Raw genomic sequence first — 549,233 nt, 5'->3', positions numbered from 1 at the left:
TGGGAGGGGAGTCCGAGCTGGAGCAGACACGAAGCTCTAAGTCTGATAAAGTCTTCACAGTCCTTTGACTCAATCATTTGTTTGGTTTGGTTTTGGTTTTGGTCATACCAAGTAATTCTCAGGGGTTATCGTACAGGCTGTGCACTCAGGAATCACTCCTGGAGGTGTTAGGGGGACCACAGGGGATGCTGGGGATGGAATCCTTGGTCAACCATGTGCAAGGCAAGTACCTTGCCTGCTGTACTATCTCTCAGACCCCTGACTCGATCATTTTTGTGTGATGGTCTTACCCAGACATGCTCAGCTCTGGAAGGACATACTTATGGTGATGTTCACCTCTTGGGTATTTGCGGTAGGGGTAGGTTAGAGAACGGACACCCATCTCCACCTTTGGGAGACTACACAGATGCTTCTCAAATTAAGGCTTCAAATGGGAGAGAGCTCAACAGGCTGAACTTTGCATGCAAGAGACCCAGGTTCAATCCCCTGTGCCCCATCCTCCAGCAACACTGGGAGTGACCTCCTGAGCACTGCTGGGGGTGGTTCCGAAACAAAAACAAACTCATGTTAAGGTCTTGATGTCTGAACTTCCAATTGCCCTACCTAATATTACCTAGACTCCACATCTATGTGAGTAAATCACTTCTCTGAGCCCATCTGCAAAATGGAAATAGTGAAAAATTTTATAGAGACTCTCTTGTGCTTAAGACATGCTAAGCATCTGGCACATGGATATAGCCAGTACGTGACAGCCAGCAGTGATGGCATTTTTCGTTTGCAAAGCACATGCAAAACCACTATTGTCTTAAATATTTTCCACCACAGTCTGCAACAAGAGGGTTAGCTTGATTGAATCCATAATATATGGCTTGAGATTCTTCACGGTTGTGTCCTTCATCCAGAATAACTGGACATTCCTGTGCAAATTTGCTGAACTCCTCAGAAATGTTTCTTTTCAGGAAATTAAAAAGAATAATTAGTGAGAAGTCAGTGAGCACTTTCTCAAATCTCCTGTACATCGTAGGAAGACGGTAAATGTTACATTTCTTTAGTTTCTCGAATTCCAAAGCTCCTTATTTGCTACACTACAATGGGGCCAAATATTATTCTTGTGATTGATCAAGAGATAAATTTGCAGCCCATTGGTTAATATTCCAATGGAGGCGGGTGAACAGAAACAGACATAGACTATTTGTTATGTATATTTAGAATAAAATGGGAGGCCGGAAAGAGCACAGAGGTTAAGGTGCTTGCCCTGCACACAGATGACTCTTGTTCAATTCCTGGCACTGCACTGTATGGTCCCCAGCATCACCAAGAATGACCCCCAAGCTCAGAGCCAGGAGTAGCTCCAAAGTACCACCGGATATGCCCCCAAACCCCAGAAGCAAATCCATAAAGGAGGTATAGAGAAAACTGGAGGCAAAGTGGAATGGGGTGGAGGATAGATGGAAATGAGGAAGCTTCTTTGTGGGGCTCTGAGAAAACAGTGCAGAGGAAGCAGGGCAGCAGGTACAAAGTCCTTGAAAGAGAAGCAGGCACAGAATATAGTGTCGAACTGGAGAAAAAAAGAGAAGGAGGAGTGAGTAAATGGCCCATTGGAATGTTCGGCAGAATCATAATAGTTCACAGGAGTACAAACTAAGAAGGCCACTGGGGCAGAGATATTGTACAAGGGTTAAGGTGTTTGCTTTGCATGCAAATTCCCAGACCACATATGGTTCAGCACAGAGTCAGTAATAATTGCCCCCAAGCATCACTGGGTGTGCCCTCAAAAAAAAAAAAAAACAAGAAAAAAAAATAGGAGGCCTTCAGTAACAGTGTCAAACATCCGGGTTGTCAGGATGCTGTCGTTTAGGGCGAGATGCTTGGCCAGACCAATAGGAATGCAAGGACTATGACATTCTCTTTTTCTTTTTTTTTTAGGGGGTGGGGAGCAGGGGGTGGAGGGAGGAAGAGGCCATACCTAGCAGTGCTGGGGCTCCATATCAGTGCCAGAGTCCATACCAGGATCACAGCTACATGCTAGGCAGCCACCTTAACCTTTTTATTATCTCTCTGGCCCCCACGTTGTTTCATCTTTGTACCAAGTTACAGGGGCACATAATTCAACCTTTCTGAACCTGTTCACTTGAGTGTAAAATAGAAACATGCCCTGCCTGCGAATTGAAACGGGCAGAGTGCTTAAAACACCAGGAAATGAGGGGGCCAGAGTGATGTACAGCAGATAGGGTGTTCGTTTTGAATTCAGCTGACCCAGGTTCAATCCTCTGGCATCCCATATGGACCCCCCTGAGCACCTCCAGGAGTGATTTCTGGGTGCAGAACCAGCAGTAAGCCCTGAGCATCACCAGGTGTGGTCCCAACCCTCACCCCTTCAAAAAAAAATTAGGGAATGAGGTATCTCATCTTACTGGGGTCATTTGTGGATGCTAGGTCAAGATGTTCCTTTAGGCCCCAGTGTAATCCCCTCTCCTAAATCCCCGGAATACAGCTTTTGTGTGCTCAGGTAACCTGTCAGCAGTCTGGCCATGAGAAGACGTCTAATGTCTTCTCATTTTTATTTATTTATTTTTTGCTTTTTGGGTCACACCCGGCAATGCACAGGGGCTACTCCTGGCTCTGCACTCAGGAATTAACACCTGGCGGTGCTCAGGGGAGACCATATGGATGCAAAGAATTGAACCTGGATCAGCTGCATATGGGATGCTGGGAATCGAACCCGGGTCGGCCGCGTGCAAGGCAAACGCCCTACCCACTGTGCTATCGCTCCAGCCCCTCTCATTTTTATTTGTAATGAGAATGGGGCTGAAGTTGGGAAAGTAGAAAACTGGTGTGCAGCAGCCTATAAAGAATGGATGGAATCCTTCAAGCTTCTTCTGTCCAAACACTAAGGACAACAGTTTAGAAGCTGTTCAGAAGCTCCATTTTAGAAGCTCCAGAGGGCTGGAGCAATAGTACATTAGGTAGGACACTTGCCTTGCACGCAGTCAACCTGGGTTCAATCTCCCTTGAACGCCACCAGGAATGAGCCCTGAGCTCAGAGCCAGAAGTAAGTCCTGACAAGCAGAGGGGTGGTATGACCCCAAAACCAAAAGAAGCAAACTAACAAAAGTATAGAAACTGTTAGTCCAGGGATTAGAGAGCTAATACAGGGGGTAAGTACTTGCCTTACACATGGCCAACCCAAGTTTGATCCCCAGCACCATATGTGATCCCGAACAAAGCTAGGAATATCTTGGAACAGTTGGGAAAGACCCAAACCCCCCTCCAACAAAAAATAATTTGTTGGTCCCAATGGTAAGAACCAGAACCCAAATGAACTCAAATCCATACAATATTTTGTGAGTCCTGTAGTTTAAACTCAAAGATTTTAGTTTAAACTTAAAGCTTCAGGATGTTTGGCCCAGAAGCTATCATCAGATTCAGAGTTATCATCAGTTACTGGTCTCATTTTCCTTTCTTTTGTCTTCCTTTTATGGCTGCCTCATCCTAAAGATAGAGCCCCCATGGCAACAGCTTCAGGATGACATCCTTCTCCCATCCATCCACATGTAGACTTTTTGGTGGCTTCTATTCAATGGTGTGGCAGCTGATTCCCTTGTGCATCATCTCTTTGTAACAGAGACACATGCCCATTCTACGATCTTATCACAACTCAGGGATAGGGAACATTGATTGGCCTAATTGAATGCCACTTAGTGTAATAGTATCTTTTCGGTAATGGGTAATGATATGATAAGGAACTGGAATGTATTTTGTCCAGCTTCAGGGATTATATGGCTCAAAGCGACTTGAATTTGCTCACACTTTTTGGGTAAATAACCAAGGAGAACAGATAAGAAAAAAATTACCAGCCAGGGAAACAATCTTAAGATTTTACATTTGACTTTTATTTATTATTTTGCTTTTTGGGGTCACACCCAGTGATGCTCATGGGTTACTCCTGGCTCTGCACTCAGGAATTACTCTTGGCAGTGCTTGGGGGATCATATGAAATACCAGGGATTGAACCCGGGTCAGTCATGTGCAAGGCAAAATGCCCTACCGACTGTACTGTTACTCTGGCTCCACATTTGACTTTTATATATACTTTTTAAATGCAGAACTAGGAACTGAGAGACAATTCAGAGCTGGAGCACATGCTTTGCAAGCAAGGAAGCTCAGGTTGGATCCCCAGAACCACAGGGTACTCCACCACCTCTGGGTGTGGTCCCAAAATAAAAAGGCTAGGGGCTGGAGAGATAGCACAGCGGGTAGGGCATTTGCCTTGCACGCGGCCGACCCAGGTTCGATTCCCAGCATCCCATATGGTCCCCTGAGCACTGCCAGGAGTAACTCCTGAGTGCAGAGCCAGGAGTAACCCCTGTGCATCGCCAGGTGTGACCCAAAAAGCAAAAAAAAAAAAAAGGCTAGAGATAGTACAGGAAATAAGGCACCTGCTTCATATGTGACAAACCCCTGGCACCACATATGGTTCCCTGAGCACTGCTAAGAGTGGGCCCTGAGCACACAGGGTGTGGTTCTTCAAAAACACAAAAATTGTAAACTAGTTTTTTTGAGTCACACCTGGCAGTGTTAGGGTGTCACTCTCAGTAGTGCTCAGTATACATATCATCATATACAAGTATATATTCCCTTGATAAGTGATCTTTTTGCTTTAGTGCAGAAATAAGTAAAAATTACCCAAGAATTGTTCTAATTACTATATAGATTTCCACTGAAGCTTATTTCCTAAAAGAACCGAACATAACCTTTACATAAATTCTCTAACACAATGTAATTTTAAGAAGTAAAAAGGGTCTGTTGCTTAGTAAGAGTGCCTGCCTTAAATGTGCGAGATGCTGAGTCTGATCCTCAGCACCACAGGAATCTAACAATAAAGGGGAAAAAAGGTCAAACGGTTTTAATACTTAGTGGCTTTCTCTGAGCTACAAGGCCAAGTGCTCATTTCAAGCCACTGGGGCAACTGAAACTAAAATTCCTTACTGTCTAGACTCCCAGAATCCTTTGTTCAGGTAATTTGCATCTAGCAACTCTGAGCATCCAGCCTAGAGTTTTCCCAACAATCCCACAACGGGATCATTTTGTCCTATTTGTTCTGGTGAAGTGGTGAGGACAGAGTGGTCGCCAGGCACGGAGGACGATGAGCTGCGTGGGCCTTCCAGAGTGCTGGCTGCCTGGGTCTTTCTTGTTTAAAGTAAGGGCCCTGTTAAACCCCAGAGGATCAAAGCGAGTCGGAAGAGCTGTGTCACTGGCAAGCTGCTGCCTACATGCTGCTGGCCCCAACAAGGAGGCCGAGCGCCGGGCTACAGGCTGGGTTTGTGACAACGAGTGGTCACAAGGTCGCCTGGTCAATGGGCCTTCTAGAGTGGTATGAGCCAACACAGATGTTCATTCAGGAGCTCCAGGAAACTGGGCTTGTGCCCTAGAGCATGGCTCAAAGGCCCCATTCACTCCCTTTCCGCCCAGCTGCATTCCTGGTGTCAGATCACTGGCTTCTTCAGGGAGAGCCTGAGAGAGAGTGACCTGACACCACGCCCTGGGTCCCATAGCCCCAAAGCTAATCCCAGTGGGGAAGGAGAACTTGCAGTGGGGGACTCCCTCATGCCTCCTCATTCTCATCCTCTCAGAGTGGGGGAAGTGGAGGGGGGGCAGTAGGCAGACTCTAGGCCCCCAGAACATGAAGCCCGCCCGTTTCCTAAAGCCCAGTTTCAGCTCCAGCAAGCTGTTAAGAAACAAACACCAAACTTGTATCAGGCAATTGTAAAACAAATATTAAACAGGGAGGAATAAAATCACGAATTCATAGTTTTGTGCTAGAGACATACAATTGTGTAAGAGCTTACTGGGCTTCCTAGGTCTGGAATTGGGGGGAAAAAATGTTTTTTGGTGCTCCCAATGGTGCTCAGGACTTACTCTTGGCTCTAAATCCAGGGATCATTCCTGGTGTGGCTCGGGGGACCATATGGGGTACCAGAGATTGAATCTGAGTTGACCTCATGCAAGGCAAACACCCTACCTGCTGTACTATTGGCTGCAGGGATTGAAAATTGAGTTTGGGGGCTGGAGCAATAGCACAGCGGGTAGGGTGTTTGCCTTGCACGCGGCTGACCCAGGTTCGATTCCCGGCATCCCATATGGTCCTCCAAGCACCGCCAGGAGTAATTCCTGAGTGCATGAGCCAGGAGTATAACCTCTGTGCAATGCTGGGTGTGACCCAAGAAGAAAAAAAAAGAAAAAAAGAAAATTGAGTTTGGCTGAGGACAGGAGATAGAAGGTAGTGTAGTGGCTAGAATAATGGTTTTGTGACTTTGGCAATGACCCTCTGAACCCTGCAGGTTCCCATGGGATAGTTTCAAAAATTAAATGGAAGAAACAGGAAACTCTCAGGAGCTAATTATAAGTGAGATATTGAGAATGTAACCAGCTTTAGATTTGAAACAGGAAAAGTTATCAACAGGCTCTCACATTCCCATTCCAAACACCAACAGTACATGTACTTCCCTGTGAAGGAACAAGGGGCTGGAGAGACAGAGCTCAAAGGACACACTTGGCATGATCTTGGGAACCACATGGTCCCTTGAGTACTGTTAGGAGCTGAGCATAGGGCCAGAAGTAGTCCCTGTGCATTGCTGGTAACAAAACAAGCCTGATTCTTTCTGTGAGGAGAGGGGCTTGGAACACCCCATTGATGCTCAAGAGACTATTCCTGGTCTTGAGCTCAGGGGTGATTCCCTGATGGTAGTTGATCTTTGGGTGGACAAGCAAGGCAAGCAAGAGCCTTACCTCCTGGACTGTCTTCTCAGAATCCAGAGCCTGGTTTTGCCCACCAGGATTGCTTTTGGCTTTTATTTTTAGCACAGCACTCAGAAGCTGGGGAGACCAAGTGATGCTAGGGGTTGAACCCAGGCCTCTCTGAGCCATCTCCCTAGCTCCACTCCAAGGTCAGCAATGACTCGGGGATGGATGATTCCAGACCTACAGGAAACTTCTAGCCGGAGTCTCACGTGTACATGTCTCTCAGCTGCCCAGTACTCCAGCAACCACTTCCCATCCTTCCTTGATCTTCTCTAGTTTAGGCCGTAAAGGTATCCTTTTAAAAGAGGTCATGTCTTTGAAGAATCTCAATGCTTTAAAAGATCAGCAAAAACACACATTTCACTGCATAATTTTATGACAAATGTTTCTGCAAAAGTGAGGTGTGAAGCTTTAAAAAATAAGTGCTGATATTACTTTAAAAGTCTAATGACTATGCAGTGATGAGATTACAAGGTAAAATACGGCAATCCTTTCAAGCCCAGCACTGCTCAGGGCTTTCTCCTTACCCCGGTACTGTCTCATCAGTCTTTCAACCTTTTTGTTTTGTTTTTGAGTTACACCTAGCAATCCTCAGGGGTTACTCCTGGCTCTGTGCTCAGAAACTACCCCTGGTGATCAGACGGAATGCCAGAGATCAAACCCAGGTTGGCCACATGCAAGTAAGCACCCTATCTGCTGTATCTCTGGTCTCTCTTTAAATTTATTATTTTGGTTTCAGGCTACACCCTGTGGTACTCAGGGCTTACTCCTGGACAGGCTATGTGATGCTGGGGATCAAATTCAAGTGGGCCATGTACAAGGCAAACACTCTACCCTCTCTACTATTACTCCAGCCCCTCACATTCTTTTAAAGAAAAAGAATTCTACAAAAAAATTCAGATTTGACAGCAAGAACTTCGCTAGAGTCGCAGTAGTCTTTGCAAGAGCCTGGGGCGGTGGGAGGGCGGTGGTCAAGTCTTAGCATATCAATGAATTTCACGAGAAGGGTCCAAGAAGTTTATTAGACAGCACAGGGTAAGATACAAAATGATTAATGACAAAGGTCTACGACATACTATCACTGAAGCACCACCTGGCACTATGGTGCTATCTATCCTGCGTCTCCTACCTTCTAAAAGGCTGCCTGAAGAAATGGCGCCCCTGCAGACCGAGGCTTACACAGCGAGATTGCAGAGCTCACGGGGCGGAGGCTCGGAAAGCTCCGCAGCTCATCACAGGAGGGAGGGTGGGCCCGGGCAAGGAATCACTGTAGGTCAGTGACAACTTCCAAACTTGGTAGGAGGGAGAAAAAATGTGCAAGCGGAGTTTCCAGGGTGTGGGACAGGAGATGGGAGGAGAGGAGGGACCCAGTGGCAACAGCTGGGACCTGACAGGTCTCGCTTCTATTTCTTCCTCCCGCCTCTCTCCTTGAGGGCCAGGTGGATGACAGCGCCATTAGCCATGTTGTAGTAGGCCAGCGAGTTGGAATCCTTGATGAAAATGCCCTGGAAAACAGAGTGCCCGGGTGAGGGGCAACCTGGTCCTGACCACTGGTCCCCAAGCCCCGAGGTTTAGCAAACAGAGGCGTTTATAGAGAAGTGAAGTGGGGCCTAGAGGATTAGACTAGAGGGCTCCAACTCCTCCCCAAATGCTTTACTTTACTCCAAGTTACGCTCGTCCCTAAAAGCTGGCCAGGCCCAATCCCAAGGAACTAAGATTTCCAAATCATAGGCCTGTAGCAGCCATCTCATATGACAGCAGGAACCCGCAGCCCGAGCGGAGACTTGTCAGTGCTCAGGAGAGGAAGCCACCGGGCTGAGCTGGATTAGCACCCATGTCCCTACTGGAGCCAGGCTCCCCAAGATCCCAGTGGGCTCCCCACCAGGCTAACAACTCTCCGAACATTCCCAACCCTTCTCCCCAGATCTCCATCCCTAATGCGGATGTGTGGCTGAACAGGGCCGGACCATCAGGGGCACCTGCCCCAGCACCTCCAGTCAGCTGCCTCACCTCTCAGATGGGCCACATCCCAGAGCCGCCCCATTTGTTCCCAGGGGGGAGTTGAGCTCCTGGGACGAGAGGGTTGGGGACTCCAAGTCCAGGACACAGCTGCCCCAACTTACCTCATACTGCAGCTTCTGTTTCCCGGCAGGCATGCCAGTGGCTTCGTGAATCTTGACCTTGATGACAGAGACCTGTGAAATCAGAGAGAAATCAATCACTCACCCCCCTCACTTGATTAACTGTCCCCTGGCCCCAAGGGCCCCCTGCACCTGAGACCCTCTGGCAAATGCCATGCATACCTGGTCTGTGAGAGGGAGCGTGAAGACCAGCACCTGCCCGTTCAGTTTCCATTCCGTCTTATCCTGCATGTTGGGCACCTGGACTTTGATGGACACTGGACCCTGAAAAACAGGTGGTGGCCAGTAGCCTAGGGAACTTTGGAGTCAAGCAAACACTGTTCTCCCCTATCTCTGGCTCAGTCTAGTCAAGGTCATGCTTCTGGCCTCTGGACCCCTGCCCACAATCTCTCTCTCCTTGAAAATGGTCACTTGCCTGGCAGTGGGGTACAGTAACTTTGCCTATCAAAGCTATGGACATAAACATTGTAACAGGGATTAAAAAGGCAGATAAAACAGAGAGAGCTCTTTCAAGTGGATGGGGGCTGAAGTAGAAGCCTGGAAATATTGGGCCAAATCCAAGACACATCACAGGGGGATGCACACGAGCTGGGAGGTTGGCCTCGGTGTCCACTTTGGCCTGAGGGATTAGCCTGACACCGTGCTGGTGTGAGCACTCTGGAGACACAACATAAAGTCATGTTTGGGCAGCTCTGCTTCAGCACCTGAACAACGGAAGCCACCATTCAAGAAGATGGAGATTCGATGGAATGCACCAGGGGCATGGACCAGAACTTAGTACCCCGCTTCCTGAGGTACTAGGCAGGACCAAAATTCCTGCCCCCCTTATTCCTACCACACTAAAAGGAACCTCACAATAGACAGGCCTCCTAACAATAGCAGGTGGAGGGGGGCAGAAAAATGAAGTCTAGGCATCCAGAACTTGGCCCGGGGGGGGACCTCAACCCCCCGCACCCTCCTCCCCCCAACGTCTGCAGCTGACAGGCCACAATGACAGCTCGCAGCTGTTTACCCGTTGGTTCACCCCTCCAACTGCTGACCCCACATCTAGTAGGTGCTTAGAACCGGTAACAGACTTCCCACTCCGACCTAGGCTCCATCAGTAAAAACCATGGGAAAAGAGCAGAGTGGGTCAGGGAGGCATGACATGGGCAAGAGAGGATCCCAACACCCCCATCTCCCTATCCAGATACCCCAGGCCCCACCTTATTTCTGCGCAGGAACTCCTCCTCGGGCATGAGGCTGTCCTCCGTCTTCAGCTTCTTGGAGGTCGGTTCATCTTCCATGGGAGGTGGCGGGTGGACAGGGGGCATCGGGGCTGGGGCAGGGACAGGGGCCACGGGTGGAGCAGGCACGAAGGCTGCAAGTATAGGAACAAGCAGAGGTTTGCAGGTTGGAGAAGGGACCGGTACCCAGGACTGGCGAGGAGTGTGGGGGAAGGTGCCAAGGTTTCCTGTTTCTCAGCCAGAGGCGTGAAGTGCCGCTCCGGGCTGAGCCTGGCAGCCACAGCAGGTTCCCTGGCAAGGGCACCTGGGAGGCTGCCCACACTGGAGACTGGAGGAGGACAGGGATGGACTAGAAGCATCTCTCAGGGTTTCAGCACTCTGGGTACAGACACTCTGGCTCTGACATAATGGCCTCCCATCTCACCTCAGAACTGTGCCCCCGCCCGACTCCCCGCACCCCCAATTCTCACATGGGGACGCTAAGGCCCTCCTCTGGGTTGACCCCTTCTCTGCAGGAAGAGGCAGCACTGCCATCATTCACTGTTCAGCCTGGATGCCCCCAAACCAAGCAGCACGGTGGACTGACCTGTTGGCACGATCATGGGAGGTGGGCGAGGTGCCATGATGGGAGGTGCCGAGGGCGGCATGGGTACCACATTGATCCTGGGTGCATGGATGATGGGCGGCATGGGGGCGATCACCGAGCCTGGGGGCAATCGGACCACAGAGGCCATCGGGGGCCGAGGCATGACAGGCACTGCAGACACGACTGTGGTACGAACAGGAGGCGGCATCTGCAGGGGAGAGACCTGGAGAGCAGAGAAAACCAAAGTCAGAGCTCAAAAGCACACGCCGCCGCCAGCGGCTTCCGGTGGACCCAAGTGGGGTGCCCCAACTCACGCCCTGGGGCGGCAAGTCTGTCCCACAGACAACTGCCCAAAGCAACGCTCCTAGGACTTGGCTGGTGGCTAGTGGCAGATGCTGAGAGCCACCGAGGAGTTGGGCCAGCAGACCTCACAAACTGAGTTCTATCCCCTTTCTGCCCCAAGCCTGCTTCTCACAGCTGTCAACTGCCCCCTGACCAGTTCCATTCCTTCCAGACAACCAGAGGTTGTGGCGAGAGGTCCCCACTTTCAGTGAGAGGGGTCTTTCTCACTCAACTTCTAGAGAATGGGCAAGAAGGGGGTCTGGCTTACTGCGGGCGGCCGGGGCACCGAGGTGATGGGTGGGGCCGAGCTGGGGATGTTGGTAGCGGAAGACGGCGGGGGAGGCTGCTGGGGGATTTCATTGGGCTTGCTGGGGCCGATCTTCTCTTTGGTGTCATCTTCTGGCACCAGGCCTTTGGCCTTGTGGATGGCCTCGATCTGCTCCTGGAGGGTGATATTGGCCTGGGCAGCCTGCTGGGTACGGGCCATGCTGCCGGAGTGGCCATCCCAGGTCACCTGCAAAATGGAAGCCAAGCTGACATTTGTCACAGGTCCTGGAACTCTGAGGCATCAGGATGGGGGGTACTAAGTTCTACCAGCACTTCACCTTTTCTTCGGGCTTCTGGATCTCCTCTTCGCCAATCTTCTTACCAATGGCAGTTTCTTCCACACCGAAGATGTCGGTACGACGCTCAGCCAACTGCTTCAAGCTACTCTCAATATCCAGACCTGGGGAGGATCAGAGGATAGAGGCACAGTGCAGATGGGGAAACTAAGAAAGTGCCAGAGTCTTTGCTGATTTGCAGGAGGCATGTCTGTGGCATCAGGCTGACCACGGGTTCCAGGAGGTCATCCAATCTGCACTGAGCCTGGGTATGGGAGCATGTCCCATCTCTCCGCTTAGGACAGTGAGTCAGAAACGCCAACAAGAGGCCAAGGCCACAAGACCCAAGTGCAGAGCTGGGACATCTCTTGTTCAGCATTCTCCTCTCCTGCTACTTCTCACCTGGTCAGCACAGGCACAGGTAGCCATGTCTGAAACAAGCACTCCTTGGGCCAGAACCAGATCTGTGAGAGGCCCTGGAGCCTGTGACCAGTCCACCAGACTATGCTCAGGGCTTATCTCGGCTCTATGCTCACAGGTGGTGTCACCGATGGGATTAAAACCAGGTCAGCCTCGTGTAAGACTCCTTACTATCTCTCTGCCTTAACTGTCTTTTTAGGGAGTCCTTGTGAGAAGTGGGGGGCGCTCTTGCTCCCTATCAAGAGGGATAGGTAGGATGGGCTCTACCTATCCTCAGCAGCGTCTGTGAAGCTCAACTGTTGCTTCCTACATTTGCGTCAAACATGGTGCCCGTCTCTAGGCAATTCCCAGTCAGGATGGGAGGGATGGGGATAGGGGGGAATATGGGGGGGGGGGGGGGCGCCTCACCTGGTGCATACACCTCATCGTCACTCTGCTTCTCGCGGATGGAGCGATCTCGCTGCTCTAGCCAGCGGGGGTCGAGAAGCCCAATGCGCATGTGTTCCTGCATTTTGCTGGCAGGGATCTTTTCCCCGGTGATGGGGGACACCAGATACTCATCTGGAGCTGGGGCTGGAGGCAGGGGCTTGGAGGCTAAAAGGAAACATGTTTGAGTGAGAATACCAGATGGCAGTCTGGTTAAAAGAAGGTGATTTCACACATCATTCGTCCATCACATCTTTTTTGGGGGACGGTGGTGTTGGTGAGGTGATATGCACACCCGGCAGTGCTCAGGACCTATTCCTGGCTCGGGTGTGACCCCTAGTGGTGCTTAGGGGACCATATGCAATGCTGGGAAATGGAATTGGGGCAGGCCACATGCAAGGCAAGCACCTTCTCCCCAGTATTATCCTTTGGCCCTCACCACACATCTGAAGGGTCTTGCAGTCCCTGACAAAATACAAGGCACCAAAACAACAGAGGAAGCGGAGTCCCATTCCTCACCGAGGCGTGACATAGGGGCACAGGTGCCTTCCTGGGCAACTGCTAGAAGCCACTGGAGAAGCAAATCAGAGGACAGGCAGGAAGGCATGCCTTACCTTTGGGGTCATAGTCCTTCCTGACAATGACCTGGTCTGGAGTTGGGGGCAGAGGCGGAGGCATGGGTGTGTCTGGCGGTGGGGGCACTTTCTGCCCTTCGTCTTCATCATCTGAACCCTGCAAAGCAACCGCAGTGGCAGGACTCAAAGAACTCCGAGAGGCAAGGAGCCCAGGTCCCTGCCAGCCAGAGTGCATGTGCTAAGCCTCCCAGGGCGGCTGAGGCCAGCCGGCAGCTGGCCAAGCCGTTTCCTCACAGCATGAATGGGAGCTCCGGGGGCTGTGGTGTGAACACTCCGCCCAGGCATTTCCAGCAGCTGGCACTGGGCAGTCCCAGGAGGCCAAGGGCGCTGACCACACTGGGGAGTGGGGTAGGGGGCAAGGCGGCACTCAATGGAAGCTGCTCACCAGTGCTGCTGGGAGGAAGAGAAAAAGTCAATTCCCACAGACACAGGGGCCCTTTCTTCTCGGGCGGTACACAAATTCTTTCCAAGGGGAGGAAAGCAACTTGGCTCTGGAGATGCCAGGCCGGCACGGAGGGCATGGAAAAAGGAGGTAAGAGGTGGCCTGAGGGAGGCACAGGCAGCCCTCAGGACAGCTCTGGGAAGTGCCGAAGGATCCTTCGGATGAAGATGAAATGCACCCAAGCCTGTCTGTGGTGCAGGGGATCCCTCACCGAGAGCTGGTGTGGAGGCAGTGGGGACAGGGCCTCTAGGCAGACGGGGAGTGCCCAGCCCTCAGAGCCTCATCTATGAATGCAGCTTTGTTGCCAGAGCTGGGCAGAGGCTCTGTGCTCCTGGGGCTCGGGCAGCGGCTCAGCCAGAATAGCCTCGTCTGGGGCCCACGTCCCCTCGCCAGGCTCCATCTCCGGAGGCCTGTTCCTGCGGAAACGGTCCTCCCAGCGAGCCTCGCGACAGCATACCTCGTCCATGTCTTGGACTTGGGTGTCCTGGTCCAGCTGAGAAGGCGGCTCCTCGGTCTTCTCCTGTTTCTCATCTTCCTCATCAGACTCAACCTCCATCTCAACCTCTTCACTCTCCCCAAACTTCTCGTAGCGCTCCTGAATGAGGATTCGTGCCCCGAGCTCCTCTGGGGTGGTGGGGGGCGGGAAGTTCCCTGGCAGAGGGGGAGCCAGAGTCAGAGGGATGCCCCAGACACCTGGACCTGGGCCACCTGTCCTCAGCGGTGGTGACTCTCCCCAGGGCCGAGGCTGGCCGACTGCACACCTGGGGTCTGCACAACACACACTGGTCAAATTGGGTTTAAGCGGAGCAGTACGGTAAGAGCTGGCAGCAGAGAGGGCCAAGGCCCCAACAGAGCCCTCTGGGGGGGTGCTGCTGGTCCCTCCAAACTCTCTGTATGAGGGCTCCCGAGATGGCCCCAAGCTCCTCTTCCCCATCCAGAGTCACTTCTCCTCACTGACCTACCTTGCTCATTGGGTTGGAAATCCACCGTTTCGACCACCACAAAATCGTGCCAGTCAATCTGTGCATAGGCCACCCGCTCCTTCTCCTTCTCCTCCTCTTCCTTCTTCCTCTCACGCTCCTGGAACTTGGCCCACTCCACTCGGTAGCACACCTGTGGGGATGGAGAGCAGCAAGGTGCCACACACACCCAGTTGGGCTCAGCTCCCAGGGAGGCGTGTCCCTCCGAGGCCAGCTCTTGACGCTAGTGCCGCTGGCAGACCAGAGACTACTCTGCACACACGAACTGTGGCGGGTGCATCCACTTCCAGGCAGGCCCAGAGTTTGGACAGTAAGAAAACTATACACACCAGACACCTCCATCTGGGCCCCAAGGGCAGTCATCTGTTCTAACCACAGCGCTCTCTGCTAGAGCTGGAAGGAGCCGTGTTCCCTCCAGAAGTCGGCTGAATAGCCAAATGCCGCAGACTGAGAGGGGCCTCACAGAGCCACCCCGGGAAACTGAGAACGTGGCGCTTCAAAGGGCAGCGCTCTGCAGGGACTGGCTTCCAGGGAGGGTGGGGAAGACGGAGAGCCCAGGAAGCCAGAAGTAAAATCGAAGGACAATGTGTTGGGGAGCAGAGGCAGCAGATCCTCTGGTCAAGCTACAAGGCTCTGTTCCCATTGTTTCTCCTCTGCCTGTGACCCAGCCAGGCCAGGCTATCTCCAAACTTGAAAGAAAACTCACGGAATGGAAGCTGGGGCGAAAGGACACTGGGTAGGGCATTTGCCGCACACACACTCTAGCCAGGTTCAATCCCCAGCATCCCATGGTCCCCTGAATTTACCAAAACTGATTCCTGAGTGCAGAGTCAGGAGTGCCCCAGAGCAACGCCGGGTGTGGTGCAAAAGCCAAACAGAACAAACAAAAAACCCACCAAAAACCAACTCACATAATTTGTACCAACAAGAACTGGTTGGAGAAATTGAGCTTACCTGATCGAGAACTTCTCGGGGGTTCTCCGCCTCTTTCTTGAGCTTTGTAAATAAACCTTTGGGTGGGATCAAGATCTGAAACACAGGTGAGTCAGAGATGTGGTCAGTGCAGTTCCAGAGCTATCAGGGACTGTGAGAAAGCACGAGATCTAGGTCCCAGCTCCAGTTGGCTTGAATCTGGGGGAGTTCCTTAAACCTCCCTAACCTGGTTTCCTTATACCAATGCTGACACCACTAAAGTTGGTATCACACAACCTTAAGGCTTCTGAGAGGATTAGGAGGAAAGTGCACAAAACCAAGCACAGAGAACGAAGACGAAAAGTGCTGGCCACACTCAGCAGTACACAGGGCTGATCCTGGCTCTGTGCTTCGGGATCACCTGGAGTTGCTCACAGGGATCATATGTGGTGCTGGGGAATCAAACTCAGGTTGGCCGTGTGCAAGGTAAGCGCCCTACCTGCTATCTCCTCGCTCCAGCCCTGATGGGTCTGTTCAGAGGGCACACCAGCCGTGCCTGTGTTTGGGAAGCATGTGGTTCTGGGGATCAAACTTGGGGCTTCCTCCACTGAGCTATCTCCCATGCCCTGTGCTGGTGTTCAACACTATCAGGGATCAAGGGTTCAATCCCTAGCATACCAAAATTTCAATCACCCGCTTATTAACAAGACCAGTGGTAGCCTGTCCAGCCCCTACATCACGCTGTTCTCTGGGGAGAAAGTGCTCCATCCTTTGGTATGCATTACTAGGCTTCCCCTGATCATCTATTTAAGGGCACAGCTTACCAATCCCACCTCCCTAGATCACTGTTCTCTGCTCTTAACCCAGTTTGTATTTTCTGCTATGCTGGAGATCAAATGCTGGGCCTTACGGCACAAGTCATGCAAGCAAATGTCACATCCGCTCTACTATCGCTCTGGCTCTGTCTCATACTCTTTGTACCCCTTCCCAGGAATCTACCCATTCTAAGAGTTTCTTCATGACCAGAGATAGTCACCAGCATCTTTAAGTTAAGAGTACTGCCTGTTACTCAAGGGGGAAAAAGGGAAAGTAACAAAAGAAAAAGATGTTGGGGTAGCTTTACCCTCAAAGCAGTTTCTTTAGGGACATGTACTCGAGTCCACATAAAATTGATACTGTGAGGGGCCAGAGCAATACTACAGCAGGTAGGGCGTTTGCCTTGCACGAGGCACATGCCCAACCTGGGCGTGATACCCAGCTCTCTATATGATCCCCCAAAGCCCTGCCTGGAGAGATCCCTGAGAGCAGAGCCAGAAGCAACCCCTAGGCCTAGCTCTGTGTGTGTGTGTGTGAGAGAGAGAAAGAGAGAGAGAGAGAGAGAGAAGGGAGGGGGGAGAGAGACAGAGAGAGAAAGAGAGAAAGAGGGAGGGAGGGAGGAAGGGAGGGAGGGAGAAGTGATAGAGAGGGAGAGGGGGAGAGAGAGAGAAAAGACTAAAATAATAGGAATCCTCACCTCTCTCAGCCCGTTTTTGCTCTTACAAATGAGGCAAAGTCACCTCTTTCCTGTGTTCTTGTGAGAATAAATTAAGTAACAAGAGGCAATAAATATTAAGGACTTGCTTATTCTCATATTCAACTGGACATTTTTTGGTGGTGTGTGTGGGAGTGGGGTGAGCAGGGGTTTGAGGCCACACCTAGTGGGACTCACTGTCACTGTCACTATCCTCCCGTGGTTCATCGATTTGCTCGAGCGGGCCCAGTAACATCTGCATTATGAGGCCTGTTGTTACTGTGTTTGGCATATCGAATACGTCACGGGGAGCTTGCCAGGCTCTGCCGTGCGGGCGAGATACTCTCGGTAGCCTGCCGGGCTCTCCGAGAGGGGCGGAGGAATCGAACTCAGGTCAGCCCAGTCGGCAAGGCAAACACGCTACCCGCTGTGCCATGTAAAGCATACATTCCAGTTCTCTGATCTATTCTCTAGCTCTGAACTGGAATATTTTTTTGTTTGGGGGGCCACACATGGGCGCTCTGTGCTTATCCGTCTCTGTGCTCAGGGATCACTCCTGAGAGGGCTCATAGGAACCATGTGTGGTGCTGGCATCAAATCCAGGTTGGCCAAATGCAAGGCAAGCGCCTTATGCCCTTTTTTGGTTTGTTTTTGAGCCACACTCAGCAGTGCTCAGGGGTTACTACTGGCTCTGCACTCAGGGATCATTCTTGGTATATTCGGAGAACCATATGGGGTTGCCAGGGATCGAACCTGAGTTGGATGCATACAAGGCAAGAGCCCTATCCACTGAACTATGGCTCCGGTCCCAGCACCTTAAGCCCTTTGGTATTTCTCTGGCCCAAAACTGAAATGTTTAACATCTGTGGTGTCCCTGTAAACGTGAGGTGGATGGAGTATACGGAGTAAGACGCCTCCCTTCCCGGGCCCGGCCCACAGGCCCAGGTACCTTGGTATACTGTTCTACCAGCTTGGTGAAGTAGTTGAAAAGGCTGTGCTGGGGGCGGAGGAAGTCGAACTGGTAGTTGCGCTGCTCTTTCTGCATCAGCTGGGTCAGGAACTGGCGCCCATTCCGGGCCACAAACTGAGCTGTGAGCTTGACCACATCCAAGTCGAAGGCAGAGATGGAGGGGGGGTCTGCGATGAACTCAAACTCTGGAGGGGGCTCTTTGGGCACGATGGTCTCTTGGATCACCTGGGCCTGGACCTAAGAAAACGCAGAGGAGTATGAAGAGAGCGGCCTAGGGCTAGGTGGGCTAAGAGGAGGGATGCATCCCGGGTGGGACGGTGCCTACTATTCTGCTCAGCATGTGAACCCCACGTGCATCTGGTGGGAGAGAATCCTAATACGCGGCAGTGCCAGTTTCCTGGCCAACAGAGGCCTCAGCAACATGAATGGCTCTGGACTCCTGCCCTTTGTGCTTGTTCTTATGCTGACACTGGGCCAGAAGTGGCTGGCAGAAGATCGAACAGGACCATGGCCATTTAAATCCTATCCAAAGGGAACGAAGGACACAGTAACTCCCACAAATACAGAAGGGTCCCACAGACAGGGCAGCTCCACAGTTATTTCCTCACGGGCCTCCCTGCAGACCACGCTGTGGCCAGAACAGATAATGTGAATCCTCTCCACGAGGCAAGGTCTATTCCAGCCTTGCCCTCCCATCTGACCTCCCAGCAAAGGTCCCATAAGGGGGAGTGGGGCAAAATAAAACATGACTGGTTCAGGTCTAGACAGAAGGCAACGTACGTGTGCTGGCCTTTCTGCTGTCAATAACAATCCTAGCCCTGAGTCACGAAGGTTCTGGCCCAGCCTAAAGGTGGGGAAGAGAAGGCCAGCAAGACAGAGGAGACCAGGGAGGGTAAAACCAAAGGAATAGGGGGAACACGGGCCCACAGCATATCTTGGAACTGCCCCCTTCCCATGCCACAGAGGTCAGGGCAAGTTACAGCTCCCTCCGCTGCAGGCTCAACCACTCATGCCAGACCCTCAGATTCCTCAACAGTGAACTGGTTACTCTGTGGGTCTGCTTGGGCAGCCCCCAGGGGGCTCACTGAAGCAAGGCACTAAAGCATCAAGCACAGGTCACTGGGGATGGTGCGGTCTGAGCTTCAGGTTCCACAGTGCTCCCGGAGAAGCGGTGCGATCTGCCCTGCGGCCCTGCACTTCCCTGACACAGCCGGGCGCTGGCGCTCACCTTCTGGGGGAGCTGCTGCTGCGCGGCCTGCTGCTGCTGCTGCATAACCTTCGGGATGGCGGCCGAGGGCTCCTGAGCCTTCCCCTCCTTGAACTCGCTGACCTTGTGGCGGTAGTAGGCATGGTAAGGATCATTGGGGTTCAGGAAGTTGAACTTGGGGTTGTTGATCTCATTCTGTCGGATCCGGGCTTCAAATTCAGGTCCGTTTCTGGAAAAAGGAAATGGGTGGCAGTGAACAGCTGCTAATTTAAATCCCCACCCAATACTGCCTGGAGGCACTACCCATCAAAACAGTCTGTCACCAGCACGGCAGGGCCTCCTGGAGTCCAGGAGCATCAGCAGCCAGGGTCACCTGCCTCACTCAAGCGGGCACAGACGTGCTCAATCCCTCCCGCTCCCAGACCTGTCTTTCTTTCTTCAGTCTGTTTTTTGGAGAACACCCAGCAGTGCTCGGATACCATGCAGTGAGTGCCAGAGATCAAACCTGGGACTCCCAAGAAGCAAACCATGTACCCCCACCCTTAGAGCATCTCCCCAACCTCAGGCCTGTCAATCAAGCAGCTGGGTATAAATTCTGCTGGGTTTACATTGCATTCTAGTTTGTTCTTTCCAAAACCATCTGCACTGGCTGGAAAGAGAGCGCAGCGGACAGGACACTTGGCTTGCAAGCAGCAGATCTGGTTTGATGCCCGGCACTCCATATGGTCCCCAAGCACTGCCAGGATTAATCTCTGCAGAGCCAGGAGTAAGACTTGAGCACTGGCAGGTACAGCCCCCAAACAAAACCAAAACCCCATCTGCACCAGTCATCGCCCCACGGTTCTTTCCTCCTCCCTCAGTTCAGGGCTTACTCCTTCCTGATTCTGTGCTCAGGGATCACTCTTGGCAGTGCAGGTGATAGACCCGAGGTTGACTGCATGTAAGGCAAGCTCCTTTAACCTTTGGACCACCTCTCCAGTCCAAGTTTTAAAGGAAAAATAGTGGCATAAGACAGCCATTAAAGTAATACTGTTAAAAGTTTAGTTCAAGGGGCCTGAGAGACAGTAGAGTGGGTAGGGCCCCTGTCTGGCATTGTTGCCCGCCTGGATTCAAATTTTGAGTGCAGAGCCAGGAACAACCCCTGAGCATCACTAGGTGTAAACCAACTCCAGCCTCCCACACCACCCCAAAAAGTATTTTGGCTCAAGATTGAGGCCAGCTCCCTTAGTCAAAAGTTGGGAAGACCAAATACTGGAGCAGTGGTAAAGGCATCCCCACGGTCTGTGAAGGCAAGAGGGGCCATCGAGGTGTGTGTGTGTGGGGGGGGCGGGGGGGCCTGCAGCGTTGTCTCTTCTTTAACCAGACCCCCGCCCTCAGAGCTGCCCCGACACCCCCAAGGAGCACCTCAGAGTTGACACCTGCCAGACTTCTGCGCTCTCCTTGGCTTTCACACTCTGGCATCATCAGCTTAATCATCACCAGATTAACACCACCAATATCTGGGCTTCTGACACCCAGGTGAGCTCCTCAGCAAGTTCTGGTCACACTCTGTCATGTGACTAACACCAGGAGGCCTCAGTCTGCCTGCCCCTGAAAGCTGCCTACTTCACCCCAGGCTCGGAATGGCAGCCCTCCTTCCCCCGCCTTCCAGAAGGCGAGGGAATGCACGCTTCCACACTGCTAAACTAGGCTGCCACACACGCCCAGAGCTGACACACAGTGCTGGGAAAGGGGACTCTGGTGGTCTCCTCTACTGCTGCCTCACATGCCACAATCTTGCCCCACATCTGGGAACAATCTGAAAGTTAAAATACAGCGAGAAGGCAGGCGGCTTCATTCCGAGTGACGTCACTGCACTAAATCAGCTTTGTGCTAACTTTAGAATTATATGCTTGAACACAAGGAGTCGATTTTCAGCAGGAAAAAGACATGACTCTGACTCAACCCAGCTGCTGGAACATTTCAACAGTAATTTCAACTTCAGTTCCCTGTCAGGAAAATAGAGAGAAGACAAGACCTAATCTAGCAAAAACAGTCTCCTTTAGGAAATCCACTTGGTTGCAGATTTTTACTACCTACTCTATCCAAGAGTGAACTGGACAGAAGTGAAGCAGAGGGTCCTTCCTCATCATTTGCTTCATCCTAGAGAGACGCTAGCCCAGGCCTTCACTGCAACACAAAGCTTGCAGGGTCAGAGAGATAGTATAGGAGGGAGGGTATATTCCTTGCACGTGGCCAACCTGCATCCAATTCCTGGAACCCCGTATGGCTCGGGGCCAGGAGTAAACCCTGAGCACCATCTAGCGTGGATTTTACATGTGTCCATAAGGGCGATCATCGTGGTCACAAATAGAGAGGCCCAAGCAAGAGTACAAAGTGCTTGCTCTGTATGCAGCCAACCCAGGTTTGCCATTTCATACGGTCCCCTGAGCCGTATCAGGAGTGATCCCTGAGCAGAGCCAGAAATAAGTCCCGAGCATCACTGGGTGTGACCCAAAATTAAAAAAAAAAAAAAGAAAAAAACAAAAACAAAACCTACAAACGTAGACATATAAGCCTCTCTTTTTTTCAGTCCCACTCACAGTGCTCAGGGAATTTTTCTGGCTCTATGCTCAAAAATGATGCCTGGCAGTGCTCAAGGGGGCCATATGCAGTGCCAGGGATCAAAGTGGATGAAGTCAGCAGATGGAAGTCAAGGACATTATCTCCTACCCCATCTCTCCAGCCCCTACACTAGGCCATACTCGGCAGTGCTCAGGGGACCGTATGTGGTGCCAGGGATTGCTAGAGTCAGCCATATGCAAGGCAAACACCCTACCCACTGTACTGTCACTCAAGCCCTATAATTTTTTTCTTTTTTTTCCCTCTCTTTTTCTGGGTCACACCCAACAAACAATGCTCAGGATGTACTACTGGCTCTGCACTCAGGAATTACTCCTGGTGGTGCCTGGGGGACCATATGGGATGCCGGGGATTGAACCTGAATTGGCTGAGTGCAAGGCAAATGCCCTACCTGCTGTACTATCGCTCCAGCCCCCAAATTTATTTTCAAGGGTTTGGATAAACTCTTATTTCAGTGGCAGCAGAAGCTGGCATAGAATCATTGGAAAAGTACTTGGCTCTTCAGCTAGTAAAATGCCACACAGAATTTCCTTCTGAGGCGATCATCTGAAATGCGAAGAACATACTCATACTCGCCCATGTCTTCATTTGCCAAACTGAAGTGGCGGGAACACCCTCAAAGGAAAGTCCAGCAGAGATATCTGGGGGAAGGAAGAAGGCCCTTCACCTCCTCCGGGCGCATCCTCTCGCTGGAGGAGCACTAAGCACTAGGGAACAGGGGAAAACGCTTACCACACGGCGTGAAAGAGAAAAGCAGGATGTGAAAGCATCCCTGCTAGTATCCCCTGGCTCTAAAATAGGATGCCAAGGCCCGAAGGAAACAGGAAAAAGTGAAAACAGCTGGTAGGATCTATTCTGGTCGGCAGCTTGTGACGCTACTTCCCCCCAACACCCTTTTCGTATTTTTTCTGAGGGTGGGGAGAGGGGAAGCAAGAACATTTCTATAAAACAAACATCTATGTGAAGCACAACCTGGGACCCTCAAACAGCACGGCCTGATAACCTTTGAACAGTCCAGAGCAGGGGTCACAGAGATAGTATAGTGGGCAGAGAGTTCATTTTACAGATAACTGGCTGGGGTTCAATACCTGGCACAGCATATGATCCTGAGCTAGGAGTGATCCCTGAACAGAGTCAGGAGCCTGAGCTTGCCAGGTATGATTCAAAAACTACAATCAAAAAGCCCAGAGGTGAAGAGAAGGGGACAGTGGTGATGGGATTGCTGTTGGAATACTGAATGCCTGTAACAAATTATCATGACAACTTTGTAAGCCATGGTGCCTAAATAAAATGTGTGTGTGTGGGGGGGCAGGTGAGGCCAGAAATGGGAGCGGAGAGGTAGTACAGCAGAGAGAGCACCTGACTTACACAGAGATGACCCGGCATCCCAATGGTCTCTCAAGTCTGCCAGGAGTAACCCTGAGCAATCCTGCGTGTCACCCCAAAATAATGAAATGACAAACAAAAGCCCAGAGGAGTAAAATCAATACCTAGGTGAGCTAGACTCTGAATGAGGAGGCGGAGGAGTCTCGAACCAACATAGTGAGACACCAACCAGAGTAACCACTTCCTAAGTTTTGTTTTATGAGACAAAAGGGAAGGAAGGAAACAACTGTTAAGTGGATTAGGAGAGAAAGTTGCCTCAAGGAGTCAGTATGGCCTGGAGGAAGCCTAGGGTAAGGGCAGCTCCTGCTTCACGGAGGGAATTGTTCAGTTGGTCAAGAGAAGTCAGAAACCCAGACTTATTGTGCAAGCTCACTTATATCTGGTAGCTACTAGTTCAACTTGTTAAACAAAAGTGTGGTGCCAGAGAGACAGTACAGGGCTTAAGGCACTTGCCTAGCACATGGCCAACCCTGGTTCAATTCCTTGCACTGTCCATGTTCCCCAGAGCATCACCAGAACAATCCAAGAATACAGAACTGGGAGAAGCCCCCGAGCACCACAGTATTCCCCAAACTCGCCACCACCCAAATAAAATTTACAAATATTGTGAGGAAAAAGGTCGGAACAATAGTACAGCAGAAAGGGTGTTTGACTTGCACACAGCCAACCCAGGTTCGTGGTGCTCTAAACCCACTAGGAGTGATCCCCGAGTAACCCCCAAGGACCACTTGGTATGTTCTCCCCACACCCCCCAAAAATTCTGAGGACATACAAAAGGTCTATAGGCCAGATAGGATTACTAGTTGCAAAAAGAACACTTTATGTATTTATATACCCTAACCTAGGGACTATGTTAGCCTTTTGTTTTGAGGCCACACCAGGTGATGCTCAGGGTTTCCTCCTGGCTCTGTGCTCAGGAATTACTCTGGTGGTGCTCGGAGGACCATATGGGATGCTGGAGATCAAACCCAGGTCGGCTGCGTGCAAAGCAAATGCCCTACCCCCTGTACTACCATTTTGGCCCTTAGTCTTTGGCTGAAATGTGGTCATGAAGACTATCCCATCTGCAGGGCCAAAGATGTAGCTCAGTGACAGAGGACAAGCCTTTAAGGAATGAGGTCCTAGTTATGATCCTGGCACCATCAAAACAAATGACAGACTATCTCATCCAAGGAAGTCAAGGTGCTAAGATTGATTTTCTAGTCAGCTGAGAAGCTGGTAAGCACCTGCATGGTGGCCCTGGCTGTGGTTGGGTCAGCTCCTGTCCCAGAGCTCCTACACTGGCACCTCACTCCTAGTGAAGATGGGGTATCCGAGGCTCTGAGGATCACAGTCCTTGCACAATAATATGACCAACTCCCTCTTCTGTCTTCCTCAGGCATGGGCTCAGACACAGACACACATATTACCTGTGACCAAACTGCTTTCCAAGACTTTTCCCAGCCCAATCTGGAAGCAGGTTCCTGGGAACTCTGGGGCCCAATGTAAGTCACCATCTGCGACTACCAGGCTATGCAGGAGAGGGTAGTACCCCTGCCCATTACCTACTTCACTGGCATGTTGCGATTCTAGATGAGCTTACAGGCCTAAGCCTACAACTTCCTCTAAAAACCCCAGTGCAGGCGAGAGAGGAGAGTGAGGAGAGGAGAGAGAGGGAGAGAGAGGGAAAGAGAGAGAGAGAGAGAGGAAGAGAGAAGGAGAGGGAGAAGAGGGGGGAAGGAGGGGGAAAGGGAGAGAAGAGGAAGGGAGAGGGGGGAGAGTGCACAGTGGAGAAGGCACTTGCCTCGCAGCCCCAGGTTCGATACCCTGAGCACAACCAGCTGTGGCCCAACACCCCTCATGCCCAAAAAATAAAATAAAACAAAAATGAAAACCCAGTTGCCACCCTTGTGCAGATTCAGATGTTTTTGAGAACTAAAACCCACCAGTTATCTATCCCATAACAAAAGTTGTGGTTACCTGGCCACAAAGCTGGCGGTCTTGTCCACAATATTCCTGACCTCCGGAGGAGGGTAAATAATCCCCACCACTGGCTTGGAAGGGGTAGAATCCTCCTTTGAAGAGGCATCTTCTTCGGCAGGCTGTGAAAACAGGAAAAGCAAAGGGTTTGAAGTTGCTAGTTTGAGCTGCAGGCCCACAACTAAAACTCCTCGAGAACTCTAGACATTCTTCCACAGACGCTCTTCAGGTTCAGACCCTTGCACCCGGAAGAGGGGTTCCCTTACCAGCACTAACCCTACACGAGACTCTCCTGAGAAGCCCATGAAAAGAGCAGCCCTGGGGCAAAAATGAAGTATATGCTCTGCATTTGAAAACCTGGGGTTCAATCCTGAGCACCACCCTGTTTGGGGGTCCCTGTCCCCCAAACGATAGTCTCCTTGGCTCTTCCCAGCTAGAAAAAAAGACCTGAATTTTTATCAAGTGCCCAGGTGCTTAAGATGGAGATGAGGTGCTGACAGAATCACATCCAGGAGCTAAAGAGATGGTACTGGAAGGATGGTGCAGGGCAAAGGAGCGTGTGTGCATGTGACTGTGAGTGGATCCACGACACTACATATGGTTCCCCAAGCCCCACCAGGGGGCAATCTGGACTGGTACAGAGTCAGGAACAGACTCCAAGTACCACTGGGTGTGGTTCTGCACCCCCGCCCTCCCCAAAACAAAAATACCTATGTGCTGGAATCCAGAAGGCCATGTCTGTATCCTACATCCCAACCAGGGACGTCCTGGCACAGGGCTTCTGAGAATTTACCCAAAAAAAAAAAAAAAAAACAGGCTCTCAATGCCCTTTCCCAGTAACCCCGGGAGAACGCTCAAAAGCTCTGTGAAACTCCAGGAGAAATACACAGCATCAACTGTTATGTAAGTATCACCTTCCGGGTTACCTGGCTGTGGGGATACTCTTCAAACAAACCTCTGCTCTGGCCGAACCAATGGTACACTACCTTGCACACAGCTGACTTTTTTTTTAAAGGGTCACACCCAGTGATGCTCAGGCTCAGGGGTTACTCCTGGCTCTACAGTCAGGAATTACCCCTGGTGGTGTTGAAGGGACCACATGGGATGCCAGGGATCAAACCTGAGTCCATCACGTACAAGTCAAACATCCTACCCACTGTACTAATGCTCTGGCCCAGCTGACCTGATTTTGATCCCCTGGCACCCTTGCACCCTTTGAGTGCATGAGCCAGAAATAACCCCTGTGCATCGCCAGGTGTGACCCAAAAGGGAATCACAATCACAAATCATCCTGTTAATCGTCGATTGCCTCGAGCAGGCCCCAGTAACGTCTCCTTCATCCTAGCCCTGAGATTATATTCAAGGCTCTTTAGGAGAATGAGACTCATCATTGTTACTGGTATTTGGCATATTGGGTACGCCACGGGGTGTTTGCCAGTAGGTATAGCGCTTGCTTTGCTCCAAGCCCTGCCAGTAATGATCCCTGAGCACAGAGCCCAGCTTACCCTCGAGCAGAGGCCACTGAATTCTCTCTCAGCTTCTTGGCATTTACCTCTGGTAGGACGTGACCTTCCCTGGTTAAAGATGCCAGGAGAACTGACAGCTACTTCATTATTTGTGGAGGGGGCTGGGACAACCAAGTGGCAAAAGCACCTGTTATGTAAGCATGAGCGAGAGCTCAGTCCCTAGGGCCACCCCACAGCACTGAGACTGAGAGGTGGTCCTGGGGCCTCACTCTGTGTGCCAGTACAACTAGAGTGTGCAAAGCCTGCGTGTGATCCCTGACCATCGCAGCAACAAAGAGGAAAAATAAATACATACTTATGCACACATTATGACATATTTGAGGAAAAGACAGGAACCTTATCTATCAGATTCCCTTCCCAAATCACCTTCCCAACATATTCTCATTCATCCTTCTAGAGTAGTGGGTGAGATGGCACTGGGGCAGTGCTAGAGGGGTCCAGGCAGCAGTAGGGGCCTTAGATACAACTGGGGGATGGGGTCGGAGGCCAGAGAGGTAGAACAGTAGGTATAGCGCTTGCTTTGCACACAGGCGACCTGGGTTTGAGTCACATGGTCTCTGGAGTACCACCTGGAGTGCAGAGCCAGGTGTAATCCCCCCACCCCCAGCCTCACTGGGTGAGGCCCCAAAACAAAAACAAACGAAACAACTGGAGGACACTTTTAGTTCCTTTAAAGAAGGTAGATTGTGGGGCTGGAGAGATAGCACAGCTGGCAGGGCTTTTGCCTTGCATGCGACTGACCCGGGTTCAATTCCTAGCATCCAAAATGGTTCCCCGAGCACCGCCGGGAGTAATTCCTGAGTGCATGAGCCAGAAATAACCCCTGTGCATCGCCAGGTGTGACCCAAAAGGGAATCACAATCACAAATCATCCTGTTAATCGTCGATTGCCTCGAGCAGGCCCCAGTAACGTCTCCTTCATCCTAGCCCTGAGATTATATTCAAGGCTCTTTAGGAGAATGAGACCCATCATTGTTACTGGTATTTGGCATATTGGGTACGCCACAGGGTGTTTGCCAGACTCTGCTGTGTAGGTGTGACCCAAAAAGGAAAAAAAAAAAAGAAAAAAGAAGGTAGGGGCTGGAGAGATAGCATAGCAGAGGTAGGGCGTTTGCCTTGCAGGTGGCCAACCCGAGTTCTATTCCCAGCATCCCATATAGTCCCTTGGGCGCAGAGCCAGGAGTAACCCCTGTGCATCGCCGGGTGTGACCCAAAAAGCAAAAAGAAAAAAAAGAAAAAGAAAAAGAAAAAGAAAACAAACAAAAAAAAAAGAAGGCAGATTGCTAAGGGGGTGATGGAGACATGGGACATGGGCATGAATGGACCGATGGACACAGCAGGGGAGAGACACACTGACACACACGCATGTGCGCGGGTACGCTTTTTAACCGAAAACAAAGCGCCAAAGAAGTTTGGGAATCTCTGTTCTAAGGCAAATTACTTCTCACTCCCGCGAATCTCACCGGCCTTAATCTCTCTCTACCCATTAGTCACTGCTTCTTTTGCATCTGACTTTTCTTTGTGTGTGTGTGTGGGGGGGGGCACAGCCGAAGGTGCCTGGGGAAATCACTCCAGGAGGAGCTTGGGGAGCCGATACGGGGTGCCAGGGATCGAACCCGGGTCGGCCGCGAGCAAGGCCTGCGCCTTCCCCCGCCGTTCTCTCCGGCCACCGGCCACGCGCACACTGGGCCTGTCACACCCGCGACGCCCGCGTACTGCCCGCTCGGCTGCCTGAGGCCCGTTGACAGGCCGCGTGGCCCGTGGCAATCGACTTCGCGGCGCAACTGGCAGGAGGCTGAACCTCGCGCACAAGGCGGTGTCCCCGCGGGGCGCCTTCCAAGGCGGGGCTGGCGGCCCATTCATTCCGTAACGGGCGACGGCTGGCTGGGGCCGAGCCCCGAGTCGAGGCCGAGAATTCACAAGCCGGCCCAGGGGCACGGGGGCCAGCGGGGGTCGCTGTGCACAGCGGGGCGCGGGGCGGGCCGGACCGACGGTCCTCAACCTCGACCGCGTCCCCCCGCGACCTCGCTCAAAATGCCGAGCCCCGACTGAGAAGCTCTGGGGGGCGGGGTTCGAGGGCCCACGTTTCGGACCCAGTCCCCGGTGCGGCGACCGGCCCTCTCCGGACGCGAGCCGGTCCCGCCCGCGCGCGGCCCCCTGGGACTTGCAGTCCCGCCCGAGCCGAGGCGAGAGGCCGGCCGCCGGGCGGGAGGCGCGCCGGGCCGCGAGGGGCAGGGGCGCAGTACCTGTTTGGGCTCGGCGGCCGCCGGCGGCGGCGGGGGCACCGCCTGCACGGGTCCGGCCGGCATGACCGCGACGCTCAGGGCTGCCAGTCCGCCTCCGGGTCGGGCAACGGTGCTGCGTCAAGGAAGCGTCCGGCACCGACCGGACGACAGGCTCGCAAGATGGCGGCAGCCGAGCACGTCGCCGCCGCGGCGGGGATGACGCACTTCCGGGGGCGGGCTCTGTCACGACGCATTTCCGGTCCTCCGCGGAGGGCGGGGCTGCGGGCGACGCCGTTGCCGTGGCAGCGGCCGGGCGCCAGCTAGGGTTTGCTGGGGATTCCAGCGGCGGCCAGCGAGCCGGCGTCAGTTCGATGAGCCGACCAGACCCAGGGGCTGAAGCTGCGACGCCGGAGCCTGGTGAGACGTTCTCCATCACCCGCCGAACGCCTCCCGCACCCTCCCTTCTGCTTTGCTCCCTTTACTCTACCGGCCACTTTCTCGCTCCCTCGGACCCCGCCTTTCAAGGTCCCCGCTTCCACCTAACTGGCCGCTCACTTTGGAGAGCGCACCTCCGTGTCCTGAAGCTTCGGGCTCAGCTTCTCCAGAGTCCCCTTCCAAGTGCCAGCCGTCATTCCCGTGAGCCTGCCTTAGTCGACCCTCCACCTCTCGGAAGCATCTCCAGCCAGCTGCTTCTGGTAGACCTCACCCCGATACTTCCCGGCACGTGTTTCACATCTCGGCTTCCTCTCCTGGATACTCTCCTCCCTGGCCCCTCTCCCCTCCTACCGAGCTCCAGAATATGGGAATTTTCTCATCTGTGAAATGAAAGAGTAATTGGAAGAGCCACTTTCCCAAGTTTTCCCCACGGCTCTCCCACGCAAATAGCATTTTATGGTACTATTATTTTTTTTCTAGTTCTTAACATTTATTTTTTTTATTAGTGAAACACCATGAGGTACAAACTTTCATGCTTGGGTTTCAGTTATACAGTGACCGAGTACCCACCCCTCCACCAGTGCCCATTCTCCACCACCAGTGATTCTAGTAGCCCTCCCACCCCCACCTCTGTGGCAGGGCATTCCCTTTTGCTCACTTTCCTTCAGGATCTAGTTTGCAATAGAGGTATTGAGTGGCCATCGTGTTCGACAGTCTATAGTCTACTTTCAGCACGCTTCTCGCATACGGAGTGAGTCCTCCAAACATCCTTTACTTGGTGTTCCCTTCTCTATCTGAGCTGCCTTTTCCCCCAGCATGTGTGTTTTATGGCACTATTACTAACGCAAAGTAATGATAGCTAAAATTTACTTGTTGAACAATCACCATTACCCAACGGTGTCAAACATTCACTGTTTTACACAATTTGTTTCTGGTAAGAAGTTATTTACAGGGGCTGATGCAGTAGTAGAGCAGGTGGGGCACGTGCCTTGCACACAACAGATTGGGTTCCATCCCTGGCACCCCTGGGTTCCATCCCCAGCACCGCACATGGTCTGCTGAACCTGCCAGGAGTGATCCTTGAACCTAGAGCCAGGAGTCAGTCCTGAGCATCGCTGTGTGTGGCTCAAAAACAAAAACAAAAAAAGAAAAAGAAAAAGAAGAAGTTACTTGCAAATGAGGAAATGAGGAAGGTGAGGTTCAGAGTTGGTGGGGTAAGAACCCACACCCAGAATCCCTGCATCTTCTCTACACTTATACCTTTGTCTTCCTCAGCCCCCTCAATAGCCCAGTGATCCAGACAGTGAGCTTAGAGACTGACAGCTGCCACTGCATGTAGTTTTAGTGTTTTAAAAATATTTTCACAGTAGTGATCTTGAGCTTTACAGCAAGCACACTGGCCCAAAGTTAGGCATCATCTTGGCCAGATCGGCAGGGTCCTGGGGCCAAGAGTGAGAAGTGACTTGTATGCTGAGCATGAAGCCCAGTCTCTTGCCCTCCTTGTGAGTCAGAGTCGACACTGAGCTCACTGGAGCCAAGGAGAGGCTGCGTTCTCTGCTTTGCCTTCTTTGGGACATGGCTCAGTGCTGTTACCTCAGTGATGTCAGGAAAGTGGCAGGAGGGACAGATGCAGGCTGAGGACTCCACTCATAGCCAGCACCTGCAGAGAAAGCCCTTGTCAGATTCTCCTTCTCCTGACACATACTTAGTGGTTCTCAGACCTTGACTGCTTTTGTGTTGTAGGTGGGAGGGTGTATCCTGGAGTACTCGGAGAGCACAGGACCGTGCTTGGTGGATCAGGCAGTGCTAGGACTGAACCTGGGGTTCCTGTATGCAAAATTTGCTCTCTTGCCCTGTGAACTGTCTCCCCTGCCCTTCACACCATGCTTCAGTGTGCTAGAACGCCCGTGTTAAGAAGAAATAACTTAGGATAACCTAAGTTTTGAGCCACAGCCAATGATGCTTAGGGCCGACTCCTGGCTCTATGCACAGGGATCACTCCTGGTAGTTTTTAGGGCACCATGTGGGATGCCGAGGATCAAACCCAAGTGTGCCGCATGTAAGACATGCAAGTTCCATACCCAATGTACTATTGCTTTGGTCCCTTAAGATGACTTTTGATTTTTAAAAAATTATTTAGTTTTGATTCACTGTTATTTACGAAGCTATTGGTAACAGTTTGAGGCTGTCAGTGAGCCAACTCCAGACATGCACCAGGGTCAGTGTCGTCCACCAGTGATTCAAATTTCCTCTCCTCTCCCCACCCTAAATGTGGTGCTTGGGGGCACCTTCTGGGTCATTGCTTGGGAATTGCTCCTGGAAGTGCTCAAGGAACTATGTAGTGTCAGGGTCAGAACCAGGGTCTCCCACATGCGTTCTTTTGAACTATCTCCCGTGCCCCCTCTTTCATATGTTTTAGGTCTCTTGTTTGTTTGTCTGTTTGTTTGTTTGGGGACCATACCTGGTAATGCTGAGGGCTTACTCCTAGCCCTGCATCCAGGGATCACACCTTGTGAGCCATATGGTGTCCTGGGGATTAAACCCACATTGGCCATGTGCAAGGCAAGCGCCATACCTGGTGTCATAACTGTTGCTCCTATTTTGAATTTTTTTTAAGGTTTTGTGGTCACACCTGGCTATGCTCAGGGATTACTCCTGGCTCTGTGCTCAGGAATTACTTCCGGCAAGCTTGGGGAACCATATGGGACGCTGGGGATTGGACTTGAGTTGGCTGAGTGCAAGGCAAATGCCCTTCCCTCTGTACTATCACTCCAGCTCCTATTTTGGATTTTGGGATGCCTCCTCAAAGTGGTGCTCTGGAAGCCCAGAAGCAAGGGCCACCACCTGATGGTTCTTAGCCAGTGGGGCTTGCAGTTCGCTGCAAAGGCCTAAGGATGCAGTGCTGCTCAGGTCCGTCAGTGCCAGGGATTACCTGGGCCACCCCGGCAGTATTTGGAGCCTCGAGGGCAGCAACGGGTGATGCTCAGGGGTCCAAATGGTATCAGGGATCAAACTGAGGTTGGCTGTGCAAGGCAAATGCCTTAAGCCCTATACTACATCTCTGGCTATATATAGTTTGTCATTATTGTGTTTTGGGTCACTCCTAGTGGTGCTCAAGGTTTACCCTTGGCTCTGCACTCAGAAACAGTTCCTGGTGGTGCTCCAGGGACCATATGTGGCACTGGGGATCAAACCCACTTGGACTGCATGCAAGGCAAGTGCCTTACCTGCTCTTCTGTCCCTCTGACCTCCATTTCTGTTTTCGATCCTTTGACACTTAACTTTGTTTATCAGAATCAGAAACTAACAGGAATTGGAATCTGTGGTGGCCTCTAGGGCAGCAGTATTCTTTGAAGTGGCCAAAAGCAAACTCCAGGTGCTTCACCCTTCACCGATGCCTCCGTCCAGGGTGGGCTTGATTTTCTTCCTCCCAATGCAGGAAGCAAACCCATGTTTGGTTCTTTTTTTCCCCCCTGTTTGTTTCTGCCTCGTGCCCCAGGAGACATGAAATCCCATGAGCCCTGTTATTTCTGAGAGGCAGTTGCCCAGACAACACAAGTGCAGGATATGGGTCTCTGTGTGTCAGGGGGCAAACCCCTCATGGGGAGGGCACTGAGAGCTGGCACAGCTAAGAATCCTGCTTGCAGAGAACCCCCAGGCACAGGTGATGGTTCCCAGAGGTCAGAGCCTTCTCTACCCTCTGGGTTCCTATGCTTTTTTGGGGGGTCGGGGTAAAGGCAGCTAGGCCACACCTGGCAGTGCATAGGGGTCACTCCTGGCTCTGTGCTTGAGGAATCAAGTGGTTCTGGGTATCAAACCCAGGCCTCTGACATGCAGAGCATACATTCAGCCCATAAAGCTCTCTCTCCAGCTCAGCGACTCTATTAATGACAGTGCTCATCACTCGGTAGATACTTAGTCATTTGCTGAGCGAATAACCCGCAGCAGCTTACCAGCTTACCCTCTGTGCCTGGACTGTCCACACAACTGCTGCCAGCCCATCCGGTGGTGCATTGCCAAGTGGTCACCAGTACAGATTGAGATGTGCTGTAAATATCAAATAGACACTGGAGGGCCAGAGGGATGGCTCAGTGGGCAGAGCACATGCTTTGCCTGCAGGAGCAATAGGCTCAGTCCTCAGCACCACACTCTGAGCACTGCCAGGGGATGCACTGAGCTGTAAGTAGCCCCTGAGCACTACTGGGGGCATCCCCCCCCCAAACCAAATCCAAACCCAGCTAGACACTGGATTCTGGGACTTACTGTTAAAAAGAAAGCCTCCTGGGACCAGAAGTTAGTACAGCAAGTAGAGTATTGGCCTTGCCTGTGGCTGACCTGGGTTTGATCCCTGGCACCACGTATGGTCCCCTGAGCACTGCCAGGAGTGAGTGACTCCTGTGTGCAAAGCCAGGAGTAAGTCATAAACAACTCCAGGTGTGGATTCCCTAAAAGATAATGATAATTTTATATTGACTTCAGGTGAAATTGATATTATTTGGGGTATATTAAACTTTTTTTTTCAGTTTTGGGGCCACCTGTGCAGTTTCACAGATTGAAACTAGGTCTCTCACATAGAATGCTTGTGTTCAACCACCAGCACTGAGCTGTCTTTCTGGCCCTAAAGCACTCTTTTTTTGTAAACTCAATCCCTGCCCCCCCACCCCCACATACACACATGCATGAGTTTGAGGGCCTGCACATGCAAGATGAGTGGTCTACTGCTGAGCTGTAGCCTCAGCTAAACAAAATGCTTCATTCATTTTAATTTAATTATTTCTTTGCTGGGGAGAGATGTGGAACCGCACCCAGAGATTGCAAGGCAAGCCTTCATCCCTGTGCATTCACCCCCCCTTTTCCCTCCCTCCCTCGCTCCTCTCTCTCTAGCCCCTACATGTTTCTTTTTTCATTTTAAAGTATGCCTAGCAGAAGATTTTAAATGCCTTATGTGGCTCACATGTGTGCTTTGGACAATCTCCTTGAGAGGCAACTTGGCATGAGGATAGAGCAGTGATGCTGGAATCAAGAATCGCAGCTCGGGGGAGAAGGCAACTAGGATAAAGAAGGGATAACTAAGTCAATGATGGTTGGAGGGATCGTTCGGGATGGGAGGTGTGTGCTGAAAGTAGATAGAGGACCAAACGGGATGGCCTCTCAGTGTCTGTATTGCAAACCATAATGCCCAAAAGTAGAGAAAGTAAGAGGGAAAGTGTCTGACCTAGAGGCAGGGGGAGGGGTGGGATAGTGTGGGAGGGAGGGATAGTGGGGGCATTGATGGTGGAAAATGTATACTGGTGGAGGGGTGGATGTTTGATCGTTATATGACTGAAACTCAAACATGAAAGCTGTGTAGCTGTAGCGCACAGTGATTCAATGAAAAGAATCGAAGCTCTCCGAGTGGCCTTGGGCTGCCTAACTTCCCAGGCTGGGGTTCCTTGTCTGTAAAGGGATGCAGCTCTGGGGTACCCAGGAGGTCCTGTAGTCAGAACTAGAATGTTAGGGGCTGAAGAAACAATGCAGGCTAGGTGCTTGCCTCTCAAGGAGCTAACCTTGGGTTTAATCCCCGGCGCTATATATGGTCCTCAGCACCTGAGCAGAGAGCCAGGAGTCTGAGCACCACAGTACATAGTCCAGCACAGAGAACTGGAATAGCGAAGCGGGGACAGCCATCCTGCCCTTCCCTTCCCTTCTCTTCCTGCCCTGTCCCCCAGGACATCCATCTGAGTGCCTCCCCACCTCCTCTCTCTCCTCTTCGCCCATCCCCAGGACTGAAGAGCTGCTGGGTGCCAGGCCTGCACAACAGACAAGAAGCCAGGCCCCTGGACAATGAGCCTCTGACCCTGAGACCTGGACACACTAGGATACGCAGCTCTGCCGGTCAACACCTGCACTGAGGTGAGGCCAGGGCTCACCTCAGCCCCAGGGCCTTGATGCTTCCCAGCACCTGCGGGCACAGCGCCATGTGCCACCCCCCACCGTCCCCACCGGCCAGGTCACAGCAGAATCAGCTCAGAAGATGGGGCATGCACTTGCCTCGGGTGGCCAAGCAATGTGTGTGTCAGAGCCAGGGGCCCGGGGCTGGGCGGGATGTGCCCCTGAGTCTTGGGGAGTAGATCCGGGCCCTTCCCTGGCCTGAGGGTTCTAGAGGGTATGTGGTGAGGTGAGATGCTGGGGTGGGGCAGACCACATGGGGTAGGAATAGGAGGGCGCTCTTTTATTTACTTATTATGTCTACATTTTTAGTTTGGGGTCCAATCCTGGTCCTGCTCAAGGGCCTCTCCTGGCTCCGGGGCCCTTCCCAGAAGGTGCCAGGAATCAAACCTGGGACTTCAGCCTGCAGCCAAACACTCAGCCCTTGGAGTTGCCTCCCCCGCCCTGAGCTGTTTTTTAAAATTTCTCTGGCTTCTGGGGCTGGAGCAATAGCACAGCGGGTAGGGCGTTTGCCTTGCACGCAGCCGACCCTGGTTCGATTCCCAGCATCCCATATGGTCTCCTGAGCACCGCCAGGAGTGATTCCTGAGTGCAAAGCCAGGAGTAACCCCTGAGTATCACCAGGTGTGACCCGAAAAGCAAAAAAAAAAAAAAAATTTCTCTGGCTACCAGGTACAGAGTAATGGGGTGGGGGTCAGGGGGTTGTGAGGCAGAAAGAGACGGATATCTCTGGCATCTGTGACGGTGGGGGAGAGAAAGTAGTGTGGAGCGGTGTGGGTGGGTGGATGGCAGGGGGCCATGCTCAGTGCAGCCTGGGTGTGGAATTGGCAGCACTCAGTGCTTGGATATGGGTGTGAGGCAGAAGGGATTGGAGGAAGTGGCAGGATTTGGCTTTTTGGTGATTTTTCCTTCCAGATGGGAGAAGTTAGAGGGCAGAAATGGGTTTAGAAAGGGCTGGAGCGATAGTACAGTGGTAAGGTGCTTGCCTTGCATGTGGCTCACCTGGGCTCAATCCCCGGCATCCCCTATGGGGGCCCAGTACAGCAGGTAACCCCTGAAAACTGCCAAATGTGGTCCCCAAATAAAACAAAAAAATGGGGGGAAAAAAAAGAAAAGAAATGGGTTTGGGAGAAACAAAGCTTCCCAGCCAGGCCTGGTTTTATGACCTGGCTATGCAGGGGGCTGGGGGTGGGGGGCTCCTTCCCCCCAGGGTAGCATTTCAGGGAGCAGCTAGAGGAAGCACTGCCTGCTCTCAAGACCCCCACAAAGGACAAGAGCCTCCTGCCTTAGGGCTCGGTTGCCCACCTCTGAGCAAAGCGGGCTCTGACTGCTGATTCCCCCCCCACACACCCCGTGGCACATGCCAAGATGTAATAGGGGCCAGGATTTGCTTCTCCACCTCTGCACCAGGGCTCAGGGCCCAGGTTGGGTTGGATACCCAACACCAACACACAAAAATATGAATAATAATAGCACTGTGGCACTGTCCTCCCGTTTATCGATTTGCTTGAGCGGGCCCAGTAACATCTCCATTGTGAGACTTGTTACTGTTTTTGGCATATCGTATATGTCATGGGTAGCTTGCCAGAGTCTGCCATGTGGGCAGGATACTCTCGGTAGCTTGCCAGGCTCTCTGAGAGGGGCGGAGGAATTGAACAGGCGTCAGCTGGGTTGGTCATGTGCAAGGCAGATGTCCTACCTGCTGTGCTATCACTCCAGCCCATGAATAATAATAATAATTAATAATAATAATTAATAATAATAGTGAAATAAATACTTTACAGCCACCAGGCCTACTTGGGGACTGTTTTATAGCTGGACCCAGAGAGATCTAGAGCTTTGCCCAAGGCCACACAGCTAGGAAGGCGTAGAGCTAGGATCCTCTGTATCAAGAGCAAGTAGGCCCCTGTCACCAGAATGCCAAGATTCGGTGTCGAAATAAATTTTCAACTTGTCCTCTCTTACACCTTAGGACCTGCTTCCCCCAAAAGGCAAAGCACCTCTTGTTTTCTTTGGGGGCTCTCTTTCTTTTTTTTTATTTTTTAAATTTTTTTTATTTTTATTTATTTATTTATTTTTTTAATTAATTTATTTATTTATTGAATCACCATGGGAAAGGTTACAAAGCTTTCAGGTTTAGGTCTCAGTCATGCAAATATCAAGCACATTTCCCTTTACCAAAACTTATTTTTTACCATGAAGAACCCCAATAAGACCCCACCCCCCACCCCTCCCAGTCCCTGTGGGGCAGATGAATTCTAGTTAACACTCTATCTGATTTGATTAGATTCATTGTTTAAATAAAAAATTCACCACTATTATTTAGAGTTTACCCCCCCCCCCATCAGACATGCTGACAAAGCATTGTGAAGTGATTTGCTTTCTACAGCTGGGTTCAAGAATTATATGTTGGTTTTGGATTTCTGCTATTTTACTTATTGACCCTGGAAGTATTTCTACTGAAAGTCGGATAGTTAAGAAATTGGTTTCTGTGCTCTGGAGTCGTGGCCGTGCTGGAGAGCCGCTAGTGGGGGGCAACTGGTGGCCTCGGTAGGGCGTGAAGGGCGGACCGAAACGCCCCCCTTCCCATGAGGTTTTAGTCGGGGGGCTCTCTTTCTTTTCTGCATTCAGCCACTAAGCATTCAAGGGCCATTGAGCCTGCCAAAGTGTCTGAGCAGGGCTGAGGACTTAGCCAGGAAAGGGAAGGCCACGTCAACCAAAACCAGCTGGGACGGAGGTGGAGGGCTGATGCCGGCCCAACCGGGAGGGGGCTCCAGGAAGGTTTCCTGAAGGAGGTGATACCTGGGAAGTCTGAGGATGAGAGGAGGTAACCAGGTGATGGGAGCCAGACAGAAGTTTGAGGGAGGGACAGGGGCGGGTGGGTTCAGATACAGACATGAGGCCTGGCCCACGAGCTGCTGCTTGTAGCTGATGGTGGTCGGAGGGCAGTGCGTGGGCCAGAGAGGGGAGCCCGGAGCTGGAGGGGTGAGGGGGTGTCGAGCCAGAGGCAGGCCGCAGGGAGCCCTGGTCAGATATGGTTTGACTCAGACCTCTGGAGCAGAGATAGATCCGATTGCAGCAGGCAGGCCCGTGGCCCAACTGGAGCTGCTGGAGTTTCCAGCTGGGAGCTGACAGTGGCCTGGCATGGCCCAGTGTCCCCTATCCTGCTGGAACAGCTGGTTTTTATTTTATCTACTTACAATTGTTTTTTGGGGTTTTTTTTGGTATTTTTTAGGGGGGGAGGGGGTGGAGGCAGTGCGAAGCCTAGCTGTCTTTAGCACTTACTCCTGGTTCTATACTCAGTGATCACTCCCGGCCGGACTGGGGGCCATACGCAGTTCTGGGGATCGAATCAGGGTTGATGACCACATGCAAGGCAAGCTCCCCAACTGCTGTGCTGTTTCTCTGACTCTAACCACCTTATTTGGGTGGTTGTTTTCCAGTGCAGAGGTTCATTTGGGAGGGAAAGACGGGAGGTGCCTCCTCATTCATTGCTATATCCGCCCTGTATTTAGCAGAGGCCTGGCACACACAGGCACACGCTGGCTTGGGGCCAGTGGGCTGTTGCGGGTGCCCACCGCCAAGTTTCAAAGGCCTGATGACCTGGGAGGCCGTGGAGTAGATCTGTAACGTGCACCTCAGGCAGGCATTGGGCCTAGGAGCCAGTGAACCAACTCACATGTTAGGCGCAATCCTCCACTGGAGGCCACTAGCCCACACAGCTGCTCTCTGCCTGCCCCAAGGGTCGGAGCATGGCACACCTGCTGGGCAGCCAGGCCTGCATGGACAGCCTTCGAAAGGACCTCACCGACCTGCAGGGCGCCATCGTGGACGTCTTCTCTCGGGCTGGACCCGTGCGCTTCCCCTCCTGGAAGTTCCCGGATCGGGTGTCCTGTGACCTGGACATGGTGGCCCTGCTAGAGCACTATGACCACGTGCCCGGGGACCCCGAGTTCACTCAGCTGTCCCACGCTGTGCTGCTGGAGCTGGTTATTGACAGGTAAGGGCCCGCCCCCAAACCCAGTCTCTTTGGTGGGGGTTTTCTCTCCAAAGGCTCCAGGGCTCCCGCAGGCTTTGCATGTGCTCCCTTGCTTTGCATAGTGTCGGCTTTGTCCCCCGCCCTGTCACCCTGGGCGGCTGGGTCCCACCTCTGAAACCAGCAGCAGCTGCAGAAGGCCCCTAAGTTGATGACTGTGGCTTTGTTTTCAGTTTTGAGTTTTTTGGTTTGTTTTTTGCCTCCCAAGAAGGGCTCAGAGACACACAGGCGGTTTTCAGCCAACAAGGTCCAAGTTCGGTAGAGGGGCCCAGGGATGCCGTGCTTCCCTGCCCTGCTGGGGAACCCTGGGAAGAATCTGGGCAGGGTTGGGGTCTCCAGGACTGCTCCCGGCTGTCACTGCAGTCACGGTGCCAGGAACCAGGTCGGTTGTATGGAGAGCATGCGCCCTAACCACTACTCTATCTCCCAGCCACTAAGAAGATGAACTTGATGGGCATGTGCACACTGGGCCAGAGACAGCATAAAGGTCACAGCACGTGCCTTGCACTAGTACAAAGGTTACAGCAGGGATCAGAGTGACAGTGCAGCAGGGAGGGTGTTTGCCCTGCACGCAGCCGACCCAGGTCTGATCCCTGACCTCGCATATGGTCCCCTGAGCACCCAAGGAGTAATTCCTGGCCCCAAAACCAACCCAAAATGAATAAGCAAGCAAACAAACAAAAGGTTACAGCACTTGTCTTGTACTTGGCAGATTCTGGTTCAAATCCCCAGCACCATATATGGTCCCATGAGCACTGCCAGGATGAGCACCAAGTAAGCCCTGAGCACCATCAGGAGCCAGGTGTGACCCAATCCCCTCCTCCACACCCCAAAGAGAAAACACCTGAACCGCCTGTGTTCCCAGGGGGTCCCAGGCAGCCTCCCGGTGACCTCCTGGTGACCTCCCTGTGTCCCGTGCTGGGCTCTGCTGTTCTAGCCTGGCCGCCCTCAGGGAGGCGCTGACTGCCCGGCTGCTCCCAGTCGCCCACAGCCCACAGTGCTGATTGCTTCCTCTCTGGCCTCCGCCAGCTGCATCCAGGGTTTCTGGGTGGTGGGAACCCACAGCTGCAGATCAGAGTTTCCATCCCAGGCTCTTTCCTGGCAGCCCAAGGGCTGCCGCGTCCCCGCGCCAGGCACAGGATGTTTTCTGAGCCTTGGCCCTGCCAGGAGGAGGCCACAGCCCCACCAAGGTCCCAAGCCTTCTGCTTCCGAGGGCCTGTGGCGCAGGCTCTCTGCGGGGAGACAGAGAAGGCAGGGTAACCCCATGGAGGTTCAGGAAGCCACAGGTGTGAAGAGTCCAGCTGTACCCTCTGTGGGGCTGGGTGTGGTGAACCCCAGAACACCCTGCCTTCCAGGCCGCGAGGAGTGCTCTGGCAAAGGAAGCCTGCTCCCTTCTCCCTTGCTGCCCCCTGCTCCCCTGCCTGCAAGGCCTTTTCCTCCCCATTTCCTTCACCCCAGCCCTTGAAACTTTCCTTTCTTAATTGGTTATTTTCTTTCTTTCTATCTTTCTTTCTTTCTTTTTTTCTTTTTGGGTACACCTGATGATGCACAGGGGTTACTCCTGGCTCTGCACTCAGGAATTACTCCTGGTGGTGCTTGGGGGACCATATGGGATGCTGGGAATTGAGCCTGGGTCAGCAAGGCAAATGCCCTACCCGCTGTGCTATCGCTCCAGCCCCCCTAGTTTTTCTTTTAAAAATTCTTTTTAAATTTTTGTTTGGGGGGAGGTTTGGGCCCAAAACCCTGGCTGTGTCCCAGGGTCCATGTATGGTGCTGGGGATTAGAAATGGGGATGGCAGGATCCTGGGGAAGAGACCCAATCCCTGTATCAGCGCCCTAGGCCTGGACTCATTTGGGGGGAGGGAAGGGTTTGCCCCCCCAACCATTGGTGCGCAAGGCTTACTTTTGACTCTGCCCAGCAATCACTCCTGGTGCTCAACAATCACTCCTCCTCGAGGGGCCGTATGAGGTGCCAAGGATTTGAACCGAGGTTGGCAGAAAGCTAGGCAAGGGCTTGAACTCCTGTACCATTTCTCTGGCCCCAGCCTATAAGTACATTAAATTCTCCTTTTTGGGGGAGGGGTTTTTATGCCACACCCTGCAGGGCACAGGGCTTTCTCTTGGCTCTGTGCTTAGGGATCACTCCTGGTGGGACTGAGGAGACCTTGTGTGGTGTCAAGGATCAAGCAGCAAGACAAGCACCTTAACCGCTGTACCATCTCTCCAGCCCCAATATTTCCTTTGTTACTCTTCCCCCACCTTCTCGGGAACCATTCCTTGTGATACTCGAGGGCTGCCTCCCTTGGAGGCAACCCCTCATTCCCTTCTCTTTCTGCTGTCATTGAGTTGCCCAGAGGTAGCACACCCCCGCCCTGGTTGGGATTCGCGTGTGTGTGTGTGTGTGTGTGTGTGTGTTGGGGGTCACCCTCTTTAGAGGTGTTCATGCACATTTTGGTTGTTGTGGCACTGGGGAGCCCAAAGATCCATGCTCCTGTGTGTGTGTGCGCGCTCATGTGTCAGGGATCAGATTTCAGGCCTCACACTTACAGAGGGAGGCACTTTGCCACTGAGCTATTCCTGAACCTCTATTAAATTTTTTTTTGTTTTTTTTTCCTTTCCTAAAATGTATTTAATTTCAGTAACTTTTGTTTACATGACTTGATTTATTTTATTTTTTGACTTTTTGGGTCATACCTGTGATGCTCAGGAGTTACTCCTGGCTCTGCACTGAGGAATTACTCCTGGCAGTGCCCAGGGAACATATGGGATGCTGGGGATTAAACCCAGGTCGGCCACATGCAAGGCAAGTGCCCTACTTGCTATATTATAGCATCAGCCAGACTCATTATATATATTATTTCTTTTTTTGGCCCATACCCGGCAATGCTCAGGGGTTACTCCTGGTGGTGCTCAGAGAACCATATGGGATGCTGGGGATTGAACCCAGGTTGGCCGCATGCAAGGCAGACACCCTATGCATTGTACTTTCACTCTGGCCCCTTGATATGTTTTAAGGGTACAATTCACACCTCTTTAAAGTCTCTCAGCACACTTCAACCACCACTAAAGTAAGAGTATCCCTCCACCAAGCCCACTGGCCCGTCACTTCCTCTTCCATCCCCTCCTCCCTTATACCTGGGAGACTAGGGGGGCACATCTGCCCACCGCACAGGAACCCAGGCTACAGCTGGTGGCTGATGTGGCAGTTGGAAGTTCTCAGCTTACGTCAGGTGGGATCAGCTCTGGGGATGAAGGTGGTGCAGGGTACAGGGCAATCTCCCCACCTGGCACTCTGTTTCCAGGCGAACGATGGCCCTGTGAAGGCCCGTGCTCTAGACCTCTGCCCTCTCTCTAGACTCTTTCCCTGTGTACTGCCTTTTCGTGTTGCTGCGGGCATGGCATGTGGTCCCCACACACAGCAGACACCTGCAGTCTCTGGTCCCAGAGATCGCAGATACATGCTCTCGTCAGCTCTCTCCACTCCCCATATCCCCCAACGAGGCCAGTGGTTTCGGGACACGCCTCCCGAAGGGTTAGGCTCCTTATCTGCCTGGCACTTTTTGTGCACATGGCACCTTTCCTTTCCCCGGACTAGGCTTGTGTACAGATCCATGCTTATCTTCGCCACAGCTCGAGATTAGCACCTGGCTCCAGGGTTGCGCTCCCAGGTTAGGCTGGGGCCCTAACTGGGTTTGCGCATAAGCAGCGTGGCCTGCTGGAGAAGCCCTTGGCTGGATTCGAGGGAGTAGAGGCTCCCCTTCCAGGAATGCTCACCCCGAGACACTGGGTGCTCCTCTCTGCCCACTGTGTGCAAGGGCACCCAGCCAGACTCTGGAAGGCGTTCACTGGCCCAGCATGTCCAGAGCACGTGGGAGCCAGTGGAGAAAAGGCCTGGGCCCTAGAGTGTCCAGGGCCAGTGGTGAACAGCAGGACAGAACTCACCAGAAGGCCCAGCAGATGCCCCCGAGTGGACCTCCTGGAGGAAGTGGCCTTGGGCTTGAAGCTGGGCAGGCAGCATGCATCCTGAGAGGCATCCAAGTCCCTGGTGCCTGGGCCAGTTTCCCAGAACCGGAAGCCACTGTTATGGGGCATGAGGGTGCCCCTGTGCCAGACTCGTCCTCAGGTGACCCTGGCCTCTCTGCCTGCAGGCTCCTGCTGCTGCTGCAGAGCTGTGCCAGCTACTTGGAGAACCTGGGCTCTGAGCAGGTGATGCCCCCTGCCCGAGCCGTGGGGCCTTGCATGTCCGTGGGGCTCACCGTGCGGCGCTTCTGGAACAGCCTGCTGAGACTGGGCATGCTCTACCAGCCCATGCCCCCCCAGGTGGGTCTGCTGCACCCCTCCCCCCACACTGGCCATCCCCCACCCCCACCGTTCTACCCAGGGCCAGATTCCTAGCACATCATGTGGGTCTTTCGCCTGCCATCCCAGGGAACAGAGTGGACTCTGGAACCTCTGATCAAGGCCCTCATGACCCCCCAGTTAGCATCATTGGCTGCAGGGGGCAAGGCTGGGCTCCCTGGTTCGGGCCCTTGGCATGGCCCTTGCCTTTCTGAGCTTCAGTCTGCTCGTCTCTCCCCTGGGAGTGGTCGCACTGCCCGTCTCGGTGCATGGCTGGGTGGTCACTCAGTGACAGTTTACCCCGTGACCTTCACAGCCACCCGGCGGGAAAGACCTCTCTCAACAGGATGGGAAGGAAAAGAACGAGAGCAGCTTTGGTGACATGAGAGTGAGTGCAGTAAACACGAGGCGACTTGGCTGGGGCTGTTCCTGTCACACACACACACACACACACACTCTGCGCATGTGACTGTGTCACATTGGGGTGGTGTGGGGGGAAGCAGAGGGGAGGCCTGACTTGGTAAATTGAGGCTGAGGCAGGAAGAAGGAGCGTCTCCCATTCCTGCTGGCGTCAGACATCCTGGGAGGCCACACGACAGTTCCTGGGGGAGCAGTCCCCTCCCGACCGGTCACCCTCACCTCTTTTCCCCTTCTTTCCTGACCACAGAAAAGGGCAAACCCAGGGGACACCCCCACCTCCAAGCCCACAGCCAAAGGGGAGCCAGCCAGGAGCCCCGAATTGGTGACTGCCAAGTTCCTCAAGGCCACCACCCCCAGGCCTGGCCTGTCCCCAGCCGGCCAGGAGCCCGAAAGCCTCCCCGGGCGAGTGTCCCCGTGCTCTGCGGCCAGGACCACCATGGAAGAGCCCCGGAGTGTCCACTGCCAGACCGTGGAGACGGCCCTGGTGCCCTGCGACGCGTGCGCCCGTGTGCAGGGCAGCCTGCAGGAGGTGGGCAAGGTCCTCATCAGCCTGTGCAAGAGCCAGAACCTGCCGTCGGCCCTCGGCCAGTTCCAGCCACTCGTGCAGGACAGCATGGGGCTCAGGCCCCTGCCCGCAGCCACCATGGCCCAGTGGGCCACGGAGCAGAGCAAAGACCTGACGCACCTCAGCAAGCACGTGGGGGCGCTCACACAGCTGGTGGGCCCCCTCCGGGCCCAGCTGGAGGAGGCCGAGGCCCAGAAGGAGGAACTGAGGGAGCGGGTGGGCCAGCTGGAGCAGGCGCTGCGGCAGGAGCAGGGCGAGCGGCAGCAGCAGGCGGACGAGGCTGAGCGGCGCCAGGCGGCCTGCAAGGCTGAGCAGCAGAGGCTGCTCACAGGTCAGTGTCCTGGTGCCACGCTGTGTGCGGCCTCGCCGGCGGGAGGGGGCTGAGCCGCAGGGAAGAGGCCGCGGAAAGGTGGGTGCTGCTCAGCTTGGTTCCGAGGCTGCCCATTGGCACTTGATCCCACAGGGGTCCCTGGAACCGAACCACTGCCCAGAATATACAAAAAAAAGAAATAAATAAAAAGCTTGGGGCTGGAGCAATAGCACAGCGGGGAGGGCGTTTGCCTTGCAGGCGGCCGACCCGGGTTCAATTCTCAGCATCCCATAGGGTCCCCCGAGCAGCACTAGGAGTAATTCCTGAGTGCAGAGCCAGGAGTAACCCCTGAGCATTGCTAAGTGTGACCCAATAGTACAGTGGGAGGGCATTTGCCTTGCAGTTGACCAAGGTTCGCTCCCCCAGCATCCCTTGTGGTCCCCTGAGCCCCTGCAGGAGTGATCCCAGCATGCTGAACCAGGAGTAAGCCCTGACCACTGTCAGGTGTCCCCCCCCCCCCAAAAAAAAAATAAAACCCAAATGCTCCAAGTTGACCCATTAGATCAGGGACTCTGTCGGGGTGACTCTCGGTGTCCATCCTGCACCCCTGGACTGAGTAGAGTGGCCTCCTTGGCTTTATGAAAACAGCTGTGTAGAGACTGCCTAGCACCCCTGAGCCTGGGATTCAGGCAAGTCACAGACTTCCAGGACTTCTGGAGGTCACTGAGGCCAGAGGTGCAGGGACACGCAGCTGGTCAGGGACAAGCTGGGCACATGGGGTTCCCCGGAGCTGCCCTGCCAAGCCCAGTGGCCTCTCCACGCAGAGCCCTGGACATGAGAATCACCACCAGGGCCCCAGGCACCCCTGAAGGGCCCCACTCCTGGCTCCCACAGAAACAAGTGACCTGAAGATGAAGGTGACCACGCTGGAGGGAGAGCTGAAGCAGCAGCGGGAGACCACGCAGGACGTGGGTGAGGACCCCCCTCGTGGCCCTGTGCCCAGCGGTCCTCCTGGATGGGCGCCTCCCAGCTGGGTTCCCTGAGTCAAGGGAACCACAGACGAGGGTCCAGCCTGGAGGCCACCGTCTGTGTGAAGTCACTGGGTGGCTGAGACCCTGAAGCCTAGAAGTGGGCTGTGGACACGCCTCCACCTCCTACCCCGGCTGCCCTCTCTGGTGCCAGGACTCCCCCCTCACCCCAGGGCTCCCCTGGCCTCCCTTCGCGAGGCTGCTTGACTCCTGCAGAGACGAAGGCCCAGCAGCTGCTGGAGGAGGAGGCGCGCAGGGCGGAGGCCGAGCGGCAGGTGCGGCAGCTCGAGGAGCAGGTGCAGCTGCTGTCGGGACGGCTGGACGGGGCCAGCCAGCAGATCCTTTGGGCCAGCACAGAGCTGGACAAGGAGAAGGCCCGTGTCGACAGCATGGTCCGCCACCAGGAGGTGAGGCCAGCACCGCGGGCACAGGCTGCAGGGAAGAGGGCTGCCCAGAGGGGTGGCAGGGGGCATGCACCTGGGGTAAGCACCTGGCCCCCTGCATGCCCAGGTGTCCGTTTGATGCCCCCTCTCTGGAGTCAGGCACTGGAGGCCAGTGACACAGGGACACCTGCAGCTAAGGGCTTTGCTCTGGAGTAGCCCCCCCCCACCTGGCAGGGGTGAGCAGATGAGCCACAAAGCTCCCACCAGGTGATGAAGAGCAAGCACCCTCCAGGGCCCCCCAGGGGACAGTCACCTCTGCTTTACGGGACTCCAGACAAGGCTTCAAGGAGGAGGTGGCTTTTGAAGTCGAGGTCTATGGCTGGCAGTGGTCCGTCTGCCCGAGGAGAGCAGAGGGCCAGCCCAGGACACAGCTGTGCCTCAGGCAGTGAGAGATGGTGGGAGGCCCTGGGGGCTGACGCATGGGCTGATGCCCTGTCCCGAGGTCAGGTTTCCCAAAGCAGGAATGATGGAACATCCTGGGGGCCAGCAGTGACCTAAAGTGCATTTTTGGGAGAAACTTCTCTCAGTTTGCTTTAAAAAGGTAGACTTCCAGATTTCCACTAAGAGAAAAATTTTTTTCTATAAAGGGGGTGATTTTGCTCGAGCGGGCCCAGTAACGTCTCCATTGGAGACTTTGTTGTTACTCTGTCTGGCATATCGAATACTCTCGGTAGCTTGCCGGGCTCTCCGAGAGGGGTGGAGGAATCGAACTCGGGTCGGCCATGTTGGCTGCTTGTAAGGCGAACGCCCTACCCGCTGTGCTATCGCTCCAGCCCCTCACATTTCTCCTGGCTTGCCCGTCCCGCTTAGTCCCTGCAGGCCAAACAGCGGGCTCTGCTGCAGCAGCTGGACAGCCTGGACCAGGAGCGGGAGGAGCTGCAGGGCAGCCTGGCCGAGGCCGAGGCCCAGCGGGCCCAGGTGGACGGGCAGCTGCAGACCCTGCAGAGCGAGAGGGAGCAGGGGCGCTGCCAGCTCCAGGCCCAGCAGGTGGGCGCCTTCAGCCAGCCCCTGGGGGCGCGGGCATCCTGCAGACTGGGAGGAGGGGCAGGGTGCGCCCCCCCCCCCCCAGGAAGCAGGGAGCTGTTCCCCAGGCCCGGCCCGAGCTGCCCTGTGCCGCAGGAGCTGCTGCAGAGCCTGCAGAGGGAGAAGCAGGACCTGGAGCGGACCACCACGGACCTGCGGCTGACCATCTCGGAGCTGGAGCGGGAGCTGGGGGAGCGGAGCGAGCGCGAGCGGCTGCTGGTGGCCTTCCCGGACCTGCACAGGCCCAGCGAGACCCAGATCCAAAGTAGGGGCGCAGGGCCGGAGGAGGGGGCAGCAAGGGGCCTGGTCAAGGTCAGGGCTCACCCTGGGGCCTGCAGCCAAAGTGGCAGAGTGGGAGCGGCTGGCGGGACCGACCCTCCAGAACCACATACAGACGTTTCCGGTGTTCCCCACCCCTCGGTGTAGATGGGGCTGTGGCCGTGCCAGAGGTGAGGACCCTTCACCACCCTCGGGTGCTTCTCACCCTGCCACACCCATCCTTGCTGGCTTCCCCATCACCCATCCTGGCGTCTCCCCAGATGGCACCACAGGGCCAACCACAGGGGCACCATGCCACCGCCTCTCGGATAACATGGCACAGCTGTGCCCAGCACCTGCCTCAGTGGAGGGTTGGGTGCCAGGTCGCCTGGTCTTTTCGGCTCTGGGGGAACCCATTGCTATGGGGGCATCCAGGCGGGGGACCTGGCATGATGTCACCCAACTGCCCTGCCAGGCAGGTAGCAGCTCCTTCTCACAGACCAGCGGGCGACCATGTGCCTGGTTCATAGAGCCATGGAGATGTCGCCCCGAAGTATGAGAAAGATTGTTCTGGGGGTTCCAAGGACCTCGGCGCCGGCAGGCTGTGACGGCTCTTGAGAGAGGCACTAGGAGGCCTCTTTGCTAAGTCTTTCTGTTTTGTTTCGGGGCCATACCTAGTGGTATGGGGGGGTGCTCCTACTTCTGCGTTTGGGGGTCACTGGTGCTTAAGGGATTGTGTGGTTTTGGGGATCCATCCTGAGTAGATGCGAAGCAGGCGCTCAGCCCTCTCTCCCCAGCCCTGCTCCTTATGTCCAAAGTGAGTGCTTGGTGCCGCCTCAAATCTACTGCATGGTCACCTCCCAGCAGGCGAGGCTTTGGCAGGGGTCACAAGGCCTCGGGGGGAAGGGATGGGAGGCCGCTGGGCCAGGGGCACTCAGCTGCCAGCCCAGCTGCCCCAAGTGCCTGACTCACTGACCCCGCAGTAGAAGTTTGGCAGGGCGAGATCCCAGATGTCGTATCCCCACAGGCTCCGGCGATGTCACCGACGACATGGAGAGGCAAGTACAGGCCAACGGCATCCGCATCCGGGTCCTCCAGGAGGAGAACTGGCGGCTTGAGTCCATGCTGTCCAAAATCCGGGAGGTGGCCCAGCAGGGGGCCCTCAAGGTGGGCAGCCTGGCCCCGACACCTGTGAGAGAGGGCGCTGGGGGCTTGGAAGAAGTCCCCTCATTCAGAGACTGTGTTTAGAAACCCCCATTGGGGACCTATGGCGAGCCTGCCACCTCACGTGTGTGTGTGTGTGTGTGTGTGTGTGTGTGTGTGTGTGTGTGTGTGTGTACGTGCAGGTATGTATGTGTGTAGGGGGTTCCTCAGCCCAAGGCTTTAGGTGTGAGGACAGGGACTAAAACTATAGTGCAGCGGTTAGGACACTCGCTTTGCACTTGGCCAACCTAAGTCCAATCCCAGCATCCCATATAGTCCCCTGGGCCCCACTAGGAGTGACTGATCCCTGAGCACAGAGCTAGGAGTAACTCCTGAGCACAGCTGGGTGTGACCCCAAAACAAGACAAAACAAAAAAAAAGGGTGTGAGGACAGTGTAGTTCCCTTCCCATGCTCCCTGCAGTGTGGTGGCCCTCAGAGGTGGCGTCCAGCCCCTCAGCACCCACCGTCCAGACAGGACACCCCACCTATGCGGGGGGCAGGGCTTCCCCTTTCTGAGCTGGCCTTTCTTTGCAGATGGTCTCGCAGGACCAGCTCTGGCCACCCCCCAGCAAGGGGATCCAGGGAGCGTCACCCCCCGCCCAGGCCACAAGGGTCTCCCCAGGGTGAGTGAGGCTTTCCCTGGGCCGGGCGGGTACCCCCGATTGGTGGCCTCACCTCCTCCTCCTCCCTCAGGCCCCTGAGCAGGAGGGTCTCCCCTGGGAGCCGGACGGGCAGCTCTTCGGGCCGCACCCTGCCAGGCCAGCCCCGCTTCGGGTCCCCGCCGCTGCCCCCGCGCAGCTACCAGCCCAGCAGGGCCTCCCTCGAAGACGTGGCCCCCTCAGCCACGCCCTCCACCACATGCACCCACAACCCCATCCGGGCCTTGGCCAGGCTGAGGAGGAGACTCTCGCCCAACAGGGGCCAGGTGGGCTCCACCCACCCGCCCTAGGAGCAGTGGAGCGAGGGGGCCTGGCAGGGCAGGAGGCTGGCGACTCACTCAGTGCAATAAAACCCAAGCTGTCAACGCCCCCTCGGCTTCGGTCTCAATGCTGGCTGCATGGGGTGGGGGGTTGTGGTGGGGGTAGGGTCTTTCCCGCCCTGACCTGGCAGGATCCACTGTGTCTCTAGCCCTGGGGGTTACTGGCCAGCGGAGGCTTCCTGTCTTCCTGCCGGCAGGGGCAGCAAGAGAAGAGGCAGAAAGAAATTTCTAGAACGTGGGTCCAGTGACGGGCAGTCTGTTCATCCCCGTAGCAATGGCCAAGGGCTGACATGGCCTCAGTGATGCTCAGACATAAAGCGGAGGTTCAGCAGCCGGCTTGGGGACCCCGCCAGGCCTGTCTGAGGCGACCAAGACTGGGCTCCTGGCTCTGGACTCGGGAGGAAGGCAGAGGCCAACTGGCCCGGCTCCCACCTGGGGCCTCCAACCGAGGCTCCAAACCGGGAAGGCTCTTGAGGACCCCCATGGTGGGCTCTCCCTGAGAAGCTCCTTCCCTCCAGGGAACCTGAGTCTCAGCGTTTGACAACATCCAGGTCACCCAATGGGGCCCACTAAGAGTGGGACACACACCCCGCCTGCCCCAGGGCTCTGAGGCCTGGCCCCGGGGGTGTCGCCCAGCTGCCTCCTCCTGTGAAGAACAGACTCGAAGGGCTTGCTGAGGCTTCTGGGCATCTCTACTGACCGAGAAGGGCCCAGGGGGGCCCCGTGGAGCTGAAGTGACGTGGTTCTGCGCATTGCGGCTTCCCGAGGGAGACTGAGGACAGCCGGGGGGACCTGGGGGGGGGGGGGCGCTCCCTGAAGCAGAGTCCGGCCCAGAGCAGCTAGTTGTCGCCTCCCAGGTCAGCTCCTTCAGGGCGGATGCAGTTTGGGGGGGTGATGGCCCCCCGGGGCTGGGGAGGCTGCCATCCCAGGCTCTGTCAGGTGGCCGGTCTTCCTGGCCACCCTGGGACACAGCTGCCTGCCAGCATGTTCTATGGTGGGCAGAGGCCCACCCCTCAGCTCAGGGGCCACCTCCAGCTTCCAGTTGGTGAGTGTCCCTCTCACCTGCACCCCCCATGCGCCCCATTCCCCCTTCCCAGGTGCATGGGGTTCACACTGGCCTGCTCACATGTGCTCTCCGGGGCAGCTGTGCTGTGGGACAGACCTCACTGAGGCCGTGAAGTCATTAGGGACCCCCCAGGACTGCAGGGGCAGGCTCCCCGGGATGTTGGGGGGACCCCAGCCATTTTAGAATTCACCTCCCACAGGCAGTAGGGCCCATGGGCACTTGTTTACCTTGAAACATTTCACGTTTTTCACATCTTCTGCTAAAATATATCCGTATTTATTTCATATTAAACCTCCCCATCTTACCCCAAGTCTTTAAAAACAAACAAACAAAAAAACCCAAAGCAAAGATGCCCCTGGAAGATGCACCACGTTTCCTGTGGCTTCAAGTATCCTGGTTAGCGGCCTGGGTACCGCGGAGCGGCAGGGGCCAGAGAGGGGTTCAGGCCTGTTGTCCCCAGATCCAACGCCTGCAGACAGGGCTACAGGCAGTGGAGGAGCCCTTAGGTTCAACGTCGCTGCCTTGACCCAGTGTGTCCTGAAAGACGGGTCCGGCCGGGGGGCCTCCGAGCCAGAGGGCTCCTCCCAACCCGACCTCCAATAAATAACGCACAAAACCTGGGCCCCCAGGGGCGCTGCCAGGCAGGCCACAGAGCTTGGGAAGGGGCAGCCCTGGCCACACTCACTCCCCACAGGGGGCAGAGACACACACCCCAGGGTCACAGAGGAGGTGCCCTCTCCCTTGACTGGAAGGTCTGGGCCCTGCATCTTAGGATGTGGCCCCCCTGTCTCTGAATGGATACAAGGGAACCCCTCGGTCCTCAGCAGGGGAGGGCTCGCTCCTCCCACCCATGCGCTTCCTCTTCTGGCCGCCCCACTGTCAGGGGCCCCCCTGACGCCTTGGCCAGGGGCGCTGGGGTGCCGTCGGGAGAGGTCCCCATGGGCAGAGATGTAGCCGGGGCTCCTAGTCGTCTGAGTAGCGGTTCCCTGCAGGGGTGGGGTAGAACGGGGGGGAAGGACACAGGGGACAGGTTGAGGCGGGGAGGCAGGGAGCAGGCGGAGCTGACCCAGGGCGCCCCTTCAGTGCTCACCCAGGACTCACCCAGGACGTTGAACTTGCACAGCGGGCAGGTCTGCTGCAGCATCAGCCAGGGGTCCACGCAGTCACGGTGGAACTCGTGTTTGCAGGGCAGCACCCGGAGCCACTGGGGAGAGGGGAGGGCTCAGGGGGGAGCCAGGAATCAACACCCCCCCACCACTGGGACCGAGCTGAGGGCTGTCGGGAGCAGAGGGAGGGCTTTGTGTGACCATGTGTCCCAGCTGTCCACTGCCCAGACACAAACCTGCTTGTTGCAGAAATAGTCCAGACACACCGCGCATGTCTCGGCGCCTGGCTCCAGGGGCCCAGGGGCGGCCCTGCCCAGGCGGCAGCGCCGGGTCTTCAGAGAGGCCAGTCTCTGCACCACGCGGCGCTTGAGCAGGTCCACCTGCCGGGGGGAGGCAGGTCTAGTTGGGAGGCTGGCGGGCAAGCAGGGGCGCGGGGGCTTCCCCAGGGCTGGCTCCCACCTGGCCGCCAGGCTCCCTCTGGCTGTGTCGTGACGCCTGGCGCTGGGCCTGGACCACGAGGCCGGTGCACAGGAGCATGGCCACCAGCAGGATGGCGTTCCACAGCTGCTGCAGGGGCTTCTGGGGAGAGGAGGTGGGTCAGCGGTGAGCCAGTCCCCTCCCCCACCAGCTCCAGGGAGAAGCTCCCAGCTCCAGCTGGAGTGCTCCCCAACCAACACAGAGGCGACCCACAGGGGTCCTCTGCGCCAACCTCGCTTGGGCCCCCACGTGGATGTACACACAGACAGACAGACACACAGACACACACACGCACACATACACACACTCGAAGTTTCTACTTGGTAGCCGCCAGGCTCCACAGCCCAGAGACCTCGCAAACAGACCGTCCTTTTGAAGCCTCTTGATTCCAGGGACCAGAGAGAGAGTGCAGTGAGTGGCGCGTGCCTGACACGCAGCAGACCTGGGTTCCATCTCCAGCACCCCATATGGTCTCCTGAGCCCCACCAGGAGTGATCCCTTAGCCGAGAGCCAGGAATAAGCCTGAGCACCACTGGATGTTCCCTCCCCCCTCCCCCCAAAAAAGAAATCTCTTGATTCTGGGATGGGAACTCTCATGACAAAGACACAGCCTGGGCCTAGAGGTGACAGTCCCTCTCCTCAACACTCATTCAGAAGGGGCTGTCCCAGGAGTTTGGGGAAGGCTAGCTGTCCCTGAGGACAGAGAGAGGGGCTGTGAGCAGAGGGTGTGAGGGAGGCCTTTCCAGAGCAAGCAGGCAGGAGGGGTTGGGAGGGCTCTGACTAGACAGACACACAGGAAAAGGCTGTCGACAACCACTGCCAAGCACGGACAGTCAGGGACAAGAGGGGGTGTGTGCCGAATCAGTGAAAGGCAGAGCGGCCAGTGTAGGAGGAGGCTTAAGAAAGGAAACGGGTTGGAGCAACAGTATAGCAGTAGGGTAACTGCCATGCAACAGGCTCTGGTTCAGCCCCGGCACCCCATATGGTCCCTTGAGCTAACCAAGGGTGACACCTGAGCACAAAGCCAGGAGTAAACCCTGAGCACCATTACTGTAGTCCAAAAACTACAGATTTTTTTTAAAAAAACAAAACAACCAGGGATGAGAGTGGAGAGATAATACAGTGGGTAAGGTACTTGCCTTGCATGCAGCTGACTGGGGTTCAACCCCTAGCACCCTATATGGTCCCCCAAAACCTGAGTATAGAGCCAGGGGTAGTCCTAAAACAACCACAAAAAAAGGGGGGATGGTGCCTCCAGCAGGTCAACCTGTACCTGCGGGACGAGTGCATCAGCAGCCTGATTTCAGACTTCCTGACACCCCAAAATTGCCACTGAGCCTCTGGCTGGATCCCACCAACTTGGGACCATGTTTCCCGAGAAACGGTCAAAAGTTAGGTATGTGGGAGCCATGCCCACAAACCACCTCTGGCAGCTGTACAAGCTCATTTATCAGCCTTGCTTCAGAGACCCATAGATAAATCTCAAAAGAGATCAAAAGCCACAGTTAATCTTCGACCCGTGCAAGGCTGAACAGACCAAGGTAAGTCAGAGGGGAGGTGGTTTAACGTGGAGCCTGTCCAAGCAGAGCTCCCGGCAGCCGCTTGCTCCCGCAATCCACAATTGCCACTGGGCCCCCCGTCAGACTCCACCATCACAGGACAGACCTTCACCAAGGTATTAAACCTATTGAAAATTCGGGTATGCGGTTTTTGTGACTGAAATCTCAAGACTTCCTCAGAGTTGGGATGGGCTGCCTCCCCCAACTTCCCTTATACACCTGGAAGGAAGCACTGGCAGTCACCCCCCGCATGAACCAACTCCAGCACCACCATGTAAGCTCCACTACCGGCCTTGCTTCAGAGACCCATAAATAAATCTCAAAAGAGATCAAAAGCCACAGTTAATCTCAGATCCGTGCAAGGCTGAACAGACCAGGGTAAACTGGAGGGGGGTGGGTCACCACCCAAGCAGAGCCCCCGGCAGCCGCTCGCTTCCACAATCCAAAAGCACTGCCACACCCCTGGCCTTACTCCACCATCTCAGGACGGACCTCACGGAGACATAATCTGCTGAAGATTCAGGCATGTGAGTTTTGTGACTGAAATCTCCAGGCTTTCTCGGGATCAGGACGGACTTCCTTCCCCCACCTCCCTGTACTTTTGGAAGTCTCAGCAGTCATACTCCAAGGCTGCCACCCAGTTAAAAAGCTACCCCAGCCTTCCCATACCAATAAAAATAATGAGTGCCCTGAACAAACACCTCTTAGTACCTGTATTGCAAACCATAATGCACAAAAGAAAAAGGAAAGAGGAGCTGGAGTGATAGCACAGCGGGTAGGGCCCTTGCCTTGCACAGGGCTCACCCAGGTTCGATTCCCAGCATCCCATGTGGTCCCCTGAGCACCTCCAGGAGTCATTCCTGAGTGCAGAGCCAGGAGTAACCCCTCTGCATCGCCGGGTGTGACCCAAAAAGTAAAAAAGAAAAAAGAGAAAGAAGAAAAGTCCTGTCATAGAGGGAGGCTGGGGATGGTGATAACTGAAACCCAATCATGAACAGCTTTGTAATGGTCTATCTCAGAGATATTCAATAAAACATTAAAAAAAAAAAGTAATGTGGAATTCATGCCTGCTTCAGTCAGCCTAATCAGTGGCTGAATAAATAGCAGTACTCCTACATTAAAAAAAAAAAAGGAAACATAGGGAACATAGGGAACAGATAGAATAACATAGGGCCAAAGTGATAGTACAGTGGGTGGGGCACTTGGACACAGCCAATCCAGGTTCGATCCCCAACATCCTATGGTCCCCCTGAGCACCTTCAAGAATGATCCCTGAGCTCAAAGACAGGAGTAAACCCTGAGCACTGCCAGGTGTGGCCCCAAAACCCAAAAACTCAGTACAGCTGGCAGGATGCTTGCCTTTCACACATTCAACCTGGGTTGGATTCCCAGGTAGTCCGCAGTGGTACACTGCCAGGAGCACCACTGGGTGTGCCCCCCACCAAAAAAAAAAAAAGTTAAACCAGGAGGACTGGGGAGAGAGGGAGAGAGCTCCAAGGGTTAAAGTGCATACTTTGCACACCAGAAGCCTGAGTTTGATCCCCAGCACTTCACAGTTTACCCTGAGCACAAAGTCAAAAGTAGAGGGGCTGGAGAGAGAGCACAGCGGGTAGGGCATTTGCCTTGCACGCGGCTGACCCAGGTTCAATTCCCAGCATCCCATATGGTCCCCTGAGCATCGCCAAGAGTAACTCCTGAATGCAGAGCCAGGAGGAACCCCTGTGCATCGCCAAGTGTGACCCAAAAAACAAAACAAGAGTTGAGGGGTCAGAGAGGTTAAACAGGAGGTAAAGATACTTGCTTTTGCATGCATTGTAGTGGCTACAACCCTGGCTCAAATCCCATGTGCCAGATATAGTCCCCAGAGCACTGACAGGGTCACTCCTGAGGTCAGAGCTGGGAACAGCCCCCGAGCACTGCCAGGCATGGCCCTCCCAAGGCCTCCCTAGCCTCCCTGCCTCAGAAAAAGCCGGAGTAGAGCCCTGAGTACTATTGGGTGTGGCCCCAAAACAAGAGAAAATAGACAGAGGATCCAGGAGTCAAGTTTCTACAGCCAAAGGAAGCTTCTAGACAGGACTGGGCAGTAGCAGCAATGCTGACTTCATGTGCTTCGGGGAGATGGATGAGGCTGTCCTTGGCATCAAGGCTCGGGTGCACCCCTGCCCAAGCTGCCTGGCCCTGGCACCCACCTGCTCCTGGGCACGGCTGCCTCCCAGGCACACCAGGTCCTGCCAGCCCCCGGAGCCATCCTTGGAGAGGCCACATGTGGTCCACAGCGTCAGCTTCCACTCGATGTTGGCGGACAGGGACTCTCCGCTGGTGATCTCAGCAGTGGCCTGTGTCCTCCTGCGTCAGAGGCACAGGGGAGCCGGTGGGCCCCCACCATCACCCCCCCAGCCCTCCCCCCGACCCCACCAGGTCTCCCCTAGCCGCTGTTCTGTTCCTCTTTCCTTCCTAGTTTCACACTTCTGAGCTGCACTGTGCAGGAAGGAGCCCATTACTCAGGCGGATGGCTTCCTTTGAACCAAAGCCATCCCCTGCTCTTCCGAGAGGTGAGCCAGTGACCCATCTTTCCAATCAGGGGCCCTCCCGGATCCCAAGACTCAACTCACTGCAGCAAGGCCTCCAAGAGCTTGGTGACATTGGAGGAATAGTGGAGGACGATTACGGGCCGGAGCAGCTGGGAGATGTCGAGCTGGAGGGGGACAGCGTGGTCAGCAGAGGTCCTGAGCATTCCGTCCTCCCAACCAGCCCGGCCCAGCTTACCTCTCGGACCACATTGTGGTTCAAGATGAGGAGAAGCAGGGCAGAGGCACCCAGGAAGAGCGCCCTCCGCATCTGCAAGACAGAAAAGGAAATGAGGGTACCCCTGCTCACACCCCGGTCTGCCCTGCTGTGTTCTGCTTAGAGGGGTATCGCCTCTGCACAAACTGGGATCCACTGCCGGGTCAAGGGCACAAACTGTTTTGACTAGCTTTGGTTTGGGGGACACACCCAGCAGCACTCAGGGACCACTCCTGGCTCTGTGCTCAGGCACCCATCCGCGGAGCTGGGGATCCAACCAGCGTAGGCGCACGCAAGGTAGCGGGCACCTGACTCCTCTACCATCTCAGTGACCCGAAAGCAGGAACCAAGTCCTCCTGCCTTCCCCCTGTCAACTCTGTGGGATCTCAACAACGCTGCATCTGCCTGGTTCCCAGCCCAAAGCCGGGGACACAGCTCAGCTTGGTCCACTTGCCCGACTCTTTGACCTCCTTTCTTCACTCTATACCACAACTGACTTATTCTCCAAGCCAGGGTCCCTTCCTGTTCCTGGCTTGGGGCATCTCTGGAAGGTGCAGGGGCCCACCCCAGGGTCTGGTCCTAAGGAAACTCCTTCTTCTGCCCTCCTCACGGATAGACATCGCCACAGCACCTGCTGGACCAGGGCCTTGGGATAGGCCTGAGGGCCGCCGCCCTGGCTCTCCTGGTGGAAGGGGGTCTCCTGCTCCTTGCCCACGTAGGCCACCGCAATCCAGTCGTCGGCGGGCACCTTCTCCTCGCCGTCCACTGCATTCACGACGTCCATCTGGGGACGAGAGAATGTGGGGCGGGCGGGTTCCGGCAAACAAACAGGAGATGCAAGACCCGGTCGGAGCGCCAGTCTGGAAGGGTGTCGGGCGTGGGGAGCCGGAGTGCTGGGGGCCCGGGCAGCCTGCGGGGGGCGGGGGGCGCTCGGCGACGGGCGCGGGGCCATACGGCGCTCACCAGCAGCAGGCGGCCGCCCAGCGGGGGCGCCGCGTCGGCCTCGGGGCCGATCCTCACGCCCTCCAGGACCAGCGCGTCCTGCCGCGGCAGCTTCACGTCCACTCGGACCGCGCGGGCCGCGCCCCGCCCCAGCCCGGTGGCCGGCTCGCTGCCGTCGGCCGCGGCCCCGGGCCCCGCCAGGCCCAGCCACAGCGGCATCAGGGGCAGCAGCAGCAGCAGCGGCGAGGGCGGCGGCGGCGGCGGCGGCGGCGCCGCGGGCGAGCTCAGCGCGGGGCGAGCGGCGGGGCCCATGGCGGGACCCGGCGAACAGACAGGACCGGGCGTCAGGGGTCTCGGGCACGCGGGGCGCAGCTGTGAAGTGCGGCGGCGGCGGCGGCGGCGGCGGCGGCGGCGGCGGTGGCCGGACGGGGCGGGGCCGGGGCCGGGCGGGGCGGGGCCGGGGCCGGACGGGGCGGGGCGGGGCCGGGCGGGGCGGGGCCGAGGCCGGACGGGGCGGGGCGCCGAGGGAAATGGGCGGGGCCTCGCGGCGGCGCGTTCGGCCTTTCGGCGGCGCGTTCGGGTCGGGCCGCGTGCGCCCCCTGGCGGCCGCAGAGAGCCCTGGGGGCCTCAGCCGGGGTTCAGGATGGGCCGGGTCAGGTGCTCGCAGCCCGTGGGATGTCAGAGGGGAGACCCAGAGAGATGGGTTTGGTTTTGTTCTTAGACCACTAGGTTTATGTTTTTGCTTTTTGGGCGGTGCTCAGGGCTGAGTCCTGGCTCTGCGTTCAAGGATCGCTCCTGGTGGGGCTTCGGGGGGCGATGTGGGGTGCTGGGGATCTCACCCCGGTCAGCTTCGTGGGAAGCAAGCGCTTTGCCCGCTGTATATTCTCCCCCACCCCGTTCTCTCCCTACCCCACCCCCCAGATCGTGGGAAATGGCGTCTTGAAGAGATGCAGACAAGATTAGAGCCCTAGAAGAACAGGAAGGTAACGTTGCGCGGGACAGGGTCCACTGGACCAGCCCTTGATTCGCAACTACCCAGTGTCCCCATAGAGAGGTCTAGGGGGTGCATTGCGTTGCACCTTCTTCCCTGGGCTCCCCCCTACCCCCACCCCAGGTAGTGCTCAGGGGTTATTCCTGGCTCTGTACTCAGGAATCACTTCTGGCAGGCTCAAGGGACCTACGGGGATCTAACCCGTTTGGAGTGCAAACACCCTATCTGTACTATCACTCTAGCCCTTATCCACCAAACCAAATTCAAAGCACTGTCATTCATCTGTCAAAGCACCCTTGTTCATCTATTTGTTCGAGCGGGCCCAGTAATGTCTACATTGTGAGACTTGTTGTTACTGTGTTTGGCACATTGAATGTGTCATGGGTAGCTTGCCAGGCTTTGCCGTGTGGGTGAGATACTCTCAGTAGCTGGCCGGGCTCTCTGAGAGGGGTGGAGGAATTGAACCCGGCTCAGTCGGGCTGGCCGGCCACACGCAAGGCAAACGCCCTACCACTGTGCTATCACTCTAGCCCAAATTCAAGGAGTTAGAAAACCAGAGAATAAGAAAAAAAAAAGGGGGGGGGGTGAAGGAAACCAGAGACTGGAATGGGAAGACAAACTGGGGAGGTGGAGGCAAGGTTTCCAAAAGAGCTGAGGGGACCGGGTTGTATCTGCTTGGTAAGACTGAGAATACAGGTACAGTTCCCCAATGGAACCACCGGCTGGGGCTTCAGCTAGTCTTTCCCGGGCTGTGTAATGGGTGTGATAGGATGGTACTATCTCACCATACCCCCATACACCATACTGTCTCACCATACTAGAGTAATTTCTGGTGTCATCCAGAAAGATGGTCTCACCCCTTGTCCTAATTTTTAAAATATTTTTTTCTTTTTGGGTCACACCCGGCGATGCTTAGGGGTTACTCCTGGCTATGCGCTCAGGAATTACTCCTGGCAGTGCTTAGGGGACCATATCGGATGCCGGGGATCGAACCCGGGTGGACCATGTGCAAGGCAAATGCCCTACCCTCACCCCTTGTCCTAAAACCCCTCCTCCTCTCCAAGGTGGAAGCTGCTAGGAACTGGCTCATCTGAAACTCGAGCCTTTGAAAAACCATCCCCTGCTTAAACAACCAAGGCCCTATGAGCCCTGGCACTCTTTGCCTTAATATTTTATTATGAGAAGTTAGAAAAGTATAGACAACAAAGGGTTGTACAGTGAACACTGCATAACCATCTCAATTGCATCCTGTGTGTTGGATATCAACCCTAAGTATTTTAGGCTTCACTGGTGAATTGCTCCTTTCCTCCTCCCAGAGAAGCTTACCATGCCCTTGCTAATATCCCTAATTTGGTTAAAGTCTATCTTCAACCTTTCCTTTAGGTTGGATATTAACCCTAAATGCTTTAGACTTCATCAGTGAATTGTCCCCTTTCTTCTTCCCAGAGAGGCTTAACATGTTCTTGCTAGCATCCCTAATTTGGTTAAAGTTTATCCTCAAGCTTTCCTTTGTATTCTACCTCTCATGTCACAGTTCCCCAAGTCAGTCTTGATTACTTATAAGCCAAAACTTTCTGGTAATTCTTTTTTTATTCTTTTTGGGTCACACCGGCCATGGGGTTCCTCCTGGCTCTGCACTCAGGAATTACTCCTGGCAGTGCTCAGGGGACCATATGGGATGCTGGGAATTGAACCCGGGTCGGCCACATGCAAGGCAAACACCCTACTCGCTGTTCTATCACTCTAGCCCATTCTGGTAATTCTGAACTTCGTATTTGTACCACTTTGAATTTGAAACAAACAAACACTGTCCTCCCCTTGTTCATTGATTTTGCTCAAGCGGGCCCAGTAACATCTCCATTGGAGATTTTGTTGTTACTGTGTTCGGCATATCAAATACGTCACGGGGAGCTTGCCAGGCTTTGCCGTGCGGGCGATAGTCGGTAGCTTGCTGGGCTCTCCGAGAGGGGTGGAGGAACCGAACCCGGCTCGGCCAGGCTGGCTACACGAAAGGCAACCACCCTACCTGTTGTGCTATCGGAAGTGCTGTATATTTATACCTGCTTTTCTATTTCCCCTATAGTATTTTATATTTTACTATAGAGCAATGTTCTTCTTTGGTTTAATACAGAAAGACTATTAATGTTATGCTCCTAATATTTGGGAGTTGATTAACTCTGAAATATATCTGCTCCTGGGCATAATTACTTGATCATAATTACCTGACTCAGGCTTTAGTTGCTGTAGTTCCTAACACCCGAAAAGGGAGGTCCTGCCATGAGACTGGGATGGACCTGGGGCGAGTGGCAAAGCTACCTGGCATTTTAATGAGACATTCTAGAAAGTATAAATGCGTGGTCTTGATGCAAGCTGTTACATTCTAAGAAGAGACAGGACCCCCATGGTAAAGGACAAGCTGAACTGGTCTGAGGACTTCGTCTGGGATTTACGGTAAAGCCTTGCTGCTCTCAGAGCCCAGAGAACTAAGTGTTAAGTGTTAAAAGCCTTGCTTGCTCTCAGCCCAGAGAACTAAGTGTTGGGATCTTTGTCTCTTACTGTGTTTATCCAAACAACTGCAAGTTTTGACAACTTATACAACTAGAGGGAAAGATAAAAACAATGTAGATGTCTTCTTAAGTTGACCTCCCCAAAAGAATTTCTGCTACATGTTTACCTATGTAGATGATCAATCACACCTATGTCCTTACCTCAACCCCCTTCAGATGTTCTATAAGTATGCTAGCAAATCAGACAAAGCAGAAACCAACCGCCACATATAAACATGGTGGCGAGGACTGGACTGAGGAAGGCGTTTGCCTTGTACACGACTGACTCAAGTACGATCCCCAGGACCCCATATGGTTCCTTGAGCCCAGCTAGGAGTAAGCACAGAGCATCACCAGGTGTGTCCCAAAACAACATAAAATAAAACATAGTGGAGAAAATATCTCTCTTGTGTTGTCAGTGGACCCCATGGGTGGCTCATGCGGAGTGGGGAGGAGTAAGATTTTCTCTCTCTCTCTCCGCCTCTGCCACCCGGGACCCAGGGTTACTGGGTTCTTGTCTCGTTCGCAGAAAGGAATTTCAGGAGTAGACAAACAGTGAAGTAAAACAGATTTTATTTGCAGGTTTTGAAAGTGTGGAGGGGAAGAGATGGAGGAAAGAGAAAGACAGAGAGAGAGTAACACACTCAAGAGAGAACACGGGCCTCTCCAAGGGCGGAGAGAGCCCCTACACACATCCCGGCATTAGACATAAAAGTATACATCTCAAGGTGCACATATCAAGAGGGGAGATGCGGACGGCACATGTGCTGGGACACCACATGTGCTCGGCCACGTGGGCACAAGGAGCACAGGGGCTGGGGCAGCATATGCACGCCCTTCCTTTGTTCAAAGTGGCCTTTATAGGCTTTCTCCAACCTGCCTACACAAGGGCTTCTACCTCTGTAAAAGTAAAAGTCTGTTGCTAAGGAGGTTACCAGGGGGGTTGGTAATGGTGATGGTCTTCTTTGACATTGCTTTCCTGGCTTTTTGTTCCTGCAGGAGCTTCTTTGGATCTGTTGCTGGTGCCAGGTGAGGGTCTTATCAGGCCTTAGTTCCTGTTTTTTTCTGTTTTCTGCAAGGTTGGCTTTTGCCATTGCCTTGGGAGGGGCCCTTCCCTGTCTACCTGCCTAAACCACTTGGAAGAGGGAAAGAGATGGTAAAATGGATGGTTTGATCAAAAAATGCTAAGAACATAGGTCAACCAGCAGAAAACGATGTAAAATTAACCCCCTCCTGCACATCATATACAAAAAAATCAAATCCAGGGGGCTGGAGCAATAGCACAGCGGGTAGGGCGTTTGCCTTGCACGCAGCCAACCTGGGTTCGATTCCCAGCATCCCATATGGTTCCCTGAGCACCGCCAGGAGTAATTCCTGAGTGCAGAGCCAGGAGTAACCCCTGTGCATCGCCAGGTGTAACCCAAAAAGCAAAAAATAAAATAAAATAAAATCCATGTGAATTAAAGATCTAAATATGATGGGGCTGGGGAGAAAGCTCAAAGAGGTGGAGGCGTGGTCTGCATGCAGGAATCCTGGGTTCAACCCTCAGCACCACATGGTTCCCCAATCTCCCCCCGGAGTGATCCCTGCCTGAGCAACCAGCTTACTGAAAAGTATTACAGAAGGTAAGAGCACCAGTATTACAGAAAGATAATACTTTAAATATGTTAGGAGACAGAATATTTTGATTACTTCAAAGTCTGGAGAGATTTCTTAACAAAACAGGCAGAATGAAAGCAGATTGTAAAGGAAAAGATTGAAAAAAATCACCCACAATAAAATGAAAAACATCTGTGAATCAAAACACTGGCATAGAGTGGCAGGAAAACCCACCAACTAGAAGGTATTTACAACTTAATGATGCATAATGCAGAGTATTCAGATATGGAGATCAGGATACAGAATACATGTGGGAATTTGACAAAGGAAGAAATAAGAATGGAGCTAGGGGCCAGAGAGATGACTAAAGAGCTCTGCATGCAGGAGAGATGACACAGGCTCTGCATGCAGGAGGCCTGGGCTCAATCTGTAGCACCACATGGTTCCCTGAACACTGCCAGGAGTTACCCCAGAGTCAAGGGTATCCCTAAGTGTTACCCCCAACAAACAAGAATAGTTAGTAAATATGAAGAGATAGCATAATCATTAGAGAGCTATCAATTTATATCATCTGATAAATTAGGGGCTGGAGCGACAGCACAGGGGGTAGGGCGTTTGCCCTGCATGCTGCTGACCCAGGTTCAATTCCCAGCATCCCATATGGTCACCTGAGCACCACCAGGAATGATTCCTGAATGCAGAGCCAGAAGTGATCCCTGAGCTATCGCCAGGTGTGACCCAAAAAGGAAAAAAAATCTGATAAATTAGCTGGCAAAAGTGGAAAAAGTCCAAGTGTTGGCAGGAATATGAAACAAGAGATATATTGTGATGGGTAACAGGCTTGGTTGTGCCATATAGTACAGCCGTGGTCAAATGACTTTTTTTTTCTTTTTGGGTCACACCCAGCCAATGCTCAGGGGTTACTCCTGGCTGTGCACTCAGGAATCACTCCTGGTGGTGCTTGGGGGACCATATGGGATACTGGGAATCGAACCCAGGTCGGCCGCATTCAAGGCAAACGCCCTACCCACTGTGCTATTGCTCCAGTTCCAAATGATTTTTTTAATCAAATTAAAGACCCATGTAAATTCTCAGGATATACTCCTGGGAATACACTCTAGGATAGACTGAATACTGTCAAAACAGATCAAACATTGGGCTCTTCCAAGGATCTTCAGGAAAATACTGTCACCCCATTGCTACATCCAATTCACTGACTGACATGTTATTTCTGGAAGTGGGACTTTGTTGCTGCTATTGGTGATGTTTTGAAGTCACTCTCTTAAAGTTGCAAAAATTGGGGCTGGAGAGGTAGTACAGGAAGTAAGATCCTTGCATGGACCCTGGTTTGATCCCCTGCATCACATGGTCTCCTGAGCATTGCTAGAGCTCACTCCTGCACAGAGCCAGGAATAACCATTGAACACCCTTGTGTGTGGCCCAAAAGCCAAAAAAAATTTTTTTTAAATAAACAATAGTTGATGAGGCTGGAGCGATAGTACAGTGGGTAGGGCGCTTGTCTTACACGGACAACCGAGATTCAATGCTTGGCATCCCAGAGATCCCGCTGGGGAGTTTGGTCCCCTGAGCACCACAAGGAGTCATTCCTGAGTGCAGAGTCAGGAGTATACCCCGAGCATGGCTGGGTATGACCCAAAAACCCAAATAAGTAAGTAAATAAATGATGAGAAGTGCACTCCAGAGGTAGGCCCCTTGGGAATGTGGATTCTTTTTCCCACTCGGTGACTGTGTCAGTGTCCCAGCCTATCTGCTGCCCCAGTGAACAGACCACAAGGACACACCCTTGCATCAGCCAGGGCATTGAGTTGAGCTTCCGTCTGTCTCTGTTCCCATAATCTCCCCTCTTCCCCCACCTCACTGACCTGGGCAGGGGGCCTCATTGAACCCCCAACACACACTCTCCAGCCCCAGATCCTTGCTCACACCCGTTACTGCATCTAGAATGAACTTGTGCTTCTTCCCACAAATGCCCATTCCCGTTCCCCCAGACACTGGGCGAGGAATCAGGATTCCGCTGGGGCTGTCCTCCCCTGCAATGATCGTTAGGGATCCTGGAATAGAGGAGCAAGCGCCAGGAGATGTTTCAGGGACAGAGAAAAGCTGGTGCTAGCCCAGCTGGGTGGGAGGGTTTGGCGGTGAGGATTCAGAGCTGCCGCTGGAGGGAGTGGCAGCCCAAGAACTGAGTGACTGAGGCCCAGAGGTGACACCAGGACGCCTGAAGAGATGCCACTGGGGAATTTGGGGGCCAAGATTCTGAAGAGGAGCCCAGTTAAAAGATTCCAAGGGGCCAGAGCCGTAGTACAGCAGGTAGGTTGTTTGCCTTGCACGCGGGCTGACCCAGGTTCAATCCCTGTAACCACATATGGTCCCCCGAGCCCACCAGGCGTGATCCCTGAGTGTAGAACCAAGAGTAAGCCCTGAGCACCATGGAACATGACACCCAAACAAACAAACAAAACCCAAAAACGAATTGGAGAATCCCCTGGGAAGGAAAGGGTCCCACTGGAGCCGGAAATAGTCTGTCTGGCCTGCTACTCCATCCCTTGTCCAAGGATGCACGGATAAGACACACAGTACCAAGGGTCAAGCCAGAAGAAAAAGTACCCCCCTCCCAGTACCCCAGTTGCCAGCTTGCTTGGGGAGTTGGCAGGAACAGGGTGTTCGTCACTTCATCGTGCACCTCGAAGCAAGACACTCCCTTTTCGTGGCCCCTGTCCCCCAGTGTCAGATGGGATTTGGATGAAACGATCTTGGAGAAGCGTCCTGAATTTCAAGTGACTCGTTTCTTAAAAGACAGGTTCTTGGGTCCAGGACTGGCCCAGGAAGTGTGCGGGGCTCTCCAATGCCCTCCCTGGCCCCACCGGCACCCCAGCACCATCTCTTCTTACCTCCCCAAAGCGCAGGGGAACCACACAACTTCTGTTTGTTGGACCAAGCAGAAATGGGGCAGGGGGTGGGGTGAGAGAGAAAGTGCTTCAGAATCTGGGAAAGGATGGGGGTGGGGGTGGGGTGGAGTGGCAAGATGGGTGAATGCCTCGGGGAACTCTTCCTTCACTCTGAAGTGAGTCTCTCAGATGGGGTGCCAGGCTGTGCTTAAAAATGGACAAGGCATTCCGCGAGCCCCCGGGGTGGCGGAACTGGCAGGAGGATGAAGGGCAGCAGCAAAGTAATCAGCATTCAGGAAAAGTCTCCGTTTAAAATCAAGCTGCCACTAGGCGGCAGATGAGGCCCTGGGGAATTGAGGCCACTTGGGGAGCTGGAGTTGGTCTCTGCTGTTTTTACTAAGGGACCTTGAGGCAATGCTCAGAGGTATGCACTACCCATGGGGTCCTGAGGCCAGTGGCAACACCTTGTTCTATGGAGCTCTGCTTTCCAAGTTCAGAGGCCCTGAGATCTTCTATTTTATAGGCATGAACAATTATCGTGCAAAAAAGGGGGGGCAGGGGCAGAGAGATAGTACTCTTGCCTTGCATCCCAAAGTTCAGGGTTTGAATCCCGGGCATCACATGTTATCCCCCTAACACCCCCACACCCAGATCTCCAAGAGTTACTTCTGTGCACAGAGCCAGGAATAGCCCCTGAGCACCCCTCCAGAAAGGTCAGAGAGTGGGGCCGGAGTGATAGCACAGCGGAGAGGGCGTTTGCCTTGCATGCAGCCAACCTGGGCTCAATCCCCTGCATCCCATATGGTCCCCTGAGCGCCGCCAGGAGTTATTTCTGAGTGCAGAGCCAGGAGTAACCCCTGAGCATCGCCAGGTGTGACCCCCCCAAAAAAACAGAAAAGTCAGCGAGAGATAGCCCACTTGTTCTGCATGCAGGATTTGGCCCCAAACACTGTGTGATGCCCTGAGGACTTTTCTCCCACCCCACTGTACAGACACACACAGACACACAGACACAGACACACACACACACACACACACACACACACACACACACACAGACCGGATGAGAGATGAGAGATAGGAAGTGCCAGTAAAAACAGCCAATCCAGAGGGCAACTGGGTTCATTGGTGGTGGAGAACGGGCACTGGAGGAGGGATGGGTACTTGATCATTATATAACTGAAACCCAAACACAAAAGTTTGTAAGTCTCCACTTGTACCTCATGGTGTCTCACTAATAAAAAAAATTTTTTTAAATAAAAAGAAATAAAAAAAAAAACCAAAAAACAGCCAATCCTTTCCCAGGCACTGTCCAAGGTCCTTTGCTGGGATTAGTGCCTTGGAGCTCGTGGACATAGTAAGATTAGTGTTGTCGTTGGTGTGCCCAGAAGGGAAATGAAGGCACAGAAGTCAACTCTGACTTGCGTCCGGGTGATCTGGTCACAGTCCTGGTGGGTTCAGACAAGGCCTTTCTGCTGCTCAGAGACACAGATCTCGTGCCAGCTATGACCAGAGTCACGGCAGGGGCTATAGCATTCACATCCACCCACTCTACATCCTGCTGCAGGTGGGGGTGTCGTGCAGGGTGCCTTGCTTTCTGTCCAACCCCCCCCCCCATTCCGCCCCCCTGGTTCACAGTTAACTGGGCCACCTTGTTCTAAAGGGATTTGACTCCTGGAGACAACAGGAGACGGGTGAGAAAGCGCTTAGGGATTAGACCGAGATTCCCAGCAAGGTAAGGGACTTAATTAGGGGGGCTCGGGTGTGGGAAGGGGGGCGGAGAGAGGATTTGCGTCTTCACAAAGCCCAGGTGGACTGTGGAAGTAAGGAGGAAGTGGGGCTGCTGGGAGGAGCCAGATGCGCTCAATTTCTCACGTTTTGTTGTGCCTGCAGAAACCGCACATAATAGTCTGCGTAATCCCCCGCATTTGCGGGCCCCTCGCTTTTTTGTGTTGCACTTGGAATTCTCCCAGCAGTCCGGGTGAGAGGTAAGGATTATTTCCGTCCCCAGGCTCTGGGCACCCCGAAGAGACAGGTGTCTGTCGGGGAGGGTGCAGGCACTTGGCTCTGAGCTCTCTGCCGCTTGCTGCAGCTTTAGTTTCTCCTGGCTGGAACTGAGACCAACAACTGAGCAAGGCCAGGACGCTATGGCAGCGGCCCCGGGAACAGGGCTGGACAGATAGCACAGTGGGGAGGGCGCTTGCCTTGCATGCCACTGACCCAAGTTTGATCCCCAACACCCCATATGGCCCCCCAAGCCTGCCGGGAGTGATCCCTGAGTACAGAGCCAGGAGTAAGCCCTGAGTACCACCAGGTGTGTTTCCCCAAACAAAAGCCAAACAAACAAGTTACTGGAATACCCCAAAGGGACAGGCTCTGGAGGGACTGCTGTCCTGGACAGCAGGGCAGGGAGGCCAAGGGGGTTCTCTGCCTGCCCTATAGGTCACCCTCTCAGGGAGGAGCCCTGAGTGGCCCTCAGCCTGCAGAGACACTCTCTGGGCCTGGAAGGTGACATGAGAAGCTGGAACACATGCTTTCAGATGGGTCCCTGGCACTGCCTGGTCTCCCGAGCACTGAGTCAGGAATAGCCCCTGAGCACTACAGGCTGGTCACACAAAACAAACCAATGAAAATAACCAGGAACTCTTGGCCCACGGGAGTTCAGTCTGGCTGTCGTTCCAGTTTGGTTCCACACGGAGGATGCAAAGGCTTCCGAAGGAGAAAGATGTCCCCCCCAATGGAGCACCCCAACTCATGGATCTCAGAACAGCTCCTCTGCCCGCCATTCAGAGGTCCTTCCTGATGCCCACCTCCTCTATTTCCTTGTACCCTTAAGTCTTCTCCTGTTCTGGTGGGGGGCATACCCAACCATGCTTGGGGGCTAATCCCAGCTATGGGCTCGAAGGGCTAGGGGGTGTAGAGTGTCCATACAAGCCCTCCCTCCAGTGCTTTGAGCCACCTCCAGAAATCTTTATTTTTTTCTTTTTTGGGTCACATCCGGCGATGCACAGGGGTTACTCCTGGCTCTGCACTCAGGAGTCACCCCTGGCGGTGCTCAGGAGACCATAGGGGATGCTGGGAATCGAACCCAGGTCGGCCGCGTGCAAGGCAAACACCCCAGCCACTGTGCTATCTCTCAGGCTCAACCTCCCTAAATCTTATAGGGCCTCCTCAGGAGGCCCGGGAAGCCCCTCCAGTGGTTTTCAGTTGGGCTATGGGTTAATGCAGGGGCCAGAAAAGTGTCTGCTCGGACCCTGCAGTGCCAGGAATCAGCCGGCTCCCCCACAGATGACCTGGAACACATTGAAGGCTTTTTGTTTATTTGCTTGCTTGGGGGCCATACCTGGTGATGCGCAGGGGTTACTCCGAACTCTGCACTCAGGAATTACTGCTGGCGGTGCTCAGGGGACCATATGGGATGTCAGGGCCTGAACCCAAGTAGGCTGAATGCAAGGCAAGTGCCTTAACAGCTGTACTATTGATCCATCCCCCGAAGCCATTAAATCTCACACCTGAAATGAGGTGTGGTGCTTGGCGGTTGCACCTGGTAATACTTGGGGGACGATATGGTGCCAGGGATCCAACAGGGCTTAGCGAGACATGTGCCTTAACTGCTGCAGGATCTCGCAAGCCCCCTAAATCCTATTTTTTATCTTCTCTGTACCCCCCCCCACACACACTTCTCTACAGCCCTTCCTTATTTCGGGCACCCCACTTCCTGCTCTGGCCAGGGAGTGAGGTGCTCAGGGCACTGGGCACACCCGGCTTTGCAGGGGTGCAGGGGGCGGGAATCAGGGCCTTTCTGTTGGGTCACCTGCAAACAAACACAAGAGCTTTTCAGAGAGTTCCTGCTGTCCTGGCTCCGTGGAAGTCGAGTGTTTTACAAATATTTGTTGAAGAGTTTAAAAGACTGCTCTTGGACTCTCAAATCACCATGCCAATCTCTGCACCACCCCCTTCCCGCTGGCACCGTGGCATTGGAGAGCAGGGTACCCGGAGACTCTGATCTTGGGGTCAGTGCCCTTATCAAACAAGAAGGGACATGCAAGGGGCAGAGGTCAAGGACGAGCCACCGAGAAGGCCTCCAGTGCTCATTAAGGCCCCTGTAGTACATTCGCTCAACACATGGTTGAGGACCCAGGGGAAGGACAACGGGAAGGGCACTGGCCTTGCACGAAGCCCACTCTAGTTCAGTTCCTGGCACCACATATGGTCCTCTGCACCCTGCCAGGAGTGATCCCTGAGCCCAGAACCAGGAGAAAACTGAGCACAGTCAGGTATGCCTCCACCTCCAACACCACACAAACGAGCATGGCTGAGGGCCAGGGAGATGGTGCAATGGGGTGAATGCAGACTTTGCTTACAGACTCTGAGTTCAATCTCTGGCACTCCACGGTCTCCCAACCATCACTGGGTGATTCCATGAGCAATGAGACAGGAGTAACTGCTGAGCACTGCTGGGTATGTCCCTCACCCGCCCCCAAAATTAACACGGTGGAAGTCTAGTCTTGGATTCCCAGTTCAGTTCCCGGTTCCAGAATAATCCAAACTCTAACCCAGAAGCTGACCCCTGGCATTGTATCATGTGCCCGTGGCTTCTCCTGGATCTCTGCTCTCTGATAACTTTCCCTCAGCTCTGCCTGCTTCCCATGGACCTGCCACTACAGTGCCAGGCAGGGGACACCTAGAACCAGCAAGCCTGGCATAGAATTGGCAGGAGAGGCGAGACCTCGGGGTCACCTTGCCCCTCCTGACCTGGAGAGCTAGTCCCTTCCTTTATTCTAATGTTTTTTTCCTGTTTGGGTCACACCTGGCGATGCACAGGGGTTACTCCTGGCTCTGCACTCAGGAGTTACTCCTGGCGGTGCTCATGTGGGTTGCTGGGAATCGAACTTGGGTTGGCCATGTGCAAGGCAAATGCCCCACCCGCTGTGCTATCTCTCAAGCCCCTCTGATTTTTTGTTTTGGTTTTTGGACTACACTCAGTGGTGCTCAGGGTTTACCCTGAACTCTGTGTTCAGGGATCACTCCTCACAGTGCTCTGGGGACCATTTGGGGGCATCTAAAGGGTCATTGAACTTGGGACCGTCATGTGCTAAGTAAGTGCCCTATCTGCTGTACTTACTATCTCTCTGGATCTGGACTCTTCCTCGGGGGCCTGGCTGTCTCCTGACACTCACAATGACAACTCTAAGGAGTCAGTGTCAAAGTTGAGATAAAGGGGCTGTGGGTGGGGTGGGTGGGGAGAGATTCCTGGTATCAGATCAGGACTTTGCATCTTGGGACAGATAAGGCTGCAGGTGAAAGGAGAGCCTCTCTGGGGAAGGCAGGAGGGCAGAGGCGCATCAGGGCCAGTTGGGGGCTTCTCTGATGGAAAGGAAGGTGTGTGGAGGGAAGAAGGGATGGGATAGGACACGGGTCACCCTATAGCCATAAGACTGTGCTATCTAGGGACCCATGGAGGAATCTTGGGGAGGGAAGCAACATCCCTAGACAGGGGCAGGTGGGAAGAGACTTTGGGATGAGGGGCTGTGATTGATGTAGGTTTTAGATTAACAGGCTGTTTTGTAGCGGCTTGAATTTGGCACCTTTTGGTAAGTTAGGTAAGTGGAGGAAGGAGAAATCGGCAGTTACTGGACCAGAAAAGGACAGACTGGAGGAAGTTTTCTCTTTTTCTGTGGGGAGGTATTTGGGCCACACCTAGTGGTTCTCAGAGATGACTCCTGGCTCTGTGCTCAGGGATCAATCTTGGCAGAGCCTGGAGGGTTGGTCATATGTCATACTGGGGATTCTAATCCTGATTGGCTGTGTGCAAGGCGGATGCTTTAACCCCTGTTCTCTCTCTCTGTCCCTGTTAGTTTGTTTCTGGCGGGAGAGGCGGGGAGGCGCATATTCACAATACTCAGTGTTACTCCTGACTCCTGCTCGGAGGTGGACCCATGAAGTGCTGGGGATCAAATCTGTGCCTCCTGCATGCAAAGCATATATGCAGCCCCTTTGGCTCTCTCTCTGGCCCAAGCCAATGAGTCTTCTTTAATTTAATTTTTAATTGTTTAAACATTTTAGTCTTTTATTTTTATAAAGTTGTTCACAATGATTTGTTACACTCAGTATTCCAACACCAATCCCACCACATTTACACCTTCCCACCACCTTTATTTCCAATTGTCCCAACTAGCACCCAAGCTTGCCCCAATTGCAGGCTCTAAATGATTTATTCTGTATTTCTTTTTTTTCTTTCTTTTTGGGTCACACCCGGCAATGCACAGGGGTTACTCCTGGCTCTGCACTCAGGAGTTACTCCTGGCGGTGCTCAGGGGACCATATGGGATGCTGGGAATCGGACCCGGGTCGGCTGCATGCAAGGCAAACGCCCTACCCACTGTGCTATTGCTCCAGCCCCTATTCTGTATTTCTTGTTATTACTAACTTACAAAAAATGACCAAAAAAGGTTTCCTTAGAAGAAAGTGTGCAAAGATTGTTGTACCAAGCCGATGAGTCTTTAATGAGGACAGAGCTCCTGGGAACTGCCAAAAATTGCTCCCGAGGAGGGGGAGTGGGGGCCACTCAGTCACAGGGCTGGGCAGAGACCCCTCACTCTGACCTAGTGGACCTCTACTCGGCGCACAACTAGTGGCAGAGCCGCATCGACCCCCTGAATAGGCCTTCTCTCCTGTCCCCAGAGGAGCCAGCGCCATCCTGTTTCCTTCTTCCCCAGAGCCGCGAGTGGTGAAGTGGCCTGGGCACGGCTCCAGGAGGTGGGTGCCCAGGGACTCCTGGGCAGTAAGGGTGGGGTGCCACAGAGCACCCCCGCAAGGCCCACACCGGGCTACGCTTTCATGCCACTAGCACTGTGGGGCAAGCCATGCCCTCTGTGGCCTGTTGCTCTGTTTCCTAAATGATCTTTTTGTTTCTCTCTCCTTCCCAGGGCTCCCCCAGCTCCTGGCTCTGTCCCTAGCCGAGCATTCCTTGCATTCATTCATTCATTCATTCATTCGCTTGCTGAGAATACATCTATTGAAGTCTCATGTAGGAGACTTCTGTTGTGGGTGAGGAGGGGTGCTGGGACCCAAAGGTGAGAAGAACAGGCTCCTGTGTCCAAGGGCCTCTAGCAGGGCAGGTGCTAATAAGCAGCGTGGCAACAGGCTCTGTAGTGCTCCCTGCTAACTCGTCTCCCTTCTACTCTGGTCGCAGCCATACTGTGCGTCCAGTGCTAGAACTGCTCATGCCATGGTGCCAGCTGGAATGATTCTCCTTTTCATTTCTCTCCCTCTCCCATTTTAAGACTGACCACGATGCTGCTGCTTTCAAGAAGCCTTCCAGGATTTTTCCCAGAAATAAAATTTCCTTCTTTCAGCTCCCCAGCTCTTGTTTCTCCCGGGGAACCTTTGTCTTGGGCTTGTGTTCTACTTGGTGGTAACACTTATCTCTCGGGGAGGGCAGTGCTGCTTGACTCGTTTCAGGAGCCCCCAGAATAGTGCTTTAAGGACCAACCACACAGTAGGAAGGCTGGCCTGAGATGCGGGGCCTGCCGGGAGAAGCCAGATCCAGGGGGCGCTGTGGAGCTCTGAGAGGGGAAGAGGATGGAACAGGGCTGAGAGTCCCTCACCAGCACCCCCCACCCCAACCCCTGTCCCCCAAGTCAGAGGGGCGGCAGGGCGGGCAGGGAGTGGAATCCCTCGCCCTGGGTCTTTAATGTGAGAGGCGGGAGGAGGGGGAGAACTTGCTGACTTGTTTTTCATGGTGTTTGCTCTTTCTCCACGCACCCCCAACCCAGATACTGAGGCTGACTCAGGTGGGCTGCAAAGGGGGCTGTGCGGGGCAGAGTGAGGTGTGGTCTCAAGAGGGAAGCCCACGTCAGGCCCTGCTCTGAGCATAATGTACACTTAACCGCTTTATTTTCTTTTTATTCAAAATTCATTTATTTGTTTGTTTGTTTTGTAGGGGCCACAACCATCAGTGTTCAGGGCTATGTGGTGCTAGGGTTCGAACCCTCAGCAGCTGTGTGTGATTTTTTTTTTTTTTTACTTTTTAGGTCACACCCAGTGATGCTCAGGGGTTACTCCTGGCTCAGCACTCAGGAATTACTCCTGGCGGTGCTTGGGGGATGATATGGGATGTCAGGATTGAACCCAGGTTGGCCGCTGGCAAGGCAAACGCTTTACCCGCTGCACTATTGTTCCTGTCCAAGGCGAGTGCTTTAACTCCTGTACGATGGCTCCCATCTGCACCTTTGCTCCTTTATCCTCCCCTGTTGTCTCCAGCATGTAGTGAAGGAGGAAGCGAAGCCTGCATGCAGAGAGGCAAAAGCACAGAGAAAGAAGTTGGGAATTTAGGGGGCCAGGGAGATACAGTGGGTAGGGGGCTGCCTTGCACATGGTTAAGCCAGGTTTGATCCCAGGCATCCCATACAGTCCCCCAAACCCCAAACACTGCCAGGAATAATTCCTGAGTGCAGAGCCAGGAGTAAGCCTAGACTATCGCTGGGTGTGTCCCCTGTCCCCACCCTTTGAAAGGAGTGGGGGATTTAGAATTCAAACCCCAATTTGGGGGTTGGGCATTTGGACCACATTCGGCAGTGCTCAGGGCTCACTCCTGGCAGTATTCAGGGGACCATATGGGGTACCGGAACCTAACCCGGAACTGCGAGTTGCTAGGCAAGTGCCTAGACCCCTGTATTATTGCCCTGCGAAAACCTGGATCTTCCGTCACTCAAACGGGAAGCATCCCTTTATGCCAAGGAGGAGTGATAGCACAGCAGCTTGGGCCCTCTTACACATACATGACCACGGTTCCATCCCTGGTACCCGGTGTAGTCCCTAGGTCCCTGGGTCCTCAGGAGTGATTCCTGATTGCAGAGCCAAGAGTAGCCCCCAGCATCAAACAAACAAACAAACAAACAAACCAAACAACCTCCTCCCCATTTTTTTTTTTTTAAGAATTAGAAATAGAAGGAACAGCGGAGGACTCGACTGGTGGGAGGCGGAGATCGGGGCTATCTTGCCTCTTCAGTCGGACTGGCCAGTTGCCTGGAAAGCCCCCCGCCCCCGCCCACCTCCGCTAGGACTGGGCGGCCCCAAACCCCTCTCTGGACAGGAGGGCGGGGACCCCGGGAGCGAAACGCCAGCTCGGACCCCCCAGCCGGGCGACGACTCCGCTTGAGGCACTCGGCGCTCCGCTCCCGGGCCCCCACCCCCAGCGGCACCCCTAGTCCCGCGCAGAGGAGCCGAGCTCTGAGGCTTTTAGAAGGACCCCGAGCTCCGAAGCACCAGATCCCCGGCACTAGCCGGGGAAACTGAGTCCCGGAGCGCCGAGGCGCGGGGCCCACGGGGGCGCCGCGAGCAACGGGTCCGTTCGGGACGAGGCGCCGCGCCGGCCCCGCGCTGGGCGGCCGGCGGCGGGGCGCAACCCGGGGGGCGCGGGCCGGGCCGGGAGCGCGCGCCGGGGGGTCCCCGCGTCGCCGCCGCGCGCCGCGTCCCGCCCGCCCCGCCCCGCCCCGCGCCGCCCCGCCCCGCCCCGCGGGATCCTTTAAAAGGCGGGGCTTGGCCGCCAGCCCCGCGGCCCGGCCAGACGCCGGTACTGGACTCCGGCGCCTGCCCGCCACTCGCAGCTCCATCAGTCGCCGCGCCCGAGCCCCGGCCAGGATGAGCGGCAGAGTCGGCGACCTGAGCCCCAAGCAGCAGGAGGCGCTGACCAAGGTGAGCCCCGGCCGCCGCGGGCCCCGCGCGCCGCCGGGCCGTGGCCCTCGGCCCCGGGCGGCCGCGGCGGGGGCGAGGGCCGCGCCGGAGGAAGGGGTCCGAGCGGCAGGGACAGCCCCCGCCGCACCTGGCGGCCGCGCCCCCCTCCCCGGGACCCGCCTCGCCCCCGCCGCCCCCGCCGCCGCCGGCCCGGGGACCCGGGGAAGTTGGGCCACCCCAACCCGGGTGGTGCCACCTGGGAAGAAGTGGTTGCTTGGAAGCCCTCGGAGGCGGCGAGGGCACAAAGGCGGCATTTATTCTCGGAACTGGCAGCCGGGCCCTGGGGGAGGTCGGGGGCAGGGCCCCAGGTTTCCTCCCATTTCCGGGAGGTTTTCCTCCTGGCCGGGGCTGGAGGGAGAAGTCCGGGACGGACCTCTGGGGTTCTCGGTCGCCCTGGCCTTCTTCTGCCCTTTGCCCCTGGAGGGGATGAGATGGAGTTTGGACCCGCCTGGGTGGAAGGGGGATGCCCGCAGCTGTGAGGTCTGGGAGTCCCCCGGGTCCCTGGGAGCTGACACCAGCCCCTTCGTGGCCGGCCTTGGCTCCGCGGAGCCCAGGACGTCGTCAGCCCGGCTTTGCCTACTGGCCCCTGGGCAGAGGACAGACCCGCTTGCTTCCCCGCTGTGGCTGCGGGCACCCGGGCAGGTGAGCGATTCTTGGAAGCGGAGCTGAAGGAAGGACCGTTTCGCCAGCCCAGAAGGAAGGCAGCAAGTGTCCGTGCCCGGGGCCGAGAAGGGGGACGGGGCAGTGTGGATGTCATCCCCATGGTGCTGTGAGATCCCTGCGGCAGGCCGGGCCTCCCCCACATCCCCGGAGAGCGGATGGGGAGGTTCCAGGTTTTATGAGGGATCTGCAAGTTAGGCAGACAAGGGATTAGGTGGTGATTAAAGTGGAACCTAGGGGCTGGGTAGGGTCCTTGGGAATCGGGGCCTTGCCCTGGAAGCGCAGTTAGGTAGGTAACCTCCAGGGCTCGGAAGGGTTGGGGAGAGGGGACAGTCTGAATCCTGGACTGACCTCAGCCAGGGGCAGAGGTGGCCAGTCCGTGTTGGTTTGTGCTGCCGATGTCCCCCAGGTCAGTGACAGGGCAAGGGGAGGTGACTGGGGCAGGAGGCATGGGCAGGACACATGGTCACAGAGTAAGTGCCTAGCAGGGGGAGTGGGTGTGGCCGTCACTTGGGGTCACTGTCCACCTCCCTTGTTTGGCACGCCCTGTGCTTCCCCATCCCCTCCTCCCCTCTCCCTGCACTGCTTTCCCCCAGCCCAGTTCCAATGTCCAGTTTCCCCTCGAAAGTCCCCTCTCTCATCTCTCCTCGCTCCTCCAGAATGTGACGCCCCTTTCTGTTACTAAGACCCCCATCCAGGGGCTGGAGCCATCTCACCGCGGGTTGGGCGTTTGCCTTGCACGCGGCCGACCTGGGTTCAATTCCCAGCGTCCCATATGGTTCCCTGAGCACTGCCAGGAATGATTGATTCCTGAGTGCAGAGGCAGGAGTGACCCCTGAGCATTGCCAGGTGTGACCCAAGAAGCAGAAAAAAAAAAAAGACCCCCCCATGTTGGGAGGATCCTCTCAGGATGGGAGAAGCATGCTGAAAGTAGACTACAGACCAAACATGATTGTCACCCATTGTCTCTTTTGAAAACCACACACCCAATAAGAGAGAGAGAACAAAAGGGAATGCCCTGCCACAGAGGAAGGGTGGGGTGGGGGGGACGGGGGGGGGTGGGAGGGATACTGGGATCCGTGGTGGTGGGAAATGGGCACTGGTGGAGGGATGGGTATTTGATCATTGTATAATTGAAACCGAAGCACAAAAATGTGTAAGTCTGCAACTGTACCTCATGGTGTCTCACTAATAAAAAAAAAAAAAGACCCCCATCCAGCGCGGGGGAGGCGGCCTCACAGACTCAGTTTGTATCCCAGCCCTGCCACTCAGAAGCTGTTTTTTTTTTTTCTTTTTGGGCCACACCTGGTGATGCACAGGGGTTATTCCTGACTCATGCACTCAGGAGTTACTCCTGGTGGTACTTGGGGGACCATATGGGATGCTGGGAATCGAATCGGGTCAGCCACGTGCAAGGCAAATGCCCTACCTGCTGTGCTATCCCTCCAGCCCCGCTGAGAAGCTGTTTGACCTTCGGCATGTGGCTTCTCTCTGAACTCCAATTCCTCCGTCTGTAAAATGGGATAAGGGGGACCGGAGGGCCTCCTCCCTGCTCCCCCACGCACCCACCGTGAGCTTCCTGGGCTCAGCCAGCACCATTGACAGTGTTGACTTGCCTAGAACAAGGTCCAGCCCAGCTCCGGGGAGCCCAGGTCAGAGGGCGGTCAGGGAGGGATTCAGCACTGATGTGGCTGCTTCTCCCCACAGTTTCGGGAGAACCTCCAGGATGTGCTGCCCTTATTGCCGAACCCCGATGACTACTATCTGCTGCGCTGGCTGCGAGGTGAGGGAAGGCCAGGGAGAAGGGGGCTGCACGGTGGGAAGCGGGGACCGAGGGCTAGTGGTGGGTCCCGCAGGGGCATCCTCTGGGAACCCTGCCCTGGCCGTGGCGGAGTCTGGAGTAATCACTTTCCAGCCAAGAGGCTCCTTGGCAGTTCTCAGCGCTCCTCGTGGAGTGGCGATGTCATCGAGGTGCAGAGTGGCCAGTCCCAGAGAATGCCCAGGGCCGTCAGCAATGTCCCTGCGCCTGCTGACAAAGCCGCGCTCCTGAGGGCCACGCGGGTCAGCAGAGGCACAGTCAGGTCCAGAGCCAGAATCCTCGGGGGAGGCCTGGCGGAGGGGCTGTCTGCAGCCTCACCTAGGCTGACAGGGCTCCCCTTAAGTCACCACCGGCTCTGGGTGGTCCTAGCTCTGCCCCCCTTGGCGGTGGCACTGGGGACAGGGGTCAGGGGTGAGCATGTGCCTTGTGGGGCTGCAGGCTGGGCGGGAGAGAACCTGGGAGCCGGGTCCATTGCTAGATCTGACAGGAACTGTGCCAGTGGTGAGAAGCCTGACAAGTCCCTACCCGTGTCCTGACTCCCGACAGCCCACCTTCGTGGCTCCTCCTACGATTCCAGTCTGGTGCCACCCTCTCCGGACACTTATTATTATTATTTTCTTTCTTTCTAGAAACACGTTTTCCCAGGCACAGAAATAAGAAAGTCCTTTGGGCTAGATGAGCGGAGGTGAAATTGTGATGTAGACTCAGAGCCTGAAAGATTCGAACCCGTCAGGCCCGGATGGGTGACCTGGGTGAGGTGACGGGAGGTATTTTCTCTTTCCTGTGCAGAAACGGAAGAGAGAGTGCTGGCCCACTGTCAGGGGGCTGTGTGCAGGCACCAGGACTCTGCCTCCAGGAGGCCCACATAAGTCCCTCTACACGCCTCTGGAAGTGCCCCAAAAGCTTCAGATGGCTACAGCTCCCTTCCCCTGTGACTGTCGCCCACCCAGAAATGGGAGGGGGGTCACTCTAAGACCAGGAGACTGTTTTTTCCACTTTATTTTAAATTGAATCACTGTGAGTGACAAAGATATTCACGATTGAGTTTCAATCATAAATTGAGTTGTTGATGTCAACACCATCCTTCCCGAGTGCCCGCTACCCTCCACCAGTGTCCTCAGTTTCCCTCCCAGCCCGAGCCCGCTTCTGTGACAGGCACTTTTCCCCTCCCTGAGGGGACATATATTTTTTGTTTCATTTTGGGTTTGGGTATTGGGATGATACTGGAGCTACTGAGGGCTACTCCCTGCTCAGTGCTTGGGGCTGGGTAGGGGCAGGGGGTCACTCCAGATGGTGCAGGGAAACCACTGTGCCCCCCACCCCTGTGCTGCTGCCTTAAAGGGCCAGCTACAAGGTGATCAAACAGACCCCAGAGCAGCCATGAGGTGAAGTGTGGTTGCGGAGAACTCTTCAGCAGAAAGCAGCTGTCTTTTGATCGAAGAGGCCATTAAGCCTGGACAGTTCACCAGGTCTAATGACTGTTGCCTGCTCACAGAAATCATCTGCCAGAGGGAAAGACAGGCCCAGAGAGGGAAGGACATTTACTTGCAGACACACAGCCGCTGCAAAGCAGAATCAGGGCAGGAAGTTGGGGTTCCCCATTTCCTGGCCAGCAGCCTTACCAGTAGCCCCTTTATGCCCTTTATTTGTGCCTCACATTTCCCAGGCAGGAGCTCAGCCCGCTCACATTCTACTCTGAATTTCAATGAGGGTTTTTGGTTCTTTTTCTTTTTTTTAAAGATGTCTTTCCTCTCTCTCCTGCTGAGTCTAAAGGAGACCTTCCCGCGTGCCAGCTGATTGGCAGACCCTGTTTCTGTCCTAGGTGTGAGTTAGGGCCGGGCTCTCTCCCGCCACCCCTGTGGGCTCACATCTCCTCCAGCACTCTGCAACAGCAGGTCCCCAAAGCCTCTCTGCTTCCCACTGCCTAGGGCTGAGCTCTGGGCACCCCAGCAAGGAGGGCCAGGTGAGGGCAAGGTGAAGCGAGGAGGTGGGGGGGAGCGAGGGAAGGTGGAGCGGACCTGAGTCTCCATTTTCCGGGGCTAGGAATTGGGGGGGTGGTAGGGGTGTTTGGACTATACCTGGTGGCTCTTGGGGGTTCCTCTCAATTCTGTGCTTAAGGATTGCCCCGGCGGTGCTCAGGAGCCCATATGTGGTGCCAAACCAGGGTCGCCCGCATGCAAGGCAAGTGCCTTCTGCGAGGTCCCGTCTCTCCAGCCCAGGACTGAGTCAGAGCAGCTGCCAGAACGGCTGCCCTGGAAGAAGCTCAAAGCTGTGCTTCGAGCCGCCCCTCGCTCAAGCAGCAGATGCCCTGATTCAGTGGACAGGGAGGCCTAGCATGGTGACTGGCCAGGGACAAGCGGCGACTGCGGACAGGCCCTTTCCAGAAGATTGGGGGGAGGGGTAAGGCTGACCAAGAGCATCCTGGAGATGCACTGTAGCACTGTCCTCCCATTGTTCATCGATTTGCTCCAGTGGGCATAAGTAGCGTCTCCATTGTGAGACTTCTTGTTACTGTTTTTGGCATGTCAAACACGCCACGGGGAGCTCGCCAGGCTTTGTCATTCGGGTGCGACACTCTTGGTAGCTTGCCAGGCTCTCCAAAAGGGATGGAGGAATCGAACCCTGGTTGGCCACATACAAGGCAAACACCCTACCCACTGTGCTGTTGCTCCAGCCCATCCTGGAGATGAGGAGTTTGGAACACTCCAGCATGCCTGGCTCCAAGGAAGATGGAGTGACCATCCATCTGGGAATGTTCTGGGCCTTCCCAGTCTTCCCCGTCACGAGAGGAGTTGGGTATCCATCGTCCAAGTGTCCCAGCTCCTTAGGGGGTGTCTGTCAGAGCTGTGCAGTCTCTTGCCAAGCAGGGAGAAGCGGGAGTCGGCCAGGAGGCACTTCCCAAGAGTGAGTGAGGGCTTCTCAGGTCTGTAGATATGTGATAAGGGCTGGAGCGGTAGTACAACAGGTTAAGGCACTTGCTGACCCCAGTGTGATTCCCGGAACCCCACAGGGTCCCCCAGCACCGCCAGGAGTGATCCTTGAGCACTGGGCACTGCCGGGTGTGGTGAAATCTCTTGATGCATCTCTGTGTACAGCCACTCTCGAGTGATAAAGGGACGGGAGAGAGAGAGAGGACAGAGCCTTGTCTGTCTGGCCCCAGTCCCGGGCTGTCATCAGGACATATGGCAGGTCTGTTCATAGGTCAGCGTCTGGATCTCAGAAGCTTTGGGGGACCGGGGAGATGGTTTAATGGCTCCACATGCTAGGCAGGTGGGAGGCACGGGTTCTAACCTTGGTACCGCATGGTCTGCCAGGAGAGAACCCTGAGCACGGAGCCTGGAGTAGTCCCCCCTGACCCCCGCCTCCACCTCCACCTACTATGACCTCCCTACCCCCCAAAAAAAAGTTGTGTGACGTATGAAATCAAGCTGAACTGTCAGGAGATGAAATGTAAGAGGGATGGATCCAGAAAGCCGCCTGTCCACATGCGGGGGGTGGGAGGGTGGGGGCGGGGAGGGGCTTAGCAGCAGTGCAGGTGAAAGGGATTTGGGGGTTTCAGTTGCCTGTAGCTCCACCCGAGTTGGTGGGGCGATGATTGCCAAGGAAGTTCTTAGGCTTTATGGGAGAAGTTCGGACACAGGTGCAGTGCCCCGGACAGCACACAGAGCTGGAAAGGGGCCAAAGGGAAGTTAGTCAGATGGGCTTGGACCCAGCCGGGAGGCCCGAGGTGGGGGTGGTGCGGAGAAGGACCAGGACACCTGCCTCGCTCTGGGTGCTGGTGTAGGTGGCATCTCGGACTACCTTGGAGCAGGAGGGTGTGTGTGGAGATGTGGGGGAGGCAGCGAAGTCTTTGTGGTTAAACCTAGACAGGACAGCTTGGGTGGGGCTTTGCAGGTTCGATCATGAACTTGGGCCATCGTGAACTCTGAAACTCTCCATCCGGGTACCCCGGGGCAGGGCGCTGTGTGGCCCCAATGGGGCTGCAGATGGACCAGAGCAGGCTGTTCATTCTTCCGGGGTGCTCTCTTGGCTCCAGCCTAGGTGTGGGGTGGCTCTGTTCATCTTTGAACCATGGCTCAGTGCTCCAGATGGGATGTCAGACTCTGATGCAGAGATTAACTCGGTGCCGAAGGGAAGGTTCCTTGGTGATAAGGGGGACCAGGGTTCGCTCTTTCGAAGAAGAGATTGAAAAAAATACTTCCTTCACCTGGTTTCACCTTCTCGGGTGAAACTCTTTCGCCCCTGAAGTTACAGCACTGTCCAGACTGGCCTGAACCTTGCCCCCTGCGGTCACCGATTCTGGCGCTGTGAGGTTGTACCCAGGCGCTCTCGATGACTAACTTCTGCCTGTGGGGTAGTCTGAGAGGCCGCTGGGGTATGGCTGCAAAGGAGCCCATCCCAGCGTGGATCTAGGGAGTTTTTCCCCTCCTCCGCCTGACCCTACCTCGGTTTCCCTGTTACAGCAAGAAGCTTTGACCTGCAGAAGTCCGAGGCCATGCTCCGGAAGGTGAGGTCTGCTCAGCACCGAAGCCCACCGACGCCTCTGTTTTTGCCCAGGAGACTTAAACTCTGCTTGGATTTTTGCCCAGCCCCTGCTACCCTTGGGCTTAGGCTTGTCACATATGTACCGACCACTGCTGCCTGATCCCTCGGGGACATAGTGCACACAATGTGTTTCCCTAAAAGCATGGATATTTCACAGTTCTGGGCCCCCGGGAATGATCCTCTGTTCTCTGAACACCTAACATGGGGCTGTCTCTTCCGGTGACCCACCTGGGATCTGTCCTTGTCACCTTTTGCTAGATGCCGATGACCAAGCACCCTCCCCCTCCCCTGCCACCCCTCCCAGCCTTGTGTTCTTCAAGCCCTAATTAATTATGTGTTTGCAGCATGTGGAATTTCGGAAACAAAAGGACATTGAAAACGTCATGAGCTGGCAGCCTCCAGAGGTGAGGAGAAATTACCCCCGCAGGAGGCTGTTCCACCCCATCTGTGCCCTGGGAGCCCCCCAAACACCCAGAGGGCCCCTACCGGTCCTCTGAATGGGTATTCATTGGCAACCAGGGGAAGGCGGTCGGTCAAGGAGAGTTGGACAAACCCAGAGCCGGGCCCCGGGCAGAACTCACCTGCACGCCCTTTCCCTGCCAGGTGCTCCAGCTGTACATGTCGGGGGGCATGTGTGGCTATGACCTGGAGGGCTGCCCCATCTGGTACGACGTCATTGGACCTCTGGACACCAAGGGGCTGCTCCTCTCAGCCACCAAACAGGACTTGCTCAAGGCCAAGATGCGGGACTGTGAAATGCTTCAGCGCGAGTGCGCCAGCCAGACTGAGAAGGTGAGGACCCGGCAGGTGGCCCGAGGGCAGGGGTGCGGGGCATCAGCTTCGGGGACCCAGGTCTACCCCCGCAACTCACAGACCAACCTGGCACACAGCAGGGAGGCACCGCAGGCAGTCGGCCTGGGCTGGCCCCTGAGCACCAAGGCAGGTGTGGCCCCAAACTAAACCAGATAACCACCACCCACCCAAAAAACCCCCCAAAACCAAAAAAATAAAACAAGTGAAGTGCACATGAGCGAAGCTGGGGGCAGAAATATGGCTTCAGAGCTGAGGCCCACACGTTTGGATTTCGGAGACCAGTAAAATCGACAGTTTGGGGAACGACATCCAATTCCAATTTTTCCAAGTAAGGACTGACAAAATATCTACTGGGCTCCTATTGTTATGATTGAGCTCATGTAGGCTGGAATCATCTCAGAATAAAAGGCAGGCCTTTCAATCAACTCACTTTAGCTTCATTTAAAAAAAAATGTGCCCAGGATCAGGGAGATTGCTCAGCCGATTGAGCACATGCTCTGCGTGCGGAAGGCCCACAGTCTAGCCCCAGTGAGAGAGTGAGCACAGGGCCAGGAGTAGCCTTTGAGCACCATCAAGCATGTCCACCAAATCCCTCCATTACTGGCACCAGAGAAACCTTTGTCACGGGCCACCCCACCCTTGGGGAGTGTTTGGGCACCTGTGGTGTGACACTGAGGTGCTTCTCTGAGGTGTAGGCGAAGAGAAGGACAGCCGAGTCCTTGCCTGAGAGTAGGCTGGCCCAGCCTCCGGGGTCTGCGGCCCTTCTGGCCTCCTCCTCAGCAGTTGTAAAGATGCAGCCTACCGGGGCCCAGAGATAGTGGGTTGGGCACTTGTCTTGCCTGCGGCTGACCCAGGTTCGATCCCCAGAACCCCATGTGGTCCCCTGGAACACCACCGGCAGTAATCCCTGAGTGCAGAGCCAGGAGTAACCCCTGAGCACTGCTGGGTGTGACCCTAAAACAAACAAAACAAAAAAGAAAAAGAAAGAGGCAGCCAAACAAGTGGAATGGGTTTGGAACATTCCACACCCACACTCACACACACACACACGGGAATACAGCGAAGAAGCACAAGATGAGGATGTGGTACTTAACCCTTGGGTTAAGTACCTGGGTCCGGGAGATGACAGGCAGTGAGTGAGCCCGACCCGGAGCAGAGCACGGGAAGCGGGAGGTTTTCAGGTCATACCACCAGAACAAAGAAGCGCAAACGTCAGCTCCATCCACCCAGTCCTTGACTGTGTGAGAACCCGGAGGCCTGGGCTGGAAAAGTGGCCTGCCTGGGCCCCAATTCTGGCTTGAGCTGGCGATCTCAATGTGGGAAGCCCTAGGTATGGCCCTGCCCCGGGTCATGTTGTCAGAAGCCCGGCACCGGGGTGTGTTTGCTGGGAACTGGGGTGGGCTTCTGCGGTGGAGAGCCTCGTGTGATTCTCTGATCCTCTGTTCCCTATGCAGCTGGGGAAGAAGGTGGAGACCATCACCTTGATCTATGACTGTGAGGGGCTCGGCCTGAAGCATCTCTGGAAGCCGGCTGTGGAGGCCTACGGAGAGGTCAGGGGCAGGCTGGGGAGCTGGGGGAGGTGGTAGGGAGTGGGCCCCCTGGGCTAGGATGCCCGTGGGATGGGAGAGGTGACAGGGGCAGCATCTAGCCTGGAGGAAGTAGGGTCTTGCCCCCTCCCCGACACAGAGGGCTGAGCCCACGGGACTCAGTGCTTTTGTTTCCACAGTTTCTCTGCATGTTTGAGGAAAATTATCCTGAAACACTGAAGCATCTTTTTGTTATTAAAGGTAAGATGGCAACTACCCGTGATGAAACCCAAGGGAACAGAGGGGCCACCACTGTCACGGGCAGATTGAGGAGAGTCAACAGAGGAAGCTGAAGGGGGCTCGAAGGACCTGGTCAGGAGACCGGTCCTTGGCACACACACAGACCCTGTGCAAGTCACAAAGCCGGGGGGTGTCCTGGCGTCCTGGCCACCCGGACTCCTGCCTGGGGTTGCCCTTCTGGGCTCCGTCCGGGGCACTTGGGCATGTGTGGCCTGACAGGGGGCTGCGGAGGACACTGTTAGGGACAGCGTGCCCCCTGGCCTCAGCCTCACATTGCCTACTCTCTGTTCCAGCCCCAAAACTGTTCCCGGTGGCCTACAACCTCGTCAAACCCTTCTTGAGCGAGGACACCCGTAAGAAGATCATGGTCCTGGGGGGTGAGTCGCCAACTCTCTTCTCCACTCCCCCACGGCTCTGTAGTCCCAATGGGTCAAGGGGTTTCATGGGTGTGGTCAGGCTCCCCCTGCTGGTGTGGTGGCAGCAGAACCCAGGAGCTGGGCCCTACTTGGGGGTCGGCCTGTTCTGGCTTCAGAACTCCTTCTGGAACATTCTAGAAGAAAGTGCTGGGCCCTGGGGCTGGAGAAACAGTGCAGGGGTTAAGCTGCTTGCCTTGCATGCCTGTCAACCCTGGTTTGATCCCAATGCTGCGTATGGTCCCCCAAATACCATCAGGAATGACCCCTGAACACAGAGCCAGGAGTAAGTCCTGAGGACCACTGGGTGTTTTGGTTCTAACCAAAAATGGGGGGAAAAACTCAAGAAAGTTCTGGGCTTAGTATTGTTTATAAGATGAATGAGATTCTCTAAAGGACCTAACTGATGGTGTCCTGATAGAGAAAAGCTGTCAAGAAGTGGGGCGGAGGGGCTGGAGTAATAGCATAGTGGGTAGGGTGATTGCCTTGCACTCATCCGACCCGGGTTTGATTCCCAGCATCCCGTATGGTCCCCTGAGCAACACCAGGAGTAACTCCTGAGTCCAGAGCCAGGAGTAGCCCCTGTGGATCGCAAGATGTGACCCAAAAAGCAAAAAAAAAAAAAAAAAAACCCAGAAAAAGAAGCTGGGTGGAGTACAGTAGGTAGGGTGCTTGCCTTGTGTGCTGTCAATCTGGGTTCACTCCCCAGGATACCATATGGTCCCCCTAGCACTGCCAGGAGTGATCCCTGAGCACAGCCAGGAGTGACCCCTGAGCATCATCAGGTGTGGCCCAAAAAACCCAAAACCAAAACCAAACAAAAAAGCTAAGATATAAACCAGAAAAGGCTCCGGAAGTAGTAGAGAGAGGCGCCTGGAGGTGGCTGGGGCAGAGGGTGCATTTGATGAGCACCTGTTCTAGGCCTCGGCGCCAGGGTTGAAGGTGAGAAGGACTGAATCCCCCGAGGAGCTCTGGTTGGGTGAGCACGTATGTCCTGGCTGTGGGCAATTCAGGGGCTGGCTCAGAAATGGGTGGGCTGCTGGCAGGGGGCACTCCCTGCCCGTGACCTAGGGAGGAGGTCCCGTGTACCTCGGTGGAGCACTCAGGCTTGATGAGGCGGCAGCCAGGTGTGGCAAGGCGGGGAGCAGATTGACCCCAAGCGGAATCTAACGTCACATGCCAGGGCACAGACACTGGGTCAGAGTGTGAGGTAGGGGCAGAGCCAGGTCCCACAGAATGGGGCGGGTGGGGGTGCGGCACCTGGCTGAGAAGCAGGGACAGGACTGTACAGGCCATGGCTGGTAAGACTGTGACGACCAGGTGCCCGCTGGACATCAGGAACATACTTCACGCAGGAGGCGCCTTAGGCAGCCTGAGCTGGCACAGACACAGTCGGGCTAGATAGGAGAGCAACTTCTTAGGAATAGCTCCAGCGATTAGATATTGGGAGTAAGGGAGAAAGGACAACCCGGAATGACTCCCAAGGTCTGGCCTGGAGGACTCCCAGTAGATGGGGGATGTTTTATTTTTTGTTATTATTTATTTATTTGCATTTTGGGTCACACCCGGCGATGCACAAGAGTTACTCCTGGTTCATGCACTCAGGAATTACTCCTGGCGGTGCTCGGGGGACCCTATGGGATGTTGGGAATCGAACCCGGGTCAGCCGCGTGCAAGGCAAACGCCCTACCCGCTGTGCTATTGCTCCAGCCCCAGATGGGGGATGTTTTAGGCCAACTGAGAATAAACTTGAAGAGGGCTTCAGGAATGATGGTTTTGTGTTTTGGGGGTTAGGCTACCTCGGGTGGGTGCTAGGGGCTACTCCAGGCTCTGTGTTTGGGGCGTGGGACAGTGTTGCTACCCGTGGTGCTCAGGAACCACGGAAGCTCCTTAACCCTTGTCCTCTCTCCGGCCCAAGCCTGTGGGACTCACTGTCGTTGGGGAAACTTGAGTCTGGTGCTTAGCAGAACACTCCAGTCTGGAGATTCGGGAATTACCGAACGATCAATGAGGCTGGCAGTGGCTGACAAGGGCCGGGTATGCTGGGAAGGAGGGGGCACACAAGGGCAAGAAGGTAAAGACAGGGAGGGCAAGTGGGAATCAAGTCAGCCCAGGACAGGCCTGAGTGGAGTTTGCTGGAACATTAAGTGGATTCATGGGAGGAAAACGGAACGGACTCCTGGAGGGCTTGTGGCTGAACTTGAGGAGAACTTGTGTTCTACATAAGGGCACTACCTGAAAGCGGAGGTTCTGAGAGAAAGGACAGGGGTTCAGGTGCTGCCAGCTTTGGTTTGATCCCCAGTACAGCATATGGTCCCCCAAACACTGCCAGGAGTGATCCCTGAACACAAAGCCAGGAGTAAGTCCTGAGCACCAAGCATTGCCACCACCAGGTGGGATGCCCCCCAAAACACCACCCCCCTAAAAAAACAAGTAGAAGTAGGGACAGTGTATTTGGGCAGGACCCTGAGGGTGAGGTGAAGCCCCGGGGTCTGTTGCTCGTTGCCTCAGTTTCTCTCTGTGCGTGATGGGGAAAAATGCTCCTGGCCTTATCCAGACTCTCCAGCTGAGCTGGGAAATGAAAACCAAAATCTGGGCGAGAGGCTGTGGGGAGTTTGGGCTCTTTGGTTGCCGCTTCCCACCCCCCCCACCCCCCCTGACAGCCGGTTTCCTGGCAGCGGCGTGGAGGAGGCGAAATCTGTTCTCCCACCCACACCTGAAACTCTTTCAAGCGGCCCTGCCTCGGGCTGAGAAGGTTACAGGCTCCTCACAAGAGGGAAGACATTCCTGCTGGTCTGGTCACAGCACAGATGAAATCGCCACGAAGACAGATTCGGAGTTCCAGAGTAGCATGGGCTCAGGATGGCCCCCAGCAAGGCCAGGCGCATGGGCGGCTCCCCACCCCCAGAGTCTAGAGTCAGCATGGAAAGGCTGCCAGGATCTCAATACTGTACTTGGCGGGTACCGGGGTTGGCATCTGCAATGAAGTGGTTCTCAGCAGGGGTCGTGCTGGATCCAGCCCACCTCTCCTGTTGTGCACGGGAAAAGGGCATCCTGACGGGAGACACTGGGCTGGATGTGGCCCTGAGTGCCAGGCCCAGGCTGGCTACCACCACTGGGCGTGGCCTTGTTCTCTTTTTTAAAAAAAAAAAAAACCCAAATCACTGGCAGTTAGAGAGCCTGAAACAGAAGTGAAACTGCCACTAGGGTCAACCCACTTGGGGGTCACTGAGTGGGGGGCATGATTGAGCAGTACTGTTGGGGGCCAAAGCGGGGTTCAGAAGCACACTCGTGCCTTGGTAGAATTCAGTCCAACTGGGACCATTTTATCTGGACTCAGGGCCTTTTACCGGCTGCCCGTGATGTCCTCTGGCCCAGTGTCCTCCCGCCCTTCCTTCCTAAGGTCGGCTTCTCCTCGCCTGTGTGACACTCATTCACGCAGGGCACTTTACACTTTGTTTGGTTTTGGTTTTGGGGCCACACCCGGCGGTATTCAGGGGTTACTCCTGGCTCTGTACTCAGGGATCACTGCTGGTAGAACTCAAGGGATCTTTTTTTTTTTGCTTTTGGGTCACACCCAGCAGTGCACAGGGGTCACTCCTGGGTCTGCACTCAGGAGTCACTTCCGTTGGTGCTCAGGGAACCATATGGGATGCTGGGAATTGAACCCGGGCCGGCCGCGTGCGAGGCAAACGCCCTACCCACTGTGCTATCGCTCCAGCCCCCATCAAGGGATCTTAAGGAATCTGGGAGATGGAACTTGGATTGGCCTTGTGCAAGAAACTCACCCTCCCCACTTGTACCATTGCCCCGGTCCTCACTGGACAGTTTAAAACACCCTCTCAAGCACTGAGCTCCCCTCCCCCTGCCTGGCCCCTCCAGGGCCGGAGAAGCACAGCAGAGGAGCAACGGGCTCAGCACCAGAGGCGGGGGGGGGGGGGGAGGACCCCAGGTCTTCTGATACCGGGCCCGGGGCCGGGCGATCTCTGGGGTGACAGCTCTTCTTCCAGAGGTGGGCACACCCCTGGTACATGCCTGCATGTGTGTTCAGCTGCTTTTGTGTCTACTGCTCGGGCCATAATCTTTCTTCCTCTTTCTTTCCCTCTTCCTGCCAGCAAACTGGAAGGAGGTTTTGTTGAAACACGTCAGTCCTGACCAGTTACCCGTGGAGTACGGGGGCACCATGACCGACCCTGATGGCAACCCCAAGTGCAAATCCAGGGTAAGGCTGCCAGGGGCTGGTGCAACCAGGGGAAGCCAGCTCAAAGGCACCCCGTGGCTCACCTCATGCTCTGCCTGGCTTCCAGATCAACTATGGCGGGGACATCCCCAAGAAGTATCATGTGCGCGACCAGGTGAAGCAGCAGTACGAGCACAGCGTGCAGATCTCCCGGGGCTCGTCCCACCAAGTGGAGTATGAGATCCTCTTCCCCGGGTGTGTGCTCAGGTAGGGGCCGGGCTCTGGGCCTTGCAGCAGGACCGACGGATGGGGGCTGAGCAGAGGTGTGAGATCCCTGCGGGCCGAGCTGCCTGGCAGGGCACAGGCACACAGAATCATGACCGAGTGGCGGGGGCGGGGGGCCTGTTCTCCATAGGTGGCAGTTTGCATCCGATGGGGCCGACATCGGCTTCGGGATTTTCCTAAAGACCAAGATGGGGGAGCGGCAGCGGGCCGGGGAGATGACGGAGGTGCTGGCCAACCAGAGGTACAACGCCCACCTGGTTCCCGAGGATGGCACCTTCACCTGCAATGATCCTGGCATCTGTGAGTATCCTGGCCGTGCCCCTGTGTCCCCGCCCCACTTCCTGCCCACGCCGCCCATCTTTCGCCATAGCGGAAGCTCCTGGCTATGGAGATGAAGAGGCCTTTCCTCGCTTGGAGGAGGAAACCGAGGCTAGGAGAGGTCAGGGCGAGTCAGTGCCAGGAGATCTCAGTTCAGCACATCTGCTACTTGCTCCAGCCCTGTTGGGTCTGGGTCTGACCGGAACCAGACACTGGTGGTGTTGCTTCTCCAGATAGAACAGAGGTGGGTGGGTGTTGGGATCTCTGAGTGTGCAGTGGGAGGTAGGGAAAAGCCCCACCTGGACTTCTGAGAGCCACTCAGCTCTAGGGCGACCCACCCTCAAAATGGGGCGATCTAGGGGCTGGAGCAATAGCACAGCGGGTAGGGCGCTTGCCTTGCACGCGGCCAACCTGGGTTCGATTCCCAGCATCGTATATGGTTCCCCGAGCACTGCCAGAAAGTAATTCCTGAGTTCATGAGCCAGGAGTAACCCCTGTGCAATGCCAGGTGTGACACAAAAAGAAAAAAAATGGGGCGATCTAAAAACATGTGAAGAGGAAGTTTACGCAGGAGGATTAAGAATGGTAAATAGGGGGCCAGAGAGATAGTACAGTGGGTAGGGCGCTTTCCTGGCACCCGTCAGACTTAGGTTCAATCCCCAGCATCCCATAGGGTGCCCTGTGCACCTTCAGGAGTATTTACTGAGTGTAGAGCCAGGAATAACCCCTGAGCATTTCCAGGTGTGGCCCAAAAAGGAAAAAAGAAAAAAAAAGGCAGATAGGCACCTAAAAAATAGTGGAGCCATGTTCTATTTCAAAAGAGCCAAATTCCCTTTGATGCAGCCACTCTCCTGGAAATTCATCCTACAGATATTTACCCTAATACTGGAAGATATAAAGCTCATCCTAAGCCTGGGAAATGCCCATAAACAAAACTGGCTCTCACCTTGTTAAATAAATTATGATCCATTTATGCAATGGAACAGAATGTGTTTATTACAGAGAGTAGCCTGACATGGAAAATATCTCATATACATCAACAAAAAATAAAGCCTGAAACAGCATCCACAGTGTTTGTTCACTGGTTAAGAGCAAAGTGTATACATAGTAAAGAATTCTGGAAAACCTACATTAGCTAATGGTGATATCTCTGGCGCAGCAGGAAACATGGAGCACTTTCAAATTTTATGCTAGTCCTGCAAATACAGTTTATTTTACAGTGACTGTGTAAAACAATATGTCAGCACACAAACAATGTCCCCATCAAACCTCCAGTTTCCTTTCAGCTGGCGACACATAAAAATCTGTGAGAGCCAGGGCTTGGCTACAGAGCCACATTGAACTTGCGGCTGACTACTCCCAAGGGAAGCCACAGCCTCCCTGAGTTTCAGTTTCCTGAGGGCTACACCAGGGATCCAATTTTCTACCTCCTGGGGCTCACGAGAGATGTGATGAGGCTGTACAACACTTAGTAGTGCATGTAGCGTACCGCCTGCATCCCCACTTTGCATCGTTCTTTTATTATTATTAGGGCATGGCTGGGAAAAGGACCTCTGGACATGGTGCCAGAGAGTGAAGGAGCTCCAGGTTCCATTTTTTTTTTAGGGCAACAACCACAGAAGATCTTAATTTAACCAGTTCAGCCTCTGCGGTCCTCCATGGTATCACCCCAACTTCAGAGAGTGCCGTCATTCTCCCCACCCTGTCCCAGGCAGCCTTGGCCTCTGCCACCCGCGTTTCAGACGCTTAGTGCAGTGTCTTCCCAGGGGAGAGGAATACACATGTGAGCAGCAGCAGGAGCAGCAGTTGAGAACAAGGCTGAGCACTAAACTCTGCACATATACAAGTGTGATTCGTTTTTCTGTAGCGGACAGGGAAACTGAGGGACAGAGAAGGGGATCTCCGACGAAGTAGCCTGCACAGCACCCCCAAAGACAGAAGACATGAGAGCGTCTGACAGTCTTGTTTGTTTTGGGGGGCCACATTCAGTGGTGCTCAGGCCTTAATCCTGGCTCTGTGCTCAAGGGTGATCCTGGCAGGGCTCCTGGTACCATATGTGGTGCCGGGGATCGAACTGGGATCAGCCGCGTGTAAATCAAGTACCTAAGCCCTGTCCTATCTCTTAAGACCAGGAACTTTGGGACCACCGTATCCTAGAGATGATCATGTCTGCCTATGATAATGCTGCAGTGATGGGGCAAAGGGGAGAGAGAAGGGAGAGAGAGAGGGGGGTGGGGTGTTCCAGACTCCAGACCAGGAAAGTAACTCACCTGCAATCATGGTGAGTAGCATGCCTATTCCCGCCCCCCACCCCCCAGAGTCGTATTCGAAGAACACAGCCTGAGAAAGGACCATAAAGTTCTGATATAATCAGGCTTAAGTCTTCAAATCCCATATTTATTTTAGATCCCCTTGAATAAAGTTCCGGATGGAGGGAGTGCTTATCTGGCCCCAGGGGAAGCCGCTTTTTGTCCATTGCTATGAATAGAGGCCAGTCTCGGCATCAGTAACCCCTCGCCAGGTGCAAGGACAATGAGGGGGGATCAGCTGGTGCCGAGGGCCAGGGCTCAGGTTAGATGGGAGCCCAGAGGGAACCTGGTCTTAGGTTACCAGCTTACCTGGGGGAAGGCCTCAAGGAACTAGGCGACCCCCCCCCACCCTGCACAGTGAAACATAATCAGCCCGTGGAGAGAGGAAAGCCGTGAGCCAAAGGCAGAAGAAGCACATTCATCCTCCCCAGGCTGCTGTGGTCCAAGCCCAAGTACTTAATTACCAGGAGAACCAAAGTCTGACTTGGTTTCTTTCTTCACACAACTGCTACTGCTTCAGGGCCACCAGAGTGTGGGAAAGAGAAAGGACGCAGAAAGAACCCTCTGGACTTTGCCAACCATGCAGAGTGATCTTAGTTTCTGCTTCTTAAACAGTGGGGTGTCACCCCATGGGGGGGGGGCATGTAACTGAAGCAGGGGGGCGGTTTGCTAAAAATATTGCAGCCCTAAATGGTTTCTGAAAGTGTCATGATAAAAAATTAATTTTTGGAGGGAAAGGGGAGATAATGTATTATTATAATGTGTTAATGCAGTAGGGTGCCTGCCTTGGGATTTGATACAGATGGCCCCCCGAGCCCTCCAGGAGTGATCCTGAGCACAGAGCCAGGAGTAAGCCCTGAGGACCACCTGGTGTTGTCTGCCCCCCAAGTAAAAAATGATGTGAGGGGCTGGAGCAATAGCACAGCGGGTAGGGCGTTTGCCTTGCACGCAGCCAACCCGGGTTCGATTCCTAGCATCCCATATGGTCCCCTGAGCACCGCCAGGGGTAATTCCTGAGCGCAGAGCCAGGAGGAACCCCTGTGCATTGCTGGGTGTGACCCAAAAAGCAAAAAAAAAAAGATGTGAGAGACGAGGGCTTGAGCAGATCTTATAAGAGGGATTTTTATTTTTGAAAGCTGTACTGGGGTTCAAACACAGGACCTCCCACATATAAAGCATGAGTTTTACCACAAGTTTTTTTTTTCCCCAAGTTTTACCACCTAGAGCAGGTGACTTTTTGCAGGAGGAGGGGAGGGGAGACCACAGCCAGTGGCGCTCAGGAGGTCCATATAATGGCAGAGTTGGAACCCTGGCATGCAGGGCAAGAGCCTTTACCCCTGGACTCAAGCTTCAGCCCAGAGCCAATTTTAACCAGGGGTTCTATTAATCCCCAGAGTTGTAGCTGACCAAGCACCTACTTTCTTTGTTATTCTGCTATGAAATGCAAAGATGAAATAATCCACCTACAGGGTCAGACAGATAGTACAGCAGGTTGAATGCTTGCTTTATTTATTTAAATTTTTTTTTTATTAGTGAAACACCATGAGGTACAGTTGTAGACTTACAAATTTTTGTGCTTGGGTTTCAATTATACAATGATCAAGTACCCATCCCTCCACAAGTGCCCATTTTCCACCACCACGGATCCCAGTATCCCTCCCACCCCCATCCCCCCCATTCCACCCTGCCTCTGTGGCAGGGCATTCCCTTTTGTTCTCTCTCTCCTTTTGAGTGCTGTGGTTTGCAAAAGAGACATTGAGTGGCAATCTTGTTTGGTCTATAGTCTACTCTCAGCATGCATCTCTCATCCTGGGAGGATCCTCCCAACACCTTTATTTGGTGCTCCCTTCTCTATCTGAGCTGCCTTTTCCCCTAGCATGTGTGGCTGGCCTCCAAGCCACGGAGTGAACCTCCTGGTGCTTATCTCAGCTATTCTTGGGTGTTAGTCTCCTATTTTGTTAGTTTATATTCCCCAGATGAATTGAATGCTTGCTTTAGGGTGACCTGGGTTTAATCCCTGGCACCCCACATGATCCTGGCCTGCCAGGAGTGATCTCTGAGTACAAAACCAGGAGTGAGCCCTGTGCATCATGAGGTGTGCCCCCTTCCCCCCCAAAAGAAATAACTCACCTACACACAGACTTTTGAAAAAAAAAATCAGTAAAATCTATCGGTAATAGGAAGCTAATTTCCCCCCCAATACATAAATGAGGGCAGGGGCTCTCAGACCCTTTCTCCCCCTTTGGAAAGGCTCCCTAAGAACTACTACCCAGGGTCCAGAATAGGCACCAGATCTGAGTGACAATACAGTGGGCAGGGGGTTTGTCTTGCCTGCAGGAGACCTGTATTCCATCCCTGGCACCCTGAGCAGTCTCCCCAGCCCCCCAGGAGTGATTTCTGAGTGCAGAGCCAGGATTCAGCATTGAGCACAGCTGGGTGTGGCCTAACCCAAACAAAAAGCCGAACTGAGATTGTGACCTTTCATCAGATTTCTAAGGGACAATCAGTTCTTCAGAATTGAAGGAGACCTAGCCTGGAGGCTCTCTGGGGACACTGTAAGCCAGAGCGTGGGGGAGTGGCAAAGCGAACCACGCCATCAAGCACTTCCCCGGCAGGCCTCGGAGGACCCCCTTTCCTGACTTTTAGGCTGGACTGTCTTGCAGAGCAGAACCATCTTCAGATGGTCCCAGGTGCTCAGTCTCCTTAGTAACTATCTGTTTTGTGGGTTGCCTGGCAATTTTTTTTAAAAGCTAACTATAATGATAAAAGGGAGGATTCATCTATTCTGAATCATATCTAGTTGCATGCATGTTTTAAAAACAAAGCTTGCTCAACCTACCTGCAGTGATGGATGCAAAACCATCATACCCAAATATCCAAAGAAAGGAAAAAGTATTTTGCAACTTGTATCACTAACGCACAGTTGTAATATATGTAATCTTTAAAAAAAAAAAAAGCTTGTCATCTTCCAGAGCAGAGGACGTCCTTTCCCAGGACGACAGGTCCTGGGGGACCTCTGCACAGAGGAAAGCAGTAACTAACTCCTTTCACACTGTGAAAGGTGGCTGGTCTGTCCCCCCCCCCCCCCAATCTAATCTATGCATTTTATCCAGGGCAAGAAAGGAGGGGGTGATTCATTCTTGGGATTAAATATTGCAGGGTTTTTTTTGTTGCTTTGTTGGCTGGGAAGTAGAGATGAAAGAAACAGTGCTAATGCCCTTATTTTTATATTCTCTTCTCTTTTTGTGTGTGGTTTGGTTTTTCATTCCTCCTTTGGTTTTGGGGCTAATAACTGGCATTGCTCAGAGGCTAATCTGGGCACAGTTGCTTAGGGAGTTGCTTCTGGCAGGACTGAGGGGGACAGCTGGTGCCAAGGATCAAACCCAGGGCTCCAGCATACAAAGCCTGCACTCAGCCTATTGGGCTATTCACCCACATCCTTCTCCTGTGAGGGTGTGTGATGGATACAGACCACTTATCTGTATCAATTCTCTGTTCCACATGTTAGTACAGAACAAATAAATACAGAGTTTGAAAGAGAAGGAAAGAAAATTGATTTTGCTTTCAATTATAAGCAGCCGGTTCCTAGTCCAAGGCTTGAAAGCTTTTGCGACCAAGTGCATATCCATTTCTCTCCCTAAAGGAAACCAATGCTATCAGATCTTATCTAGTAATTTATCAAATATTCTCCATCCCTTCACACTGTTTCCAAATATACTACACTGTCATACAGTGTAGTACATCTCACACACACACACACACACACACACACACAACACACACATACTCACAGGAATTCTATTTCTTCATTCAGTGTTGAAGGGAGTTTGAGAAAAGTGAAATTTTGAGAAAAACTTTAGGGTAAGCATCTGATTATTATCACCAGAGAATTTAGACATAGAGTCAAGCCAATCATTATTATTATTATCATTTTGCTTTTTGGGTCATATACCTGGCGATGCTCAGGGATTACTCCTGGCTCTGCAATGAGTACTCTTGGCAGAGCTCAGGGGACCATACGGGATGGGATGGCGGGGATTGAACCCAGGTCGGCTGTGTACAAGGCAAACCCCCTAGTCGCTGTACTATTGCTCCGGTCTCAGGCCAAAATTTTCTACAAATAAATATTTTTTAATGTTATGAACTTTGGGCTGGAGCAATAGCACAGCAGGTAGGGCATCTGCCTTGCACGCGGCCCACACAGCCGACCCAAGTTCGATTCCTCTGCCCCTCTCGGAGAGCCCAGCAAGCTACTGAGAGTATCTTGCCCTCACAGCAAAAGCCTGGCAAGCTATCCGTGACGTATTCAATATGCCAAACACAATAACAACAAGTCTCATGATGGAGACGTTACTGGGCCCGCTCGAGCAAATCGATGAAAAATGGGAGGACAGTGACAGTGACAGTTATGAACTTTATACAGATTACTCCAGAGCTGGCTTTTCTGGCATATGGATGTACTGTGGACAGCTTTCCCAGCCATGCAGTAATAAATCTCTTTCTTCTCACATCAGAATAGTATTTCATTACACGGATCCCAGGAGAAAGTCTTGAACAGTCTTCCTTTATTTAAAATTTTTAAAACTGGCTTCCTTTAAACATTTGAATTTTCCCCAGTTGTTTATTATTGCAAACAGGTATGCAATAAACATCTTTTCCGTTTATCTTTCTGCAGGGTAAGTTTTTGGCTTGAAAAATTTGACCATTTTGCATTTTGTCAGAAACTGACCAGGGCCAGGCTTCCCGGAGCCCATCAGGAGCAGTGGGAATCACTTCCTCACAGTGCCTTTCCTTACATCGAAGAGGCTGAATGGGCTCCAGCTCTCAATGGGAGAGACAGAACAGCAGGGAGGGCAACCCTGGAACCACACATGGTCCCCTGAACCACACTACGAGTGATCCCTGAGCACTGCCAGATGTGGCCCCCAAAATTAAAAAAAAAGAACAAGGCTGAATGCAGAACTCAGTTATTCTGAGAAACAGTGAAAGAACAGAAATAGATGAGTAATAGCCTGGAGGTACCTAAATCCATTGTTTCCATCATCATCGTCACTAATACTGCGGCTATAAATTCTACTCCCCCTAAAAGACTCATTCCAGTTTCTTCTTTTTTTTTTTAATCAGTTTATTTGGTTTTGGAGTCACACCTGCTAGTGCCCAGGGGCTACTCCTGGTTCCTGGGGTCATGCTTGGACATGCACTGGAGATCAAACCTGAGCTCTTGGCATGCAAACATGTACTTGCTCCCATTGAGCTATCTCTCCAACAGCCATCCCCCCCCCCCCCCCCCCGCGCGCGCACACACACACACACACACACACACACACACACACACACACACACTCCCTGCCTACTCTCCAGTCTCCAGTTCAGGTTTTGATTTCTCTAAAAAGTCCGGAGTGGGGCCAGAGTGATAGTACCATTGGGTAGGGCACTTACCTCGCATGCGGCCAACACAGGTTCAATCCCCAGCCTCTCATACGGTCCCTCAAGCACCACCAGGAATAATTCCTGAGTGCAGAGTAGGAGTAAGCCCTGAGCATCACCAGGTGTGTGTGGCCCCCCCAAAAAAACAAACAAAAGTTTTTCACACTATTTCAATCAAAGGGTTTTCCTTTTAAGCTGCTAGGGAGAGGGGGGATATTGAGGCCATAACCAGTGCTGTCTAGGGGCTACTCTTGGCAATGCTCCAGGGGCCATGCCGGGGATTTGAACCCAGCTGGCTGAATGTAAGGCGAGCACCTTAACCTTTGTACTGTCTCTCTGGATAGTTTCTTTCCTGTGAATGTCAATTGGTGGAACTGTTTCAAAGGCGAAGAAGCCACTGCTTATGCCACCTCACCCCCATTCATGACCAGCCAACAAACTTCAGATGGCTGTTCATAAGCTTCTGATCAGAAGCGCCTAACTGTCTGGTTTTCTGCCTCCTTTCAGATGTTCTGCGGTTTGACAACACCTATAGTTTCCTTCATGCCAAGAAGGTCAGTTTCACGGTGGAGGTCCTGCTTCCAGACAAAGCCTCAGAAGAGAGGTTGAACCAGCTGGGGGTGGTCACCCCCAAGTAATACCTCCTCCCACAGCAGGCCTGGCTCCCTCGGCGTCCCCCTGTCCATTTCTATTCCTTGTAGCAAGTCATTCTCCCAGCATCTTGAAAGCCCCCCCAAACCAGAAAGACCTCAGGCTGGATCTGGGGACAGTTCATTTCCAAAAGAGGAAGAGAGAAGGTAGCAGGGGGTGGGGCTTCTTGCCTACAATTACGAGGAGTGCCCGGGGACTGGGCATCACGATAGGACTGAGCTATTTTCCTGTGAGCTGTGCCAATGCCACCTGTCCAGTGACAACTGAGATGGGGAGGGGAGGGGGGGTGCCTTGGCAGGGTGGAGAAGGGGAGATTAGAAAATGGGGGAAGAGACTGAGCCCTGACACTTCAAAGGAGCCAGCTGCAGGGGAGGAACTTGCTCTCAACGGGCACTTTGCAAGTCTAGGTGGTAATGGGGAGTAGCAAGGTAGCCTTACGGTGGACCAGGTCAGCGGTGCTCCGAAACATTCTTCTAGTGGGGCTGGGATCATAGAGCTGGGGTCCCCCAGGTCTCAGGAGGTGGCCCAAGTCTGCACAAGTTCTTCCAGGCTTCTTGGGGACATAGCCTGGCCTTCACCTTGAGAACCTCAGTTAACTCTTCCTGGGTCAGTCCAGTGATTGTCAGTGGCTCGAGTTTCTGGGACAGTGACGGTGAGCTGGAGCTTTCTGTCCCAGTCTCCAAGCAAAGCCCAGGGAAATTACCTCTCCGGGCAGAACTCCATGATGGGTCTGGGAGGCTGAACTTGGTAGCGAGTCTTCCACCCTCCTTTTCAGGGCTGCCAACGTCTAAACCCCCAAAAAAAACGCACTCTAGGAGGGATCCAGGCAAAACGAATGCACTCAGCGGGGCATTTTTCTCTCCCAGGGGGCCCATCTCAGGGCTCTTCCGCCAACCCTCCCCGACCCGATCAAAATCTCCGAGAGGTGGGAGGCAGTAGCTTCCTCACGCCCAAGGACTGGCTGCACCGCCGGCGTGCAAAGCTCTGCCAACACCTGGCAGCCAGGAGCTAGGGGCAGCCCCAGAAACCCTCGCAGGCGCGGCCACTCTGCTCACGGGGACAGGCAGGGCTGACCCTGGGGGCAGCCGCTCTGCAGGCAAGCACAGCACACGGAAAGGCGGCCAGACCTGGGCCCTCGCAGAAACTCCTTTCCCGCAGATCCAGCCCGGGGGTGTGGGGGAGCTGGTCTCGTCAAACTGGGGGAGCAGAAGTAGGCACTGGGCCGCCGCCTACGCGACAGGGTCCGCAGCTGCAGGGGGCCCGAAGGTCGCACGGACCCCAGCAGGACCCCGCTGGAGGACTTCCCAACCTTGGTTTACAACGCTCTGTTAGGAAAATTAACCAACGAATAAAGCAACGTCCAGTGCGCAAGGTGCGGGAGTCAATGCATACCGCCTCGCTCCTCGCCGCCCCTCCTTCAGCGCCCCAACCAGACCCCAGGGCCGTCCAGCGGCGATAGGCTGGGCGCATGCGCGAAAGCCACCCCCCCCCCCTTCTCTTCTCGCGTGAGCTTTCCCGCGGGACGGTCAACTTGCCTCCTGATTGGCTCAGCTAGGGCCCTGCCTCCCGCCATCTTTGCTAAGGGCACTGAGGATGCTATTGGCCGCCCTCCACGTCAGGGCGGAGCTTCCGCCCCGCTCGCACTTCAAAGTGCGGACCGGTGAGGCCAAAGCGCACCGGCTCCCGCGGGTCCCGCGCCCTAGGTGGGCCAGGAGTTGGAGGGAGGCTCTCGAGTGACGATCACGCGGTGTTAGGGACCGTCCCCTAATTCCTCGCAGGCACCGCCGGCCTTTCAGGGTCTGGAGATCGATTTGCGCTGGCTCAGCCTCCTTCCTGGTCCTTGCTGACAGGTCTGCCCTATGTGACCCCACAATGACAGCGACGCCCAGAGCTGAGAAGGCTTTCAGAAAGGAAGTCAGGTGGCTCTTGATTCTCTCATCTTTTTTGGATCATAATGAAAACTAATTCCTTGATTAGTTATTAGGCACGAATAACAGTCCCGTGTTTTTCATGGGAACTGGGGACCAAGGGCTAACCCTGGCAGGCTCAATTGCACAGTTGAATTTTTTTGGTTTGATTTTTTTTTGGTTTTGGGCAACACCCTGCAATGCTCAGGGTTACTCCTGGTTCTGCACTAGGAATCTCTCCTGGCGGGGTTTGGGGGACCATTTGTGGTGCTGGGGATCAAACCCTGAGTGCAAGGTAAACGCCCTACCCTCTGTACTATCATCCCAGAACTCACAATTGGAATTTGAGTGCAAGACTGCAGCAGTCTCTAATGGTGATGTTTTTGCCTTGTTGATACCCACCTCCACCCTCCGGCATACCCCTCCTCACCCCCACACCCCTACAAGGGATTCACAGAGATTCAGTGAATTGCACATATAGGTAAACTGAAGTCCAGTATGTGGGTGGTTCTTTCCTTGATTGGAATCCCCAACTCCCAAATCCCCTGATTCTCTTCTGTTCATTTCTCTGAAATCTTGTATCCCAGTCCTGTTTTCCTTCGCCTCATTCATTCATTCATTCATTCAACGCCCTGCCCCCACAAGAATCTGGGTGAGACCCGAGGCAGGTAGATCAGTTAGACTCTAGTGCTTTCTGGATTACTACCTGCTGGGAATGGAATCCAAACACCCATCCACCAAGCACTGATTTGAGCATCAAGGGTCCTACCAATCATTCTCCCATACTCCTTTCCTGATATCGCCTTGGGGAGGGTGGGGTATGGGGCCCCACTGCCTTTATTCAAACCCTGTTTCACCACTTAGCAGCTGGTAAAGTGATTTCCCATTTCCTCATCTATAAAATGGGGGTCCCAGGCTGGTCGGGGAGCTTAAGGAAGCATTCTCTCTGGAGACTCAGGAACATTCCAGGGGACATTGAGCTCAGAGCATGCATGCTGGGCCAGGGTGCTGCTTGGCTGTCCAGCATGTGCACACAAAGGGAACATGTTTGGGCCTGAGAGTGCAGTGGGCTGGAGCGCGTGTTTTGCCCGTAGGAGGCTGGGGTTAAATTCCTGGCGCTCCTTGGTTCCCAAGCACTGCCAGGAGTGCAGGTACAATTCCTGAGCACTGACTTGGGAGCCCTCTGAGCACCTCTGTGCTAAAATTTTTATTTATTTTATTTGGAGGCCACACCTCGCCGTGCTTAGGGCTTACTCCTGGCTCTGCTCGGGGATTATTCCTGACAGGGCTCAGGGTGTGATCATATGTGATGCTGAAGATCAGATACCCTGGTCAGTTGTGTGCCAGGCAAGCACCCTACCTCCTGTACTATCTCTCCAACCCCTGTGGCCCCAAATTTTTAGACACCCCCTCACCCTCCAACCCCCGACCCCAAATGCCTGCTCTGTCTTTGTTTCTCTGTCACCCTCCAACCCCCGACCACAAATGCCTGCTCTGCCTTTGTTTCTCTGTCTCTGTCTCTGTCTCTCTCTGCTTTTCACGTTCTGGAGAAGTCCCCGGTCCCTCTTGAATACGTATTCCTGTCTTTATTCTCTCCCTTAACATCTTTTTTAAGTAAATTTCATTAAATAAAAACAATCTTGTGGGCTGGAGTGATAGCACAACGGGTAGGGCGTTTGCCTTGCACGTGGCTCACCCGGGTTCAATTCCCAGCATCCCATATGGTCCCCTGAGCACCGCTAGGCGTAATTCCTGAGTGCAGAGCCAGGAGTAACCCCTGCCTATCGCCGGGTGTGACCCGAAAAGCAAAAAAAACAAAAAAAACAAAACTTGTTTCACTTAAAAAAAAAAAACTTCCTTCCTACATGTACAAACAGGTCACACCGTGCTGACAGTCCTAACGGGTCCCCACACGGAGTGGATTGTCCCAGAGTGTTTCTGTTTTAACAAAATGAATGAATTAGATTAAAAAAAAGAAACACCGAGACCGGCTTAGAGGCTCCGACCCGCGGTCTCGCAGCTGGGCAGAGCCGCGCCCCGTTTGCACCCAGCCCCATTGGCTGCAAACTCGCGGCTCCGGGCGAGGATTGCGCCAATCGCGGCGCCCCGGGGAAACGTGGCGCCGGGCCCGCCCGCGGTCTCCGGGGCGGAGGGGCTTCGCGCGCCGGGGGAATTTGCAGACGCTCCCTGCTTGGTGGGGACGGAGCGACCGTTGTCCTTCAGTCGGGCCGCGGCGCTCGGGAGCTCGCGTGGACGCCGCGGGCTGCGGGGTCGGCGGGACGGCGGCCCAGCATGGCCGAGCCGGCCCCGCGCGCGGCCGAGCGCGACCTTTTCCGCGACACGTGGGTGCGATACCTGGGTGAGCGCGTGGCCAGTGGGCCCGGCGACCCCCCCTTTTCACGTGGCGGTCGCGCCCCGCTCGGGGGCCGGGAGGAGGAGGAGGAGCCGGGGCCGGAGCCTCGGCTCTTCCCGGCCGGCCTGGGGACTTGCCCAAGGTCGCACGGCTCGCCCGGGTCAGCGCGCCCTCCGGGGGACTCTGCAGCCTGCGCGGAGCGGGGGGGAGCCGGGCAGGGGGTGCTCCCCGCGTTGGCATTCCCGGGGCAGGGGCTGCGGACGGGGCGGGGGCACCTGCACCTGCTTCAGGGCTCCCCATTCCCTGCGTGGAGCTGAGCTCGGGGCACCCGAAGGTTTGGGGTGGTGGCTCAGCGGGCTGGTGCCATGCTTTGCTTGGGGGGTGGGGGTGGGGTCGCAGGTCCATGCTGGCACCACATACTGTGCCCCTAGCAGCACAGGATGTGGCCCCAAACCCGTGAGAAGGGAAGAAGGGGGTTGGGGTACAGCTGGAAGAAAATGAAGGGCAGATCAGCCTGGCACCTGCTGGGCTGCCCCTCGCTCAGTCGCCTTTTTTGTTGTTTGGCTGCTGCTTCCTCCCTCAGCATAGATGCGTCTAGAACCCTGGCTGAGAATGGTGCCCACTACTCTGCTGTCCCTCACTGTGGGGCTCAGAGAGGTCAAGTCACTTGGCTCAGGCTCTGGAGGCTGCGATTAACCCCAGGGGGACACACCCCACTGGGCTCTGCTGATGGGGTTCCTTCCCTCCAGGCTACGCCAATGAAGTGGGGGAGGCGTTCCGCTCCCTGGTGCCAGCAGCCGTGGTGTGGCTGAGTTACGGGGTGTCCAGCTCCTATGTGCTGGCTGACGCCATTGACAAGGGCAAGAAGGCAGGAGAGGTGAGTGGTAGCCTGCCCTTAGCCCCCCACTGGAGCCCCAGGCCTCTCCCTCAGTCTGGCCTGGGGTGCTATCGTGGAGATACCTGAAGCCCTGCCGCCTTTCCTGGACGCTTTGTGTCTCCGTGGGTTTGATTTTTGTTGTTGTTGGTTTTAGTTTTTGGCTTTTTTTTTTTTTTGGCTTTTTGGGTCATACCCGGCAATGCACAGGGGTTACTCCTGGCTCTGTGCTCAGGAATTACTCCTGGCAGTGCTCAGGGGGCCATATGGGATTCTGGGAATCAAACCTGGGTCGACTGCATGCAAGGCAAACGCCCTACCCACTGTGCTATTACTCCAGCCCCAGTTTTTGGCTTTTTGGGTAACACTCGGCAATGCACAGGGGTTACTCCTGGCTCATGCACTCAGGAATTACTCCTGGTGGTGGTCAGGTGGTCATATGGGATGCTGGGAATCGAACCCGGGTTGACCGCGTGCAAGGCAAACATCCTACCCGCTGTACTATCGCTCCAGTCCTCTCCTCGGGTTTGAGAATCGAGACCCCGCCCCCAGCCCGGCAGGTGACACTGGCCCAGTCTGAGTCCAGACCCTAACACTCGCCTGGTTGCGTGCCCCTCCCCCAACTGGCCAGCCTCCTGCCCCATCGGATCTCTTGTGCCTCACAGGTGCCAAGCCCTGAGGCAGGCCGGAGCACCCGGGTGACTGTGGCCGTGGTGGACACGCTCGTGTGGCAGGCTCTGGCCTCGGTGGCCCTCCCCGGCTTCACTATCAACCGTGTATGTGCTGCCTCTCTCTACCTCCTGGGCACTGCCACCCGCTGGCCCCTGGCGGTCCGTAAGTGGACCACAACCACGCTAGGGCTGTTAACCATCCCCATCATCATCCACCCCATCGACAGGTGAGTGCCCTTCCCTGGGACCAGGTACCCCGCAGGTGGGGGTTTCTTCTGGGCGGAGTTTTGCTTTGTACTGAACAGTGGTGGCTGAGGTCAGGCTGACTCAGGACCCCTGTAGACTGTAGGAGAGAGAGTCTGTGCCCCATCATAGAATCTGGCAGGCTGTGAAGGTAGGCGAGTGCCCGAGGGGTATGGGACACAGGACTGGTAAATTTCCCTAAAAGTTGTTTTTACGAAACACCAGAGACAGGTGGGAGCATGCGTACCAAGAAGAGATGGTTTGGGAGTTTTGGTGACAACTCCAGAAGAAACTGGGTTATGTAAAAGAGGCATGAGTTGCTCTGTGAATCTGAAAAAAGTCCGTGCTTTCAGGCATGGCTAGATCTGGGCACCTAAATGATATCATTAGAGAGAGGCTGCCCTTCTTCCCAACTGCCACCTCACGGGAACAGAGCTGACCTCAGGGGCTCCCATCGTCTCTCTGACCAATTTAGCCAACGACCCATAGGAACAGCAAAAATTCTGAGGGGGCCAGAGATATAGTCCAGCAGGTAAGGCTCTTACCTTGCACCCAGGTTCGATACCCCATATGGTCCCTGGAGCTTGCCAGGAGTGATCTCTGTATACAGAGCTAGGAGTAAGCTCTGAGCACTCTCAGGTGTGGCCCAAACCTCTCTGTGCCCCACTCCCCAAAAAATAATATCCCAAGGATAGCTGTCATTAGTCCATCTGGACAGAGCGTCAGCACACCCCTAAGTGTTTCCCTTTTCTGATAGGCCAGGCTTAGATTCTGCCCCTGCTCTTAGAACCAGAGATAGAGTCAACCAACCAGAGACAGAGAGTCAATCAGCCGGTCTCTTCAGAGAGTGGGAGGTAGCATCTTACCCCCAGGGAAAGTTACTGATCTGTGGGTCTTGAGCGAGGCTGGGTCTCAGTTTCCCAAATGAATAAGGCAGAGCTTGGTGGCCGCCCCAAAACTGAGGTCCGGACACCCTTCCCCTCACTTTCACTTTCTGCCTCCCGCCCTGGATTGCCCAATGGCCCCCTTTACTGCCTTCCAGGTCCGTGGACTTCCTCCTGGACTCCAGCCTGCGCAAGCTCTACCCCTCGGTGGAGAAGCCCAGCAGTTCCTGACCCCCTGGTGCCCGATCTGTCGGTCGGCTCCCCCCACCCCTGTGTCATCTTCCTCCTCCGGCCAGCGGATGCGGTCTGTGGCCCTGGCCCCTGAGTGAGTGTTTGCTGCTGGCACACGGAGAGGCTGTGGCCGCAGCGCCTCAGGAATGAGATGGGACCTTGAGCCCCGTCTGCTTCCGTGGACTCGAGATACTGAAGGGGGGTAGGGCCGGGGGGCCAGGCCTGTCTTTTGATCGGAGAGTAGCAGCCTCGTGGGAATGATAAGGAGGTGGAGAGAGGGCAAGGCCGCTTGGCACGGCTGGGAACTCAGGGCTCCCAGTGGCTGGCAGGGGGCGGGGGGGCGGCAGGCACTTGGAGACTGTGCAGTTGCTCAGGCATCCGGTCCTGGGGACTGATTCCCTGGCCTGACTGCAGGGAAGGGCCTCGAGGCTGGACAGCCTAGGGCAGCCTCTGGCCACTCCTTCTCCCCTGCCCAATAAATAAACCCTCAGGAGGTCGCCTCTGCTTTGCCTTTCTGCTGGGGAGGAGCTGGGGAATAAGGGGAGTGCAAAGTTGGTTCTCTCAGCTGGAGACGCCCACCCCTGCTCAGCCTCTCCGCCCTGGCAGGAGCCGCCCCCCCATGTCAGATCCTAGGGCAGGCGTTGCCCCCCCTTCTGCAAGCCTCAGCTCCCTCTGCAGATTCTCCTGAGGGTGCAGAGATAAAAGCAGCCCTGGGCACTCAGGTTTTTTCCAGATTCTGGTGGGATGGCTATTCGATCACTGTACAACTGAAACCCAAGCACAAAAATTTGTAAGTCTACAACTGTACCTCATGGTGTTTCACTAATAAAAATTAAAAAAAAAAAACAACAGCCCTGAGGAGGGTCGGTGGCAGGGCTCCTCTCCCTCCCTTTCTGCCCCGCCCTGCCCCACCCACCCTTGGCCCTAGGCTGGAGGTGGGGTTTTAGGGGATCTAGAAACAGGAGGGGACATTTGGGGTCCAGCTCCTCTGTAGCTGCCTTAGAGTCCGGTGTTCACTTCGGGGAGCACTGGTGGGGGTCCCTTTCCCAGCTCCCCCATGACCTCAGCCTCCAGCTCCCGACGACAGTGCTCTAAGCACCCCTCCTCCACCCTCCCCAGTTCTCTCCTGTCTCCTGTTCCAGGGTGCTGACCCTCCCACTGCCCCAGGTCCACTCCCACACCCCTCATCTGTGGCATCTGGGTCGTGCCACCATCTCCTGCCTCTCCGGCAGGCCAAGTGGAGTTCTCCCCCGGCAGGACTCTGTGCCTGCGCCCTCCCCCACCTTCTGACCTGCCCATCACCTGCCCCGAGCCTCCCCCGCACTTCTCTGGAGGCAGCTTTCCTCTGCCAACCCCAGCCGGCAACCCCAGAGCCCCTCCTGCGGTGGCCACTCAGCCCCCCGCCGCTGTGCTCCCTCTGAGCAAAGGGGGTCTGCCTTGGAAAAAACTAAGGGTGTTCGTTAGCAGGCGCACATACAGGACGCTCCGACAAGGGGCTTGCCACGGTGGCGTTGAGATCTGTGGAACCTGCCTTGAGGGGCGGGTGGGAGAGCCCCCGTCCATCCAGCACACACCTTCCCCTGCACCATCGGAGATGCAGCGGTTACCTCGGGGTGACGTCTGCTTGGTCACTGCCCCTGCTCTGTTCTGAGGCTGCTCTCGGCCACGCCAGCTGAGTCTGACCAGAGGAGGGAACGGCCTGCAGGACCATCACTGAACAAACATTCACATGATGGAGAGGAGGGTCCCCAGATTGACACCTGCCCCTGGGCCTGGCCAGCTGCACCCCCTTCTTAAGCCCTCCCCCACCCCTGCCCAACACCCCCCACCCCCAGTTATGGGACTGTCCGTGCTCCCCTGGGAAGACAGTACAGGACTTTTTTTTTCATTTTTGCGTCACACCCAGCAATGCACAGGCGTTACTCCTGGTTCATACATGCAGGAATCACTCCTGGCGGTGCTCGGGGGACCATATGGGATGCTGGGAATCGAACCTGGGTCGGCCGCGTGCAAGGCAAATGCCCTACCTGCTGTGCTATTGCTCCAGCCCTGACAGTACAGGATTTTTGTTGTTGTTGTTTTGGGGTCACACCTGGCAATGCACAGGTGTTACTCCTGGCTCTGCACTTAAGAGTTACTCCTGGCGGTGCTCAGGGGACCATATGGGATGCTGGGAATCGAACCCGGGTCGACCGCGTGCAAGGCACACGCCCTCCCCTCTGTGCTATCGCTCCAGCCCCAGTAGTACAGGGGTTAAGGCTTTACTTGCATGCAGACAACCCTGACTCCAATCCCCAGCAGCACAGCTGATGCCCCAAGCACCGCCAGGACTCATTCCTGAGCACTGAGCCAGGAGTAGCCCCTGAGTGTGTAGGGTGTGGCCCAACTGCACCTTTCTTCCCCCCACCCCCAATACAAAAATTTCATGTGAAAATAAAGTTTGTGCCTTCGTCTGTCTGGTGCGACTCAAGGGACAGGACTACTCTGCCAGGAGCTGCTGGGACCTCGGAGAGCAGGGGTGGAGGTGGGAGGTCTGGGCTGGGGAAAAGGATGAAACTGACGCAAGCTAGGTGTGGGCGTGGCCTCGTGGGTTGCAGCAGCATTGGTACACACACATGCAGGGTGCTCAGCATCCAGGTACTCATTCCCCCGCAGCCTCCATAGCCCCGGGAGGAGGCAGGACTATATCACCCCCGTTTCCCAGACAGGGAAACAGGTTCACGAAGCAAAGTCCCCATGGTCAAGTACCAGTTGGAATAAGACCCAGAGGGTGGGCCAAGCTGCATCAGTTTGAGCACGCTCTCTCTCTGTCTCTGTCTCTCTGTCTCTGTCTCTCTCTCGGTGTTTTTTTTTTTAATTTTTGCTTTCTGGGTCACAGCCAGCGATGCTCAGGGGTTGCTCCTGACTCTGTACTCAGGAATCACTCCTGGCGGTGCTTGGGGGACCTAATGGGATGCCGGGGATTGAACCCAGGTTGGCCGCGTGCAAGGCAAATCCCTACCCGCTGTGTTATCTATCGCTCCAGCCTCTCTCTCTTGGTTTTTGGCCCACAGTTAGGGATCACTCCTGGTGGGGCTCAGGAAAACCGTATGTGGTGCCGGGGATTGCACCTGGGTTAGCCAAGTGCAAGGCAATTAATTGCCTTACCCGCTGCACTATCGCTCCAGGCCAAGACATCTTTTTTTTTTTAATAAATGTATAAAATAAGTTTTTTTTAAATGTAGGCGTACTGCTATTTCTTCAGCCACTGATTAGCTGATCGAATTGGGCAAGACATTATCTTTTTTTGGTAAGCAGGAGGAGTTTGGGGGTCACACCTCTCTAGGCTCAGGGCTTATTTCAGGCTCTGGACTCAGGGATCTCGCAGACCCTGGAGGACCCTGTGGGGTGCTGGGAATTGAGCAGGGTTGGCTGCCTGAAGAGAAAATGCCTTACTCTCTTACCCTGTGGACTCTTTCTAGTCCTGTATCATCCCCCGTCTCCCCCACTAACTGTTTCGGGGGTACTCCTGGCAGTGCTGGGTTGGGAGAGGATGAGCAGCAGTGCTGGGCGTTGAACCAGGTGAGGCGGTGCCCTGTGCCAGGTGCTCAGACCTCCCAACAGATCCTGGGTGTGGCTCTGCCGAGCCAGTACTGGGATGGGCTTGGGGAGGTTTCCTGGCCCTACTGACCAGGCCTGGGACATTTAGGGGCAGCTGGTCTGGAGCCACTCACAGCCTTGGTGGAAGGGCCGGACTGTGCCCTGCAACCTTGGAGGCTGCCATGGGCTCCTGAGCTCCTGCCACCTGCTGTGACCCCTGGGTCAGCAGGCCCGAGGAGGGACCCAGCTTCCGATCCATCTCAGAATCCCTGCCTCGGGCAAGCCCTGACAAACCCCTTCTCTCTCTCTCTGGCCTCTCTTTGCCCAAGTGTGAAACAAAAGCTTCGTTGGTCTGTCAGGACTGGAGAGGGCGGTCCAGTGGGTTGAGCACAGGCTCCACACACAGGAGGCTCGAGTCTGATCCCCCGGGCAGATCCCGGCAACCCCCATAATTTGAGAATGACTCCTGAGCACAGAGCCAGGAGTAACTCCTGAGCACTGCTGGGTGTGGCCCTCACACAAAAACACAAGCAAAAGCGTGGTTTGCTGCTTTATTTATTATTTTCCTGTTGGGGTCAGAGAAGCCGGGGATTGGACCTAAGGCTCCCACACGCAAATCTGACACCCTTTGGGCCTTCTCCCTGGCTCTACTGACCAGTTATGATTCTGATGATTTTGGTTTGGGGTTACCTGTTGGTACTGAGGTGGGGAGGCTTCTTCCAGCTCAGTACTTGGGGTCACGCTCAGTGTTTGGGGGACCATGTGGTACTGAGATCGAACCCAGGGCTTCCATGTGCAAAGTGATGGCTTGTCACTTTTGAGATCCTTTATCTCTGCGGGGGAGGGGCTACATACACCCAGCGGTGCTCAGGGCTGACTCCTGGCTCTGTGTGTGGGGATCATTCTTGGGGGGCTCGGGGACCAAATGGGGGGCCAGGGATTGAACCCAGGGGAGTGCCCTCCCCGCTGTACTCTCTCTCTGCCCCTGAGGCCTTTCTGAAACAGATACTCAGAGACCGGTTCATCCCCTCCTCTGCAGTGTGCCTTTATCCAAGTTCCCAAGGAGAGAGGTGGCTGATCTCATCGTGCTGAAGGTCCCCTCTGCTCTCTAACTTGGCTTCAGGGTGCAGTTGCAGGAAGGCCAGAAGATCCGGTTCGAGGGTGGGGAGCAGAAAGCTTCCTGGAGGAGAGCTGTGTCTCCTCCACGCTGCATTGCTCAGAAGGGCTCCTTTGTCATTTGTACCCGCCGGGGGACAGGTCAAGACAATCCCATTCTCCGGATCTCCTCCCTGACGCCTCCCAGCAATCCCACGCCGTAGATGCAATCCGTCCTATTTCATAGATGAGGAAACCAGAGGTGACCTGCGCCCAAGTCCCCCTCCAGCTTCCGCCAGCCTCTGCCTCTCCCACCAGGAAGCCTCCCCAGATTGCAGCTGCTGCACGGTGGGGCCTTGGGTTTGATGCCCACCCCAGGCATGAACTTCCAGCATCTTCCCCTTCCACCACCCGCTCGGCACCTCGAGCCCGGCAGCACATCCAGCTGGAGGCCTGGGCAGAGGGATCTACCAGGCCTACTGGAATGTTCCAACAGACACATGTTCATGGAACGCTCACACATCTGCTGAGGGAGGAGGAGGAGAAACAACTCCCAGGACAGGGGCAAGGGTGCGTGTGTGGGGCTTCCTGGGAGGCGATGCCCAGTCACAGCCTTGTGTGGCGTGGGCACGAGGCTGGAGAGCAGGTGTCTGATTCCTCCAGGGCTGTGACCTGTCAGGGCACTGGGACTCGCTCAGGCACTGCCCCTCCCCCGCAAGTGCTCCTAGGCCAGAGGTCAGCCCGTCTGAGGTAACTCCACACCTCCTACTGCGTGGGCCGGTCAGGAGACTGAGCTCCTTGTTAACCTCACAGGGGTGCTGTGCGCTCCTTGTTAAAAGTCATTATTAGGGATTGTGAAGCCCCAGAGAAAATGATGTAGACCTGAACTTAAATGCATTCAAAACAAAGGGAGAGACTATTAGCAATCATTTATTTTATTAGGCTCCTGGGGTGTGTGTCTGTGCATGGGTGTATGTGTAGGTGTGACTGCATATGTGAGAGTGTGTGAGTGTGTGAGAGAGTATGCATGCATGAGTGTGTGCATGCATGCGAGTGTGCATGTGTGAGTGTGTGCATGAGTGACTGTGGTATGTATGAGTGTGTGTGCATGCATGGGTGCAAGAGAGTGCATTAATGTGTACATATGAGTGTATGTGTGTGAGAGAATGCATGTATGAGTGTGTGCATGTGTGTGTATGCATGTGAGTGGCATGCACGAGTGTGTGTGTATATGTGTGCATGAGAGTGTCATGCATAAATCTGTTTGTGCATGAGTGTATATATGTGTGAGACAGTGTGCTTGTGTGTACATGCGTGAGTGTGTGAGACAGTGTGCGTGCAAGTATGTGTGTCAGAGTATGTGCATCCGTGAGTGGGTGTATGTGAGTGCATGCCTGAGTGTGTGTGCATGTGTGAGTGTGTGCTTGCGTGAGTGTGTGAGTGCATGCCTGAGTATGTGTGCATGTGTGTGTATGTGTGTGTGAGTGCATGCCTACGTGTGTGTGTGTATGAAAGTATGCGTGTGTGAGTGTACTTGCGTGAGTGTGTGTGCATGCAGTGTAGGGATGGGGTCAGGGTCTCATACACACACATGCTCTCCCAGTGAGCTGCAGCCTGGGCTGTTTGATGGGAACGCTCCACAGGGCATGCTTCTGGGCACCACCTCTCAGAAGCCCAACTATGTCACGTGGTGCCTTGAACACAACTGTGAAGGGAATATTCACACCACGGAGAGCAACTGATCAAGATCCTGACCTGGGGAGCTGCCCACTGCTCTGGCTTTCCTGCTGACCCAGACTCACGTGCTCAGGGTCAGAGAGGACAATGAACCTGGCACCATTGAACCCAAAGCCCGGCCCCAACAGCTGCAACCTGGGGAGGCTTCCTGGTGGAAGAGGCAGAAGCTGGCAGAACCTGGAGAGGTCGTGAGTCCAAGTGACCTCTGATTTCCTCAACTATGAAATAGGGTGGACTGTTTCTACCGCGTGGAAAGATTGCTGGAAAGATTCAAGGAGGTTATCAGGGGGCAGGGAGAGGGGAAGGCAGGAAGGCGGCTCCCTGGGCCCCCAATTCTTTCTGGCTTGGGGACCACACCTGGAAGTGCTGAGGGACTTCTTCCATCTCTGTGTTCCATAATCTCTTCCTGCAGTGCTCAGGGTCGGGTGGGAGCATTAGATAGTACAGCGGGTACTCTGTTTGCCTTGCATGCAGCCGTAGCTGATGAGAATTCAATCCCCAGCATCCTATATGGCCACCTGAGCACCACCAGGAGTAACCCTTGAGCATCACTGGCTGTGGCCCGTGGCCCCAAAACAAAACAAACCAACCAGCCAGCACTGATGAGGGAACTATGCAGTGCTAGGGATCTAACCTGGGGCCTCCAGCAGGCAGGACATGAACTTAGTCTTTGAGCACCTCTCTGGGCCTGGCTTGCCAATTTTTTTGGAGGGGGTGGGAGGAGGGCAGCACCCAGAGATGATCAGGGGTTACTCCAATCTCTGCACTCAGAAATCACTCCTGGTGGTGTTTTGTGTGAGGTGGGGCCATGTGTGGAGTTTGAATACCTTCCCTGAACACCCAGCCTGCAGAGATGAGAACACTGGGTTGTTTTTTCCTGCCTACCTTTTAAATGTTAACTTTTCTTTCTTTCTTTTTTTTAAATGTAGGAGTATTGCCATTTATTCAGCCATTGATTAGACTGATTGATTTGGGCATGAACTCCACCTTACTTTTTCCCCCTTTTTTATAAATTTATTTATTGAATCACCGTGAGAGCAGTCAAAGTTTTCGGGTTTAGGTCTTCGTCATACAATGATGAAACACCTGTCCCTTCACCAGTACCCATTTTCCACCACCAAAAGCCCCAATAAACCCCATATTCCACACCCTCCCCCTACCTGTGGGGTAGATGATTTCCACATTACTCTCTCTCTACTTTGATTATATTCAATATTTCAACGCCAGATCCACCATTATTATTTGGGATTTTATCCGAACACCCAGATCTGCCAAGAAGGCAACCGTTGACAATTTGTTTTGTATTGCTGGTTATGAATAGCATATGATGTCGCGCGGCCGCAGTAGTGGCCACGTGACTTTGGAATTCTGAAATTTTAACTGGAGCGATAGCACAGCGGGTAAGGCATTTGCTTTGCACGCAGCCAACATGGCCGGCCTGGGTTCGATTCCTCCGCCCCTCTCGGAGAGCCTGGCAAGCTACCGAGAGTATCTCGCCCGCACGGCAGAGCCTGGCAAGCTTCCCGTGACGTATTCGATATGCCAGACACAGTAACAACAAAGTCTCCAATGGAGACGTTACTGAGCCCGCTCGAGCAAATCGATGATCAACAGGAGGGCCTTTACTTTTACTTTACTTAACAATTAAATCTGGAGGGATTTCTACCAAAACCTGCTGGGTTCTGAGAGTTGTTCCTGATTCTCTGGGATCATTGCCGTTAGGCAGGGAGGAAAGGGCCGGTTCCACCCCCACCCCAAGAGGCCCCACGTGTCTCGTTACTGCAGGCCCAAACCTGACTGTCAAATGACCTCTGGAGGATGGCGGCCACCAAACCTCCTGGAGGAACAGGCCAAGGCACAAAACCTATTCCCACCTGGGGTGGCCCGGCGCCGGTAACCTATTGTGGGGACCGGATACATTTCTGCCAAAAGCTGCTGGGTTCCAAGATTTGTTTCTGAGTCTCTGGGATCATGGCCATTAAAGCAGTTTGATCAGGAACCAGAGAGGTCTTGCCTCCAATTATATAGCTGAACCAGAGGTGGTTTGTGGGTATGTCTCCCACATACCTAACTTTTAGCCATTTACTTTCTTGGTAAACTTGGCCCCAAGTTGTTGGGGTCTGGCCAAAGGCGCAGCAGCAATTTTGGGATATCTAGAAGTATGAAGGCACTGGGAATGGGGAGCCCTGAAGCTGTACCCTGAAGGTACAGATTGACCTGCTGACGGCACTATACCCCAGAAATGTTAACTTTTACTTATTTATCCTGGTTTGGAGGGCCACACCTGGTGATACTCAGGGGTTACTCCTGGCTTTGTGTTCAGGGATCACTCCTGGCAGGGTTCAGGGAACCATATGGGATGCCAGGGATCGAACCCAGGTTGGTTGCTTACGAGGTAAGCACCTTACCTACTGTTCTATCTCTCCAGACCCTTTTTAAAATTTATTTATTTATTTATTTTGCCATACACTGTGGTGCATACCCAGGAATCATTCCTGGCAGGCTCAGGGGATCTCATGGGGTGTTGGGGATTGAACTTGGGTCAGTTGCGTGCAAAGTCAGCGCCAGCCCACGGTAGTATTGCTCTGGCTCCTCTACCCGCTGCTTTCCTGGGACAGGGACAGGGACCAGTTCCCAGTACTGCCTGTTGTGCGCTAACTTGGTTGACCAGTGGGGGAACAGTGCAGAGATTAATCAGACAAAAGGTGGCAGAGACTGGCTGGCATGGAGAGTCCATTTCTTAGACCCAGCACACCCCTGCTGGTACTGGTGTCCTTTTCCATTCCAGGGCCTGGTGGTGGTCTTTATTTTAAATCTTGAAAAGGGTCTTCCGCGGCCCCTGGATCCATGCAATACTCAGCATCATCACAAGGAGGCAGCACTTCCTAATGTGCCTACCTGGCTGGTAACAGGCCGCTGGGGTTATGGAGAACAGAACAACATTTTTTTTTTTTTTTTGCTTTTTGAGTCACACCCGGCGATGCTCAGGGGTTACTCCTGGCTCTGCACTCAGGAATCACTCCTGGCGGTGCTCGGAGGACCATGTGGGATGCTGGGAATCGAACCTGGGTCAGCCGCGTGCAAGGCAAACGCCCTACCTGCTGTGCTATTGCTCCAGCCCCGAGAACAGCATTTGTTGGTGAAACCCTTCGGCATTTACCAGATCCCAAACAAAACACTTCCCAGGATGTAGCTCATTGGCACTTTGCTCACTTATTTTGATTTTGTGCTCAGGGATCACTTCCGGCAAAGCTCAGGAGACCATATGGGATGCCGGTGACTCTACTTGGGTCAGCCACCTGCAAGACGAGTGTCCTACCCGCTGTACTGTCCTGCTGTACTGTCTCTCTGGTCCCTCATTTACACTATTTTTTCTTTTGGGGTCACACTCAGCGATGCTCAGGGGTTACTCCTGGCGGTGCTCGGCGAGGGGGGTGGGGGGGAGCCATATGGGATGCTGGGGATTGAACCTGGTTGGGCATATACAAGGCAAACACCCTCCCCGCTGGACTATCACCCGGCCCCCTCTTTTATGCTTTAAACCACACACTGTTACCTGGAGTCGGATTCAAGCTCACACAACCTCCAAGCTCCCCTCTTTTCTCCTCCCCACTCGTGATGTCTTTCTGGCCTGCAACTCTCTCACAGATCTTCACAGAGCTCACTTTCAGGCTGTGTGGCCTTGGGCAAATGAGCCGACCTCTCTGAGTCTCTCCCAGTTTCCTCCTGAGCTGCCATGGGGAGTCCACATCGAACGACTGGGTGAGGCTCACGGAGAGCAACGCAAATAACAGTTGCGTGGGATAGTGACATTCCATGGTCTGGCTGACCCAGAGAGGAAGCCCACCGAGTACATGGTCCAAGGTCTCCAGTTTGGGGATGATTTGGAGGAACTAATTGGTTGGTTGGCCAGAGACATGCCTCATGGTCTCATTTGTAGGAAAGCTTGAAATGCTTTAAATGCCCAGCAAGCAAAGGAGCTCGCTCTGTCCGTGGTTGGTGGCTGGATTCCTCTGTTCTGGAATCTTCCATGACCTCTGTTGCCCCCCCACTCTAGGATCCACTGTGAGCCCCAGTCTGGCATTCAGAGTCTCCAGGCTCTGGGGCTGGAGCAATGGCACAGAGGGTAGGGCATTTGCCTTGCATGTGGCCGACCCGGGTTTGATTCCCAGCATCCCATATGGTCCCCCGAGCACCGCCAGGAATAATTCCTGAGTGCACAAGCCAGGAGTAACCCCTGTGCATTGCCGGGTGTGACCCAAAAAGAAATAAGAAAAAAAAACCAGAGTCTCCAGGCTCTGCCTAAGAGTGCTCAAAGGCTACACTCTGCTCAGTGCTCAGGGTTTATTCCTAGGGTACTCAGGGGACCCTGTGATACCTGAGGTCAAACTTAGGCCTCTTGTGTGCAAAGTCCGCATGCTCAGCCTGTGGCTCTCTTTGCAGGCCCGCCCAGCAGCCTGGACTCTCCTCGATTCTCACCCAATACGTGCCCCCACTGTGTTGCACGAGTAACAGTTTGCTATAAAAAAGATACCGGGCTAGGAGGCCAGAGCGATAGTACAGCAGGTAGGGTACTTGCCTTGCAACCTGGCTGACCCAGGTTCAATCCCCAGCACCCCATGTGGTCCCTGAGCCCACCAGGAGTGATTCCTCAGCACAGAGCCAGGAATCAATTTGTGGTGCCAAATTAAAAACAAAAAATTTTTTAAGAAGTATACCTGGTTAGTCATCATTAGCAACTTGATCTACTTGGTGTTTAAAAGTCATGAGTGAGGGTCTGGAGCAATAATAGTACAGCGGGTAGGGTGTTCGCCTTGCATGCGACCGACCTAGGTTCGATTCCCAGCATCCCATATGGTCCCCTGAGTACTGCCAGGAGTAAGTCCTGAGTGCAGAGCCAGGAGTAACACCTGTGCATTGCCGGGTGTGACCCAAAAAAGCAAAAAAAAAAAAAAAAAGTCACAGGTGAGGGGCCGGAGCAATAGTACAGCCAGTAGGGCATTTGCCTTGCACGTGGCTGACCTGGGCTTGATCCCTGGCATCCCATATGGTCCCCCAGCACTGCCAGGAGTCACTCCTGAGTGCAAAGGCAGGAATAACCCCAAGCATCGCTGGATGTGACCCAGAAAGCAAAAAAATAAAAGTCATGGGTGAGCCGCAATGCTCAAAGCTGCTCCCTACACACTCGGGCCGAGCCTCAGACACAAGTGAACGTATTCCTGGACCGTCATAAGACACTCCCTACCCATTCTCCAAGAGTACCACACCGCATTTGATGGGGTTCAAATAGAAGGCAACCAATCATAGAGGGAAATATATATGCATATACACATATTTTCAGACATATATACGAAAACTCACATCACTCAACCTTTAACAACATGTTAGTGATAGCCTAAAGAATGTCTTAATGCCCCCTACCAAAATAGAACAATCTTCACTCTGTTTCCCTCATGGATACTTTTTTGTAGCATTTTCAGTGGTTTTTCATAACAGATAATACAAAATATATTATTTCAGTTGTGCTTTGGGACAGGGCTTGGGGCTTGGGATGGGAACATCCCAAATTTAGTGGTGAGAAGGTATAATGGTGGTGGGATTGGTGTTTGAATATTAAAAGGTAAAGGTAAAGGCCCTCCCGTTGATCGTCGATTTGCTCGAGCGGGCCCAGTAACGTCTCCATTGGAGACTTTGTTGTTACTGTGTCTGGCATATCGAATACTCTCGGTAGCTTGCCGGGCTCTCCGAGAGGGGCGGAGGAATCGAACTCGGGTCGGCCATGTTGGCCGCGTGTAAGGCGAACGCCCTACCCGCTGTGCTATCGCTCCAGCCAGTTTGAATATTAGATGTAATCAAATATTGTGAACTTCCTTATAAAAATTTTTTAAATAAAATAAAAAGAGTCTCAATTAAAAAACAAAGGTCATGGGTGATAAAGAGATAGTTCAGGGGCTGGAGCAATAGCACAGCGGGTAGGGCGTTTGCCTTGCACGTGGTTGACCCGGGTTCAATTCCCAGCATTCCATATGGTCCCCTGAGCATCGCCAGGAGGAATTCCTGAGTTACAAAGCCAGGAATAACCCCTGTGCATTGCCAGGTGTGCCCCAAAAAGAAAAAAAAAGAGTGCAGCAGGTTAAGGCACTTGCCTTGCTCGCAACTGACCCAGGTTTGATCTCCGGCATCCCACCTGAACACTCCTGGTGGGCTCAGGGCTCAGGGGACCATGTGGTGCCAGGCACTGAACTCAGGGCCTCTTGTGTGCAAAGTCTGTGCCCAGCCAGCTCAGCTCTCTCTGGCTCTGGATGGCTGGTCCAGGGCCGGGCCCCACCTCCACCATCCTTCAGCTGAGAAGATCACGCCCATTCGAACTTGGGCGGGCACAAGCTCTTACTGTCCTCTTTCAGGCCCAATCAGGGAGACATTGCTGGCAGGTGTGTGTGGGGGGTGGGCCCTGTCTGAGGCCCAGCCTCGAGCTCCACGTGGAGCTTGTTCCTTAGGCAGCCTCCCCTGCGTCCATTTAAGGGTAAGGGGTTGGCGGGTGGCTGGGTTGAGGTTCCTTTTCATGATGGCATCCTCCAGGGGGCTTCTGCTGCTTCTGCTGGTTGGTAAGGACTGAGCAAGGGGCTAGGGGGGTCCCATGGGAGAGGGTGGTGAGTGGGGGGGGGGCTCACTGTGCCCCTCCATACCAGTCATGCACCTGGGAAGCCCCCTGGAGCGTGATGCAGCCCACCCCACCCAACCCGGACAGCGGCAGGAGCTGGACCTACCATCCTGGGGACCCCTAGAGGAGGAACCTTCCTACCTGGTGGCCTGTGAGTCCCCCCAGGGTCCCTGCACCTCGATTTCTTTGCTTGTTTCCCCCCAACCCCGAAACATCTGGATACGGGGTCACCCTCTTTGTTCCTCTGCATCCAGGGAGTCTCATGCCAGGCTAAGGAGACCCTCCAGGGGTGAAGGGTGCTCCTGCCACTCAAGCCTGGAGCTCCCTAGCCCAGGCCTAGAGGTGTGCCCACCTTCCCCTGCACCTCTGCCCGCCTCTGTCTGCCCTCGGAGTGGAGATAAGCTCCACTTAAAGGCACCTGGTGAGGTGGTCAAGGGCCTTCAAGGTCAAAAGAAAGGCGAGGCTGTGGTTCAGGGCTAGAGCTGCCAGCCTTGTCTGGGTGAGGCCCTGGGTTCAATCCCCGGCACGTCAAGCACCAACAAATGCAATGAGAAGGGCTGGGGCAGCTCCGTGGGAAGTGCTCATGGTCTGCATGCTGGAAGCCTGGGCAGGATCCCTGGCGCTGCATGAGCCCCCGCAAGCCCTACCAGGAGTGAGCACTGAGCTGGGAGGAGCCCCCGAATCCCTCTGGATGAGGCACAAAAACGAAAAGGGGTAAAGTGCGGTGGGGAGGGGAGGACACACACAGGGGTGAGTCCTCCCGCACACAGGCCAGAAGGACTGACTGGGCCTGGGGAAACTCGGTGTTCTCTGAGCACTGTTGGCTTCACCTGCCTCTTGTGGAAGGCAGCGGCACGGAGCTCCCGCTTCCGGGCGCCCTTGCTTGGGAGTTTGAAGCCGGCTTTTGTGGCCGGAAGCAGGGGCGGATGCTACGACCTCCCGGCTGATCAGAGCCTCTGTCCTCCCACTCCCGCTGGGAGGGGGCCCTGCTGGACCCGCCTTGACTGCAGCCCCCCAGCCCCGGCAGCTCCTCGGGCAGGGGGCAAACAGCACTGCTTCCTCCGCGCCCACCTGGCTCCTGCTGGGCCCCCCAGACGACGTGTCCTGGGAGCCCAGGTCTCCCACCCAACTCCCTCTCCCAGTGACTCTTCAGGTACTGCCCGGTGAGTCTTGGCTGCTGCCCGGGACAGGGTGAGGAGGGGAGGGAGCACCGATTCCTAAGGGCTGCACCCCTAGGGATCATCCAGGCAGAATGGGGGTCCCAGGAGACTCCTCAGTCTCCCATCCCTGGAGCAGCCCTCAGGCAGCTGAGACCCGGATAAGAGAATCGCGCTTCTGCCAGGTCTCAGCCCCTCCATTAACCCCATCTGCAGAATGGGCACAACAGACTTCTTGGGCCACTGGGCCTGGAGGGTATTGCGGCTGGTCCTCACGCGGCTGATATTTGTCAGAGAGGGTGGTGTGGCTGCGTCCCAGAGCACCCCTCTCCCTGCTCCTCCCGCAGTTGGCTCTCAGCTGTCCTACGAAGAAGGGTCCCTGCTGACGCTGGAGGCGCGTGTCCTGCCGCCACTGCACACGACCATGAAGCTCTACGTGGACGCGTGCGTGGGCTCCCAGGGCCCGACCCTGAGCCACTCTCAGAGGGTGTTCAGCCTCGTCTTCAACCAGGGGTGGGTGGGGCCTTGGGAGGCGGAGGTGGGGGGCACAGGCCTCTCCTAGGGTCTTGCTTGGTCGGGTTATTGGCATGACTCGGGGGAGAGGCCTGTCTTGCTGTATTTGGCTGTTGGGGACTAAGCTGTGATTTTGGTGGGTTTGGGGGCCGTCTCCGAGAATGCGTGGGGGCTACTCCCTGTTCTGTGCTTGGAGGGAACTTCTGGCTGCATGGGGAAACATCACTGATGTTCCAAAAGATTGAATCGGGGGGCTGGAGCGATAGCACAGTGGGTAGGGCGTTCGCCTTGCACGGGGCCGACCTGGTTTCGATCTCTGGCATCCCATATGGTCCCCCGAGCACCGCCATGAATAACCCCTGCCCATTGCCGGGTGTGACCCAAAAACAACAAAAAAAAATTGAACCAGGATGAGCTGATGCCAGGCAAGTCCTTGACCCCTGCGCTAAGTCTCCAGCCTCGGACCACTCATGCACATGTCTGATCTGCACTGGGGTGTGGGGCCGCCCCGGGGCTGAGTGTTTTGCTGAGGACTGGCTGTCCTTCCCAGCCGGTGTGCAGGCTAGGGGGTGGACACAGTGGCTTTAGAATCTTGTCACTCAGGGCTGACTGTGTGACTTCCCTCCTCGGCTCAGGCTTAGCAATCTGTCCCCAAGTTTTCACAATGAGATGGGCACATGGCGCGTGGCTGTCAGGAGCAAGATCCCACAGTGCTGGTGTTTGTGACCTACCTGGAGAGACGTGCCCTGGCCAGGCTCGGAGCTGAGGGGTCCCTCTGTCCCAATGCTTGTCTCCCAGGTGTCTCTCCATAGGCCCCACGTCTGGTGGGTGGTCCCGGAAGGCCAGTGAGAGTCTGCAGTTCCGGGTGGTGGCTTTTATGCTCAGGGACAACGTGGACGAGGACGAGGTGAGCCCCGTGTTTTCCACCCCAGCTGGGGGGCCTGGGTGCTCTTCCTGTCACCCCCAATTCCCCTCCCAGGAGCATTTTGGACAGAGCTGGGAGTAGGCCCAGGAAAGGAATGCTGGTTCTCATGGGTCTTCTGGGGTTTGCAAATTAAAAATACTTGGGTTGGGCCGGAGAGATAGTAGAGGGGTTAAGGTGCTGGCCTTGCATGCAGTCCACCCCAGTTATATCCCCAACACCACATGGTTCCCTTGAGTACCACCAGGAGTGATCTCTGAGCACTGAGCCAGGAGTAAAGCATTGCCAGCTGTGGTCCACATTCTCTCCACTCCCTAAAATTTGCATGAGCGGGGGAGATGACTCAGAGGGCTGGATCTCATGCTTTGCATGTTGGAGCCCTGGGTTTGATTCCCGACATCTCGTGGTCCCCCAAGCACTGAGCCAGTGCTTCTTACCTGACTCACCCCAGTGAGGAGAAATGAGGCTAACTGTAAAGCCAGCTGGGTGGCTGTCGGGGGCCATGGGAGCGAGGGGAAACCCTCTCATCTCCAGCAGAGTCGGGGATGGGTCTCAGGTTCTTTAGTTCGTCCTTCCAGGTTTATATCACCTGCTGGGTAAAACTCTGGAGTTGGATGAGACCCTTCGAGCCTGGCCGGAAATCCTGTGTTTTCAACACCACCTCAAACAGGTAGGTAAGAGCAGCGAGAAGGTGTGCAAACTCCTTTCCTTTGAAGAAGGAAGCCCCATTCTGGAGATAATAATGGCTTAAAATCTGGGGTCTGGAAGATTCTGGAAGGTCACGGAAGGTGGGCAATGGGTAGAGGTGGAGGGTCTCAGCTGGCTCTGGAGGAGGTCGCTTTCTCCAACCCATGAGAACTCCTTAGCCTGGAAAGGCAGCCGCTCCCTCTTCAGCCCAACAGGGACAGGGAGGGCAGTGGGGAAGTGGCTATGAGGGTTGGAATTCAGGGCGTCGCCTGCCTTGGGTCATCTCCCTGTCCCCTGACTGGGCAGCTGGCAGCTTTCAGAGGATGCAGCAAAGAGCCAGGTGTGTGAGTGTTGTGACTTCGGCTGTTACTATCCAACGATTGAGCAGCATGGTAAGGTGGGGTGCGGTAGTTTGGGGCACGGCCAGGGACCGTGACTTGGGGGGCTTGTGGACATCCCTCGATCTGTCACGGGCACCAATTCCGGCTGGGGCTGAATAAGATGGTGAGTGGGGGGTGCTGGGGACAGTGCAGAGACCGTGGCTTGAGGAGGGTTAGCTGTGGCCTGGCCAGTGACCAGCAGCTCCTGCTTCTGTCCCGTGGGCACTTTGAGGAAGAGACTTGGGTGCTCTGTGGCAGGTCCAGTGAGGGGGGAACAGATATCTCCTCCCCCAGGCAAATAAAAGAAGCAAATTAGAGCCATTCTGGAAAAATCTAGATCCTTCAGAAAGCCTCCCACTGAGATCCTCGCTAAGAAACAATTCAGGGGGGCACCAGCCAGGCAATCTGCCTTATACACACTTAACTATAATGGCCATGGCCTTGTGATCTGAAACATGGTTCCAGAACATTCTATAGGCCCCAGATCTGCAGGCCTCTTCCACAGTTATGAGGTTGTCCTTGAACAGCAGATCTAGAATTTGAGCAGGACCACGTGAATAGAGATTGGTTTGTGGTAATTTTCTCTCAAGCCACATGAAGTGTGACACCTTTGGCCCCTTCAGTGGACAAACACTCACCTGCTTAGAAGGGGAGGGAGTGAGCTGCTTGGCCAGGGGCTCAGGGGCAGGGAGGAAGATGTGGGTTCAGCAGCCTGTCCTTCACAGAATTTCCGGAAGAGGGGGAACCCTATATGATGGTTGTGGGGCCCGTGAGGGTCAGGAAGCTTCCAGCGCCCTGGTTTAAGGGTAGGTACAAGTTGGGAGGGGAATGGGAAGGGTGGGTCCTATGCTGCTTGCTTTAGGCGTTGTTTCTCTTTTCTTCATGTTGGGCCACAGCTGGTGGTGATCAGGGATCACTCCTGGTGATGCTCGGGGAACCCTATGCGATGCCGGGAATCAAACCTGGGTCAGCCACGTGCGAGGCCATCACCCTCATGCTGGGCTGTAGCTCCCCAGGTTCAGGGATTGTTGTTCATCCTATTCCCACACGCCCAGCCGCATCTTACTTCGTCCAAGAGATCCTGGCTCTTCCCTCCCCCCCCCCCCCCCCCCGCCCTGTCAGCCCTGAGTAATCCCTTGCTCTCTTTCCCAGCCCCCTGCCGGAGGCTGAAGGACCTGCTCCTGGTGGGCCTGGCCTTCAGCGGCGTCACAGCGCTGCTCATCTTCCTCCTGGTGACTTTTGTCCTGCTCGGCTTGAGGGAGGGCTGCCGCCTGGGCTTTTGGGGCAGCAGGCTGAGGTGGGCCCTGGCCAGGCTGGAGCCCAAGGAGATGGAGCCAGTAGTAATGAGGAGATTCTCTTCCCAAGGGTTGAATGATGGGGTATCCCACCCAAACATCGAGGAAAACGAGGAGGCGGTAGACGCCGCAGAAGATGACTGAATCCCCCTTTTATGCATGTTTAATAAAGTCTCTTTCTCTAGTGCTCTGGTGTCTCCTTAGCTCTCACTGGTAACCGTGTCAGGTAGAAACTTTTCTTCTCTCCCCTCCCTCCCTTCCTTCCCTTTATCCCTCCTCCTCTCTTTCCCTGCTTTCCCTCCCTCTTCTCCTTCCTTTCTTTTCTTCTCCCCTGTCCCTCCCTCCTTCCTTCCTTCCTTCCTTCCTTCTTCCTTCCTTTCTGCTTTTTAGGTCAGACCCAGCAATGCTCAGGGGTTACTCCTGGCTCTGCACTCAGGAATTACTCCTGATGGTGCTTGGGGGACCATCTAGGATGCCGGGGATCGAACCCGGGTCGGCCGTGTGCAAGGCAAACACCCTTCCCGCTGTACTATCACTCCAGCCCCACCCCCAACTATTTTCTAAAATCATTTTTATTGAGGTACTAGGACCCTGACTTAACTACACAAGGTGGGCACGGCTTCCCAAGGGGGACCTTGGCATGGTGGAGGGGGAGGCGGGGACCCTCAGAGACCATTTCTCTGCATGTTGGTTGCCTTGGCCTAGGGTCTGCAAGGTAAGTGGCTCTAGTTTTGGGCCCCAGTTGTCCATTTGACTTTCTCCTCCCAGGAATAGCCCAGAGTCTAACTCCCATCCTCATACGGAGGACTCTCCCGGCTTTGGTCTTCCTGCCCTGACTCTGTTTGCTGATCAGAGCAGGAATGGGTGTGCCCATTGGACAAGGGCACTAAGTGGGGTCTCAGGAGCCAGAGAAAGGGCTCAAGGGACTGAACCTTTACATGCAGGAGGCCGGGGCCCCCTTCCTGACACAGCCTGGCCCCTGAGCACCACGAGGTGTGCACCCCAGATGAAAAGTCTGTAGCACTGTCCTCCCATTGTTCATCGATTTGCTCGAGCGGGCCCAGTAACATCTCCATTGTGAGACTTGTTGTTACTGTGTTTGGCATATTAAATACATCATGGGTAGCTTGCCAGGCTTTGCCGTGCGGGCGAGATACTCTTGGTAGCTTGCCGGGCTCTCCAAGAGGGGTGGAGGAATCAAACCCAGCTCGGCTGGGCTGGCTGCGTGCAAGGCAAACACCCTACCACTGTGCTATCGCTCCAGCTCCAGCCAGATGAAAAATCAAATTTGAAAAATAAAGTGGGGTCCCTGTCCTCCCTGCAGGCCTATTCCCAGACATTCCTATTCTGATCAGGTAAATGGCCCAGAGCAAAACAGGAGACTCGGGGTGGGGAGCACAGCTTCCCAGGGATGGGAGATGGAGTACCTGCTTGGCCTTGGCAGAGGCAGATGCCCCAGGGCACGTCTGGGCTCACAGCTCCCTGGCCTGGGCCCCCTGTGCTGCCTCCTGGCAGTGTGTGGCTGCGAGCTGCCGGCACGGAGCTCAGAGGAGTGCAGCGTCCAGCCCATAGCGTCATTCAGCTCAACTCAAGTCTGTTTGCTTGCCTTGGACCGCGCTGCAGCCGGGGGCCTTTCCCTTGGGCTGGGGAAGCAAAGGGAGCCCCCCGCACTTCTGGGGTCTGCACCGCTGCTGCTGGGCCATCTTCTCCCCCATCTACTCCCCCCGGAGCCTGTCCTGCCCTTGGCCCCACGCTCTTGGGTCGAGAGAGCTAACACAGTGAGAAGGCCTTGTACATGGCAGACCTGGTCTTGATCCCCAGCACCCCAGATGGCCCCCTGAGCCTGCTAGTAGCAACCACTCAGGCCGGAGTAAGCCCTGAGCACCCACGGGTGTGCCTCCCCAAACAAAAGAGTATGAGCCCCTCTTCTTTGTTTCACCCCTTGCCCTCTTCTTCTTTTGTGGCCCAAAATCTGTCAGGGAGGCCAGAGAAAATACAGGTGCCTCATTCATTTCAGATAAGCAAGTTTTAAATGTGTCCCAAATATTGCTTCCTCCCCTAAATTTGTCAGCCCGCTCTCCGCTTCCCTCCACCCACATCCCCAGGCCAGTCTGGTCCTGTTCTGGCAAGTTGCTACAGTAACCGGAGTAAGTGATGGGAGTGAGCAGGTGTGCGGGGGTGGAGTTAGTCGCAGTCCGACTTCTGCCCCCAATGATTGAGGGAAACAAGGCTGGGGCCTTTAGGGAGCCTGGTTCCCCATCTATCAAAGGGACCCCGGAGATGACCCAAAGGGCTGAGCATCTGCATCACATGTGGGGGGCCTGGTTCAAGCCTGCTCTGTGCTCAGGGATCAGTGGGTCATATAAGGTGCCAGGGATTGAACCATTAGGCTGTGTGGAAGGAAAGTGCCCTTCCTGCTGTACTATCTCTCCAGCCTCTGTTTTTGCTGGGGAGGTCGGGATCAAGCCCAAGCACCGCATGGTCCCGGAGCATCAGCAGGTATGGCCCTGTGGCTTCAAGTGGCACCACATAGCTGGGTCCAGGCTTTTGGTTATTAGGGCCAAGGATTGTTGTGAGTGGCCCCCTCAGGCTCCCAAGAACTCCTTTTGGAATGCTCCACTCCCCAATATTTTCTTTTTGTGGGGGCCACACCCAGCCATGCTCAGGACTTAACTCCTGGCTCTATGCTGAGGGATCACTCCTGGTGGGTGATCAGATGGGGTGCCAGAGATCAAACCCAGCTTAGCCACATGCAAGGCAATATCCCTACCTGCTGTACTATTGCTCTTGCCCCTAGCATTATTTTTTGTGGTTGTTTTTTGGGTCTCACCCGGTGGTGCGGAGAGATTACTCCTGGCTCTGTGCTCAGAGGTCACTCCCAGCAGGGTTCATTGGTCCATATAAAGTGCCAGGGATTGAACTAGACTCGGCTGAGTGCAAGGCAAGTGACTTTCCTGCCGTACTATCTCTCCATCCCCCATTTCTGCAGGAGGTAAGAACCTACGGCCATGAGGGCAGCAGACAGTGGCAGCCACTTGACTGGCGTGGATGTGGATGTCTCAGAGTCAGCCACATCCTCTGCCTGTGGGGTGGGGGCTCTTTCCCCATCCCCACATCCTCCCAGGAGCCTCTCAGGGCACCAGCCAAGTCTTGTGATCCCACTTGCCCCATCCTCCTGGTAAGCGGGCTTCTCCTGCCAACAGCCGTGAGGATCCAGGAGTTTTCAGGAGTGTGCCAACATCTCCAGGCCCCTGGCCTGGAGCAGGATGCCCAAAAGAAACTCAAACTCTGGAGCTCTAGCCTCTCTCCTAGCACCCCCAGGTGTGTGTGTGTGTGTGTGTGTGTGTGTGTGTGTGTGTGTGTGCATGTGTACATGCATTCCAGGTTTTGAGCTGAGAACAGGAGCATAATCACTGGTCTGTTCTGATGTGAGATTCCTTGGACAGACACGGTGCAGTGGGGAATTGTGGGGTCACCATTGTACCTGCTGTCCTATGAGCATCAGACGTCTCCCCCTGCCCCTACCCACTCCCCAATGCTGATAGTGGAAGGTGACACCAGGATGCTTCTCCTGGCAGACCGAGGACAAACACCTTGCGCCTTCTTATTTGCCTTAGGAGGCGGTAATAGAAGGGCAATGAAGGCAATGTCTTGCCACAGAAGACACTCAGAAAGGCCCGGGTCTTGGATTTGTCACTTAAAAAGGTGACTGCTAGTGTGCGATGGGCCTCACCTCCCGAGCCCTGGTTTCCCTCTCCACAATTAGTGGCCCTGGGGGAGGCGTAAGCGTGAAGGGCCACATGAGTGGCCACACGAGGGGTACACAGACAGCGCCACCCTGCGAGAGCTGTGATTGCTTTATTATCATCTCCAGGTGGCAGCAAGAGCCAGGGCTGCCTTCCTTTTGCTTCCCGGAAACGTTCCTTGAATTGCTCAAAACGTGAGCCGTGAGTGAGTTGCAAAGCAAGGGGCCTGGGTGAGAATGCTGGGTTGGAAAGCCATCTGCTCTAAGTGAAAGGCTGATGTAGGCATTTACTGCCCGCTCAAGGGGGCAACCAGGGCCAGAAGTCTGGGGGCTGATCCTCTGGGACTCTGGGCGAGCCCATCCACGCCAAGGCGCTGTCCCTGTCCTCGGTGCTGAAACCTGCCTGTGGGGCTCATTATCCCGCCGCCCACCCATGACCACCTGCCTCCCACCTCCCCACAACTCCACAAGCACACAGTGACCATCGACTAGCTAAGGAGCCTAAGGAATAGGGATTTAGATGCATTTCCAACTCCTGCTGCTCTGGGCTCATTGCGGGGGAGGAACTCCAGCACAAACACACGCTTTTAGGAGTGCGGACAGAGCCCAGCGGTTCTTATTCCTCTTTCTAGCGGGTTCAGAGTGACAGTTGCGTCTTGCTCCTCTGCCTGCTACCCCCCAGCCCCGTTCAACAGTATCCTCAGGGCCATGCCTCTCATCCCTTTCCCGATCCGACCACAGTCTAATCTCCCACAAGAAGTTCTTTTCCTATTACTGTCACGATGTCAGGAGGGCGAATAATGGTCTGTGTCTGGGGTGGGGAGGGGAGAGAGAGAGAGAGACAAAGAGAGAGACAGACAGAGAGACAGAGACAGAGAGAGCAGAGGGTCTCGGGTCTGAGAAGCGGAGCGCCTACACCGGCGTGTACTCCTTGTCGTACTTCTGCATGCCCTCGTCCGGGAGCAGCACCTCCACCGTGAAACTGACCTTCTTGGCATGGACAAAGCTATAGGTGTTGTCGAAGCGCAGGACATCTGGGGGCACAGAGAGACACAAGGGCAGCTAGGCCTGGCTTCACACCCTCCGCACCACCTTCCCAAGGCCACGGGTGAGGAGAGCATGCTGTGTCCCCACTTAGTCTGCCAGGCTGGGCCGAGTTCCCACCACTCCCCCGGGAACCGTCAGCCCTGGGCACAGCCTGTATGCAGACAACTAGCCTCCTGGCATAGGGCCAGCCCTGGCTTTGTTTGCACCAACTGGTAATGGGAACAATGGCCACAGCATCCCATTGTGTCCAAATGGATGCTCGCCCTTTTGTGCCGTGGGAAGCTGGGCCAGAGCTGTGCTGCCTACCTCCTTACGACCACCCAGCGAGGCAGGGTTGGGATCTCAGCGGGGTCCAGCTCCCTAGACTCTGGTTAGGGCTCTGCAGCAACCCTAAGATTGAGCTGGGACCCTGGCACTGCCCTTAGCTATGCTAGACACACCTCTTTTATTATTATTATTATTTTTTTTTTTGCTTTTTGGGTCATACCTGGTGCTGCACAGGGATTACTCCTGGCTCATGCACTCAGGAATTACTCCTGGCGGTGCTCGGGGGATCATATGGAATGCTGGGAATCTAACCTGGGTCAGCCACATACAAGACAAACACCCTCCCCGCTCTGCTATTGCTCCAGCCCCTAGACACATCTCTTGGCTTCTTAGTGTGACTCTTGGGGAAGTTATTCCTCATCTGTGTCCTGTGGTCCCCATGCCCCGCCCCCCGACCACTGTCCCCTTCTCTCCTGCAGACAAAGCCTTCTGGTTCTGGAGCCCAGGCAGGGCGGACTTACACACGCCGGCCTCCGCGCAGGTGAGGCTCCCGTCCTCGGGCACCATGTGGGCATTGTAGCGCTGGCTGGTCAGCACCTCTGTCATCTCCCCGGCCCGCTGCCTCTCCCCCATCTTGGTCTTTAGGAAAACCCCGAAGCCGATGTCGGCCCCATCCGATGAGAACTGCCACCTGGATGCAGTTGTGGGGGAGGGGGATGAAGACCGACATATGCTCGGTCTGATGGGTCCCAGAGGAGCTAGGGTCCATCCAGAGGGGGGTTGGCGTCTGCCCCTACCTGAGGACACAGCCTGGAAACAGGATCTCGTATTCCACCTGGTGCGAGGAGCCGCGGCTGATCTGGACCGAGTGCTCATACTGTGTCTTCACCTGGTCCCGCACGTACATGGACTTGGGGATCTCCCCACCATAGTTGATCTGTAACCAGACAAGGGGGTCTCGGTCCTCTTTCAACCCTTTCTCACACAGTACCCCCTGCCTGTCCCCAGTTCCTGCACATCTTCTGCTCACCACTGTCTCCCCTCTCCCCTAGGGGAAGCCCCACCTTTTGGGTGGGCTAAGTCAGTTCTTTAGAAACTTTCCCTCCCAACTCATCCTCTGCATCAAAAGAGCCTCCCTTCAGGGGGCTCAAGAGTGTAGGGGTTAAGGTGCTTGTTTTGAATGCAGCCAACTCCAATTCGATACCCAACACTGCAGCATGGTTCCCACCAAGCACTGCCAGGAGTGATTCCTGAGCACAGAGCCAAGAGTTTCCCCCAAGCACCACCAGGTATGCTCCCTCCCCCCACAGCATTCTCATTCCTTACTTGTCTGCCTGCCCTCTGAGAGTCCTGAGCAGGAGGGCTGGGACCTTTTAGTTCCAAGGTCTTCCTGAGCCCTATGCATGTCTCCCCTCCTTTCCCAGGGCTCTCCATACCTTAGTTAAACACTTGGGATTCCCATCAGGATCAGTCATGGTCCCTCCAAACTGAGCAGGCAGTTCCTCAGGACTTATGAGTTTCAGCAAACCTTCCTTCCAGTTGGCTGAGGACAGAGGAGTTGAGGGGAGGTTATCAGCCCTGCAGGAGACCCGCAAACACTCCTATCCCCCAGGGGGGCCTGAGCCTGGGATGAAGTTCTACAAGACTTAAGCTGACAGTGCCCATGGCCCAAGCCTCCTAAACGCCGGGTACAGGAAACACCTCCAGGCACCTTATTGCCTGGAAATGTGCTGCCCACTGGCCAACAAGCTCATACATTTGTGACGTTCTCCCCGTCCGAGAGTGAAGGGTTGTCTGTTTCATGGACACTTTGAAACCCAGTGAAGTCAAGGACCTTGCTGAGGCCCAACAGTGAGGCAGTGGCATTTCCAGGTCTAACCTGACCCCTAGGAGGCAGCTCTGCGCCTTTTTTTTTCTTTTTCTTTTTGGGTCACACCCAGAGATGCTCAGAGGTTGTTCCTGGCTCTGCACTCAGGAATTACTCCTGGCAGTGCTTGGGGGACCATATGGGATGCCAGGGAACCAAACCTGGGTCAGCCACGTGCAAGACAAACGCCCTACCCGCTGTACTATCGCTCTGGCCCCAGCTCTGGGCTTTTGGAAGGACCCTCTCCTCCCAATCATATGCCCATTGTTTGATTCTCATGCTCTACACAGAGCTCTTAGAATATTCAGGATTCCTTGGTAACACCATGGCCCTGGCCCTATAACCAACCCAGGCTATTCCACTGCTTCTCCACCATGACACTTCCTCAATGAGCACAAAGGCGCCTGGTGCACCAGGGCCAAACACAGTGCCACGCACCACTCAGGGGACAGACTTAAACCTAGATCTACAGAGACAATGACCCACACTGTCACAGAGTCTGGGGTCTACCTCGTGACCCACCATCTCCAGATCCTAGTGGGAAGTGGGCAGAGGCAGACTCAGGTCTCAGGAAGGAGGGAAAACAGAGCTTTCTCAGAGGCCCCCCAGAGTCTCAAATCTCCCGATACAGTGAGCCGACCATACTGCTCGTGAGACATTATCCTCCAAGCTCAGGGTCATTGGTTAGATTTTCAAAGCTATTTCTCTTCCTCCTTCCCTCCCTCCCTCTCTCCTTCCTCCCTTCACCCTCCTCTCACTCCTTTATTTCTCCCTTACTCTTGCCTTCCTTCCTTTCTTCCATATCATTTGAAAAAATATTGATTTTCCTGCTTATAAAGCAATGATTATTATCATAGTTTGAAAAAAATCCATAAAAATCCCAATAAGAAGCCAACCTATTAACTTGCCAACCACAGTTGACATTGTGTTGCATCTCTTTCTAGAGTTTCATCTATTTTTTTCACCAAAATAAGATCATACTATAGGCTACATTTTAAAAAATTAATGAATTTTCTCTTTCATGAAAATTTTTGCTGCCCAATAATTCATAAAATCAATGTATTATTAATGTACTGCTCTAGTCACATCTTGTTTTCTTAGATTTCACACATAATAATGCCTCTTCTTTCTGTTACTTGTCTTCATCTAGGTTGCCTCAGAAGCACTGAGGTAATAAATATTGATAGAACACTGAGGTCCCTAGTCCAGAGGTTGATTAGTAATCAAACCAATCAATCAGGAGGAAGTTATGGAGGCATTAGTCACCAATGACAGAAAATAAGGCTAAGATAACTCACATCCTATTGTCTAAGATGCACTTTGGGGAGGCACAGTCTCTGACTCTGGGTAACATTTTGATTTCTGAATGGGATGATGGACAAACCTTGCTTCAAAATTCATGCACAGGCATCAGGGAATGCAACTGGAGCTACTTACTTCCCAGTACTACAATTTTTCTGCGCGTGTCCTCACTCAGAAAAGGCTTCATAAGGTTGTAGCCCACAGGAAACAGCTTGGTGGCTAGAAAGATACAAACAAGAAAAATGGGAGCATATAACAATATTTTGTATTCTGATTCTATTTATTCCATACTACTCATACTCAACAATATAAAGAGGTATCAATAGATTTGGGAAGTTTCAATGGCCTACACTTGACAAACTGTTCAAACAACTAGTCACCCAGTCAACAAACATCCACCTGACCAATCATCTATTCAACCATCCAACCTATCAACCAACCCACAGTCAACAAATCATCAACCAATTCACATTCCAACCAGTTCATTAATTAGTTTACCAAGAAACCAACCAACTGCCCAGCAGTCAAGCAACAATCAACACTTTGGCCAATGTTTTGGTTGAACATGTAGCACATTGCACAACTAACTTCCCTCACTAGTAAGTCACAGATTCACGTCAATAACCAGCCAACTGTTCAAAAGCCCTGAGTTATCTTACCCAATGGGCCAAAATCTAGACAAATAGCAAAGTAGCTAATCAACTAACTGATCTGTCAAACAACCACTCACTCACACAAGTCAAAATGCCAAATTGTCAATCTAACCAACCAAGCTATCATCTAGCCCAGCACACACAACTAGCCAACTAAATGAACAGCAAACTAAGCAAACAACCAAGCAACCAACTAATTAACCAACCAGTCAATCATTAAACATGTCATACTTCCATCCTTCTATCCACCTAACTATCCAAACAGATACCCAAATACTCCTTGATTATCTACATGGCCCTGGTTCTGTAAGGGATGTTATCAGGGATGACTATAGATACGATGGAAGTAGAAAACCAGAGGCTTTGTCTTCAAGGAACAGAAAACTCAGCAAGGAAAACAGTTATCTCGAGCACACACAACACAACTGAAGGCCTCTGTAGACAAGAAAGAACAGATTGGACTGTGTCATCTTCCAGTGCCAAAGGTGGTTTGGGGAGGGAGATATCAAGATGGGCAGGAAGAGTGAGGTGGGTATTCCTGGAGAGTTGTGGTTGAAACTGCCTCCTCTTGCAGCAAGGTCAACCACAGGAGGTACCATTTATTTAACACTTACTCTGTTCCAGTCACTCTATGCTGTGCATGAAGATAAGCAACCAGCCTGCTTCCCTGTGCCTCTGGGTTGAGGGGAGCTATAAGCATCCCCAGGGCAGTGAAGAAACAGAGACAGGAAAGTGAGCCACTTGCCACACACCTTTCACAATGAGCATGAACTTCAGGGTCTCTGGGTAATTTTCTTCAAGAAGACCAAAGAACTGTGGAACCAAGAAAGACCCCCGTTAGAGCCCCTGTCTCCCATTCTACTGCTGTCACCCTTGCAATCTCCCCTCTGCAGGGTGCTGGGGCTGGGAAGGGTTTTCCTTCTTTCCAACACTGGTTCTTGGTAATAACTACATGCTAGCAATTATTTTTAGAACAAATGTTACCATAATGGGAGTCTAGTAGTCATAAAGACTCCTCCTGGCTAAAATGTTCCTTGTTTGCCAAGAATGTGTATACAGTTCACAGGTCAATGCACGGGTTTCCCTACATCTCTTTGGGATGCAGACGCTCATCCCCATTCTGCAGTTGAGGAAACCAAACACAGGAGAGGGGAAAAGTGATCTGTCTCAGAACTAGGGACGACGGGGCTGCAGGAGGCTTGGTAGAAACTGGCCCGTGGTCTCCTCACAGAAGAGTCCTTGACGCCAATTCTGCAGAATCTTCCCAGAGACTTTTGAAGGTTTCCCGAGTCTTGGCCATCTGAGCTGATCATTAAAGTAAACAGGGGGCTCCAGGGCACCTCTCCTCACCTCCTGGTAAACTTCCACCAGAGGCTTCCAGAAGTGCTTCAGTCCCAGGCCCTCGCAGTCAAATATCATCACAATGGTCTCGATCTTTCTCCCCAGCTGTAAGCATAAGAGCAAGGACTGGTTCTGTGGCTCAAGGTGCTGGGTAGAGACTTAGACAGAAGCCTAGTCTGTGACTCCTCAGAGGAGAGAGGGGACGAAGCAGTGAATGCACATACATACTCAACCGCCATTCATTTTTGCCCACCCATTACCCATCTATTTATCGTCCATGCATCCATCTACACCTGCATCAGTCATGTACCATCTAGCCACCCACTGACACCCCAAACATCAATTCACTACTCCATTCTTCTATACTGCCAACTGACTTATCCACTTGTCATGCGATTTGTCCAGTGAAGACTTATTAAGCATCTATATTGTGTCAGACACTCAGAATGCCATGTTTCTATCACAATAATGCATACGTCTTGTCCTCAAAGATTCACAGTCTAGGAGCCAGAGTAATAGTACAGCGAGTAGGGTGCTTGCCTTGTGCACAATTGACCCAGGTTTGATCCCTGAACCCCATATGGTCACCTGAGTCCCATCAGGAGTGATCCCAGAGCACAGAGCCAGGAGTAAGTCCTGAGCACTGCCAGATGTGACCCCCTCCCCCAAAAAACCCCAAAAGATTACAAATCTAGCTGGGAAGACCAAGAAGCAACCAAGTGACCATAGTTCTCCTCAGGAGTTATGGAAACCCTAACTCACTTGGAGGGGTGCTCCTGGGTCCTTGTCTCGTTCTCCTTATGTGAGTCAGGGAGAGACTTCAGCTAAGTTTGAGGCCAGCAGGAGAGGTAGGAGAGTGCAGGAGGTAGGTGTGTGTGAGAGCTATCAGAAAGTTATCACGAGAGAAGGAACCACAAAAGCTGACTCAGAGGGAATGTTATTCAGAAATCTGTACTTGGTCTCCTGTGCTGTGCCATACATTTGCTCTGTCTTATGTAATCTTTGCTAAGACATGGAACTAGACAGTATTATGCTAAATGAGTCAGAAGAAAAGGGATTAATACAGAATAATCTCTCTTATAAGCAGAAATTAAGGATGCACAGTAAGGAAGCAACAAATGGCCAAAGGTAGCAGAACTGGAGAGTTGGTCCACAGAACTGAGTTTAGGGAAGTGGGTACTCTGGTGGCAGGCATGGTATTATAATGATATATGTACAAAACTAACAGTATTATAAATCACAGTACCTTAAGAGGGGCTGGAGTGATAGCACAGCAGTAGGGCATTTGCCTTGCGCGCAGCTTGCCCAGCTGAGCCGGGTTCGATTCCTACACCCCTCTTGGAGAGCCCGGCAAGCTACCAAGAGTATCTCGCCTGCACAGAAAAGCCTCGCAAGCTACTCATAACGTATTCAATATGCCAAACACAGTAACAACAAGTCTCACGATGGAGACGTTATTGGGCCTGCTCGAGCAAAAATCGATGAACAATGGGAAGATTGTGACCGTGACCGTGATTTAATCTTTGCTACCTCAATCTTTAGCTTTGTTTTGCAGGCAAGAAAAGAGGCTTAGAGAGAGAGAGAGGGAGAGAGAGAGGGAAAGGCAGAGAGGGAGAAAGAGAGGGAGAGAGAGAAAGAGGGAAATGCAGAGAGGAAGAGAGGGAGACGGAGAGAGGGGAGAGGAGAGAGAGCGCAAGAGAGAGAGAGCGAGAGAGAGAGCAAGAAAGAGAGAAGAAAAGTGCCTGCCATAAAGGCAGGCAGGTGTGTGAGGTCGGGGGTGATGGGAGGGAACCTGGGGACTTTGGTGCTGGGAAATGTACACTGGTGGAGAAATGGGTGTTGGAATACTGTGTGACTGAAATCCAGTCCTGAACAGCTTTGTAAGGGTCTGTCTCACAGTGATTCAATAAAATAACTTAAAAAAATGAAGAAAGGAGAAAGAAAAGCAAAGAGGCTCTGAGAGGAAGGGAACTTCCCAAAACCCCCCAGACAAGAGGTGGCAGGATTGGTGTGAGGAGAGTGCCAGGGTGGGGGGGGGGACTCCTAGACCCCTGTCCCACTCTTGCGGCTGTTCCACCGGTTCTCACCCGCTCGGTCTGCAGGTCACACTCATGCAGGATGCGCTCGCAATCCCGCATCTTGGTCTTGAGCAGGTCCTGCTTGGTGACGGAGAAGAGCAGGCCCTTGGGGTCGAGTGGCCCAATGATGTCGTACCACACCGGGCAGCCATCGCGGTCGTAGCCACATAGGCCACCGGGCATGTACTTCTGGATCACCTGGGAGTGAAGAGATGCATAGAACCTGGCCCTTGACACCTGCCCAGAGACCTCCAGAGACGGGGACACGTGTGATGCCTTCCTGAGTTGTGCGGGTGAGAATAATGAGGGGCAGAGCTGAAGCGATAGCACAGCGGGGAGGGCATTTGTCTTGCATGCGGCCAACCTGGGTTCGATTCCCAGCATTCCATATGGTCCCCTGAGCACCACCAGGGGTGATACCTGAGTGCATGAGCCAGGAGTAAACCCTGTGCATCTCCGGGTGTGACCCAAAATGCAAAAAAAAAAAAAAAAAGAATATTGAGGGGCATGCAGAGAGAGCCTAGCTCAGAGCAGGACCATCAAAGATAAATCTCAGATGAACTGGCTCAAAGGTGCTAATTGTTTTTATAAAAACGGAATTAGGGAGGCGCAACTGTGGGGCCAAGATGTCGTTCCCCGAGTACAAGCTGGCATGCCTCGCCACCCTGCCCACTACCCTCAATGCCGCCAAGTACATCTCTCCGGAAGCCTGCGAGGCCCAGGCCGAGCGCCTGGCCATCAGATCCCGGCTTAAACTGGAGTACCGTCTGCAGTGCAACAACCCCAGTCGCCACAGGCTCATCGAAGACCCAGCCCTGCATCGTTGGACCTATGCAAGATCAGCAAATGTCTACCCCAACTTCAAATCCACTCCCAAGACCTCCCTCGTAGGAGCTCTGGTTGGAATCGGGCCCCTCTTCTTCTGTATTATATTTTTAAGATGGACAGAGATAGGAAAGAAAAACTTATCCGTGAAGGAAAATTGGACCGAACATTGAGCATCTCATACTAAATCTGAAAATTATGACTACATATTCCTGTTTAAATAGCTTTTCTATTAATCATAAAAAACTGAACTAATTAATTTTGAAGGTATTTTTTAAGGAGGTGTTCCCCTGGCAGTGCCTGGGGGACCATATGCAGCGCTGGGATTCAAACCAAGGCAACGACTCGAGCTAAGTGCTCGGCACGTGCCTTCACTTTCCTCCACGCGCCTTGCACTCTCTCTCCAGCCCTTTTTTTTTTCACATCTGGTTATGCTCAGGGCTTTCTTCTGACACTTTGCCTGCGGATCACTCCTGGCAGTGCTCAGGGGACAATACGTGATACTGGGTTTCAAAAAATGAAATACTGAATTCATTGATTGTTTTGGTTTGGAAGCCAGCCCCAGCAGTGCCAGGACATACTTCCAGCTCGGGGTTTGGGGATTGTTCCTGGCAGTGCTCAGGGGACTATGAGGGGCTCAGATCCACCCAGAATGTGGCCCAGAACACTTGCTACACAAATTATGATGGACACCATTCTCTGACTGAGACATCAGCGATGGGGAAGTCCTTCCCAGCCCCAGGAGGACTAAATTTATTTTTTGGAGGGGGAGTCACACCCGGCGATGCTCAGGGCTGACTCCTGGCTCTGCACTCAGGAATCACTCCTGGTGGTGCTCAGGTGACCAGATGGGATGCTGGGACTCGAACCCGGGTCGGCCACTTACAAGGCAAATGCCCTACCCACTGTGCTACCGCTTCAGCCCCAGAACTAAATTTCTTTCCCACTAGAAGAGGAGACGGTGATGGAGTCCCAGGGGTATGGGGACAGGGCATAGGCTGGCTGTGGTGATCCTGCCCTGGGACTTGGGGCACAGAGAGGCCTGGGCTCAGCTGTCCTGTGCACTGTGGGACCTTGGGGGAAGCTCTGTTCCCTATACTGGGCCTCGATATCCTCATCTGAGACATAGGGCCAGTAGTGTGATTCAGTGACAGCATGCAACCAAGTTCTGTTCTTTTTTGGGGGGTGGGGTGGGTGGGAGATCTCTGTAACGACCATTTCCGTGACACTTGGCCCAGTGGTGCTGAGGATGTCCAGGGCTACACCCAGTCCTCGGGACCCATGTGGTGCTGGGCATCAAACTCAGAACTTTGCATAGTCCTGGCCTGTGCCCCAGCCCTTCTGAGTCTGGCTGTACAGATGGTCTAAGCCCAGGTCTCAGAGGATCCAGCGCCAGAAACGCTCGGACACACCGTGCGCCCAGGCCTCTCAGGGACATGCCATTTGTGCAGCATTTGAGACACTCTCACCCCCACCCCCTGGCTGCTTGGGGGTGACATCTGTGCCTCTGGGGTGGGGATGCCGACTCACCTCGGGGGGCTGCCAGTCCAGAATGTGATCAATGTCCATCGTCTTCCGGAACTCCATGTACTGAAAGGGACAACAGGGGTTGGACCCCACCCGACACCCAGCACCCCAGAGACGGGAGGGAGGGAGGAAGGGAGGGAGGGAGGGAGGGGCCAGAGAGCTGTTCCTCTCCACACCCCTCCCCAAACACCCCGGGCAGGTGGGAAGGCTCTCACCTTGCGAAGCATCGCCTCCGATTTCTGCAGGTCGAAATTGCGAGCTGTGGATTGGGCGGAAGGGGGAAGATGGGGTGGAGGCAGCCGGTTCTGTGCCCGGCCTCTGGGTGCTCAAGAGGGCCCTGGGGACCTGGATGGAATCCTCCTTCCCTGCCCCTGCCCCTTTTCCAGCCTCCCCCACCTCTGCCCTCACCTCGGAGCCAGCGCAGGAGGAAGTAGTCGTCAGGGTTGGGCAGGGCGGGCAGCACATCCTTGACGTTTTCCCGGAACTGGGGAGAGAGATGCTGGCTGAGGGGACCTGTCCTTGAGCCCTGGAACCCCGTTCACTGCCCACTTGCCTGCCCCCACCCTGACTGGCCCTGGTGGTGGCTGGAGGGCCGGGCGGATGGGTGCAAGGAGAAAGCTCTCAGGGTGGAACCATGGAGAAGTCAGTGAGTGGCGGACTGGAAGGAAGGAGAGATGGGGAATGAGTAGAGGGAAGGAGGGTGGGGATGAGTGGATAGAAGAGATGGCTAGATCGGGGGGGGTGGGCAAAGGCGTGGAATGCAGATAGGGGCTGGATTCTTTCAAGCTCAGCCTGAAGCTCAGCCTGCAGAAGCTTCTGCCTCTTGGGATACCATTTTTTTTCTAAAAAAAAAAAAAGAAACAAAACAAAACAAAAACTACGGCTAACACATTATTGTTGTTATTATTATTATTATTTTGGTGTTTGGGACCATACCCGGCGGTACTCAGGGCTTACTCTTCACTGAGCTCAGGGATCACCCCTGGCGGGGCTCGGGGGACTATATGGGGTGCCGGGGATGGAACCAGGTCAGCTGCATGAAAGATAGCACAAGCCCTACCCACTGTACTATTCGTCAGCCTCAAACACGGCTACTACTTCTGCCTCCTCTTCTCCATTCACCACGAGGATGAGGATGATAACATGTCCTGCTCGCTGGCCCCAACAAGGGAACAGGACCACCATGTAAGTCACCCCCCGGGGGCTGGGAGGTAGCAAGTGGGGACCTGCGACCAAAGAAAGTTTTTGGCTGTGGGTCCTGGATAAGAAGTCTGTCTCCATCTGGCAGCCCCATGTCTGCCTGGATGTGGGGCTGTTTCCCAGACTCTGCCCTGACCGCGGCTGATGTCCCCCGGGCCCTGGGGGCCAAACCCTGGGAAAGGCGACAGCAGAGACCACATCAAGGACATGTTGAGTGAGCAGAGAGAGGACGGGTGTCGAGGGTCACTCTCCAGGGCAAACAGCGCTCACCTTGGCCAGAGTCTCCGCTTGCTTAGGGCTGAGGTCTCCAACGCGGCCGCTCATGGTGTTGCAGGAGGCTGAGGTGGGGTCTGTGCCCTGAGCAGGGGGTTCCAGTGGAGGCTGAGCCGGGTCTGGGGCTCTGACCAGCTCCGGCCTTTTGCCCCTGCTCCTGGGTGTGGCCCAGGCCCCGCCTCCTTGGCCAACTGTTGGATTGCACATTACATAATCGGGATTAAGTGCAGGCTCGTGTTTGGCGGCCGGACAGGTCTGTGGTGGGGGGCAGGCACCAGAGGATGGGTCACCAGGCTCCTGCCAGGTGGTGGAGGCTGGGAGGAGGAATGAGGCTGGCGTGGGGGAGTTCGGGCAGAGCCGCCCAAGAGTTCTAGACCCTGCAGGAGCCAGGGCCCTGGAGACCGGCTCTCCACGCGAGGTGTCTGCGCCTCCATGCCAAAGAGACCCCGCACCTAGGGGTCTCCAAAGGTCATTTTTTCCTACTTCCCTGACAGGACAGGGGTCTGAGCCTGGATAGGTCCAAAAATCACTTTGCCAAGGTTGGGAGGCTCATATCCTTCTTTTGCAACAAGCATGAAGAAGAAAACTTAAAGGGGCCAGAGTGATGATACAGCAGGCAGGGCTCTTGCCTTGCACATGGCCCTCCCAGGAAGGATCCTTGCTGAGCACCAAATGTGTACCCCCCCCCAAAAAGAGAAAGACTTATTTGAGGTCGGAGGCATGTGGAGTCACATCGTTGGTGCTCAAGGATCACTCCTGGTGGGAGTACCGGGTGCATTGCTGGCGAACAAGCCCAGGTCGGCTGCATGCAAGGAAAGTGGCTTCCTTGCTGTCCTATCTCCCCAGCCCGAGAGCTGCGCGCTCAGCTGCACCCCCGTCAAAGGCTTGCTGCTACCCCGGGTCCATGCTCCCTTTCCAGGTGCCTTTCGCAACGGACTGTGGGGTACAGGCCCTGAAGATGTCTAACCTGGGAGGAGCAGCACAGCACCTTCCCCATCTCTAAGGTCCTGCAGACACGAGGGGCCCTGCCAGGGATCCCCCATTCCCTGTGCCCGCAGGAAGAAGTGGAGCGCTGACAGCATTTCTTGGGATTTAAAGACCCGATCAGTGGGGCTGAAGCGATAGCACAGCGGGTAGGGCGTTTGCCTTGCATGCGGCTGACCCAGGTTCGACTCCCAGCATCCCATATGGTCCCCTGAGCACTGCCAGGAGTAACTCCTGAGTGCAGAGCCAGGAGTGACCCAAAAAGCAAAAAGCAAAAAGCAAAAAAAAAAAAAAAAAAAACCCAATCAGTGAGGGGCATTCGTGTGTGTGTGTGTGTGTGTGTGTGTGTGTGTGTATGTGTGTGTGTGTGTGAAGCCTGGAAGTTTCCCTTGCCCCTGCAGTCCTGCCATGCTACCTGGCACCCCAACTTCCCTTCCATGATGGCACCTCTGTCACTTGCGTCATTCTGTTTTTATTATTTGGCCATACATGGCAGGGCTCAGAGACTGCTCCTGGATCTGTGTCCAGCAGTGACCCCTGGCAAAGCTCGGGGGACCATATGGGGTGCTGGGGATCAAACCCGGGTAGGCTGCAGGCCAGGCAAGCGCCCTACCCGCTGCTCTATCTCTCTGTCCCTCACCTCACAGTCCAGTGGGACAGTCTGCGCCTGCGGGGTCCTTCAGTGGTCACGGGAGGATGAAGACAAACGGGTGAGGGTCGCACCTGGCAGAGGGACTTCAAAAGGGCACATCTGCCCGGCACCCCAGTACAGCCACGCTGTCACCTTTTCTGGGGTTGCAGGGACCCTGGGCCAGCGTTGGTGGCAAGGGCTGAGCTGGCGCTCACGCCCCTGTCCAGGGCCCCACCTCCTGGGTTGACTCAGGGGCTCTTTCAGGGTCTCTCGACCAGATGACATGGGTTAGGGCTGTGGACCTCTTCCCACTCAGGCCCCCGATGGAATGGGGTCCCGTAGGAGACAAGGAGGCCATCTCCCCCATCTGGGGTGCCACCAGAGCGGGCTGGGGAGCAGTTAGGTAACGCTCCACGCCCAGCCCTGCCTCTCTTCGCATTCCTGCCTCTTTCTGCCAAGCCCCGGCTGCGTCTACACCCACTTGCCACCAGGCCAGATTGGGTTCCTCTTCTCCCTTCTCGGGAGCGCCTAATCCTGCCTGTTTCTCACCAGTCTCCTTTCTCGCTCTAATCCTTTCACTGTGGGGCACCCCGCTTCTGAGGACATCAGAGTGCCAGGAGGAGGGGTTGGGGTCCTCCCAGGGGGCCCGGAGCCTTTCAGAGACACCTTTAAGTATTTTCCTAGCTAAGCACCCAAATCACAAAGAGATATAGAGTATCTAGTCCCACCGGCGGGCACACACCAACACGGAAGAGAGGGAGAGAACTCTGACAGAATGTTCTGGTTGGGGCTGTCCACCTGGGACACGCCGTGAGACTGGAGAGCTTGGATTCTGCTCTCCAGTTGAAACTTGATTAATTTTACTTTAAAGTGTCCCATATGACTTGTGACTACCATAGTGGATGGCACCAGCTGAAGGCGAATTACATGCCCATCATGACCGAGCCCATTTTATTTTACTTATTTTGGGGCTTGGGGTCACACCCAGCAGTGCTCAAGGGTTACTCTTGGCTCTGCACTCGGAAATTACTCCTGGTCGTGCTTAGGGGACCAGATGGGATTCCAGGGAATAAACCCAGGTTGACCCCTTGCAAGGCAAGCAAGTGCCCTACCCGCTGCACTTTCTTCAGCCTCCATAAACCCATTTTACAGACCAGCAAACTGAGGGATTAAAAACAGTTAAGCCACTCAGTTGTAGTGCCACCAGACTACCTCTGAGCACTGTCATAGAGGACCCAGACTGAGAAGTCACCCCCAAAAGAAAACACGTGGTATCTGGCTTATGGGGAGGATGTTGTTTACTGGAGGCTGGAGAAGAGGGAAGAACTTTCTTTGTGCTTGTTTGCCTTTGCTTTTGGCTTTCTGGCCAGACCTAGCAGTGCTCAGGGACTGTTCCCAGCTCCATGCTTAGGGGTTATTTCTGGGTGGTTCTCAAGAGTCTGTGCTGTGCATCCATTCTGAGGCTCCCCCAGCGAAGTGGAGCACCAGGGTAAGAACATTCTAGTGGAAGGGGTGACTTGGCCAGAGGTTTGGTGTGGGGAGGTGAAAACCACGTAAAAGGGGCTGGAGAGACAGTATGGAGGGGAAGGAAGGCACCTCCTTTGCACTTGGCCTCTCCAGCACCACATAAGGTACCCTGAGCCCTGTCGGGAGTGACCCTGAGCAGAGTCGGGAGTAAGTAGTCGGTGGCTAAAAAAAAAAGAAATAGAGAAAGAAAGAAAGAAAGAAAGAAAGAAAGAAAGAAAGACAAAACAAAACAAAAAAAACCACCTTCAGGAGAGCACTAGGAGAGCCCGGTAACTAATAAATAATGTGCTTTGGGCTCTGCCTTCCCGGAGTCCATAGTCTCCTATTTATTGATCATTTCTTCTGGACTGAGAGTGTTACATCATTTCCCAAGCAGTTGCAAATAAGTTTGGGTATTCTTTTTTAATAAGGGCCAGTCAAACGGGCCTAGGCCAGGAGTGACCAGGACCACACCTGGCGGTGCTCTTGGGGCCCTGCAGTTCTGGGAAGCTAGCACCACTCCTGGGCCTGCACCCTGAGATAGCTCCTAGCGCTAGGATGTCCCCCTTTGACAGCCAATGAGAGAGAGGACGGTCAGAGAGAGGAAGGAATATTTGGGGTTTTTTTTTGGGGGGGGGGCACATCTTGCAGTGTTCAGGGCTTACTCCTGGCTCTGAGCTCAGGGATCATTCCTGAGACTCAATGAACAATATGGGATGCCGGGAGTTGAACCTGGGTCAGCTGCGTGTAAGGCAAACAATGACCTTACCCGCTGTGCTATCGCTCCAGCCCCAGGAAGGAATGTTCCAAGGTCAGATAGCCAGTCATCCATGGCAAGTCAGGATTTGACCCAAGCCTGTCAGACTCAGAGCCTGCCCAGAGCCACAGCTCAGCCCTCTTGTCCATGGAGGATTGAGCAGAAGCCCAGGACCGTCCAACCTGGTAAGTGACCTCACTCACCCCTGGGTGCTAGAAGCCAGGATCCGCCCCTGGGGCCGCACTGTCTTGAGACCATCAGAAGCATTTCCCTCCCTCTAGACAAAGGCCCTGGGAAAGGAGAACCCCCGGGCCCTGCGCCCTCTGCACCTGCTCTGAGTCCCCAGATTGTGTTTCGCCCCCAGGTTGCCAAGCTCTCAGGAGACCATGGTGACAGCCAGGACGTAACCAAACAATGGCGTGGGGGGTGGGGGGGAGATGGGACTCCCCACTCCACACCCTGGAGCCTCTCCTTGTGGACAGTTGGTTACTAGGAAATACGAACAGACTGTTCTATCCAAACCTGTTTGGTGAGTACAGAGGGGGCCCTTGGGTGGGAGAGCCTGGGCAGAGGGCAAGAAGCAGAATGTGTGTGTGGGGGGCGGGGGACTGGGGAGTTCAGACCACAGCAAAGTAAAGGAGGCATGGCCTGAAAAGGGGAGCTGGGAAGGGAACCGAGAGACACATCACTATAGTTCCAGGGGTGCTCGGGGAAGCATCCTGGCCCAGCTGGTACCCCATCTTCTACCCAGGGGCAGTTTTTTGAACTAAAAGCATCTGAAGGAAGCTGTAGTTCACATGCCTTGAATCCACCGGGCTCCGTGGTACAATGACACAGTTGCTGGACATCCTTGTGAGGTTGTGCAAGCAGCAACACCAACTAGGGAATATTGTCCTCACTGGCCTCCCGGACCCAGAGTGTCATTCCCTTTCCCTGCTTCCCCTTTCCTGCCGCTAGCCACTACGAAACCTCCATCTCTCTACTCTCTCTCTCTCTCCCTTCCACCCCTCCCCCATCTCTCCATATCCCTATGGATAGTCCACAGAAAGCCCATCATGGAGCAGGTGGTCTCCTGGGACTGGCCTCTCCCCTTCACTGCCTAATGTCTTCAATGTTCATCTCTGTTCCAGCAGGCTTCACTCCTTCATTAGTTTTTTGCCTGTTTACTGTTTTGGTTTTGCAGTAACACCTGCTGTGCTCAGGGCTTACTCCTGGCCCTGTACTTGAGGACCACTCCTGGCCATGCTCAGAGGACTATATTCAGTGCTCATAACTGAACCAGGGTCAACTGTGTGGATGACAAGAGTCGTCTCTGCTGTACTATCTCTCCAGATCTTTTTATCCATTTTGATGAATACCAAACAAACAAACAAATTATTTATTTTATTGCTTTTTTAGTTGCACCCAGCGATGCACAGGGGTTACTCCTGGTTCATGCACTCAGGAATTACTCCTGGCCTGCTCGGGGGACCATATGGGATGCTGGGAATCGAACCCGGGTTGGGCCGCATGCCAGGCAAACACCCTTCCCGCTGTGTTATCACTCCAGCCCCACAAACAAATTTTTAATGAATTACATTCCAGGGCTGAAGCAATAGTACAGCATTTACCTTGCACATGGCTGAGCCGGGTTCGATCCCTGGCACTCCATATGATTCCCTGGGCTCCACCAGAGTGATCCCTGAGCACAGAGCCAAGAATAAGCCCTGAGCATCACCAGATGTGGCCCCCAAACCAGTAAGGAAGTAAGTAAATACATAAATAAGAATTACGTCTCCATAATGAAAGATTTTGGGTAATTTTTTGGGTGCTTTTTCATTTGTATCTCTTCCAAGGAGAAACTTCTGTTCACAATTTTTAAATGTCTACTCTTTTTAGTGGGGAGAGAGCATACCCAGTGCTACTCAGGGATCACTTCTGACTTGGTGCTCAGGGATTGCTCCATTGCAGTGCTGGGGATCAAACCTGGTTCTCCTGCATGTAAAGCATGTGTTCCAGCCTTTGAGTTCTCTTTCCAGTATTTACTCATTTTGTTTGTATTTTTGAGGGCCATACTCAGATGTGCTCAGGGCTTACTCCAGGCTCTGTACTCAGAAATCACTCCTGGCAGTGCTCAGGGGACCTTAAGTAATGCCAGGGATCAAATCTAGGTCTAGCACATGCAAGGCAAATGTCTGCCTGGCTTGTACTATCTCTCTGTCCCTGTCTGCCCTTTTTTTCTTCTTTTTGGGTCACACCCGGCGGTGCACAGGGCTTACTCCTGGCTCTGCACTCAGGAGTTACTCCTGGCGGTGCTCAGGGGACCATATGGGATGCTGGGAATCGAACCCGGGTTGGCCACGTGAAAGGCAAACGCCCTACCCGCGCTGTGCTATCTCTCCAGCCCCGCTCTCTGCCCATTTTAAAATCGGTTTCTTTGTCCTTTTTACCACTAAATTATCAATTATTAATATATTCTGAACATTCCTTATCAGGTCCATAATTTGAAAATATTATCTTCCACACTTTGGATTGTCTTTTCTTTTTTTGCAGGGGGTGGGGCACACCCAGCAATGCTCAGGGGTTACCCCTGACTCTGCACTCAGGAATTGCTTTGGGCGGTGCTCAGGGGACCATATGGGGTGCCGTCAAACCCAGGTTGGCCGCATGCAAGGTATGTGCCCTGTACTATGGTTCTGGGTCCCCAGGTTGTCTTTTCATTTTCTCTAGTGGTTGTCCTTTGATGCACAAAACCTTATTGATGCATTTGTTTGTGCAGCGTTGGAGAGCGGACTCCAGCCTCACGTACGTGAGACTGTGCTTTGCCGTTGAGCCACGTCCCTGGCCACTATTCACAGATGTTTTCAGTTTTTACAAAGTCCAATATATCTTTGTTTCTTTTGTTGCCTGGATCTGTGTTGGCCAGAGAGAAGACAAAGGGTTAGTGCATGTGTTTTGCATGCAGGAGGCCTGGGTTTGATCCTACATGATCCGAGTATTGCTGGGATTCAAGAAATCATTGACAAATCCAACGTTGAGAAGATTTCCATCAAGATTGTCTTTAAGAGGTTCATAGTCTGAACTCCTTCGTTTGTGTGGAGTATTTATCTAGAACAGTGTAAGGTCAGTGTACAAATTCTTCTTTTGTACGTGGATATCCTGGCACCATTTATTCATTTCCTAGCACTTTATAGAATAGTCTCCGTTCCCTTGTCAAAAATCATTTGAGGGTTTATTTCTAGGATCTCCTTTTTTTGGCGGGGGCATATCTGGCAGTGGGCAAGGCCCTGCACTTAGGGATCACTCCTGGCGGGTTTGAGGGGTGATATGGGGTGCCAGATATTGAGTCCAGACAAGCACTCTACCAACTGTACTCTCTCTTCAGCCCCTTTCCCACTCATTTTCATTAGTTCACATATCTTCATGGCAGTACCACACTGTTTTGATGGCTATAATTTTGTAGTAAGTTTTGAAACCAGGAAATGGGGTCAGAGAGAAAACACAAGGTTAGCACATGTGTTTTGCATGCAGGAGGCCTGGGTTTGATCCTGGCATTACATGATCTTCCGAGCATTGCAGAAAACATACCTGGAGAGCCCCTGAGCACTGCCAGGAATGACTCTTGAGCACAGAGCTGGGACTACCAGCCTCTGAGCACCACTAGATACAGCAAAAATCAAACAAACAAAAACGTTCAATAACAACAAAATCAACGTGGGTCAGAGAAGTAGTTCAGTGAGCTAGAGTGAATGCTTTGCAGGAGACCAGGATTTGAACTCCAGCACAACATGGTCCCACGCACACTAGGGCTGAGGTAGCCCCTGACACTGCCGGGCGTGGCCCCCCAACAAAACTTGTAATTGGGAAATACAAGTCCTCAACTTCATTCAGGTTGTTTTTAATCTTTCCTAATTCCCTTGCGTTTACATATGAACTTTGCAGTCATTATTTCCAGTTAAGCAGTAAAGCCAAGGATGTGGGAGGTGAATTGGAATTTTGATAGATGCTGTAGCAAGATCCTTAGATCTATTTGGAGAGTATTTCCATATTAACTATATTAAGTCTTCTATTCCATGAACATGGGTCTCTTTCCATTTAAGTCCTAATTTCCTTTTTAAAAATTTATTTATTACTTTTTTTCCCTTTGTTACAGAAATTCAGTATTCCAACACCAATTCCACCAACATTGCACCTTCCCACCACCATTATATACGATTTTCCCAACCATCTTTTAATTTTTTTTTTTTTTGCTTTTTGGGTCTCACCCAGCAATGCTCAGGGGTTCCTCCTGGCTTTGCACTCAGGAATTACTCCTGGCGGTGCTTGGGGGACCATATGGAATGCCGGGGATCGAGCCCGAGTCGGCTGGGTGCAAGGCAAACACCCTACCCACTGTGCTATCGCTCCGGCCCCTTAATTTTCTTTTTAAGCAAAGCAAAATTTTTACTGAAAGAAATCTAGAGACATTTGAGGGGAAGGGGGGGTAGGGCAGAGAAGAGAACCCAGGCTAAGTCCTAATTTCTTTAAACAATATTTTCAACAGAAAGCCTCACATTTTTGTGGGGTTTAATTTATTTTTAGCTTTTTGGGTCACATCTGGTGATGTTCAGGGTTACTACTCCTGGCTCTGGGCTCAGGAATTACTCTTGGAGAGCTCAGGGGACCATATGGGATGGCAGGGATCGAACCCCGGTTGGCCTCATGCAAAGCAAACACAGTACCCACTTTATGGCCGCTCTGGCCCCCAGTCTCGTGTTTCTTTGACTAAAGTTGTTCCTGAGTATTTCATTCATTGGTCCTTCCTCTTTGTTGTTGTCACATATGGGATGGAATTCTTCACTCTTGCTATTGCAAATAAAACTGTTTTTTTTTTTTTGCTTTTCAGAGCCTTGATTCTTAGTGAAATGCTGCTAAATTTTGTGCATTAATCTTGTATCCTAACCTCTTGTTGAATTTGTTAGCACTGATAATTGTTTTATTTTTTAAGGCTTGTATGAATGTTTTATTGCTCAATTTCAGTTCCCTTTGTGATCAGAGAACAAAAATTAACTATGATAACGAGGACTGGAGAGATTGGAGAGTACTTGCCTTGCATGTGATGGATCTGGGTTCGATCCCTGGCACACCCCTCCCCCCATGGATCCCTAAGCCCCGCCAGGAGTGATCCCTGAGTACAGAGCCAGGAGTCAGCTCTGAGCACAGTCAGGTGTGTGGCCCCAATAACTAAATAATGAAAATAGAAAAATATGCCAACAAGGACCGTGACGTTGATGATACTGCCACTGTCATCAGTGCTGGGAAACCCAGGAGCCACCGGGAAGCCCACGTGCCTTCTGGATGGGCCCCCAAGAACCACTTCCATGGCAGAGCTGCTGGTCCTGTCCATAGGTGTCTAGGATGTTTGGCTGCTTAGCTGGAATGGGTTTCCATGGTGACAGGGTCAGGGTAACGTGAGGGGCTACACGGTGGAGCAAGTGGGCCCAGTCCGGGGCCGGAGGGGGCCCTCCCTTCTCACGACACTGGGGCACAGGAGGGCGTGGAGGGTTCCGAGTTCTTGGTGCCAAACAAGCCTCCACTTCGCAGCCTCGTGGGGAACATGGAGTGCCCAGAGCTGCTGGGGAGTGGCCACAAACGAACTGCTCAAGCAGTTGTGATTCCTCTCCCCACCCTGAGCAAATCTCCCCCTGATTGTTGGGAAATACTGACCTGGGCCCTGTGTTTGATCCCTGGTTTCCCTGGGACTCTCAGTTTTCTGAGGTTTCTTTGGGGAGGGGGTGTTGGGCCTCTCACAGGTGCTCAGGGGCTCGTCCTGGCTCTGTGCTCAAAAGCAGCCCCTGGCAGTGTGTGTGTGTGTGTGTGTGTGTGTGTGTGTGTGTGTGTAGGGGGGGCAGATGTGGTGCCAGGGTTTTGAGAGCAAGAACTTTAGACCTCGACTTGTCTCTCTAGCCAGAAATCTCCGTTTTCTTTCTATCATTTGGGGCTAATAATTTTCCCCTTCTTATAGGGATAGTGACTGGAGCGATCACACAGCAGGTAGGGCATTTGCCTTGCACACGGCCGACCCGGGTTCGATTCCTCTGTCCCTCTCAGAGAGCCCGGCAAGCTACCAAGAGTATCTTGCCCACATGGCAGAGCCTGGAAAGCTCCCCATGGCATATTTGATATGCCAAAAACAGTAACAACAAGTCTCACGATGGAGATGTTACTGCTGCCCGCTCAAGCAAATCGATGAACAACAGGACAGTGCTACAGTGCTGTAGGGATAGTGAGGGGCTGAAAAGGACCAATGAGGTGCTTTCCCTTCATCTCACCTTTACCCCCCGCCCCCCACTCGCTTTGGTGGGTACTATCAGGCTGAGCACACAGATGAGTGAGCCCACCCTGTGCTCTCCTGGGACCCCTCCAAGGAGCTGAATCACAGGCTCAGACTCTGCCCTTTGTCTGTGCTCCTGGTCTAACCCAAGCTCAGAGGTGGGTGGATGGGGAAAGCACATGGCCCTGCATTCCCGAATTCCAGCCTTGCCACCGCTGTGGAACAATAAATCCCCCGCTCTCTCCTCCCCTGTAGAAGGGGTGACTGGGCTGCAGGAGCTGTCATTGCAGATAAACAAGCTGGCAGGATAGCTGGGAGCTCAAGGGAACAGCCTCACGGTAGACTCTGTTATGTGATGTTATGTGATGAGCAGTGGTCCAGGCCGGGACATGGACCTGAAGCTGCTAAGGAACTGACTGGGGAAGGCTTCAGAGACCCCCGAGGCCTTAGAGGACCAGCCTGGAGAGCGGGTCTCGCCTGAGGGTAAGGCACCAGCTCATGTGGGGAGGCAGGAAGGAGCTGGATGAAGTGGAGTCCAGGGCGAGTCCTGCACTCCTTCAGGGATCCAGGTAAGAGAGAAGGTCAGATGGATTGAGAAGCAGGCCAGTGAGTGGCAGAGCCTGGCCGGAACCCGGTCCAGACCACCTCCTCCTGCCAGTCCCGACCACCCCACTGACAACCAGGGCCCGATGAATGTAGCCTCTCCCTCCTCCCCCCCACTGCCCAGTGCCGGTCAGGGATGGGGGGATGGACACTGAGGACGGAGGTATGACTCGACTCTGGCCCCTAGTGGCTGAATGTGGAATCGCGCCCCACTAGTCTCCGGCGCAGAAGCTGCAGCAAACGTGCAGGTCACTGGGTTGGTGAAGCTCCCGCCTGCACAGGGCATCTGGGCCCAAGCCTGTGTCTTCTCTTTACCACGTCACTTCCCGTCCTGAGCACCTCCCTTCTCCTTGGTGATCTGGGGGCAAAGCTCTCAGCCTCCCCCCAGGGCCAGGCACCCAGGGCCGGTGGTGGTAACGGTGCACTTATGTCTAGGCAGCTGTTGCCAGACTTCCCACTCCCTACCCCAAAGAAGCTCCACACCTTTTCCCGTCCTGTATCTCCATCCTAGGTCACCTGCCCACATCCACCGGGGGCGGGCAGGGCCCCTGACCCCCAGCAGCTATCCAGGGTGCCGGTCATCTCTGCCACTGGACAGCTAGACTATTTTTTTTTTTTTGCTTTTTGGGTCACACCCGGCGATGCTCAGGGGTTCCTCCTGGCTCTGCACTCAGGAATTACTCCTGGCAGTGCTTGAGGGACCATATGGGATGCTGGCAATCGAACCCAGGTCGGTCGTGTGCAAGGCAAATGCCCTACCCGCTTTGCTATTGCTCCAGACCCTGGACAGCTCGACTTTATCCCTGGGTTTCCTGGCCTATAAAAGGGGGTCACAGCTGCTTGTCTGCTGCGGGGGACGAGTCAACAGGCCGTGCAACTGTGGAGTGCGGAGATCTTCCAGTAGCCAAGTTCTCTCTGGCTGGGGCTCTTAGGCGTGGATGAAATGGAATGAAGGGTTGTGGGGTCCTGAGGGCGGGCCTGCAGTAGGGCTTTCTAACCTTGACCCCCACCCTCCTGGAAGACTTGGGGGGCCTCTAGGAAGGAAGGCCCTGGGAAGGGCAGGCTGCGCCTCCAGGCCTCGGCCAGAGGAGACCTGGGTGTTTCCAGCTGGGTACGTTCTGAGCAAGTTTCTGCTCCGTGGCCCCCTGCCAGGATTGCGGCATTCTTTCCTGACCCGCAGCAAGGCTGGGATTTGTAACCTGCGTTATAAAACGGCTTCGTGAACAACGAATGTGTACACAGTTGTTCACAAAGAGGTGGCAAACATTGGGGAGCCATGACCAGCACCTCCCAAGAGCCCTTCAGCCTGGCAGTGGCCTCAGGCGCCCCACTGTGGGGGAGGCTCCCCGCCACCAGAACACCCGCCCCCTCGCACCCTCCCTCTGGCTGGCCCTGGGCACAGCACATCTGATCTTTCTGGGTGCCTCCCGCCCCACCCCCGCAGCACCCAGTTCACCTCTTGCCCCTCCCTGCACACATCTTGAGGATATGCCCATTCGCTCACAGGTCATCGGCCGCCCTGAGACCCGGCCAGCTTCCTGCTGGCACAGCCGGCTCTGTCCCTGGGGCCTGCCGCGACTCCCACTGAGCCGCCCTCACAGGCCATGAATAAATGGACAGAGGAACAAACGTCAGCCCGGTCGGCCCTCCCTGGGCTCCTGCCTGGCATTCACTTGTTTTTGTCGAGAGGCAAGAGAGTTCACAGGGCGTGGGCACTGGCCTTGCACTCCCCCGCCCCTCCATCCGCTTCCGCTTCAGCACCACTCATGGCCCCCTGAGACCACCACAGAGAGAGTGTGTGTGTGTGTGGGGGGGGGGGGGGGTAGGGGGGTGAACACAGAGCCAGGAGGAAGTCCTGAGCATAGCCTGGTGTGGCTCCTTCCCCTCCTCCAAAAAGAGAGACAGAGTCAGAGACAGACAGAGAGACAGACAGAGTGAAGTTCCAATGAGGAAGGACACCCCCACCAAGGTCTCAAAGTGCCCCCTAACCAGGCAGGATGCCCTGTAGCACCTCTGCAGGGGGTCCTGCCCTCCTGGCGTAGCACTCACAGCGGACCCCCCCTCTGGACTTCCTACCCGCCCCCCACCCCTCTGTGTAAAAGAACTGAGCTGTGATCACAGCTAGAGGAAGTCTGCGGGACTCCTTGGATTCAGAGGGTGGAGGGAGGAACCCGGAGCTTCTTTGAGGACCATGGCGGGGGGGAAGCACAGTGTCCTCCCCACCCAGCTGGCCACGCTCAGGGCCTGCCCAGGGCAGTGGGATGGTGGCTCTGGGACCCCTGAGTGTCTTGGTTGCTCAGATCTGACAGTCTCTGGGACGGCTGTATTGGGGGGCACGGGTGGGGCGGAGCCTGTCACCTCTGGGGCGAGAAGCACTCCCCGGATGTCTGATGGGGTCCTTTCCTTTTTCCTTTTTTGGTCTTTGGGCCACACCCCTGCTCTGTGGCCACTCCTGGCTCGTTGCTCAGGGCTGGCTTCTGTTGGTGCTTGGGGGACCTCGCAAGGACCAGGCATCGGAGCTGGGGCTCTCACAGCAAAGCCCACGCCCCAACCCTTCCAGCCTCTCTCTGGTCTCGGTCAAGTGGGCATTGCCTCAAACTTGCCGGAGGACCAGGGAGGGGGGGAGAGGGAGGGAGAGATAGAGGAGAGAAAAAGAGAGAGAGAAAGTAAGCAAGAGACAGGGAGAAGGGGGAGAAAGAAATGAGAGAGGAAGAGAGATGGAGGAGAAAGAGGAAGAGAGAGAGGGAGAGAAAGGGAGAGGAGGAGAGAGGGAAAGAGAGGGAGAGAGGGAGAAAGAGGGAGAGAGAGAGGAGCAGCGAGGGAGGGAGGGAGGGATACAGAGGGAGAGATGGTTCAGCGGGCTACGGCACATGCTTTGCATACGGGTGGCCCAGGTTTGCTCTCAGGTACCACATCTGTACCCCGCCTCCAACATCAGGAGTGACACATGGCCGGTGTGGCCTCAAAACGGAATAACAAGACACAGACACTGCTGGAGCAGCAGGGCCTTGTGGCACCAGTTTGGGGCATTTATTTCTTTTAATGTCATTTAAGATGCCTGTGAGAGCCGCCGGCCCCTACTCAGACTCCAAACAGCCAAACCTAGTGCCACGGAGGGTTCGAGAAGACCCCGCTTCCCCGGGCCTCACACCCCCCAACGGGCATGGAGAAGCCTGAGAAAATGAGGCCCAGGACCCGAGGGTGGGCGGACCCCGGTGGGGGTGTGAGGGACCCGGGTCTGGGGGCGGCCGAGCAGAGCCCTGTGAGTTGGTGGTTCAGGAGCGCTGGGCAGTAGCCGCGGGTGGGTCAGGCGGCCAGTGGCTCCACCAGAGGCTGGGCGGGGACAGAGTGGGGAGGCAACCTGGCCACAACCCGCTCGGCCGCTCTCTTGGCGAGGGCTGCTGTGGGCGTGCTGTTGGCCACAGTTCCCCCTGTGTGGCAGGTGGGCACCTGGAGAGCCCCAGAGACAGACGCTGTTCCCGGCTGGCGCTGAGCATGACAGCTGCCCCTCAGCTGTGCCCTCGCAGAGACACAAGTCAGGGAGGGCGGCTTCCCTCCACCTTCCGGCACCTTCCACGCCACAGGAGCTCTTATGGGCACGGCAGGGGGGAGGGGTGCAAGGTCCCTGAGAGTCTCAGGCCCCTCCGCCATGGGTCACACGTTTTTGCCCTTCCAAAAGCGCCTTGGGCCCGCGAGGTTGTCCAGGCGGCGCTGAGACCCGGGGCTGTCCCCGCCCAGCTGCCTCCGGCCACCCTGACCCCCTCCAGGCAGAGAAGGGGGCTTCAGGCCTGCAGCTGGGCCTCCCCGCCCCGTGCCTGGCGCCAGGTGAGGGGGAGACCAGGGCAATCCTCAGGAGCAAGTCAAGGAAAGTTCCCCCGGCTGGACCCCTCCCGCTCTGGCATGCCAGGGGCCCATGCCAACACGCAGGGTGGGCTGGACGAAGGAGGTCCGCCACCTCGCTGGGGAGGGCAGGCAGGGGCGCCAGGCAGGCGGGCCCTCATGGGGCCGGGCCCCCCCCCTCGTGGAGCTTCTCTGCAGAGGCCTTGTCCGGGAGCAGCACCTCCACCGTGTAGCTGACCTTCTTGGGAAACATCAGGCTGTAGGTGTTGTCGAAGCGCAGAACATCTGCAAGGACAGAGAGGAGGTCGGCAAGGCCAGGCTGCTGCACCCCTGCTCACCTGGGACCCTTGGAAATGGCCTGGCCACCGGCCCGTTGCTCAGCCCAGTGTCTTGGGTAACGCCGTGCTAAGGGAATGAATGAATGCCCTGTGGGCTCTTGGCCTTCTAGGGGCCAGGCTGGCACCGAGGACTTTCTCAGAAGCCAAGTGGCCTCTGAGAAAGGGACAGAAGGGACTGTCTCCCCATCATGCACGGGGAAACTGAGGCATGGCGAGGGTGCCTTGACTTTCTCTTCTAATTTCTTGTCCTTCCTTCCTTTTCTCCTTCCTTCCTTCCTTCCTTCCTTCCTTCCTTCCTTCCTTCCTTCCATTTTTTTGTTTGGACTTTTTTTTCCTTTTTGGGTCACACCCAGTGATGCACAGGGGTTACTCCTGGCTCTGCACTCAGGAATTACTCCTGGCGGTGCTGGGGGGGACCCTATGGGATGCTGGGAATCGAACCCAGGTCGGCCACATGCAAGGCAAACGCCTTACCCGCTGTGCTATCACTCCAACCCCATTTTATTTTTTTTTGGTTTGGATTTTTAGGCCAGACTCTCAGGCTTATTCCTGGGAAGGCTCACAATACCATATGGTTCTGGGGCTCGAACCCGGGTCAGACATGTGCAAGGCAAGCCACCTCCCTGCCGTCCTATCTCTCGGGCCCTTCCCTCTTTCTTTCTTCTTCGGTGGGGTGGGCTTATCCCAGCTCAGGGCTCAAGGGTCCCTCCTGGCAGTGCCGGGGATGGAACCCGGGATCCCAGTCTTCCAACCCTTCATGCTCTCTCCCGGCCCCTCTTTATTTTTTGGCGGTGGCAGGGCCGTGAGGAGGGGCGCGCGTCCACCCACAGACAGAGGGGACAGGCCTTACACACGCCAGCCTCCGCGCAGGTGAGGCTCCCGTCCTCGGGCACCATGTGGGCATTGTAGCGCTGACTGGGCAGCACCTCCGTCATCTCCCCGGCCCGCTGCCGCTCCCCCATCTTGGTCTTCAGGAAAACCCCGAAGCCGATATCGGACCCTTCCGAGGCGAACTGCCACCTGCGGGGCAACGGGGCCACTGTGAGGGCTCTCCGGGCACCGCCCAGCTGTGCCCAGGGTCCCTGGGGGCCGCCGTGCCTACCTGAGCACACAGCCGGGGAACAGGATCTCGTGCTCCACCTGCAGGGATGAGCCGCGACCCACCGTGGCCATGTGTTCATACTGGACTCTCACCTGGTTCTGCTGGTAGTAGCTCTTGGGCACGTCGCCCCCGTAGTTGATCTGTGGGTGAGGGTGGGTGAGCAGGAGTACAGCGGGGCCAGCTCCCTGCCCCCACCTCCGGGGCACGCTGTACCTTGGTCAGGCACTTGGGGTTGCCATCGGGGTCTGTCATGGTCCCCCCAAACTCCATGGGCAGCTGGTCAGGGCTGATGAACTTGACCAGCTCCTGCTTCCAGTTGCCTGGAGGGGAGGGTGAAGGGATGTTCTGAGGGGCTCAGGGAGGCTTGGCAGGGTGTAGCCGGGACCCTACTCAGTGAGGGGACTGGACATATTCTGAACTCGGTCCCTTGGAAGCCCATTCTTTTTTTTTTTTTAATTTTATTGAATCACCGTGAGCTTTCATGACTAGGTTACAATCACACAATGATCAAACACCCATCCCTCCAGGAAGCCCATTCTTGAGAACACCCAAGAGCTTCATAAGGCCACCCAGCCTCTGGTCTGCGATTGGCACCTCTCCTCCAAGGGGCCAAAGGCTTCTTCTTTCTTTTTTCTTTCTTTTCTGGGTCACACCCGGCGATGCACAGGGGCTACTCCTGGCTCATGCACTCAGGAATTACTCCTGGCAGTGCACGGGGGACCATATGGGATGCTGGGAATTGAACCCGGGTTGGCCACGTGCATGGCAAAAGCCCTACCCTCTGTGCTATTGCTCCAGCCCACAAAGGCTTCTGAGTGAGGTCAAGGTCAGTGTCTGAAGAGATGAGACCCGGGGCCTGAGCCCTGACCGCTGCATCCCGGCGTGGAGACGGCACAGATGGGGTCTAAGGCACTCACCTCCCAGAATCATTATTTTCTTCCGTGTCTCCTCACTCATGAACGACTTGACCAGGTTGAAGGCCACAGGGAACAGCGCAGGAGCTGAAACACAGGAAACCCCCTCAGAAAGCAGGGCCAGAGAAGATCCGGACACCAAGGACTGGGGCTGGTCAGGAGCTGGACAGGTCCAGATTCTGTTCCTTCCGGCTAGGTAACCTTTGACCAGTCACTCACCAGGGTCTGAGTGATGTCAACTAGAAAGTGGAGAGCTCACTCAACACCACATGCATGGCACAGGCCTGGTTCCCCCCAATGCCCGCCTCCTCGGCTCAGCTCTGGGGCTGAATCAGTGTCGATTCTCCCACGATGCCTCTTGCCTCACAGCCAGAGTCCTCAGACGGCCACGGAATCCTCTCAGGGGCAAGTGCACGAGCCCTCGTGGCCCGCCCGAGTCCCTGCCGTTTGCCAGGTGTTTTCTGTGGAGCAGGCACTGCGTGATGCCTTTGCAACAGAAGGTCGCCTGAGCCCCACAGCTCTCTTACGGGGATGGTGCCATTGCACTTCCATTTTACAGAACAGGAAAACTGAGGCTCCATGAGGTTAGAAACTTATACAACGTCACAGGGGATGGAGAGATAGTGCAGCGGGGAGGGCGCTTGCCTTGCAAGCAGCTGCCCCAGCTTTGATTCCCGGCACCCCATAGGGTCCCCGGAGCACTGTCAGGAGTGATTCCTGAGTGCAGAGCCAGGAGTAGCATTGCCAGATGCATTATCCCAAGCCCCCATTCCAAAATCCAACAACTTGCATAAGGTCACAAAACCACTGAAACTTGAAAACGGATCTCCGCATCCTAGGGCCAGGCGCTGTCCACCCACCTCCTCATGGAAGGCTGAGCACCACTCGGGCTCAAAGTGGGCCTGCCCACCAGTGTGGCCCGTGGACCATCTGTTAGTCTTCACACGCAAATAAGGAAGGAAAATCACAGTGCCTATTTAGACACATAACTTATTTGAACGCTCCTGCCACGTGCCAGTATATTCCAGAAGTATAGGAATGTACTTTTAGCTCTGCAAAGGACAGAAGGAGTGTGTGTGTGGCAGGGGGTGGGGGGTGGCGGGGGGAAGTAGCCCCTCACAAAGGCTGATTGGACAGTCCCTGAATTTAGCAACGTTTCCACTCACTGTCTCCTCCCTTCCTCATGCCCCTCCCTCCCCCAGGCAGCCATGTGCCTTCATGCTCTCACCTCTAACGACAAATAACTTCTTCACCGTCTCAGGATAATTCGCTTCCAGCATGGCAAAAAACTGTGTGCGGTCAAGACAAGTCTGGTTGAGGCCAGGTTCCCCCTCCAGCTGCACCCAAATGTCAGTGACTGCTGCCCTGAGACAAGAGCCCCCTGGGCCCCAGGCCCCACCCCTCTGCACTGCCCCCCTGCTGTGAACGCAGCCCTCACCCCCATCCCCGCCCCCACCCGTGGTACCTTGCTCCTCTTTCTCCCTGGAGGATGGGCCCCAGGTCAACTTTGCTTCTCTTGTGTGGGGGCCCCAGGGGGCGTCCCCCTCCTCTCTGAACTGGAAGACGGGGTGGGCAGTGACTCCCTATGGCCCCGAGCCAGCTGCCTACCTTACCTGCTGGTAGACCTCGACCGCTGGCTTCCACAGGTGCCTCAGGCTCAGCCCCTCCATGTCAAACACCATCACCATGGTCTCGATCTTCCTGCCCAGCTGCAGGGGACAGGGCAGAGACCCCAGTGAGGCCGCAGCTCCAGCCTAGAGCAGCTGTCCAGAGAGACTCTTCCTCCCACCTCCGGCTGCCCACAGCCCAACAGACGGCTCCATGTCGGATTTGAGGAGACTCTGCCTCAGGGCCCAGGCCCCGGGGCCTCCTACAGACGCCTCGTGAAATTAGTCAACTTCACTGTTGTTCAGCATCTGCGGATCCACAGCTGACAGGCTGGGGTGAATTTAGAACCCTTCCTGGCCTGACTTTCTTAATCTGTAATGTGGGGCAAATTCCTCGTTGGGATGGAATTGCTGTGCTAACACACGGGGGCGCGGCCAGTCCTTGGTTAAAATATCAGATGTTACTAGTAGGAGTATCACCAACATATCACCATCATGATGGCCCAGATCAGTATGTCTGGGGGGTGGGAGATGTTGTTTCCAGCCTGGAACATCAGCGAGGCACGTCTGTTGGAACCAGATGCTCTTGTCGTTCCCTCTTGCTTGTTGTGGATCTCAGTAGGGGATGCCCTTGGCCAACCTCAGCCACCTCACTTGGGGCCAGTCACTAGCCACATCATCCCACTGTGGCAGAATGGTTCCGCCTGCAGCTCAGTCAGCCCCACACAACCAAGGGTTTGTCACTGAAATTCCGAGGGAAAGTGGGGCTGGAGAGATTGCACAACAGGTAGGGCATTTGCCTTCCACAGGGTCACCCCAGGTGCAATTCCCCCCCATATGGTCCCTCGAGCCCTGCCAGGAGTGATCCCTGAGCTAGAAGTGAGCACAGAACTAGGAGTAAGCCCTGAGCACTGCCTGTCAGGTGTGGTCCAAACCCCCCTCAACCTCCCCCCCCAAAAAAAAGATCCTAGGGAAGGGTGTAGGCAGAACACACCAGGCAAGGAGAGGCAAAGGGGGGCGTGGCTTCTGATTGTCTCAGAAGCCTTGAACCTGCAGGGCTTAATCTTTTTTTTTGTTGTGACTCCAGAGTAGCTTCTAGAGATCCATGAGGGAACTTGGTCATTGCCAGCGGTCACTGCTTGCAGGATGCCCAAGGCAATGGCGCCCCCCTCAGGTGCTTGGGGTAATGACGCTTACGTTGGTGGGGGGTGGGACCAACGTCCTTTATACCAGCATAGCTGACCATGCACTGTCCAAAAAACAGAGCTGGGCCCTTCACGGTACCCAAGGTCAGAAGCTCACCCCAGGTTGGGGGGAAGGGGGGAACATCCATGGGAGTCACCTGCGTGTTTGAAGTCCATGGGTGAGTTTTTGGGGACACCACGCGGCACCAGGGCCCCGGGTGTGCTGAAAAATGGGGAGTAGGCGGTGCTGGGGGTCTCCCCTCTCCAGCCCGTCCTGGAGCCCCCCACATGGACAGGCTGCACGCCCTTGTTCCTGGCCGCTCACCCTCTGACTCTGCCGTTCACACTCCTGCAGAAGCATCTCGCAGACCTTGATGCGCTTCCGGAGCAACTCTTGCTTAGAGGCTGACAGGAGCAGCCCCTTGGGGTCAAGGGTCCCAATGATGTCGAACCACACGGGGCAGCCGTCATAGTCATAGCCACACAGCCCGCCGGAGTCGTACCGCTCGACCACCTGTGCAGGGAAGGGACCGTTCAGCCAGCTCAGCGGGGCGGCTGGTGGGGGACACCTAAGGGGGGATGTTGGGGCTCACCTCGGAGGGCTGCCACGAGAGGATGTGGTCCAGGTCCTGTTGCTTCCGGAACTCCACGTGCTGGAGAGACACGGCGAGCGTTGGAGTCAGCTACCGCTGGCCTCAAGGGCCCATGGCTAATAGTCCTGCCAGGGCACCCCTCAAATCACGGAGGGGGTGGGAAGGGGGACACTGGGACGGGGACCCGGGGTCACCCAGGGCTGAAGATAAAGGGGATCCGAGGAGAACGGGAGAAGAAACCTCAACACAGGATGGAGCGAAGGCGGCCGCCCACCCTTTGTGGCTGGTGCCTGTGGGTTGCACGCGGGGTGGGGTGGGGGGGGTGTAGGACCCTCCACAGGTGCGGCTCACCTTTCGGAGCATGTTCTCAGATTTCTGCAGGTCAAAGTTGCGAGCTGCAGGGCCGGAGAGAGAGTATAGTGGGGAAAGTGCTTGCCTTTCATGCAGACAACCAGGGTTCAATCCCTGGCATCCCATATGGTTCCCTGAGCACCACCAGGAATGATTCCTGAGTCCGGAGCCAGGAGCAACCCCTGAACATCACCAGGTGTGGCCCAAAGCCAACCAAAAAAAGTCCCGAGCTGCAAGAAGAGCCTAGGGAAGAGGAGGCTTGAGACTGCTTTTTGAATAAGCAGAAATTTCCTCCTGGCAACCCCGAGAATATACAGGGGAGACCAGACTAGGGGTGCTCAAGTAGCTGCTGCCAGCAGTGCTCATGGGGTCTTGTGGAGCTGGGTGCAGGGCGAACCCACCGCTCAGCCTGCAAAGCCTGAATTCAGGACCTTGAGCTCTCATAGTCTGAAGCTTTTTAAAGAATCACGGAGGCAAGAATTCTGCTCAGTGAAACTCTAATTCCAGTTTTTCTTTTGAATCGAGGGAATTTTGTTCTTCTTCCTAGTCTTTCGAGCACTGATCATTTATTTGGGGACACTTCCAAGAATGAGAGGTCCTGTGTGTGTATGTGTGTGTGTGTGAGAGAGAGAGAGAGAGAGAGAGAGAGAGAGAGAGAGAGAGAGAGAGACAGACAGACAGACAGACAGACAGACAGACAGACAAAAAAATGGAGAGACAGATTAAGCAAACGAGGACCCAGCAAGATAGTGCTCCCAGGCACCCCCTATAGGCCCCTTGTACACCACCAGGAGTGATCCCTGAGTACAGAGCCAGGAGTAAGCCCTGAGCCTCACCAGGTGTGACTCCCCACAACCAAAAAAAAAAAATAGGGGTCAGGAGGATAGTACAGTGGGGAAAGTGCTTTCCCTGTAGGCAGCTGGCCTAGCTTTGATTCCCTGGCACTCCGTATGGTTCCCCAAGCCTTGTCCTGAGCACCACTGGATCTGATACCCGAACCAAAGATCACAGTCATGGTCACAGTCCTCCCGTTGTTCACTGATTTGCTCGAGTGGGCCCAGTAACGTCTCCATCATGAGACTTGTTACTGTGTTTGGCATATAAAATACATCATGGGTAGCTTGCCAGGCTTTGCCATGCGGGCAAGATACTCTCGGTAGCTTGTCAGGCTCTCCAAGAGGGGCGGAGGAATCGAACCCGGCTTGGCCTGGCCAGCTGCGCACAAGGTAAACACCTTACGGCTGTGCTATCACTCCAGCCCGAACCAAAGATAAATAATGAAATAAATAAATAAACAAAATGGAAGGATCTTCAACCCTCTAGAGCAATGATTTTTAAACCTTTTTACACCTGCAAACTCTGGTAAAAATAGGAGCAATGGTTCAGAAAGTTTGGCAGAAATAGAAAACATTATTTACCACAGTATTGGGGGTGTGATGTCGGCCACACCTGGTGGTGCTCAGGGCTTATTCCCGTCTCTGTGCTCAGGGATCCCTTCTGGTGAGGCCCAGGGATCATGTGTGGATTTAACAGGGGTCTGTCCTGTGTAAGGCGAATTACCAAACTCTCTCTCTCTGGCCCCATTAAAAAAAGAATAGTTTTAAAATGACAAATAAATTAAACGCTTATCCTAGCCAAACATTTTTTGCTGATTAGTAGGCAGATAAGATTGAAAATGCTGTTCTAGGAGATTGGGGGGAGGGAGAGAAGGAGAGAGGGAGAAAGAGAGAGAGGAAGAGGGAGAGAGGGAGAGCCAGCATGCCTGTTCTCACTGATGGTGCTGGGGGCTGATTCAGCTCGTCAGACAGGTTTGGGCTTGAATTCTAGTTTTATTTGCGTAGAAACCTCAAGCAAATCACTGCCCCTTCTGAACCTTAGTTTTGTATTTGATTGTGTGTGTGTGTGTGTGTGTGTGTGTGTGTGTGTGTGTGTGGTGTTGGGAGATCAAACCCAGAGTCTCATTCATGAAAGGTAAGTGCTCTACCAAGGATCTACTTCCTCAGCCCCAGAATCTCCCTCTCTCTTTGGTTATATGGTGCTGGGCATTGAACCCAGGGCCCACACATGCAAGACTGATGCTGCATGGCTAGAGTGATAGTATAGTGGGTTGGGTGTTTGCCTTGCACACACTCGGCCCAGGTTTGATCCTCAACATCTCAGATGGTCCTTCCAGCACAGCCAGGAGTTGTTCCTGAGTGCAGAGGCAGGAGTAACCCTGAGCATCACTGGGTGTGACCCAGAAGAGCCAAAATAAAAATAAAAAAGAAATGGAGCTCTACCACTAGTCACATCCCTAGCCCTATATCTGTTTTCATTTTCTTTTATTTCTTTCCTTTTTTTTGGTAATCTCTTAAGTGTAAATAATGGTTTTTTTTCCACACTTGTTGAAAGGATGAAATTAAATAAGACCCAGAAAGTCTTGCTCCTCAAGCCCGTGTTCTCCCTGGAATATGTGTCTCACTTTCTCCTCTGTGTTTCTTTGCTTGGACTTCTCTAGAACACGTGCTTCTCTCTCTCTCTCCCCTCACATCTTTCTAAATGAGTTTCAATTAAACCTGCCTAGCACAGCGGTAGGGCGTTTGCCTTGCACGCAGCCAACATGGCCGACCCGAGTTCGATTCCTCCGCCCCTCTCGGAGAGCCCAGCAAGCTACCGAGAGTATCTCGCCCGCACGGCAGAGCCTGGCAAGCTCCCCGTGATGTATTGGATATGCCAGACACAGTAACAACAAAGTCTCCAATGGAGACGTTACTGGGCCCACTCGAGCAAATCGACGATCAACGGGAGGGCCTTTACCTTGACCTTTACCTTTACTTCACCATTGAGCATGTGCCTCTCCCTTTCTCTATCCTCACATCTTTCTTTCTTTGTTGTCGTTTTTTTTGCATTTAGGACACACCCAACTGTGCTCAGGGATCACTCCTGGCAGACTTGGGGAACCATATGGGATGCTGAAGATGGAACCCCAGGTTGGCTGCATGCAAGGCAAATGCCCTACCTACTCTACAGCCCCGGCCAGCGTTTATATCCGTTGTAAGTTGGGGCTGGGGGCCTTCCCATCAGTGCTGGAGATCACCAGGACTATATCCAGGGGCACTTGGGAGATCACATGATACTGGGGTTGAACTCGGAGCCCCATGCTTGCCACATTTGTGCTCCATCATATGAGTCCTCTCCCCAGCTTCCTATAGGCCAGCGTTGTTTTTTTTGGGGGGGGGTTCACACCCAACAATGCACAGGGGTTACTCCTGGCTCTGCACTCAGGAATTACTCCTGGCGGTGCCCAGGGGACCATATGGGATGCTGGGAATCGAACCTGGGTCGGCCATGTTGGCTGCGTGCAAGGCAAACGCCCTACCTGCCGTGCTATCGCTCCAGCCCCTAGGCCGCCGTTTTGAGTCCTACCCTCTCTCCCTTTAATTTCTGACATCTCTTCTGGCTCAAAGTTCAAGTTCTCTTCTGTGGGGTATGCTGAATCGAAATAAGATTTTCCCCTAAGCCCTGGATGGTTCTATTAACCTATTTTATTTTGCAGTAGCAATTCCTGGAAGACTTTCCTCTACCTTTAGTCAAATCCGCTTTCAGCACTGTCTAATGGGCATGTGGTCCAGGCCAGGTTCCCTTGGGGGTGGGGAGACTCGGCCCTGCTTTCCAGAAACTGGAGAGAGACCCAGCAAGCAGATCCGGAAGACAATTAGTGATGATTGACTCACAACTGGGTCAGGCTTGTCATCCTGAGAACTTGGAGGCAATTCACTCCAGCCTCACATCCGCCCGCCTCTGTCCCACTTCACCCTCACAACAGCCACGGCCCCATTTTGCAGGTGAGAAGACTGAGGCCAGGACTTCTTATTGATTGAGAGAACGAAGGTTCTAGCCTCAAGCCGATTCCAGAGCCAGTGTCCTTGATCACTCTCTGCACCGACCCACTCTGTCTCCCCTCTGCTTCCTGAGACACCCCTTACCCTCCCTGCTGTCTGTCCCTGTCTCTGGACCCGATTCAGAGGCCTCACCTCGGAGCCAGCGCAGGAGGAAGTAGTCATCGGCATGGGGCAGCGTGGGCAGCAGGTCTTGGAGGTTCTCCCGGAACTAGGGGGAGGGATGTGATGATTAGAGGGGATCCCAGGACCCGGGGGGCATCCCCAAGCTCAGAACCACACAGCAAGCAGCTGCTTAGAAGGTTCTGCCACACGGGGGGAGGGGCACCCACTGCCCGCAGCAGGAAGGGCTGACTCCTTTCCAAATGCTTCGGGGACTGGAGTCCAGCGGGCAGCGCACTTGCCTTGTATGTGGTCAACCCAGGTTTGATTCCCGACACCCCACATCCCCCAGCACTACCAGGAGCACAGTGCTAGGAAGAAGCGCTGTGTATCACTGGGTGTGCTCCCCAAACAAAGAAATAAAAAAATCAAACTTTTGGATGTTCTGACCCCAAGAGCCCCCCATTCTACATGTCTGACGTGACCTCTGCCCTCTCTCGTTTTGAAAAGATAGTTTGGAAAACAGAGCACTCTAGGAATGCTGTCCCTGATAGTGCATCCTTTACGGGAAGTGGGGGAAGGGCCTCCCAACAGTGCTCAGAAGATTGGGTGTGGGTGGGGGGGCAGGCCTAAAATACTTGACCCTGGTCAGTGCTTAAGACCAGCAGTGCTGGGGGCTCACAGGGTTCCCCTGGGGATGACGAGGGTGGGAGTGGTGCTGATGCTGCCTCTTGAGGGTCCGGATTTGGAAGCAAGTGATGAAACCTCTCAGAGCCTCAGTTTTCTCATCTGTGAAGTGGGGATTCATGACACACCTGAGTCAAAGGAGTCTGTGCAGGTAAGAGACAGCGTCAGGCCTAACCTGCAGCAGGTGCCAGATACATGGGGGTGGCCGGCAAAGCCACGACTACCTGGAGCCCTGGTCAGCGGGTTTTTTGCAGAAATAACTAAGGCTGGTGCTCAAGGAAGGACTGATGGGGAGGAAGGGGCACCTTGCCTGGACCTAGAGGAGGCTGAGGAGAGGAGGGCTGCTGAACGGCTGCCTCTGGGTTGGAGACAGAGAAAAGACACCGTCTCCTGGAGACGGGCGCTGAAAGCGAGGCTGGGTTCGCAAGGCAGCTGGTGAAGCCAAATCTGGGACGAGAAACAGATGCCGACAGAGCGTGAGGAGGCCGCCTGGCCAGCCACCCACCCAGCTCCCGTTCGCTTTTGTGCCGCTGTTGAAAAGCAGCATGCCTCCGCGTGCTGCTCACGCGCCTCAGATGAGTCATCATTACTCCAGTATAAATGAGTAACAGGGGCCACGGCAGCTGCTCCAATAACCCCGAGGGTGGGTCTTGCATGCTGAACAGGTGATCTCCGGGCTCCCGAGGCAGCATGGAGGGAGAGGGCAGGGCTGGACGGTGCCACCTCCACCCCTGGGCCCTGCCAGCATCCTGAAGTTTCTTCCCTGGACCTCAGGAAGGGCCCCCGAGCAGGAGGGATCGAAGTCATCTCCCTGTGCCTCAGAAGAGCAAACTAAGGCTGGGGGCGTGGGACCGAGGGAGGAGGCAGGGGGCAGTCGCACACCTTCCTTTCCCAAGGTCACCCCAGCCCAGGGACACAAGGACTCAAAGTCAGGGCAAGGGAAAGAGTGTGCTATGGTCTGGGACAGCAGTTAGGGTGCTTGTCCCCGGCCTGGCTCAACCCCAGAACCACTGAGCCTTGAAGTATGCCCAGGCCCAGCCCCAGAAGCCTTAGGGTACCTGGTGGTCCTTGGCAGGAACAGCCCCCGGAACCCTGAGCACTGTTTGAGAAAGAGCAAGGGCTGTGCCTCAGCGCCCTCCTTGCCCCCCGAAAAAATAAAGAGAAAGTTTCAAGGGTGGGCTCTGGGTGTGCCTGAGGGTGAGCTGGAGAAAATCTCTGGAGAAATGTGTCTGGCAGTCAAACCCACAGCTTCAAGAGTATTCTTGGAAAAAGCTGGGAGGAATTGGCCAGTTCAGTTTCTTTGGACTTCTAAATTAAAACAAAAAATTGTATTTATTATTATTTCTTTTTTAGTTTTGGGCTGGAGCGATAGCACAGCGGTAGGGCGTTTGCCTTGCACGCAGCCAACATGGCCGACCCGAGTTCGATTCCTCCGCCCCTCTCGGAGAGCCCGGCAAGCTACCGAGAGTATCTCGCCCACACGGCAGAGCCTGGCAAGCTACCTGTGATGTATTTGATATGCCAAACACAGTAACAACAAAATCTCCAATGGAGACGTTACTGGGCCCGCTCGAGCAAATCGATGAACAATGGGAAGACAGTGACAGTTTTGGGGTCACACCCAGCGATGCTCAGGGGTTACTCCTGGCTCTGCCCTCAGGAGTTACTCCTGGAGTTGCTGGGTTGGGGGATGGGAGGGATACTGGGATGAATGAGGCCATGGGGGCGGGTTGCAATCCCAAACTCGCCAAGCTCAGTCCAAAGACAGTGCCGCCCTGCCCCCGAGACCAGGAACCTGGCTGGACCACCGGGCTGAGCGTGTCTGCCTAGAGCAGTGTCCCTCAGCCTTGTCCACAGGCAGACTGGTACCTGCCCTCCATATGCCCATGGACCTGGGTTCAGCCTTCCCACAACCTGCGCGACATCACAGCCCCGGGCTTGAAGGCCATGTGTCTAGATGTCCAGAATCTCGGGAGTCCTCTCCCTCTTCTTCCCATTTTTTTTCTTTTCCCCTCATTAAGATAAATAACATTTGTTTCTTTTAAATCTTGGCAGGGACAGGATGAGAATAAACTATGCTTGCTTTGTTTGGGGCCACACCCACTGTGCTCGGGACCCTGCGCTCTGGGATCACTCCGGGCAGGCTCAGGGGACCACCTGGGGTGCTGGGGATTGAACCCTGGCTGGCCACGTGCAAGCCAAGTGTAGTCCGTGCTCGCTGAACCATCTCTCCAGCGAGAACAAACTCTTGTGCATTGTAATGCTCTGACCGGACAAGTCACCTAAAGCTGAGTGCCCAGTCCCTCCCTGGAGGCCAGACAGCCATTGCCTGGGACTCCTTAAGGCCACTGTGAGATGTCCTGTCTGCTTCACGGAGAATCATCGAGGGGCCCCTGCCCCGGCTTCCTTCCTCCCCGACCCACCCTTCCTTAGGGCAGGAGCTCCAAGTGCCTGTCTGTGAGTCCTGAGCTGCCCTAACAGCAGCGTGACCTATGGCCCGGGCTGTCGGCTCCTTCCGCTCCAGTTCACCCCAATCCTCAGTCCCTGCCTTGCACCCTCCTGCCACCTGCAAGGCCAGCGAAGCCAGCGGCACCCAAGCCTGCAGACACGCATCTATCCAGGGCCTGCGCCACGCTGGGGACAGCGGAGGGCAGTCTGGGCACCACCCCAGAACCCTGCGTTCCCCTTTAATGAGCTCCTCTAACAATAGGGAAAAGGTTTGGGCCTGGCAAGTCTGCCAGCCTAAAGGAGAAACCCAACAAACTAATGTTGCAATCCCCAACCTGCCAAGCTCAGCCCGAAGGCAGCGCCGCCCTGCCCCCGAGACCGAGACCAGGAACCCGGCTGGACCGCCGGCTGGAGCGCACAGGGCTGGGACCCGGGCGACCCGCGGGGCCCCAGCGTGGACAGTGAAGCTGTCAGTCCGGTGTCCTATCCGAGGGCGCTGGGGTCCGAGCCCCCGCACAGAGGCGCTCTCCAGGGTGCTCCTCGCGGCGGTGCCACGCGGTCCAGGCCCGTCCCAAGCCTCCCCGCCGCCAAACCCCTCACCCTGGCCAGCGCCTCCTGTTGCTGGGGGCTCAGGTCCCCGACTCTGCCGCTCATGGTGCCCGCGCGCGCAGTGGGCACGGGAGTGCCGGTCCGACGTGCTGCCGGGCAGCTGCCCGCCTCCCCTTTTGCCTGACAGGTCAGATGGCAGCGGCCCGCCCCGCCCCGCCCCGCCCCGCCTCGCCCCTCCCTCCGGCCCCTCCGCTCCCCTGGGCTTTGAACAGGGTTGCCCAGATGCACCCCGTCGTCCCGGGCAGGGAGGTGACACCCCCAAGTGGGATCCCCAAACGGACACTCTAGTGGGGGGCGAAGAGGGGTCCCCATCTCCCGGGGGGAGGGGGCTGGAGAGTCTCCCTGATCGCCGGCGGGGCGAGGGGGACTGCAAAGGACCTGCGGGGAGGAGGCGACTGAGGATTTCTTCCCAGAAAAACCCAGGTTCCGTCGCGGTGGTCCCAGGCGGGCAGCCTCAGGGGCCCACAACTCCCGTCTCTGGCCGGGGGAAGCTCGCCGCACCCCACCCCGTGCTCCCTGGCTGATAGGCCAGCCTTTCTGGGCATGGTGGGTGCAGCCTTCAAGACGGTGGGGAGGAGTAGATAAGACCACAGGCCACGCTGGCCAGGCCCGCCCTGCCCTGCGCCGGCTCTTAGAAACGTTGCTTCGTAGAAGAGCAAGTGGCAGGGGCGGGTGGCCAGGTAGCTGAGCTGCGGGGGAGATGCCACGGACCCCAGGCCAGGTGTGAGAGGACGCGTGAGCGGTTCGGATGGGGCAACTAGGGTTGGATGTAGCGGGCTGACACAAGAGGTGGGGGTGGGGGCTGACCCAGGAGGTGGGGGGAGGGGCCGACATAGGAAGCGGTGGTGGGGACTGACCCAGCAGGTGTGGGGGGTGGGGCTGACCCAGGGGGTGGGGGTGGGGTCTGAGACAGCAGGTGGTGTCGGGGGAGGAGCTGACGCAGGCTTCCAGGACCGGGTCCAGCGCTGGCAGAGGGCCTGGGGAAGGTGACCAACAGCAGGTCGGCAGGGCTTGGCCTTTCTCTCGAGGCAGTGGGGGGAAAGGAGACCGCAATGAATGAGGCCATCGGAACCTTTCCCTCTGCCTTTCCTTGGAGCCAAACCAAATCTGAGGCTTTGTGGTGACAGATGGGGTGGAACCACCCCTTGGTGGCTGTTGGGCACCAAGTACATTGGCTTGCCATTGTCACAAATGTAGATGTGGGACCAGCGGGGAGGTGGGGAGGGCACTTGCCTCGAAGGAAGGAAGCCGACCTGGGTGTGATCTCTGGCATCTCATATGGTCCCCTGAGCACTGCCAAGAGTGATCCCTGAATACAGAGCCTGGAGTCAGCCCCGAGCACAGTCGGCCGTGGGTCCAAAACCAAACAATGCAGATGAACTGTAAGTTTAAAGTGCCAATTCCAAAGATTCAACAGTAGAAACCGTTGCTAGTTCATTTCTTATAATAATGACTTGCTATCATTATGTTTCTGAATCATTGCAAAATATAGGGTGTTTGGTTAAATGCATCTCCCCTGTTTCGTTGGGCTTCTAGCACTGTAGCACTGTCTTCCCGTAGTTCACTGATTTGCTCGAGCGGGCCCAGTAACGTCTCCATTGTGAGACTTGTTGTTACTGTGTTTGGCATATCGAATAGGCCAGGCTCTGCTGTGCGGGCAAGATACTCACAGTAGCTTGCCGGGCTCTCCGAGAGGGGCGGCTTATTTTTAAAAAAATGTATTTATTATTATTTATATTTTAGTTTTGGGGTCACACCCAGCGATGCTCAGGGGTTACTCCTGTCTCTGCCATCAGAAGTTACTCCTGGAGTTGCTTGAGGGACCATATTGGATGTTGGGGATTGAAGCCAGGTTGGGTACACACAAGGCAATGCCTTACCCACTGTTCTATCTCTCCAACCCCTCTTTAGACTTTTTTTTTATGATTTAAAACTATTTTTTAAAATTTCCTTTCATGGAGCTGGAGTGATAGCACAGCGGGTAAGGCATTTGCCTTGCACGCGGCTGACCCGAGTTCAATTCCCAGCATCCCATATGGTCCCCCGAGCACCGCCAGGAGTAATTCCTGAGTGAAGAGCCAGGAGTAAACCCTGTGCATTGCCGGGTGTGACCCAAAAAGTAAAAAAAAAAAAGAAAGAAAAAAATAAAATTTTCTTTCACACCTTTATCTTTAAAGTAATTATATTTGGTGGTGGGGCCACTCCTGGTAGTGCTCAGGGGCTATTCTCAGTGCTTTGCTTGGGGATATCTTCTGGCAAAAGACAGTTGAGGGATTTGGGAACGTCTGGTGGCACCCCTGGTGGTACTGGGGTGACTACTGGCTTGTGCGCGGGCCACTCCATTGGTGTTCAGAGGACCATACAGTGCTTGGGACTGAACTCTGGGCTCTTGCATGCAAGCGAACACTTACCCCCCAGGTCCGCTTGGACATCCCCTATCTCCTCAGTTAACGTACATTCTGTTCTTAGTGGCTGCGAGTTTATCTCATTTTGTCTACTTTGTCTGTTCCTCATTGTTTGTAGAAGTGAAATCATCCAACATGGATCTTTTTCTTTTAACTGTGTTCAGGGGTCATTCCTGGTGCTACTCGGGGGACTATTTGCAGGGCTAAGCTCAAATTGGGATCAGCCTCAGCAGGTAAGCATCTTAAACTGCTGTACTGTCTTTCTGTCCCCCACTTTTTAATTTTTAAACATAGCTATATAAATGAAGCACATCTCTCTACAATCATCTACTCACTTTCTTTCATAGTTTAGCTATTAGAAACAATGCCATAAAACACACATTGGGGTAAAAATATTTTTTGTCTTCATATAACACAAAAAAGCAAGCAGATACTAAAAAATGGACAAATGATCAAAAGGACCAAATTTTAGAAATAGACATGTACCAGAGAAATAATCAAATGGATAAATATTCAACCTCCAGGCAATCAGCATAGAAGCCAACAGATGTTTTTACATTTCTGCCATATCAGCAGCAGAACCTAACAGCATGCGTGTGTGTGCACACACATTTCTTTAAAAATCCTTTTTGTTTTTGTTTTTTTGGATCTAAGCATCTCTAAATCTAGGCTGCCTATTCATTTACCTTCTCCAAGCCTCCCTTCCCTCTGCTGAATGTGGTGTTACAGAGCCTGTGGGGCTCACACACTTGCGTGGTGGTTGTGTTCACACACTTGGTTGTGGTGCCGCACACTTGGGTGCGGTGTTTGGTCTTGGTTGTGGTGCTCGCACACTTGGCCGAGATGTGGCCAGAAGTTGCCTGTGGAGGTGCCAGATGGCAGAGTTCCAGGCGCACAGACCCAGAGCAGCCAGGATGGTATGTGTGCAGGGAGCCCCAGGGGTCAATCCCCCAGCCTCACATTGGCCAGTGAATCATATCACTTAAAAATGATAATAAGGGGCTGGAGCAATAGCACAGCGGGTAGGGCGTTTGCCTTGCACGCGGCCGACCCGGGTTCAATTCCCAGCACCCCATATGGTTCCCCAAGCACCGCCAGGAGTGATTCCTGAGTGCAGAGCCAGGAGTAACCCCTGAGCATGGGCTGGGTGTGACCCAAAAAGCAAAAATAAATAAATAAATAAATTAGGAGTAGCCCCTGAACAGCACTAGGTGTGGCTCAAAAAAAATGATAATTAACTTTGGGGCTGAAGCAATATTATAGCAGGTAAAGAGCTTTCCTTGCATTCAGCTAACCCAGGTTCGATCCCCAGCATCCCACATGGTCCTCAGAGCACTGCCAGAAGTGATTCCCAAGTGTAGAGTCAGGAGTAAGCCCTGAGCACTGCCAGCGTGACCCCCAAAATAACAACTGTACTGTAGCACTGTCCTCCCGTTATTCATCAATTTGCTCAAGCAGGAACCAGTAACGTCTCCATTGTGAGACTTGTTGTTACTGCTTTGGGCATATTGAATACGCCATGGGTAGCTTGCCAGGCTCTGCCGTGCGGGTGAGATATCTCGGTAGCTTGCTGTGTTCTCTGAGAGGGACGGAGAAATCGAACCCGGGTCGGCCCCATGCAAGGCAAACGCCCTACCTGCTGTGCTATAGCTCCAAAACAACAACAACAATAAGCATCAGAGCGATAGTACATAGGGTAGGCATTTTCCTTGTACGCAGCTGACCCAGGTTCAATCTCCAGCATCCCATATGAACATTGCCAGGAGTAATTTCTAAGTGCAGAGTTAGAAGTCCCTGAGCATCTCTGGGCGTGTCTCCCCAAATCAAAATAATAATATAGGGCTATAATACAGTGGGTAGGGCATTTGCCTTGCATGTGGTTGACCTAGGTTCAATCCCCGGCATCCCATATGGTTCCCCAAGCACTGCCAGGAGTAATTCCTGAGTGCAGAGGAGTAACCCCTGAGCATCGCTGGGTGTGACCCAAAAAGAAAAAGAAAGTTGGTAAAATGGAGACACTCACACAGTTTGAAGGACTATAAATTAGTCAAACTTCTCCAGAAAATTGCTTGACAATATGCATTGGGACTCTTCATAGTGGCTCACTTGGGCCAGTAATTACCTGAGTGAACAGGAGCTGGAGAGCTGCTGGTCTTGCTCACACCTGATCCTGGTTCCATATGGCCCAAGCCCTGCAAGAGTGACCCCTGAGCACAGAGACAGGAGTAAGGTATGAGCACCAAAAAAAGTATAGTTGAAGTGATATCTGCACTTGTTTGTTCATTGCAGCACTCTTTACAATAGCCAGAATCTGGATAAAATCTGAGTGCCCGAGAACAGATGACTGGTTAAAGAAACTTTGGTACATTTACACAATGGAGTACTATGTAGCTGTTAGAAAAGACGAAGTCACAAAATTTACATACAAGTGGTACTTCATGGAAGGTATCATGTTAAGGAAATGAGTCAGAAAGAGAGGGATAGACATAGAAAGATTGCATTCATCTGGGGAACTTAAAGTAACAAAATAGGAGACTAACACCCAAGAGTTGGTGAGATTAGTACCAGGAGGTTTGCTCCATGGCTTGGAGGCCAGCCACACATGCTAGGGGAAAAGGGAGCTCAGATAGAGAAGGGAGCACCAAATAAAGGGTGTTGCGAGGATCCTCCCAGGATGGGAGAAGCATGCTGAAAGTAGGCTATAGACAAAACATGATTGCCGCTCAATCCCTCTCTTGCAAACCATAGGACCCAAAAGGAGAGAGAGAGAACAAAAGGGAATGCCCTGCCACAGAGACCGGGTGGGATAGGGGGGGGGCGGGGGGGAGGGATGCTGGGACCCGTGGTGGGGGAGGATGGGCACTGGTGGAGGGATGGGTACTTGATCATTGTATAACTGAAACCCAAGCACAAAAATTTGTAAGTCTGTAACTGTACCTCATGGTGTTTCACTAATAAAATTAACAAAATAAAAGCTATGAGCACCGAAAGGTGTGGCCCAACTATTCCCCCAAACCACACCCCCACTCCACATACACACAAATAATCTGAACATAAAGTGCTTTCAGATCTAAATTGTTTATGTACCAGTAATAGGAAATTTAGAAACCCTTTTGCTTTGGGGGCCACACCCAACTGTGTTCAGGGCTGACTCCTGGATCTGTGCTCAGGGATCACTCCTGGCAGGCTTGGGAGACCGTCTGGGGCGTCAGGGATCAAACCCAGGTTGGCTGTGTGCAGAACAAGCACCCTATCACCTGCTATACTACTGTTCTGACCTCAGAAACCTTTTTTTAAGAAAACTATCCATGGTGCTTAATGTGCTTGAGGAAGAATTTATGGAAATTTATGGAATTACATGGAAAAAATTCCACAAAACATGGTATTTGGAAAAGGTTCTGCCATAGGCTTCCAAAAGGTAAGCGAAATATATTCATTAAGAGAAGGGCCAGAAAGAAGAAGAATTACTTCCCAACTTTGTCCCATCTCTGAGACATGGGAGGGTAATGTTTTTAAAATGCCACAGGTAACACGTCACCTGCGAAGAGAAGTCTTTATTTAAACAACACTTAAAAGTGAGTGCCAAGAACCAGGCCCTGTTCTAAGGACTGCATAAATATTAACCCAATGCTGTTAGTACACAGATAATGGAGGCTACCCGGGTAACTAAGTTCTCTAGAAGGAACATAAAATCTTCAATAATGTATGGTGGGGGGACGCTCCCAGGTAGTGCTCAGGAAGCCAAGGTCCCTTCTCAGTGGTTCAGTGTGAGAGAAGGTAAACATGGTGCTGGGGGTTACCCAGGCCACTCCGGGGGGTTGGGGGGGTCTCCAGGACTACACACAGTGGTGCTTGGGATAACCTCCATGACATCACTGGGTGATGCTCAGAGGAACGGAGTGATAGTCCAGCAGGTAAGGCATCTATCTCTCTTGCACATGCCCAGACCCGGTTTGAGCTCCAACACTACATTTAGTCCCATGAGCATCGCCCGGAGTGATCCCTGATCACAGAGCCAGGAGTAGCTCCTGACCCCTACATATGGTCCCCAAGTTGCCAAATAATACTAGTGATAAATTTTATTTAATTTAATGTTGGGCTGGAGCGATAGCACAGCAGTAGGGCGTTTGCCGTGTGCGCCACCGGCCCCACTGAGCCGGGTTCGATTCCTCTGCCCCTCTCAGAGAGACCGGCAAGCTACCTGGAACGTATTGGATATGCCAAACACAGTAACAACAAGTCTCACAATGGAGACGTTACTGGGCCCACTCGAGCAAATCGATGAATAACGGGAGGACCGTGACCCTGGAGAATTTAATATTACCAAAACCCTATCATTTCCATATATACTAATATGATTAATCATTGAGATTAATCATTTCAAAAATTTGTCATGAAATCTTTCTTTTAAAATGTGTATTGAGGCCAGGGAGGTAGTATAGCAGGTAGGGTGCTTGCTTGGCACCCAGGTTTGATCCCCAGCACCCTGTCGGGTCCCCTATGCCTGCCAGAGCACCGAGCAAGGAGTAAGCCCTGGGTACTGCAGGTTGGTACCAAGTCTTTGCAATCTGGCATATATTTCAATGCCAATTAAGTCACATTCCCAGTGCTCACTAAATCACAGACATGTTAAGGGATGACTTGTATCTCTCCAGAGTGCCTCTGTTGAAATCCTAATTCCCAGCAACCCAGAACAATCTGCTAAGATTTGACTACACTGGAAGATCAGGGAATACTAATCCAGCAGCACCGAGGGCTAAATTTACAGCAGACATGTGCACAAGGAGAATCTGCAGGAGGATGAGGTCCAGAGGAGGGTGAGGCTGGAGACGGAGAGAGTGGCACTGTGGCACCGTTCATTGGCCCTCCCCTGCTCTGTGCCTGGGCTCACGCTGAGAGGGGCTGGGGGATCTTGTTGGGTGCAGGAATCCAACCAGACTTCCAGTATGCATAGCACGTGCTCAGCCGTTGATCCATCTCTCCTGTCCTGAGGCTGATGCCAGCCAAGGAAGCCAGAAAAGGCCGACAAGGGCGGGAGCCAGAAGGGGAGACTCGAGCGAATTCCTCCAGCCCCTCGATCTTGGCATGTAGACTAGAATGGAGAGAGAGTTAAGTCCTGGGGTCGGGGCTACCATCCCTGCCATTCTAGCAAGCTACCAGCACTCCATGGTTGCCAAGGTGGACAGTTCAGAATTCGCTCCTTGCAGCCACTGGGCACATTCTGGGTCATGAACTATGGTCCCCATTTACAGCCCTGGGCTCAGAAGCTCGGGGAGCCCTGGGGACAGTCACTGACTGCACATCCAGGAGGGGGCACCCGAGTTGGTCCAGTGTCGGGTGCTCCATGCCATGCCCTTCTCCGGAACACTTTTTTTTTTCTTTGCCAGAGTGTGGTCAAGGAATTAGGTTGGGCATGTTGGATGGTTGCTTTTCCCCAGCATCCCGTATGGATGGTCCTCTAAGCCCCTCAGGAGTGATCCCTGAGCAGATTCATGAGTGTAAGCCTTGAGCCCAGCCAGGTGTGGCCCTAAACCAAAAACAAACCAACAAGCAAGCAGACAAACAAGTAGAGTGTAGCCAACAAGAAAGATGGGTGAAGAGATAGTCCAGTGACCAGGGCTTTTGCCGTGCACAGGGCTGACCCTGGTACTACATACAGTCCCTTGGGCCTGCCTTGAGCAAAGTTGGCTGTGTCCCCACTACAGAGTGGTTTATTTGGGGGCCAGAAAGATAGTACAGGGGACAAGGGGGCAAACCTGTTTACAACAAACCTTGGTTCAATCCCCCACACATTTTGGGGCCAGAGAGAGAGAGAGAGTAGGGCATTTGCCTTGCACGTGGAAAGACTGAATTTTGCTCTCCGGTACCCCATATGGTCCCCCGGGCCCTGCCAATAGTCATTCCTGAGCACAGAGTCAGGAGTAAGGCCCGAGCACCACCGGATGTGCCCCCAAACAAAACACATGCGCACACACACACACACACACACACACACACACACACACTGAGCATTGGGTGTAATCCTCTGCATGTCAAGGTATGCATGTGTGTGTGTGTGTACCTTAGCCTGGGGCCCTTGCATGGAGCTTCTCCCATGCCCAGGGTCCCCTTGTTCAAATCCAGGACTCAGGCCTTCTGTTCCCCCTGACTTCTATCCTGTCTGTGCTGGTGCCACATCCATTGGCTCCCTCTGCTGCTGGCTGTGCACTCGTCCATCTGCTCCAGACCCTCCTCGCAGGGCGAGTGCCTGTCCACACCTAAGGTGTCATCTGCCTTCCGTGGTTTTCACCTCAGCCTGTTTCAACAAACATCAAGGAGAGGGAACGCGGCTGCAGCTGGGTGTGTGTGGGCCTCACCCCGAGGCCCTCATGCAGAGCTCCTGGCCTGATTGGCTGAGAATTGCTGGGAGTGAATCCCAGGCCCCCTGAGCCCCGTTCCAAACAAATAAATATAAAAAATAAAGTCACGTGGGTTCATTGTTGTTTCTGAGGCCCCGCCCAGTGGTGCTCAGGCACCTGCTGTGTTGGTGAAGAGGGTCACTCAGGTCTAGGGACTTTTGCTCCTAGGGCTGTCCTTGTCTGTCAGCCCGAGGTCCCAGATCTCCAGACAGGGTCCCATGGGGGGGGGGGGGTGGAGGCATTCAGGAGGTTAACCTCTTTGCAGAGTTCCAGCAATTCATCAGAGCCCGATGCTCTGAAGAGCTCACTGTCATTCTCATCATCGGTTCCTCGGGCCAGCGATTCGTGCTTTCATGCATTTGATTCAGCCGCTCCATGGAACAGGGGTGAGGCAGTGTCAGCAGAGAACTCTGGGACCCCGTGGGACCCACCGGCTCCCCAAGCAACACCAGAGATAATGGCCCTTAGGTCAGCGGCCCACCCGGCTCCAGTCAACGGTTTCACACTGCCCTCAGAACAGGACCTTCCAGCCCCACCTACACTGCATGGACACTAGCCTCAGTTAGTTAGATTGAGCTGCAGGACGGGGCTGACTTAGGGCCTGGGTGGGGGGCACCCCCAGACACAGTCAGGGCAGCCAGAAGGCAAATTCCACTCAGTTGTACATGCCTGCACAGGAACAGTCAATCTACTGCTGGAGTTGTTGCTTCCATGGCCAAGGTCACACTGACCCTCAAATGGGTTATTCTAAGAGCCTGAGACCATACCAGGTGGGGGACACACCCAGCCGCACTTGGGCGCCACTCCCAGCTCTGTGCTCCGCAGTGGCCCCTGGTGGTACTCAGGAGATAATACGTGATGCCGGGATTTGAACCGGAATCAGCTGTGTGCAAAGCAAGCGCCTTAACCCCTGTACTATCTCTTCAGCCCAAGCCTGAGATCATTTTCAGACCCAGCATCCAACCCTTAGAGCCCACATGGGCAACTGCAGCCCACGTTCCGTCTCCTTGATGTTTGTTGAAACAGGCTGAGGTGAAAACCACGGGAGGCAGACGACACCCTCCGTCTGAATGGGCACTCGCCCTCTGAGGAGGGTCTGGGGCAGATGGACGAGAGCACAGCCAGCAGCAGAGGGAGCCAGTGGACATGGCACCAGCACAGACAGGACAGAAGTCAGGGGGAACAGAAGGCCTGAGTCCTGGACTTGAACAAGGGGCCCCTGGGCGTGGGAGGGGTGGGGAGCAAGGCCCTCTGAGTTTATAGATCACAATCACGATCATCCTGTTGTTCGTCGATTTCCTTGAGCAGGCACCAGTAACGTCTCCTTCTTCCTAGCCCTGAGATTTTAAAAGAGCCATTTCAATGCTCTTTCAGGATTAGAAGAATGAGACCCATCACTGTTACTGGTATTTGGCATATTGAGTATGACACGGAAGTTTGCCAGACTCTGCCATGCGGGCAGGATACTTTTGGTGCCTGCCAGGTTCTCCAAAGGAAAAAATAAGATGTCACGCGGCTGCAAATGTGGCAGCGCGCTTCCGGGAGCTGGGTTTTATAGTCTCTGCGTCTTGGCCATTGATGGGACCAACCTGGCGCTGGCGGCAGCTGGTGGGTGTGACGCCTACCTACTGGAAGATGGGGGGTCTGGGTGGAGAAGGCCCAGTCCCAATCTGAGTAGGCTTGGAGACCTCAGCCCCGGGACCCGCATGCCTGGGTTCCTCTGCCAGTTCTTTCATGCATGAGGCCCGTCTGGACGAGTGGAGAGTTTACAGATGAAATGAAACAAATCTGGAATCAAGGCAAGGTGGAGGGTCAAGCCCAAGGGCAGGTAGAAGGGGGTTGCTGAGATCTAGGTACCAGTGATCCGCAGTAGGGCTGGAGGGATCTGAGGCCGAGCTACAGCTGGGCTGGTCCCTGGGGCTCAGCTTGGGGGTTGGGGTTGACACAGGAGGCTGAAGGGCAGCCAGGGCCAGCCGGCAGCTGGGAGGAAGGCCTGTGGACAGGTGCAGGTGCATGTGTGTGGCCTCAGCATTGGCCTCCTGGCTCCCACGAGCTGCCGCCCTTCCTGCCTCCAGGCCGGCCATGTCCTCATCTTCACAGCAACCATTCCGTGGGCAGTTATCACCTGAGGTGCCAAGGGGTGAGCAGCCTGGCACCTCCGAGCAGCCTGGCCCCTTACCCAGGCCACACTGCGAGTGTCTGAAACAGGACTTGAACTCCAGCCTGTTTTATCACACGAAACCCTCCCTGCTTCCGGAACAAGAGGGAAGCATCCACAGAAGCACCACCACGGGGGCCAGGGAGATAGTTTGAGTGCTGGAACCCACGCCCAGCCTGGGAAGGGCCTGAGTTCAGTCCCTAGAGCTGGTCCCAAGCACTGCCGGGTAAGCAGGGAGCTGGTAGTCACAGAGCACCGTGGGCCTGAGTGCTAATCCTCAGACTGGTGTTCCTCCCCAACACTGCTGGGTGTGTCCCTTTATTTATTATTTTTTTTAATTTTTGCTTTTTGGGTCACACCCAGCAATGCTCAGGGGTTACTCCTGGCTCTGCACTCAGGAATTACTCCTGGAAGTGTTTGGGGGACCATATGGGATGCCGGGGATCGAACCCAGGTCGGCCATGTGCAAGGCAAATGCCCTACCTGCTGTGCTATCGCTCCGGCCCCATGGGTGTGTCCCTTTAACAACAAAAAAAAAAATGCAGAGACACAACCATGCGCCTGTTAAATGCCTGACAACGTCCTGGCAGGGTTGTAAGCCTCCAGGAAAGCTCCTGTGCTTCGGTGGGACAGCGAGAAGCAGCAATGCCCACTGGTGGTTTCCTCTCGCGCTAACAAACGCTCCCCATACCCGAGAAAGGGGCATGGGCTCACGAAGACCTGAATGCAAACACTTACAGCAACTTGATCCGTTTGGCAATTGTCCCCTGGGGAAATGATGAAACTGGGAACAGATCAACATGTGTGGGTGAGGCCACACAATGGACTAATACGCAGCCACCAAAAAAAACAGTTGTTGAAAGAGTCAGCCCCCGGAATGGCTCTCAGGAACCTTCTGGTGAGCATATCCTGCATGGTTCTACTTATATGACTTTCTGGAAACATTAGGTAAAGGTAAAGGTAAAGGCCCTCCCGTTGATCGTCGATTTGCTCGAGCGGGCCCAGTAACGTCTCCATTGGAGACTTTGTTGTTACTGTGTCTGGCATATCGAATACTCTCGGTAACTTGCCGGGCTCTCCGAGAGGGACGGAGGAATCGAACTCGGGTCGGCCACGTTGGCCGCTTGTAAGGCCGCCTTGGTGCTTGTCAGGTCTAGGAGCAAAGGGAGGGGTTCACAACCAGGGGTCAGCAGAAGGTAGTTCGGGGGTCATGGAATAGCTCTGCCATCTAATTCTGGGGGCGGCCACAGGATGGAGGGGCATTTGTCAAAGCACCTAAAATGCATACAATGAAAAGAGAAACTTGGGGCCAGAGTGATAGCACAGTGGGTAGGCAATTGCCTTGCATGCGGCCAACCCAGATTCTATCCCTGGTATCTTATGTGGTCCCCCGAGCTTGCTAGGAATAATCCCTGAGCACAGAGCCAGGTTTGATCCCTGAACACTGCCTGGTGTGGCCCCTGAAAATTGAACAAACGAACAATCTATGTGTTACTGGAGATTGAGTCCTAAGAGTTTAACATTCTTCCTGGCGCAAGATAAGCTTTCCGTGCCAGTTGCCTATGGGTCAATGAACTTATCAAAGGAGAGGGCTGGGAGCAGTAGCACAGAAGGAAAGGCATTTGCTCTGCAAACGGCTGACCTGGGTTCAATCCCCGGCATCCTATATGGTCCCCTGGGCACTCCCAGGAGTGATTCCTGAGTGCAGAGCCAGGAGGAACTCTTGAGCATCGCCGGGTATGGTAGCCCTGTCCACTCCCCCACCCCACCCCACCCCCGCCAAAAAAAGAGAAATAAATAAGAGAGACAGACAGTGATGCCATCATGTAGGACAGGGTCTGAGAAATGCTCCCTTGGGCCATTTCAGGGCTATGTGAAACCTAAATCTTGGTGGGACAGCCTGCTCCGTACGCATCTGGTAGAGACTGGGAGCCACGCTCATCTACGTGGTCCATTGTGGGCCAGAATCCGCAAGTATTGCAGTGCCGGCGGTGCTGTGCTCCCCTTGGACTCAGCCTAGACCCCTTCCCTGCCTCTCTGCCCAGTTGCTGTGGCTGGCACTGAGCCTGGCACTCCTCTGCGTGCCACTGCACCCGCCAGCCCCTGCCTGGCTGCCCTCGGCCCTGTCCCTTGGTGTTTTGTCTTCACAAGGCGTTTTCTATGTCCATTTATAAGGACACCAGCCCAGTGCTCAAGGCCCAGCCTGAGCGGCCTCTGAGCAGGACCGCAGGAACTAAGTCCCACTACCCAGGGATGGTTTAGGACATCAACGCATCGTTCCAGGGGACACAGTTCGACCTCATACCAGAGAAGAACAGGTGGTGCCCCTGGATCCTCCGAAGACCCTGGGCTTTCACAGGTGCAGCTGCCTGGTCACCATGGGAACCCCGAGCCTGCCTCAGACTCTGCAGCCTGGCCAAGATCACGCTCAGCACCACAGCGCCCTCTGCTGCCCAGGGCCGGCGAGGCCGGGCTGACTGCCGCCGACTCCAAGCCCGTGAGAGACGAGGCGTTTTTCTGATAGGAAGAGATCAGAGTCCTGGGCCAAGGAGACGCGTCAAGGCCGGGAGTGCATGCCGCGCCTATGTGGAGCCCTGAGTTCAAGCCCCAGCACCCCATGACCTCACTCCCTGGAGCACTGCCAGATGGGTCCTGTGGTCCCCAGCACCTCTGGATCTGATGAGCATTGCTGCATCCCCAAGGCCCACGCACAAACGGGGGGGGGGGGCCGGGGGGGGGGGGAAGCGAGGATCCATATCCACCCTCAGTCCCCCAAAAGAGACCTCAGTCCTAAATCTGAAGTAGCCAACTGAAATGAAGCTGAAGTTTTGCAAGGTCAGGGGTACTAGACCTAGCTTGACTGCAGTGTGACCCTGGGTTGGTTGCTCACCCTCTCTGGTCTCCATTGTTTTCTTGTGGCAGCAAAGAGATTTGTGCATGATCCCACATGCAACCACAGAGTGATTGCTCAGGGCCTGGCAACTACTTGTTATTAAACTATTACTTACGTTGTGAATTAATAACAATAATGCTTTTAAAAACAAGCAAGGCAGCTAGTATATACTAATGGTGTGATATATATTCTTGGCATCTACTTTCTACTAGTTTTTTTTTTCCTCCTGGGATCTCTCTCTTGACACTTCTAGGGACCTCAAAGTACCAATAAAAAACCAATAAGTCAATACAGTCCTGACTTCACAAAAATATACAGGGATAATATACAATGTGTATATATAATATAAAATATATAATGCATGTCATAATATATCATATTATACAGCGATATATCATTAATACACAGGGACAGTATTGGCATTTGGGAGATCTAAAATTATCACTTAAGGTTTCCATAAATCCAGGATATTCTCACATGACACTAAGTCACATCTCTCTTTGATGCTTGTAAATGAGGCGAGATTTGCTCGTGAATTTTGGCACAGTAATATCTTTTCCTGAGAAGTCTCTCAGTTATTATCCATTACATCTATTTATTTACATTTACTTAATTCTCACCAAGGACATGAAGTCATACAGTTATATTTTTGGAGTCACTCCTGGTGGTGCTCAGGGGTTACTCCTGGCAGGACTCAGGGGAATCAGTTGTGGTGCCGGGGATCGGATGCAGGACAGCCCATGCAAGGCAAGTGCCCTCCTGCTGTACTATCCCTCTGACACTCAAAGCTGTATTTTTGTGCTTAGTTTTTGCTACTGAATGCAGACGACAGGTAAGGTAGGATGCAGTGGTGTCCACCCGGTCCCTGGGTACTGAGCACTTTCCTGGCATGTGGAATTCTAGCACTCATCCCAGATTGCTTCCAGAAAACAGGGATGGTTGGTCACCTCACCTCTTCCCAGTCTGTTTGGGAAGAAACTCACTCCAGAAGCAGGAGCAGAAAGGAGTCAAACTCAGGGAGAGGGCAGGAGGATTTGGGCGCTAATCATCGGTGCGACCTTGGGTGGCCCCTGACATCTCTGCGTGTGGTCTGTGAGGCTGGGACGCTGAGGCAATTCGGGTGGGGGCGATGAGCGTGTAGCTCCGAGTCTGGCAGAAGCAGGTCCTTGATAGAGCCCCCTGGCCGGGCTGGTGTCTTCCACAGCAGGGTGCTGGGAAACCCAAGGACCCTGTGCTTCACCCAGTGGGCCTTGATTGCTGGGCCCCCAACTGCTCCCCTGGCCAAGAGTGCTAATAAGGCCCCACTAACTTACTAACTGCAGTATGCTGGCGGCCAGCTCCAGGCAGAGCACCCACGGTATATGCCAGATAATTTGTCTTGTTCCCTACCTTATCTCCTCACCATATCCTCAGATAACCTTAATTTAGTAGCTACTGTCCAATGGTTTATTCTTTTACTTTGTCTGTCCATCAATTTTAAACCATTACATTGCATAGAAAGGTGAAAGTATTCCAAAAACTTGTCTTTTTCCTTCTTTTATGTCTCTTTTTTGGAAGTGGACGCTAATGCATTATTCATTAGGCTACTGGAGTATTGTCTGTGTGTGTGTATGTGTGTGTGTGGTATGTGTGTGTGTGTGAGAGGGGGAAAACCACACTTAGCAGTGCTCAGGGGACCATAAGCAGAGCCAGGATTGAGTCCAGGGCTCCTGAATGTGAAGAGAGATAACTCCAGTCCTCATCTTATAAAAAGAAAAAAAAAAGAAGCAGCATGCAGTATTTTGTTGTTTAAATGCACCCATCTTCTTTGTGTAAGTTTCTCTGGTTGGTGCCAGAGATCGGATCTAGGGTCTCAGATTGCAAGGTCGGGGAGCCCCCCTCTACCCTTGGTCTGACACCACACTTTTGTCCAAGCACCAACTGATGGGCACTGCAGATGCTTCAAGAGGTTAGCGATTGAAAATACCACTGGAATGACCCCTGGGGAGATCTAACCTACTTGTGTTCTTCCATAAATCCCTTTCGATGGGTTGCAGGATCCGGGGGCACCTCAGCCCACTGGGCTTAACACAAATGCCAGGGTGGAGGTGGGGTGCATGTGCCTGCAGACAGTGAGCGGCTAGGGTGACCAGCAGTGGGGGAGGTAGGAGAGTATGGGGTGACAGGCAGGCACTGGAGGTGGCAGGGGCTTGGGGGCCCCTGGAGGCAGTTTAGTTGTGGGACGGCTCTGGCCTACCGTGTGACCTTGGGCATGTCACTTTCTTTCACAGTTCATCAGAACTTGTTCCAGACTCGAAGAGTTATGACGAGTTGGAGAGGTGGCACCAGCAATCCATCTCCAAGATCTCTGGGCAAAACCCACCAGCCTCCCTACCCACCATCTCATTGTCTCTTGCTCTGTCTCTGTGTCTCTCTTTCTTTTATCTCTGTGTATATCACTCTGCGTCCAGTTCTTGCTCTCTTTTTTGTATTTATCTCTCTCTCTCTAACTCCCTCTGTCATTCTCTATTTTTGGAAATACCGCTGGAAAATGACCCTGGGGAGACCTAACTTTCTCTGCTGACATGTTTGTGTTCTTGCACTGACCCCCCTTGGTGGGCTGCAGGATCTGGGGGCACCCCAGCCCATTGGGATTAAAGCGAATGCCAGAGTAGAGATGGGGGATATGTTGTTGTTGTTGTTGTTTTGCTTTTTGGGTCACACCCAGCGATGCACAGGCGTTACTCCTGGCTCTGCACTCAGGAATTACTCCTGGCCGTGCTCAGGGGACCATATGGGATGCTGGGAATCGAACCTGGGTCAGGCTGCGTCCAGCCCCTTGTTTTTGTTTTTTAGTCACACCCAGTGATGCTCAAGAGGTTAGTCCTGGCTCTGCCCTCAAGAACCATTCCTGGTGGTGCTCAGGGGGCCAGGTGGGATGTTGGCCACATGCAAGGCAAGCGCCCTCCCACTGTACTAGCTCTCCAGTCCCTATTTCTGTTTTATCTCTCTGTGTCTGTCTGTCTGTTTCTCTGTGTCACACACACACACACACACACACACACACACACACACACACACACACACACACAATCTTCCAGCTCTTACAAGCCCACAGAACCCTTCAACATCGTAGGACTGGGGCTGGAGAGCCAGTACAGGGTACTTGCCTATACAGGGCCGACCCAGATTCGATTCCCGGCACCCTGTATAATCCTCTGAGCTGTCAGAAGTGATCCCTGAGCTCAGAGCCGAGAGTAAGCCCTAAACTCTGCCAGATGTGGCCAAACAAACAAACAAACTATCCCAGGAGGTCAGCATATGAGAGAAACACAGCCCAGCGCCCTGCCCCGGCTGACAGTCTCAGCCCGGCACACTGCCCATCTGGCTTCTCTGTGCCCCGGGTCTGTCATCAAACCGCCCACCCCCCACTCGCACCATCAGTCACCCAGCACTGAGGCGGATTAACAAAAGCACATCAATTCCTTTACTTCCACCGTCTCCCCCTCGAGGGGAGAGGAGAACTAGAACATTCTGTTGGGGAGGGGGGAGGGCAGGGGATTTAATTTAAAACCAGGACAAGTTCAATTAGTCAAATACTGATCGTGGGCCCCGTGCGCGGAGGGAGTGGGAGAGTGGGTCCAGTCCTGGCCGGCCGCATCCCCCAGGCAACCCCCTCACCCCGGGGGGACGGGGTAGCACCAGGAGGGGCTCGGGGAAGCCCGGGGGTCCCTGGCGGGAGGCCGGAGAGCAGGCGGGGCGGGGCGCGGCGCGGTGGGGGCGGAGGGGCGGCCGGGCGGCCGGTCACCACCGCAGGAAGTCGCGGACCAGCTTCCAGAGGCGCGTGACCCAGAGGTTGACGCCCAGGTCCATCAGGTACTGGATCTCGGGCGTGAGCATGCGGCGGCAGAGCTGCGCGTGCCGCCCGCCGATGCGCTTCTTGAGGTTGTAGCCCAGGATGGACTTGGCGCCCAGGGGCTGCCAGGGCTGCATGGCCGCGTCCTCGATGGCCTCGGCGTCCACGGCGCGGCCGCCGGCGATGCAGATGCGGCGCATGCGCTCGTTGGCGCGCCGCAGCGCGGCCACCTCGCGGGCCATGCGCGCGCGGCCGAAGGCGTCCACGCGGCGCCAGAAGCTGGCGTTGAAGTGGCGGTAGAGGCGCGCGTCGAGCTGGTTCCAGGCCGTGGCGCGGCGGTACAGCTCGCCCGACAGGCGCGGCACGGCCGAGGCGCGGCGCGCGTTGAGCTTGAAGTACAGCACGTCCTCCAGCTCCCAGCACAGCAGCTCCTTGAGCAGCACCAGCGACTCGTCGAAGTACTCCTGCAGCAGCACCAGGTGGAAGCGGCGCTCCACCTCCAGGATGTGCTCCTGCACGCGCGGGCTGCCCGGGTCCAGGTCGCTGTCGTAGCCCAGGTCGAAGAAGAGCAGGTTGCGGAGGTAGTGCGCGTTGTAGCCGGCGGGGTCGTAGTAGCGCTCGGGCGCCTGCAGGAAGGCGGCCAGCTTGTCGCCGCCCGCCAGCTTCCAGGTGAAGGGCACCACGGAGCCGAAGTAGTGGAAGGAGGACTCGAAGAGGCGCGCGGGGTCGCGGAGCACCGTGATGAAGGCGGCGCCGGGCGGCACCAGCCCGCGCACCTCGTCGTAGTGGAAGCGCATGTGGTTGCAGATGATGTTGAAGCAGGCGCCGGGCCGGTAGTCCTGCACCAGGCTGCGCGCGAAGAAGGCCGGGTAGTCGAAGTCGTTGCGCCCGTTGGGGAAGGCGAACTTGAGCCCGTGCTTCTGGCCGAAGCGGAAGAGGATGTTGAGGAGGGTGCTGCTGGCCGTCTTGTGCGTCTTCATGAACACGATGTCGCGCCGCGGCTGGCAGCCCCGGGACGAGCCGTTGGCGGCCGGCGGGCCCGGCTGGGGCTCCGCCGGGGCGGGGGAGCAGGACGCGGCGCCCTCCGGGGTCCTGCGGGGAGTTGCGGGGGAGGGGGAGGCTCAGGGGCTGCCAGGGGACCCGAACCCAGAACCCTTGGCCTTTGGGTGGGGGTCTCTAGGGAGAGCACGTGCGCCAGGGGCCAGGCTGCAACCTTCCGAATCTGGGACGTGGGTGGAGGTGGGGGCTGGGGGGGAAGGGCAGTGCCCCTCCCTTGGTAGTGCGAGACTCTGGGCTCTGTGGCCATCCCCAGTTTATCGTGGATCGCCCGGATTTTTCTAGACCACGAGGGGTAAGTCGCCATCAACTTGCCTCAAATTTAGCCAAATTGCACCGGTTCAGAGCCTAGGTGGTGCCAGCCAAGCTGAGCCGCCCCTGGCTGGAGGGGGCGCAGCGCGTGTGGTTGGACACCGCCCCCCTCACCACGCACAGCCCAGCCTGAGCTTCAGAGGATCAGCTGAACCCAGGCCTCTGAGGCTCCCAAGGCCCCCTCGGGGATGGTGCCCATTTCACAGACGAGGACACCGAGGCCCAGGCTGACGTAGGGAGTTCTGCCCTCGGTGGAATCATTAACCTATGATGCAGGGCACAGGGGTGACCCGGGAGGCAGCCAAAATCATGGGGGTGAGGGGAGGCTGGGGGGGGGGGGGAACATGGGCAGCCTGCCCAGCTGGGCCACTCACGTGGAGGCAGGGCTGGCATGCATCGGGGGCACCGCGTACGAGTAGAGCAGCAGCAGGAAGGTGGTGAAGAGCGCGCCCAGCACCAACCCTTTGGCCATGGACTGCCAGAGCTTCTTCTGCAGCGGCATCTCAGACACCTGTGGGGCACAGAGCAAGTCCCAGACCCCACGGGACTGGTGACAGCCTTTGATGAGCCTGCACCAGCTCTATGGCCCTCGAGCAGTGCCCCATTCAGGGAGAGGGACACACACAGGGTGAGAGAAACAAAGGAGTGCAGGGACCGCTCCATGGTCCAAAGTACTACCTTGCGAGTCTAAGGTCTAGAGTTCGATCCCCGGTGCCTCCCACATGTGCAACGTGCAGTCCCAGAGGCTCTGCCATCTGGGACCTTGGTACTGCGACAGAGGGTGTGCTCTCTGGTGCTCAGTCAGGAGTATGGAGCACCACGGCTGAAGCGTGCAATCACCCAGGAGCACTGCCACAGATTTTCAGGTCACGCCCAGTGATGCACAGGGGTTACTCCTGACTCTGCAATTCAGGAATTACTCCTGGTGGTGCTCAGGGGACCATACGGGATGCTGGGAATCGAACCCGGGTCGGCCATGTGCAAGACAAACGTCCTACGTGCTGTTCTATCACTCCAGCCCTTTTAATTAATTAATTTATTTATTTATTTTTAATTTCTCTTCTTTTTATTTTTAACTTTATTTTTAATTTTTATTTTATTTTTAAATGTGTTATTATTTTATTTACTTATTTATTATTTTATTTTATTTTTATTAGCAGATTTTCTGAGCAGGATGCCTCTTCTGGTGAATAGTACCATTGGCAGTATGTCTGAGTACCACACTAAATGCGCGTGACTCCCGGCAAGCTCGACAAACAGGAATGTGCCCTATTGAGCCCAGTCAAGGGTGGGGAAGAGGGAAAAAGATCATGCAGAGGGCAAGGTGCCTGCCTGGCATGTGGCACACCTGGGTTCAACCCCTAGCACCTTTGTTGTCGTCGTTGAGATAGGTCAAAGGCCTGAGCTCATGTGTGACATTCAGGAGGCCCAGGTGTGATGCCCAGCACTGCATGGCCCCCCGAGCACTTCCAGGAGTGATTCCTGAGAGCACAGCCAGGAGTAAGCCCTGAAGCACCACAGGGTGTGGAGGAAAAAGGAGAGAAGGAAAGAAAGAGAAAGATAGGAAAGAAAGAAAATAGAGGGGAGGAAAAAAAGAGGGAGGGAGGAGGGAAGAAGAAAAGAGAAAAAAGAAGGAAGGAGAGAGTGAGGACAGAATGAAGGGAGGAAGAAAAGGGAGAAAGGAAGGAAGGGAAGAAGGATAGAGGAGGAGGGAAGGAAGGAGGGAAGGAGGGAGGAAAGAAGGAAGGGGGAGAGCAAGGAAGGAAAGAAAGGAAGGAGGGAAGAAAGGAAGCAGGGAAGGGAGGAAGGAGGTCGGGAAGGAAAGGAGAAGGAAAGGAAGGGAGGAAGGAGGGAGGGAGAGAGGGAGGGCAGAGGAAGCCCAAGGACAGGGTCGCAGAAACAGTGGGCAGATGCCCAGAGCGGGCAGTGGGCAGTGAGAAGACTCTGGTTGTTTCACTTTATGCCGGGTGGTGGGTTCAGGGGTTCTCATTAGTAAAAATCACATTTTCTTCTAGGGTTCTGGGCCACACCAGCAGTGCTGGGGGCTAATCTTAGCTTGGTGCTCTGCAATCACTTCTGGCAGTGCTCAGGAGACCATGTGCCACATATGGACCCATGTGCCCTGCCAGGAGAGATCCCAGAGCACTGTAGGATGAGGTCCAAAACCAAAAAAAAAGAAGATTTTAAAGGCACAAGTCTGTCCCGAATAGTGCATGGGTAGGTAAGGGGGGCCAGTGTGTGTGTGGCGGGGGAGGGGCACTTATCTTGCACGTGGCTGACTCAGGTTTGATTCCCGTCACCACATATGGTCCCCAGAGCCCCCCAGACATGATACCTGGTGCAGAGCCAGAAGCCAGCCCAGAGTACTGCTGGGTATGGCTGCAAAACAGACAAAACAACCAAAGAATACGTGGAATGTTCTTACACTAAAAAGCACTCCAAGGAGAGAGAGCACAGCGGGTAGGGCATTTGCCTTGCACGCGGCCGACCCAGGTTCGATTCCCAGCACCCCATATGGTCCCCTGAGCACCGCCAGGAGTAACTCCTGAGTGCAGAGCCAGGAGGAACCCCTGTGCATCACCGGGTGTGACCCAAAAAGCAAAAAAAAAAAAAAAAGCGCACTCCAAGCAGTAGTACAGTGGGGAGGGCATTCACCTTGCATGCAGCCAACCGACCCAGGTTCGATCCCTGGCATCCCATCTGGTGCCCTGAGCATGATCAGGAGTAATTCCTGAGTGCAGAGCCAGGAGTCAACCCTTAGCATCACCATGTGTGACCCCACCCCACCCTTCACAGCCAAAAAATAAATTAAAAATCAAATGTAAGTGGATTTCCTGATTTGTGGGGGAGTCACAACTCTTTTGGTCTACTTATAACAACCTTATAGGCAAGGGACAAGCACTGTCATGGCGGGGGTGCTACTCAAACAGTCCGGGAGCCCAGAGGAAACTAGGGTTGGGGTCTTCCCACCATGCCTGAGCCACAGTGGAGGGAGCAAGACTTTCTACTCCTGCTCCGACTCGGGTTGCCAGGGCATGGGCCTGTGTGGCCACCCGTGTGAGGAGTGCTGAGATGGCACATCTCTATGGGGGTCCCTGGGGCCCGAGACCAGTCAGTCACTGGGGGAGGACCCCACATCCTGGCCCTGGAAAGTGCCCACAAGCCTTTTCCAGAGAAGGGTCGTCCCAGGTGCCTCCAGCTCCCTGGCTCCAGGCCGTGGGGTCTCAGCTCCTAGTCTAAACCCAGCCCCCACCCGCACCCCAGCTCCCCTGGCTCCAGACCCTGGAGTCTCAGCGCCTAGTCTAGCTGTGCCTCCTTGCAGGAAAAGGGAGGACAGGAGGCAGGAAATACCTCGGATCTCAGGCCTCCCCAGTGACCTGTCTCTGTCCATTTTCAGGTGAGTCGGGACAACAGAGCAGCTATTCCTGCCAACTCCGGACACCCAGGTGCCCAGTTTCAGCAGCTTGACCAGCTGAAGGATGCACAGCCAAGGGCCAAAGGCGACAGAATGGGAAAACTGACCCACACAATGGAGCTGGGGTGGGGGTCTGAGAGGGAGGGGTGCTGGGGTCCGTGGGAAAGGGAGACGGGCCCACTGGTGGCGGGTGTATGTTATTTAGGTTGAGAAACCATTATTGATGTGTATTGTAAATGACAGAATCTCAGTCAATTTAAAAAAATTGTTGAGGGGCCAGAGCAATAGCATAGCAGGTAGGGCTTTTGCCTTGCACGTGGCCGATCTGGGTTCGATCCCCAGCATCCCATATGGTCCCCCAAGCACCGCCAGGAGTAATTCCTGAGTGCAAAGCCAGGAATAACCCCTGAGCATCGCTGGGCGTGACCCAAAAAGAAAAAAAATTGTTTAAAAAAAAAAGTTTGAGAAGTTCTCCTGGGGAATCCTTACACAAACTGAGGTATTCACCCAGCCACCCAGCATGCAGTCAACTGTCCCCAGGAATCAATAACTAGGTGGGGCTGGAGGGAGTCAAGCAGCCATGACACTTGCTTGGCATGCGGCCAACCCTCATTCAGTCCCCGGCATCGCAAATGGTCCCTAAAGCACCACAGGGAATTACGCCTAAGCACAGAGCCAGGAGTAATCCCTGAACGCTACTGGGTGTAACCCAAAACCAAAAACAAGTAAAACAAGTACACAAGCGTGTGTGCGTGCACACCCATGCACACACACATACACATGAACTGAGTGAGCTGCCTCAAAGGTGTCCCTATTTATGTGAAAAAGAAGTTCCAGAGGCCAGAGCGATAATACAGAGGGAAGGGCATTTGCCTTGTATATGGCCAACCAGGGTTCAATCCCCGGCATTCCATATGGTCCCCTGAGCACTGTCAGGAGTTATTCCTGAGTGCGAAGCCAGGAGTAACCCCTGTGCATTGTTGGGTATGGCCCAAAACAACAACAACAACAACAACAAAAGTTCCAGAACACCTTGCCCCCTTCCCCCACTTCCAATCTATATAGGTATATAGGTAAATAGAGAAAAATACACTGCAGCACTGTCCTCCTGTTGTTCATCAATTTGCTCAAGCAGGCCCAGTAACGTCTCCATCGTGAGACTTGTTACTGTGTTTGGCATATCGAGTACGTCACGGGGAGCTTGCCAGGCTTTGCCATGCAGGCAGGATACTCTCGGTAGCTTGCCGGGCTCTCGAGAGGGGCAGAGGAATCAAACCTAGGTCAACCGGGCCGGCCACATGCAAAGCAAATGCCCTACCGCTGTGCTATCACTCCAGCCGAGGCAGAGAAAAATAAAATGGGACAAATGAAATTCTAAATTTTAGCAGCGACAGGTGGGGCGAACACAGGAGGAATAGGTAAGGAACTGTTTCCCCATACGTGATTCAATACAGGGGCCATGCCCAAAGTTGGCTGGGACAGGGGCCTCCCAACCATACTCAGCCTGGTGCCACAGTGCTCAGGCCCTACTGTGCTCAGGAGTCTACACCCAGGGGAGCCTGAGGGGCAGGGGGCAGATCGAACTTGGGAACTCACAATGCCAGATTCGTACTCTACCCCTTCAAGTCATAACCCCAGTCCCTATTTTCCCATATTATGCTCTTTTTTTTTTTTTTTTTTTTTTTGCCATTCCCAGCTGTGCTCAGGGCTTACTCCTGGTGGGCTCAGGGGATCAGATGGGGTACAGGGGATCGAACCAGGGCCAGATGTGTGCAAGGCAAGCGATTTAAACCCTGTGCTATCTCTCGGGTCCCTATATTATACATTTTAAAAATTGTGGGGTGGGGGGCAGAGAGATAGGAAGTCAGAGCCGTACATGCAGCCCACCTGAACTTGAACCCGAGCACTGCATTGGCCACCAAGCACCTCTAGGGGTCAGTCCTGAGTAGAGAGCCAGGAAGTCCCCTGTGCACTAGGTATGGCCCAGACCCAAACCAACCCAACCCAACCTAACCCAGTCCAATAACTAAGACTTACTAGAGTCAGAAAAAGGCATAAAATGCCCTTTCGATCTCAGACCATAAAGCCAGCCAGGCCCGGGGGGTTCCGGGAAAGAAGGGGGAACAGCAGGCTCTCAAACCCCCAAGCCTGCGTTTCAACCCAGCACTGTAAATCTGGACCCCAGTTTCCTGTCTGTGAGGTGGGGAGGCCGGAAAAGGCGGCAGCCCCCACCTCTGCCCTGGGGCCCCAGAAGGCGTCTCTCTGCCACCCCCAGAACCAGGAGCCGCTGCTCTGCCCAGCCCAAAGCCTCCTGCAGCCTCCAGAGCCCCTCAGGCGTTCGGCTCCCAGGGGTCAGGGGCTGCCACAGAGCCCAAAAAGGGTGCTGGGCCTCAGTTTCCCTGACCGTAACATGGGAGGGGCTTTGCTGCCTGTTCTCTGCCCCCCTCCCCCCACACCAGCCCACTCACCAGAGACCCTCCAGCAACTCCAGACGCTGAGGCAGCTCCCGACTGCAGGGTGGAGGCCAGGCAGCAGGGGGCAGAGCAGCGCCCCAGAACCACCAATCAGGCTCCCCCCGCCCCCCCCTCCCTCCATTCTCCCACTCAGGAAGCTTCTAGAAACAGGAAGTGGGCCTGATCTGGGCCCTCCCTCCCTCTGCATTCTCTCCGGACCCCCAACCCCAAGCAGACCCTGGAGGGGCTTCTCCAGAACATCTCCCCGACTCGCTCCAGCTCTCCTGTCACCGCTCCCAGTTTGCAGATGGGAAAACTGAGGCTCAGGGACAGAGCAGGACTTTTTGCGCAGGGTCATGGCCAGGATCCAGTACTTGCCCGTGACAGCCCCTGAGCCCTGCCCCAAAACCCATCACAGAGGCTGAGGAAAACGGTGACTGGGCCCGTGGGTGACCGACCCAGTGGGTCCTGGGATCGGTCCGGCCGTGTGGGCCCAAGAAGGCCTCGAAGGCCGGTGGTTCTGTCTTGCCTGGCCTCTGTGCTTAGCTCGGTTTGTGGTGCTGTCCCGGGGCTTGCCAGGTCCCACGCACACCCAGCATTCGCTTGACCCTAGGGCTGAGCTGTGGCCACGATGGGCCACTTGCTCTCCCCCGAGTCTGTTTCCTCTGGATACAGTGGACGGACACACTCTGCAAGATCAGGACAGACAAAGCCTTGGCACCCAGGGCAACGGAGGTCCAGGGCCAGGAGACAGGCAGCCTGGCTAGGGGACAACAGTCGTGAGGCAAGGAAATCTGAAGGCGAGAACACACATCCCATGTGGTGGTCGTCACCGACTCGCTTCTGTGACGGCCTTTGTCAGGGCTCAGGCACTTGAGGTGCGGCTTCTCCGTGCCCAGGGAGGACCAACCTGCCGTGACTCATCTTGCAGCTCCCAAACCTGGCACCTGGTGAATGTTTGATAGCTTCCAGTGACCGTGGTACATCCGCCCATGGGAAGGCTTCTTGGTGCCAGCACCATGGGCTGGTCCTTGGGTTCCACTCCCTTGCCATGAAACGGAGCCTCAACATTCCCTCCAAAAGGATGACTGTGACTCTCCTGCACAGCCTGTATGTCCCCCCCCCCCCCGCAGCCTGTCCCCGAATGCGGCTGACACACAGGACAGACACCGAACTAGGCTCACCCCACTGTTCCTCTCACTATTGCCTCCAGGGCGCTGGTTGTGGCCAACCCACAGTGGGGGTGAAGAGACAGTTGAGGGCCAGAGTGATAGTACAGCAGGTCGCTTGGGGTTCAGTCTCTGCAATCATATGGTCCCCCGAGCACCAAGAGTAATTCCTGAGTGCAGAGCCAGGAGTAAGGGGTGTGGCACAGAAAGCAGAAAAAAAAAGCAGCTGAGATGCAGGCCAGGGGGACCGAGAATGATGTGACCACACCGGAGCCAGAAGGCTCCTCAGGCCGAGGCTGGCAGCTCTCAAGGTCACCCAGCACCACAGAAGCAGATTCTCCCGAGAATCCAGGGGACAGTCCCAGACTGTCCCTCTCCAAACAGACCATCCCTCCTCCGCAGCCCAGACCCTGGCTTCTGGGTGACCCCGGCCCCATGCCCCTCCAGCTGTGCAGACAGCTGGCACTGGGCCAAGCCCAGGTGCCTTCCCAGTGGACAGGCCAGCACCTTCCAGCTGAAGGAGGAATGGGACTCATCCCCTGGCTCCTGTCCCCGTGACCCAGCGTGGCCTGCTCCTCTGGGGACCCCGTGCAGGGGCGGAGGTAGACACTCACCTAGGCCGCCCCTCGCGTCTGTCTCCCTCCCGGCCTGAGGCCGGCTGGGCTCCAGGCTGTCTCTGCCGTCTCCAGGAAACCGGAGTGCTCCAATGACACCCCGTGCCAGTGGCGGGCTCTCTCACGCTCCAGCGGGTGTGAATATGCATAAGTCCCCTCCCCGGGATAGCAGGTGGCAGGGCCCTGCTCTCTGCAGGTGCCACCAGGGCCAGGCAGCTCCTTTACCCCAGGGCTCACAAGATCCCGGGTGTCCTTGGGCAAGGACAGAAGCAGCCGCAGAGCCCTGCAGAGAGCCCTGGACAGGTCTGGGCACAGGGAGGCAGGCCAGGTGGGGAGGCCTGTGCATCTCCAGGGAGAAAGGAGGGAGGCTGGGGGCGGCGGGGGGGTGGTGGTCCCAGAGGTCCAGCTGCTTCCAGTCTGACCTCACGGAAGTCTGCCCACTGCCCTCCTGAGATGAGCCCACTCTTCCTTCTGGTGCAGAAACCAAGGCTCGGAGAGGGTGACTCACCAGCCCAACGTCACACAGCCAGCATGGACCACCAGGACCCGAGTCCTCACTCGGTCTTGCCCAACTCCAGAGCTCGTGGATGCTGATGAGTCATGATGGGGGACCAAGGTTTGTCTGGAATCAGAGAGGGGGATGGTGGGGTGTCGGGGAGCAATCTCGGGGGGCAGGGGAGGTTCCCTGGAAGGGGAGCCCCAAGCTGTGTGGGGGAACAGGGTGGGGGGTGTTTGGGGGGCAGAATTTGCTGATTTTACCTCAGCTCCTTCTGCCCAGGGGAGGGGGGTGGCAGCGGGCACACAGGCTAAGCAGTTGCCTGTCCTGGTCGGGATGTAGCAGGGAAAGGCACTTCAAGGGGCCCGAGGGCCAGCCCCCAGGGGCTGTCAGGCTTAGCCCAGGCCCTAGTACTCTCTGCAGCTTCTGCCAGCCTTGCCCGCAGGCTAAGGATGTCTAAAAGAGTGCCCATCCTTCCTTCAGCACAGATGCCCAGAGCTGCCACCCTGGCCAGGCTCGAAGCACTGGGGACTCACTTGTGGCCGGGATCCTTCCCTCCCCTCAGCAAGCCCTTTCATGGGTTGAGTAACTACCGGCACCCCCTGACTGAGAGTCCTTTCACCCCACTTTCTGCCCACCTGGAGACAGACTTTCACCCGACCCCCCCCCCCCCCCACATGCTTGCGTGCACATGCACAGGAAATACCAATGCTTACAGGATCCCAGAACAACCTGAGCTCTCTGAGAGCTGGATGGGATCCAGCCCAGGGTGGGGATTTCTATCCTAGGCGGCATGGCTGGCAGGTGGGGCAGGAGAGCAGCAGTTTATGAGTGTGGACTCCGGACCCGACAGTGTATTGTTGAGAATTTTCCGTACACCTGTATATAGCCTAGCACCACTGATAGCATAAATTGGGGGACGTCCCGAGTGGTGTTTTGGGGGCCTGGGAGGCTCGTCCCAGCGACATCATCTCTAGCAACACTCTTCCCGCTAAAGAGAGTTTTCAGTGGTAACAGCGGGGCATGCTCCTGAAACAAACCCAGGACACACAGAACGTGGCTGAGAATCTCACACACAGCTACGGAGGAAAGGACCCAGTTAGGGGCATCCGGAGCACCGTCTGCACTTAACCTGCTTCCTCCCCTCTTCCCTCCTCACCTAGCCACAGGCAGGGAACAACTTCTGAGGACCCGAATGAGCTGTTCTTGTTTTCATTTTCTTCTTCTTTTTTTTTTTTCATTTGAGGCCATACCTCATAGTGCTCAGGAATTACTCTCAACTCTGTACTCAGGGGACCATATGGGATGTTGGGGATCGAACCTGGGTCAGCTGCATGCAAGACAAGTGCCTTCCCCGCTGGACTGTCCTTCCAGCCCCCAGAGTGAGTTTTTAGTGGAGCCCTTCCATAGGTGTTTCCTGACAGGCTGCAATGGGGTTCGTGACAACTGGGACACAGAGCTTAGACCACTGAGCCCCTGGTGGTGGGACAGATGGATCGCACCGCGGCAGGTAATAAAAGGCAGGATACACTTTGTCCCTGGGCTGCTGGAGCAGAGGAAATGGGAGGCAGGGCAGGGCCGACTTTCTGGGGGAGGGAGTTAAAATGGTGGAAGCTGCTGCGAGCTCATAATGGGTTTCTTTTCCTTCTAGGACACACGGCGAGACTACATTTCCCATAGTCCTTTGCAACTCCTATCCTCAAGTGGGTGGGTGGTCTCTGGATCCCTTTGCCCATGTTTGGGATGAAAGCAGGGCTCCCCAAGGGTCTGGAGGTGATGGGACCGTAAGGTAGGAGGGACGTGGGTGTCTCCATGAAGAAAGGGTGCTCACCCAGTGTTCCATGAAGGTAACAGAGCTCTGAGATGGGGAACAAGGATTGCCAGTGAGTATTCTTCAGGAAGAGAGAAGATGCCCCCAGCATCGCTACGGGAATTGCCCAGTAACCAGGGCCTCAGCAACGTTGTCAGTCACCTGCACTGAACCACCAGCCTAGTGGGCCAAGAATCACTGATGGGGTCCCAAGGCTTCCTGGTGCTTGATTCCCACCCCCTGAAAACAAGAGAAAATAACAAGCTACAAATCCAATACTAGGGACAGTTAAAAATAGTCTGTGAGATATAAGTACTCATTAAAATGATGCTGCATCGGGCTGGAGCAATAGCACAGCGGGTAGGGCGTTTGCCTTGCATGCGGCCAACCCGGGTTTGATTCCCAGCATCCCATATGGTCCCCTGAGCACCGCCAGGGGTAATTACTGAGTGCAGAGCCAGGAGTAAACCCTGTGCATCACCAGGTGTGACCCCCCCCCCAAAAGCAATAAATAAATAAATAAAATGATGCCGCATCTACCCCAAGAACATGAAAACACCAAAAGATGTATGTACACTTATGTTCAATGCAGCGCTAAGTCTGGATGGGAAAACTACCTAAAAGTCTATTGACAGACAAAAGGATCAAGAAATTGTGGTACTGGGGCTGAGCAAAGCACAGCAGGTATGGCGTTTGCCTTGCACGCAGCTGACCTGGGTTTGATTCCCAGCATCCCATATGGTCCTCCGAGCACTGCCAGGAGTAACTCCTGAATGCAGAGACAGGAGTAGCCCCTGAGCACTGCCAGGTGTGACCCAAAAAGCTTTAAAAAAAGAAAGAAAGAAAGAAAGAAAGAAAGAAAGAAAGAAAGAAATTGTGGTACTGGGCTGAAGCAATAGTACAGTAGGTAGGGTGCTTGCCTTGCATATGGCCAACCCAGGTTCGATTCCCAGCATCCTCTGAGCACTGCAAGGAGTAATTCCTGAGCACAGAGTCAGGAGTAACCCCTGAGCATTTCTGGGTGTGCCCTCCCCCTCCACCCAAAGAAGTTGTGGTATGTATACACAATGGAACACTGTGTGGCTGCATGAAAAGTTGAAACTTTGCAGTTTGCCTTAAGTTGGATGGATCCGGAGGGTGTCATATTAAGTGAAACAGGTCAGAGAGAGCAGAGCAAAACCCAGATGATCTTACTCATCTGTGGTACAGAGACAAAACCAGGGAGTAGAAAGTGTCGAATGAGAGCACACTCTTGGATTTGACAATATACCAAACAGGGAGGGGGTATGGTGCCGCCAGCAGGTCAATCTGTACCTGTGAGGCGAGTGCATCAGCAGCCTCATGGCGCCTTCAGACTTCCAGATACCCCAAAATTGCTGCTGTGCCTTTGGCCAGATCCCAAAAACTTGGGGCAAAGTTTACCAAGAAAGTAAACGGCCAAAAGTTAGGTATGTGGGAGACACACCCACAAACCACCTCCGGCTCAGCTATATAATTGGAGGCAAGGCCTCTTTGGTTCCTGATTGAACTGCTTAATGGACATGATCCCAGAGACTCAGAAACGAATCTCAGAACCCAGTGGCTTTAGGTAGAAATGCGTCTGGTCTCTGCAGTAGGCTACCGGTGCTGGGCCAACCCAGGTGGGAATAGGTTTCGTGCCTTGGCCTACTCCCCCTGGCGGCCCAGTGGCCGCCATCCGTCTGAGGCCACTGGATAGTCACATTTGGGCCCCCAGTGACGAGACACACAGGGCCTCACGGGATGAGGGTGGAGCCGGGCTTGTCCTCCCCACCCCAACGAGACCCCAAGTCATTGCCCACGAATGGTTTCTCTGGCTCCTGATCAAGCTGCTTAACGGCCATGATCCCAGAGCCTCAGAAACAAATCTCAAAACACAGTGGCTTTTGGCAGAAATGCATCCGGACTCCACAGTCGCCGGGCCACCCCAGGGGGGAATGGGTGCTGTCCCTCCACCTGCTCCCTCTTGGCGACTTGGTGGCTGTCATCCTCCAGAGGCCATTGGACAGTCAGGCTTGGACCCACAGTGACGAAACTTGTTGGGTCTCACGGGATGGGGGGGGAGGTGGAGCCGGCCTGTCCTCCCCACCCTAATGAGACCCCAAGTCATCGCCCACAAACGGCCTCTCTGGCTCCTCATCAAGCTGCTCAACGGCCTTGATCCCAGAGACTCAGGAGCAGATCTCTAAACCCAGTGGCTTTTGGCAGAAATCCCTCCAGATTTAAGTGTTAAAATTTCAGAACTTCAAAACCACATGGCCCTACTGCAGCCACACGACATCATATGTTATTCATAAACAGCAATAGAACACAAATTGTCTATTGTTGCCTTTTCAGCAGATCTGAGTGTTGGGGTAAAATCTTAAATAATGGTGGGTCTGGTGTCAAAATAGTGAATGTGATCAAAGTAGAGAGAGAGTAATGTAGAACTCATCTGCCCCACAGGCAGGGGGAGGGTGTGGGATGGGGGTATACTGGGATTTTTGGTGGTGGAGACTGGGCACTGGTGAAGGTACGGGTGTTTCATTGTATGACTGAGGCTTAGACCCAAAAGCTTTGTAACTGCTCTCACGGTGATTCAATAAATAAAATCATAAAAAATGGAAAAAGAAAAAAAAGTAAGGTGGAGTTCATGCACAATTCAATCAGCTAATCAGTGGCTGAATAAATAGCAGTACTCCTACAAAAAAAAGAAAAAAAATACTAAACAGGGGGAAATGGAAAGGTGGGCCAAGGTGACCTAAGAACAGCGATGGAGGGTCCCAGGCACTTTGTGGTGGCGAAGGTGCGGGAACTTGTTACATTAAAATTATAAACAGGGACCGGAGCTGTAGTACAGCGGGTAGGGCGTTTGCCTTGCATGCAGCCAACCCAGGTTCAATCCCCGGCATCCCACGTGGTCCCCCAAGCACCACAAGGAGTAATTCCTGAGCGCAGAAGTAACCCCTGTGCATCACTGGGTATGACCCAAAAAGAAAACAAAAATCTAAACATCAGGGCCGGAGCAATAGTACAGCGGGGAGGGCGTTTGCCTTGCATGTGGCTGATTGTGATTCGATCCTCAGCATCCCACATGGTTCCCCGAGCACTGCCAGGAGTAATTCCTGAGTGCAGAGCCAGGAGTAACCCGCTGAGTATTGCCGGGCGTGACCTCCCCCCCAAAAAAACCCCCAAAAATGATAAATATTAAGGGCTGGAGAGACAGTACAGTGAATGAGGTGCTTACAGGTGCTGACCCAGATTTGACCCCTCCACGGGAGTAATTTCTAAGCATAGTCATGAGTAAGCCCTGAGCACTGCCAATTTTGACTCCCAAACAAAATTAAACACTATTATAACCATGATAAACTAATGTAATAAAAATTAATTTAAGCTAATCTACCTGCCCGAAAAAATAGCAAAATAAAATGATGCCACGATATACACTGAAGTATCTATCTATCTAAACCTCCACATGTACATATACACATCCACATCCACACCCACAGTTTTTTTTTTTAACAAAGTTTGTTACTTTAGAAAATTTTCAAATATGCTACCAATTAGGTAAAGAATGGACCAGCATGACAATAATAGTTGGAAATGATCACTCTGGACAAAAACTGAGTGTTGAAAGTAGGTAAAAGGATAGACTTGATAACCTTTCAGTATATGTATTGCCAGCCATAATGCCCAAAAGGGGAGGGAGGGGGAGAGAGAGAGAGAGAGAGAGAGAGAGAGAGAGACAGAGAGAGAGAGAGAGAGGTGCCTGTCATAGAGTCAGGATGGGGGAAATGTGGGAGGGAGACTGGGAACACTTGTAGTAAGAAATGTACACTAGTGAATGGGCTGGTATTGGAACATAATATGACTGAAATCCAATCACGAACCACTTTGTAACAATGATTTAATTTTAAAAAATAAATTTAAAAAAATTTTTAAATGTGCCCACATGTGGTACCCACCAGAACTTATCCCTGAGTTCAGAGTCTACATAGAGTAAGCCCTGAGCACTGCCAGGTATGACCCCAAAGCAAACAAAACACTGTTTAAGAATAAAATCAAAAATATGATTTCCATTTCAAAAATCAAGCAGGAGGTGGAGGGCACTGGGGCTGCGTGGCCGAGCAGGCTACTTTCCAGAACCTGTGTCCTGCGCAGGAAGGAGGTGTCAGGGCCCTGGGGTATAGGTGTGGGCTACACAGAAGCAGGTGCAGATGGGGCGGGGGAGGAGGGTGGCTCTCCCTCCAGGGGTGCTGAGGGGGGACTTGCCTGCATCTGGAAGCTTCCTCACCCTTGGCAGCGAAGTGTCAGAGCAGAGACAGCTGGCTCTCCCGAAGAGCACTTCAGCAGAAACCCAGTGTGGGGCCTCCCAGGAGCACCTCAGAACTGTCCAGCCTACCAGGGCTCCGCCCGCCCCTGACTCCACCAATTCAGAGCAGTTGACAATCCTGCTGTGTCATCTCCTTCTGCCTTCTCAAAGGACACCCTCCCTGATGTCCCTCCCTCTGTTTCAAAGGACACCCTCCCTGATGTCCCAGAACCCATCCTCCCAAGTCATTGAGTTTGCCCTGAGACAGGCAGGGAAACTGAGACCTGTGGAAGGGCTCCGGGGCAAGCCAGATCAGAGACACACCCACGGATGCTTCCTGCCACCCACCCCCCCATCTATGCAAAATCACCTCAATTTACAAGGGCAGATTAGAGTTATCCCAAAGAGGCTCTGAGAAACGGGTTAGCCAAGAAGCCTGTCCCTGTCCATTAGCTCCGAGGGGAGCATGTGGGAGTTGATAATAGACTCTGCCCACAGTACGACGGAAAATACTGAAGCTTGTCATGACCTTGCCGGCATCTAAAGCAGCCACGATGGAAAGATCTGGAAGAGGAACGAAACATTTACTATTCCCCTACTCCCAACTAGGGGAGACTCTGAGAGGTTCAAGTTCTACTAAGCCTGCAACTGAGCAGCCTGGGGCAGGGGGCTTGCCCTTCTGCACCCCAAATTCCTAATTAAAAAAATTAAAAGACTGTCCCTCTCATGGTCTCATAGTGAGGTTCAGGTGAGATCCTGCACCTGAGCCCTTCCACACTTCATGTTAGCCGAACCCTTCTAGAACCATCTGGCAGGAGAAGCAGGACCCCTCATCCAAGCACCCATATTGCCCAGGCCCTGACCCCAGTTCCCTCCAGATTTCACAACGAAGGGAAGTGAGGCACAGGTTGGGAAGTTCTTGCTTAGGGCCCCAGGGTAAATCAAGCCATCATGGAGACCAGATCAGGGTGACGGTGTCCAAGTCCCACCTCATCTCTGCTCATAACTGACAGGTGGGAAAGCAGTGGACACTCCCAGCTGTCTCTCCTCCACTAGTTAGTCCAATTCTTCCCCCATGGACCCTCCCTTGGGTCCCTCGACTTCATCCTGTCTTGCTGTGTCTAGACCAGCAAGGGGTTGTCCACATCAGAAAGGGGCTTCAGAAGGGGGTTGTCCACATTCCCTGACCAATCAAAGTGAAGCTAAAGGGGCCAGAGAGAGAGTACAGCGGATAGGGCATCTGCCTTGCACACGGGGGACCCAGGTTCAACCCCCAGCATCCCATAGGGTTCCCTGAGCCCCGCCAGGAGTAATTCCTGAGCATTGCCAGATAAAACAGTAATTCCTGAGCATTGCCAAAGATAAAAACAAACAACCCAACAAAACGAAGCGAAGCCAGAAACCCTCGCCCTGCCAGGGGTGGAATTCCTGCAGCCGGGTCTGTTCTCCCAGGTTAATCATTTGCTTCTGGAACACTCGGCCTTTTCCAGCCCAGAGGGAGGGGCAGGAAGGACACCAGGGCCTCCCATGCTAGGCAAGGGACCTGTGCCCGCAAACACTCCACCCACACCCATGGGGCTCGGCAAGGCACAGGGAGCTGGCCACGGATTCCTGGGACGGCAGGAGATTCCTGCAAGGAAGCACTGCCCGAGCGAGAAGCAGGAGAAGCAGCAACCGGAGGGGGCAGCGGGGAACAGGGCTCTGTTGTATCTGCTCCCGGGAAACGGCCTGCCCACCCCCGAGTGTCAGGCAGAGCTGGGAGCTAAAGAGGTGAGGGGAGAAGGGGTCCTCGGTGGGGGGGTTGGGCCGGGAGGTTAGGCGCCTCCGCGGGGAGGGAGGTCTGGAGCAGGGAGGATGCTGGCTGAGTCTGTGATGGGCCGTCCACGTGGCCACACCGGGACTAGGTGGCCATGGGCGAGTCAGGGCCTGTTCCTGAGCCTCGGTTTCCCTCTCCGGGTAATACGGAGGTAGCCGTGCCTCCTGCACAGGGTCAGGAATAGAGCTGCAGGGGGGACTTCATGTCTCTGACCCTCCCATCACTCCCTTGGCCGAGAAAGAGGATGGAGTCTCCGAACTGGTCCATCCTGCTGAGGATTTCCATGGTGGGCACCGGTCTCCTGGGCAACCCGGGAGTCAGGTGTCAGGCCGCCGGCCTCTCTCCTGCCCTGCCCCTCCCTCCCACCGGTGTGGATTACAGCAGCCAGATGTGAGCCTTCGCCTGTCCTCCTCCCGCCCGCAGTGGGGACCTAGTGGCCATCCGAAGGGGCCCAGTCTTGCTCTGTGCCCTCCCCAGGTGCCATAAGGCACTGCCGCCTGTTGGGGGGGGGCAGGGGGGCCTTTCCTGGACCCCAGCACCGGTTAGTGCCTGTGCCCACAGGTCCTCTGCCCCGCGCCACACCCCTCAGAAGTGCAGGGCGGGGTCCTGCGAGGCAGAGGGCGTGGGTCTCTTGGTGTGGTCCCATCCAGCCTCTGCTCTGCTCTATTCACATGCTCTCCCGGGAGGGAGGTGAAATCCCGAGTCCTCTGGGCTAGTGCCCTGGGACGCAGATTAAACATTAATGACCTCCAGCGCCGGCCCCACCCACCCCTTTTCCAGGGGACTGGAAGCCCTGGACGAGGGCCATGGGGAAGAAACCAAGCGCGGACAGAGGAGGGTTCTGCACCCGGCCTGGCCAGGGCTCCCCCCTCCGGCAGCTGGCAGGGGCACGGCGACCCTGGAGCCTGGGGAGGGGAGGCTCCACTGCGCCCAGGTGAGTCGGTGCGCTCTGCCCCCCGGGGTGGGGGGCCGAAGGGCTGCACCCTGGGCGGTAGACTGAGGCAGAAGGCAAGCTGGCGGAGGGAGGGGGTGGGGCCCCCAGGCACATACCTCGTCCCCGCTGTCCTCGGCTTTGGCGTGGCTGCCTCGGCCCTGGGGCCGCGCCGACTAGGCGGCGGGGCGTTCCCGCCTGGGCCCCCTGCTCGGGCCGGCCTGGACCATGCCGGCGCCCCGCCGCCGCCGCGCGCGCTGCAGGCCAGGTGCGGCCCCGGCCTGGCCCGGCCCCCCGCGCCGCGGCCAATGGGCGCCCCGGGCCCCGGCCCCCTCCCGGCCGCCCCGCGCCCTCCCGGGCCGCACAGAAGCCGCATTCAGCGCGCAGGGGCGCAGGGCCGCGCCCCCGCCGACCGCCCAACAAGGCCCGTTTGTTTCGGGAGCGCCAACGGGGCCATTGTCCGGCCGCCGGACCCTGAGACTCGGACCGGCATCCAGGCCCCGGGGACTCGCGGGTGCCCGGGCAGCTGGGTGGCATGGTGGCGGGGCAGCCGGCTCTGGGGGACAGGAGCGGCCGCATGGAGCGACTCAGCTCGTCGTCGGGGGTCCTGGGGCCTGGAGGACCCCGGAGAAGGGAGCGCGTCCGAGACACGTTCCGGGCGCGCATTGGATGAGCATCCCGCCGGGCGAGCTCAGCGAGGCGCTGTCTCCGAGTAGGGCCAGACACTTGGGGAGCTCAGGGGACCCCGCGGCTCCCCCGCGCCCATCAGGGCTGGGTACAGACACGCCTCCACTCCACTCCTCACTCCCAGTCCCAGCCTTCCCTCGTCACCCCGGAGGGCAGGACCAAGGACGGGACGAATGCCCTCCCAGAGCCAGGAATGCCCAGCCCCAGCTGTGGGCAGCACAAAACCAGCTGTCACCCAGTGGCCCGTGTCAAGTCGGGTGCCCCCTGCCCCCGCCACCACCGGACGACTGTGGAATGGGGAAAAATTCCACCTCAAGGCGCAGTCGGGGATTTTTCCAAACGGGATAGGCCTGGTCCCCGCCCTGCCTGACCCCAGGGTCACTAGCGCCCAGTCACCGGCTAGAACTGCAGGCTGACCCTGAGTGTGGGATCTGCCTCCTCCCTCAGAGCACACAGGAGACAGGGGTGCTGGGTGTCTGTTCCCCCCATCAGAGCCGGGCTTCTCCCCGCCTGCATAGCCCCAAAGAGCACGGAACTGCACCCACAACCCAGCTCCCTGAGCAGGGAACTGCACACCCAACTCAGTTCCTATGGAGCCTGACTAGGTAAGGGGCTGGGAGCCAAGGCTAGTCCAAAATCAGAACCTAGCTCCCAGTTGGTCAGCCCTTCCCTGCTGGGGCCTGGCTTGTGCCCACCCTGAAGAACTGTCCCAAACTCCCTGCCTGACCCTGGAAGCCCTGGACAAGGGCCATGGGGGTTCTGAGATGGACCTGAGCAAGGTACTGCCAAGTTCAGATGGGAGTCAGCCCAGCCAAGGTCGCAAAGCAGGAGCTGGTAGCACCCACCTGAGGGCCTGTCACACTAGGGGTCCTCACTGCATGCCCTAATCTGGACCCGCAGAGCCTGGAGGCTCTGGTCTGCATTTTCCGGGCTGACAACAATTGTGAATGTTTATTGAGACCAGGCAGTTTACTGGGGTCCCCTAACACACCATGCCCAGGATTCCCAGCCTGAATTTATACACTAGGAAGCAGGGTCACAGGGTCACAGGCTCGAGTGTGAACCACTGGCTGACGACTTCAGAGCCACTCCTGGAGTCAGTACCTGCCTTCCGGCACCCCAGACATCCTGAGAGCTCTGGGCAATAATGCCCAGACCCTTTGGGTTAATTTATGCCAGGGAGGTCCACAAAAGCAGACTCACAAACAGAACACAGTTGGCTGCAAAATTCCAGCTGTTTAATAACCCCACTTCCCTGCCTCCGTCACAGCACCAGAGAATAGGATCCAACCGTGCGTGTACGGATGACGGGGTGAATGGAGCTGCAGGGGAGGGGTGGCCTGACACCCCACACCCCATGTCACTCAGGGAGCAGAGCGAGGCAGGGCCCAGAAGTCACTGCCCTGACCAGCCATCAGCCAGGAGCTCCATCCAAGGGAGGCCGAGTGTGAGGGCCGGCAGGGAGCAGGAGGGTGGAGAGAGAGGTCTCTGGTCTGTCACCGTGCCTGGGGCATCTGGTCTGCCTGTGCCGAGTCCTGCTGTGCCCAGGAGACGCTCACACCGGCTTGGCCTTCTTGGCCTTCTTAGCAGACCTCATGGCCTCGTCGTGGGCTTTCCGCTTTTCTGCCAGTTTGTTGGCCTGTCAGGAGGACAGGGTACGTGAGTCAAACTGTGATGGGGTAGGGACCCCCTCTTTCCCTATGTCCAGTCATCTCTTACAAGCAGAGCTTCTAGGAGAGCCCGAAGGCACGCAGCCATGGGAGTGGAGGATTCAGGAGAGGAAACAAACACGTTTTTTTTTTTTAACTTTCCCTCTTTTTCTCCCCATTCTTGGGCCACACTAGCAGTGCTCAGGGATCACTGGCACTCTTGGAGGCCATCAATATGGGGTGTCAGGAATAGAACCGGGTCAGCCTCGTGCAAGGCAAACGCCCTCCCTGCTGTACTATCGCTCCGGCCCCACCGCGGCACATCTGTGCCTACAGATTCCCCTGCAGAGATATTTTTGGGAGGGCAGTGGTGTGCTCAAAGGTGTTTTCCATGACTTATTTTTGCTTTGGGGGCTTCTCAAGGTGTGCCCAGGGGTCCCAGAGCCATCCTGGCGATACTGGGCCCACCTGGCTGGGTGGCCGGGATGGGGTTCAGGCCCTCCTCCTCCTGCACTGTCTCAGTGGGCCCCTCACAGGTGTTTTCTAAGGCACACGTGGAATGTTTCCACGCCATTTAATGGATTGTTACCCACTCATCTCAAGAGGGCTCAGGCCAGGGAAAGCTGTAACTAATTTAACTACAGCTGTAATTATACAAGATCGCTGTAATTAAACAAGACGGCTACTGCAAACAAGGTTGACAGCGCCCGAGGTTCCGGCCAGTCTATTATTACAGGCACGAAAGCAACCCTCGGGCCCAAAGATGCACAGTGGGCAGGGCGCATGCTCAGTATGCGCCTGACCCAGTTTGGTTCCTGGCACCACGTGCTCCCTGGGTATCTCCAGGTGCAGCCCCAGAGGCCCCGATAATCTCTGGTACCAGCTCCACATTCTCAGGCCTTGCACTGAACCACCAGTCCAGTTGGCGCAGGGGGCACCATCTACTCCCCAAATAAAAACCTTAACAGAAACCTGGAGAGTAGTTACCACAGGATCCCCACCCCCTCCCCCCCTGCCAGGAAGGAGCTATGGGCCACGTCCACTGCAAAGCTCTATGGACAATGAAACTTTTTTTTTTTAAAGAAGCAAGTTGACCTTGCACACAGACGACCTGGGTTCAATCTTTGGCATCCCACACGGTCCCCTGAGCACTACCAAAGAATGATTCCTGAGTGCAGAGTCAGGAGTAACCCCTGAGTATCGCTGGGTGTGGCCCAAAAGTCAAAGAATTTAAAAAAATGTAATTTTAGTAGAAAAAGAAAAAAAAGTATGCTGTTCTGAAAATGAGGAATGTAACACAAGCTCCTGCACCCTTTGTTAACTGGATGCACGTAGGGGGCGTTGGTCAGAGTCGTGTGTGTGCCCCCCCAGCCGTAGTCTGTCTGCCCCGTCCCCGACTCCAGCAACTCAGAGAGGCAGCGGAAGACCTGGTGTGAGCCATCTGTCCGCCCCAGGGTGACGAGGCCACGGGGACTTACCTCCCGGATTTTCCGCCGTTTGCCAAACATGATCTTGTTGTAGAGGTACTTCTCCCGCTTCTTCATCATCATGATCGCCAGGCGCTTGGCCTCAGCCTCCTCTTCCTGGGCCAGCCGCTGTTTGTCCTCCAGCTTGACGGTGCCTGGCATCACCCTGGGCTTCTGGGGACACAGGCCAGAGATCCCCTGCCCTCGTGCCTGTCCTCCGGGCTGGGTTGCACCAAGGTGGCCCGGAGAGTGGCTTCCGGGCTGCACCCTCCTCAGCTGCCCCCGCCCCCCCAGCCCCGGTACCTTCCCCTCCATCCTCTGCTCTTCCAGGGCTGACAGTCGGGCCTCGTCCTCCTTTTCCGAACCAGCCTCGGCCTCCTCGGCCTCTTCCTCCTCGTCGTCATCATCTCCTCCTTCATCCCTGTCACCTTCACTATCTTCCTCCTCATCCTCCTCTTCAGATTCACCCAAATTGCCTACTGAGAGTTGACGGCAGCTGGTGGCCATGTGCCAGGCAGCCTGGCCCACCCCCGGCAGGCGCTGCCCTCTGCACAGAGGGCCAGCCCCATGGCACGACCCACCCCCAGAACCCCCACAGCGCTGCTGCCTCCTGTCAGCCTCGGAAACCTGAGACTGCTCTGCCCTGCTCCTCCGCACTGCTGGAGGGAACCAACCGCTCTGCTCCCGGGACTTAGTCCCAAGGGGCCGGGGGTCAGCCCAGCCCCCTCGCACTCACCGGGGTACTCGCCCCGCTGCAGGGCCAGCAGCTTCAGCTTCTCAGGGGGCACGTAGTCGCCTTCCTTCTCTGACACGAAGGGCGAGAGGTGAGGGGGCAACTGGACCCCAGGGAAGTAGTCGGCCACGGGGAGGAGGAGCCGGGCATTCACGGAGTCGAACACCCACTGGGGCTGGACGTAGGACCTGGGGCCGGGAGGTGGCAGACGACGGTCACCGGGCAGCCTGAGGCCCCGGAGGCCTCGAGCCTGACCTCTGTCCCCAGCACCCTCAGTTAAGTAGAGGACGCCCTGCGCCCGGGGAACCTACCTGCCGATGACTGAGGCCTGCTGCCCCGGCCGGTCCACAATCTGGTGGGTGATGCAGGAGTCTGTGACGTCGTAAGTGGCCCCAATGCAGAGAGACTTATCCCAGGACACATCACCCCCAAAACTCCTGCATGCATGAGGGAAGCCCATGACCTGCCTGCCCGGGACCCACCTGTGCCCTCCGCACCCCCAGGATCCCATCTGACAGGCGTGAGGCCAGCCCCGGGGCCTGCACCTGCACCCTCCCACCCACCCCAATTCCGACCCCAGCAACCCCCGACCTGATGATGAACGCCAGGGCCTCCCGGGGCACCTCCCGGTTCAGGAAGAACTTCAGGCCCTCGAAGAGCTTCTTGTGCTTCTCCTGGGCCTCCAGCTCCTTTCTGTGCTCCTCGTCCTGCGCCGCCTCGTCCTGCCGTGAGAGGGGCCGGCCTTGCATCTGCAGTGTCCCGCAACACCCCCCCTCAGTTCCCCCCCCCCCCCAGAGCCCGTGTAGTGCTCACCCCCTCGGCTGGAAACTCATCCACTTGGGCCTCCTCCTCCTCCATGGGCAGCACCACGCGGGCCAGACTGGCGCTAAGAGCGGCCAGTTTCTGCCAAGAGAAGTGGATGGCTATTCGGTGGCCTCGTGTGTGTTGGTAGGGGTGGGTGGGCGTGCTGGCAGGGGTGGGCTGGGGTGCCGAGTCCCACCCAGAAGCCTCACCTCCAGGGCACTCTCCGAGTCCAGCGCGTAGCTCTCCTCACTGCCCTTCGCCTCTGCGAACCCCTCGATCTGGGAGGCAGGGGGACAGTCAGATAGAGAAGCCCTGGGGGGTGGCAGCAAGGAGTGGCCGCCCCACCCCCTCTCTGGGGTACCGGGTGCGGGCGGGGGGTCCTACCTTGGGCGGGTAGCGCAGGTTGAGGGACTGGTAGAGGCGGAAGTTGACGAAGCCCAGCAGGGTGGTGTAGAACTCAGTGAAGGTGGCCATGACCCTATAGTCCACGTCGGTCGGGTGCTGGGGGCACAGGAGAGGGGTGTGTCGGCTTGGGTGAGGCCAGGGACGGGGGCCAAGCTCTGGTGCTCTTTAGCAAGCGGTCCATAGGGGAGGGGAGGGGCCCCACACAGGGGCAGGCTGGGCTGCAGCAGGCGTGTGGAGGAGTCCCAGGGAGGCTGGGAGTCCCGGAACCCAGAGTCAGACCCCAAGGCCTAAAGGGAAAGCTGGATGGAGGAAAAGGGAGTCCTTGGCGCGCCATCCCCGGCCCCCTCGTTGGCATGTTTCAGCTCCGTGCTTGAGAAGCTGCTGCCCGCCGGCTCTGGTCAGTGCTCGGACCTGCTCCGTCCCCTGCCCCATGGCCCCCTTCAGTGGTTTCCCCAAGGGCTGGCCTGCAGGGCCCACGTACCGGGCAGAGGCTGCGGGGTGCCAGGCCACCACTGAGGGGCCCTACCTGGCCTGAGGCCCTGGTGACAGGCCCGCCTGAAGAGCAGAGGGGCCCCGGCAGCTGCTCGGCCTCCCAGGACCCCACAGCCCAGCAGCCGCAGCCACCATCCTGCTACGAAGGGCAGGCAGCGAGCTGGCCAGCAGGAAGGAGGAAGGGGTGGCCCCCCTCCCATCCGCCCGGGCCAGCTGTGGGGAGCCCTATTCACCAGCCGCTGGCTGCGAGGACAAAGCCCAGTGTGAGCAGCACGGGGGCAGGACATCAGAGGGAAGGAAGGAGCGGGAGGGCACGCAGGAAGGCGGGTGGGCGGCCCAAGAAGGCAGGCGGGCAGGAGGAGGAGGGATGCGGCGCCGAAGGGCACAGGCCTGGCACACAGCGGGCCCCGCCGAGGGCCAACCCTGCCCTTCACCGCTGCCCAGGCTGCAGCTGCCACCGAGCCCTGTGGTGAGGGCATGTTCCGGCCCCCTCTGCCAGCCTGGCGTCCTCCGGGGACCGAGACACCCCCATCACCCCAGGCTTATCAGGCCGGCTCGTTACCCGAGGCGCCAGTGCCCACTCAGAGCCTGGGCGGGCAGGCGGGCAGGCCCGAAGCAGCCCAGAGGCAGGGAGGCGATGCCTCCCAGGGCCTGGTGCACCCTGGGGTGGGGGTGCAGCACCCAAGGGAGGGAACGGTTTCTCCTCCCCACCACTGCGAATGTTTCCACTGAACAAGAGGTAAGGAAGGAGCACCACGGGCGTCTCACTCTCTTCCAACTCAACCAGTTCCCCAGACCTGTGGGAGCGCTGGAGGCGAGGGAGGCAGGAGTGTGGGCAAAGCAGCCTGGCCCAGCCGAGTGGGCGCGGGCCCAACTCGGCCAGCAAGGCGCTCACTGGCCCACCGACCCCAGAGGGGCAAATATCACACCTTGGACAACTCTCTTCCTTCCCTCACGGCAAGGCTTCGCGGGGCCTGAAGGCCAAGCCCGAGTCACCCTGTCAGGCCACTGGAGCTGGTGGCTGTGCTCTAGGCGATGGTCTAGCACATTCCTTACCCCCCACCCCTGGAACCCAGCACACAGGACTCCACAGCAGCCCACTCCCGCCTTTGCCCAAATCTCTGTCCAGGAGCCAGAGAGGGAACGCGGGGCGCACTCACGTCATGGGAGAAGGCGTAGGGTGTGATCCACACGATGGGCTGCCCCAGCACCTCGGCCTGGTAGTAAATGCCCTTGATGGACAGGAAGACCTGGGGGGAGAGGGGGAGGGCAGGGAGAAGCCTGGTGAGGCCCCCAGGGTGGCCGGGAGGGTGGGTGGGTGGCATGGGGGGTCCCAGCTGACCTTGCGCAGGGCCCGGGCAGCGATCACATAGTGCATGAACTCCACGGCCAGCCGGCGGCACAGCTGAATGGTCTGCACGTGGCACTTGCCGGTCCGCGGGAAGGTGGAGAAGAGGAAGCACATGGACAGGGCGTCGTCCAGGTCCCGCAGGGCATCGATGAATGTGGGGTACCTGCGTGGCCAGCAGGGATGTGCACTCAGGCCCCCTGACCTTGGCCTACCCCGTGAGGCCCCCCAAGGCCCGGTTCCCAGAGCCAGGCCAACACTGCCATCTCCCCATCAGAAAGTCGGGCGTGTCCAGCAACCAGGCAGAGTCCACTCCCCGGAGCCCAGGATGTGACTGCTCAGCTGAGTGCAGAGATCCAAGGGGGGTTGCCAGTCTCCACGACGCCCACTGCTCACCAGGGGCCTGACTTCCACCCATGGCCACATGGTGTGGTCAAAGGAAGCGGGAGTCGGTGGCTACTGGGCTGTTCTGAAGGTGGAAACTAGTTTCCAGGGAACGCCCCCTGGAGGCCCGCGAGGGCAGGTGGGAAAGGTGAAGCCATCAAGGGTTGTTGGGCCGCAGCAGAGCTTATAGGAAAGCCAGGTATGAGCCAGCGGTGATGAGGCAACTGCAGTCTCATGGGAAGGGGGACGGTACCGGCTCGTCCTTCCCGCCTTACCGAGGTCACAAGTTGTCCCCACGAGCGGCTTTCCGGCACAGCCATAACACCAGACGCACAGAAACCAATCTCGTAATTATCTGGCTCTTTGTAGAAATTCAAAATCCGCGCGGCCGCAATAGCGGCCATGCGACATTATATGATTCTCATAACCAGCTATAGAAGACAAAGTATTTCACAATGCCTTTTCAGCAATTCTGATTTTTGGGGGGAAATTCTAAACAATAATAGTGCATCTCTTGTAAAAATAATGAATGTAATCAATGTAGAGAAGAGTCAAGTAGAAATCATCTCCTTCACAGGCATTGGGAGGGGTGGGAGGAGGGTATATTGGGGTTCTTGGTGGTGAAAAATGAGTACTGGTGAAGGGAAAGGTGTTTAATCATTGTATGACTGAGACTTAAACCTGAAAGCTTTCTAACTTTTCCCACAGTAATTCAATAACTAAATATAAGAAAAATAAATAAATAAAATTATGAAAAAAAAAGGTGGAGTTCATGCCCAATTCAATCAGATAATCAGTGGCTGAATAAATATCAGTACTCCTACGTTTGGGGGAAAAAAAAAAGGGTTGTTGGGGGGGGGCGGAGCACCAGCCCAGACACTGGCCACCAGAGAGGGCAAGGTCATGTCCACCGTCACCTACGTCTTGTCCAGTCTGTAGGAGGCTGAATGCTGGAACCAGGAGTCGGGGCCAGGAAGAGCACAGGCAGGAGGTGCTCCCGGGAATCCCAGGGCAAACGTGCATGCACCCAGGGCAGGATCCCCACGGAGGGGAGGAGGCGGGGGTCACCAAGAGGACGCTGGATACACAGTGACATGAAAGTCCAGCACCAGCTGTGACTGAGTAGGTCTCATGCCCGAGCCCATGGCGTCCCGGAGGAACCGGCCTCGGTGAGCGAGACTGGGGCTCTGAGGCTGAAGAGGAGCTGGGCAGCGAGGGCGCTGCCCCACACTGCACGGCAACCAGCACAACGGCGGCACAAAGAGCTGCAGCCCCCGAGCCCCACTCAAGAAAATAAAACGGGGTTCCTGCAGCCCCCCGGGGAAGGGCAGACAGGGTTTCCCTCCCACCATGAGCCCGTGGCACCAGCACAGGCTTCTCAGAAACGCCCCTTTGCTGAAAGGTTCTGTGGCTCCAAAATTGGGACGGAAGGCACTTTCCTCAGCATATTAAAGCCACTTCCCGCCAACCTCCCCCAACATTATCCTCAACGGTGAGAAACTTTGGAAAGCCTTTCCTCAGAGATCAGGCCAGGCAAGGCTGGCCACTCTCTCCACTACTCCATATAGCACTGAAAGTCCTGTCACAGCAATCAGGCAAGCGAGAGACAGCACGGGCGGCCAGATCGGGAAAGAAGTCCAACTCGCCACTGGCAGGTGATGACTTGGTACTATATTTAGAAAACCCTAAAGATGCAACCCCAAAAAGTCCTCGAAGCAGTAAACTGATCCAGTCAAGTGGCAGGGAGCTGGAGAGAAGACGGTGGTTAAGAGGCTTGCATGCAGCCAACCCCTGCTCCGTCCCAGGCAACACACACGGTCCCCCAGTGCCACTGAGAGTGATATCCGAGCAGCACAGGTACATCCCCCAAAACAAAAGCAAAAAATACAGTAAAATGGCAGACTTATGAAAAAGAAATCGACACACAGAAATCCAGGGCATTTCCACACCCAAACAACGAAGTAAAAGAGAGAAATTTAAAAAACAACTAGATCCACAATTATGCCTCCAAAACCAAATACTTACTGGAGGGGCCACACACCACACACAAGGTAAGGTGCTTGTCTTGAGTGCAGCCAAACCAGGTTCTAACCCTGGTACCTCATGTGGTCCCCCAGGCTGCCAGGAATGATTTCTGAGTGCACAGCCAGGAGTAAGCCTAGAGCACCACCTGGTGTGGCACAAAAACCCCAAAGAAACAACAAAAACAAAAAACCCCAAATAACTGGAAGAAGTGTATACAAAGAAAACTTTAGGTCATTACTAAGAGACGGAAACACAAGGAAATGGAAACATCCCCTGATCATAAATCAGAAGGATTAATCCTCAGAATGATCATCCTTGCCAGAGCAATACTCAGAGTCTATGCAGCATCTATAAAAATATTTGTAACATTAGGTACAAATACTAAATACTGTTAAAATTTACATGGTGAGGCTGGAGCGATAGTACAGTGAGGAGGGCTTTTGCCTTATAAGCGGCCAACCCAAGTTCAATCCCTACATGGTCCCCTGAGCACTGCCAGGAGTAATCCCTAAGCATTGCCAAGTGTGGCCCCCCACCCACCCAAAATTTTTACATGGAATGGTAAGTCCCATTCCCTAAGTAACAAAAACAGCCCTAGGAGAAAAGGTGGGAGACTTTTCTTTCCCCAACTTTAAATTTCACTGTGAAGCTATGTATAGTGATCAAGACAGTGTGGTCATCTCAGAGCGATGGAACAGAATTGAGAGCCCAGAGCCAGGCAGCTTCTCAGGTGTATGGTCAGCTAATCCACAAAGGAGCTCATGAGCATGAAGTGGAGCAAGGGAAGCCTCTTCAAGAAAAGTAGATGGTGAAAACTGGTAAGGGCTATGTTAAAAACAACACCACCAACAAACAACACATGCGACCAGGCCGAAGAGATTTGGGCAGGGCAATTGCCTTGTACGCGGTTGGCCCGGATGAAATCCCTGGCACCCCATTCGGTCCTCTGAGCCCCAAAAGGAGTGATCCCTGAAGTCAGTCAGTCCTGAACTCTGCTGGGTGTGGTCCCCAAATAAAAAAACAACAACAAAAAGTAGTAAAGAAAAAAAACAATGGCCAAAGGTGTCAGAACTGGACAACTGGTCTACAGAACTGAGCTCACCTGGGGGAAATGGGGTGAGGGGAGGGTCCTCGGGACAGTGATGGAGGGAAGCTGTGGGCACTCAGGAGGGCGTGGGGCTTGGAGCCGGAACCAGCACGAACAGTGGTGGGGGAAAGCGGCCGCTCGGAACCCAGACATCAGAGACCCTCGAGGCAGCGCTCCCAGCAGATCGGCTGCACCCCATCTTCTAACCACACCCCAGGGAAGGACAGTCTATGGGGACTTCTTGCACAACTGGAGGAGAGCCTCTAGAAGCTCCCCTAGTTCACCTGCGCCCTAGTTCCTCATTCCCCACCTTGTAGACACCCCCTCCCCCGACACACACACACACACACACACCCCTAAGGCTGGGCTCTGAATTCAGCACCACCATTGCTTAGACACCCACATTTTCTCAACCCACAGTCACGGAGCTGAGGGTGACCGGAAGTGGGCCCACCACAGTGCCCTCATTTCTTTCACATTTTCCACACAGCGCCAGCGATGCAGTAAGGGCGGGACAAGAGTGACTCTGAGGTGTTACAGTCTCTGACCACCCAGCTCGTGGACTCCCGGCCAGGGCTGTTTGGCAGCATCGCTGGCCTCGACTCATCAAACACCTCCGACCCCCAGAGCCGAGGTTCGAGAACTTTAAGTGTCCCTAGACCGGGCCACATGATGCCCAGGGAAGTTGGGGCGGGCAGGCAACAATCCCCTCAGGTGAAGCTGCATCACTTTAGCCAAAAGTGGGGCCATCGCTGAGAGAGGAGGGCAAAGGTCCCGCGCGCCATCGCCCACCCCTGGCACTTGTCTGCTTTTATGATGTACTCCCCGGGAGCAGAGAACGGTATGAGGGTGAAGGCGCTTGCCCTGCACACAGCTGACCTGGTTTTCTCTCTGGCACCACGTGGTCCCCTGAGCACAGCACTGCCAGGGACACCTGAGGAATCACTGGCACCGCACAGAGCACCTGCAGCAACGCTTCCTACTGAACACCACACTGGTTACCTTCAGTATTGCCAGAGCGCTGCCAGCAGGGAAGCCCTGGGCCTCCTGGCACTGCTCGGGAGAGCCCCCTACACCCCACCCCGCGTCCCAAAGGAAAAAACCAACAACAAAAAACGATGCACTCCCTGGAGGTCTCCAACATCCTCCCTCGGAGAAGCCCCTCGGCTCTGTCTGCAACTAACCCTGTGCCTTAGTTCCTTCTAGCAGGCGGCAGCCCTCAAGGCAGTGGTCTTAACAATTTTTTTTTCGCCTTTTGGGTCACACACAGTAATGCTCAGGGCTTACTCGAGGGACCATATGGGATGCTGGGGATAAGACCTGGGTCAACCGAGTGCAAGGCAAATGTCCTCCTCCTCGCTGTACTATAGCTCTGGCCTGCCTCACAATCTCTGTTAACAACTCATGGTGGTGGGTATGCGCTGATCAGCCTCCCAAACTCCTTGCCAATCCATTGGGGAGGGTGCTGTCTCCATGCCCACACCACCCGGGTGCTGGGCCCAGAGCCCGACCCACCGTTCCTTGACGATGTGGTCAAGCTTGTAGTTGGGCTTGTTGTCCTTCAGGCGCTCCACGGTGTTCCACTCGCTCTTCCCGTAGGCCTTCCGCAGTTTGCGCACGAAGACCTGTGAGAGAGCAGGTGCTGCTGTCTGCACGCCCCTATCTGCACAGAGAGGGTGGGGGTGACAGGAGGGCCCTGGCGGGGTCCTGCCCTGAGCTCAGGCTCCGCACCACGGCACACTCCGAAGGCACCAAAACTGGCTACGAAGCTGCACAAGCCAGAGTGGCAGGTGCGGGACGGAGGACGAAGGCCGCACTGTGCTACCACACATAGGGAAACTGATCTTCTCTGGCACTTGCCAACAGAGAGAGGCCAAGGGGAGATGAGAGCTGGGCAGGGCGAAGGGTAGTCTTCACGCCCAATCCTAGGTCAGGAGTCTGGGATGTATGGGGCCGGGCCACCAAGGAAAATGCAGCCGGCCCAGAAGGCCCTCCAGGCAAACCCATTTCTTCCCACTGAGTTCTGCTGGCCAGGACCGGGCTCAGTCATCCCCTGGGGTCATAAGTGGCAGTGCCAAGAAGCCCTTACCCTCAAAGGCCCACTGCCAACACAGTGAGTTTTGTTTTTGCTTCTGGTTCATACCTGGTGATGCTCAGGGGTGGGTCCTGGCTCTGCACTCAGGAATCCCTCCTTGTGGTAAGGGCTTCTTGGCACTGCCTCCTTGGTGCTTGGGGGACCTGGCCACACATAAGGCCAGTGCCCTACCGGCAGTGTTATAGCTCCAGCCAACACAGTGATCACTATTTAAATTGCCAATAGGGTGAGAGGGAGGCCTGCACCTGCCAGTCACTGTGGCCGCCAGGTGGCGTCCTCGCCCCTCCCAGCCTGGGCAGCAACTTTTTGATTTTCATTTATTTGCAAGTGGTAGAAAGTGATTCTCCTGGTTTATAGCAGGAAGCTTGCCAAGGGGTGAGGGTGTTGTACAGAAGAGTAAAACACTGGTGGAGGGAAGTGGTCCCTCTGGAGGAGACAGAGTGCTGAAAGGAGATATAAAGTGCCTGTCAGAGGCAGGCTGAAGGGCGGGAGGGAAACTGGGGACACTGGCGAAGGATTGGCAACGGAACACTATATGACTGAAACTCAATCACGAATCACAGTGAAATTTGAAATTCACAGTGACTCAATTAAAAAAAGGAAAACAAAATGAAAAAAATAAAAAGTGGTTCTCCTTTCCCTGTGGTACCTAAGTATTTAATGGTGTCTCTCTGAATGAAAAGCTTGGGTTCCTGGCACCACTTCTAGAAAGAATCCAAACAGACTCTTGTTATTCGGAAACAGTATCTTTTCTACACTCCAGGCCATCTCTGTCAACCTTTCTGAAGGCAGCAGGGGAAAAGTAGGGTGGGTACGGCACTCGTCACTGGGATTTTCATTTCATCCTGGTAGAATCACCTTACTTCTGAGCAGACTTGCTCAGGGAGATCCAAGCACCTACCTACCCGCGGTCAGAGTTCACGGGTCCCCTGAAGGCCAGGCCTCACCTTGTACTCACGGAACTTGTTGACAATAGGTTCGTGGAGGAGAAAGCGGATGTCCTTGATGAGGTAAAAGGTGCGGGCCGCGGTGGAGCCCTTGTTCACCTTCTTCTTGTGCTTGGGTTCATGGGGGTAGATGCCTTTCAGGATGCACAGCCGCCTGTGAGACAAAGGCAGCCTTGCCACCGGTCACCCACAGGCCGGCCTCACCCCACCAGGACAATCAGAGGGCATGCCCAGAGCAGGGGGGGAGGGGGGTTGACAGTCACTGGCTTCCAAGCACTGTGAAGGTCATGAGATGCTAACTGGGGGGTGGCCATAGGCCACAAGCTACGGGGTGGTCGGGAAAAGGCCCGGACAGGCAAGGGAGACATTTTCATGGCACACCAGGGAGCAGGGAGGGCATCCCACACGGGGTGGGAAGTGTGGGATAGGGCGAAGGACGACAGGGGGCACGGCCCTCGGGCCAGCGGAGAGCACTGTTCTGGGAGCTGAGAACCGTTTGCTGTAGGCAATGCCCCGACACAGCGCAGAGCTAGACCAGTGGGCCATGGGAGAACGCAGGGCCCTGAATGAATCCTCTTCCTCTTCCCCAGGGACTGCACATGGCAAGCACAGCTCCCCACAGCCCCGGACACAGCAACACCTCCCCAGCCCAGCCCACGCCTTCCGATCTCACCTGAAGTCAGCCAGGCTCAGCTGCAGCTTCTTCCGGGCTTTGTTTCGGGTGATATAGTTGGTGGCAGAGCCACGTTCATACTGGATAAGGGGAAAATACGCTCGATTAGCCTTGGCATCAAACTCCGGGCAGGCCTGGGGCCACAGGAAGTGACCCCTCCAGTCAGTGGCCAAGAGGCTTTTCTAAGGCGAGCGGGCAGAGCTGGGGGCTAGAGCAGGCAGGGGTACTATCCCAGGGAGCTCGCCTGCAACTGTCTGCATGAAGATCGCCTCATACAGGCTTTGACACGTTCACCTTGCACAAGGCCAGGCCCGGTTTGATCCTCAGCACCGCATATGGTCCCTGTGGAAGTGATGAGCATTGCCAAGAGTGACTCCTGACCACAGAGAGTAAGCCCCGAGCACCACTGGCTGTCACCCCAAAACAAACAAAAGATCGCATGTGCAATGCTGCTGCACCCCACACTGCCTCTAAGTATTGACCACTAGGACCAGTGACATCCACACGTGGGTCATTCAGCCCCCACAACCTGTAAGGTGGATGCTATACACAAACCCATTTTGCGTAGAGATGGCTCAAAGGGCTGAGCACATGATTCGCATGCAGGAGACCCAGGTTCAATCCCCTGCACTGCCTGGTTCCCTGAGCACAGAGCCGGGAGCAGCTGCCAACACTGCAGAGGGTGGCCTCTGGACAAAAACAACAGTGGAACACTCCCTCCTCGCACTGAAAGTACAGGCTCAGAAAAATTACCTGTCCAGGCCTAGCAGCTCTTTATTTTGTTTTATTTTTGAGACACACCCGGCAATACTCGGGGCTTACTCCCGGCTGCGCTCGGGGGTCACTCCTGGAGGGAATCAGGGCGCTCAGAGCATCAACAGTGGGTCAGCATGTGCAAGGCCAGTCCCCTGCCTACTGTCCTTCTGCCCCCTCATGGCTTTTAAACAGCCGGGACGGGGCATCAAAACTCTGAGTTCAGAGCCTGAGGCACAATCCACTAATCCCAATTTTTTTCTTTTCTTTTCATTATAACCACTTCGCCACCACCAGGAGCTTTTTAAACATGTTCTTCCCACCCTTGATCACTCCTCACAGCCCAAATAAATGTTTCCACCACAGAGAGACAGCAGCTCTGTTGATGTACAGTGATCTTTGACAGCTGAGGTGAACAAAAAGGGTGAAAACCAAGGCTTTGCAGGGCAGGGCGGCCCTGCAGCTCTTTCCTATCTGACCGCTGAAAGCCCAGGAAACACAACATGAGCATACAGCTGCCAGAAACACTGAGGATCCCATTACGCAGATGGCTCTAAATTAGTTTTTGGTCTTGCGTGTTTAGAAATTGTTAACGCACCCCCCCCCACACACACAGTTTTTTGCAAGTGACCTGCAGTTTAAGAAGCTAGGTTTCAGGAGACATGTTTTAGGGCTGGCGAGAACACTAGAGTGGGTAGGATGCTTGCTTGCACATGATCTAGGATCAGTCCCCAGCCAAAAAAAAAAAAAAAAGCTAGGCTTTAGAAGGTTACTTAAACATGTTCTTAAACATGTTTAGAAGGTTACTTAAACATGTTACTTAAACATGTTAAACATATCGCTGGAGCGATAGCACAGCGGGTAGGGCGTTCGCCTTACAAGCGGCCAACATGGCCGACCCGAGTTCGATTCCTCCGCCCCTCTCGGAGAGCCCGGCAAGCTACCGAGAGTATTCGATATGCCAGACACAGTAACAACAAAGTCTCCAATGGAGACGTTACTGGGCCCGCTCGAGCAAATCGACGATCAACGGGAGGGCCTTTACCTTTTACCTTTACCTAGAAGGTTACTGATCCTTATGCTATCTAAGATCAGACCTACTTAAGCATATATATAATACACACAGTTTTTTTACACACACACACACACACACACACACACTTTTCTGCTCGCTTGTGGGAAACACCATTCATGAGAATGCACGGTGAAGCCTCTCCCTTTCTCCCAGGATCACTGGACAGACAGTAACAAGTTCTACTCCAGGATCCTGACATTGAGGGGCCTGTTCTCTGAGGCCCTAGGGAGTGAACCATCTTGTGCAACCAGATACACGTGTGCGCCTGCACAGCTGCCTCACACAGCTAAGTACTCATGATGACAAAGGAGGCGCAGGGTTGGACCTAACACTCAGCCCCGTTAACCAAGCGCATCCTCTCCACGCTCTGCCTAGGGAGCAAGAAGCCATGCCCAACCCGAAAAGATGAACCTGTGGCTTCCTGCGAGGTATGGAATCTGGTTCTTGCTTTGTGGTGCTTCGCTTTCCTGCGGGTCCTTCCCAGCGCTCGGGCATATGCAAGACATGCACTTTAGTTCTGAGCAATGTCCCTGTCCTGCCAACTCCCCCGCCGCTCCCCTCGTGTTTACAAATACTCCCAGTCACCAAACACCCTCTGTTCTTTCCTTCAGGCATTTTCTCACTAACATCTATTGGGGATCTCGAACCAAGCCAATACCTAAGAGTATAAAAATGAATTTCAGGATGCTTCAGGATTCCGTTTTCACTAAAGAGTTTAATTTTTCAAGTCACACACACTTGTCACCATGTTTATTAGTTTAAACACTAAGAAGATGAGCCTATGTGGGTGAGGAAGAAAGCCAGCAATGCCGCGTAATATCCTACAAAGCAAGGGCAGCCCGCTCAAATCCAACAGTCATATCATTCAAAATGTCCCAATACGGCAACGGATATAGCTCAACGGTAGAGCAGCTGCCTTGCATCCATGAGGCCATAAGCTCAATATACAGCACCAAAAGGTGGCCTGTAGCACTGTCCTCCTGTTGTTCATCCATTTGCTCGAGTGGGCCCAGTAATGTCTCCATTGTGAGACTCTGTTGTTACTGTGTTTGGCATATCGAATACGTCACGGGGAGCTTGCCAGGCTTTGCCGTGCGGGTGAGATACTCTCGGTAGCCTGCCAGACTCTTCGAGAGGAGCGGAGGAATCGAACCCAGCTCGGCCGGGCTGGCTGCGCGCAAGGCAAACATCCTACCACTGTGCTATCGCTCCAGCCCCCAATATTATTGTAAACATATTAACTCTACAGCCCAGCATCAAAAGACAAAAACAAAAATAAGATATGTCAAAACAGTTGACATATGAGCTCACGCATGTAAACGATTGTAATAGCTTTCAAGAATCGCCATAATTTGCTTACCACTCTAGATCTATGCAGCCAGAGATTTCCACCTCAACTTCTATTCCAACTGCTACATGCTGCTCATAGTACGCTGGATTTAAAAAAATATTTGGGCGGGAGGGGCAGTACTTTCGAGTTGAAGAAAACCTCTGAGGCAACTATACTTTCCTCACTCCTCTCCCCTCCCCAATCTTTTCATGCCACCACGGTGACTCCACACAGCAGTAACCCCTTGAAAAGAAAAACGAATCTCAGTGGTCCTCCTGGAATAAAATCCTCACCATGGTTAACGGACTTAGCTTACTATGGACACTGTCCAAACCCAACTACGCGGGCTGCCATTCTTTCCTTGGCTTACTGTCCCCTAGCCATCCTCTCTCTTGTCCTTCCGCCTCCCTGCACACGGCACTCTTTCCCCCGGCTTGTTTTTTCCTGTCATGCGTGACCGCACACATCTTCCAGTTCCAGAACCCACCCAAGACCCAAGACCAAGACCTTCCAAGCAGCGGTTAAAATGCTGTAACTCTGAGACCTCCCAAGACAATACCAACTAAAACAGGCATCCCTTTATATTCTTCCTTGCTTGCTTTCCTTCACCAAACACAGAACAGTCCGTAACTGTGTCTGTTTGGTTGTTTGCGGCGCTGCCCATACTCCCCACCAGCAGGTGAATGCAAGAAGACACGGTGCCCTGGCCGACTACTTCTCCGCCCCCAGGAGAGGCACCGGGCTTGGCGCAACAGGAACCCCCTTTAAGAAAGTATCTAGATGCAACGGTGATTTTTTAAAAAGTAAATAAATAAAGTCTCTCACGCTCAGGAAATAGTTCCCCTGCGCTCGGCCTGCCTTTGGGGGTGAACATTTGCTGGGTAACCGCAACTGTTTGAACACATTTACAAACACCGGCCCCGCGGCTTTCACCAAAGAACGCTGTCCATCCTCAGACCTGTGTCCCGTCTCAGGATCCCAGCGTTTCCGTACGCAAGCGGGGGCCACAGGTACTTTCACCCCGTCTCCCACCTCTCGAGAATCTCCCTCCCTCCCGCCCCAGGGTCTCTCGCACTTGCCTTCTTTTTCTCCAAGCCCCCCATGGCTCCACGTTGAAGGATCCAGGAGGACCGCGCGGACCCACAGCGCCACTTCCTCTCGCATGTGCTTGCTTAGGACCCCGAGGGCCCCAAGCCGCTCGCTGCTCAGGGCTGCCCAGTAAGATGCCTAAATGAGTTCCAGAAAAAATATTACTTTATCTCGAGATTTCTCCCTTATTATTTTAGAAAACTGGTTCACACAGAACTTCCTTTCGATTTTCTCTCCCGTCTGTGAGATTTCTATGGACAGTTTAAAATTTTAAACGAACGCATCGTGCAGGCATCTACATGGCCGCCCTAAAGACGGAAGCTCGTAGCTCTGCGTTCCACTGCATGCTGGGAGGGAGAGGGGCGGAAGCAGAGGTCGCGCGGTGCCTTCTGGGATGCGGAGTGGCGTTACTCTCGCAGCTCACGCTCCTGTTGCGTTGTCATGGTAACGGTTGCTCGCTGAATTTTCTCAGGCTCTGCAGAGGGTCTGAGATATCTCCTACTAGTAGATAATTTTTGTTTGTTTGTTTGGTTTTAGGCCACACCCGGGGGTGCTCAAGAGCTACTCCTGGCTTTGTATTCAGAGGTTTCTTCTGGCGGTGCTCGAGGACCATATGCCTAGGGAACAAACTGGAGTCGGCTGCGGGCAAGACAAGCACCTAAACCCCTGCACTACCTCTCCAGCCCCAGATAGGTGATTTTCATAGAGTAATACTGCAAAACTATGGCCATTGGGCCAGGATAAACACTTCTTGATTCTCAGCGCCAGAATATCCACTGGAGTAACAGATCACATTGGTCCTTTACACCTGCGTGCCTAGGCAATGCAGTGAGCAACTCTCCCGTTTTCTTTGCTTTTCGTTTTTTTGGTTTGGTTTGGGGTCACACATAGTTGTGCTCAGAGTTTACTCCTGGAGGAGCTCATGGGACTATATGGGGTGCCAGGAATCAAACACGGTGGACCACGTGCAAGGCAAGGGCCCTACCTGCTGTAATAATGCTCTGGTCCCATTTCTTTTCTTTTTCTTTCTCTCTTTTTTTTTTTTTTTACAAACTCAACCGTGCTCAGAGCTTACTCCGGACTCTCTGCTCAGGGATCACTCTTGGCGATCAAGGGGAGGGAAAAGGGGAGCAGGAGGGACAGGCCTACCGCAAAGTTTTCTTTGAAAGTAATCTTGTTTCCCCAGTTTCTCAAAGTCTTCCATGTCCAGTTCCTCAGAACATCCTTCTGTTTCAGATAGGCTGCTTCCCAAGTCACAAATTGCTTAATAAAACTAATTCAATCTTCACATTTCTTTGGCTGAATTTTCTTTCTTTAACATTAAACAGTGGAAAGTTTAGCAACTATGAAGAAAGGATGCACTCCCAAAGACTACCTTCATTCCAGCCATTGCTAGTTTCAGGGTCATTCTCATGTTAGATCATTTAGTAGGACTTAGAAAACGTAACTTGGTTGGGGATTGAAGTAAGGGGTAAGGCACTTGCCTTGCACACAGCAGACCTGGGTTCAGCCCCCGGCAATCCATATGGTTCCCTGACCCCACTAGGAGTAATTTCTGAGTGTAGGGATAGGAGTTATCCTGAGCACTGCTGGGTGTGGCCCCAAAACAACAACAAAAAGGAAACTTGGGGCTGGAGCGATAGCACAGCGGGTAGGGCGTTTGCCTTGCACGCAGCCAACATGGCTGACACAGGTTCGATTCCCAGCATCCCATATGGTCCCCCGAGCACCGCCAGGAGTAATTCCTGAGTGCATGAGCCAGGAGTAACCCCTGAGCATCGCTGGGTGTGACCCAAAAGCAAAAAAAAAAAGGAAACAATTTGGGGCTGGAGATGTAGTACAGTGGGTAGGGCACTTGCCTTCTATGAGACTGACCCAGATTTGATACCAGTATCCCATATGGTCCCCTGAGCACTGCTGGGAGTAATTCTTGAGCACAGAATCATGAGTAACCCTTGAGAATTTGGGGTGTGCTCTCCCGCCAGGAAAAGAAAACTTAATTAAAAGTCCTATAATTGTGGTTCCAGCCAGGATAAGGATAGTGACTTAAATCAATTAAGGGAAGATTTATATGGGGCAGAGTCTAAGAAAGCACCAAATTCGGAGCCCATGTGACTGCGTTTGCAGACTCAGGACATTGCCACTTTCCTGCCATCAGCAGCACTGTAGCACTGTCCTCCCATTGTTCATCGATTTGCTTGAGTGGGCACCAGTAATGTCTCCATTGTGAGACTTGTTGTTACTGTGTTTGGCATATCAAATACACCATGGGGAGCTTGCCATGCTCTGCCGAGCGGGCGGGATACTCTCGGTAGCTCTCCGAGAGGGATGGAAGAATCAAACCTGGGTCGGCCACTTGCAAGACAGATGCACGCTATAGCTCTAGTCCCTGCCATCAGTACGTGACAATATCCTTGAAGTACTGCTCACATGGTTTGGAGAACACACCCAGCAGTGCTTAGGGCTTACTCCTAGCTCTGTCCGTAGGGATCACTTTTGACAGAGTTCAGAGTACCATAAGGGGTGCTCAGGATTATACACTCCTATCAATTATCTGGAACTCTCTATCAGCTCATAATAATTCTCAGATTATCTACCAGAATCAAAGGCACAGGCCAGATCTCTGTATGGGCAAAGCTTAAAAAAAATTTTTTATCTCCAAATAGTACTTATTCCAGGACTGAAAGGAAGGTTCATTACATGCAAATCAGATAATATTAAATGCCACATATACAAAAAGTAAGATAAAAATTATGATATGTTAATAGTGTTGTGATAGCTTTTGTGAAATTCAACAGGTTTATGATAAAAGAAAAACTCAACAAAATGGGGGGTAGGAGCATTAGCATAATTCGACATAGTAGAGCCCATATAAAATAAACCAATAGTTAATATCATATTCAACAGAAAAAAAGATTGTCCTTTATCATCAGGCACATGATAAAGATGTCCAATCTTTTTTTCCTTTTTTTAAATTGACTCCCTGTAAGATACAGTTACAAAGCTTTCATGTTTGAGTTTCAGTCATACAATGATTGAACACCCGTCCCTCCACCAGTGCAAATTTTCTACTACCAATGTCCCGAGTAGCCACCGCCCCCCCCCCCCCCCCCACACACACATCCCAACCCTTTCCCTGCCTCTACGGCAGATAATTTCCCCACACTCTCTACTTTTGGGCATTATGGTGTGCAATATAGATACTGAGAGGCTATCATGTTTGGTCCTTTATCTACTTTTAGCACACACCTCCCATCCCAAGCGATCCCTCCAACCATCATTGATTTAATGATCCCTTCTCTATCCCAGTTGCCTTCTCCCCCAGCTCATGAAGCAGGCTTCCAACTGTGGAGCAATATTCCTGGCCCTTGTCACTACTGTCCTTGGGTGTCAGTCGCATATTATGTTCTTTTATATTCTACAAATAACTGAAGTCATTCTATGTCTGTCCCTCTCTTTCTGATTTATTTCACTTATCATGATACTCTCCATGACTATCGACTTATAAGCAAATTTCATGACTTCATCTTTCCTAACAGCTGCATAGTATTCCATTGTGTTGATGTATCAAAGTTTCTTTAGCCAGTCATCTGTTCTCGGGTACTCAGGTTGTTTCTATATTCTGGCTATTGTGAACAGTGCTGCAATGAACATACAGGTGCAGATGTCATTTCTACTGTGCTTTTTTGCACTGATGCTCAGGGTTACTCCTGGCTCATGCACTCAGGCATTACTCCTGGCAGTGGTTGGGGAACCATATGGGATGCTGATAATCGAACCCAGGTCAGCCACATGCAAGGCAAATGCCCTCCCTGCTGTACTATCGCTCCAGCCCCTCTTGTTCTTTTTGATGTGTGCCAGTCTCTGTGGTGTGAGATGATATCTCATTGTTGTTTTGTTTTGCATCTCCATAATGATTAGGGATGTAGAGCATTTTTTCATGTGCCTTTTGGCCATTTGTATTTCTTTTTTGAGGAAACTTCTGTTCATTTCTTCTCCCCATTTTTTTTTTGCTTTTTTGGGTCACACCCAGTGATGCTCAGGGGTTACTCCTGGCTCATGCACTCAAGAGTTACTCCTGGCGGTGCTCGGGGGACCATATGGGATGCTGGGAATCGAACCTGTGTCGGCCATGTTGGCTTCGTGCAAGGCAAACGCCCTACCCGCTGTTCTATCGCTCCAGCCCCCTCCCCATTTTTTTGATGGGGTTGGAGGTTTTTTTCTTGTACAATTCTACTAGTGTCTTGTATATCCTGAGTATTAACCCTTATCAGATGGGTATTGGGTAAATATTCTTTCTATTCCGTGGGCTTTCTCTGTATTTTGGTCACTGTTTCTTTTGAGGTGCAGAAGCTTCTTAGTTTAATGTAGTCCCATTTGTCTATGTTTGTTTCCACTTGCTTGGTCAGTGGTGTTTCATCCTTAAAAATCCTTTTATCTTCAGTGTTATGGAGGGTTCTGTCTACATTTTCCTCCATGTACCTTATGGATTCAGTTCTGATATTGAGTTCTTTAATCCACTTTGATCTGACTTTTGTACCTGGCGTCAGACAGAGGTCAGAGTTCAATTTTTCGCAGGTAGCTGTCCAGTAAAAAAAATTTTTTTCTATGGTGCTGGGGAGGGAACCTCAGGTCTCACACATCGAAGGCAAATGCCCCACTGCTAAGCTAGGGCCCTGGCCCCAAAGTTAAATTCCTTATACGTCAGTGGTTTCTAAGTTTCTCTGTTTTGGTAATGGTTGTGGGGTGGGGAGGGTTGGGCACACCTAGAAGTGCTCAAGGACTTTTTCTGGCTCTGTGCTCTGGGGTAAGTCCTGGTGGTGCTTGGAGGTTTATGTTATGCCAGGGATTGAACCAGGGTTGGATGAATGCAAAGCAAGTACTTAAGCCCTGTACTATCTCTCTGGCCTTCTGGTTTCTAAGTTTTTGCCTATTGTCAGTGTTTCTGCTCTAGCTGTTCTTTTACTTAAACTTTATTATTTCTTTTCTCTGTTTGATGTTTCAATTACTTAAAAAAGATGAGTTAAGATACCACCGAGGCCTGAGAGATAATTAAAAAATCTGAGTGCATGCTCCATCTCCAGCACAAGATGAATCCCTGAGTATCATCCAGAGTGACCCCTGAGCATCACCAGGTGTGGCCAGCCTCTGTTCCCAAGTTCCCACTTTGACGGTAATTTTAGATAGTAATTTGGTAAATTTTGTAAAATCCTGTAATTTTATAAAAAAATTACCTTATATTTTTGTAGCTAGAGCATTAGGTTTAGAATAGTTACATGTTATTTCCTGTTTTAAAAAATGTTTAGGGCAAGAGCAATAGTACAGCAGGTAGGGCGTTTGCCTTGCAAACCGGGTTCAATCCCCAGCATCCCATATGGTCCCCCAAGCACCACCAGGAGTAATTTCTGAGTGCAGAGCCAGGAATAACCCCTGAGCATCACTGGGTGTGGCCCCCAAAATATCTTTAGACATAATTTACATAGTTGTTTACAATGGGTTCAGACATACAATATTTCCACCTCTAAGTTCTCCACCCTGGGTCCCCATGACTCCACTTCCTGACCCCTTGACAGTTCAATTTTTGTCGCTTGGGTTCCATGCTCTTGGAAGTGTTGGATCTAGTGGTTTAGTTATATGTAGGAACTGTATCTCTACTCTGTAGGGGTGACCAGTGCCCCTGATCCTTGCCTCTGCATTACTGTCAGACCTCCTCTTTTTGTCCCCCCTTTCAATTTATCTCTTTCCTTGGCATTGTTGTCTTTGTGGTCTAGAGCCAGTGTTTTCCCCATGTTTGCTAGCGACCATTCCCTAGCAATATTATTCTATATACCACAGACCAGTGGGCTGGAGCGATAGCACAGCGGTAGGGCGTTTGCCTTACACGCAGCCAACATGGCCGACCCAAGTTCAATTCCTCCACCCCTCTCGGAGAGCCCAGCAAGCTGCTGAGAGTATCTCGCCCGCACGGCAGAGCCTGGCAAGCTACCTGTGATGTATTCGATATGCCAAACACAGTAACAAGTCTCACGATGGAGACGTTACTGGGCCCACTCAAGCAAATCGATGAACAACGGGAGGACAGTGACAGTGACCACAGACCAGTGAGAGCATCCAGTGCTTATTCTTCTGACTTACTTCATTAACATAAGACCCTCCATTCCATCCGTATTGCAGCAAATTGCATGACTTTATCATTCCTCGGGACTGAGAGTATTCCATTGTGTGTATATACTACAGCTTTTTTGTACATTCTGCTGTCGTTGAACACCTGGGTTGTTTCCAAAACCTGACTGTTGTACTATGTGCCACAGCGAATAGAGGTGTGGATATAAAATGGGTGATTTTGCATCTTATGGGCAGATTCCAGAGGGATCACTGAGTCATATAGTAGTTCTGTTGTTAGCATGATCCCTCCAGTATTTCCAGATGTGGCTCAACTCCCAACCTTTGAAAAAAAATATAAAGATATCTTAGACTTAATTAATTATTGGGGGACCACCCCCTGCAGTGCTCAGGCTTTTCTCTTGATTCTGTGCTCAGGGTCTCTCCTGGTCATGTAGTCTGTGTGGAGATTGAATCAGGGTTGGCAGCATGCAAGGCAAGTGCCTTAATTTCTGTACCATTTTGTGTTAAAAGTGGGTGCCTTTAAAATCACTTAAAATATTAAAAGTAGTTTTCTTGATCATTTTATAAAACAATTTTCCTTGATCTTACTTTGCCAACCCAGTTTGATCCTTGACACTCCATGTGGTCCCCTGAGAGCCACCAGGAGTGACTGCAGTGTTCAGAGCCAGGAAAAGTAAGCTCTGAGCACTGCTGGGTGCATGCTGGATATTAACCCTACGTTTTTCAGGCTTCACCAGTGAATTGCCAGATTCACTTTTTCTCCTCCCAGAGAAGCTTTCAGTGCTCTTGAGAGCACCCCTAAACCCCTGAGTTTATCTTTAACCTTTCCTTTGTGCTTTATCTCTCATTGTCACGGTTTCCCAAGTCAGTCATGGTTACTTATAAGCCAAAACTTAGGTGACTCTGGACTTTGTATTTGAAGCGAATTACTTGCTTTTCTATTTGCCCTATAGCCTTTTTTATATTTTACTAGAGAGCAATACTCTTTTCTTAAACACAGAAAGACTGTTAATTCTATGTTCCTAACATTTGGGACTTGATTGACTCTAAAATATATCTCCTCCTGGGCATGCATCATAATTAGTTGACTCAGGCTTCTGTTGCTGTAGTTCTTAACATCCCAAAAAGTAGGTTCTGCCATGGACCTGGGATGGACCCAGAGCGAGTGGCGAAGCTACCAGCACTGAAATGGGGCAGTCTAGAAAGCATAAATGCATGGTCTTGATGCAAGCTGTTATGACTTAAGAGACAGGAACTGATTTGAGGACTTAGTCTGGGACTTATGGTAAAAGCCTTGCTTGCCTCAGAGCCCAGAGAACTACGTTTTGCAACCTATATCTCTTACTGTGTTTATCCAAATAACTGCAAGTATTACTAAGAAATAAACTTAGGGGCTGGAGTGATAGCACAGCGAGTAGGGCATTTGCCTTGCATGTGGCCGACCTGGGTTCAATCCCCGGTATCCCATATGGTGCCCCAAGCACCGCCAGGAGTAATTCCTGAGTGCAGAGCCAGGAATAACCCCTGAGCATCACTAGGTGTGACCCAAAAAAGAAATAAAAAGAAAATAAACTTAATTTTTTTAATATGTACAGCTAAAGGGAAAAAGAAAAGCAATATAGAGGTCCCTGGGAAACAGAGTGTCTCCTGAGTTTATCCCCCCAAGAGAATTGCCTCCCCTGAAACGCTTTCACTCTGTAAATGATCAATCATACCTATGTGCAGTCCTATACCTTGGCCCCCCTCAGATGTTCTATAAGCATTCTAACAGCTCTGCTCTACACGGGCCATTTTTGCCATCTATCTCTGAGTCCCCCATCTCTCGTTGTCTCCCTGCTGGAGAGGCCAGGGAGGAAGTTCTTGGCCACCAAACACATGCGCCATGCACCCCCACATGCACCCCCACACTTTGTGAACTCACAGGTTGTGGCCCCAAAGCAAAAACAAATTAAAGTCTTAATTTTCCTGTTACACTGGGGGCATTTGCGCTTAAGTTGAAAATCTTGGTATTTAAAATGTTGGTGCCTTTTAGAGACATGCAAAGCAGTGACCCCAATTACTGACTGACTGGTACTGGTATTACTGTATCAGTTAGTAATCATTGTATAAATCACTAGCTTCGCTTAAGACTATCCTTGACAAAGCCAAATAATAACAATAACAACAACTTTTGGAAGTCTTGGGGGCCATACCCAATGGTACTCAAGACTTCCTCTGTGCTCAGGGATCACTCCTTGTGGTGCTCTGAGGATCATGTGCAGTGCCAGGGATTGAATCTACAACAGTTGTGTGCAAATTAAGCCCTTTCCTGCTGCACTCTCTCTCCAACACAATAACACTTTATTGAATATTAACAACAAGAAAAAGTTAGTTCTCCGGACCTGGGCTCCAGGCCTGCCTCTCCACGGAGATGGGAGAGAGCAGAAGACTGTGAAGTGAGAGTGTAATGCCATGCTCCTGAGTTTCTCGGGAGGACTGAGGGAGAATGCTGGGGACTGCAGAGACAGTACAGGGGCTAAGGGATTTGCCTTGCTGCAGCCACAGAATAATGGTTCAAATCCCCAGCACCACATATGGTCCCCCAAGCACCACACAGAGCCAGATGTAGCACCTGAACACTGCGGTGGTGACACCTCCGTCCCCCAAAGAAAGAAAATGCTGGGGTTAGCCATGTGCATGCATAGGACCCAAGTTCAAGTCTTAGCACCCCATGACACCCTTAGCACTGTGGGGCGTAGTCCCAGTGGCCCCTACCCCCCCAGAGCCGCAATACGAGCTGTCTCACCAGGCCGAGCTTTAAACTGCCTGTCCCCACTGACTAAGCATTGCTAGGAGTGGCCTCCAGTTCCCTGAGCTCTACTTGGGAGAACCCTCAAACTAAAATGCTCTGAGTTGTCATATGGTTCAAACTCATTTAATTTCTGCTCTAATTAACAGCTAACATTTTTTGTGGGATGCAGTCACACCTGGCAGTGCTCAGGGGCTGTTTCTCTCTCTCTCTCTTTTTTTTTTTTTGCTTTTTGGGTCACACCCAGCAATGCACAGGGGTTACTCCTGGCTCTGCACTCAGGAGTTACTCCTGGCGGTGCTCAGGGGACCATATGGGATGCTGGGAATTGAACCCGGGTCGGCTGCATGCAAGGCAAACGCCCTACCCACTGTGCTATCTCTCCAGCCCCAGGGGGCTGTTTCTCACTCGTAAATAGGGGGTCACTCCCAGCAATGCTTAGTGATGCTTAGGGGATCATGCAATGCCAAGGAGGGATCCTGGGTCTTCCTCATGTGAAGCATCGAAACCCAGGAGAGATGACTGGAGGGGGGGCATCTATGCACACTCACTGGATTCCAGCTGAGGAAGTAAACAGCATCCTTGACCGTGACAACAGCTGACAGACCAGCCTGTCGCTCAGCTCCAGGACTCACTGTGGCACAGCACCGGGGATGCAACCTGGCTTGGCTGCATGCAAGGAAAGTGTCTTAGCCACTGGACTATCACTCCAGCCTCTAGTTTGTGCTTTTATTCCTTTTACAAATTATCATCTTGAGGGGCTGGAGTGATAGCACAGCAGGTAGGGCGTTTGCCTTGCACGCGGCCGACCCAGGTTCGATTCCCAGCATCCCATATGGTCCCCTGAGCACCGCCAGGGATAATTCCTGAGTGCAGAGCCAGGAGTGACCCTTGTGCATTGCCAGGTGTGACCCCCCCAAAAAAAATTATCATCTTGAGCTCTCCCAGCAGTCCCTAGGAGCCCAGGGGCCACTGACTGGGTATCTAGTGGTCCCTTTGAGGTATGTTCCTAGCCCTGAGAGTCAGTGTATTTTATTATTGCGGGCAGGTGTGTGTGTGTGTGTGTGTGTGTGTGTGTGTGTGTGTGTGTGTGGTGGAGTGTGGCGGTAGAGTTGGGTCATACCCCTAGTGCTTAGGCCTTACTCCTGACTCTGTTCTCAGGGGTCACTCCTAGTGGTGCTCAGGTGACCATACATGTTGCAGGGAATTCTGTACACAGGGATCTGCAGAAGTTGGCCATGCCAGGGCTCCACCTTCCCCCTGAGCCTGGCTCCATCCAGCCTTCCTGCGCTAGGCATCCAAAGCAGCCTTGCTCATTAAACAGAGGGCCCTTCGTGTACTGATCTATGTCAGGAGCCTGGCCTGTGAAAGTCAGGCACCCAAGCAGCTTATCTGGAGAGCATGGATCTTGGTGATCTGCCACAGGAAGGTGGTAATACAGCTCTTCTTTGAAAGTGCTCCGAGGTGTTTAGGAGTTGGAAGGGGTGCAGTTGACGTGCTGGTGTTTGGTGTTGAGGCTTGGGTACCCTTCCAGACTCAGGGCAACGCCAAGGTCACGTTCCCCTGCGCACTCTGACTCCAGCCGGGCCAGGGAGCAATGCTGAGCCTCCCAGCAGAGCTCTGCCGGCCTGTTTTCAGTGACTTTCTGAGGCCTGGCCAGACGCCAGTGGCTTTGTGTCTCCGACAATTCAGTCCGTTCCTTTGCCTGTTTTGTTTGCTCTCCAGGGCAGTGGGATCGGGTCCAGCAGGCGGGCGCCACCCCTGTGGGGAGGACCAAGAACAGCTGACTGCCGATTTGCTCACGTGACTGCTCGGGGTCACTCCCTGCCCCGCCATCCCCCTGTCCGGGTGGGCACTTCGGAGGGCTCCTACGGGGAGGGCCACCAGGGAGGCCACCAGGGGGCAGTAGGACGCGGCCCGCAGAGAGTTGCTCGGATAATCAGTTGCTCTCATCGCCGGTCTGCCTGCCAGCAGGCGGGTCAGGTGCGGGGCCAGCTGAGAGGTTGCACTCAGCCCTTCTTGGCAGGGGGACCCTGAATCCCACGGCCCCCTCCGCTCCACCTCCCCAAAGGCGGCTCTGGGCCTGGCCTGGCCCTTCCTTCCTCTGTTTCTCGGCCTTCCCTCCCCCTCCCCTGCAAGCCCTTTCCCCTTGCTCTCTGCTGACCCAGCAGCCTGCAGCAGCGGGGCGTGGTGGGATTAATCAGTGACAGGAAGCCACCTCTGGCAGAGCGGGAGTGGACAGAGTGGTCAGGACTGGCCCAAGAGTCGTCTGCCTGCAGCTGCTCACCCCCTACTCCTGTCATGGGCCACTTCGGGGCCCTCCTCTTCCTGCTGGGGGCACTGGGGGCCCTCGCAGAGGTCTGTGGTGAGTAACCAGATCGTCCCTGGGTCAACTTCCTGCTAGGTCTTGAGGAGGCCGGACCCTGCGGTCCAAGTCCCTCAGTGGAGCTGGACCAGCTGAGGCCTTTTGGGGGAGGGGATCAGGTGGTGGCTGCAATTTATCTGGCCCTCTGTGCCCCCACAGAAATTTGAGCTCGGCTGGATGTTAGCATTGAGTCCAATTAGTTAAGCTTGTTTGGTTTTGTTTGCGTTGGGGGAACCTCTTCCTGCTTTGGTGCTCAGGGATCACTCCGGGCAGTGCTCAGGGGACCACGAGGTACCGGGTCTAGAACCCGGGCCCCTGGGGGTGCAGAGCCTGCCCTCCAGCTCCCTGCGACCTCTCACCCAAGCACATGGTACTGAGACTCTGTTTCTCCTTATCAGACACAACGGCCTCCATTAAATCATTGATTCACTGCTTCACTTCTTCATTCTGTCTAGGTGCTGGGTTAGGGGTGTGAGAGAACAAAACCAGATCTAACCCGCCCTCCTGATGACTCTGGGGCCGGCCTGGGAAGTCACGAATTGTGTTGGGGGGCTGTGGTGTGTGCCAGTGGAAGCCGCCCCGCCGCAGAGAACAGGGAGGCAGGGGTGCAGGGATCCGGGGGTGAGCTCAGGGAGGTTGTCCGAGGTACACCAGGAACACGGGAAGGGAAGGGGGAGGTGAGTAGGAGACATTTGCCTCCGACTCCACACTGAGGGCCGGGCTGCTCGATTTCTAGGTCAAGGGCTTGAGCCTCCGGGGCCCTCCCTTTGTGAGTCTGAGCAGTTGAGCAGGAGGGAAGGAGCAGAAAGAGAATCTCTGCCCTCTGCAACCTTGGCTGCTCTTCCCGAACTCCACCGGGCAAATGTGCTCAGCCCAGGGGTTCCCGGGAGCCTGGAGAAACCAGGTGGGCGATTCTTATCCCAGTGACCGGTGAATTGGGCAGAGCCCAGTGCGGCTCTCCCCGCTGCCAAGGCTTCCCAGGAAGTCTTGGGCCTGCGGTTCCCCCAGCAGTCAGACCCCTGGGTCCTGACTGCCTGTGCAGATAGCCCCCCACCCCCACGCCCCAGGCAGTGCTGAGGCCACAGCTCCCTTCCCTCACTGGATGTGATCCTTCCCATACTAACCATACGCCTGACCCCACAAGAACCCCCTTCTCAGGGGGCCTAGAGAGCCCCGGACTGGGTTTGGGGGTACAATCCACTGCTGGTCTCATTTTCTGTCAAATGGGCCAGACAACTTCCCTGTGTCCCTCCTGTGTCCCTCCTGGGTGTGTGGGTCCAGCCCACTGCAGCTGCTGCCCTGAGGCTGGGAGGGCTTCAAGGATCACTTTACTACTTATCACTTGAGGACACAGGAATGATGAGGACACAGCCCGCATCGCCTCAAGCTGCATGAACCCCGGGGACCACTAGCAGCTGACGGGGACCACTAGCAGCTGACGTTGTGCTGTGGCTTAATTAACACAAATTTCAGTGCCCGGTTTCAGCATGTTCATGCAGGTGCATTAAGGGGATTGTGCGCTCCCAGGCCATAGACTGTCCGTGTCCATCTGACCTTTGCAGGCAGAGCAGGTCAGCTGTGTGCAGAGACCTTTGGGGAGGGAGGGAATTTCTCCAGAGCCACTTTTATGACATGCATGAATCTTCCTGAACCCAGGTTTCATACTGAATTGTGCTCTTCAGCCTCTTTCTGGCTCCAGTGCCTCTTCTTATCACTCCTAAGCCTGGGGCTGACTCATGAGGCTGGAGGTCAGAGGCCCTTGGGAAGAGCGGAGAACCAGGCGGAGAGATCTAGAGACTGACTCAAACCAATGGAGGTAGACAGAGCAAAGCAATCCCCCCACCCCACCCCCCTACTGTTTCCCTCTCCTAGTAACAGATTTGCTGATTTGGGGAGACAGGCATATGAAGATGAGACCCAGACAAGGAAAGATGGGAGGCACGTGAGAGTAACACCACGTTGTCCGGAAGCAGAGCCTTCTGTCTGCAGGTCCTTGACTCTGTCCCCTGGGAGGGCAACCATCTAGCCTACAGGGACGTCACCCAGACCAGGTAGCTTTGGAGTGCTAGGGAAGGCAGTAAGTGGAGGAAAAGCCCAAATGCTTTCAAGGCAGTTCTGCAGCCCAGATCTCTTCCCCAGGGAGGAAGATGGCTGCACGCAGGTGCTGAGAAATATCCCCGATATTTAATATGTAGCACTGTCCTCCCGTTGTTCATCAATTTGCTTGAGCAGGCACCAGTAACGTCTCCATTGTGAGACTTGTTGTTACTGTTTTTGGCATATCGAATATGCCACAGGGAGCTTGCCAGGCTCTGCTGTGTAGACAGGATACTCTTGGTAGCTTGCCGGGCTCTCCGAGAGGGATGGAGGAATCGAACCCGGGTCGGCTGCGTGCAAGGCAAATGCCCTACCCGCTGTACTATCGTTCTAGATATTTAATATAATGCACTTTACTGCACTGTCCTCCCGTTGTTCATTGATTTGCTCGAGTGGGCCCAGTAACGTCTCCATCGTGAGACTTGTTGTTACTGTGTTTGGCATATTGAGTACGTCACGGGTAGCTTGCCAGGCTTTGCTGTGCAGGCGAGATACTCTCAGTAGCTAGCCGGGCTCTCCAAGAGGGGCGGAGGAATCGAACCTGGCTCGACTGGGCCAGCTGCGTGCAATGCAAACGCCCTACCACTGTGTTATCGCTCCAGCCCATTTAATATAATAATATTATATTATATCATATTATATTATGGGATAATTAATTTAATACAATTATCCCATATTTAATATAATAATATCCATACTACTTCCACCCTGGCATTTTGGTCATACTGTTTCAGGTAAATCCCACTGCTCCCCACCCCAGAAAGATGGTTGCAGGGGCTGGAGTGATAGTACAGTGGGGTGGGTGTTTGTCTTGCACATGGCCAACATGGGTTCAGTCTTTGGCATCTCAGGTATGATTCCTGAGTGCAGAGCTGCCTGGCTCCCCACAGTGGCTGTTTGTCTGCTGGTGGGTTTGTCCCACTCCGTTCATATTCCAGCTCAGCAGTGCTTGATTGGACCGGAAGCCACCAGGGTTCTACCCAACTAGTGACTTGGGCGGGACGGGATTGGCAAGGCCTGTGCTTGACCACTTGAAGCACATCCCTAACATTGTATATGCTGCCCATTTCTCTTGATGGGTCCAAGTTTTTGTTCATGGCAGGAACGTGTGTTCAGGAAACAGGGATTTTGCAGGCAGGCCAGGAGTTGGCCCTTCAGCCTCCTGGAAGATGCACGTGACTCTGAATTTCTATTTCCTCTTTTGGGCAAAGTAATGATGGGTGAATCCACATTACAGGCTCAGGTCACACGTGGTGTCTGGGGTGCAGCAGAAAGGCAGATGTCCAGTCTCTGCTGCACCTGGCCTCAGTTTCCTGCCCTTGGCAATTCACCACCTCTCCCGGGGCCAGTCCAACAACTCTTTCAGGGAGCAGCACCTCTCAGCCCCAACTCGCTTCCTTGCATAGAGCCCAGCTTTCATACTAATAGGGTGTGTGCTGGGTGGAGGTGACATTGGGGCCTTTATTCTCTGGTAAAGTTGGAGCTTTTCCTGTTTGTGTGGTTTCACATAGCCTGTTCTCTTTCCTAAGAAATACCAGAGGTGGACAGAAAGCTGGTGGAGAGACTGGGCCAGCGTGTCTTGCCCTGGGTGGACCTGCAGTCTTCGGAGCACCTGAACCCCAGTCTCTACGTGGGCCTGCGCCTTTCCAGCCTCCAAGCTGGGTTCCAGGAGGAAGCCTACCTGCACAGCCTCAAGCTGCATTACCAGCAGAGCCTCCTGGGGTCTGGCGCAATCCTTTCTTCTTTTTCCCTGTATCTTCTCAACATCCCATGAGACAGGAGAGCTATATTCTAGTCGGGCATTGTCATTGCTTTGTTGGGAGATCTTGGGCAAGACTCCTCTAGGTCTTATTTTATAGAAGGGTTTGATTTGACTAGAGCAGAGATACTTGTAGTGGGCCTTTGCACCCACCTGTACTGGAGGCAGGCATCGCTAATCCATGACCACACTCTCCACACTGAGCCCAGAAGGAACTTCTGTCCTGCTCCCCTCCCATGCCTGAGCAGACATCACTAGTCTATGACCATACTCTCCACGCTGACATCAGTAGCACCTGGTTCTTTCAGCACTCCCTTTCTAGGGGATTTTACAGAGATGCCTTTTCTGAGGTCCAGCAGGGATCTGGATGAGAGAATTAGGAACAATCACAAACCCTCACCTGAAGGGGACTCTCACTTGGAAAGAGGGCACAGGACTAGGAGAAAGAAAGGGGACAAGATGTGAGTGAAATGCGGTCAAAGGGTGAGGTAGGACCAGAGAGACAGTCTAATATACTGACATGAAACACAAGTGGCTTGTACTTGAATGAGCCTTAAAACAAACTGCAGCTTCAATATCAATGTATGAAGGCACTTGACTTGCTTGTTGCTGAGCCTTGTTTAACTGCCAACACTGACACCACGTGGTGTAGCCCCTGAACACTACAGAAGCAACCCCCTAAGCATTGCTGGTCATCACCTAACAACCCCCCCCCCAATAACACACAAGTGGTGAGGCAGGCCCCAGTCATTTGGATGCAAGAGCCCTCAGAATTTAGCTTGAGGTTTAATTTTCGCTTTTAATGAACTGTGTGGTGTGCGGATCACATTCATACATAGCTCACAGCTGCTTTTGCTGGTCTGAGCAAAGTTCTCAACTGTTAGGGTCTCCTCCTGCTGTGTGATGGAGGTTGGGGTGGGTAGGGGGAGCTCAAGCCAGGCTTGCCTCATGTCACTTTCTCAGGGAACCTCTGTCACTGATCTGTCCCTAGGTGTGCCCTGGATGATGAGGGCAGCAACTGCCAGGCCAAGCCCTCCATGGGCCACCTGGCTCTCTACCTGCTCGCTCTCAGGGCCAACTGCGAGTTTGTTGGGGGCCGCAAGGGCGACAGACTGGTCTCACAGTTGAAGCGGTACCTGGAAGATGAGAAGCAGACCATTGGTAAGGGACAGGGAGTGCCAGGTTGGGAGAGAGGGTTGGGGGGAGCAGCTAGCATCAGGTAACATCTTCTGGAGAAGAATCTAGATCAAAATGGATATTTCTTCCCAGGTCTCTTTCTCACCCTCTTTCTCACCCTTTCCACCTAGAGCTCAGGTCTACCCCACTTTCGCCCCCCTCCCCTCCCTTGATCAAGGCTTTCCTGCATCCCACATGCACATTTCCAGCAAGTCTTGCTGTACAGATGCCAGATGGACCCGGCTCCTCACTTCTGGGACACAGTGTCCTTGCTGCTTACTGCTGAGCCTTTCTTTGCTAGTTTTCCTGCTTCCCAAAATGACCCCAGCGTACCCCTGACACAGCAGTAGTTTAAATATACACATGATCATGTCATCTGCTGACACGCCACAGGGGCTGCTCACCGCGGTGCTCAAAACCCTCTGCCTGGCCTCTCTGCTCCTTTCAGTTCCCCGGGCTTGGCTCAGCCACGCCCCGGTCCCTCTGTGGACCCCAGCTACTCTCAACAACCAGGGTTCTCATATCTGTCTATATGCAAACATACGCGTATATAAGTTCTGACTCCTGCTCCGCCTTTAGCTCCCCCTGCCCACCTACCACCCTCCCAGCATTTCTTCTGTAAAAAATCCTGCCCTGACTCTCCATCTCCTCAAAGAGTCGCTCTATGAACCCATGGCCCTCCATGTCGAGTCCAGTTCTCAACCTGCCCTCACTGGGCAGGGCTGCGGGGTGGCGGGGGGCCTGTCCCCGAATTCCCACCACCAGTCCAGCCCATGAAGCTGAGCAGCAAGTAGGGGTCAGTGGAAAGGAGGGAGGGAGAGACCCTTCAAATGTGGTCAGTGGGGCTCCATGAGCTGGCAGGGCTCATGGTTAGGAGGGGCAGAGAGGTAACCCCGCAGCCCTTCAACCCTCTTCTCCTTCTAGGGCACAGTCACAAAGGCCACCCCCACACCAGCTACTACCAGTACGGCCTGGGCATCCTGGCCCTGTGCGTGCACCGGAAGCAGGTCCACGACAGCGTGGTGGGCAAACTCCTGTACGCTGTGGAGCATGACCACCCTGTGCACCAGGGTCACCTCTCTGTGGGTGAGTGGGCCTGTTCCTGCCCGTGTCCCTCTCCCCTGCCCGCTTACCTCTCCGGGGGAGCCCCCACTCCCCTTCCCTGGGCCATAGGAGCGGCTGGGAGTCAAGTTGGATGGAGACTGGGATGCCAGCCCTCGCTCCAGCCCACATTCATCCACCTCGGGCACCTTGAGCAAGCCAACCGGCGCTCCAGTGGCCCTGTGAAAGAAACTTCTAGTAGCATTTTGATAGGGGGTGCCTTGTAGAAAAAGGCTTGACAATGAGCCCATGTGGAGAAGCCTCTGGGGATATGGCTGTCACCCAATTCTCATCACCACTGGGACGTCTGTATCGAGTATTTGGAGATCTGGGTTTTTTTTTTGCTTTTTGGGTCACACCCAGCAATGCTCAGGGGTTACTCCTGGCTCTGCACTCAGGAATTACTCCTGGAAGTGCTTGGGGGACCATCTGGGATGCTGGGAATTGAACTCTGGTCCGCCGCGTGCAAGGCAGACGCCCTGCCCACTGTGCTATCGCTCCAGCACCTGGATCTGTTTTCTGTCTGTGTGAACTTGGCCTCGTGGCTCCAGGGCCTCTCCGGGCCAGTGCTCTGTGAGTGGAGCATGAGTCGCACAGGGCTGGGGCAGAGGCAGGGGGATAGAGGAGGAAAGAAGGCAGCCAGGTGGGGAGCTTGTCCGGCCTCAGAGCACAGAAACACTGAGTGCGGGCGTGTTTAGTCATCAAGGAGCTGGCAGAGCTGTGGAGTTGGGATGCAAGAAAGCCCCGAGGCAGGCTGGGGATGTGGCTCCCTGGCAGAGCACTCACCCACAGAGCCCCTCAGGAACCACCAGGAATGACCCCTGAGCACTAAAATGTGAGTAGCCCCTGAGCCCAACCTGGTGTGCCTCCCACCAAAAACAGAATCCTCCAAATGAAGAAGCACCCAGGGATGTTGGACCTACAGACCCACGGTCCAGAGTCTGATCCCCAGCACTTCCGGGGGTTGACCATGGTGGTCGCTGAGCACCGCCCCCTCTACCCTCACCACCCCCCAAGAATAATAGGCCCAGATAGCGACCACCAGGATCTCTTTAATCTGTCTCAGAGAAGTGGCAGAGGCTTTGGACCTTGGAATGCTTCCCTGATGATTCTAAAATGTAGGGAGGTTTGAGAAGATGCCAGCCTCTCCCATTTCCCCCTCTGTCCTCTGTCCTCTGTCCTAGTTGTCTGGGGATCAATCCATTTCCAGGGCCACCAAGTCTCCTCTGTCCAAACCAAGAAAGTCCTGGACAAGCTGGGATGAGTTGATTCCCTGGGGGACTTTTTTTTTTCTTTTTGAGTCACACCCGGCAATGCACAGGGGTTACTCCTGTCTCTACACTCAGGAGTTATCCCTGGCAGTGCTCAGGGGACCATATGGGATGCTGCGTATCGAACCCGGGTTGGCTGCGTGCAAAGCAAACGTCCTATCCGCTGTGCTATTGCTCCAGCCCCTGAGGGGGACTTTTGTAAAATGCTCATTGGGGGGCTAGAGGGATAGCACAGTAGGTAAGGCATTTGCCTTGCATGTGGCCAGCCTGGGTTTGATTCCCAGCATCCCATATCGTCCCCCGAGCACTGCCAGGAGTAATTCCTGAGTGCATGAGCCAGGAATAACCCCTATGCAATGCCGGGTGTGACCCAAAAAGCCAAAAAAAAAAAAAGATGCTCATTGGACCACATCAGCCCCTTCTCCCAGCCCTCCTGTGACTGCCCATTGCCCCCCCAGGGCCTGCTGCACTGAGCCCCCTTGGCTGCCCAGCCCATCCTGTATCTGTGCCCTGCAGATTCAGCCGCCATGGCGGGCTTGGCCTTCACTTGCCTGGAGCGCGCCGATCTCAACCCTAACCTGAGTACCCGGATGGCCTTGGCTGTCAAGACAGCACGAGAGAAGATCCTGAAGACCCAGACCCCAGAGGGCTACTTTGGGAATGTCTACAGCACCCCGCTAGCTCTGCAGGTGGGCAAGGCCGTGCTCCAGCCACCTAGTGGCTGGTGGCAGTAGGTGGGGACCTGGCCCGTCCTTGCCACTGACCTTCCTCCCTCTCTCTGTTCTCTCACCAGTTGTTGATGACCTCCCCGATGCCTGGGGTTGAGTTGGGCGCAGCGTGCCTTAAGGCTAGGGCTGCTCTGGTAGCCAGCATTCAAGACGGAAACTTCGAGAACGTTCTCATGATTTCTCAGTTGCTGCCTGTCCTGAACAGCAGGAACTATGTGGATCTCCTCTCCCCAGACTGCTGGGCACCAAGAGGTAGCTGAGCCTTTGACAGAGCCTGGCCCCTTGCAGACTGCACGGCTCTCACTCATGGCTGTGTGGCCCAGTGAGGGCCGGTGGCGGGCCCTGATATGCTGAGTTCACCTGGGTTTGCGGGTATGCTGAGGACACTCTGGCCCCTGAGAGGAGGTGACAATTACTGGGAGCTCACAGGGAGATACAAATGGAGATCCCAAGCCTTGACTCTCCAGCCCTTTGTGGTGGTAGCACAGGATTGTTTGAACGGCCCGAGAGATGGAGAGAGACTGGAAACTGCGCTGTGTGTGCAGCGGCTGTGGGTTTGATTCCCACCACCACAGGGGTCAACAAACAGGGAGCTGGGATTATTCTCTGAGCACTCACTCCCAGGTGTGGCCCCAGACCTATTCTTTTTTTTTTTTAAATGGTCATTGCCACGGTCCTCCCGTTGTTCATCGATTTGCTCAAGTGGGCCCAGTAATGTCCCCCTTGTGACAATTGTTACTGTGTTTGGCATATCGAATACCTCACAGGGAGCTTTCCAGGCTTTGCCATGCAGGCGAGATACTCTCGGTAGCTTGCCGGGCTCTCCGAGAGGGGCGGAGGAATCGAACTCGGGTCGGCCATGTTGGCTGTGTGCAAGGCAAACGCCCTACCGCTGTGCTATCGCTCCAGCTCCCAAGCCCAGGCACTATATATATATGACCCCCTTAGCACCTTCAGGAGTGATCCTTAAGCATAGAGCAGGCATAAACCCAGAGCACAGCTGGTGTGGCCACAAAACTAACAGATTCCAATGGATGGATAAAAGAGATAAATGGGAAGAATGGGAGAGAAAAAGAAAAGAGAATGAGAGAGAGAAAGAACGAGAGGGGCTGGAGCGATAGTACAGTGATGTTCCTGTAGTACAGATGCTTCCTTTGCACGTGGCTGACCTGGGTTCAACTCCTGGCTTTCCATATGGTACACTGAGCACCCCTGGGAGTAATTCCTGAGTGCAGAGGCAAGAGTTACCCCTGAACATCGCTATGTGGCCCAAAAACAAACCAACAAAACCAACCAACCAACAAAAACAGAGAGAGGGAGGGAGAAAGAAAGACAGAAAGAGAAAAGGAAGGGGGGAAGAAGAGACAGGGAGAAAGAAAACGAAAGGAAAGGAAAGGAAGAAGGAAGAAAGAAGGAGGGAGGAAGGAAGGAGGGAAACATTTTGGTTATCTCTGATGCATCATGGTGAACCCAATTCACAGGTGAATCTCGGCTTCATCTGGGAGGAAGTCAGTGGGATTTTCCAGTGGAGAAGAGAGAAGGGAGGTCAGGGTGGAAAGGCAGGGAGGTCGTAAGAGACGGGAATGGGAGGGGGCAGGGTCTTATGGGAGCATAAAGGAGTCTGGTAGGCAGGAGATCTGAGCACAGGCTTTGCAGGCTGCAGGCCCGGGTCCACCCCCAGCACCACATAGTCCCTGAGCACAGAGCTCGAAGTAGTCCCGAATGCCACCATGGTCACCCAAAAACCAAGAGAACAAAACAAAAAAGAGAAAAGGGGAAGTGACTCTCAGAGGTAACATGGAAGAGTTGTAAGAGTAAAGGGATATTCCAGAAAAAGGCTTCTGCGACGCTAAGTGGCAGATGGGTGGAAGAGGGGATAGTGTCCAGGGAGAAAGGAGGACTGATGCCCACACCCTCTGCCCTCACACCCGTTGCTCCTGTCTCTCCAACACAGCCACACTGGAACCCGCCACAGAGACCCCTGCAGAGGGCCGTGTGCTCGGGGACATCCGGGTCATGCTGAGGGTTCGCAGCGTCGTGCCACCGTACAGCCACTTCATCCATGTCCCTGCTGGGGCCTCCTTGGAAGATGTTCTGAGGAAGGCACAGGAGCTTGGAGGATTCACGTGAGAACCCCCAACCCCCAACTGCCCGGTCCTCAGCCCACCTGGTCCCACATCCTTGAAACTAGGTCACATAAGAAACAGGGGAGGAGGGCTGGAGCGATAGCACAGTGGGTAGGGCGTTTGCCTTGGATGTGGCCAACCCAGGTTCAATTCCCAGCATCCCATATGATCCCCTGAGCACCACCAGGAGTAATTCCTGAGTGCAGAGCCAGAAGTAATCCCTGTGCATCACCGGGTGTGATGCAAGAGAGGAAAGAAAGAAAGAAAGAAAGAAAGAAAGAAAGAAAGAAAGAAAGAAAGAAAGAAAGAAAGAGGGAGGGGTGGAGGAGGATGTTCCCTTGGGAGACCCCCTCCCCCCATCATTCCTTACTCACCCCGCAGTCGGGAGCTGTGGGCAGCTGCGTCACATGTTCTGGGACTAGCACGCCACGGGGAGACCCTGCTCTGTGAATGGAAGTTCACATGCATCGAGAATGCGAGAATGTGATGTGGACTTTGTACACTGAAGGGCTGGCACTTAGGGAACCAGGTGGTGCTGGGGCTCAAACCCAGGACTCCTGCATGCCACACATTCACTCCTGTCCTCTGAGCCATCTGCCCAGCCCAAAAGGAGTCTTGGGGCTGGAGAAATAGTATAGTGGGTAAAGCACTTGTCTTGCCTACAGTCAACCCTGCTTCCACCCCCTAGCCTTCACACATGGTCCCCTATCAAGGTTACTCCTGAGAACCGAGCAAGGAATAGCCTCTGAGCACTGAGGGTTGTGCCACCCCCGCCCCGGAACTCTTATGAAATGATCAGGGTTTAATTCCAGTGATTAAACCCCCCTAGGCAAAGCCTAGGAGCTCGGACACCGTCCTTCACCTGTCTTCTCACCCTGAGCTTGGGCAAGTGTGGGGGCGGCCATTTCCAGATGGATGCTGTCAGATTATCTCGCTCCCTAGAGCAGAGGGGGTGGGGCTCATGTTGTCACTGGGGAATGTGACCCCGAGAAGCCAAGGGCCGTCCACCATGACGCCCCAACCCAGGCTTCTCTTGTAACAGGGCACACCTCGGTGTGAGAGCCCTGGTGTCTGTCCCCAGCTACCACTCTCAAGGGACAGCAGCCAGGGAGAGCTCCCCATCCCACTCGGGGGTCCTCTGAGCTGGCGACTGTCAGCCCAGAGCTATGCAAAGACCCGTTGAGAGGACGGGCTGGGACAGTCCCCGCTGGAAGGATTCTGTGCAGAGAGAACTTGGATGCTCGGTCCAGCTGACCATTTAGCCTCTTTCTAGCCTCTAATTCAGTGTGTTTCAAGGGTCGGGGGCACATATGGATATTCCAAGGGGACCACAGGTGAAAAGGGGCTGGGACTGTGACATGAGATTCAGGAGACAGTGGGTAGGAGGTGGTGGTGGGGGACCCACAGGAAGGAAACAGGTTGAAAAGCATCTACAGTAGAGAAAGGCAAAAGCTAAGAACTGGCCCTCTGGACAGTTATAAATTCTAAGTAACTCTGCCAAGGAAATCTTTTTTTGTCCCTTTAATTTGGGAGGGCGGGGCACGGAGCCTGTGCCCAGAGGTTTCCAGGGGCTATTCCTGACTGCTCAATAGTGACGCTGGCGGTGCCCAGGAGACCATGTCCACACAGAGTATGCTGGGGGTTCCAACCTGGGTCAGGCTGACGTGGCCACCTGCAGGGCTAGTGCCTTTGTTCTGTATCATTATCACTCTGGCACCAATTAAAATTTAAAATGCATAAAACCAGGTCAAGGAAATGGCTGAAAGGGCTGCTTTGCTCACGGGAGGCCTGGCCTGAGGTCCAGCACCACATGGTCCCCAAGCCCCACTGGGGATAGTGCCTGAGGAAGGCGAGGTCTGAATGACCCCTGAGTACCTCCTGGTGTGGCCCAACACAGAAAAACTAGAGCAAAACAAGCCACTTTATTAAACCAGCCACGCTGAAACTAGGGCCTTCCTGTTCAGATGAGAAGCAGGATGATGGCGGGCTTGGAGTGGGCAGCGCTCACTCAATGTTCACTGATTGAGTCCCCACCAGGCCTGAGTTTGCACAGGCCACTGCAGCCTCGCCTCTGTTCCCGACTACGTGCACCTCTTTTTCCTCCCTGGGTGCCTGCAGCGTTCAAGGCAGTATGGGGGAGGGGCAGGGAGGGGTGGGGGAGGGGGAGGCACACAGTCCCGATGGCCACACACCCCGGTCTCTTTGGTTACCCAGAATCTGCTGGTCTTCAGGTTATCGTGTGTCATCAAAATGGAGAATGTGAAAGTGGACGTCTTTGTTCAGAACGCCCCGACCTCTGACACTGACCTGAGAACAGAGACTCTTGGGAGTGGGTGCAGACGCCTGATCTGCCTCCGGGCCCAGCAGGAAGGCCACGTTCACAGCACAGGGATACACAGCAGAGGAAGTTAGACCAGAGAGAAAGAGGGAAGAACAGAAAGGGAGAGAGGGATGGGGTGGCGAGACAGTAGAGAGGTTAAGGTATTTGCCTTGCATCCTGCAGACCCCGGTTCTATCCCCAGCACCCTAGCAGAGGGTCCCTTGCGTACTGCCAGAGTGACTCCTGAGAACAGGCCTAGGAATAGCCCCTGTGAACTACTGGGTGTGACACCAACCTCCTCCCCAGCCCCGCCTCAAAAAAAAAAGATTGAAATGGAAGAAGAGAGGAGAAGAACTAAGGTGAAAGAGAAAGAAAAGTTGGGCCCAGCGTGATAGTACAAGAGTAGGGCGCTTTCCTTGCATGTGGCCAACCCAGATTCAATCCCTGGCATCCCCACACAGTTCCCTTAGTGATCCCTAAGGGTAAAGTCAGGAGTGAGCCCTTCTCACTGCCAGGGGTGACCCAAAAATCAAAGGCAAGGCAGGGGGAGGGAGGGTACGGAGGGAGAGAGAGAAAGAAAGAGGAGAGAAAAGGAGAATTTGACATGCCCAGGGAAGGGTTCCGAGCAGACACGTGGCCCCACAGTGCTAGGGAATGCGAAAAGACTGCTCCGTGGCCCACCCACTTTCCCTCTGAGTCTCCCGAGTATGGGCTTTCTACACTCCCTCCCTTTCTTTGGGGTACACACTATTTGTGCACCCACACACTTGACTTTGGTGCTTGTCTGAGCTCATCCTCTGGTTGGCAGTATTGGGGCCCCCACTGTCAGAGCTGGCAGTGTGGGACAGTACAGGACATCAAACACAAAGCCTCTGGCAGCTCCTGGGCTGTCCTGGGCTCCTGAGTGCACATCCTAGAAATAGTTTAGTTTAGTTTGTTTTGGGGGCCACACCCATGGTGCTCAGGGCTTACGCCCGGCTCTGCACTCAGGAATCACTCTGGCAGTGTGTAGGGGACCCTTTGGGTTGCCGGAGATAGAACCTGGGTTCATCATGTGCGAGGCAAGAGCCCCACCCGCTATACCACTACTCGGCCCCAATTGCTAGGAGTTTTTAAGACTGTAAAAACTATCCTTCTCTAAGACCCAAACACTTGTCAAGCCTTTTGGGGGCAAGGAGGACTCGACTCTGGTGTTTCAAGAGGATCCTTTAGCAGTGGCGGCCTGATGGAAGTATGTAAAGTGGGGGAGGAGGGAGGAGTCCCCAATGCTAGGCTCAGAACCCTAATCCTCTCTGGCGATGGGAAGCATGGCGAGTAGAATCAGAGAGAAGACTGAGCAAGCCAACACCCAAAAAGGAGAGCCACCAGGCCAAGGAGACAGCGGGAAGAGTTGAAGCACACTTGGCTTATATGAGATCAGGGTTCAATCCCCAGTACAGCCAGGAGTAACCCCTGAGCATGGCCACGTATAATTCCCACCTCTTCCCCCCCCCCAAAAAAAAAACCTCAAAAAATAAAACCAACCAAAACAATACCAAGAGAAAGGTATGCCACGGAGCCTTGGAACCTTTCGAATCTTGCCAGTACTCTGTCCCTGTGTGCAACGTGCCAGCTTCCCTCTGCCAGCAGATTTCACCCTCTCTCACTGGACAGGGATGAGGACAGCAGCTTCTCATCAGATGAGGCAGCTGGTACCTGAGTGGACAGTGTCCACTAGCATCAGGGGGCTGGAGAGAGCGTGGAGGTGGGGCCCAGGGGGAACCAGCTGGGTTGGGCGGGTGACTGCCTGGGGGGAGGGGGGACAGCAAGACTTTCCTGTGACCACTTCTGCCCTGGGGAGGATGGGAACAAGTCTTTTTTGGAGGGAAGGGTTCTATGGGAGCACACCAAATGGTACTCAGGGATGACTCCTGGCTCTGCACTCAGGGGACCAGCTGCAGCATCAGGGATCGCAGCAGGGTCAGCCTCATGCAAAACAAGCTCGTAATTTTCTGTACTACCTCTCCAGCCCCAATGTCACCTTTTCTCCCTCTTCACCTTCCCCCTGGCAGGTACAGAACCCAGGCCACCTTATCCGGCCCCTACCTGACGTCAGTGATGGGAAAGGAAGTTGGGGAGCATGAGTTCTGGCAGCTCCTTCGAGACCCTGACACGCCCCTGTTGCAAGGTGAGTGGGGTGGCCAGCCACCTCCAGGGGTGTCCCTGACCCCACCCTCAGAGCACAGCTCCCTGACTCCCCCCAGACTTTCCTGGTTCAGCCCCGGCCCTGGACAGTCCAGGGGGCTAGTAGTTGATTCTACTGATTTCTGAGAACCATGACGTGTATGACTATGGCAACTCTAGGACATCAGAGAGCAAGGAAAATTTGAGACTTTCCCCAGTTCACTGCCCAGAAATTTCTTCCTTTAATTCTTTTGTTTGTTTGTTTGTTTTATGGGTCACACCTGCAGATGCACAGGGGTTAATCCTGGCTCATGCACTCAGGAATTATTCCTGGCAGTGCTTGGGGGACCATGTGGGATGCTGGGAATCTAACCTGGGTTGGCTGCGTGCAAGGCAAACGCCCTCCCCGCTGTGCTATTACTCCAGCTCCCTTCCTTTAATTCTTGAGGTGTATTCTTCCAGGTAGTTCTTCATTTTGTTCTGTCCTGGTGGGGGGGGGGGGGGGATGGCGTACCTGGCATGGCTCAGGGACTTCTCCTTCACTCCCTCACTCATTGCTTGGGGATCGCTCCTGTCAGTGTTCAGGCAACCAAGCAGTGCCAGGGATCAAACCCAGACTTCCTGTGTGCAAATCTCCAGCCCATTGATCTGTCTCCCTGGATCCTAGACAATTTTTTTTCTTTACTTTGGTTTTTGGCCCCACCTAGTGGTGTTCAGGGCTTACTCAGGCTCTGTGCTCTGGGATCACTCGGGGAACCATATGTGGTGCAGAGGATCTAACCAGGGTCAGCTGCATGCAAGGCGAACACCTTATCTGCTATAATATCTCTTTTGCCCCCAGATAATTTTTTGAACATTCACATTTGTTTTTTCATTAAAATGAAATCATATTGGGGCTGGAGCAATAGCACAGTGGGTAGGGCGTTTGCCTTGCATGCGACCAACCTGGGTTCAATTCCCAGGATCCCATATGGTTCCCTGAGCACCGCCAGGGGTAATTCCTGAGTGCAGAGCCAGGAGTAACCCCTGTGCATCTCTGGGTGTGACCCAAAAAAGCAAAAAAAAAAAATTCAAAAGAAAGTTGTCCAATAGAAATAAAATCGAACCTGGGCTGGAGCCATAGTACAGCGGGTAAGGCACTTGCCGTGCATGTAGCTGACCCAGGTTCAATTTCTGGCATCCCATATGGTCCCCTGAGCACTACCAGGAGTGATCCCTGAGCACAGAGCCAGGAGTAAGCCCTAAGCGCCACTATCTATGACCACCCAACTGCCAAAAAAAAAGGGGGGGTTGACAGATGGAGCACCCCAGCTCTAGCCTTCATCACCCGAAAGGGCTGAACTGGACTAGGAGGTCTGAGAGGGCCGCTGAACCCCCTATGAGGCAGACAAGGATCATAAGTCCTCTCTGTATCTTGCCCCTCCCCCACCCATGACCTCTGTCCCAGTTCCCTGGGAGGAAGAGGAGGATCCAGCTGTTGACCTCAGTGTCACCCACGTTTCAGAAAAATGAGACCCTGCGGCCCTCACAGAGGGTACCGAACTGAGCCAAAGTCCCACCACTAGTGGACCACAGAGTGGGGCCCTTCACCCCACGTGTTGCTGAAGCCTTGCTCCTTCCTTGGAGTGAAGGGAACTTCGCTCGAGGCCCAGGCTCTCCCTCCACACCACTCCGGCAGGCCCCTTTCCGATGGCCCCTCGGGATCTCTGAGGACAAGGACCCTGCACTCAGGGTTCATCAGCACCCCTGGTTCCTTTCTCCCCCTGCAGCCCCTCCACCTGGCTATCCTCTACCCCGACTCTCTGTGGGATCCCCCCCCCACACACACACACTGCAAAATGAGCTGGTAATGGTGGGGCTAGGCCCTGGGGGGAGGAGGAGGAACTGGGGATTTGGAGCTGAGTTCGGTCTCCAGATAGCTGCCAGCTCCCTCCCGCCAGCATGTCTCACGGGCCCTGGCCTCCAGTGGCGTCCCAGGAGATGAGGCTGCCTTGTTCACTGCGCCCCACCATCCCCTGATGTTTCCGCAGGTATTGCTGAATACAGACCTGAGGATGGAGAAACCATCGAGCTGCGATTGGTCAGCTGGTAGCTGTAGACTCTGGGCTTCCACCTGACCCTGCCCACCACATGCTAGAAACCAATGACCCCTGGTAACCCCTGTCTGCATCCCCAGGAAGGTTCTAAGTCACTACTCAGCCGGGCGGGTGGTGCCAAGCAGAGTCCCCCAAGTGGCCCCTGAAGGTCACCCGCTGTCTGGAAGTCCCGAAATGTCAGAGACTGCTCAGCATAGGAGGGTCCCTTGGGCCGCTGGTGCAGTGGGACCCACCCCCTCCTCTCCGACTTGCTGCAGCACTGCTGGCAGGGAATCAGAGGTCAGCTCCTGAACAATCTATTAAAGCCTTGACCGTGCCCTGGCTGCTCCATCCTGAGGCCTTGGGCTGTGGGTGGGTATGACACTGGCGGTGGGTGCTGGCCCAAGGGATACTTCGTGGCACTGCTCAGAGATTGTCCTCACGGGAACGGGGCCCATCCAGTGGCTGGTGGCCCCTGTGGCTCTGACCATGACAGAGGGAGCCTGGAGCGGTCTCCTGCCTCCTCCATTCAAACACTAAAATCGGGGGTGCTGGTGATGAAAATGTTACATCACAGAACCAGAGAGCCGAGGGTCACAGGCCTGGGTTTGATCCTCGCATCGCATGGGCCGCCAGCACTTCTGGGAACGACCCCTGAGCACAAAGCCGGGGTAGCCCCTCAAGCCTCCTCAAAAATATTGCATGGCCGAAATCCCGAGCCTAAACTCCGCTGGGGGACCCTGGGCCCTGCCGCTCCGGCTCCGGGCCTCGGCTCTTCCCACATACACAGTCAGGACCGCCCTGACTCCCAGGGTCTACTCCCAAGGAGCTCGGGCTCTGGGCTGCCTGCAGGGAGTTGGGGATCGGGTCCGGAAAGCACCCCAACTGCCATCAGGGGCTCCCGCTGATGGGGAACACATTGGGTGGGATGCGGAAACCACAGATTAAAGGGGCCTCGGTATTAAAGTCCGAGCAGCTCCGGGAAGTGGCAACAAGCTGGCAAGCGACTGTTAGAGCTGTGTTCTAGGGGTACAGTGTGACTCTGCACAATAAGGCAATTGTTTCGTTTTGGGGCTACACCTGGTGGTTTGGGGGGCTACTCTCAGCTCAGTGCTGGGAGGGGGAGAAATTCTTCCCCATTCCTAGTAGTGATTGGGGAAATGGGATGCAGGGAAGTTAATGTAGGGAAAACTTGTGTTTCTGCCCTTGGAGCCATTTCCCTGCCCAAAGGCTTTTATTTTGGCGGTACTCGGGGTGTACTCCCAGCCCAGGGACCCCTTCCTGCCGGCTCCAGGACCATAGACAGTGCTGGGGATCAAACCCACACCACTGAGTGTGGCCCCCTCTAAAACCACACAGCCAGCTCCAAGTGTGAGAACCCAGCCAGGACGCTAGCAGTTCAAGCCCCCAGCCCCACTTCCTTACTCAGCCTGGAGTGGGGTCTCCTCGCACTGCCCACCTTAGAATTGGGGGAATCGCACATGGGCCAACCCTGAGAAGGGGTATAGGGAGAGGAAATTCACGTCCTATGCCATCCCTGCATACCCTCCCCACAGCTGTGCATGAACCTGGACTCTGCAAGCTGGGTTCACACTGCTGTACTCCTCCAAGGTCACAGAAGGGGAACCTGAGGCCACTGCTGCAAAGCACTGTGTCTAGTGAGGGTTATGCATCGAAAGGGGAGATGCGCCTTCACAGCCCACTTGCTGGAACTGGGCTCCTTTCCCCTACCGGTACCCCCACCCCGAGTTTCTCCCAGCCTTACCTGCTTCCTGGACATCACCTGCCCCAAGATCTGAGGGAATTAGGGATTCCGGGGGCAAAGGTAGGCTGCTCTGGGCTTTGGGATGTCCAGGCCCCCTGATGTGCCCATAAAGTGGGATTCCTGGGCTTCTTCTGGTCTATGGAGAACTTACTGCCTACAGGTGGAGGCAGATTAGAAATGGGGGCTCTGTATACCTGATCTGAATTCACTCACCTGCCCTCACCACCACAGAACCACCCCCCTCCAGGTCACCTTATCTCCTCCCAAGCTGAGCTGTTGCCATGTCCAGGAGCTGAGGTCCAGCTGCTGGCCTGGACCTCTCTGCTCCTGGCAGCTAATGGTGCTTTCTATGTCTTGGCTGGGTGTCCCTCTGGGATCACCCTTGGCACTCCACACTTCCCCTCACACACTCCCTGCCTTAGGCTTCCGTCCCAACTCCCACCCAGCCTATACCCTCATTCCTCATGCATGGGCAGGGCAAGTCTCTTGGGGAAGTCTTGGAGGAGGTGTAGACATTTTCATAGCCTGCCACTCCCAACCAACCCAGTTCAGGCATTGGTTTTGAATTGTTGATATCAGGACCAGAGTGATAATACAGCAGGTAGGTTCCTTGCCTTGCACACAGCTGACCCAGGTTCAATCCCTGGCACCCATACAGTCTGAGCTTTGGCAGGAGTGATCCCTGAGCACAGAGCCTGAGCACCAGAGTGTGGCCAAAAAAAACCAAAAACTTAGAAATTATTAATGGGGGTGGAGAGATACAGCAAATAAGGGAGCTTGCCATGCACTGGCCCACCCGGGTTCGATCCCTAGCACCCTATATGGTCCCCCAAATCCACCAGGAATAATTTCTGAGTGCCAAGTCAGAAATAATTCCTGAGCATCGCCCCCGCCGTAAATTACTGGGAATTGACAAAATGCAGCAAAGAATATAGTACTGGGGAGGCGGTGCTCCTGATTTCTCCTTTTCAGGAAATGTGAAGGTGATGGGATGCTGCTTTTCCGCGGGCCGTTTTGGTTCCCTGGCTCTTTTTAAAAAGAGCCAGGGGACCAAAAAAAGAAGCTGTCTAAAACGCTCTCCCAGTTGCCTTCAACTTTCCTGTCCTACAATTTGGCCTATGAAGGTGTGATCTGTGGGCGTTAGGATAACCAGAGGTCAAGGTCAAGATGCAGATTCCTGCACCAGAGTGCGCGTCTGAAGGATTCATCTGCTCTCTCCGACGCTGGGAAGTTTGATCAAACTGTGCACAGCGGTTGGGACGGGGGGCGTGGCCTGAAGGGGGCGGGGCGGGGAGAGGGCGGCGAGGGGGCGTGCTCCGCCGCCCCCTCCCCGCGCTGGCCACAACTTGCAGTAATTCTAAGATCTCGTCGCCAGAGGGCGCCACTGACCGGGCTAAGGGGCACTGCTTGTTTCTCCCAAGTTTGCTGTCATCAAGGGCAGACAGCAGGGGCGAACCGTGGCCCAGTGGGCAGGAGCTTCCGCCAGGAAGGAAGCCTGACATCAGGGAAGAGGCTGGCAAGCAGCACTGGGCACCTGCCTGGTCCTTGGACGCTTGAACCCCAGAACTGAGAGAGGCCAGGGCCTGCCTGGAATCCCGACCGAGCGGTCCTGCACTGGAGGCCGCTGTGTTTACGCAGCCGGGAGCGGGGAAAGCATCTGTGGCTCAGCGGGGAAAGCCAAGGCCTGGGCAGGGGCTCGGGGCGTAGCAAGCAGCCGCGCCTCCCGGCCCAGGGCCCTGTCAGTGGGTGGACCCCAGACGTCCAGCTTTGAGTCAGCTCTGGCTGCCCTGCGGACCCATCCGTCACAGGGGTGATGGCGAGGGAATGGAAGCTGGGTGACCGTGGTGATTCAGCGTCCCTCCCCTGGCCCTGAGAGTGGGGGTGGGGGCTCCGCCTTGGACTGGGAGCGGAAGGAGCCGCGGTGGTTTCGAAGAGGTCCTTACGGGACTCCTCTGTCCAACTCTCCTAGATCCCGAGGTCAAGAGGACACAAGTGTGGCCAGAAGCTGTTTCTGGGCCGGGAGGGGGGCTACGGAGGATGGACGCTTCTGTCTGGGATTTTTTAAAATTGGGCTCCGTGAGAAAACACACGTGCTTCTCCCACCCTGCGTGGATCTCTATGGGTCGGGGGTAGTTTTGGCTCTGGGAGAGGAAGGGGCCTGATCCCTACCGGTTAGGGGAGCGGCTCAGCCGGCCCGCCCGCGATGGTGAGGGGAGGACTCCGCGCACGGAGAGAGCGCGGGAGTGGAGAAGGGAGGGGCGGTGAGCGGGCAGCGAGGGGGCGTGGCGGGGGAGGTGCCGGGACGCGGCGGGATTGGGCGGGGCCTGATGGCGGGGCGTGGCCGGGTTCGAGGTGGTGCCGGGGAGTACGCAGGACGTGATTGTGGGGCGTCTGGGGGCGTGTCGGGGGCGGGGCTTGGTCAGAGGCGGCGCTGGGAAGCGGCAGGTGGCGGGCGGGGCCTTGTTATGGGGCGTGTCAGGGGCGGGAAGGGGGCGGGGCCGAGGCCGAGGCGGCGCCGGGGGCTGGGCCCCACTTTCCGGATGGGGCGCGGGCGGCGGCGGAGGCGGGGCCGGGAGCTCGGGGCCGCGCCCGCCGGGTCGCGCCGGGGCTGGAGCCGGGTGGGAGCCGCTGCTGGAGCGGCCGGGGGCGCCGGGAGCCCGAGCTGGAGCGCAGGCCCGAGCGGGACCGAGCGGAGCTCGGCGGCCGGAGCGCGGCTCGGCGTGTGGTTGTCAGGGCCCGGCTACGGTGGGAGGGTGCCGGCCGCGACCCCCGCAGACGTGCGCGCGGGAACCCCGATCGCCCCTGCGGGGCCTGGGCATAGCCTCAGCCCGCGCGGGGAGGGGTGGTCCCGGGATCTGGATGGACGAGGACGAGGAAGGAGGCTCCATCTCCGAGCTCAGCGTGAGCACGAGCCGGGAGACCAGTGGAGGCTGCACCTGGCGCCGGCCAGCGCTGTCCCGAGCGTCGTAGGCCGGACTCGGCACCGGCTTTGGCATCTCAGTCGCCGCGACCCGGAGCTTGGCCATACGTTCCTTCCGGGAGAGGAGGAACGGCATCTGGAGGAGGACCAGACACCTGAGCCGGCCCCGACGCGAGGCACTTTGGTGGCCCAAAGCTGATCCCTGGAGAGCCACCGGCCTTCTGACCTGTCCGCCCTGTACGGATGTGCCGCTGCCCGTTGGAGCACCATGACGGCGGGATGACCTCGCAGGAGGCAGTGGCAATGTCTGGCCGGGCTGGGGTGGCTGGGTCCCCGGAATGGCCCCCCAACGCCCCCCAGGCCCTTGGGTGGCCAGGCCGGGCCCGGGTGGCCGTCGCAGCCCTGGTGTGGCTGCTGGCAGGAGCCAGCATGTCAAGCCTCAACAAGTGGATTTTCACGGTGCACGGCTTCGGGCGGCCCTTGCTGTTGTCGGCGCTGCACATGCTGGCCGCGGCGCTGGCCTGCCACCGGAGGGCACGCCGCCCCATGCCCGGCCAGACGCGCCGTCAGGTACTGCTTCTCAGCCTCACCTTTGGCACGTCCATGGCCTGTGGCAACGTGGGCCTGAGCACCGTGCCCCTGGACCTGGCCCAGCTGGCCACCACGACCACCCCGCTCATCACGCTGGCCCTCTCGGCGCTGCTCCTGGGCCGCCGCCACCACCCGCTGCAGTTTGTGGCCATGGGCCCGCTCTGCCTGGGGGCCGCATGCAGCCTGGCCGGGGAGCTCCGGGCGCCCCCCGCGGGCTGCGGATTCCTGCTGGTGGCCACCTGCCTCCGGGGCCTCAAGTCCATTCAGCAGAGTGAGTGTGGGGGTCGCTGGCGGAGGAGGTGGGGGTCAGTGTGGGTGGTTTTGTGGCCTCCCACGGGTTGTATGCTGGCATGGCTGTTAGGCCATGGTACAGATTTTTTTTTTTAAAGCAAAAAGAACGAAGGCAGGAGGCTTTGGAAGACACAAAAAGTGAGGTGCAAGAAAGGCCCCCAACTCCATGAGTTTGGAGCCCCAGACTAGACTCTAGAGGCCCAGTGAGTTTTACTAGTGGCCATGAGCCACTTGTATTTCCCCTGGCCCTGACCCAGGAAGGAGCCACCTTTGGACAGGGAGCACAGCCCCCTTTGCTAGTGAGCCACAGAGACAAAATCCAAAGCCAGTTGTCAGGTTCCACACTGGGCCAGGGACATGGCTAAGAGAAGGAGCTGGAGGGTCTGATGGCCGGCCAGGAGAGAGGCAGGGCTTAGGCGGGTGTAGGGACTGGGGCAGGGCTGAATGTGGGTGAGGTTTCCTGGGCGCTCCTACCTCACAGACCCTCAGCTGGTTGTTGATGCTGAGTAGTCATGGGGACCTCCTGCATCCCCATTGTACAGATGATGCAACTGAGACTGGATGTTCCTGGTTTACCCAGGGACATTCTGCCCTTCAGGGCTCGAGCGCTGGTCCGTGGGCCTCCAGATCGAGGCTCTGTTGAAAGGGGGTGGCAGGGAAGGGTGGAGACTCTAGATTCAGAACTAACTGCGGGAGGGGCCGCCTTCATGCTCGTGACTAAGGATCGCCTGAGTTACCCCACCCTAGGGAGACGGCAGAGGCCAGTCCCACCACCTGCGCTGGGTCATCCCACCTCAGCGACCTTGGACAGGCCCTGGCTTTGGGGGCCTGAGGCTCCCCCTCAGTCTCGGGGTCCTCTTGCTCTTCTTCTAGCACAGAGTTCCTTTGATCCAGACCCAAGAGAGGGAATGGGGGCCGGAGAGGGGTGCTCCAGGGGCCTGAGCTGGGGTCAAGGGCCGCCTCCAGCTGGGCCCCGGGTTGAAGGCAGAAGTGGGCATCTTCAGAGCCAGGCCCCACCGGCCCGGTCTCCCTCCTCCCGGGCCCTGCGGCCGTGCCACAGCCTTGCTCTATTTTTGCCCTCTGGTTACATGAGCGCTGGGCACGGAGTTTGGGCATGAGTCGGCAGCGGGGAAACCTGAGCTAGGCTTCCCCGCCCCCTTTCCTGGCGGGGCTGGGAGGGCCCCGGCCTCAAGGCCCACACACCTGCGGAGAGGCCCAAGGCGCCTCAGCCACGAGCTTCCGCCTGCAGGACAGGCCGTGGACGTCCAGATCTCCTGGACACCGCGGAGCAGGTGGCAGCAAGGCCTCTGCTGCTCCCTCCTCCGCTCCCAACTGTCACCGGCCTGGTCTGGAGGCCGGGTACTGGCTCCAGGTTTCATGGAGCCCTTGGCCTACCCCCCTCATGTCTCCAGCTGCCCTGGATTCACGGCCACTTGTCAGCCTGTCAGCCTCCTCCCCAGACTGGAGCTCAGAGAGGGCATGGGCTGGTTTGGGCTTTCACCGTGTCCGCAGCACCTGTGACCCACAGCGTGATGGGGTGATGGATGACTCTGGCAGGTGGGGATAGGCTCCATGGACAAGCGTGTGAAGAAGGGTGCTGAGGAGGCTGGGTCCCCCATAATAACGGGCGGGAGCCCAGCAGGGAGAAAGAGGAGAGGGCAAGAGGAGATGTCTGCTTGCAGTGATCCAGGACAGGCACCTGTGCCAGATTCAGACTAGAGTTAGTGACTGCCTCCAACTTCCATCCTGACAGTATCCCTGACAGCTTCCATCCTGACAACCTCAGATGCTTTCCTCCGGCCCAGGGGGGGCTCCCTAGAGGTATGGGTGGTGCCACCTTCTATGCCCAGAATAAAGAGTTGCAGAAAAGACTTGCTGATCTTGTGCCCAGGCAGTGCCATGCGTCGGGGCACGGCCTGACCTGAGTCCGCTGCACTCAGGCTGGGCAGGACACATCCCAAGGTAGAGACCGCAGTTGCAGGGGAGCAGCCTCAGAGCTACCGTAGACACATCTGATGGGGCGCTTCCTTCTTCCCAGGTAGCACTCAGGAGGCTGCTGAGGGGAGGAAGCAGGCAGTGGCACGCATAATAATGTAGCACTGTCTTCCCGTTATTCACCGATTTGCTCGAGCGGGCACCAGTAACGTCTCCATCGTGAGACTTTTTGTTACTGTTTTTGGCATATCAAATATGCCACGGGGAGCTTGCCAGGCTCTGCCATGTAGGCGGGATACTCTCGGTAGCTTGCTGGGCTCTCTGAGAGGGATGGAGGAATCGAACCCAGGTCGGCCGCGTGCAAGGCAAACGCCCTACCCACTGTGCTATTGCTCCAGCTAGCTCTTTACAGAGCATAATAATAGAAATAATAATAGAAATAGTGGTGGGGCCGGGATGCGGCTCACTGGTAAAACAGGAGACTTGGGTTCAGCCCCCAGCACTGTGCCCCAAAGGAGTGGGAGAAAGTAGCAATCCCTTCACCCAGCTGGAGCAGAATAGGGTGTTCTGGGAAGAGGAAACTTTGGGGCACAAGGTGTCAGCCGCCAGGAGCTGTGTGTGTGGGGGAAAGGGTTCCCTGCGGCCACAGTGACCAGCCACTGCTAGACATGGGGCTTTGTGCTCAGCAACTCCTGTTCCCTCCCTGCGTTCCTCCACACAGACAGTAGGTGAAGGGCAGACATGCAGTAAGCCATGGCCGCGGGTCTGGGAACGGGTTTACCTCTGGTAGAAAGAAACCTGGGCAGGTTCAGACACTGAGACAAAAAACACCGGCGGAGGGTCGGAGAGGTACTGTGGGGAAGGCGCTTATTTGCTGGATCCCTGCATCTGGTTCCCTGCACACAGAGCCAGGAGGAAGCCCTGAGCACTGTCAGGGGTGACTCCCAACCCAAAGTGTTTCACACTAGAGGAAGGAGAGGTTGAAATGAGAGTGATGGGCTGGCCGGTAAAGGGTCCTGAGGAGGCCTGGCTGGCACTTGGCCTGGGTCCTGAGTGGCCGCTGCTGGGATGGGGGTCACAGATCAGTGGTCTGCCCCCAGTGAGAGGAGGCGGACGGCTGGGGGTGTCTAGAATAGGCTCCTGGGGCAGGTGGGCGGTTAGGGACTAACTACTGGGCCAGGTGACATTCACCTGAAGTTCCTACACTTCCCAGTGGCCCACAGTTCTCCTGGGCAGGGCGGACCACACACACAGAACTGGTAGTGCTGCTAAATTTGGAGCGGAGGAGCAAGAGGCATCCCAATTATCTGTTCATTTCTAGAAATGCTTGAGTTGGAGGGACTGTTGCCTAGAGAACAAAGCCAAAACATCAGAATGAAACGGAGAGAAATAAGATTTCCTATTCTAGGCTTAGCTTATGAGTAAGCGTCTGTGTGCGGCTTTGGAGAGCATGTGTCGGAAAATGCGGAGCGTCCTGGGAGGGGGCCCGGATCGATTACTCACTTCATGCCACTAGAACCTGGAGAAGAAGCCCCACACTCTGCGCGCACCCCTTGCCACTACTCAGGGCCTGAGCTCCAGTCTGCGATGATGGGCAACACCCCTTTGCAAACTAACCGGGGGTGGGATTGGGTGTCCACACCCAATCACGGGTCACGCAGAGGCAAAGTGGCAGGAGCTCCCCTTTCCTTGCGGAGCTGAAGGGTTTTCTCAGGCCTGGCTTCCTCTCTGCAGCTCTTGTGTTGATGGCAAAGATGCTGATAATGGATTATAAACAGTGGGTGACTGGCGAGCCAGACAATGGCTTTTTTGATCCCTTGTCCTCCCAAAGGTTATTTGTAAGTGAAGCAATGAATGGTCTCCTGTTTTGATTCAACTTATTTTAACCTGTGCGTGTGGGGGGGGGTGGTAGTGGTGGTGGTGTTGGGGGTCTGGGGGGGGGGTGCTGGGAATCTAATCCAGATCCTGACACCCGCAGGGCAAACACCCTACCACTGAGCTCCCTTGTTCCTCATCTTTTTCTTTTTTTTCCGCTTTGGGGCCCACCCAGAGGTGTTCAGGACTTACTCCTGGCTCTGTGCTCAGGGATCATTCATGGAGGGCTCAGAGGACCATATGGGTTGCCAGGATTGAGTCTGGGTCTGCTGCCTGCAAGGCAAATTGCGCCACCCACTGTACTACCTTTCCTGCCCCATCCCCCAATTCCTCCCTAGCCATTTTTTAAATGTCAAAGCCATAGAGCTGGGATATTCTGCAGGCCTCTGCAGGGTGGGTTCCCTGAGACGCAGTGAGGGGCTCAGGTCAAGAAAGGAAGGAGGCAGCAGGCCACAAAACCAGGAAGCTTTTTCTCTAGTGCCTGAGAGCCCCTGACGTTGGTTGGTTTGTTTATAAACCACATGTTATGTTTGTTGACCTTTGGATAGCTTCATAGATCATTGTTTCAGCCTGTGGGAAGTGGTTGGAATATAGCCCGTAAACCCGTGATGGGCACAGGTTATATTCCCTGGGCATTTGACTTCTTTTTGTTTTTTCTTTTTGGGTCCCACCCGGCGATGCACAGGAGTCATTCCTGGCTCATACTCATGAATTACTCCTGGCGGTGCTCGGGGGACCATATGGGATGCTGGGAATCGAACCTGGGTCAGCTGCGTGCAAGGCAAACATCCTACCCGCTGTGCTATCACTCCAGCCCCAGACACTTGACTTCTAAAGGTTTACTCTGCCTTGCAGGTAAAGTTACCTGGGCTCCCAGAGTGCCAGATCACAGGTCGGGTCACAGCTAAATGACAGGAGGACACAGGGCACCGGCCTTGTAGTCTGAGCCTGAATTCTGGACCATCACTCTCGCCCAGAGCAGGGAGCCCCTCCTGCTGCCCAAGGGGCTTGGACAGGCTTCTGGGAGTGGGGGCGGGTCGCAGGGTCACTTCCCGCCAAGAGCTCATGGCCACTGTCCTGGTTGCAGGTGCCCTGCTGCAGGAGGAGAGACTGGACGCGGTGACATTACTCTATGCCACCTCCCTGCCTAGCTTCTGCCTGCTGGCAGGTGCAGCCCTGGTGTTGGAGACGGGCGTGGCCGCCCCACCCGTACCCGCAGACTCCCGGCTCTGGGCCTGCATCCTGCTCAGCTGCCTCCTGTCCGTGCTCTACAACCTGGCCAGCTTCTCCCTGCTGGCCCTCACCTCCGCCCTCACCGTGCACGTCCTCGGCAATCTCACGGTTGTGGGCAACCTCGTCCTGTCCCGGTTCCTGTTTGGGAGCCGCCTGAGCACCCTCAGCTACGCGGGCATCGCCCTCACCCTCTCGGGAATGTTCCTCTATCACAACTGCGAGTTCGTGGCCTCCTGGGCTACCCGAAAGGGTTTGTGGCGGAGGGACGGGCCGGACAAAGGACTTTAAGATCTGGGAGAGCGCCTGGGCCAGCCCTGGTCGGAATCCGACCGTGGCGGGTGGCCAGGGGAAAAGGAGAGAGAAAAGGCAGTCGCTAGGCCAGGGCCAGCGGCCGGAAAAGACCCTCTAGAGGCTTCAACAGGGACCCCCAAAGGCCCATCTGTCCCTGCCTGTGGCTCCTTATCACGTGTCCCCCTCGCCACTGAATGGCGGGGCCACACCTGAACTCTGGAGGCACTGATGGGGACTGCATGGAGCTCGCGGGCCAGACGCTGCGAACCTGTGTTCTGATAACCTCGACTACGACGAAGACGCCGATGATGAGGAGTCTTGGCAGTTGCACAATCCTTCCTCTGGGAAGTGGGGGAGGCAGCTAGGGGGCCCAGGGAAGGGCTTCTTCGCAGCGGGGCATTCCCCACCTGGACTTTGGGGATTGTCTGTGCCAAATCCAGGCAGCTGCAGTGGCCTCACCCCTGGGACTTCCCCTTGATGGGTCTTCCATCCTCAAATAAACTATTTTTGCTTGTACACGAGTGTTGGTCCTTGAGGTTGCAGCCAAGGAAATCGAGAGAACGGGGTGAGGCCCTCCCTGGCCATCAGCCACCCCAGGAGGTGGGACAGTCTCCCTTCCAAGACTCGGCCAGGCCCCAACCTAAGCTCTGTTCCCCAAAGTCCCTCCATTGTCCAGGCCATCATTTTCCACCAGCTGGACGGCAGCTGGGCCTTCCTCCTGGCTCTCCTTCTCCTCCATGACAGCTTCTGCACAGGCCCAGGAGGATCTTTCTGAAATAAACTCCTGTAGGGCCCCACTGCTCTGGTGCAAAACCAGGACACTTGCTCCTGTCTAGGGACAGAGCACAAAGCGGGTGCCTGGATTCTTGTTTCTAGAGGCCCCGAGTTTGATTCTTGGACACACACACAGGCGCACGCACGCGCAAGCGCGCACACACACACACATGCACACATGCACGTACAAATGTACACATGCGTGCGCACTTTTTGCTCCAGACCTCCAGATCCTCAGGACCTGGCCCTGTGGCTTCATCAGGCTTCTGTCTCATTTCTCCCTTGGGTTCCACCTTCCAGCCTCCTCTGCCTCCTCAGGGCCCCCAGGTCCATACAATGGACCCACTATACGTGCTATCCTGTCCAGTCTCTTCCTATGGGACCTTGTTCCTTTTTTATGACTAAAACCTGCCACGGAAGAGAAACACCAACATGTAAGTCTCCAAAGGAAAATCAAATAGGGAACTGGATAGCAAGTTTAGTGGGTAGGGCACTTGCCTTGCTTGTGGCTGTCCCTGGTTCAATCCCTGGCACACCATATGGTCCCCTGAGCCCACCAAGAGTGATCCCTGAGCACAAAGTCAGGTGCAAGCCCTGAGTGTTGCTGGGTGTGACCCTAAAACAAAATGAAAAGGGGCCGGGGGAGATAGATCACAGGGCACGAGCATAGCACTGCACTGTGGCACTGTCCTCCCGTTCCCAATTTGCTCAAGTGGGCCCAGTAACGTCTCCACTGTGAGACTTGTTGCTGTGTTTGGCATATCGAATACGCCACAGGGAGCTTTGCCAGGCTCTGCCATGTGGGCAAGATACTCTCGGTAGCTTGCCGGGCTCTCTGAGAGGGGCAGAGGAATTGAACCCGGGTCGGCTGGGCCAGCCGCATGCAAGGCAAATGCCCTACCACTGTGCTACTGCTCCGGCCCAGGGCAAGAGCATATACTGTATAATGGGAGGCACTGAATAGTCCCACCAAAGCACCATCGGAGGGACCCCCTTGACACCAGTTGCTCTTGAATGCTCACCCCACTCCTTTTTGATGGTAGTGGGCAGGACTTGGGGGTCACAGTGATGCTCATGGCTTACTCCTGGCTCTGTCCTCACTCTTGGAGGACCATATGTAGAGCTGGGGATCAAACCTGGGTCAGCCACGTGTAAGACAAGTCATTGTATTGCCTCTCCAGCCCCTTAAAAACTTTCAGAGGGCCAAGGATAGTATGAGGTAAGGAGCTTGTCTTGCACCCAGATGACCTGGGTTTGATCCCTATTACCTTACACGGCACCCTGAGTTTGCCAAGAGTGATCCCTGAGCACAGAGTCAGGAGGAAACCCAGAGCACAGTTGGGTGTGGTCCTAAAGTAATATTTTTTAAAAAATTTTAAAATTAAAAGAAAATTCATGAACCAGGAATGTGTCTCAGCAGTAGCACACATGCCTTGCATGTGTCGAGCCTGGATTTGATCTCCAATCCGAAACAAAATAATGGAAAGGAAAAGAAGAATGCCTGGTGAGAGGGTATCTCTAGGGCTGTGGTTCGGGGGCAAGGACTTGGGTGGCCTCATGGAGGAAACGTCACCCCGCAGGACGGGTCCTGTGGGTGGACAGTGCAGGGAAGCAGGGCTATGATGCGGTGAACCCCCAGAGCCGGCCACAAGCCTCCCTGAGCTCTGGGCCCAACTCAGTTCCCTCTGCTCTCTTCTCTTGGGCTTTCCTGGCTCTGGCCACAGCTCCTGGCATGGGCTGCTGCCTCTGAGGCCACCTGGCAAGATGATGAGGCCCGAGTATCATTTGAACCGTGACAAGTCTGGATAAGGGAGGGCCAGGAGATAGTACAGCAGTTAGGGCATGCACCTGAGCAGGTTCCATTCCCACCACCACATGGTCCCCCACACATTGCCGGGGGCAGCCATGGAGGCCCCCCAGCACTCGGGGTGGGGAGAGGGTTTTTCATATCCCAGGCACTGCAGGGCCTGAGCTGCATGGCATCCTCAGGTCCTTGCACTGAGCAAACAGCCTGGTGAGCAGGGAAACAGCAGTGGGGGCCCCCGACACCTTGGGCATTGCTTGGGATCCCACCACATACACATACATGCACGCGCGCGCGCGCGCACACACACACACACACACACACATATACACACACACCTGTTTGAGGGAGACCTGAAATCTACCCAACTCATTGTGTACCTTGGACCAGTAACTTCCCTTTTCTGAGCCTATTTTCATACCTGTGAAATGGAGTTAATAACTGTTGGGGGTGGGGTGGAAGGGTAGGATGGGAGTGAGGAGCTGGAATCAGTGCTAGTGGCTGGGTCCCTCTCTGTAGTTAGTCATCACTTTCCCTGGGGGTGGTCTCCCTTTTCTTCGAGGAGGGAAGCTAGACCAGGCTGGGGTCGAGGAAGGCCTGGCCCAGGGAGAAATGGTTGATTTATTCCTTCATGGAACCAGGAATCCTGGTGGACTCTGCCAGGCAGTGTCAGGCTAGGCTGTGGGAAGGCTTAACTCCAAGTTGGGGGGATGGGAGGGTCAGGGAGAGCTGTTCCAGGGGGAACAGGCACACATTTCCTGAACCCTGCCTCCGCCTAGGCTGGCCTTTTCAAGGGAAGTGGGCCCAGGCTGAGTCACCCGCTACCACCCATCTGTGACTCAGAGATGTCCTGGCGCAGGCCCATCTCTGTGGTGTGGGTACCTCTGACTGTCCCCTGATGCTTGGCCAGGCAGGGTAGCTATGGATTTGGGTGGGCACTTCTTCTTGGTCACTGAGGCTCCTTCCCCAGTCCAGGGGCCTCCCGGCCACATCCTAAGCCTTGGCTTAGGCTAGCAGAAGGGGGAAGTGGAGTCACAGGGGCCACATGGATCATCTCCCATTGAGGGGATTGTCTCAAAGTCACAGTTAAAGCCTTCCTGCATCCTGCATCTTCTGCCTGGCTGACCTCGAGTGGGAGAGTCTGGGTGTTTGTTCCCTGATCTGAGTCCCTGGGAGCAGGGAGGGACTGGGGAGATGGCCCAGAGGGCTGGGGTGCATTGGTACCACCTGGTTCTCTACCAAGTGATTCACCCCCCCAACTCTCAGCACTGCAGTGGGACTTAGTTCCTCCTGCACATGGGCACTGCCAGGTGTGGCCCCAAACAGAACCAAATAGCAAAGGAAAGGCAGCACAGGGCCTGAGGTGCTGACCAAGCACAAGGCTGACCCCATTTTCATATACAGGCACCTATAGGATTCTGGAGTTCCCTGAGCACAGAGCCAGGACTAAGCCGGGAGCACCACGGGGTGTGGCCCATCCTCTCCCAAAATAGGAACAAAAACAAATAAAAAGCACTCAGAAGAGTCAGAGAGAGCTGACAGGGTGGAGTGTATGACTGGGTTCACACCCTGGCATTCCAAGGTCCCCTGAGTGCCACTAGGATTAACCCGCAAGCACAGAGACAGGAGTAACTCCATAGCATCTGGAGGCAAAAAAAAAAAAATTTTTTTTTGGCTACATGTGGCAATGCTGAGAGCTTACTCCTGTCTCTGGTCACAGGAATCACTACTGGTGAGGCTTGGGGGGCCAAGTGTGATGCTGGGAATTGAACCCCAATCAGCTGCGTGGAAGGCAGTGACCTTACCTTTATGCTTTATCTCTAGCCTGTCCCCACCTCTCTAATTATTTATTTACTTATTTTCTTTTTAGGTCACACCTGGCAATGCACAGGGGTTACTCTTGGCTCATGCACTCAGGAATTACTCCTGGCCGTGCTCGGGGGACCATATGGGATGCTGGGAATCGAACCCAAGGTTGGCCACGTGCAAGGCAAACGCCCTCCCCGCTGTGCTATGGCTCCAGCCCCCCCCGCTTCCATTTTTTTAAATGGTTCTTCCAGGTCCTGCCCCTGCAGCAGAGGCCAAATCACTTCATCCCTCCAAGCCTATTTGCATCCATCCCACCACTGGAAAGCCTTATCTCCAGGATACAAATGTCCCCTTCCTGAACTCTCCACAACCCAAACTCTGCCCCACATCGGCTGAGTGCAGAGCTAAAGGTCACACCAGTTCTCCACACTTCCCCAGGCAGAGGCCTGGCCATGTACCCTGGAACTGGCCACAGCCTCTTCTGGAAACTGGCTCAGGATGGGCGGGGCTGACTGACAGCTCCCTCTGGGTCCCCCAGCATGGGCCCCGCGCCTGGTACCACTGAGAAGGAAAGAGCCTCAGTAGAGAGCAGGGCTCAGAGGCCAGACCCAGGTTCTAATCCTAGTTCAGGCACGCTCAGGCCCTGTGTCTCTGGGTGTGAAGTGGAAACAGCAGTAGAACCTACCAGCCAGCTTCAGAGGCTGTGGGGCCAATGAGATGAAGGCTTAGCAATAGGACCCAGGAGACCCAGTGGGCAGGGCTAGAGAGACAGCACAGGCCTTGCAGGTAGAAGATGATTCCCAAACCGCCTATGGTCTTCTGAGCACCACCGTTGAGTACCGCTGGGTGTGGTGCCCATAGCCCCCAAACAAAAAGATGGAGTGGGTCCCAAGAAATTAAAGGCCTCTCCCAGACCTCCCAGAAGGCATCTCTCTCTCTCTCTCTCTCTCTCTCTCTCTCTCTCTCTCTCTCTCTCTCTCTCTCTCTCTCTCCTCCCTCTCCTCTGTCTCTGTCTCTCTTCCTCCCTCCCTCCCTCCCTCCGCCCCACCAGGGCATGCTCCCCACCCCTGCCCTGGAGGAAGCCAAGACTGTGCCAGGCATTCTGGCATTCTGCCATAGTGGACTCTGAACAGAGCTGCTGCTTGCCCCTGTTCCAGCAGTCAAGGCCCCCTCCCGGGCCACCAGAGGGTCCTTAGCTGACTGTTCCAGGACCCGGAGCAAACAAGGCCTCTTCTTGCTCCTTACTCTGCTCCCCAAACCTGCTCAGAGCTGCCAGAAATGTCACCCTCACCATGTTATGGCTCAGTTGCAGATATTTTCTGGAATTAATGCGAAAAATTTCGTTGAGAACCGTGGAGAGAGAGAGCAGATGAGAGTCATGTGATGGGCAATAAACGGTCCTGATAATGGACCTTCAGTTTTGCCTGGATTCTCCGTAGTGTAGAAATTGAAGCAAGGCAGGGAGACAGACGAGGTACTATTATGGTCTAGGACAGCGTTTCTGGCATTTCTTCCACTCAGGACTTGTTCTCGCCCCCCAAAATTTGTTCTTTTGGGGGATCATACCTAATTGTGCTCAGGGGCTACTCCTGGTTCTATGCAGGGGATTCTTCCCAGCAGTGTTTGGGGAACAAGCAGTGCTGGGGACCAAACCCAGGCCTCCTGAATGCAAAGCACACGCTCAGCCTTTGATCTCTCTCCAGAAGACTTAGCTGCCCAAGAAAATTTTACTTGATTCCAGGTTTATAGGCATGTAAAATAAGTAAACAAATAAAAAGAGATACAAGGAAAGATTTTTTTAAATAGAATAGAAACCATTTCTTGATAATAAACCATAAATTCATTTCAAAATAATTTCTGCAACTCCCCGCACTCAGTTATGCAACCCCGTTACAACTTTTGTCTGGAAAGGAGATGACAACAGGAAAAGTGTCTTGGGCGTGCACACTACAGAATTGGTAGCAATTATACAGAGTTGGCTTTTTGGGTCACACCTGGAGATGCTCAGGGGTTACTCCTGGCTCTGCACTCAGGAATTACTCCTGGCTTCGCATGGAGAGACCATATGGGATGCCGGGGATCAAACCCAGGCTGGCCATGTGCAAGACCAACGCCTTACCTACTGTACTATTGCTCAGGCCCCGCAACTATACAGCCTTGGGGGTAATAAATGCACCCCAAACATTAGGGTTCAAAGAAACAAATGTGAACCAGGTCAGAGTTCCTATGAATTGGAAATTGGAAGTGGTTTAGTGGTGTGGTTCTGGCTCAGGGCCTCGTAGGAGGTTATTGTCAAGATCTGCAGGTTACTGTCAAGATAAGAGAGGAAGCACGGGGTGAGGGGTTCACTTTGCACTGGGCTGACCCTGCTTTGATGCCTGGTACAGCAAAGGGCCTGAACTCAGCCTGGTGTTTTGAAGTCCTGGATGCTCTGGTAGTTTTAGAGCACTTAGGTATGTTCATTTCCCATGAACCCTCCAGCTTCAGGAGGCCACTTGGCCCCTGGACCTGATGGAAGTTTCCAGCACCTGGCACTTTCTGCCCTTTCCTCACAGCTGTGACCCAACAGGCCCCTTTCCTTTCTTCTCGAGGACCAGTATCCAAATAGAGGCCCAACAGGACCTACTTCCTGGGCTGGCTGTGTTGTGACTTGGAGGGCGTGTTGGTGGGTGTCTGGAGCACACCTAGAAGTGCTCAAGAAACCATCTATGGAGCCAGGGACTAGAATTAGGCTTGCATGCAAGGCAAAGCACCTTACCCCCTGTACTATCGCTCTGGCCCTGGGCATTTCTCTTTGTATGTTCTTTGTGTATGTGTGTGTATGGGGGTGGGGTGGGGATCACACCTGTCAAATGCTCAGGGGTTATTTCTGGCTCTGTACTCAGAAATGATTCCTGGTAGGATACTGGGGATCGAATTTGGGTTAGCTGCATGCAAGGCAATAGCATGCCCTATCCACTGGACTATGGCTTCAGCCACTATATGTTAAACTTTCTTTGGTGAAGGAACCTTTGTCTATGCATCTTATGCTGGAGCCCAGTATCAAGACTGCTGCAGATTTGTCCTCAATGAGGCAGGAGGGACTCCAGCATCTCGGCCAGGCACACTGTCTGGAAACCACAGGTCGGGTTCAATCTTTACCATGCATATTAGGAAACTGAAGTCCAAAGGGGAGCAGCAGCCAGACTGGCCAGCCCAGATGATCACTATAACGAAATTCCACAGGCGGTGTGGCATATAAACAACAGAAATTTATTTCTCACTTCTGGAGACTGGAAGTCTGAGGTCAGGACGCCAGATGGCTGTGTCCTCTTCGTGCTCACAGACTCACATCCACACATGGTCGAAGGGTGAGCCAGTGCTCTTTAAGCCTTTTTTTATAAGGGCCTCACTCCTCTTCTTGGGGGGATCTTGAGGGCTGGGGATGGAGGTCAGTGGGTCTGATCCTTGCACTACAAGTTTTATAAAAGTAATCCAGGGCCAGAGACAGAGTTCAATGGGTGGAGCAATGCTTTGCATACAGGAGATCTCAGGTTTGATTCCAAGGACTACAAGTTAATCTGAGCACTGCCAGGCGTGACCCCTGAGCTGGGAGTAGCTCCTGAGCACTTCTGGGTGTGACCCTCAAACCCAAAAGTTAAAAGTCAAAAGATGATTAGTACAGGGATTAAGGCATTGCCTTGCCCACAGCTGACCCTAGTTCAATCCCTGGTGCCCTAAATGGGTCCTGAGCACTGCCAGGAGTGGTCCCTGAGCACAGAGCCAGGAGTAATTCCTGAGCATCACAGGGTGTGCTCAACCCTCCCCACAAAAAAACTACAAAGAGGAATAAAAAGGTAATCTATATATGTATCTCTATATTTACAAGGCAACACTTAGCTTTTTAATTAACTAATTAATTAATTTTTGTTTTTTGCATCACACCTAGTACTCAGAGAGTCACTTCTGACAAGGCTCAGGAAACATATGTGGGGGCTGGGGGGTCGAACCTGGGCTGGCTGCATGCAAGGCAAGTGCCCTACTCCAGCTAGGAAATCTACATTGTTTGTTTGTTTGTTTGTGGGCCACACCTGGCAATGCTCAGGGGTTACTCCTAGCTCTGTCTGTGCTCAGGAATTATTCCTGGCTCTGGGACCATATGAGACGCAGGGATTGCAGGGCAAGTGCCTGGTTTCACTGTTGGCCCCCACGATCCCCATGATGAGAATTCCAATCACATCATCTAATTATCCCTCAAAGCCACTCCCCCTGACCCTGACTGCCCCCGACTTGAGCACTGGGTTTTCAACACAGATTTGGGGAGGAGACAATCATTCAGACCAGAGCCAATGACCATTCACAAAGAGCAGCAGATTCAGCTCTGGATTCTTGGGATTCTGCCATTCCTGCTCCCCCCCCCCCCCCCCCACTTGGCTGGGACCCACAGAGGAACAGAGGCAGGGTTTGATCTATGAGAATGTGTAGGTTCAGTCCAGGTTCACAGGCCATCTCTGTGCTTTTTTATTTGTTGGTTTGGTTTTTGGGCCACATTGGTGGTGCTTGGTGGGGGAGGGTGCTACTCCCAGCTCTGTGCTCACGACTCGCTTCCTGCAGTGCTCAGGGAGACCTGGTGCCAAGGAGAAATCTGGGCCTCCCTTATGCGTGTGCTCAGCCCTTTGAGCTCTCTCCCTGGCATGGGGAGTCTCTGCTATAAACAGGTGCCAGCCCAGCAGCCCTCAGCTCAGCCAGCAGAAACATTCTTGGGGCCGGAGTGATAGTAACTCTCATTACTCTCATTTCCATGTTCAGAGTCAGGAGTAAGCCCTGAGTACTATTAGGGTCACTGCCCAACCCTCTCCCCCAACAAATTCTTTCTTCGGGGTCAATGCATTAACAATATTTTGCTAAGCATAGTCTAGAAAGATTTGTGGAACAAGGCCCTTCTGGGGTTTTTTGTTTGGTTGTTGGGCCACACCCAGAGATGCTCAGGGATCACTCTGGGCTCTGTGCTCAAGAATGATGCCTGACTGTGCTTCAGGGATTGCTGGGAATCAAACCCGGGTTGACTGCATGCAAGACAAATGCCCTACCCATGGTATTATCTCTCCAGCCCTGGAAAGAGGCCTTTCTTTATGTTTAAGACTTCGTGCTTTATGAGCCGGAGTGATAGTACAGCGAATATGGTGTTTGCCTTACTCAAAGCTGACCTGGGCTTGATTCCTGGCACCACGTATGGTTCCCCAAGACCACTAGGAGTGATTCCTGAGCACAGAGCCAGGAGTAAGCTCTGAGTACTGCCGAATGTGGCTCCCAAACTCAACAAACCAAAACAAAACAAATCAAACAAAAATCCCTTCATGCATTAGCTGGTTCCTGGGAAGTGGATGGGAAGATGAGTAATTCTGGGTTCTCAGAAGTAGATACCAAGCAAGATGGGATTAAAATTACAAGGTTGTGCTGGGATGGGTTAGATTCCCCCCCTCACTGCAAACAATTAAAATAGAGTAAAAGTGTAAAGTTCCTGGAGGACGACCGATTGCCGGTGTGAGCACTGAACTGTCCAGCCCGATGGGCTGAGGATGGCCAGGAGTGGCCCCCTAAGCATGGCTTGGGAGCTGCACCACCCCCACAACCAAAAGAAGAAAGAAGAAAGGGAAGGAAGGAAGGGAGGGAGGAAGGGAGGAAGAAAGGGAGGGAGGGAGGGAGGGAGGGAGGGAGGGAGAAAGAAGCCCAAGAATTGATGAGAGTCTAAATCTCATGCTTCAGTCCAAGAAAGGTCTGGCAGGGCCTTCTGAGTTAAAGTCAAAGAAGTTAAATAGAGTCCCATGTTTGCCAGGCACCAGCCTACCTTAGCATCACTGTGATCCTCAGGAACTGGCCCAGAGGACGACAGTTAGGGCCCTTGGCCCTTGGCTTTCTGTAACTGAGGTCTTTGGGGATGAGTAGGGGCTTTTTTTTTCTATGTAGGGAAGGATACCCAGAAGTGCTCCAGGGTTTCTCTTGTTGGTGCTCAGGGGACCAGTTGAGGTACCAGGGATCAAACAAACCTGGGTCAGCTGCCTCCAAGGCAATTGCCATAATCCTTCTGACATCTCTTCTGTTCCTGTAACATTTCTTACAAACACTAGTTTTGTTCCTGACACCCACCCATTTTCCAGAAACTACAGGACTTCAATTTTACTGTCATTTCACAGAATTCCAGAAAAACACCAGGGCCCATTGGCTATCAGAAAGCAGGGCTACTGGGGTTGGCGCGATAGTACAGCGGGTAGGGCATTTGCCTTGCACGCGACTGACCCGGGTTGGATTCCCAGCATCCCGTATGAGTAACTCCAGGAGTGATTCCTGAGTGCATGAGCCAGGAGTAACCCCTGTGCATCGCTGGGTGTGACCCAAAAAGAAAAAAAAAAAAGCAGGGCTACTATGCACATCTCTTGACCCTTACCCTTAATCCTTGCAGGTGAGATAAGTCATCAAACCAAAGGTGAGACTGGGTTTTTAGGTCATTCGGACTTACCAGCCCCCAAGTCAGTGAGCAGGGCTCCAGTCTTCATGTTTAAAGAGCTACATGGAATTTGTAATAAGATCTCCAGCTCAAATCAGGGTCACCAACCTGCCTCCATTTATCCGACAGTTATTATGAACTTCACAGAAATTCCTCAAATTTAACTCACTTTCATTAATTACAAAGGAAGTGATTCTTCATTTTAAAAACAGTGGAAGTTAAAAGTTTCATGCTACCCACACCACAGTCTTGGAAACCCTACTCTATGCCAGGCTGTAAGCTCTGAGAACCAGTTCATTCAGCGAATAATGGATCACAAAACCTTCCCAGAGGAAAGTTGACCAAATGCCAAAGTGAAAAGGATCATACCACCCTGAGCCTGAAGAACAGAGAACAGAGTAAACTGTTTGGGTAGAAAGCACTTGGACTGGGGTTGAAGAGACAGTACAATGGGTAGTGCACTTTCCTTGCAGCAGCCAACCTAGGTTCAATCCCTCACATCCCCTATGGCATCCCGAGCACCGCCAGCATAGTTCCTGAGTGCAGAGCCAGGAGAAATCTCTAACCTCACCAGGTGTGGCCCCCAAACCAAACCAAACAAAAAAAGTGAAGTTAGGAAATATACCACAATACCAAAATGTTCACTTGATTATTGCTTAAAGATATTCCTATTGGCAGATCGTATTTGTTGTCCTTTTTTCACCAGTGTGGGATGCTGTTCTAAAAATAAATTCCTACAGTTCTAGTTTGTAAGAGAAAGTCAGTATAATCTGTCTCTCCTGTAAGTCACTGAAAGCTCTGGGCAGAATACAGGGAGCAATGAGCCAAGAACTCTGAGAAGGAAACAGCAGCAGATTGGATGGGGCAAGAGTCTGGAGTTCAAGTACATACAATATGGTAGTGAGTATTCTATTGCCCTTTCCACTCCTGGGTCTCCCAGTCTGGTCTCCACTTCAGGTAAAAGGGTGAAGCACAGGCCCAGGTACCAGAGTTCCCAGAGCAGCTCCATCTCTTTGGTCTGAGGAAAATGGAGGGGAGCCCTCAGGCTGAGGGAGGCCCTTTAGGGTCAAGGTCGAGGGAACTACTTTATATATATATTTTTCCAATCTTTTCCGAGGGCCCTGCCCTGAAACAAGCTTCTTTCTGACGCTGAAACAAGGCAGCCACAGTGTTGGTGGCTGCTGGGAAAGCACCTCAGACTGAGGGGAATCCTTCTCTGACACAAGAATTGTGCTCTCTCAGATGTGTGCAGGAAAGGACTGTTTATTCTCCTTCATGTGTTGCCTGGCCCCAGACACAGTTCCAGTTCCAGAATGTCTGCCACAGTGCAGGCCAATTACACACCCCAATTTCTGGCTGGAGGAGTCGGGCAGGTATGATCTTGAGAACTGCAGAGAGAGACTGGGGGAAGAAGAGAAACTGGAGAGGAAGGATTGATAACCGAAATCTTTATATCCTGTAACTGGTGTGTGAATGACCAGATTCCCAAGCACTCATCTACAGCCTTAGTGATAAGTGCCCAGGTGGTAGAGCAGGGTGCCAAGGCAGAATACTGGTTATAACAGCCAGAGCAGAAGATCAGTGCCAAGGTTCAGAGGACAAGTGCTGGTATAAAAAGGCTGGAGAACGCTGCACTAGATAATGCACAAAAAGGGCAGTTTCCTCCACCACCACTCCCTGAGTGGGAAGTTTCGGATGGATCCGACTTACATTGCCAAAATTTTGAAAACTGAATTGACAGGGTGGGATGAGAGTTCAAAGGTCTGGAGCACATGTTCTGCATGTATGAAACCCTGGGTCCACAGAGTACCACCAGGTGTGACCCAAATAAAAAGAAAAGTGAAATGACACTGGAACTATGACACTTTCTTTTAAGAAAACAAAACCAAATTTCAACTGAGTAAATATTAAAGATCTTATTAGTTTTATTCAATAACTCATAAACTGTGCAACTTTTAATCTAGTCCATAGAAAGAAGTTCCACAGAGGTGTACAAATGAAAGGTTTTTATAGGTAGAAGGGAACAGGAATAAGGATAATATGCTAGGCAGAAAAAAAAAGTGAACTAGTTATTGCAAAGTCATTTTCCCTTAGGGGATGGTAGACATTACTTTCTTTTGGGGCTGGCAGACACATTGCCTAATTAGCGCTGATCAGGCAATTCCTGATTGACAGGTTTAAGTCCATTTCTGGGAGACACAGAATTACATTTGTTATGTCTTAGTTTGGTGATATGGGGTTAACATGTTACTCCATTTGGGTCTTAGTGTTGTGTTTTCTTTTTGTTTTTGGAGCACATCCAGAGATGCTCAGGGGTTACTCCTGCCTCTGCACTCTGGGATAATTTCTGGAAGTGCTCGGGGGTCCATTTGGGATGCCAGGGATTGAATCCAGCTTCACCGTGTGCAAGACAAATGCCCTCCCCACTGTACTATCTATCACTCTGGTTCCTGTGTTTTTGATTTTGAATTGTGTTCTTTTCCCAGGCTAGTGGTATGTAGTGCCTGTTCTTGCAATACGTGGTTGCATTTTCTGCTTGTGATGCTGGCCAACAACATCTGATTAGGCCACAGCAGAGTCTTAATGCCAGAAAGAATGTTCTGAGAATGTTTAAGGCAGGTGAGCTGTTCACTCAGGTGTATCATATACATTTGACTAATTTTATGAGCACATACTCCATTATAAGTCAAGGAATACCTGATTTCAAGATGAAAGTGAAAATCCCCTGGGTTGGAGAGCAAATTCGGGGTAAGGCACTTATTTTGCACATAATCAAACACTGAAACCACAGATGGTCTCCTCTGCCCACCCCAAGCACTACTAAGAGTCATTCCTGAGCTAAGAGCCAGGAGAAACCCCGGAGTACTTCAGGGTATGGTCCAAGTTGTTCCCTGCAACCCTCCCCAAACAAAAATGAAAAAGCAGCATCTCAAGAAGCTTTTGGAATGTAGAGCTCAAATCAGTCACCTAAGATTCTGTCTTATAAAATTAGAAAAAAAAACCCCATGTAAACAGAAGTATGAAAATAATGAGAATCAAAACTTAATAAAATAGCAAAGGGAATAAAACAGAAAAATATATTGTGATTACAAGGTAAGTAGATTTTTTTAAATTAAAAGTTGATTGGGGCTGGAGCAATAGCACAGCGGGTAGGGCGTTTGCCTTGCACGCGGCCGACCTGAGTTCGATTCCCAGCATCCCATATGGTCCCCCGAACACCGCCATGAGTAATTCCTGAGTGCAGAGCCAGGAATAACCCCTGTGCATTGCCGGGTGTGACCCAAAAAGCAAAAAATAAATAAATAAAAATAAATTAAAAGTTGATGAACCTCTAGCTAGACACTACAGTCCCCTGAGTACTTCCAGGGTTCATACCTGAGCACAGAGTTGGAATAGCCCCTGAGTAACAACAGGTGTGACCCTCAAACCAAAATAAAAAAATAAGAAGTTTGTGTGTGTGTGTGTATGTTTTGTAATGCCTCTTTATCACCATATTGGAAGTTGACCTGTCGACTATAATTTTTCCTAAAGGGGAAAATACAATCCAAGGCATTCAGATTGAAAAGGAAGAAATAGGGGCTGGAGTGAATAACACAGAGGGTAGGGCATCTGCCTTGCATGCAGTTAACCTGGGTTTGATCCCTGGCACCCCATATGGTCCCCTGAGACCTCCAGGAGTAACCCCTGAGCGTCACTGGTTTGGTTTGATTCTCCCTGCCCTGCCACAAAAGGGGGAAGAAATAAAGTCCTATTTACCTGATCCACAGAATATAAAGATACTTCATACAAGACTGCCAAGGAAGGAGCCAGGGAGATAGATAGGACAGCAGGACCTTGCCTTGCGTGAGGCCAACCGGGGTTCAGTCCTTGGCACTGTATACAGGGATAACTCTGCCAGGAGTAAGCCCTGAGCATCAGCAGGTGTGCTCCATCCTCAGTCATGCCAAAATAAAGGAGGGAGGGAAGGGAGGGAGGGAAGAACAAATGAAGGAAGGTAGGTTGCCAAGAAGTGTTCTCAGAATAAATGGACTTAGTTGGCTAAGAGATACACACACAAAACCCAGCTGAATTTCTTGCCTTTTTCTTGCTTTTTGGGTCACACCCAGTGATGCACACGGGTTATTCCTGGCTCTGCACTCAGGAATTACTTCTGGCTGTGCTTGGGAGACCATATGGAATGCCAGGGATTGAACTTGGGTCGGCCGTGTGCAAGGCAAATGCCCTACCTGTTGTATTATAGCTCCAGCCTCAACCCAGCTGAATTTCTAGATACCTACCATGAAAAACTAAAAGCCCAATATTTAAAAATAATTATTTCTATAATGGGGCTGGAGCGATAGCACACCGGGTAAGGCATTTGCCTTGCACAAGGCCAAGCTGGGTTTGATTCCTCCATCCCTCTTGGAGAGCCTGGCAAGCTACAGAGTATCTCGTCTGCACGGCAAAGCCTGGCTAGCTACCCACGATGTATTCGATATGCCAAAAACAGTAACAAGTCTCACAATTTGTTGTGAGATGTTACTGGTGCCCGCTTGAGCAAATCGATGAATAATGGGAGGACAGTGCTACAGTGCTATTTCTATAATGCCCTCCCTAAAATGGAATCACTGTCACTGTCACTGTCACTGTAACTCTCCTCCTGTTGTTCATCCATTTGCTTGAGCAGGCCCACTAATGCCTCCATTGTGACAATTGTTACTGTGTTTGGCATGTCGAATATGTCACGGGTAGCTTGCAGTTTAAATATAAGATACAATCTCTATGTTGAAAATGACAAACACTGCTGAAAGATGGCAGAGACCTCAATCCATGGGGAGAGACTATCTCTGTATGATGAGGAATGGGGTATGTTTCCCCAAACTGTCCATATATCTAACACAATTTCAACTGAATTTTTGGTTTTGGGGTATAGGGCGTACCTGGTAGTGCTCCTGGGCCTATGGCCACTACCACAGAGCCCTGCTGTCCATAGCCAGCACTTAGGGGCCACCAGTCATACCTGGTATCTGGCCTGGAAATGCTCGGTGACATCTGGCAGTGTCAGGAGTCACCCATGTCACACTGAGCAGTGTCCAGGGACTGAATTTGGTCGTGCTCATGCTAGATAGGTGCTCTGCCACTTGAGCCCTCTCCCTGGTCCCCAGGTGAGATTTTTTGATGAGCAATCCTCTTAGACAAGATAACTGTGAATTTTATATAGTGTAGCACTTAAACTAGAATAATAAAAACAATGTATTTCAAAAGGTGAATTCATACTCTTCAATGTTAAGATTCACTACAGAGCTATGGTAATCTAGATAATAGTGAAAAGGAAGATGAATATACCAAAGCCCCCAAATTGAGTTACACAAAGGTACAGAGACAATCCAAGAAAATAAGAACAGTTTTCAAGAAAGGAGTTGAAGTCTTGTAGATAAAAAGAACTTTAAATTTATACCTTTTGCAAAAATCAGTGAACTTTAAAAGTTTAAATTTTTTGTAATCTGCAGTAAGGTAAAGAGTTCTGAAATGATACCAAAACTACCCATTAAAAAAAAAAACAGCACTTCAGCAAAATTAAAAAGATTTTGCTCTCCAAAATGCACGTTTTTGGGTCAGACCTGGTGGTGTTCAGGCGTTACTCCTGGCTCTGCACTCAGGAATTACTCCTGGTGGTGCTCAGGGGACCATATGGGATGGCAGAGATTGAACTCAGGTCAGTTGTGTGCAAGACAAGCACCCTCCCTGCTGTACTCTATGTCCCAAAATGTACTTTTAAGAAAAGAGAAAGAGAAGCTAGACTGGAAAAATATTTATAAATCCATGTCTGACAAAGGACATTTACTTACAGTACCTAAAGAATTTGCAACACTTAATAGTGAGAAAACCATCCAACTGAACATGGGCAGAGAACTGATGATACTACATCATAGAGGTTATATGGAATGGGAGTTAAGTCCACAAAAAGATGTACATTATTAGCCATTATGGAAATGCAAATTAAAACCACAATGACTACATGGAAAGTATCATGTTAAGCGAAATGACTCAGAAAGAAATAGACATAGAAAGATTGCATTCATCTGGGGAACATAAAGTAACAAAACAGGAAACTAACACCCAAGAATGGCTGAGATTAGTACCAGGAATTTTACTCCATGGCTTGGAGGCCAACCACACATACTAGAGGAAAAGGGAGCTCAGATAAAGAAGGGAACACCAAATAAAGGTGTTGGGAGGATCCTCCCAGGATGGGAGAAGCATGCGGAAGGTAGACTATAGACTAAACATGATTGTCACCCATTGCCTCTTTTGCAAACCACAACACCCAATAAGAGAGAGAGAACAAAAGGGAATGCCCTGCCACAGAGGCAGGGTGGGATGGGGGGGATGGCGGGTGGGAGGGATACTGGGATCCGTGGTGGTGGGAAATGGGCACCGGTGAAGGGATGGATATTTGATCATTGTATAATTGAAAGCCAAGCACAAAAATGTGTAAGTCTGCACTGTACCTCATGATGTCTCACTATTAAAAAAATTTTTCTTAAAAAAAAAGACAAACCACAATGACTAATCACCATGCTCCAATCAGAATGGTCACAATAAACAACTTTGGGGTGGACAAATACTGGGGAGGACTCAGAGAACTGGAAATCTAGTGGTAGAATGCAAAATAGTTCAGGCACTGGTAATTTATTTTCTTTTTAATTAACAAGTTAAGTATATTATATGACTAAGTAATCCATGTCTATTATAAATCCTACATAAATGGAAACTTATGTTTACACAACAACCTACACACAAATATTTATAGAAGATTTATTTAAATCACTCCAAGGTGATAACAACCCAAAAGACCCCTCAATGGGTGAATATAAAGTAAACTGTGTATCCATACAATGGCATACTTCTTGGTTACGAAAAATATATGAAAGAAGGCAGCCTTCAGAGGTTCTATTCCATGAGATTCTATGTGACATACTGGAAAGGCAAATCTACAGGGATGGAACACAGGCCAGTGTTTGCCAGAAAGGTGGAACTAAGGTTTAACTAAGGGTGGCATAAGGGAACTTGGGGGTTGAAAAAAGTTGTGTTCTGACTATGAAGGTGGTTAATATACCAAACAACATTTTAAAAGTTTTAATGGAAACAAGACATATCTTATAAAATTCTCTTGGAGATGTCTTCAAAGAAAATTTTTTTATTTGGGAACCACACCTGGCAGTGCTGAGAGATCACTCCTGGCAGACTTGGGGGACCTTATGGGGTACTGGGACTCAAACCTGGGCCAGCCACATGCAAGGCCACACCCTAGCTGCCACACCCTACCTGCTGTATTATCACTGCATCCCTCAAAGAAAAATTTCATCTGAATCTCTCACAAAGGCTGCCCTGGAGGCATGGGGAGAGGTTCTGCCAGCCCAGTCCCCTGTCTCTGTTCACACTTGTAAAATAAGATGCATATAGCAGTGATGTGCTTTCTCCCCCACCCCACTTGAACTGCACCCTGTGGTAGAAGTGGGGGTGACACTGGGTCCTGGGTCCCAGCACAGCCACACCCTGTGTGGTTCATACACTGTTTTGCTGGATTAGAATAGTGAGTCTCACCAAATCCTGAGGCACCTGGAGTGGGGTTGAACATTTCTGGGTTTAAAGGCCTATTGGTGGGAATCCACTCACCGGTCCCTTAGTCAAATGTCCCCAAGGGTCCTGTTAGGTTAGCTGAACTGGTGTGCTCGCTAATTCTCATGGCCAGCATTAGAAAATGAGCTTTTTGGGGGCGGGGAGATTGTATAGTGGGTAGGGTGCTTGCTTTGCACATGGCTAACCTGGGATCGAATGCCCGCATTCCATATGGTCCCCAAAGCACCACCAGGAGTAATTCCTGATGAGCCAGGAACAGCAGAGCCAGGAGTAACTACTCTGAGCATCTCTGGGTGTGATGCTCCCCCTTCCCCCCTTTCCTCATTCCTCTTTCCTCAACCAAAAAAAAAAAAAGAAAAAAGAAAAAGAAAGAAAAAGAAGCACCTTTTCCAGAAGCTGGAATGGATCTCAGTTATGCCCCCTTCCCCTCAGGATGCCCTCTGGGACACCCCTTGGACACTACAGAGAGCTGTATGCAAATGAGGGGACAGGGTCCTGGGGCCAACTGTGCCAGCAGAACCAGCAGAATTTATGATAAAAGCTGTCCATTCCACTGAGCACGGGCCATGTGCCATGTGCCCCGCAAAGGAATCATTGGGAAAGGGTTGTCAGTGCTTGAAGAGGAAACAGAGGCCCAAGAGACTCCAGACCTGGGGCTCCATGTAGGGAGGAGGTGACAAGGCTGGCTTCTGGCTGAATCTCCAGTCCTCTGAGCCAAGACCTGAGCGAGGAACCCAAGGCCTGAGGACAGGACTGCTCTCAGGAGGAAACATGGGACTCCCTCTTCAAAGGCTGGACGGGGAATGGGTCTCATGGTCTCAGTGGCCCTTTGAGCCTACATATATATATATATATAAAATGACTTAAACTTTTTATACATACATATATTTGTGTGTGTGTGTATATATATATGTATATATATATATACATATATTTGGGCTGGAGCAATAGCACAGCGGATAGGTCATTTGCCTTGCACGCAGCGGACCCAGGGTTTGATTCCTCTGCCTCTCTCAGAGATCCCGGCAAGCTACCAAGAATATCTCGCCTGCACGGCAAAGCTTGGCAAGCTACCTGTGATGTATTCAATATGCCAAAAACAATAACAACAAGTCTCACAATGGAGACATTACTGGTGCCTGCTTGAGTAAATCGATGGACAATGGGAGGACAGTAGTGCTATATATATGTTTATTGCCACACTGGATGATGCTCAGGAATCACTCCTGGAGGTGCTCAGGGACCATACAGGGTGCCAGGGATTGAACCTTGATCAGCTCTGTGCAAGGCAAATGCCCTACCTGTTGTACTGCAGCTCTAGCCTGTGCCATATGCTAAAATAAAAAACATGACAAACTTTTTACCGAGCGGAATGCTTTGTTTGAAAACTATTTCATGTGTAAATCCAGTCTAGAAAACCAAACATGAGCCTCTTGTGGCAGGGGTAGGAGGAGGGGCACTCCAGGGTACCCGGGACGTTGCTTGAAGGTCACTTAGCCGGCAGGCTGCACTTCCTGCCAGTAGCACCAGAGTTGTATGGATGTGTAAGGCTCTGGTTTTGAGTGAGTTCCAGAGAAGGAGCTGAGCTCACTCCTGGGGGAGGGCAGCAGGGTGCCAGGGTGGGCCGACCCACTGGACTTGAGCAGCAACAAGCAGCCTCACCCTTCACTCGGGCCTATAACCATGACCTCTGGCAGGAAGCTTATCTCCACAACCTTCCATGGAGCAAGTGTCTCTCTTGCTTAAAGACACAGATCACACTAGGTTAAAAACCTACAGCATTCCTCCCTTGCCTTTAGAAAGGGCACCATCTCTCGGTTGCGTTTTGTTCTCCTGTATCCACCCAAGTGAAATATTCTGCTGAAGATCTTAGTGGGAGGCAAAATGGCAGTTCTGTACCTCGGACCCTGGTGGCAGGGCTCACAGTGGAATCATCAAACGGACCTCCTTCTCATAGATGTCGGGGATCATTCCCATAGGGGAGTCGACCATGCGAACAGAGTTCTTGCCAAACAGTTGAAACTCATAGTGGATGAGCTGTTCCCAAAAGCCACTGTTGGGCCGGATGATGGGCCGGCAGGCCTTGGTCCACGAGTGGGCTTCCAGCAGGGACATGGTGTGGTATTTCATGAGGTAGGCAAGGCAGAGGGTGGCCGAGCGGCTCACGCCAGCCGCACAGTGCAGCAAGGTGCGGCCCTGTTTCATCTCCACCCCATGGATGTGGTCGGCAATGGGGTCGAAGAAGTCACAGAGACGAGAGACGGGGGTGTCAGCCACGGGCACCTGCAGGTACTGGATATCCTCGTAGCGGGTGTTTACCACCTCCGAGGACACGTTGATGATGGAGGTGATCTGATTGCCCGAGAGCATGAGCTTGTTGTTGGCAGCTGCGCCGTTGCTGATATACAAGCTGCTGGTTACCCGGGAGAGTCCGCTGAGCATGGGTGGCTGGAACTGAACCGGGAAGGCACTCGGATGGGATGTCATGGGCCAGGGAGGGCGTCAGCAGCCAGTGAGGCATTAAGGCTGCATCATTCTGCTAGGCCATGGCCATAAGAAACTGCAAGAAAACAGACAGTGTTTATAGGGCAGGAGCCCAACTGGGTCAGCAGGCCAGACCCCGGGTAAGCCTATGGCAGGATTCCCCAAAGTGACATCCCCTTCCTCCTCCCATGACTATGCAGGGAATTTCATTTGAAAAGAAGGTATCAGGGGGCTGGAGCGATAGTACAGGAGGTACAGGAGGCAGGGTGTTTGCTTAGTACATGGCTGACCTGGGTGCCATTCCCAGCATCCCATATGGTCCCTGAGTACTACCAGGAGTAATTCCTGAGTGCAGAGCCAGGAGTCACCCCTGCGCACCACCAGGTGTGGCCCAAAATAAAATAAAAGAAACAGATATATCCAGCTCAGCCCTGACACATGACTGACCCTAATGACTCTTGGGGTGATGAGCACAAATCCACATTCTCAGCATATCCCCAAGCCTGGAAAAGCCTCCCCTGGTCTGACTCCATTAGGCAGTCAGCCTGCTTCTCATGGCTCCTCAAAACCCTCACCTTCCAGGCTCGGTGGCAGACCACTGTGTGAGACCCTTGGTTGGATCCCTGGCACTGTCTTAAAAAAAAATCAAAACGCAAACCCTAAAACATCCTCTCCTTCCTTCCCGCTCTTTTAGTGGGAACCACTTACACCAGACGCCCCCTCAGTCTTCAACCTTTACGCGCAAATCATGAGACTCTGTGACCTATAATCGAAGAGCACTTTTCTGGGAATCACTGGTGATATTAGATATTGTACTAAGGCACTTGTCTTATACACAGTTGACTCCAGTCAGATCCCCAGCACAACAAATGATTCTCTGAGCACTGGAGTGATCATCAAGCACAGAGTCAGAAGTAAGCTCTGAGCACCGCTGGGCATGACCTTCCCCACACCACCAGAATTCTTCAACCTTGTTATACCAGCAACTGTCCTACATACCAGTATTCGAACCTGCAGTTACAACCAAAGTGGTAAACCAGTGGTTTCCAACCTTTTTCTACCTGGAGATAGTACATGTCTGTGGACTCATGGTTGAAGGACACTGGTATAAAAACGAGGAAGATGCCAGTTTCTGCCCTCCAAGAATCATGTCTTCAGGGCCAGGATGCACCCAGTGAAAGCGCCATCAAACCAGAGTCTTGGATCACTAACTTGCTCTTGCACCTTGCCTCTAAGATGGCCTGGGGATGCGGGTGGCTTAAAACTACCAGGAAACCAGTTGGTACCACAGCAGTTCCAAGGACAAATACAGTAAGGCAGAGCCACTCCAGGATGACACTGTGACTATAGGGTTGTGGCATGTACCTCAGGGAGGGGCAGACCCCATCTTCTTTAGGAAAACTCAGGCCACTCCACTCCTAATCTTGAACAAAGCAGCAACAATTGCACATTTGCATGCGTTTCTCCAGTGGGAATGTGTGGATGGATCCAGATCATACTGCTGTGGGCCAGATGTCAATTTGCATGTGGCACAGACAAACGAGCCAGTTCTCGGGCTGAGCTTAATCTATTTCCATGTCTGCTCACTGTCAGGTAGAGACTGTGTCCTCGGTTTGGAGGTCTGGTCTGGTTTCTGCCATCTCATCAGCCTCCTATCAGCCTCTCCTACACTCCAAAGAGCCCCAACTAGGGCTGAACCACTTGAAGAACCTTATGGACTGCTGGTCCTCGTTGCATCTGCTGCCTTTAAGTCTGGCAGCCCCTTCCCAGGTCAGCCATCCGATCCCGAGGCAGCAGAGGATGGGTGAGCGAGAGAGTCCTCCAGAGGGAAGCCTCCCTGGGATTCCCCTTCCCCACGTGGGATACTAAGTCCCTGCTCCAGACTTTCTCAGTCAAAGAGTTCTTCCTCACACCTGGATCAGTTGTCGAGGGATTTCACTCTACCTTTCCATTTTGGACCACACCCGGCACTTCTCAGGGGCTAGTCCTAGCTCGGGGTCTGGGGTTACTCCCTGCAATATTTGGAAGGACCACATGGTGTGGGGGTCGGGGGGGAGGTTGAACCCAGGCCTCCTGGCATACAATCCAATGAGTCACTGCTCCATCTCTCACCTTACGATTCTTCAGAACGATCCTACTGCTCAAGGCCCTCTCCTCCCACAGGTGCTTACAAATTTGCTGAACTGGGTCCCAGAGCGACAGTACAAAGGGTAGGGTGTTTGCCTTGCATGCGGCCAACCAGGTTTCCATCCCTGATACCCAATATGGTCCCTTGAGAACTGAAAACCACCAAGAATAATTCCTGAGTGCGGAGCCCTGAGTAACCCTTGCGCACAGCTGGTGTTTACCCCTCTCTAAATTTGCTGAATACAGTGTCTAGGGCCAGGAAGATAGCTTGAAAAGCAGGAACATAGACTTTGCATACCTGAAGCTGGGCTTTGATTCCTACACTCCATGGTCCTCAGTGCACCTCCACGGAGAGACGCCTGCTGGCCTCACCTTCCAAAGAAAACAAAACAAAACCATCACAAGGGCCAGACAGATAGTACAACAGCTGCCTTGCATATTGCAGACCTTGGTTTGATCTGCTGCAACAGAAATGAGTCCCTGGCCCTGCCAGGAGATAGCTTGGCACACAGATCCAGGAGTAAACCCAGAGCATAGCCCAGTATGACTACTAAACAACAACTGTAGCACTGTAGCACTATCCTCCCATTGTTCATCAATTTGCTCGACCAGGTACCAGTAACGCCTCTCTTGAAAGACTTGCTGTTAATTTTTTTGGCATACTGAATACCCCATGGGGAGCTTGCCAGGCTCTGCCGTGCAGGTGGGATACTCTCAGGCACTTGCCGGGCTCTCCAAGAGGGGCAGAGGAATCGAACCCGGGTCAGCTACGGGCAAGGCAAACACCCTACCAGCTGTGCTATCGCTCCAGCCCCTAAACAACACAACAACAAAAACCAACAACATAGGGGCTGGAGTGATAGCACAGCGGATAGGGCATTTGCCTTGCACGCGATCGACCCGGGTTTGATTCCCAGCATCCCATATGGTCTCCTGAGCACTGCCAAGAGTAATTCCTGACTGCATGAGCCAGGAGTAAACCCTGTGCATTGCCAGGTGTGACCCAAAAAGCAAAAAAAAAAAAAGAAAACCCAACAACATAATGTCCTTAACAATGTATTCTAAAAGGCTTTCTGGAGAGGAAGAAAACTGTTTCTCTAGAATTTTAGGGTGGGGCTGGGTAAGGGTGGTTGCTGGCCTGTTGGAAAGGGCAAAGGCTACAAAAACAAATCCTACCTGCCAGTGCCCTGCAGTCAAAGGCATCAGGCACAGCCCAGGAAGGACTGGGGGCTGGTTTGCTCTAAAGGTCCCATGAGGGTAGGAGGAAAGCCTGAACCCAGTAGCATGCTTAAATACTACAGGAGGTTCTAGAAACTCATCAGAATCCTCCTCCCTGCCAGTGGTTACTAGGAATAAAAGCTACCAGAGGAGAGTAATTTTATCAGATGAGTTACTAAGTGCTGAGGATACGAAAATCTACAGGGCAGCTCAGCTCACCTATCTCATAGAACTCAGTCTAACTGCCACAAAGATGAGGAATTACAGGGGGACAAGCAGGAAGGCGTGGCCGCCTCCTAACTTTCTTATAAGGGACCAAGGAGGCAACCCAGGCTGTACCTAGTGCAGATGGCAGCCCTCGCTCCCCCATAACTAGTCTTGTCCCGGGAACTGAAACATAGGGCTATACCTGTACAGAGGGGAGGGGGCTTGCCCTGCACACAGCCCACCCAGGTTCAATCCCCCGCATCCCATAGGGTCCCCCAAATCCTGCCAGGGCGGATCCCTGAGTGCAGAGCCAGGAGTAAGTCCTGAGCACTGCCAGGTTGGCCCTCACACAAAAACAAACAAACAAACAAACAAAAAACACAGGGCATCAGTAAGGAGTGAAAGGATTTGTTCTTGGCTTGGGGCTTGGGAGCCCAGCAGTGACAGTGGAACTGGTGGCTTGTGGGCGAGTCTTTCTTGTTCCACCCGGGCTGCAAATTTTATTTTAAAAAGGGCAACAGAGAGGGGCTGGAGCGATGGCAGAGCGGATAGGGCGTTTGCCTTGCAGGCGGCCAACGGGGTTTGATTTCCGGCAACCCATATGGTCCCTCGAGCACCGGTAGGAGTGATTCCTGAGTGCAGAGGCAGGAGTGACTGCTGAGCATAGCCGGGTGTGACTCCAAAAGCAAGAAAAACAAAAGGCAACAGAGAGGCCGGAACTATTGTACAGCGGATAGGGGGATAGGGCGCACATTGCCTTGCATGCAGCTAACCCAAGTTCGATCCCCAGCATCCCATAAGGTCTCCTGAGCACTTTCGCTTTCTCCCCTGGCTCTGGCTCCTTCCCAAGCCAGCTCTTTGCACCCCGAGGTCTCCAGGAGTAATTTGAGTACAGAGCCAGGAAGTAACCCCTGGGCATCACTGGGCGTGACCCCAAAAGCAAAAAAATAAAATAATAATAATAAAATAGCAAATAAATAAAAAGGCAACGGAGATCTGAAGACCTTTCGGCCGGAGACGGAGGGAGAAACCAATTAATCTCATCCCTTTCTTTACTGAGGAGGGGGCGGGGCTCACGACTTTCTAACCCCCCAAACCGTCGCCCACCGGGTCCGACCGTTCCAAGCACCCCGACAGGCGGGTGCCTGGGGTTTAGTGTCTCCCCACGGGGAGGCCGAGAGGGCGGCGGGGCCGAGCCGGGTCCCTCTCGCCGCGCCCAGAGCGCAGGCTCGCGTCGCCCCCTCCCGGGGGCCCTCGGGGCGCGTTCCTGGGGGCTGCTGGCTTGGGGGAGGGGGGACTCCAAGACGCGGGCAGGCGGCCTCACCTCTTTCGCACAGGCGGGAGGGTCGGTCCGTCCAGGGAGTGACCGCGCCCTCCGGGACACCGCGGGGAGGCCGGCCATGAGCGCCAGCTACCATCCCCGGCAGCCGGCCGGCCGGCCGCGGTCCCTAGCGGAAGGCCCCGGGTCGCGGGGAGGAGTCGCCGAGACGGGTTCTTCGGGGGAGAAACCCCGACCTCCCCGCAACTACCCCGGGGTTTCGGCCGGGCTGGGGGATCCGGGCAGCCCCGCGGCGTCCCACACCGCCCTCCCCGCTCCCGCGGTCTCCAAGGCAACGGCCGGGCCGCCCCCGCGACGGCGGCCGCCGAGGGACAATCCCCGGCGCTCCGCGTGCGCGTTGCGCGTGCGCGCTCCGCCTCGGGGCACCGCTCCCCTCCGCCCGCGTCTCTCGGCCCGCGCGCGCCCACCCGGCATGGCTCTGCGTCTGACGGCGGGCGCTCCCCGAGCGTCCTGGGCCCCGGGCGACCCAGCCGGCCAAGTGCGCAGACCCTCGGTGTCCTGGCCCGCGGACGACGCCCCGTCGGGTGCCCAGAAGGCGGCGCCGGCCGGCGGCCCCCTGTGCGCGGGCCAGAGCTCCTTCAGCGTCCGCCTCAGCGGCCTCGCCAACCGCCCCGAGGCCAAGATCGGCTCCCAGCCGCGCGTCGTCTTCTTCTACCCGCGCACCCAGAAGTCGCTGGCCTTCGTCAGGTGCCGTCCAGCCGCCGCGCGAGGCGGCCAGAGGGCGAAGATGCCGGGGACCCCGAGTCTCCCGGACCCCCCGCCCCCGCTCTCGCCCCTGGCTCCTTCCCAGCCAGCTCTTTCTTTGCACCCCGAGGACCCCTGGAGCCTGCGTTCTCCGCATCCCCTTTCCCGCCACCCCCCCGGAGAAGATGCTCTTGCCGCCGCCCCCGCCACATTCCCAGGCCCGACCACGTGCCGCCTCCGGAACCCCGAACTCCCGGGGGTGGCCCTGGTCTCTTCTTTCCCCGTATTTCCCCGTAACCCGGGAACGCCCCGCAGCCCCACCCCCAGGTTCCTCCGGCCAGACCCAGTCCCCTCCTCCCCAGCACCCCAGTACTCTCCTGCCCCGTGCCCTGCAAAGCAGTTTGCTGTTTATTACTCAAAAGGGAACATTCCCAGTCCCTGCTTTTGTCTCCCCACACGGGAAGGACTCGCAGATTTTGTGCTGCTCCTGAGTGGGTGAAGAGTCTTTTGTGTGTTTTAAAATATTAATTGTAGGGGCTGGAGCGATAGCACAGCGGGTAGGGCGTTTGTCTTGCACCAGCCGACCCGGGTTCGATTCCCAGCATCCCATATGGTCCCCCGAGCACCGCCAGGGGTAATTCCTGAGTGCAGAGCCAGGAGTAACCCCTGTGCATCGCCAGGTGTGACCCTAAAAGAAAAAAATATTAATTGTTGGGGCTGGAGAGATAGCACAGTGGGTAGGGCGTTTGCCTTGCACGGGCTGACCCGGGTTCGATTCCCAGCATCCCATATGGTCCCCTGAGCACCACCAAGAGTAACTCCTGAGTGAAGAGCCAGGAGGAACCCCTGTGCATCGCTGGGTGTGACCCAAAAAGCAAAAAAATAAAATATTAATTGTTATTGTTTTGGGACTACACCCTGCAGTGCTCAGGAGTGTCTCCTGATTTGCTCTAGCCAGTCAGTTTTTTGGAGATGGTGCAGTGAGGGGTGTGAGGGATCAAGCCCTGTCTCCTGCGTGCAAGAAGGAGCTTTTTTTATATTTTATGAAAGCTTTCTCTCTCTCTCTCTCTCTCTCTCTCTTCCCCCCACCCCCACTACTGACTCTGCTGCTCTCAGGAATTACTCCTGTAGGGGCTCAGTGCTTACTCCTGGCTCTGTGCTCAGGGATCACTCATGGCAGGGATCAGGGAACCATCTGGGGTACCAGGGATCAAACCTAGGTAAGCTGTATGCAAAATGAGCAATGTGAGGATCCTACCGGCTCCACTATCGCTTCAGTTCATTCGTTCTCTTTTTCAAAAACAGGACTTAAAACAAATCTTGATCTCTAAATAAATAGCCTCTTCCATCACCCCATGCCCTTCCTGACAGGAGTAATTTTTGAGTGCAGAGCCTGAGTGCCACCAGAATGCCCACCCCCACATAAAAAGAACCAGGAGTTAGAAGTAATAACTGCTAATTTGATGTCTATTATAGATCCATTCGTGTATATTTTGCAACATGCATATGTATTTGGGGGGGATATGTCACAAAAAAGTTCGCACTTGGGCTGGAGCAATAGTATAGTAGGGTGTGTGCCTTGCGTGTGGCCAGTCTGGGTTGGATCCCTGGTGCTCTGTATGGCCCCCTGAGCCTGCCAGGAGTGATCCCTGAGAGCTTAATCCCAAAATTAAGCTCTGATTAAGCTCTGAGCACCACTGGGTGTGGCCAGAAGAAAAAAGTTTACACTTTTGTAACCTTTTGTTCTTTTTGTTGGGGGGCCACACCCAGTGGTGCTCAGAGATGCTGATCCTGGCTCAGTGCTGATGAGGAGAGCTGGGTATCGAATTCCTTTGAGCCCCTCCCCAGCCCTGCACATTTTTTCTTTGAAATAATGGCTTCTCTGGGCATTTCTGTGAAATGTCTCTTGTGGAAATTAGAGAGAGAGAGAAGGATTGTACCTGCCACAGAGGCAGGGGGTGGGGTGGGATGGGGTGGCGGGAGGGACACTGGGAACAATGGTGGTGGAAAATGTGCACTGGTTTGAGGGATGGGTGCTCGAGAGCATTAACTGAAACATAATCATGAAAGTTTATAACTATCTCACAATGATCTGATAAAAATTAAATAAACTAAGAAAAAAATAAGGAAATGTCCCTTGTGGAAAGTCAGTCCTAGCCCCAGTATGGGTGTTCCTGGACTGTAGGATAACACTGAATGGACCCAGCGCAAGCTGTGAGCTACCCTGGCATCGAAATGGGCCAGGCCAAAGCGCCACGATACTCAACTATAAGTTGAAGGCATGATCATGGACAAATGTTGTCATGATCCAAAAGTAACGAAGAGACTAGGACCCTTGCTGGGGTTAGGAAGACTAACCTGAGGACTGCGGAATGTATAATGAGATGTTTATATCTCTTACTGTGCTCACACAGAATGACATTGCTAGAAATATTAGAAGTAGATTTATTACAACTATTTAAGTAGATTACTAGAGTGGGTCTCCTAGTAATCTGGAGTAATCTCTCTCTTTTTTTTTTTTTTTTTTTTTTTTTTTTGCTTTTTGGGTCACACCTGGTGATGCACAGGAGTTACTCCTGGCTCTGCACTCAGGAGTTACTCCTGGCGGTGCTCAGGGGACCATACGGGATGCTGGGAATCGAACCCGGTTTGGCTGCGTGCAAGGCAAACGCCCTACCCGCTGTGCTATCTCTCCAGCCCCTGGAGTAATCTCTTTAGATGAGATTTTATCCTTGAGTTAATCTCCTGGAGGAGTGGTCTTACCCCTCTTTGTTGATTTGTTCATGTTCAACCCACCTTTGTGTCGCAGCCTTATGCCTTACGTGATTGCTATATAAACTAAGACTGTAGGCCCAGGCCGGAGGAGATCCAGAGTCAGGGCAAGAGGGGCTCAAGCTTGAGAGAGAGAACAGCTGTCCTGATCCAGGCCATACACAGGGCTCAAGAGCACCGAACGCGGGCGGTGATAAAGAGCCGTCCAGAGAGCCCACGAACACACAACCTTCAGCGTGTTAAGATTTTACACTGGACCATCACTTTTCCCTTTTCGAACAGAATTTCAAAAAGTGGTGAAATAGTGAAGCAAGATAGTTTTCATTGAACAAAATTTGCCAGGGAAAGATGTGAGGAGAAAAATGTGGGAAATAAGTATTCTAGGAGAACACAGGCTACAGGCTTCTTTAGAGTGGAACATCCCTCGGGATAACTTTCCTTTAAACATCTGCAAAACATCCCTTTAGGGCACATTTTTTCCAAGAAAAATGCCCCTTTTCCTTTCTCATATGACAATTATGACAGAGTTTTGGTTTCTCTAAGAAGTCTGGAAATCTGGGGGCTGCATAGGATAGGGCATCTGCCTGCATGTGGCCAACCTGGGTTCGATCCCTGGTATCCTGTATGGTCCCCTGAGTACCTCCAAGAGTAATTCCTGGGTGCAGAGCCAGGAGAAATCCCTGGCATTGTGGGTGTGGTACAGTTCCTCCCCAACCCCAAAAACTGGGGAGTTATATCTACTCCACAAGAATCCCCCCACATCAGACTCAGCACCAGTACTGGCACAGGCCACCTCACACTGTCCCATCTTTCCTTCCCTCTCCAGCGTAATGAATGCCAGTGAAGCAGCCGTGAAAAAACTGTTACCAAAGAGCAACTTATCTCGAGTCATTACCCGTGACAACCTCAGTGCACAAAGAATGTATGAAATAGAGGTAAAGCGGTCGCAAGCGTTCACCATAGGGGAGATAGGAGACTGACCCCTCTTCACACGCCCCTGTGCCCTAGAGGGCAGATCACACATCTCTGGGGTGATGGGGAGGCCTCTGGGTGCTCAAGAGCCCATTTTCCAGAGGCGGCCATTGAGGCTGGGGTTACTCATTTGTCCCAGGGAGACAGGGAAGATTCCACTTTCCTTGGTTCCTGTGGCATGTCTTTTCCCCAACCCCCAAAGTACTTTTTCTCCCCTCCCCCTTTTTTTCCGGTGTGTGTATAGAGTAGGAGTGGGGTGGGGTGGTCACCAGCTTTGTGCTTGAAGGACCATAATGGCTGCCAAGGATCAAAACTAGGTCCACCTCATATAAGGCAAGTGTCTTTCCACTGAACTATCTCTCCGGCCCCATGCTTAAGTGTATTTCTGCCTTCAAAAAAAGCTCATAATCAGAGAGCTCCTACCTGTTTCTAAGGATTGTAATGAGAACAGTGAAGAGCTAGCCTCCTTTATCTTCAGTTTTTTTTTTTTTTTTGGTCTACACCCAGCAGTGTTCGGTGCTTACTCCTGTCTCTGTGCTCAGGGATCACTCCTGGTGGCCTTGTGGGGACCGTATGTGGTATTGGTGATCAAATCTGTGTTAGCCTCGTGTAAGGCAAGAACCCTACCCTCTGTACTATCACTCTGGGCCCAGAACCAGCATTGGGAGGCTTTCTGAGCAGTCTCTGAGAATAGTGGACTCACCTGTTTCCCTTTGTCATTTTTAGTCTTGTTTTTGGACCATAGCAGGGTGATTCTCGGCTCAGTGCTCTGACCTCTGGGGGTACTAGGGAAACAGAGACAGGACCAGAATATCAAACCACGAGGCCCCAGCGCTATCTCTCAAGCCCCTGCCTCTTCTTTGTCTTGACTGTGGTTCTCAGCTAGAGCAAATGCTGCCCCTTAGGGGGCTTTGGTACTGCCTGGGAGCATGTTTTCTATCACACATTAGAGTGTGGGTGCTATTGGCATCCAGTAGTGGCATGCTGGCGTGCAGCTAAACTGTCGAGACACCTGTTGCTGGTGGCAAGGTAAAGTGGGGAGCCAGGGAGGTAGGCTGAGAAAAGAGTACTTCCACCTCTCTACAGGACCCACTGGCACTCGGGGAAAGGCCTGGCTTGGATCAGGAGGGGTAAAATCTGCCAGGAGGCCCTCCTGGGCACTGACACTCGGCCTTACAAGGCAGCTGTCAACCTGCACTGGGACTCCACTTGTTCTGCGCGGCTTGGGAGATGATCCCTGCACCCGATTCCTCAGGATGCTGTGGACTCAGGCTGGAGGAAGGAATTGCTCTTTGGAGGAGAGGAAAGTCAGTCCTAGCCCTAGTATAAGCATTCCTGGACTGTTACTTTTCCCTCATAGAAAAGAATTTTAAAAGGAGACGAAATAGTGGAGCAAGGTAATTTTCTTTCTTTTTTATTTTTTAATCTTTTTTTTTTTTGTAGGAGTACTGCTATTTATTCAGCCACTTGTTAGCTGATTGAATTGGGCATGAACTCCACCTTAATTTTTTTAATTTATTTTTTTCTTTTTATATTTATTTATTGAATCACTGTGGGAAAAGTTACTAAGCTTTCAGGTTTAAGTCTCGGCCATACAATGATCAAACACCTTTCCCTTCACCAGTACTCATTTTTCACCACCAAGAACCCCAGTATACCCCCCCTTCCACCCCCCCAAATGCCTGTGAGGCAGATGATTTCTACTTAACTCTTTTCTACATTGATTACATTCATTATTTCGACAAAAGATGCACCATTATTGTTTAGAATTTCCCCCCAAACAATCAGAATTGCTGAAAAGGCATCGTGAAATATTTTGTTTTCTATAGCTGGTTATGAGAATCATATAATGTCACACGGCCACGATTTTGGATTTCTTCAAAGAGCCAGATAATTACGAGATTGGTTTCTGTGTGTCTGGTGTTATGGCTGGGCTGGAGAGCCGCTCGTGGGGGCAACTCGTGACCTCGGTAGGGCATGAAGGATGAGCCCGTACGGCCCCCCTTCCCATGAGACTGCAGTTGCCCCATCACCACCGGCTCATACCTGGCTTTCCTATAAGCTCTGAGGTGGCGGCCACCTTGCTGCCAGGGGGGAAAACGGTGGAAGGGAGCAATACCCTTTCCCTCCTGGGGAGGCATGGTGGTGCTGTAGTTTAACGCATGGTCCATTCACTTTTCTGCCACAAGCTGCCGGGTTCTGGACTAAGTCGTTTTGCCTCTGGAGCCATGGCCGTGCCAGAGAGCCGCTTGTGGGGGGCAACTCGTGATCTCGGTAGGGCGTGAAGGACTAGCTGGTATGGCCCCCCTTTCCCAGGAGACTGCAGTTGCCCCGTCACTGCCGGCTCATACCTGGCTTTCCAATAAGTTCTGAGCCGGCGACCATCTTGTATGCAGTCAAGATGCATTTCTGCCAAAAGCCACTGGGTTTCAAGATTTGTTTCTGAGTCTCCAATATCATGGCTATTAATCAGCTTGATCAGGAGCCAGAGAGGCCGTTTGTAGGCGGCGACTCAGGGTCTTATTGGGATGGGGAGAAAGAGTCGGCTCCACCCCCTGTGTTGAGGCCCCGTGTGTCTCATCACTGCAGGCCCAAACCTGACTGTCCACTGACCTCTGTAGGGTGGTGGTCACTAGCTGCCAGGGGAAACAGGCCAAGGCATGAAACCTATTCCCACCTGGAGTGGCCCAGCGCTAGTAACCTACTGTAGGAACAGGACGCATTTCTGCCAAAAGCCTTCGGGTTCCGTGATTCGTTTCTGAGACTCTGGGATCATGGCCATTAAGCAGTTCAATCGGGAACCAGAGAGGCCATGCCTCCAATTATATAGCTGAGCTGGAGGTGGTTTGTGGGTGTGTCTCCCACATACCTAACTTTTGGCCGTTTACTTTCTTGGTAAACCTTGCCCCAAGTTTTTGGGGTCTGGCCAAAGGCACAGCAACAATTTTGGGATATCTGAAAGTCTGACATTGCCATCAGGCTGCTGATGCACTCACCTCGCAGGTACAGATTGACCTGCGGGCGGCACCATACCCCCTTATTTTTGAATCTTTATTTAAAAAAATTTTTTTTCTTAAGGGATTCTATTTTATTTTATAATTTATTTTTTATTGTTTTTTATATTTGATTTTTTTTAAATTTTATTTTCAGGGACTGGAGCTATAGTACAATGGGTAGGGTTTTTGCCTTGCATGCGGCTGACCAGGTTCAGTTCCCAGTATCCCATATAGTTCCCCAAGCACCATCAGGAGTAGTACAGAGCCAGGAATAACCCTGTGCATCACCAGGTGTGACCCAAAAAGCAAACAAACAAACACTGTCCTCCTGTTGTTCATCGATTTGCTCGAGCGGGCCCAGTAATGCCTCCATTTTGAGACTTGTTGTTACTGTGTTTGGCATATTGAATACGTCACAGGTAGCTTGCCAGGCTTTGCTGTGCGGGCGAGATACTCTTGGTAACTTGCTGGGCTCTCTGAGAGGGGCAGAGGAATCAAACCCGGCTCGGCCGGGCTGGCTGCACGCAAGGCAAACACCCTACCACTGTGCTATTGCTCCAGACCCAAAAAGCAAAAGCAAAAAAATTTTTTAAAGAGTTGTTCACAGTATTGATTATACTTAATATTTCAACACCAATCTCACAATCATTATACATTCCCACCACGATTATTTCGAGTTTTCCCAACACTACCCCAGCCTGCCCCAAAGGCAGGATGCTAAATAATTTATTTTGTGTTACTTGTGATGAATAATTGACTAAAAATGATCCAAAAAGATTTTATTAAAGGAAAATGTGTGAAAATTGTTGTATCCATTAATCAGAGATAGTTAAAAATGTTGTTAGAGTTGGAGTCTTTTTTGCTAATATACATATGTACATATATGCATATATATGTATGTGTATATGTATATATGTACATTTTTTATTAGCGAATCACCATGGGATACGGTCACAAACTTACGAACTTTCGTGTTTGCATTACAGTCATACAGTGATCGAGTACCCATCCCTCCACCAGTGCCCATTCTCCCCCACCAATGTTCCCAGCATACATTTTTTTTTAATCAAGATTGGTTGTCTTCTACCTATCAGATGCGGTGTACTACTCTGTATATCAGTGGCATAATTGTATGGGATGTTTTGTGGCCACATGCTCCTGGAATTCTAAAGTTTTTTCATAGGGTGCTAGAAAATAACTTTTTTAACTGGATGGTGATTTTGGGGTCCCGACACATCTCTGCAGCATGCTTCTCTCTTCTGAGATTCTTTTGTGCATCTGGATCGTGGCTGTTAATGTGCTTAATGGCAGTTTGTGGGTATGACTGACTGGAAAATGGAAGTTCAGAGAGGTGGAAGCAGGGGCCTATTCCCGACTCTGGAACCTTGAGATTTCAGTCACAAGTGCCACATACCTGGGGTTTTCAGTGGATTCAATCTCATGCCCTGGGCTTGGAGTGAGCCAGTAAAGTCGGCTGTGAGTATAGCAGTGATTGGGTTCTGGAAGTTTTAGCTGCCGAGGTTCTTCTTTTGGGGCAGGCGGAGGGACATACCTGCCCCACAAGGTAGTTTTAGTGAACAAAATTTCTGGGGGAGATGTGAGAGGAGAAAAACAGGGGAAATATTTGTTCGTGGGAGAACACAGGCTCCTCTAAAGTGGAAAAAATCAAAGAGAAAAAGATACGAGCAAGCGAGATATATGTTTAAGGGGGAGCATAGCCTTGAAGAGCATATATAGAAGTTAATATAGGTGTGGTCACAGTAAAACCTTGCCCTGTTATTGGTCTCATAATCTCAGCCCTTGCTCTCCTGATGGTCTCTTTTTTTTTTATTTTAATTTTAATTTTTTTAATTAATTCATTGTGAGGGACAGCAACAAAAATCTCATGTTTGAACTTCGATCCTACAGTCATCAAACACTCATCCCTTCACCAGTGCACGTTTTCCATCACCAAAATCCCCAGTATCCCCACCCCCCATTCTACACCTCCCCCTGCATGTATGGCAGACAATTTGCAAAATATTCTTTCTCTACTTTAGTTACCTTTGATATTTCGAGACAAGTCTTACTACTCCTCGTACCTGCCGAAAATGCAATGTTAGACAATGTGTTCTACATTGCTTGTTATGGATATAATATAATGTCGCGCTGTGAAATTCAAAGATTTTAATAATTAGGGGCTGAAGAAATCACTGCAGCAAGTTGCTCAGGTCCGAGATTCGTTTGTGTGTCTCTGGATCGTGGCCATGTGGGAGCTTAAGTAGACGGTGGGCAGATGTAGCGTCATCTCGGCGTCCCACCGGGGGTGGGGTGGGGGATGGAGGGCCCACTCCTCCCCTGTCCCGTGAGACTTGGGATTTGCCATCACCGTGACTTGTACCTGGTGCTTCTCGCTGACTCCTAGAAAGCCTCGCTGGGGCTTTTAAAGGGCAGATGGAGGGACACCTTCCCCCACCTAGAGCAGCCCAGCAGAGAGGGCCCACTGCAAAGTCCCGGGCCATCAGGTTGCTAAGGTCCGAAATTTGTTTGCGTGTCTCTGGATCATGGCCACGTGGGAGCTTAAGTTGACGGTGGACAGATGTGGCATCATCTCGGTGTCCCACTGGGACGGGGGGAGGATCATGGTCTCTTCTTAATCTCACAGATTCTTCCGTAGCTTCTTTTCTGAGGGCTGTATGCTTCTCTGGTGGGGCCTTGGGTTTCTGGATGTCGCAATTTCTCCTCTCCACAGAATTCAGGATTTGTATTTCAAAGGGTGTGGTCTTCATTCATGCCTTTGGGGTACTTCATGGCTTGGCAGTTTCTTATTTTTTAATTCTTGTTTTTGTTTTGTTTGGGGGCCACATCCAGTGATGTTCAGGGGTAAGTCCTGACTTTGCATTCAGGAATTACTCCTGGCAGTGCTTGAGGAACCGTATGGGATGCTGGGGATCGAACCTGGGTCAACCGCATGCAAGGCAAGTGCTCAACCCACTGTACTACCTTTCCAGTGCAAGGCAATCTCTTCTCAAGTTTTTTTTTTTAATTTCCCAAAATTACATTATGGGGGTAGGGAGGCCTCTACTTATGTGCTTACAACCCACCATTGGTAAAAATGAAACTCACAATGAAATCACTGGCCTAGAGGTGACCCCCAAAAGCCTGCTGTCATTGGGTGACTGAGAGAACAGTCATACAAAGTAGCCCCTAACTTCCTAATGGCTGCAGCAGAATCAATTCAGATACTTGATACCAGCGCAGATTCCAGAGGGCCAGGAGAGAGTACGGGAGGGAAGGGATGGGCTTTGGCTGCTGGCTCAGTCCCTGGCATCACATCTGGCCTCCCAGCTCCTGTGGCTATGTCAACTCTCCCCCGGGCTTTCCTTGGCAGTGCCCTGGCTTGAATGCTATGATGCTGTGGGGTGTGTCTGTTCAGCCTGGCTTAGGAGTACTTGGGCACGGGGCTGGAAAGCTAATACAGCAGGAAGGGTGCTTGCCTTGCATGTGGCCCACCCGGATTCTATCTCTTGTGCCCCGAGCACTGCCAGGAGTAAATTCCTGAGTTGAGAGCCACAAACAAGTTTTGAGCGCTGCCAGGCGTGGTATAAACCAACAAAAAAATAGCACTGCGCTGTAGCACTGTCCTCCCGTTGTTCATCGATTTGCTTGAGTGGGCCCAGTAATGTCTCCATTGTGAGACTTTTTGTTACTGTGTTTGGCATATCGAATACGTCACGGGGAGCTTGCCAGGCTCTGCCATGCGGACGAGATACTCTTGGTAGCTTGCCGGGCTCTCCGAGAGGGGCGGAGGAATCGAAGCTGGGCCAACCAGGTCGGCCACGCGCAAAGCAAATGCTCTACCCGCTGTGCTATAGCTCCAGCCCAACAAAAAAATATCCAGGAATATTTGGGCACGTGTCTCTTCTTCCTCACCCTCTTGCAGCCCCTCGCAGACCTGCAGCTGCCTTTGTTTAGAATCCTCTGTAGTTACCTCCCGGGAATGAGGAAGGTAGAGGATGGGACTTCCCCAGAGCTTGGTGGGGAGAGGCAGAAATGACATCACAGAGAAACCAGTAGCATGCACTGGTGTTTACATGGTAGGGCAGTGTCAAGGGCAATATATGAGACGCGTCAGGTGAGTAACAGGGACAGAGTGGTAGCTGTTAAAGAAGGGGTGACGGGACTGAAGAGATAGTGCAGTGGGTAGGGTTAGGGGTAGGCGTAGAAGGAGAGGTAGGTTTAGGGTTAAGGGTTAAGCATTAGGGTTAGGGTTAAGGGTTATGGGTAGGGGTAAGGTTAGGGTTGGGTTTGGTTAGGGTTGGGTTAGGGTTAAGGTTATGGTTAGGGTTAGGGTTGGGTTAGGGGTAGGGGTAGGGTTAGTGGGTTAGGATTAGGGGATTAGGGTTCCGGTTAGGGGTAGGGTAGGGGAGGGGAGGGTTAGGGTTAAGGTTAGGGAGTTAGGGTTAGGGGGTTAGGGTTAGGGGGTTAGGGTTAGGGGCTAACTTGCAAGTGGTCGACCTGGATTCAATTCCCAGCACCCCACAGAGTCCCCTGAGCTTCACCAGGAATGATCCCTGAGCTCAGAGCTAAAGGCGAGTCCTGAGCTCTGCTGGGTGTGGGACCCCGGCCCCTCCCCCCCTCAAAAAATAGAAGAAGGGAAGAGAAATCAGAGGCACATACACTTTCCCCATGCATTCTATACAATAGAGGTGTTCAGAGGGAAAGACAGTACATAGGAGGTAAGGCACCTGCCTGGCAGATGGCTGACCCCGCTTCAAATGCAAGGTATGGTTTCCCCCCAACGCAGCCCCCACTGCCCCCTGAGCACTGCTGAGTGTCCCCACCCCCTCTCCGTAGAGAGGCTAAGGGTACAGTCAGGAGCCTAGACTGCAGGGACCATGGGCTTCTCTCCTTCAGTGACCCCATTTCATACACAGATAAACTGAGGCTCCCCATGAGTGAAGTTCTTGTGGAATAGTGGGTCCAATAGGCCCGTTTCCAGCTCCCTCCCCAAGCAGTTTCCTCATCTTAACTGCCTCTGTCCTTTCTTTAAGCTAAAAGCTACTGAAAAGAACAAGAAAAAGATGATCCACTTGTACGACCACCTGAAGAAGAAGTTCATGACGGATGAGCTCAGGAAGCTGAGCCGCTGGAGACGGGAGTTCATGCACATCCAGTACTACTTGGACTGCTTGCACCACAGAGCGAGTTTTGAATACGACGAGCTGGGGAGGGCAGTCTACGTGTGGTAGTCCGAGCTCTGCTCCAAGGCTGTGCCGGCTCCAGTGGGCTGTAGGAGAAGACACGAAGGGGCCGGAGAGAAGGGACAGCCTGCCGGGTTCAGTCCCCAGCATTCCATATGATCCCTTGAATCCTGCCAAGGGTGATCCCCCAAACAAAAATGAAAACAAAAAATAAAAGAGAGAGAGAGAAGATGTAGAAACAAGCCAGCACGCGTGATGGCAGAACCGCAATAAACCATAAGTAGCGTGAGAGGACCGCGGAACACAAAACCCTCAGAAATTTTGCCTTTTTATTATGTTTTTAATTTTTTTCGGAGGGGGGGATGGGCCACACCCACCGGTGCTAAGGGATTACTCCTGGCTCTGTGCTCAGGGATTTCTCCTGGTAGTGCTTAGGGGACCCTATGCAGTGCAGGGGATGGAATTGGGGTTGACCACGTGCAAGCCAGCCTTAACCCCTGCACTCTCTCCAAGCCCATATATATATATATATATATATATATTTGCTTTTTGGGTCACATCTGGCGATGCACAGGGGTTACTCCTGGCTCTGCACTCAGGAGTTACTCCTGGCGGTGCTCAGGGGATCATATGGGATGCTGGGATTCGAACCCAGGTTGGCCGTGTACAAGGCAAACACCCTACCCGCTGTGCTATCGCTCCAGCCCCACCCTCCAAGCCCATTTTTGGTTGCCGCTGTTCCACAGTGGTGGGACAGGGTATGGAAACTCGGATTATTGTGTGGAAGTCATTTGTGTCCCCAGCCCCTTTCAGCAGCTGAAATGTCCCTTGCCTGCCCGAGCCCTCTGGGTGCAAGAGAACCTTAGAGTCTGGCAGCTAGCCCTGCAAGGCCCAGATGGCCCTTGGGGATCCCTGTGTCTGGGCAAAGTGGCAGGTGGGCTGTGCTGGCGAAGTGCTGTCTTAGAGGAAGGGCTTGACAATTCCAGCTGTGAGGAAGCCGGCTGGGGTGGGGGTGCTGAGTCAGACCTGGGTGAGGAGTTCTTCCTGCCACCCCCTCAGTCAGGTGACCCCGAAAACTCAGAGTCTCCCTTCTCTGCAAGAGTGGGAGACTCATGAGAGAGTCTGCTTGGAGGAGTGCCACAAGGCGGTGACATTCTTGGCTCGTCTCCCAATGGCTGGCATCATAATTGCACCTGTTGGCTTATGACCTTGTGCGGGTCCTTCCCCGACGTGCCTGCTATTCTGAGTGGGACCTGACTGTCCCCGCCCCACACCTTGAGAGGAGCTCAGCCCACATCTAGAATTACTCCTCAGCTCTCCCTCACCCCAAGTTTCCCAGATCCCTTCCACCTCCTGCAGTTCCTGAGTCCACCTTGCCGAAGCCACATGAGGTTCCTCTCCCCTCTGAACCCGGGTGACCCGGAGTGCATCCCTTCCCCTTGCATGGGGTCTCTTTGGGTATTTCTGACACTTCCCAGTGAAACCATCCACTCCCCATGAATGTCCAGTCCGGATGAGTGTCCAGTCCCTTTGAGATTATCGGGTCCCAAGGAGTGTCTAGTTCCCACAAAAATGTACAGTCCTGACAAGTGTCCATCCCCACGATAGCGTCCAGTCCACACGAGAGTGTCCAATCTGTGAGAGTAGGGATCAAGGCTACCCACAGTGCAATTGAGGCCACCTTTAGGATGCTCCCCTGCTTTGAGACTCAGTAGAAAAAGCCACTTCTGGAAACCCTCAGGTTCATACTGCTGCCATTTCTTATTTGCTGACTTGACCAGACCTGGCTGAGAAGGCCGGTCCTGCTGGCCAGGATGCTGACGTGCTCGCCTCTGCAACCACAGCGCCAGTAAACAGGGAGGCCACTCTGTGGCTCCTTTTTGTTCTTGGGCCACACCCAGCTCTGTGGTCTGAAGACCTTTAGGTGCTGGGGATCAAACTGGGGTCAGATGCCTGCAAAGCAAATACCTTAACCCCTGGACTATGGCTCTATCCCTCAACGTTTTTGTTTTAAATTAATGGCTAAACACACACTTAATTTGGGGACCACATCTGGCAGTGCTCAGGTTTTCCTCTAGGCTCTGTGCTCAGGGATCACTCCTGGCAGTGCTCGCGAGACCGTCAGCAGTGCCAGGTCATAATGATCAGGAATTAAATCCAGATCAGCCAAGTACAAGAAAATTGCTTTATCCTCTATATTAGTTATCTCATCCCACTGTTTTTGTTTGTTTGTTTTTCCTTTGAGCCACACCCAGTGATGCTCAGGACTTACTCCTGTCTCTGCACTCAGGGATCACTCTTGGGGGACCATGTGGGGTGTCATGGATTAGCCATGTGCAAGGCAAGTGCCCTACCTGCTGTACTATCTCTCTAGCCGCCGACTAGTATTTTTTTTAAGTTGGCCAAGTACCCTTGCTTTATAGACGAGGAAACTGGTCCAGAGAGGAGCCTGACTTGCCCAAGGTCATACAGCAAGTTAATGATTGAGAACTGAAAGCAGGCTTCTGAGTGTGGGGTCTGATCATCTGGGCCCCCGAGAGTGGAGTGGGTGAGGGTGTTGGATCATCGGCCCCATGAATCACTTTCTAAGCCACAAACTCACCCCTGAGTGTGTGGGCTTAATATTTCCATGTTTTTGCATTAGAAAACAAAAGCTTCCAGGGGCTGGAGAGAGAAAATGGTGGGTAAGGCACTTTCCTCACATGCAATTGACCCTGGTTCTATCCTTGGCATCTTGGTTGGTCTCCGGAGCTCCATCAGATCCCTGAGCACAGAGCCAGGAGAAAGTCCTGAACGCACTGGGTGTGGCCCAATCCCTTGTCCTCTGTTCCTCCTTAGCAGAGATGAGAGCATGCTACATGTAAGTAGAGGACAGGAAGTGAGAAATTTCGGGGAGGTCTCTTAATTGTTGGGCATGAACTAGGAGATTAAAGGGGAAATATGAGTGAGAAAAGAATAGAAATGTGTTGAATGTGGAAATATTTGAGAAAATCTTGAAGCTAAGGAGGAGTTTAGAGCTACTTAGACCAGTGGAAACACACACACACACACACACACACACACACACACACACACATTCATGAGACTCAGCTGGTTTGAAATCTTACCCCAAAGCCTGTGAAAGCCATGAGTATACCAGCATTTATTGGGCACTCAGCTATTTCCAAACACCTCATGGGATCCTCCCAACAATAAAGTAGGTCATTTTATTAGCCGGGCTTTACCGATGAGCACTGGGAGATGCAGAGAAGAAAGGTCCTGCCCGTGGTCGTGTAGCGAGTATGTGGCAGAGTCCACCCTTAGCCCCAACTCATGCGAAAATTGTCTCCTAACCACCCTGAGATAAGGCATCTTGAGCACTCTAGGCTGGAGCCAGAGGGCCTTCTGGAACATGATTTCCCAGAGTTGCAGGAGCCTCGCCATAACTTCGGGAATGTGATCTCGCTTACTGGATATCGGCAGTGTAACAGAGAGCTAGACCCAGGAGGAACTTCCACCTGTCTGGATTGGTCCAGCTGTGAGGCAGTGTCTGGGTGGGTGAGGGTGATGTGGACAAAGGAGATGCTCACCCAAGAAACGGAAGAAGGGGGCACAGGCATGCCCCCCACTGCCCATTAATTGTGAAAAGATGATCTCAGTTTGGTCTGTGGGACAGCATGGTGGAACATTCTTTTGTCTAAAACTCTGTGCCCGGGGCCGGAGTATAGTACAGCAGGTAGGGCATTTACCTTTCACATGGCCGACCCAGGTTCGATCCCCGGCATCCCATATGGTTCCCCAACACCCGCCAGGAGTAATTCCTGAGTGCAGAGCCAGGAGTAACCCCTGAGCATCGATGGGTGTGACCCAAAAGCCAAAAATAAAATAAAAGGGATCAAGGGGGGGGGGGGGTTGGCCATATCTTTAATTTCTGTTGAAAATACATCTCAATCCTCTCCTACCAAATGTATGGCATGACTTAGGAGTGTTGGAAAGGGGCCAGAGGGATCATTCGAAGGAGTGGAATACAGGAGTGAGGCTCAGGGTTAATTCCTGTTGCCATATGGGACTTTGCACCAGGCCGTTTTCACTCGGGGCGCCCCTGAGGGGGGCGGGTGAGAGCCCTCCCCGCCCCAAGGGACCCAGCCTCGGCAGCCTACCTCCACTACCCAACCACCTCCACGCTCCAGGCCGCTTTCCACATGCTCAGGTCGAGCCTCATAAATGAGTGAACATATTCCTGGACACATCATAAGACACTCCCTACCCATTTTCCATAATTATCATACCATATTTGATGGGATCCAGACAGTTGGCAACAAATCATAGAGGGAAATACACACACACACACACACACATACACACACACACACACACACGTCGAAGAGCCCCCAGGCAAGCTACCGAGAGTATCCTGCCCTCATGATAGAGCCTGGCAAGCTACCCGTGGCATATTTGATATGCCAAAAACAGTAACAATAATGGGTCTTATTCCCCTGACCCTGAAAGAACCTCCAATATGGCAGCGTTGAGAAAGACGAGTAAGGAGAGACTGCTAAAATCTCAGGGCTCGGGGCTGGAGCGATAGCACAGCAGGTAGGGCGTTTGCCTTGCACCCGGCAGACCCGGGTTTGATTCCCAGCATCCCATATGGTCCCCTGAGTACCACCAGGAGTAACTCCTGAGTGCAGAGCCAGGAGTAACCCCTGTGCATTGCCGGGTGTGACCCAAAATAAATAAATAAATAAATAAAATCTCAGGGCTAGGATGGAGACATTACTGGCGCCCGCTTGAGTAAATCTATGACCAATGGAATGGAAGTGATACAGTGATACCATATGGGTACCCACTCTTGTACTAGCACTACTGGGAGTGACCCTGGTGGCCTCAAGCTCTGCTGAATCCAAGCAGCATTTTATGGCCAGGCCCAAACATTGATCCACTGGATCAGTTTCCTTGCTTGCCATGTCTTTCACTTTTTTCTTTTCTTCTTCTTTCTTCTTTTTCTTTCTTTTTTCTCTTTCTTTCTCTTTCTTTCTTTCTTTCTTTCTTTCTCTCTCTTTCTTTCTTTCTTTCTTTCTTTCTTTCTTTCTTTCTTTCTTTCTTTCTTTCTTTCTCTCTCTCTCTTGTCTTTCCTTCTGTGGGGGCAGTGTTTGGGCCATACCTGATTGTATTCAGGACTTACTCCGGCTCTGCACTCAAGGATCATTCCTGGAGATGCTCAGGAAACTATACATGGTGCTGGGGAATCAAACTGGGCTCAGTGCCTATAAGACAAATGCTGTACCCTCATACTTATCTACCTGGCCCAAATCTGACTTTTTCTGATCATTTTGGGAGATGGGGTGAACTGCCAACTGTGAGTTCCTCTGGCCTGATTAGCTCTGACCTTGCAGAAGGCGGCTCCCCACTCAGAGTTCTGGGGGGCAGGAAAGCCGTGTGCAGGCCACCTCTCCTTTCTTACTGGGGCAGAGGTTGGGAAATGGACTTCCCAAGGTGGATAAGAAATTAGTGGTGGATTTGGGACTGGGCTCCTGGTGCTGATCTGTTGATGAGCAGATGGAAAAGGGAACCCTGGATTTCCTCACCTCCTGGGCTCATAGGAGGCGTTATGAGAAAAGTGTTGGGGAAGCAGTTTGAAGAGTGAGGTCGGCAGGCCAAAAGTTTCCAGTGGGGCTGCCTGGAACTCAGGCTGCCGGGCCAGGACAGTTCCTGCGATGACCACCAGAGGGCAGCAGACGCCAGCGCTCTTAGGCTCTCAGGCTCTCGCAACCCCTTCTGGAATCCTCTGTACCCCCTCACTCCCCGCCACCTCCCGCCCCGCAAGAGTGACTCCCAATTTCAAGTCAGAGTTTGGTCCAGCTGCTGATTCTTAGACTCTGCAGAGTTGTGGGAGCAGAGCCAGGAGCTGTAAGGCCCCTGTGCTTTCCCAGCACTGCATTTCAAGGCGTAGTGGTTTTATTAATCATGTTGGGATTATTTGGGGGCGGGAGGGGGCAGAAATGTGGGGTGAGAGTTTAGCTAAAGCTGCAAAATATTGTGGCAGTATTACCTCAAGAGAGGGTGCAAGGATGATGCAGGGGCAACCGCTACGTGGTGAAAAGGGGAAACTTTGGGGGGAGCTGCAGTGGAGCAGGTGGGGGATGTGAGTATGTGTATGTGGTGTGGGGGGGGGGGGTCTCTGGACTCATGGTTCTCAGATCCTGAGATGCGACAAAGAGCTTTGTGACATCCCTGCTGCATGTGGGTGAGAGCAGACCAGCCTCACTCAGGGCCAGCGTCTGGGGTGAGTGGCGCGTTAGTGGTCTGTGGTCCATGACAAGACAGTCTTGCATCCGCTTCCTTCTGTCATCTGCTCATGGGGAGCTTTCCCACAGGCTCTGTCACCATGTCACTGCCACTCCAACGTGTTCCGCTTCACGGTCAAGTGGGTCGAGCCCCACCAGCCGCGTTGCCCTTCTTTCTTGCTTCTCTCTGGGTTCCCCCACCCTCACCTTCCTCTCTCTGCTGTGCTCATTTCTTGAGCTACTCACAGGGGTCAGGCAGCACCTTTTATTTTTTTTAATTTAATTAATTTATTGAATCAGCGTGAGAACAGTCACAAAGCCTTTCAGTTCAAGTCTCAGTTGGTCATACAATGATCAAACACCTGTCCCTTCACCAGTGCACATTTTCCACCACCAAGAACCCCAGTATACCCCCCTCCTACCCACCCCCCACCCTGTGTGGCAGATTCCACTTTACACTCTCTCTCTCTCTCTCTGTTGATCACATTCAATATTATGACAAAAACCCAACATTGGGCTGGAGCGATAGCACAGCGGGTAGGGCGTTCGCCTTACAAGCGGCCAACATGGCCGACCCGAGTTCGATTCCTCCGCCCCTCTCGGAGAGCCCGGCAAGCTACCGAGAGTATTCGATATGCCAGACACAGTAACAACAAAGTCTCCAATGGAGACGTTACTGGGCCCGCTCGAGCAAATCGATGATCAACGGGAGGGCCTTTACCTTTACCTTTACCTTATTATTTGGAATTTTCCCCAACATTCAGACCTGCCAAAAAGACATCATTAGATAATTCATTTTCTATTGCTGATTATGAAGCGCATATGATGTCGTGTGGCCACAATAGCGGCCATGCGAATTTGGATTTCTGATATTTTAGTAATAAACCTAGAGGGATTACTGCCAGAAGTCCCCAGGTTCCGAGATTGGTATGTGTGCCTCTGGGATCATGGTCGTTCAGAAGCCGGAGGAGGCGTTTGAGGGTGGCAACTCGGAGCACTGTCATGGCAGGGAGCAGGGCCGATTCCACCCCCCATCCTACGAGGCCCCTCGTGCGTCATCAATGCAGTCTCATACCTGGCTGTTCATTAGTCTCTAAAAGATGCAGGCCACCATGCCACTGCCGCGAGGAGGGCAGCACCTTTTAGATGCTGGGAATCATTCATGAACAAACCAGACTCAAAATCCCTCATGCACCAAATTTGGGAGCAAAAACTGGGGAAGGGGGATTTTGAATCAGATGAAAACCTAGGCGAGTGGCGACTGGTGCCTCATTGGGGCTCTGTAGCACTGTCCTCCCGTTGTTCATCGGTTTGCTCAAGTAACGTCTCCATTTTGAAACTTGTTGTTACTGTGTTTGGCATATCGAATATGTCACGGGGAGCTTGCCAGGCTTTGCCATGGGGGCAAGATACTCTCGGTAGCTTGCCAGGCTCTCCAAGAGGGACGGAGGAATCGAACTCAGGTCAGCCAAGTTGGTCGCGTGCAAGGCAAACACCCTACAGCTGTGCTATCATTGGGCCTCTACAGGAAAAAAATATACATTTGAGTATGGGGTGGGAGGGGATTGGAACCACACTGCAGCCATGCTCAGGGGGTACAAGTGACCTCTAGTGGTGATCGTGGAGAGACACATGTGGTGCTGGGGAATCCAACTGCGGTCCATTATAGATAAGGCCAACGCCTTGGCCTTTTTTTTTTTTTTTTTTTTGCTTTTTGGGTCGTACCGGGCAATGCTCAGGGGTCACTCCTGGCTCTGCACTCAGGAGTTACTCCTGCTCAAGGGACCATATGGGATGCTGGGAATCGAACCCAGGTTGGCCACGTGCAAGGCAAACGCCCTACCCACTGGGCTATCACTCCAGCCTCAACACCTAGGCCTTTGTTCAATCTCTCTCTTTCTCTCTCTCTCTCTCTCTCTCTCTCTCTCTCTCTCTCTCTCTCTCTCTCTCTCTTGCACTGCAGGAGAGGCAATTTATCCTGAGTGATTGATGATGCTGCCCACAAGTCAGATTTGGGCTTTCAGTTCTGCCTTTTAGGGGGGAGTTGATTCAACTCATTTCCACTTCCTCTCCAACCAGGAAGCTGCAGTGATAGTACAGCGGATAGGGCATTTGCCTTGCACACGGCCGACCCAGGTTCAATTCCTCCATCCCTTTTGGAGAGCCCGGCAAGCTACCGGGAGTATCTTGCCCTTACGGCAAAGCCTGGCAAATGACCCGTGGCGTATTCGATACAGCAAAAACAGTAACAACAAGTCTCACAATTTGTTGTGAGACGTTACTGGTGCCCGCTCGAGCAAATCAGTAAACAACAGGAGGACAGTGCTATAGTGCTACAATGCTTCAACCAGGATGAGCCAAGTCCCCACTGCAGAGACTGTTCTGAGAACAAAATGAGCAAATGCTCTTCAGGAACATGGCATATCCCGGGCAGTGCCCAGGACTTACTCCTCACTCTAAGCTCAGAGATCACTCCTGGTGAGGCTTGGGGTGGGGGGGCACACGAGGTGTCAGGGGATTGAACTTGGGTCAGCCACATGCAAGGCACACAACTTCCCCACTGTTTATCTAACTCTGCACCTCTTGATTTTAAATAAGGACTGACCATGGGACCAGAGTGACAGCACAGCAGGTAGGGGGTTTGTCTTACATGGGGCTAACCCAGGCTCAATCTCCGGCATCACATATCATCTCCTGAGTACCTCCAGGAGCAATTCCCGAGTGCAGATCCAGGAATAACCCCTGAGCATCACTGGGCATGGCCCCAAACAAAAGCTTAATAATAATAATAATAATAATAATAGCACTGTAGCACTGTTCTCCCGTTGTTCATCTGTTCATCGATTTGCTCGAGCGGGCCCAGTAACGTCTCCATTGTGAGACTTGTTGTTACTGTGTTTGACATATCGAATACGTCACGGGCAGCTTGTCAGGCTTTGCTGTGCAGGTGAGATACTCTTGATAGCTTGCTGGGCTCTCTGAGAGGGACGGAGGAATCGAACCTGGCTCAGCTGGGTCAGCCGTGCGCAAGGCAAATGCTATCGCTCCAATAATTATAATGATGACGCTAATAATGATAATGAGAGATTTCAGCAAGTACTAGGAAGAGAGAAAGAGGCGGGGAGCGGTTGATGGCTGGACTGGTAATCGATAGCCAAGAATACTCACTTAGCTGGAGTCAGCTGGCTTCAAAGAACGGGAGAGGCTTCGGGTGCAGCGAAGAGGTTAAGGCAGAGGGTAAGAGGGAGGAAACAGAAGTCAGCACTGGGGCTGGGGTGTTCTTCCTTAAACTGGTCAGAGAGTCCGTGGCTGTCTGTTGTGTTTGTTTGAGGGCCGTACCTGGTGGTGCTCTGGACTCAGGGATCACTCCCAGCAGTGCTTGAGGGACCAGATGAGGTGCTGGGAATCGAACCCGGGCAGCTGTATGGAGGCCAAGCGCCGTTCCTGCTGTGCCATCTCTCTGCCCCGCTCTGTCTTCTCCTATTTGCATGACCTCCACATATTTTTCAAGTCTCTTTCGCACTTTGTCTCTCTATAATCAACACACCATTAGCCCAGGCTGAAGGGAGAGAGCCGCTCATATCCACCGCCCTATCCCTCGATGCGTGCAAAGTGGCCTTACTTTATCCCCCAGGCAGAGAAGAGCTTGGTACTGATTTAGATAGCTCCAATGAGGTAAAGCTTGTAGTGTGGATGTTGGCAGCACAGAACAGAGCCCTTCCTGATTGAATTTGTGATTTGGCTCTACCCAGAGCTGCTAGTGAGTTCTTATTTAGCAAAGAGGCCAGAGTAAGACAGACGTGACCAGTACAAGCAAAGGAAGCCAAGCACCGTGTCAGGTGCTTCCTAGCTAGCACGAGCCAGAAAGTGGCCCATTGAGACCACTGAGATTGGAATCGACCCTTCTTTCCAATGTGTGTTGTTCCTCTCTCCCTCTCCCTCTCTTTCTCTCCCTCTCCCTTTCTCTCTCCCTCTCCCTCTTTCTCTCTCTCCCTTTCTCTCTCTCTCCCTCTCCCTCTCTATCTCTCTCCCTTTCTCCCTCTCTCTCTCTCTCTTTCCCTCTCTCTCTCTGATGAAACATAAGCTTTTCTATCTGTCTGTAGTTTATAAAACAATCCACCTGGATTTCCTTTTTTGGTTTGCCTTTGGGCCACATCCTGTGGACTTGGGGGTTACTCCTGATTAAGTGCTCTGGTGCTGCTCCTGGCTGTATGTGGAGGACCATGTGTTGTGGGGATTGAGCCCCAGTCTCACATGCAAAGCATGTGCTCAGTCCTTTATGCTGTCACTCTGGCCCATTAATTTTTATTTCACTGTCACTGTCCTGTCACTGTCCTCCCGTTGTTCATCAATTTTCTCGAGCGGGCCCAGTGGGAGTCACACCTGGCAATACTCAGGAGCTACTTCTTATTTGAAGCTTGGAAGTTGCTCCTGGCACTGCTTGAGGGAACAGACATTAGGTTCCAGGGATTTAACCTGGGCCTCTCACATGCAAAGTATGTGCGTAGTTTATTGAGCATGTTATTTAATGTAATTATTATTTTTAAAATTTTCTTCTTGGCTCTGTACTCAGGAATTCTGGCAGTGCTTGGGGGACTATATGTGGTGCTGGGAATTAAAACTTGATTGGCCACATGTTAGATAAGTACCTTACCCATTGTACTGTCTCTCCACTCTGAGCACATCATTTTAATTCAAGTTTTATTTTATTAACATAAAATAATGGATTATTTTTCTTATCCCCTCCCCCAAAATAATGGAACTATTTTAAAGTTAAACCAAAACATAATCTCACATATATCAGACTCTGCAGGTAAAGCATTCAAAATGATCACAGTACTCTTACAATACCTATAGCAAAATTAATAATTTTGAGTACTTCCTGAAACAGATCTGTATTCAGTACTGTCTAATTATACCTAAAATCTTTATTGTACAGTTGACTAGTTTGAATCAGGGTCAAACAAAGCTCTCACCTTCCTGAATATGATTCTTTCTACAGGGCTTGGGGGAATCTTACAAGTGATACTCAGGGGACCAGGGTCCACTACTTCCAGCAAGTCTCAAAGTTCAACATCATGATCATCCTGTTGTTCGTCGATTGCCTCGAGTAGGTACCAGTAATGTCTCCTTCGTCCTAGCCTTGAGATTCTAAAAAGTGCCACATTCTAGGCTCTTTCAGGGTTAGGAGAATGAGACCCATCATTGTTACTGGTATTTGGCATATTGGGTACGCCATGGGGAGTTTGCCAGACTCTGCGAAGTGGGCAGGTGACATTCGGTATTAAAGTTCAACATAGGGCTGAGAAAAGGTGTTCCCTGGGCTGAATCGTCCTCCCTGGTATTTACGCAGGCCATGCCCGGGGCCTCCAGAGCTGCCACCCAACAGAGCTCAGGCGACCATACAGCTGCCAGGGATGGAACCAGGGCTTGTCATCAGCAAGGCACATGCTTTAGGCTCTACTACCTCTCTGGCCCTGATTCTCAAATGTTTTCTTTATAACATTTCCTCATACCTCACACGTATGAAACCCTGGAATTCAGCACCTGAAAGTGAAAAAAAAAAAGTAACATTTTCCTATTCCCATCTTTTCCTCCCACATACCACTAATTTACAAAAAAGCTTATTTTCAGTTGCTTATTTTCTTATTTCTTTTTGTTCTGGGGTAACCTTTGGCAGTGCTTGGGGGCTACTCCCTGATCAGTGCTTGGGCGAGCATGTGGTGCTGGGGATAGAACCCAGGCTTCCCACATGCTGAACTTGTTTCAGCCCTTTGTTCTATCTTCGCAACCCCTCCTTTCCTACCTTATGGATTTGATTGGTTGTTTTATTGAGTCATTTAGCAGGTTCCCCTGTCCCCTGCATTTCTTCTGTACTGGTGAAGCTAAAAGTCTGATTAGATTCAGGCTTAGTTGATCTTTTTTGGGGGGTGGGGTGGGCTTATGGAGAATTAAACTTTATGGGCTGGAGCAATAGCACAGCGGATAGGGCGTTCGCCTTCCAAGCGGCCAACATGGCCGACCCGAGTTCGATTCCTCCGCCCCTCTCCGAGAGTCCGGCAAGCTACCGAGAGTATTCGATATGCCAGACACAGTAACAACAAAGTCTCCAATGGAGACGTTACTGGGCCCGCTCGAGCAAATCGACGATCAACGGGAGGGCCTTTACCTTTACCTTTTACCTTTAGGCGATAATATCAGTTTTCTAGTGTCTCACATGCACGTGATGCCCTCTCATCACATTGTCTTTGGGGGCTACACTCACAGCGCTGGGGGTGGGGGGTGTCATGCAGTGTCAGGTCTTAAACCGAGGGCTCCCACATGAACAGCATGCATGCACCCCTTTGGACAATCTCCCTGTCCTATGGTCTGAAGATCCATCAGTGCTCAGCGCAATCCATCCTTTATTTTAAAATATTTTCATAGGGGCAACACCTGGTGAGCTCAGGGATTATTCCTGAGATCACTCCTGGAAGAGCTCCGGGGAAACATATGTGATGTTGGAGACTGATCTGGGGTCAGCCACATGCCAGGCAAGTGCCTTAACCCTTGTACCGTCTCTCCAGCCCGTCCATCCTTTAGAACTGGCTTACCAACTTCATCCATCACTTGGAAGCTACGGATGATTATTGCTCGGATCCATTATTTCACAGGACTTGCTAAACAGATGCTTTCTTCTCATTGCATCCTTCTGCACTTGTTAATTCCTCTGTAAAGGTTTTATTCCTTACAAACTATTTGCCTTGAGAATCAATTTGCACAGCAAAGGCAAGATTCAAGCTTACTTCATTTCCAGTTTTTATTACTTATTGGTTTTGGGGCCACACCTGGTGATGCTTAGGGGTGGCTCCTGGCTCTGCACTCAGGCAGGAATCACTCTTTGAGGTGGCCGGTGTGTGTGTGGGGGGCACCATATGGGATGCAGGGGATTGAAGCCGGGTGGCCCACTGCAAGGCAAGTGTGACTGCTGTAAGTTGGAAACCCTAGGAGAGATTCTTACTGAGAGTAGTTCTCCCTCTCATTTGGGAAAACCCACGGACATGGCAAACACTACAGACGATATAAAAGTTTTACAGACCACCAGAAGACCACTTTTAGAGGTGCTCTTTTTGGGGGGGGGGTAGCTGGCTAGCGATGCTCAGAGCCTACTCCTGGTTCTGCACTCAGGAACCACTCCAGGGAAACCCCAGGAGGTGCCGGGGATGGAGCCTAGGTCGGCCACGTGCACAGCAAGCGCCCAGCCCGTTGATACCATCGCTCCGGGCCCCGTAGAGGTGTTCACGGCTGGACCTCACCAGCTGCAAGACGTCCTTGGAGAACCCGAACCTCACGGCCACCTGCAGGAAAGCGCGGGGGCACGAACCAGAGCTGCTGCCTCAGAAGCAGGAGGAGCACGGAGTCTGGGGGCTGGAGAAGAACGCACGGGCAGGTTTTAAAGACTGTCTGGGGGCCGTGGTGGGGGCACCCGCACCTCACCCCCAGCCCCGCGTGGCAGCGCCCGGGTAACTCGGGCGACTGTTTCGCTTTCCGCGCGCGCCGCACCTGCGGCCGGCCGCGCTCCAGACCCCGCATCCCGGGCGCGCCCACCCGGCGCGACGGCGGGGACGGGAGGGGTGTCTGCGCGGCGCCCGGGGTGGGGGCGGGGGCAGGGCCGGGCGCCGAGCCCGCCCGCAGCACTGCTCCCCCGAGCCTGGCCCCGCTTGGGGGCGCGCGCCCGGACGGCGCCGCCGCGCGCGCGCGCCCGCCCGCCCCGCGCCCGACAGGTGTCCCCCCTCCCGGGTCCCCGCCGCGCGCGCCCCGCCCCGCGCCGCCCGCTCGGCCGCGCGCGCGCCGCCCCCGGCCCCGCCCCGGCCCCCTCCCCCGCGCACCGGGCCGCGCTCGGGTCGGCCGGCTCGATGGGGAAAGCGGCCGCGCTGTGCCGAGGCGGCGGCGCCGGCGGCCGCTCCCGCGGGCTCGCGTCGCTCTTCACCGTGGTCCCCTGCCTGTCGTGCCACACGGCGGCGCCGAGCATGAGCGCGTCGGCGCCCGGCCCGGGCCCCGAGCCCAAGCCCCCGCCGCGGCCGCCGGCCGAGCCCGCCGCGCCGTCCGAGCCGCCCGCCGCGGCCGCCCCCGGCGCGGCGCCGCCGCTGGCCCTGGGCGCGGCCGTCGAGCCGCCGTCGGCGCCGGAGGCGGCCGGGGGCCTCGTGCCCTGGGCGCGGCCCGAGGGCAGGCCCCCGCGATCGGCGCCCCGGGCGCCTCCGGAGGGGCCGGCCGCGGGCAGCGGCGTGCCCGGCGCCGGCCCGGCGTTCCCGCTGCCGCTGGACAGCTTCAGGGGCTGGCTGCTCAAGTGGACCAACTACCTGAAGGGCTACCAGCGCCGCTGGTTCGTGCTCAGCAACGGCTTGCTCTCCTACTACCGGTAGGCAGGGCCCGGGCGGCTGCGGGGCGGGGAAGGGGCCGGCAGCGCCCACCGCGGGCGTCCCGGCGGGCTGCAGGAAGGACGCCCGGAGCCGGCCAGCGGGCTTGGAGAGCAGGGATGCTGGCGAGATGCTGCCCTCCGGCCAACCCCGCAGGCCGCCCTGACCCTTGGCAGCCGAGCCCTCCTGTGGCCAGGACCGACCCGGGTTGAGGGAGCGACTGGGGAGGGAGTGGTCTGAGCAGCGGGGTCTGGTGCGGGTCCTGGGGGAAACTTGGGGGATCGGCTCTCGGGGTCAGTAGCCTCCGTCGTTGTGGGACCTCGCTGAGTCCTGGAGACCCCCCTCCTGGGAAGGGCTGCGCCCTCCCTAGCTCCCCCGTTGGCCTCCCTTCTCTCCCGGTGGCCTGTTGGTTGCTCTAGGGCTGGGCACCTGGTGCACAGACACTGACAGGCAGTGTGGGGGTGCCTGTCCTTGTTCCAGAAGCTGCTGGGCTTCGCCGAGAGAACTCAGGCTGTCTTCCCGCGATTGAAAGAGGAGTTGATGCCGCAGGCTTCTCCTTTCTAACTGGTCCTTGCTTCCGCGTGCTGTGCCTGGCGTAGGTTCTCAAGCGTGAGAGAGCACCCCAATACCTGGAAGGGCCGGTGGAGACACAGAACGCACCCCGCCCCCCCCCCCCCCCCCCAACACACACACTGAGCTTCTGGCAACAGGGCCCAGAGATCAGACATTCCCCCTAAGGGTCCCCTGGGAGGCATCTCTGAGTAGAGAACTGTTCTATTGTTAGGGCAAATTGCTTTTTGCTGAAACTCTCTGCTCAGCGTACCCTCGCACTCGCACGCGGCTTCCTTTCAGCTCACTCCCCAGGGCTGGAGAGATGGTCTAGGGGTTCAGGACACCTGCCTCCCGGCTGTTAGCTCCCTGGCATGGCTTTTATTCCCTCTGGAGCACGGCCAGGAGTGATTTTGGAGCTGAGAGCCAGAGTAAGCGCTGATGTGGTCCCCAGGCACCCAAATAGTTATGCACAGCCTGCCCCCCTCAAGGTAAGACATTTTGAGGGTCATGTCTTGGTGCTCAGGGGCTCTTCCTGCCTCTGTGTTCTGGGGTTGCTCCTGGCTGGGCCTCCTGAATTCAAAACCTGCGCCCCAGCCCATGAGCTATTTCTCCCGCACTTATCAGGTTGTCTCTGTTTTTCCCCGTAGAGGCTGGTCAAGTCTTTTATGCACTTGAGAATCTGGGAACTTCCCTGGCTTTCAGTTACAGTTTCTGCTTCATTGTTTTTCATCCCTGGTAGCAGAGGAAGCGAATGTGTTTCTCGTGTGTTGGTACCCAAGGGCTCATACGGCTGTGTCGGTGCTGACCACATAGGAAAGATGGTTCTTAAGGTTGATCACTGAACAAAAAGAGGTCCTGTAGAAAAGAGGTGTTTTTCAAAAATTTTATTTATTTTCTTTTTGGGGTCACACCCAGCATGCTCACGGGGTTACTTCTGACTGCACTCAGGAGTCACTGTGGGAGATGATCAGAGGAGCATATGGGATGCCGGATATTGAAACCAGGTCAGCCAGCTGAGTGCAGGGCAAGCCCCACTCCCTGTACTATAGCTCCGGCTCCTCTAAGAGCATTTTGATTTCACCGACCATACTCAGATGTGCGATTATTTTATTTTATTTATTTTTTAAATTTTATTGAATCACCGTGAGATAGTTACAAGCTTTCATGTTTGGGTTAAAATCACACAATGATCAAACACCCATCCCTCCGCCAGTGCACATTCCCCACCACCAGTATCCCCAGTATACCCCCTCTTTCCCACCCACCCCCTGCCTCCATGACAGACAGTATTCCCCATACTCTCTCTCAGCTTTTGGGCATTATGGTTTGCAATGCAGATACTGAGAGGTTATTATGCTTAGTCCACTATCTACTTTCAGCACACATCTCCCATCCCGACTGGTTCCTCCAGCCATCATTTTCCTAGTGATCCCTTCTCTATTCCAGCTGCCTTCTCCCCTCCGCTCATGAGGCAGGCTTCCAGCTATGGAGCAATCTTCCTGTTCCGTGTATCTACTATTCTTAGGTGTCAGCCTCATGTTACCTTGTTTTATACTCCACAAATGAGTGTAATCATTTCACCCGGAACTGTTTACAGAAATGTCTCCTCCTCCTCCTCCTGTTCTTCCTCCTCTACTTTCTCCTCCTCCTCCTCCTCCTCCTCTTCTTCCTCACTTCTTCCTCCTCCTCCTTCCCTCCTCCTCCTCCTCCTCTTTTGGGACACCCAGTGTTGCTCAGGCCTGTTCCTGGCTTTATGCTCAGAGATTACTCCTTACAGTGCTTGGGACCCAGCAGGGTTGGCTGCGTGCAAGGCCTGGCTTTACCCACTGTACCGTCTCTGCAGCCCAAGTCTGTCTTCTTGAAGGCTAAGGACATGTACCATGTTGGTTGTGGACCACATATGCTGTTTCACATTATTCACTTTGTTCATCTTCACAATTGCACACAGAGGTCATGCTTCAGGCTTATGTTGTCCAAATGAACAGTCTGGGGGTTTGACCAGTTTGGGAGTTCTTGTCTGAAGGCCCAGCACTTGGTAGAGAGAGATTCTGTCTTGGACCCTTTATACTCCAAAGTCTGCCCTGTCCTGGTTGGATCCTCATGACTTCAGATCCTTTTGTTTATGCTTTTGGTTTTTGGCCCATACCCAAAGATACTCAGGGGTTATCCCACACAGGGAATCACTCCTGGCGTTGCTCAGGGGACCATATGGGATGCTGAGGATTGAGCCTAGGTTGACTGCATGCAAGGCAAGCGCCCTATCCGCTGTGCTATCGCTGGCCTCTGCCCTTGAGTTCACTTTCTGGAGCTTTCTCTGTTTCACCAGGCGCTACTTACCTAGAGGGGTCAAGATAATTAATGCTTAGAATAGACGATTTCTTGGAAGCAGGAAGGAATCTTTTCATGGAAGTAAAACCTGATCTCTAGTCTTTCTGTTCTGCTTTCTTTGAATTGGAAGAGCAGAAGTAGCTCATCTCTGTAAGTCTCAAGATAACTCTGGTTAGACAGTTGGCATTTCAAGGTCCTCTCACATGCACGACTGAGAAAATTTTCTGTTGCTTGCTGTTAAGGTTGTGGGGGACAAATACTGCGTTGGGAATGGTTTCTTGTCTGTGCGTTTGCACAGTCCAGCTCTGTAATTTTTGGTTTATTTTGGGAACTACATCTGGTGGTGCTCTGGGTGGGGGCTGGGGGTGATATCCTGGTTCTGTGCTCTGGGATGTCTCCTGGTTGCAGATGGTGTCTCGGCCCACAGAGCTGACTCCCCAGTCCTTCTGATTCTGTTCTTGAACGCTTCAAGGTGCCAGGGTGGATGGAAATATGCTTGACTTGACTGTCTGGAAATGACAATTCCTGATATTTGTACAGGTGTGGACCTCTGTGTGACAGGCCAGGAAGATGGCCTCAGTGTCATTGCATGGGAGGCACCAGGAAGCCCGAGAATCTAGAGGCTTCTGTGGGTTAGCCAGAGGCGCCCCCCCCCCCCCCCAGCTGTGCTCAAATGCCACCAGAGCTTCGTACCTAGGTACATCTGGCTTCCCTGAGCTCAGGACCACCTCTTGGGAAACTGTCCACCCCTCCTCCCTCAGACCTCGAAGGTCTCCTGAAGTCTGACCCAGTTCTCGCCCTCACTGCTGCTCTGCATCCTGCCTTTCTGGCCAGGGTTGAGGACTGGGTATTTTTCAGACCTGACCCTTGCCATCCTCACAGTGGGGATGGGGAGGTAGGGGTGGTTCTCAGTTCCCTCTGCGCTCTGCCTGGTGTGTGCGTGCCCAGCTCTCCTTGGAAGAGCTCAAGATTCAGGTAGAAAACAGAATGAAAGACTATTTAATTCATGATCTCTTTCAGTTGGGTTTAACTTCCAGGATGCTGGAGAAAGAATCAGAGCCATTTCTCTTGACCACTGTCCTGAGAGTATCTCGCCCGCACGGCAAAGCCTGGCAAGCTCCCCATGGCGTATTCGATATGCCAAACACAGTAACAACAAGTCCCACAATGGAGACATTACTGGGCACGCTCGAGCAAATCGATGAACAACGGGAGGACAGTGGACAGTGGACTGTACTTCTGAGAGACCTTTCTCTTCATTTCGTCTTTTTCATCTTTTGGCCACCCCGATGATACTCAGGGATTCCTTCTGGCTCTATGCTTAGGGATTCACTGTCACTGTCCTCCCGTTGTTCATCGATTTGTTTGAGCGGGCCCAGTAACGTCTCCATCGTGAGACTTGTGGTTACTCTTGGCAGTTCTCCGGGGACCATAAGTGGTGGCAGGGGTGGAAGCCACATGCAAGGCACCTTATCCCTTACCCACTGTACAATTTTTCCAGCCCCATCTTAATTTCTTTTAAAAAACAAAGTAAGTCGAGCCTTGTTTGGAGAAAGGCTGGAGAATGTGTGGGCACATATTTCTCGTAGTTCAACCCCCTTTAAATTTTTTTAATTTTTAAAAAAAATTTAAACACGATTTACAAAGTTGTACATAATACAGTTTTTCAGGCATTCAGTGTTCCAACACCATACACCAGTGTGACCTTCCCCCCACCTGTGTCCCCAGTTTCCCACCCACCCCTCAACCTTGTCCCCTTAGCAGACGCAAACAAATTTACTTCATATTTCTTGTTACAACAGGATGCCAAATGGAATTATCAGAAGATAGATAAAAGAAAAGTTGATTTGTGATAGTTGTTCCGTTTCACAGTGGTTTACTGAAATCATGGAGGATTTACGGGGCTGGTTGAACCTTTTGTTACTGTTTTTGCTTGTGGAGCTTAGTGGGCGTCTGCGCAACTACCCGTCAAATTTTCTGTGCTCCCCCTGGGCCTCCCGTACTGTGGAACTTGCAGGTGTTGGACTGCTGTGTGTGCAGCTTCGTGCTCCAGAGGATGCTGGTTGGGTGTGGGTGGGTGCCGGGCTCTCTGGCAGGGCGAGGAATCTACCCGCCCCCGTTTCAGAAAACCAGTTTCCAGCTCAGAGAGTGATCCACCTGGGGTGATTTGACGGCTTGTCGGTTTGATTTCAATCCCTTATAAAATACACCCTACGCCCTTTCTTGCAGGATATCATCCTACATCCTGGTTATAATCTTCCTTCCTTCCTTCCTTCCTTCCTTCCTTCCTTCCTTCCTTCCTTCCTACCTTTTCTTCCTTTCTACCATCCTTCCTTTCCCTTCCTCCCTTCCTCCCTTCCTCCCTTCCTCCCTTCCTCCCTTCCTCCCTCCCTCCCTCCCTTCCTCCCTTCCTCCCTTCCTTCCTCTCTCCCTCCCTCCCTTCCTTCCTTCCTTCCTTCCTTCCTTCCTTCCTCCCATCTTTCCTTCCTTCCTTCCTTCCTTCCTTCCTTCCTTCCTTCCTCCCTTCCTCCCTCCCTTCCCTCTTTCTTTACTTCCCCCTTCCTTCCTTCCTTCCTTCCTTCCTTCCTTCCTTCCTTCCTTCCTACCTTTTCTTCCTTTCTACCATCCTTCCTTTCCCTTCCTCCCTTCCTCCCTTCCTCCCTTCCTCCCTTCCTCCCTTCCTCCCTCCCTCCCTCCCTCCCTCCCTCCCTTCCTCCCTTCCTCCCTCCCTCCCTCCCTTCCTCCCTTCCTCCCTTCCTTCCTCCCTCCCTCCCTCCCTCCCTCCCTCCCTTCCTTCCTTCCTTCCTTCCTTCCTTCCTTCCTCCCATCCTTCCTTCCTTCCTTCCTTCCTTCCTTCCTTCCTTCCTCCCTTCCTCCCTCCCTTCCCTCTTTCTTTACTTCCCCCTTCCTTCCTTCCTTCCTTCCTTCCTTCCTTCCTTCCTTCCTTCCTTCCTACCTTTTCTTCCTTTCTACCATCCTTCCTTTCCCTTCCTCCCTTCCTCCCTTCCTCCCTTCCTCCCTTCCTCCCTTCCTCCCTTCCTCCCTCCCTCCCTCCCTCCCTTCCTCCCTTCCTCCCTTCCTTCCTCCCTCCCTCCCTCCCTCCCTCCCTCCCTCCCTCCCTCCCTCCCTCCCTTCCTCCCTTCCTTCCTTCCTTCCTTCCTTCCTTCCTTCCTTCCTCCCATCCTTCCTTCCTTCCTTCCTCCCTTCCTCCCTCCCTTCCCTCTTTCTTTACTTCCCCCTTCCTTCCTTCCTTCCTTCCTTCCTTCCTTCCTTCCTTCCTACCTTTTCTTCCTTTCTACCATCCTTCCTTTCCCTTCCTCCCTTCCTCCCTTCCTCCCTTCCTCCCTTCCTCCCTTCCTCCCTTCCTCCCTTCCTCCCTTCCTCCCTCCCTCCCTCCCTCCCTTCCTCCCTTCCTCCCTTCCTCCCTCCCTCCCTCCCTCCCTTCCTCCCTTCCTTCCTTCCTTCCTTCCTTCCTTCCTCCCATCCTTCCTTCCTTCCTTCCTCCCTTCCTCCCTCCCTTCCCTCTTTCTTTACTTCCCCCTTCCTTCCTTCCTTCCTTCCTTCCTTCCTTCCTTCCTTCCTTCCTCCCTTCCTCCCTTCCTCCCTCCCTCCCTCCCTCCCTCTCTCCCTCCCTCCCTCCCTCCCTCCCTCCCTCCCTCCCTCCTTTCCTCCCTCCCTCCCTCCCTCCTTTCCTCCCTCCCTCCTCCTGTTTAATTATTGTTTTTAAAACTGTTTCCTACTGGTTGGGGAGATAGTACAGCAGGTAGGGCACTTGCCTTGCATGTAGTCGACTTGGGACCCAATCCTCGGCGTCCCATATGGTCCCATGAGCTCTGCCAGGAGTGATTCCTGAGTGCAGAGCCAGGAGGAACTCCTGAGCATCACCAGATGTGGCCCCAAAACAAAAACAAAAACAAAAAACACAATAATTATTTCTACAATCAAAGGTTTTATTTTTATTGAGGTCGCTTTGGTTGATGCAAGTGTAAATGTTTGTTGATGTTTTGGGTTTTAGGACCACATCTGGCAGTGTTTAGGGCTTATTCCTGGCTCAGAGCTCAGGGGCTACTCTTGGTGGGCTCCCCAATGTCCTACTGCTCCTGCTGGGAGTGTAAATGTTTATGTGTTTTAGAGTCAATCAGCTATACTGTACTCACCAATCTTTTGAATCTCATCTACATGCAACGAAAATAAACTATATTTTTAATTTTAACCACTTGGCACTTAAAAAAAGAAGGGCACTGGCCCAGGGAGACAGTGATAAGTGTGTCCTTTGCCTGAGGAAGACTCAGGGCTGTTTCCCAATACTCTGAGCACTGCTGGGAGCAACTCCCGAGCACAGAACTTGGAGTAGCCCCCAAGCACTGCCAGACAATTGGAAAATGTGGTCAGGTTTTTCTTTCTTCCAACGATGTGCTAGGAATATAAATGAATATGGGAGGTGGTTCTTATCTAATGCTCTGTTCTCTTGATCACATTTATTTGGATACCAACAAGAGGAAGATAGTTTTGCTCAAAGTTGTTTTGCTCGTTCCCATGGAAATGATTTCATTCCGTTCTCTCCTCACAGCGAGCATGATATTAGGGAAGAGTTTTTAAATGGCACAATTGCCTCAGCAGGTCTTTATGGGGCAAGTGCTTGAAGCCTCAGCTTTATCCATATTAAGGACAAAATTGATTTGGTTAAGCGAATTTAGTTTTCCTTGGACATCCAGTTGCCTGTTGGGCAGCATATTAAATGGCCTTTGTTTCCAGGAAAGAGGTTCCAATGAAGCTTTCTCCCCTTTATTTATTGTTCAGACTGATCTGGGGGTAGGAGTGTCCAGCCAGTAAGTGAAGCTGGCCTCAGAGAGGGCTGGAGCGGCCGTGCAACAGGGAAGGGGCTTGCCTTACTCTCGCCTGGGTCCATCCCAGCATCCCCTGGGTCCCCTGCGCCCTGCCAGGAGCGATCCCTAAGCAGAGCCAGGAGTAAGCTCTGACTACAGCTTGGTGTGGCCCCAAATCTCTCCCTAAAAGAAAGTCCTCAAAGAAATGATTCTGGGTCTGAACTCAAAGTGCCATCAAATGAAAGTGATGGAGAGGACTCAGGCGGAGGGAGGACTCAGAGCATTTAGCGAGCTGCCTCCTTGGGGGGCAGAGTGACCAGCAGACAGGACTGTGCACTGGGTCATCTCTGCCTGGCGGATCCTGCCCTCTTCTGTTTCAGGAGAGAGGAAATAGTCATGTTTCCAAGGGGGGAGCCAGAAACGTTCGGCCTGGTGCAGAGTGTCCCTGACCGGGTGAAGTGGGTGGGGAGTCTGCCCCAAAGGGAGTCTGGTCCTGCTGAATTCTGCTTTTATTTGAAATCTCATCCAGGGTTTCATGTGGAGCCAGGAGGTTAAAAGGAATGCTCAGGTTGATAATAATGTGTAAACTTTTTCTTTCTTTACTTCTCCTTCCTTCCTTCCTTCCTTCCTTCCTTCCTTCCTTCCATCCTCCCTCCCTCCCTCCCTCCCTCCCTCCCTCCCTTCCTCCCTCCCTCCTTCCTTTCTTCCCTCTTTCTTTCTCTCTCTCTCTCTCTCTCTCTCTCTCTCTCTCTTTTTGCTTTTTGGGTCACACCCAGCAATGCACAGGGGTTACTCTTGGCTCTGCACTCAGGAATTACTCCTGGCCGTGCTCGGGGGACCATATGGGATGCTGGGAATCGAACCCGGGTTGGCCACGTGCGAGGCAAACACCTTCCCCGATGTGCTATATCTCCAGCCCCTCTTTCTTTCTTTCTTTCTTTCTTTCTTTCTTTCTTTCTTTCTTTCTTTCTTTCTTTCCTTCCTTCCTTTTCTTTTCTTTTCTTTCTTTCTTTTTCTCTCTCTTCCTTTCTTTTTCTCTCTCTTCCTTTTTCTTTCTCTTTCTTTCTTTCTTTCTTTCTTTCTTTCTTTTTTCTTCCTCTCTCTCTCTTCCTCCCTCCCTCCCTCCCTCCCTCCCTCCCTTCCTTCCTTCCTTCCTTCCTTCCTTCCTTCCTTCCTTTTTCCCTTCCTCCCTCCCTCTCTCCCTCCCTTCCTCCCTCCCTCCCTCCTTCTCTCTCTCTCTTTCTCTCTCCTCCCTCCCTCTCTCCCTCCCTCCCTCCCTCCCTTCCTTTCCTGTGCTTGGGGTCAAATCAGGGCCTCCCACATCCAAGGCACGTGGGCATGTGTTCTGCTCCTGAGCTGCAGCCCTGAAGTGTGTTTTCTTTTTAACAAATTTTCTTGTTTGTTTTTAGGTTTGGGGGAGGGGGTCACACCTGGCAGTGCTCAGGGCCTATTCCTGGTTCTGTGTTCAGGACTGATCCCCCACTGGTGGTGGCCAGGGGACGCGATCCAGTGCTGGGGATTCGAACCAGGGTCACGGCCACCAGAGCCACATGCAAAGCAAGCGCCTTCCCTCTTGTTCTCTCTCCAGCCCTGAAGCATATTTTCTTGACATTTAGTACACGGCCTTCGCGAGCCGCGTGTTTGCATCCGTGTGGGGCGCCTCTGTGTTCACAGTAAAGTCTAGCGACGCTGAGTGTCATTGCCCCACGAAACCTGCGCCTCATCCCAACTTTCCCCTTCTATGAACAGTTGAGAACCTCTGAGTCACGCTCTCTCCCCGCCCTCCCGCTGCCTCTGGTGGAGTTGTGGATCCTGCCTTCTCTTCTCCTCCTTCTCTCTGTGCCTGCGGCCAGCATGGTTCCATTCTGCCTTCTGTTTGTGTGGGGTCTCAATTCCCAGCTTCCTGCCTGGACACTGCATCCCCTCTGCTGTGCCCGCTCCCCATGCTGGAGCCCTGGTGTTGCCTCATCTTCTCCAGGGTGCCTTTTATTTAAAAATTTTTTTTCTGTTGTTTTTTTGGGTCACACCTGGTGATGCACAGGGATTATTCCTGGCTCATGCACTCAGGAATTACTCCTGGCGGTGCTTGGGGGACCACATGGGATGTTGGGAATCGAACCCGGGTTGGCTGCGTGCAAGGCAAACGCCCTACCTGCTGTGCTATTGCTCTAGCCCCTATTTTTAAAAATTTTTAATTTTTTTATTCGCCCGCACAGCAAAGCCTGGCAAGCTACCCGTGACGTATTCGATATGCCAAAAACAGTAAGGACAAGTCTCACAATTTGTTGTGAGATGTTACTGGTGCCCGCTCGAGCAAATTGATGAACAATGGGAAGACAGTGCAGTGCAGTTTTATTTTGGGCCACACCTGGTGATGCTCAGGGCTTACTTCTGACCCTGCACTAGGGAATCACTCTTGGTGGTGCTTGGGGAACCATAAGGGATGCTGGAGATTGAATTCAGGTCAGCTGTGTGCAAGGCAAATGCCTGACCTGCTGTACTGGCCCTTCCAGGGTACTTAAAAAAAAATTAAGCTGAGGATGCCCCACGTAAGCCATTCCCGGCATTGGCTTTATCCCATTGGAAATGCCCACCAGGGACACTGATGGAGCCAAGGATGGCATCTTCCTCCTGTGGGAGTGATCAGGTGTGCCGGTGGGTGTCTCTACAGGTGGCATCGTGCCAAGGCGTTTGGCAGCTTCTTTCCATTTTCCATGGCACATCACAGTCCTTAGCCCCAGACGCATGCTCAGTAGTGGGGTAATCAGAATGATGAGGAGTCACGAGTGAAGTCAGGAGAATCTCCTGCTATTTTATGGGACTGCTGGATGCCAGGGTTCTAAACTCAGGATTTTCTTCATTTTTTTCCCCTTTCAAGCCCTTTACCCAAAGAAGATTGGGAAGATAAATTGGAGGTTTGCCCCTTGCCCTAGGAGCAAAGACATGGCAGCTGGAACATGTTGATATCTGACTGGATGTTGCTGACAGATTAGAATCTGTTAGTCTTAGCCTGCTGTTTCTCCTGCTGTATTTCGGTAGAGATGCAGGTGTTTGGTGCCTGTGTTCTGTATGTACGCAGCATGACAGGCTTTGTGAAATGCGGCTGTGGCTGGAGAAATAGGGACCGAAGCTACTTACTTTATTTTTTTTTGTCGGGGGGAGGGTGCCTCCCAACTGATACCTCGCCAGCAGTTCTGGTCAGTTTGGTTCAGTGGCTCAATGCAAAGCCCAGGATTCAGTGCCGCTCAGGTCTGGTGGTGCTGTGGAATCTCTTGGGCCACCCTGCAGTTTTGGGCATCTCTAGGGCGACACCTGCTAATGCTTGGGGGACCACGTGGTGTCTGGTAGGGCACATCCTCTTCATGCATCCTAACCTCTGTGCTATCTCTTCGCACTATCAAAAGCTTCCTTTAGGGTTCGCATCATCTCATAGATGGCCAGTGTTCGTTAAACCCCATGTGAGTGGGATGCGCTGCCGTCTGCGTGTTAAGTACTTCCAGAGGGCACGATGGTTCTCCCAGATCATGTTCTAGGTGCCAGGCCCTCTGGGCAGCTGACCATGGATCAGAGGTGAGGCCTTGATCCTAAAATGTTCGCTAGAGTTGGGGACTGGGCTTTTGCACGTGGGCACCCAGCAAGGGGACAGAGTGATTTCCAGGTCCTGGGTTCTGGATTCTGGGGGAACTTGAGCCTTATTCTCTCCCTTCCATGGAGCGAGAAGTCGGAACTACCTGCACTATCTGCCTCATGATTCATCCCGGGGTTATGGTGTCCACCCTGCTCACCCTGGGGACATTCCTCACTGGGTGGAGTCTTGGGGTCCCCAAGACTAACCCTTGGTTTGATGATGAGCTGCAAGGCTGCGTCATCCTCGGCAGTGTGGTGTTGTGCACACCGCTGTGCCTCGTTCCAGTGAAATGAGGTGATGCACCAGCAGTGAAAGGCAGGGGAATGTGGAGAGGCCAGTTGGGGGCTCCCCTCCTCCCTTCCCAGCATCTCGCAGGATGCCCTCAGTTCCTCCCGTGAAAGATTTCGAAGCCTGGGAAGCCGGCTCGAGTGCAGTGTGCGGGGTTTGACATGGGTGGGCATCTTCTGCCCAGGCTTCTGGCAGGGACACAGGCACTCCGCCCGGCCTCAGTGTGAACCAGCAGTTCAGCCACCTTCCAGGAGAAAGGGGGTGACCTCCCCAAATCCACTCACGCAGCGTGGCCATGGGCCTGCCTGCCGTGTGTGCTCCCTGCTTGCTAGACCTGCTGTGGGCTGACTTCTGGGGCAGCGGAAGTGACATGGTGACATGCATCCGGCGTCAAGGACAGCGAGGCTGGCACTTGATTTTGAGCATCAATCAGAGTGGGCTCATGCCCATGTCACGGGCGTCTCTCCCACACTCCACGGCCTTCTGCTCGGGGTGCACCCAGCCCTTTGGGACACCCTCACCCCTTCTCTCAAGATTGACCATGTCTCGCTTCACAGACCTTTCTGAGGCCTGATGGTGGCTCAGACCAGCCCACACTCTGACGGTCCTTGGACTTTGTAGAACTCTGACCACAGGGACCTCCTTTCTCTGCAGGTATTTTTTTTTCTTTTGCTTTTTGGGTCACACCCGGCTATGCACAGGGGTTACTCCTGGCTCTGTGCTCAGGAATTACCCCTGGCGTTGCTCAGGGGACCATATGGGATGCTGGGAATCGAACCCGGGTCGGCCGCGTGCAAGGCAAACTCCCTACCCACTGTGCTATTGCTCCAGCCCCCTGCAGGTAATTTTTGCTTGTTTGTTTTGGGCACCACATCGGGCTGTGCTCAGGGCTTACTCCTGCCTCTGCGCCCAGGGATCATTCCTGGCAGGCCTCAGGAAACTGTATGTGGTGCCAAGGATCAAACCCTGGTCTGCCACCTGCAAGGCAAGCGCCTTCCCCATTGTACTAACTGTCCAGCACCTGTTGGTGCTTTTGTGTCTTCAGGGTCTTGTGGGGTGTGAGCTCTTCGGTTGCTGCTGGCCTTTGTACGTTATTCAGGGAGGATCCGGGAGCCCAAGGTAGGAGCCAGGAACAAGTTTCCTGGAGCGCTGGAATGGTCAGCACACACCTGCTTTGCTTGTGTCTTTGTTTATTTGTTTGGGGGCCACACCCAGTTGTGCTCAGGGGTTACTCCTGGCTCTGTACTCAGGGATCACTCCTAGGTGCATGGCGGGGGTCGGGGGGGCACACAGGATGCCCGAAATGGGGTCAGCCATGTGCAAGGCAAGTGCCTGTTGTATTATCTCTCCAGTCCCATTTGCTTGTATCTTGTGCTGGGTACTCACGGCGTACCAGGCATTGTGGGAGAAGACAGCTGTACTAGCTTCAAAAAGTGTGGGGTACCCTGGGGATGGGAGGGGGGGTCTGCAGGTGACCCTGCTGTGCATACAACTCGTGCCCTTGGCTCTGTGGTCTTTTGGGGTGGAGCCGGCGCAATCTGGCCTAGAGAAGGGCCTGTGAAAAGGGGGTGAGGCTCCTGAAAGCAAGGTCTGCGTCTGCTTATCCCAAGAAGAAAGGAGCCCAGAGGAAATGGGCCTGTTTCCTGGACGACTCAACTGGGTTCTTCTGCCAGGCGGCGGAGGAGGAGGAGATGGGAGCAGAATTGAAGTTGGCAGCTTGGGGCCGCATGGATGGCAGCGACGTGTCCCCACCCAGAGAGGCTGGTAGGAGGCTCCTCTCATCCAGCGGATTCTCTCAACCTTTCCCAGGTGATTCCTCCCAGCACCTGCTTCTGTTTTAAAATCTGGGGAGTTCTGGGCCCTTGGCTGCTCGCCTCCCTGCACCGCACCACACGCTCAACCAAGCACTCCGCATCATGTAATAGCGGCTTATTAATTCCCCCACGCCCCATCTTTCAATCTTGACTCTTGGCTGGATCTGCGTTGCTGAGCCTTTGCCTAAGTGGGCAGATGGCTTTGCTGAGCTGCCAAAGGAACGGCCAGAATATGTGGTCCTCCCAGGCAGCAGGAGGCGCTGTCTTCCCACTGGTGGTTTGTGGCTGCCTGAGTTCACCCTTGATGCCCTCCCCTCCCCCACCCCGACCTCGACCCCCTTTTCCCCTCTCTCTGCAACCCATGCACCTGTCATCTTCTACCTCTGCGTCTGCATTCCCCCTTGCCAGGAGAACCTTCTTGGTAATGTCACAGTTCTAGCCCTGCAACCTTCTGTTTCAGGTTTTCAGCAAGATCTAGCCCCCATTCCTGTGCAGAGCAGGGCTGCTGGCCCCTACTCTCCCCGTGCCCCTTGTGTGTGTGCTGTCATTTGGTAACGAACCCCCGAACATCCGTTGCCTGGGTTTCCATCCCTCGCCCTCCCTTAAGTCAACGCCTCCCTCTTCTCCATCAGAGTATGAGCTCATGTCATCTTGCTTTGGTGTCTCCCTGGGGTGCTGGGCATTTGGTGTCTCCCTGGGGTGCTGGGCAAAATGCTTTGTACCGGGCAGACCTAGATTTCAGTGATTTTTTTTTTTTTTTTGCTTTTTGGGTCACACCTGGCAATGCACAGGGGTTACTCCTGGCTCTGCACTCAGGAGTTACTCCTGGCGGTGTTCAGGGGACCATATGGGATGCTGGGAATTGAACCTGGGTTGGCCGCGTGCAAGGCAAACGCCCTACCCGCTGTGCTCTCTCTCCAGCCCCTAGATTTCAGTGATTTTATTTTTTGTTTTGTTTTGGCCACACCTGGCAGTGCTCAGGCCTTACTCCTGGCTTACTCCTGGCTCCACACTCCGAAATCATTCCTGATGGACTTGGGGGCCATATGGAGTGCTGGGGATTGAATTGAATCTGGGTCAGCGTGTGCAAGGCAAGCCCCCTACCCATTGTACTGTTGCTCCAGCCCCTCAGTGTTTTGTGGAAGATGGTCACGGTCACGGTCCTCCCGTTGTTCATCGATTTGCTCGAGTAGGTTCAGTAACATCTCCATCATGAGACTTGTTGTTACTGTGTTTGTCATATTAAATACGTCATGGGTAGCTTGCCAGGCTTTGTCGTGCGGGCAGTAGCATATCGGGTTCTTTGAGAGGGGCGGACGAATCGAATCCAGCTCGGCCAGGTTGGCCGTGCGCAAGGCAAACGCCCTACCGCTGTGCTATCGCTCCAGCCATGCTCTGATATATATAAACTTTTTCTCATGTTACAACGACACATCACAGGGTCCGAGCGATAGAATAGTGGGGAGGGTGTTTGGCTTGCACAAAGCTAACCCAGGTTCAATCCCTGGCATCCCATAGCCTGATCCCCAAGCACCGCCAGGAGTAATTGCTGAGCATTGCTGGGTGTGACCCAAAAGGCCAAAAAAAAAAAAAAAAAGACGTATCACATAGTCTGACCCATTGCTGTAAGCCAAGCAGAGCCAGGGAACATCCAGGAGAATGGAGAAGGGCATTTTTTTTCTTTGCTGCCCCCAGTGGCTTGTCAGGTGGAAGAGAAAGGTCCCAGGAGGTGCTGCTTGAGCTGGAATATACCTGAACTCTCACAGCTTCTCATTTGCCCTGGAAGCTGCGGCCCAGGTGTGTATTTATTGGTTCCAGTCTTTTATAAACATCAGGGACGTGTGGGCTAGAGAGTTAGTAAAGGGTGAAGGTGCCCTGCACGTAGTGACTCGGGTTTGATCCCCATCACCGCTCAAGGTCTCTGTAACTCTGCCAGGTGTGAGCTCTGAGCACAGAGCTAGGGGTCAGCCTCGAGCAGAGCTGGACGTGGCCCCAAGGCCAACCAGCCAACAGCAGAACAAACATTAAGGACTTGGTTGGTCATTTCTGTGAGGTCCAGGTTCCCTGAGTTGCAGAACTCCACGCCCCTTTCCATCCTCCATCCTCTCTTGTTGAATGAACAGTAGATGAGAAACCAAACATTTTTTGACCACACTGGGGATGCTCAGGAGTTGCTCCTGAATCTGAACTCCAGAATTACTCCTGGTGCTGCTGGGAGGACTATATGGGATGCTGGGGATCAAACCCAGGTTGACTGCATGCAAGGCAAGTACCCTGCCTGGAATCAAGGAATAGAAATGTACATTGCTATGGGTCCAGTTAGCTCAAAGGACTGGCGCCCATACATTATATGCTAGGCCTGGTGGTTTTATCCCCGGCATTGCTGAGAGGGGTCCCTGAGTACTGCCAGATGTGGCCCAACCAAACAGAACAAACCAAAAAAGAGAAGAAAAAGTTTATTTGCTTTGTCTCAGGGCTAAGGATGTGCGACGCTTTCCACCAGTTCCTTCAACAAACTGGATAAGTCTTGGGGACATGGTAGGTGCCACCCTAGCTCTCTTTCACTTGTCTTGTGATATGCCCCCCATGTTTCAGACCCTGAATCCATGAGTGACCTTTGTCTCAGTCCTGTACTATTTGCCCTGGGTAAATCCTCAGGATCACATGGTCCCCCGAGCACTGAAGCAGGAATAGCCTCCAGCACCCCTAGGTGTGGTCCCCAAACAAACAAAAACAGAAATTTGGGGTTTCTGGTTCATCATTTAAAATAATAATAATGATAATAATTACTTGGGAATTTTTTTTGGGGGGGGTGTTTGGACCTGGGACTTTTACGAGCATTAAGGATGCGTGGGGCTGGAGAGATAGTCCAGAGGTGAAGGTCACGTGCCAGGTGCCCTGATTCCTGTACTTTCTTTCTAGCCCAGGTCACGGGCCCTTTAAATGTGTTCTGCAGCTCTATTCAAGGCATTTTATCTCACTTCATCCTCAGAAATAAACTTGGGAAATAAAAACACATCAAACACCTCTCCAGAGAATCTGAAGCTTAGCAGGTTAAGTCGTTGCCCAGGATGACGGGGTGGGTAGGGGTGTGGGGTGGGGTCCCGGGGGGCCTGACTGACGCTGAGTGCTGTACTGTCACTGAGGTGCTGACTGGCACCACCAGCTGTTCGCGACAGTGCTGGGATTAGGCACCCGGAGACAGGTGTTCACCTTGCCCCCAGCTCATTTGGACTTGTATGAGTCTTTTTTTTTTCCTTTTTGGGTCACACCCGGTGATGCAGAGGGGTTACTCCTGGATTTGCACTCAGGAATTACTCCTGGCGGTGCTCGGGGGACCATATGGGATGCTGGGAATCGAACCTAGGTCAGCGTGTGCAAGGCAAACGCCATACCTGCAGTGCTATCGCTCCAGCCCACAGGAGTCTTTCAAGAGGGGCCATCAGAGCTTCGGCACTGTTTGTGTTCTAGGAGCTGACTCCTTGTCAACCCAGGTCCAGACTGCAGTGCATGTACTCCTGCCCCCGGGGCCGTCTGAGCCCAAACCAGCTAGCCTTTCTATTCCTTGGTTCCTTGGGGTGGGCAACGGCTCACGGATCCGCACAGAAGGACTCTGGCACATCAGAGAAAAATGCAGTGCATGAGACAAAAAATAGCATTTGTTTTGTTTTGTTTTGCTCCGTGGGTTCTGAGCAGGAGACAGCCGCTACCCCGAGCAACCGGCCTCATGAGTTACAGGTCTTCATGCCGCTACCTGCAGAGGCCGCCTGGACTCTTGCTGAGCCAACTTATTTGCAGGGGTGGTGTCTCTCCAGCAATGCTCATGGTCCTAACACTCCTAGAAACACTGGGCCCAGTGGTGTAGGCCTGAAGCCTCGCTGTTCAGGCCCAGCAGTGTGGTGCTGTCAAGGGCCTGTCAGTTGGGGGAGCCTTGGAATACACCTGGTGGTCCTGGAGTGGGTGAAGGGGCATCTGTGCGCTCTCTGGTACCAGGGATCAAACTCGGGGCCTCCCTTATGCTGGGCATGTGCTCTACCTCTTGACCTATCTCCCTGGCTCCTCAACACAATTTCATTGCTCATAATACAGTTATTGCGGGCATTTGATCAACACCAACCCCACCACTGGTGTGACCGTCCGTCCACCACTGCTCCCAGTTCTCCCCACCCCGCCCCCAAGGCTGCCTCCTTAGTAGACACAGAATAATTTATTTTATTTTATATTGCCTGTTACAAGGAAATGGTGAATAGAATTATCAAAAAATACGTCAATAAAAGAAAATTTGTGAAAATTGTTCTATTTCGCCATGGGTCATTATGTCCTTGCCTGAGGGTTTACTGAAGTGTTTGTTGCTAGCTGAGCCCTCTGTGTCTTCGTTCTGTTTCTGAGCCTAGTGGGCTTCTCTGTTGCTTTCCCATCTCATTGGGTGGGCTCCTGCCGGGATGTCAGCATTGTGGAATTTGGAGGTGTTGCACCTACACGTGCTCCAGGAACTCCCGGATCTGCAGAACATGGCGGATGCGTTTACATGGTGTGGCTCTCCTGGTTTCCAAAAATATGGGGGTGGAGCGGTGGAGGCCACACGCCCCCACCCTGAGAAGACCCCAGAGTTTGCAGCTGAAACTGGTGTCCCTGAAATTTTCGTCAGTTCGGCAGCTCTGCAGAGATTAGTCGTGAAGCAGGAGTTGGGCATTTGACCTGGTGACAACTGTGAGGTGTGGTTCTGCTGCTGGGCCTCAGCTGAAACCATTTCTGTGAAGGAAAGTTGGAGTGACTCAACTTTTGGGTCAGTCTCCTGGAGTCTGGGTTCACTTGTATCACTTATCATTCCATTGATCACCGATTTGCTCGCGCGGGCACCAGTAATGTCTCCATTCCTCCCTGTCGCGTGCTAGTGTAGCCCAATGGCGTCTGCTCACTCCAGGAACACGAAGAGCCTCAAACTGTTTGTTCAGGGTGTTCCCCCCCCTTATATTTATTGAATCATTGTGGGAAAAGTTACAAGGCTTTCAAGATTAAGTCTCAGTCATACAAAGATCAAACACCTTTCCCTTCACCAGTACATATTTTTCACCACCAAGAACCCCAATATACCCCTTCCCACCCCACCCAGTGCCTATGTGGCAGATGATTTCTACTTAACTCTTTCTCTACTTTGATTACATTCATTATTTCGACAAAAGATGCACTTTGATTACATTCATTATTTCGACAAAAGATGCACCATTGTTTAGAATTTCCCCCCAACAATCAGAATTGCTGGAAAGGCATTGTGAAATAATTTGTTTTCTATAGCTGGTTATGAGAACCATATGATGTCGCGGCTGCAATAGAAATTTTGGATTTCTGATATTTTACTAGGTAAGTCTGGAGGGATTTCTGCAAAGATTCAGGTAATTACGAGATTGGTTTCTGTGTGTCTGGTGTTATGGCTGGGCTGGAGAGCCGCTCGTGGGGGGCAACTCGTGACCTCGGTAGGGCGTGAAGGACGAGCCGGTACTGCCCCCCTTCCCATGAGACTGCAGTTGCCCCATCACCGCTGGCTCATACCTGGCTTTCCAGTATGTTTAGGGTTTCGGCAAAGAAGTTTGACCATCTCATAGGTGGGCGGCCACATGTCTTTTTGACGTCCCGTGGAATCCAGTCAGTAACAGCTCTAGTCCACTGGTCGTCTCTGAATCGCATTATGTGTTGGGCCATCTGATTTTTGACGCCTTGGCAAATGAGGCAGCATTCCTGATCTTCGATCGTCAATGGAAGTCGGAACTCCAGATTCCTTCTCTCACTTGAGTGAAGCGTGACACTCTAAGCATAGCTCTTTCGATTCCTCTTTGAGTGATCTGAATAGCATTCTCATCCTGTTTTCATAGGGCCCAGGTCTCTGAGGTGTATGTTAGCGCAGGAAGAATGGTGGAGTCGACACCACTGGAGTCTGGGTTAAAAAAAAAAGCGGGGGGGCTGGGATGATAGCACAGCAGGTAGGGTGTTTGCCTTGCATGCGGCCAACCCGGTTTCGATTCCCAGCATCCCATATGGTCTCCCGAGCACCGCCACGAGTAATTCCTGAGTGCATGAGCCAGGAGTAAGCCCTGTGCATTGCCGGTTGTGGCTCCACCCCCCCCCCCCAAAAAAGGCTTAGGAGAGACAGCACTACTGGTGAGCCTCCTGCATATAGCTGACCCCAGTGAAGTCCCCAGCAACACAGGTGTTCCCGGGAGCACCACCAGGGATCTCTCATAACCGCAGAGCCAGGAATAACATAAGACCCACTGAGCTGCAAGTGGGCTTGGCAGCCATAACAAATAATAGGAAAAGGGTCGGAGCGATAGTACAGTGGGTCCGGGGCTTGCCTTCCACACAGCTGATCCAGGTCCTATCCCTGGCATCCTATACGGTCTTCTGAACCTCTCCAGGAGTGATCCCTGAGCACAGAATCTGGAGTCAGCCTTGAGCACAGCTGGATATGACCCAAAACCAAAATAAATAAGTAAAAAAACAGGATAAGAGGATGCCCACTAATCTTAAATTTCAGGTCAATATGGAATGCTTTTTAGCATAAATATATCAACATTCCAGTCCAAGTGTCCTTTGCAAAGTGTCATTTGTCCCTTTCAAATTTGAAACATACTGACACTAAAAATCATTTGTTATTCATCTAAGTATGACTTTAAATGAGCCTCTTGTTCTCTTCAGTTTAGCCTAGGGTTGTTTCCCCTCCTTTTGCATCCTGCATTTTTATCAGGCTACTCTTCTTACAGGATAAATCAGCAAATCCCACAACTTCTGTGTCGCACACCCTTTCTTGCCTCGTTAGAAGCTGTCAGCAGTGTCGTGTTAAATGTGTATCCCCAGAAGGCTTTATTTATTGTAATGACATTCGTCACGTGGAGTGTGTGACAGACCCTGTTGTCAGCACTCACTGTCCCCTCTGTCATGCCTGGGAGGTGCCGGGCCTGTTGTTGCGCCTGTTTCTCAGAGGAATGCCTGGGCCCAGCAATGCTTGAAAGGCCCGGAGCTGGAGAGATACCTGCTCCAGTATCTGCCTCGATGCAGCTGACCCAGTTCAGTCCTCAGTCCCCAGCACCACAGAGGAGCCCGCTCACTGCCAGGAGTGACCCCTGAGCACCAGTGGGTGTGGCCCAATGCCCCCAATCCCAGAAGACCAGGTTTTCCACCTAGTGAGCTGCTTAGCCGAACTAGGTTCAGAGCTATTGCTCTTGGTTATTATAATTGTCCGGGCTTCAAAAATAAACATGTTTTCTCATTTTGAGTGAGAGGTCCATTTATGTTTGAATGAGGCCCATTTAATTAGAGATCCATCTATGTTTGAATTAGAGGCCCATTTAATTAGAGATCCATCTGTTTGAATTTGAGGTCCATCTAATTTACCTTTTATCCTTGTTCTGAGGATCCAGTTGTCTAGTTGCAGGATAGAAAGTGAGAAACACAGGAATTCCTAGTACTACTCACATATCCTCATATTTCTGTCAGTCCCAAAGTGTTCAGTCCTTAAATACTGTATTAAAACTCTTCCATCAGTTTATATCTGGAATCACATCCTCATTGTCAGGGGCTGTTGTTGGGGTTTTATGTCCTCTCAGCTATAAACATAGTCAAAAATCAAGCCCCCGTCCCACCAGTTTTTGGTCATTAATTCACAATACATTGTTTTATAATGGTAAAAAATGTGAGGTTGGGGTTGGAGCGGGTGGGGCACTTGCCTTTCACATCACTTGCCTTATGTGTGACTGACTCAGGTTCGATCCCCAGCACCACATATGGAGCTGGCCAGGTGTGATCCTGCATGCAGAGCCAGGAGTGAGCTCTGAGCACTGCTGGGTGTGGCCTAAAAAATGAAAGGGAAGATAAAATTGATCATACTAACTTTTAAACTATACGTTTCTCGCCCCAAGAGATTATATAGGCGTTAAGGTGCTTGCCTTGCATGTGACTGACGCTGGTTTGATCCCGAAACTTATTTTATCCCTGGTTTCCCAAATCCCACCAGGAGTGACCCCTGAGTGCAGAGCTAGGAGTAAGCCCTAGAGTGGCCACCAAATAAAAGAAATCTATCCACATAACTGTGTGTATGTATTTCAATAGTTTTAAGTATATTAACGTAGTGAAATATCTTGAGAATCTTTCATTCTGCGTCACTGAACCTCTGTATGTGAACAGTTCCTACTGACTCCCCAGCCCTTGGTAGCCAGCCACCATTTAGATACAACTTTAGATCCCTCATAAAAGTGGAATCATATAGTATTTGTCTTTTTGTCTTTGTGTGAATGTCTTGCTTCACTTAGCATAATGTCCACCAGGCTTATTTGTGTAGTGGTAAGTGTCGTCCTTTTTATGGTTGAATGATATTACATTGCATGAATGCCCCACATTTTCCCTGATTTCACTGGGCAGAGGACAGCTGAGTTGCCTCGTGACTAAACCAGGTATGCAAATATCCCTTTGAAAACCTGCTTTCGATTTGCAGGGAGGATGATATACATCCAGAAGAGAATTGCTGGATTGCTGGATCAGTAGGGTTTTTTTTTTTTTTTGAACCACACCTGGCTGTACTCAGGGATCTTGGCTGTAATGCTCCGGGATCACTCCTGGCAGCCCTCAGGGGATCGTATATGGTGGTGCTGGAGGTCAGCCTCATGCAAAGTGATGTTCTAACCCCTGTACTGTCTCTCTGGCCAGCATGACTTGAGAGGTGGTACCCAGATCAGGTGGTACCCAGAGACTGGGAACCGTGAAGGTCAGGTGAAGAGTGACCATGGCCTTGGGTAGGACTGATAAGGGCAGCTGCAGCAGAGGAAATCAATTGACAAGATACTCAGGAGACCTGGTGGAGAGTTTTTGGAATTCTGTATGGAAGGCAGAGGTGAGACAGCTGAACCAGCACCTCACTTCAAAACTACAGGACCAGAATGATAGTACAGCAAACAGAGTCCTTGCCTTGCATGTAGCTCATCTGGGTTAGATCCCTGGCATCCCATATGGTCCCCTGAGCACCACCAGGAATGATCCCTCAGTGCAAAATTGGGAGTAATCCCTGAGCACTGCCTGGCAGGGCCCCAAACTAAAACCAACAGCTGCAGGATCAGACAGGGCAGTACTAGGGCTTATTCCTAGACAGGGTGCTTGTCTCACACGTAGTCAACCCCAGTTCCATCCCTGGCACATGGTCCTCCAGTGTCACCAGCTAAACCCTGGAGACCCACTGACACCACAGTACCCAAACAGCACCACATGCTTGGGCCATTGCATTGAACCACCAGCCTAGGTGGCTGAGAATCACTGGGAGTGGCCCTTAGGCTTGGGAGTGCCCCCCCTCTTCCCAATAAATGCAAAATCAAACAAACAAAATGGCAATGAATTGGAAAGGTAGTACAGTTTGTTTCATTGGCAGAAAAAAAAAGTGGCGTGTACCTTTTAACTGGAAAGACATTATAAATTTTAAGATGAACGAATTTCCAGGTCCAATATGTTTGGGGACATATAAAGCTATTCCAGTACTTTCGGAGACCACAAAAGGGTCCAATGGATCTCCCTTCCACGAGTGATACTGAGAGGATTGGGTGTTGTTGCCCTGTCATTACACCTTGGGCATGTGACGTTGGCAGAACTCTGGATGAAGATTGGGGCTGGGTCTTCTCCCTGGGTCTGTTCCACGGATGTCTAACAGTCATAACACTCAACAGCTGCCCATCACTTCAGAGTTCTTGCTGTGTGCCAGCGTAGATCTGAGCTGGGAGACTGACCACATCTGGTCAGGTCATGTCTCATAGTACTTCGGTTCATACTTGCAGGTGGCAAGAATAAATAGTGGCCAAGGAAAGCCACGTTCTGTGCTCCCAGGATGAACACTCCGTTGTTCTCCATGGAGAGATCCCTGTGCAGAGAATCCTCTTCTAGCTCTGGCTCTGTGGGTTACCAGTTGTCTGAACTGGGGTAGGCAATGGACCTTTTCCCTTTTCTTGGCTATAAAATGAGGCCAAGTCTCTCTAGTTGACTGAGAATCACTGGGAGTAGCCCTCAGGCTTGGGAGTGATTCTCCTGCCCCCACCAATAAACTGCAAAAATCAAAGCAACAAAGTGGCAATGACTTGGAAAGGTAGTGTGGTTTGTTTCATTGGCAGAAAAAAAAGTGGCATGTGCTTTCTGCTTGGCAAGACCTTATCGATTAATTTTGAGATGAAAGCATTTCCAGGTCTGATATGTTTGGGGACATACAAAGCTATTCCAGTACTATTGGAAACCACAAAAAGGGTCTGATGGGTCTCCCCTGAGTGATATCATGAGTGATCTAGGGGATGCTGTCCCCTAGAATACATTTGATGAACCTTTGCTAAATAAGTTGATGTCTCCTTTGCCCATCTGTGGGCCTCTGGAAGGACTCAGTCACATTTGTGACTGTCTCCCTTGGAGAGCAAAGCGCTGCCTAGATGCAGGTTGTGTTTCTAAGTCGTCTGGGCTTTCGGAGTTCTGTCAGCTCCATTTGTCTGAAAATCGCAGCCCTGTGAATTTTACTGCCAGGAGAATGACTCCTACACTCATTTTTCACCTGGTTCCTTTAAAAGTTACATCAGGAATCTGCTTCCTGTAGAATTTGTACTTGCATTTATGTAACCTTCCTCAAGGGAAATGTTCAAGGTCACCCAAAGGAGGCCAGAAGCCCAAGAAACGGTGTCAGGTCCCGCGGTACCCACTTGTCTCTGGGCATGGCAGAGCTTTTCTTTGGAGGTTTGCTCTGGGCTCCACGGCCCAAGGGTTTTCTGAATGGCTCCAGTCAGTCAGTCAGCAGCGCTGAGCAGCCCTGACTGCCGAGAGTGAGCGTGAGACCGGGCAAGTCAAGGCAGCGACTTTGCTCCGTGAGGCCGCTGGGGAGGGTGGGGGTGAGGGCGGGCTGGGAAATGACTGTGTCCCTGGGCTGGACAGTTGCCGTCCTGCCTTTTTTCCATTTTCCCATTTTGTTTTGAAAATGACAGGGTGCCTCCCCTCATCCCCTCTTGTTTTGGGGTGCTCCCTGGAGGTGCTCAGGGGCTACTCCCAGCTCTGGGCTTCCAGCAGTTGCTTGAACCCGACTCTGCCGCATGTTGCCCCGTGTAGACGCCGTAATCCCCAGACCCCCTCGCCAGCCTCGTAAGTGGCATACTGAAAGGCTCACAGTACAGATTCCTAATCTAAGCCCTGAGGGGGTTGTTGATAAGAAAATGTCATGGTAGGGCTGGAGCGATAGCACAGCGGGTAGGGTGTTTGCCTTGCGAGCAGCTGACACGGGTTCGATTCCCAGCATCCCATATGGTTCCCCAAGCACCGCCAGGAGTGATTCCTGAGTGCAGAGCCAGGAGTGACCCCTGTGCGTCGCCGGGTGTGACCCAAAAAAACAAAACAAAAAAAAAGAAAAGAAATTGTCATGGTAGATGGGTATGAAAGTACAGTGGGGTAGGTCACTTGCCTTCCATATGGTTGATCTGGGTTCGATCCCCAGCATCCCATATGGTTCCCCGAGCACCGTCAGGAGTGACCGCTGAGTGCCAAGCCAGGAGGAACTCTGAGTACCGCTGGGTGTGGCCTCAGAACAAAAACAAAAAAATAATTAAAAAAATGCGTGAGGTCATACATGTGAAATAGGAGCTCTGATGTAATAGCAGAGCCTGTTTTGTCCTGAGATCATGAGGCCACTGAGGCTGCCCAAGGTGTGTGATAAGCCAGAAGGTTCTGGGACCCCAGGGGAGAGAAATTGTCATGGCAGTTTCAGGGCCCAGGTCTATACTGTGTTGTGAGGAGAAATTTAATTTTCACTCCCTATGGGCTATTAGGTAGATGTTGAAAAGTGGACCCAGGAGAGAGTCACCTCTGCTGGAACGCAAGACAAGAGGAGTAACCAAAGGTTATCGTAAATAACACGGGCAGGTGAGGTGCTCCGTACTCTAAAGTGACCTGGTTTGTAGGCCTGTGTTCCTTAATTTTAGGCCTTTCCAGGTTTGAATTGGAAGTTATTATAGCACTGTGGCACTGTGGTCCTGTTGTTCATCGATTTGCTCGAGTGGGCACCAGTAATGTCTCCATTTGTCCCTGTCGCGTGCTAGTCTAGCCCAGTGGCGTCTGCTCACTCCAGGAGCACGAAGTGAGACTTGTTGTTACTGTTTTTGGCATATTGAATATGCCACAGGTAGCTTGCTAGGCTCTGCCATGCAGGCGGGATACTCTTGGTAGCTAGCCAGGCTCTCTGAGAGGGATGGAGGAATCGAACTGGGGTTGGCCGCGTGCAAGGCAAACAACCTACCCCCTATGCTCCAGCCCAGAAGTCACTGAGGAATTTAAAAACTAGGATATTAAAAATGGGCTGGAGCGATAGCACAGCGGTAGGGCGTTTGCCTTGCATGCAGCCAACATGGCCGACCCGAGTTCGATTCCTCCACCCCTCTCGGAGAGCCCGGCAAGCTACCGAGAGTATCTCGCCCACACAGCAGAGCCTGGCAAGCTCCCCGTGACGTATTCGATATGCCAGACACAGTAACAACAAAGTCTCCAATGGAGACGTTACTGGGACCGCTCGAGCAAATCGATGAACAACGGGAAGACAGTGACAGTGATATTAAAAATACCATTTAAAAAAAATACCATTTTAGCTACTAGTAGAGAATGGATTGACCAAAAAGCATCCAAATGAAAGGACAAAGAGAGCAGAGGTAAATTCCTCAACAAGCCAGTGCAGTTCTTTGATGGTTTCGAGGGGTGTCTAATACCGACCTTCACGTCTGCCACTGTGCAAGTTCTTCCATAATTCAGAAAAGTAAAACTGGAGAACTCGAGCAATCTCCTCAAATCCTTTAATGAAAAGTAATTGTCTCTCCGATGAGGTCAGGTTGAATTTAGATTTGGGCTTGGGACTGTCTGGTCAGACTTACGTTATATTTTTATTTTCTCAATTTTCCTGTTACTTTTTCATGCCTTTCCATTTCTCGTTTCATTCTTACCTGCTCTTTATTCTTTTACTGATCTTTTTATCCCATTTTTGGGATGTCTGAGCCCATCTATATTCATTTCTTTCATGTTCTGATGATTCCGCTTTATCTGAAGTGACTCATTCTTTGTACATTGAGTTTGTTGTCTTTGTGGGTTTTGAATTTGGCTTCCCAGACTTGACTGGTTGATTCTCCCTTCCTCCCTAATCCTGTACCAATTACTCTACCTTTTTCATTCAGTGAGTTTTCAGTGGCCTCACCTCAGCCCTTGGTGAGGCTGGTCCAGAATCAGCCTTTATGATGTGGGCTTGGGGCTATTGTCCTCATTAGTGACATTGGGACTGTCTCTAGCCTCGTCATAGACCTGAGGGCAGGCTGAGTTCAGGTTCTGACCACAAGACTTCATATCAGCAATGGCTCTGTGTGAAAGGTAATGGCAGCTTTAAGTTAGCAGAACAAAACAAAACTTTGACTTGGGGCTGGAGTGATTGTACAGCAGGTAAGGCACATGCCTTGCGTGAGGCTGATAGGCTGACCAGGTTCGATCTTCTGCATCCCATATGGTGCCCTGAGCACCACCAGGAGTGATTCCTGAGTGCAGAGCTAGGAGTAACTTCTGATCAGTGCTGGGTGTGGTCCCCAAACAAAATCAAAAACAATCTGTCCCCCCCCAAAAACCACAAAACAAAACAACTTTGACTTAGAGAAGTTGCTAAGATAGGACAGAGAGTTCCCACATGCTCCTCACAGAGCTTCCTCTGATGTTCGCGTCTTACCTCGCTAAAGTACCATGATCAGAACAAGGAAATCAGCTTTGTTATAATACTGTTAATTAACGTTCAGACTCTGCTTGTATTTTACATCTTTTCACTACATCTTTTTCCTCCTTTATTGTGCTCTCTTAGATCCCACGTTGCGTTTAGTAATGACCTATTTCTAAATTCCACCTAATTTTGTTGAAGATTCTCCCCTTCCCCCATTGATTTATATTTTAATTTTTTGGTTTGTTTTGGGGCCACATGTAGCGATGCCTCAGGGGTTACTTCTGGCTCTGCACTCAGGGGTCATCCTGGTGGGGTTCGGGGGACCATATGGGTGCCAGGGATTGAACCTGTCTCGGTTGCCTGCAAGACATGGGCACTACCCACTGTGCTATCTCTCTGGCCCCTACAGCTTAGATTCTGAAGCTGTGGCCATAAGCCCCTACACCATCGGAAGAGCTTTACTATATCAGGGGTGGGTTGTGTGGACGGGGCGGTGGGGGGGAGGTTCTGAAGTTCCTTTGAACAGCTAAAGGAGTAGATCCAAGCATGGTAATGGAACCTTAAGTTCTCAGACCTGGGTCCCCGTTGGAGACTCCCACCCTGTAATTGCTGCCACTTCCCCTCTCCTTGCACTGTAACAGGGTAGCACTGTCCTCCTGTTGTTCATCAGTTTGCTCAAGCAGGCACCAGTAATGTCTCCATTGTGAGACTCGTTACTGTGTCTGGCATATCGAATACGCCCCGGGTAGCTTGCCAGGCTCTGCCGTGTGGGTGGGATACTCTTGGTAGCTTGCCAGGCTCTCCGAGAGGGGCGGAGGAATCGAACCCGGGTTGGCCACGTGCAAGGCAGATGCCCTACCCGCTGTGCTATAGCTCCAACCCTCCCTTAGTACCATGAACGCCTTCATCCTGTCCAACCTACCAAGGACAGCCCGGCCGCTGCCCTCAGCTCATTCCCGTGAGGTCCAGAGAAGGTTTGCTCTGCACCTCGTCTCCGAGGTCCCTCCTGGATGGGGGCCGCCTCTGTGCCTCCTGCTGGGATCTGGGCTTCCCATCACACTTGCCGTGGAAGCCCCCCCACATTCCACTCCCATGGCTCCGAGGCTGGCTGGAGACTGGGCTGGAGGCAGCGAGGTCCGCACTGCCTGGCCAGACCCTGGGCACTCCCCCTTCCTTCCTGTTCCCGGTTCCCGCGCTGGCTCAGAGCAGGTGCTATGCAGGCCCTCCTCCCCTGGGGCCCAGACTGGCCTCAGTGTCCACACAGCCCTCTCCAATCATACTCAGTAGGAATCACCCCCCTGTCACCTCCCTGCTTGACTTGGAGGCATTGTCTGCAGGCTCCTCCCTCCCTTCCTCCCCCCACCTTCCCTTCCTTCCTTCCTTCCTTCCTTCCTTCCTTCCTTCCTTCCTTCCTTCCTTCCTTCCTCCCTTCCTTCCTCCCTCCCTTCCTTCCTCTCTCCCTCTCTCTTTCCTTTCTTCCTTCCCTCCTTTCTCCCTCCCTTTTTCTCCCTCTTTCTCTTCCTCCTTCCCTCTCCCTTCCCCTCCCCTCCCCTCTCCCTCCCTCCCTCCCTCCCTTCCTTCCTTCCTTCCTTCCTTCCTTCCTTCCTTCCTTCCTTTCCTCCCTCCCTCCCTCCCTCCTTCCCTTCATTCCTACCTCCTGTTCTCTCCCCTTTCCCTTCCCATCCCTTTCCCTTCCCTTTGCTTCCTCCTTCCCTTTCTCCTTCCCCATCTCCCCTCCCCATCCCTTCTCTTCTCCTCTCCCCATCCTCCTCCTCCTCTCCTCTGCTGTCAAATTTGGGAGTCCTACATCGTCCCCTGTCTTTCTCTCTTCCAGAAATCGGGGGGAGATGGCCCACACCTGCCGTGGCACCATCGTCATGTCCGCGGCCCACTTCGACACGGAGGACTCTTGCGGCATCATGCTGACCAGTGGGGCCAGGACCTACCACCTCAAGGCCAGCACGGAGGAGGAGCGGCAGCAGTGGATGACCAGCCTGAAGCTGGCCAAGGCCAAGGCCGTGCGTGTGATGAGCAGTCACTCAGGTAGCGAGCCCTGGGCGCTGCGGGCGCGTGTGCCGTGTCTCGGGTCTGGAGAGCGTCTGGGGGTGGTGCTGACCAGTCACCCGGCCAGTCCAAACTCATCTCCATGCAGCGCTGGTGTTGGACAGGGGCTGTGTGCCTTCCCGGGGACCAGTTGGGTTGCTGAGGCTCTGAGAAAGCTTCCGTGGCAGCTGGAGGGGGTCTGGAGTCCAGGGCGGGGGCCGGGCCTCAGGCCAGTCTTCCCTCGGCCTCTTACAGGGGTTGAGCCTGTTTAACTAGAGAAACTGTCTTGGCTGAAGAGCCAATTCGGGTGTCCCGAATAAAAAGCTTTGTCTTATGTTCTACAGTAAATATATTTTTATTTTTAATTGTTTTTTAAATCTTTGTATTCTTGGGCCACACCCAGGTATGCTCAGGGATCATTCCTGGCTGTGCTCAGGGGACAAAATGCAATGCCAGGAATTGAACTAGGGTCAGCTGAGAGGAGGACAAGAGCCTTACCCCCTGTATTAGCTCCCAAGCCCAGAATTTTTTTTTTTTTTGCACTCAGGAATCACTCCTGGCAGTGCTCGGGGGACCATATAGGATGCTGGGAATAGAACCCGGGTTGGCAAGGCGAACGATGCCCTACCCTCTGTGCTATTGCTCCAGCCCCCCTGAATTTATTTTTAAGTATATGATGCTTTCTATGGGTTCAGAATAATGGTTTTAAAAGCAATGTGCAGTGAAGTCAGGTAATGACTTCAACCCACAATTACCTACTCTACTCTCCTACCAGAAGCAACAAAACTACCAGCGTCTTATGTCTTGGCATTATGTTCAAATAGGTACTTACTGTAAAATAAATGCAGTTCTCCGCCTGCTTTTTCTTTCCATTGAGCAAGAAGTGGTGGACTTTTTTTCCTTACCCATTCAATGAAACTCTTCCCCCTGCCAATGGTGAAATATTTCCTTCTATGGGTTTCCCATCATTCATTCAACCCATAGTCTGTGGATGAACATCTTGATGGTTTGTTTGCTTTGACACTGTCCCACAGTGACTCACTCGCCACCGTCTCACTTGACTCTTATTCTCAAGTGTCGGCAGAGCACGTGTCCCGGGAAGCATGGTTGCTGGGTCTGTAGAGTCGTCATGTAGAATGCTGAGGTGTTTTCCCACCATCTTCCTCAGGCTTGTACCAGTAGGGGACAGGCCCCCAGCCTGCCCCTCGTTCCAGAGCAAGATCAGATGTTTCCTCCTCCTCTTCCTCTACTTCCTCCTCCTCCTCTTCTTCTTCTTCTGCCTCCTTCTTCTCTTTCTCTCAGGGGTGATTCCTGACTCCGCAACTCAGGAATCTCTCCTGGTGGTGCCTGGGGGACCATGCGGAATGCTGGGGGTCTGATCCAGATTGGGCTCGTGCAAGGCTAATGCCCTATCCGCTGTATTACTGCTTCGACCTCAGAGCAGAGATTTCTGATAGAAGGAAGTGATCCGCTTATACAAGGAGGGAAGATCAGAAAACTTTCATCCTTTGGAAGTTACGAGAAAAATAGTTTCTGTCTTGTTTTAGGAGGGAACACCTGCCCTCTACAGCTGCCTCTGCTGCTGTCTGGGTTTTATTTATTTTTTTATTTTTATATTTTACAATTTTTTTAAATTTAATTTTTATGAAGTTGTTCCCATTAATTGATCACATTAAATATTTCAACAGTAACCCCGCCATTACACCGTCCCACAACCATTATTTTGAATTTTCCCACCACCACTCAAGTCTGCCTGCCATAGGCAGATGCTAGATATTTTATTTTCTGTTGCTTATCATGAGTGTCATGAGATGTTGTGCAGCCGTGAAATCGGCCATGCGCTCCTGAAATTCTAAAATTGTAAATAATTGGGATCTGGAGACATCTCTTCAGGGAGCTAATCCGTTCTGAGATTCATTTGTGAGTCTCTGGATCATGGCCATTAATGTGCTCAAATGGCACCTGGAAGCGTTTTGTGGGCGTGACAGCCAGGACCCTGGAAGGGCAGGGAGATGGGAAGGGACGGCCTGTCCCTGCCACCACCAAGCGGCTTGGAGTCTTCAGTCCCTGGTTGCCCGTACCCAGGTTTTTTCTTCTGGAAGTCTGTGGCCACCGGGGGTTCATCTGGAGTGGGCGGAGAGGGACATCCGTTCCATGTGAGGTGCCCCGGTGGAATCGGCTTGGCCTGGGGTCCAGAGAAATCTCCAGCGAGTTGCTATCTTCTGGGATTCATTGCCGAGTCTCTGAATCTGCTGTTTTTAAATTAATTATTTTTTTCTTTATTTAAACACCATGGTTTACAAAGTTGTTCATGATATGATGTACTTTTTATAGGCATTCAATAATTCAACCCTAATCCCACCACCACTGTGACCTTCCCTTCACCGGTGTCCCCCTTTTCCCAACCACCCTTCAAGGCTGGTTTTATATTGCTTGTTTCCACTAATTTACTAATAGAATATAAAAAAATTCGGTAAAAGAAATTTGTGAAAATTGTTTATCACACTGTGGGGACATAAAGTCCTTGTCTGAGGGTTTTGAAGCTGTTGCAGCTAGTTGCCTTCTGTGTTAGTGTTTCGAGCTTAGTTGGCATCTCAGTTACTCTCCCATCCAAGCTGGCGTGCTCCTACGGGGATGTTAATACTGTAGCGTTTGGAGATGTTGCTCAAGAGAATCCAGACTATTTACTGGGTAGTGAGCTTACCTGGGGGTGGTGGCGGTGGAGGAATATGACTGTGACTTCGGGGCCTTCCAGAAGTGGGTGGGGGGAGGTCACCCACCACCACTCCCGGACAGCCCAGAGCTTTCAGCCCAAACTCCGCTGTGTACCTGAAATTTTCAGCAACTTGGCATCTCTGTGGAGCTCAGTTGTGAAGCGGCAGAGTTGGGCAGTAAGCATGGTGGTGGCTGTTGGGGTGTGTGTGCAGCTGCCCGGGCTTTGGTTGGTTAGGGACTCATCTTGGCAAAGGGTTTGTGGGATACCACGCCACTTCCTGGTGCGTGAAGACCTCGGGGGTCCTCTCTTCAGGGGCTCTGAGACTCCCAGCAGCACCGTGGGGGCTGAGTTTGGGTTTCTGTGGGAAGCTAATGCAGTGAGGGATGTGATGGGTGGTGTGGGTGGGCTCCCAGCAGTGCTCAGGGCCGACTCCTGGCTCTCCTCTCGAGGGTCACCCCTAGAGGAACTCTGTGACCTGATAAGGTGATGGGGGTGGAACATGTCACCTGAGCTCCAGGCCAGCATGTTGCCCACTATGCTAGCTCTCTGGCCTGAGGGTATTATTTTATTTATCATTCATATTGTTCAGCAGAGCCTGGCAAGCTCCCCGCAGGGTATTTGATATGCCAAAAACAGTAACAGTAAGTCTCACAATGGAGATGTTACTGGTGCCCGCTTGGGCAAATCGATGAACAATGGGAGGACAGTGATACAGTGATACAATGATTTGTATTGTGGTACTGGGATTTAGAATACGTTCATGCATGCATCATCTAACGTCATACCCATCGCCAGGATGCCCGCCTCTCCCACTAGTGTCCCAGGGCACCCTCTTAGGCTCCCCTGCCACATGAGCTCAGTTCTGTCAACAGAATCTTAGTTTCTGATGACTTTTGGCCATTTGGTGTTTCCTTACAAGTCTTCTCTATATGCTACATATGAGAGATTTGGCTTTTTGCTTTTATTTTTTGGGGTGGATCACACCCACGATACTCAGGGCTTAGTCCTGGCTCTGGACTCAGGAATTATTCCTGGCAGTGCTTGGGGGACCATATGGGATGCTGGGGATTGAGCCCAGGTTGGCCGTGTGCAAGACAAATGCCCTCCCCACTGTATTATTGCTCCGGCCCTGAGAGATCTTTTTTTTGAAAATTTATCGTGGAGGCGATATATGACACCTATACACATAGAGACAAATAAAGCTAAACTCCTGAGATTCCACAAAATCATAAACCAGTGATAAGTTGATAAGACGTTCTTCAAAAACTATCTTTTTTTAGGTTTATAGATTACTTGGACAAATAATTTATGCTAGTGCATTTGAAATAGATGAATAATGAGTGCTAGTGCAACATGAAATAGATGAATCTTACAAATATATAATTTACTAAGAGGAGAGGAGAATTAAGAAAAGTTTAAAGCAAAATATGAATTAGCTTATGAAAGTATGAAAGTGTGCTTTATCCTAAAAAGGTAATAATGGGTTTTTAAAAAATCTTAAATTTTTAAAAAATTTTATAAAGTAGATCACAATATTTGATTGCATTTACTATTCAAACAGTAATCCTACTACCATATTTTGGATGTTTCCATCTCGAATCCCAATCCCTGCCCACAAAGCAGAACAGAAATAATGTAATATTTCCCTCTAAGGTTGTTTGAATCCCATCAGAAGTGATGCAGTACTTTTGGAATATGGGTAGGGTGTGTCCTATGAAGTGTCACAAGGCCAGGAGTAGGTTCATTCGTGAGTGGGGCTCGGCCCGAGCATGTGGAAAGTGGCATTGAGCGTGGTGGCAGTTAAGTTCTGGAGGTTTTTGGCTGCTGGGGCTGGATCCCTTGGGGCAGGGAGGGGTCTCCCCCCCACACACACTCTGGGGCGCCCTAAGTGAAACAGCTTGGCGTGAGGTCTGGTGGCATGGTTATGGTGTAATATTGGCTTTATGTTGGAAAATATATATAATGTTAAGTATCTGTTAATAAGAAAATATTGTAATAAAATCATAGATTTAATAAAATCAACTGAATAGATGTAGAACATTCAATAGAAATGAAGTGTTCATTAATTATTCAAACAGTATAAAATTCTTTAGCACACAAGGAATAAACAGATTTTTCTTAATCTAGTAGAGGGCTACCGTAAGTGCCATGGGGGGATGCCACATTTAATGGTGAAGTATTGAGAAGTTCGTCTTATCTTTCTTTCTCTCTCTCTCTCTCTCTCTCTCTCTCTCTCTCTCTCTGTGTGTGTGTGTGTGTGTGTGTGTGTGTGTGTGTGTGAGAAACTAGGAAGTTGTTCTTGAAACTTATTTGGAAAGATGGGGGAAGGGGAGAGAGAGACAGGCAGACAGAGACAGAGACAGAGACAGAGACAGAGACAGAGAAGCATGTTTGAGAGAGAACAGGCTTCTCTAGAGTGGAAATAGGCAAGCGAAGAAACATCGAGACAGCCCACTGAGATGGTGTTCAAGGTGACCATGGGCTTTAAGAGAGAGTCAGAAGTTTGTCTTGTCTTTTAAAGAAGCTCCTTTAAAGCTTCTTGCAAAATTGATCTTAAAGCTAAACTATTGCTTAGAGGACATTATTTAAAAAAGAAAACAAGAGGGCCAGAGTGATAGTACAGCAGTGAAGAAGGTGTTTGCCTTGCATGCAGCTGACCTGGCTTCAATCTCCTGCATCCCATAGGGTCCTTCTGTGCTGCACAGCCAGGAGTAATTCCTGGATTCCTGAGTGCAGCACCAGGCATAATCCCTGAGCATCGCTGAGTGTGCCCCCCCCCCAAAAAAAAAGTACTGTAGCACTGTCCTCCTGTTGTGCATCTATTTGCTTGAGCAGGCCCCGTAACGTCTCCATTGTGAGACTTGTTACTGTGTTTGGCATATCAAATACATCACAGGTAGCTTGCCAGGCTTTGCCATGTGGGCGAGATACTGTCAGTAGCTTGCCAGGCTCTCCGAGAGGGGCAGAGGAATAGAACCCGGATCCGCCGGGTTGGCTGCATGCAAGGCAAATGACTGAAAGAAAGAATAGAAGAATCCCAAGTTATGTTTTTGGTGATTCTACTTCCCAAGATATTAATATACAAAGAACTTGAATAGCTCTTTCTCCGAAGAAGACATAAAAATGGCAGTGAACATGTGAAAAAGATCATTAGCAGTATTGGTTCTTAGAGAAATGCAAACCACAACCACAACTTGCTATCTGCCACCTCTTAGGATGGTTGTTATGAAAACAAACCAACAACAAGAATTTGCCCAGGATCAGACGTACAACCCCCACGACAGATTCTGGGCATAATTGTGTTTCTGGTCAAATATGGATCCAAATGTGTCTTCTTGCAGTCGGCCTGCTGGCCCTGTCCATGTGTGGGGAACCCGGAAGCGGCCAGTGGGCCATGGGGTCAGCCTCCCCCTAGGCCACAGCTTGTCCTGCTCTAGTGGGCAGCTTGCATCCGCCCAGGCACCAGGAGATGGTGGGATCTGCAGGCACGCCACAGAAAGCTGGGGTGTGAAACTCTCACATGAGGCAGCACCTGCCTGCGTGCAGAGCTGGAGTTGATCCTTGGGTGAGAATGACTTATATAAAAAAATACTGGAAATAGTGCTGGGAGGAAGTGGCAACACCCCCCCCCCCCTTAGCTGTTTGTGAGAATGTCACCTGGTTCAGCCTCGGTGGGAAACGGTATGGAGTCTCAGAAAGACAATGCTAGAGCTCCCATGTGACCCAGAGGTTCCACTTCTTGGCATTCTGTCCTCAAAACACAAAAGCAGGAGCTGGAGTTATAGCACAGCGGGTAGGGCGTTTGCCTTGCACACGGCCGACCTCGGTTCGATTCCCAGCATCTCATATGGTTCCCTGAGCACTGCTACCGGTAATTCCTGAGTGCAGAGCCAGGATTGACCCTTGTGCATTGCCACGTGCAACCCAAAAAGAAAAAAAAAACACAATAGCAATACTTTGAAGAGATAGATCCATATCTAAGATCATTGCAACACTTAGTACAATTGCCAGGGTCTGGGAACAAACCACAGGTCCTATGAAATAACTGTGTAAAGAAAATGTATGGGGGCCGGAGTGATAGTACAGTGTGTTTGCCTTGCACGTGGCTGACCTGGGTTCGATCCCCGGCATCCCATTCGGTCTCCCAAGCACCTCCAGGACTAATTCCTGAGTGCAGAGCCAGGAATAACTCCTGAGCATTGCTGGGTGTGACCCAAAAAAGAAAAAAAAGAAAAAGAAAAAGTATGGTCCCTAAACACTGCCGTGATTAATCCCTGAGCACAGAGCCAGGAGTAAACCCCGAGAATCTCAGGGTGTGGCCCCGAAACAAAATGAAGCAACTGATGCTCAGATTTAGCAAATAAAAATCAAGGTCACCCAGTTTAATTGGGACATCAAATCCTCCTCCTCTGCAATAACTGGCAGATATTACATGTATTTGTGTGTGTATCCACATGTACTTAGTATGTATGTTTTGTTTTCCCTTTTGTTTTTGATGCTACATCTGGCAGTGCCTGGGTTATTCTGGACTCTCCCAGAGAGGCTTCGAGGACCATATGGGGTGCCGGGGATTGAACCCGGGTTGGAGCAAGGCTAGCACCCTACTGGCTGCACTACTGCTTATCGGACATCTGCAATGCAAATATAATGCAAATGTAAATCCTCCCAATCAACACAGGGTGGCGCCAGAGGACCGCTGTTCACTGTCCCTAAATGGAGGCCTCCTCCTACTGCTCAATCATTCATTGTAAATGTTTCGCATCTTCAGCCTCCCAGGGAGACAGTGGGGATGCTGAAGGAACAGAGTCCAGAGTTGGCCACTTCTCCCTTGGGGGTCTTCCTTCCAGTGGAGGCTGATTCAGAGCCCCAAGAATCCCCCTCTCTACAAAAGGGAGTGCCCTGCCACAGAGGCAGGGTGGGATGGGGGGATGGGGGGTGGGAGGGATACTGGGATTAGTGGTGGTGAATGGGCACTGGTGGAGGGATGGGTACTCGAGCCTTGTATAACTGAAACCCAAGCACAAAAATATGTAACTCTACAACTGTACCTCATGGTGTTTCACTAATAAAAATTAAAAAAAAAAAAAGAATCCCCTCTCTGCTGTCTGTACCCCCAGCTGGCCTGCCCCCACTTTGATGTCATCCCCCTATTCTGATGTCATCACCCTGCCCTTGGAATGATCCTAGGCAACCCTGGTTCTGCCCTGGTAGCAGCCAGGCCCGCCTCTGAGCAGGGAGCGGCGGGGCAGGGGTGGCTCGAGGCCCTGGGGTCTGACCCTCGCTAACATCTGGGCACCCTGCCATTCCTCCAGCTCCAGTATGAGTATCTTCTAGAAGGTAGGACTTTGACGGCTACCCTGCCATCTGGGGCTGGGAGGTGCCAGAGAGACCCTCCCGGGAAACTCAGAATTGTGACTCTGTATGCAGCTTCTGGAAAGCTCTTGTGCCTTGGGAGGCTTGCAGCCTGGAGCAATGGGGGTCTCCCCTGCCCCACCCCCCACCTCTCTTCCCATGGGAGGGAGCGGCATCCTCAAATGTGGGTTTTCTTTTCTGTGTGTGTGTGTGTGTGTGTGTGTGTGTGTGTGTCTGTGGTGGGGTGGGGGGTGTTGTCCCACTATGCTTAGAGATGCAAGCACTGAACCGCGGCTTCTCTTCAGGGTCCGCCTCTGCCCTCTTTCCCCCTGAGGCTGTTGGACACAGTGTGCTCCTTTCCAGAAAAATAGCAAATGGGTCTCTTTTCTTTCCCCTTCTTTTTTCACCCCCTTTTAATTTTTTTTTAATTAAAAAGAGAAGTCCTCCTTGCCTCCAGTCCCCTTGTTACTGTGGGGTCATGACCAGGGGCCATGCGTGCTTGGTTGTGGTCCTCGAATCCTGGCGTGGTGCTTGCTGGGGCTGGTGCATTTGGTGGTGGCTCTGAGGCGCTCAGACCACAGTGCTGCTGTGGTCATGCTTGGCGCATGCAGGATGGGGCTGGGGATCCAACTCGCGCTTCTCAGACAGGCACATGGCCGCTGAGCCATCTCTAGGACCCCAGAAGAAGGTTCTAGAAACCCCGACCTTTTAGCTGGGTAGAAGGTATAATGCTGTCTCTTAGGAGCCTGTGAAGTTAGGCGGTTGTTCACTGGCAGGAATTAAACCGCACCACCAGAAAATTGCCGAGTAATGTCTCCCATGTGGGCGGACATAAAATCCCGTGGGGTGCGAGCACAGAATTCTTGTGGGAGGATTGTGATCTGATGGTCGGATAGCACCCAGAGGCCCCGCCTCTTTGTTCGTTTTCGGGCCACATCCGGTGATTCCCAAGGGTTACTCCTGGCTCCTCTGCAGTCAGGAATTGCTGCTGGTGGTGCTTGGTGGGGGTGGGGGGATCTTAAGGGGTGTGGGGGATTAATCTCAGGTCAGCTGGTGCAAGGTCAGCATCCTACCAGCCGTTCTGTCGCTTCATTGTTCGTAAGCGTCCTCGTGCAGGGCTCCCGCTTGCCCTTCTGCTCAGGCCCTCTGGCTTGCTTGCACTGGCTGAGTTGAGCCCTCCGTTTCCACATTCAGTGCTGCCCATAGAATGGGCAGTTAGTTCCATTCTAGTCCTATGTGGTTGTTTCATGTGCTGGATCCTGGGGGGCCGGGGGGGGTGTTCAAGCCGGCTCCCTGGCTCCATTGGTAGGTGCAGGTTCAGCCTCAAGGAGATGGTGTCCTTGTGGGGAGCCCGAGCCTGCGCTGAGCAGACACTTCCCAGAAGGGCCTCCTTGCAGGGGAAGCTGGTGGAGGGAGGGAGGGGTCTGACTGCCCGCCTGGCTTCTGCATCTGTCGTGGTTCTTGGTGAGCGTTGAAGGGGACCCCAGAGCCACCCTACAAGGTGGGGATTCCTCCGCCTCTGGGCTGTGAATTCAGGCTTCCCAGAGAGTTGATGGAGTCTTTGAACAAAGAAACCACGATGCTTCCTTTGTTTTGTTGATTTTATTATTGGGGTGGGGCCCGGGACCCCTCCTGGCCAGGTGATTCACCATCGGGCCCACCCTTACAGCGCTGCTTGCTTAGCTCTGCAGTGGTGGAGGCAAGTAGTCGCCCCCTAGTGGTGTCCAGGGAACACCTGGGCCACACCCAGCAGTGCTCAGGGGCTTCCCAGGTGCCAGGGATGGAACTCAGCGCCTTGCGCCCACAAAGCAGGTATTCCTGACTCCAGAGCTAAATCTCTGGTTCTACTTGGGACTGGAAGTCAGTTTTGGGCTCCGAGCTAGACGAGCTGTCCAGCATGGAGCCCCTGTGGTCTCTGCAGTCCAGACTCTGGTCCAGGTGGGTGGGCAACTGTGTCCTCCACTGGGCTCTCGGTCTTGTGCTTATGAACCAGAGGAGTAACTTTCCCCAAATCCCCAAATGTGTGTGGGTCACCTCTCTTCCTACTTGTTGAATCTTCCATCTGGGCCCCCTGGCCCAGTGAGGCTGAGGGAGGAGCAGAGAGGCTGCAGGCCAGGAAGTGAGCTGGGCTCACTCCATTCCATGTGGCCCAGGAAGGGGTGTGTGTGTGTGTGTGTGTGTGTGTGTGTGTACATGTGCGTGGTATATATGCATGTGTGTTGTGTGTGTGTGGTCGTGTATATGCTTTTGTGTTTGTGGTGTATATGTTTGTGCATGTGTGTATTGCATGCGTGCTCGTGTGTGTGATGTGTATGTGTTGTATGTATGCGTTTGGTGTGTTTGCGTGTGCGTGGCATATATGCACGTGTGTTGTGTGTGTGGTCGTGTGTATGCGTTTGTGGTGTGTATGTGTGTGCATGCGTGCTTGTGTATACGCGTGCCCGTGTGTGTGCATGTGTTACATCTATGCCTGTGTGCACGCATGCCTCTGTGTGTGTGCATGTGTGTGTGTGTTGCATGTGTGCTTGTGTGCGCACATGCCCATGTGTGTATGTGTGCGCACATGTGTGCATGTGTGTGCTCACTTGTGTGTGTGTGTTGGTGAGGAGGACTGGCAGCCCTGATTTGGGGAGAAAGAATAAGCATCTGAGAAACGAAGCTTTGGTGATCATGTTAAGACTCCGGGCAGGCTGGGGAGCTGCTCTAGGACCAGGTTCATGTCTGGCATGCCCAAGGCTCCGAGTTTGACCCCTGCACTGCATGGTCTCCAAAGATGGAGTGGCCCTGGGGTTTGAGTGGTGATTTGTCAGATCTGTGCTGCCAAGTTGAGTATTGCTGGGAATGGCTCCCAGACCCCTGGCCGCATTACTCGGTCCTTAAAAAGAGCCGAATGAAGGACTGGACTCTGCAGTAAGGGTCTCAGCCTTGCAGTCCCGGAGGGCAGGGCCAGTAGCTTCTATTTGTCGCTTGGGGTCCACACCTGACTGTTCCTTGTGGGTGGTGCCGGGGGACCCTGGGTTGGCCAGGGATTAAACCCAGGACTTCACCCATGCCAGGCAAGTGCTCTACCACTGAGCCACCTCCCTGGCCGTGCCCAGGGTGGGGAGGGGGTTCTGCACGGTGAGAGTGGGGCTTGAGTAGGAGTCAGGGTTCTGGTACCCGTGGGACAAGGGCAAACGCCACAAGGGAGGAACTCGACAAAGGACTGCTGAGTGGATCTGTGGCAGGTGTTGACAAGTTGAATTTAGATGTGATCTTGTGACCCATGCAGATGGCATTGCCCGCCCCCCTCGGCCCCATTTAGATCGTGCTGGCTCAGAGAGGCTCAGCGGAAGTGGGCTGTCAGCGGACACAGCTAAACGTGCAGAAATCCAGGAGACTGCAGAGAAACAGGGTGGGAAGTTCTGACTGTGACTCTCCCCACCGACCTCTGCCTGCCAGGCGAGCTGAGAGGCAGATCAGCACTGGTCCCCTCCTTTCAGCCGACCCACGGCGTGCTGAGATGTTTTTCCTATGGGCTTGAGTGTCTTCATAAGAGGGTTAGTAGGTCAGACTCATTGGGCCCACTAGAGTTAACCAAAAAGATAGAGATCTGGTGTATTTTTACCTTCAGGGTGGCCTGGGGATCACATACCCCCGGGGCACTCATGGGACTGCTCATCGCTCTCTGGTGGCAGGGCACCACCGCACTCTCCTTGGTCGGCCCTGTCCAGCTTTCAGAGGTTTCTGGGTTATTGCTGTTCCGATGTTCACCCGCAGGGGGCGCTGTGGGCCCAGAGTGCCATCAGAGGCAGGTGTGGCCGGCAGCTCCCTGCAGGAGTCCCATCCTTAGCTCACTGCTACTGTCCTCAGTTACCCAGTGTCCACAGCTCATTGTCTTCATTGGTCCCCAAGAAAAGGACTGGGACTGCCCGCTGGGTCCCCTGCACAGCATGCTGCCACTTGAGCTTTGATCTGTTTTTTGTTTTGACTGTAGCACTTAGGGACTGCTTTCAGCTCAGCTCAGTGTTTGGGGGTCATTGTCAGTGTGTTGGGGCCGGATCCCGTGCCTCCCACGTGCAGGTGGCCTTGGTCTTAGCCAACTGAGCTTCTCTCTGACCGACCCGGGCGGTGCATTGAGGGCGTCTGGGCTGTGGAGCTGGAAGCCTGACTCTCCCTGTCCCCACCCCCAGGTCTGTGCTGCGTTTCGGCTGCATGTGGGCATGTGTGGGGGATACATGGGGGCCTGGTATTTTGTTTGTTTTTGTTTTGGGTCATACCTGGCGATGCACAGAGGTTACTCCTAGCTCTGCACTCAGCAGTTACTCCTGGCGGTGCTTGGGGGAACCACATGGGATGTTGGGAATCAAACTCGGGTCGACCACAAGCAAGGCAAATGCCCTACCCGCTGTGCCATCTCTCCAGCTCCAGAACTGTGCCTCTTGATCCCACCATCCTCTCAGTTCCTGTCACAGGTGTGGTTGCCCCCACAAGGGCACTGGATCCTAACATGCTCAGTGGTACCACATGTATGTTATCCAGGATTGCCGCTTGTGGCCAGTGTCGCATGAGCACAGGTTTCTTCTAGGTGGGGTACATCTTCTCTGAAACAGCCCATGGTCTGGCCTGCCGCGTCTCTGGGGATCAGAACCACCTCTTGGTCAGCACCCTGTGAGGATGCAACAGCGACATCCCACAGGCATCTGACAGATGCTTCCAAAGAGTGATTTCTGCCAGCACTGCCACCTGGTGTGCACCAAAACGGGGGACATCTGGGTCCTCAGGGAACTGGGATGCCTTACCTTGCCTCTCTGAACTTCCTGGGGTGCGTTGTTGCCATGGGAACTGCACAGAAGCAACTCCAGTTGGCAGGAAGCTGCTCTCTGCCCTTGCGTGGGAAGGATCTAGAAGGGGAGGAAGAGCTGGCGGAGGGGCCTGGCCCAGTTCTTTTCCATGGGTGGTGGGAAGAGAGCTGGGAGGCAGGCAGGCGGGAAGGTGCATTTTGTGTTTGAGTTTTGGGGACTGAGGTAAAAGGCCGATGTTCCTTTGCGGGTGGGGTGCTCTTTTCTCCACATTGGGGTGACCACTACTGCCCACCTGCCCAGCCCTGCCCTCTCCCTATGTGGTCCCTCCCCTCAATGACCTCAGACTCCACTCACACCATCATTAGGGGTGACCGCGTGCTCTTCAGTATACTTTGCTGATTATTTTTCTTTCCTGGGCTACATTTTTTTGGGGGGGGTGGGGAGGGGGTTATACACCTGCACTGCTCAGGGCTTACTCCTGATCCTGGGCTCAGAGATCACTCCTGACCAGCTTGGGAGCTATATAGGGGTTGAACCCAGGTCAGCCGCATGCCTCCCAGCTACACTGTCTGCCTCCCCCCCCCCCCCCCCGCCTGCATTTTGTGTGCCATAATAATCTGCCCATTCAGGTGCTGGAGTGATAGCACAGTGGGTTGACCCTGGTTCGATTCCCAGCATCCCATATGGTCCCCTGAGTATCCCCAGGAGTGATTCCTGAGTGCAGAGACAGGAGTAACCCCTGAGCATTGCTGGGTGTGACCCATAAAGAAAAAAAATCTGCCCATTTAATATGAAGCAAAAATAAAATAATTTATCCATAGTCTCTTTAAAACCAAATAAAGGTGCCTGAATTGAGGCTGAATATTCAGTCCTGTTCTCAGGGAGCACAGAGCTCCTGGTCAGTGGAAAGGCACGGTTATTCAGTGCCGTTTATAAACTGTGCCACCCAGGTTGGTTTCTGCACTCAGGAATTACCGGTGGCAGTGCTCAGGGGACCATATGGGATGCTGGGAATTGAACCCGGGTCGGCAGTGTGCAAGGCAAACGCCCTACCCACTGTGCTATTGCTCCATCCCCAAGGTTGGTTTCTGGACCGGTGCATTTGCAGTGAACAGGCCACAGTGACTTGTCTCCTCCCAGTGGTTTTTTTTTCTTTTTGGGTCACACCCAGCGATGCTCAGGGGTTCCTTCTGGCTCTGAACTCAGGAATCACTCCTGGCGGTGCTCGGGGGACCATATGAGATGCAGGGAATCGAACCCGGGTTGGTCGCGTGCAAGGCAAACCCCCTACCCGCTGTGCTATCTCTCCAGCCCCATCCTCCCAGTGTCTATGGGTCGCCACAGAGAACTCGCCAGTGAGCGGCTTAGTTGCTGCGCTGCCCAGCAGTGTGGATCCGACTTCTGCCCCTGCAGCCCCCGCTGCTTGTACGGTCGGGCTGTTGTCCAGAGGAACCCGCTCCAGCTTTTTGGCATTTGGAGCTGTCTTCTGAGTCCCCTCATTCGAATCAACCCCAAAGCAAATGCCACGCACCCTTTTCCCTGTGGGAAGCGTCACCTCGCCCTCTTAGTCTGTACATTAGGCTGGGAGCAGCGGGTGGAGCCCCGCAGTAACAGCCCCCCGTGGCACGCCCCCTCTGTCTCTCTCCCCACGAGGCAGATTCCCCGCCTTTGGTGAACGCGGTGGGCCCAAGAAGTCAGCCCAGGAGCCCAGGGGTCTCTCATCCACGGCACCCACACCCATCTCCCTAGCACCCCCAGAAGCCGGCTCTCTTCATACTCGGGAGCATGCTGACGCGTGGTTCTGTTTCCTCTTTTGGTTGTTGGGCCTCACCCAGCTGTGCTCAGGGCTTATTCCTGGCTCTGCTCGAGGATCAGTGCCAGCAGCGCTCAGGAAACTGCATGTGGTTCGAGGGATGGAATTGTCAGCTGCATCCAGGGCAAGCGGCTTACCTGCTGTGCCTGTCTCCTGCCCTGACTCTTGGTTTCTTTAGGTCAGATGTGGGTTGAAGCACTTTGGGGCCATTTGGAGGGAAGGAGCCGCTTTCTGGGATGCGTCTTGTTTCCTTTCCCTGCACTCAGGTGCTGACTACATACAGGGCATGTCTGGGGCACTTGTTTGGTGAGTCACGGGGAGGGAGGAAGTGTTATTCCTGTGCTTGGAGTTGAGTCTTCATACCTTGCCCTGCCTCACGGTTAGGACGTGGTGCTTATTTGATTGACACCCGTCAGACATGGTGCTTGTTGGATTGATACCTGTCTGCCCACCAAGGCTGTGGACCCTGGGAAGAGAGTTGTGTGCTGGACCTGTTGCGTGAACGGTGGCTGGGGAGGGGAGGAAAGGCCCTCCCCCCGGGGGTCCCTGCCAGCAAATCTCGACCAACCAGGCCAGAGGTTTGATGCCAGAGCCCGAGGAGACAGTGCTGCTGGGGCCCTGCAGTGGCGGGAGAGCCAGGCCACACCGGCAGCATGTGGGCCTCTGACGCCACACCCAGAGAAGTTGGGGCCCTTTAAGGTTGCACCAACGGTGTTTGGAGGAAACCACGTGGTGCTAGGAACCAGGTCGGTGTGTGCCAGACATGGACCCGTGTCCCAGCCCCTGAAAATAGCTTTGTGGAGATATCACTGATGTGCAGTGACGTGACCTCTGTTGAATTGTGTGATTTGGTAGATCTTGACCTACGTGTCTGCATCTGTGGAACCCGCACCACGATCAGAACTGTGGACAGATCCTTCACCCCAGTCTCCTGCCTTTTTGTCATTCCTCATTTTGTCATTCCACCTTCCCTCCCCCTCCCCCTCCTCCTCCCTCCCCCCCTTCTGCACAGTCCTGGGTGTGCCTTTTTCCTAGGCTTGTGCTCTTCCTGTTTTGCCCCTTTCTTGCGGTATGACTTTTTTGGAAATACACGTGTGTTCCCACACCTCTCACAAGGTCCCTGCCTTTCCTCACTGAGTGGAACCGTTGGCAGATGCAGCCCAGCTTCAGAAGGGCTTATGAATGAATATTTGAGCTTTTTCCAGGTTGCTTCCTCTCTGTCTTTTAACCATTGTAACTTTTATTCAAAATTGTGAAGTTCATGTCTTAACTTACAGCAGTGACTTAGAACATCCTTTTTTTGGGACTGAAGCTATCGTACAGTGGGTAGGGCACTAGATGTGCATCTGGATTTGATCCCGGCATCCCATGTGGCCCCCTTGAGCACTGCTGGGTGTGCCCCAAAAACAGAAAGAAAGAAAAGAAGGGAGGGAAGGAGGGAGGGAATTCCCATTTTGCAATCATTTATTCTTCATTAGCTAATGGTATCCCAGTTTATTTCTTCATGTATCTGTGGATGGGCCTTTGCTTGCGTCCTTTGTATGTGGAGAAAACAGTTTCACAGTATTCTTGGAGAACAGGAGTGCACCTTTATCAAGCAGACTCTGCTGGGAGCAGAATATCACGGTGTGGGACTTAAGGATCTTCACCAAATAATGTTTCTTCATTCCAGAGGGGTTGTTCTTGTGGGTATGTGTTTGGGGGGCGGTTCCTGGAAATGTAGGAAGGCTGGGTGACTTCAGTCTGATTTTTCTATGAACATAATGTTATTTGGGGGGTTGGGCCATACCTGGTGGTACTCAGAGCTTACTCCTGGTTCTGCTCAGGGACTACTCCTGGTGGTACTCATGGGGGGTATGTGGTGGTGTCAGGGATCCAGCCTGGGTCAGCTGCATGTGAGGTAAGAGCCTTAACCTCTCTGTACTATCTCTCCTGCTCTAGTGTTGCTCTTTTTGAAAACGTCTTAAAAGGGTAATTATACTAAGTGCCGTAACAAAGCGGTGGCCATCTCCCACATCCTTGTCAACTCCTGAGGATGCCAGACTCTAGAATTTCTGCCAATTTAAAGATGACTGTGCAGTGTTGACCCTCTGCAGTCTCCCTGGAGTTTCTTTCAGAGCCGATGAGATCAGAGACACTTGCCCCTGCTGTTTGACATCCAGACGCCGCTGCAGAAGTTTCTTGCTAAATCTATGCTCATTTCTGCTGGGCTGCCGACATTTTACCAGGCTGTTATAGAAAAAGCTACAAAGAATGTTCATGTCCAGGGGCTGGAGCAATAGCACAGCGGGTAGGGCGTTTGCCTTGCATGCGGCTGACCCGGGTTCGATTCCCAGCATCCCATTATGGTTCCCCAAGCACCGCCAGGAGTAATTCCTGAGTGCAGAGCCAGGAGTAACCTCTGAGCATGGGCTGGGTGTGACCCAAAAAGCAAAACAAAAAAAGAAGAATGTTCATGTCCAGCCTTTGTGTGGGCATGCTTTTTTCCCCTCTCTTCTTGTCTAGACAACCTCAAAATGGAATGACTAGGCCACAGGGTTAGTAGATGTTTACTTTTAACTTTTTTACTTTTGGGGTCATGCCCGGTGGTGCCCAGCAGTTATTCCTGACTCTGTACCCAGGAATTACTCCTGGCGATGCTGGGGGACCCTATGGGATTCCGGGAATTGAACCAGGTCGGCCACATGCAAGGGAAATACCGTATCCACTGTACTGTTGCTCCGGCCCTCGCTGTTTAATTCTTTAAAGCAATCCGTCTTCCAAAATGGTTGTACCTGGAGAACCGGAGAGATAGTGCAGGGGTGAAGCAGCTTGCTTTGCAGGCGGCCAATCCTGACACTGCCTATGAGTCCCTGAGCACGGAGCAGGAATAACCACTTCCCTTCCCATTTATTCCCCCTCCCAATAGTTGTGCCATTTACCTTTCCATTCCAGGCTGCAGGCTCAGGGAGAAGATCCCAGTCAGCCCAGGGTACCCTGGGAGTGAGCAATCCTTCACCACAACAAGGGACTGCGTGTGTGTTTTCTCAGGCATTGTGTCCGATGTGTCTCTTGTGCACATCCGGCCACATTGCTGGTGCCCAGGGAGTTGTGAAGGCACCTCCTGCACCCCCGCCCCCCTTGGCTCTCTTCTTGTTCCCAGGGGTCTTGAGATACTGTATCCCCGAGGCAGGGGGTCTTGCAGGGAGCCGGGCCCTGCAGATACTGCTGATCACAGGACCTTTACCTCCGGGGATGCTTGCCTGTGGGTGTGAGATAAGGAGAGTCCTTATTTTGTCAACCAAAAGAAGAGCTGTGGCACTGGGCTTCAAAATTTAGGTTTTAAGCTTTAGGGGTGGGGCTGCTGGGTGCTCCCCTTGGTTCTCAGCCAGTCAGGCTGGCAGCTCTATGTGTGGGGCCAAGGACGGGGTGCTGCTCTGGCCCTGTGGTGGCAGGGATCATCCAGGCCAGTTGGTGGTGTTTGGGGGACTTTTGGCTGCACTCAGTGATGCTCAGGGGACCCTGTTGTGTCGAGGGTTTGGCTGGGTGAACCACGATTTCTCTGACCCTCCAGCAGATCCCCCTCCTCCTCCCCGTCCTCACCCTTCTTCCTTTCCCATCTCCTCCTCCTCCTCCTTCTCCCTCCTCCTCTTCCTCCTCCTCCTCCCCCTCCTCCTCCTCCTGTTTTTGGGCCACCCATCTGTGCTAAGGGCTTAATCCTGGCTGTGCACTCAGGGATCACTCTAGCTGGTGCTTGAGAGACCATATGTGGCACCAGGGATTGAACCTAGGTTGACCACATTCAAGGCACATGCCCTACCTGCTGTACTCTCTGTCCAGCCCAAATAGGCCTTTTTTCAACATTGGCTTTGGGACCTGGAAAGTTCCTAGCACTGCTCCTAGTCAGGCCAGCCATGTTGATGATGGGAGAGGTCAGCCTGGGTCCCACAAGCGACCTGTGTGATCACCCTGTTCATTGGCAGAGGGTGAAAATCTGCAGAATGATGGTTGCCCTCATGCAGAGGCTGCAGAATGGACATATGGTGTCCACAGCCAGTTCCGGGCTGGCAGCCTCTCAGAGCTAAGTCTGTGGTTGCTTATGAAGAAGCTGCAGGCAAGAACCTGTGGCTTTTATTCTCAAACCCAGAATGGTTTCCCCAGAAGTTGACTGCCTGGTTGGTAGTAATTTCTGTAATGATAAAGGTGTTCACACAGGCCACTTGGGAGACAAGGTACCTTTCCAAAGTGAGCTGGGAAATCCGTACCTCCAGGAACTGGTTTTTATGCAAGTATCTGATTTTGTTTTCTGAAAGTGTGTCCGATTTTCCCAGAAGAACTTACACGCGGACACTCTCCTTTGATCTTCGTAGCAATGCTGGAGTCTGTCTCTCACCAGTTCACCAGGTGCTGTATCACACAGGTTTCCAGCTGGCAGGGTCAAATTTTCAGTCTTCCTTAATTTAAAGAATTATTGAGAGCATTTCCTGATACATTATAGGATCAGCTTGATTGAAAACAGTCTACGGGAATTGTGTTTCAGTTGCCTTGTCAGTGTAGATGAAATTTTCTGCTCTATCCATGTAATGTGGTGTCCATATTTTCTCTTCGAATAATTTTTACCATATTCTGAGTCTTGTACATATTAGTGCCTATATCTGAGTTAAAGAACTGACATTTTCCCTACATTTTATAGAGTTCAATGCACATCAAGTCAGCAGACAATAAATCTTTATTATACAGCTCTCTGCCAGATATTGCCAGGGAGGTGAGAGGATTCATTGGAGAGCAAAACCTGTCCCAGTCTTTGCTGGGAAAGCAAGCAGACCAACAGGAGGTTATAACCTGGCACAGGAGACCCAAAGGGAAGCATTTCTAGCCCAGTTTGTAGGATCAGGGGAGGCTTCCTGGAGGCAGTGATGTGTGAAGGGCGAGGAGAATGATCCTGGTGAAGGAGACATGGAGTACAAGCAGAACTGAGGCCCATGGTGGGGCTGGAGCAATAGCACAGCGGGTAGGGCATTTGCCTTGCACACGTCTGGCCCGGGTTTGATTCCCAGCATCCCATATGGTCCCCCGAGCACCGCCAGGAGTAATTCCTGAGTGCAGAGCCAGGAGTAACACCTGAGCATTGCTGGGTGTGATCCAAAAAGCAAAAAAAAAAAGAAAAGAAAAGAAAAAAGAACTGAGGCCCATGGTGGAGGAGCGAGCATAGCCTTCCAGAGAGCTGAAGGTGTAGGCAAGGTAGAACAAGAGCACGGAGGCAATGTGGGTGCGAGAGTGAAATGAAAGAGCTGGGGTGCAGGCTTGGCATGCAGGAGACCTGGGCTCCACCCCCAGCACCTCGTGGTCCCTTATCACTTCCTGGAGAAACCTCAGAGCACCCAACCAGGAGTAGCCCCTGCATACTGAAGCATATGCCCCCTACTCCTCGCTATCCCCGCTACCCCCCCCCCCCCCCGTACAAAAGGCCCGGTAGGCTTTTACTTTTTTTTTCTCTTTTGGGGGGTCACACTCAGCAATGCACAGGGGTTGCTCCTGGCTCCGCACTCAGGAATTACTCCTGGCGGTGCTTAGGGGACCATATAGGATGCTGGGAATCGAACCCGGGTCGGCCGCATGCAAGGCACACTCCCTACCCGCTGTATTGTAGCTCCAGCCTTGTGATGGGGTCTTTAGACTGGAATTTAGACTCTAGTTCTGGCACCCTGGAGATCACACTCTTTGTCCCAGCCATGTGGCATGTGCTCCGGATCAAACTCACAGCCTTACACTCCGGAGACTGTGGCTCACTACCCGGCTATTCCCTGGCCCCCACGTCCATCTTAATTCTGCTCTAACAGAGGAAAGTGCACGGTGGAGCCGCACGAGCAGTTAGATTGATAAGGCTCTGTCTCCTTCCGGGCCCGGATCAGGCTCGATGCATTCCATAGGCCTTTCGCAGTAATTGTTCGAAGAATCAAGCTTGTCTCTATACCTTGTTCCCAGATCAGTGGGTAAATCAGCAAAGTATAATCGAGTGCAACAATTAAAAGAACCAAAAGCATTTATCAAAAAGGAAAAAAGGCTAAGTATTTAGGAACCATGTATAGGCATCGAAGTCCCTATGGTTAGCACGGGGGGAAATGGTTATGAACACAAGCGCTTGTCTTATGCCATCAGCAGATGTTTCCTGAGGATGCTGAGGTTATGTGCTTTCCTGCGTATGCTTCCGGCACACGTCTATAAAAGAGTTTGTGTGTGTGTGTGTATGTCTATTTATCTATATTTATGATCTATATATCTTTTCTTTGGGGTTTAATTAGTCTCTTTCTGTGCATGAATCATTCATAATCTGGGTTGTCCACTGCACATGGCAGTTAAAAGCAGATGAATAGAAATGAAAAATTTGAGCAATAAATGTAAAATGTGAAATACTCTGGCCAATTATTATTGGTTGGCATCATATAATAGGAGCAACATGGAGTTGTCCACACCAGCCTTTAAGGGCTGTGAGTCCTTTCCAGCTCACCTGACGTCAGAGGGGAGCTCTGAGCTGGTGAGAGGGACGTGAACACTTTGGCTATCTGTACCCACTGGGGGCACTCAACGGTTTTCCATGCTTGACGTGGGCTCCTCCATGTAACTTGTCACAGTCACCAAGACCGTAAATAGCAGCTTTGGTTTTCTCGAATGTTTATTTTAGGGGCCTTGGGGTCATACCCAGTGGTTTTCTGGGGCGACTCCTGGCCCTGTGCTTGGTTACTCCTGACTGTGCTCAGGGGATTGTCTGGGACTGTGCCCGGGGGACCAGATTTGGTGCTGGCATCGAATCGAGGTTGGCAGGGAAGCACGGTGAGTGCCTTAGCCACTGAACTATCTCTCCAGCCTGAGAGGCAGCTTCGAACCTGGGGCTGTGTGACTTCAGGTCCGCTGCTCCATCCTTCCTACCACATTGCCTGAAACTGGCAGTGAGAGTGATTAAGATTTTTGCCTGCTCTTCAAGCTGGTCTGCTCCCTTCAACACATTTCTCACTTGCTTGTCTCTACCTCGTCTCTTTGCTTGCCTCTTCCACTCTGGGGAAGTTTGTATTCTCTCTTGAGCATGTACTTCCTGCCTCTCCCCTTGCATGTTTCTAAGTTTAAATAAAAACAATCTTATTTAACCTATCCCTCCCCCCTGCCAAAAACGACTGATTAAGATTTCATCTTAGCTTAAAAGCTTATTGAAGGGGTTGGAGAGAACAGCTCAAAGAGCCGGAGCATGTGCTTTGCATCCAGGAAAGGGTCTGAGCTCCACCCCTGGCACTGCACACCCTGAACGCCACAGGGTGTGATTCTTACGCTCTGCCTGGTGTGCCCCAGCAAGAACAACAATAAAAACAACAAAAGTTGGTTCCCACCATGATTATGGTTGTGCACCCATGTTGCAGAAATTTACTCACAATAGCCAGTAATGTGGGCTGGAGCGATAGCACAGCGGGTAGGGTGTTGGCCTTGCACACGGCCCACGCGGCCAACCCGAGTTCGATTCCTCCGCCCCTCTCGAGAGCCCAGCAAGCTACCGAGAGTATCTCGCCCACACGGAAAAGCCTGGCAAGCTATCAGTGACATATTCGATATGCCAAACACAGTAACAACAAGTCTCATGATGGACATGTTACTGCCCGCTTGAACAAATCGATGAACAATGGGAGGACAGTGCTACAGTACTACAGCCTATAGTGGGAGTAACACTAGTTTTTGATTTCTGATGATTGGAGAAATTGAATAAGATATCCAAACCGTGGATTTTTATTAGTAAAGTAAAGTAAAGGCCCTCCCGTTGATCATCGATTTGCTCGAGCGGGCCCTATAACGTCTCCATTGGAGACTTTGTTGTTACTGTGTCTGGCATATCGAATACGTCACGGGGAGCTTGCCAGGCTCTGCCGTGCGGGCGAGATACTCTCGGTAGCTTGCCGGGCTCTCCGAGAGGGGCGGAGGAATCGAACTCGGGTCGGCCATGTTGGCTGCATGCAAGGCAAACGCCCTGCCACTGTGCTATCGCTCCAGCCCTTGGCCTAAAAAGGGAAGGGAATAGGTGGCAGAGTGATAATACTGTGGGTAGGGCGCTTACCTTGCTTGTGACTGATCTGGGTTCCATCTCTGGCACCCAGGGGTCCCCGGATCCCTGTCCGGCGTGATCCCTAGGTATAGAGGGAGGAGTAAGCCCTGAGCACCACGGGATATGGCCAAAAACCAAAAATAAATAAATGAAAGGGAAGAAACTGTTGACACTTGCTGCAGCATGAGTATTCTTTCTTTTATTATTACTATTATTAATATTTATTTATTTTGAGTTTGGGGGCTACACCCAGCAGTGCTCTGGGATCACTTCTGGCAGTGCTTGGAGGACCGTATGTGCCAGGAATTTGAACCAGAGTCAGCTGCATGCAAGATCTGCATCTTACCTTCTGTACTACCTCTCTGGCATAATTATTTCACTCTATTCATTTTTATTCATCCTACCTTTTATCTTTGAAGAAAAGATACTATGATAGTAAGGGGGGCTAAGGGAGGGACCACATCTGGTCCCCCCTGGAAACACTGGTGAAGGGAAGTTGTCCTGGTGATGGGATCAGTGCTGCAAGATTGTATGTCTAAAACCCAACTCTATAATTAAATTATAAGGCCTTTTACCTTATAATTAAATAAATTTTGGAAAATTTAACTAAGAAAAATAAGCACCAAATCATTTTAACATGGCAGAGGAGTATAATTTGCCAAAAGGAAAGATTAAAAAATAAGTCAAATAAATTGCTTATTAAAAAAGATACTATGGTAGAAATTTATATTGTATAGATTGGAATGTCAAGCACCAAGAAGAGTAATTTGTCATATTTGCTTGATACATGTTCATGTTAGTACTCTACCACTTCCCAGTTTGAGAAAATCACAGGTTGGGGTCGGGGTGATAGCACTAGGCAGCCACCATACCTTGGTTTGATTCCTGGCACCTCTATGGTCCCCTCAGCCCCCTGGAGTGATCCCTGAGTGCAATACCAGGAATAAGCTGAGCATTACTGGGTGTGGCCCAAAAGACAGAAAGGGAAAAGATCACAAGGTAATTCTATTTCCTTCCATGCTCCATATTATTGCTGTTTATTTTGTTCATATGTTTTAAATTTCATAAAGCACTATAATTGTTTTAGATAATCACTACTTATATTTAATTGTAGCACTGTAGCACTGTCCTCCTGTTGTTCATCGATTTGCTCAAGCGGGCCCAGTAACATTTCCATTGTGAGACTCGTTACTGTGTTTGGCATATCGAATACGTCACGGGGAGCTTGCCAGGCTTTGCCTCGCGGGCGAGATATTCTCGGTAGCTTGCGGGGCTCTCTGAGAGGGGCGGAGGAATCAAACTAAAGTTGGCCGTGTTGGCTGCGTGCAAGGCAAATGCCCTACCGCTGTGCTATCGCTCTAATCCCCCTATGTATTTAATTACATTTTAAAAATCTATGAAATTCTTTATTGCTTTCTACATGCTCTACCTGGCATCATTTTCCTTTAGTCTAAAAACACTCATTTAATATCATGATATCATTGCTTTTATTATTACTTTTAAAAATTAATTTTTTTTGCCAGGAAACATTTTTATTTCACTTTGAAGGATATTTTCACCGAGTATAGAATTCTGAATTGACAGTTCATCTTCCCTCCTCCTTTTTCTTAAATACCTTATTGTGTTCTTTCTTCTATATTTTAGGTCTTATTATTGCTTCTTTGAAAAAGGACATCTTTCTTACCTCCAGATGTTTTTGAAATATACTGTGTTTATTTGGGGAGGGGGGATTATGATCTGGGAAACCTAGGGAAGGTTTTATTTTTTATTTCCTTTCTTGAGGCTCACTGAGCTGCTTGAATCTGTGGGTTATTATCTTTCACGGATTTGGGGGAACTTGGGACTGCTCCTTCTGCGTGCATCTGACCTATTGTTTCTTGCTTCCTCTTATGGGGCTTTAGTTAACCCCATCTTAACTATTCAGTGGTATTGTATTCTTGTCACTGCCCATTCCAAAATCTTCATCTTGCAAAACTGAAACTCTGATCATTAAATAAGTAATAGCTTGATCTTATACTACTTTCCAGAGGTATTTTTACTCTTTTCAATTCTTTTCTCCCTCTCTGAGCATTTTCAGTTCACTAGGCTTTGAGTTCACTCCTGTTTTCTGTGTTATCAATTCTGCTGATACCTAGTAAATGAATTATTGTTTGGGGGGGGCTGAGGGGTCATACCCAGTGATGCTTAAGAATTGCTCCTGGGAGTACTGGGGGGGGGTGCAGTGCAATGCTGGGAATGCAACGCAGGGCCAGGAAAGTGCTGGCCTACATCTCTGGTCCAGCCCATGAATTCTTCATTCAAAGCTGTTGATTTGACATTTTTTCCCCCAAAGATCTCCAGTTCTGTTGAAATGTTCCCTATCTCCATTTTATCCTTAAAAAAAACCAACCAAACGTATCAATCAGTTATTTTGAAGTTAGCTTCTCACCACTCAGTCTGATTGAGACACACTAGCTATGCCAAGTGGCTCTCTTCACTGACTCTTGACATTTCCGCCATCTGTGTGTATTTCTGAAAGCTTCCACTTATCTTCTATTTTTCCACCTTTTTTTTTGGTTGTTCTAACTGTCCAACAGCTTCATGCGAGGAGAACATTAAGTCTTTGAAAACGTTCAACCCTTTTTTTTTTCTTTTTTTTTTTTTAAATATATATAGGTGTGCCTGCTTGGTGCTTGTGAAGGGAGGGAAATACTGGTCTCCCGGGCTGGGTCTTCTTTCACTTTGGTGCCTTTTGGCCCATTAAGTCTATAAAGATGATATGGGGAATTGAAAATGATTTTTCCTATTTTTATTCCTTATATATTAGAAATAACAGGTAATAAGCTCAGCCAATTACCTAATGTTATTTTAACCCATTTCCACTCTTTATACGAATATAGCAGAAATATTAAGTATACATCTTTTATTTTGATAGATTATATATACGTATTTAGATTTAAAACGTTTTTACTGCTGTACAGGAAAATTTTTCATTTCAGGGTTAGAGAGATAATACAGCAAATATGGCAATTGCTTTGCTTGTAACCAACCTGGGTTCACTCCCTGGCCTCCCATATGGCCCTCAGAGCCCCTCCAGGAGTGATTCCTGAGTTGTAGAGCCAGGAGTAACTACTCAGCACCACCGGGGGTGACTCAAAACAACAGTAACAAAAACGAACAAACAGAAGTTTTCATCTTAACAATTCAGTGGTATCTATTCTCGTCACTGCCCATTCCAAAATCTTTTCATCTTGCAGAACTGAAATTCTGCTCATTAAATAAGTAATAGCTCTTCGCTCAGCCCCTGACAATCAGTGTTCTACTTGCTTTTTCTCAGATTGGACTGCTTGCTAGGTCTCATCTAGATGGAATAACGCAGCATTTGTATCTTTTCACTGGCATTTCACTCAGCATGTTTCTGAGGTTCATTTGTGTTGTAGCATACATGCAGTTTCCTGTCTTTAACAGGCAGCACTCTATTCCCTTGCGTGTATGCACCTTGTTTTGCTTCCCCACACATCCCTCGCGAGCCCTTGTATTGTTTCCACCTTTTGGTTCTTGTGAGTAATGCTGCTGTCAATAGCACTGTAGCACTGTCCTCCCGTTGTTCATCGATTTGCTCGAGCGGGCCCAGTAACGTCTCCATCGTGAGACTTGTTACTGTATTTGGCATATCGAATACGTCACGGGGAGCTTGCCAGGCTTTGCCGTATGGGTGAGATACTCTCGGTAGCTTGCCAGGCTCTCTGAGAGGTTCAGAGGAATCGAACCTGGGCGGACCGGGTTGGCCACATGCAAGGCAAACATCTTACCTACCGTGCTATTGCTCCAGCCCTAGAGTTTTTATTACTCCATGTAAATTTAAACACCACTTGGTCTACATCTTCTAAAGATGTCGTGGGCTTTTAAAAATTAAATTTATTTATTTATTTTGAATACCCATCCCTCCACCAGTAACCATTTCCCACCACCACGGATCCCAGTAACCCTCCCACCCCCCATTCCATCCCCATCCCACCCTGCCTCTGTGGCAGGGCATTCCCTTTTGTTCTCTCTTTCCTAATCAGTGTTGTGGTTTGTAAAAGAGTTAAGCCTGATTTTCAGGGAAAAACGTTGGAGAATTTACTTTCCATTGACCACTTTATATATAAGATGTCACATGGCCGCTTATGCAGCCGCGCAGTTTGGAGTAAGAGTCCTGGTTCCTGCATAAGCGAGCTATGCTTGTAGAGGCTCATGGTCACCGGGGTTCCCTCTGGAGGAGGTGGGATGCGGCACCTACCCCATCTGGGACTTCCCGGTGATCTCGGCTCTCTTCGGGACCGGGAGCGTTCTCTCTCGGTAGCTGTGGAGGCCCCCCCCCTTTCTTCTCTATGGTTGTGTTCTGTAAAGATGGCGCTGGGGGGTGGGTTGTGGGCGTGACTTCCGGAGTCAGAGGTTACCTGGGTGCCGAGGCAGTCCCAGCAGTTTGCAGTGAGAATCCTGGTTGTTGTGGGTTTTTTTACTGGGACTGCGCTGACCCTGTATAGTGCTTTGTAGAGGATCGTCATTTGGAAATATGAATCCTTCCAGACATGAACGGGGGATCGACTGCCATTTCCTCCTGTCTCCTGTTTCTTTTTGCAGCATTTTATAGTTTCTTTGTATAAGTCTTTGACTTCTTTTGTTAAGCTGATTCCCAGGTATGTGGTTTTGAAGAAAACTTGAGGACTCAGGCCTACTCTGCTGTCAATACAGGCATAGAAATACCTCTTCAAAAATTTGCTTTGATTCCTTTGGGCATAGAGAAGTAGAGTTGCTTAGCCACGTGTTAATTCTCTGCTATTCATTTTTATTTTTTAGGAACTGCCATACTGTTTTCCATAACCATTGCGTTATTTTTTATTCTTTCCAACTGTGTAGAAGGTTCTAAATGTCCACTTTCATGCCAGCACTTGTTATTTTTATTTTTTTTCCAATTTTAGCCATCCTAATGAATATGAGGTGATGTCTAGTGGAAGTTCATATTTTCAGTTTCTAATGATTAAAATGATATTAAACATTTTTTTCATGTGCTTACAGGTCATTTGTTTATATTCTTTGAAAATTTCACATTTTTTAGCTCTTTTTTTTCTTTCTTTCCCTCCCCCTCCCCCTTCCTCCTTCCTACTCCCTCCCTCCCTCCCTCCCTTCCTGTTTCTGTGCTTGGGATTGAGCTCACAGCCTCATGCATATAAAGTAGTTGCTCTACCCTTGAGCTACATTCCCAGCCCCTTAGCACACTATAGAATCAGGATGTTTGTTTTCCAGTCTTAAGTGTTTTTTTTGGGGGGGGGGGATGAGAAATCTTCCAAGTAGAGCCTCAGGTGGCTCAATGCAAGGGACCAAGGATGCACTACCGCTCAGGTCCTCTGTTGCCAGGGATTATGAACCTTCCAGCAGTATTTGGGGGCCTCCAGGGCACGCGGGGTGATGCTTAGAGGACCACGTGACTCTGGGAATCCAACTAGGGTTCAGCTGCATGCAAAGCAAAGGAGTTAACCTCTGTTCTATCTCTTCAGCTCCTAGGAGGATTTTTTTTACTGTTTGAAACTTTATTTAAACACTGTATCTTACAAAATTGTTCAGAATACAGTTATTTGGGGTATTCAATGTTACAATGCCAATTCCACCACCAGTGTGAAGTTTCTTCCACAGATGTCCCCAGTTCTCCTCCACCCCCACCAAGTCTGATCTCTAAACAGATACAAAATAATATACTTTACATTTCTTATTCCAATGTAAATCTCACAGTGGTGTCTCTAAAGTCATCAAGGAATTAATAAGCGGTTTGCTGCTGGTTCAGTCTTCTGTGTTATTGAGCATGTATGCCTGTATGTGTATGCATCCGTGTGTCTGTGTCTGTGTAGAAATAGGCTTCATTGAGAGAAAGACAGACATGGTGGCAATTGCTGTGCCATAGTTTTGATGAAGGGATTAAATGAAAGGAATCCTTTGGCATCGAATTCTCAAATTCCAAATGAGGGAAAGCAGCAAACAGGCGTGGGACTCTCACATGTCCACTTGGCCAGGATTGGGTGTATGGGAAGTGGCCCACAGTCTCATGCCTATGACTTGTTTTGTTCTTGGTTTTGCTCAGGACTTGCTCCTTGTTCAGGGATCACTGCTGGCAGGGCATGGGGGACTATATATGGTGCTGGTGATCAAACCTGGACCAGAAGTGTGCAAGGCAAGTGCCTGCTGCATCATCTCTTCGGAGTTTTTCCTTTATTTTGGGGGGGGGGGCGGGGGGCACAACGGGTGATGCTTATGGTTTACTCCTGGCTCTGCACTCAGGAATTACTCCTGGCAGTACTCGGAGGACCATATGGGATGCTGGGGTCAGCTACATGCAGGGCCAGCATCCTGCCCACGGTACTATCGCTCTGGCCTCTCTGAAGTTCTTTATCACCATTTCTTAACACTGACTTGAACCTGCTCCATTTGTCCTTCATCCTTCAAACTGAAGGCTCAGCTAAATGGTAAAAATGCAGATGGTGGGTGTGAGACATGGCACAACTGGAGCAGCCGCTTTGCATGCAGGAGACCCAGGTTCCATCCCTGGCACCACATGATTCGCCAGGAGCAAGCATCAAGCTGGTACTCCTGGAGCATCATGGGGTGTGCTTGCCCCCAGAAAGAATGAAGCTGTCAATCCAAGGCACCATCTTTATTCACATGAGCACTGCCAGAGGTCACTCCTGGAGCACAGAGCCAGGAATAGCCCCTAAGCACCACTGGATAGCCCCACCCTCCAAATGGGGAACTTTTTAAAATGAAGGTACCCTTGGATATGAAAAAATTAAGCATAAAAGGTTGTGGTTTTGAAAAAAAAAAAAAGGATTTTAAGTTGCCAATACAAAAAATGCAATGCCTAAAACCAGTTAATTCCAGTTGGGCAGAAAATCCCACCAAAACATTTGAACAAGTAGGGACAAAAACAATCCCAGCACCAGATAAGGTAAAGGTAAAGGCCCTCCCGTTGATCGTCGATTTGCTCGAGCGGGCCCAGTAACGTCTCCATTGGAGACTTTGTTGTTACTGTGTCTGGCATATCGAATACTCTCGGTAGCTTGCCGGGCTCTCCGAGAGGGGCGGAGGAATTGAACTCGGGTCGGCCATGTTGGCCGCGTGTAAGGCGAACGCCCTACCCGCTGTGCTATCGCTCCAGCACCAGATAGTAAAAAAAAAAAAAAAACAAACAAATCACTGAATGCCACAACAGTGAGACTGAAACATATCAATAAAGAACAAAGAACAAAAATCATTAGTGTTAGCGTGGATATAGGGGGAAAGCAGCTGCATCCACTGCTGGTAGTAATGTCAACTGGTTCAGCCTTTTTGGAAAACAACCTGGACACATCTCAGAGACAAAGAAATGATCTTCCATATATACAGCAATTCCACTTCTTGGCACCCTACACTAAGGATCAAAAAAACTCCATCCAGAAATACATCTTTAAATTGCAGCACTATTTAAAGGGCGAAAATCTGGAAACAATCCAAGTGTCCCGGAACAGATGACTGGATAAAAAAAAAGGTATACATGCACAGTGGAATGTGGTAACTCATCCAAGATATAGAAAAGACAAACTTTGCAATTTGTTGCTTCGTAGATGTGTCTGACCAGTATTATACGAGTGAGGCATTGCATTTTCTGTATTCCCATTTGATTGGCTTTAGGTTGGATATAAAATTCTAGGGCTGGAGCGATAGCACAGCAGGTAGGGCATTTGCCTTGCATGTGGCCAACCCGGTTCGATTCCTCCGTCCCCCTTGGAGAGCCCAGCAAGCTACCGAGAGTATCCTGCCCGCATGGCAGAGCCTGGCAAGCTCCCCATGGCGTATTGGATGTGTTGTTAAGCAAGTCTCACAATGGAGATGTTTCTGGCGCCCCCTCGAGTAAATCAATGAACAACGGGAGGACAGTGCTACAGACAGTGCTGAGTTGCCAAGTTAAGTGGCGGAAGGAGTCCAGGCAGCTTGGATTCTAGAAAGATGTGAAGGTAGTCAGGTGTGAAGTGGGCAGGGCCTGAAGTGGCTGTCCAGTCTGGATTGCAGGATGCCTGGGCAGACAGGTGGGTGCTGTCAGACTTGGGACCAGAAGGAGCACCCAAGGAGAAGCTGAGGGGGTGGGGGCGAGGGGAGCTCAGATCGCGTGGCTGGCTCGCCACAGGGGCAGAGTCAAAACCAGGGTCCCCATTAGACCGGAGCGGGGGGGGGGGGGGGGGTGGAACGGGCGGAGGGGGGAAGGGCGTGGAACTGATATGAAAAACGTGGAAGCGATTCTGTGATGTCATTAGGCTCCCGCAGTCCCATCGGTCGGCGGATTGAAGCGCAGGCACCAAGAACAGGGGGTGGGGCGGGGGAGATGGGGTTCCAGGTGGGGACCGGATTCCACCGGCTCTCCCCTCCGCCCCTTCCCAGCCGCAGGCTCCCTTCTAAACGCTCGGGCGTGCAAACTCAGGGCGTCAGCCGGGAGACTGGCGGCTTTGCGCCTCGGCCCCTCCCGTGCGGACCCAGGTGCCAGGCGCCCAGCCCTCCCGGGCCTCCCTGGGGCCGCGGATAGCGCCCGAGCGCCGGCTCGGGTTCCAGGCCCGGCTCGGCTCCCGTTTAAGAAGCTGAGCCGCGCGTTTCCGACGCCGGCCCGTCGTGGTATCCCGCCCGGGGAAGCTCGCCTTTGTCCAGGCGGCTGGACGCGGGGAGAGCGCTCAGCCCTGCTCGGGAGCGGGCTGCGGAGGGTGGTGACCGGGAGCGAGGCGGCCGCGCCCCGGCCGCGCTGCGCTGCGCTGGCCGCGGCTCCGGGCAGCGCGCGGGCTGGCCGCTGTCCGCGGTGCTGAAGCGCCGGCCGCGGCGGGGAGGCGGGCTCGGGGCGGCCGGGCCGCGCACACCCAATCCGGGGCCCGCCCTCCTCCTCCCGGGCTCGGCGCGGCTCCGGCTGGCGCCCCGGCGCCGGGACGCACCGAGAGCGCGGCGGCGGCCAGGCGGCGGCGGCGGCGGCAGGACCCCTCCGAGGCTCGGGGAGAGACTCAGGTCCACACCCGGGAGCCCCTCCCTGGGGTGAGTTGGGGCCCCAGGGCGCAGGGATGGGGCATGGGACCGCCTTGGGCTTTCCCATCTTCCCATTTTCCGTTGCTTCGTTTCGTCTGGCCGGGATCGCTGGGCGGAGGGAGGACCCAGATCCCAGCTCTGGTACTTCCCGGTCCTGGGAGAGAGAGAGGGCAGGGACCCCTCCCGGGTTCTCAAGTCAGGGGACAAAGGGTTTGGCCAGAAGTCTGAGGAGAGAGTCACGAGGTCTGCCGGCCTCCAACTGTGGGTGATGCCCACTACACTGCCAGGCTGGTACCCAGGGAGTATATCTCTGTGGGGGGCTGGCCCCCGGACAGCCCAGCTCTGGAATTCAGCCCTGGGAGAAGCCAGCCATCTTTCAGCAGGGAAGGTGGGCCTGTTTCTTCCCTGGGGCTGCAAGTGGATGGGGAGGATCCCCCTTCCTCTTGTCTTCCTCTGATCCATCTTAGGTTCTGCCAGATCCTGGGTTGAGGGTGCTGGTTAACGGGTCACGGTGCACCTGGCTGTCAGGACTCAGCCAGAGGTGCTCTGAAGTGGAGCCCCAGCAGACACTCCCTGCGTGTGTGTGTGTGTGCGTGTGTTGTCGTGTGTGTGCGTGCGTTCATTCCCGGCAAGCAAAGGGGATTTTAAGGCGCCGATGACAGGCAAAGTCCTTCTCCAGCTGGCCTCTGCCTCTGAGTAAGCACTTCGGGGTCACGCTGGGCAACTCCCTAGCCAGAGGAGCTTGGGGTTTCTGTGGCCTCCCCCCATCCTGCTCTGAGCCATCTTGCCAAAGGGGGAGATGTGTTTAAACCTGATGGGTCACCTCTGCCTTCGATCTCACCAGCATACGGTTCCTATCTCCATCACCTGGCAAGGTCAGACAGACAGACCTCTTGACTTCTAGAAGTGGATGGGTGGGCTCTGGGCGGTGGTTGGTGGGGGGAGTTGCTCTCCAGACAAAGGGTTTTGGTGTGCTGGAGAGGTGAAGGGGCAGAAGGAAGAGGGGGAAGCCTCCAGTGCCCAATGCCCTAGAGTGATGGAGTTGCTGAGTTCTGAGCCCCGGGAGGCCCCTGATGGATTGGATATAACTTGGAGGATGGAGATGAAGCCTCTGGCATGTGTTGGAGGCTGGATCTGTGTTTGGTTCTGTGGGTCCAATCTAGGTTGTGTGCATGGGAGACAATGTCGGTGGGCAGTTGCTTCGGATTGTCAGATGCCTGATGGTACTGATGAAGTGCAGAGAGGTAGTGGGTCAGGATGTGGGGATGTGGGGATGATGTGCTGGTTTTAGGGTCAGGGTGAGCTGCAGTGGTGCTGTAGTGCTGGTGGTAATGCATGCCAACACGGTGGCATTCCTCCCCATGGCAGACCATGGGGCCACCGGGTCCCATTTGTTTTCTTGCGAGTGCTCTGTAGAGAGGAGAGGCAGAGAAGAGAAAGTATACTCAAGGCACCTCTCACATGTGCTGCGTTTGCCTTATTCTTGCTCACCTTCCCCCTCCCCAAAGTATTTTTGTCTTATGCAGATAGGTTTTTTTTCATCTAACAGCTGAACACTTGCATTTGTGGCCAAATGAATGGACTGCTGCTTTAGGATGGCTGACTCATAGCTCTACTTTGATATCTTTGCCGATTTGTTTCTGGTGCATGTGTGTGTGTGCAGGGGGAAGGGGGGTGATAAACTTTAAAAGCTACAGTGACAGGCCAGCTAAGCTGCAGGCCATTGCCACTGCTGGAAAATATTGTCTTTGTGCTTTGCCCTACTTGGCTTAGAAAATACATTTATAGCCCCAAAGTTTTCCGTAACTAGATCAAGTTCGTACTTGATCTAGTTATGGAAAACTTTGGGGCTCTAAATGTGTGTGTGTGTGTGTTGTGTGTGTATTATACTCCAGGCCTGCAATGCAATGTGGCTACCTATTTTTATTTGTAGTTTGAGCAGCTTAAAGCCTCTTCTATAATTTAGGTGGAGGGGCCAGAGCGAGATAGTACCGTGGGTAGGGTGTTTGCCCTGCACACGTACTGACCTGGGTTCCATCCCTGGAAGCCAATAGAGTCCTCTGAGCATTGCCAGGAGTAATTTCTGAGTGCAGAGCCAGGAATAACCCCTAAGCATTGCCAGATGTGACCCAAACACCAGAACTAGTTGATTAATAAGGTGGGCTTCAGTTCTCTGTCACTGAGGAAACTGGCCATGGATTGTTGACCTGGGAGATACACACGGTCCTTAATCCAGCTCACCTCTATTTAGAAGTCCCACACTTGCAGTATCTGTGTACAGTTGCAGAATATGCCCCCGATTGTGAAAACCTTTTGGACTGAATTTCTTTTTTTGGGGGGTGCTTTTTGGGTCACACCTGACCATGCACAGGGGTTACGCTTGGCTCTGCACTCAGGAATTACTCATGGCGGTAGCTCAAGGGACCATATGGGATGCTGGGAATCGAACCCGGGTCGGCTGCGTGCAAAGCAAACACCCTACCTGCTGTGCTATCACTTCAGCCCCAGGACTGGATTTCTTAAAGTCAAGGCAGATGATAATGTTCCATGTTCATTTGGTTGCAAGTAACCAAATGGGTAACTTGGTGGAACCATGTTAGAGACGGTGGCCACAGCTATGCAAGGGAAAGAGAACAAGGCCAATTTTGTAGACCGAGAGATCTGGGTTCAAGCTCCTGCTTACTTATTTAACCGTTCTGACCCTCTGATATTTCGTTTGTAGACTCAGGGCAGGGAGCAGACAGAGGGGACTTGAGAACCAAGGGTGAGTGACACCAGGCACAGGAAGCAGGCAGTGTTGGAGATCAGGGCCCCTCCCTGGGCATCTGAGCAGGCTGTTGCGTGCAGGGATGACTTCTGAGCAGTAGCACACCCTGTCTTCTTCCTGCCTGTCTCATGTCTTCTTTTGTTTTCTTTGTTTTGGGGCCACACCAGTGTGCTCAGGGGTTATTTCTGGCTGTGCACTCAGGAATTACTGCTGGTGGTGCTTAGGGGAACATACAGGAATCCAGAAATGGAACCCCGGTCGCTGCATGCAAGGCAAGTTCCCTACCAGCTGTCCTATCTTTCCAGCCCTGTCACTGCATCTTCTGTCTGAATTGCCCATGGCATCATGTCCCCTCTTTAAGTCCTTTTCCTTGGGCCTCCCTGGACGTACATAACCCCAAGCAGGCGTGTTGTAGGTAGGTAGGTACCTGGACCCCCGCAGAGAGAGGGCATCTCCTGAGCCACATCCCTGAGCCAGCGCGGTGGTGGTTGGGGTTGGGGCGTGGGGTGGCGCCAGCGGGCGAGGCTCGTCGCTCCTGTTCCCACTTGCAGCTGTGTTCGTTCTTTGCAGGGCCCGTCACCATGGGCAGCTCTGCTCCTCTGCCTCGTGGGGATTGTGCCACGGGTGCGTCAAATCCTCCAGCCCCTCTCTGAATGCTGCCGGCCAGGTTGGTCTGTGTGCACTGGTGTGGTGGCCTCTCTGATGTGACTTCTGGGCCCTCTGCCCTCAGATCCACCTCCTTGTGCACCCCCGTTCATGCCAGACCTAGAGGTCTCTGGTCAGATCTCATTGGTTGTGGCATGAACAGGAGACAGTCTGGCTGCGTTTCTTTCTCCTGGTTTCTTGAGAGATTCCATTTTGTTGGGAAACCCAAGAGATAGTTTAATGGTTCGCCAATATGGAGCGTATAAGATTCGGTCATTTACCATCAGCTCATTTCCCTCCCGAGAGACGGACACACCCATTACATTTTTTTCCAGATCTTTCCCTGTATGGTCGCACACTCTCCCCTGCATACGTTAATACACTCACACAGTTGAGACTTGACACAGCTGACCCAGTCGGCTTGGAATCCCCGAGCACCACCAGGGGTCACTCCTGAGCACAGAGCCAGGAATAGCCCCTGAGCCCTGCAGGGTGTGACTTAAAGAGAAAAAAACGAATTTCATGACATATTATAACTGATTACATTAAATGCTGCCAATGTCCAGTTTGGTTCATTTTATCGCTACATCTGGACCTACTATGACCTGGATCTTTGCATGTGTATAAGATTTTTCCATGCCTTGGGGTTCTCAGAGTGGAATTGTTACATCATAAAGACACATTCATGATAAATACAAACGAACACGGTCAGTCAAAACGAATGATGAAATTTTCATCGCATTTCCCGTATTGCCAATGAGGTTGGATATACTTGCATCTGTTTATTGACGAATCATTTGTATTTTGTGGTTTGTGTGTTCCTCTCCATCGCATTTTACTGTTTAGAGGTATATAGTTTCTATGCCGATTTATAGGCATTCATTCTAAGTTATGACTCTTCTCTGGCTGGTCACATATTTATTCTGCAATTATTTTCTCTTTGTGGTTTATCTTTTAATTTCCTGGTGGCTGTGGTACCACTGTCTTTGCAAACATACTTTTTTAAAAAAACCTAGCAATCAGGAATTATTTTGTTTAGTTTCTTTATTTTGGGAGGCACACCCGGCAATGCTCAGGGCTCTCTCCTAGCTCCGTGCTCAGAGATCCCTTGGGTGGTGTTGGGAGAGCAAATTCGATGTCTGGGATACAACAGGGGTCCGCTGCATGCAAGGCAAGTGCCGTAATAACTATGTACTATCTGTCCAGCCCTGGGAAGTGCTGGGGGAAGTGGAGCTCGGAGGCTCAAAGCTTTGGAGGCATTCTGCCTCTCTTCTAGTCTATGCTTGCTCTTTGAACAGAACCCCTAACTTCACTGATCTTTAAATTTGTCATCGCTAAGGCAGTTCTGCCCATCACGCTCCACCTCTCCCTGGCTTTCCCCAGGACCCCAGGAGCAGCTGACCTTGGCAGGGCCTCGTAGTCATGAAGCTAATTCACTGGTGGGCATTGGGATCCCCTCTTCCTGCACAGGCCTGGGTGTTGGATCTTGGTCCCAGTGCCCTGCCCCTGGTGTGGCGCTCTTCACCCGTATTTTGTCTGTCTCATTGTTTGGGGCCACACCCTGCAGTGCTCGGGGGACCACATGTGGTGCCAGGGATGGGACCAGGGTTGGCTGCATGCAAGACAAGCACCTTACCTCCTGCACTCCCTTCCTGGGTATTTTCCTGGGCTTGCCTCTGCTGGAGAAGTTATCTTGATGGCTCTGCAGAGGGGTGTCAGGTATTAAAATGTGCAGGCTGCCATAACAAGCCCCGTCCTGCAATAGATTTGTGTACTCAACCCCTTTTGTTGCATTGGGTAGGACTGTGTGGCCTACCCAGTCAAAATGACCAGAAGTCCAAGGTCAAGGTCAAGGTTTGGTTTTACCTGCAGCCTCTCTCCTTGACTTGTGGCTAGCTGTGTTCTTGTCTCGGCTCCAGTAGTTCACCTCAGTCTGTGTGTGTGTGTGTGTGTGTGTGTGTGTGTGTGTGTGTGTCCGTGTCCTTCTCTTTGGAGGACACTGGCCAATTGGATGAGATCCTGCCTCCATGACCTCCTTTTACCTTGATGACCTCTTCCAAGGCTCCATCTCAGAATATGATCACATTCTGCAGTATTGCAGTGTTGGTTTTCCAAGAATGTGGGGGAGGGGGACATAACCAGGAGGTAGCGCCCTTCGGATGGAATCTGGGCCTGGGGCTCAGAGACACTCCTATGCTTGCTTAGAAAGTTAGTCCATGCACAGCTTGCAAATTTGATCTCGGGCTCTGCATCTGACCCCGAATGCCCAGTCTCCACAGGGCTCCTGACTGCTGATAAGTTTGTTGGGGCCCCCTGCCTGCTCATGGCCTCTGTCCTTTGTCCTCATGACTCGTGCAGCTCTTCTTTTTACTCCTAGGCAAAGGCTTTACCAACATTCAATTGTTAGAATGCAACTTGGGCCTTGGGGGGCATTGGGACTGTGATAAAGTTCACATACGAAGGCAAAGAATGTGCAGAATGCAGGAAACACCCCTGCAGTCACACAGCCTCATAAAACTTCCTGAGTCATGCACAGTCCCTTTCCCTCTTTGCACAAGTACTGGGATGTCACACCTTTGGCGTCATTCTGGCCGGCACTTCATGCCTTTTGAAGGGCACCTTATGCGCTTCTGCCTTTTCCACCCATGTTCCACCTGATTGGCTCTGGCTCTATCTTGGTCCTATTAATGGCTGTGCAGTAGACCCCTGAGTTGATGTCATTTCACGTTTCAAAGCCCCTTTCAAGCATTTCCATTTCTCTGTGTGACGATGTGCTGAGTATCTGAACTAGAAGCTTTTTGCTTCTCTTGAATCATTTCCCAGGGAAATATTTCCAGCACTGGGTTACTGAGTCAGGATGGCAGCACCTGGGGAATGGTAGGATCTCTTTATGAAGGGTAGAGGGAATGGTTCCAGGACTGGAGTGCATGCTTTGCATGCACGAGCCCCAGGAGTGATTCTCAGCACCACATGGCCCTTCTAGTGCTTCTAGGAGTGAATCCTGAGCACTGAGCTGGGAGTAGCACCTGAGCACTGCCTGGGATGACCCCCCCCCCAGAAGATGTCTTCATGGAATGCACATTTTCCCCTACCATCAAGTATTTCAACCTCACTGTAATCCTGCTGACTTTCGGGGTTCTTAATTAAATCTATTTGGGCCATTTCAGGCAGCTTTACTTTGTACCACTTTGGTTTTGGTTATTATTATTACTTTGGTTTTGGGGCCGCAACCAGTGGTGCTCAGGACTGACTCCTGGCTCTGCCCTTAGGGATCACTTCCACTTTAATAATAGCAAAGGAAGCAAAGGGAGCAAGCATTTTGCACTGTATTTGTGTTTCCAATACCTTTTTTTTTTTTCATTTTCTTTTTTTAAAAAAGTGACTGTGTGTGAGGAAACTGAAATAGTAATCGCTTGGAAATTCCAGCTCTTGGATTATTTTGAAGGATTGGTGGGAGGAAGTGGTATTTTAGATTTCAACAAGCAAAGGCCTCAGTCAGTAATGGACATTGGTAATTATGGGGGCCCACTGGGGCCCACTTTTGGAGCAGAAGGGGATGAGAAGGGGCTCGTGTCTTCAATTGTGCCAGGTGGGCTCTGACCCACAAGTACCTGTTCCTCACAAGACCGCCCCTTCTGAACGCATGCGCAGAGATGCCCTGCACTGGCTGGCTCCTGACAGTCAAGCCTGCCGGGCTCAGTTTCCTAAGAGGCGCCGCTCGCCTCCTGGCCTGCCCTAGCAATGTCGCACTCCCAAGGAACAAAGCTAGAGGAGTCAACCACACCCAGCAGTGCTCTGGGCTTACTCCTGGCTCTGTGCTCAGGAATCCCTCCTGGCAGGGCTCAGGGCACCATGTGGGGTGTTGGGGAATCTAACCTGGGTGGGCCACTGTCCTGTTGCTCCAGTCTCACTTGTCACGTTTGTCCCCTCTTTCCCTTAACTGATTTGAATGATGTGCTCTCCTCCATTCCATTTTTCTGTTCTAAGACTCACCAGCGATATATCGACCATGGCTCCCCCCTGGCAGTTCATTTGAATTGCTAGCCACACGTTTTCATGAATTGCTCATGAATGAATTCTTTGGCTTTGGTGCAGAACAGTTGATCCAGGGTGCTGGCAGGCGCCAGGGATGCCAATGGCTGTTCTTAGAACGCAGCTGGCCTTCAGGGCCTCTTGCTGTGGTTAAGTCCCCCCAGGAGCAGGGAGGTGAGATGGACCTTTGGGAACTTGATTCAGCAGAGCACAACAGGGAAAGTGGGTGTTTCTCTCCTGTGCATCCTAGACATGCATCAGTGATGAGACGAGGGCCCCTCGAGAGGGAAACCAAAGGTCCCTCAATCCAGATGCACTGGGGGCTCAGCTCAGGCCAGGGAGCTATTGTCAGTTTTTGCTCCCGAGGCCTTTCCAAGCCTCTGATCAGCTCTGTGTGTTCCCAGCATGTTCTGTGCCAGGGTTCCAACACGTGGGTTCTGAAGGGAAGGGGTCAGAGTGCTGACTTGCATGTGAGGGGCATGTGGGGAGCAGCGGGAGCTTGCGAAGGCAAGGAGATGGCGGGGGGGGGGGGTGTGCTGGCTGGTCCCCAGGGGAATCCTGATGATTTATGAGTTTGCTTTCATCTCTTTACTCGTGAGCTTGTCCTGTGTGTTGGACCACGCTGAGCATCATGAGAAAAGACTGGATTCTTCCCACTAGGAGTGTACAGTCTGGGGCGGGAGACGGACAAATGGGAGCCCACAGCAGGACACACTAGATCCTGGGCCAGAAAGAAACTGGGACATTTCAGGAGCCCAGGCTTGAGGAAATTCCCCTCAGAACCCAGAATTTTATTATGCTTCTATATGCACAGTTAAAACTGCACAATTAAACGATTGCATAATTTATCTTTTCCATCTTATTTAATATTACCTTTTAAACTTGTTTGTTTATGGCCTCACCCAGCAATGCGTAGGGCTTACTTCTGGCTCTGCACTCAGGAATTACTCCTGGCGGGGCTCAGGGGACCAAATGGAGTGCCAGAATCAAAACCAGGCCAGCCACATGCAAGGCCACATGCCCTCCCGGCTGTACTACCGCTCCGGCCCCAGCCTTTTTATTTTATTTATTTTATTTTGTTGGTTTTGTTTTGGGGAGTCACATGCAGTAGTACTCAAGACTTACTCTTGGCTCTGTGCTCAGGGATCACTGTGATGATGCTTGGGGTGTGTTGGTGAAACCAGGATCAGCCACATGCAAGGCTAGCTTTACCCTTCCTTGTCTCTGGCCCTCCACCCTTTCAAAGACATGATCTCTGATTCCAGTGGCATCTGCTGCATTTAGAACTCTTAAACAGCTCCCTGATAGTCTGCATAGGGGAAGAAATAAACATTCGCTGATGTCAGACCCAAGGTGACTTTTTGGTTTTTGCCACACACCTGCTGCAGGCCTCCTGGCTCCTTGGGAATCAATCCCGGAGAATCCGTCCTCCCACCCACTGGGCAGGCACCGGCTGTGGGACTCGCAGGGTCCTGCCAGGTGACCACCTAGGCTATGTCCTGCTCCCCGCGTGACATTTTCTCTGTGACTCCCTGTTCTGGGAGGGCCAGCAGAGACTCCCAGCCTTGGGCATATGTGGGAGATAGAGAGGCAAGAGCCAGGAGAGGGCAACAGTTCCGCTGAGAATACTGGCCGTAGGGAGCAGCCGTAAAGGTGCCACATGGCAAAGGAAGTGGGGCCCAGGACTTCCGTGGCACCAAGTCAAGGGATCTTGATGCGGGGGTCAGAGAGGAGCTTGGAGGGAGGGTCATAGCTGCCCCCAGGGGTGCCGGCTCAGAGCACTGGGGGTGAGTGGACCTTAGGGATTTTGCAGAGTTTGTGCACTTGTTCATTTTAGGGTGTGGGGGGCCTGCCCCCTAGAAGCGTTCTGGAGACACATGCCATATGGAGGGCCTGCCGGGGAGCAGAGGCAGGGCTGGGCTTCAGTCTCACCTGTTCTTGTTTTTGTTTTTCGGGTTCGGGACACACCCGGCGGTGTGCAGAGCTTGCTCTTGTCTCTGCACAGGGCTCACTCCTGGTGGTGCTGGGGGACCATATGTAGTGCCGAGGATTGAATCCAGGTAGGCTGTGTGCAAGGCACTCACCCTGCCCCTGTGCTATCGCTCCGGCCCTCATCCTCCACCTGTGATGGGAGGGAGACTTGTGAGCAGCCAGCAGGTCTCCCGCGCTTGGTGTCTGCTCCCAGTTGGGTCATCTGAGTCTTTCCAGCCCATTGTCCCCCCCCCCCACCCCCAAGAAGAATCAGCGCCCTTCTGGCGGGCTGCTAAGCTCGTTTTAAGATTTGTGAAGTGTTTCCTGAGAGCACCAACTGACCATTATTGATATGATCAACATGTTTGCTATGTTAAAATAATTAAGCTGATGTGTATGGGGGGGGTGTTGTTCATTGTTCTCTGCAGCGGAGGTTCTCAAACTTACAGGGTGTGCCCTCCCCTTTAAGGATAAAAACCACTCAGTGCCCCTGGAAATCTTACTCCTCCCAACTGAACCTGAGGCTATAACCACGCCCCACCCCCATCATTTTTCCAACCTGGTGAAGATCTGGGTAGGGAGAAGGTAGTGTCCACTCTGGGGGACATGGCTCTGTTGTATGTCCCCCCGCATGTGTTTGCTCCCATTTCTGCATTACGCAGCTGTCCGAGTGGTACTTGGTGAGGGTAGGGCAGGCAGAGTGAACAGGGTGTGTCATCCTGACATCCCTCCACAGCTGTGAGCATGGCGCAAAGTGCCCCCTTTCTCAGCCCTGAGATAAGGGCCTAGCTCTGCTCTCCTGAGATTCTTCCAGCCTCTGGAGCCCACGATGCTCAGTGTCTGGCTGAATATCCGGGGCTGGGGTCAGGGGTACAGTCGACGCAGCGGAGCACAAGCCTTGCTTGTACCTTGGCACCACAGAGCAAACTTGGGGGTCCCTGGGCACTGCCAGGATGACTCTCGTGTGTCACTTGGAGTGGCCCCCAGATGCCCTGAGCCTCACTGGGAGGCCACTATCAAAAGTTAAATCAGGCTCCAGCGATGACAAGGTGCATGCAGTTCATCACCATCAGGAGGGACCCCAGAGCAACGAACAGGCGTAAGCAAGCTCTGAGCACAGCTGGGCGTGGCCCTCAAGCCAAAATAATAAATAGGTAAAAAAAGGTAAAGGCCCTCCCGTTGATCGTCGATTTGCTCGAGCGGGCCCAGTAACGTCTCCACTGGAGACTTTGTTGTTACTGTGTCTGGCATATCGAATACTCTCGGTAGCTTGCCGGGCTCTCCGAGAGGGGTGGAGGAATCGAACTCGGGTCGGCCATGTTGGCCGCTTGTAAGGCGAACGCCCTACCGCTGTGCTATAAATACAGAAATAAAATGAAAAATCAGTTCTGCGTGTGCAAATCCTCCATGCAAACAGTTCCCAAAGCATTCAGGACAGGACAGTTTCCGTCTCCTTCGCTTTTCTTCCTGCAGCCTCGGGGACCCTGGGAGCAGTTACTGGTGAAAGGGACCCCAGAGAGTATGGTTCAGAGTGTGGCCTCTGAGGTCAGCCAGAACAGGCCAGTTCAAAGCTTGGTCACCCTGGGCAGGTCACTTTCTTCCAGTATCTTAAGTCTGCTCATCTGTGCAAGAGGGAACTGGAGGAACTACTGCAGAGGGGCCTGTGGGGTGGGGGGTGGGGGTTTGAATGGGGAAATGCAGGTGTAGCCATTAGCCAGGGCCTGACACTCAGCCTTCCCATCCCGGTGGGCATGCAGATCATTATTACGCTCTTTATTTTGTAGCCAGAAAAACACAAAACACTCTCCTGAGGCCAGGGGGAGGTAGTGCAAAGGGGTGGAGAGTTTGTATTGCATGTGGGAGCCCCAAGTTTAGTCCCTGGCACTGAACGGCACCCCAGCACTGCAACATGTAACCCAGTGACCCCTCGCATCGCTGGTGAGGCCACTTTATTAACGGAACAACAAAACCCAAGGCCCAGAACTGCTGTTCGACCTTAGATCTCGGGACTCCCCGAATCGAGCGCCACTGCAGTGGATGAAGCCCCGGGGTCGGAGAGGTGCGCTTTTGCTTTCAAGGCTTGGAAAGGAATCAGGGACCCCCCAACCCCTTCCCGGAGTCGATTACCTGGGATAACAGGAGTATCATTGTAGACTGGAAAACTCTGAAGTGCGCGAAAAGCAATGGGTTCTTTTTCAGTCAGTTCCCTGTGCTAAATGCGGTCCGAGGAGCTCGCCACGAGGATTTTGTCAGGTCTGGACAGATGTTAAAAACTCAGTTTCAGGGCACAGAGGCTGTGTGCACTGGAAAAGGCACAAGCAGTGTCAGTGAGGGGCCGGAGGGAGGGGAGAGGCAGGAGTGAGGGTGCTGGGTTCTGTCCCTAGCCCATGCCCCCACCCCCCCATCACTGGTTGCAACCAGAGTTCCTGAATACAACCAGGGCGGCCCTGGGAATCCCTCTCATCATATCTCAGGCTGTCGCATTGAACCTCCAGCTGGTTTGGCCCAGAATTTCTGGGGGTGGCCCTCGAGCCCCCTAAACACTGCATGCAAGTGAACCGTTTCCCCCTCCCCAAATAACAGGGCCAGTGACCGGGCTTGGATGGCCTTGTGGCAGCTGTGTTCAGGCCAAGAGGTCAGCATGGTATGGGGGTGGGGGTGAAGAGAGGGTCCTGCCGTGGGGTCTGGGAGGCCTCTGAGGGGGAGGGTGACGAGGTCTGACATCGCGGGCTCTGGCAGAGAGCAGATACTGTGGAGTATGGGGGTGGGGGGCAGGTGGGGGGAGGGAGGCGGATGATGGAGTCTGGGCTTTGCAGTCAGGATTTGTCAACAAACTATGGGGGTGTTTTATTTAAGTTTTCTTTTTGGTGGCATTGGGGTGGTGGTGGGGGTGGGGGTGTTGGGCCACACTCTACACTCATCGACCCCTCCTGGCAGGGCTCAGGGGACCATATGGGGTGCCAGGGACCGAACCCAGGTCAGCCGCATGCAAAGCAAACACCTTACCCGCTGCCCTGTGGCTCCGGCCTGGGTCTGAGGGACCAAGGTGGCACCGTGGACGGACAGATTCCACGTTTCTGTTCAGAACAGGGGTGAGGGTGGTGGGGGCACGGGTCTAGGGCGCCATCGAGATCTCGGTGTTTTTCTGGGCATCAGCAGCCCAGGTGGAAGCCCTGCAGGCAGCTGGACGGCCGAGTGTGGGGGAGGCCCGCAAGCCCTCCCGCCTGTTGCCTTCCTCCGGGCCAGTGGACAGGTGGCTGCAGGTGGCCCGTTACAGGTGCACCCGCCGCCCCGGAAGCTTCAGGGAGGGACCGAGCCTCCGAGGTGACCCCGACTTCCCGGCTCCACGTTTCCCACGTGCTCCGCGCCTCTCAAGGGCACCGGTGCCCGTGGAACCCGAGCCACGCCGGGCGCGCTGCTGCGGGGGGCGGCGCCCGCGCTCGCTCGGGGTGCGCGTGCAAACGTGCCGTGCGGACGGACGGGGGCGGCTGGGTGCTCGGTTCCCGGTGCTCCGGCGGGGGGGCGGACTCTCTCCGGGGCCGCAGACGCGGCGGGGGAAGGGGGCGAGCGGTGGGGGTGGGGGTGGGGTTCCGCCGCCCGGAGCTCGGCTCCCGCGGCGGCGCCGACGGGGTTAACTGGCTCGTGCACCGGGCGGCGGGCGGCAGTGGTGCATTGTGGTAACGCGGCGGCGCCGGGGCCCCCGCGAGCGCCCGCGCGCGCCGCCTCCGCCGGGCGGCCCGCCGAGCTGCGCGCGCGTCCGGGCGAGCCTCCCCGGGCCCGGCGCCATGTAGCGGCCCCGCGGCCCGGAGGCCGCCCCGCGGCGGGGATGAAGGGACGCGGCTGCTGGGAGACGGCCTCGGTGCGCTCCTTCTGCAGCTCGGGCTGCCTGAATAAATTTAAGAAGGGTTAGTGCTGCCCCGCCCGGCGCGATCCGGCCACGCGAGCGCCGATGTCAGCGCCACGCGCGCGGGGAGCCCCGGGAAACCCCCGTCCCCGCCGCGCTCGGGCGGGGCGGGCAGGCGGGCGGGCACCGGGGAGGGGGCTGCGGGAGAGGCGGGCCGGGCTCCGCCGGAAGGAAGGACCGGGCTCGGATGAAGGAAGAGCTTTCTGAAAGGACGCGGGGAGACTCGGTCCGGGTGGCATCAGCCCCCTGGCCAGGGTCCGCCCGCGGGGTGGCTGGCGCGGGGGCCCGCACGGTGTAGCTGGGCAGTGCATGGCCCGGTCCCCCGCCTCCTGTCCCTGCGGAGCGCCTGGCGGTCGCTGACACAGCAGAGTCGTTTTCAGGGACCCCCGGGTTTGAACAAGGGCCACCCCCTCCCCCCAGCCGTAGCCCTGCTAGAAAGACAGCCCAGGGCGGGTGTGCAGACGTGCAAGCTCTACCCCACGGTGTGTGTCAGCACTGCTGGGTGCCGGGTGGGGGAAGGACTTAAAACATTGGTTTGAAAAACTGGTTAAGCGCCTGCCAGAGCTCGCCCGAGCCTGCCTTTGGGAGATTCTGCACGAGGGAGATGTGCCATGTTGGCCTCAATCCGTGCTTCAGAGTTGGGAGCTCTGGGTAGAATATGGGGATTCCTTAGACCCAAAAGCCAGTTAATTTCACCTACCTGGAAGTTATTAGAAACAGTTCCTTTTCAAAACCAACACCCTCCTGATCTGTAAGAAACTTTGTAATGAATGTTGCCTGCTCACTGGCCCCGTGTGGGCTTCAGAAAACCCTGGCCCCGGAGGACAGACGGCTCGAAATGGCAACTTCCCACCCCCAAAGCACTTAATTTTGTTTAAACCATGAAAATTCTGTTGAGGGGCTGGAGAGAGAGCACAGCGGGTAGGGCGTTTGCCTTGCACGTGGCCGACCCGGGTTCGATTCCCAGCATCCCATATGGTCCCCTGAGCACCGCTGGGAGTAACTCCTGAGTGCAGAGCCAGGAGTAACCCCTGTGTATCGCCAGGTGTGATCCAAAAAGAAAGAAAAAAAATTCTCTTGAAAACACGTGATCCCAGTCTTTTTTTATTGAATTGCTGTGAGATATACAGGTACAAAGTTGTTCGTGACTTGAGTTCAGTCATAGAATAACACTTCAAGTCTTTAGGGCGTTTGTGGTTGGAAAAAGGAAAGGTGCTTATGACTTGTGTTGTGTAAAATGGTCTGCCTTTAAAAGCTCACTCATGCCGTTTCCATTCTTTATGTGAAGTTTAACGACGTGGCTGTTTTCCACTTGGATGCATTTGTTTGGAGGGTTGTTTTTGGAATTCCTTGTGAAGCACGAGAAAGTAGGTAGCGGTTGGTGGATCCTTTGTTTTCTCTCTGTCGCCTGCCTGACGCTTTTCCGGGTGCCCTTCTACCAAAGTTGTGCTGCTAACACACGGTGGTGTCCGGGAGCTGCTTGCGTCCTGCTTGGTTGCGCAAGGATGGTCCCTGCGAGCCTCTTTGCTAGCAAGACTCCTCCACGCCTCCCTTCTCGCCATCCTGGTGTTGCCCACGCTGCACTGTGGGTCTGGATGTGAGGAGCTGGGGTGGGCGCGTGTGTCAGTGGGTAGGGAACTTATGCAGGGTGCCCGCACCCAGCCCTCAGCGCTTTTGCTGCCCTGCATAGAGGGGAATGGAGGGAAGGGCCCTCCCCTGCCCCTAAGCTGGACTCCTTAGCTCTTGTTTTCCCTCTAGGGTCCCCCCACCCACCCACCTGCATCCTGGGGTATCTCACAGCTCAGGACTGGGGCCGGGAGGGTGGCCCATCTCTCTGGATGTCATGATCTTGACTGACTCTTCTGGAATGCCAGCAAGACTTCTGGAGGTGGTGACGCCCCGTTGGGCATCGGAGGCTTCGAAGGAGCCGGTGGAGAATCGGGTCCTGCAGGTGCTGTTTGCCGCTTAAGCGGGGCACCAGGCTCATCCTGGTAGCAGGGGAGATTGGCCCCCGCTGGGGAGGTGGGTCTGAGGGACCCAGGTGGGCAAGAAGCAATGACCTGGGTGTGACACTTGAAAACAGGGCGTTGGTTTCCGTCGCCCCGTGGTGGGGCTGGTGAGGATTCCTGGTGAATGAACAGTGGCGGCCGCTCACCATCTCTGCATCCCTCTTGGAGTCCCTCCTGCCTAGCACGTGGCTTCTTAGGTAAGCCCACTGCGGCTTACGGGGAGACCATGTCTGTCCTGCACAGAGGCCTCTGAGGACGGTTTCAGGGAGCCCCCGTGTGGTTGGTGGGGTCCCAATTTGTCAGTCAGGTGAGCCCCGGGGTGCTGTGGAAGCTGTCACTCCGTCTTCCCTGTATGGGGGGGTGGTCAGAGAAGAAGTGCGCTGCTTGGTGAGGGGGGGGTGCAGAGTTTACCCCTGAGTCTCTGCTCGGGCCATTTCTGGCAGGGCTCAGTTGGGGGCAGGGGGTATGTGGTGCCGAGGATTGAACCCAGATGGGTTGTGTACAAGGCCAGCACCCTCCCCTCTGTGCTGTGGCTTCCGGCCCCTTAAACTTGATTTGATTAATTAATTTAGACTTCTGGGCCACACCTGGCCGTGCTCAGGGTGTACTTCTGGCTTTGTGTTCAAGGATCACTCCTGGTGGGGCTCAGGGGCCATAGGTGGCGCCGGGGATCGAACGAGGCTGTGAGCAAGGCAAGCGCCTTCCCTGCCCGTACTGTCGCTCCACGAGCCTTTTCTAATCAGCGGAAAAATCGGAGCAGTGGCGCTCTGTACTAAGAACAAACCCAGCCACTGTGGGGGGGCACGCGGTGCTTGCAGCCCGGTGATGGGACCCCAGCCCAGAGGGACGGTGTTGGAGCTCTGCCGCCCACTCCCAGGCTGGCCGCCTCTGAGCCCCTCTATCTGGGGCAGACCACAATGGTGCTGATGGGTCCTTTGCAGACCCTGGAAGGTGGCAGTTCCACCCCCGGTGGGAAAATGTGGGAATATTCACAGAGCCCCGGGGCACTCAGGGGCCGTGTCCTCACTGTGTGTCTCGAGGCAGGTGGGCAGGTGGGGACAGGTGAAGGCAGGAGGGGTTGGGGGAGGCGGGCAGAGAAGGTCCCCTGGTGCCTCAGCTCCTTGGCACACAGACTGCTTTTCCCCTGCCGTTTCTGAGCCAGGTGCTGAGAGCCTGGGCAGGATGTGACCTCTAGTGACCTCACCTCAGCCGCAGGGAACAGGAGCCGGCGGGGTGTTCTCAGCTGTTCCCTCCAGCAGCTGCACGCCAGGGAAGAGGCTGGGAAGGGCCCCGGGGCTGTGCCTCGGGTGACCCCAAGGGACCTGGGTCGTGTGCTTGTTATTCACAGTTGGGCAGACCCCCCCTTCCTTCCTCCAGACTTTTGATTTCCATGACTCCCAAAATCAGGGTGTATACTGATTTTTGAGAGGGTGAGGACTCTTTCCTTCCCATTGGCTGGAGAGTGTGTGATGGTATAAACCTAGTTCCACTGTCCTGTGAGCGGGGCCCCTTGTGGAGGGCACACGGGCACAGCTGTCCGCTACTGGCCCATCAGGGGCGTGTTTTATCTGGAACCTGGTCTGGCTGCCCCTGAGGCTAGCACAGCGAACTTAGCTCCGTCTGCACAAAGACCACAGGGGCTGACCCAAGACAGGTGAACCCTGTGCAAGGCCTGGCACTGGCCAAAGTGGGAGCAGGACTTGATGGTGCCCTGGGCGGGAAGGAGAGTCGGCGTGGGGGTGGCCAGCAAGGTGGGGAGAAAGACCCCGGAACTGCTGGGGAAACGAGTCTGCTGATGGGTTAGACCAGAGTCCGTGAGCCCCTCGTGCCTGGTACAGAGAGGTTTGTTCTGCGTCCCCTTCTGCTGGCCTCATCAGCAAGGGCCTGTGTCACCCAAGCTTGCCCGTGTTCCCGTAAAGCTCAGGCCGTGACAGCATCTGATGAAAAAGATGAGCAGTATAAATGAAGATGAAGTCACAACTCCGGCTGCCAAAGGAAATTTTCCTTTTCTGTGCTGTTCCTCTGTGACGCGCGTGAGTGACGCCTGACGCACAGCCTCAGAAATAGTAGCTGCCGGCGGGGTGGGAAGGCGGAAGGAGGCCCCGGTCCGGAAATGGGGCCCCCACCCCAGTGTCCTTGGGGCCCGAAGTGGCAGCTAGTTAGAGGACAGTGCTTTTCTGGACAGACTAGAAGTGACAGCCAACTAAGCCCCCCAGGCATGTTCCTCGATCCCGAATATTTTTCATATCAGCTTGATGTGGACTATCAAGCTGCTGATATTTTTAAAGTATTGTTGTGTGTTGGGGGCCCTGAGCCCCGACTCTTAGCTCTTCTGAAACCCCTCTTCCAAATTACTCCTCCCCTTTCACCGCCCTGGGCATCCCTCATTTGGTTTGTATTGGGGACCACGTCCCTGGTAGTGCCTGGGGGTCTCTTCCTGGGTATTCTGGGGACCGTGCAGTGGGGATAGAACTCAGGCTCCCACACTCGAAGCTTGTACTCAACCCTCTGCTCTCTCTCCCCCAGGCTGGCGTGATGGGTTCGAGGGGAGGGGCTTGTGTCCATGGTCAGTTGGTGCTCAGGGACTACTCGAAGGTTGGTGCTCTGGGGTTGTTCCCAGCGGTCCTCGGGGGACCATGTGGTGCTGGTAATCAAATCCGGGACTCTCTTATACTCAGCCTTTTGTGTTCCATCCCCAGCTTGACAGTATTCTTGTGTGTGTGTGTGTGTGTGTGTGTGTGTGTGTGTGTTTGGCCTCACCCAGCAATGCTCAGGGGTTACTCCTGGCTCTGCACTAGGGAATTGCTCCGGTTGTACCTGGGGGACCATATGGGATGACGTGGATCGACCCGGGATTGACTGTGTGCAAGACACCCTACCTGTTGTACAATCACTCCAGCCCCATTAAAATCACGATCACGATCATCCTGTTGTTCGTCGATCGCCTCGAGCAGGCAGCAGTAATGTCTCCTTCTTCCTAGCCCTGAGATTTTAAAAGAGCCATATTCAGTGCTCTTTCAGGGTTAGGAGAATGAGACCCCCCATTAAAATAATTTTCGAAATTGCCATATAGCTTCCTTTCAGATTTCAGAGGTCGGTGAATGTTCTTGGTACCAATACCAGGCTGCTTCCATTGATTTATAATACAATAGGTGTATTCACCAGCAGATCAAGGCTCGCGCTCATTGATTTCCACTTTACATCTGAGGAGATGGAGCCTTGGAGGTGCTGGCCGAGCCCATCCTGCTAGTGAGCCTGGGCATCTGCGGCCCATAGACCTCTCTGCTCCCGAGCCATGGGGACACGCAAAGACATTCCACGCTGATTGCTACCTGCCGACCCTGTCTCTGGCCAGGGGAAGGGAAATAGCATTTTAACTGCAACCCCCAAACAAGGTGTGAAGGTCAGAGATGCCCCGGGTGGGCGAAAAGCAGGCAGGTGTGAGCAGGCAGGGCAGGGTGGGACAGGGGAGCTGCCTTGAGCCCCACAGGTGCTGATGGTTGGAGCTGCAGGTAGGAGACAGAGGATGAGGCCAGGGACTTCGTAAGCCCAACGACTGTTGTTACCTGTGGCCCTTGTGTTTCTTGTAGCCGCTGGTTCAGTCAGTGCCTGTTGAATGATTGAATGTGATGGTGGAACCAGTTTAACCGAGAGAAAATGCTAGGAACCAGGGATGTGGCTCACTGCACGCATGACGCATGAGGCCCAGGCACCGTACCCACCCACACATCAAACTCTCAGCAGAATTGTTCTCCGTGAATCCAAACCAGCCCCCGTGAGCAGTGCCGAGCTGTCCCCGCAGTGCCCTTGTGTTGAGTTCGTTATCCCCATGGACATATCTGCCCCATTGGTGGGTATGTACCCATTTGTACCAATGCCGTGATACCAGAGCAGTTTGGGGCCACATCCTGAGGATGGAAAGGCCACAAATTCTTCCCTTCCAAGTCCCGTTAGAAGGAGGTGGACTACGCCCGACCCCAGGGCTTCCAGGCTGGCTTGGGTACAGCCCTTCACTCCCAACATCCTGCAGTGTGTGACACAGAGAAAATTGCCTCCGAAGGCGGGGCAGTCCAGAACCGGAGCCTCTCTGGGCCTTCCCAGCAGCGCGGCTCTGGAACCTTCCCTGGTTTGCCAGCTGCTCACTCACTCACTGAGAGGCTGGCTGGGGTGCAGGACCTGCCAGGGCCAGGTTGGGTCATCAGAGGTGTCATCCAGGGTGATATAAATGCAATGAGTTCCGTTGGGTTCCGGGGCTAATCACTGGAGCTGGTGTCATCCTGGTTCCTTCCTCTGTAGCCCTCGCTCATGAATGGGTCAAGCGAATCCTCTTGAGGATAACCTGGGTGTCTGGAAAAACTTACTCATGTGCCCTTTTCTCCCGGGATTCCCCTTTATTGCAGTGCTGACACCAGTGTGTGAGTTTTCTGGACGTCCTGCAGCTCTGGGATTTCAGTGGGGCATCCTGTCATTCTGTGCAATTCCGTTTTTAATTTTTTTATATATTTTTTTGGTTCTTGTTTTGGGGCCACCTGTGACAGTGCTCGGGGGACCATATGGGATGCTAGGGATCCAACCCAGGTAAGCTGTGTGCAAGGCAAGCGCCTTACCTGCTGTACTATCGCTCCGGCCCCTGGAATTCCATTTTGACACGCTTGAGTCCGTGTCAGGTCTCAGAGGTTAGGGGCTTGGTCCCATGAAGCTGCCCCACTTCCACTGACCAGCTGCTGATTGGAATCCCTACAATACTCTTCTTGGGTCTGAGAATTTGCTAGAATGATTCCTGGACCTCAGGGATATGCTTGCTTATAGTTGCTGGGTTATCTATCATACAGTGGTGGCTATGACAAAAGTCACCTTACCTTATTCCACTGCCTAGAGCTACTTTAGTACAATAAACAGGTGGTGAGAACAAGAAACCCTGTCTTTGTTCCCAACCTTAGGGACAGAGACTCAGTCAGTGGCCTCCATGCCCAGCTCCAGGCAGACCACTGGATGTCCTTGTGTGTTAGGAATTTGTTCTAAAATTGCATTTAAGGGAGTATTGTGTTTGACTTCCTTGATCTTGATTTCTCCAGAATGCTGCATGTGTGTGTGTGTGTGTGTGTGTGTGTGTGTGTGTGTGTGTGTCTCTGTGTGTCTGTGTGTTTGGGCCACATCTGGTGATGCTCAGGAACTCCTTGCTACTCCTTGTGGGCTCAGGGGATCATACGTGGTGCTGGGGATTAAACTCGGGTCAGCCACGTGCAAAGCAAATGTCCCACCTGCTATATTATCGCTCCAGCCCATCATCAGAATGCTCTTGAGTTTTTTGTTTGGTTTTGTTTTTAACTTTTCCATACATATTTTTATCTTTTTTTTCTTTGAGTTTCATCCTTGTGGGAACATGTGAACATATAATTTGTTCCTTTTAATTGCTGATCAGTTCTCCATAGTATGCATATATCACAATTATTCACTCACCTGTTATTAAATTTTTTAATTACTTTCAGTACAGGGCCAGAGCGATAGCATAGCAGGTAGGGCATTTGCTTTGCATGTGGCCGACCTGGGTTCAATTCCTCCGCCCCTCTCGGAGAGCCCAGCAAGCTACTGAGAGTATTCCACCCACACGGCAAAGCCTGGCAAGCTACCCGTGATGTATTCTATATGCCAAAACAGTAACAACAAGTTTCACAATGGAGACGTTACTGGTGCCCGCTCGAGAAAATCAATGAACAACGGGAGGACAGTGCTACTCTATGGTTCAAACAGTCCAGTATGAGACTGTTTGAACCATAGAGTTTCTAGGAGTGTTTTAAAATGTATGTAGAGACAGAGAAATAGTACCAGGGGTAATGTGCTTGCCTTGCATGTGGCTAATCCCATTTGAATCCCTGAGCACTGCCAGGGATGACTCCTGAGCACAGAGCCCAGAATAGACCCTGAGCACTGCTAGGTATGCCCCCTCTCAAGTACACTCACACATATATTTATATACACACATATATATGAATATATATAGATGCATATGTATATATATACACACACACATATATATAGGTTAATTGCTTAGTTGGTTGTTTTGGGGGGCACACCCAGCAGTGCTCAGGGCTTATTCCTGGCCCAGCACTCAATGATCACTCCTGGCAGGGCTCAAGGGACCATATGGGATGCCTGAAATTGAGCCAGGGTTAGCTGTGTACAAGAAAAGTGCCCGACCCTCTGTACTCTCTCTCCAGCTCCTAAGTTATGTATTTTTGTTAGATCCCATTTTTTTCTGTTGGTGTACCCATAAGTAAATGTGTAGCTTGCAGCGTCACCTTATAGTTATCTTTATAAGAAACCACCAAACTATTTTCCATAGTGGCTCCACGATATCTCCTTTGTCAATGCCCCATAATCTGCCAACATTTGCTACTGTTTTTAGAAATTCACCTCTTCTGGCAGACGTGGAGCGGTATCTCATTATAGTTTCTTTTTCTCTAATAATGAACTTGAACCTCTTATCATGTCTTTGTTAGCTATTTGTCCATATCCTTTGGTGAAGTGCCTTTCTACCCTTGTCTGTGGGTGGGGGATGGGGGTTTCCTTATTCTTGAGTTTCAAGAGTTATTTATATATTCTGAAGGCAAATTCCTTTTCGGGGATGTGTATCATGAAAATGTTCTCCTAGTGTGTGGTTCATCTTTTTTATTTTTAATGATATCTTTATAAGAACATTAAGTTTTAGTTTTGACCTGACCTCGAATCAGTTCTTTTGTAATTAGTAGTTATTGAATTTATTGAGTTCTAAATTGAGTTCTAAGAAATGTTTGCCTACGTCAAGATGCTGTTTTCTTCTAGATGGTTTTTAGTTTTATCTTTCAGGTTTCATACCCCCACCCCCCACATTTTGGTCCACAGCCAATGATGCTCAGGATTACTCCTGGCAGTGCAAGGGGAACCCTTTGGGATGTCAGGGATCAAGCCCAGGTCAGCTGCATGCAAGGCAAGCGCCCTATCCTCTACTCTCCCTCTAGCCTCTTATCTTTTCCGTATAAGTTGATGATACATTTGGTTAATACCGTATATGGCAGAGGTAGATGTCAAGGCTGCTCCCACAGACCCTCACCCCCTTATAGGTGCTCAGTTGTTCCAGCACCGTTTTTAAAGAAATAAAGCTTTCCATCACCCCCACCCCCCACCCAGTGAATCACCATGATACCTTTGTTGAAAATATCACATATGCATGGGTCTGTTTCTGACCGCAATTCTATACTTATGCCTACACCATGCTGTCCTACTAGATGTATTGGTAAATCCTGACATCAAGTAGTGTTAAGTCTCCAGCTTTCTTCTTCTTTCCTAAGATTGTTTTGATCATTCTTGGTTCTTTCCTAGGTAAGTTTTGGAATTAGTTTATCAGTCTCTATACATTTGTATATAGTGGGCAAGATAGCGCAGGGGTTAAGGTGCTTGCCTCGTGTGCAGTCATCCCCCGTTTCATCCCTGGCACCATATATGGCCCCTTCAAGCACCACCAGGAGCAACCCTACAGGACAGAGGCAGGAATAAGCTGTGAGCACCGCTGAGTGTGGTATAACCCCTTACCCACAAAGTTTATTTACTAATTGGGACTGATTTGAATTTATAAATCCATCTGTGGAGAAATTATATCTTGTAATTTCTAGCGAGATGAACATGATAATCATTTAGTGTGTAAACTCAAGAAAGGGACACAGCACACAGCGGCGGTGGCTCTATCTCTCCCGCCGCCCGCGTTTGGTAGTCTCACCCTTCTTCCCCCACCCCGGGGAGGTTGATGGCGATGGGCAGGCAAGGGAAGGAACAAGAGCCAGGCTTAGTCGCAGTTTATTCCAGTCACACCAGTCTCCCTTCTCTCCTTCTCTGGAGTCTGGATTCTGATCCTTCTTCTCTTCCTTCTGATCCCCCAGCCCACTCTTACAGTACAGTTAAATCCCAAAGCATGAGGGGTTGGGGTAATAATTACACATAGGTGCGGTCACAATCAATAGGGGTAGAATTCTTTCCCTCAGGGAAAGCCGCTCCTAGGACAGATCCTCTCAGCAAGACGACCCACCCTAGAGCGGAATCCTATGGGTGTGTTTCTCTTCTCCTTGTCCGACAAGCATATAAGCATATATAATATAAATCATTTTGTATGGATACAGTAAGAAATATCTTAAACTTATAGAATTGTTCTCCTAGGGCCATCTAGATCTCAGACTACAGTGCTCACGCAGATAGTCTTTCCCATCCCTAGCAGGATCCTAGTCTCATCGTTACTTTTGGATCATGACAGCATTTGTCTATGATCAAACTCTTAAGTTATAGTTAAAAGTCGTGGCACTTTGGCCTGGCCCATTTCGATGCCAGGGTAGCTCACTGCTTGCCCTGGGTCCATTCAGTCCCTCGTCGGGACCCTGCTTTTGGGGTGTTAGGAACTAAGGGCAACTGAGGCTTAAGTCGAGGAAGCAGATGCCCGGGAGTGAATAATATTCAAAGCCAATTAAATCCTAACTTACAAAGCATTATGTTAATGGTCTTTCTGTATCTGTACAAAAAGGGCATTGCTTTAAAGTAAACCGTTCATAAGACATAAGGAGAGGAGAAAGGCAATATTTCACTCATACATATAAAATCATAGATTTCTGAGGAATCTGACCTTACAAATTAACAGAGTCTGATTAGGGGGAAAGATGATTAACTGGTTGGGGAGGAGAGCATAGGGAAGAATGTTTACAGATAAACACAATGGAATGGAAGTGCCTCAGGAGCACTGTGATGGGTGTAATCAGATAAACCTAAGCTCCTTGTGGAGGAAGGACAAAGCAATGTCATCCTACAGTTTAGGATTCTATCATCTTTATTGTGTGTTTCTAATATATATGTTGTTAAATTTAACTATAGTGAATTTGATGCTATTATGGTTGTCAATTTTTAATTTTAATTGCTAACATTACAGAAATAGACTTGATTATTGTAAATTGACCTTTCATACTATTTTTGATAAGTTCACATATTAAAGGTAAAGGTAAAGGCCCTCCCGTTGATCGTCGATTTGCTCGAGCGGGCCCAGTAACGTCTCCATTGGAGACTTTGTTGTTACTGAGTCTGGCATATCGAATACTCTCGGTAACTTGCCGGGATCTCCGAGAGGGGCGGAGGAATCGAACTCGGGTCGGCCATGTTGGCCGCTTGTAAGGCAAATGCCCTACCCGCTGTGCTATCGCCCCAGCCCCAGTTCACATATTAGTTTCAGTAAATTTATATTCTTTGTAGTTTTAGGATTTTCTGATATTTGTAACTAAAGACTTTTTGGGGGTCTGGAGAGATAGTACAGCAGGAAACACAACCAATCTGGGTTTGATTACTGGCATCCCATATGGTCCCCTGAGCACCACCAGGAGTGATTCCTGAGTGCAGAGAAAGGAGTAATGCCTGATCATCACCAGGTGTGGCCAAAAAATAAATAGAAAGTTATAGACTTTTTTGCTTCTTTTAAACACATTATATTGTTGGGACCTCCAGTATGTTTCAGGGGCTGGTCCACTACTCTGTACGGAATAGTGACACTAGGGCAGTACCCCCTGGCTTCATCTGATCTTTTCTTCTCTGTATTAGAGTTTCATTTTCTCGCTGGCAGCCTTGTTTCTTCTTTTCATCTGATGGGACAAATTTCAGGTCTTGCAGAAGGTCCTTTGCATTAAGCATGGTTATTAAAGAGGTGGTAGCTGCAGGAATTATGATAATGGGTGTTCGAGAGCCTTTCTTCTGATTTGGAGGAGGTCTTGCTTGAGAAACTGGTTTTGGTACTGGTTGTGCTGCAGGAGTCTGAGTCTTGCGAGCTGACGCACCCTCCATTACAGATTTCAGCGTCATACCATGGTAGGTGCCCATCGTATCAATTTCGAAGCCTTTCATTTCTTTTTTTCCTTTAAATCTTTCCTGATCATATCTGTTGTAGGCAGCTGGAATAGGCTGCTTAGTTCTCAATGTAGGATCCACAGGTGCTGCATTGGGCGCCGGTCGCTGCTCAGGTGCACGTCCTTCTTCTCTGGCTTTGACAGACTGAAGACTCGCAAAAAATGTTCTTCGAAAAATTCTTTCCTGTGCTCTGTAAGATAGTTGTTCGTGTCCTCCACACTCTCTCCCTGCTGACAATATCTCGGGTCACATCTACCTCAGCATCCACAAAACTTCTCTGTTTACGGGCAGTTATATCATCATCTAAGTCAGTCTTGATAGTAGATCTTTTCTTAGCCATAATTTTGGCTTTGATTGCAGCAATTTTTTCCACTGACATTGCTTCAGACAAAGACCTGATCTGCTCAGTCTGCACAATTCCTCCAGTATGTGGGCTGGAGCGATAGCACAGCGGTAGGGCGTTTGCCTTGCACGCAGCCAACATGGCCGACCCGAGTTCGATTCCTCCGCCCCTCTCGGAGAGCCCGGCAAGCTACCGAGAGTAGTCGATATGCCAGACACAGTAACAACAAAGTCTCCAATGGAGACGTTACTGGGCCCGCTCGAGCAAAATGGATGAACAACAGGAGGCCCTTTACTTTTACTTACTTTACTCCAGTATGTGTTGAATAGAGATGAGTGAGAAGACTACCTCCTCATGAATTTTAGGAGGCAAAGTATAAATTTGCATTATTAAATATGATACTAGCTATAGGACTTTGTATTGTTGGGGAGAGTATACCCAGCAACATCAGGCTTACTTAGTTAGCAGTCTTCAAATTATTTTGAATTTTCCCACCACCACCCAAGCCTGTCCCAAAGGCAGATCCTAAATAATTTAGTTTGTATTGCTTGTTATGAATAATCCACTAAAATTATCCAAAAATCTTTCCTTAGAGAAAAGTGTGTAAAGATTGTTGTATCTCACCCTGGAGACATTTAAGCTCTTGTATAAGAGATTACTAACATGTTGTTACAGGTTGAGTCTTTTTGTGCTAATATATGTTTTTGATCAACATCAGTTCCCTTCTATTTTATACCCTATCAAAAGTGCTGTGCTACTCTTAAAGTACATCAGTGGCTCAGAGAATGGGATGTTGCATGGCTGCAAATGTCGCCGTGCATTCCAGGAATTCTAAAATAGTAAATAAGGTGATAGAGCTGGAGTTAAATTTTTAACTGGATAGTGACTTTGGGGTCCGGAGGCGTCTCTGCAGCTTGTGGCTCTCTTCCAAGGTTTATTTGTGAGTCTCTGGGTCATGACTGTTAATGAGCTTTTATGGTGCCGGAGGCAGTTTGTGGGTGGCACTGCCAGGTTCCCCGAAGAACAGGGAGATGGGGCCAGGTAGTCCATTTCCTGACTCTGTGAGACCATGGAGATTTCGGCAACAAATCCCGCATCCAGGGTTTTTGAGTACATTCATTCTCATGTGTAAGGCTCATTCCAAGCTTGTGGAGATTGGCCCTGAGCATGGTGGTGATGGGTTCTAGAGGATTTTGTCTGTTGAGCTCTGTTGGAGCAAGTTCTGGGCTCATTCTCCCCCGTCCCCATGCTCTGGGGCACCCTGGATGAGACTCAGCCTTGCACAGGGTCCGGAGGTATCTCTGCAGCTTGTGGCTTTCTTCTGAGATTTATTTGTCTCTGGGTCATCTTACCTGATTTTATTTTGTGTGTGTAGTTCATTTTTGATAATTTGTTCTTTCATGGAACTTTCTATTTCATCAACAGCGTCAAAATGGTTGGTATAAGGGGCTGGGGTGTGGTTCAGTAGTAGAACACTTGTTTTTCATGTGTGTGGCTCTGGATTTGATCCCCAGAATTGCAAAAAATAATTATTAGTTGGCGTCAAAGAGAAAGTACAGCAGGTTGAGTGTATGTCTTGCATGCAGGTGATGGGAGTTTGATCCCCAATCATCTTATATGGTCCCTCAAGCAGCACCAGGAGTGGTCCCTGAGTACAGAGCCAGGAGTAAGCCCTGAGCACTGCCAGGTGTGGTCCCAAACAAAATAAAAATGATCAGCACAAAGTTTTATATACTAATCTCTTAATATTCCTTTAAATCAATAGGATCTCTAGTAAAAATGTTTATTTTTTATTCCTTTTTTTGGGGGGGTGCTTTAACTGCCCCGAGTAGTTCTTCTTAAATGAAATTTAAAAGTGAGAAACCCAGCATCCTGTATCGGCTCACCAATTTATCTTTCCTGGGACTCTTGTCTTGGTTCCTTTGTCTGGAGCTGAGTTCCTACTTGGTATGATTTCTTAGCTTGAGGAATTTGTAATATTTCTTGTAGAGCAGGTCAGCTAGCTACAAACTCTCTCGGGTTTTGTTTGTCTGAAAATAACTATTTCACCTTCATTTGCGAAGGACACTACCATGGGCTTGTGATTCCAGCTGGTTTTCTCTCCGTGCTAAACAGCAGCTCTTCTTTCTCTTCTGGCTTCCGTATCCCCAGCCAGGGAACTCCACACCCTTCTTGGGACCCCAGAAGCCCCATGCCAGGGCCAAAACTGCTCATCAGAGGACTGAGGGCGATCCCCTGTCACAGGGATCCTTAGCATCCTCCTGGCATTTCAGGCCTGAGGGAAGCACTGGGGTGACACCATGGGACAGGGGCTTCGTGAGTGCTGGGCTCCTCTTTACAGACACTCTCTGGCCCTGGCATCCTCAAATGGCCTGTGACTTTCCTCAGTACAACCCCACCGCCCACTCCCAAAGGCACCTCCACTCACACACACTTGTTCCATCTTTCCCTGGAGGTGTGACATCAGGATCTTCTTAGCCACTGGGAACCTAGTCTAAGGAACCACACATCCCCCCCCCCAACAAAGGTAAAAAACAAAAACAACCATGTAGACAATCTGAAATGGGTCTTGTGTGGAAACTTGGCTCAGGGAACTTGAAGTTGTGCAGGCTGGTGGGGATTCCAGCCTTCCTGGCCACAGGGCTTCGGTTGTTCGCTGGGGGACAGCATGTCAGAACCCCACACTCAGGTAGCGTAGCCTGAAGTGGGGGAAGTCTTTACTCTTGGGGGGGGGTCTTCCTTTCCCATCTTTTAAAATTTGTTTTGAGCCATACCCAGTAATGCTCAGGGGTTATTCCTGACTGCACTCCTGGTGGTGCTCGGGGAACTGTATGGGGTGCCAGGGATCCAACCCAGGTTGGCCACATGCAAGGCAAGCACCCTACCTGCTGTGCTGTCTCTCTGGCCCATTCCTTTCCTGGCTTAATTATCCTACCACCTCCTCTCTCTGACTCTGCAGCCTCATGGTGACAACTGCCAGGATCACCTGCGTGGGCCTCACCCTCCCTGGGGTCTCTCCAGGGTACCAGTCACCAGGCTTTGGCAGGTGAAAACATCGCCAGGGAAAAACCATCAATTTTATAATTCGTCACCTTTCATTTCTGACAGATCTTATTGTGTGTTGAAATGGTTTCATTTCTGTTTATTTTAAAGAAGAAATTGTCACCATTTGCAGTGAGGCAGTGACGGCGGGCTGGGAGATGGCTGAGGGGAAGGGCACAGGGCTGGTGTGTTCGAGGACCCGAATTCCATCCCTGACACCCTGCAGCCCCAGAGCACCTCCAGGTGTAGGCCTGGGCTCCAGGGCACCCAGGACCAAATCCGCACTGCCTCACCTGGTCTGTGAGATCACTGAGCTGTTCTCACCTCAGACCTGCCCTGCCAGGCTGAGCACCAAGTGGTGCCCTCCTGCCCCACACCAGGCAGCCCCCCAGGGTTGTGGCATCTATTTAAAAAGAAATTGAGGGGCCAGATGGATTGTATAGTGGGTGGGGTGTTTGCACGCGGCCAACCTGAGTTTGATCCCCAGCATCCCATATGGTCCCCTGAGCCCGCCAGGAGTGATCCCTGAGTGCAGAGCCAGGAGGAACCCCTGAACCACCAGGTGTGGCCCCAAAACAAATTAAAAAAATGGACTGCTGGGACCCCAAGAATGAGGCCCGTGAAGGAGGCAGGGCCAGCAGGAGTGCAGGGCTGGGCTGCTAGGGAGACCCGATCAAGGAATGGCCCCAGAAATCCTACCTGAGGGTGCTTTGGCTTGTTCTCCTGAGTGTGGAGTTGGGTGGAGCCTTGTGATTTGGACTCGATTTTCCTCTTAGAGCTGGAAAACTCTTCACCGTGCCTCAGGGGCCTGTGGTGGGGTCCATCTCACCTTGATTGTACGGGGGAAGAGGAGGAACCAGAGCAGGGGTGCTGACTGAGGGACTGGGGCCGAATGCCCACACGTTTTACTGGCTCTGGATCCATCCGATCCCTCTGTGCCTTCTCCTGGCTCAGTCCCAAATGTCAGCCAATGGGAAGGAGGATGCAGGGCCTGCATGTGGGCCAGGCCAAGGGAGAAGCCTGATTCACTCACTTTGGATTCCTTTTGGCTTTTGTTGTTGTTGTTGTCATTGTTGTTTTTTGCTTTATGGGTCACACCCCGCGATGCTCAGGGGTTACTGGCTCTGCACTCAGAAATTACTCCTGGCAGTGCTTGGGGGACCATATGGGATCCCGGGGATTGAATCTTGGTCAGCCATGTGCAAGGCAAGTGCCCTACCCGCTGTGCTATCCCAGGGGTGGGGCAACAGGAAAATCAAAAGCCAGACTTGTCTTTGTAAATTTTATTTTTGTTTTGTTTTGTGGCCACACCCAGCAGAGCTCAGGACTAGTTCCTGGCTCTCAGGGAACCACATGGGATTCTGAGGATCGAACCCCCAGTCGGCCTCATGCTAGGCAAGCACCTTACCTGCTGTATTATCGCTGTGGCCCAGACCGTTTTACAAATCCCAAGCACCATAATCCTCTGATCAATCACCAATACTGCCCCTCCCCAACATCTCCACCATTCAACAGGCTCCTGTTTTGCAGCCCTTAAGGGCCCGCCTCTGGGGGGTGAGGATCAACTGAGGCCCTGACAGTGCTCACTGTCATGGGCGCCTGTGGAAAATCCTGTGGTCTGATGATGAGGCATCAGATGGTTTCCAAGGATAAGAAGTGGAAACTCGGGTGTCCAGTGACCGCTGCCCTGCAGTGTGCTGGCGCCCACATGAATGGATTCTCCCATGGAGCTGGCTGGGCCAACTCGGGAGCTTAAAGCCACTGGCCGTGGGCCTTGAGAAGGGCATTCTCATGGGCAGGACCTCGCTGTCAGTCAAGGGCAGGCGAGGGGTCATGGACCCCACCAGTGCCCCTCCAAGTGCCTGTCATGACAGAAAGACCCTCCCCACCCCCACCCAGTGTTGTTCCTGCTGGAGCTTCCACAGCCAGCCTGGGACTGTGTGTGTGTGTGTGTGTGTGTGTGTGTGTGTGTGTGTGTGTAGTGGGAGGTGGGACTTCACAGCTCCTAGTCATGGGGTTTGTGCAACTGCTAACAAGTAACCTGGACCTGGGGAAAGGCTTGTTCCCAGTAGCTAGACAACTGCTCACAGCACTGGCTGTGTGCTCTGCGGAAAGGCTAGTTTCCAGCACAGGGACGCGGAAGTTGCCTTTCATGAAGTGTCAGATAATGGGTGACTTTTCCCCTTTTTACCCTGGTTCCCCAGGAAGCATGTGGGACCTTTGAGAAAGGGGCCCCGGGAACCCTGGGTTCCCTCCTGCAGAGCTGGGGGCAGGGGACAGAGATGGAGTCCCGGGGCAGTGGCTACCCCAAGCATTGTGGGATGAGAGGGCAGTGATGATAAAGTCTCCAGGAGAAGCTTGGAGAGGTGGTGCCCAGGAGGCCGGGCCTGCAGGGGAACATTCGGATGAAACCACGAACAGGCACTCGGGTTGTTTCCAGATTCTGGCTATTGTGAACAGTGCTGCAATGAACATAAGGTGCAGGTGTCATTTCTATTGTGCTTTTTTGCACCCTTGGGATTGGTATTGCAGGCTCATATGGAAGCTCAATTTCTAGTTTTTGAAGGAATGCCCATATTGTTTTTCCAAAAAGGCCAGACCAGTCAGCATTCCCACCGACAGTGAAAGAGCGTCCCTTTTCCCCCACATCCACGCCAGCACTGGTTGCTTTTGTTCTTTGGGATGTGTGCCAGCCTCTGTGGTGTGAGATGGTATCTCATTGTTGCTTTGATTTGCATCTCCCTGATGATGAGTGATGTGGAGCATGTTTTCACGTGTCTTTTGGCCATTTGTATTTGTGTGTGTGTGTGTGTGTCTGTGTGTAAGCTCCTGTTCACTTCTTCTCCCCATTTTTTGATGGGGTTGGAGGTTTATTTCTTGTACAATTCTACTAGTGACTTGTATATCCTGGATATTAATCCCTTATCAGATGGGTTTTGGGTAAATATTCTTTCCCATTCTGTGTGCGCTCTCTGTATTTTGAGGTGCAGAAGCTTCTTGGTTTAATGTAGTCCCATTTGTTTATGTTTGTTTCCACTTGCTTGGTCAGTGGTGTTTCATCCTTAAAGATGCTTTTAGCTTCAATGTCATGGAGGGTTCTGCCTGCGTTTTCTTCCATGTACTCTCTGGATTCAGGTAAGACCAAGTTTAAAGGGAGTTTTGTGTGTGCCCTTTTAAAGGCTTCTTGCATTCCTTATTGGTTGGCAGGTGTTTACGAAAGCTGCCAGGAAATCACAGGGATGTCTAGATTTCTAAATCTAGGATGCTCTGACTCTCTTCAAGCACGATTGCCTATTATCTTAGTTTCCCTGTCAGCCGAGGCTCCAGGGCAGAGTTTTGTGCTCCTGGGAAGCCCCCGGGGAAATGATGATACAGTTGGAATGTGTGTCAGGTTGATGGGAGAGATGGAACATCTGCAGAGAGAAAACTGGCTTCCACTCTCACTGGCAGGGGGAAACAGGTTTTCTCTTTCAGGATCACCCCAAGACACAGGCCGGTTCCTGGTCTCCCACACGTGCAAGTGTCAGGCTTGGGTCCTCCCCAGCCCTGCGAGGAGGATGGCACCGATGCAGTCCCATGGCCCCAGCAGACGGGCATACTGCCCCCTGTGCCTCTCTGTGAGGCGTCCCAGCTGTGCAGGATGGATCTGAGAGCCCAGATGTGGCTGTGGATTCTGAGGGTCTCAGCATGCGCTGTGTAGTGCCGCATGCGGAAACGCTCAGGGACCATGCGCACACACAATGGTGTCTCCAGCTCAGGTTGCTGCCTGCCTGAGTTCCACAATTTATTATTTAGGACCTGATCTTCCGTCAGATTAGAGCTCAGCATGCCTTTCAGTGTCCTCCTGGCCAAGCTGCTGGAGGCCTCGGGTGCCCTGTGTCCGTGGGGGTGAGGACACCAATTCGTACTGTTTTTCCACTCCCCAGAGCCCCAGAGCCCCAGAGGCGGCTGTAGGGTCACAGGGCCTTCCCTGGGGGAGGCCGACCTGCCTTCTGTCAAAGGTCTCTGATCGGGACCGACTGGCCGAGCCATGGTGCGGGGACAGGCCTGCGCTCTCTCTGCCAGTCTTCCTCCTGTTCTCCGTGGCAGGCCCAGAGTGTCCTTTGCTTTCCTCTCCCCATTGCCCAAGGGGGCACAGTGCTGGCAGGTGTTCCCCAGGCTGACTCCTGAGGACCAGTCTCATCCTGAGGCAGGGCTCACCTGCCTGCCCAACCATCTCCGGTCAGGGTGGACAGTTTGACCTCTGTCCCTGCCACCTGTGCCCACTGCTACCTCCAGAGTGGCCGATGCCACCAACTCTGTCACTTGGTGCCCTGGGGTCCCGGGCGGGTCTGGGCCCTCTGGGCTTCGTGCATGGTTGAGGCAGTGAGTGGGGTCAGGCGGGGGGAATGACCCGACAGGCAGAGCATCTGGCCTGGCCACGCTCATGCTGACTCGCTGTCACTGGACCTCCCCGGGTACTGGCTTCTGGAGCCATTAGTGTCCATTCTCAGTATCCGAAGATTGAGTTCTGGGAGGAGCTTAAGTAGTGTAGCCACCCTCCCCAGATCTAAATAAAAATCCCAAACCCATATCCTTGAATACTCGAGGCACTAACTTGGCACACTGGCATCGGCTGTTTGCTGCCAGGAGAGCAGTGACCTGTTGGAGTTTGTGTGAGATATGCCGGGGAAGTGGCCCATAGGGAGGGGGGCATATGTCTTGCATATGTTAGGCCCTGAGTTCGATCCCCTGAGCACCATCCCATTGCTGGGCCCAAGCCTTGAATCTTCTGGCCTGTTTGACGGAGTGGCCCATGGGCCCTCTGAGCCTGGAGAGAGATGGTACAGTGGGCAGGGTGCTTGCCTTGCACACAGCCAACCTGGGTTCGATCCTCAGCACCCTGTATGGTCCTCTGAGCACTGTCAGGAGTGATCCTTGAGCTCAGAGCCAGTAATAAGCCCTGAGCACAGCCAGGTGTGGGCCCTCAAAACTAAAGGAATCAGTGGCAGTCGAGGTGGGATAGCAGATAGGATGCAAGTTTTGTTCACAGCTGACCTGGAGTCATTCCCCATCACCCCATACGGTACCAAGGGCCTTGGCGGGAGTGATCCTGAGCACAGAACTCAGTCACCCCTTCAAAAAGCTTTGACTACAAAAAATAAAGAGCTGTTCCCTGACAAGGCTTCCCCACCCTAAAACTTGATCTGTTTTCCTCCAAGGTGAGGGAAAAAGCTCCATTTCTAAAAATAGCTCACCTGGCTCCCCACAGCGACTGTTTCCATGGCGATCCCCTCCTTTCCAGAGCTCCTAATGCAAGAGATGGGAAGAGGGCCCCGGCTGTGGTGTGCCCCTCGTCCATAGCCCACCTGTAAGGATCAAGGGGGAGCCCCAACGGGGGAACAGTAAACAACACAGTTCAAGGCTCTGTGCTCTGAGCTGAGCCCAGCACTGGCTGTCTGCAAACGAGGGCAGGTCCGATGCAGTGCTGAACTTTTACTGGACCCGGTTAGTTCCAACCTAGGAGCCTCTATGACCAGCCCAGGGTCTCAGTGCATAACTGGAGGGCATCCAGGGACCAGATTATCCTGGATATCCAGATGGGCCTAGTGTAAGGGTCTCGTAAGAAGGCGGAGGGTCAGCGTGAGGAGGCAGCGGGAGGGGCTTCTTTGCTGGCTGTGAGGATGGAGAAGGGGCCACAAGCCAAGGACTGCTGGCTGCCTCTGCAGAACGGAAGTGGCAGAGAAACAGATTCCTCCTGGAGCCTCCACCCTGATTTTGGTACTTGTGTCTCCCAAAACTGTAAAATAATAAGTGTTGTTTCACATGCTCAAGGCCACAGACACCACCAGGCCTCCTCCCCCAGCTATTTTAGTTCTGGTCCAGGTGACCCCCAGCTACTGCTTTATTATATATATTTTTTTAATTAAAACTTTTTTATTTTAATGTAGATGGAAGCCACATTGTATAATTCTAGAGTTGAAATTGATTAGATAACAAAGCTCCACTATTAAAATTGATAAGTATAATATCATCACTTTTTTATGTGAAAATTGTTATATCTAATCATGGAGTTAAGTCCTTGTCTAAGAATTTACTAAGCTGTTTGTTGCCGGTTGAGATTTCTATAGTAATTGTCTTTGTGGAGGTTAGTGGGCTTCTCTGTTGCTTTCTAATCCAATGTGACTGGCTCCTGCTGGAATTTCAGTATTGAAAAGTTAGGAGGCGCCGTGGTCCAGAAACTTCAGGGAAGAAGTGGAGTTGAGTCCTTGGCGTGGCTGCAGTGGTGGGGTGTGGGTGTGGCGTCTGGGGGCCTGTTGGGACTCAGCCTGCCCACCTCCCTAGGGACTGGTGTGTCCATGAATTTTAGCTGCTTGGTATGCATCTGCTTGGAGAGTTAGTCATAATTTGGTAGAGCAGGACTAGGAGTGAGTCAGTATCTATTATCTTTTAAGTTATAGAGACTAAAGTGATAGTACAATGGGCAGGGTGCCTGCCTTGCATGTGGCCGATCCAGGTTCCTCGTGCGATTCCCCCAGACCCCACCAAGGAGTTGTCCCTTAGCATAGAACCTGAAGTAAGCCCTGAGCACCACTGGGTATGGCCCCCAAACCAAACCAAAAATTAAAAACAAGCAATTACAGGGGACTGGAGAAGTAGTGCCATGAGTAGGGCACGTGGTTGACCTGGGTACAATCTTTGGCACCCCATATGGTCCCCTGAGCACCACCAGGAGTGATTTCTGAGCACAGAGCCAGGAGTAAGTCCTGAGAACTGCCCCAGGTGTGGCCTAAAACTAATAAATAAATAGTTAGAGATTTTGATGTAACTCTGTGCTAACATTACATAAAGTTACATGTGTGACATCTTGCCTTGCCTGTGAGAGGCCCTGGGTCTGATCACTAGCATTGAATACCCCTCTCCCCACAAAACAAAACAAAACAAAACAAAACAAAACAAAATTCTAGTTCCAGAGAGAGCTAAGTGGGGGTGTATGTATGTTTTGCAGGCAGGAAACCCAAGTTTGACCCCTAGGACCAAACAGTCCAACTTAATATCACTGGGAGAGACTCCCAAGCACTGAGCTGGGAGAAGCCCCTGATGGGTAGTCCCCCTCCCCCCAAAGCCAAAGATAATCACTTCATAGTTTACGCCACAGTGCCAGGCTGCTGGGACAAATAACCACTAACCAGTTGCTCCACGCCGTGAAAGTTTGATCTCTTGACTCTGGAGGTTCTAGGAGTTGAAACCCAGCCACTCATTCTGAGGACAGAGCAGCAAATGTGCCCCAACTTGTCTCTCAGCTTCTGCTCTGCTGGTGGCTTGTGGCATGCCATGGCTTTTCACTGTGTCCCTCCGGTCTTAGTCCTCATGTGTCTCACTCCCCCCAACCTCTTCCCAGCCATACTGGATTAAGGACCTACGGTTTGGGGCCACACCAGGCAGTTCTCCTGGTGCTCTGCTCAGGGTTCGCTCCTAGTGGTGCCCAGGATGCCAGCAATGGAACCAGGGTGGGCCGTGTGCAAAACAGGTGCCTTAACCCCTGTACTATCTCTCCCACCCAGTGGATTTCGTTGTCCCCAATTCCATCCACATCATCTCTTCTAAATAAGAGTTCCTCATGAAGGGAACTGGAGCGATAGCACAGTGGGTAGGGTGTTTGTCTTGCATGTGGCTGACCTGGGTTCAATTCTCAGCATCCCATATCATCCCCCGAGCACCGCCAGGAGTAATTCCTGAGTGCAAACCCAGGAGGAACCCCTGTGCATCTCTGGGTGTGACCCAAAAAGAAGAAAAAAAAGTTCCTTATGAAGTTCAAGGGTGTTGCTGAATTTGGGGGTGTTGGGGGGGACACTAACCCACCAGTGCAACCACTGAGGATTGGAAATGCTTGGGGAGCTTGTCATGGGTGAGCCAGGAGGGGACAGGGCGAACAGAGTTATCATCACAGGGGTAGCCTGAGTTCTGTGCGTTTATTCTCCCACTAGAAGAATCCGTGCGGTGTGTAGCTGGAAGGAACTGACGGAAATTTCCAGAACCACTGCTTTCTAGATAAGGGGAGAGCTAAGAACAGGCCCAGATCTTTCTGGACCAAGTCAAGTTGCCTGGCATTAGCCCTGAGCCCCGCCTGACTTGCAGGGCAGCTCAATCGTCCCTTCTCTGCCCCACCATCAGGGGCTGTGGTCTGCTCTCCTCATTTTTGCCCAGAAGGCCCAGGAGCTGCCTGCCTGGGGATGGTCAGGCCTGAATGACCGAGGAGCCATTCTCTGTAGACGGCCTGGCCCTCTCTGGCCCAGCCTAGCCTCGGCCTCGGGGGGTGGGGGGAGCGGGGGAGAAGACGTTGGCGTCTGTCCTCTGCTCCATATCCTGGTTGCAGAGCTGAAGCTTTGGCAGATCCTCCCGCTGGGTTCCGCTTAGTCACTGTTCCGGGAAGTTCTGACCTGGACATTCGCAGCACACCAGGGTTAGCAGCATGCGGGAACCCACAGATGTTTTGGTGCCAAAGCAGGAAAATGCTAGCCCTTGGCAAAGCAGGGGCTGAGGCGGGAGGACCCCCAAGGCCCACTCTCCAACCCTGCCCCCCCACCCACGTGGCTCCCTGTGTTCATGTTCCGGAAGCCTCTGGCCCAGAGCTGCTGGCACCCTGGGAAGGGGCAGCAGTTGGCAGGCCCAACAGTCCTCGGGCCCCCATGCAAACATTCTGATTCAACCCTCATTTGGCCACAGCCAGCAGCCTCCGACAGTGGAGTACCACGAGCAGGACCATGAGGATTTGATGAGAATCGCCCCAAGTCCTGGGCGAAGGAGGCACCCCATGTCGGCTGAGTGGGGGGTCCCTCCCTGACTGGGCCACGGGCTTGGGAGACTTGGCCTCTGCCAGCATTTTCCTTCCTGTGGAGTGCCTCTGGGTCAGAGAGGACGGGGCCTGTCCACGGCTCTCCACGCACCTCCTGTGTCCTCTGGAGTGCCCGCTGGGCTGCTGCGTGTTCCTTTCTGTGAGTCATCCGCATGGGATCTCTGAGTCGCGCCTGCCTTTCCCATGTGGGTCTGCTTCCTGCAAAGCCCCTGACCTTGGTGGGGCCAGTGGGCCGCATTCCGGGCACCCTGCATTGTTCTGTTCTGCTCCCTCGGCCCGAGGGGACTCACCCTGTTTCTCAGTCCTGCAGGACCACGGTGGGGCAGGGACATGGGTCAGCTTGCGAGGGACCCCCACCTGCCCCTTGAAGACAGAGATGTGGGGACCACAAGGGGCGGCCACGTTGGTTCTGGATTGCGGGCTGGGACTCAGCAGCCGCCAGCACACCTGGGTCGAGCCAGGGTCCAACCTGCTGACTCCTGACCCAGCCCTGCCAGGCCTTCCGCCTGGTCCTCACCCCGAGTGCCACCAGTCTGCTCTTGGCCATGAGCCTCTGCTCATGTTTCCTTGCCCCTGCTTGCCTGGGGATGAAGGCCATGCCAGGAGCACCTTCCTCTTTCCCTTTGCAACTCGATCCTCTGTGCCCACCTCTCCTGCCTGCTCCCTCCCTCCTCCCCCAGGCCTGCCACCTCCATGCATGCCATGGACTCGCCACTTGTAATGTGCCACTCGCCCACTCGTACTTGCCCCAACTTCCCCTCCCACATACTCTGTCCTCACTGTCCCGCTGGGGGGAACCCCCTCTGCCTGTCCCCAAAAAGCATGGAGCAGCTCCATGAGCACTGGCCCAAGTGTCGCGTGGGGGGCCGGGCAGGCCTGTCCCACGGTCTGGCAGCTCAACCTGAACTTGGACCCGAGAACTACTTTGTTTTTGTTTTTTGCTTTTTGGGTCACACCCGGCAATACTCAGGTGTTACTCCTGGCTCTGCACTCAGGAATTACTCCTGGTGGTGCTTGGGGGACCATATGGGATGCTGGGAATTGAACCCGGGTCGGCCGTGTGCAAGGCAAACGCCCTATCCGCTGTGCTGTTGCTCCAGCCCAACCGAGAGCTACTTGGAAGGTGTCTTCCTTCCTGATGCATGACGTGCTGACATCGTGCCGGGGGCGGGGGAGGGTCCCCTTCTGCCTGCTACACCGATGGGTGCTCAGCATTCATCAAACCTCAGCTCATTGCTTCTCATCGGGGCTTCTTTCCTGTTCCCACTCGAGACCCCTTTTCACCTAAGAAATAGAGCCCTGGCTGGGTGCCAGGCGCCCTTGATTCGTGATGTGGTTAATTCTGAATGAATTTTTGGTTGTTGCACATTCAGAAACCTTTACTGGGGCCAGATTGTTCATAACCCTCACACTCAGGTAGGAGTCAGTCACAGTTTAATATAGGACTGTGCCTGGGAGATAGCGCCCCCTGGTCCCCTGAACATCACCAGGTATGGTCCCGGAGGCCCCCAACACCACTGGGGAGCCCTGGGTCTCCCCAGCCCTGCAGCACCCTCGCGGCTGCGTGCTCGGGCCCCTGCCCTAACTGAGGGACTGGTCAGCCAAGAATTGCCTGTGGGGCCCCCAGAGCTCCTGAGCACCACTTGGGAGGACCTCCCAAAACAAAAGAAGGGCGGGCCTTAAGCACAGGGTGGTCACATTGATGGTTGAGAGGTTAAATGGACGTTCTGGATGTTAGATGTTGAGTCTGGAAAGGTGACAGACTTCGTGATCGCTGAGTCCCACTCTGAAGACCCACCTGATGCCCCCAGAGTCCCGTCCCATGTCCTTTGGGCTCCAGATGATTCCGTGTTGCCTCTCCTCTGGGATGCTGGGTGCGTTGCCCTACCTCCAGGGCCTCCCCAAAAGACACGATCTCCACGAGTGGCCAGAGCTTCTGTAAGGTGATCCAGGAGAGGAAAGACCTCCCACAGAGCTGACCTGGGTAGAGACCTGGCTCTGCCCTGACAGCTGGTCACCTGATCCCCAGGTGCTGTCCCTGGCCCCGTGGTCTGTGGGACCTTCCATTTGGCAGGCTACAAGGGAGATTCCTGCTCAGTCCTCAGTTGCCAGCCCAAGGTCCCCTGGCATAAAATATGCGGTGCTGTGGGTACTCCCCCCAGCCTCCCATCTCTCAGGCCCCAGACTGCTGGCTGCACAGGGATGCCGTTCCTGCCACCACCACCCGCTCTGGCCCCCATGGGAAGGAATCTCTTCTCTACAAATAGCTCTTTAAAAAAAAAATTCTAGAGGCCGGACAGTGCAGGGAGCTGGTTCTGTCCCCTGTCCCATAGGGCATTTCGGATATTCCTGGGTGTACATACATCTGGGCCTTGTAGGCTGTTGCTTGAATATTCTTTTGGTCGGAGGCACGGAGATAGAACACGCGAGAGGAATGTGCGAGCACGGAGGGCCAAGGCTCGTTCTGGCTCAAGGCGAAGAGCGACTGCCAGGGGCCTCCTTTTATTCTTGTTTTTTTATCAGTTACATCCTAATGACTTTATCACAGAGAAAGACTCACTAGCGAGAGACTGACAGTTATAGGATGAGCATTCGTCAAAGGAACGTCAGGGTATACATTGTCTTGCCAAAGCTATGCTGTCAAAGCTGTGCTGTTCTGATTAAAAACGTCAGAGGAAGATATGGCACCGGACACGGAGGCTCCACAGATTACGTCCCCCACCTTCTTGTGGTGGGTCACACGTGGGGCAGAGAGAAGGCTCAGACTGACACTTGAAGGTCAGTCCAGGCTAAGGATGCGTGAGAGAGGGGGAAACTGCTGCCGTGTACTGCCAGGATAGGGCACGACTAGGCGGGTGGATGAGAGCACGCCGGACGCCTCCAGGCCATCCAGTTCACGAGTTTTTAGCTTGCCCACTTAGTGAGAAGTGGGGCCTCGGTTCTGCTTCCCGCTTGCGGGACAGCGTCCAGAGCCTCGTCCTAATCTCCTGGCTGAGCACCAACAGTAGGCCACTTGACTGGCTTGTGTCCAGTGCTAACGTAAGCAGCAGGGCTCAGACCAGTGGCCTAGCTTACCCCCACACCCCTCATCACACCCTGAAACATCCCTCCAGCCCCACGCCCTCCCCCCACCCCCGAGCCCAATCTGCCCTGGCTGTGGGTGGGGCACAGCAAGGGCCCGTGGGCAGCTTTGTGTGAGCTTGGGGGGGGGGGGGCACCTGGACCATGGCACATGGGGCGCTGCCCCCTGCCACAGGGTCTGTCTGCGCCTCTCTGAGCCTCCCTGGGGACAGGGCCATGGAGAGCCACGACCACGTCCGCACATGGTGACCTTGGAGGTAGGAGAGGCCTCAAGGCTGCCCGGGAAACAGATGGGATACACTGGGCAGAAAAGCAGGGAGCCGGGACTCTGGCCTGGGGTGCTCGGGCCAGCTTTGTACACTGGGGTGCACCGGGCACAGCCCTCTGAAGAGGTGGGAGGGGTTTGAGAAGGCACCGGGCAGCGGGCACACAGGGTCAGGTGCTCGGTCCCAGCTGTTTGGCAGGGCTGCGGAGGGCCGAGGAGAGGAAGTGGGGGTCAGCCTGAGGTTGGGCCTGTACGGTGCCCTCTGGGGTCCAGGATGGAAGCTGATCCCCCACAGCAGTCTCCCTCTTCCCACGCAACCTGGGGGTCACTGCTTGGGGCACTGATGTCCTGCCACACCCACTCCAGAGCCACAGCCCAGCCCTGCCTCCCCCCCTCCCCCCCACACACAGCTTCCCCATCCCTGCAGGCTCCTAGAGGCAGTCCCGAGCCCCCCTGCAGCAAGGCTGACTCGCCCCTCTCAGTCACCAGAGCCACTGTGTTTGCCCCCCGCAGATGACTCTGGAGACGACGAGGAGGCCTCCTCGCCCGCGGACAAGAGCGAGCTCCAGCACACCCTCCGGAACCTCTCCCTGAAGCTCGACGACCTGAGCACCTGCAGCGAGCTCATCGGCAAGCATGGGGCGGCACTGCAGCGCTCGCTGAACGAGCTCGACGGCCTCAAGGTCCCGCCGGACAGCAGCGAGAAGCTGAAGGTGGTGAACGAGCGGGCCACGCTCTTCCGCATCACCTCCAATGCTATGATCAATGTGAGCACCGCTGCCCGGGCAGCACCCCCGGCCCCGCCCCGGCCCCCTGGCCCCCTGCCCAGAGCAGCACCCCCAGCCCCAGCCCCCACACACACTCCCTGTCCCGCTGTCCAGTGCTTCATTTCCCAGAGTCGGCCCTTTCCGTTGTACTTTGATCCTCTTTACCAGAAGTAGGTTTTAGTCTCTGTGTCGGGGGCAGGAGGGGATGGGGGGGGGGGGCAGGTGGAGGACCCTTGAGGACCATATGAAAGATTTGCTGGCTGGCTCCAGGAGCCCAGGAAGCTATAATTTATTATACAGTTATGCTGGTTCTAGGTCGCTCCCTAGAATCCAGCTCTCTCTCTCCCTCTCTCTCTTACCCTCCCTTCTTCCCTCCCTCCCTCCTCTCTGTCTCTCCCTTCCTCCCTCCCCCTCTCTCTCTCTGTATGTGTGTGCCTGTCCCTCTCTCTCCGTGTCTCTGTCTTTCTGTCTCTATTTATACTGTCTCTCTTTGTCTCTCTGTGTCTTTGTCTTTCTGTCTCTCTCTCTGCATGACTCCCTGGTGCTGTCCCTTCAGTGTCCTTGCTCTAGTGTATGACTTCTGGTCAGAGTTCCGTGGCTGCAGCCCCGTCTCCTGTGTCCCAGCCCTGAGCCTCTCACAGGCCGTAGCCCAGAGGCTCCGCATGCTCCCGGTTTCTCTTGTTCTCCAGCCAGGGGGTTTGGGTGAGAACTGCTGCCTTCCTGCTGTGCGCCTGGGCAGTGAGGGTCTGAGAGGAAGGGGCCTGGCGGGAACCCTTGGTCTCTGATACTCTTTCCTGCCGCCGGCCTTCCCGCAATCTAGTTTTCCCGGCCACCTTCAGGCAGGTGAGGCCTACCTAGGGCACCTGCTTAATGAACTCGATTACCCGGCGATCCCCAACCTCTGCTCCCACTGGAACCCGGTGGTCATGGGCGGTGGGGGGCAGGAAAATTTATTCTTTTTTTCAGTAAGAGGGTGCTGGAGCGATAGTACAGCGGGTAGGGCACTTGCCCTACATGCAGCAGACCAGGGTTCGATTTCTAGCACCCCATGTGGTTCCCTAAGCACTTCCAGGAGTGAACCCTTGTGCAGTGCCAGGAATAACCCCTGAGTACCACCGGGTGTGGCCAAAAAACACTCTCAGTTTTGGAGGGAACCAGCATTGGGCATGAGTAGGAAGGTCAGGCCAGGGAGCAACCACCTCTGCCCACACTGGGTGTGGCTGCACTGCGCATGCCAGGGCCCCGGGCACAGGTGCAGCGGAATGGGGACCCCCACACACACCAAGGCGCCCGGGGTTTCCCTCACCCAGGCGAGCTTTATGGCAGAGTCTGCATTGTGGAACTTGAGTAACCGCAGGACTAAAGAGGAGGAGGGGGTCCCAAGAGTCCTATTAGTGGCAGCCGAGAGGGGCAGAGAATCGAGAACGTATTTAATTTCCTAAACGTCATTATTATTTGGGACGGCCACTCCAGGCATTGCTCAGGGCCAGGGATTGAACTGGGGCCACCGCGTACCAGGCAAGCGCCTAACCTGCTCTCCTGTCTCTGGCCGCAAGAACTTATTACCTGGCTTGTATCTCCATTTTCTACCTCCTCCCTCCCTCCCTTCCTCCTCCCTTCCTCCCTCACTCACTCACTTTCCCCAGGTGAGTGCTCCCGGGTGGGGGGGTGCTCTGATGGCTTCATTCTGGAAGGTGCCACCTGGGCCAGGATGGGAGAAAAAAGCCAGTGAGGGAAGGGGTGGGGACATGGGGCTGCATCGAGGGAGCACTGGGCACAGAGCTGCTGCAGAGATCCCAGACTGCCCCCCACCCCCTCACCAGACTGAGGCGCCACAGGGCCCCCTCTCCACTTCCAGGGTCGCAGAGGGGGCGCCCTTTCCCCCACTGCTGGGAACTCGCTGTGTAGACCTTTGTCTACAATGCAACCCTGCTGTCAGCCTGCCTCTGGGTTTTTCAAGTTTCTTGTGTTTTGGGTTTTTTAAAATTTTTTTTGTTTTTGTTGGTTTGTTTATTTGTTTTTGGGTTGTTTGTTTGTTTGTGTTTTGCTTTTTTGGGGAGTGGGGTCTCAGCGATGCTCAGGGGTTAGTCGGAGCTCTGCACTCAGGAATTACTTCTGGCTATGCTTGGAGGACTATATGGGATGCCGGGGATTGAACCTGGGTTAACTGTGTGCAGGCAAATGGCCTACCTGCTAAATTATAGCTCTGGCCCCCTCTTGTGTTTTTTTTTTATTAAAAAATTATTTTTCCCAACTTTGTTTAAACACTGTGGTTTACAAAGTTGTTCATGATGATTTGTTACAAGAATTCGATATTCCAACACCAATCCCACCACCAACTGTCACCTTTCCTTGTTTTTTTTTTTTTCTTCCTCCTGTCCCCTCCATCTGGGTTTCTGTAAAAACACAGTAGAACATGCATTTAATGCTCCACTTTTTCCTCAGTTTTTTTTCAAAATACCAAAGGGGAGATACAGTCTTAATTCCCCTTTTTTGTAGTTAAAAAATTGTTGTTGTTATTCTTTTTAATTTGGGGGACCTACCTGGCAGCGCTCAGAGCTTACTCCTGACTTGATACGCAGGGATCACTCCTGGTGGGCTTGGGTGACCAGATGGGGTGCCGGAGATTGAACCCGGGTTGACCACGTTCAAGGCAAATACCTGATGACCCATTGCAATATTGCTCCGACCCCCTAATTTTTAATTTTTTAAATTGCTTTGAGATTCTGTGGTGCCCAGTACTGCTAATCATGGTTTCTCGTGCACATCTTCGCAACCAGGTTCCCATAGTAACAGCCTCTTGATGTGAGTGGGTTTTGGAATTCCTCCTGCCCCACACCCTCCTCCCAGCGTCGCTCTTGATACTGTTTTGGTGACGGGCTGCGTGTATGCCCTGCTGTGGCATTTCCTGGGGTTCCCACCTCACACAGTGCTCACTGAGGGCTGTGCCCATGGGTGAGACAGCCGGCATAGTTGCAGGGCTCATGCGGGGACTTTGGGGTGAGCCGTGGTGCCCATGGTGGCCACACCCCATTCTGTGAGGCTGGCGCACACAGTACATGCAGTGACATCGGTAGGGGGGGTTTGAGTGTGGGAGCACACATTGCAGGGCGGGCGCTGTTGGCCCCATGTTCGTCTTAGAACTGTGCTTCTGGTGACATTAGCATGTACCGACATCACGGGCATCTGCAGGTCCTTGTCCTTGCCAGAAGCCACTGCCCTCGCCCACCTGAGTCTTGAAGACACTCACGGAAGCAGCTTGGCTTCTCCCCGATAACGAGCTTCGAGCTTCGGCCAGCACCAGAGTCCTGTCTCTGTTAAAGAGGCAACATCACACAGCTCCCTGCTAAAGACAGGAGCAATGCTTGGGTGCTGAGTGTCACCCCAGGGTCCACGTGCTTGGCTGTGCACACCTGCTCGTGGGGCCTGGCAGGAGGGCTGCTTCCTGGCCACCTGCAGGGGCGTGAGGTGCTGGTCAGTACTGGCTATGCTAGTAGGCCACAGTCCTCCTGCTCCTGGGGACCCTGCCCGATGGCTGCTCTTCACCTGGCTGGAACTGGGGCATCTCAGGAGGGAGGTCAGACCTTCCCGCCCATGTGCAGTCCCTCCACCCGCCGCCAGGCCTTAAATTCTGCCCCCTCTCTAGGAAAGGGGATTGGAGCAGAATCTGTAAGTCAGGCCACTAGCGACATCCCCATTCCCCCACTGGAGCCCTGCCACACCCAAGGCCACTTCCCACCTCTGGAAGTCTCTGCTGGTATTATCAGTGCCAAAGTGGAGGGCCTGATAGACAGCACAGGGCTAAGGCACTGGCCATGCGGCTCCATCCCAGGGCCCGGATATGGTCCCTGAGCACTGCCTGTGGTCACGTCTGAGCACAGAACTAGGAACAGACCCTGAACTCTACTGGGTGTGGCCCCAAAACAAAGGGGGCAAAGGTGGACACTGAGGTTTAGGGAGTCTGTCCACAGGATCTGTTAAGTGTCTGGGCAAATCCTGGTCTGGGACCCAGAAGGGTTGGGGTGGCCCCAGCACCCAGAGGTAGCCATGGCGAGACCCTAGAGCCTCACGCTGAGGGCAGCACCTGGCAGGAAGACCTTGAACCTCCCGGGGGCTGGGATCTCCGAGTCCCCGGTAAGCTTTCCTCCTTGGGTCACACAGCCCCTTACGGGAAGTCACCCTCCGCTGACCCCAGGTCTGTAATGGAAGCTCCTCCTCCCCATAGTTAGGATCCCCGCTGACCCCTGTTTCCTTCCCTCCCCTCCAACACTCCCCCACTCATCCTCATCTCTGACTGACCTGCCGAGGGGCCTGGCACTGTCTTCTTCCATGGGCACAGGTCACCAGGGGCCAGGACACCAAGGAGTTCACTTCCCACTGTGACCTGCTCCCGTGGTCTCTGCCTACTCAGCAGGCTTGCAGTGGTAAACTGAGGCAGGGGCAAAGGAGGGGTGCCCAGGTCTTCCTGATACCTGGAGGTCAGCTGCAGCCCACTGCCTCCTTAGGAGATGACCCACTCCCTCCCTCCCTCGATTGAATCCCTCTGCCCACCCTTGCCTCACCCTCCCCTTGCAGGCACTGCTGACACCCTCATGTGTGACGGGGCATCTCAGGGACTTTTCTGCTGCAGCACTAGGGGTGGGGGGAGGGGCAGAGAGGGGCTCCATGCAGTGTCCAGGGAATCTGGGGGCCACTCCCAGCCTGCACAGTTCAGCGCTCCAATAGCGGTGCTGGGGACCACCAGGGTCACTCAGCAGCCCTTGGGGTATTGCAGCAGTGCGGCCCACCGGCCAACCTCTCCAGCTGCTGGGCAGGGCGCCCCAGGGGACAGGCGTTTCTCTGCGCCCAGAGCTTCCATGCCTAGAGCAGTGGGGGAGCAGAGAGCGGGCGCGTGGGAGCGCAGGAGCCTGTGAATGAAGCCGAGTCTGGCCTGGTTCCCCCGTGGGTGCTTTCGTGAGTGAGCAGAGCCAGCCCAGCCTCTCACTGCCGCAGCGATGGCTGTTTGGGGAGTTGTGAATTAGCCTGCCACTTCGGGGAGCCTCGGACTGTTCTCTTGAACACAGCGCGCCCACAGCCTGAGAGGGGGCCTGCAGCGCCCCCTGGAGGCGCCCGGTGGCTTGGCTGGAGGGGAAGGATCTTCCAGAGAGGGAACTGGAGCTTCTTCTCTTTCTGCATATTTATCTTTGGGTGGAGGAGGGACATTGGCTTCTGGGATGGCCCCTGTGCCACAGCCTCGTTACCGTTTGCTGTCACAGAGGCCACACGAAGTTGGTGTCCTCAGAGGTCTCCCTTGGCATCACCTTTTGTGTGACTCGGGCACCGGCCCGAGACTGGAGTCTCAGGCATTGTCTGACACTTGGGGTCGTAGCTGGCAGCTCCCAGCCTGATTTAGCAGGAGTTAATGGAGACTGAGAGCAAGGGCCGGGCCTTCCTGGCTTGTCCCATGCGCTGCCCCACGGGCTCCCCTGGAGCCCTGCACTCTGACCTCAGGTGGTCCCTGGGCCCTAGCCGCTGTGGAGGCTGCCCCCACCCTCGGTTCTGGGTGCGTGCATCTGCCGTTGCCATGGCGACTCCCATCTCCGCCTACCAGCCTCGTGGACCTCCCGTTGCCAGCTGCCCCTTGGCCCTGGCCGGCTGCATCAGCAGCCACTGGGTACTGTTGGTGGGGGGAGGGGTCCTACTGTCATCTCCCTCAGCAGGGCAAGCCCCCCAGCTGGGCTGGCTGAGCAAGCAGAGGGGAGCTGAGCAGGTGACGCGTTTTGGGGACGTGGGTCTGACAGAAGGGCTCAGAATCCAGAGCCACTAAATGGGAACCCTCCTTGGTGTGCCCACAGGACAACCCCGCCCCCCACCCCACGCTCAAGCCGGGTGCAGGAAGGCTGTTGCTAGGATCAGACTGTGCGGTGCCTGAGTGAGCAGAGCCTGGGTGCAGGACCCCCAGAAGATCAGATTGATTGTTCAGGGGTCCAAGAGTTGCCAGCAGAGGCCGCCCGCCGGCTACCCCAAGGGCCCGATGGTTCAGATGCTGCCCGGAGTGACTGGGCACGGCGAGGCATGGGAGGGACACGCCTGCTGCCTGCAGGGGGCGCTGGGCGGTGGGGGTTCAAGTTTTCAGGGCGAGGATAAGTAGGACACGGGCAGGGACTGCACAGGGAATGTGGCCGAGGCTTCAGCACATTGTGTCACAGAAATGAAGGCGGGCTGGGGCCCGAAAGACCCGACAGCAGGGAGGGGAGGGCGCTTGCCTTGCACGGGGCAGACCTTGCTTTGATTCCCGGCACCCCAAAAGGTCCCCCATGAGTAATTCCTGAGTGCAGAGCCAGGAGGGACCCCTGGGCACTGCCGGGTGTGCTTCCAACCCTCCCCACCCCCAGAAAGAAATGAAGGCGAGGTTTGCTGCTGGGTGACCCTGAGCTTCTCTGAGCCCTGTTTGGAGGGGGTGGCAGGAAGGAGCCTCCGAAGCCGCTCTCCCTGGTCCTTGCGTGGTCTGTGGACAAGTCCTGACCAGCTGACCCCTGTTCTGCCTCTGACAATTGCTCGCTGGAGCCTGGGGAGGGGAGTAAAAATAGCTTCCAGAACTGCCAAAAATCAGCCGCACTCAGGCGACCAGATGGTGCTGGTTCCTGTGCACTATTTTGAACGTGGAAAGGGCTATTTTGAAGTTTGAATCCAAATGGACAGCTGCTTCCCTGAGGCCCCGAGTCACATCCGGGCAGAGCCCTGACTGCTCTGGGGCACGGCTGTCCACTGCCGGAGCAGGGAGTGCTTCAGAGAGGCTGTGCAGAGGGGGCTACTCTTGGAGGCTTGAGCCTGGAGCCAGCCTCCCTGATGTACCAGCGCCTGCTCCTTCCCGGAGCCCCAAAACCCAAGCTGTGCCTCAGCAGATCAGCCCAGGACCCCACTCAGCCTGCGTCCTCTGGGCCTGCTCACCCGGAGTCTCGGAGCTGCCTCCCTGCCCAGCATTCTAGCACCTTCCTCTGGAACACAGCAGCAGCAAAGGGGAGGGGGATTTGCAAAAAGTCACTGAACTTGGCACCATCAGACTGCCCCTTGGCCCCCCGCAGGAGACCCAGGACTGGCTGGCGCCATGCTCTGCCCTCCCACCTGCTCCGCGGCAGCAGGCCAGGCAGGGGGGCTGGAGAAAGAAGGAGACCAGAGAAACCCTGGGCATTGCCCCCCAGCACCTCATCTCCTGCAGTGACTTGCCCAGTGGCAGAGCCTGGGTCTAGGGGCAGATTGGGGTGTAGCAGCCTCCAGCCCAGAGGTTGAGGCCCCAGCTGTCCCGCGTTACTGCACAGTAGCCAGGCGTGGTGATGGCACAGAGATTGGCCTTGTGGGCAGCATCCTCAACTGCCCGAGGGTGGGGGTCCGGGGGGAGTAGGGGAGGGAGGGGGGTTAGGGGGGAGTTAGAGGCAGAGCCAGGCCCTACTGATTGACAGGACCCCTTCCCAATGCCCTTTCGGGGAACGCGCCTGCTCCCCTCCATGAATTCCACACTGACATAGGGTCCTACATGGGCTCCCTCATGGAGCACCCAGACAGTAATGAACAGCCCTGGGACCAGCACAAGGGAGCATGGAGCTCTAGTTCTGCATGCGCGCGCACGCACACACACATACACACACACACACTCACTCTTACACTCACACATACACTCATTCTTACACACTCTTACATATACACTCACAAATATACATATACTCTTGCACACATACAAATACAGTCATACACTATAGACCGAACATGATTGCCACTCAATGCCTCTTTTGCAAACCACAGCACCCAAAGGGAGAGAGAGAACAAAAGGGAATGCCCTGCCACAGGGGTGGGGTGGGATGGGGGGGTGAGGGGATGGGAGGGATGCTGGGAGCATTGGAGGTGGGAATGGGCACTGGTGGAGGGATGGATACTCAATCATTGTGTAACTGAAACCCAAGCACAAAAATTTGTAAGTCTACAACCTCATGGTGTTTCACTAATAAAAATTTTTTTAAAATACAGTCATACAAACACTCAAATGCACACACACTCACACACTTACAATCTCACACACAAATCCACACACAGACTGCCACTCTTGCACAATCATACTCACAAACTTAGACACACACAAACACCCCCCCCCCACACACAGACTCACACAAAAGCCCACAAACACATGATTGCCCTCCCCCCCACACACACAAATGTCCACACATGCCTATGAGTGACAGTCCCTTGGCCGCCTGGGGCCTCAGTCAGGGCTTCCGGGGTAGACTCAGCAGGTGTGGCAGAGGCCGAGGTGGCTGCAAACAGTGTGGCCCCTGCGGGGGGTGGAGCTCGGGGCAGCCTCCGAAGCAGCAGGTGTGAAGGGGAGAGATACGATGCCCGGGGGCCACGTATGGGGCCTCGGGAGATGGAGCTGGGGAGGCCTGGGCAACCGGCGTGGATTGGAACCCATGCCCTTCCCGCTGTGCTGTCCCTCCAGCCCTAGTCTGCACCGTCTGCAGGGGTGGAGCATCCCTCCCGTTTCATCTGAGAGGCAGGACAGGTCGCGGGGAGCGGTGGGGTCAGATGCTGAAGGCGGGGAAGAACCTGTGCAGCCTCCGGCCAGTCTGGGGGGTGGCAGGCCAGTGTGCCACCAGTCTCCACCCCCGTGGCAAGAACCCAGAGAGCCGTGAAGTGTCAGGCCCGTGTCTCACCTCCCACTGCCTCCATGTGACCCATCGGAGCTCTGCACCTGTTTCCACCCAGGCCATCAGAGGTGGGAGGAGTCTTGTGCCAAGGTGGCTTGGCTCTTCCAGGGGACACACAGGAATCCTGTCCCGCTCGAGCTCGTGGGCGGCCCGTCTCCCCAGGTCTCGGGTACAGAGCGGCAAGGGCCGTGCCTGCAGCACTGTCTTTCCAGCCCTGAGGGGCTGGGCAGGCCGCCTGGGCCCACGGGAGAGCCCTGGGCACAGCCTCATCCCTGGGGCAACGGACAGTTGGCAGGAACTGAAGCGGATGTAACTGGGCACCGGGAGATCATGGATGAGGGGGGTCCTGGGGCAGCAGGTGGCCTGGCTCTGTGATCACTGTGTGATCTCGGAGCTTCAGTTTCACCATCTGCAGGGCAGCCCCAGCAAGGGGGTGGCTCCCTCTCCACTGTAATGACAAGGGACAGGCCCACCGACCCCGCTTCAGTCTGGGGATACCACCTGTAGGCCTGGTCACTTGAAGACAATCTGGGCATCTCGGGGGCCCGAGGTGGAAGGTCAGAGCGGAGTGACTAGCCTGAGCGGGACGACCCTGTCCCACAGCACCGAGTGACTCCTCCACATGGCCTGTGGTGTCCTGGATCCGAGGAGGGACACGGGGAGGCTGCTGAGGGCTCAGTCCTATCCTTGATGCAAGCCCGCACCCCCTCATGGCTGGTAACACCCCCTGCAGGGGTGCGGGTGCTGGGACTCCAGGGAGGCGGGTGGGCAGCGTCAGGGCTCGGGCTAGAGCGTCAGGCCCCAAGTGCCACCCCTGACACCTCAGGTCCCGGAGTATCGCCCGCTGTCACCCTGGTGACCCCCGAGCATCACTGGCTACGAGACCAGATGTCACTGGGAGTGACCCGGGCCTCTGAGTGCCCACCCCGACGAGGAAGGCCAGTGGAGGGAGGTGGCGGGGAGTCAGCACCCCGGCCCTGGGGGTGGAGCGGGGGTGTCCTTGGGCTCACGGGACACGTCCCCCAGGCCTGCAGGGACTTCCTGGAGCTGGCAGAGTCTCATAGCCGGAGATGGCAGCGCGCGCTGCAGTATGAGCAGGAGCAGCGGGTGCACCTGGAGGAGACCATCGAGCAGCTGGCCAAGCAGCACAACAGCCTAGAGCGCGCCTTCCGCAGCGCCCCTGGCCTGGCCGCCAGCCCCGGCCAGAGCTTCAGCAAGGGTGAGTGGGCTGCGCCCGCCCCCAACACCACCCCCACTGGCAGCCCCAATCTGGGCTTCCCTCAGCTGCTTCTCCTGGCCCGTGGGCGTCACATGCCCCTGCCTCCCCCCCCTCCCCACCAGGCAGCGCCTGCCTCCCCGTAGCTGGGTTAAAACTTGGGTGAGGGGCTGGAGCAATAGCACAGCGTGAGGTCTTGCACGCGGTCGACCCGGGTTCGATTCCCAGCATCCCATATGGTCCCCCGAGCACTGCCAGGAGTAATTCCTGAGTGCAGAGCCAGGATTAGCCCCTGTGCATCGCCAGGTATGACCAAAAAAGCAAAAAAAAAAAAAGCAAATCCTAGGGCTGGAGAGATGTTTCAGCAGGTAGGGGCCTTGCACATGGCCAACCTGGGTTCGATCCCCAGCATCTCACATGGTCCCCTGAGCACCACAAGGAGTGAATTCTGAGTGCAGAACTAGGAGAGACTCCTGAGCACCACCGGGTGCAACTTTTCAAATAACCAACGAACAAAAAGACGGTGGGAGTAACCCCTGAGCACTGCTGAGTGTGGTGCAAAAGCCAAAAGAAAAAAAAAAGAGCTGGGTGCAACATTGGGCCGGAGAGATAGTTCAGTGGGGGGCACTTATCTTGCACGTGTCCAACTGGGGTTCGATCCCCGGCATCTTGATCTCCCAAGCACCCCCAGGTGTGTCCCCGAAACAAAAATGTTGGGTGGTTCTGGCTGTCCTATCTCTGGCAAGTCTGCCTGGGGTGACCATCCACTCTCCTTTGAGGTCATGGGCACCCGGGGAAGGCGGATCGTGAGAAAGGGTCACAGGCAGGTGGGGAGGCTTCTGGAAGGAGAGAGGCTCTGAGCCCAGGCAGTGAGAGAGAAGCACACAGGCTAGTTGGGGCAGCCGCAACCGGGCTGGCTGGGTGAGTGGGGCTGGACCCCAGGGGACAGGGCAGAGGCGAGGAGGGGCCCTTGGTCAGGTGAGAGAGATGAGCCAGGTTTGCGGTTGTAAACTGGGGCAGCAACTCTGCTTGTGTCTCCAGGAAGTCTCTTAACTTCCAAAGGAGAGGACAGTGAGGAAGATGAAGATACCGAGTACTTCGACGCCATGGAAGACGCCACATCCTTCATCACCGTGATCACCGAGGCCAAGGAGGACAGGTGGGCCCCACCACCATCACCGCCCCCCCCATGCTCCCCATCCTCCTCTTTACCCCGGGTGCTTCCTTCTTTGAACTTTTTTTTTTTTTTGCTTTTTGGGTCACACCCGGTGATGCTCAGGGGTTACTCCTGGCTCTTCACTCAGGAATTACCCCTGGAGATGCTCAGGGGACCATATGGGATGCTGAGAATCGAACCCAGGTTGGCTGCTTACAAGGCAAACGCCCTACCTGCTGTGCTGTTGCTCCAGCCCCCTCCTTCTAGGAACTCTTGCTTCAGGTTTTTGCTTGGATTGGTTTTGCTCTTCCCCCAAAAAAGTGGAGGTGCAGAGCGAGAGTACAGGGGGTAGAGTGCTTGCCTCTCATGCAGCCAACCTGGGCTCCATCCCTGGTCCCCCAAGCCCTTCCAGGAGTAATTCTGAGAGCAGAGTCAGGAATAACCTGAGCATTGCTGGGTGTGGTTCCAAAAACAAAAACAAAACAAAAAAAGAAAGGAAAGAAAGAAAGAAAAAGAAAGAAAGAAAGAATCTGTATGGAATTCCCATTCTAACAAATCTGGAAAATGGGGTATTTGACTCTGGTGCAGGGGGCGCTGGGACCCAGCTGGGCCTGGACAGTTGTAGCAGCTCACTGTAACCTCCGGAGCGCCTTGCCACCACCGCGTCCGTGTTCCAGAACACTCAGGAGCTGAGGAATGCCCTCACGTTCTGCTTCCATTATTTGCTTCATTTCTCCTAATAGCCTATTCCTGGGGGAGGTCTCTGTGCCCACCGCAAAGCAGCCGGAGTATTTGTGAGCTGGGGGACTGACTTGGGGGTGATCTGGAAGTGTGGGCCCGGCCATGGGTTGCATGCCGGGTTTGCTTGCCAAGCCTCACCTAGGTCCTTCACAGCGGCAGGGCCAGAGAGGGGTCGGCCAGGCTCCGCGGGGTCTGGAGCCCTGCAGTATGCTGGGCAGGCACTGTGCTCTGGGGACAGTGACATACTGACCTTGACTGCTGCCACCCACTGCCGCAGTCAACTGTGAGGTGTCTGTCCCCAGCGTGGCCCCCAGACGGGATACTCCACCTGCTAGGGCTGCAAGCTCCCAGTGGCCTGACTCCACTGCCCTCTGCAGATGCATGGTCCAGGGAGTCGAGGCCAGGAGAGCCTGTGGCCACGTTTCTGGGGACGCTGGATCCCGTTACCAATACTAGAGCCCCCATTCAAGATCTTTTTTCCATTTTCCACCTCCCAGTAACAGAAGTAGCACAGAAGTAGCATGGGGAAGCTGTTTCGAATTTCCTTCCGCTTTTTCACTCAATGGCATGGCCCTCCCCGCCCATCCCCCCTGCCCCACTCCCCTCTCCAACCTCCCCCCCCCCCCCTGGGCCAGGCTGAGCCCTCTTCTTGTGTCACATGGCCCCACTGTCGCCTGGGTGGCAGTGCCGGCCCCTCTGTCCCCATCTGACGGGCAGCGGGTCCTCTCACACTGGGTTCTCTCCATCCCAACCTTGCACTGCAGTCACCTGGGTCACGTGCCCTGCCTCCTGACTGCCAAGTGCCCCCACCCTCGCTGGCCTAGGTTATCCCTCAGCGTGGGTCACTGGGTTCTGTTCCCTCAACCACGGCGCCCTCTGCTGTCCACTCATGGGCACCGCAAGAATCCTAGGGCGCCAGGGAGTGCCGGAACCCTGGGGCAGAGTGGTCAGACTAGTCGTCCCGAGGAAGCCCTGACAGGTGGCTCCTTGTGTCCACCTCCTGGCCCCATGTAGGTTCCCAGGCCAGCCGGTTCCCAGAAAGGGGGCTTAGTCAGCAGGGACCCCGAGAAGTGATATGAGGGTCACTCCAAGTCGATGGTGCAGGTCCCCCAGCCCACCTGGGCTGCCCCAAATTCGGGATCCCTCCACAAGCTCCAGGTGAGGGCGGGTGTGAGAAGGTGGGCGGCTCCGGAAGCAGCCTCGTTTCCAACCTGCTTCCTGTTTCCTGCAGAAAAACTGAGGGTGAGACGGAGACCGACCCAGATGACTGGAGCTCATCAGACAATGTAAGTGGGGCGGGGCCCCGGGGGGGCGAGGAGGGGGGTTCAGGCCCTGGCTGCTCCTCGGCCTTGACGCTTCTTAAGCTCGTGCCAGGCCCACCTGCCCTCCCAGCAGGGTGCTCCCCGGGCGGGCGGGGCCCTTGGGTGGTACTGGGTCAGGGGTGAGGGGCCGGCCTGGAGGGCCAAGGGAACACTCTGGTCTCTGCTGACAGGCGCACCCTGCTTCCCTGGCAGGTGCTGGATGGTGCCTCACTTGTGCCCAAGCCCCGTCCCAAAGTCAAGAGACGCGTCAGCATCCCCGACAAACCCAACTACAGCCTCAACCTCTGGAGCATCATGAAGAACTGCATTGGCCGGGAGCTCTCCAAGATCCCTATGCCGGTAGGTGTGTGGCGGGTCCGCCGCTCCTTCCGGGCGCCTGGGACGTGCCCAGGGGACATGCAGTAGCTCGGGGACACATAGTAGCCCGTAGGAAGCAGAAGACAGGGTGTGTTTTCCTAAAAGAACAAGGTGTTCACTGACAAAAAGTGCCCTCTCCCAGAGCACACCTCTCAGGCCCTGCACACATCAGAAACTCAGGGGACCCCCCCCCCGCAGCACCTCTGGCCTGATGGGCACTCAGGATACCTCAGCTGTGTGGGGCTCCAAGCCCCTGCTGTAGGATCTCTCAGTGGGCTGCCGGCCTTTCCCTTCCTCCATAAAGGAAGAGATGGGGTTGGGGGCCCAGGCCAGTTCAATGGCCCATGACCACTTGTGTCCAGTGGAGAGAAGAGCTGGCAGTTCCTGCAGTCTCTGGCTGGCAGTGGGCCCAGGGCAGCCCCCAGCATCACGGGGTCAGCGGTCTGCCCTGCTGGCCACCACGGGACCCCGTCCCAGAAACCTTTTCTAATAGAAGAAGCCACCTCATCACTCACTCGTCCACTCTTCCCTCGTTCCTAAGCTCGCGTGCCGAGTGAGCCCTCATCCTGGCCTGGATGACCTTTCCCTCCTCGGATGGGCGACTGGTGGGGCTGAAGGCTGTGGCAGACACAGGCAACAAGCTAGATCTTATTCATTCCTTCCTCTCGGTTCATTCCTGGTGGTGTACAGGGGACCAAGAGGGGCTGGGACTGACCTGGGGCTCCTGCAGGCAAAATCTGTGCTCCAGCCGCGGGAACCAGGTTCCCAGGCCAAGTCAGGAATCTCATTGTGGTGGACTCTCCGGGCAGCCCCCCAGCTCTGGTTTGTCTGGATCCAGCGTGTGTGTGCATATATGTGTGGCATGTGTGTGTGTACGTGCGCATGTGTGCGTGTGTGTGTGCATGTGTGTGTGCTTGTCTATCCGCCGAGACCCTGGCCAGACTTCCTGCCCACCCCGCGGGTCATCTTTTTTGTTTAGTTTGGGGGCCACACCCAGCGATGCTCCAGGGTTCCTCCTCCTGGCTCTGCACTCAGGAATCACTCCTGGCGGTCCTTGGGGGACCATATGAGGTGCCAGGGATTGAACCTGGACGGGCCGTGTGCAAGGCAGACGCCTTACACATGGTACCATTTTTCTGGCCCCACCGCAGGTGAACTTTAACGAGCCCCTGTCCATGCTCCAGCGGCTGACCGAGGACCTGGAGTACCACGACCTGCTGGACAAGGCAGTGCACTGCACCAGCTCCATGGAGCAGATGTGCCTGGTGGCCGCCTTCTCCGTGTCCTCCTACTCCACCACTGTGCACCGCATCGCCAAGCCCTTCAACCCCATGCTCGGAGAGACCTACGAGCTGGACCGGCTGGAGGACATGGGCCTGCGCTCCCTGTGCGAGCAGGTGAGCCCCCCAGTCTCCCGCCGGGTGGGGGCTCTGGAGCAAGACAGAGAGACCTGTGGCCTCAGACCCCAAGGGGCTGTCTGGCGGGGTCCTGTCAGGGGTACAAAGATGTGCGGAGCCCCATGGGCAGTGTGGAGCAAGGGGGAGGAGGTGTGCCAGATACCAGTCGGGGGCTCTGGGTGGGCTGGAAGAGGAGATATGTGACCCCTCCCCCTGTGTCTGCTTTTTGGGGTCCCAGTGACAGCTCCAGTGGGAGGCAGGACATGAATGACTGCACCCCTTCCCTGGGGAGACCGGGCAGGTGCTGGACATGCTTCAAAGGTAGAATAGCCAGGAAGTGCTAAGAATTCAGGAAGCTTATGGGGAAGATAATGCATGAAGTGATCGATCAATCGGTCGGAGGCATGGAGATAGAACACGCGAGAGGAATGTGCGAGCACGGAGGGCCAAGGCTCGTTCCGGCTCAAGGCGAAGAGGGACTGCCAGGGGCCTCCTTTTATTCTTGTTTTTTATCAGTTACATCCTAATGACTTTATCACAGAGAAAGACTCACTAGCGAGAGACTGACAGTTATAGGATGAGCATTCGTCAAAGGAACGTCAGGGTATACATTGTCTTGCCAAAGCTATGCTGTCAAAGCTGTGCTGTTCTGATTAAAAAGTCAGAGGAAGATATGGCACCGGACACGGAGGCTCTACAGATTACGTCCCCCACCTTCTTGTGGTGGGTCACACGTGGGGCAGAGAGAAGGCTCAGACTGACACTTGAAGGTCAGTCCAGGCTAAGGATGCGTGAGAGAGGGGGAAACTGCTGCCGTGTACTGCCAGGATAGGGTACGACTAGGCGGGTGTATGAGAGCACGCCGGACGCCTCCAGGCCATCCAGTTCACGAGTTTTTAGCTTGCCCACTTAGTGAGAAGTGGGGCCTCGGTTCTGCTTCCCGCTTGCGGGACAGCGTCCAGAGCCTCGTCCTAATCTCCTGGCTGAGCACCAACATCTCCCCCTCTTTTTTAGGGCAAATTTTAGTCATCATAGCAAATTGGGCCGCCTGTTTACCCTGGCTTCTAGTTTCTTACTTCCAATAAAGTACCAAACACATAATGGTCAGTACAAGTAGCAGAGCACCAATTCCTATAGATCCCCCATCAATCCCTTGATACTAGTTACAGAGTTGAGGGAGCTTAGGCCATCAGAAATTCCTTGCCATATTTCAGAAGACCCCGTGCTAGGAAGATGGTCTTTAAAGATACCGTGTATTTTTCTTTGCAAGTTCAGAATCTTAGCTGTAATATTTTTATGTGTTAAAAGATGTTTTTTAACCTTCTCCCAAGGAAACTCAGTTTCATTATATGGTACAGGAGTTATAACTGGTCTCCTGGCTGTAGGCAGGGTGGGGTATCCTCACTTGGGAAGAGCTGGCTGTTTCTGGGCTGGAGGAAGCGGTGGGGTGCCCCAGGCTGGCAACCCCAGGAGATGGGGTGGGTGTGGCAAGGGCCCTGAGCCTGACCTTGGCTGCCATTTGAGATGCTGTGGAGCCAGGGGCCAGCTGGGGGCAGAGGCTGCTGGGGTGCCCTGGGGAGAGCCTGCACCCTAGAACCTGAGCCCAGCGGTGTCATGCATTGGAGGAACAAACCAGAGAAAGCTGACAGGGGGCCATGTGGGTCCCCGTGGGTGAAACAGCGAGAAAGCGGGGTGCCCAGTGCTGGGAGCAGGAGGGGTGGGAGCACCGCCCCCATGTGGGGTGAGCAGAGCCAGCCATAGCGCCATCGGCCTGGGCAGGGCACTCGCACGGGCCTGCATTTGAGGCATCCCAGACTGGCAGGAGCCCAGCCCACCCTGGGAAGCCATCCCTCACTCTGCCAGCCCTCGGTCCCCCTGTCATGGCACTTCCTGTCACCACATATCCTGGCACGGAGGTGCTCTCCCCTCACCTTACAAACACTGCTGCCCCTCCCTCTGTGTGTGGGGGCTTACCTTGAGCCGTGTCCAGCAGACACTCAGGTCCTGCGGTCTGGTCGCAGGTGAGCCACCACCCGCCCTCGGCCGCGCACTACGTGTTCTCGAGGCACGGCTGGTCCCTCTGGCAGGAGATCACCATCGCCAGCAAGTTCCGGGGGAAATACCTCTCCATCATGCCTCTGGGTGAGCGAGCGGGGGCCCAGGGAGGAGGTCCAGGTGCTGGTGGGGGATCCTGGAGTGACATCAGTCTCCCTTCCCTCCTTCCCCCTTGGCGAGGGGGGCAGCTGATGGGGGCCCGTGTGGGCAGCCCTGACCTGGGACCCGTCCCTCACCGCCAGGTGCCATCCACTTAGAATTCAAGGCCAGCGGGAATCACTATGTGTGGAGGAAGAGCACCTCGACCGTGCATAACATCATCGTGGGCAAGCTCTGGATTGACCAGGTCAGGGGGTGTCTCTGGGGAGGGGGCACGGGTAAGGACCCAAGGCTCAGCGCTGACCACCCGCCTCGCCCCACCAGACAGGGGATGTGGAGATTGTGAACCATAAGACCAAGGACCGATGCCAGCTCAAGTTCCTGCCCTACAGCTACTTCTCCAAAGAGGTTGCCCGGAAGGTAAGCGGAGCCACGTGGAGCCTCGGTGGGCCTCGAGCAGGGCCCACGCCCATGCTGGCCCCGCCTGTGCCCACAGGTGTCAGGTGTGGTGAGCGACGGCCACGGCAAGGCCCACTACGTGCTGTCCGGCTCGTGGGATGAGCAGATGGAGTGCGCCAAGATCGTGCAGAGCAGCGCCAGCAGCACCACCGTGGAGGGGAGGCAGAAGACGGTGTACCAGACGCTGCCCGCCAAGCTGCTGTGGAAGAAATACCCGCTGCCGTGAGTGGAGGGGCGAGGCAGAGGCACGTGGGCCTGGGGCGGGCAGGGAGGGAGCAGCAGCCCGGGAGGGGGGCAGGGTGGTCTGTGCCAGCCCGCAGGGAGCCCGAGTGCCCCCTCGTACGAGACTGCGCTCCTCAGTGGCGGTGGCAGGGCATCTGCGGGGATGTTAAACAGGCCGACAGGACAGTGTCCACAGCCCAGGGAAGGAAAACGGACCTGCAAAGAACTGCAGGAAAGAGAAGACTGTGAATGTGGTACTAGATTCCAGAGAGAGCACACCAGAAATTATTTTGGGGGAAGGGGAGGCCTCGGGAGTTCGAGGGGCTTCACTGGTGACTCATGTCCAACCGGATAAGTGGGTCAGTACAAGGGTCTAAGGAGGTGGCGGGTGGCTGAGGGCTGCTGCAGGGCTCCAGGGCCCCTCCTGGCAGTGCACGGGGGTCTGTGAGACACCAGGACTCCAGACTATATCCCAGCCACGCAAAACGGAAGTTCTGCAAAGGAAGAACAGCTGAGACTGAGAACTTTTTTTTTTAGATATTTGATTTTTATTTGTTATTCCCAAAATTCCTTTCTAAAAGCTTTAGTGATCTCTTATGCATATAAGTATTTTTCACAATATACAGTTATTTGATATTTTAAGCAGGATTTAAAATATTAGAGTTAATATATTTACAAAATATTGGGGCTGGAGCGATAGCACAGCGGTAGGGCATTTGCCTTGTGCACAGCCAACCAAGATAAGCTGGGTTCGATTCCTCTGCCCCTCTCGGAGAGCCTGGCAAGCTACCAAGACCTACCGAAAGTATCTCGCCCGCACGGCAAAGCCTGGCAAGCTCCCCATGATGTATTCGATATGCCAAACACAGTAACAACAAGTCTCACAACAGTAACAGTAATATTGACAACTATGGTTTGATGTACAGTTACTTATCTCATCACAGTGTGCCCCAAATCCCCCACCAAATGCATCCTGCCTTCCTACCCTCCTTAGTTAGGAGTTTTAAGTTTGAATTCCCTTATACTTAGTCTTTTAATTATCCATTTGATTTTAGCTCGAATAAGTACTTATTATTCTTTAATTTGTAGTCCTGAGTTTGTTATATAACCTTTATGAATGTTCTTGCATCTCTTTTTTTTAAAAATTAATTTATTTATTGAATCACTGTGAGAAAAGTTACAAAGCTTTCAGGTTTAAGTCTCGGTCATGCAATCATCAAACACATTTCCCTTCACCAGTACTTATTTTTCACCACCAAGAACCCCAATATACCCCCCCTCCCAACCCTCCCAATGCCTGTGAGGCAGATGAATTCTAGTTAACACTCTATCTACTTTGATTAGATTCATTGTTTCGACAAAAGATGCACCATTATTATTTAGAGTTTATACCCCAAAATCAGACCTGCTGAAAAGGCATTGTGAAATAATTTGTTTTCTACAGCTGGTTACAAGAACCAAGTGATGTCACACGGCCGCAATAGCAGCCACGCGATTTTGGATTTCTGATATTTTAATTATTAAGCCTGGAAGTATTTCTGCTGAGAGTCAGATAATTATAAGATTGGTTTCTGTGGCTCTAGAGCCATGGCCGTGTTAGAGAGCCGCTCGTGGGGGGGGGGGGGGGGGGCAACTCGTGACCTTGGTAGGGCGTGAAGGACAAGAAGACTGAGAACTTAATGAGAGGGTTAAGAGAGGAAAATCATCAACTGACTATAGGTCAGCTGAAAAGATCAAAAACTGTAACTAAGGCTGGAGCAGTAGTACAGCAGGTAGGGCACTTGCCTTGCATGTGGCTGTCCTGGCTTTGATCCCTAACACCCCAGATGGCCCCCTGGGCCCTGCCAGGAGTGATTCCTTTGCACAGAGCCAGGATTAAGCCCTGAGCACCACAGGGTGTGGGCCAAAAAAAAAAAAAGAAAGAAAGAAAAAAGAAAAGAAAAACTACAGCTAAATACAGGGGTCAAGTCACTTGCCTTGCACACGGTTGAACCTGGTTCAACCCCTGGCAACACACAAGGTCCCATGTGCACTGCCAGGTATAACCCAAACCCAACCCTCCCGGCCTGGCCCAAGAAAAAAACAAAAACCAAAAAATTTCAACTAAAAACAAGGCTTGGAAAAGGCAATAGATTACAGAGAAAAGGCAGGCCCTCTCTTGCTCCTGGCTCCGCACTCAGAGATCACTCCTGGCAGGCGGGGGGCACCACATGAGGTGCCGGGGATGGAGCTCAGGTTGGCCACATGCAAAGCAAATGCCCTGCCCACTGTCCTCTCGCCCCGGCCCTTCTGAAATAGATATTTTCAAAGAAAATTTCTGCTTTGCTGCCAGCAGATGTGCACTGACAGATAGGCCTGTGGCAGGAGGAAACTGATTCCAGATGGACAAAATGAGGTGCTGGAATGAATGAAGAACAGAACGTATGTGAATAATGTCTTTGGGGGAATTCAAGTGTAAAACAAGGCTGGAGAGAGAGTTACAGGGCTTACGGCTTGCCTTGTGTCCTGCTGAGCCCTGTTCAAACCTGCAGCACCACATCCCCTTGCATCACCAGTGGTCACCCCTGAGCATCAGAGCTGTGCTCAGCACCCATGAATGTGACCCTGGCATCCCATACGAATGGGATCCCTGAGCACAGACCCAGTGGTAAGTCCCGAGTACTGCTGGGTGTGATTCAAAAACAAATAAAAAAGATGAATAGTGGACCCTATCACACAGGTCACGGAGGGAGCCTGCTCTCAGGCCCCCTCAGAAGAGGGGCACCACACATGGTCACATGTACATGTGTGAAGGGTGCATCTCAGATTCAGAGGAAGCACTCAGTACATGTCAGTGGACTCCCAGAAGGAAAGGGGAGAAAGCGAAAATGAAGAGGAGAGCTGACACGGCTCAGTGGGCTGAGTGCAGGCTCAGAGCTCATAGGAGGCTTGGCTTCAAAACCCTGATGCTGGTGTCAGAGCAACAGTACAGCAGGTAAGGTGCTTGTCTTGCATCCCACACGGTTTCGTGAACAACAGGAGTGATTCCTGAGTGCAAAGCCAGGAGCATCGCTGGGTGTGGCCCCCAAACCTAGAATAAAACCAAAACCAAAACCCTGGCACTGAGTCAGGAGTGGCCCCGAGCATTTCCCAGTGTGGCTCCAAGACAAAAATATGAAAACTAAAATATAAGAATGGAGATGAATTTCCCAGAATAAATAAAAAAACGAAATAAGAATTTGAGTTTGTGTGGCCAGAGACATAGATAGAGGACAGCTCATGTGCCTTGCACGCAGCCAACCCTGTCTCAATTCCCGGCATCCCATATGGTCCTCCAAGCCCATCAAGAGTGACAGCAAGGAGAAATCCCTGAGAATTGCCAAGTTCGGCCCCCAGAACAAAGACAGACTTGTGATTGGTTTGTGATTGATTATATATACACAATGGAATATTATGCGGCTCCAAGAGACAGCAAAATCATGTAGTTTGCAGCAAACAGATGGAACTAAAGGATGAAGCTGGGTGGAGTCAGAAGGACAGATGCAGAATGATCTCCAATAAGCGGGACTTAAAGATACGGAGCAAATCTTACGGTAATTCAGTTTAAAAATTAACTTAAAGGCCAGAGTGATAGTCCAGCAGGGAGCTTGCATGCTCCAATCCAGGTTCAATTTCCAGCATCCTATATGGTCCCCTGAGAACCATCAGGAATAATTCCTGAGTGCAGAGCCAGGTGCTCAGTAAGCCCTGAGCATCACCAGGTGTAGCCCTCCTGCCAAAAAAATCAATTAAATAAAAATACACAGCAAGGTAGCAGCAAAAGTCCAAAGGCAATATAATGGGAGAACTGATCCACAAAAATGAGTTGGTGGGGGGGACATGGAAAGCGAGTGGTGTTGGGGCCCTTGGGGGAGAGAGATGGATAGTGATCAATCCCCACCACCCCAAATGGTTCCCTGAGCCCGGCCGGGAGTGATTCCTGAGTGCAGAGCAAGAGTAAGCCAAAAGCAACTCTGGGTGTGGCCCCAAAACCAAAAAACAGGTCTAAATATAAATATAAGCAGAATCAACTCATAAATTAAAAGCAAAATACTAAGTGATTGGATTGAGGGGCTTGCTCCCCAGAAGTGCAACCTGATGGTTAGGTGCTTTGACCCTGCATCAACAAGCCCAAACCCACGGATGTTGGGATCGAACTCAGTGCCTCCAGCATGTAAGACACGCACAGCAGTCCTTTGTGCATTTCCCCTGGGAAACTTCTCCTCCTTCCCTGTCCTTTTTTTCTGAAGCAAAATAGATTTTATTGAAAGAAATTTAGAGAGCGATTTAAGGGAAGAGAAAGAGAATATGCGTTTAAGAGAGACACAGGCATCTTCAGAGGGGAAAAAGGAAAAGCCCTGAAAGATTTTTCTTACATCCAGACAGATATACTTTCCAAGAGATAACCAAAACAGAGAGATGTGCCAACATTGAGAATAGCAGACATGAACAGACTGCCCTAGAAGTGATAGCTCTGTCAGTAGTAGGTAAAACGAGCATAAGAGCAAAGCATTATTAGAGATAAAAGGATTGCTGCCTAATGAGAAAATTCTTCAAGGAGGTATAATGTTTTCAAGTGTTATGCATGTCATGAAACAGCCTCAAAGGTGTAAAAAGCATTCCTTCATAGTAAAGAGAGAGCCCGATAAATCCATTGCTGCTATTGGTGACTGGGAGATTTTAATCAACCCCTATCACTTGTAGGTAGGTCAGAAGGGGCGGGAACAGCAAGGATATGAAGGATCTCGAACCAACACAGGATAGACACACAGAGATGCAAAACTCAGAATATATTTTTATTCAGGCGTACATGGAATATATATAAAAGTCAGTGATGTATGTGGTAAACCCTAAAGAGAAAAGGGTAGCTTATAGACCAGTGGTTTTTTAACTACCCATGTGCAGTCTGGTGTTGGCCTTCAGACATATAAAGGTTGAAAACCAAAGTACTGACCATAGTCTATGCTGAAGATAATCCACTTGGAAGTTATGAAGAGAGCGAGAGATCGCATAGGAGGTAAGGCATTGCCTTCCTGCGCCAATCTGGTTCGATCCACAGCCCCACAGATGATCCCCCAAGCACTGCCAGGGTCACTCCTGAGTCAAGAACAGTCCCTGAACATACTGGTTGTGGCTTTAAAAAAAAAAAGCGAGGGGGGAAAAAGCCTCAGTGTATTTCATAAAAAAAATTAAGCTGATAATTCATGGGTAAAATAATGAGTTAGAATAGGACATTTTAAGTATCCAGAAGTGAATGAGAATGAAAAGATAGCTAAACTGACTGGATCCAACAAAAGCAGTGTCTCAAATGGGGATGGATTTCTTTATAATAGTAAATAATAGTTTTAACTTCTTAAATTTTTTTTTGTTTGGGGGCCATGCCATACACGGTGGTGCTCAGGGCTGAGTCCTGGCTCTTTGCTCAGGGATCACTCCTGCTGGGGCTCAGGGGACCATATGGGGTGCCAGGGACTGAGCTGAGTTAGCTTCATACAGGGCAAGTGCCTTACCTGCGCAACTCCAGCCCAGCTTTTTTTTTTTCCTTGCTTTTTTGGGTCATACCCAGCGATGCACAGGGGTTACTCCTGGCTCTGCACTCAGGAACTACCCCTGGCGGTGCTCCGGGGACTACATGGGATGCTGGGAATCGAACCCAGGTCGGCCGCGTGCAAGGCAACCCCCCTATCCGCTGTGCTATTGCTCCAGCCCCCAGCCCAGCTTTTGACCTTTTCTAAGTTTCCATTCTGAGAAAGTAGAGAAAATTCAATGAAAGGAGAAGAAAGAAGGAGATAAAAGGTAACAGGGCCAGATAGTACAGGGGTTAAGGCAGATACCTTCTTCGTGGCTGACTCTCACCTCACACCCACATAGTCTCCATCACTGGGTACAGCCTGGAGGCCCTGAGCACTGCTTGGAGACCTGAATATGCCTTGAGTAGCCCACATAACCCCCAGAACTGCAGAACCACATCCTTGGGCTTTTACATTGAACCACTGGCTGGGCTGACTGGGAAATATTGGGAGGTATCCCTAGGCTTCCTGAGACCACTTGATATATATGTATATATTTAACATATATATGTACATATATATAAAATCAACCAGCACACATGTTTTATTTCTATAAACTGCTAGCAAACAACTAGAAAATATTTAATAAAAGACATCACTTTTGATATTAGAGAACATCAGTGCCCTGTAATGAATTTTATATTTAAAGCATCTGTAAATGTTTCTTTTCTAAATAAAATATTTTTAAAGAAAAATAATAATTAAAATAATAATTAAAAAATAATTCTGCAAAGAAAATTATAGGCTGGAGCAGGGAGGGCTCTTGCCTTGAGCCCAGACAATCCAGGTTTAATCCCTGGCACCACATATGGTCCCCCGAGCACTGCTAGGAGTGATTTTTGAATGCAGAGCCAGGAGTTAATTCTGAGCATTGCTGGGTGTGGGCCAAACATTAAAAAAGTTACATAACTACTGAAATTATCAGCAAAGAGATTAAATAAATGGAGGAAGATATAATATTCATGGATAAAACAATAGCATCATAAATATGTCATGATCTCAAAAGTGAGAAGATTAAATAAAATTCTATTATTAATCTTCATGAAACTTGATATTCTGATTAAGTCTATTTTTAAAGAATAAAGGGCCAGGAGATGTCTAAAGAAGAACAGAGAAAAGAGGTCTGATCCTCATAAAAATCAGAAGTAGAATCAAATACTGAGCCCAGACCTATGGATATTTGGCATGTGGAATGAGGAACTATTTGCTAAAATGATCTGGGGAAAGGGACAGAGATAGGGTGCTTGCTTTGCACTCAGCAGACCTAAGTTCAATCCCTGGCACCCCATATAGTCTTTTGAACCTGCCAGGAGTGACCTTGAATGCAGAGTCAGGAATAAGACTGAGCACAACGGAGTGAGGAACAAAAAAACAAAACAAACTGGCAAATGTTCTTCATATAGAGAAAAATTAAACTGAATTCCTCCCTTATAATAAAAATTTGAACCTGGGTAATATGTAATTAGGTTTGACCTGCTTTAAACAATTAGACTCTAAGAAGAAAAATAAGTATCTTTTATCCCTTAAGGAAATAAATCTTAGACAAGATCCAAAAAGCATCAATACATTTGACTGTATTAAACTACTGCTGAAAAAGCACTGAAAGAAAATTAAAGACTATGTGTAAACTTGGAGAAGACAACCACAATACTTTACATCTGACAAAAGACCGGTGTCAAGAATAAAAGTATTTTATCACATTAAAATTAAATAAAAATACATGAAGAACTTCTAATCAGTTAAAAAGCTGAAACAATCCAATGGGGGAAAGTACACAAGAATTTCACAGAAGATAAACAGCTGTCATTATTTGAAAGACATTATTTGAAAATGGCCACTGATAATCAGAGAAATTTAAATCAAAATCACAATGAGATCATCTTACTTTCATTTCAGTTGGGAAACTGGAGAAAAGTGTTGGAAGAAGTAAACCTACAATATCTTTTTAACACCTTTGTTAGTAGTGTAAAATGGTATAACCATGTTGGAAAGCAACTTGTCCTTGCCTCTAAAGAAGACCGTCATAAACTGTAGCCCAGCATTGCCACTTCCAGGTGTGTATACGCAAGAGCTGTTTCTGCAGATGCACAACCAAACCACATCCATAAGAGACTACAGAGCTGAAAGCTTGGAAATAACCCAGATTCGTTGAATGAAATCATTATTCAAAAGGAGGAATAGTGAATCTATAGTAGTTGTAATAAATGAACTGCAACACACAACATCAGTTAAATCTTGATTTAAGAAAATCACATGGGTAGAGAGTTAGCTCAACAAGCTGTAGCAAATGTTTTGTATATAGGAGGCCCGGGTTTGATCCTTGGCACCACATGGTCCCCTAGCACAACCAGGAATGACCCCTGAGCACCAAGCTGGGATAGCCCCTAAGCACTACCAAGTATGGCCCCCACACCAGAAAAAAAAAACAACCTCATACATTTATTTATAATATCCCTTTGATATAGTGAAAATCAAACAAACACATTATAAGACTGCTTACAAGGGCACTTGGGAGAAAACTCAAAAGACTAGAGCATATGCTTTGCATACAGGAGATTAGATCCAGATTAGATCCCCAGCAACAAATGGATCCCTGAGCACCAGTCTGGGAGGAGCCTCTGAGTATTATCCAGTGTGGCCCAAAAACAAATGAGAAAAAAAAAAGACTACTTATAAAGAAGCAAAAAAATCATATCAAAAGGCAATTAGGGGGCTGGAGAGATAGCACAGCAGGTAGGGCGTTTGCCTTGCACGCGGTCGACCTGGGTTTGATTCCCAGCATCCCATATGGTCCCCTGAGCACCGCCAGGAGTAACTCCTGAGTGCAGAGCCAGGAGTAACCCCTGTGCATCGCTGGGTGTGACCCCCCCCAAAAAAAAAGCAAAAAAAAAAAAGGCAATTAGATTGAAGAGATAGTGCAGGAGTTAAGGCACTTGCCTTGCATGTTATTGACCTGGGCTCAATTCCTGGCACAACATGGTCTCTGAGCCCAGAGATAGGAGTAAGCCCCGAGTGCAGCCAGATGTGTCCCCAAAACAAAGTCCACAGGAACCTTACTGGTGGCTTCCTGAGAAGAAGTGGGCAGGCTGGTAAACTTTCCACACGATTCCATGAATTTCCTGTTTGGATTCTACCTTCTGTACAGCCTGGCAAGGTTGTACTAATAGAAGACCATTCAAGAATTAAAAAATTAAAAAATAAAACAAGGTGTCATGGACCACGAATTATGACCGATCTGAAGTTTACCGGAGGTCCATAAACAGTAGACCAAAAATTGAAATGAAATAAAAAATTTTTAAATTTATTTTTATAAAGTTTTTCACAATAATTAACACTCAATATTTCAATACCAATCCCACAACCATTTCGAATTTTCCCACCACCACCCAATCCTGCCCCAAAGGCAAATGCTAAATAATTTATTTTGTATTGCTTGTTATGAATAATCCACTAAAAATGATCCAAAAAAGTTTTCTTAGAGGGAAGTGTGAAAATTGTTGTTTCTCACCTTGGAGCCATTAAGCATAAGAGATCCCGAACATGGTATTACAGGCTGAACCTTGTGTGCTTTATATATATATCACTGTCCTGTCACTGTCCCATTGTTCATCGATTTGCTCGAGCAGTAACCAGCAACATCTCCATCGTGAGACTTGTTGTTACTGTGTTTGGCATATCGAATATGTCACAGGTAGCTTTCCAGGCTTTGCCATGCATGCGAGATACTCTTAGTAGCTTGCTGGGTTCTCTAAGAAGGGCGGAAAAATCGAACCTGGGTCGGCCAGGTCGGCCGCGTGCAAGGCAAATGCCCTACCTGCTGTGCTATCGCTCCAACCATATATATATGTATTTTTTTCAAGATTGCATCAAATGCAGTATGCTACTCTTGGTATGTTAGTGGCATAGCTTGAGCAATAATAAGAAAGATTTTAATCCAACATAGTAATAACATTAAACATTCTCATTATAGTCATAAGATTTCTGGCAAATTTTTAAATCCCAACTGTAGGTGGTTTGCAAGAGATAAATCTAAATAAGGAAATAAAGGTTGGAATAAAAGATTGGGAAAAAGATATGTATATAGACTACCTCCACTACCCAGCCGCCTCCACACTCCAGGATGCTTTCCGGACCCGCGTGGCAGCTCCGGCCGAGACTCACGCACGACTGAAGACCCACAGAACAAGATAAGCAGAACTCTCTGAGACCTTGGACTCCAGGCTCGGCGGACCCAGGGACAGAGATTCTCTGCTTGCTCCCACCAACCACAGGTGACAAAGGGATTCTAATCATGAGCCCCACCCTACCCTGCCCTGTCTACTTCCACCAACCACCCAGGGATTGGATTGTGCACAGAAGACCCACCCTACCCCTACCGGGACCAAATAAATACCCCACTGGCAGACACTACGGACACTACCTCCACTACCCAGCCGCCGCCACACTCCAGGACACATCATAAGACACTAAATACCCATCTTCCAGAATTGTCGTACCATATTTGATAGGGTTCAAATATGGTAACACCTACAAGGGCGATTAGAGGTCGCCCCAAAAGCCTCTATCCCTCTCGGAAAGACTGGCAAGCTACCGAGAGTATTCCGCCCGCACAGAAGAGCCTGGCAAGCTATCCGTTGTGTATTCAATATGCCAAAACCAGTAACTACAACTGGTCTCATTCATCTGACCCTGAAGGCTTCACCGATATGGCAGCACTGAGAAGGATGAGAAAGGAGAGGCCGATAAAATCTCAAGACCGAACTAGGCTGCCACAACGAAGGAAGACAAAAATGATCGTCTGTACTTTCAATGCACATACGCTAGCATCAGATGCATCCATCGAGGACCTGATGGTACAAGTGCGAATGATCAAGTACGACATCATTGGTCTGACCGAGACAAGAAGGCACGAATCTCACCATGCCGTTTTCGACACTGGAGAAGAATTGTTCCTCGGAACATGCGATAAAAGAGGTGTCGGAGGCGTCGGTGTCCTTGTCAACACAAACTTGGCCATGAGCATTGATTCATTCGAATGCCTAACAACCCTAATCGGACGTTTACATTGGAATAGATGTGGCTCACTGCCGGCAGTTTCTATCTTCGTTGTCTACGCACCAACATCTCATTATGATAAAAGAGAAATTGAGAAGTTCTACATGGAGCTGGAGAAGTTCTATAAAGAAGACCACACCTTCTACAAGATCATTGTCAGTGATTTTAATGCCAAGATAAGACCGAGAAGATCAGCCAAAGAACTCCACATCGGGACCCATGGCCTAGAATGGACCGAACAGGGTGAGAGACTGTCTGAGTTCATCATGTTGACCAAGACCATCCATGGTTACTCACAGTTCCAGAAGGCTGAATCTAAACGTTGGACTTGGGAGTCTCCCGGTGGACGATTCCACAATGAAATAGACCACATCATATTCAATCGACGGTTTTGCCTGACCGATGTCGCTGTTGTCCCAAAATTCCTAACGGGATCAGATCACCGTCTCCTTCATGCAAAATTCTACTTCACAGAGCGGGGAGAAAGGGCTGCAAAGTTTAAAAAGAGAACTCCCAGAATGACCACCAACTGGGAGCTCTTTGGCACTATTGCGGCAACATGGGAAGATGCCATTGTTGACAACATTGACTAGGAATACGATCGACTGGTACAGCAACTCCATGAATATGCGAGGAATGCCAAGAGAGAGATAGCCACAAAAAAACGCCTGTCTTCGAAAACTCTTGAGCTTATTCGCCAGCGTGGTTTGGTGCATGCCTCAGGCAACCGCAAGCTGACGTCCGAGTTCGAAAAGCAGTGCAGAGATGCGATCAAGGAAGACCTCAAAGAGAGAAGAGCAGAAGTGCTGGTAGATGCGGCAGAAGCCGGGAAGAGTATTCATAATGCCCGCCTGTCCTTTGCCAACTACAAGACCAAGATGACTGCCCTCTGACGTCCTGATGGATCCATCACATCCTCCAGAACGGCAATGGAGAAGATTATCCATGACTTCTACTCAAATCTCTTCGATAGCCATGTCCACTTGCCGACATACCAAATTCCACAGGATGGATATGTCGTTCCCAATGTTCTCCCTTCCGAAATCCGACACGCCATTTTGTCGGTAAAGAAACAAACAGCACCCGACCCAGACAAGGTCAGACCTGAACAACTGAAGAACCTGCCGTCAGTACTCATCAATACACTGGCTCGGCTCTTCACTCGCTACTTGTCTGAATGCAAGGTTCCGTCCCAGTGGAAAACCAGCAGGACCGTACTACTGTTCAAGAAGGGAGACATTCATGACATTGGCAACTATTGCCCGATCTGCCTATTGTCTGTCATCTACAAGTTGAGTCATCCTAAATAGGATTGGCAGACCACTAGATGAAGGACAACCATGCGAGCAAGCCGGGTTCCGCAAAGGATTCAGCACCATCCACCATATCCACACGATAACCAAGCTCATTGAGGTTTCTCGGGAGTTCAAGATGCCGCTCTGTTTATTTTTTTTTAATAATTTATTTCTTTATTGAATCACTGTGGGAAAAGTTACAGAGCTTTTGGGTTTAGGTCTCAGTCATGTAAGTATCAAACACATTTCCCTTTACCAATACTTATTTTTAACCGTGAACTCCAATAGAACCCCACCTCCCACCCCTCCCAATTCCTGTGAGGCAGATGAGTTCTAGTTAATACTCTATCTACTTTGACTAGATACATTGTTTCGATAGAAGATGCACAATTATTGTTTAGAGTTTATGACCCCCTCCCCCCAATCAGATATGCTGAAACAGCGTTGTGAAATGATTTGCTTTCTACAGCTGGGTTTAAGAATAAAATGCGGTTTTGGATTTCTGCTATTTTACTTATTAACCCTGGAAGTATTTCTATTAAAAGTTAGATAGTTAAGAAATTGGTTTCTGTGTTCTGGAGTCGTGGCCATGCCGGAGAGTCGCTCGTGGGGGGCAGCTGGTGACCTCGGTCGGGCGTGAAGGACGGCCCAGAACGCCCCCCTTCCCATGAGGTCCCTGCCGCCCCCACCTGCGGCTCAAACCTGCTGTCCACAAGGCTCCCGTGCGGCCGCCATCTTTCTTTCCAGAGAGGAGCGGGCAAGTGGGTCAACACCCTTTCCCCTCCGGGCAGGCATACTGGTGCGGTTTAACACATAGTCCATTTGCTTTTCTGCTCCAAGCAGGTGGCTTTCTGTGCTAAATCCTTGTGCCTCCGGGGCCATGGCCGTGCCGGAGAGCCGCTCGTGGGGGGCAGCTGGCGACCTCGGTCGGGCGTGAAGGATGGCCCAGAACGCCCCCCTTCCCATGAGGCCCCTGCCGCCCCCCACCCCCGGCTCAAACCTGCTATCCACAAGGCTCCCGTGCGGCCGCCATCTTTCTTTCCAGAGAGGAGCGGCGAGTGGGTCAACACCCTTTCCCCTCCGGGCAGGCATGCTGGCGCAGTTTAACACATAGTCCATTTGCTTTTCTGCTCCAAGTGGGTGGTTCTCTGTGCTAAGTCCTTGTGCCTCTGGGGCCGTGGCCGTGCCGGAGAGCCACTCGTGGGGGGCAGCTGGTGACCTCGGTCGGGCGTGAAGAATGGCCCAGAATGCCCCCTTCCCATGAGGCCCCCGCTGCCCCCCGCCCCCGGCTCAAACCTGCTGTCCACAAGGCTCCCGTGCGGCCGCCATCTTTCCAGAGAGGAGCGGCGAGTGGGTCAACACCCTTTCCCCTCCGGGCAGGCATGCTGGCGCAGTTTAATACATAGTCCATTTGCTTTTCTGCTCCAAGCGGGTGGCGTTCTGTGCTAAGTCCTTGTGCTTCCGGGGCCGTGGCCGTGCTGGAGAGCCGCTCGTGGGGGGCAGCTGGTGACCTCGGTCGGGCGTGAAGGACGGCCCAGAACGCCCCCCTTACCATGAGGCCCCTGCCACCCCCCACCCCTGATGCCGCTCTGTTTAACGTTCATTGATTTAAAGAAGGCCTTTGATTCTGTTGAGACGGAAGCGGTCATTGAAGCCCTAGCCAATCAGGGCATTCAAGCCCAATACATCAGGATCCTCCGTGAGCTATATTGCGGATTCACTACCAGGATCTCACTATTCTACAAAGAAGTGATCATTGATGTCAAGAGAGGGGTTCGGCAGGGTGATACCATTTCACTGAAACTCTTCAGTGCCACCCTCGAGAACATCATGCGATGACTGGAATGGGAAGGAATGGGAGTGAAGATAGATGGTCGGCAACTACACCACCTCTGCTTTGCTGATGACATTGTTTTAATAACACCAAACATCTGCCAAGTGGCACAAATGCTGGCTGACTTTGACCGTGAGTGTGGAAAGGTAGGACTACAGCTGAATCTTACGAAGACAATGTTTATGAGAAATAGCCTCGTTCCTGATGCCCCATTCGCTCTCAACGGAACGACCATCTCCGAATGCAACAGCTTTGTATACCTAGGTCGAGAAGTCAACATGACAAATGACCTGGCACCCGAGCTGCGCAGGAGGAAGAGAGCGGCTTGGAACGCCTTCAAGAACGTCGAAGAAATAGCTAAGAGGACGAAGAACCTCCGGCTCCGGGCACATCTCTTTGATTCCACTGTTCTTCCTGCATTAACATATGCCTCAGAGACCTGGGCCCTAGGCAAACAGGATGAGAACGCTATTCAGGTCTCCCAAAGAAGAATAGAAAGAGCTATGCTTGGAATATCACGTTTCACTCAAATGAGAGAAAGAATCCGGAGTTCTGACATCCGTCGACGATCAAGAATCAGGGACGCTGTCTCATTTGCCAAGGTGTCGAAAATCAGATGGGCTGGTCACGTAATGAGATTTAAAGACGACCGTTGGACTAGAGCTGTTACTGACTGGATTCCACGGGATGTCAAAAGACCGCGTGGCCGCCCACCTACCAGATGGTCAGACTTCTTCATCAAGATCATGAACGATTAGTTTGAGGCACTTCATGTTCCCAGAGCGAACAGATGCCATTGGGCTACACTAGCACGCGACAGGGACAAATGGAGACGTTACTGGCGCCCACTCGAGCAAATCGATGACTAACGGGAAGTTAAGTGATTAAGTGATATAGACATACAAACCAGACCAAAGTTGTTGCATAGAGGCACTAATATCACTAAATTTTAAAGCAACAGAAAGTTTAAAAAAAATAAAGCACTGGAAGAATAAGAAGGATGTAATGACTGGGGTTGGAGCAATAGCACAGCGGATAGGGTGCACGCGGCAGACCCAGGTTCGATTCCCAGCATCCCATATGGTCCCCCAAGCACTGCCAGGAGAGATTTTTGAGTGCATGAACCAGGAGTAACTCCTGTGCATCGCTGGGTGTCACCCCCCCCCCACCAAAAAAGAAGGATATAATGACTAAGTTTCAGTGTACCAGGAAGATGAGTTAAGTGTAAACGGATCCTGCACCAAATAACATAGCATACAAATATACAGCAAAAGTTGATAGAATTATAAGGAGAAATAGACGGAATTATTACCAAAGTAGGAAAGTGTATTTGTGTGTGTGTGTGTGTGAGTGTGTGTGAGTGTGTGTGTGTGTTTGGGCCCCTCCCAGCTGTGTTCAGGGCTTACTCCTTGCTCTGTGATCTGAGATCACTCCTGGTTGTGTTCAGGGAACTATATGTAATGCCAGGGATCAAACACAGGTGAGTCACTTGCAAGGCAAGCACCCTACCTGCTATAATATATACTATCCCCCCAAATGGGAAATTTTAAAAGACCTTTAAGTAATGAACCAGACAGGGGAAGACAACCAGGAGGAAAACTTTATAACAGTAGATTTGACTGGACAGTTGTAGGATACTACAACTTTCGTTGCATGTGGAGCATTTGCAGAAACTAACCTTAGACTGAGAACTGAAATTATACTAAGTATAGGGTCTGATTTCAAGGCAGTTATAGTAGAAATGAAGATGGCTTCAGAAATAATACCCTTGAGCCTGGTGTGTATAGCAGGTAAGGTAACCCACCTGGGCTCAATGACCAGCATCCCACATGGTGACCTGCACACTGCCAGGAATGATTCCTGAGTGCAGAGCAAGGAGTAACCCTTGAGCATTGGCAGGTTTGGTCCCAAAATAAAAAGAAATTCCCTTGTAATGAATCCATAGGCCAAAAAGCACTGTAGCACTGTGCTCCCATTGTTCATCGATTTGCTCAAGTGGGCCCAGTAACGTCTCCATTGTGAGACTTGTTGTTACTGTGTTTGGCATATGAATACGTCATGGGTAGCTTGCCAGGCTTTGCCATGCGGGCTGGATACTCTCGGTAGCTTGCCGGGCTCTCTAAGAGGGGCAGAGGAATTGAACCCGGGTCAGCCGGCCAAAAAGATAAAAGAAAATCTAACTGCATAATAATGAAAATAGAACTCAGGAAAAATAGAACTCAACTACTCCAGTACTTGAAGTAAATATTACATAGTCTTAAAAATGTTCTAAAAGAGGACAGAGCAATAGTATAGCAATAGTGCGCTTGCCTTGCACACAGATGACTTGGGGTCAATCCCCAGCATCCATTAGGGTTTCCTGAGCCCACCAGAAGTAATTTCTAGCTCTGAAACAGGAGTGTGGCCCCAAAACAAAATAAAAAGGACTAAAGGAAGGCTGGAAAACAGTAAAGGTCTATATCAATAAGTTAGAAAAAAGGCAAAGTAAAGTCCAAGAAAGAGAACAAAATTAATAAAGCAGAAAGTCCTTAGTCAACCAATTTCCGGCATCATCTAGGAAGGAAAACAGCCAAAATTGTGAAAACGGGAAAAACAGTTGTCACCCATACCGCTGCTGCCCAAGCGAATGCTGCAGCTAAGACCATTATGATGGACCAGATAGTTAAGTGATTAAGGCATTTGTTTTGCATGCAGCTGACCCAGGTTCAATCCTCAGCAACCCTCTACTCCGCCAGGAGTAATCCCAGAGTGCAGAGCCAGGAGTAAGCCCTAGTGTGCACCAAAAGCCCCCAAGAAACATAAAAATGAGAGAGTGTTAGGAAGCAACATTAAGCTGATCATTTGTGAAAACCCAGTCAGAAGGGCCCACTGTCCAGTGGCGGAGAGAGTAGGGAAACTGAGGATGGCAGGTGTGTGGCCCAAGTGAGCCAGGCGAAGGCCGGCGTGGCAGATGTCTGGGGTGGGCACGGAGGGGGCGCGCTGCTCACACCACCCGTGGCCACTGCAGGGAGAACGCGGAGAATATGTACTACTTCTCGGAGCTGGCCCTGACGCTCAATGAGCAGGAGGAGGGCGTGGCGCCCACCGACAGCCGCCTGCGGCCGGACCAGCGGCTGATGGAGAGGGGGCACTGGGACCAGGCCAACGTGGAGAAGCAGCGGCTCGAGGAGAAGCAGCGCATCTCGCGGCGTCGGCGGCTCGAGTCCTGCTCCCAGGGCTGCGGCTCCGAGGAAGGTAAGGCCAGCCGGGGTGTGTGTGTGTGTGTGTGTGTGTGTGTGTGTGTGTGTGTGTCTGTCTCCGAGGAAGGTGAGGCCAGTGGGGTGTGTGTGTGTCTGTCTGTCTGTCTCCGAGGAAGGTAAGGCCAGCTGGGGTGTGTGTGTGTGTGTGTGTGTCTGTCTGTCTGTCTCCGAGGAAGGTGAGGCCAGTGGGGTTGTGTGTGTGTGTGTAGGTGTGTGTGTGTGTCTGTCTCCGAGGAAGGTGAGGCCAGTGGTGTGTGTGTGTGTGTGTAGGTGTGTGTGTGTGTAGGTGTGTGTGTGTGTGTGTAGGTGTGTGTGTGTGTGTAGGTGTGTTTGTGCATGCAGGTGTGACCCTGAGGGTGCCCGAGGGGGCGCTGCAGGTGGGGTAGGGGTGGGTTGCCTGGGCCCCGGTGGGGAATTTGGGGAGCCCGCCCACCCGCCCCGCTATGCCTGTCCAGCAGAAAAGGAGACGGATCTGTACGTGCCGCTGTGGTTTGAGAGGAAGCTGGACCCGCTGACCGGAGAGATGGCCTTCATGTACAAAGGCGGCTACTGGGAGGCCAAGGAGAGGCAGGACTGGCACATGTGCCCCAACATCTTCTGAGCACCACCCCTTCCTGCAAATAGAGGTGCCTGCACAGCCTGGTCCACCTTTTCTTGAGTGCACCACTTGAGTACTCCACACCATCCCCGCCCCCCCCTCACTCACACACACAACTTTTCCCCCTTTCGTTATTATTGTTGTTATTTTTTTAAAGACTTTTGAGGGGTTCCCACCTGGGAAGGAGGATGAGCTGAGCTGGGTTTGCTCCAGCCTCTGAACCCCGTCATGTTCGGACTTGGGCCTCCTCTGGAGCCCAGCTCCCAGAATTCAGGCCTGCAGGCCTGGGCCCACCCTGCCCCGTCCCAGGGGAAAAGCAGCCCCTCCTTGGGAGCCACGTTTGACTTTTTTAGGAAAATAATCCCCGTTTCTTTCCAGCCAAGACGTTTAGTAAATATTTTTAGTACAGCACTTAGCCGACAACTTTCTAAGTGTGCTTTCTTGCCACGTGTGTCCTGGCAAGAGCCCTTTCTTTTTAAGACACGAGGAATCCAGCCAGACCCCAAGCTGGGCGAGCTGGGCGCGTTCTCCAGTTTGAGGTAGCAAGCCCCGCCCCTCTTTATATCTGCCCACTCCCGAGGACCCCAGGACCCCTCAGAAGGGGACAGGAGGGCCTGCGCTGGCCCAGGAGAGCACAATCCAGTCGTCTCTGACACTATTGCCCCACCCACTCTTGGCAAGTGGGGGACAGCTGAGGGGCCCCCGCCTTGCCTTGATTTCGCCGGGCAGGCCTTGTTTCCCAGACCCAAAGAGAACAGGGTTTGGGCACCGAACCTGCAGGTGCTCCCTTCTCCAGAACCAGGCCCCAAATCAGCAATAATGAACAAATTCTGGACTCCGGCAGGGCGGGCGCAGAGGCTGTGTCCATATCCGGGCCTCGGCGGCTCTGGGACACTCCACGCCACACCCTCTGAATTCTTATTTGCCTGGTTTATATATATGACATATAAATATATATAAAATAGCTATTTTACTTAAATTTCTATGGTATGTGGAGTGGAAAAAAATTATGAAGACAGGGCGTGCCTGTCTGAGTTTGGCCCTCCTTGTCAGCTGTGCCCTCTGCTTTTGACCCTCTTCCAGTGGCTTCTGCCACCAGTGGGGGGGGCTGGGCCATCGCGGCCACTGTCCCAGCCCCTCAAAACTCCCACTCCGGCCCTTCCTGCTTCACTCTGGTCCTGAAAACTCACAGGGTTTTTCTTTCTACTCTAAAACTGGTTTTGTTTTTTTAAAAAAAGAGAAAAAAAGAAAAAAAAAGAACACTGAAGTGTGAAATGCCTTAGGGTGACCCTGGAGAGAGTCAGTGTGGGCCGGTGGGAAAGTGGGGTGCCCCACCCCAACTACAGCAGAGTGGGGAATGCAACTCTCTTTTCAGCACTGTCTGTGAGCCAGTCCCGACTACTAATAAAAAAAATCTTTGGACGTGGAGTTTTCTGTGTCTCTCTCACTGGCTCCATGTGTGGCTGGGTCGAGTGAGGCTGACCCAGGTGGCACCCCAAGGTGGCCCTGGGAAAGATGATGTGCCTTCCTCTGCTTATTGCCAAGGTAAGTGTGAGGTGGAAGGGGTGGAAGTTAAGGAGTGGTGGTAGGGGAAGTGAACCATATGATGGCCTGGAAGGTTCTAGAGCTAAGTCACCACCACACTTGCAGCTTTGCCTAAAGTGTCAGGGGCCCAGCCAGTGCAACCACAAGTCATGACCTGGGCTAATTCTTAGCTCCCCCAGACCCCAAGGTTTTGAAGCAACATGGATCACTAGATCCTCGGATCCAAATTGGCCTTGTCTGGTTCTCCCGTGACCCACTAATCCAGGTGATGGGATAGAGAAGGTCAGGCCTCCAGAGGGACAGAGTCATGTCCCGACCATCAGAGTCAGGCTCCCCAGCCCTGGGGATCCACAGCCTGCCCCACTGACTCCGTGCATTTCAACCCTCACTTTACCCACTGGTGGGTTCCGGAGAGCAACAGCTGCCCAGGCAAAGCCTAGAAGTGACGAAGACCAGCACTGAACACAAGCAGGGATCAGAGAGTCTAGAATGGACTCTTTCATTTACTCCATAGACTTTCCTGTGAACGGGGAGTGACAGCAGGATGCCACCCGAGGAAGATCAGCCTGACCAGCACGATACAAAATCAGCCTATACTTAGTGGTCTCTATTCACCAGCTACCACTTAATAGAGATTATAGCAGAAATAACATTGACAACAAAAAGATTTAGCAGCATAAGCCTTGAGCCTCAGAATACATCACACAGGCATGTGCGCGCGCGCGCGCACACACACACACACACACACAGAGCAAACGTTGCTTACAGGTAAAAACTTGATTGGGTAAGAGAAGACTTGAGTTAAGAGTTAAAATTGCCATTTTGGTGATGAACGTGATTATGTCAGTTCAGTTCTTCCCAAATCTACGAATCATCATCTAAATCAGACTTCAATTAATATTTTCCAAAACGTGACATGTTGATAGCCAAAGAGATAATACAGGAGTTAAGGCAACTGACCTGAGTTCAATCCTAGCACCCCATGTGGTCCCCTGTGCCCCGCCAGGAGATTGCTGAACACAGAGCCAGGAGTAAGCCTTGAGTGTAGCTGGTGTGGCCCAAATGAAACAAAACAAAACTTGACATGCTGAGTGTGAGATTTATATGGGAGAGTTAATTGTGTGAAAAATAGCCAAGACCATTTTTATAAAGGAATGGTGGTGGGAACAACATGGACTTGGCTACTGACACTAAAGTATTCTAGAAAGCTCCCAGCAAGTGGTGACCTTTTTCTTCACTGCTCTGTCTGGCAGATGACTGATGCAGGACAGTAGCGTCTCCCTGCAGGATATCACTGTGGGGCTGGGGAGTGCAGCTGTGGCATCCAGTTGTAGATCAGAAGAGTTGACTGAGTGTACCCAGGAGACAGCTTCCCCCAAACTCGAATGCCATCGCTGCTGCTAATGGATTGCTGGGAAGGACGGAAAAATCTCCAGGGCTGGGGTATCAGGGGGAGAGAGGACCCCAAAGAGAAAAATCTCAGAGTGCAATGCAGGTGTCAGCAGGGCCAGAGGCAACATCAGACGTTTTTCATTTACTCCTTTTGGAAAGCCAGTCAATAAACTTTAAAACAAGAGTGCTAAAAGAAATACACAATTCACTTGAGAATCCTTATGCTAGGTGATAGCAAACTGAACTCTGTGTCTCACACACACACACACACACACACACACACTTATGGACTGATCCCCTAAATTATAAACCCAAAGGTCAGCTTTATCATAAACCACTCATTCTAGCAGCTGGATCAAGAACCTCTCCGGTAATAGGTAGGGTTAGATTATCCTGAATCAGCCCTCTTCGTAGAAAGGCAGAAGTGCTGGATCAAAATCATAAACATCTTAAATGCATCCATGAGCTGAAAAGGATATTCAAGACGAAAATTAAGTGAGTGTGGAGAGCGGAGAGGTAGGACAAGCTCTGAAGTCGGCTTTTTCCCTGCAGTTGCTCACTGCCCTCAGAACCTAAGCAAGTCTTCACCACCTCAGATGACCTTCACAAGACGGGACAATATATATCCCTGTAAACCAAGCATCCAAAAGGGCAATCCTTAGTACCATGGTGAATTAAAAATAAAATACAAGGAAATCTGTCTTAAAAATTAACTTAGGGCTGGATAGTATAGCAGGGAAGGTGCTTGCCTTGCATACGGCTGACCCACATTCAATTCCCATCACCCAATATGGGCCTCCAAGCCCCACCCAGGAGTGATCCCTGCACACAGGGCCAGGAGTAAGCCCTGAGCATAGTCAGATGTGATCAACCACCCCAAAACATTGTCTCTAAGCAGACCAGGGGTGGGGTGGGGAATATGCCCTAAAAATCTGTAATCAAAAGACCCTCACTTAGTTTGGCAATCCAATTCTACAAATATAACTTGGTCCTAAATTGGCATGGTGTATCACATGAGGGAAGCAAACAATCTTCTCTGGAGATGTTCCCTTCATTAAAAGTCTTACAGAACCCAGATGTGAAGTTGTCAAGAACCTGAACACGTGGAAGATAAACTGTACACAGGGAAGGTGCTTGCTTTGCAAGCAATTAACCTGGGTCCTATCCCCATCAACCCATAAGTTCACCCAAACTCTGCCAGGAGTGATCCCCAAGTATAGAGCCAGAAGTAAGCCCTTAGCACAGCTGGGTATGGTAGAAAGACAAAAACAATAATAATAATAAAAAAAGACAAACAGCTCACTGTATTTCTATTCACCCAAGGAAACACACAAGTTGGCCCATACACAGAGGCCAATAGAAGTCATCAGAATCAGACTATTCCCTCCCTTAGAGTGAAATTATCAGTCCATAAAATAAGCATGTATAGTATATTTCTGGAAATGGAATTTTTTAAACTGCTAGTGATTTCCAGAAATCAAAAGTAAATTATAAGATATTGCTCAACTCAAGAAAAGTAGTGATATGGAAGTGAGGGCATATGGCAATATGGTAGAGTATGGTAATATGGTAGTATTGGAAGAAAGTATTCCAGACTCATACAAAGACACAAATGGGTGAAAATATAAAAGTGACATGGAGGGAAAGGGAGAAGGTCCCGAGTAACAATCTTGAAGGGGGCCGGAGTGATAGTACAGCAGGGAGGGCATTTGCCTTGCATGTAGCTGACCCGGGTTTGATCCCCTGCATCCCATATGGTCTTCCAAGCAACACCAGGAGTGATTCCTGAGTGCAGAGCCAGGAGTAACCCCTGAACATCATCGGGTGTGACTCAAAGAGAAAAAAAAATCTTGAAGAATTACTAGTCAAACATTTCTAGAAATCATGACAAACACCAATATATAAAGTCAATCCCAACAAATCCTAATCAAGGTAAAAATAAATCCACAACTAAAATATAGTAAATCTGTAAAACCCTTAAAACAAAATCTTAAGCTCCAGAAATAGAGATAATAGCCCCCAAGAGCTGCTGGTGGCTCCCTCCACACCCACACACAAAAACAACAACTAAAAATATTGAAGTCAAATTGGAGAGGGGAGTGAAGGAATTAGATTGCTTTCAGAGAGGGGCCGGAGCAATAGCACAGCAGGCAGAGCATCTGTCTTGCACATGGCAACCAGGGGTTGATTCCCTGCATCCCACATGGTACCCTGACCACTGCCAGGAATAATTTCTGAGTACGGAACCAAGGAGTAACTCCTGAGCATTGCTGGGTATCACCCAATAAAAAAATTACTTTAGAAAGGCATTCTTTATACTAAGTTGACTTCCAAAGAAAGGCAGAAGGACGTGATAACCTCAAAGTAGAGAAAATGCTAATATTCCCAGTGAAAACATTAAAACAGTAGCAATAGTTTTTAATAGTTTAAAATCTTCTGGAGGTAGACTTTGATCAGGTATTAAAGTACAAATATACTTGGTCATAAAAGAAATAGAGGTACTATTTTTTTAAATGTAAGGAACTAGTCGACCTACCACTGAAATTTTATTTAATTTTTTTAAGGGTGCTGGTGCTCCAACTCAGGGCATCAAGCCTGAGAGACATGTTCTATAGCCCTGAACCATTGTCCTGGCCCCCATTTCAGCTGATCTGAAAGAATGCAAGAAAATAACGGGGAGGGCTGAAGCGATAGCACAGCGGGTAGGGTATTTCCCTTGCACATGGCTGACCCGGGTTCGATTCCCAGCATCCCATATGGTCCCCTGACCACCGCCAGGTGTAATTCCTGAGTGCATGAGCCAGGAGTAACCCCTCTGCACTGCCAGGTGTGACCCAAAAAGCGAAAAAAAAAGGGGGGGGCGGGGAAGAAATATAAATAAGGTGGATACAAATCATTTAAACTGATAGGAATAAGTTGATAATCAATGCATTAGTAAACCTAACAAATTTTTAGTTAAATGTTCAGGCTAAAAATACAAGTGAACACAAAAAAAAATCCATCCCTATGCCATTTACAAGAATACCTAAAATATTAGTATGCAGACAAAGAGCTGAAGGCAAAAAAATATTACTAGAGACCAACTCCTAGAAATAAAGAACTCACTTGGTACCAGGTAAAATTAAAGTTCTGAAATTCTTATGTACTTAATACCATATCAATATGAAATGGACTCAAAGATAAATGGACAAATACACCATTATAAGATGATTTAACATCTCTCCCAGTAATGAGAGCCAAAACAAAAATTATCAGCAAAGTTGCAAACAACATAGCAGATGATGTCATGGATTACAGGATTTGCTCGAGCGGGCCCAGTAACGTCTCCGTTGGAGACTTTGTTGTTACTGTGTCTGGCATATCGAATACGTCACGGGGAGCTTGCCAGGCTCTGCCGTGCGGGCGAGATACTCTCGGTAGCTTGCAGGGCTCTCCGAGAGGGGCGGAGGAATCGAACTCGGGTCGGCCATGTTGGCTGTGTGCAAGGCAAACGCCCTACCGCTGTGCTATCACTCCAGCCCTGGATTACAGGATATTACACATAATTGCAGAATATGTATTTTTGAAACACATGTTACATATATGAGTATAAAACATTCTGGAACTAGAGAGGTAGTACAAATGTTAAGGCATTTGTCTTGCATGTGGCTAAGCCACAAACCTTGTTTGAATCCCCAGCATCACATATGGTCTCCCTAGCACCACCACGCATGGCCCTGTGCAAAGAGCCAGGAGCAACCAACCCCCTGAGTACCACGGGGGTGGGAATGGAGGAAGAGGAAGGGTAGCAAAATGAAACAAAACAAAACCAAAAAACACACACCACATACGGGCCAATCATAAAGCCTCAGAAAATTTCAACAGGTTGTAGATAAATTGCATTTTCAGATCCCAGTGAAAGTATTTCAAAATTGGAAACAGAAAGATAACTGAAGAATAATTTTTAATTAAGATCACAAACCAAAGAAATTAAAAAAAAGATCAGTTATTTAAATACTACATAGCAGAAGTGGTGGGTACAGTGCTGCCAGCAGGTCAACCTGTACTGCAGGGTGAGTGCATCAGCAGCATGATGGTGTTTTGAGGCTTCTTGATACCCCAAAATTGCCACTTTGCTTCTGGCAGACCCCAACAACTTGGGACTAAGGTTCTCAAGAAATTAAACAGCCAAAAATTAGATATGTGGGAGCCACGCCCACAAACCACCTCCAGTTCAGCTATACAAGCTCATTGATCTGCCCTGCTTCATAGACCCATAAATAAATCTCAAAAGAAATCAAAAGCCACAGTTAATCTTAGACCTGCTCAAGGCTAAACAAACTGGGGTAAATCTGAGGGGGGGGGGGGGGGTTAGCCTGGTGCCCTCCCAAGCAGAGGCCCCAGCAGCCACTTGCTCCCATAATCTAAAATCGCCACCGTGCCCCTGGCCAGATTCCACCGTCTCAGGACAGACCTTCACCGAAATATTAACCTGTTAAAATTTCAGGTATGTGGGTTTTGAGACTGAAATCTCCAGGTTTTTCGAAGTCTTGGGATAGGCTATCTCCCCTGCACTTCCCTATACTCCAGTAAGCACCGGCAGTCACCCCCACGAACCAACTCCAGCACCACCATGTAAGCTCTTCTACCGGCCTTGCTTCAGAGACCCATAAATCTTGAAAGAGATCAAAAGCCACAGTTAATCTCAGACCCGCACAAAGCTGAAAAAACGGGTAAATCAGAGGGGGCGAGTTAGCCTGGTACCTGCCCCAGCAGAGCCCCCAGCAGCCACTTGCTTCCACAGTTCAAAAGCACTTCCATGCCCCCAGCCTGACTCCATCATCTCACGAAGATATAATCTGCTGAAAATCGGGGCTTGATTTTGTGACTGAAACCTCCAGGCTTGCTTGGGGTGGGGATGGGCTATCTCCTCCACCTCCCTGTACTTCAGAAGTCTCAGCAGTCACGTCCACACCCCAAAGCTGCCACCCAGTTAAAAAGCTACTCCAGCCTTACCGTCTCATTAAAAATACAGAATGCCTTGAACAAACACAATGACGTCTTAAAACCTGAATTGCAATTTACAATGCACAAAAGAAAAAGGAGAAACACAGAAGAAAAGTGCCTACCATAGAAGGAAGCTGGGGGTGGGGGTGCGGGTGGGGGTGCAGGTTGGGGGATAGTGGGAGGGAAACGGGAGACATGGTGGTGGGAAATATACACCAGTGGAGGGATGGATGTGGGATCCTGGTATGACTGACACCCAATCATGAACATCTTTGTTATGATCTATCTCATGGATAGTCAATAAAAATAAATTTAAAGAGTAATGTGGAGTTCATGCCCATTTCAGCCAGCTTTATCACTGGCTGAATAAAGAGCAATACTCCTACATTTAAAAATTAATTTTTAAAATACTATATACCAGAAGTTAGAAGGTACATTATTTTACTTTTAACAGTAAAAGCTCACGTAGAGAAAAAGTCTACCAGTTTGAAAATGAACATTTGGGGGCCAGAAAGATAGTGCAGTGGGCAAGGCACTTACTTGCCTTGCACGCAACCAACCTGTGTTCAATCCCTGGCATCCCATATGGTCCCCTAAGCTCTACCAGGAGGAATTCCTGGGGCAAAGCAAGGAGTAATGCCCGAGTATCGCTGGATTATGCCCCAACCCTCCCCCTACAAAAAGGAGAAGAAAATAAACATTTGAGTAAACTCAAAGGCCAAGAAAATAAAGAGGGGCAAGAGAGGTAGCACAAAGGTTTTGAGCACGTGCTTTTGGCTCCCAGCATGAGCGCCCTGAACCACCACCAGGCCCTACTAAGTGTACTGAACACCATCCACCCCCTGTGGCCAAAAGTAATATATAAATAACATAACCAAGAAAGCTAAGATTGAATCTCAGAAAAACCAAAACGGATCAACTTTGGTGATTAGGAAGAAAGAGAAAGGCAAGATGAGAGGGACAGAGAGAGTGGCCCAAAACCAAAACCAACACCATGCTACAGACATCTTACCTTTGTATTATAAATGAGTGACAATTTTCAAAATAAAAATCTTAGAAAAATAGAACCCAGAAAATTGTTTCTGCTTTGGTTTTTGGGCCAGACCCAGCAATGCTCAGGGGTTACTTTTGGCTCTGAACTCAGGAATTACTCCTCACAGTGCTCCGGGGACTATAAGGGATGCCAAGAGTCGAACCCAGGTCAGTCATGTCAAAGGTTAACACCCCACCCATTGTACCATCGCTCTAGCCTCAAGTATAACGAAATTTACCCAAGAAAAAAAGCCTGAAGAGTATGCTATTTGAAATAAAATCAGTTAACTCTTCCCTCAGAGTAATAGGTCTGCCTTGCACATGGAAGACCCCATTCAATCCCCAGCACCAGCATGGGCAATCCCTGACCACTTAATTAAGCCCCCTGACCTGCTGAGAGGTAGGTGGGGTACATACAGCAACACAGACACCCTGCTGCCTGTTCAGACCTCCTGCTTCTGCAAATGAAAGAAATCCATCTACCTAGGACCTTCCTGCACATCTGGAAACTTTCTGTCCACTGTGTATCATTCAGGCTGGACCTGTTCAGAAAGGTTGTTAGATCATCTCTGTAATTTTACAACTTGCTGAGTGTATGAGTCTAAGAACTCTCAGATAAAGAGGATCAACTTCCTAGATCTGTACTCAGATTAAACAATTTTTTTTGTTTTTGTTTTTGGCTTTTTCGGTCACACCCGGCGATGCACAGGGTTTCTCCTGGCTTTGCACTCAGGAATTACCCCTGGTGGTGCTCAGGGGACCATATGGGATGCTGGGAATCGAACCTGGGTTGGCCGCGTGCAAGGCAAACACCCTACCCGCTGCACTGTTGTTCCAGCCCAGAATTAAACAATTCTTGATTTGAGAAGTTTCAACTAATTCTGAGGATAAAATCAAAACAGGCTTATGAATACTGAAGGTATAAACAGCCTTCTGTTCTCCTAGACAAGAAGAGAAACATTTTGTTTTATTTGGGGGACACACCTGGTGGTGCTCAGGGTTTATTCCTGGCTCGGCAGTCAGGGATTACTCTTAGTGGGCTCAGGTAACCATATGGGATGCTGGGGATCAAACCAGGGTGGGTGGGCCACATGCGATGCAAGTGCCCCATCTGCTATACTATCACTCTGACCCCAAGAAAAGAAACATATTTTGTTTTTGGATCAAACCCAGCAATGCTCAGGGTTTGCTCCTCATTCTGCACTCAGGAATTATTTCTGGCAGGGTTCAGGGGACCATATGGGGTAGCGGGGATCAAACCTGGGTCAGCCCCGTACAAGGCAAATACGATACCCACTGGACTACCATTCTGGCCTCAACGAGAAATGCTTTCATTAAAGGTAAAGGTAAAGGCCCTCCCGTTGATCGTCGATTTGCTCGAGCGGGCCCAGTAACGTCTCCATTGGAGACTTTGTTGTTACTGTGTCTGGCATATCGAATACTCTCGGTAGCTTGCCGGGCTCTCCGAGAGGGGCGGAGGAATCGAACTCGGGTCGGCCATGTTGGCCGCGTGTAAGGCGAACGCCCTAATCTCTCCTCACACACATAAAACACAAACTTTAGGACACAGGGCCAGGACGGAATAGGGCTCAAAGGGCTGGAGCACACGTGTTGTAAGTAAGAGCCCCGGATTCAATCCCCGGCACCACACGGGGTACTGAGGGGGTTAGCCTTTGACCACCACAAAGTATACTCTCCGCACACACACCCCAGACACACTGATGACCAATCGCTTTCCTTTTCTTTTTTTAAGGAAGAGGAGTGCAGGACAGGGGGAGGAAGAAGTGGAAAGGTGAGAGGAAAGAGGGAGGGAGAGAGGAGAAAAGAAGGTGAGAGGGAAGAGAGGGGAGAGAGGGGAGGGAGAAAGAGAGAAAGGAGAGGAGAGGGAGGGAGGGAGCCAGGAGAGGGACAGAGGAGAGAAGAGAGGGGAGAGAGGTGAGAGGGAAAGAGCCTGATGACCAACCTCACAGAAAATACTTAGAAGTCAATATGCATTCATGATATTTAAAACAATGCTTAAAACAGGAATAGCCAGAAACTTCTCTGATAAATGGCATCAACCCATACACATATTTTTTCTGAGTTAGGAGGAAAACCATAACATCTTTCACCCTTTATATTTAACGGTGATTATAATAAGGCAAAAAAAATTAAAGGAAGTATAATAACTGACAAAACTCATTATAGATTACATATTATAGAAAATCCGAAGGAATAAAAAAAGTTATAATAATATCTTAAAATCAATGACATTTTAAGTCTAGAGAGATGGTACAGCAAGGAGGATGCGTGCCTTGCATGTAGCTTGCCCCAGGTTGGATCCTAAGCATTGTATATGGTTCTCTGAGCCCCACAAGGAGTGATCCTTGAATGCAAAGCCAAAAGCAAGCCTTGAGCACAGCAAGATATGACCCCGAAAATGAAAACTCAATTAAATTTTAGGTAGTAGTAATAAGCTCGTAGAATAGTTTTAAAAATATGTGTGATACAAAAGTCATGAGCTGGAGCGATAGTACAGTGGTAGGGCGTTTGCCTTGCACGCTGCTGGTCCGGCCGAGCCAGATTCGATTCCTCTGCCCCCTCAGAGAGCCCGCAAGCTACCGAGAGTATCTCGCCCGCACAGCAAAGCCTGGCAAGCTACTTGTGATGTATTCAATACGCCAAACACAGTAACAAGTCTCACCATGGAGACATTACTGGGCCCGCTCAAGCAAAATCAATGAACAACAGGACAGTGCTACAGTGCTACTTCTTAATTCCTGAATTTTATGGCTTTTGTCACTAACATGATGGGATATTTCTGATGGAATAGGAATGACTATTTCTAATCTTGATGATTATTATTAATGCAAAGAAAAAGTAATGATTATTTTTTCTTTTGCATTTTTGCTTTTAGGGCCACATTTGCCAATGCATGGTGTACCAGGTAGTCCTAGGGATTTAGCCCAGGCCTTTCAGAAGCAAAGCATGTGCTCAGCCTCTTTGAGCTATCTCTCTGTCCTCAGAAAATAATTGAATAAAATTAAAATTTTCATCTTATGAACTCTGGTAACTAAAAAGAAAAATGAACTCGTTTTATAGTATCCAAATTTGCCAGTATGCCAATCAACTTCTAAATAATTAGTAATTTTGATTCTTATTTCTTACATGGATGAAAACCCACATGTTCAGGCTGAGCAAGCGTTTGGCAAGTTTGGGGGAAATGACCTTAAAAGTTTGGAAGGAGAGCTGGAGAGATGGTACAGGGATTAAGGTACCTGCTTTTGTATGCAGCCAACCTGGTTCTGTTTCCAGCACCCGGTAGCATATATGATCCCCTGAGCACATAGCCAGTACTGCCAGGTGTGGTTCAAATAAAGGACAAAAACTGGAAGGAGTAACCTTCATTTTTATTTAACTTGAGACCTTTGGATGAAGCTATGGTTGACAGTCTTATCTTGAGTTTAATGCAAGGGGGCACCAGTGGGCACTGGAGAATCTATATGAAATGCAAAAGTAAATTTGCTATGTGCCAAAGAGGGCAAGTTGGGAATGGGAGGGAAGCTGTAGATATTGGTGGAGGGAAAGTCATACTAGTGGTGCTGGAACATTAAATGCTTGAAACAACAACATAACAAACAACTTTGTGCACCAACGTGTTTTTTAATAAAAGTTACAAGTTTTAAAAAATGTTATAGAACGCTTATGAGGAAATTGGAAAATCTTCAGAATTTAAAAAGGTGAACAGATCGAAACCATTTTGTAGTGCCTGGAAAGATTTTCAGAGTACTTTAAAAAGCCAACCTTCCCCAAACTTAGATCTAGATACAAAGCAATTATTACTAAAATCCCAATGGGACATTTTTGGGGATTTTTTGGGCAGGAGTAAGAGAAAATGAAAGTGATTTTAAATTTCATGTGAGAATATATTCTAAGAATAGCTTGGAAGAGTATTCTTAATAGAAAAATAGTGAGGGAGATTGATCTATTTAAATGCTAATGACACCCATAATTCTAGGTCTAGCTAGCACCTCACCCCTATCCCAGAAACCGCCTGCCCAGCTGGGAACAAGTTGTACCCACTGGCAGGTCTAAAGGGCAACTCAAAACCACAGGCCCCAAACCAAATATAATGTGGAATATAAATAATGACCAATGTGGCTCATTTAAATAAACAGGGGAGGCATAAATGAGTTTCAAATTGGAAAAAAAAATAACAAAGTTTGACTCCTGCTTTAATACTTCACAAGGAATGAAGAATGACATTTAAAAACTACTGCAGTAAAATATGAGAATGTTTTTCTTGGGGGAAGGGAGGAGTGGCAGGCAGGGAGAGAGAAGGGAAAGTATTTTTGAGCACATGATCAAAAATCCCCAAACATAAATATGTCTGACTTCAATCGACCATAAACCAAGCCAGACAAACCAGCAGAAAATAGACCAAAGTAGGGAACCCTTAGTTTAAGCCGCTTACCCTGGGTCCTGGAAGAGGCCAACATGCTGATCAACTGGTCAGACCATCCCAGAAAAATCCTAAATTTGATGATTTTACAATATAAAACTGTTCTAGGTTTTCTGTCTTGCAGTTATATACTAAGCAAGGGCATCAATACAAAAACAAATTTTTTTTTCTGCAGTGACTCGAGAAAGTTGGGGGTTTGGAGGGTAACAGGGAAGGGAGACTCTTAAACGCACCCACAGTTTATATGCAGCACCGGAAGTTAAAAAATAATCCCTGCTTTTTGGATCTAGATGCAGGCCATCCACTGAATGATTCCCCTGTTCTGCCTGCATGCACCTTAGGCTGCGCAAACCCCGGTTTGACCACACGAATTACACCAGTGCAGTGTGGGGTGTTGCGCCTACAGTGTGGGTGCAGCGCCTACCGCAGTACGGGCTGCAGGCGCCTGCGCAGTGTGGGGTGCACGTGGCACTGACCTCGAGATGGGCGGAGGATGTTCTCCGCAAACAACGGTTGGCCGGCAGAAAAAGACTGCCTCCACCATCAATCCTGTTAAACAGCTAAGTGCTGGGAGTGAATAAGGTGAGGAACTAAAACTCTCCCTTCAGGGGCCGGAGAGATAGTACAGCAGGTAGGGCGTTTGCCTTGCACGCGGCCCACCGGGGTTCGATTCCCAGCATCCCATATGGTCCCGTGAGCACCGCCAGGAGTAACTCCTGAGTGCAGAGCCAGGAGGCACCCCTGTGCATTGCCAGGTGTGACCCAAAAAAGGGAAAAAAAATCAACAAACTCTCCCTTCAGTTTGTTTCTCTTCTACCACAGGGCCCCAAGCCCCGTTTTTGACAAATTGTTCTTACTGATGGCCCAGTGGAAAGGGGAGACACAGAGAAGAGGGAGGGAGGAGAAACAATAAATTCAAAACGGGTTACTTCTCTGTTCAAGAAGGAAAGGGTCCCAGAGAACCCCCCGTGAGCGTTGTAGCAGTGGAGAGAAGGCGAGAGAAAGGATATACCCATCATGTCCTTATTCTCCACAGGTCTCAGTGTCCTCCCACAGGTCCAAGTCTGGTTTGCCCCAGTGCTGAGCTCCCACAGCTTCCACTGGCAACCGCTACGAAGTCAGACCCTGAATCTCGGGCCACCCTGTGCTTTGGATGCTGGGTGGAGGCCCTGCTCTCATGCTTTACTGAAATCCGTCAAATGGCAGACCCATTGACATCCCAAGAGGCCACTGAGTGCTGCCAAAAGCATACAGGTGGGGATCAGGGAAGCTTGAAAGCAACAATTGGGGGTCAAGGCAGCAAGGGGCATGGCCAGAGTATGCACAGAACAATGGGTAAGGCATCTGCCCTTGCTTCAGCCCACCTGGGTTCAATCTTCAGCATCCCACGTGGCCCCCAAGCATTGCCAGGAGTGATTCGAGTGCGGAACCAGAAGTAACCTCTGAGCATCACCAGGTTTGCCCCCAAACCAGAAAACAAACAAAAAGGCAGCAAGGGATTTTTGGTCTCCCATTTTAATTTCAATCAGTACAACCTGTCAGGGCTGGAGCGACAGCACAGCAGATAGGGCGTTTGCCTTGAATGCGGCCAACCCGGGTTCGATTCCTCGGTCCCTCTCGGAGAGCCCGCCAAGCTACTGAGAATATCCCGCCCGCATGGCAGAGCCTGGTAAGCTCCCTGTGGCATATTCAATATGCCAAAAACAGTTAAAAGTCTCACAATGGAGACATTACTGGTGCCCACTCGAGCAAATCGATGAACAACAGAAGGGCAGTACTACAGAACAGTACCACAACCTGTCAGTCAAGATCACTGGCAACATTTTCACCTCTGGGTAAATTTCCAGTAGCAAAAGGCCTTGTGACTAAATAAGCTGGATGCTTTAGAGAAGGAATGAGGACTTGGGGTGGGCATCACATTTCTGAAGCCTTACAAACTCAAAGAAGGAAGGGAAGTCCTTGTAGGACCCGCCAGAAGCCCTCCTTGGACGTGGCGTAATCCAGGTTATTGGATGTAAACAGGCAATTTACAAATAGGACTGGTAACAATTCGGCTTATTGCTGAGTGGGTGTGCCTTGCCAGTTCTTCTCTGTCTACTCTCTTACTCACTGGAGGGTATGCCACCAGAGCTGAGAATAGGAAGAGGACAGTCAGAGGCCTTAATAATGGCAGCAAAGAAAGTCTTAGCTCTTTTGGACAAGATTGTCATTCTTCGGAGCTCTGTTTTCTGTCTGTTCGCATGTTCACAGGACCAAGCACATTAAGGTATTCCAAAGGAAGCCTCGGAGATTCCACCTTTCCAAAGAATACTTCTGAGATGTTTCCAATAGCTTGGCAACCACCACCAGTCCCAGAGACAAGCAGCCAGTGGAGAAACCGCCCATTCAGTCTGAGCCTTGTGGTCTATTTAAACAGCAAGAATGATTAAGCTCTCAGTCTTTAGAGCTGTGAACTCTGGTCAAGACTGCTTGAACCACAGGTCAAAAGAACTGTCATAGTTAGAGGAACTGGGCACAAGAGCCAAAAATGCAGTGTCAGTCGGACAGAATAAGACCCAGAATGGTTTATCTCATTAATTAACCCTTACTTTTCTCTGTAAGCAAAAAAAAAAAAAGTTAACCTGGTATCCCTACTGAGTTTCGTTTTTCTTTTTGAGTTGGCGATGCTCAGAGGTTACTCCTGGCTTTGCACTCGGGAATCACTCCTGGCGGGGCTTAGGGGACCATACGGGATGCCAGGAATCGAAACTGGGTCAGCTGCATACAAAGGAAATGGCCTATCCTCTGTACAATTGCTCCATCCCCTAGTGCAGTGTTTACATCCTAAATCAATGGGATTTTAAGAGCTGAAGAGATTGCCTCTCTATATTCTATACATCCATCTTATAAGTGTCCTTAACCCAAGATTCAGAACTGCAGTTATATACTGGAAGAGAGATACAGCTGGCCAATGAAGATGCTCAATGTCACTTAGGTTCATTCAACTAAAAAATTCATCATTTTGTACCATCTGATTAGTAAACAGTTAAGAAGTAAGAAGCGTCATACAGCCAAGTATATGGAGGAACTATACCATTGATTCCTGAGATTGACACTTTTTCCTGGAATGTATCTTAGACTTAAATATATCCACCATCTGGGGTTGGAGAGATAGCACAGCAGGTAGAGTGCCTGCCTTGTATGCAGTCAATCTGGGTTTGATCCTGGCATCCCATACGGTCCCTAAGCACTGATACAAGTGGTTCTTGAGTCAGGAGTAACCTCTGAGATTATTCACCAGGTGTGATGGAAAAAAAAAAAAGTAAAAGAATTTTTTTTAAATGTACCCACCATCTTATAGCCACCTCTCTCTAATTTACTATACACACACACACACACACACACACACACACACACACACAAATATACAGACCTGAGTTAATGAACACACATTTATAAAATTTTATAAATGTTAAAAACTGAATTGTTTGTAAACAGGGGACTGTTACATGGCAGTACACCCAAGACAATGAAATACTCTGTGACTAGGTAGAATAAAATAGACCCATATGCACTATTCACAAACAAGTTCCAAGATACAGTAAGTGGGAAGGAGGCAGAAATAGAACAAGTGGGTGTGTACTTGGATGGATACTCTCTCCAGGAAAAGGTGAGGGATTAGAATGAGAAAAGTTTTGCTTTCCATGATTTAGTCTTCTGTACTTTTTTTAAAATCATAAATAAAAACTAAAGGTCCAATTCTTTACAACCAAGGGTTGCCGTATTCATTCACCTTCTTGCAGCTTTGTGGTTAAGGATCGTCCAAAGATCAGACTCATTTTCCTTCTCCCAAGTCCAACCGCTGCATTTTATCTTCACACCTGGGAAACAGCAGCTCTGCCTGGGAAACAGGCTGCATTCCTTATAGCTATGGATTCAAACAGCAACACGGACACATCCACACTGACGCTAAAAACATTTGATAACCTAAGTATTTCAGTTTCTTGTAAGTGTTGAGGTGTTGTTTCTGTAAACAACAAAGAGGGTGGAAATGAAGAATTTGGAAGCCACAAGTGGTGGAAAGAATGAAAAGGAGGAAATAAAGGATTTTACTGAGAAGAAATCAGACTGAGCTCAGGAGTCTCACCAGTAAAACTTTATAATAATTGCATTTTTGGTTACAGATGTTTAAACTTAAAAACTTGAGGGGGCCAAAGAGATAGTACAGGGGATTAGGGTGCTTGCCTTGCATGTTGCCAACTGCAGTTTGATCCCTGGCAACACATGGTCCCCAAAGCACCCCCAGGAGTAACTCCTGAGCACAGAGCAGGAAATAGGCCCCAGCACAGCTGGGTGTACCCACCCCCCCAAAAAAAACCTTCAGAGTATTACCCTTTAATGGAAAAAAAAATAGAACCCAACTTTCTTTAGAATGAAATAATGATTTGGAGAACAAAAATAGGATTAATATGCTGACAAGGATAGAATGGAAGGAAATCAAGACTCTCGGAGAAGAGTATGTGAGCAGGTGGCTATTTCGCCAAACAGCCCTTCCCAGGAATGTGTTTTGGGGAAGCCTAAAACCTTCACATCACCGAGTGTCCGGCCATGTACAGAAGTAGGTGAGAACTTGATGCTAGCGTGGCTGATTTCCCTCAGTAGTGCTTCCCAATCTCTGGGCTGCACAGAGTGGATGGGTGGATGTCCAAACACGAGAGGTTCAAATCACAGGTACAATGCCAGTTACTGTGCCTTTAGAAACCCCAGGTCCCCAAAGGGTGCAAAAAGAGAGTTGGGTGAAATCATATTTTCCCCATCACTATTCCAGAGAAAACTCAGTATCTCTTATCTTTGACCCTGAGAAGATGAAAGAAGGCCAGGGAAGGAAACGTCCTCTGAAGTTCCCACCTTCCACACTCACCCACTTTCTTCTTTTACTGTGGCATACACTGGGTGGTGCAGGCAGAGGGGCAGCAATAAAAGAAAAAGTAGCAGCAGGCTCTTCAGATCAGCAGATTCCTCATGACCCTGCCAGAGCAACAGACTGCAGTGTCACCAGATCAGCAGTTCCCAAAGAGGTCATCTGGAGTGCAAACATTTGGTGTGCTGCCCACATCTGTGGTCTGACCAGAACTGGACCCACAGTACACTGAGGCAGTCACTCCTGCAGGGAGGTCAATCTGGGTGGTAAAGGGAGTGGTGTGCCAGAGGATCTTTCTTCCTGAAGCTATTTGAGAACAAAATGGCCAAGACTGGCTGCTGCTTTGGATGATGCTCAGACCCCTTGAGACTGAGATGGCAGTCACGAGGGGGCGGGGGTGGGGGGGGCGCCGAGGGCCAACTCATTGCTGAGCCTTTTCCATTTCACAGTTCCCTTGGGAGCAGCTGAGTAAGCGCAGGATGAGCAGCAAACAAGGAGGTTGGGAGAGGGCTTGCCCCCTCCACCCCACCAATCCCTCAAATCCCAATATGGCTCCTCCAGCCCTGCCTCTCTGGCTGATAGTGGGTTTGTCATTTTTTAAGAGGCCAGGAGTCAAGGGAAGTGGCATCCTGGTTCTGTCCTTCGCCCCAGGACTTTTTTTTTTTAAAGCATGGTCTCACAGCAAGCACAGCATCATTTCTTTTTAAAAATAAATTATTTATAAACTTAGGAAGATTCAAAGAATCAGAGTATCTTTCCCTCCAAAAGCACAAAATGTTCCAGGTAGCTCAAATCAAGTCTACCAACCCATAAATGAAACACATCACCCCTCCCCCCCAGGGGGACTCTGCTTTGAGGGAGCTGATCTCTGGCTCCAAACTCCTTAGTCCCCCTTGGTGATCAGGTCCTCGATGTAGGCATCCAGCTCGTCATCTGTGTTGATGTCTATATCCTGGAACAGAGGGGCAAAATCAGCTGGAGACCAGAAGATAGTTGGAAGAAAAAGGGGAGGAAAGGGGGTGAGGGGTGGTGGCGGGGCTGGGGGGGGTGGATTTCTATTTTTTTCCTGCCCTTGGAGCCTGAGCCCAGATCCCCTTCCCTTTCATCTCACCTCACCCCACCCCCCTCCCCATCCCCCTCCCATCAGGCTAGTTCCAGCTGACTCATGCTTCCCTTCCTCCCATCCCCTATGCATAGATGACGCCCAGATTTCTTGGCTCAAACTGCAAAATCTCATCTGTCACCCCACTTCAAAACCAGAATTACCCTTGTTTCTCTCAAATAATGCAAATCCGCCCAGTTCTTCCTCCTGTCACCAAGGTTCCACTAGAATCTCACTCTTCACAGGGTGCCCACGTTTTGTCACCACGACCTCCCGCTTTATGCGCTGTCCCCTGAAAAGCCCCCGCTCAATAGCACTTCTGGCCTGTCTCCTCCACCACACTGTTACAAATAAAACAGTTATTTTTGTCTGGTTCACCCAGTCCCCATATGACAGGCACAGAGCCTGGATGAAGGACTGAGACCTAATCCCATCTGGGCGTCATCTGGAAAGTGAGACCTTGTGTTTTATGGCTTGGAGGACCAGCTTGTACATGAAATTTCTAAACAAGGGCAAAATGATACCGTGGGTCTGGCTGGGATGAAGCCCAGGCAGCCGCACCACCTCCAGCCCTCCTGGTCAGGATGCTGTACTGCCAAGGTTGAAACCACAGATGCCTGTGAGCGAGGAGAAGGATGCAGGCGGTGCCCATGCCCCCCTCCCAAATACCAGGTGGTCCAGCTGCAATGAGAGGCCTGCCTGGCTCACCTCCTGCACCTTTTGCAGGAGCGCCACGATATTCGTCCTCAGTTTCTGCAGCTTCTCCTCTGTCTCCCGGAGCTTTCTCTCAGATGTACGCAGGTTCTCCTCGGAGGCCTTGGCCCGCGAGTCGGCACGGCTCTCATAGGAATGGCACAGATTCTGCAGTCCCACTTCATACTGCTTGAAGTACTCTTTCTGTCAGGAGGAAAGCCAATGGGGCAAACTCATGAGTCCACGGTGATCCACACACAGTTCTGTTATCTGCCTGCTCCCGCTGGACTCACTCACTGTAGATGACTTATTTCTTCCGGTAACCCTGGACTACTTTCCCAATTTGCTGACCTTTGTGGTTGCCTCTCACAACCTGAACCTCATGGGACTTTCAGATGGGCATTGCACTTCTGTGTTAACTCCCTGGGAAGAGGGGAAAGACATAATCTTCTGATGAATGTGGGGTGGTGTACTGAAATGTCTTTACGGTTCTTGCTCTGGTCAGAAATCACAGAAGGATTGAACTTCTTTTTGGTAGTTACCACTTCAGCGATGGCCACAAAAGGGATGAGATGACAATTACTCAAACTTTTTGCTGGCTTCCATTTCATCATTTCATACAAAGTTTAAATCACTGAGCATCAAAGGATGGGGGTGGAGCCAGTCCTGGTCTCCCCGTCCCAACAAGACCCCAAGTCATCGCCCATGAATGGCCTCTCTGGCTCCTGATCAAGCTGCTCAACAGCCATGATCCCAGAGACTCAGGACCAAATCTCGAAACCCAGTGGCTTTTGGCAGAAATCCCTCTAGATTTAAGTGTTAAAATTTCGGAATTTCAAAATCACATGGCCCGACTGCTGCCACAGGACATCATATGTTATTCATAACCAGCAATAGAACACAAATTGTCTACTGTTGCCTTTTCAGCAGATCTGAGTGTTGGGGTAAAATCTCAAATAATAATGGTGGGTCTGGTGTCGAAATATTGAATGTGATCAAAGTAGAGAGTAACGTGGAAATCATCTGCTCCACAGGTAGGGGGAGGGTGTGGGATGGGGTTATACTGGGGTTGTTGGGAGTGGAGAATGGGCACTGGTGAAGGTACGGGTGTATCATTGTATAACCGAGACTTAGACCCGAAAGCTTTGTAACTGCTCTCACGGTGATTCAATAAATGAAATTATAAAAAATGAAAAAAAAAGTAAGGTGGAGTTCATGCACAATTCAGCTAATCAGTGGCTGAATAAATAGCAGTATGCCTACAAAAAAAAATCACTGAGCATATATGCTAAGTGAGACCAAGCATTCAAAATATGATATACTACCTCTGGGGCCCCTTCTTTCCTAAATGTTCACCACATTGTCTGCGGTCTTGATCCCTGTCTGCCCTGTTGTCCCTAAGTCTACCCACCTCAAACACTACTCTGATCCTTGTCATAAGCACCTGCCAGAACACATTTTCTTTAGACCTGAGTAAATCTGCCCCCAGCACTGCCACAAGCCCTCCTACCCATGTCAACAGCATTATCTGAGCGTCATGCCTGCTACCTGATAAACTCCTATTGCTACTGAATCTTATTCTATGTGAAGGAAAGCCTGTCTTGCTGATTTACAAGAAGACCTACTTGGGGAGGTGCCATATCAGTGTAATATAAGTTTGATTCTTCTCATCTCCAAGTTTTACATGCTTTGAGTCTTCACTGTTGCATGGGACAAGTTTAGTCCCTGTCTGTGTCATGCATGAGAGAGAAAAGAGGATATATTCATGATGAAATGTCAAACCAGGCCAGCCTGGCATCCCAAATGAGGACCCAGCCATGGCACAGTAGGGTGGAGTAATACTGGCTCTTGGTATGCTAGTTATGTTTATGCTACATCTTTTCCCACCAAGTCTACATTACATGTTCTCAGCCGACAGAGAGGGTACTATATAGTTGAAGAGCTAGCTATCTCATCTCCAATGGAGGCTTGCAGAGTTAAAAAACAAGTCAAGGGGCTGGAGTGATAGTACGGCAGCTAGGATGCTTGCCTTGCATGCGGCCAACCCAAGTTCAATCCCCAGGATTCCATATGGTCTCCAAGCATTGCCAGGAATGATCCCTGAGTGCAGAACCAGGAGTAAGTCCTGAGTAAAATTGGGTGTGGCCCCAAAACAATTTTTTCTTTTTTAGGGAAATCTGACTCACCAGAGGGAATGATATTAGTTCTTCTGAATTCATAGTGCTCAGTTCTTTCTTGGAGATGGGGAAACTTGGAGGCAGGAAATACCGTAAACAATTCCTAAATAAGAAAGAAGGTGGTAGAGACAGAAATTCAGGATGGGGACATGAGCAGGTAAAACATCATGAAAGCAGAAAGATTCACGCACCGGAGGATCTGGACCAGCAGATCAATGGTCTCATGGCTGGTGTTTGGGGCAGTGGTGTCTGGTTCAATGCGGACGCAGTCAGAAGTGGAGGGCTCTGCCACGGCTACATCCTGCTGGGGCACAGCTGCTGGTGCCTCTGCCTCCTCCTCCTCACCCACCTCCTGCTGTGTGTCAGGACTCTGATGCTCAGGAGATGGGGGCTTCATCAGCCGCACATCCTCACTGCCTTTCTCTACCCTAGAAAAAAAACAGTTCTTTTGTTGTTATGTGTCCTTGGTTCCCAGATGGGCTGCCTCCCGCCAACTCTGTCAACCTCTCCAAAGGAGCATTACCAGCGGTCCCTTGGTGTTATATCTGTGGGCACGTAGTCAAACTTCACCTTCCACCGTACTGCAAGCTTGCTCACTTCCACGGCTGTGACACGGCCAGTGTACCACTCCCTGTTCACACGCACCTCCACATGCAGTCCTTTATCTGAAAATGGGAGCAGAGTGTGAGTAAGGAAACTAAACTACTTGGGGGTAAGGAGAGAGCTCAGAGGAGCCCTCACACAGTCAACCAGGTTTGATTCATGGTTTTGCATATGGTTCCCTGAGTCCTGCCAGAAATGATCTGAGCACAGATGGGTATGGCCCCCAAACAAACAAAAACCAAAAACCAGTCCCCTGAGACTCAGAGTCAACTTGATAAAAGCAGTTCCAAGGTTTGCTTGGTCCCACTAGATGCTTGTGCCTTCTATCCCAAGGATGTGAAGCCCAGTTACCATCTCTTTCACCACATGCCATGGGAGTGCCAAAACGCATCAAGATTAGTAACCATCACAAAGAACCACCAAGAAATTATATTAAAAAGAAACTGAAGGAGGACCAGACAGATAACACAGTGGATAGTCATTTGCCTTGCACGTGGTCAAACCAAGTTTGATCCCACCACACCATATGGTGGTCTGAGCATCGTTGCCCTGAGCATAAAACCAGGAGTAAGCCCTAAGCACAGCTGGGTGTGTCCCCTTGCCACAGTGTATCATCTTAAGAATTGTTTTAGGATTAGACTTGAAACCTCTGTTGTACTGGAGCCTAGAATCAAAAATACTATAAAGCCTCAGGATAGTAATCTACATCTGGCCCAGCGTCCTCCCCATGACTGTGCCCCAAGCTTTCCGTGGGACTCTAAGTGCATACCCCCTCCAATTCTTACCTTTCTGAGCACTCTTGAGATCAGCTGGGTCTTCTTCCCCAGCACTATCTGAGAGCTGCAATGGAGAACAGAATCTGACAGAAGGCTCCTGAAAAGGAAACTTTTGCTAAGGGCAATCAGCTGTCACTTCATTCTGTCTGAGGTGGCAGTTTAAATCACCATGCTTTAATAAGAACTTTCCAAATCAACTCTTCTGTGCATCAATCCTTCTGTTACCTTTCTGAACACAGAGTCAGGACAGCAAAGGTTCAGTTCAAGCTTCCATGACTGTGTCAGTGTGATCTGGGGCCTATGAGTACAGCCAGAAGCCAGTCTCCCTCAGGCTGGGTTCAGGCAGCATTTTTCAAATCATCTACGTGATTAAAAGTCAAGCCTTCAGCAAAGCTCATGTCATGAAGCACAGTGCTATAAAGACTGCAGGTGGACGATGATGACCCAGAAGGAGAGGCTGTAAGAACTTCCCCTTAACCACCTACCTCATTTGAATCCTTCTTTTCCTCTTTCACAGAAAGCTTGCCCCGCTTGGGCCTTTCCTTCCTCCTGTCAACCTCATCATCAGCCTCCTCTTCATCAGAGACAAGAGCCCGCTTCCTCCCAGAAGTAGCCTAGAGTATGAGAAGAGAGACTGTGAGAGACTGTTAGCTCTAAAATGCAAAATAAGGGGGCTGGAGCAATAGCACAGACGGCAGGATGTTTGCCTTGCACGCGGCTGACCCGGGTTCAATTCCCAGCATCCCATATGGTCCCCTGAGCACCGCCAGGAGTAACTCCTGAGTGCAGAGCCAGGAGTAACCCCTGTGCATCGCTGGGTGTTACACAAAAAGCAAAATAAATAATTAAAATGCAGAATGATTCCATGTGGACTTTGGGGAGCTTCAGAAAGAACCTGTTTCCCAGATGGCACCAGGGTTAAGCCCCACTTGACATTACCCAGTATTCAGCAAACTCCTGCCCTCTGCTCACAAACTACCATGGGGGATGAGGGGGGTGGGATGGGGGTGGCAGCATTAAGGGAAGAAAGAGTTTTTCAGTTTACTCTCATTTTAGCCTGCTTGTCCTGCCAACCACGACCTCTCTCAGATACATAAACCATAGGCAAAGCTCACTAAAGTTGTTTTTCTCCAGGGTATCTACCTTTTCCCACAGCATGAGAAGTCAACTGAGTGACTCAAAACTTGGAGTGAAGAAAAGTTTCCTCAAGAGGGAATTCACCATTCCCCATGCACTACGCCCAAGTGTCCTTAGTTACCTAGAGCCTAGCTTTTTAAAGTGTGGGTTGTTATAACATTTTACAACTGTTTAAAATAAATTTGATTTTCCATAAACGTTTCATTTGTGGGACAGAGAGAGAGAGAGAGAGAGAGAGAGAGAGAGAGAGAGAGAGAGAGAGCAGGTAAGGTGACCCACGTTCAATCCCCAGCACCACATATGGTCGACCAGGAGTGGTCCCTGAGCACAAGCCCTGGGCAAGCACTGAGCAGTCAGATGTACCCCCGTAAATCCCCCCCAAAAGTTTCACTTGCATACATATTTTATTTACCTACACACCCAGGGATGCACATCATTTTGGCAAAATGGGGTGTGAGCAGAAAGTTTCAGAAGTCCTGCTCTAAACTCCATCTTTTCATGGCAGCAAGGGCGCCTTACCTTCCATGAGCTCCACTGCGGTGCTCCAGGAGTCTGGATACTGCCCAATTCTATTCCACAAGGATAGGCTAGAGATTGAAAGATGAGAACCAACTCACCACTGATATTTTACTGGGTGGTTCTGCCTTCTTGACCACTGGCGCCTTGACAGCTCTGGGTGTAGGGACCTCCCTAAGACTCCTGGAGTTGGGTGGCACAGACAGTGTCAGCGGCTGCACCACAGCTGCAGATCGGGTTGAAATCTTGGTCGAAGTGTTAGCAGGCTTGCGGGGGACATCAGGAGGCTGGACTGGCTTTGATGTTGTGGCCTCTTCCCGGGCTGCTGGTGGGGCTGGAGGCTTTGGGGCACTGCTCACAACAGTGGCCTTTCGAGTCTGGCTGGTTGACCTGGGAGTATGGAGAGCAGGAGGTCTGCTGGGGGCATTCTTGATCACAGCAGGTAATGGAGGTGACCGAGGACGCTGAGGTCTACGTGCAGGTTCCTAATAGATGCCCAGAGAGAAAGGACATTAATCCCAAAAAAAGCTGTCTGAAAAAAAATCCCTTCTGCCTCAGGAATTACCTCACTGGAAGGTCTAGTAGTCACTTCCAAAGGCAATTTCTTCAGGTCAGCTTGGGAGCGGATGGGTGTGGTCTTCTGCAGGGCAAAAATGATGATGAGATAGTCAAGCAAACTTTGGAATTCCCCCTATGTTATAAATAGCAAGCAAATAAAGTCTTGACTGGGGAGACAAAAATGAGACACAGAAACACCAAAAAATTACAGATTCTAAGGGATCATGACAGCAATTGAGAGGCCAGGAAAATGTGACAATAGACTAAATACCTTGAAAGGGACCCAATAAAAGGCCAGAAGCCTAACTGATAAGGGAAGACAGGACTACTGGGATTCAGCATATGGAGAAATAAGACATTCTGGGTTAGTAAGAGTTTCTGACCAAATAGAAAAGTCCAGGGGGAAAGCTTTTGTAATAAATATGGCTGCTTGATACTACAAACATATTTTTAAAACTGGCAAGCCATTTAAGAAAATAACCAGGGCCAGAGAGACATCATAGTGGATAAAGTGCTTGCCCTGCATGTGGCTATGCCAGGTTCAATACCTGGCACCACATATGGCTCCCCCAAACCAATAGGAAGACAACAACAACAACAAAACCAAGAAAAGAATCAACAGAAATGTAAGAACAAGAAATTTTAAAAGGAACAAATGAATGAGAGGTTGGAGAGATACTATCGCAGGTAAGGCAGTTGCCTTGCACATGGCCAGCCCAGTTTAATCCCTTTATATGGTTCACCCTGCAAGCAGGAGTGACCCCTGCGCATGAATCCAGGTGTAAGCCCTGAACATAGCCAGGTATGGCACTCCAAAAAAAAGAGAAGAGACATGAAAAATATTGTCCAAGTTTAGAAGCAGAAAATTCAAATCATGAATGCTTATATTTTCATCAAATTTGTAATATCTGAAAATAAATTTCTGCTGAAAAAGTAAAATATAAAATAATACAACTTCTGGGGGTAGGGGGCTGTAGAGATAGTACATTGGGTAGGACACATGCCTTGCATGCAGCTGTCCCAGGTTTGATCCCTGGAAATCTATATTGTCCCCTGAGTCTACTAAGAATGATCCCTGAGCACAGAATCAGGACTAGGCCCTGGGCACCACTGGGTATAATCCAAAAGCAAATAAAAAAATCATCTAGGCAATTGGAAGTTGTTATAAAAAAAAAACCTACAAAATTTGACAACGTCCCTTTAAATTGGGGAGGGGGTCCATATTCAGTTGTGCTTAAAGTTTACTCCAGTTCTGTGCTCAGCCATCACTCCTACTACTGCTTGGAAAACTAATGTTCAGTGCTGGGGAATAAATCAGGTAAACCTCATGCAAGGGAAGTACTTTAACCCCTATACTATTTCTCTCATCCCACAAACCCTTTTATTCTATTCTGTTCACTTCTGAAAAATTATCCCAAAGAAATAATTAAGCACTAAAAGTACATTAAAAAGCCCTACACAGAGCAACTCGACAACAAAAAGAAATGAGAAGACATCCAAGTTGGAAAATAAGTCAAACTGTCACTATTTGCAGATGACAGACATGATAATGTATACGGAAACCCCTAAAGACTCAGCCAAGAAGAAACACTAAGTCAACAGACTAAACTAGCAGACTATAAAAGCAATACACAATAATCAGTTTCATTCCTAAATGCAAACAAGTTAAAAGAGAAAAGAAAAACATGATCTGGACCAAAGATACTGTACCACAGGTACAGCATTTGCCTTGCATGCAACCTACCCAGGATCAATTCCCAGCATACCACATGGTCCCCCAAGCACTGCCAGGAGTGATTCCTGAGTGCAGAGCTAGGAGTAACCACCCCAACGCAGGGGGAAAAGGAAAAAAAAATAACCAGTAGCAGCAATAACCAAAAACAAAAAACCATGATTTAATTTACAGCTGTGCCCCAAAACACCAAGTAATAGGAATCAACTTAACAAAGGACATGGAAGACCTATACATGAAAAACTGTGAGTCACCATAACAAAGAAATAGATGCGGACACAAGGAATGAAGAAATATAGATGCGGAAACAAGGAATGAGGAAAATAATCTATGTTCATGGATTAAAAAAATTAAATTCTTAAAATAATCATCCTACCCAAAGAATTTATTATACAGTTTCAACACACTGAATACCAATGGCATTCAGGACACGTAATAAATACTACTAAAATGTGTATGAAATCATGGTCAAAGCAGTTCTGAGAAAAAAGATGGGAGACACTACATCCCCTTGGTCTTAAACCACCACAAAGTGACAGTCACACAGGATGACACTGCAATAAAGACGCAGACAAATGGAATAAGACAGAACCCAGAAATGAATGGGAGAAAATATTCTCATACCATACGTAGGGCTGGGGCAATAGCACAGCGGGTAAGGCATTTGCTTTGCATGTGACCGACCCGGCCCACCTGGGTTCAATTCCTCCGCCTCTCTCGGAGAGCCTGGCAAGCTAACGAGAGTATCTCGCCCACACAGCAAAGCCTGGCAAGCTACCCGTGACATATTCGATATGCCAAACACAGGAACAAGTGTCACAATGGAGATGTTACTGGGCCCGCTCGAGAAAAATCGATGAACGGGAGGACAGTGACAGCCACATATGGCAAAGGGCTAATAGTCTAGATATACAAACATACCATAATTTTCATGTTTCTATTTTTAAAAAAAAGTTCTTGGGAGATCTGCTTTTATTGGCGCCACACCTGGCACTGCTCAAGGACTATTTCAGCTCTGTCCTCAGGGAACCGTGCAGTGCAAGGGCTCAAACCAGGATCCGACATGCAAAGCATGCACTCCAGACAAATGAACTACCTCTATGGCCCACAGAGTTGCATTTAGTAATTATAAAACGCTGGATGGATATGTACCTAAAAGTTAGCACATCAATTAGAACATTCCTGTTACGAACAAAACTTTTTGTTTTGGGGCCACACTGACTCTGCTCTGGGCTTAGTCCTGGCTTTGTGCTCAGGATCGCTCCTGAGAGTCGGGACCATATGGGGTGCTGGGGATCAAACCCAGGTCAGCTGCGTACAAGGTAAGCGTCGTTTCCACTGTACTATCTCTCTGGCCCCGTAAACAAAACTTTTTAAAAAGGTATATAAAAATGTGTGGAGACTGGAATCGGAAGGCTTTGGCAGCATGCAGAGTGCAGGGGAGTCACTGATGGTCCTGTACTGTCCTGGTAATTCACTGACACAGGCTGGCTCTATCCGCTATCAATGACCACCTGAAGAGCCTCCAGCTTCTCTTGCTGCTGGCGAATTTTCTCTGTCAGCTGCTTCTGTTTCTCTTCCTGTGTCTTCAGGTCCTTTCTGAATGTTCCCAGGGGAACCTTCTGCTTCTGTTCAGAAGCCTCACATCTGTAGAAAGAAGGTGCTAGGGAAGCTATGGCAAACCAGGGGTCCAGGGAGAGCAGGATCAGTCCTCCTTAGCAAACCCACACTCTCCTCTCACTAAGGCAACCACCTCACAGAGTTCCCAAGTGAATGAAATAAATATTCACTAAAGGGACCAATCTATAATTATGTCCAGAGCACTTATTATATGCAAGACAGAAATAATAAGGGTGCAAGCACTGACACCACAGGAATGAAATGAGGATTTACCCCAAAGCAGAGCGAACACAGGTTGGGGGAACACCCACAATGTCCCTGTGAGAGAAGTGCTCACCGGTCCTGCTCAGGATTAGGGTTCATGGAGCAAACCCAGGTGTCAGGATATTCTTTTTCCACACTATTCAGCTGAAAGGGGAGGGTTCGCCACTTCAGACACAAATCTGCAATGAGGAAAACACCCACCTGATGTAAACATCATCTATGTTCACCAATAGTAACTACAATCAGGCTCCTTCAAGTTTCTGGCTTCCTTATGTAGCAGCGATTCTTCTCCAGCAAGAATGGAACAGTATCGGGCTGGAGCAATAGTACAGTGGGCAGGGTGCTTGCCTTGCCGCCAACCCAGAGTTTTGTATGGTTCCTGGCACTACATATGCTCCTCTGAACCCACCAGGAGTGACCCCTGAGCACAGAGCAAATAGTAAGCCTGAGCCCTGAGGACAGCCAAGAGTGGCCCCAAAACAAAAGGGATGATGGGCTCTCAAACCCCTTCCCCTCCCCAATTCCCCAATTTCTTCTTACTATAGCAGAAGCCTAGCTCAGCAATTATTCACAGTATAAAAAAATGAGTAAAGCTTAGCAGGTAATATGACATTCAGCCTTACTCATGAGGTACAGATGGCACTGGGCCCTGAAACAGCTCATAAGGATGTAACAAGACTCATATGCTTAGTGAAAACCAGACCTTAAGTCCATGTATGTCAGTCAAGAGGCGCTAACAGAGTCAGAGAGACAGTGCAGTGGGCTGAATGCATGTTATACATGAAGGAGGCCCAGATTCAATCCCTGGTACCGCATGATCTCCTGCACACTGCTTGGGGTTAATCCCAAGCACAGAGCCAGGAATGGCCCCTGAAACACAGCCTGATGGTGGTCCCACAAAAAGAGGTAATTACAAGGATTTATAGAAGACCATTATGAACCAAAATGCGGAAAATGTCAGCAGGTCATATCAGTGACTCACCACACTGGATCGTGATTGGGATTTCCATAGATCTCCGGCGTTTATAACGCAGGTCGCTGGATGGGGGCTGGTTCCAGTTGGCTGAGAGGTAACCAAATTCATCCCAGAACTTAATGATTCCCCGCTGGGCTGGAAGGCAAGCAACCACGCAATCATGTTAGAAGCCAGTCTCTTAGTCTTCCTAAACTTACTCTCTTCTCAGGCACTATAAGGGTCAAGGCAAAGAGAAAGGGCAGGAGCAGTCCCAAAGTCCCATTACCAATGGCAATGTCCTTCCAGTACTGCACCAAGTGTTCTCCCATAGCCCGCAGCAGGTGCCGGTACTCCTTAGCATCAGCAAAGTCCTGCTTATTGTGTGTAGGTTCAAGGACTAGATAGGGGACATCAACAACTCCAACAACACCACCACAAGCCCTACAGCAAAAGAGAACAAACAGTTTTATTGCCCCTCTGGCTGGCCAAAAAGTTGCCATCCATCTCTGGCTGGAAAGTCTTCGTAGGCAATACTCACATGCCGCCTTCCAGTTGTGGGCCCACTTTCTCATACATCTTGATCAGACGGCTACAGTTATAGATAAACATACCATCCAGGTCACGGTGTTCAATATTGACCCCAAAAACAAAATTCAGTTCCTTAGGTTCTTTAAGTGCTCTGAGAAGACAGAAGACAAGTTCCACTAGCACACATATACCATGGTCTTCTAAGATATCTTAAGTTTAAGCTTTAACTTAAGACATGCTAACCAAAAAGTTTTGCATTTCCACTCAATGAACAATCTGTTACGACTTGGAAAAGTAAACAAACTATGCAGCGACTCTAAATATCCAAATAAAAACATGCAACTTCGGCTTTCGGTAACAAAATGAATAAAGTGTGAGGCACAAAGCAAGGTTGCTATGAAGCTCCCTTTTTATTTTTTTTGAGATGGGGGTGGGGAACGAGGAGGAAACAACAAGCCATGCTCAGGGTTCCTCTTGGCTCTGAACTCACTCCTGGCAGGCTCAAGGGATCATATGCGATGCTGGGGACTGAACCTAGGCTGGCTGAGTGCAAGGCGAGCATTCTACCCACTGTACGGTCGCTCCAGCCCTCTTTAAGGTATCTACACAGTGAAATAAAAAAATGTCATCTGAACACCTACAGCTAAAGTATGTGACAACAAGCACAGCAAATAAAAATGTGTGAGCACTTGCTCAGAAGAGGACTGGGCCTCCCCTGCCAGCTTTCCAGTAGCTTGGCAGTCACACCCTCAAACTGCCTCCAGCACCATATAATCTCATCAACAGCTGAGATTCAAAGACTGAAATAAAGCTAATGGAAGAAAGAGACACTGAACGACTTCTTGACCCCGCACTGAAGCAACTAGGAGTGGGTGCATTAAGCTTCCCTCCCTACCCCAGAAGAATCCCGGCAGCTGAAAACCTCCAGATCCCAGCCACACACCCATGCTCAAGGCCACTCTCTACAGGCTCAGGTGAGCCTCACCCATGAGGGAAACTGCAGAAAAACCCGTGACTGAGATCTCCAAGCTCACGCACTGGCCCAGAACGGGACTAGGCCTCCTCCCTCCACCTCCCCAGTTTTCCACCCACAAACTGCCTCTGGTGCCATAAAATCTCATCAACTCCAAGATCTAGAGACTAAAATAAAGTTCCCAGGAGAGAGCGGCACAGAACATCCTGGAGTGCGAGGCCACATTCCTCTAGTCCACTGATGTACCAAAAGTAGCACACTTGTGTTTGGGTTTAACATACATGCTTGTAATCTCTTATACAAGGGCTTAAATGGCTCCAGGATGAAATACAAAAATCTTCACACACTTTCCTCTTACGGTGGTGGGAAGGTGCATGGTGGTAGGACTGGTGTTTGAATATTATTTCTAATGAACTACTGTGAGCAATATTATAAAAATAAAATAAAACCTTTTTTTAAAAAAAAGTGCAAACAGGAACAACCAGTAAACATCACAACCAAAATCTTTTGAGTATCACAACCAAATGTGTATGAGACTTCTCTTCATCCCAACCAAAAAAAAAAAAAATTTGCGAAGGGAAAAAAAATAAAATAAAGACATTGAAAAAATTTAGGGGACAGAGCAGTAATATAGTGGATAGGGTATTTGCCCTGCATGTGGCAGAGTTGGGTCTCGATCCCTGACACCTCATATGGTCCCCCGAGCTGCCAGGAGTGATCCCTGAGTGCAGAGCCAGGAGTAAGGCCTAATCACCTCTGGGTATATCCCCCTAAACCAAAACCAAACAAACAAAATTGTTCTAAAAAAAGAAAGGGAGGAGTAGAAGAGCAATAGTATAGTGGGTAAGGTACTTGACTTGTACACAGTCCACCCAGGCTCAATTCCCAGCAAACTATATGATCTCTTGAACCCACCAGAAGTAATTCCTGACTGCAGAAGAAAAAGTAAACCTGAGAATCGCCGAGTATGACCAAGAAAAAAAAAAAAGAGCTAGGAGATAGCTAAAGTGGTAGAGCACTTCCAAGTATGCGGAAGGCCCTGAGTTTGATCCCTGGCACTGTATGGTACCCCAAACATCTGATGAGCCACAAGCAGACCCTAGGTTCCCAGCTCTGTCAGTTTTGGGCCCTGATGGCCCTAGAGCACAACATAGCTGGATATTGGCCCTGGTGCCTCTGAGCAACACCAGTCAGATCTAGCCTAAGCTCTTCTGGTACTGCCCATATTGGAGAGGAAATAGAGGTAGGAACGAAAAGGTGAGACTGTTTCAGTGAGGAAATGCAGTGTTCATCTCAAGGTGCTGGTCCTGCCCTGACATCAGCAAGAACTGAGAACACAAGATAAGTCCTCTCTGTGACCAAATGCCTGGTTACCTGACAAAGCATTTGGAATTGCAGATTAAAGGCTTTCCAAAAACAGTCATTGAGAAAGGATGGCAACCTCATAGAGTGGGGAGAAATTCCTCAAGTTAACTATCGACTTTCAATACAAACATTACAGATTAGCCTGGTACTCACCGCTGTTTGGCCTCTTTGATTCGCTTCTTGACATCAGCTTCTCTGCGCAGGGTAATGGCTGTGTTCTGAACCTGTCGTAACATCACCTGGAAAAGTAAGGAAAGGACTGTGGGCCACAGAAGGCATGAATACAGTACATCTAAAATGTATTTTAAACCAAATGGGACAAAACTATAAGGTTTTTCCACAAAAAATGGTCCTTCCCGGGGACAAACTCAAAAGCTAGATTTCACCTGATCAGGGCTCAGTGACATCAAGAAGAACAGTCATATAGAAACAGCAGAGTGCTAAGAGGATGAGGGTGTTTTCACTTTGCTGTTATCTGGTATGTGAGGAAGGACCTGGAGCTTTAACCTATGGTGCTAAGGAGCTATTCCTGCCTCTGGGCTCAGAAGTGACCCTTGGTGGCATTCAGAGGACCATATGAGGTGCAGGGCTGACTCCATACATAGCAAGCACCTTTAACCCTTGTATTTGGTGGCTTGGAGGCTGGAGAGGTAGCTCAGCAGGAGAACGCTCGCAATGCATTCATGAAGTCCCCCGCCTACCCCTCACCCCAGCATACTATGAAGTTATGTGTCTGTCTGACAGGAGTTATACTTGAATTTATTTTAAATCAAGGATACTAACAGTGAACATCTAATATAGTTGCTGATGTAATAAAATGATTTGCTGAGATTTTGGAACACTGTGTGTGTTCTATAGTTATACGGCATTCTATATTTCAGCTTGTCGGGGGCTGAGTCAGGCCAACCCTGAGATCATTATGCAAGAAATAATAGAACAGCCACATGGATTTGGAGTCTTACCCTTGAGTCTCGTGTGAGGTCTCCACCGAGGCGTAGTTCTAAAGTTCGAGCTTTGCTCTCTGCCTCCCGTGCCTTCTCTTCCGCTGAAACGCAGAAAAACCCATGATAAGGAATTGAGGGGCTCATAACTATTAGTAATCCCTCCTAGATCACACAAAAGAGTTCTGGCTGGACAAAATGGATGTAACCTGTGCTAAGGAATAAGAGACTTGGAAGATGAACCCACCTGCTTGAGCTTAAGTAAGTTTCCCCCAGAAAAACAAGCATGATAACATTTTTTTCAAATTTTACACAGGAATCAAAACAGGTCTAAACAATCGGGTCAAACCCCAGCACGAGCTGGAATCTATCAAGTATTCAGCCAATTCCTCTCAATCAAGCTGCTGAGATGCCTTAGGAATTTTGCCCTGGAGTCAGGAAAAGCAATTTCACAAGTATCTGGACTAGAGTTCATTTTGAGCATGTCAAGGGTTGATAATATCCTATGCAGTTTGGAGAAAAGAGCTGAGGAGAATTGGTACCAGGGGAAGGGATGTAAGAACTAAATCTGTGGTTCGGGAGGACAGACCTGTCCCTGGATAAAGCCTTTCCTTGGATTCTTCTTTGGCCACAAGTAGTGTCCCTCCCTTAGAAAACCACCTCCTCACCAGTCCCCCCTGCTGCAGAGGTAGGGCATTACCAATTCGTGCTACATGCTCAGCTTTCTTCACCTCCTGCTCTGCACGGGTCTTGAAACGGCTTGACGTATACTTGTACATCCTGGATGGGGAAAAAAATTAACCCAAGGGCCGGAGCAGTAGTAACACAGGGCTGCAACCAGGCACCTCAGGAAGTACCCTGCCTTCCTGCCCCCTCCCAAGCTATACTGTCCTGTCCTATCTCCAGTTTATTCCCACATTGAGACAAAAACCTTGGCTAAAAAAACCCCTTAATTCCTGAAGTTAGTTCAAAAGGCTAATTAATAGTTGTGCAGGAGCCCCAAGTTCAGTCCCTGGCACCACATGGTGTTCCAAGCACTGCCAAATATAACTCCAGAGCACAGAGCAGGGGAGCAGCCCTGAACAATGCTGTGGAAGACCCCAAAACTTTCCATTCTTTGCCAAAAAAAAAGGGAACCAAAATCTTAATTCCTTATACCACTGATCTCCTGCTATTCTTTTCACTAAGCAACCTTAGTATGTATCAGGTGCATCTTAGGTCCATCCCATAGCAGAAACCAACCTCAGTCACTGACCAGGACCTTTGCCTCCCAGGAGAGGGTCTAAGGGCCTTTCAACAACTGGAGAACTGAAAGGCTCAAACAGTTCACTGTATCAAGAAGGGCGCCCTCCAGGGCTAGAGCGGTAGTACAGTGGGTAGAGCGTTTGCCTTGCATACGGCCAACCTGGGTTCGATTCCCAGTATCCCATATGGTCCCCTAAGCACCACCAGGAGGTGATTCCTGAGTGCAGAGCCAGAAGTGTGCATCACTGGATGTGACCCAAAAAGCAAAAAAGGAAAGAAAGAAAGAAAGAAAGAAAGAAAGAAAGAAAGAAAGGTGCCCTCCACTTCAGAAAAGGCCATCACACTCAATAAGCTATGCCAGCCAACCTCCATGACCCACTGGCCCCCTCTTTCAGGACCCAGAAGTGACTCATTAGTAAATCAAAGCAGTTTAAATGCTCCCAAATTTAGTCAATGAGCGCGCCTCTCAGAAGCCACCATTCATATAACACCCCAGAGAAATGTGACTAGGGTGAGAAGATCCCTACCTGGGCTTGTAAAGACAGCAGGAGAGTCTCTTGGTTTGAACTTTGTGCCCATGGATAAAGATCCTCATTCGTGGATCAATATACAGCACAGCAGCATAGGCACGGAATGAGCACCGCTCCGGCTTCCTGGAGGTGACAAACGCAGGGGTGCCATCACCCATCTCACAAATCTGACCATAGACGCCTTTGAATAACCGGTCTACATCTGGGCTACTCCTGCCTTCTAAAGGAGGATGCTCCCTCATTGTGGGTATCACAACCTGCCCACTCTCACAGCCCCCTCAGAAGTTGGTGCCTCCAAAACAAATCAGCAGGTTCTGCCATTGCCCCCACCACAGAACAAAGCAGGTCTCCTCAGTTTTTTCCTGTCAAAATAAGGAACTGAAGCAAGGGATCATTAATTGTTTCTTTCAGCTTACACGTAAGAATGATATGTCCTATTTATCTCTTTTGCCTTGTGGCAGGAAGACAGATACCTGGTGTTCTCGTCTCTAATACTAGGAAATTGGTGGAAAGCTCTTCCCTAAAATTTCATAATGCACTGTTCCTCCCTGGGCAAATGAACACCAGGTTCAGGGGTTTCCTCCCTCGCAAGTCACACTCACGCGCCCTCTGGGGAAGTTTCTGCCATCTGGATGTCTTTTGGATTTGAGGTTATGTCCAGCTCGGGCTCTCCATTATCCATGAGTTTGAGATTGAAGATGATCACCAGTGTGCCTAAGGAACAGAAATCCTTTTTTGACAGGCGCCTCCAGCTCAGCCCCACCAGGATCCTGGCTCAGGAACGCCTGTATTTCAGGGACTGCAAGCTCAAAGCCCACTTACCACTGTCCCCAGGAATCTTCATGAATTGGTTCATAACTTCCTCCTCGTTGTGGAAAGGAGAATACTTATAAATGAGTTCTGTCTCAATGGCAAACTTCTCCATATTGTCTGTGATAGGATCCCGGGTCCGAGCATTCCAGGTAGGCAATGGGACTATCACCTAAGGAGTAAGCACAGGCAGACACTTTGAAGGAGGCCCTAGAAGTATATTCACCCCATAATATGCATAAAGCATGCCCTTCCCCCCACAGAAGCTGCAAAGGCCCTAGAGGTAATGCTCCTCGGTCTGGGACCAGAAGTTCTGTGGCTTCAAGTGCCTTTCCCAAGACTCAAACTCTTGGCTATGCTGGTTTATGCCCTATGCATAGCAGTTCCCTTCTAGAAATGCCTCTGTCAATTTTCTGATTCAGTTATTCTACTTTTTCCACTAAAAAATTACTTTCAGGGGCTGGAGCAATACTATAGTGGGTAGGGCATTTGCCTTGCAAGTGGCCGACCCGGGTTCAATCCCCAGCATTCCATATGGTACCCCAAGCACTAACAGGAGTAATTCCTGAGTGTAGAGCCAGGAGCAACCCCTGAGCATAGCTGGATGTAACCAAAGAGCAAAAAAAAATATATATATATATATATAAATATATATATGATTTGCAACTACACTGGAAATGTATTACTATATGAAGATACAAAGGTTTACAGGTAATATATCCTAGGACAAAACAAACATGTAAGAAAAATAAGCATCTACGAAGTAGATACCCTGCACAGTATACAACAAAATATTAATGAAAATGGAGTCACTAACATTAATACGGATGAATCTCACCAACATGAAAGCAACAAAATACCCCCCAATACACCAAAAAAAGGGAAAGAAATCCTATGGTAGGAGTTCATCTATATAAAATTCATTAGTGTCCTGGTAACCCAATAAAAATTAGGGAAAAAAATTCTTAATTAGGCAAAATGAAACTATTATTCAAGAATGTTTACATAGGTGACAAACCACAAAAAAGAACCTTTTTTAACCACAAAAGCTACCCAAAGGTGATTCCTTTGGTGATTCCCAAAGGATCTTCTAACATTTATCTGAAATTGGCTATAAGTATGCTCACTATACAATTGTTCTCTCAACTACCTTAATAATCTCCCATTATTAAAAATACTCTTTTTCTTACAGGAAATTTTACTTTACATCTAAATAACATTTAAAAAATTTTTACTATTGCCAATTATACCTTAACAAAGCTGGGGGGAAAATTTCTCTTTCTTCAAGAATCCTATATCAAATGTCAATTCCCAGAGGCCTTAACTAATTCCTCCTGCTGCCCTGAGCCAGTGGGCTCTGATATTAGAGGGTAACTGCTATATTCTGTGGAGCAAACCAGTGGAGAAACTACCGAGATTCTAATCAAACTGCACACCCTGAGGAAAAAGGAACTCTAACAACTGCCAGATTTATAAACTGTTCTGAAGAGTTCCGAAACATGTTATTGGTTTCTAAGAAGCTTCATGCCTACAGCATTCAACCCTAGGGCTGGTCTGTACACATTCCTTCCCAGCTGAAAATGATCTTATTTTGAAATCTTGGCTGAGTGTACACTATAGTACAATCCAAAACAGTGACCTTCTAAGCACCAAGTAAGGAAAAAATTTCAACCTGACTTTTTCACCAGAAGAAATTACTTCCATTTGTGTTCTATGGCCTCTTTTACTTTACTTTGCACCTTTAATTCTTCAGAGCAGTTCCTAGTGACAGTGGTCTACTTTCCTTATTCAAGGATGTGAAGTGGGGGAGGCTGGATGATATCGGGGCAACTCCTGGCTCAACTAGACATGACTCCTGGTGGTGCAGGGGACCATATGTGGTGCCAGGGATGGAACTGGGTTGCCCTGTGCAAGGCAAACACCTTAAACCCTGTATAATCTCTCTGGACAAAAACAGAAGGAAGGGACTTGGGCCAAACCCGGTTATGCTCAGGACTTAATCTTGACTCTGTGCTCAACATTCCTGGTGGTACTTGGGGAACCACAGGCAGTGTCGAGGATCAAACTGAGATCGACCAAGTACAAAAGCAAAGCGATCTTAACCCCTGCACTATCTCTTCAGTCCCCATCCACTTTCAATAGTATCACTCCTTGCCACGTTCTTCCAAAAAAGAACACTTCTTTTTTTGTGTTTGTTTTGGGGACACAGCTGGCAATGCTAAGGGCTTACAGGTGGTGCTCAGGGGACCATATGGGATGCCAGAGATCAACCCCAAGATGGCCACATGAAGGAATACGAATACCCTACCCACTGAACTATCTCTTCCGCCCCAAAGAAATATTTCTTTAGCTTCAATGTCACAATTCTCTTAGTTTTCTTCCTGCATTTCTAGTCACTCTTCTATATTCCTTGCAATTTTCTCCTCTCCCAAACCTTGCATGCCTCAGGGTATATTACAGCAGCAAGGGCATTTGCCTTACACATGAACAACCTGGGCCCAGAGTCCACTGAGCACTGCTAGGAGTAATTCCTTAGTGTAGAGCCAAAAGTAACTCTTGAGCATCACTGGGTGTGGCCCAAAACCCAAAATTAAAAAATCCTGAGTGCAGAGCCAGGAATAAGCCCTGAACATCACCAGGTGTGGCTCAAAAACAAGAAAACAAAATGAGATGTATTTAACACTGATAATTGCCACAATGTTCCAAAATCAGAATATTCTTGATCTGGGCCCAGGATATAGTACAACAGCAGGTAGGATGCTTGCCTTGCATGCTGCCAACCTAATTCGATCTCCAGCACCATATATGGTCCCCAGAGCACGGTCAAGAGTGATCCCTGAGCACCAAATAAAGGGTGTTGGGAGGATCCTCCCAGGATGGGAGAAACATGCTGAAAGTAGAATATAGACCAAACATGATTGCCACTCAATGCCTCTTTTGCAAACCACAACACCCAAAAGGAGAGAGAGAACAAAATGGAATGCCCCGCCACAGAGGCAGGGTGGGATGGGGGAAGTGGGAGGTGGGAGGGATACTGGGACCCGTGGTGGTGGGAAATGGGCACTGGTGGAGGGATGGGTATTTGATCATTGTATAATTGAAACCCAAGCACAATATTTGTAAGTCTACAACTTACAAAATTTGTAAGTCTACAACTTGTAAGTCTACAAACCCAAGCACAAAAATTTGTAAGTCTACAACTTTTATAAGTGTTTCACTAATAAAAATTAAAAAAATTAAAAAATTAAAAAATAAAATATTGTATGCCTAAAAAAAAAAAAAAAGAGTGATCCCTGAGCACAGAGTCAGGAATAAGCCCTGAGTACAGCTGGATGTGGCCCAAAACCAAAAAGAAAGCAGGATATTCTGGATTTATTAGGCCTTCCTTCTGGCATAGCAATAAGCAGTGGACTGTCAGCTATCACTTAGCTAGTAGCTTTTCAAAATTCACCTGCTTCACTACCTGCCTGGGTTTCTGATACAACATATTTTTAAAGGAAGAAAATGCAGCCATAGTATATTCCACAAAATACAGAAAAGGTGATGATATTATTATGATTGTTGGCAGCTGTATTCTCCCTAGTCCTGGAATGAAATCAAGTTACAGATCTAAGGAAGCTCCAAAAATAACTCTTAGTTCCTGTCCTTTAATGACTACATTCTCAAAAACAGGACAAATGTTCTCTAAAGTATTTTGAGACTTCACATCCTCTCATTAAAATTATCAGTCTCAACTGATTGTTCAGAAACAGAAAAAGTGGTCAAATGGTCTTGAAAATAAAATCAATCTTAAGGACAGGGCTTACTTCATCAATGCCTTCTTCTTCATGAAAAGTACGCGACAGGAAGAGGCAGGTCATGGTATCTTCCTTCTTGGTGAAGAGGATGAAATCCTTACCAATACGCATTGAGCCCCTGAAAAGGAAGCAGAGACAGGTTATTCAACTAGGGAGCCAAAATCTCATCTGAAAAATGAAGAAATTCATACCTGGATGTGACTGAAACCGCCTTTAAGGGGCTCTCAAAAGGTTTTACCATTTCCAAATTTCTCCCATCTGACTCTTTTCCTTCTTCTCTTTCACTGACTTTAATCTTATAACCATTTGTGTGTGTGTGTGTGTGTGTGTGTGTGTGTGTGTGTGTGTGTGTGAGAGAGAGAGAGAGAGAGAGAGAGAGAGATTTGGGGCCACACCCAGTGGTACTCAGGGTTACTCCTGGCTCTGTGCTGAGGGATCACTCCTGGCAGTGTTTGAAAGGCCGTATGGCATGCTGGGGATGGAACCCAGTTTGTCCAAGTGCAAGGTAACTGCCCTATTCACTGTACTATCTCTGCAGTCCCCAAATTTTATAGCCTTATAATCACACCTAAAAACCATGCAGGATCACAGACACGTGTACTAACTTCTAAGGCATAAGCACAAGCACCATTCAAGGTCAGTCTCACTCCCAGCCCCTGACCACAATAACAAATAACCCTGAAGACCTATGCTCTGGGTTTATCCCAGCCACGTGAGGGTTGTTGTAGCCTTGACTGTATAATCGGATCTCACTCCAATAACTAAGCTTTCAAAACATCCTTTTCTATGCTGATCACACCTAGTTACCATCCTGTCCTTTTTTTTCTGACTCAAAATCTTCCTCTGGCCCATTCATCAAAAGGCAGACCTATCGAATAGCCCAGGGCCTATGTTTACTAGTCTTCAAAAACAAGAATGGTGGCAAAGCTCAAACACAGGGGATAACAAAACAAAATATAAATCTCGACCACTATTTTCAAAAAGACTCATCCTTTTTGAACCAGCTTTCTTCAGCCACTTCACACCCATTTAGACAGGTTCTGCTTTAAAGAATGCAAATGGTTTCTGGGAAATGTGCCTGAAGGCTACGTCCCACAGAGCAAAATTCTGAATGGAATCAACTGCCTCCTTCCTGTGGCCATGTTACATCATTGAGGGGCAGGCAAGAATGGCAGTATGAAGCATCACTGGGGAAGAATGAATGGAACTGTATAGTGCCTTCTTCTGAGCAACTTCTGGGTCTTTATGGTTATTATCCCATTAGTCTTCATAATACCCAAGGGAGGTGATGGCAGTGAGAAGTCTATGAATTCTTTTTCTATGTACAAATATAAACCAGACTGGCATGTCAAGCACATAAATGAATGCCATAATCCATTTCCCAAATGCTCAGGAAAAGTCTCAGGACACTCCGAGGGTTGTCAAGAGTTTCTGTTCCTTTTTCTCCTTCTCCAGATCCTAGGGTGCTTATAATGCTCCTTCCCCTGACAATGTTCATGTTCCTCCTCTGTCTCTGACATTCAGGAGCAGCAAACAGGCACATTTTCATGCCATCTGTCAAAGACTGCTCTTGCCCTAACTTAGCAAAACATTCATTTTGTGCCCCTCTCGTCCTGTCTTTGATCCTGCTATGGGGGCAGAATAGGAACTGAAATGCACTACCTCGATGCTAGCTTCCCTTCTCTCTCTTTTTTTTTTTTAGGAACTTTTCCAGGAACTTTTTTCAATTTCTAAATTGTTTTAAATTAATACCCTCTGAACACTAGATGGCTCCATCATTACAGGTCCTTTTCAAAAATCATTTACATTCACAATCTCTGCAATCAAGTTCCATCCCAGTCCTCAAAGAACTTTGAAAGTTACCCTTCATTTACTCCTGGAAGTCATTTCATAAGATTAGAAACCATTTTTGTTTGTTAAGTGGTTTTTTCTTCCCCTTTGGTTTTTGGACCACACGAGGCAGTGCTCAGGGCTTGGCTCTGCCAGTAGGGATCACTCCTGGTTAGGGCTTGAGGGTCATATATAGTGCAATGGATCAAACTCAGGTCAGCCACATGCAAGGCCAATGCCCTATTTGCTGCACTATTGTTCCAGCCCCTTACGGTTTTAGGTAGCATGATTACAATATTGCCAGCATTTATGGTTTTGATGTATAAAGTACTATACTTTACCATCCCCAAAGTACCCAAAATCCTCCACCACTGTCTTTTTGTTACTTCTAGTCTACTTCTTCCTTTATCCAAGCACCCACACCCCCTCCAGCCCCATTTTCTAGATAATAAAATTCTGAGAGGTAAAACAGCTTACATAAGACCATAAAACTGAAAAGAAAGAAAAACTTAGAACTGGAAAGATAGTATAGGGGTTAGGGGGCTTGCCTTGCATGCAGCCAACCTTACTTCCAATCTGGTACCAGATATGGTCCCCCAAGCACCACCAGGAGATCTCTGAGGATAAGCCAGGAATAAGTCCTGAGCACCATAGGGGTGTGGGGGGAAAAAAAAACCCAGATCACAGGCAGAAAGCAGCTGAAAGCACTCTGGGTGGGAAGTCTAGATTTCTTACATCACAATGATTCTTGGATGGTGTACAGTGATTCCCAACCTTTTCTGACCATGGCCTCCGTCTAACCTTGTTTCCTTCTGGTGTATGTCCCCCCAACCACCTGTCCTCCCAGTTGGCCCCTGGTCTTGTGTTGTGGCTCCCCATTTACTCAGTTTTCACACATGGCCCCCTTGGAACATCATGTGGGCTCACAGGAGGCCTTAGGGTGCCCAGCTGAGAAATGTTGCTCCAGGAGACCTCAAATACTAGGAACTTGTTACCCCTATGTCTGAATCACGAAGGCCGTCTGTGAAAAACAAATTCCTCGATTCTACCTCTGACTCAACTAAATCAGACCAAGAAACTGCCAAGGATCCCTGAAAGAAGAAATTAAGATTAGTGAGCTAGAAAAGCATTTAGGACTCTCACCACAATGAAGGCATTTTATCCTTCAAGTCCTGCTACAAATTGCTTTACTAGGACTTGAATGTCAGCGCTCCCACCAACCATAAAAACAGCTGGCTAAGAATTGCCAGGAAGGGTCCTGGGGCCTCCTGAGTATACACAAACATGTTTAAATGCCTTTGAGCTTTTAATACCTTTATTTAAGTCGTTTCACCCTTTAAGTCTCAATTTCTAGATCCAAAACTAAGAATGATGGTATGTACAATTTATAGGGATAAAGTGAGGATTAAATATCATCTAAGTAAACTCTAGCACAATGGAAACACACACATGGCAAATGTTTGTATTATCTGAGAGACAAATTAAAAAGTCCAAGTACCAGGTCCTTGATATCTTTGCAAGGACTCTCTTTCTCACACCCCAAAACACCGCACACAAGGTACAGTTGATGTTGATGACTAACTAAACCATACCACTCTCAAACAAAACAATGTTTCCACAGCAAGGCTGAAAACGTGACTCAGAATTCTACTTGTACAAATTCCAATTCCATTCAAAGGTATGTACACAGATGGAAGTGAGCATTTCAGAAATAGAAACCTTTCTCTTGGGGCTTTACTCAAAACCAGAACAACACATTCCGAACACCAAACAAGTGGAAACCAAGGGCAGAGAAAGAAGTCTCAAGGGATTTGATGACATTAGGTAGGTCCCTACCATGGACTGGAAACCACATTCTCTAGGAAGGAGACTTTTGAGTCTCTGTAATTCATTCTATAAGTACCTGTAAAGTGCTCAAAAAACACTGCTGAACTGTGAGACAACTTTCCTCACCATTTCAGAAAAATTTCAAATCACAAAATAATCACTCACATCCCCAACCATGGGGTAAAAATAAAAGGTACAGTTCCAGAGCACAGTGCCAAGAGAAACTATAGCTTCTCCAACCCAAAGGGGTTTTGGATGTTCGTGCTTTATCTGTGAAGTAAAATAGGCTGGACAACAGTTGTTTGTCAAAACCACTAGTCCTTTCTGGTTTTCCTCCTCCTAAAGAGATACAATTGTTAGAAAAACAAAGCAGAGGAAAGTTCTAATCAAACAAAAGCAGGAGAGTATCACTTGATTTTTACTTTGTGCTCTGACACAGGTTTCTACAAATACTTACGATTTTAATCCATTACCATACTGCCCAATCTGAGTGGACTCAGGTGTTCGCTTGGCAGACTTCCCAAACTGGATCACACTGGCAGCATCACCTGAAGTGGCAGGAGCAAGAGAAAACACAACATTATCATTCTTATCTCAGACGTCTCAAAGCCAAAGGTGAGGGGTCAGAGACAGGCTAGGTAAGGCCTGTATGTTGTATAAACTAATGCATTACAAAGGCAAGACACAGGTGAGCAGATTGATCGGTTGCTATTCAGATTCTGTCTCCCATGCTAGGACTAAGACCCAACATATTTACTAATACAGAGCAACCTGAGGTATTGCAACAGATCTCTCTCCCCATGAGGATCTTCAAGTCATAACAAAGAGGGAACAGAAAAATAAACTTATAAAAAATAAACTTTAAATATTTTAATAAAAATGGCTACATTCTCTTTAAAAGATGCATAATCATCTCATTGCTTACTTGGATCCATCCCTGCTCCATCATCCAAAAAGCAAAGCATAAATCCTCCACGAAGGTCTACTCGCTTTTCTGTAAAAAACAGTAGCTGCCATTACCGAGCTGTTACCCATCAGAGGTTATCAACATGGAAACGATCAGAAGGTGGAACAATGTGAAGCTTTGTCCAAAAAGGTCAGATCAGGGGCTAGTGAATGACTGGTAGAGTTCACACTGCATATGAATCAAACCATGGGTTCAATCCCTGCCAACAAAAATAGGGGTCAGATCAAACCTACGTTCTCCTTCTAACAGTTCTACTTAGTATGAGGATCCTTGAGGGTGGGGATTCCCAAAGGCTCTCCGACATTTTCTAGTTCATGAGAAAGACTGAGAGATTCTTTTAAAAAGACAGGGAGCTAAGGCCACAGAGATAGTTCAGCCGGTAAGGCACTTGCCTTGCACATGGCTAACCCAGGTTGGATCCTCAGCATTTTCCATATTCTGTTCCAACTCCACGAGGAGTGATCCCGGATTGGGGCGCAGAGTCAGGAGTAAACCCTAAGAATAGCTGGGTGTGGCCCAAATACCCACCCTCACAATAAATAAGGCATAAATAAATAAATAGCTGGGTGTGACACAAACAACCCTCTCACAATAAACAAACAAACAAATAAATAAGGCAGGGAATGTGGTCAGAGAGATAGAACAGTGAGTCGGACATTTGACTTGCACATAGCAGCCTTGCAACTCACGACTAAAGACTCACATTTTATCCCTAGCACTCCATCTGGTCCCATGAGAACTAACAGGAGTGATCGCTGAGCAGAGTCTGGAGTAAGCCCTGAGCACCTCTGAGGTATGGCTCAAAATTAAAATCAAAAATAAATAAAAAGCCAGGGAGTGGGAGACAGAAGAAAGAGTTTACCAGGCTTAGAGCATTCTTAGCATGCAGGAGGCTTAGGTTTGATCTCTAGCATTACAAGGGCCCCCAGAGCTCCCCTGGAGATTAGTCAGTCAGAAGTCATCCCTGAGCACTGCCAGGCATGACTCCTACATTCCCCCTCCTCCCCAGTGAAGACAATGGTAAAGAGAACACTAGTGGAGTTGGAACACTTTTACACGAAACTATCATTACAGTATTGCAAATCACCATCCTTCAAACAAAATATACATAAAAGTTAAAAAATAAAATAGAGGTCAAAGAGCAAAGTTGGAATGGTACTTGCATCGCATTCCTTGCAAAACCAAAACTTGAGGTCTAAGCACTGCTAGTGTGGACAAATAAAGCACTGCTAGTTTGGACAAATAACAAAATTAAAAAATAAAATGAAATAGGGAGATGGCTCGGAGGGCTAGTGAGCATGTCATGCATACAGGAGACCTTGGTACAACATGGTCACTCAAAATCACAAGGTGTGGTCCAAAAACAGCGGATGCCACAAAACTAGTACAGTGGGCATGTGGTCACCGAAGTTTGATCTCCACTATGCCATAGGCTCCCTCAAGCCTGTCCAGGGGTATCTCTCTGTGCAGAGCTGAGAGTAAGCCCAGAGCACTACTAGGTGTGGCCCAAAAACAAATAATTATTGATTCTATTCTATTTTGAATTTGCTTTTATTCTTCCAATTGAATATGTAAGGCATTAAGGCAGAAAGTGTGCAGATGAGAACACCTCAGCCAAGACTCCCAAAGGAAGATACTTGAGATAAACTTTCTTTTTCCAAAATGCTTTAAATGCTCAATGCTCAAGACTTTATCCCTAACTGCTTTGACAACTCCCTCATGATCACTATTACTATTCTCTAATCATCCAAAAAATGTTAATTTTCTTTCCAAGCAGAGACTAAGTTAGAGAAAAGGCTTCCATCAGATCTCTTTGGACTCCTTCCAAAGCATAACTTGAGTAACACTCAACACTGGATCTTTTCCACTTAAATTGAAATCACAACTGTCTGCTGCCTTCAAATTTCCTTGCTGAAATTCAACCAAAGATCTAGCTAAGAGAGAGCAGAGATTCTTTTTTGAAAGCATTTCCCAAGTATACTTGGTTATAATTTGTCCCTTCCACATCACTTGGAAAAGAGGATGATTCTCTTGCTTTGCCATTTGTGCAATAATTTAAAATGGTCACCTTATTTCAGAGTAATTATAAGAAACTGGTTTTGGGAACGCTGCCTCCATCTGGCCATATTCTAACATTCCTCTGCTATGCCCCTCTGCCCACTAATTTATTTTAAAATAATAGCATCGGGGGCTGGAGCAATAGGGCAGCGAGTAGGACGCGTGCCTTAGATATCACTGACCCAGGTTTAAATCACCATCTCCATATGATTCCCAGATCCCTGACAGGAGTGATTCCTGAGCGAAGAGAGAGGAGAAAGCCCTGAGGTATACCTGCCAGGTATGGCCCACCCAAAAATAAAGAAACAAAATAATAATAGCATTACTCTTTAGACAGAAACTTTCACAGTTTAAGCAGTATCATTGATTAGTAGCTATTCTGAATATGTTCTTTGTCCCAAAGTTTATGACATGAAAAATTCATCATATTTGGGAAGATTCTTCCAAACTCTATGGCATTGAAGGTCCTGAGAAATAATTCTTAATTTTAAGTTCCATTTACCAATGAAATGGGTCCAGGAAGAAGGGTGGGTTTTTTGTTTTTTGTTTTTGATAACTTTAAGGCCCCATAAAAATCCTAAAGTTGCTGGGGCTGGAGAGATAGCACAGTGGGTAGGGCATTAGCCTTGCACGCGGCCGACCCTGGTTCGATTCCCAGCATCCCATATGGTCCCCTGAGCACCACCAGGCATAACTCCTGAGTGCAGACCCAGGAGTAACCCCTGTGCATTGCCGGGTGTGACCCAAAAAGAAAAAAAAAATCCTAAAGTTGGGGCTGGAGTGATAGCACAGCGGGTAAGGTGTTTGCCTTGCACGCGGCCAAACCAGTTTCGATTACCAGCATCCCATATGGTCCCCTGAGCACCGCCAGGAGTAATTCCTGAGTACAAAGCCAGGAGCAACCCCTAAGCATCGCCAAGTGTGACCCAAAAAAGGAAAAAAAAAATCCTAAAGTTGGGATGGGGATATTGCTCAAGAATAGAGCACATGCCTTATATATGCAAGGCCTTGGTTAGATCCCTGCCCAACGCTGGGCCCTGAGCACTGCCAGTATGCCTCATGGCCCCCATGCAGCTCCAGAGTCTGGGCCTTATAGTCTCTGAGCACCATTACCGTCTGGAATCTATAGTTGTGGTTAAAAATATATTTTTTTAAATAATTACTTGAGATCTGGGGAGAGAGCTCAAAGGAACTGTCGTACAAACCTAATATACAGAGGCTCCAGATGAAATACTCAGTGCCACAAGGTCCCCTGAGACCCACCAAGGTGGCTCTGGAGAAACCCAGCCCTTCTTGGCACCAGCACCATCAGGCTGAGTGCTGGTAGGGGTGGTCCGTGGCAGCCCCGAAGCACTGTTAGAAAAAGAGTACTAAAATCTTCTCAGAAGCAGGCAACACTATAATTTTCCCTCAAACCTTTCAGAAGACCTCAGAAAAGTCTGAAAATTAAATCATTCTGGGGGTGTAGGAGGGAAAAAAAAGGAAAAAATCATCCTAATTAAACTGTATTTGAAAGTTACCTTACTCTAATCTGTTTCTACATGTTTAAGTAAATGTCAAAAACAAAAACAAAAACAGTAATACTGCTGGTACAACGTTGATAGGCAGACAGCATGGAAAAAAAGAAAAAAGCTGCCAGGGACGTAACTCAGAGGCAGAACACATGCTCTACATTATGAAGCCCTGAATTACATCCCAGAAAACCCCCTCCTCTTCCTAAGAAAAAAGAAAAAGGTAATAACAACTGAGAACTCTTAAATCATTTCCCAGATTCTAGAAGAGAAAAATTCTTATTGCCAAACAGCGGTCAATTAAGTGAACAAACCAGTAGACACTGTTTTATCTTGGAATTCCAAGAAAAGCAGCACTGCCCCCTTCCCGCCTGACTCCTCTGCCTAAAAACATTTCTGCAAACCTTAGCATGAATCCAGTAACCTGCTATATGCAACTGACACCAGCAACACTCACAGTGGGATTAGTACTCACCAAGGTCACAGAAGGTAAAACTGGTTTCTCCCTCTATCGGGCTCCAGTATCACAATCTGGTCTGGTGACCTTCACTGTACTAAAATATTTGGGGGCTCGGAGAGATACTACAGCAGGTAGGTACTTACTTGCCTTGCATGTAGCTCACCCTAGTTTGATCACCCTAGTTTGATCTCCAGCACCCCATTTAATTCTCTGAGCCCTCCTGGAGTTATTCCTGAGCACAGAACCAGGAGTAAACCCTGAGCAATGCCAGAGATGGCCCAAATTGCCGCCCTACCCTCCCTCTGCCAATTTTGTGTTTGTCATGTCACTCTCCATTAGTCCATCATTCCCACAGTTTTCCTGGCAGCTATTATGTAGAGCTATAGATCTGGAAACCCCTAGTTTGGTCCTTTGGACCAATATTGCTGATTTTCATGATCTATCTGACCAGGACTGCTGTTTCTAACCATGACCTTAAATAATCTTCCCATGTCCCCAGGCTCCAGAAAGTTGCTACTTCTTACAACCTATAGCAATAAATTCATTGAAAGGAACTAATGTTTAACTTACCTGCATAAATGTCTATTCTAGTGGCATCAGCATCTCTGTAAAGTTAAAACAACAACAACAAAAAAAACCAAGGGTCAAACAAAATATGAAAAGTCAATCACCCAAATGCATATATTTTGAGTGAGTTACAACTATTTTGATTTTTATTTTTCAGAAAATCATATGGAAATCTATGCCTTTTGTTATTTTTTTAATGCTATGCTTTTGTACTTGTCATACTTTTCCTTATATGCCTATGAAATACTTCTGGAGGTCCATGACCAGTGAGGCCTAAAGATTTTGTTAATGCAAATTTAATTGTAAGAACATGTAGTGAATATTTCCCTTGACAGATTGAAAATAACTCTTTAGGGGCTGGAGCGATAACACAGTGGGTAGGGCATCTGCCTTGCACGCAGCCAACCCGGGTTCGATTCCCAGCATCTCATATGGTCCCCCAAGCACTGCCAGGAGTGATTCCTGAGTGCAGAGCCAGGAGTAACCCCTGTGCATTGCCAGGTGTGACCCAAAGAGCAAAAATAATGATAATCGTAATTCTTTATCTGTTTCTCTTGGTAGTTGTGATCATAAAAATATATTTCAGGGGCTGGAGCAACAGCACAGCGGGTAGGGCGTTTGCCTTGCACGCGGCTGACCCGGGTTTGATTCCCAGCATCCCATATGGTCCCCTGAGCACTGCCAGGGGTAATTCTTGAGCACAGAGCCAGAAGTAACCCCTGTGCATAGCCGGGTGTGACCCAAAAAGCAAAAAAAAAAAAAAGCTATTTCAATAACTTGAACATTTTCTTCTCACCAAGATATTAAAGAATAAAGATATATATTTTGCCACAAAGCGTTAATTAAAAAAATAATCAGATTCCAGACAGAAGAGATATCTCAAAAAGCTAGAGCATATGCTTACCATTCAGAAACCCACAGCACATGTTCTCCTGAGCACTAATAGAAGCAATCAGCAATAAGCAGAGACCAATTAGCAGGGAGTAGCTCTCAAATACTAAGGAAGCGGCCAAAATAATAAATAAAAATCAGGTTTCAGGCATGTTCTGCAAGCCTGTGTTCTCCCTCGAATATGTATCTCAATTGCTTGCTCTATATTTCTTTGTTTGCCTATTTCTCTCTTGAACACACACTTCTCCCTTTCTCTTCCCTCACATCTTTTTTGGGGGTGGGGAGTGGGGGGGCCCACCTGATGCTATTCTGAGCTTATTCCTAGCTCTACACACAGATAACTCCTAGTGGGCTAAGAGGACTATATTGGGTGCCAGGGATCAAACCCAGGTTAGCCATGTACAAAGCAAACACCTTGCACACATCTGCTGTACTATATCACTCAAGCCCAATCTCCTCACATCTTTCTAAAGAAATTTCAATAAAACCTATCTTATTTCACAAAAAGAAAAAAAAATCAGGTTTCAAAGCATACACTCAACAGAATGATTTATGATCCCATTATCTCATCTTCCTTAATCTCGACAGGACGAGGTATGGAGATAGAACAGCAGGTAAGGCACTTGCCTTAAACACCCATCGAACTTGGTTTAATCCCCAGTAGCACACATCCCCTGAGAACTGCCAGAAGTTATTATAGCCAGGAGTAAGTCTGGGTGTGGCCCAAAACAAAACAAAACAGCCTTTCCAGGAAGTTGGGGCACCCCATTAGATTCTAGTCATCACCTGAAATACAAGTTAGGTCATTAATGAAGGTTTCTAGTAAAGTCTAGACATAACTATTCCAGTTCTGCCAAACTCTGCAAGGAAAATGTGGCTGAGTGTTTCATTAGTATTAAATTTTAAAAAATCCACTTAAATCCACATAACTCTACATTTACTTACTGAAGAAATATATATATAAAATATTTGGGGGCCCCAAAAGATAGCTCAACAGGCTGAGAGCAAGCTTTGCACACAAGAGGCCAATATTCATTAATTTAAAAAAATAAATAAAAAATAAGTTAATGGGGCTGGAGCAATAGCTCAGCAGGTAGGGCATTTGCCTTGCACGCGGCTGACCCGGGTTCGATTCCCAGCATCCCGTATGGTCCCCTAAGCACTACCAGGGGTAATTCCTGAGTGCAGAGCCAGGAGTAACCCCTGTGCATCACCAGGTGTGACCCAAAAAGCCAAAAATAATAATAAAATAAATTAATTAAATTAAATATTAAAAAAAGAGGCCAGCATTCGATCCCCAGCATTACAGTGTGGTGTGGCCCAAAAATGAACTAAAATTAAAGGGAAAAAAACACACAAAAAAAACACCAATCAATGTACCTGATTTCTATTTGCATACAGAAATAAGACTGAGACAGTATTTTAATAACAAAAACAGAAACCTAATTTGAACTTTGTTATTTCTCTCTGACCAACCCTAAGTTCTGTTTTGTCTTGCAGAAACATTTAAAAGTTTCCATCACTAAAAACTGCATAAGACAATGCTGAAGAAATTATTTCACCACTATTAACAACAAAATATGCAAAACAACAAAATAGAATCATCTGACAATGAAATATAATTTAAAGAAAACACAAAACCCAGCAGAATTTTAAAGAATAGTAGATGGTATACTACTGTTTGAAAAACAAATTTAATCAGAGCTTGTCTGTTCCATTAATTTGACTCCTGAGTTTATTAATCCCCTATGTTTCACTGCAATTATCTTGGTCTGCACAGGGGAAGACAGTTTTGAAGGTCATAAGTTCACTAATTTCAGGCTTGAACAGAGTAATGAATGAGTTGTAACTGATCGACTAAAGTAGAAGAATCAGCTAATATGATATTAAAAATACTTTGTGGGTAAGAAACCTCTTAGGAGTTACCACCGCTAAGCTCCATAATCTTTAGAGAGCAAGGTTCATAAATATCCAAAAAGCATTCAACCAAACTATATGTGTGAAAAGTACATACCTGGCATTATCAACCAGTTCGGCAAGAGCACCAAATAAGAATTCATGAGTAGTTCTGAAATGACAAATACCAAGAATCAGCAAAAGAACAATGGAATTGAACCAAGGATCCTAATTAAAAATCAAGGTTATAAAATATTTCCAAAGTTTTAGGAAAAAAAACTTTAAAACGGGTTAGAGAGATAGCTTAACGGGATGAGTACATGAGTGCAGGAGGCCCAGATTTGATCCCAAGAGGTTCCCCAAGTAACACACCACTAGTAGTGACTACAACCACCCCTAATGGAGCCAGGATTAGCCCTTGAGAAGCATCAAACGAAACTAAAAATTGCTGTTACTATCATCTTACTTTATTGTCAAGTTATGCTTTTGTTTTGGGGGGGGTTGGTGCCTCATCCAGCAGTGCTCAGTAATCACACTTGGTGGTACCTGAGGAACCATATGTGGTGCAAGGAATCAAAATTTTAAAGTTCTAGAAAGACTACATATAAAGGAACCAGAGAAACAGTACAGTAGGTATGGCTGACCTGAGTTGGATCCCCTGTACCTGTCCCCAGACCCCTGCCAATAGTGATTTCTGAGTTCAGCACCAGGAGTAAATCCCGAGCACCACCAAGTGTGGCCCAAAACTTTAAAAAGGCCACATTTTCTTTTTTTATTACCATAACTGTCATTTTTTTGTCTGCATTTCTCTAAATATCCTTTAGTAGACATATTAGAATTTTTCTTTATCAAACCTGTGAAATATCCTAGTGTAAATAGGAAACCCATTTACTTTTGTGTAATCTCTAAGTAAAAATATTCCATTTCTGAAGTGGAAATTATCATTTCTTGATTAAAACAATTCTGGCAAAAAATGAATGTTTTGCACATGATAAAAAAAGAAACCCAAGTGATAGGAAGATAGCTCAATAGGCTAGAGCACTTTTTTTTTTTTGGCTTTTTGTGTTACACCTGGCGATGCACAGGGTTTACTCCTGGCTCTGCACTCAGGAAATACCCCTGGCAGTGCTCAGGGGACCATATGGGGTGCTGGGAATCAAACCTGGATTGGCCTACCCGCTGTGCTATTATTCCAGCCCCTAGAGCATATGTTTTGTATGAGGGAAACCTAGGTTCAATCCCTGGCACTACATGGTCATAAGAGCATGCTGGGTGTACGCAGCCCCCCAGTCCCACCAAAACAAAAGCAACTGCAAGCTCTTCCTGAACAATTTCCTAGAAGCAAAGAGCTTGGAGTGGTCTCCTAAAGTCCCATTAAAGTTAATCCCTTCAAGAAGTCTATAATCAGGAATTGAGAGATAGTACAGCAGGTAGGATGCTTGCCTTGCACATGGCCAAGCCAGGTTCGATCCCTGGCAACCCATGTGATCCCCCAAACACCACCAAGTGTAGAGCCAGGTAGCTCAAAAACAAACATTGCCAATGTAACTCAAAACCAACATCTAAAAGTAAAGTAAAGTAAAGGCCCTCCCGTTGATCGTCGATTTGCTCGAGCGGGCCCAGTAACGTCTCCATTGGAGACTTTGTTGTTACTGTGTCTGGCATATCGAATACTCTTGGTAGCTTGCCGGGCTCTCTGAGAGGGGCGGAGGAATCGAACTCGGGTCGGCCATGTTGGCTGCGTGCAAGGCAGACGCCCTACCCGCTGTGCTATCGCTCCAGCCCAACATCTATAACCAACATTTAGAATCATCTCCTCTAGGAGACTGCTCAGTTTGGGTAACATAATAGAAATTTACTTATATAGAACCCAAAGATATTATTTAAATCTAAAGTGCTTCCTTAACTCTTCCTCTGCATTTGAATTTGTTCCATTTCCCCTAGTTCCATTAGCTATAAAAGTAGCATGTCTCCACCGAGACACCTTGACTTTTTTTTTTTGGTGGGTGTAGCTACACCTGGCTGGGCCCAGGGTTTACTCCTGACTCTGAACTCAGAGCCAGTGGGGCTTGGGGAGCATATGAGGTACCAGGTATCAAACTCAGGTCAGTCATGTACAAGACAAGAGCCCCACCTACCGTACTATCTAGCCCAACACCTTGACCTTTAATTGAAAATACAAAACAACTAACTTAAAAAATATATTACCATAACTTCCAAAATAACCAAATATTTCAGCTGAATTTTTGCACCTTCAGTCAACAAAGCAAAACAGTAAGAGTTCTTGGGATTTAGAAAGAACTTTTTTCCCCTCATGAGATCAGTGAATTTAACTGTTGCTAATCCAAGACACTGATTTTTTAAAAGAATTTTTATCTCCTACTGGTCCAGAAATAGAACTCAAATTCTTCTGATCAAAATACAGTTCCTAAAAGGAAAGAGAGAGAGAGGTGTCTGCCATAGAGGCAGGCTTGTGTGGAGACGGCAGGAGAAAACTGAGGATACTGGTGAAAGGAAAAGTACACTAGTTAAGGGATGGGTGTTAGAACATTGTACGACTGTGTATTTCACGGTGATTCAATAAAAAATTAATTTAAAAAAATACACTTCCTTGGTTTTTATGGTGACACTGTTGTGCCAGGGATCACTCTGGCAGGGCTGAGGGGACCACACAGGGTACCGGGGATAAACCCAGGTTAGCTGCCTGCAAGCAGGTGCCCTGCCTGTTGTGCTTTCTCTCCAACCCCAACAACCAACATTCACAGTCTATTTGCTTATTTTAACATCACATCTGGTAGTGCTCAAGCTCTGCGCTCAAGGATCATTCCTGGTAGTACTCATGGGATCATACTGGGTGTCAGGGATCAATCCTGGGTCAACTATGTGCAAGGCAAAAATCCTATCTGCTGTGCTCTCCAGCCCCAACATTCATGTTCTTGATTTTTAAAAATAATTAGAACCATCTCGAGAATCTTCGGAATCATCTTAAATTCTTCAAATTATCAACATAAAAAATATGCAAAAAAAGTTTTCTATAAAATACTCTGTGAAATAGAAAAAAGTTGAAAAATTAAGGTGATTTGGAGGCGATAGAAGTTAAAGCCATATCTAACAATGATCTCAAATTTTCATTTATTTTCCTACCAACTCTAAAATAATAAAACTTTGTGTACTTTTCTATATTACAAAATTTTTAAGTGCTATCCTCAGCCCCTCCCAGAAAGCTACTCTCGTAGCCTGCCCACACGGCAAGTTCCCAGTGACATATTTGATATGCCAAACACAGTAACAAGTCTCACAATGGAGACGTTACTGGGCCTGCTCGAGCAAACTGATGAACAACGAGAGGACAGTGTTACAATGCTATTAAAAAACTTGAATCAAAAGAAAAAAAGCAAGACAATTCTGCTATAATTCTCATATCAACATCAGCACTTTAACTTAAGAAATTTCAGAAACAGGGCTGGAGCGAAAGCACAGCGGTAGGGCGTTTACCTTGTGCGCAGCCACCCTGGCCAAGCCCGGTTCGATTCCTCCGCCCCTCTCGGAGAGCCGGGCAAGCTACCGAGAGTATTTTGCCCACAAGGCAAAAGCCTGGCAAGCTCCCCGTGACGTATTCCATATGCCAAACACAGTAACAAATCTCACAATGGAGACATTACTGGGCCTGCTTGAGAAATTTATCACGTTAAAAAAAAAAAGACATTTCAGAAACAGCTTCATGAAAAACACAACACAACTACATTGTCAGAATGAGACTACAACTTGGATGCAAAATATATTATCTTTGGAAATGAATTAAAGAATGACACAGGTGAACCTTATAGGTAAATGATCAATATGAATAATTTGTAAAACTAATTGATACCTTTTTTGCCCTTAAAACAAGAATAATTGCAATATATAATTTTTTTTGGGGGGGGGGGAATCACACCCGGCGATGCACAGGAGTTACACCTGGTTCATGCACTCAGGAATTACTCTTGGCAGTGCCCGGGGGACCATATGGGATGCTGGGAATCGAACCTAGGTCAGCTGCGTGCAAGGCAAATGCCCTACCCACTGTGCTATTGCTCCAGCCCCTGCAATATATAATTTTTATCGCTACACATTAAAATAGAAGGCATTTAGAATTTAGTAAAATCTCAGAGGGAAATACAAAGCAACTCTTTTTAGCTGCTTTCTATATTATGTTCAGAAATAAGCCTTGTGCATTTGGAAGCTAAAAAGGAAAACAAACAAAAAAAATCTTTGTTTTTTTTTTCTTTCTGGATCACACCCAGCAATGCACAGGGGTTACTCCTAGTTCATGCACTCAGGAATTACTCCTGGCCGTGCTTGGGGACCATAAGGGATGCTGGATCAGGCCGCGTGCAAGGCAAACGCCCTACCCACTGTGCTATCACTCCAGCCCCCCAAAAACTCTTTCATTGTTCCACACAGTATCAATACTGCTTCACACACCCATCAGTAAGCTACCAGATTATCTCCAAAAATGTAGTAGCTAAGGATGTCGTTCTGAAGTACAGCATAAATCTTGCATGCATGAGACCCAGGTTCAAACACAAGGTTAAAAAAAATAGTAGTTAACAAATACTTTTAGGATATACTGACATATAAAACATAAAAAGGGTCCTGGGGGCTGGAGCAATAGCACAGTGGGTAGGGTATTTGCCTTGCACGCTGCTGACCTGGGTTCAATTCCCAGCATCCCATATTCCTGAGTGCATATGAGCCAGGAGTAACTCCTGTGCATCACTGGGTGTGCCCAAAAGGCAAAAATAAAAAATAAAAAAAGGAACAGATGTCCATCATTACAGTCAACTGATTAATGATAGATCCCATGAGCAAAGGCTAAATCAAAATTATAACTCTCTTTAAATCGTAATACCCAAAAACTTACTGCATAATTTTTACTATTCAGATACATTCAAAAGCACATGTTTATGGCTAAGATTTACAATGAAAATACATGAACAAATTTCAAAGGCAATTCTTTTCTTCAGGGAACTAAAAACCTTTGCAGGTAACCCAAGAAAGATCAACCAGGGCTGGAGCGATAGCACAGCAGGTAGGGCGTTTGCCTTGCACACGGCCGACCTAGGTTCAATTCCCAGCATCCCATATGGTCCCCCAAGCACTGCCAGGAGTGGTTCCTGAGTGCATGAGCCAGGAGTAACCCCTGCGCATCACTGGGTGTGACCCAAAATGGGGGAAAAAAAGAAAAAAAAATCAACCTAACAAAAGATACATGTTATTTAACAAACCCTTTTGCCTTCAACAAATCTGTGGCTCTTATCTTTGCCTTAATCAAAACAGTTTATAGCAGTTTAACATCTTTAATACTGAATGTGTAAATGTACTCGTTATGTAAGGAAAATGACCTATTTCTATTCCCCGGCCTGAATTTAAACCAAAAGATTATTCAGAAGCTCATCATGCTGATAGCTTCTATTGGTTTCTTAGATATGAAGATAAGTTATCTTAATGGCTAGGAAATGAAGCTGAGAAACTCCAGCATACCCAGTTTATATTCAAATTGCTTTAATATACTTAGAGTTGTGAACCCACTTTCAACACAACATGTCATAAGAAATATTGTCTCTAGAGTTGACTTATTTCTTGATTACTACAAATACACACAACCCCCAAAATACCACAAGACCTAAACAAGTAATTAAATGAACAAGGGAATAACACCGAAAGCAAGCCTCTTATACTTAAATATCCTGTTCTTTCACTCAGTTTTGCAGTGACTTCTAAGAAACATCAATTACAACTGCATTCATGATCTTCCTAGCAGTCACAAACCCACCGCCAGTAACCAAAGCATATTATGATAAAACTCTTTAACTTTTACCACCTATCTTACCACTGTCCTCCTGTTGTTCATTGATTTGCTCAAACGGGCACCAGTAATGTCTCCATTGTGAGACTTGTAACTGTTTTTGGTATATCGAATATGCCACAGGGAGCTTGCCAGGCTCTGCTGTGAGGACGGAATACTCGATAGCTTGCCAGGCTCTCAGAGAGGGACGGCACAATTGAACCCGGGCTGGCCACATTCAAGGCTAAAGCCCTACCCGCTGACCACCTATCTTATCCTAGGAAAATCCAGGATTAAGAGAAATTAGTCTCTGGGACCAAAGCAACAGTATAGAGGTAGGGTGTTCGTCTTGCAAGTGGCCAACCTGGGTTTTATCAGCCTAATGACGGACAGCTTAACGACTGACACCAGATCGGTCTAATGATTGACACCAAACAGCAAGCTGCCACCACACTGACCAATTTTGGTTTATGTATAATATACATAAAATTTTTTAAAATTATCACCGTCTCTTAAATGCGGCTTTACAATGTATGAGGTCACTGTATCATTTGGTATAATCATGCCCAATTAGCCCCATTTTATAGCACTGTAGCACTGTCCTGTTGTCCATCGATTTGCTCGAACGGGCACTAGTAACGTCTCCACTGTGAGACTTGTTAACTGTTTTCGGCATACCAAATACGTCATGGGTAGCTTGCCAGGCTTTGCCATGTGGGCAGAATACTCTCGGTACCTTGCCAGGCTCTCCAACAGGGGAGGAGGAATCGAACCCAGGTCAGCCACGTGCAAGGCAAACGTCCTACCCGTTATGCTATTGCTCCGGCCCCTCACCACCCTGCCCCCCCAAATATAAATTAAAACAAATGAGGCAAACCATCTGGAAAAAATCTTTGCAAAACTATTTTTGGCTATTTTTCCTAGTTTTCACTATGATTTGTATTATGTGCAGAATACACACAAAACTATTCTTGCAATTTTTCTTTAAGTTTGAAATCATAAGTAAAAGAATACTGGGGTTAGGGGGCAGAGACAATACGGTGGGTAGGGCGCTTTCCTTGCACACAGTTGGCCTGGGTTTGATCCCTGGCTCTCTATATGGTCTCCCAAGTCCGCCAGGAGTGATCTATCTGAGTGCAGCACTACGAGTAAGCCCTGAACATTGTGCTGGGTGTGCCTTCTGTCCCTGCCAAGAATAGTAGCACTGGGGTTGAAGTCATAGTACAGCAGGTAGGAGGCTTGTCTTGAACACAGCTGACCTGGGTTTGATCCCCAGCATCCCCTATGGTCCCCTGAGACCTGCCAGTAGTGAGCTCTGAGCACAGAACAAGTAACAAGTAAGCACAGCGGAGTGTGCAATGGAAACCAAACCCGAAACAAACAGAGGTAAGTATACTATACTAAGAAGAAAAATGCATTTTAATTATGGTTACTAGTTCCTGTCTCAAGTTATCAGTTATTACTCTCAAGTATTCAACTAAGTTTATCATAGTGCTAAGGAAAGAACAAGATTACATAAATATCTAGCCCAGTAATCACATAATGTGTAACCTCTCCTGGGAGTAGGCAAATAGCTCGGTGGGTAAAGCACATATGAAGTACTAGGTGTGATCTGTGGCACCGTCAAAATATATATATACATATGGTTTTATGTATCTGTAACCGATTTCAATCCTTTTTCCCCCCTTAATTAAAAAAGATTTTTGGCCACACCTGGCAGTGCTGACTAGACTTGGGTTACCGTATGGGCTGCCAGAAATCAAACCAGGGTAGGCGGCATGCTAAGCAAACACGCTACTTAATGGACTATAGCTCTGGCCCCAAGAGACAAGACTTTAAAGAAAAACTAATGTCACAGGCTATAAAGACATAATCATTTAATCTTCAGGGTATCAGAATTAAGAGCTCACTCAAACAAGTTCCTTCAAAATCTGAGTGTTCTGACTAGCCAGATTATATACTTTATCACTCAGATCAAATGTTGGCAAACCTTTTCCTTAAAAGATGACAGTAAATATTTCAGGCTATGTCGACCATCCAGTCTGAATCAACTACTCAATGATTTTTATCAATTCCACAAAAGCAATCACGATAAATGCATAGAAATTAATAAGCATGGCTGTGTTACAAAATGATCTGGGGCTGCAGAGTAGCACAGTGGCAGAGAACATGCCCAGCATGTGCAAGACCCTGCATTCAATCCTTAGCTCTACATGGCTCCTGAAAGCATCAATCAGTTGTAATCCTAGCAGCCCTCAGCATTCCAAGTCTAGCATCACATCAAGCCAAGCAAAACTAGGAACAGCCTTAATAGAAACAAGTCAAAAAAAGAAAAAAAAAAAACAGAAAATAAGATAGTGGGAAAAATTTGAGCAACCCCTGATTTAGATGAAAATATTTGAAACATATTGGTCTTTTGGGCTGGAGCAATAGCACAGCGGGTAGGGCGTTTGCCTTGCACGCAGCCAACATGACCGACCCAGGTTCGATTCCTCGGTCCCTCTCGGAGAGCCTCGCAAGCTACCGAGAGTATCCCACCCGCACAGCAAAGCCTGGCAAGCTCCTCATGACGTATTCGATATGTCAAACACAGTTAACAACAAAGTCTCACAGTGGAGACACTACTGGGCCTGCTCGAGAAAACTGAAGAATGGAAGGACAGTGACAGTGATTGGTCTTTTAGAAAGAAACAAATATTTTCAAAGAAACAGAATCTAAAATAGCATTCTTTTTAAAGTTTGTTTTGGGGACTACACCTGGAAGTGCTCAGGCTTACTCCTGGCTCTGCACTCAGAAATCATTCCTAGGGGGCTCAGCAGACCACATGGGATGTCAGAGTTGGTTTTTATTTTTTCTTTCCTTTTTTGGGTCACACCCAGCGATGCACAGGGGTTACTCCTAGCTCATGCACTCAGGAACTACTCCTGGCGGTGCTTGGGGACCATAATGGATGCTGGGAATTGAACTCAGGCTGGCCGAGTGCAAGGCAAACACCCTACCCTCTGTGCTATCACTCCAGCCCAAATATCAGGTTTTGAACCTGGGTTGTTCCCATGCAAGGTAAGTGCCGTACCCATGGTACTATCTTTCTGAACCCTAAAAACAGCATTCTTTAAGAATAAGGCCAAATGTAAAGAAAAATTTTAACACCAATCTTTACGGATACAAAAATAATCTCTACTTAGGATTTGGTATTTATTACAGAAACATATTAACTTGATTTTTAAATGCTGCCTAGCAGATTTCATGTATCGTGTCAGTTATTAACATAAACCCCAAGCAGTGACACAGAATTGCATAGTTGGGAAATTAGGTTTTTAATTTTTTTTTCTGTAGCCCCATTTTACAGGTGAAGAAACTAAGGCTTGGAGAAGTTGATATGCCCAATGGAAATAGCCAGCTTCCAAGACTGACTGGCTCTCTAGTCCAAGCCTATTCACTGCATCAAATTTCTACCCTTCTAGCCTGGGCTTTACAGGAAATTCTACAATAGAATGGGAGATAAGCAAAGGACCATTTCTTTCATAATTTAGTATAAGGCAATATATTTAGAGGGCAGACGTCCTAAAATAAATTTTTAAATAACAAAGATACTAAAGACAAATCTTCCTAACAGTACTTTGTATCAATCCCAAGAACTACATCTACCCTTGTATATGAAAACTTAACAATTTGGTAGCACAGAGATAAATAAAGCTGTTAAAGTGGTTGGCAGGTGACCTCGATTCAACCCGAAGCAAAGTACACCACAAATAGTGACCCTGAACAAAGATCTAGGGCACCACCAGGTAAAGACCCAAACCACCCACCCCTTTTTTGTTCCTTTGGTAATGAACTTCTAACTCGGTCAACACTGAACACACACACAGCTTTCTGAAACTGATTACGACCAAAAACTTATCTTGGTATCAGTTTCTTATTTTCTTCTGTGAGTACTGGACACATTCAAAAACAGACTGCTTTAAAAGTTTGAGCCACAGGGGCTGGAGCAATAGCACAGCAGGTAGGGCATTTGCCTTGTACGCAACTGACCCAGGTTCGATTCCCAGCATCCCATATGGTCCCCTGAGCACTGCCAGGAGTGATTCCTGAGTGCAAAGGCAGGAGTAACCCCTGAGCATTGCCGGGTGTGACTCAAAGAGGAAAAAAAAAAATCCAGAGCCTTTGTTCATCCAATCCCCAAACGTTTGTTCATGTAGCAAGTGATCCCATTTCACCAGGTGTCAAATTCACAGTAAATTTTCCAACTTCTCCTTAAGTAATTTAGGTGGTTTTTTTGGTTTTGTTTTTTGCCTACACAGTCAACCCTGGCCCTGAGCATTACATAAAGTCTCCAGACCCCTGCCAGGAGTAAGCCCTGAGAACCCTGAGAATTGCTGAGGGTGGCCCTAGAAACAAAGTTTTAGTTTTAACCTCGGAGCACAAAGCTAAGGAACAGTCTATGAGCACTGCCAGAGGTGGCAAAAAAATACCCCAGTAAATAAAAAGTTTCTCTTGTCTTATCCATCCTTTGCTAAAGAGATCAGATGTGTGTGTGTGTATTTGTGTGTGTGTGTGTGTGTGTGTGTGTGCACACCAATTGTTTTGGCTATTTTTAGGTTTTCAATTAAGTCTGGAGAGACAGCACAGAGGGTAGGGCGTTTGCCTTGCACACAGCTAACCCGAGTTCGATTCTTCCGCCCATCTAGGAGAGCCCAGCAAGCTACCAAATGTGTCTCACCCACACAGCAAAGCCGGACAAGCTACCCATGGCATGTTCGATATGCCAAAAACAGTAACAAGTCTCACAATTTGTTGATAGATGTTACTGGTGCCCACTCGAGCAAGTTGATGAGCAATGGGAGGACAGTGCTACAGTGCAGTTTTTTGCCTTGATTATGCCCACTTACTGTTAAACTATAAAACAGCAAAAGAAATAGAGGAAAGACCCCACAATCCTCAAGTTATGAACAATAAACTAAAGTTAAAGAAAGGTTTTGTTGGGGCTGGAGTGAGAGTGCAGCAGGTAGAGTGTTTGCCTTGCAAGCAGTCATCCCAGGTTCAATCCCCGGAATCCCATATGGTTCTCCAAGCACCGCAAGGAGTGACCCCTGAGCATCACTGGGTGTGACCCAAAAAAGAAAAAAAATGTTGGGTTTTGTTTTGCTGTGTTCCCCACATGCAAGGCATGTGGTCTATACTCTGAGCAACAATCACAACGCCAAAACTAAAGTTTTAAAAATAATAAAACGTTTCCTAAAACAGGGAGAACAAGTTCTAGAAGGTAAAACTGACTGGAATCAGTATTGCATAATGCCCAGTGGTTAAAAGTACTAACTAGGGAGGCGGAGAGATAGTTCAGAAGGTGGGGTATTTGCCTTTCATTTGACCAACCAGTTTGATTTCCTGTGTTTTGCCAGGGGTCTTCCCTAAGCAGAGGGCCAGCGGGAAGCCCTGAGAACTGCCAGGTGTTGCCCAAATATGTACAAAAGCCACTAGCTAGGTTAAATATGGCCAGAAGAATCTTTTTACCTTTGTTATTCAGTGGCTTTGTAAATTTTGACACCTCTGAGCCTGTTTGGTCACGTAAAAAATTAAAATAACCCCTGAGCTAGCAGCAGGGTTGCTATGTATTAGAACTGTTTAAAATCGATTTTTGGGGTGGGGGGGCAGAGGGATAGTACAGCAGGTAAGGTGTTTGCCTTGCACATGGGCACTTACCTTGCACATGGTTGACCCAGGTTCAATCCCCGCCACCCCATGTGGTCTCCTAATCCCTGCCAGGAATAATCACTGAGTTTAGAGCCAGGAGTAAGCCCTGGGTGTGTGGCCCCAAAACAAAAATTGACTTTCATGAAGTAATTAATTCATTGTAACTATTACTAACAAGTCAGTCTTTGGAGAGGTAGATAAATCCTTAAGTCTCACAGGGACCTCAAAGATTCCCCTACAATCTTATCTCAAAAGACTCTTTCAAAACCAGAAACACAGGGACAGAAAGATACAGTACAGCAAGTAAGGTACTTGCCTTGCACATTGCTGACTCAGATCCCCAGCACCCCATATGGTTCCCCCAAGCCTGCCTGGAGTAACCTCTAAGTGAAGAGCTATGAGTAAGTCCTGAACACAATCAGATGTGGAAAAAGAAAATCAAAAAAGGAAAAAAAAAAACCTGAAAATCGTGATTAGAAAAAAAAACTGAGCTATCAAACAACCTGTGAATAAGTGTTGCTTGTTCTAAATATGTAAATACAAATAAAAATTACCCAAGGTTTGCCCAAAGCCAAACAGTCAAATAGCTAAGTAGCCTGTGATTAGGGCTGGACCTAATTTATCATTCTACTCGTCACCCAGAGCATCTGAATTCACCTATGTCTCTCAGGTACTTAGCCCCAAACTCTAGTTCAAAGAGCTTCCTCAACAAAATACAGCTCTTTGGTAATTTTCACTTGCCTAACTGGGTTTTATTTAAAAACAAAACTTACAGTTATCACAAACAGTATGTACTTCACTCTCAAAGATTAAAAATTATCCTTTTTTGGATAATTATTGGATAAATATCCTGTTCCTGGATAACTGGAACCTATGTTCTCAACTCTAGAGATAATTCTTCAGATAACTCGACTACTCATTTAGCATCACCTCTCCAAGTACTACTGACTGTATAACACCTTCAACTGAAAGTGACAAATCAATATATTAAAACACTAGTGAAACCCCCACAGAATCCTAAGAGAGCTTTTAAGGATTAACTCCAAGACATTCCAGACCAACTGTGGAGTGATGGCAATTTCCTCTTAAATTTAAGAACACACTGTGTTCTCTGACTTATACATATTAGGGAAAGACTATCATGCGCTTAAACAAGCTGCCAATTCTTGCTTTGCTTGCGGAAATTATATTGGACGTAGGGATGAATTTCCACAAAAATACAGTCAACTGCTTGCTGGGGGGGAGGGGTGGGATGAAGGGTGTATACTGCCACTTTTATAATTTCTTCTCAAAAGTTATCATTTACATGTCTTCCTTCTCAGAGGCTAGCACGGGGATTAAGGTGTTTGCCTTGCATGAGGCTGATCAGGGTCTGATGCCCATTATTGCCCATGGTGGGTCCTCTGGGTACCGCCAAGTGATCCCTGAGCACAGCCAGGTATAAGCCTGGCGTATAGCAGGGTGTAGCCCAAAAGACAAAAATGTCTTCTTTCTGTTTTGGTTTTCTTATAACCCAACCATTTTAGCTGTTGTTGCTAAAGGGAAACAGTTGATCATATAATGGTCCAATTTGCGGTGATCCAAAGGATAGTACTTGATGAACTCCTAGCACTTGAAACAATGTACTGACTTCTAATAATTGCTCAATTAAATTTTGATCTGATAAACGAAGATCATATTCTTCTGGATTAGCAACCAATTCACTGATCTCAGTTCTTCAATACCGAGCTCAAGACTCATCCAGTGTCACAGTCCCAAGGAACGGAAATAAAGAGCAGAATCTCCCACGGAAAGGATCTCTGGATTAACAGGAATGCATTATGGGTGACCTACGATACTTACGAATTGGTATGCAGATACTCAAAGGTTAGCTGGGCACGATTCAAACTGCTGTAATTTGAGAAAGCCATGAGTGCAAGGGGGTCTTCCGGCCTTTACCCACTAACTGGGCTATAAAACTTTATCTGGATTTTCCAGGGTTCCTTCCAGTAAATGATTGGTCTGCGCTTACAGTTGAAAGCTACCGAAATGTCGGTCCAAAATATATTCAGAGGTGGCTGAAATATAATTGAATTCCTTAAAATCTCAATGGTTTTGATGCCGTATTTTGAAAAGAATTATCTCGTAAATCTGTAGTCTTAGGAAGCTTCAGCGTGAAGGTGCAATTCGTTCAGTAAGTTGAATGTTGTCTTAATAGTAGATGATCCTGGTCTTGGAGGTTTTATTAGGACTCCATCTTCATTCTTCCAGTGTTCTATTTACGTTTCGGTCAAGAAATATACCAATCCACAAACTGACCAACCGGGAACGGCACTAATTTGTCATAAAACTATTCATTCGCCCTTGTCTTCACCACCAACGCTCCTTAAGCAGGCCGGCCTGGAGACCATGAGGTCGACGGCACACATACGGCGTGATTTCCGGCGTCACCGCCCCAAAGACCGCCTGTGAGCGGATGGCCGAATTCTTTTCAGAGCCGACAGAACCTGGCTCGCCCCAATCTCCTCACCAGAGAGACGCCAACTAGCTCCCCGACCCCACTAAAAACGCCTCAGAACTGACCCGCCCAAAATCATCTCAGGCGGGCCGCGCCCCTCCCCCACTCCCCTCCGACCCGGCGTCAGCCTCGGGCCCTTGCGGGCCTCGTCCCCGGCCTCCTTCTCTCAGAGGAGCTAGTCCCAGTGTTTCAAAAGTCAGACCGAGGGCAGTGGCGAGAGCACCACCCCACCGGGCGTTGCCCGGCGCTCGCAACTGCCTTTGTCCCTCCCCGCGGAATTGGAACCCAACAACCGCAGCGCGCTCTTGGAACCATGTGCTGCCGCCGCTCTGCCGCCGCCGCCGCCGCCGCCGCCGCCGCCGCGAAACCGACCGGTCGCCGCGCGCCGCTCAGGATGAGGGAGTGACAGGATTCTACGCCACGCGATTCGGCGGTCAGGGCTTCGCCGCCGCCGCTACCGCAGCCGCCAAAACCACCGCTTTGTCTCCGCCAGCGCACACAGCCTGGAACGCCTCGCGCACTCCCCGACGCCCCAAACCCCCGAGGCCTCCGTGCTCCGGCGAGCCAATCAGAGCGCAGCAACTCCTCCCGCCCCCGCCCCGCTGCCACGCCTCCCGATTGGCGGGGAACTCGCGCGCCCGCGTGACCGGATCTTGCTCGTCGGCCCGCCCCCGTCACGTGAGGGCGCGCGCCTCTCTTCCGGCTTTCCCGACCCTCTCCGCCATTTAAAGAAACAGTACCGGGGGCGGGCCGAGCGACGCAGCCGGGACGGTAGCTGAGGTGCGGACCGGAGGAGCCATCTTGTCTCATCGCCGGGGAGTCAGGCCCCTCACTCGAAGAAGCCCTGGCGCGCCCTCCCCCCCTCCCCGGTCTGGTAGGGCGAAGGAGCGGGCGCGCGGTCGATCGAGCGATCGGTTGGCGGCTCTTTCTCCTGCTCTGGCATCCAGCTCTAGGGGCGCAGGCCCGGCCGCCGCGGCGCGCGCCCGGTGGCCGTTGGCGCTCGCGCCGAGTCTTTCTTCTCGTACGCAGAACTCGGGCGGCGGCCTATGCGTTTGCTATTCGACGAGGAGTCGTCCGGGTGGTCGGCGGCGGCGGGCAGCTGCTCCGCCCCGCTCCCGGGGAGGCGGCGGCGGCGGCGGCGGCGGCGGGATTTGGCGCGGCTGGGGAGGCGGGGGCCGCCGCGGCCGGCCTGGAGGCCTGGCAGCGCCACCCTTCGGGGCCTGCTAGGACCCAGCTGGGTCAAGAAGGGGCCGGAGGATGGTTGGTGGTGGGCTTTCTTCTTTGCCTTTTCCTCCTCATGCCGCCTTAGTGGGGGCCGGCGGCTCTGGCGGCAGCTCCGGGGCGGGGAGACGAGCTTCGGAGTCGGAAGAGCTGGGTTTGCTTCCGGGCCTAGCCACCAGCTGGCCGAGTGACCTTAGGCAAGTCACTCTTTAATTGGCGCCTCAGTTTCCTCCTCTGCCTCTCGATATTTGTGGGATTGAACGCGCTTTGAAATCTCCGGAGCGCCGGCGTGCGTAGGGGATGATCTCGTCCGTTTGTGTGTGTGTGTGTGTTTCCTTTTGTAAGAAAACTTAGCGCAGGCCCAGTCCTTCGACTGCAGAACCTCGGATCCCCTGGAATCAGATGCGGCGGTTAGCGGGGAGGTGCATCTGAGCGGGGAGGGGAAATGAGGCTTCTTGGCCAGCAAGTTTTCAAGGGGGCCGTGGCCCCAAAGCGTTGAGACCCACAATTCCTTTATGCCACAGGGAGGAAACTGAGGCCTAAGATGTCATTGGGACCCTTTCCAACCAATTTGAAGCCCCTGTTCGAATCCCTGAGATATGTGAGCTGTTCTATGCATAATGGCTGTTGGGGTAACAACACTCCACTACTTGGCTTCTGTTCTGAGTCCTTGGCTTTCACCACGGGGTGCCTGAGGGGTGGCTGGTGCATATGGTACAGTGGCACCCAATATAGAGCAGCTAAAACGAGAGTGGATATTTTTCTCTGTCAAGAAGCCGATTTGATCGTTGACCCAGCAACTTTGTTTTTCGCTGCTTTTACTGGTGCCTAATGATTTTCCTTGTTCGCTGACCATTTTTCACTGTTGCCATCCGTTACTCGCTCTCCTGCTTTGTAAACCTAGTCTGTATGGTTGATCGTGAACAGACTTAACTGTAAATGGTGCTGCCAAGTCCAGATCACTAATGGTGCAGGTGGAAAATCTGCACGCCGGCTTACTTGAACAGATGGAACCAGTCGTGGTATTCCTGAAGATGCTGGGAGAGGGGATTGTCTTTATTAACTGAAGGTTGACATTCTTGGAAGTTGTATTAGAACTACTGAGCCTCAGAATCAGTAGATTTGAAGTGTTAAAAAAAAATGTCCTGCCCTGCCTTGTTCCAATTGCTTGCGAGTGTGTTACTAAAATGGCCAAAATGCCAGTTTTTTGCTTCTTTGTTAATTGTCAGCTGCTTATATCAAATTCCAGGGCCACTATCCAGTAAACACTATAGAAATGTTTGAACTGTTGGATTTCAAACATTTTTGTCTTGTGGAGTGGTGCTTATCAGTGGTACAGCTCTAAGCAAGTGAATACAAACACATTTAAGTGTATTCTGTCTGGTTGTTAACCAGTTCTGCTGTTTCATACAAATGTCTGAAAAAATCAGTTGAACTTTACCTTCAAGGGCAGAGACAATTGATCTCGCTTCCAGAGAAATGACTTTGAGAAAACTTTGTTGGTCTTTTAGCGCATTGTAATTAAATCTGGTCGTACCTCAAAAGAACTTGATGACTGTTGATAAGATGTTTTTGTTGGGAGAAAGGAGGGGGAAAAAACCAACTGGAAGCCAAAGCTTGAAATTCTGTGACAAAACATGAGATGTCCAGAATAGGTTGTTGAAAGGGTTTTGCTGCCGCCATGTTCTGCACTAGCTGGAGCAGCGAATTTTCATGGTGACCACGGCATTGACTCCAGAGTATCAAGAACTGAACCTGGAAGAGCTTATCAGGATGTGGCAGCAGTTGTGGAGCCCTGGATATTTTCAGTTTTGATCTTCCTTGAGAAAAGAGGCGACACCTGAGCAAACACTGCCACTCACACTGTTACTGGGAATTGGAAGATGCGAATGTCTGCCAGACCCTCAGTACAAACTGGCAACGCTCCATCCAAAGTGAACTACGGTACTTGCCATTTTCCAAAATGCCTTAATTTTTATCATTTCTACACTTTTCTCTGTTCATGCTCTCTTCCTTAACCCAGAGTGCCTTTTCTGGTTCTTTATCTGTCAAAACTCTGCCATCTTCTCAATAACCAATTTCGATTCTCCAATTTCCATGAGTCTTTTAACCATAAATAACTTTCTTTCGACTTGTGATCTGTTACCTTTCCCCCCTTTCTTTACCTTGTAAAATAGTTTGAGTACATTGCATTTGCTCTCAGCAAAGGCCTTTCTGTTCATCTTTGCCAACATTTGCCAGTGCATTTGGTTAAATGTTTATTAGGAAGAATTTAGAGAGCAGGCTATCAGAATAAATACTCAGTGTTTGCCTAATCTGAGTGATAACCTCATTATTAATGAGAAGCAAAGACACGACATATAGGCCTTATTTCCTATTTCTTGGGTCTTGTGGTGCGTTTTTGTTTGGTTGCTTGTTTTGGACCACACCTGATGGTGTTTGGGAACTGCTTCTAACAGTGCTCAGGGTTGCTTTCAGCAATGCTAGGGTACCATGAAGTGTCGGGCATGGAACCTGGGCCTCATACCTGCAAAGTTTGTTCTCCGTTTCTTTGAGATTTCTCCCTGGCACCTTGTTTTTTAATTCTAAATTTGAAGAGTTGGGGAGGCCTCAAATATTAAGAAAAACTGATGGGGAGTTACAGAGGGTTGCTAGAATCATAACATTATTTTGCAGATACCTTTCTACCACCTAAGATAAAATCTTACTGAAAGATGATTTTTCAAAGAAAGTGTTCAAGAGAGTTTGAGAAAGGACAGTATTTTGTTTTGGTTTTGGTATATAAATTTATATCTCCATTCTTTTCATTCTACTTGTGGGTCCATTTCCTTCTTCCCAGCCCAGCAGAGCAAATTGCTCCAAGAATTTGAGGCTTAGGACAGTTCCTCTTTGCTAAGACAACTTGCTCTCAAGAGTGAGAAAGCTTCCTTTGCCAGAACACTTTGTTCTTATGACCAGTGTGATACCTCCAGTCCCATTTATCATCTGGCAGCTGATGCATTAATAGAAAAGCCACTCTGGTATTAAGAGTCCTGTGTTTGTAGTTCCATGCATTTGTTACCTTATCTGTTTTGTCCTTGTCCTTTTCAGTCCTGTGCCTCCTGATTGCTGTGTTCACCTGGATCATCTGACTACCTTCCCTGTGCTGTTCCATCAGCCTACAGTTCTGGTACCTGGACTTTTGCCCGTGGTGACTACTTCCACCTTACTACTGAAGAAGACATCTTTCCAGTGGACCACTGTGAACCAAGAGGCATTCAGCCATCGTGATGTGGCCTTCATCTCCACTCCTGTCCTACCCAGATTGAGCACAGCCCTTTATAGTGAAGTGAAACTCAAGCCAAATAGTTGAAGCTGTTTTATCACAACCAGGCCCAGTTTGTTCCCTGATAGTGCATTTCATTGTTTGAGTTAAAGTTTCAGAGACACACCAGTTTGGACCAGGGGATTTATAGTGATCAACACTGTCTGAAGAATGGCAACATCTTTTTGAGAACAACATTGGACAACACCCCACAGTTTCAAATTATCGAAGTTCATGAAGTGTCTAGGATCCCAGCAAGGTCACTCAACCTTACTCTCTTTTCTACTTCAAATATGTAGTATCCCACTGAATGAGAAAGCAAATGTTCAGACCCATCAGGATTGAGACTAATGACACGGTGAACTCCTCGTAGCATCTTCTTTGGGATTACTCAGGAACCAGAACTTTTCACACAAATATAAGAAATTCTACCAAGGAATCCCTTAATCAAACAGCATCTCACAAAGCTCCAATCAGATTCCTGAAAAGGCTTCTTGATAAATCCAGGTAGAACCTATATGGTAATCCCTTATGTTTATATAGCACTTTACAGTTTTCAAGCACTTTTACATGCATTAATCTCTATTGTCAAGTTAACAAAGTATGATCCTTTTTGCAAATGAAGAAACAAATTTTAAAGGTTATCCAAGGTGATACAGCTATAAAATGATAGAGGCCAGTCCTTGCCTTCTGACTCCCAGTCCAGTATTCTCCTTAGTATTGACTTAGCCTCTACTTTTCCTGCAGTATTAAGTGATTAGAGATTAGGAAACCCAGGAAAATGTCTAGTTTCCTGTTTTTGGTGCCCTCAGCGTATCATGTAATCTGGTGATAACTGAGTAGAATTCCATGGTTTAGGAACAGATTGTCTCCATGCTGATAGATTGTCCCATGCAGTAAGGCAGGAGTTAATCTGACAAGTCTATCCAAAATGAAATAACTGCTTTAAGATTTTTTTCAGCCATTTTTTATGGTCTTCCCAAAGATTGCCTGTTTGATTAGAGTTCCCTGTTTGTGTCGTGTCTTTTTTAAACATCAAGAACTTAATCTAGCCTCAAGTTAATATTTACATAAAATAGAGTAGTACTGTTTACATGTGTGGATATATGATATATGCCAGTCATATCATGTAGCAAGCTTCAGTTCAGTAATTTGATAAAATGCTGTAAAATGTGTCCTCCCACATTATAACAGTATAGTATTACACTATTACATTACGAATCTCAGAGGGCTTACAACAAAGAGCCTCATGTAGCTCTTTAACCCAGTATGTCCTAAGTTTCATCAAGCACAGAATGTTCTTTTGCAGCGCTGTCTTTCATAGGGACATGCTGCTGTAGAGTATTATATTATAGCCAGTGCTTGGTTGCCAACACATTGCCCTGGAGACCCAAGAATAACATCTGAAATCCCTCCGTCCCCCTTTATTTTACCTTGTCATTTAGCTGCTTGGCATATTTCCTGAGAGTCCTATGTCTTGACCATTTATTTCCTGTCAAATCTGTAAAAGACACGGGACTGCATGGGAAGAAGAACAGGGATATTAGAAATATTTATTCTGCCCCTAGATTGCATACTTTGTAGAATTTTCTTTAATTCTGTTTTAAAGCATCACTTCCCAGGTGGGTGAGATTGGAAATGAAGGGCAAAGTAGGGGGACAAAGAAGACAATATTTTCTTTCTTAGAATTTGAGTGGCCCATTGAGGTGTTAGCTATGCTTGAAAGTTCCTCCATCCCTGGACTTACTGGAATATTACTTAGAAAAAATTGAATGCATTTTACAGCTGTATGCTGGCTGCAAGAACCCTAATGCTGTCACCTAATACCAGTAATAACTTTGTTTTCTAAGTCATTTGCATCCAGTGTCAAGTGATTCAAATTTATAGCAGACCTCAAACATTAATTTCATCGTTCTGTAATGTGGTCCACATTAGGGAAGAGTAGTAGAAAAACACCCTAGCTGACCACAGGCTTTGCTCACAGTTTCTGTGACCCGTTTTTTGTATTTCAGCATTTTGTGAACAGCTTATTCTTAGATCATTGCTTTTCCAAAGGCTTTGTGGCCATGAAGCCCATTGAATGAAAGCTATGTGGAAGCCCAAAGTAAAAGTGAAGCTGCTATGGACGAAGCAGAAGTGGGGGGCCTGAAACCTGTCACAGCATCTACTACCACCTTGGTTGAACCCTAAGGAGAAACCACAACGTCTAGAATGCTGCAGAACACACTTTGAAAACCACTGCCCTAGACAACAGTATATTTGATCTGTACCTCTGAACATCAGTTGACACTGAACATTTTTAGGAGTACTTACTAATGCAGGTTCAGAATTAAGGCAAGAATAGGAGTATGTCTTTGACACACTACCCCCACCCTCAGTGGTAGTCATGGACTGAAAGTGGTGTCAGATACATTCAGATTAACAACCTCTATCCACAAATGGACTTGATTCAGGGTATCATCTAGCTAGAGAGCAATTTATACATACTCGACACTGACAACTTCCCTTAATCAACTTCTTTCACAGATACTCTAGTGGTACTTGAAATATGACTGAAATCTTGATTTTCCTTGGTACCTGAATCACCATGTTATGATGCACATTGAGGCCGTACTAGATCAACTTGTACATTGGACCATCGTCAGCCATGGTACTCTGTGCAAAGGAGAACCATTAACTACGAAATCATCAAACTACTGGCAACATTATCTGAAAGGGATACCAGATTATCATTCATCTTATTCTCAAACTATAAATTACTATAACAACCAATGGCAGTTGAACTGCTTCTTGGTTCGTTTGGGTTTTGTTTTTGTTTTTTCCAGTTTAACTACTGTCTCCTGGGTAAATAGAGCTAATCTTTTCTCAGAGCTAAAACAGTTTCTCTAACCCTGGCATATCTTCTGTACTTCAAATGTTTGAAAACTCTAACTACATGTAACACTGGATCCAGAAGAGACAATCTTTGAACATCCTTTCTCGTATGTAATTTAAAATGTGACAATTTTAAGATGGGTCTTTGATGTCTGATACCATCGGCTGTAGGTGTTAGTAGGAATATTTGGAGGTAGACCCTTTGAATAAACTATGATAACTTACTGAGCATACCAAATTGCATTACCAATTTACCTTTTTTTGTAGGAATTGTATACTGACTTGAAAAAAGTCTACAAAGCCTGCAGCTAAGGATTTTATCAGAATTTAAGTTTCCTGCTGCTGCTCCAAATGTCATAAGACCCTTTTAGTGGAATTTCATCCGTCTAAATAATGTTGTTTTATACTGATTTCAGAGCGGCCAACTTCATTCATTGCCATGAGGTACTCAGGCATTCAACCTGTTTCTGCAGAAAGAATTTGACTCATGAATTCTCATATCAGAGTGTGTCAAGTATACTTCAATTTGTGTCGTGAGGAAATGTCATTCCTTCATGGTCAATTAAAGTAAAGGCCAACTGTCCTCAACTACTTTAATGAATGCACTGGTTAAACATTAGGAATGGTTTCTTTTTACCATCTCCTAGCTTCTCAACACGTTTTAGTGACCTGATTCCTCTACAGACTATACAAGGCCTCAGATTACTCTAGCCTGCTCACACTCAAAGAATCTGACTAGACCTGCTTATATTGCAACAATTATTGTAAAGGAAAAAATTATCTACAAACATGATGTTTCTACTGTCTTCAAAAAGTCAGCATGATTCTCTTTCTCCTGAATTTTTACAGAAAGACTTTGACACTGCCAGACATTCCCTTTATTCCTGTCAACCCTCAGACAAAATGAGGGACTTAGGGTGAGGAGGATCATTTGTTCAAGAATCTAATATAGAGTGTACAAGAATGGATGGTTGAAAAAGCAAAAAGCATAATACGCAAACCTAGAATCTTAGCTACTGTCTCCATGCCTCAGAATTTATCTTGAGTTAGCAGCACTGTTCAACCAATCTGAGGTCTGGATTTGATTCCTGGAGATGGGCTGAGTTACGAAACTGAAGATTTCATTACCAAAGAAAGTAGGGCTAACCTTGGTGAACCTGCCTCTCAACCTAAATGTTCCCAGATGTAGCATAGGCACCAACAAGGAAGTTTTGGCTAAATTGAGGATAGATCCTTGCCTTGAACTGAAATTCGTGGACATATGTGTTGGAAAACAACAGCTAAGATTAGAAAATTATACAGATCCTGTGGATTAATCCTGGAGTACTTAGGAAAAACTAGAATTTCAACATTAATTTGCCCCCCCCCATCATATTCTGACCTCTGACCTTTTATTAAGCTCTGCTCAAGGTCCCTTTCTTGCCTCTCTACCTGACTCAGACCAGACCTCCCTTTTGGGACATGTTGCTGCAATCAAATTGGCTGCCCGAGACTACAACTAATTTCAACCAATCTTATATATAGTTCCACCAACAAGTTTTATACAGAAGCAACCTGCACCTCACCCCACTACTCAAATTAGGAAAGGACTGTGCTATAAACTCCTTGACCAGCAACTTTTTTTTTAATGCAGAGGATATTTGCACTCTGCCTACATTTGATAATTTTCAGCACCTCAGATCTAAGGGAAACCAAAAGTACCATTCCTCTCTACTGCAATAATACAGAAATGAATCTGATGTACCAGAACTTGCGGAAAGGTACCGATTTGACTTGGCATAAGACTAAAAGGAACACAAGAAGTTTTTCACTGAATTTAAATTTTACCACTGACTTAACCTCACAGGACTCTGCCAATGGGAAGTTCATTGTCCTGCTTCACATCTGCAAGACACTTGGGCTTTTTCAGACTTATGACCACTGAAGTTATGTTGACACTTTTGTAACACCCAGAACTGTTGGGTGTGCTTATTCCAGTCAAGTGGATTTAGGCTTTCTTGAAGATAGGAACAACATTCCTGGTAATGGGTTTTCCAAATAATTTAATCCTCAACAAATAACAGTGCAGCTGTCACCCTTAAACTTTCTGAGCAAAGATCACTTTTTTTCAGTATCTTGTCTTCTCTTTGACATCAGTCATTTTGATGTCCATTCCATCTCTTTGTTGCAGCTCCCTGATGTTTCTTGGAACCACCTCCCTGTTTTTTGGTCCATGTTGTTCAGACAGTCATACCCAGCCTTGGTCTTTATGGGTGAACATGTAATTCAGACTTGATTGATCAGCTAGTGATTGGTTCAGGGATTCAAGTTGGTCCAGTGATAACTCAGCTAAGAGTTTTACTGAACTGCAGAGGAGAAACGCAGAAACTCTTTACTGAGGTTCCTTAGCTTTGTAGACTGAGAAGCTCAAAACAGTGGGCTCACCATGTCGAATCAGCCAGTCCAAGATCAAAGCCAGTGCAGAGGAATGCAGAGCCAAATGATGGAGACATTTGAGTCTTGATGACAATGTGCCCCTGGATCCAACCGTGCCTGAAGCTAATATATCCCCTGGACTTTTCAGTTATGTGAAACAATAAATACCTGTTTTTGCTTAATGTTATTTTGAGTTGGGTTTCTGTTGCTTAAAAATGAGTCCTAAGTAATAACATTTACTGATATCCAGATGTGGCGGATCCATTTATTGAACTAAAAGCTTTTTAGCTCCCTTAAAATGATTCTACAAACAAAAAGAAAACATGGTGAAGTGAGAATTTCCTGTATTATAAAATTACACAGGAAAACCAAATGTTTATCAGTGAAGGATTATTAAGTAACACAACATGCCTTAAAGTGAATAAAGTACAAGACCAGGATGTAGCACAATGTCTTGTGTATGTAAGACACCACCACATCAAAGAGAAGTAGTTACTGTGTATGGATATGTAAAATATATGTTGAGACAAATCTGATGGAACAGTAAACATTTTAAAATTTTTGTTTATAATGTACAAACAATTTCTTTGAACAGTGTAGGTTACATGAGACTTCTGAGACCCATGTATGACTCAATAGGATCTGCATTCAATCATTCCCTGCCACTGTAAGAAAAAAATTTTGAAACTTTCAAGTTCACACATTCCTGTTTTTTTATAGTACACTTTTAAAACATTTAGCCCTTAGTGTTGGAATGTGGTAAGTAGTATGGCCTCATTTGTCAAATAACTTGAAATATCCTCTAGTTGCTGAATTTAGATTAATATATACATCATCTACTACTTGTTTGAAAAACTCAGAGCTCAATAATTAACCCCAGCCCCAGCCTGTTTGTTTAAATCTTTCATTTTATTTGGATTATCAGGACTTCATAGTTTCAGTATTCATCAAAGATTACTTTCAGTTGTCATTGTTAATTAAGATGTCTTAGTGGTCACACTCGACATGAGTCACTTTATTTAAATTCTTGATTATTAATCAAATATTACTGACCTTTTCACCATTAAGTTCATTACTTTTATGTACTATGGATTTTCCCCTCCATCTCAAAACTCTTCCCTTGAGTGCTATAACCCTGCCCTCCTGGCTTCTGCTCCTAGTCATTTCTATTTTAGTAATGAATTCTAGAGCTTGAATTTGGAATGTCCCTCCCAATCCTGTGATGTAGTGGAACTATATTAACCGTGTTTTAGTTTTGTGGTCCCACGCTAAAGTTTGTGCCACGTGATCAAGTTTGTCCAATTAAAAAACCCCACCTGCCAGACCTTTGAGTCTTGAGAGCTAACGAAAAAATAGAGTTGAGTCATTCTACTGGCTGTGTCCAGGGGTATGTGGGGAGGGGGGAGTGGGAAGGGAGAAAGGAAGGGCATGGGGACAGTGTTTCAAGAAGTTATATTCCTTGTTCTGTTGCCATGGACTATCACATATCCTTAAAATTGATCCTCATCAGCCAGCATAGGTTTCTATTTCTTGCAATAAAATGACTGAAAATTTTAAGTGTAAGCTAAGGCTGGCGATGTGACTCACTGAAAGAGAACATGCCTTGCTGGTAAGCTTCAGAACCTTGGGAATATCAAGGGTCTGGGATTAATTGCACTGAGGCTGAATTAAAGGCAGCAATAATTTGTCCACAGTGTCCAGGGTTCGAGGGTGGGATTAGGATATAGCAAAACATCTCATAAAGATCCTCCTTGTTACTTGAAATTGTGCTGGTTCAGAGCAAAATGTGGACAACTAGGGGCTACCAGAAGGGTTACAGAGATTTATGTGCTTGCCTTGCACATGGTCAGCTCTGGGTCGGTCCCTAAACACTATTAGGTATGGCCAAAACCCCACTTCCCAAAACTGGATAACCAGATGGTTATCAATAATGGAACGGGTTTTTTTGGTGGTGGTGTGGGGCCCACACCCAGCCTTACTCAGGGCTTGCTTAACACTTGGCTCTGTATCTGCACTCAGGCCTAATAGGACAATTTGAAATAAATAAGAAAAGACGAGGATCGAGGCAGTTTGGCTATTTTAATCAACACTGAATATTAGTAGACCACAAACCCAAACTTGGGCAAAGATTAATCCATGACTAAATTATGTCCAGGATGGATGAAATTCTTTCATTTAATTCCAGACGACTGGAGTGATAGCACAGCGGGTAGGGCATTTGCCTTGCACGTGGCTGACCCGGGCTCGATTCCTCCGCCCCCCCCTTAGAGAGCCCGGCAAGCTACCGAGAGTATCCCGCCCGCACAGCAAAGCCTGGCAAGCTATCTGTGATGTATTTGATATGCCAAAAACAGTAACAACAAGTCTCACAATGGAGACATTACTGGTGCCCGCTCGAACAAATCGATGAACAACAGGAGAACAGTGCTAATTCCAAACTAGAACATGGAGTTTGAGGGGCCAGAATGATATCCCTGGCACCCCATATGGGCCCCTGAGCCAGAGACAGAAATAAATCTTGAGTACTGCTAAGTGTACTCCCGTCCCCCTTTCCCCCCCCCCAAAAAAATGGAGATTGAGTCTACAGATTGCAAAATTAGAATCTTCAGTGAACTTCGCTCCAGTACAAGTTAAAACATTAATAGGAAAAAGACTGACACAACATCTGGGAGGAAACTGAAGACTTGAAAAACCCCAAATTCAGAATGCATCGAGAATAAAAATTTTGATCTTCCTACGTGTCAGAAATGCTTGGCTAGGAACTGGAGAGATAGTACAGTGGTTAAGGCCCTGGCCTTACCCGCCACTAACCCCGGTTCATTCCCCAGCACTACGTCTGACTCCCCAAGCAATGCCAGGAGTGAGCTCTGAGCACTGCCAGTTCTCCAGTCCCATCCCACCCTCACTGCCAAAATATAAAATAAAATTCTGGCCCCTTGAAATTGCATGCAGCTGGCCCAGTTTCTATCCTCACACTGCATAGTTCTTTGAGCACTGCCAGGTGTCACCCACCAAAAACTAATACAAAAGTGAAAACCATCCCCACTTTTTCTTTGTTTTTGGGCCATCCCTGTCATTGCTCACATGCTACTTCTGGCTCTGTTCAGGGTCATACAGTACCAAGGACCTAACCTGGGCCTTTTGCATGCAGAAGCTATCTGTCCCTCATCTCCACTTTTGTCACACTTGTACAAGGCAACAGTAGCTATTACTATCCTGGTATCCTTATATAGACTCCGTTTTCCCAATCAGTTGCCATAGTGTTTGATAAACCTAATTGTGTTACTCCCCCTGTCTAAAACCTTTTATTCTCCCATTAGTTCAGAATAAAATCTAAACTTGTGTTCTGAAATGTCCATCGTTATAGCCAGGTGTAGCCCAAAAATAAAAAGGGGGGGAGGGGCTAGGAAGATCATGTAAGTGATAGAACACATGCCTAGCACGTACAAGGCTCCGAGTTCAATCCCTGACACTACATGCCTCTCTGAGCTCAGCTAGGAGTATATTGCCCTATTTTCAAAAAATAGGTAGAAGATTCCATTGAAAGAAAATGGATGGGGAATAAGGCAGTACTTTAGTGGGTAGGATGTTTGCTTTACACACAGCAGACCTAGGTTGGACCCCTGGCATCCCATATGGTCCCTTCAACCTGTCAGGAGTGATCCCTGAGTGTAGAGCTAGGAGTAAACCCTGAGCACTGCCAGGTATGGTCCAAATGCCAAAAAAAGAAAATTGGATCTGGAGAGATGATACAGCAGGTAAGGCATTTGCCTTGAATCCAACCTATCTGGGTCAATCCACAGCACAGCATATGGTCCTCTTGAGTACCACCAGGAATGATCCCTGAGCACAGTTGGGCATGGCCCAAAACTATTCCTTTGAGTCAGAGAGACAGCAAACTGTATAAGTATAGGTCGGTCTCCAGCACCACATATGGTTCCCTGAGTCCCACCAAGAGTGATCTCTGAACACAGAGTCATGATTAAACCCTGAAAACAGTCAAGTATGGCCCAGTTTAAAGGAAAAAATATATATATGGGATGGAAAGATGGCTCAGAGGTCAAGAAAGTATATGCCTGGCATGCAGGAAATCCAGAATCCATCATCAGAATCACATGTGCCCCTGAGCATGAGCCAGGAGTAGCCCCCAAGCACACCAGATGTGACAAATCCCCCCACCTCCAAATCTGTACTCTTGGTACCGGAGTTACAGTTCAAGGATTAAAATAATTGCCTTCTTATGGCCCACCTTGATTTGATTCCTGACGCCACTCAGCACCGCCAGTAGTAAGCCCTGAGTACTGCAGGTTATGAATATATATATATATATATATATATATACCTCACGCATAAAAGAACTGACAGAGGAACCCAGGTGTGTGGGACCCGGGGCTGAGATCTCCAAGCCTGCACGGTTTGGGACTGGACCTGCCAGTAACTAGACAGTTACACCCACCAACTGCCGTGTAACTCCAACAACGGCCAGGATCCAGAGATTATTACACTCAGCTCCCGGGAGAGAACACGGCAGAGTCTCCTACCCTGTGCCTGACTGTCTCCACCAGGGCCCAACAGCTGAAGACCTCCGGGGCCCAGCCAAGGCCATGCTGGGACCACTCTCCACACACTTGGATGAACCTCACGCGTAAAAGAACTGGCAGAGGAACCCAGGTGTGTGGGACCCGCGGCTTAGATCTCCAAGCCTGCACGGTTTGGGACTGGACCTGCCAGTAACTAGACAGTTACACCCACCAACTGCCGTGTAACTCCAACAATGGCCAGGATCCAGAGATTATCACACTCAGCTCCCGGGAGAGAACAAGGCAGAGTCTCCTACCCTGTGCCTGACTGTCTCCACCAGGGCCCAACAGCTGAAGACCTCCGGGGCCCAGCCAAGGCCATGCTGGGACCACTCTCCACACACTTGGATGAGCCTCACGCATAAAAGAACTGGCAGAGGAACCCAGGTGTGTGGGACCCGGGGCTGAGATCTCCAAGCCTGCATGGTTTGGGACTGGACCTGCCAGTAACTAGACAGTTACACCCACCAACTGCCGTGTAACTCCAACAATGGCCAGGATCCAGAGATTATCACACTCAGCTCCCGGAAGCGTGCGGCCGCATTTGCGGCCGCTCGACATCATCTCATTCCTACTTTGGACAAACTGACAGGATACCAAATGTAACCTGCCCACACGGCAGAGTCTGGCAAACTCCCCGTGGTATATCCAGTATGCCAAATACCAGTAACAATGATGGGTTTCATTCTCCTAACCCTGAAAAAGCCTTGAATATGGCACTTTAAAAAAAAAATCTCAGGGCTAGGACGAAGAAGACGTTACTGGCACCTGCTCGAGGCAATCAAAGAACAACAGGGTGGTCGTGATTGTGATATATATATATATATATATATGTGTGTGTGTGTGTGTGTGAATATTTATATTCTTTACATAAAGAATAATGGTGTGTATGTGTGTATATATATGTATATATGCATTATTCTTGTATATATACACACCTTCAGGGTCAGGTGAATGAGACCAGTTGTAGTTACTGGTTACGCGTGGCCGCCCACCTACCAGATGGTCAGACAAGATCATGAACGATCGGTTTGAGGCCCTTCATGTTCCCGGAGCAAACAGATGCCATTGGGCTACACTAGCACGCGACAGGGACAAATGGAGACGTTACTGGCGCCCGCTTGAGCAAATTGAAGACTAACGGGAAGTTAAGTGATTAAGTTAAGTGATATACACACCATTATTTTTGTGTCTGGAGAGCTAGCTCATGCCTGCACGGAGTACTTTAGGTTATTTTATACACACACACACACACACAGACACACACACACACACCACTATTCTTGTGTCTAGAGAGCTAGGTCATGCCTGCATGGAGAACATATGACTTGTATGTTTGGAGGCCCTGAGTTCTATACTCAATGCCACATGGGCCCATCAGCACTACCATGTGTGACCGTGGTGAATCCTATTTGAAAAAGTCTGGACCCTGAATCATTACTTTTGGATTTCGATAGCCATATGAAAGAGAATCAGTTGTACTTGTGGGTGATATGAAAACATAAACACAAGGTACCTATCCCAGCAAGATTTAGGGTAATTTCAAAGAGCAAGAATTAGAGTAAAAGAAAACTTTTATACATTTAACAATGGAAATGTAATTTGTGCCAATCTTTTTAAAGATGTAAAAATTTAAGTATATGGGGCCATAGAGTACAGCAGGTAAGGCTTGCCACCTTGCATGTGGCTAACCCGAGTTCAATCCCCAGTATTCCATATGGTCTCCTGAGCACCCTGAGGAGTGATCCCTGAGTGCAGAACCAGGAGCAACCCCTGAATTTCTCTGGCTGTGGCCCACAAAACAAAAGCGAATTAAAAAAATAGAAACAAAATAACCTATTTATTGGGTCGGGATTTAACTCAGAAATAGAACCTTGGGGCTGGAGTAATAGCACAGCGGATAGGGCGTTTCCCTTGCACGCGGCCAACCCGGGTTCAAGCATCCCATATGCCCCCCCCCCCCGCCCCCAAGCACAACCAGGAGTAATTCCTGAGTACAGAGCTGGGAGTAACCCCTGTGCATCTGTGGGTATGACGTGTGTCCCCTCCCAAAAAAAGAAAGAAATAGAGCCTTATACATGTGAAGCCCTGAATTTTATTCCTAGTACAGAAAAAAAAAAGGGGGGGAGGTGGGGGCTGGAGCGATAGTAAAACAGGTAAAGCAATTAATTGCCTTGAATGTACCTGGCCCGAATTCAATCCTGGGCAATCCCATATGGTCCCCCAAGCCCACCAGAAGTAATTCCTAAGTGCAGAGCCAGGAATAACCTTAAGTATTACAGGGCGTGGTCCCCCCCAAAAATATATATATATAAAGCAGTTTATTGTAGCTACATTTGGTGGGGTTGTTTTGGTTTGGGGGCCATTCCTGGTATTCTGATTGTGCCCTGGGGCCAGGCAGTGTTTGGGATTGAATTGAATTTGAGCCTCCTGTAGGCAGAGGCTCTCCAACTCCTATAGCTACATTTTTTTTTTCTTTTGGGTCACACCCAGCGATACACAGGGATTACTCCTGGCTCATGCAGTCAGGAATTACTCCTGGCGGTGCTCAGGGTACCACATGGGATGCTGGGAATTGAACCGGGGTTGGCCGCGTGCAAGACAAACACTCTACCCACTGTGCTATCACTCCAGCCCCCACATTTTAAAAATTATAATAGGATATATATATATATTGTGTTGGAGCGATAGCACAGCAGGTAGGGCATTTGCCTTGCATGCAGCCGACACAGCTGACCCGAGTTCGATTCTTCTGCCCTCTCGGAGAGCCCGGCAAGCTACCGAGAGTATCTCGCCTGCACAGCAAAGCCTGGCAAGCTACCCTTAACGTATTTGATATGCCAAACACAGTAACAAGTCTCACGATGTTACTGGGCCCGCTCGAGCAAATCGATGAACAACAGGAGGACAGTGACAGTAGGAGTACTGCTATTTTAAATAAATAGGCTGATTTATTTGGGTATGAACTCCACTAGACTTTATATTTTTTAAGTGGGGTGATCATTAAAAAGAGAGCAAAACAAAGTAACAGTGACATCTGCCACATTTAAGATTGCCTTTAGAAGGTTATTTGGTTCCAAGTTCCTGGCCCTCAATCTTTGCATATGCAAAGAAGGGCTACTCTTTTTGTTTGTTTGTTTTTGTTTATGTTTTATTTTTCGGGCCATACCCGGCAGTATTCAGAGTTGACTGCTGGCTCTGCTGTCTCTGCACTCAAGAAGGCTGGCAGGTTGGGGGATCATAATGAATGTCTGGGGGGCCATAAGGGATGTGTCACTTATATCACACATTGAACCCAGGTCGGCTGCGTGCAAACCAAGCACTCTGCCTGCTATACTATCACTCCAACCCCAGGAGGGCTATTCTTTAGGGTACCATATTTGGACAGACTGGTTGTCTCCTTGTATATGTTCTTCCTAAAATAAAATGCCACACTTCCTGCCTCTCTTAGAGATAAATTTTAACCTGTAGATCATGAGCAACTTCTGGGTCTTGTTTCCGCCCAGTCCTCTTTCTTCCATTCTACTCATTTAATGACTCGAACTTGAGCCTGTCACGAATAAACCATGAAGGACAAGGAACTTTTGTGTGAATGTGAGAGGAGCAACAAGTCCAGAAGAGCCAAATGATGGAGCCACCAAACCAGGCCTGGCTGTTTTTCTCTGGACTGCGATTACAGGAGAAACTTCTATCTTCAATGTTAATAATTTTCTCTCCCTCACAAGAGTACTATATCTGAGGAACAGTTCATCCCATTGTACTGATTTTAAACAACCTCCCCTTACTACATCACTGTCAGCAGGGTAGTTTTCTACAGTGAAAAATCAGTTGGGTCACGAACCATATACACATTCCCATAATACATTAATAAATCAGCCCTTGCTTTCTTAGCCAATTGCCTTCTTCCTCATGCTTGAAAATACATCAAGCATGCATTCCCTCTGGCTCCCCAACCCTCGTCCACTTTTTGTCCATACCCCAACTACCCACTTACCTACTCTTTCACTGCCCTCAAGGAATTACTCCTCACCATGCTTTGGGGACAGTATGTTCATGCCAGAGAGCAAATCTGGGTTGGCCACAACTAAGGCAAGGGCCTTACTCGCAGTACCACTGGCGAACACTTACTCCCAACTGACCCACCGGAGTACTTCGGCCCCTTCATCAGGATAGTTGACAAGGAATGAATAAGATGTCAGCCAAACCAGGCTTACATAAACAGGCTAGTTCTGGCGAGTTGTAAGGGAAATATTGCTTAAGCAACTGATAAAGGTATTTCCTTTTGGTGTTTTTCAATAATTCTTTGTTACTATTTTTGTATGTGGTTCCAGTGATCAACTTCGGGACCTTGTACACATTCAAAGCATGGACTCTACTACCACACTGTATCTCTGGCCTCTTGAATGTTTATGAGAGGGTTTATATCACACGCATCAGTGCGTAGGGCTTACTGTGCTCTGGGATTACTCCTGGCAGTGCACAGGGGGACCTTATGCAATACCAGATATTGGGGAAAGGGGCCGGAGTGATAGTACAGTGGGTAGAGATCACTTGCCTTGCACACAGGCAACCCAGGTTCGATCCCTGGCATCCCATATGGTCCCCTGAGCACCCTCAGGAGTGATTCCTAAGTGCAGAATCTTCAGGTAAAGGTAAAGGTAAAGGCCCTCCCGTTGATCGTCGATTTGCTCGAGCGGGCCCAGTAACGTCTCCATTGGAGACTTTGTTGTTACTGTGTCTGGCATATCGAATACTCTCGGTAGCTTGCCGGGCTCTCCGAGAGGGGCGGAGGAATCGAACTCGGGTCGGCCATGTTGGCCGCTTGTAAGGCGAACGCCCTACCCGCTGTGCGTAAGGGAAAATTTTTAAATAAAACAACACGGGCTGATTTGTGTCATGTTTATAAGAACTAGAGATATTTTTCTATTCAGGAATAACTCAGAATATTCCAGAAGACCTTACGGCATTATCTCAGGTTGCCATCCTGAATTCCTAGACTTCAGAGTCAAGAAAATGAGTCAAAGTCAGAGTTCCTCATGTGGCTAATATGAAGGCACTGAGGAGCATTCATTTATCTTTGACTTTCTTAGACAGCAGCAGTGGAATGAAAAACATCTAGTCATGGGGCCTGAGCGATAGCACAGCGGGGAGGTCATTTACTTTGCACGCGGCCAACCCAGGTTTGATCCCCACAGCATCCCATATGGTTCCAAGTGCCACCAGGAGTAATTCCTGAGTGCAGAGCCAGGAATAACCCCTGAGCACCGCCGGGTGTGACCCAAAAAGGGAAAAGAAAAGAAACAGATCTAGTCATGATTGGACTTCTCAATTTCAGAAGATGCCTGGAAAAACTGTTTGCCCAGAAAATGGATTTACAACCAGACACTGTTTTCAAGTGGCCCAGAATTTGGAAGAGAGACCTACACAGATCAAGGTTTCAAAGTCTTTGGAGTGGGATGCAGCTAGGCTAGAGGGTCTCAGGAATGCAAGACTAGAAGACCATCATACCCAGACTGCTAACTGCAGTCAGGAAGGTTACATGACAAACTCAGGCTCAAAAAATAATAATGAGGGCGCCAGACTGATAATACAGTGGGGAGGTTGCTTGCCTTGCATGTGGCCAACCCGGGTTTGATCCCCGGCATCCCATATGGTTCCCTAAGCACTGCCAGGAGTAATTCCTGCGTGCAGAGCCAGAAGTAACCCTTGAGCAGTGCCGGATGTGATCCAAAAAGCAAAATAAGTAGATAAGATAATGATGAGGTCTCAAATATGTCCCATCTTGGAGCGATAGCACAGCGGTAGGGCGTTTGCCTTGCACTCAGCCAACATGGCCGACCCGAGTTCGATTCCTCCGCCCCTCTCGGAGAGCCCGGCAAGCTACCGAGAGTATCTCGCCCGCACAGCAGAGCCTGGCAAGCTCCCTGTGACGTATTCGATATGCCAAACACAGTAACAACAAAGTCTCCAATGGAGCCGTTACTGGGCCCGCTCGAGCAAATCGATGAACAACGGGAGGGCCTTTACCTTACCTTTACCTTCAGAACACACTGCTTGTAAGGCACAGTGAATTAATGTAGTATTGTAATTTGCAGGATGTGTGTGTGGGGGGGAGGGGTGGCCCAGACTTTTGATTCCTGAGCACACACCTTCCATGCTCAGGGCTTAGTCCTGGATCTGTGCTCAGGGGTCACTTCTGGCAGGGCTTGAGGATCTCTATATGATCCCACATACAATACAAATATCCTACCCCCTATACTATTTCCCGAGTCCCTGAATTAACATTTTATTTTTATTTTATGAATCCCCTTGAGATACAGTTACAAAACTTTCATGATTAAGTTTCAGTCATACGATGATCGAACGCCCATTCCTCCACCAGCGTACATTTTCCACCACTGATGTCCCCAGAATCCCTCCTGCCACCCACACCTCACCCCACCCCCTGCCTCTATGGCAGACAAGAATTAACAAAACATTTTAAGATAAACCTTCTCAATAGCTCAAGGCCTACCTCAGAGATTTATCAGGTCATAAATTCAGTCTGCCATGTGGGGGCTACAGAGATGATACAAGAAATAAGGCACTTGCCTTGCGTGCAGCCAACCGTGATCTGCTCCCTGGCCACCTCATCTGAGTCCCCAAGTACCACCTGGAATGATCCCTGAGTGCAGAGCCAGAATGAAGCCCTGAGAACAACTGGGTGTAACCACCACCCGTCAAAAAACCTCAAAACAGCATGAGATGAGTCCAGGCCTGTACATACACCCGCTCCCCCTCAGCCACCAACTGAATCCAAGAAGTCATTCCCAAAGGCAGTGCCTCATTGGGCCCCTGCTGAGGAGCAGCCCCTGGCAGGCGAGGCACAGACCTCTGGAGGAACTGGGTCAATACACATCCCTTTTCTCACAGGCTCCCAGCATTGCTAGTGATCAAAAGGGAACATGGAAAAGTTTCAAGGAACTTCAAGTCTAGAATAACACGCATCCTTGGCTCTGGCTGAAGAGCAAATTGACACCAAGTTGTTCTTAGCACTTGGCCAAGTAGATTGTTGTTGCCTCGTTCCCGGGGCACCCAAAAAAGGGAATGAGGGCTTGGGTGGTGGGGATGGCTCTTTGCCTGCAGACCTCTCCCCGTTCCCTCTTTAAGGCAGAGAGTCTACTCTGATCCCCCAGAGCCTGGCCTGATGTAACTGGACTTCACTCGCTGTGCTGGTCCTTGACCTAACAACCAAAGTGGGAGAGGCAGAATCCACTTGTTCTTTCTCACTTCTCTTATTCCCCAATCTTTCTTCCACATGCAGAACTTGAGTTCATTTTTCATGGGCGTGACAGAAGCCTCACAGAAAGCCATTTCCTTTGACAGAGGGATCCTCACATTCTCCCCAACTCTGACTCCATCCGCTTTCCATTCATACAGCTTTCACCTTCGACCCTGTCATGCCCCTTCTTCTCCCCTTGCCTGTTTCATGCCATATGCAGGAAACCTCTGAACCACTTTGCTCAAGATATAACAACACTTAGACATGATAAAGTTGGCTGGGAGGGGCTGGAGCAATAGTATAGCGGGTAGGGTGTTTGCCTTGCATGTGGAAGACCCGGGTTCAATTCCTGGCATCCCATATGGTCTCCCCAACACCACCAGGAATAATTACTGAGTGCATGAGCCAGGAGTAACCCCTAAAGCATCACTGGGTATGACTTCGCCCCCCCAAAGTTGGCTGGGATCAGACAGCTCAACAGAAAAGCATGCTTTGCCTGCGGTATTGCTGAATTCAGTCACCAGCATCTTATTTATAGTCCCCTGAACTCCAACAGAAGCAACCTACAAGCAGAGCTGGGAACAGCCCCCTGACACAGCCAAGTGGGACCGAAATCATTAAAAGATTAAGTTTCTCCCCAAATTGGAAACTTCACATGCATATTGTTACTAGGAACTAATTTAGTCAGGCTATTTCAGGACCAGCTACAAAATTTGTGGTACCCCCATGCAAAATGAAAATACAAGGGCCCTTAGTTTAAAAATCAAGAATTTCCATATGATCTTAGCAGATCATTAAACAAAATGTGAAGGCCAGAGAGATAGTACTGTAGGTCAGGCTTGCCTTGCATGCAGCTGTTCTGATTTGATCCCTGATAACTATGTACAATCCCCTGTTCATCACTGGAAGTCACACCTGAGCACAGAGCCAGGAATAACTCTCAAACTATAACTCCTCAGAATAACTCCACCACCACTTATAAAAATTTCGAAGGTGAGAACCTTCTGAGCATGAATCTTCCTAAGAATGGGGCTCTCTGTGACCACACAGATTACATTTCTGGAAATCTCATCCTAGCGGGATATTTGGCTCAAGTACCCTTTGGTTAACATTCTAAAATGCATTCATGTTACCCAGTCTGCCAGCTTAAGCCAGCTTTTGGCATCATTACCTAAGTGCTAACACTATCATTTATAGGGCTGGAGAAATAGTACAGCAGGGAAGGTGCTTGCCTTGCACACAGGTAACCTGAGTTAGGTTCCCAGCACTGTATATAATCCCCCGAGCCCTCAGGAACTGATCCATGAGAACAGTCAGGAATTAAGCCCTTAGCACCATTCTCCAAACTGCTGATTATTTTTTTCAGCCAGGAAAACAACAGGACCCATGATGGTGATTAAACAAACATAGAGGCAGGAGGGGCAAAGTGGGAAGTTTGGACATAGTAGAATTAATAACCGGTTTGTTGGGGCTGGAGCCATAGCACAGCGGGTAGGGCGTTTGCCTTGCACACAGCCAACATGGCCGACATAGGTTCGATTCCCAGCATCCCATATGGTCCCCCAAGCACTGCCAGGAGTGATTCCTGAGTGCATGAGCCAGAAGTAACCCCTGAGCATCGCCGGGTGTGACCCAAAAAGAAAAAAAAAAATAACCGGTTTGTTGGGGCTGGAGCGATAGCACAGCGGGTAGGGCGTTTGCCTTGCACACGGCTGACCTGGGTTCAATTCCCAGCATCCCATATGGTTTCCCGAGCACTGCCAGCAGTAATTCTTGAGTGCATGAGCCAAGAGTTACCCCTGAGCATCGCTGGGTATGACCCAAAAAGCAGAAAAAAAACACCTTTGGTTTGTCAAGTTCTTAGTCTGTGCCAGCCACTGTGCCTTGCAATGTGCATGCATTGTCCCATCAGACATGTTCTGGGGTGAACTGTATTCCATTGCCCAAGTGTAAGACTTGCTCTTAGCTTTATCTCTACCGGTCATTTATTCCTGCTTGCACACAGGCCCACCACAACCCCAACCGTGGACTGTGGTGATCAGCACAGGGTGATTGTTCACCTGCTAAAGCACACCATAGCCAGGGACAGCTTTGCCTCTTGGTGCACACAGGCGCTATCCCCCAGCTGACCCCAGTCTACCCCTCCACTCTCACCATGCCTCAAAAGGTGCCTTGAGGACAAGCAAGATCCAGAACCTTCCCATTTAAACACGCCCAAACCTCATCCCCATGTTTTTAATAGTTTGGTTTTATTTCAGGATCATACCTGGCCATGCACAGTGCTTACCCCTAGCTCTGTGCTCATGGATCACTCCTGGTGATGCTCAAGGGACCATATGTAATGCCAGGGATTGAACCTAGGTTGACCAGGTGCCAGGAGAGTGCCTTACCTGTCATAGTATCTCTCAGCCTCCCTCCGCACCAGTCTCAGTTTCTGATTTTAGACTTTTTTTATGGCCTTAAAACATAACCTCTACAGGGCTGGGACTCTGATGCCTCAATCCCAGCCTTCTTTGCAGGGGCTGGACTGGGAACAGAGCTGCTAACAGCAGAAGGTTGCTTTGTTCTTATTAGTTCCGTTCTATTTTGTTTTGCATAACTTGCCATTTTTCTTCAGCTGCATGAATTTGGCTAAGAGAAGGAGTCACAAATCTAGGTCCATAGGCAGGAAGTTGCAGGGCTGGGATTTGAAGCTGCCGAACTCCACCCTCCAAACTCACACCACCTACCCCAGCCTTGGAATCCCCACGGGGATGTTCCTGGAAACTTTCCTGCCCCACACTGGTCTGCAGAATGAAATTCTTGCAGAGAATTTTCATTTTCAAATAGGCCACATGTTACCTAGGAGCAGGTAGAATTTCTCTTTGAAACTCCAGCCAATCTCCCAGTGTGAAGCGTGTCCAACTCTAAGGTACCCCAACCAGGATCAATGCTCCCTGACATACATACCTGTTTTATCCACTCAGGCTGTCGTAACAGAATACAATCCACCTGACTCAGACCACAGAAATGTGTTCTTTTATAATTCTACGGGCTGGAGGTTTGAGATCAGGGTAACCTGTAATCTGGTACCAAGAGGACACTTCCTGCCGTGCAGAGAGCTGCATTCTTGCCCCACCCACATGTGGCCTTGCTGGAGGTTCAAGATAGGGTGGCCTGCAAGATGGTACCCAGAGGACACTTCCTGCCCCGCAGAGAGCTGCATTCCTGCTCCACCCACATTTGGCCTTTGGTTAGCGCCTATGTGGGAAGGGGGGGGGGGGGGTGCGGAGAGCAAATGAGTCAGTGTCTTCTGGAAGGACATTTATCCTTCGAACTTTCCTTTCTTCTCTGGAAGCTTCTCCTCCAAAGCTTCAGAAATGGGCTAAGCACAAAGGCCAGAGAGCATGGTTTGATAGAATATCTGATGGGGGTTGGGGCTTTTGCAGACAGCTGGCAGGAGAGTACAAAAGAAGAAATTGCAAAGCACTCTATTTTGCAAAGCAGAGCCAGGACCGCCTCAAGGACATGAGCACATTTGGAGTACGGTCCCAGGTTACCAAGGTAACAGAGAGCCGGAGATCATCTCAAGGACATCCCAGATGCATTCCATGGTTATTATGTCACTCAGACTCAGCTGCCCCTTGGCATTTCCTCCTCTCTAGTGTTACTTGCTTGGAGTTAGCCTGTTTGAAATGTGGGCAGAGGTCTGTTTTTCTCCACAGTACAGCGGCAAAGGTGCTTGCCTTGCCTTTGATTGATCCAGGCTCCATCCCCGGTACCTCATAAGGTCCCCTATCCCCACTTAGGAGTAATTCCTGAGGTCCCCCGAGGTGTGGCCCAAAAAATAAATAAATAAGAGAAATATTTTGGTAAGTCAGGCTCCCTCTAAGGGTGAAACATATGATTTGCTTCTAACCAATACATCTGATCAAGGTGATAAGATACCAATCTGTGGTAACTTATCAAGACTCTGTGGGCTGCAGAGACAACGCAGAGGACTGGAGCTCATGCTTTGCATGCTAGAGCCCAGAATTCAGTCCCCGGCACTAAACAGTCACCCCCCTACCCAGTACTGAGTGGGGAGTAGGCACTGCTTGCAGTGGCCCCAAAACAAACCAAAAGATTCCATTTGCTGGAAAGCTTGCTCTTCCCTTACCAGATGGCTGCATTAAGTGAATAGGTAAGAAAAGCCTATTGGGTGGGTGGGTGGGTGGGTGGGGGGGAACCTATGGGTAGCCTCTGGGAAATGAAAGTGGTTTCCCACCAACGAGTAGGAAGCTAGGTCCCCTCATTCTTACAAGGAACTGAATCCTGCCAAATAAGACTCCAGTGCCTTTGGAGACAGACTCTTCCCTGTCAAGATTGCAGACAGGATAATACACAGGTAAGGCGTTTGCCTTGCACACAACCAACCCCTGTAACATTCCCAGCATCACATAAAGAAAGTCCCAGAGCACCACCAGGAGTGATTCCTGAGCACAGACAGGTGTGGCCTCAAAACAAAAGTCTCCAGGTGCTGGAGCAATAGCACAGCGGGTAGGTGCACACGGCTGACCCAGGTTCGATTCCCAGCATCCTATATGGTCCCCTGAGCACCTCCAGGAGTAATTCCTGAGTGCAAAGCAAGGAGTAACCCCTGTGCATCGCCAGGTATGACCCAAAGAGAAAAAAAAAAGTCCAAATGAGAAAGCCACATGCAAATTGATGGTACTCTTTTGAGCCTCTGAGGAAAGGATCTATTAAGCCATGCCTGGACTCCCAGCAGACAGAAACTGTGATCATAAATGGGCTGGGGATGTAGCCCAGTGGTAGAGTATTTGCCTTGCCTGTGAGTGGTCCTGGGTTCAATCTTTGGCGCTGGTGGGGGGGGGGGGGCGGGGGCCGTGGGGGAAGGAAAAAAAAACAGCTCTTAATCACTGAGTCAGTAGTAATGTCCCTTAGTAATTAAACATGGACACACTACAAGACCCCAGGGCCTTCACTCCCAAAGCTGTAGAGTCAGTCCTCTTTTTTTCTAGAAGCAACTTAACAAGAACAATGAAAGGCAGGTGCCAAACTGCCTGCTTTGAAAAAGAAAAAACTTTCTTCATCTTCAAAGCAATAGAGGCTCATTGTTGTGAATTTGGAAGCACACCAAAAAGAAAACAAAAATTCCCAGGAATAACTTCTCACCCCCTCAGATAACCACAGAGATCACATGGCACACGGCCTTGCCCCACTTGGTTCTTGCTGACAGGCGGAATGAAGTGGCAAAGGAGAACTCTCTGTCCAGACTGTTGCAACTGACTCTTTCCACAAGATATCAGTGCACATTTTCTAAAGAATTTGAGGCACTGGAAGGGTGAATTCGTTCTGGCATCTTGGGACCTTGCCAGACCCCACTTTTAATGACCTATGGTTTTTCCCAGCCAGAGAAAGACATGTTCAAGGCCAAATGCCTGTAATCCATCCAGAAGTTTCTCCCCATCTAAAGACTTCATAACATTCAGTTCAGCTGCTCTGTCCTGAAAGTTATTTCCCCTGGAATTGTCAGAGTCTGTGAAAGACACCGTGTCAACCCTAATCAAGCAGGCTGCTCAGAGGGACTTGGAATCATGGAAGCCAGGACCCTCTGCCAGAGAGCTGGACTCAGGCCACTGCCCACGAGACATGACTCGCCCCTGCCCTGTAAGCTGCTGAAATTCAACTCCTAAAATACCATTCCAAAACTTTTCGGGTTTGGCCGTCGTTCAGATGTGAATGCAAATATAATAAGGAAGGAGATAAAAAAGGGAAAGCAGGAGATGGGGAGTGCAGTAGTACAACAGGTAGGGAGCTTGCCTGGAACGCAGCTAACCCGAATGCCGTTCCTGGCACCACCGGTGTGGCCCCAAAACAAAACAAGGGAAGGGAGAAGCATTCATCAGGAAGCAGAGAGAGTACAAGGGTTAAGGTGCTTGCTTTGCATGAGTCTGACCCCATTTCTGTTAAGAAGGAAGCAGGAAAGGGGTGAGAGATAGCACAGTGGGGAGGGTATTTGCCTTGCGTGTGTCCCACCCAAGTCCAATCCGCAGCATCCCATATGGTCCTGAGACTACCACTAAGTGATTCCTGAGTGCAGAGCCAAGAGTAACTCTTGAGCATCACTGGGTGTGGCTCCATAACTTAATTTAAAAAAGAAAGGAAAAAAAGAGGGAACAGAAGGAGGGAGGGAGGGAAGGAGGGAGGGAGGGAGGGAAAAAGAAGAAAGAGAAAGGAAGGAAGGAAGGAAGGAAGGAAGAAAGAAAGAAAGAAAGAAAGAAAGAAAGAAAGAAGGAAGGAAGGAAGGAAGCAGGGGAGGAGAAGCATAATTAAGGCAATCCAATTGGTCTTTTTATTTGATTGTGAGGTCTTGGGGGTGAGTGTAGGAGGGGTTTTGTTTGGTTTGGGTTTGAGGACCACAACCTGGCTGTGTTTAGGACTTACTCCTGGCTCAGTGTGCAGGAACCACTTCTGGCAGAGCTCAGGGAACCGTAAGTATCAAAGCTGGGTGGGCCTTGAGCCAGGCAAGCTCTTCACCCTCTGTCCTATCTCCCTGACCCCCCGATCACTCGCTTTAAACTTTGGTTACACAGAGTGTAGCCAGTCAGATAGCACAAATAGCGAAGGGCAGAGATAGGAAATACATATAACATAGGTCACTGCTTGGGAGATCAGGCAGGCAGACGGCAGAGAAAATGATGCAGAACAGCAGATACTGGAGAAAACAAGAGGAAAAGAAGCCAACACAGACAGCACACATCAGCCAAGTGCAGAGACCTAATGAGCTCCGAGCAGCCACATGGCAGTCAAGGGTAACTAGAGTAGCGATCCAGGAAGCAGAGGCTCCTTTTGCTCTGGCTGTGAATCCCACAGAGACACAGACATAAGTTGCAAACTTGTGTTAGCGCACCAAAGGTCTCGTGTTCAGCATACTGGTTTTACATGCTTGGGGCGGAGAGGTAGTACAGCAGGTGAGGTATCGAGCCAGGTTCGATCTCTGACACCCCATATGATTCCCTGAGCACAGCCAGGAATGATCCCTGAGCACAGAGCCAGGAGTAAGCCCTGAGCATCGCTGATTGTAGACCCACACCCACCAAAAAAAATTTTTTTTTTACATGCAGTCTTTGATGACCCTTAGGCAGGATTTGCTGTAACAGTTTTATTCCTGGTACATTATGGTCCCCCAAGAACCTATGGGAGCAATCCCGGAGTCCAAAGCCTCTGAACCTGTGCTAGGTTTTGGAGCTATACTCTTAA

The 549,233-nt window shown here is 51.8% G+C and overlaps 17 protein-coding genes and 1 pseudogene across 26 annotated transcripts; 10 read left to right on the top strand and 8 right to left on the bottom strand.

Annotated features, from left to right (window-relative positions):
* Positions 1 to 7,804: 7,804 nt before the first annotated feature.
* On the bottom strand, positions 7,805 to 29,123 carry SF3A1 (splicing factor 3a subunit 1). The gene is made up of 16 exons (XM_056116524.1): positions 28,940 to 29,123; positions 25,168 to 25,289; positions 19,222 to 19,429; positions 17,973 to 18,230; positions 15,556 to 15,630; positions 14,584 to 14,734; positions 14,079 to 14,272; positions 13,159 to 13,276; positions 12,527 to 12,712; positions 11,702 to 11,823; positions 11,365 to 11,610; positions 10,755 to 10,977; positions 10,148 to 10,302; positions 9,105 to 9,206; positions 8,925 to 8,996; positions 7,805 to 8,306 (listed from the first exon to the last, which is right to left on the bottom strand). The coding sequence occupies exons 1-16, from the start codon at positions 29,000 to 29,002 to the stop codon at positions 8,205 to 8,207; spliced, it is 2,397 nt and encodes a 798-aa protein (XP_055972499.1). The 5' UTR covers positions 29,003 to 29,123; the 3' UTR covers positions 7,805 to 8,204.
* Positions 29,124 to 29,143: 20 nt separating this feature from the next.
* Positions 29,144 to 49,867, top strand: LOC130025729 (coiled-coil domain-containing protein 157-like). 2 transcript variants are annotated; one of them, XM_056116529.1, is made up of 11 exons: positions 29,144 to 29,335; positions 43,466 to 43,637; positions 43,972 to 44,043; positions 44,323 to 44,971; positions 45,845 to 45,922; positions 46,195 to 46,385; positions 47,232 to 47,408; positions 47,541 to 47,709; positions 48,730 to 48,869; positions 49,441 to 49,529; positions 49,600 to 49,867. In XM_056116529.1, exons 2-11 carry the CDS (start codon positions 43,527 to 43,529, stop codon positions 49,853 to 49,855), a joined length of 1,932 nt encoding a protein of 643 aa, XP_055972504.1. In that variant the 5' UTR covers positions 29,144 to 29,335; positions 43,466 to 43,526; the 3' UTR covers positions 49,856 to 49,867. The 2 variants fall into 2 exon arrangements, with proteins under 2 accessions (XP_055972504.1, XP_055972505.1); XM_056116530.1 differs by lacking the exon at positions 29,144 to 29,335 and adding an exon at positions 42,918 to 42,985.
* On the top strand, positions 39,030 to 39,285 carry LOC130025751 (coiled-coil domain-containing protein 157-like). The gene has a single exon (XM_056116554.1). The coding sequence runs from the start codon at positions 39,034 to 39,036 to the stop codon at positions 39,283 to 39,285; it is 252 nt and encodes an 83-aa protein (XP_055972529.1). The 5' UTR covers positions 39,030 to 39,033.
* Positions 49,868 to 51,205: 1,338 nt separating the features above from the next.
* On the bottom strand, positions 51,206 to 58,155 carry RNF215 (ring finger protein 215). 2 transcript variants are annotated; one of them, XM_056116542.1, is made up of 9 exons: positions 57,841 to 58,155; positions 57,509 to 57,661; positions 56,860 to 56,931; positions 56,706 to 56,788; positions 56,283 to 56,439; positions 52,517 to 52,636; positions 52,294 to 52,437; positions 52,053 to 52,155; positions 51,206 to 51,937 (listed from the first exon to the last, which is right to left on the bottom strand). In XM_056116542.1, exons 1-9 carry the CDS (start codon positions 58,129 to 58,131, stop codon positions 51,915 to 51,917), a joined length of 1,146 nt encoding a protein of 381 aa, XP_055972517.1. In that variant the 5' UTR covers positions 58,132 to 58,155; the 3' UTR covers positions 51,206 to 51,914. The 2 variants fall into 2 exon arrangements, with proteins under 2 accessions (XP_055972517.1, XP_055972518.1); XM_056116543.1 differs by having other exon boundaries at positions 52,517 to 52,633.
* A 17,247-nt stretch (positions 58,156 to 75,402) lies between these two features.
* LOC130025735 (SEC14-like protein 2) lies at positions 75,403 to 100,223 on the top strand. The gene is made up of 12 exons (XM_056116538.1): positions 75,403 to 75,560; positions 77,967 to 78,042; positions 82,542 to 82,585; positions 82,968 to 83,027; positions 83,227 to 83,415; positions 84,891 to 84,986; positions 85,163 to 85,223; positions 85,556 to 85,639; positions 89,791 to 89,897; positions 89,983 to 90,122; positions 90,271 to 90,440; positions 98,702 to 100,223. The coding sequence occupies exons 1-12, from the start codon at positions 75,507 to 75,509 to the stop codon at positions 98,830 to 98,832; spliced, it is 1,212 nt and encodes a 403-aa protein (XP_055972513.1). The 5' UTR covers positions 75,403 to 75,506; the 3' UTR covers positions 98,833 to 100,223.
* Positions 100,224 to 102,977: 2,754 nt separating this feature from the next.
* MTFP1 (mitochondrial fission process 1) lies at positions 102,978 to 106,068 on the top strand. The gene is made up of 4 exons (XM_056116551.1): positions 102,978 to 103,111; positions 103,855 to 103,982; positions 104,645 to 104,877; positions 105,936 to 106,068. The coding sequence occupies exons 1-4, from the start codon at positions 103,045 to 103,047 to the stop codon at positions 106,006 to 106,008; spliced, it is 501 nt and encodes a 166-aa protein (XP_055972526.1). The 5' UTR covers positions 102,978 to 103,044; the 3' UTR covers positions 106,009 to 106,068.
* Positions 106,069 to 127,882: 21,814 nt separating this feature from the next.
* LOC130025737 (SEC14-like protein 3) lies at positions 127,883 to 140,291 on the bottom strand. Its single transcript, XM_056116541.1, has 12 exons — positions 140,157 to 140,291; positions 139,095 to 139,170; positions 138,902 to 138,945; positions 138,690 to 138,749; positions 136,344 to 136,532; positions 134,266 to 134,361; positions 133,668 to 133,728; positions 132,398 to 132,481; positions 130,530 to 130,636; positions 129,891 to 130,030; positions 129,615 to 129,784; positions 127,883 to 128,813 (listed from the first exon to the last, which is right to left on the bottom strand). The coding sequence occupies exons 1-12, from the start codon at positions 140,208 to 140,210 to the stop codon at positions 128,692 to 128,694; spliced, it is 1,203 nt and encodes a 400-aa protein (XP_055972516.1). The 5' UTR covers positions 140,211 to 140,291; the 3' UTR covers positions 127,883 to 128,691.
* On the top strand, positions 136,961 to 137,346 carry LOC130025748 (NADH dehydrogenase [ubiquinone] 1 beta subcomplex subunit 4-like; annotated as a pseudogene).
* A 14,632-nt stretch (positions 140,292 to 154,923) lies between the features above and the next one.
* Positions 154,924 to 168,686, bottom strand: LOC130025736 (SEC14-like protein 4). Its single transcript, XM_056116540.1, has 12 exons — positions 168,577 to 168,686; positions 164,875 to 164,950; positions 160,862 to 160,905; positions 160,511 to 160,570; positions 160,243 to 160,431; positions 158,740 to 158,835; positions 158,355 to 158,415; positions 157,130 to 157,213; positions 156,426 to 156,532; positions 156,213 to 156,352; positions 155,961 to 156,130; positions 154,924 to 155,057 (listed from the first exon to the last, which is right to left on the bottom strand). The coding sequence occupies exons 1-12, from the start codon at positions 168,628 to 168,630 to the stop codon at positions 154,930 to 154,932; spliced, it is 1,209 nt and encodes a 402-aa protein (XP_055972515.1). The 5' UTR covers positions 168,631 to 168,686; the 3' UTR covers positions 154,924 to 154,929.
* A 17,536-nt stretch (positions 168,687 to 186,222) lies between these two features.
* GAL3ST1 (galactose-3-O-sulfotransferase 1) lies at positions 186,223 to 424,107 on the bottom strand. Of its 4 annotated transcripts, none has more exons than XM_056116536.1 (4): positions 424,096 to 424,107; positions 195,294 to 195,332; positions 188,017 to 188,153; positions 186,223 to 187,366 (listed from the first exon to the last, which is right to left on the bottom strand). In XM_056116536.1, exons 3-4 carry the CDS (start codon positions 188,142 to 188,144, stop codon positions 186,223 to 186,225), a joined length of 1,272 nt encoding a protein of 423 aa, XP_055972511.1. In that variant the 5' UTR covers positions 188,145 to 188,153; positions 195,294 to 195,332; positions 424,096 to 424,107. The 4 variants fall into 4 exon arrangements, with proteins under 4 accessions (XP_055972511.1, XP_055972509.1, XP_055972510.1 ...); XM_056116534.1 differs by lacking the exons at positions 195,294 to 195,332; positions 424,096 to 424,107 and adding exons at positions 195,802 to 195,915; positions 204,775 to 204,901; XM_056116535.1 differs by lacking the exons at positions 195,294 to 195,332; positions 424,096 to 424,107 and adding exons at positions 195,802 to 195,915; positions 201,891 to 201,909.
* Positions 206,610 to 223,765, bottom strand: PES1 (pescadillo ribosomal biogenesis factor 1). The gene is made up of 15 exons (XM_056116531.1): positions 223,688 to 223,765; positions 219,451 to 219,530; positions 218,778 to 218,931; positions 217,251 to 217,360; positions 212,234 to 212,405; positions 212,052 to 212,141; positions 210,379 to 210,495; positions 210,204 to 210,272; positions 210,004 to 210,093; positions 209,782 to 209,912; positions 209,502 to 209,627; positions 209,194 to 209,378; positions 208,761 to 208,936; positions 208,470 to 208,631; positions 206,610 to 206,981 (listed from the first exon to the last, which is right to left on the bottom strand). The coding sequence occupies exons 1-15, from the start codon at positions 223,709 to 223,711 to the stop codon at positions 206,898 to 206,900; spliced, it is 1,770 nt and encodes a 589-aa protein (XP_055972506.1). The 5' UTR covers positions 223,712 to 223,765; the 3' UTR covers positions 206,610 to 206,897.
* Positions 234,644 to 252,129, top strand: TCN2 (transcobalamin 2). Its single transcript, XM_056116533.1, has 9 exons — positions 234,644 to 234,976; positions 238,603 to 238,795; positions 239,824 to 239,993; positions 240,933 to 241,094; positions 242,897 to 243,069; positions 243,174 to 243,360; positions 245,063 to 245,234; positions 249,606 to 249,721; positions 251,748 to 252,129. Exons 1-9 carry the CDS (start codon positions 234,913 to 234,915, stop codon positions 251,807 to 251,809), a joined length of 1,299 nt encoding a protein of 432 aa, XP_055972508.1. The 5' UTR covers positions 234,644 to 234,912; the 3' UTR covers positions 251,810 to 252,129.
* SLC35E4 (solute carrier family 35 member E4) lies at positions 256,114 to 263,209 on the top strand. The gene is made up of 2 exons (XM_056116544.1): positions 256,114 to 257,339; positions 262,257 to 263,209. Exons 1-2 carry the CDS (start codon positions 256,721 to 256,723, stop codon positions 262,688 to 262,690), a joined length of 1,053 nt encoding a protein of 350 aa, XP_055972519.1. The 5' UTR covers positions 256,114 to 256,720; the 3' UTR covers positions 262,691 to 263,209.
* DUSP18 (dual specificity phosphatase 18) lies at positions 282,765 to 288,672 on the bottom strand. Its single transcript, XM_056116548.1, has 2 exons — positions 288,548 to 288,672; positions 282,765 to 283,747 (listed from the first exon to the last, which is right to left on the bottom strand). The coding sequence occupies exon 2, from the start codon at positions 283,672 to 283,674 to the stop codon at positions 283,108 to 283,110; it is 567 nt and encodes a 188-aa protein (XP_055972523.1). The 5' UTR covers positions 283,675 to 283,747; positions 288,548 to 288,672; the 3' UTR covers positions 282,765 to 283,107.
* On the top strand, positions 288,975 to 301,217 carry CUNH5orf52 (chromosome unknown C5orf52 homolog). Its single transcript, XM_056116564.1, has 3 exons — positions 288,975 to 289,249; positions 292,845 to 292,953; positions 301,020 to 301,217. The coding sequence occupies exons 1-3, from the start codon at positions 288,975 to 288,977 to the stop codon at positions 301,215 to 301,217; spliced, it is 582 nt and encodes a 193-aa protein (XP_055972539.1).
* On the top strand, positions 376,725 to 453,796 carry OSBP2 (oxysterol binding protein 2). 2 transcript variants are annotated; one of them, XM_056116528.1, is made up of 13 exons: positions 376,725 to 376,829; positions 418,135 to 418,388; positions 428,090 to 428,282; positions 429,321 to 429,438; positions 431,408 to 431,462; positions 431,691 to 431,837; positions 433,007 to 433,252; positions 435,274 to 435,394; positions 435,550 to 435,653; positions 435,731 to 435,826; positions 435,903 to 436,087; positions 452,867 to 453,093; positions 453,554 to 453,796. In XM_056116528.1, the coding sequence occupies exons 2-13, from the start codon at positions 418,380 to 418,382 to the stop codon at positions 453,697 to 453,699; spliced, it is 1,647 nt and encodes a 548-aa protein (XP_055972503.1). In that variant the 5' UTR covers positions 376,725 to 376,829; positions 418,135 to 418,379; the 3' UTR covers positions 453,700 to 453,796. The 2 variants fall into 2 exon arrangements, with proteins under 2 accessions (XP_055972503.1, XP_055972502.1); XM_056116527.1 differs by lacking the exon at positions 376,725 to 376,829 and adding an exon at positions 389,977 to 390,140.
* Positions 453,797 to 472,678: 18,882 nt separating this feature from the next.
* Positions 472,679 to 520,394, bottom strand: MORC2 (MORC family CW-type zinc finger 2). Of its 4 annotated transcripts, none has more exons than XM_056116521.1 (26): positions 519,682 to 520,394; positions 506,440 to 506,493; positions 503,538 to 503,572; positions 498,897 to 498,965; positions 498,429 to 498,519; positions 494,324 to 494,432; positions 490,530 to 490,689; positions 490,310 to 490,421; positions 489,705 to 489,830; positions 488,633 to 488,712; positions 487,954 to 488,036; positions 487,145 to 487,230; positions 484,664 to 484,804; positions 484,412 to 484,566; positions 484,153 to 484,281; positions 483,244 to 483,349; positions 482,801 to 482,933; positions 479,562 to 479,636; positions 479,098 to 479,481; positions 477,829 to 477,957; positions 477,353 to 477,440; positions 476,488 to 476,629; positions 476,156 to 476,392; positions 475,974 to 476,067; positions 473,812 to 473,991; positions 472,679 to 472,944 (listed from the first exon to the last, which is right to left on the bottom strand). In XM_056116521.1, exons 1-26 carry the CDS (start codon positions 519,747 to 519,749, stop codon positions 472,876 to 472,878), a joined length of 3,135 nt encoding a protein of 1,044 aa, XP_055972496.1. In that variant the 5' UTR covers positions 519,750 to 520,394; the 3' UTR covers positions 472,679 to 472,875. The 4 variants fall into 4 exon arrangements, with proteins under 4 accessions (XP_055972496.1, XP_055972498.1, XP_055972495.1 ...); XM_056116523.1 differs by having other exon boundaries at positions 477,353 to 477,407; positions 519,682 to 520,393; XM_056116520.1 differs by having other exon boundaries at positions 473,803 to 473,991; positions 519,682 to 520,389.
* A 255-nt stretch (positions 520,395 to 520,649) lies between these two features.
* Positions 520,650 to 530,337, top strand: TUG1 (taurine up-regulated 1). Its single transcript, XM_056116562.1, has 4 exons — positions 520,650 to 520,710; positions 520,775 to 520,914; positions 521,112 to 523,501; positions 524,648 to 530,337. Exons 1-3 carry the CDS (start codon positions 520,650 to 520,652, stop codon positions 521,643 to 521,645), a joined length of 735 nt encoding a protein of 244 aa, XP_055972537.1. The 3' UTR covers positions 521,646 to 523,501; positions 524,648 to 530,337.
* The last annotated feature ends 18,896 nt before the right edge of the window (positions 530,338 to 549,233 follow it).

Source organism: Sorex fumeus, unplaced genomic scaffold (genome assembly GCF_029834395.1).
Source record: "Sorex fumeus unplaced genomic scaffold, SorFum_2.1 ptg000032l, whole genome shotgun sequence".
Taxonomy (NCBI): Eukaryota; Metazoa; Chordata; class Mammalia; order Eulipotyphla; family Soricidae; genus Sorex; species Sorex fumeus.
Note: the sequence above shows the minus strand (reverse complement) of the source record. Positions and strands in the feature narration are given on the sequence as shown.

Excerpts from the sequence above, each read along its gene's own strand:
- OSBP2 (XM_056116527.1), top strand. The coding sequence starts at position 390,062 with ATGAAGGGACGCGGCTGCTGGGAGACGGCCTCGGTGCGCTCCTTCTGC. Across the intron at positions 429,439-431,407 it reads ACCGAGGCCAAGGAGGACAG|AAAAACTGAGGGTGAGACGG; the intron begins GTGGGCCCCACC and ends TGTTTCCTGCAG. Across the intron at positions 435,827-435,902 it reads CCAAAGAGGTTGCCCGGAAG|GTGTCAGGTGTGGTGAGCGA; the intron begins GTAAGCGGAGCC and ends CTGTGCCCACAG.
- SLC35E4 (XM_056116544.1), top strand. The coding sequence starts at position 256,721 with ATGTGCCGCTGCCCGTTGGAGCACCATGACGGCGGGATGACCTCGCAG. Across the intron at positions 257,340-262,256 it reads CCTCAAGTCCATTCAGCAGA|GTGCCCTGCTGCAGGAGGAG; the intron begins GTGAGTGTGGGG and ends TCCTGGTTGCAG.
- DUSP18 (XM_056116548.1), bottom strand. The coding sequence starts at position 283,674 with ATGACATCCCATCCGAGTGCCTTCCCGGTTCAGTTCCAGCCACCCATG.
- RNF215 (XM_056116542.1), bottom strand. The coding sequence starts at position 58,131 with ATGGGCCCCGCCGCTCGCCCCGCGCTGAGCTCGCCCGCGGCGCCGCCG. Across the intron at positions 56,789-56,859 it reads ACCACAATGTGGTCCGAGAG|CTCGACATCTCCCAGCTGCT; the intron begins GTAAGCTGGGCC and ends GTCCCCCTCCAG. Across the intron at positions 51,938-52,052 it reads GTGCAAGTTCAACGTCCTGG|GGAACCGCTACTCAGACGAC; the intron begins GTGAGTCCTGGG and ends CCACCCCTGCAG.
- PES1 (XM_056116531.1), bottom strand. The coding sequence starts at position 223,711 with ATGGGGGGCTTGGAGAAAAAGAAG. Across the intron at positions 218,932-219,450 it reads CTGAGCCTGGCTGACTTCAG|GCGGCTGTGCATCCTGAAAG; the intron begins GTGAGATCGGAA and ends TTTGTCTCACAG. Across the intron at positions 212,142-212,233 it reads CTGCCCGGGCCCTGCGCAAG|GTCTTCCTGTCCATCAAGGG; the intron begins GTCAGCTGGGAC and ends CTCTCCCCCCAG.
- LOC130025735 (XM_056116538.1), top strand. The coding sequence starts at position 75,507 with ATGAGCGGCAGAGTCGGCGACCTGAGCCCCAAGCAGCAGGAGGCGCTG. Across the intron at positions 85,224-85,555 it reads GCATCTTTTTGTTATTAAAG|CCCCAAAACTGTTCCCGGTG; the intron begins GTAAGATGGCAA and ends TCTCTGTTCCAG. Across the intron at positions 85,640-89,790 it reads GAAGATCATGGTCCTGGGGG|CAAACTGGAAGGAGGTTTTG; the intron begins GTGAGTCGCCAA and ends TCTTCCTGCCAG.
- TCN2 (XM_056116533.1), top strand. The coding sequence starts at position 234,913 with ATGGGCCACTTCGGGGCCCTCCTCTTCCTGCTGGGGGCACTGGGGGCC. Across the intron at positions 243,070-243,173 it reads GCACCCCGCTAGCTCTGCAG|TTGTTGATGACCTCCCCGAT; the intron begins GTGGGCAAGGCC and ends TTCTCTCACCAG. Across the intron at positions 245,235-249,605 it reads CAGGAGCTTGGAGGATTCAC|GTACAGAACCCAGGCCACCT; the intron begins GTGAGAACCCCC and ends TCCCCCTGGCAG.
- LOC130025751 (XM_056116554.1), top strand. The coding sequence starts at position 39,034 with ATGGCACACCTGCTGGGCAGCCAGGCCTGCATGGACAGCCTTCGAAAG.
- CUNH5orf52 (XM_056116564.1), top strand. The coding sequence starts at position 288,975 with ATGGCTCTGCGTCTGACGGCGGGCGCTCCCCGAGCGTCCTGGGCCCCG. Across the intron at positions 289,250-292,844 it reads AAGTCGCTGGCCTTCGTCAG|CGTAATGAATGCCAGTGAAG; the intron begins GTGCCGTCCAGC and ends TTCCCTCTCCAG. Across the intron at positions 292,954-301,019 it reads AAAGAATGTATGAAATAGAG|CTAAAAGCTACTGAAAAGAA; the intron begins GTAAAGCGGTCG and ends CCTTTCTTTAAG.
- LOC130025737 (XM_056116541.1), bottom strand. The coding sequence starts at position 140,210 with ATGAGCGGCCGCGTTGGAGACCTCAGCCCTAAGCAAGCGGAGACTCTG. Across the intron at positions 136,533-138,689 it reads TGGACTGGCAGCCCCCCGAG|GTGATCCAGAAGTACATGCC; the intron begins GTGAGTCGGCAT and ends CTTCACTCCCAG. Across the intron at positions 134,362-136,343 it reads GTGACCTGCAGACCGAGCGG|CTGGGGAGAAAGATCGAGAC; the intron begins GTGAGAACCGGT and ends TTATGCTTACAG.
- LOC130025736 (XM_056116540.1), bottom strand. The coding sequence starts at position 168,630 with ATGAGCGGCAGAGTCGGGGACCTGAGCCCCCAGCAACAGGAGGCGCTG. Across the intron at positions 164,951-168,576 it reads AACAGGAGGCGCTGGCCAGG|TTCCGGGAGAACCTCCAAGA; the intron begins GTGAGGGGTTTG and ends CCCTCCCCCTAG. Across the intron at positions 156,533-157,129 it reads GAAAATAATGATTCTGGGAG|GCAACTGGAAGCAGGAGCTG; the intron begins GTGAGTGCCTTA and ends CCTCCCCTCCAG.
- GAL3ST1 (XM_056116536.1), bottom strand. The coding sequence starts at position 188,144 with ATGCCGCTGCAGAAGAAGCTCTGGCAGTCCATGGCCAAAGGGTTGGTG. Across the intron at positions 187,367-188,016 it reads CATGCCAGCCCTGCCTCCAC|GACCCCGGAGGGCGCCGCGT; the intron begins GTGAGTGGCCCA and ends AACTCCCCGCAG.
- MTFP1 (XM_056116551.1), top strand. The coding sequence starts at position 103,045 with ATGGCCGAGCCGGCCCCGCGCGCGGCCGAGCGCGACCTTTTCCGCGAC. Across the intron at positions 103,983-104,644 it reads AGGGCAAGAAGGCAGGAGAG|GTGCCAAGCCCTGAGGCAGG; the intron begins GTGAGTGGTAGC and ends TGTGCCTCACAG. Across the intron at positions 104,878-105,935 it reads ATCATCCACCCCATCGACAG|GTCCGTGGACTTCCTCCTGG; the intron begins GTGAGTGCCCTT and ends ACTGCCTTCCAG.
- LOC130025729 (XM_056116529.1), top strand. The coding sequence starts at position 43,527 with ATGCCCCCTGCCCGAGCCGTGGGGCCTTGCATGTCCGTGGGGCTCACC. Across the intron at positions 43,638-43,971 it reads ACCAGCCCATGCCCCCCCAG|CCACCCGGCGGGAAAGACCT; the intron begins GTGGGTCTGCTG and ends TGACCTTCACAG. Across the intron at positions 44,044-44,322 it reads GCAGCTTTGGTGACATGAGA|AAAAGGGCAAACCCAGGGGA; the intron begins GTGAGTGCAGTA and ends TCCTGACCACAG.
- TUG1 (XM_056116562.1), top strand. The coding sequence starts at position 520,650 with ATGTGCTGCCGCCGCTCTGCCGCCGCCGCCGCCGCCGCCGCCGCCGCC. Across the intron at positions 520,711-520,774 it reads CGCCGCCGCGAAACCGACCG|GGCTTCGCCGCCGCCGCTAC; the intron begins GTCGCCGCGCGC and ends TTCGGCGGTCAG. Across the intron at positions 520,915-521,111 it reads GGCGAGCCAATCAGAGCGCA|CTGAGGTGCGGACCGGAGGA; the intron begins GCAACTCCTCCC and ends CCGGGACGGTAG.
- SF3A1 (XM_056116524.1), bottom strand. The coding sequence starts at position 29,002 with ATGCCGGCCGGACCCGTGCAGGCGGTGCCCCCGCCGCCGCCGGCGGCC. Across the intron at positions 11,824-12,526 it reads CGATGAGGTGTATGCACCAG|GTCTGGATATTGAGAGTAGC; the intron begins GTGAGGCGCCCC and ends GATCCTCCCCAG. Across the intron at positions 8,997-9,104 it reads CGCTCCCTCTCACAGACCAG|GTCTCTGTCATCAAGGTCAA; the intron begins GTATGCATGGCA and ends CTGATTTCACAG.
- MORC2 (XM_056116520.1), bottom strand. The coding sequence starts at position 519,749 with ATGGCTTTCTCAAATTACAGCAGTTTGAATCGTGCCCAGCTAACCTTT. Across the intron at positions 484,805-487,144 it reads ATCAAAGAGGCCAAACAGCG|AGCACTTAAAGAACCTAAGG; the intron begins GTGAGTACCAGG and ends CTGTCTTCTCAG. Across the intron at positions 484,282-484,411 it reads CTGGAAGGACATTGCCATTG|CCCAGCGGGGAATCATTAAG; the intron begins GTAATGGGACTT and ends CTTGCCTTCCAG.